This window comes from Schistocerca gregaria, chromosome 5 (genome assembly GCF_023897955.1).
Source record: "Schistocerca gregaria isolate iqSchGreg1 chromosome 5, iqSchGreg1.2, whole genome shotgun sequence".
Classification (NCBI taxonomy): domain Eukaryota; kingdom Metazoa; phylum Arthropoda; class Insecta; order Orthoptera; family Acrididae; genus Schistocerca; species Schistocerca gregaria.
The window spans coordinates 52887005-53463720 of record NC_064924.1 but is presented as its reverse complement, the minus strand read 5'-3'; the positions used below and the strand labels follow the sequence as shown (position 1 = coordinate 53463720).

The 576716-nt window shown below is 41.7% G+C and overlaps 1 protein-coding gene across 1 annotated transcript; it reads left to right on the top strand.

Moving 5' to 3' along the window:
- Positions 1-274003: 274003 nt before the first annotated feature.
- Positions 274004-569048, top strand: LOC126273220 (sodium channel protein 60E-like). The gene is made up of 30 exons (XM_049976764.1): positions 274004-274085; positions 276702-276922; positions 293958-294141; positions 299882-299959; positions 312076-312217; positions 341566-341700; positions 345125-345300; positions 345442-345575; positions 376551-376711; positions 378964-379102; positions 387655-387869; positions 398086-398256; positions 404841-405034; positions 409359-409464; positions 414575-414700; positions 435491-436124; positions 454570-454846; positions 455130-455445; positions 455554-455670; positions 486030-486188; positions 486299-486403; positions 517167-517358; positions 526671-526825; positions 540192-540325; positions 540418-540611; positions 540701-540903; positions 541660-541932; positions 550502-550721; positions 551770-551909; positions 566927-569048. Exons 1-30 carry the CDS (start codon positions 274024-274026, stop codon positions 567894-567896), a joined length of 6333 nt encoding a protein of 2110 aa, XP_049832721.1. The 5' UTR covers positions 274004-274023; the 3' UTR covers positions 567897-569048.
- Positions 569049-576716: the final 7668 nt, after the last annotated feature.

The window sequence follows — 576716 nt, the reverse complement described above, 5'->3', positions numbered from 1 at the left end:
CGAGGCACACAGGGCCAACACCCGGCATCATGGTGTGGGGAGCGATCTCCTACACTGGCCGTACACCTCTGGTGATCGTCGAGGGGACACTGAAAAGTGCACGGTACATCCAAACCGTCATCGAACCCATCGTTCTACCATTCCTAGACCGGCAAGGGAACTTGCTGTTCCAACAGGACAATGCACGTCCGCATGTATCCCGTGCCACCCAACGTGCTCTAGAAGGTGTAAGTCCACTACCCTGGCCAGCAAGATCTCCGGATCTGTCCCCCATTGAGCACGTTTGGGATTGGATGAAGCGTCGTCTCACGCGGTCTGCACGTCCAGCAGGAACGCTGGTCCAACTGAGGCGCCAGGTGGAAATGGCATGGCAAGCCGTTCCATAGGACTACATCCAGCATCTCTACGATCGTCTCCATGGGAGAATAGCAGCCTGCATTGCTTTGAAAGGTGGATATACACTGTACTAGTGCCGACATTGTGCATGCTCTGTTGCCTGTGTCTGTGTGCCTGTGGTTCTGTCAGTGTGATCATGTGATGTATCTGACCCCAGGAATGTGTCAATAAAGTTTCCCCTTCCTGGGACAATGAATTCACGGTGTTCTTATTTCAATTGTCATTTGTCAAATAATGTAAAATATCTGGCCACTAGTAAACGAAGAGTTAAATCTAACCTAAAATTATTTCTTGTGTAGAAGCTTGTATTCCATAGACAAATTTTGTTTAAATACTGGAAGACTGTAAAAATATTGTCGTTTCTAATTGTTTTCAAGTGTAGTTGCACGAGCGCATCAGTAGGACTAGCATAACTATCAACTTACTTGAGGCGTACGAGGGTCAGTCAAAAAGTAATGCCTCCTATTTTTTTTCTACGTTTAATTGTCAGGAAATTTAAATGCAATTACATAGTTTGAAAACCACAACATTGAGGATCATTTTGTCATTTTTCAATGTAATCTCCGCCCATCTCTACAGTTTTGGTCCATCTTTGAACAAGGGCATGTATCCCAGCACGGTAAAAATCACAGCTCTGCTTCCTAAGCCATTGACGCACGGATGTTTTGACGGCCTCCTCATCTTCAAAATGAATCCCACGATGAGCTTCTTTTAGTGGCCCGAACAGATGGAAGTCTGATGGTGCCAGGTCAGGGCTGTATGGGGGATGAGGCAAAACTTCCCATCCAATTTTGACAATCTCGTCAGAGGTGTGACGACTGGTGTGTGGTCTTGCATTGTCATGCAAAAGAAGAACATCTGCCATTGATTTTGTTGGGCGAACTCGCTGAAGACGTGCTTTAAGTTTTTTGAGGGTTGTGACGTATTGAACAGAATTTATTGTGCATCCCTGCTCCACAAAATCAACCGGAATCACACCCTCTGTATCCCAGAAAACTGTTGCCATAACTTTCCCTGCCGATCGCACAGTTTTGAATTTTTTCTTCCTCGGCGAGCTTGTGTGACGCCACTCCATTGACTGCCTCTTTGATTCGGGTTCAGAAAAATGCACCCATGTTTCGTCCCCAGTCACAATTTTTTTCAGAAACTCATCTCCCTCCAAACGGAAGCGCTGCAAGTGTTGGGAGGCTATTGTTTTCCTTGCCTCTTTATTCTGATCGGTTAACATTCTTGGAACCCACCGTGCACAAACTTTTGAGTACCCCAATTGTTTAATAATCGTGATCACACTGCCTTTACTAAGAGAAATAATGCGACACACTTCATCTGCAGTCACCCGACGGTCACCACGAATGATGTCATCAACTTGCTGAATGTTGTGTGGAGTCACTGCACTCACCGGCCTGCCGCTCCGCTTTTCGTCAGTCAACGGTGTTTGCCCTTCAGCTTCCTTACAACGACGAACCCATCGTCTAACAGTGCTGACATCCACTGTCACAACACCACACACCTTCTTTAGTCTTTCATGAATGCGTATGGGCGTTTCACCTTCTGCATTCAAGAATTCAATCACACAACGCTGTCTCAAACGAACATCGATGTCGGCCATCTTACAAACTTCTGCTGTGCTGCCACCTGTTGACACAGAAAGTTACTACTGCAGTGGATTGCAGAAGGTGGTTTGAGGAATGGCGCCAAATTCAAATTTTTCACTTAACTTAATTTTTTTAAGTAGAAAAAAATGGGAGGCATTACTTTTTGACCGACCCTCGTACATAAGCATTTAATAAACATTTTCCACCAAGCCTTGCAGTGTGAATAATATTCTCCAGTAACTCTTTTTCCTTTTTCTTCCGGGGAGGGGGGGTGACTAATAGCTTCCAGACCTCCTGATGACACAATGTCAAAACCGAAATCGTGATACATGAACAATAAAGATTTTTGGTACAGTCTAAGCGGGATGACAACTTACAGATTCTCCATTGTGACGCGGCTAATTCTCGCATCTTCGTTCTCAAGCTTATGATCTTTCGTGGAATGGGGAGTGCTGCGAATCTTCACTGCTTGCTGGCTTAAAGCAGTTTGAGTCTTTCTATACTGTAAGCCTAACAACATGTGTCCTGACATGAGGCATAAATGCCTCAATAGTGCACGAAATATGATGAACATTCAGATGGCTTTTCTTGAAATCGAGCGCGAATTAACCAGACTGCACTCATCCAGTGTTTGATAATGAGAGCGCTTACCTACTTCCAACAACCTCTAAAAATAACTTGAACCCTTTTCTAAACTCTTTCTTGTTTACAGTCGCACAAAGTAATGTAAGTAAAACAGTTCATCCCTTATTCAAATAACTTACGGGAATGCAGCCGGTTGACGTCGACAATCGCCGATATGAGACCTGAGCTTCTCCTGGCGTAAACTATGTTCAAAGTACTTACAGGCATTCAGCCAGGTTGAATTTCCGACAACTGCCGATATTTCGGCGGATGCACCCTCCGCCATTTTCAAGGCTTAACTGCAACGACCAGACGAAGTGCAGAAAACACGAGAGCTCGGTTCTGCGAGTCTAACAGAAAAGATAACACACACCTAAACAAAAGCCACCAAAGATGTTGAAATTAAATTGGCTAGCAACCTTGTGAATAGGGATGGAGGCTTTTGTTTAAACTCGGCCTGGAATCCTGCTCTTTCACTTGTTAAAAAACATAGGGACAGAGTTAACGTTTCCTCAACTACCAGTCCATAGTTTCTTACTATCGATAGCTCTGACTTCGTTCATCTTTGGTGGCTTTTGTTTAGGTGTGTGTTATCTTTTCTGTTAGACTCGCAGAACCGATCTCTCGTGTTTTCTGCACTTCGTCTGGTCGTTGCAGTTAAGACTTGAAAATGGCGGATGGTGCATCCGCCGAAATATCGGCAGTTGTCGGAAATTCAACCTGGCTGAATGCCCGTAAGTACTTTGAACAATCGCCGATATTTCGACGGCGCACACCCTGTAACTTTCAAGGCAAAATTGCATTAAGCGACTTTAAAACGTCGGTTTGCAGAGCAATTCCTGAAAGATAATTACACACACTGTAAACACTAGTGCTATAGCGCAACCATAAATGACCGACGTCAGAAATTATCGACATTGAAAGTTAGTAACCAATGGGTGAGGTAGCATTATCCATGTTCCTCTGCTTTTTGACAACAGGATTCCACGCAGAATTTAAGCAAAAACCTCCATCCCCATTTAGAAGGTTACCTGCTAATTTAATTTCAACTGCTTCCTTAATAACATTATCCCTATAGCTGGACGTTCGTACCAGAATCTCCGTGTTGATATATATAATAGTATGACAATGTTCTGCAATAGCAGATTTACCCGTCTGGTCTAAGCGAGTATGACTGTCACGCTCAATAAACTTGACCGCCACAGTTCTCATACTCTGGTAAATATACGACATGCCACAAATGCAAGAAATACGATAAGTGCTACCTTACGCAAACGAAGATAACCCTTTACGGAACCGTTATCTTCGATGGTGGTCGAAAAATACATGTCACATCATACATCCGCAAAATACGACGAATCCTGTACAAAATGCTCCCAGCGTAGGGCAAAAAGGCCAAAGACTTTGGTGCCACTTCGATATTATGATGACTCACCTGGCGCACGGTTGGTCAATAGTGCAACGCACGTCTAAGCTGTTTTTCACTATAACCACTCTGACAAAAGGTGACCTCAGGATGGGTTAACTCAGGTCACAAAATCTCGGTGTCCGAGATGATGTGGGCCATGTGAACCGAGATACGAAGTACCACTTCACGCTAAGCCAGATGGTGACAACTATCAGTCTGCAGAATACAAGTCAGTGTGAGTAGGCTTCCTATAAACGGCATGTCCCAACGCACCATCATCCTTACTCCTGACCAACGCGTCGAGAAAGGGAAGACACCCATCCTCTCCACCTTCATCATGAAACAAATATTCAGGTGGATTGAATTCAAGCGTTCTAAAAAGTCGTTCAAATTCCCACTGACATGAGAACAGACAACAACAATATCTTCCACATATCTGAAAAAGAGCTCAAGTCTCAAAGCCGCAGACTACAAGACACGTTTCCTGAGCTCTTCCATAAACAAATTGCCGTTAATAGGTGACAACGAGGCTTCCCATCGCAACTCCATCTGTCTACTCGTAGTATTGGTCATTGAATAAAAAGTAAGTACAAGTCAACACATGTTGAAACAAACGAGCGAATCTGCTGCTGTATTGCTGTGGAATATTACAGCATGGAGATCCTGGCACGCACTTCCAGCTATTGGGATAGTTCTATTAAGGAAGCAGTTGGAATTAAATTAGCAAGTAACCTTATGACTAGAGATGGAAATTTTTGCTTAAATTCTACGTGGAATCCTGCTCTCTCCTTGTCAAACCACATAGGGACAGAGTTAATGCTACATCGCCCGTTGGTTATTTCTTTACGCTGTCGATAATTTCTGACGTCGCTCATCTTTGGTTGCGTGATGGCGCTAGTATATACAGTGCGATTCTGTGTGTGTGTGTGTGTGTGTGTGTGTGTGTGTGTGTGTGTGTGTGTTACATTTCCAGAATTGCTCTGCAAATTCTCCTGCACAGCGCTTAGTTGTTGCAGTTTTGCCTTGAAAATGGTTGGATGTGTACCTATCAATATATCGGCGTTTATCGACGACTTCACCCTACTGCTTTCCCGTCAGTTATTTGAGCATTGTGTACGCCGGGAGCAAGTCATGTCTCAAACATAGAACTTTGTAACGTGGGAAGCCACAGTCGTTAAAATTCATAATGAATGGAAGTACAGGAACCGCAAGACAGATGTAACTGGTTATTTACTTACTGTCACAACCGGCTTCGCTGTATTGAAACAGCGCCCGCAAGTAATTACTTTGTACGTGTGTAACTTTTTTTATCATAATAGTTACCTTTCCTTGCATGAGGAATTCATATGTCTTATAAAGTGGATTTTAATTTCACCTTTTTTGTCATTCTACTTATTTTTACATTTTTTTCTTCATTATATTGACCTTTCCTTGAATAAGCAAAACTTATCTTCAACTTTTCACTCTTCTATCTTTAAATACATTCTTTCCTGTTAGGGCGCTCCCATACCTTCCGTATTAAAAACTCCCGCCTCGCTTACCTTATGTCATCACGCGTCAACTTTCCATGTTAGTACACACCTCAGCGCCTACCGTACTGTAACCTTGCAACCACCACGGGTATGTGGTATAGCTTCTCGTTTTATGTTTCTTCAACTTATATTAATCCTTTGCTATCTTACTATCATAAATGTCTATCTTTGTTATGCCCTTTCACTTGATACAGTCTGACTGGTAGAAAATTTTTGACGTAGCATTAACTACGCCAGTAGGTTGCGGTTTTAATTTAGGGCCCTCCATTTCGTGGATTTCACATAGATACGCTCATCGGGTTGTTTCTCAATCAGCTTTGCTTTCTGTCATTTATTGGTGTGAGGGTAAGCGAAAGGTGGAGTGTGTGAGAAAACGACGTGGAGGGGGCATTGGTGGTTGTTTAGCTCACTGGAGGCCTCAGTTTTAATCGTTCCTAATTTATGTCTTTCGTTTTAACTCTTTGTACTTATACATGGCTTTTTCCTCGTAGTTCATCAACGCACTGTTCGCCCCAGTGTCCTGTTTCATTTATTTTGACGACTTTCCCGCTTCGGGGACTTGACTTCCGACTATGAACGTTCGGGCAGTATTGGTACGCTAATGTGATACTATTGTAAATACGTTTTAATCTTGATTTTTTCTGCTTCTTTAAAGAGTTTACGTAGGATCTACAAAAATATTTTTAAAAATGTGTTAAATTCTCGAAGAATTTTAAAGATAGTTTTAGCAGTTTGATGATATTTATTACTTGAAATATTTTCCTTATTGTGTAGCACACCTGGTGAAATGCAATCATGAAAGCTCTGATAGCCACGGAACGTAGACTGCCGCACAAGTCTAGCATTTGCAGCAGTGCACGGCGGGACCTGGGGGGCCGTGTGACGCAGGCAGCCGTGACGTCGTGGATGCAGCTAGTAGTAGGAAAGGGGGAGGGGGGGGAGGCGTCCCGCCGTGTAGTCGGTTAGGGCTAGCGCCGGAGCTTAGGGCTAGGGCCACAGATCGATGGACGAGGCAGCTGCTACGGTGATTACTCACCCCTCCCACGGCGCGAACGTCGGCGGGTGAACCAGGGCCCTGGGCCCTACCTAAACAAACACACACACACATACACACACACATACACGCACTCTCTCTCTCTCTCTCTCTCTCTAACTGCTACACCACTATTGCTGCAGAGGCAGTTTGTAACCGTCACGACCATATAAAAGAAAACCGAAGAGCCGATCGAGCAGTGATTTGTTCTTCTCTTATTCTTCTGTTTCTGCTTTCTCCTCTATACATCAAGCGCTAGGCATTTTCCTGTTGCGATATCCTTTTCTTTGTTGGTTTTTTCGAGCTTGGAGTTTGTATCAATAACTCCCTCATCGCCCACCGCGATTTTCTTAGCGATCGAATTGCCATGTGTAAAACAGGGGGAGGGGGGATGACGGTAGTTTCTCTCAATGTTCATGACGTGACGTCTACTGAATTATGTGTGGTACAAATAATTTAGCAGGTGGAAGGATACGTGGATACTGTCCACAAAATGTGTTGTAAATAGAGTTAGTGCTAAAGTAGTAGTGCATTAGAACGTCGCACGCATGTACTTCCAGCTATTGGGGTAGTTCTATTAGGGAAGCAGTTGGAATTAAATCAGCAAGTAACCTTATAAAGAGAGATGGAAATTTTTGCTTAAATTCTAGGTGGAATACTGCTCTCTCCTTGTCAAACCACAGATGGACAGAGTTAACGCTACATCGCCCGCTGGTTATTTCTATACACTGTCGATAATTTCTGACGTCGCTCACTTTTGGCTGCGTGATGGCGCTAGTGCTTAACAGTGAGTCTCTCTCTCTCTCTCTCTGCCTTCACCCTGCTGCATTCCTGTCAGTTATTTGAGCATTGTGTACGCCGGGAGCAACTCATGTCTCCCAGGAGGAAAGTATGTTGGATGTAGCTAACTGCACTCAAATACTGGATGAGTATATGCTGACAGGAAAAAATTGCAAATCCAAACAATAATTAATGCAGAGTAAGCAAATTTCGGGAATACATTGGTCTAGGTAACATATTTAAGTGATTAACAGCGGAAAATCGCAGGTTAATGTAAGTGCGAGAGAAGCCATTGCAGATGTGAAATACTGATACATTAATAACAGGTGTAACCGCCACAATGTCAAATGCAATCATGCAAACGTACCTGTACGATAATGCTCGTTGTGAATGACGCTGGGGTTGTCGTCCAATGATGTCCCGCATGTTTACGATTGGAAAAACATCTGGGGTTTCTGGAGGCCAGGGCAACATCTCAACTCTCTGTAGTTGCTATAGCAGTGTGTGGGCGAGCGTTATCCTGTGGAATGTCGTTCATGAACGGCAGCACAACAGATCGAATTACTACAATGGCGCACAAAATTTGCAGTGGGGGTGCTTATCATAACCGCAAGGTTGCTCGTGCTGTCATATGAATTAACACTCCAGACCATAACTCCCGGTTTAGATTAAGTGTGTCTAGCGCGCAGACAAGTTGGCTGCAGACCCTCAGACGGCCTCCTCCTAGCCAACAGACGGTCGTCACTTACACAGAGGCAGAACCTTCTTTCATCACAAAACACAACAGACCTCCACTTTGCCCTCCAATGAGCTCTCGCTTTACATCACGGAAGTCTGAGACACACATCATCTTTCAGATGCAGGGACCTACCTATGAACTTTCGTTAATGTCTCACAACTCCACCTTTGTGTTGCGTTGTTTTTTTTTTTTTTTTTTTTCGTCTGTGCACATTAGAACGCGCTGCCTGATGCGGCAGTCCTATTGCACGAACAGCGAAAATGTAGCAGGCGATCAACTGAAAGGGCTACTCAGAAAGTAATGCACCGCAATTTTTTCTTCAATAATTCTTTATTGAACATAATGAGAATTACAAACACGAACGAGTGGTGTTTTATCTACACACCCTATTTTCCTCCCCCTGCGGGTTCGGGGGTACGAATAGGCCCGCGGTATTCCTGCCTGTCGTAAGAGGCGACTAAAAGGAGTCTTCAAAGTTTCGGCCTTATGTGATGGTCCCCACTTGGGTTTGACCTGCCATTTTCAAAATTTCCGTTGTTAGTGCGTGCCCCCTGACCACGCAGGGATCGCACTACAGATGCCAGAGCTGTTTCCTCCCCATGCATGCCAAGGAGTATGTGCCCATCTTGTCTGGGGCACGGGGACTCCGGGCAATGGGATATCGGCCAGGTACCCGTTGCTTTGGCTGGGTGGCGCCCTTGGGGAGAGCCCTCGTTCGGAGTAGGTGGCATCTGGGCGGATGTGGCGCAATGAAGCGCAATAAATCTCAGCAAGCTGGTGGTCGCACTGCCACCAGCGTCTCTAAGCGAGGCAAAATTGAATTCGATGCTGCACAATATGATCCTCAGTCGTTCCCCTCGTTGGCTGCGCCATGGGAGGGACGCAGATCTAGTGCCAAGCAGGAGCCTTATGTACCACAATACCTTGTCTGCAGCAGAAGTGATGGTGACTCCTTTCTTTCGACAAAGCCTATGTTTTTTGTGGAACACCTGGAGGATAAGTTTGGGGAAGTGGCGGGTTTGTCTAAAATGAGGAATGGGTCCATCCTCCTCAAGACGGCCTCCCCAGCCCAGTCACGGGCGTTGCTCTTGTGTGATAAGCTGGGAGACGTCCCTGTTACCGTCACTCCCCACAGTAGCTTAAATATGGTCCAGGGGATTATTTACCATCGCGACCTCTTGTTACAGTCCGATGACGAGCTGAGAGCTGACTTGGAACGACGTGGTGTGCATTTTGTCCGTCGTGTGCACAGAGGACCCAAGACCAACAGGGTGGCCACCGGTGCCTTTATCTTGGCCTTCGAGGGTGCTGTATTGCCTGAGAAGGTCAAGGTAATGGTTTACCGTTGTGACGTCAAGCCATACGTCCCTCCCCCGATGCGGTGCTTCCAGTGCTGGAAGTTTGGGCATATGTCCTCCCGTTGCCCATCCAGTGCCACATGTCGAGATTGCGGACGCCCCTCCCATCCCGATTCTCCATGTGCGCCTCCGCCTGTCTGTGTCAACTGTGGGGAACACCACTCTCCATGCTCGCTGGACTGCCCCGTTCTTCATAAGGAGCGGAAGATTATGGAATTTAAGACCCTGGACCGGCTTACTTATCGCGAGGCAAAACTGAAATTTGAAAGGTTGCATCCTGTCCCTCTTCAAACTTCTTATGCTGCAGCTACGTTATCGTCGCCCTCGCGGGCGGCAGTTGTCGCCTCCTCTGTGCCGCCTTCAGTTGGCCCTCGGGGCCCTCCATCTCTGTCTGCCCCCCTTGTGTCTGGGGGCAAGCCTTCCTCTGTTGCCCCCTTAGCAGTTGGGGGCAAACCCCCTTCTGTCACTCCCCCCGCACATGCTTCAGGAGTGACATCTGCTCCAAAACCAGGGGGCTCGATACCTCCCCCTCCCCCTCCCCCTTCTCTGCCGGCGTCGTCTCTGCCGGCTCCTCTCTCGCGGAAGGGGTCCCTCGGGGCCCTCCCTTCTTCCGGTTCTTCTGCTACCCCGCCGGATGTCAGCCAGTGGCTGAAGGTTCATCCACCTGCTGGTCGTAGGGCTTCTGCGTCGTCGTCAGCCTCCGACGCTCCTTTAGAGAAACTCTCCCAGCCCTCTAAGCCAAAGGACAGACGCGAGAAGAAGGACCGGAACGTGTCCAAGAAGAAGGACGCTCCGGCAGTTTCAGTACCGCCTGCTGTCAATAGCTCTGGCTCTGGGGATGCGGTGGAGATCCTCGCCTCTGCCGCGGATCTCGCCCTCACGGAACCCTCGGGGACCTCTCCTATGGACACAGCTGACTCTCGCTCGGTGGCGGCCGTTGACTCTGCGGCGCCGTCTGTCTCTTAGTGGACTTAACGCCCTCCCAGTCCCTTCCTGCTTCCATTCTCCAGTGGAATTGCGGCGGTTATTTCCGCCACCTGCCTGAGCTCCGGATGCTTTTGAGTGTTTCCCCTGTTCTGTGCATTGCTCTTCAGGAAACTTGGTTTCCAGCAATGCGGACCCCTGCCCTTCGCGGTTATCGGGGATACTATAAGAACCGCGCTGACTGTCAACGAGCTTCAGGTGGAGTTTGCCTCTTTGTTCACCACTCTGTCTGTAGCTCACCAGTACCCCTTCTGACGCCTTTAGAGGCAGTCGCTGTCAGGATTGAGCTCTCGCCGGCTATTACTGTTTGCTCTGTTTACATTCCTCCGTATGGGCAACTCCCCCGACATGTCTTGGCTGCGCTGCTGGCTCAACTCCCGCCGCCATTGCTGCTTCTGGGCGATTTCAATGCCCACAACCCTCTATGGGGTGGGACTGTCTCCGATGACCGTGGTCGCGCTGTGGAGCATGTGTTGGCTCAGCTCGACCTTAGCCTCTTGAACACCGGTGCTCCCACGCATTTCAGTGTGGCCCATGGCTCGTTCTCGGCCATCGATCTCTCTCTTTGCAGCCCCGGACTTCTCCCATCCCTTCACTGGAGAGTGCATCCTGACCTGTGTGGTAGTGACCATTTTCCCATCTATTTGTCACTGCCCCAGTGTCATTCTTCTGGGCGCCTGCCCCGCTGGGCTCTCAACAGGGCTGACTGGCCGGCTTTTACTTCCGCTGCCACCATTACTTCTCTCCCACAGGGTGACATTGACGAGGTGGTCCGTGTCTTGACCTCGTCAATTATTTCTGCAGCCGAGATTGCCATCCCTCGCTCTTCTGGACTCCCTCGGAGGAAGTCTGTCCCCTGGTGGTCGCCGAAGATTGCTGAGGCTATTCGCGACCGTAGGCGGGCTCTCCAGCGTCATAAGCGGCACCCGTCTCTGGAGACCCTCATCGCCTTTAAGAAGCTCCGTGCCTTGGCCCGTCGTCTTATTGCACGGCGTAAGCAGGAATGCTGGGAGAGGTACATTTCATCCTTGGGCTCCCGTGTCTCCCCGTCGCTCGTGTGGTCCCGCATCCGGCGGATTTATGGATACCAGACCCCTATGGGTGTCCCTGGAATCTCCCTGGACGGCGCTGTCTGCACGGACGGCGCCACCATTGCTGACCACCTTGCCACGCACTTTGCTACGAGCTCTGCGACTGCAACTTACCCTCCTGCCTTTCGCTCTCTAAAGGAGCGCGCCGAGCGGACGCCGTTATCGTTCCACACACGTCGTTCTGAAAAATACAATGCTCCTTTCAGCGAGAGGGAATTCCTCGCTGCCCTCGCCAATTGCCCTGATACAGCGCCAGGACCGGACTGCATCCACGCGCAGATGCTGAAGCATCTCTCCAGGGACTGCCAGAGACACATCCTCACCATCTTTAACCGCATTTGGAGCGAGGGCGTGTTCCCGTCGCAATGGCGAGAGGGTGTTATCGTTCCCATCTTGAAGCCCGGTGCGGACCCTCTGGCGGTGGACGGCTATCGCCCCATTACACTAACCAACGTTTTGTGCAAATTGCTCGAACGTATGGTGGGGCGGCGTTTGTGTTGGGTCCTTGAGTCGCGCGGTCTCCTCGCTCCATCCCAGGGTGGCTTCCGTCAGGGCCGGTCTGCTGCGGACAATTTGGTGCGGCTGGAATCTGCTATCCGTACGGCCTTTTCCCGCCGTCAGCATCTCGTTGCTGTATTTTTTGATCTGCGGAAGGCATATGACACAACATGGAGGCATCACATCCTTGCTACGTTGCGCGAGTGGGGTCTTCGTGGTCAGCTTCCAGCTTTTCTTCAAAACTTTTTATTGCGCCGCTCTTTCCGGGTGCAAGTCGGTGCCGCCTCTAGTTCATCTTATATACAGGAAAATGGGGTCCCGCAGGGCTCGGTATTGAGCGTTTCCTTATTTCTAGTGGCCATTAATGGTCTGGCTGCAGCTGTGGGGTCGTCGGTGTCTCCTTCTTTGTATGCCGACGACTTCTGCATCTCATTTAGCTCAACGACTACGGGAGTCGCCGAACGCAGGCTGCAAGCAGCCGTTCGCAAGGCGGCATCATGGGCTCTGACTCATGGATTTCAGTTCTCTGCGGCCAAGACTCGAGTTATGCACTTCTGCAGGCGTCGGACGGTCCACCCTCATCCGGAACTTTACCTCGACGGTCACCTACTTGAAGTGGTGGACACTAGCCGCTTCTTAGGACTCGTCTTTGATGCCCGGCTCACATGGGTTCCTCATATTACTCAGCTGAAGCAAAAGTGCTGGCAGCACCTCAACGCCCTCCGCTGCCTGAGCCATGCGTCTTGGGGTGCAGATCGTAGCACGCTGTTGCGATTATACAGAGCCCTTGTGCAGTCCAGGCTTGATTATGGGAGCCTGGCCTATGGGTCTGCATCGCCCTCAGTGTTGACGTTGTTGGACCCCATACACCACTGTGGGGTTCGGCTTGCAACTGGTGCTTTCCGTACGAGCCCCGTGGATAGTCTGCTGGTGGAGGCCGGGGTTCCCCCGCTGCGGATTCGCCGCCACCGACTGCTCGCCGACTATGCTGTCCATGTGCATTGCTCACCGGGCCATCCCAATCATCGCCTGCTTTTCCCTGCCAGGGTCCTCCCTCTGCCCGACCGGCGACCTAGGTCTGGGCTTTCCATTGCTGTCCGTGTCCAGTCCCTGCTGTCGGAACTGCGGTCGTTCCCTCTTCTGCCGCCCTTCCGGGCCTGTGCACCCACGCCTCCCTGGTGTATGACCCGTCCGTCCGTCCGCCTGGACTTGGCACGGGAACCCAAGGACTCGGTTCCGCATGTGGCCCTCCGTCACCGTTTTCTTGCGCTCGTCGCCTCGTTTTCAGGCTGTGAGCCTGTCTACACTGATGGTTCCCTGGTGGATGGTCGTCCTGCCTACGCTTTTGCCCACGCTGCCCATGTTGAACAGCGCTCCTTGCCGGCTGGCTGCAGTATTTTTACTGCAGAGCTGGTGGCCATATTGCGCGCTCTTGAGCATATGCGTTCCTGCTCAGGTACGTCCATCGTCATCTGCAGTGACTCCCTGAGCAGCCTCCAGGCTATCGACCGCTGCTATACCTCTTGTCCTCTGGTATCCTTTATTCAGGAGTCTGTTTTTGCCATTACCCGCTCTGGTCGTTCGGTGGTCTTTGTTTGGACGCCAGGTCACGTTGGCATCCCGGGGAATGAACGTGTCGACAGGCTGGCCAAAGGGGCGGTCGACGCCCCCACTTTGGCGATCGGCCTCCCGGCTCGTGATTTGCAGCTGGCGTTGCGCCGTAAGGTGCTTCAGATGTGGCGTGACGAGTGGCGTAGCCTGACTTCTCCGAATAAACTGCGGGCTGTCAAGGAGACGACCGATGTGTGGCAGTCCTCCCTGCGGGCTTCTCGCAGGGACTCTGTCATCCTGTGTCGGCTCCGCATCTGCCATACCTACCTGACGCACGGACATCTTTTGCGTCAGGAGGATCCCCCCCTGTGTCAGTGTGGGTCCCGGTTGACGGTCGCCCACATTTTGTTGGAGTGTCCCCGCCTGCGCATCCTCCGGCAGACTTTTAATCTCCCGGGCACGTTGCCTTTGGTTTTATGCGACGATGCCTCCATGGCTGACGACGTTTTAAATTTTATCCGTGGTAGTCCTTTTTATGGTTCCATTTAGGGGGGACCTGTCCCTTTCCCTTTCTGTGTATCTTGTCCTCGAGTGTCTCATTGGTTCCAGATTTTAATGTGTGTATTCGGATGGTTGACTCTTTCCCAATTTTTGTACCCATGGTCAGTCAACCAGTCTCCGACCCTCTTATTTTCTTCCGTTTCTTTCTGTCCAGTGTTCGTCTGTACTCTTCTTGTCTCTAGTGTTCGCTGACACATTGGTGTTCTTTCAGTGACTGGGGGGAGGGGCGTCTCCTCCCCCCTTGGGGTTTTACCTGTTCCGTAAATTTTGTTTCGCTGGTTTTTTTGGAATGGGGGACTGATGACCTTAGCTGTTTAGTCCCCCTTAAACATCCCAACAACAACAACAACAACAACCCTATTTTCCAAGTAATCTCCATCCCGTCCAATGGTCTTCCTCCAGCGGGAAACAGGGGCGTGTGTGCTCTGTCGATACCAATCCTTGTCCTGGTGGAGGAGCCAGTGTTTCACTGTGTGAATCAGCTCCTTATCGTCCTCAAAATGTCTTCCACGAGTATCATCCTCTAAAGGTCCAAACAATTGGAAATCCGAGGGGGCTAGGTCAGAGCAGTAGGGTGTATGAGGTAACACTATCCAAACCTGTTTTTCGATGTGTTCAGAAGTCCTCAGACTTGAGTGGGGTCGAGCGTTATCATGTTGCAGCAAAACATCTCCTGGTTTGCTCTGGCGCCGAAGTCACCGGAAGCGCGTCTTAAGTTGTGTTAATGTGTTGACATATGCCGGCCGTTGGGGCCGAGCGGTTCTAACCACATCAGTCTGGGACCGCGCGACCGCTGCGATCGCAGGTTCGAATCCTGCCTCGGGCATCGATGTATGTGACGGCCTTAGGTTACTTAGGTTTAAGTAATTCTAAGCTCTAGGGGACTGATGACCTCGGATGTTGAGTCCCGTAGTCCTCAGAGCCATTTGAACCATTTTTGCAACATGTCAGGTGTGACAGCCGTGGATGGTCTCCCCGACCGCTGCAAATCGTGGAGCTCCACCGAACCGCCTTCTGATGACCTCACCTTCCGTTCCCAGCGACTAATTGTATTTCTGTCGACAGCAGATGCTCCATAGACTTTGCACAAGCGTTTGTGAATGTTCCCCATAGTTTCTGTCTGTGCAGGGAGGAGTTCAATGACGGCACGTTGCTTGTAACGTACATGATCTACAGACACCATTTTGAAAATATCCTGAAGTTACGCTATCTGTCGGAAGTGACGGAAAGTTGGTGCTCCAACTCAGGAGACTTCGAATAACGTTTTCGTACGTTTCGCACTCGTAGCGTTATTTTCGGATGAGAAAAAAATGCAGCAACCCTCGAATTTTCCTTTTATGGTTTTGTGGGGGTGCCAGCTAGAAAAATTTGGAAAAGGTTTGAAATTATGTGGAAAGTTCGCTGGAAGTAGCCAAGTGCACTCATTCTCAAATACTGGATGAATTTAGGCTGTGTAAATTAAACACCGTGAGTTACATTGCTGCAAAACAGAAACGCCATTACTACCTTCACCACTGACTTTACTGTTTAAACATATTGTATAAAAATTGCTGCAGCTGATGTAAGTCCTTTATTAAAGATACGACTGGTTTCGTAATTTTGAATTACGTCATCAGGTAAAAATATGAATAAAAAGAAGAAAAACTGTAAACAATTTACGCAAAGACTATATGTCAGTGACAAAAGAATCTGGAAGACAGAATACTTACATTAAATGCTCAGGCCACTATTACAGTCTGTTCCCAACCCTTTCTTTGAAATTTTGGGAATTTTTGCAAAAACCGATAGCCATGGATTAAAAAACGCGGCATGAAACTGGATCGCATTGAAACTAAGTCTTTAATTATTTTTCTCATTTAAACACTGATTTACATAATTTTCCCTGACAAAGATAACCCAAACATTACCTATTAATTTGTTACCCACAATACAAGCCCAACTCAATCTCACTCCTATACAGTGACAACATGACTTCCAATAATCAACACAAAAGAATGGCCCTGAATTGCAAGAAAACCTAACAATAATAAAAATCCAGAAATATGAAATTAAAGAAATATGAAACTATCTGCAACTCTTTTAATTGCTTAAACTCGTCTCAGTCACAAATACTGATAGAGGAAACCCCATTTTCTATTTTAAAACTCACTTACTTTACGGAAAAATCTTCGTAACACGAACTACAGCAATTACAGCAAGCAGCAACTACAGGCCGCTAAATAAATAGATTCTAAGCACTACAGACTCTAACTACTAGGAGGCATATGCTTAGCAAAAGAAAGATTTTGTTGAAGAGTAAACAATGTATTTAGAAAATTTTACCTTATTCATGTGACATCCAGTTCTAAAAATTATATAGTTGTCAATAATGCCACAGCCCAGACATTACCATCAAACGCACGTCATCATACATTTCCTTGCGTCTCACTTTACAATGTACGTCCTACCAACACAGAGGCTCCACATGTCCATACATTTCTCTATCCACTCGCTAACTGCTAGTCCGTCCAACCACAGAATCTCTTGGTGAGTGCGCAGAGAGCTGTCAGCTAAGCTATATTAACACAGTCTATAGCGCTGCCAGCATACAAATAGGCTACTTACACCATGAACAAATGGGACGAGAGAAAAGATCACAAAAAGCATCGGAAAGAGAGAGAGAGAGACGTCGACTGGGGGAACAAGAAGTATAGAATAAACAGTACCTTAGCTGAATCCCCACCGGGACCCGAAGCTGCGACTGGACTAGACTGGCTATCAGAACATATGCCCTGAGAGAAACGGCGCATGCGGAAACTTTCAGGAAATGGCTGAGTAAAACGTGTGCCTCTGTAGCTGAATGAGCAGCACAGCTGATCGCGATGTGGAGGACCTGACTTCGATTCACGGTACTGCAAGGGATATTTCCTATGCATGGAGGACCGGAATAAGGTACGCGGAGCCTCGTGAGGCTAACTGGAGAGCTACACCATTTTGAAGTAGTGACTCGATGTCAGGAAAACTAACAGCTGCCGGGAGAGCGGCGTGCTGACCCCAGAGCCCTCCAGTCCGCACCCACGGACACCAGTGGCAGAGGACGACATGGCGGTCGGTCGATACCGATTGGCTCGCCAGGGCCTGTGGATGGAGTACACGTATTGCGTGCCATGTTTGAAATTAATATGATAGCTCTTAATGAATAGGTTGGTTCCATTTTACATTTTTCAATCTGGTTCATAATTACATGAAATACTGACAGTCAAACTTTTGATGTCTCTGGAAACAGTTAGACAGTCACCCTGTAACTGGAATCAGGTGACCCGTTGAGTATTTTAGCCGTTTAAAAATATGCATGTCATTATGACCTTGAAATGTAATCTTTGCCTACTTATCCTGTTAATGTGTTGATTTCATTTCGTTCCGTTAAGGGATTTACTTCTTCATTTATTTATTTTTTGTAGTTGGTCTGGATATACGTCTGCAGTGAAGTGACAAATTTCATGGAATACTTTCCAATACCGGTCGGGCGTACTTTTGTCCGGTGTAGTGCAGCAACTCGACATGACATGGACTCAACAAGCCGTCGGAAGTCCCTTGCAGAAATACTGAGGCATGCTGCCTCTACAGCAGTCCATAACTGCGAATGTGTTAACGCTGGGCGATTTTGTGAACGAGCTGACCTCTCAGTTATGTACCACAAATGTTCGATGGAATTAATGTCAGGTGACCTGTGTGGCCCATTCGTTCGCTCAAGTTGTAACTGAACATAATTTCCAGTCAATGAAGGATTCAGCTGGGCCAGGAGACACAGTCCATTCCATGTAAACACAGCTTAAACCACTATGGACCCACCACAGGCTTGCACAGTGCCTTTTCGACAACTTGCGTCCCTGGCTTCATGGGGTATGCGTCACAGTCGAACCCACCATCACCTTTTCTGCTGAATTAGTATTTAATTTAGGGCGACTAGACACTTCAACAAGAACAACAAACAACAGGTTTAGCGTTGCCACAACTTAACAAATAGCCTCTAGTCCTGTAATGTTACATCGATGCCCGTTCCCAACTGGCCATGGTTGATTGGCTAATGGAGATGGGTGCCTTCATAACTGCTTACATAACATTACTGATTTACGTAATTTATTAACAATAGTTCACTGAAAAACAAGTCTTGAAACACTTCATGGAAAGGCTGGTTAAATAACTGTTAAATTTGGTGAATCCGGTAATAAATTCTCAAACAATAACAGTAGCAAACAACATCACTTCCAAATAAAAATTTACAGAATCGTAATGGTAGAAAGGTACCTTACAAACTTACATCTAACACGCAGATATAAAAACAAATCCAAAACTCACAGTTAGCACATTTGTCAAATTCCAGTATTTATAATCCACTGAACTACAGCGCAGTACTGACAATTTCACATCTGTCCAATGAGTAATTCTGATAACAGAAAATTATGTTCACAAATAAGAAATATAATAACATTATGACAACGCCCATCCGGCATTCCCCACATTCTTACACAATCGCAAATTCCGTTGAAAAGTGACAGTTACTGCTCAATCTCCAAACAGTTAAGTAAACTAACACCGCAGAAGTCACTGAAGGTTAATACAGGTACCTATTCCACTGCTTGCTTCTCCAATATCATGACATTCTTTTTGTGGGCGAACATACTACAGCACAGCGTGTTCTGGCTGGGCCCACGGTGTCTTGTTTATCTGCCGTGAAAAAACACCCACAAACGACAAAAGCCACAGCTCACAGTAGCTTGCATCCATACAATTGCAGAGCCCACAGCTTACGGTTCCACAGCACCGTTGAATTACCAAGCGTCTCGGTGTCATCATCAGTTCATTACCACAGAGTGGCAAAATAATTAATGCACAATTTGGACCATCCGGACACAACACTCTGCCGTTCTGTCCTTCTCGCTGGGTACTCTCTAACCCCAATTCTTCGTCGCCAGAGGGCCACACGCTACCTACTCGGCGCCCCAGTATCTCTGGCGAGGCCAATATTGATCTTAACGTTCGAGGCCGGAACACGATCGTCCCGAAAATCGGAACACTTTTGCCGACTGAAATCGGGACTTACCTGACAACGCCTCAGTTCCCAGTAACATAGGGTCCAACCAATACGGTCACGAGCCCACGAGATGCGCTGCAGACGGTGCCGAACTGTTAGCAAAGATACTGGCGAAGGTCCTCTGGTACCATAGCCCATTAACGCCAGATTTCGTCGCATGGTACCAATGGATACGTTCGTCATATATCCTGCTTTGACTTCTGCAGTTATTTCACGTAGGGTTGCTTGTCTGTTAGCACTCAGAACCCTACGCAAACGCCGCTGCTCTCGGTCGTTAAGTGAAGTCCGTCGCTCACTGCGTTGTCTGTGGTCTGTGCTGATGCCTGAAATGTGTTGTTCTCCACACACTGTAGATCTCGGAATACTGAGTTCACTAACGATTGCCGAAATGGAATGTCACATGCCTCTAGCTTCAACTACCACCCCGCATTAAAAATCTGTTAATTCCCCTTGTCTGGCCATAATCATGACGGAAACCTTTCCATATGACCACATTCCCACTTCAGAGTAAGTGTGTATTCCGTATGCATCTCATAGTTTGTGACTGTCATTTTCCCCCATCTCTGTTCCTACCACGAAAGATGCGCGGGAAGATATACTATCAATAAACTTCCGTATGAGCTTTCACATCTCTGGTTTTTTTTTCGTCGTAGTCGTTTCGTAAGACGCATGACGGAAGAAGTAATGTGTTGCCCAACTCTTCTTCAGCCGGCCGCTGTGGCAGAGCGGTTCTAGGCGCTTCAGTCCGGAACCGCGCTGCTGCTACGGTCGCAAGTTCGAATCCTGCCTCGGGCATGGATGTGTGTGGTTTCCTTAGGTTAGTTAGATTTAAGTAGATCTAAGTCTAGGGGACTGACGACCTCAGATGCTAAGTCCCATAGTGCTTAGAACCATTTGAATCAAAATGAAGAAAGAATTGTAAACATTTGTATCTGTACATATTTCAACATTCGAATCTACTGTTACCAACTGACGCAGTGACTACGGAAAACAGAGTTGTGTATCAGTTTTACTCTTTCATAGTAGATATAGAATAAATTAATATCTGAATTCTTTGTCCACGAACAGCACCTGTTCTCGCTCCTGTATCCACTAAGAACCGCAAATCTTGCAAGGGAAGTTAGAGCATTCTTCTGGAGTGCTGCTGCGCATTATGGGAGCAATAGCAGATAGGGTGTACCCGTGGTCTAGGGCGCCCTCTGTAACAAAAAAAAAAAAAAAAAAACTGAGTTAATCGATCAACAACGAACTTAAACGTCCGCCCCGAGCAGATGCAACGAACAAAAGCGAACAAAATGAGAGAAAAAAAAATGGAGTAGCGTCTTTGATTCATAATCAAAACGTCTTCGGTCCGAGGTTCGATCCCCGCCACTGCCTAAATTTTGATAAATAATCAAAGGGGAGAATACCATGAGAGAAAGATTGAATAATCAACGAAAGGATAATGTTCTACGAGTCGGGGCGTGGAATGTCAGAAGCTTGAACGTGGTAGGGAAACTAGAAAAGGGAAATGCAAAGGCTTAATCTAGATATAGTAGGGGTCAGTGAAGTGAAATGGAAGGACGACAAGGATTTCTGGTCAGATGAGTATCGGGTAATATCAACAGCAGCAGAAAATGGTACAACAGGTGTAGGATTCGTTATGAATAGGAAGGTAGGGCAGAGGGTCTGTTACTGTGAACAGTACAGTGACCGGGTTGTTCTAATCAGAATCGACAGCAGACCCAACACCGACAACGATAGTTCAGGTATACATGCAGACGTCGCAAGCTGAAGATGAACACATAGAGGAAGTGTATGAGGATATTGAAAGGGTAATGCCGTATGTAAAGGGGGACGAAAATCTAATAGTCATGGGCGACTGGAATGCAGTTGTAGGAGAAGGAGTAGAAGAAAAGTTTACAGGAGAATATTGGCTTGGTACAAGGAATGAAAGAGGAGAAAGACTGAGTTCTGTAACAAGTTTCAGCTAGTAATAGCGAATACCCTGTTCAAGAACCACAAGAGGAGGAGGTATACTTGGAAAAGGCCTGGAGATACGGGAAGATTTCAGTTAGATTACATCATCGTCAGACAGAGATTCCGAAATCAGATGGTGGATTGTAAGGCGTACCCAGGAGCAGATATAGACTCAGATCACAATATAGTAGTGATGAAGAGTAGGCTGAAGTTCAAGACATTAGTCAGGAAGAATCAATACGCAAAGAAGTGGGATACGGAAGTTCGAAGGAATGACGAGATACGTTTGAAGTTCTCTAACGCTATAGATACAGCAATAAGGAATAGCGCAGTAGGCAGCACAGTTGAAAAGGAATGGACATCTCTAAAAAGGGCCATCACAGAAGTTGGGAAGGAAAACATAGGTACAAAGAAGGTAGCTGCGAAGAAACCATGGGTAACAGAAGAAATACTTCAGTTGATTGATGAAAGGGGGAAGTACAAACATGTTCCGGGAAAATCAGGAATACAGAAATACAAGTCGCTGAGGAATGAAATAAATAGGAAGTGCAGGGAAGCTAAAACGAAATGGCTGCAGGAAAAATGTGAAGACATCAAAAAAGATATGATTGTCGGAAGGACAGACTCAGCATACAGGAAAGTCGAAACAACCTTTGGTGACATTAAAAGCAACGGTGGTAACATTAAGAGTGCAACGGGAATTCCACTGTTAAATGCAGTGGAGAGAGCAGATAGGTGGAAAGAATACATTGAAAGCCTCTATGAGGGTGAAGATTTGTCTGATGTGGTAGAAGAAGAAACAGGTTCGATTTAGAAGAGATAGGGGATCCAGTATTAGAATCGGAATTTAAAAGAGCTCCGAGGACTTACGGTCAAGTAAAGCATAAGGGATAGATAACATTCCATTAGAATTTCTAAAATCATTGGGGGAAGTGGCAACAAAACGTCTATTCAAGTTGGTGTGTAGAATATATGAGTCTGGCGACATACCATCTGACTTTCGGAAAAGCATCATCCACACAATTTCGAAGACGGCAAGAGGTGACAAGTGCGAGATTTATCACACAATCAGCTTAACAGCTCATGCATCGAAGCTGCTTACAAGAATAATATACAGAAGAATGGAAAAGAAAATTGAGAATGCGCTAGGTGACGATCAGTTTGGCTTTAGGAAAAGTGAAGGGATGAGAGAGGCAATTCTGACGTTACGGCTAATAATGGAAGCAAGGCTAAAGAAAAATCAAGACACGTTCATAGGATTTGTCGACCTGGAAAAAGCGTATGACAATATAAAATGGTGCAAGCTGTTCGAGATTCTGAAAAAAGTAGTGGTAAGCTATAGGGAGAGACGGGTCATATACAATATGTCCAACAACCAAGAGGGAATATGAAGAGTGGACGATCAAGAACGAAGTGCTCGTATTAAGAAGGGTGTAAGACAAGGCTGTAGCCTTTCGCCCCTACTCTTCAATCTGTACATCGAGAAAGCAATGATGGAAATAAAAGAAAGGTTCCGGAGTGGAATTAAAATACACGGTGAAAGGATATCAATGATACGATTCGCTGATGACATTGCTATCCTGAGTGAAAGTGAAGAAGAGTTAAATGATCTGCTGAACCGAATGAACAGTCTAATGAGTACACAGTATGGTTTGAGAGTAAATTGGAGAAAGACGAAGGTAATGAGAAATAGTAGAAATGAGAACAGCGAGAAACTTAACATCAGGATTGATGGTCACGAAGTCAATGAAGTTAAGGAATTCTGCTACCTAGGCAGTAAAAATAACCAATGACGGACGGAGCAAGGAGGACATCAATAGCAGACTCGCTATGGCAAAAAAGGCATTTCTGGCCAAAATAAGTCTACTAATATCAAATACCAGCCTTATTTTGAGGAAGAAATTTCTGAGGATGTACGTCTGGAGTACAGCATTGTATGGTAGTGAAACATGGGCTGTGGGAAAGCCGGAACAGAAGAGAATCGAAGCATCTGAGATGTGGTGCATTAGACGAATGTTGAAAATTAGGTGGACTGATAAGGTAAGGAATGAGGAGGTTCTACGCAGAATCGGAGAGGAAAGGAATATGTGGAAAACAGTGATAAGGAGAAGGGACAGGATGATAGGACATCTGCTAAGACATGAGGGAATGACTTCCATGGTACTAAAGGGAGCTGTAGAGGGCAAAAGCTGTAGAGGAAGACAGAGATTAAATGCGGCATGCAAATAATTGAGGACGTAGGTTGCAAGTGCTTCTCTGAGATGAAGAGGCTAGTACAGGAAAGGAATTCGTGACGGGCTGCATCAAACCAGTCAGTAGACTTACGACAAAAAAAAAAAAAAAGCAGATAGCAATAACGGAGGGCATCGAAAAAGTAGAAAGGCAGCTCGGTCTGTAATACCGCGAGATAGTGGAGAGAGTGTCACCGATATGACACGCGAGCAGCAGTGGAAGTCATTCAAATGAAGGCGTTTTTCATTGCGGCGAGAACTTTTCACGAATTTACAATCACCAACTTTCTCCTCCGAATGCAAAAATATTTTGTTGATGCCAATCTGCATAGCGAGAAATGATCATAAGAGAAAAAGATAAATAAGAGAAATCAGAGCTAGCACGGAGAGATTTAAGTTTTCACTTTTTCCCTCACGCTTTTCTAAAGTGGAACAGCAGAAGAATCGTCAGGAGATGGTTCGACGAAACCTCTGCCAAGTACTTAAGTATGAATTGCAGAATAGTAATAGTCATGTAAATGTTACTCGTACATGTAGGTAATTTGCGTGGTCAGTATTGCCTGGCACACTCCTCCATTCCTGCTTAACACTAACGGATCATGCCTGGGGTTGGCTCCTACTTATTTTCCATACTTCTGTCAATAATACGTGTCAGTATTTTGGGACAGTGGCGTATTAAACTGATAATTAGTTAATATTCAAACCTGACAACTACTAATATTCTAGTTATTACATTTTTACATAACAAAAGGAATATACACAGACAGAAGAATATCGCAACAACAAAAAGTAATTAATGTAAAGTAATGAAATTTCTAGAATACATTTGTCTAGGTAACATTGCAAAATCTCAGGTTAAAAATACGAGATAAGCCATTGTAATGTGAAATACAGGTACGTTAATAACTGGTGTAACCGTCAGAATGCTGAACGCAAGCATGCAAACATGCACGCATTATGTTGCACAGGTACCAGATGTCAGTTTGTGGGATGGAGTTACTGTTAACGCTGTGGATGAAGCTGGAGTAGTCGTCCAATGACTTCTCATATGTGCTCAGTTGGAGACAGGTCCGGTGATCGAGCTGGCCGCAACAACATGTCGACACTCTGTACAGCATACTGGATTAAAACAGCGGTATATGGGCGAGCGATATCGTGTTGGAAAAGACACCCTAGAATGCTATTCATGAACGCCAGCACAACAAGTCGAATCACCAGATTGAAGTGCAGGTTTGCAGTCAGGGTGCGTGGGATAACCACGAGAGTGCTTCTGCTGTCTAACGAAATCGCACTCTAGACCATGACTCCAAATGTAGGTCCAGCGTTTCTAGCACGCAGAAAGGTTGGTTGCGGGCCCTCAATGGGCCTCCTCCTAACCAACACCTGGCCTTCACAGGCACTGTGGCAAAACCATATCCACCCCGCCCTCCAAAGTGATGTGTGCCGGTCCTCTGGATAGAACGGCTTGCTCAGCAGACAAATTATTGACAGACAAGTCAAGTGGGGGCTGCTGCCCCAGGGATCACTGTTGGGGCCACTCCTCTTCCTTATTTATAGAAATGCTATTCCCTCTAGTATTACAGGCAACTCTAAAATATTTCTGTTTGCTGATGACACTAGCTTGGTAGTAAAGGATGTTGTGTGCAACATTGGCTCGGTTTCAAATAGGCAGTACATGACCTAAGTTCATGGATTGTAGAAAATTAACTAACGCTAAATCACAGTACGACTCAGTTTTTACAGTTTCTAACACACAATACTGCTAAACCTGACGTTTATGATTAGTAAAACTGAACAGTTCAAATTTTTAGGTGTTCAGATAGATAGTAAGCTTTCGTGGAAAGCCCACGTTCAGGATATTGTTCAAAGACTTAATACTGCCATTTTTACTGTTCGAACGGTATCAGATGTGAGTGATCGTTAGACACAAAAATTAGTCTATTTCGGTTATTTTCATTCGCTTATGTCGTAGGGTGTTATATTTTGGGGTCCCTCTTCTCATTCTAAAAGGATATTTTTGGCTGAGAGACGGGTCGACCCCTTTTCATGAGTCTGGGTATTTTGACATTGGTATCTCAATATATACAAATTCCTCACTGTCATTTGTCTTTAACTATATTAGCTTATTCCCAAGAAAAAGCAGTTTCCACTCGGTTAATACTCGGCAGAAATCAAACGTGCATTTGGATCGGACTTCGTTAACTCTCATGCAGAAAGGTGTGCAGTATGCTGCTGCATCCATTTCCAATAAGCTACCACTCGAATTCAGAAGTCTTAGCAGTAATCAACGTGCTTTCAAATCGAAACTGAAAAGTTTCCTCATGGGTAACGCCTATTCTGTCGAGGAGTTCCTTAAAAAATAAAGCTGATTCTTATTGTATTGTTGATTGCGTTTACTTAAACTTACGAACTAACTTTTATTGGGTTCATAAACATTTATTTTTATCCTTTATTACTTTTATGTTGTAATTTCGTGTACTGACACGTTCCATGACCTTGGAGATTTGGTACTGCATTTGGTCCGACGGAACTTGACGTGTAAATAAATAAATAAATAACAAATACAGACCTAACTGCGCTGCCATACTTAAATGAAGTTGAACAGCAGCTAGCTGGATGTGCTTGCGGACAGATACAACTAAGCTGCGGCATTTTACTGTGTGCGTTACCGAATGCAATGTCAAAAAGGCTACGTCCGTCTTGGGCACCACATTGTCATTCACTGTAGTAAACACTTGTCCCTATGCGAAGGCTATAGGTGACTCCACTTGTAGTCTCGCGACGGCCGGTATGACCGAGCGGTTCTAGGCGCTTCAATCTGGAACCGCGATGCCACTACTGTCGTAGGTTCGAATCCTGCCTCGGGCATGGATGTGTGTGATGTCCTTAGGTTAGTAAGGTTTAAGTAGTTCTAAGTTCTAGGGGACTGATAACCTCAGATGTTAAGTCCCATAGTAATCAGAGCCATTTGAACCATTTTGTAGTCTCGCAGGCTGATCTCTACTATGAACTGTAGCTACTTGCAGCAACCCTGGAACTACGTACTAAAACGTCAAACATGAGCCATCCGTTGCTGACTGTGCCCGCTGCTTATCACAATATGGAAGTCCATTTCATTGGCGGCGGCGTGGAGATCCCTGACTGTGCCGCGCTTTTGGTTGGTGGCTAACTTCAAAGGGTCACCCGTGGCGCTAGTCGGAAAGTGTCTAAGGGGGCCATGGGCGAGGGGACACAACGCAATGAGCTCTCGCTTGTCACCACTGAACTCGCAAATGGCGCTGGTTTGGGGTCAGTGGAATGCACGCTACGGATCGTTTGGCTCCGAGATGTCATTCAAGTAACCAATGTGTAACAGCTCGTTGACTCACTGTCATGCGAACTGCTGCTCAAATTGCTGTTCCAAATGCAGTACGATGCGCCAGAGCTATACACAGAACGCAATGGTTTTTCCTCTCGGGAGCGTCACGTGGCCATCTGGAGCCCGGTCCTCCTGCCAAGTCTTTCTGCAATATCGCAGAAGGAATATCCCGCTTCTCGTAGCCCTGTTACACGACCTCATTCAAACTCCGTGAGGTGTTGACAATGGAGTCTTCGTCGCCTTAAAGGCATTCTTGACTAACATCAATTCACCAAGCCGAATCTCAAAGTTAACTCTCGTTCACGAACGTTACAGCGTGTATTTGAAGCAAATCTGATTTTCATCATCATGAGCTGTTCTTGTGGTCTTCAGTCCAGAGACTGGTTTGATGCAGCTCTCCATGCTACGCTATCCTGTGCAAGCTTCTCCATCTCCCAGTACCTACTGCAACCCACATCCTTCTGAATCTGTTTAGTGTATTTATCTCTTGGTCTCCCTCTACGATTTTTACTTTCAATGCTGCCCTCCAATACTAAATTGGTGATCCCTTGATGCCTCAGAACATGTCCTACCAACCGATCCCTTCTTCTAGTCAAGTTGTGCCACAAATTTCTCTTCTCCGCAATTCTAGTCAATACCTCCTCATTAGTTATGTGATCTACCCATCTAACCTTCAATATTTTCCTGTAACACCACATTTCGTATGCTTCTATTCTCTTATTGTCTAAACTACTTCTCGTCCACGTTTCACTTCCATACATGGCTACACTCCATACAAATACTTTCAGAAACGACTTCCTGACATTTAAATCTATACTCGATGTTAACAAATTTCTCTTCTTCAGAAAAGCTTTCCTTGCCATTGCCATCCCCAAGTAACAAAACTCTTTTACTACTTTACTACTTTCATTTCCTAATCTAATACCCTCAGCATCACCTGGTTTAATTAGACTACACTTCATTATCCTCGTTTTGCTTTTGTTCATGTTCATCTTATATCCCCCTTGCAAGACACTTTCCATTGCGTTCAGCTGCTCTTCCAGGTCCTTTGCTGCCTCTGACATAACTACAATGTCACTGGCGAACCTCAAAGTTTCTATGCATTTTAATTTCTACACCGAATTTTTCTTTTGTGTCCTTTACTGTTTGCTCAATATACAGATTGAATTACATCAGGGATTGGCCACAACTCTTATCTCACCCCCTTCTCAACCACTGGTACCCCTTTCATGCCCCATCAGTCTTATAACTGCCATCTGGTTTCTGTACAAATTGTAAATAGCCTCTCGCTCCTTGTATTTAACCCTTGCCACCTTCAGAATTTGAAAGAGAGTATTCCAGTCAACATTGTCAAAAGCTTTCTCTAAGTCTACAAAAGCTAGAAACGTGGGTTTGCCTTTCCTTAATCTATTTTTTAAGATAAGTCGTAGGGTCTGTATTGCCTCACGTTCTAACATTTCTACGGAATACAAACTTACCTTCCCCGAGATCGGCTTCTACCAGTCTTTCCATTCGTTTGTAAAGAACTCGTGTTAGTATTTTGCAGCAGTGGTTTATTAAACTGATAGTTCGATAATTTTCACATCTGTCAACACCTGCTTTCTTTGGGATTGGTATTATTATATTCTTCTGGATGTCTGTGGGTATTTCGCCTGTTTCATACATCTTGCTCACTAGATGGTAGAGCTTTGTCAGGGCTGGCTCTCCCAAGGTTATCAGTAGTTCTAATGGATGTTGTCTACTCCCGGGGCCTTGTTTCTACTTAGGTCTTTCAGTGCTCTGTCAAACTCTTCGCGCAGTATTATCATATATCCCATTTCATCTTCATCTACATTCTCTTCCATTTCCATAATACTGTCCTCCAGAACATCGTCCTTGTATACACCCTCTATATACTCTTTCCACCTTTCTGCCTTCCCTTCTTTGCTTCGAACTGGGTTTCCATCCGAGTTCTTAATATTCGTGCAAGTGGTTCTCTTTTTTCCAAAGGTCTCTTTAATTTTCCTGTAGGCAGTATCTATCTTACCCCTAGTGATATACGCCTCTACATCTTCACATTTGTCCTCTAGCCATCCCTGCTTAGGCATTTTGCACTTCTTGTCGATTTCATTTTTGAGACGTTTGTATTCCTTTTGCTTGCTTCATGTACTGCATATTTGTATTTCCGCGTTTCATCCATTAAATTCAGTATCTCTTCTGTTACCCAAAGATTTCTATAAGACCTCATCTTTATGCCTACTTGATCCTCTGCTGCCTTCACTACTTCATCCCTCAGAGCTACCCATCCTTCTTCTACTGTATTTCTTTCCCCCATTCTTGTCAATCGTTCCCTAATGCTCTCCCTGAAACTCTGTACAACTTCTGGTTCTTTCAGTTTATCCAGGTCCCATGTCATAAAATTCCCACCTTTTTGCAGTTTCTTCAGTTTTAATCTACAGTTTATAACCAATAGATTGTGGTCTGAGTCCACATCTGGCCCTGGAAATGTCTTACAATTTAAAACGTGGCTCCTAAATCTCTATCTTACCATCATGTAATCTATCTTAAGCCTTTCAGTATCTACAGGCTTCTTCCATGTATACAACCTTCTTTTATGATTCTTGAATTCTTCCTGATTAAGTTACGTTCTGTGCAAAATTCTACCAGGCGGCTTCCTCTTTCATTCCTTACCCCCATTCCATATTCACCTACTACGTTTCCTTCTCTTCGTTTTCCTACTACAGAATTCCAGTCACCCATAACTATTAAATTTTCGTGTCCATTCACAATCTGAATAATTTTTTTTATCTAAACGTACATTTCACCAATCTCTTCGTCATCTGCGAAGCTAGTCGGCATATAAACTTGTACTACTGTGGTAGGTGTGGGCTTCGTATCTATCTTGGCCACGATAATGCGTTCACTATGCTGTTTGTAGTAGCTTACACGCACTCCTATTTTTTATTCGTTATTAAAACTACTCCTGCATAACCCCTATTTGATTTTATATTTATAACCCTGTATTGACCTGACAAGAAGTCTTGTTCCTCCTGCCACCGAACTTCATTAATTCCCACTATATCTAAATTTAACCTATCCATTTCCCTTTTTAAATTTTCTAACTACCTGCCCGATTAAGGGATCTGCCATTCCACGCTCCGACATGTAGAACGTCAGTTTTCTTTCCCCTGATAACGACGTCCTCTTGAGTAGTCCCCACCCGGAGATACAAATGGGGGACTATTTTACCTCTAGAATATTTTACCCAAGAGGACGCCATCATCATTTAACCATACAGTGAATCTGCAAGCCCATGGGAAAAATTACGGCTGTAGTTTCCCCTTGCTCTCAGCCGTTCGCAGTACCAGCACAGCAAGGCCGTTTTGGTTAGTTCTGCAAGGCCAGGTCAGTCAATCATCCAGACTGTTGCCCCTGCAAATACTGAAAAGAAGCCAGCCGGTGTGGCCGAGCGTTCTAGGCGCTTCAGTCTGGATCCGCACGACCGCTACGGTCGCAAGTTCGAATCCTGCCTCTGGCATATATGTGTGTGACTTTCTTAGGATAGTGAAGTTTAAGTAGTTGTAAGTTCTAGGGGACTGATGACCTCCGATGTTAAGTCCCATAGTGCTCAGAGCCATTTGAACCTTTTGTACTGAAATGGCTGCTGCCTCTCTTCAGGAACCACACGTTTGTCTGGCCTCTCAACAGATACCCCTCCATTGTGGTTGCGCCTACGGTACGGGCATCTGTATCGCTGAGGCACGCAAGCCTCCCCACCAATGGCAGGGTCCATGGTTATTGGGGGACGGTGGGTTTATTCTCATAGTGGTTTTATTAACGCCACTCTTATGTGACTTGCACGAAATTTGAATAGACACCTCTTTCAGATATAGAAATGTACTTACCAACTTTCGTTTATGTCGCACAACTCCTTCCTGGCGTACTGATTTTTTTCCGTCAGTGTATTTCGTTGGTGGCAATTTTTTTCGCGTGTTGGACAGCTTCTCACAGTGTCGTACTCCGGCGGTTCACAGCTAAGCACCATCCGCAATACATTGTCCGAAGTAATTTGAGTGCCCTCTAGCGGCCATCATGCCGGCAGCGGTGTCGGCGCCTAGAGCTAGTGGTAGCTAGATAAGGCCGGCGCGCCGCACCTGTTGCGTGCTTTGTGAGCCAGCCTGCCGCCGCCGTGTCTGCACTCGACACTGGACAAAGCCGGCCTGCATGCCGGCCACGTCCAGGGAGGGCGCACCACTCCAAGATCACGTTCACGCCCCAGCGCCACGCCGCCTGTAGAACACGATCCGGACAGCCGCTATTTCACCCTCCCTCACTCCACACTCGGGCGCCCAGCTCGTTCACAGCAGACCACACCTGCCGCCGACAGCGTATCCTGAGTGGCAGCTGCCGTCGACCCCACGCGTAATTCTAACATCATTGTGCGTTACTGTGCGTGGACCTAATAGAGACGATACATAATACACAATAAAGGACTCCTTGATTTTAAAATTACGATTGCGTACCTAGAAAAAAGTTGGAATTATTTTTAAAAATTGTATACTTTCAAATTATTTACAGGACAACTTTATCTCCTCCGCATCCGTGAGGACGACGGTTCACTCCCGCGTCCGGCCATCCTGATTTTGGTTTTCCGTGATTTCCCTAAATCACTCCAGCAAATGTCGGGATGGTTCCTTTGAAAAGGGCACGGCCGACTTCCTTTCCCTTCTTTGCCTATTCCAATCAGACCGATGCCCCGCTGTCTGGTCTCCTTCCCCAAACAACCCAACCCCAACTTTATCCCCTCCAAAATACTCTCTATTATAACTAATACATTTGTCCCACCGGAGCTTTCACAGTTCGAAACATTTTTGTAATCATCTTTATAAATTGCTGACAGCTCCTCCCTTTTCATCTTGACCTGTTCAGTGTTGTCAAATTGGTGGCCTTTCATGACCCTTTTCATTCGTGGAAATAAGAAAAAGTTGCACGGAGCCAGGTCAGGAGAGGAAGGTGCATGGGGCAGCGAAACCATCCCATTTTTAACCAAAAACTCTCTAACAGCGATGGCTGTGTGTGCTCGTGCGTTGTCGTAGTGGAACAGTCAGTCTCATATCTGACACGAATCTGGTCTCTTTTGGCGAACACTCTTGTGCAGTCTTCTTAAAAGTTTCAAACAAAAGGCTTGATTGACGGCCTGACCTGGCGGAACAAACTTTGAATGAACTACGCTCTTGGCATCAAAAAAGCAAATCAGCATTGTTTCGAAGTTTGATTTGACTTGACGACATTCTTTTGCAGGGAGTCATGGTTAAAAAAATGGCTCTGAGCACAATGGGACTTAACATCTCAGGGCGCGCCAGGTTGGCCGTGCGGTCTAACGCACGGCATTCCGGGCGGGAAGGAGCACCGGGCGGATTCGTGCCGAGATCCGGTGCGCTGGGCATTCTGTGGATGGTTTTTAGGCGGTTTTCCATCTGCCTCGGCAAATGCGGACTGGTTCCCCTTATTCTACCTTAGCTACACTATGTCGGCGATTACTGCGCTAACAAGTTCTCCACGTACGCGTACACCACCATTACTCTACCACGCAAATATAGGGGTTACACTCGTCTGGTGTGAGACGTCCCCTGGGGGGTCCACCGGGGGCCGAACCGCACAATAACCGTGGGTTCGGTGTGGGGCGGCGGAGGGATGAAGTGCACTGCGGTAGTCCGCGTGGGGTTGCGGATCACTGCGGCTGCGGTGGGGACGGAGCCTCTCCGTCATTTCTAGGTCCCCGGGTAACATAACGTAACATCTGAGGTCATCAGTCCCCTAGAACTTAGAACTACTTAAACCTAACTAACCTAAGGACATCACACACATCCATGCCCGAGGCAGGATTCGAACCTGCGACCGTAGCGGCCATGCGGTTCCAGGCTGCAGCGCCTAGAACCGCTCGGCCACACCGGCCGGACCGACGGGGTCATTACGATATCTTCCATTGGCTTGACGTTTGCTTTGTTCCTGGATCGTAACCACAGCACCGTGTCTCATCACCAGTAACGACCTTCGACAGAGAATCTGGATCAGTTTCAAGCTGTTGTGACCGAGCGAGGTGGCGCAGTGGTTAGCACACTGGACTCGCATTCGGGAGGACGACGGTTCAATCCCGTCTCCGGCCATCCTGATTTAGGTTTTCCGTGATTTCCCCAAATCGTTTCAGGCAAATGCCGGGATGGTTCCTTTGAAAGGGCACGGCCGATTTCCTTTCCAATCCTCCCTACACCGAGCTTGCGCTCCGTCTCTAACTACCTCGTTGTCGACGAGACGTTAAACACTAACCACCACCCTCACCACCACCACCAAGCTGTTGTGTCAAACCACGACGTGTTTCTACTAGACGTTCGTTTTGTCGGTCAGAACCCGAGGAACAAACCTAGCTGCGATCCTTTTCAATCCCAAATCTTCCCTTAAAATTCGCTGAACCGAGCTCCAAATAACCCACTAATCTCTGACAAGTGGTCAATTGCCTGTCGACGATCTGTGAGCACAACCTCTGGAATTTTATCAATATTCTCGTGGATTCGGGTAATTGATGGACGTCCAGAACGATGTTTGTCATCAATCGACATGTTGCTTAAATCGGGCAAATCACTCGTACACTTTGCGTTTTTCCCACGACATCACCTTGGTAAGCTGTTTTCAACATTAAAACAGTTTCAGCAGCATTTTTACCGAGTAGAAAACAAAATTTCACAGCTTCACGTTCTTCACTTAAACGTGCCATCATAATAAACGAAACAAGAACAAAACAGCTGGTCCCGGCGGAAGTTTGAGTCCTCCCTCGGGCTTGGGTGTGTGTGTGTTTGTCCTTAGGATAATTTATGTTAGGTAGTGTTTAAGCTTAGGGACTGATGACCCTCAGCAGTTAAGTCCCATAATATTTCACACACATTTTAACATTTTGAACAAAACAGCGCTAGCAAAAACAATCACCGCAGGTGAACACTACATGCCACGTCGACAACACATGTGGCACTGGACTGGCAATGAGTTGCTCTATACACGCCATGCGGCATGCGGCAGAAATGAATACTACACAAGCTCCGTCCAAGGGAATGTTATTTTGGTTTTCTTGGGTACCCCCTCGTAAATAATATCAAACATCGATAAAACAATGCAAGAAACTGTCTTTTCTCTGAAAGCTGTAAGAATGTTATACAGACGTTTCGAAGCAGTAATTATAAACGCTGCCAACAGGTGACGCTGTACAACTGGCATCAGCATGCATGAATAAACCAATCCTCCTCAAGCGGTCTATATATAGTATAACTGAATTTGATCTGATCGCAATTCTGCCTCAAATTTGTCTTCCTCTGCCTTCATTTCAGCTTCTAGTTTACTCTGCTCTGCCAGCATTTCACTTTTCAACTCAGCAAGGGGAAACAGCGCTCGTATATTTCTTGAGAACTTGAAACTGTGTTGTACGGTTTTATGAAGGTAGCTAAGACAATCTGGACACAAAATTGTCCCCCATTCGAATCTCGGATGGGACTACTCAGAAGTATGATATAACCAGGGATAAAAATCTGGCGTTGTAAGGATCGGACTGTGGGGTGTTACATCCTTTACTCTGCTTCGTTTGTTAAATGACTGAAAAAGAGAAACTGATATGTTCAAGTTACATATAGTGGCAATTTGTGAAGAAAGAACTCTGTTTCTGGTCAGGTCGGTACCGGGTTATCAACACAGAATCAAGTACAAGTACGGACAACGCAGAAGTAGTTCTGATAATGAACAAGGATACAGAAACGCGTATGAACTGTTATTAACAGCACAGTGAACGGATTGTCGTAGCCGAGAGAGATACAAAGCAAGTACACAGGGCGTTTCCGTAAGAGCGTCCAGAAATGTCACAGGACATAGAGAATGCTCCACTGAACAATTTGAGGTAGGGAACCTGGGGTTATAGAAGCCAGCTTAAGGAGATATGGGAGAAAACTTGTCTACCGCTTTGTCTAGCATTATTCTTTTCCAGCTTATTTACACCCACATTCGTACAAGTTTACACGCGTAGTGCTGTTTACTTACATGTTCATTTTTTTTATTTCTTGCAAGGAAATGAGGAGGACGAACCTGATTACTGGGAAGTATTTCCTGGTCTCTCGATTGAAAGGGGGAGTCCTATTCCGTGGCCTGTGAGGTTACCTGACCTGAACCCCCTTGATTATTTCCTATGGGGATATCTAAAGTCACTTGTGTATGAGACTGCAGTACATACGGAGATGGAATTAGCTGCCAGAGCAGTAGCTGCCTATGATGTGATTCGAAACACGCCAGGGATATTTGTCAGGTTCCGTCAGAACCTTGCTCGTCGATGTCATGCTTGCAGTGAGGTTAACGGCCGTCAGTTTCAGCACATTTTGTAAGGTACAGTACAAAGGGTACGTTGCTTGTGTCAATGTTGGTATCTGCAGTTAACTGTAACTAATGTAAATAAAAAAGTACATAGTGCTGCTATTTTACTACTGTTATCTCCTTAAGCTGGCTTCTCCGACACCAGGTTCCCTACCTGAAATTGTTCAGTGGAGCATCCTCTATGTCCTATTAAACTTTTGCACGGTCTTACGGAAACACCCTGCATATGCCTAGTAGCCCTGCAGATGGTAAAAAGTCTGAAACAATGTTCTATGACATAAAAAAATTATTCAGAACGTTATGGAAGATGAAAATTTGACTGTGGCGTGGATCTGGAATTCGACAGTAAGAAAAAAAGAAGGGAAGGAAAATTAGTAATAGAACATGAACTAGAGGAAAGAATTGAAAGTGGAAGATGCCTTGTAGACTTTGAAACAGAGCACAATTTTACAATACCAAACACGGTTCAAAAATTAAAAAAAAGGACTTATACGTGCAAGAGGCCTGAAAACATTGTAATTTTTCAGATACATTATGTAATAGTAAGACAGAGGTTTTTAAACAAGATTACAAATTGCGAAACTTTTTCAGTTGCAGATATAGACAGTGAGCTTAATTTAATTGGGTATGAAATGCCACCTGAAGCTGAAGATTCAAACTAAAGAGGTAGGACCTAGATACACTGGTAGTGACAGAAGGTATTTGAAGGTTTGGAAGGTATCGTTAGGCAACGGCCAACCGAAACGGGGGAAATAATAAGGTCGAGTACGAATGGCTATGAGAGATGAAATACTGAGGGCCTCTAAGGGACAACTAGACAAAAAGACAAGGTCCAATAGATATCCTTGAATAATACTAGACATACCCAATTTAACCGACAAAGGAAGCACGCAAAAGTAAATTTAGTCGCAAAAAAAATCGATCTAAAAGATGAAAAAGCGATAAGCAGGAATTACTGAAGGACAGATGCAAACACGTCCAAGCACACGGAACTATGGGAAAGATAGACGTCGCATACAGTAAATCAAAGAAACCTTTGGAGAGAAGATAAGCAGGTGTATGAACATCAAGAGCCGTGATGATGACAAGCCAGTGTTTCCCCTCGTTCTCGTCTGGTGATGGCTATCCAGGAGTCCCTGCATACTCTCGCCCGTAGCGGCAGGTCTGTGGTCTTTGTTTGGACCCCAGGCCATGTTGGTATACCCGGCAATGAAACTGTTGACCGCCTGGCGAAAGAGGCCACCAGTGCACCATCTCTAGAGATTGGCCTCCCGGCGACTGATTTGCGGGCACTATTACGCCGCAAAGTCTTCGGTTTATGGGACACTGATTGGCGCAACCTGCCCGTGCCAAACAAACTCCGCCGTATCAAGACGACTACTGTGTGGCGGTCATCCATGCGAGCCAACCGCAGGGACTCAGTCGTCCTTTGTCGGCTCCGCATTGGCCACACCCGACTCACGCACAGTTATTTACTGTGTCGTGAGGATCCCCCTCTTTGTCGTTGTGGGGCGTCCTTGACTGTGGTCCATATTCTGTCGGAGTGCGCCCTTTTAACCGTGCTCAGGCAGACTTTTGCAATGCGTGACACGCTCTCTGCTCTTTCATCAGATGACTCTGCCATGGTGAACTTGGTTTTGTGTTTTATTCGGGCAGGGGGTTTTTATTCTTTAATCTGAGTGTTTGTTTTTTAGTGTTGATTCTGGCTTTTAGCCACTGATTTTAAACTGAGTTTTTAAAGTGTTCTTGGTGGTTGGCTTTTCCTCTTTTTTTCTCTATGGTCGGCCAACCACCGTCACATTGTGTGTTTTAATTGGTTTTGTCTGGTCTCTGTCAGAGTATTTCTTGTTCTGTTTTGTCTGCTGTCTTTCCTGTTGTTCGTTTTTGATTCTCTTCTGGTGGTTTTAGTTTTTTATGGAAAAAGGGACCGATGGCCATAGTAGTCTGGTCCCTTTAATCCCACAAACCAACCAACCAACCACTGTAGAAATAACATCACTGGTCAGAATGACGTCAAATTGCAATAGAATATTGCTGATCTTTATTTTTCAGAATACGTAAATGAAAATACCTCTCGTGCACACGACCAGTTGAAGTTGCCGGGTACACGGCTTTTTCTCCTTTCGAATTTGTGACTTTGACCATATCTGTCTCAATGCAGGATCGCGCTCTGCTTGTAAAGCTGTGTTACAGGAATGAGGACTGTGCACACGTCGTTCTGCAGAGGTTCCGTACATTGAAAGGTTTCAAAACAGGCGTAGGTCCGATGACTGCTGTGGGCCTGGAGAAAATGATTTGGGTATTCGAAGAGACGGATTCTTTTGGTGTGTAACCTGGTAGATGGAGGAAACGAAGTTATTCGACGTCAGTGGAAGCAGTGGATACAGCAGCGCAGGTGGTGCGTAAACGTGTAGTGCACAAAGAATTGCCCGAACATTGAACATACCCGAGAGCACGGTGCGTAAAATCCTACGAAACATCAATCCTTCTTTGCTATCCATTCAAAATTACCCACGTGCACGATTTGGTCCAGTTGACCTGCCAGCAAGAGAGACCATTGCTTTAGAATTTCTTGCTCGCATGGAATTGAACAATGATTGGCCACATAGGACTTTGAGGGCAGACGAAGCCCACTTCCATTTGACAGGATATGTCAATACACAGAATTGTCGAATATGGGCAACAAAAATCCGCACGCAAATTAATCAGTACCACTTCATCCTGAAAACGCCACTCTTTGGTGCGGATTTATGGCATCATTCATCATAGAGCCATATTTTTTCTAAGAGACAGGTGCTTTCGGTCCTGTTTGCGCAGCCAGTTCTCCAACAGCGTGGATGTGTGGATGGGATCATTTTTAGGCAAGATGGCGCACCTCCGCACATTTCAAATCCAGTTAATCAGCTGTTGAATCGCCGTTTCGTAAATACTAGAATTATCAGCCACCATTTCCCTACAGCCTGGCCGTCCTGATCACCTGATCTTAATCCATGTGACGTTTGGCTGTGGGTCTATCTGAAAGATTTTGTGTTCAGTGTTCCGACTGCAAACTTAGCTGCATTGATGGCACGTATTGCGCAACACATTCGGAACGTGACCCCGGAAACTTAGATCAGTTGTGGAACATGCTGTTTCTCGATTCCAGCTTGTTGCAGAAAACGGTGGACAGCATGTTGAACATGATTTGCGCCAGACAAACGGAAATTAATAATCTGATTTAATTTATGCTGTTTTTGGGCTCAGTAAACATAAAAACCTTTGTGATTGATGCTTTTTGTGCGGTTTTCGGACTCGGGATAATTAAAAACCGATTCTTCCCATTCGATTGATATGCCCTGCCATGATGGATGAGCTTATGTAACTAACAGTATCACACCTGTACATCCATGCAGACTGAGTAGTACAGTTTGTTTTACGTCAGACGTACACCTTAAGCATTGCTGTATGATTCATTTGTCATTTGTAGTCGACCACTAATAAATTACGATGTTTACAGCGCCATCTATTGCTACATTTGGACTATTTATTTTTGTTCTACCACACGTTTTGCCCCTTCTCCGATAATATTCCGTTGCAATTTGACGCCATTCTTACTAGTGGTGTTATCTCTACAGCGATTCGAAAGTTTCACTGTAATTATAATCACTCTGTGTTTATCGGTGCAACATATTTATAAGCCTATCTCTCTTCAGTATAATGTCTATTCGGATAATGTCGAGCCCTGGCCACTATGAAAGTCTGTGAATGTTATTCAACAGGCAAACACACAAAATGGGGTCAGTCCATGAATGTTCGAACTTCAGTATACCCGCGGTTGAAGGCACGGAGAGGGGATGCTTGCATCTCATAGGCAGTGACGTAATCGTTCGTTGCAGCACTCTCGTGCCGCAGTGGCGGTCGTAGGAGACGCGGTGACGTAACTGGTGGCGCGCATATTTGGAAGTGCGGCCGACCGGTTTAGCGCCCAGTCCTGCATAACGATAACGTATCTCAGTATAAAATTTAAGTACATTAAATTTTCTGCATAAAGGTCCTGTTCATTTTTTCTGTGTGATTAACAGTTTGCGCGTAACGAGAGAGAGTGTGTTAAAGTCTTGCACATCGTATTTGAAGGCATTGCGGGTCGCATAAGACCCAGGGGTTGGGGCAGTTCAATCACCCTGCACATAGGCGTGCATAGTGTTTTAAGTGACCACTGCACCGAAAATGTTCAATGCAACAAATCAGTAGCGAAAGACTTCGTCGATTAAAATTACGCTTTTCCTATAGCCGATGCGAATCCAATAGTAGCAAATTTACGGAGTTTTAGTCTGTGACGTCACGCAACGGATGTTTCCATCCATATTCTAGTTTGACGCCACCAGACTTTCGTTACCTGTTAGTGTAGCGATCGACCAACATAAAAGGACACGGTTTCACGGAGCCGCAGAAAGACGAGGAACAGGCGTGCGGGTGTGACTGGATGGGGACGCGGTCAAACCGTTGGCCGATTCCTTTGAAGCGAGCTCTTTGTGAACTTCGCAGAAGGCAAGGTGCTCGGTCGCAGCGTCGCAGCCGCCGCACGTGTCGTGTGTTAGCCTTTAGCCGGCGCCAGCGGACCCTGGGGTTGCTGAAAGGCCAGCAAATATTCACGAGCCGGCCAGAAAAGGCTCCGGGGAAGAGCTGTGCTTCCCGAAGCCTCGCAGCAAGCGTGTTGGCTGACGTGAAGCGGTGGCCATTCATAACTCACTTCACGGTGGTACACACCTTCCACCGCCGACCTCACTGCGGGAGGTAGGCAGAGAGCTGTACATTGCAAGTACAAGTATTACTTTGCAGTCCAACCTCCGATTCCGGGTGTAAATTAAAGTAAGTGCATATATCAGAGCGTTTTTATGTTTGGATAAAACATTTACGTAATGTGAACTTTACATCGCAGTCAGTGAGGCGATTGCGACGTTTGTCGAAACCGTGCAACAACTTACGTTCCTTATTTTTCACAACAAAATCACATGAGTACGATGGCGCCTCGTGAGCATACATTCTGGGTGTTCACAAATTTTTAGACCGAGATAAATACGAGAGTGTGAAATTAATAGCATCTCCCGTATAACTGTTATGTTTATCAACACATTTACATAACTACAGCCACTACCAAGGATAATAATAATAACAATGAGCATGACTGTCTGAAAAGGTAAAGAACTGTTTTTGCGTAATTTTCTTATTTTCTACATAATTAAGTACAGCTGAGGACAAAAACGAAATGGCGTGTAACGTTTCGTTACCCTCCGTTTCGCATTTTTGCGTACCCGGGAGTTTTGGTGCTTTTCTTATTTCTTCAGACAAATGTACAAGATCCGCAGCACATTAACGAATTAACCTGCGGGCGGAAACTCAGATATTCTTACGTTACCTCCACAACAACTTACGCTTCTTATACACTACTTTGTTCACTTGTAGCCACTCTTATTTGATTTCGTCACTTTCTCAGTCAATGTAATCGATCTGGGAGTTCGAATGCTTTTGTAGCTAATATATATATATTTTTCCTTTATTGTATTTCAAATCCCCATCGGGGTGGGATGGCAGCAGCATATGGGCTCCTCTTCAGCCGAAAGACATAGAACAAACAATAGAAGACATTCAAAAATATACAAAGGAAAAACATGGTGAACATAGGTATAAAAAAGGGGAACATCATGGCAAGCAATAGACAAAAAAAGGGGTGACTGTAAAATGGAGATAAAAACTGTAAAAAAACCACGCACTGGGACAATTAAAAGAACACAAGGCACAGTATGACCAGAGCATGAAAGTATTGACGGATGGCGTAGCATATAACAAAAACTGACAGTGACACTAAGTACAAGGCCAGCACACAATTAAAATCACACCTCTTGACGCACAGGAGAAACAGCACTAAACACGATACTGACACAGCACACTGACAATGAGCAATACGGAGGATCTGCCAGGTGCAAGGAGATGAGGGAGACTTGAAGAAGGGAGGGAGGGAAGGGAAGAGAGGGGGAGATGCACGGGGGGTGCGCTGAAGAGGGCCAGGTAGGGAGAGATGTGGGAAGGAAAGAGGCATGGATTGGGTGCAGGGTCTCAGGGGGGAAGGTGGAAAATCCAGTCTGGGAGAAGGATTGGAGAGGAAAAGGGGGGGAGGTGCCCAAAATTGCCCTGATGAAGGAGATGGAGGTTGTGGAGGTGGAGATAGGGAGGGTTATAGTGATAAGGGTGCAGCAACTGGTGGGGGGTGGAGAGGAAGGAGGAAACCAGAGGGTGGGGGGGATCAAGCCTGCGGACAAGGTAAAGGATGCGGAGATGTTGGAGGAACAGGAGGAGGCGGGGGAAGGGGATCAGTTCATACAGGAGCCGTGTGGGGGAAGGAAGGTGGAGTGCATGACATTTGAGGATTTGGAGGGCCATGTAAAAGCGGGTGGGTGCGGAGATCCAGGCAACGCTGGCATAACAAAGGATAGGATGGATGAGGGATTTGTAGGTGGGGAGGATGGTAGAAGGATGCAATCCCCATGTCCGGCCAGACATGAGTGTCAGAAGTCAGAGGTGGGAATAGGCTTTCTGCTGGATGGTCTGGAGGTGAGGAGTCCAGCTGAGAGTGAGGCCAAGGAATCTCAGGGTGGGACGACCATAAAAGGTGACGTAGAAATCATGGAGACAAAAGGAGCAGGTGGTGCAGCCTATGATGATTGCTTGGGTTTTGGAGGCGTTGAGACGTAGGAACCACTGGTTACACCAAGTGGTGAACTCATTAAGGTGGGTTTGGAGGGTATGTTGGGACTGTTGAAGGGTAGGATATACAGCGGGGAAGGCAGTGTCATCAGCATAATGGAGAAGGTGGACAGGTGGGGGTGGCTTGGGCATATCAGCCGTATACATGAGATAAAGGAGAGGGGAGAGGACAGAGCCCTGGGGGACGCCAGCAGTGGGATAAAAGATACGGGAGTTGGTGTTGTGGAGGGTAACATAGGAAGGACGGTGCGAGAGGAAGGAAGCAACCAGACGGACAAAATTGGTAGGCAGGGCGTAGGTTTCGAGTTTGAAGAGGAGACCTGGATGCCATACACGGTCATTGGCATTTTGGAGGTCAAGAGAAACAAAAATGGAGGAGCGATGTGAGTTGAGCTGGAGGGACAAAAGGTGAACGAGGTTAAGGACACTTCAGTGGACAAGGAGGGTTGGAAGCCACACTGGGTAAGTGGGAGGAGGTGGTGTTGAGTAAGGTGCTGATAGATATGATGGGAGATGATGGATTTGAAGACGTTAATGAAGACAGTGGTGAGGCAGATGGGACGATAGGAAGAGACGATAGAAAGGGGTTTGTTGGGTTTGAGGAATAAGAAGATGTGGGAGGTCATCCACAAGTCAGGGTAGAAGCCAGTAGAGAGGATGACATTATAGAAATGGGTGAGATTAGTCAGGAAGGAGTAGGGGCTTTCTCGATGCTGGCGGTAGGTGACACAGTCGTGACCAGGGGCGGTGCTGTTTTGGACCGGAGGATAAGTTTAATTTCTTGTGCTGTGATGGGAGTGTTTATGCTGGAGGGGGGCAACTGTCCCAAATACTGGAGACTAGGAGCAAGTGAAGCAACAGAGGTATCGGCACGTTCCATGACAGTGGGAAAAGAGAATAATCAAAGTGGGGATCATCTGAGATGAAGAAAAACTGAGAAAGGTGGGAAGCGAAGTGGTTGGCCTTACTGAGGTTGTCAGGAAGGGGGCGATCGTTATGGAGAAGGGAGTAGTGGGGAGTGGAAAGGGAACCAGTAAGGTGATGGAAGGCAGACCAGTACTTGAAGTAGTTGATAGGGAGGGTGGCGTTGAGTCGTGTGCAGGTCTGGCGCCAGTCTCGGCGTTTCGTTGTTGTAATAAGGTTCAGTACAAGTCGCTGTATTTGCCGGTGGCGTTGGAGTGTATTCCTGTCATGAGGGCGCAGGAAGGAGTGATAGAGGCGGCGGGATTCACGGAGGAGGAGGACAGCCCACAGAGGGAGAGTGGGATGGTGGGGGTGGATGGTTTTAGTGGGAACATGGGCCTCCATGGCGTCAGTAATTACCTTCGGAAGGACGGATGAGGGGGTGGATGATGTCGTTACGATGGCAGCAGGTAAGAGGGTAGGCATCCCAGATGGCACAGTGGTAGTGGACGAAATTGGGAGGCGCTGCAGGGTGGGGAGCTGGAGGGGGCGGTGTGCAGACATTATGGTGAGAAGGACGGGGAGGTGATCGCTACCTGTGGGGTCAAGGATGGCGACGGCGAGATCCCCAAGGAGGTTGGCGGAGGCAATGACAACATCTGGGGTGGTGACACTTTCGGGTCAAGTGTGCTGGGGAAGGGGAACAAGGTCATCTTGGATCGTGGAGGGGAATTGATGCCATTGGCGAAGGGCGGCAGGAGTGCAGCTATGGATGTTAAAGTCGGCGGCAATCACATAGGTGGAGAAGGTGCGGTGAATGTGCGAGATGAAGTCATAAGGAAGAGGAGCAGTGGAGCGGACATAGATGGTGGCACAAGTAATGGTGAGGGAGGGGAAGAAGACGCTGAGGATAAGGTGTTCACTAACTTTTACTGATAATTTTCTTTTCTGTTAGCACTTAAAAGAGGTACAACAGAGTTCATGTACACGTGGAAGCCAATTCCAGCATCGTAGGCAACCAAATCCAAACATAAACTGCCGCTTGTGGAAATGATTAAATTCGGAAATGATTAAATTCATGTAGTACTGTCTACCAACCTGATCATTTGCCTAGAATCGAAATGGGACGCTGAGGTACTATAGGACCAAAAATACATCGTTGCCAATAAACCTAACCTACGATATGATCAACAGATGTCAGAAGCATGAATAAATGCTACAGTCTCACGATCGGTGATGTACTTTATGGTTCTCAGCGCCTCAAATGGATTACTGTACAATAATCTCCTAAAGTTGACATATAATATCTCATTCATAATCCCACAAAAAAGGTTTTTGTATCAGTATAACTATAACATGTATTGATGTCCGATCTAATTTTACTATGTACTGAGTTAATTGGCAAGCTGACAAGTGTGCTGCCGTCTAGCAGGATTTATGCGAAGCAAACGGGGATAAAAGACCGCTGCAGTGTGCTACCACCTGGTGGCACTGGCGTGAACGTATAGTTGAGTGGTAAGGGCTAGCAGCGCCCGCCGTGAACCGTGCATTTATTTTTTAATCAAATCCGTACTTATTTGGCCCATTAGGCAACTACGTTACACCAATTGCGCGAGAGGAAAAGCTCTTTAAAACGTGCATGACGAAAGTATGCTCGCGACCCTGATAACAAGTTTCACAGGGTCTAGAGGAATAGCAATGACGTATAGTGCCATGTATTTCAGATTACCGCATCTACATTAGGGCAACGTCCTTGCCGCAATGGATACAGCGGTTCCCGTGAGATCACCGACGTTAAGCGCTGTCGGGCGTGGTCGGCACTTGCTGTAGCCATTTTTCGAGGTGCACTCAGCCTCGTGATGGCAATTGAGGAGCTACTCGACCGAATAGTAACGGCGTCGGTCAAGAATACCATCATAACGACCGGGACAGCGGTGTGCTGACCAAACGCCCATCCTATCCGCATCCTCACCTGAGGATGACACGGCGGTCGGATGGTCCCGATGGACCACTTGTGGCCTGAAGACGGAGTGAGTGGATCTACATTACGTTTAACAGCATTCGAAGAAACGTAACCAGTAACTCCAAAAAGCGTCAAAAGTTAGGGTGTTCACGTGTTCTTAAGCTCTTCCACAACAGCCGCCAATGCCTGAGTATTTCCCAATGTCGTTACCGGTTTCGTCCAGGGAAACGTCATCTCCAGACTGTCAGTAGATAAAAGAAGAGACATGGAATCATTACAGACTCTATAAGATCTTCCAGATAACTATACTACCTGACGATAGAAGTGAAGCTCAGTGAAGACATACGAATTTAAAATAAGAGCCGATCATATGTACAGACCATTGCTGGGTATATAAATGATTAGAATCAGGATTCTCTTTGGCAGGTAGAATGGCTACCAGAGCGTATTAGTGTTGTTACCACGTTTGGTAGGATAATAGATGTTTTCAGTGGTTCTAGATATTGTGTGATCACTAGCAAGGACACCGAGACGCCATGTACACGTGTGAGGCAGCATTATCAACACCTGATGGAGTTTGAAAGGGGCCTCATTGTGTGTTTCCATTTCGCTGGTTGATCAAATCGTGTAATATCCAGCTTTCTGGAGCATTCAGATATGACTGTGGATCGATGGTGGATTGCTTTCGAAGTTGATCCGAAGTTGAGACCAGCTATAATCGTCGTCAAAGTTTCGGCCACCACGTTTGACCACCACGAAAGAGGATCGCCGTATTGCGCAACTAGCAAGTAGTAACCTCTTCATATCTGCGTCTGCCATCCAAGAACAGCTAATAGATACCCTACAACATCCCGTCCCAGTAGTAGGAGACAAGCAGGAGCCAAACTAGGAAATTACTGTTCCATGCTCAGGCTGTCGTTCACACAAACGGCTGCGTTATGAGTTGGAACCGGGAAGCATGGACTGCTGGTGAATGGCATCGAATTGTATTTATCAAAGCATTGTGGTTCTGCACTATCCTGGATGACCAACATAACCGAGCATGGCGACGACCTAAGGAAAGATATCATTCTTCCAAAGTCTTGGAGAGGCACAGTGGTTTCATTCCTGAAGTCATGGTGTGATAAGCCATGCATATAACTTCAGATCACATCTGGTAGTGATGGAGGAAACTCTGACAGCACAATAGATATCCTGTGTACTCAAGTGTTACTCTCATATGAGAGGACCGTGGTGCCATTTTTCAACAGGATAATGCTTGTAGCTTGTGTCTCTATGAACTTGCTGCGTGACGCTGAGGTACTCCCACAGGCAGCGAGATTCCCAAATCTGTCTCCAATAGAGTATGTGTAGAACCAGGTCAGATGTCAACACAGTCTCAGCGTCAGTAATCAGGATATCAAGGACCAGTTACAACAGGAGTGGGACAGCTTACTTCAGGAGGCGATACAACGGCTTTGTGACACATTTCCGAACCATATCAGTGCAAGCCTCCAGAGCAGAGAGGATGCAACGTTATACGGATAAAACGACTCCTTCTGCAAATTTCTTTGTAAATTTAACTCAATGTTTTAAACATTAAAGTAACACCACCTTGACAACAAATAATTATACCTTCAGTGCGGATGCACTCTTCGTTGAATTTCTTGTGACCATAAGGTGTGGCTGCGAGCAGTGAAGATAATCGACAGGGGACACTATAAATGCAGTGTGCGGCATATGAGAATTACAGCTGGATGGTATGTGTGCTGGGATAGCGGAAGTGTTTAAACTCAGAAGGGTGTTCCTTTAGGCACCCCGCAGCAATTGTGGATGTGTGGGGTGTCTCATTGTCCTGCTGAAATTGGCCAAGTCCGTGGGAATGCACAATGGACATGAATGGATGCAAGTGATCAGACAGGATGCTTACGTCCGTGTAGGCCGGTAACGGGGGCCGAGCGGTTCTAGGCGCTTTAGTCCGGAACTGTACGACTGTTAGGCCGCAGGTTGGAATCCTGCCTCAGGCATGGATGTGTGTGATGTCCTTAGGTTAGTTAGGTTTAAGTAGTTCTAAGTTCTAGGGGACTGATGACCTCAGATGTTAAGTCCCATAGTGCTCAGAGTCATTCGAACCACTTTTTACGTCCGTGTCACCCGTCAGAGTGGTATCTAAACGTATCAAGTGTCTCACATCACTCCAACTGCACACGCTCCACACCGTTACAGAGACTTCACCAATTTTAACAGTTCCCTGCTAATATGCAGGGTTCATGGATTCGTGAGGTCGTTTCCATACCCGTACACGTCCCTCACCCGGGCCGGAAACATGTTTGCAGTCATCAACAGTCAAACGTTGTGTTGACGGGCCTAGACGAGGCGTAAAGCTTTGTGTCGTGCAGGTATGAAGCTACACGAGTGGACCTTCGGATCCGAAAGCTCATATCGATTATGTTTCGTTGACTGGTTCGCACGCTGACATTCGTTGATAGCCCATCACTGAAATGTGTAGCAATTTGCAACAGGGTTACGCTTCTATCACGTGAACGATTTTCTTCAGTCGTTATTGATCACGTTCTTGCGGGATCTCTTACCGGCCGCGTCGATGTCGGAGATTTGATGTTTTTTCGGATTCCTGGTATTCACGGCACACTCGTGAAATGGTCGTACGGTAAAATCCTCTCTTCATGGCTACCTCGGAGATACTGTGACCCATCTCTCGTGCGCCGACTGTAATATCGCATTCAAACTCACTTAAATGTTGACAGCCTGCTATTGTAGCAGCAGTAACCCATCTAACTACCTGTTGTCTTATATAGGCGTTGCCGACCGCAGTGCTGTATTCTGCCTGTTTACATATCTCTGTATTTGAATATGCACGCCTACACCAGTTTCTTTGCCACTTCAGTGTATATGTCATGAGTTATGGTTCTGCAAGACACATACACAGTTTCTAACTTTTACTTGACTTACTGTGTTAAAGCGGCAACAGCCTTGCTGCAGTGGATTTACCGGTTCCCGTTACATCTCCGAAGTTAAGCGATGTCGGGCGTGGCCGGCATTTGGATGGGTGACCATCCGGGCCGCCATGAACTGTTGCCATTTTTCGAGGTGCACTCAGCCTCATGATGCCGATTGAGGAGCTACTCGACCGAATAGTAGCGGCTCCGGTCAAAGAAAATCACCATAACGACCGGAAGGGCGGTGTGCTGACCACACGCCCCTCGTATCCGAACTCTCAACTGAGGATGTCACGGCGGTCGGATGGTCCCGATGGGCCACTTGTGGCCTGAAGACGAGTGCTCATACTGTGTTAAAGCGTTAGCGTAGCCCACAGATTATACCTCTTTATAACTAGACTGAGCCAGCATTTTAAAATTTTAAATTTGGTCAGTAAGTATGTGAAACACAGATAGGCAACCTGTAACAGTCTGGATGACTGTAGTTGCTGTTCAACCATACATATGACAGCCGCCTTTTTGCCCTGTGTCACGTGACATGAGTTCGTTTCAAACCTTAAAACGACATACATGTGGTCTACGTGCATCTGTGGTCTTAGATATAAAATAAACGACCGCGACATCGGCAGATCTGGGCAGAGGGCTGACACGGCAGCTGCAGCGCCGCATCGCGGAGCAGGTGGCGTCTACGGCTGTGTCTGCGGAGTATGGCGCAGTGCCAGACCACCACCGCCGCGCCAGCCCAGACCGGTCGGTGCCATATTTATTAGGCTGGGATTGGGGGTGGTGGCGGGGGAGGAGCAGGGGCGGCGACCGCTACACGGCAGATGTCAGCGTGCGGTCGACAGGCACACGCAGCGGCTGTGGGGGCGGTGGCGCGGCTCCCTGCGCTCAAAGGCCGGCCGGCGGCAGCGATGACCGTCTCCACACGACAGCCACACGCGCTTCACTGTGCAGTTCATGTTCACAGTGGTGCAACTTACGGCGAACGGAGAACGAAGTTTCCAAATCGTATTTCGCTGTTGTGTTTACGTAATGGCACGAAATACACTCCTGGAAATTGAAATAAGAACACCGTGAATTCATGGTCCCAGGAAGGGGAAACTTTATTAACACATTCCTGGGGTCAGATACATCACATGATCACACTGACAGAACCACAGGCTCGTAGACACAGGCAACAGAGCATGCACAATGTCGGCACTAGTACAGTGTATATCCACCTTTCGCAGCAATGCAGGCTGCTATTCTCCCATGGAGACGATCGTAGACTTGCTGGATGTAGTCCTGTGGAACGGTTTGCCATGTCATTTCCACGTGGCGCCTCAGTTGGACCAGCGTTCGTGCTGGACGTGCAGACCGCGTGAGACGACGCTTCATCCAGTCCCAAACATGCTCAATGGGGGACAGATCCGGAGATCTTGCTGGCCAGGGTAGTTCACTTACACCTTCTAGAGCACGTTGGGTGGCACGGGATACACGCGGACGTGCATTGTCCTGTTGGAACATCAAGTTCCCTTGCCGGTCTAGGAATGGTAGAAAGATGGGTTCGATGACGGTTTGGATGTACCGTGCACTATTCAGTGTCCCTCGACGATCACCAGAGGTGTACAGCCAGTGTAGGAGATCGCTCCCCACACCATGATGCCGGGTGTTGGCCCTGTGTGCCTCGGTCGTATGCAGTCCTGATTGTGGCGCTCACCTGCACGGCGCCAAACACCCATACGACCATCATTGGCACCAAGGCAGAAGCGACTCTCATCGCTGAAGACGACACGTCTCCATTCGTCCCTCCATTCACGCCTGTCGCGACACCACTGGAGGCGGGCTGCACGATGTTGGGGCGTGAGCGGAAGACGGCCTAACGATGTGCGGGACCGTAGCCCAGCTTCATGGAGACGGTTGCGAATGGTCCTCGCCGATACCCCAGGAGCAACAGTGTCCCTAATTTTCTGGGAAGTGGCGGTGCGGTCCCCTACGGCACTGCGTAGGATCCTACGGTCTTGGCGTGCATCCGTGCGTCGCTGCGGTCCGGTCCCAGGTCGACGGGCACGTGCACCTTCCGCCGACCACTGGCGACAACATCGATGTACTGTGGAGACCTCACGCCCCACGTGTTGAGCAATTCGGCGGTACGTCCACCCGGCCTCCCGCATGCCCACTATACGCCCTCGCTCAAAGTCCGTCAACTGCACATACGGTTCACGTCCACGCTGTCGCGGCATGCTACCAGTGTTAAAGACTGCGATGGAGCTCCGTATGCCACGGCAAACTGGCTGACACTGACGGCGGCGGTGCACAAATGCTGCGCAGCTAGCGCCATTCGACGGCCAACACCGCGGTTCCTGGTGTGTCCGCTGTGTCGTGCGTGTGTTCATTTCTTGTACAGCCCTCTCGCAGTGTCCGGAGCAAGTATGGTGGGTCTGACACACCGGTGTCAATGTGTTCTTTTTTCCATTTCCAGGAGTGTAGATATTGTTAGCCCGGCAGATACTGGTTTTCCGATAGTAAGTTGTTTTACACGAACGTTAGTAAATCAACTTTTCTCATGTCTTCCGTCTAATATGCCCGCCAGTGAGAAAAGTCTTGGGATGGCGGTATGCACTTATACAGATGGCAGCAGTGTCACACAGGATATATAAGGGCAGTGCCCTGGTGGAGCTGTCACTTACACCCAGGTCATACACGTAATAATGGCGGCACAACGGGAATGAACAGACTTTAAACGTGGAATGGTCGTTGGCGCATGGGCCATTCCAGTTCAGAAATTGTTAGGGAATTCAACATCCACAGCGTCAAGGGGCGCCGAGAACGACAAATATTAGGCGTTACCTCTCAGCACGGACAACGCAGTGGCCGACGGCTTTCACTTAAGAGGCGAGGGCACTGGCGATTTCGTAGAGTTATCAGTGTTAACTGACAAGTTGTTACATCCCCTTACAAAAAATTATAAATGACAGTGCTGGAAAACCTCTTTCGTTATTATATGTTCAAACAGTTGATTGAGGAGCTACTCTCTTTACTTTGTAAGTTGGCTGTTTAGGTTTTTATGTTGGTAACGTCACGTAGCGCTCTGTATGAAAATCACTGGCTGTGCTGTTTGCAGTCTGTGGTTCGTTGGAATTGTTGGAATATTCGCTATTGTAGTGTTGCGCAGTTGGATGTCAACAGCGCGTAGGGTTGTGCAGTTGGAGGTGAGCCGCCAGCAGTGTTTGATGTGGGGGGAGAGATGGCAGAATTTTAGGAGCGTACGATCTGGACGTAAGGAGAGAAATGTCTGAGTACGTTCAGTTTTGCTCAGCTGTTTGAAAATCAAATAACGTAAGGGGTTTATCAGCACAGTAATTCACTAATTTTTCTAAGGGGACGTTTCAACTTATTCTGATCATCACTAAACTGACAACAATATTTTTAGCGCAACACAATCTCACTTTCAATAATCCCCACAAAAGAATGGCCCTGACTAACAATAACCTACACCTTTCATGAATCACTTAGCTCACAAAAATTTTCGTCAATTGAACTACTGCAATACAGCGAGCGCAAATACTGCCAGCTAAGTAAAAGACTCTAACTACTGAAGGCACTAACTACTGATAGACATAGTTAGCAAATGAAAGATTTTGATAGAGAACAAACAATGTATTTATCTTAATAGTGTTCAAAAGTCATAATATACGTATCAGTCCATGACATCCATCTTTACAAATTTCCTTTTTCTGACGGACACACGTCCAGGTCGTTCGCTCATAATAATCTCTCAAAACTCTGGCATCTTCTCTCTCTCTCTCTCTCTCTCTCTCTCTCTCTCTCTCTCTCTCTCTCTCTCTCTCCACATCCACCACTGCTGGCGGCTCACCTCCAACTCTGCAACGCTACGCTCTGTTCACATCCAACTGCCAACACTACAATAACGAACATCCCAACAACTCCAGCCAGCCACAGACTGCACACAGCACAGCTAGTGATTTTCATACAGAGCGTTACGTGGCGTTACCAACAGAAAAACCTAACCAGCCCACTTAAAAAGTAACGCTGCGTGAATTAACCACAGAAATAAATGTGGGACATCCGACTAACATACCTATTGGGCAGTTCCGCAAAATTTGGCGTAAATAAGCTATGGCAGCAGATGACCTGAGTGAGTGCCTTCGCTGGCAGCAGGAAATCACCTGTACCTCCTCTCCTTGGCTCGTGACTATATCGGTTCGGCCATAGACGTCCGGAAAACCGTGGCCTGGTCGGAAAAGTCCCGATTTCGGTTGGTAAGAGCTAATGTTAGGGTTCAAGCGTGTGCAGACCCCTCGAAGCGTGGACCCATGTTGTGATAATGCTCTGTGCAAGATGGTGCTGGCTCCATAATGGTGTGGGCTGTGTTCACATGGAATGTACTGAGTCCTTTACTTCAACTAAACTGATAATTTACGGGGAATGATTACGTGCGGCTACTTGGAGACCATTTGCAGCCATTCATGGACTTCATGTTCCAAAAAAATGGTGGAATTTTTTGTGGATGACAATGGCCATGTCACCAGGCTACGATGATTCGCAACAGGTGTGAACAACATTATGGACAGCTTGAGAGTGTAATTGGCTCACCCAGATCGCCCGAGTTGACTCCCATCGATCATTTATGGGACGCTGTCGAGAGGTCAGTTCGTGCACAAAATCCTACACCTGTGACACTTTCAGATGGTTCAAATGGCTCTGAGCACTATGGGACTCAACTGCTGTGGTCATCAGTCCCCTAGAACTTAGAACTACTTAAACCTAACCAACCTAAGGACGTCACACACATCCATACCTGAGGCAGGATTCGAACCTGCGACCGTAGCAGTCGCACGGTTCCGGACTGCGCGCCTAGAACCGCGAGACCACCGCGGCCGGCTGCGACACTTTCACAATTATGGATGGCTATATAACAGCATGGCTGCAGGGGATTTCCAACATCTTGTTGACTTCATCCCATGTCGAGTTCCTGCGCTACGCCGGGAAAAAGGAAGTCCGACAAGATATTAGCAGGTATTCCAAGACTTTTGTCGCCTCAGTGTACAACAAGCAGAATTAGTCCGTTCGCCAGATGACTATAGTCTGATTAACATTACTTGATACTTAACATGTCAGGCGTTGGATTACTTCCTAACTAATAGAACCCAGTACGTTGTCCTCGATGGTGAGTGTTCATCGGAGGTGAGGGTACCATCTGGAATGCCCCATGGAAGAGTGGTAGGTCCGCTGTTGTTTTCTATCTACATAAATTATCTTTTGGATAGGGTGGATAGCAATGTGCGGCTGTTTGCTGATGATGCTGTGGTGTACGGGAAGGTGTCGTCGTTGAGTGACTGTAGGAGGATACAAGATGACTTGGACAGGATTTGTGATTGTTATAAAGAATGGCAGCTAACTTTTAATATAGATAAATGTAAATTAATGCACATGAATAGGAAAAAGAATCCTGTAATGTTTGAATACTCCATTAGTAGTGTAGCGCTTGACACAGTCACGTCGATTAAATATTTGAGCGTAACATTGCAGAGTGATATGAAGTGGGACAAGTATGTAATGGCAGTTGTGGGGAAGGCGGATAGTCGTCTTCGGTTCATTGGTAAAATTTTGGGAAGATGTGGTTCATCTGTAAAGGTGACCGCTTATAAAACACTAATACGACCTATTCTTGACTACTGCTCCAGCGTTTGGGATCCCTATCAGGTCGGATTGAGGGAGGACATCGAAGCAATTCAGAGGCGGGCTGCTAGATTTGTTACTGGTAGGTTTGATCATCACGCGAGTGTTACGGAAATGCTTCAGGTACTCGTGTGGGAGTCTCTAGAGGTAAGAAGGCGTTCTTTTCGTGAATCACTACTGAGTAAATTTAGAGGCTGACTGCAGTACAATTTTACTGCCGTCAACTTACATTTCGCGGAAAGACCATAACGATAAGATAAGAGAGATTAGTGCTCGTACAGAGGCGTATAGGCAGTCATTTTTCCCTCGTTCTGTTTGGGAGTGGAACAGGGAGGGAATATGCTAGTTGTGGTACGAGGTACCCTTCGCCACGCACCGTATGGTGGATTGCGGAGTATGTATGTAGATGTGGATGTAGGTACTTCCACTCAGAGCTCTAGATGTCACGCCCGGAAAGTTCGCCGTTGCCAAACTGCCACAACAATTGGCCAAGTTCACTTCCCATTCCTTGTCTGACTTCATTTCTAGATGTGTTTAGGTTTAGAAATCTAGGTCTAGCCATTTTATATATGATAACCACACCTAAATTTGTGTATCGCATGGCAATATAGATACAAACTACATGTCAACACTTAAACACAGCTCTCCAGCACAAAATAATCCAAATGACAACAGCTACACACCGATTCCAAGGTGTTTTATGTATTTTATCACATTATTCGTCACCGTAGTAAATCTTTGAAAGGGCCCTTGTAGGCACATGTGGGACATGTTGATACAATATGGGCCGGCCATTGTGGCCGAGCGGTTCCAGTTGCTTCAGTCCGGAACCGCGCTGCTACTACGGTCGCAGGTTCGAATCCTGCCTAGGGCATGAATGTGTGTGATGTCCTTAGGTTGGTTAGGTTTATGTAGTTCTAAGTAGTTCTAAGTTCTAGGGGACAGATGACCTCAGATGTCAAGTCCCATAGTGCTCAGAACCATTTGAACAGATACTTATGTCGTCCCGCACCACAGTCACACGTGGTGATGAAGATTACTCTACTTGTAGAGAGCGTCTGCGCATCTTTCATCGCCCGTTCGGATGTGATTCAGTGTAGTCCAAATTACCCCAGTCTAATCGAATCCAGTGATTTTCTTTTGGGTTCAAGGCAGTTCCAGGCACTGTGGAGCATACTTCTTTTGCCAACAGCGTTTCCATTCATGGATGGTACTGAGTTGAGTTTCCGAGGAAATCCTGACTGTGATGTGAGTGGGATGTCCTGATCTTGGTCTTAGGAGGTGTAATGTGGCTCGAGATAGGTAACAATTCTGTAGGAGTAGATCGCATTGACCCATTAACAGCGCGCATAGTCTCGTTAAGTTGTACGTCTATCTTTCTTAGGTGTGGACTCTTAAGCCAAACAGACGCGCAGTACTCTGCTGCTGGGTATACCAATTCGAGTGCTAATACTTCAATCGCTTCTAGTGGCGATCCCCTACGAGTGCCACAGAGCTTATGGAAAATGTTGTTTCAGCTGATGTTTTTGCTTTTGAGTTTAGCAGATGTTCGTGTCAAGTGCTCCTTAAAAGAAAATGTCCTGCATAATGTGATCCCAAGTTATTATGGATGCATATTGCGAAGAAGTTTGTCTGCCTCAAAACAGACATCGAGGACTCTGTGTACCATTCTAGTGGACAGATTAAAACATGAAACTTCTTTTTTATTGAGTATTTGAGTTTAGTTCAGCCTCAATTTATGGAAATATTGGCTTAAGAGGGCTAGATCAGAAGTCAGGATTTTTTCAGGTACCACACAAAAAACAGCGCGCTCACACACACACACACACACACACACACACACACACACACACACAATGGTGGGAAATACGAATACTCAACATTTAATACATGGCACTAACAAAACACTACTGAATGCTTCCGCACTACATGCGATTCAGAATCACATACACAGTTCTTATAATCAGAGAGATCGGCTTACATCAGATGATCTTCGCATGATATTGTATTAAGCCGAATTTTTGAAGGTTGCAGTTAATCGTTGCGACTGTGGCACCAGGTATAACAACCTAGCACAGTGAAGTTGCATAGCGTACTAGTTAATGTATATATCTGATGTGCAGTAGGTCGTAGATTCGAGACTCGCCCAATGCAGCGAATTGTTTTTTTATTTCTAAATCGAATCGAAAGAATCTGACTATCACTTTTATTCGATTAATTGGTTTAAACGTATTTTTTTTATTTCAAATACTTTTCCACGTCATTTTGATCATTGTATTGCCCTATTTATTTTTATCGTTCCTTTCTTCGTTTGTAATCTGCCTGAATCGCCTATAATCTGCAACCAAGTACCAACCAGGACTGCTCACCTGTTTTCAACGTGGCAACTCGCGCATCCTACGTGAGGATACTTTCAGGTAACCAATGATAACTAGAGATTATAGCTTGCTTTTGGAGCGGCAACTGAGATTTTTATGCCTTGAGTTTGCTCGTATAGGTTAGCTTTAATAGCCACGAACAAAGCGATCGGTCTTTTATTTCTGCCGCAGGCTTGTCGACTGCCGTTCTCTCAGCTACATTGCGCGTCACGAGATTGTGACTGAGTTACGTCACGAGTTAAATTCAGGGCTACAAAATGCGTCGTCTGCTGCCGTTCAGTCATTGGTCGCTTAAAATCAGCTATCGACAGAGCTGCGGGTTATTTCAACATTGTTTCGTGTTAGAAATAACAGCGTTTCGGAAGTGACCGGTCGTGTTTGGGTGTCACATGTAACTGAGCGGTAGCCAGTAGCAGATGGGACAACACAGTAGGGACAGGTGATAGACGTCAATTGTAAAGTAATTTTAATCAGACTATAGTATCTATATTAATCGGTACACATACGACCGCATGCGCTACCAATATGTTCCAAAACGCCACGCGTAAAACGGGGATTTTTCCAGGGCTCATAACAGGTGTGCTATTGATGATAGAGAGACAGGGTAAAGTATTTTGGGTAGCCCGTGGATTAGGGACGATTTGTCTACCCAACAGTATTCTACAGTACGCGGTCAATTTTTGAATATTACACATTTCCTATAACTGGCGCAATAAGTAAATTCAGTTACATATTTGTTAATAACAGGCACTCACACAGCGGCAGATGACATGCTGTATGTCGAAGAAACGACACCAAAACACAGAAAATGTGCCGAAAACAATGGTAAAAAAAGTAGAACTATACATCACACAGTACAGTATCCCGAACCAAACAGAACACACTTTCTAACGTTCAGTGATTTTATAACAATGCTAATTTTGCTGTTTTAGAATAAAGAAAAACTCGCTGATGATGGCGATATTGTCACTGAAACTAATTCGGGAAAGAGAAAAAAAAGAGAAACTGTTTTACATCAAGGCAGATTTGCAATGCCACATTGTTGTTAATTAATATTTCATTTTTATAAATCTTACGAAATAGCTGGCTTTATTTTCTATGTTGCACGTAGTAATAATGTCCAACCCAAGTAATAATAGTGACAATGTTAAACTACTACAGCAGTACGTTCGGGTTTTAGAGAAAAAAACTGTTTCGAGTTGTACTTGAAAAACAGATAACATAAAAATTGAAATTGTGCTGCTTTTTTCTTTAACAGACAAAGATGAAAAAGTCAGCACGCAAATGGGACTAAACAACATCAAGGAAGCCGTAGAGAGAGTCAGATTTTTTGAACTGACATTCAGGAAACCGAGTGAGAAATAGTCAATTCGAAGAAGTACATTAGATAACAGACAAAGGAGGACCGATGAGACCTGTTCTAGGAAATAATAAATTTTTTCCTAGAACATTCAGTGATAAACAGATGGTTCAAATGGTTCTGAGCACTATGGGACTCAAATGCTGTGGTCATTAGTCCCCTAGAACTTAGAACTACTTAAACCTAACTAACCTAAGGACATCACACACATTCATTCCCGAGGCAGGATTCGAACCTGCGACCGTAGCAGTCGCACGGTTCCGGACTGCGCGCCTAGAACCGCGAGACCACCGCGGCCGGCAGTGATAAACAGAAAACAGTATTGCACAGTCATGTTAAAAATTGAGATAGGCAGCTTATGTCTCTGAATAATGATTAGTTCTTACGTCTGGTCCACAAAAGTGCAAAGCTATAAAAAAGAAGGTATTGGTTCAATGAGATAAAAATGAAAAGGGGAAATGACATGTAGCATCATTTTATGAAAAGACATGAAGACTTAAAGCTGAGGACATCTGAACCCATGAGTTTTTAGCGAACACCAGTTTTCCACAAGGAACCAGTTGCTAGATTTTTTAACAAACTATGTTGTCTGATATACAAATTCATGTTGATACCCATTTAAGATCAAACTTAAACTTTTTTGCTAGAAAAGTGTCTTATGTACACACTACAGTTTAAAGTCCAATACAACCATCCAAAAGTTTAAACGATTCAAATGGAATTGGTGCGATAAGTAGTAAAAACCGAACGTATGTTTTTGAAACATACATCGAATTTTTATAACTCTATTTAAAAAATATAATAGCATCGTATTGTTCAGTGTGACGAATGTTCAGAAACGTTTATAATTTCGAAAAGTCTTATGTATATGGCACTGCCTATCCATCCCCTTCCCAACGTTGGTGCTAAGCGATGTACAGAAGGAATTTTTAACCCTTTTAGTCCCAAGAATATAAAAGAAATTATTTAAAAAATAATTTATCGTCGTAGTAAGCAACGAATAAATTGCCAAAAGTAAACAATCAGTTATTTTATGGATGTCGTTTCGCTTTGGAATCTAATGTTACAATTTTTACCAGAATTAACTTTGATCATCGTAGTAAACAACGAACACAAGAAGAAATTGGCAAAAAGTTTAAAAGTTGTTGTTTCACTTTGGAGCAACTGGAACATAATTTCTTTCGTAAACTGCTCCAGTGGTTCGTATCGGAAACATTCATAACATCAGTCGTGAACCCGCCGGGAATCTAACCCGGGACCCAATGCGCTGGAAGCGAGAACGCTACCGCAAGACCACGAGCTGCGAACACAGCAGTAGTACAAACTCAAAACTACATTATAGTAGCGTTAGATATACTTACTTTCACTCTCAGTGATCTTCTTAATATGATCACTATAAAAAATAACACATGTCACAATCACCTAGAATCACATAGCACACAATCTTTTCCTCGACTGTTGTTACGGACTGTTGATATTTTATTGATGTTTCAAAGGTATCATTACACTACATCGATACATCGAAAATTCGTATCTATTTATCGACGGAAAACGTATCGACTACAGGCCTGTAAAAATATCGGCGCCACATTGCAAATACACTCCTGGAAATTGAAATAAGAACACCGTGAATTCATTGTCCCAGGAAGGGGAAACTTTATTGACACATTCCTGGGGTCAGATACATCACATGATCACACTGACAGAACCACAGGCACATAGACACAGGCAACAGAACATGCACAATGTCGGCACTAGTACAGTGTATATCCACCTTTCGCAGCAATGCAGGCTGCTATTCTCCCATGGAGACGATCGTAGAGATGCTGGATGTAGTCCTGTGGAACGGCTTGCCATGCCATGCCATGAGACGACGCTTCATCCAGTCCCAAACATGCTCAATGGGGGACAGATCCAGAGATCTTGCTGGCCAGGGTAGTTGACTTACACCTTCTACAGCACGTTGGGTGGCACGGGATACATGCGGACGTGCATTGTCTTGTTGGAACAGCAAGTTCCCTTGCCGGTCTAGGAATGGTAGAACGATGGGTTCGATGACGGTTTGGATGTACCGTGCACTATTCAGTGTCCCCTCGACGATCACCAGAGGTGTACGACCAGTGTAGGAGATCGCTCCCCACACCATGATGCCGTGTGTTGGCCCTGTGTGCCTCGGTCGTATGCAGTCCTGACTGTGGCGCTCACCTGCACGGCGCCAAACACCCATACGACCATCATTGGCACCAAGGCAGAAGCGACTCTCATCGCTGAAGACTACACGTCTCCATTCGTCCCTCCATTCACGCTTGTCGCGACACCACTGGAGGCGGGCTGCACGATGTTGGGGCGTGAGCGGAAGACGGCCTAACGGTGTGCGGGACCGTAGCCCAGCTTCATGGAGACGGTTGCGAATGGTCCTCGCCGATACCCCAGGAGCAACAGTGTCCCTAATTTTCTGGGAAGTGGCGGTGCGGTCCCCTACGGCACTGCGTAGGATCCTACGGTCTTGGCATGCATCCGTGCGTCGCTGCGGTCCGGTCCCAGGTCGATGGGCAGGTGCATCTTCCGCCGACCACTGGCGACAACATCGATATACTGTGGAGACCTCACGCCCCACGTGTTGAGCAATTCGGCGGTACGTCCACCCGGCCTCCCGCATGCCCACTATACGCCCTCGCTCAAAGTCCGTCAACTGCACATACGGTTCACGTCCACGCTGTCGCGGCATGCTACCAGTGTTAAAGACTGCGATGGAGCTCCGTATGCCACGGCAAACTGGCTGACACTGACGGCGGCGGTGCACAAATGCTGCGCAGCTAGCACCATTCGACGGCCAACACCGCGGTTCCTGGTGTGTCCGCTGTACCGTGCGTATGATCATTGCTTGAACAGCCCTCTCGCAGTGCCTGGAGCAAGTATGGTGGGTCTGACACACCGGTGTCAATGTGTTCTTTTTTCCATTTCCAGGAGTGTATACTGAGAGGTTTAGAGCTGTATATTTAAGTACTGACATTCCGTACGTCTACAAGCTAGCAGCCTGCCTAACAATCTTAGACCAAGAATTGAAAGAAAAACGTTGCACGTTAACGCTTGGAAATAACCACTTTGTTAATAATGGTAACTGCATGTAAGTGGCGCGATAATAAGTGCCCGATGGATCCGTCGTTCGCTTTCGTTACATAGGGAATTTGTCCGGAACACTTCATATCGACTACCCGTTTTTTTTTGTTTTTTTTCTGCCAATGACATCGACCTGAAGCTGTAGCGTGAAAATTGCGTGGTGAAGGTGACGCAGTTTTTGCTGGTAGCGCAAAGCGCCGATTACGTCAGCACTTCTAGTCAGACACGTCTCCGACAGCCGCAAAGTCCAATTTTGTCATTTAGATTTTTGTTATCACTTCCCGCAACTGTTTTTTATGAACGCCGATGTGAAGAAATAGCACACTAGTTGCGTTAAAATCTGTTTTTTAACACATTTGAGGTGTTATTTCTTCACATCAGAAATCTTGTTATTCCATTCACACCTCCATCCTTTAGTGCAATCGGACTTCTTCTTTGTGCCACCTATACTTGCTTCACACAGTCAAAGAGAAGGACTTGGCGTGACGAAAGCACAAAAAGTAGTGAGACTCCTTCATACAGTGAAAGTAAAATTACGTTCTACTATAATTTTAAAACAACAGTTTAAATATTTGCCGAAAATTGAGAAAAAAATATAAGATTAAAATATCGCCATCCGGTACTGCCATTTCCATATCGATATATCGGCGGAAAATATATCGACGATACATACTGATATTTTCGGAAAAAATATCCATATTTTATCAACAGCTCTACTTTGAAAGCTGTAAGTGATTGCTAAAAGGAAATACCTCAGTTTACCACTATATGTGTCTGTCTTACAATAACATCAGTTGTTCGTTGAAAGGCGCCGGTACTTGAAACAGGAATTAATAAATGTTGTCAAGTCAGGATGTGAAGAGATAAATAAAAATGAAAATTTGTAGTACAGACCTGTGTCACTGATTTAGATCTTCAGTAAGATAATCGAATCTGTTATACTGCCTCAGCTCTGTGTAGTCATTATCAGACAACAGAATCGTATTTTTAGAAAAATCTAAGCACCACCACATCACATACATAGTACATTGTCTACCAGACCATAGACTAGATTCATTAGGCACTTTTTCAGATATAGGAAAAGCAGTTGTACAGTGTCGTGGCGAGCAAAAGAATGTAGGGTCTGAATATTGGATCTATTCGTTGAGTCGCCTCTGTCATATTTTGGTTCGTACTGAAAGCACATTATCCAGGAATGTCAAAGACTGCTTATTAAGGGATTCAACAGTATGGGAATACGTTAGCTTCCCTGCCAGTCAACATCCCGAGCAAATGGGGAGAAAATATCTTACCGCTAATCAGAGCCGATCATCTAAGCCTTCAGACTCACTCGCAACGGTGCACACACAAAGAAAGCACGTTACCCGCGAAAGAAAGTACCTGTGTCCAGTCCTCATGTTGTGAATTTCAAAGATTTGTTAAAAACTGTTTATTTCCAATCAATCGAATTTATACAGACAAAAAAGAGGTCCAGGTTAGCCCTGGTCAGTTGTATAAACCTCCCAGGACGTCACCAGACGCTAGGAAAGTTAAGAAATCTGGGAAAACCTGGATCTGTAGCGGACCTAGTTGGAATGAACGAAAGTGTGGAACACACAAAAAAACTGGTAATATTCCTGATGACTCGTCACACTGTCGAGCACAGTTAAAGGGTGCTGTGGGTATACTCAGAAAAAGCGCAGGTTAGCCTGCTAGTCAAAGTGCTGCAGTGCCATTATGAATAGAAAGTCCTACGTGCTCCAGCTGCTCTCCAATGTATCTCATACTATTTTACAGGAACTATTCGGTAAAAAAAATTATTTCTCATCTTATGGTGCTGTTGATTAGCTTCAATGAACTGCTTATCATTTCGTTTCTTGTCGTAGTTATTGCACTATTTCACAATTAAGTAACACACTGCATGAAACAGGAATCGATTGCAATGAAAGACAGGAGACGCTATGAGTTTACGTTTGTACATGTTAGGACATAAACTGCTGGGTATTAAATGTAGCCAACAGAATTGATTTTACGTAGCAGATTCACGTGTTCTCAAGCATACTAATTGTATTGGGAATGAATCATTCAAAACATGAGTTTTATTTCCTAAATGGTTCGAGATATCGGAACATGTTTTTGGAAAATGACAGCCTGCAAAGAGGAGAGTACTTTGCCGCTTCATTAACATGCAGATCTTTCTTATCTACCCTGTTGTACAAGTAACTGCACACTTGTTCAATGAAATAATGCGATTTTTAAGAGTGACTGATAACCGGTGAAATGAGAATTAGAATGGCCCCATAACAACATAAGGAAAATATTACACGTTTATTTTTGTACTGACAATGTACTTTTTCATAAGCTGTTGTCCTGACTTGTCCTCAGATCCCCGTTGAGTAAACCACTGTTTCAGGTTTCTGTCGCAGTTGCAGCTGCATTAGCAAACTGTGTTAGCTCTGCTGTGATTTAGCAAATCGAAGAAATTTTAACATGGCAACAAGATGAATACAGATGTTTTTCAAGATTCGCTACTGATGATACTTTACTGAAAGTAAAAGAAAAGTTTAACAACTCAGGCGAAAATAAATTTACCTTTCTGTTACAATTCCAACTGAATCCTGTACATTTGTCTGTTCTTAATAATGAAAAGCAGTTAATGAAAGTGGCAAAAGGATTTCATTTCCGTAACTAATAAATAGTTGCTAGATTCTACGAAAAGTAAAGAATGCAAAGATATGATGCCGGACTTTTAAGAGTATCTTCTGTTTCTACTACATAGTCGTCTTGAATCGAGCAGTAAACCTTTGGTCTGTTGCGACTTCATTTCTGCGTTTATTGTATGTGTCTTCTGTTGGTTCCTCTTCCATTTCTTTTTCCTCCTGGCTGGTAATGGAACATACTGCAACTGCATCTGAATATCTGAAGCATTTTAAAAAATAAACGTATTGTGTAATCACGTACATTTTAGCACGATGATATCAAAAATGTTTATTTTAATAACTAGTAGAACGTAAATAGATTACATATGTAGAAACGTTTTATAATGCGTTGTTAACTGTTGATGATACATGAGCTATGGGATTCACTGATTACCCTTGCCGTCTGCGTGTCGAACAGCAATTAGCGTGGACGCATGAGCTGTCATTTGTTAAATCACGCTGACACGACGCGAAAGCAGGCATCTGTGTACGCCCCGTTAATATTATTGAAGCCTTAATGAAGCCATGACGGCTCCCTCGACAATGTTGCTAAACGTACCTTGTACGCGGTCACAGCGCGCTCGATCATACGTGGTTAGCAGACAGCAGCCGAAAACGGAACTGCGTCAACTACGTGCAAACTCTCCTGCGTCTTGAGCAACGTCACTCCTTCTGCAGCCCTCAAAACGAAGACGCGCACACACATTCAACTTTCGTATCTGGCCAAATTAATTATAACATTGACTGTAGACTTCATCATTAGAGTGATAAGTCAACATACTCTTTATACCTGGGATTCACAGTCATGTAGAACTTTATAAAAGTCATTATATTTACGCCAGTGACTGTAATACTTTGTTTATTTCACGAGTGCTATTTCGGCCCTAGGCCATTATCAAGTGCAGCTGAAAAATTCAGAATGTTTATAAATTATTTAACAAAATCGTTGTGTACCTTGACACACGGCCGATTACACAGAGTGAAAAATGCAATTGCGCAAGCATGTTACTTACGTTTTTGTGGCTTTAAGCCATGTCAACTTAAAATGAACTGACACATTTATATGTCGTTGCCATTACTATTAAATACACTACTTGCCATTAAAATTGCTACACCACGAAGATGAGCAACAGACGCGAAATTTAAGCGACAGGTAGAAGATGCTTTTATATGCAAATGATTAGCTTTTCAGAACATTCACAAGGTTGACGCCGGTGGTGACACCTACAACGTGCTGACATGAGGAAAGTTTCCAACCGATTTCTCATACACTAACAGCAGTTGACCGGCGTTTCCTAGTGAAACGTTGTTGTGATGCCTCGTGTAAGGACGAGAATTGCGTACCATCACGTTTCCGACTTAGATAAAGGTCGGATTGTGGCCTATCGCGATTGCGGTTTATCGTATCGCGACATTGCTGCTCGCGTTGGTCGAGATCCAATGACTGTTAGCAGAATATGGAATCGGTGGGTTCAGGAGGGTAATAAGGAACGCCGTGCTGGATCCCAACAGCCTTGTATCATTAGCAGTCGAGATGACAGGCGTCTTATCCGCATGGTTGTAACGGATCGTGCAGCCACGTCTCGATCCCTGAGTCAACAGATAACAGATGGGGACGTTTGCAAGACACCAACCATCTGCAAGAAGAGTTCGACGCCGTTTGCAGCAGCATGGACTATCAGCTCGGAGACCGTGGCTGTGGTTATCCTTGACGCTGCATCACAGACAGGAGCGCCAGCTACTCAACGACGAATCTCGGTGCACGAATGGCAAAACGTAATTTTTCGGATGAATCCAGTTTTCTGTTTACAGCATCATGATGGTCGCATCCATGTTTGGCGACATCGCGGTGAATGCACATTGGAAGCGTGTATTCGTCACCGCCATACTGGCGTATCACCCGGAGTGATGGTATGGGGTGCCATTGGTTACACATCTCGGTCACCTCTTGTTCGCATTGACGGCACTTTGAACTGTGGTCGTTACATTTCAGATGTGTTACGACTCGTGGCTCTACCCTTCATTCAATCCATGCGAAACCCTACATTTCAGCAGGATAATACACGACCGCACGTTGCAGATCCTGGACGGGCCTTTCTGGATACAGAAAATGTTCGGCTGCTGCCCTGGCCAGCACATTTTCCAGACCTCTCACTAATTGAAAACGTCTGGTCAATGGTGGCCAAGCAACTGGCTCGTCACAATACGACAGTCACTATTCTTGATGAACTGTGGTATCGTGTTGAAGCTGCATGGGCAGCTGTACCTGTAGACGCCATCCAAGCTCTGTTTGACTCAATGTCCAGGCGTATCAAGGCCGTTATTACGGACAGAGGTGATTGTTCTCGGTACTGATTTCTCAGGATCTATGCACCCAAGTTGCGTGAAAATGTAATCACATGTCAGTTCTAATATAACATATTTGTCCAATGAATACCCGTTTATAATCTGTATTTCTTCTTGGTGTAGCAATTTCAATGGCCAGTTGTGTATATACCATGGATTACTGTATTATCTCTTTATCGGAGGAATCGTGATTATCGTCTGCTGCCACGCTGACTCTCACAGTGTGACGCGTGAACCGAAGCTCTCTCAAGCAGAACGCTGTCTGACGGCTTTCCGATATGCAGCAGTTCGCCACCCGGCGCACTCACGCACACGCACCCGCACGCCTACGCAGCTGGTGTAATGGGCTAATGCTCCGGCCTGTGCCACCATTACGAAGCATGCACGCAGAATTAAAGAGCAAAGGGCCCAGATTTTTTTTTCTTTTTTTCCGCGCACGCTAACTCGGGAACGACTGCGTCCCAGCGCTGGTAAATGCCGTTACGCAGTCCTGTGGCTAACCGTAATAAGCCGTTCATCACAAGCATTCCACGGCGCTTCAGTGAGCCAACTCTGTAGGGAGCGCGCGCCCGCGAATGTCGACAGAACAACTGACACCTGACTAAACAGGGAAGTGTAAATAATGTGTGCTGGAGGGTTATTGACGGGTTTGCTAAAACTGGTGCCTCTCTTAGTTTGTAAAAAAGGCAGCATGTTCAGTCCGCACACAAAACGGTACACCATCAATGGAAAAAATAAAATACGAGCAGGATTTAATAAGGAAGATAGAGTATTCATTTTGGGAATACGTATTAAAGAGAATTTAAATTGCTTTTTCATCAGCCTTCTGAGAGATTTTATCTGGCCAGCCACTAATTTCTTTCGCATGCCAGCCTCTTCATCTGACAAAACACTTGCACTCAACATGCTCAACTACGTAAGTCATTCCGAAAGTAATGCCTGCTATTTTTAATCATGGTAACTACAGCAGATACGTAGATCACAACAGAACAGCTAAATAGAGAAATATTTCATCTACTGACTTTCATTTTTCCACATAGTCACCACCATTGGTTATGCATTTTTGCCAACGATGAACCATAGTCTGGATTGTTGTTCTTATCTGGCCTTACGCTGTAAATTCGGACTATCAGCCAAGCCAACGTTGTCTTGTAGCGTGCTGATCTGACAGTTTCTCCAGGCTCCAGGACATCCAAAATAACCGCACCCAGGCTATCCCAGAAGACTGTGCACATCACATTGCCTGCAGATGAATGTGTCTTGAATTTCTTCTTTGACGTCTCCGTCATCTCGCCATTCCATGGACTATTCATGGATATCCTTTCGATTCCGGCTCCACGTCTCATCTCCGGTGTCGATGCTGTTTATAAAATTGTTACCTTCGGCTTCATATTGGTCCAGCACGTTCCGATAAGTTTTCAAGCCATGAGTTTTTTGTTCTTCTGTAAGTAACTGCGGGACCCATCTCGCACAGACTTTGCGATAACCAAGGTGTTCCAACATTGTTTCCAAGGCATTACAGTCAGCTTTGCACAGAATCCTCTGGTCGTTATCGGCGCATGGATGAGTTGATAAAGACGCTCTTCATTGCGAGGGATGACGACTGTGAAGGATCGTCCGGACCGTAGTATGTCATGCACACCCTTTCACGACTTTGAAAAATGTCGTACGCCTCACATTTCTCACGTCTATTATATCGTCTCCATACAGTTTTACATAGCGTCGATGGATTTCAGTCGGCGCAATTTCTTCAGAAGTAAGGAATTCCATCACGTATCGCTGTTTTGTACGCGCGTCCATATCATACTCCATTTTGGTATACACTTGTAAATGAAAGATGGAGATTTAAGCATTAGCACTACACCAACTACATCTGACGCGGATGTGCAAAGTCACCACAAAAAAAAATAGCACGCGTTATCTTTGGAACGACCTTCCTATGTGGTGTATATATTACAATCTCTCTCTTCCCCCTACACTTTTATCCTCTACAGCTCCTCTAGTTGGCATGATAATTATTCCCTGATGACGTAACACATTTTCTGCCACCGCGTCCCTTCTTCTTGTCAGTTCTCTCCGTATGAAGAGCGGAAATCTCAGAATTTCGAAATACTACTATTCCACAAAACGCGTTTTAAGAGCTATTGTCTTCTCCATAGTCTGTTGCATGTGGCGAGACTCGTAGAAAATGGAGAAATCACGGAGAAAATGCTTCATTACTAGATCTGTCGTCATAAAATTAGACGCAACAAGGTGACACCAGCTCCATACAGCCTGCCGCCGCTACGCTCAGTGACACGTCCGTCCCACAGTTTTGCTGCCGCATGTACACGGTTAGTAGTAGTGCAGAGGAATTTTCTGTGTTTTCATGAGATATCGGGTGTTCACGTGTGGTTTCAGTCTTCCGTGGAACGCTCCCTGACGTGTGTTTGGTAGTTGAAAGTAATGCACTAGCAATGGCCCACGTGTAGTGCTACCCCAGAAGGTTTGCGTAAGGACGAAGAGACATTCGAAAACAATCTAAAATTGTCGTATGGAACGTACTGAAGATTTTTTATTGATCAGGCTGACAGTAAAGAAGCCAGGAATAATATAAATTTTGCGCAAGTACATGAAATGACGATGAAACCTTGTTGCATATCCGAAGCTACTGTGACTGTGTAGTAACATTGGCAGTATCTCTACATGTGAGCCCATTTTTCGATTCTTCAAACTGGAATATACACTGAAGAGCCAAAGAAAGTTGTATAGCTGCCTAATATCGTGTACGGCCCCCGCGAGGACGCAGAAGCGCCGCAACCAGACGCGTGGCATGGACTCGACTAATGTCTGAAGCAGTGCTGGAGGGAACTGACACTGTGAATCCTGCAGGGCTGCCAATAAATCCGTAAGAGTACGAGGGGGTGAAGACCTCTTCTGAACAGCACGTTGCAACGCATCCCAGGTATGCTCAATAATTTTCACATATGGGGAGTTTCGTGGCCAGAAGAGGTTCCTGGAGCCACTCTGTAGCAATTCTGGACGTGGGAGGTGTCGCATTATACTGCTGGAATCGCACAAGTCCGTCGGAATGCACAGTGGACTTGAATGGATGAGGTGATCAGAAGGATGCATACGTACGTGTTACCTGTCAGAGTCGTATATAGATATACAGGGGTCCGATATCACTTCATCTGCACACGCCCCACACCATTGCAGAGCGCCCACCAGCTTGAACAGTCCCCTGCTGCCACGCAGGGTCCATGGATTCGTGAGGTTTTTCTCCATAGCCGTACATGTCCATCCGCTCGATAGATAGGTTTGTCCGACTATGTGACATGTTTCCAGTCATCAACCGCCCAAAGTCGGTGTTGACTGTCCCAGCGAGGCTTAAAGTTTTGTGTTGTGCAGTCGTCAAGGGTATGAAGCTACACGAGTAGGCCTTCGGCTCCGAAATCCCATATCGATGATGTTTTGTTGAATGGCTCGCACGCTGATACTTGTTGATGGCCCAGCACCGAAATCTGCAGCAATTTGTGGAAGGGTTGCACTTCTGTCACGTCGAACGATTCTCTTCAGTCGTAGTTGGTCCCGTTCTTGCAGGATCTTTTTCCGGCCTCAGCGATGCTGGAGGTTTCATGTTTTATCGTATTCCTGATATTCACGGTACACTCGTGAAATGGTCATACGGGAAAATCCCCACTTCACCGCTACTTCAGAGATGCTGTGTCCCATCGCTCGTGCGCCGACTATAACACCACGTTCAAACTCGCTTAAATCTTGGTAACCTGCCATTGTAGCAGTAGTAACCGATCTAACAACTACGCCAGACACTTGTTGTCTTATATAGGCGTTGCCGACCGCAGTGCCGTATTCTGCCTGTTTACATATCTCTGTATTTGAACACGCAGGTGTTTACCAGTTTCTTTGGAGCTTCAGTGTAAATGAAAACGGAAGTTGTCATTTTTGACAAAATGTTAGTGCTCAGAACGGTACTTCGACACGGCGGCAGAAGAGGGTTCCCGACGGCTGTAAATATGCTGAGTGATCTTTGTGCAAAAAAAATTAATTATTCTGGCTCTGGGTTCTTTGCGCTCTCCGATCATTTGGTTTTTGATTTAGAACGTATAAGGATGGACAAAATATTTTTATTGGAATCCAGAGACATTGCAGTAGCGAGAATTAAGATTTATGTAAAATGCACTCAATGCATGCCGAGGGCAATAGTCTTGTAGTTTACTAGATAAAATTTTGGTTTCACAAAATCATGCTCAAAAAAGTATTTTGCTCGACATCAACGGAAATATTGGCCTGAAAGTACCTACACTTACTTTTTATAGCGTATATCAGTGATTTGGGTGAGTGGAATGACAAAGGGTAGTGAAAGCTGCAAATAATTTTTCGTGAAGTTCCGAATATTCTGGAGTCTATCAAGGCGGCGCACAAGTACTCGCGTGCAGTCGCCCACAAAGGCTCTCCTTAATAAAATACGTTCTTACGGGACATGTCTCTGTAATTCCTGCTCGTCTAACAAGACGCGACTGAAGTTATTGTTGAAGGCCAAGGTGGTAGCTATCGCAAAGCCAGCTAAGTCAAGAGATGATGGCAAGAACTAGCTTCCAGTATTGCATCTGTGCAACCCTTTCGAACTATATGCACGTCTTATCTTGAATAAAATAGCACCGCAACTGGAGGGCCATATCATTCCACAATAAGCAGGATTCAGAGCCGGTAAGTCTTGCACTGGCCAGGTCCTCTGCCTAACACAATATACAGAGATTGGTTTTGAGCAAGGAAAAAACTGGTGTGGTGTTTGTCGACTTATCAGCAGCATAGGACACGATGAACCACAAAATCCTCCTGGGAAAAATGACGGGAAACTACCATCTTACTAACGTTGTGAGATCACTTATCTCCAACAGAAGATACTAAGTGGAATTTCAAGAGCAAAGAAGTCGCTGGAGGAACCAGAAGAATAGGGCCCCACAAGCTAGTGTTTTGTCCTCTCTACATTTCAATCTGTATACAAATGACGAACCAGTTGGACCAACGACAAGACGTTTTATCTGTGCTGAGGATGTAGCCATTGCCTGCCAATCCAGATCATTCAAACAGATTGAGAGAAGCCTAACAGGTGCCTTAGAAGTACTAACTGAATATTACAATGGGAACCAGCTTCGACCGAATCCAGCAAAGACCCAGACTTGTTTATTTCGTCTGAACAATAAGGAATCGAACAGGGAATTACCATTGGAATGGAACTCAGTTAAACTTAAACACTGCCCAAACCCAGTTTATCTTGGAGTCACGTTAGATCTAACATTGTCTTACAAGAAGCATGTAGAAAAAACTACGGCGAAAGTCAACACACGGAACGGTATAATACGCAAACTTACCAAATCGCGCTGGGGAGTAACCCTGAAATTCTACGTGCATCATCCCTGGAATTGTGCTTTGCTCCAGCCGAATATGGATGCCCCGTATGGAGATGATCGACACATGCCCAGAAGCTAGATGTAGCACTGAATGACTCATGTCGATTAATTACGGGATGTCTGAAGTCTATAAACTATGATGTCCTTTATATATGTTCTGGAAAAGCCATCCCCCCCCTCCGCCTCCCCCCCCCAGTCCCCTCCTACCCCCTCCCACCACCGCCCACACAACACATCCCCTGTTCGCACATCAGCCAGCGGTGGCAAGACTTAATCTTGGAAAGATTTTATGAAAGTTGAACGTCTACTAAACGAGAGTCAATCTACAACCAGAGAATCAGTGTGGAAACAGAAATTGGATAAAGGCAGCCTGCAAAGTTGGAACATTAAAGAAAAACTTCCTGCTCGATCACAATTGGATTGGAGTGCCTGGAAGAGCCTAAATAGACTTAGTTGTAAAAAGGGAAGGTCAAAGGATAACCTGTTCATGTGAGGATACGCCGAAGAAGAGCCATGCCAATGTGGAGGAAAACAAACGATGACACACCTGTTGACCTGTCCATTCTTGCTGGCCCCATGCACTTTTCAAGACCTGTCGTTGGCCATCGACGCTGCAGTTACGTGTGCCGAACACTGGAGATACATATCAGACAATACGATATGTGGTCATGAATTTATAGACACCTATGAATGTATAACTATTGATTAAATGTATTTGTAACATAGTATATATATCCTATTAATTAATTACAGATGTAGCTCAGACACGATTAAATAAATAAACGGGACACGATACCATATTGATATGTCACATGTTACCAAAATTAATTTCATACTTTTCTTCACAACTTTCTCGCTGTAAGTTTCCACCATGCCCAACAGAACGCAGATTTATCAGCGACGACATTTTTCGTTACACAGGCGGAACGCTTTCACACCTCTTACGGTATTTTATTTTTTATCTCGAAATACTTTTATGTTTTCACGGTAAAATAAGGAACACATGCATCTACAAACGTGGAGGATGTTCATATATTATTTTCAGTTCAAATATATCAGTGGCTCTGGGTTTTTTTTTTTTCAACGTGTTGAAGAAAAAAATTTTCAGAACTTCTTGTAATCTTCGTTTTTATTTTTATGAGAATTTTCTTTTGAAACGTAGTACACCTGATTCTAGACTAAAAATAGAGATGTCAAATGCTTTTGTCGTAATTTTTACTAAAATTTGAAATTATCACTAACTGGCAATGCTATAGAACTGTGAGATGACATTGAGGTTCTTATTTTCATGACAGTGGATGCTCATTGTTCCAAGCATGCTTCCCAGTTGAGTTTCAAGCGCCGTGCGTCAACGTCTCGTCCATTTAGCCCGGGATAGTTTCAAGGGATAACACTCAAACTTTTGGCGTGTTGGCAGAGCTGCAGCAGAGATTTAGTAATCATAGAGAAACCAAGAGAACTAACCAAGGTCTTTGTCCCGCAAGATTTACACAAGATTGCTCAATCATCTAAAGCTATGAACTCACTCCATGGGATTCCAGTACATACAACTGATCTCTTTCATTTTAAAGACGCTATTGAAACAATGCAGTCAATGCAGATGTGTAAGGTCTCCAAATGCAGTACGATCAAAGAGTCTCATATTTATCCATCTCAAATAGCTATCAAAAATTCTTACTGTGAAACAGAAGAACGGAAAAATGTCAGTGTTTTCAAAAGAGTAAATCTTACGGAAGATGTATGCCATGCCGTACTTTATCTGAAAAATCAGCCATGTTTATCAGTTGCAAAACGGAAAGACCTGTTGACCACGTGGCCACTTCCTCATCATGTGTGCAGCTAACTCTGCAGCAAAACTTTGCAACATTGGATCCCAAGAACTGAGTTGTGTAAGAAACAGAAATCAGTAGCGAGAATTTTTTCCTTGAAGTTAATTTAATTGTTGTTTGGTAAAAAATTTAAAAGATATTAGAAGTGATTTTTGTTGTCAACATTTCACTTAGTTAAAAATTACTATTTATTTTTGTACTTTGTATTGTTGCAAATAACACTTAGTGTCACAGTACTAATGACACTTGAAAAAGAAGCTTCCTTATTGGCACTTAGAATCAGTCAGGTCCCTGGTATGACACTTAGATCGTTATTAATAAATTATTTATCTTCTAATTTCTGTAATAATTTTTTGCAGTCACGAGTAACACGAGTCTATGGTAACATGGAGTACAAACATGTTATGTACAAAAAAAGAGACATAATTTTTTAATTCTCGTGACAAATGTGCGATCTGGTGCTTATAACGTTGGGCATTTTCAGTCTTCATATGTTCCTCTCCTTGCCGTGTCTGTGGAGAACCTCTTCATTCCTTATCGTATCTGCCCCGTAATTCTCCACATTCTCCTATAGCACCAAATTTCAAACGCTTCGTTTCTCTTCTTTTCTGATTTTCATTCAGAACGTAATTCACTACCATCCGACCTGTGTTCCAAACATGCATTGTCAGAAATTTGTTCTCACGTTAAGGCTCAAGTTTAATACCAGCAGACTTGTTTTGACCAGGACTCCACAGCTCGGCTGTGTTAGTGCCCTTATTATATACTCCTTGCTTCTTTTGTCATGTTTCATTTTGCTCCAAAGCAGCAGAACTTATTCTTTTTATCCACTTCGCTTCCACAAATTTTGACGTTCCATTTATTGTTAATCTCATTTCTGTTACTCCTCATTACATTCGTGTCTCTTTGGTTTGCTTTCAGCGCATATTCTGTACTCATTACACTGTTCATTCAATTCAACAGGTCCTGTAATTCTTCTTCGCTTTCAGCGAGGACAGCCGTATCATCAGCGAATCTTACTATTAATATCTTTTTACCCACAGTTTTAACCCTTACTCCTGACCCTACTTCGTCATTGCTTCATCGACGAAGAGATTGAACAGTAGGGGCGAAAGACAGCTTCCGTGTCCGACACCCTTTTTAAACAGAGCATTTCATTCGTGATCTGTCATTCGTATTGCTCCCTCTTGGTTTTTGTACACATTGTATATTACCTGTCTTCCTACAGTTTCTTAAACAAATCAGTTTAGCCACTTTTGCACTTAGTCTTGTTGCAAGCGTTAGAGAGAAACAAATCGGTAAGTTTACATAGAGTTTACTCCATTTCATTAAATACTGTCATATGAAATTGTATTCCGTTCTATTTCACTTTTATGAAAGAAAGCTTTCTTTGCACAAAAGCTTGCCGTAAGAATAGTGTATGGCGTTCATCCTCGACATTCTTTCAGACAATCGTCTGTGGAGCGAAGTACTTTACCTAGAACGTCGTAGTATGTATTTTCTGTCAGGAAATTCATAATAAATAATCGATTAGTGTTCAGGAGAAATAACTACATCCAGAATTACAAGACTAGAGCAAAAAAGTGCCTCCGTTATTTTTACTTAAAAAAGATTTTCAGTTAGAAATATGTGAATAACGCTGTACTTGTCCAAGTGCATCAGACACCTACCACATAGCAAAGCTAAATTTAAAAGTAATCTGAAAAATTTCCTTCTGGCCAATTCCACCTATTCCATAGACAAATTGTTATTCGTAACCTTGTAGTGCAAATCGTTACACATGCTTGTCTAATTGAACTAAATGTTGTTTTTGTTATGTAAACTCATACGTAAATTGCCAGCATGTAGCCATATTTAAACACCATACAAGCTTACAGTCTCCAGTGTATCATGCAAAGTGACTCATGGAGCGAGTAGCTACGCATTCGGGAAGACGACTGTTCAATCTCGCGTACGACCATCCTGATGTAGGGTTTCCGTGATTTCCCTAACTCGCTTCAGGCAAATGCCGGGATGGCTCCTTTGTCAGGTCACGGCCGACTTTCTTCCCCATCCTTCCCTAATCAGATGAAACCGATGACGTCGCTGCTTGGTCTCTTCCCCCAAATCAACCCAACGATTAGGTAATTGAGTAACTCTGCCGTTGCTTGTTCTCCTAATTTTATGAACTTTTGAGGCACTTAATACCCTCGCACAACTGTAAAGTTTTTAAAGAGAAATTACTTCTGCTGGCTCTAGTTCTTGCAACTCACCCGTAGCAGTATGAGGAATAGTCTGTTCCTGACGCTTTCAAAACAAGTGCTTGAAACTTCCCCCTCCTCCTTCTCCTGCCCCCCTGTAATCGGCAATGCCAGAATCTCAGTGAAATAAAGTTAAGGTAATTGTTTCAGAAATGGTAACTAATTATCGAGGAAAAAGAATTCAAGAAGTTCCCAGAATGAGATTTTCACTCTGCAGCCGAGTGTGCGCTTTTATGAAACTTCCTGGCAGATTAAAACTTTGTGCCGGGCCGAGACTCGAACTCGAGACCTTTGCCTTTCGCGGGCAAGTGCTCTACCAACTTAGCTACCGAAGCACGACTCACGACCCGTCCTCACAGCTTTACCTCTGCCAGTATCTCGTTTCCTACCTTCCAAACTTCACAGAAGCTCTCCTACGAACCTTGCAGAACTAGCACACCCGAAAGAAAGGATATTGCGGAGACATGGCTTAGCAAAGGTCCCGAGTTCGAGTCTCGGCCCGGCACACAGTTTTAATCTGCCAGGAAGTTTCATTCAAGAAGTTATTTTTACAAATAACTTGACCCACTTTCTTCTAATGTAAATTATGAATAAATGTTGTGAAGTAGTGCAAAGACACAACAAAGACAATGAAAACGTACTACGAAGTTTTTGGTAACTCTCAGAAAAACAATAAAGTTGTTTCTAATTAAGATCGCCAGACCAGCTGGGCAAACTGTGTTATTTAACGAATTGGTTATCAGAAGAAGATTTAGTGTAATACAAAGGTACACCTAAGATGCTGAACGTATCCAGTCTTGTATTGTGGTTATGATGTGGTGATATGACAAATGTAAATATCAAACCCAAATCTTACATCTGTCAGGAGAATCAAAAAACAAAATAACACTTTTTGAAGATAACTTATTTGTATATAAAAAACAGAAGTTTTTCTTGTCGAATCTTGCACACTGGTCACTTATAGGATGCCTAAAGGAATGTTTTATTCTCGGAATACCATACAACTATTCAGACAAATAATATTAGTAGTTTTATTTCTATAAAACAGATTTGACAATACATAACTTTGGAGTTACATTGGTGTCGCAAGTGATATGAAAACAATAATAGTCTTCGTTATACACAAAGTCCAGACAAGTAACTGATAAGGATCCCACCTAGTTGTTCTTGTAGCATGCTCTGCAAATATGTTCCATTAATGTGAGTACACTGAGCCGATCTGAACGGTCGAGCCTGCAGTAGAGGCGCTTATATTCACTTCTTGCAGGGGGCGCTCCTGGAGCAGCTTGCTCCTTGTCAGCGGACTAATGGGAGACGTTCCCTCATCACCTCTGGTTTTCCGTTCTTCGTCTTTGTTCTGGCTCTTGTGGTTAGGCCAGAACATTCCTACCCCCAAAGCGACGGACCGTCGTCGTGTATGGAGTGCGACCACGGCGAGGAATGCAGGAGTGTGGGCGCAACGTCGGGCGGGAAGCTGTGGCTGCAGGGGACGTCAAGCTTCCGGCCGCACCCCGCCATCCGGCCGGCGCTCTGGCGGAAACGTCCCCCGGGTACGCGTCCACCTCCTGCTGTCATGAAACAGATGAAGAAAGCGGCGAGTGCTGCTGTGTGGACGGGTCCGGCTCCATCGGTAGGACGAGAGGAGGCGGAGCAGGCGAAGGCTCCATCTTCATGGCGTCGTCCTGCAGTGGCATGATGGCACCCTCTGGCGGCTGCTGTGGCCGCGCTGTCTCCGGACCCGTGAATCTGGGGGAAGAGAGACTGAAAGATCATCGTGTACATGGCAGAGGCGAAGCTGGTTGTGACGGCGGCGCTGCAAGGCATTTGGACCTGAAATTAAATACATGCAAGTGCTAAGTCGACGGACGAACTTGCCTCGCGCCCACCGTCTGCTGCCGCTAAAAACCCTGTAAAAAACAATATCATGCGGGGCGAAACGGTACTTGTGGCCTTCGTTCGACTCCGGAAGCCGAGGGGGGTGGGGCAGGTGAAGCAGTGTGCGATGGCGGCGGCCGTGAAGCAATTCCACCGGCGGTGGACAACTCTTGGGTGTGAACGATATGAGGCGAGAAACAGTTGCAATTCTTAATCCCTGGTGTGTGCGGAGCAACGTTTGGCCATCTGCTGCTTGAAGGTTCTGACAAAACGTTCCGCTTCGCCGTTTGACCGAGGATGGAACGGTATACTAGTTAGGTGCTGTATGCCATTGCGTTCACAGGATGTTTTAAACTCATTTGAAGTGAACTGAGATCCGCTGTCTGATACTATTACTTCAAGTAAATCTTCTAGGCAAAACATCGAGCCTGCCGCTGTGGCTGAGAGGCTCTAGGCGCTTCAGTCCGGAACCGCGCTGCTGCTACGGTCGCAGGTTCGAATCCTGCCTCAGGCATGGATGTTTCGGAAGACCTTAGGTTAGCTAGGTTAAAGTGGCTCTAAGTCTAGGGTACTGATGACCTCCCATAGTGCTCAGAGACATTTGAACCATTTTGACAACACATGAATTGTCCTCAATGATGTCGAGTTCATTGGCGCAGCAAGAGGAAACTTGCTGTACGAGTCAACCACTATCAACCAGCGAATGTTTCGAACAGATTCCGCAAAGTCTATGTGCATACGTCGCCATGGTGATTGCGACGTAGGCCAAGCAGAGAATTTTTGTGTCGTAGCGGACTGATTTTCCGCACATGCGTGGCACTGCGACGTCATCTGGTCTAGTTGTGCATCCATACCCGGCCAAGTACAGTGTCGACGCGCCGACTTTTTCATACGAGCAATCGCCCTGCGTCCTTGGTGAAGTAACCGCAACACTCCTTTTTGCAAAGCTTTAGGGATCAACACACCTGACTGTCCAATCTCATTTTGAACAAGAATCACACCTTCCTTTACATCGAGGCTAGGCAGACGTGCAAAGTATCGCTGCAATACAAAATTCTTTATGCTATTCAATGAGTGAGGCCAAGATACGCGAATATAATTGAGCAAAATGTTTAAAATCTGAATCAGCTTCTATGGCCTGTGCAATTTTAGTATATTTCAGCGGAAAAGACTGAAGCAATTCAGAATCCTAAGCATCGATATGACAACAAGATGCAGTAGAAACGTCAAAGCCAGTATCAAGGCTAATCGGAAGGTGTGAAAGTGCGTCTTCATTACCATATTGAGCTGTACGAGGATACATAATCTCATACTGGTATTAAGACGACAACAAAGCCCATGGTTGCAATTTTTGAACAACTCGTACAGTAACCGATTTCGTCAGATGAAACGAGGACTGCAAAGGCTTGTGATCCGTTACTAAGTAGAATTTTCTGCCATACAAGTAGTGGTGAAATTTGGTGGCACCATACACAATAGCCAAAGCCTCTTTCTCAATGTGTGAATAGTTACGCAGAGCTTTGGACAACACTTTAGTTACGAAAGTGATAGGTCTGTGATTGGTGACAAAAATTCTGTGCGAAAGATGAAGCGTCAACTTGCAATACAATTGGTTTTTCAGGATGAAAGTGAACTAAGCATCTTTAAGTTTTTGAAAAGCAACTTGCCACTCCTCTGTACAAACAAAGGTGCATTCTTGCAATGTAAGTGATACAATGGAGCTGCGATTTGTGCAGCATTTGGTATGAACGGAATATAATAGTTCATTTTCTCCAAAACTGACTGCAATTCTGTGATATTGTGAGGAACTTGCAAGTCTCGTATGGCTAACAAATGTGACTAAAGATGTACACCTTGACTTTTTATGACATGACCAAGATATTACCACTCAGGTTGAAAAAAATTCACATTGTCCAGTCTACACTTTAGTCCTGCTTCATATAACACACGAAACAAAGCAAGTAAATTTGCAATATTTTCTTCAGGAGTACGACCTGTTATGACAATATCGTCCAAATAGTTTGAACAGTTTGGCACCTGTGCAGTTAGTAGTTCCAAATACCGTTGAAAAATGGCAGGTGAGGAAACACCGCCAAAATGCAAACGCAAATATTTAAACAACCCCAAATCAGTATTTACTACACACACCTTTTGAGAGTCTTCAACCCACCAGGCTAGCCTAGAGCACCAATGCGCTGCTTCCTGGTCTGAGGTAGGCCCGCGGCCCCCGTATCGAATCCGACCGGTGGATTACCGACGAAGGCCGGTATGCTGGCCAGTATGGATGTGGTTTTTAAGCGGTTTTCCACATCCCACTAAGTGATTACCGGTCTGGTCCCCATGTCCCGCCTCCTTTACACTACTCACAGGCATCTGAACACGTTTGCACTGTTCCATGAATTACACTAGATGCAAACAGCATGGGTACACTAATTCCGTCCTGTTGGGTACGGTGTGGCGACAAGAGGGGCATCGGGCCACCCCTTAAATTAACCTTGCCAAATCCGAATCTAACAATTCCGACCCTGAGTAACCGCGTGACAAAGGAGAAGAAGAAGAAGAAGAAGAAGAAGAAGAAGAAGATTTTTTGAGAGTCTTCATCGAACGATATTTGAAGATACACGTCGCACAAATCAATCATAGAAAAGTGGCGTCCAGTGCCTAATGTGTACGTAAGATCCTCAGGTCATGGCAATGGACAAGTATCAATGACAGTTTGTGGGTTGACTGTAGGCTTAAAGTCAACACTGAGGCAAATTCGACCTGAAGGTTTGGGGAGGAAAACCAGTGGACCCGCCCACTGACTAGCTGATATGGGTGCAATAATTCCATTATCTTGCAATTCTTTAAGTTCAGCAGCGACCTTGTCCCATAACTCAATGGGAACATTTCTGGTCCGACAAAATTTCGGCTGAGCATTGTCTTTCAGCGTAATATGTGCAACAAAATTGTTCGCTTTGCCTGAACCTTCAGAAAAAGAGTTATTTTACACTGTCTTTTTCATTGAATGTAGACACTGGAAACACATTGTCCTGAACGTTAAAGCCAAATGAATCAAGACCGAATATGTTCTCCCACTCGCGTGATTGTAGCACTGTAAAAGTCACTGTTCGCATACGCGAGCAATACATGGGAGGCAAAGCACGTGTTCCGAGGACGAGAATGTCGTATCCATTACAGGCCGTCAGTTGCGTGCCAGGTTTAGACAGCCATGGAGTCTAACAGTTCATATGTGTGACGATTTAGCAGTGTGACAGAGGCACCTGCGTCCAACTGAAATTTCACACATTTCCCACAAATAAATAAATGAACAAAAAGTTCGTATGGCTGACATATCACTGATGAAACAGCACGCTTTCTGGTTGTAGACTTGGAATATACTACCTTAATGGTTCAAATGGTACAAATGGCTCTGAGCACTATGGGACTTAACTTCTGAGGTCATCAGTCCCGTAGAACTTAGAACTACTTAAACCTAACTAACCTAAGGACATCGCACACATCCGTGCCCGAGGCAGGATTCGAACCTGCGACCGTAGCGGTCGTGCGGTTCCAGACTGTAGCGCCTAGAACCGCTCAGCCACACCGGCCGGCCTACCTTAATGGCATGTGCCTTATGACTAGAGTTTTGTGAGTGGGCCAAATTCTTAGGATTGTTCCATTGCAAACATACAGATCGGACATGTTCTTTCCTATCACAAGCATAACACTGGGCTTGTCGGGAAGGGCAGACTTGGCGTTTGTGCCGTGAATAACACCTACGGCAAGACTTAATTCTGTTCACCTGTGTAGCCGCCTGTTTAGCAAACTGCTTACGTGGCATGAAAGGTTGTTTACTCGGCGTGGCTAGCGCATGCCTCTGGTGCGGAATGGAGCGAGCACAAAGAAGGGACTCTACCCAGAAAACAGCTGGCTGCTCAAACGTATGAGCCGACAAGGCACCGGAATCGTACTGACCTAGTATGTGCTCTACTTGCTGAAATCATGGATCGGACTGTTTTAAAATTTGTTCACTGAGTTTGACATCAGGTACATTGTACACGATCGCATCAAGCAACATAACATCAGAATATAAAGCAGCGGAAGCACATTTGAATTTCAATTTCCTTGCCATACCCTGCGATTCTGTTACCCATTCGCGATAAGTTTGTTCTGATCGTTTTTTGCAATTGAAGAATTGGTACCTAGCTGCTACCACAGTCACTTGTTGGTCATAATAGTGTTTTAGGGCTCGTACCACCTGTTAATAACGAAGTTCACTCGGAGTGGCGTTAATAAAGGGTTTTGAATTAATCTGAACACTGCACTTCCTATCGTTGATAATAGATGGGGAAGTTGCACAGTACCAGGCACATTGTGGGCGATGACGTGGGCATCAAACTGGGATAACCACTCGTCTTGTCCACTAAATTGTCGAAGAGGTGGTATAACAGCTGCAGAGGCGGTGCTTGCTCTTGCGTTGGCCAGTAGCTGTTGCATCGTGTTGAGTAACGTGGAGATTTGTTGAGTCTGGAACTGAAACATCTGCTTTACCTGTGTGGCATCTAACGCTCGCGGCTGTGGCGCGGGAACAGGGGGAGGGACAAGATTGGTAGGTATGTCGAAAGACACAAATGCTAAAAGTATACAAGGCAAACGACAAATTCAAAGAAATTTTTGGCAACGCCCACCTGAAAACACTTATTAGCAAAAACGACAAGAAACTGGTAAGCAATATCGGCTTCTGCAAAGTCACGACAAGGGAGAATTAAGGCACCTGCAAAAATAAGTCCGTGGCCATCGGCACAGTGGTCGTTTGCTTATAGGGTGCCTAAAGGAATGCTGCGTTCTCGAAATGCTGCACAAAAAATCAAACAAATAACATTAGTAGTTTTATTTCTATAAAACAGATTTGACAATACTTAACTTTGGTGTTACATCGGTGTGCAACTGACATGCAAACAGTAATAGCCTTCCCTATATACAAAGTCGAGACAAGTAACTGATAAGGATCACAACTAGTTGTTCTTGTAGCATGCTCCACAAATACATTCCACTAATATCAGTACACTGAGCCGACTGAGCGGCTGATGCTGGCAGGAGTGGCGCTTATATTCACTTCTCGAGAGGGGGGGGGGGGGGGGGGGGAGAGGGAGTCCCTCCTGGCGCGGCTTCGTCCATGTTGTCAGCGGGCTCTTGGCTAATATTTCCTCACCGCCTTCTCTGGTTTTCCGTTCTTCGTCTTTGTTCCGGCTCTTGCGGTTACAGCAGAACACTTCTGATACCGTTAAATCATACTGCTTATCTCATCAGTGCAAAATAATAATGAGGTGAATTAGAAAATAATTTATTAAGCACTTTCTAGCTACCATCAAGAGAACTGACTGATTATGAGTGTCAATAAGGCAGTTTTACGCTGGCCATTCAATAAATAATGCACACTCTTTTTCCGGGAAATTTCAGTTGAAAAATGCGGAATTTTTTGTGGTACATCGTAGAATAGGCCTATTCCTGCTTGAGACCCTATTGTTCCATGAAGTTCCGATAGATGGCGGCTCCATACATTGGCTCCAAACAGACGTTTGTAAGAGAGGTGCATTCCTAGAAGAACGCTGACATTGATGTTCTTTTCGCAGAAAACGAGAGTTTACAGAGTAGCTACGTAGAACTGGTTGTGAATAAAGAGCCCCGTGAGTCGTTGAACGAGGAGTCTGTCACCATCTCAACAAGGTAGCGCGAACCAGTCCGATCTCCTGTGTACGGCTGGTCGCACACAGCTGCGACTCTTGCGTTATTGGAACGTGCAAACACTGTCTTTAGGGGTGATCGATGGATCATAATCAAATACGTCGCTCCACAACTGGAGTTCCCTGTTGATAAACTCGACCACCAGTTGGGATACTCAAAGGCGTACAGCCCCGATCTCGCACCTTACAAGATTCAGTTCTTTCGACAAATGAAGGATACACTCCACGGTAACCAGTGCATCGGTGATGATGAGGTTATTGATGCAGCAAGATTTTGACTCTGACATCGGCCACTAGAGTGGTACCATGTGCTCGCACAGGTCCTTCCAGTAAGGCAGGATAAGACTGTCGCATTATGCAGAGATTATGTTGATAAATATATTATTGTTGCAAAAACGATGGGGGAATAATATGGTGTACTGGAATTCTGAATAAAACCAACCTGCTATCAGGGAAACAAGTATGCTGCATTACTTATTGAACATTCCTCATATTTCACTTGCCATCAATACAGAGGCATTACGTTTTATCTGTGATAATAGAAGTACAGAAATACAGTAGTAATGTTTAACCTGCAGAACCATAGTGACCAAAAATAATTCCTCACATCTTTTAAATTTTTAAGAGAATAAAGGAATTAAGTTCAAGAAAAAATCGTCAGTATTGTATTTTGCTTTTTTAAGTGACTCGATTGTTGGGATCTGGACAGAAGTCGGTTGTATGCCCCGGAATTCCATGAAATGGGATCGTAGCTTTAGCTGACTGAAGAATCTCGTGTAAATCTTGCAGAATAAAGACTTTAAGGGGCATGGCACTTGAGAGTTCAGAGGGAAGCACTGCTTAGTACACAGGCTGTGCACCATCTAGTAATGAAAGTTTGAAAAATCTTCCACATGATTTGACACTTGGAACAAGCCAAGAAACACGTGACAGAGTACCACCAATACAATAGCACTGGAAACACGTTTTGTGAAAAAATTGCACTTACACAGACGAGACAAAACTTTCCATACATCCAAATAGCGTGTCGGACCTTCTTTGGCCCGAAATAGTGCAAGCAACTAAACGTGGCATGGACTCAACTTGTCATTGGAAGTCCCCTGCAGAAATATTGAGCCATGCTGCCTCTGTAGCCATCCGTAACAGTGGAAGTGTTGCCAGTGGGGGATGTAGTACACGGACTGTATTCTCCATTATGTCCCATAAATGTTGGATGGGATTCATGTCAGACGATCGTGACAGATAAATCACTCTCTCCAATTGTCCAGAATGTTCTTTGAAGCAATTGCTAATATGTGTAGCCCAGTACATGACATTGTTGTTTGGGAAAATGAAGTCCATGAATGGCTGCAAATGCCAATCATAGCCATTTCCAGTCAATGATCGGTTAAGTTGAGTGTAAACATAGCCCACACCATTATGGAGTCACCACCAGCTTGCACATTGCCATGTTGAGAACTTAGGTCCATGGCTTCATGTGATCTGTACCACATGCGAACACTACCATCAGCTCTTACCAACTGAAATCAGGACTCTTCTGACAAGACCACGGTTTTCCAATTGTGTAGGGTCCAAAAAATATGGTCACTACCCCAGGAGAAGCACTGCAGGGCTGTTAGCAGAGGGACTCGGGTCTGTTGTCTGCTACCATAGACCATAACGCCAAATTTTGGCACACTATCCTAACTGAGTGTTCGTCGTACGATTTATATTGATTTCTGCAGTCTTGCTTGTCTGCCAGTACTGACAACTCTACGCAAACACAACTGCTCTCGGTTGTTATGTGAAGGTCTTGCCCACTGCGTTGACTGTTTTGGGAGGCAATTCCCGAAATATGGTATTCTTGACACTATCTTAACGCTGTAGATCTCAGCATATCTAATTCGCTAACGATTTCCGAAATGGAATGTCCCATGGGCCTAGCCCCAACTACTATTCAGCATTAAGAGTCTGTTAATTCCCGTCGTGCAGCCGTAACAATGTCGGAAACCTTTTAATGTGAACCACGTAAGTACAAATAAAAATTCCGCCAAATGCACTGATAGTTTGTGTACGCGATACTAGTGCTGCCTGTATATATCGCTATCCCATGACTTTTGTCACATGAGTACAGAACGTTGACATTTACACTCTTCATAAGTTTTTAATAAGAGGGTCACTCCAAAATAAATGGACATGGGGTCACTCCAAAAGATATGCACACAATTTTTTTTAATCCATCTTTTAATTTATATGTTTGGAAGTTTTACATTGTGTAGATACATACCTTAGGAATAATATTTTCATTTCTCCACATATTTTTTATGCCTCTCAACTGCCTTACGCCATCTTGGAACCAGCGCCTGTACACCCGCACGGTAAAATTCTGGACCAACCTGTTGGAGCCGCTGTTTGGCAGCGTGCACAAGGGAGTCATCATCTTCAAACCTTGTTCCATGAAGAGTGTCTTTCAGTTTCCCAAAGAGATGATAGTTCTTACAGGACTGTAAGGCGGGTGTTTCAGTATTGTCCATCCGAGTTTTGTGATCGCTTCCACGGTTTTTGACTGACATGTGGCCATGCATTGTCGTGCGACAGCAAAACATCCTGCTTTTGCCGATGTGCTCGAACACGACTCGGTCGAGCTTTCTTCAGTGTCGACGCATATTCATCAGAATTTATGGTTGTTCCACTTGGCATGATGTCCACAAGCAAGAGTCCTTTGGAATCGAAAAACACTGTAACCACAACTTTTCCAGCAGAAGGTGTGGTTTTGAATTTTTTCCCTTGGGTGAATTTGCGTGATGACGCTCCATTGATTGCCTCTTCGTCTCTGGTGAAAAATGATGGAGCCATGTCTCATCACCTGTCATAATTCTTCCAAGAAATTCATCCCCACCATTCTTGTACTCTTCCAAAAGTTAGCTGCATGCCGTTTTTCTTGTTTCTTTGTGAGCCACTGTCAACATCCTGGGGACCCACCTGGCACAAACCTTTTTTAACGCCAACACTTTCAGCATTATGCAAACACTTCCTACCCCTATCCCAACGTAGCGCGACAATTCGTTCACTCTGATGCGTCTGTCAGCAGTCACCACTTCGTTAACTCTCTGCACATTGTCTGGAGTGTGTGCAGTACGAGACCTGCCGCTGCGAGGACAATCCTCAAATTGCCGTGCCCGCTTTCATCAAGTAATCTGCTTGCCCACCGACTAACTGTACTGTCATCGACAGCATCATCTCTGTACACCTTTTTCAACCTCTTGTGGATGTCTCTCACAGTCTCGTTTTCACAGCACAAGAATTCTATGACTGCACTTTGCTTCTGACGAACGTCAAGTGTAGCAGCCATCTTGAAGACATGCTGTGACGGCGCCACTCACGGGAACAGGTTGAACTAAGTTTGAAAACAAGCGGGAAGGATGTATCTACACACTGTAAAACTTTCACACATGTAGAATTAATAGTGTGCACTTCTTTTGGAGTAACCCTCGTGTGTTAGATAATATGGGTTGCGCATAGGACGTACGTAAACGAGTAACTGTGGTTGACAATGAAAGTCCCGTTTCCCTGCGATGAGGCGGGATCCAGGTGACTGCAGCTGTTTACGGCGCAGTGGCCCATTAATCACACAGGACGTGGGACGCGTGCACTTGTGCCGGCACAACGCTGTCTGCGTAGCCTCAAGTGTGGGGTTTTCACGCCCCGTCAAGTACGCAGAAGGGCTTTGTGTCGCCGTCAGATCGATAGCCAATCAGCGGCGGCCGTTGTCGCGAGCACGCCTTACCGCATTGTGCCAACCAACGCTTAATTAACGAGCTGTTTCACTCCCTTTGTTCTTCAAAATTACCGGCTGCACTAGTTGATTTCCACGCAGTCTACATTAAAATCTATCTGAATCGCTTATTACTCGCCAGAGGCATTGTTACTATTGATGTATCGTACAAAATGTGAACCAGTCGTGTCTGAGCTACAAAACACTTGTGTTGCTTTTTTTTGTATGAGTCTGAGGAACGCAAATATATATAAACATCCCGTCATCAAATATTTCCTATTTACTCCTTAGTTTCCTCTAACAAAAACATCTATTCTAGTTGATCCTATTCAGAGTAAAGAGTCGTCTTTAGTTCTCCAAAACTTATCTATTGGAAGTCTCATTATTACAATTTGCAGAAGTACTTCAACCATTTACACACAAAATAAAATGGTCTGCACTAATATTTCGGTATCTGCAAGTGAAAAACGTGATTGTTTACTTCTGGTTGGTAAGACCTTCCTTTTCCTTAAAGTAGACAATCAATAATGGGACTGACAGTTTAACTGACCAACATGTGAACGTATTCAAAAAATATTTTTCCTTCTTCTTCTTCTTCTTCTTCTTCTTCTTCTTCTTTTCTTCCTAGCCTAAAGCTTGTTCCCTTCAGTACTCCTCTGCCTTTCCCGAGATTGTCGCTCCATCTTTTCCTTGGATGGCCAATATTTCTTGGTTGTCATATTTGTGGTCCGCCCATTCTGAGAAATGGTACTCTGAGCAGTGAAATTACACTACCAGTTGATCGCAGGCCTAGCTCTCAGTGGTTTTGTTTTCAAGATTTTTCTCTCCTCAGAATGGCTGCTTTCACCACATCTTAGGAGCTCAACGTGCCCCACCAGCTTTTGTGTGGGAGTTCTGGCATCTCCTAGTCTTCGCTTCTCCAGCACCAGTAATCCTGCAAGGCAGCAGGATGTGCAAATTTTTTATTTAGGATTTTCTACCCTTGGCCTTTGATGATCCAACATCCTATTCTGCAAGGCAGCAGCTTTGAAGTTTTAAGCTGATGACAGAAAACAAAAGACTCCCCCACCTCAGACTTCGGAAACTAAAACCGTCTGGGCCGACAAAGAAACAAGAGTTGGCCAAAAGGGTCCCACAGGAAAGGAAGTAGAAGGAATTTGACACCAGTTAGTGGAAGTAACGTTATACGGATCTCAGGGCCTCACAGTCGCTAACGTGTTTACTCCTAAGATGGGAGTCCCCTGAGGGAATATTTTTCCTCCAAAAATGAAATCCATATATCTGTTATGTAAGCCCAGCAAAATACACACGGCCTGGAAAATATTTCATGCCCTTTACGGCAGGTAGCCCTACTTATTTCATTCACACTTGAGAGGGGGAGGGGAGGGGTAATAGATGACGTAAATTCGGCTACGTGTCACAAGGTGTATGTAATATTTTCTTGGACAGTGTTATTTCGCTTTGCCCTGTATTTAGAAAACAGGTCTGTGCAATCAACTGTGCCGGCCGCAGTGAACGAGCGGTTCTAGGCGCTTCAGTCTGGAACCGGGCGACCTCTACCGAAGCAGGTTCGAATCCTGCCTCGGGCATGGATGTGTATGATGTCTTTAGGTTAGTTAGGTTTAAGTTGTTCTAAGTCCTAGGGGACTGATGCCCTCAGAAATTAAGTCCCATAGTGCTCAGAGCGATTTGATCCATCGTCCGATTGCCAAGAGGAATGGTCAAGGTCAGTTCTCTAACTGCAACTTCTAAATGGTTTTCCAACAGGCCCAGAGAGAGCAACACATGTACTGTCGAAACGATTATTATTTATCTTATATGTTTAATATTTTTACATAATTTATCTGAGAATAGCTGTTGAACCAGCTAAGTTCCGTGTATTTTTATTTTTCATTCTTATCATTGTCATTGTTCTTTTAATTGCGAAATTTTACTTTGTTAATTGACTTTTAACCCATTGGTTAGCGATGACATCATTTTGTCAAAAGTGGGTAGAGCCTCAGTGTATAAGTAAGACGTGCACTGCTCTGTCTGGCAGTGATTTGCCACCAGAAGCCGGCTCCTGCTCGTACAGTATTTTGATAATTCATCGGTTTATAACTTCGTAATTTTATAAAATTTTCTTTCGTGTATGTAGCCGTCTGATCGGACTTTGTATTTGACTTGTAGGTCTGAAGATGAGCACAGACGTGGTCGAAACCGGTTACCAGAATAAATAAATTTGTGATCAAGACTGATTTTAATAGTAACTATAGAGGTTCTGGACGTCCACGCTGCACAGAGTCCCCCGGGGATAGTCGTAAGGGCAGTAGTGGAAGATAGTACAGTTATCACAGCACAGATGAGAAGACTTGCGTCCCAGACGTTTAATCGCGAACCGTTGCGAACTGGTTATTATGAATGGGACTGTGGGCACGCACACCTCTGGCCCTTCCACTCACGCCACACCATCGACCTGCATGGCTCGACTGTTGCCGTCAGAGGATCATTTGCAAGCTGGAATGGCGCGCCGTGGTGTTCAGCGACGACCTGGTGAACACCGTCTCAAGAGTGCATTCGTCACAGACTCACTGCTCCCACCTTAGGCCTTATGGTCTGGAGTGCTACAAGCAGCAACACTAGTTCACATTTGATATTCCTGGAGAGGGCGCTAACCAGCGCTCCGTGCGTGCAGAATGTTGTTAGGGCCGTTCTTTTGCCGTTCCTGCAACAAGAAGGCAATGTGTTGGTCTAACAGGATAATGCTCGCCCACACACTGCCCACGGAACTCAACGTTTGGTCCGCAAGATGTGCAGCAACTTCCCTGGCCAGCCGTCTCCAACTGAGCACGTGAGGAATATGATGGGACCAGATGTGCCTTTTGCGACTCGTCAACCAACGACTCGTACAGAACTACGTGAACAGGACTAGTAGGGATGGAATTACGTATCCCAGAACAGTTTTCGCCATCTGTACGATCGACTGGATGCCAAAGACAGCACCTGAATTGCCGCCCGTGGAGGCTACACCACGTACTAATTGTAAATGTCGTGTGGCTAGGGCCTCCCGTCGGGTAGACCGTTCGCCTGGTGCAAGTCTTTCGATTTGACGCCACTTCGGCGACTTGCGCGTCCATGGGGTTTAGAATGATGATGATTGGGATAACACAACACCCAGTCCCTGAGCGGAGAAAATCTCCGACCCAGCCAGGGATCGAACCCGGGCCCTTAGGATTGACATTCCGCCTCGCTGACCACGCAGCTACCGGGGGCGGACACACGCACTAATATGGGTGTTTCAACATGAATCTATGCCTGATACTTGACTACCGTTTGTGATATTGATCTGTAGATGTAATCATTTCATGTAGCGTACTCCATAAGCACTGTTGTAGCAGTAAATCTTCAGTGAACTGGAAACCTCTGAAAGTGAGAACTAGTTTATTTCCGGCAGTGTATAATCATTTAAGCAATAGTTATCTCCTCCTCTGTAAAAACACATGGCTGAGGTTTTTCTATGAACCCCACACACTAGCGACGGATCGCAACAATATGTCGTATGTCCTCCCGGATATGTCGGTAAATAGCGTGTGTGTGTGTGTGTGTGTGTGTGTGTGTGTGTGTGTGTGTGTGTGTGTGTTTGTGTGTGTGTGTGTGTGTGTGTGCGGGCGGCCGTGCGTACGAATCGCAATTTGCAGCAATGGCTCGCAGATCGTTCGTAACTCTCAAGCAGTCCAATGAATCGCAAGTCGTAGTGGTGATGGTGGTGCTGGTGGTGGTGGTGGTGGTGGTGGTTGTTGTGATGATGTTGGTTTGTGGGGCGCTCAACATCGTCGTCATCAGCCTCGTACAAGTTCCAGGCTTTCCATTTCTGGTGTCCCTACTGCCCAAATGACGATGAGACGATGAGGACAACACAAACACCCAGTCCCAGCGCGGAGAAAATCCCCGACCCTGCCGGGAATCGAACCTGGGAGCCCGTGATCCAGAGGCAGCAACGCTTGGAATCGCAACTGAGTGGAATGCCCGCCTGTGGCCTTATGCCAGCTGACTCTGATTTTTTCGTTAGATACTAAATGGGTTTTCTAGTTTTGTTTCGTTTCGGTATACTCCTGTGGAATAATTACTTTGAATTAGAATTTATCGTTACTCGGAGAGCACTAACCACACGCAAAAGTGAAATCGAAGTAGGAGTTGGCGCTTTTATTTTAAGAAAAAACAGAAATAAAAATACGTTGATACTGTTGGATTTTGAAATGATCTGCATTTTGAATCTCGTGCTGCACAAAGTAGAAATTCATGAAAATTTCGTAGTAACAGACACAAAATACTGGGATTCAGCAAGTGATTCTGATTTGTTCGTGAAACAACTCGAATCATAGGTAAAAATTTTAATTTCGAAAAGAATGAGGTAACTAAGTCGTATGCAGAGTTATATCGATTCCAGTGCATGCGAAACTGCCAGGTGTTGCTTAGCTGCGGTTAGCTCTACATCTCTACGTGATCTGTTGGGCTTTGTCTGCTTTCATGAAGCCCTGGTATGGTTCAAATGGCTCTGAGCACTACGGGATTTAACATCTGAGGTCATTAGTACGCTACAACGTAGAACTACTTAAAGCTAACCAACCTAAGGACATCACACACATCCATGCCCGAGGCACGATTCGAACCTGCGGCCGTAGCGGTCGCGCGGTTCCGGACTGAAGCGCCTAGAACCGCTCGGCCACTGCGGCCGGCTGGCCCTGGTATGGTATGGCAGCTTCTGTTGTGGTTGGCAGGAGAGCCAACCCCGTATTTCTAATGGATGCCAAAATGCACGCGTCTCATCTCACGCAGGCTGGCGTGAGGTCTGGAACTTGACAAGGGAATTAGAATTGAGAAAAACGGACATAGCTGGTGGAATACTTAACTTTAATCCATTAATGACGAAAGTCGCTCTTGACGATACATGGGGTAGTTGACTTACACCTTCTACAGCACGTTGGGTGGCACGGGATACATGCGGACGTGCATTGTCCTGTTGGAACAGCAAGTTCCCTTACAATATCAATAGTACTGATATTGGCGCCTTGCTAGGTCATAGCAAATAACGTAGCTGAAGGGTATGCTAACTATCGTCTCGGCAAATAAGAGCGTAATTTGTCAGTGAACCATCGCTAGCAAAGTCGGCTGTACAACTGGGGCGAGTGCTAGGAAGTCTCTCTAGACCTGCCGTGTGGCGGCGCACGGTCTGCAATCACTGATAGTGGCGACACGCGGGTTCGACGTATACTACCGGACCGCGGCCGATTTAAAGGCTACCACCTAGCAAGTGTGGTGTCTGGGGGTGACACCACAGCTTCTACATGAGAGCTGTGGTGGTGGCTTACCGTATCTGTGCGGTAGATGTTTATATCGCAGGCCGAACTTTCACCTACTTGGAGCTGCAGTTGCCTGGGAGGTTACGGGCATCGGTCTGGAGTTGGACTTCGGGAGTATTCCTGTTTCCTTGGCTCGCGAACGTGGCTGATTACGCTGTCCGCCTTTCCTTTTACTGTGATAAAGGAAAGGCGGTGAGCCCCAGTTTTGTGGGCGTTAGGTGTTTGTCATGGTTTGCAAGACAATATCCCCCTTGTGCTTTCATTTCTGATTGTTGTTTGTTATTTTGTCAATCAATTGATTCATAACGATTGACTGAGTGCGTTTGGCCGACGGCATTATGTAGTTCAACATCCTGGCGACACTTGAAAGACCAGGTGTACCGCCAGAATCCAGAAACAATTGAACAGCTGAAGCAGTACTTTTTGAGGATGCAGGGACGATGGGACAGCAACATGGGGCTTTTCGGTTCCCCATATGCGCCAGTTCTGTTTATTGACGAAGCCGTCCAGGTAAAAATAAGCTTCGTCAGTAAACCAAATGCTGTCCACATGCATATCGCCGTCATGAATCCTGTGCACTATATCGTTAGTGAATGTCTCTCGTGCAGCAATGGTAGCGGCGCTGAGGGGTTGCCGCGTTTGAATTTTGTATGGATAGAGGTGTAAACTCTGGCGCATGAGACGATACGTGGACATTGGCGTCATTTGGACCGCAGCTGCAACACGGCGAACGAAAACCCGAGGCCGCTGTTGGATCACCTGCTGCCAAGCACTTAAATGTGAATTGCAGAGTAGTCATGTAGATGAATGTCACATAAAGAAACCCTCAGGGAACATGGTTGGTGACTGAGTTAAATCGCATACGAATTGTCTTCTAAATTTCTAATCGAATCCATCAGAGCATCGAACTGCATGTATTTTCAAGAAAAGAAAATTGATTCCTCCAACTGTAAGAGAAGAAGTATATGAATCACAGTAAAAGTGAATAGGGAAAAGGAATCAGGGAAAAAAAGGAAAATTTCTATAAAGGTAAATTAACACATGATCAGAAATAGCACCAAAACTGCAGACACTTTCAACAAATTTCTTTACGAATGTAGCGGAACGTTGAATGGGTAGTACGGCACTACACCCCTTTTTAAATAGATTACAGCACCAGTATGTGCTATAGTAATGAACACTTTTGATCATATGTTGAAAGTACTAAATACTGACCTTAACAGACTTCTTTTCCAGAGGGACACCACAATGAACATTGAATTAACTCAAAGGAGTGTTTTGATTAAGTCTCGGTAAGTTCGGTAGTTGAGAAAGACGATGATTCAGTTTTGTGCCTATCACACAATCGTAAAACTCCTTGGCTTCTCTAAAATTGCACCAGTTGTCCTCTAACTCTCCCGGAAACTCTCAATATATCGATCGGTACCTCATTTTAATATTCAAATAACCTTCCAAAAGTTCATTAGTGACAATTGATCCTGAAATCATTCATCACATGACGACGACAGACTAAAAGAAATTCATACATATCTTCATCATATTCCAATATATCAGCATTCTTGATAGGGAAACACGTCAACTTTCACAGTTACCTATGTATGTCTTCACATCAGAAGTCGTACACAAACACAGATGTCCTTAGCGTCAATTGTTAAGCAAGATCTGATCTTAAAAATGGCATTTTTCCATATTCAACATAGCTCTCCATTATCACAAAAATCTCAACATTTATCTTCATTGATTAATTTGAGTTAAGTCAAAGGCAATAACATCCGCCAACAAGAGCTCCTCTCGGCTTGAAGGTCTTCGCGTGGAGGGCAACAGCAACCAGCTCACTATCACTGGCGGCGGCATCGGAATTGCTGTCGAGTGCAAGTTATGGAGTCTTTCCTCGATGTGAAACAGAATACGAACAGAATATTGGGACGAGACCTTCTTTTCGCACCACAGTGGCCTACGGAAGAAAATTTCCATATTTTCCTGTATTTTTCAGATATTACTCTATATACGAAAATCATCTTCCATGGCTGCTAAAAGTACACTACTGGCCAATAAAATTGCTACACCACGAAGATGACGTGCTACAGACGCGATATTTAACCGACAGGAAGAAGATGCTGTGATATGCAAATGATTAGCTTTTCAGAGCATTCACACAAGGTTGGCGCCGGTGGTCACACCTACAACGTGCTGACATGAGGAAAGTTTCCAACCGATTTCTTATACACAAACAGCAGTTCACCAGCGTTGCCTGATGAAACGTTGTTGCGATGCCTCGTGTAAGGAGGAGAAATGCGTACCATCACGTTCCGACTTTGATAAAGCTCGGATTGTAGCCTATCACGATTGCTGTTTATGGTATCGCGACATTGCTGCTCGCGTTGGTCGAGATCGAATGACTGTTAGCAGAATAAGGAATCGGTGGGTTCAGGAGGGTAATACGGAACGCCGTGCTGGATCCAAATGGTCTCGTATCACAAGCAGTCGAGATGACAGGCATCTTATCCGTATGGCTGTATTGGATCGTGCAGCCACGTCTCGATCCCTGAGTCAACAGATTGGGACGTTTGCAAGACAACAACCATCTGCACGAACAGCTCGACGACGTTTGCAGCAGCATGGACTATCAGCTTGGAGACCGTGGCTGTGGTTATTCTTGACGCTGCATCACATACAGGAGTGCCTGCCGATGGTGTACTCAACAACAAACCTGGGTGCACGATTGGTAAAACGTCCGTTTTTCTGATGAATCCAGGTTCTCTTTACAGCATCACGACAGTCGCATCCATGTTTGGCGACATCGCGGTGAACGGACATTGGAAGAGTGTATTAGTCATCGCCATACTGGCGTATCACCCGGCGTGATGGTATGGGGTGCCATCGGTTACACGTCTCGGTCACCTCTTGTTCGCACTGAAGGCACTTTGAACAGTGGACGTTACATTTCAGATGTGTTACGAACCGTGGCTCCACCCTTCATTCGATCCCTGCGAAACCCTACATTTCAGCAGGATAATGCACGACCGCAATTTGCAGGTCCTGTATGGGTTTTTGCGGACACAGAAAATGCTCGACTGCTGACTTGGCCAGCACATTCTACAGATCTCTCACCAATTGAAAACGTCTGGTGAATGGTGACCGAGCAACTGGCTCGTCACCATACCCCAGTGATTACTCTTGATGAACTGTGGTATCGTGTTGAAGCTACATGGGCAGCTGTACCTGTCACCCCATCCAAGCTATGCTTGACTCAATGTCCAGGCGTATCAAGGCCGTTATTACGGCCAGAGGTGGTTGTTCTCGGTACTGATTTTTCAAGATCTATGCACCCAAATTGCGTGAAAATGTAATCACATGTCAGTTCTAGTATAGTATAGTTGTCCAATGAATACCCGTTTATCATCTGCATTTCTTCTTGGTGTCCGCCCCCGGTAGCTGAGTGATTTCGCCGGCACGGTAGCTCAGCGTGTTCGGTCAGAGAGCTGGTTGGCTTCTCTATTAAAAAACTGAGTGGCAGAATGAACAAACGACCTTTAACGGTTGACATGTGGCGTCCGCAACGACCAAACCCAACGATTAAAAAAAAGGAAAAAAAAAGAAAAGAAAGTGGTCAGCGTGACAGACTGTCAATCCAATTCTAAGGGCCCGGGTTCGGTTCCCGGCTGGATTGGAGATTTTCTCCCCTCAGGGACTGGGTGTTGTGTTGTCCTAGTCACCGTCATTTCATCCCCTATCGACGCGCAACTCGCCGACGTGGCGTTAAATCGATAGACTTGCACCAGGCGAGCTGTCTACCCGATGGGAGGCCCTAGTCACACGACATGTATTTATTTATTTTCTTCTTGATGTAGCTATTTAATGGCCATTAGTGTATGCCTTTTAATTTTCCATAGTGAAACTTATTACCAGTTAGTTAGTTTTATGATTCATGGATTACATAAATAGTAATTCCTCTACAGAGCAGAATTAATTTTCAAGTAGAAACTTTTTCGGTTTGTTTCCGAATTTAGATTTTTGTCCGTCAGAGATTTGTGCCTTTTGGTAGGTGATAAGAAATTTTGGCGGTAGCCTCGTGCTTCCAGTTTTGTAGTAAAGACAGCCTTAATATGGAGTAATGAATGTCATTTTTCCTTCTGGCATTGTAATTCTGTACATCATTGGTCCTTCTGAATTGTAGTGGGTTATTTACAAAAATTTTCATGAGGAAGTGAATAGACTGTGAAACAGCAGTCAATACGCCTAAATTCTTACGTACATGTCTAAGGATGATCGTCGATAAGTTGAAAATGGTTCATTGGCTCTGAGCACTATCGGACTCAACTGCTGTGGTCATTAGTCCCCTAGAACTTAGAACTACTTAAACCTAACTAACCTAAGGACATCACACACATCCATGTCCGAGGCAGGATTCCAACCTGCGACCGTAGCAGTCGCGCGGTTCCGGACTGTGCGCCTAGAACCGCGAGACCACCGTGGCCAGCGATCGTCGATAAGTACCACACATTATTCTTACAATACTTTTCTCAGAAATGAAAACTTTCTTTCTTAAAAATGACTAACCCCACACGTAATAACTGAATGAAAATCGGTAAAATGTGTTGTGAATTATTATAACCCTAAGTCCAGATGTGGGATGTGGGTGGACTGAGTTCTTAGGAATTTTTTTGTTTTTCAATTTAAATTGTCATCGGTGTGGCTACACGTATATCCACGCTCTGCAAATCACTCTGAGATGCATGGCAGAGGACATCCCCTTGTACAAGCTGTAATGGAGCGGGGGAAGACTGACTGTTTAAAATACCACAGTACGCGCTATAATTAATTTGAGTCTGTGATCACGGTCCCTACGGGAGCGATACTTATGAGGTTATAGTGTGTTGGTAGAGTTGTTATTTAAAGCTGGTTCTTCAACTTTTGTAAATAGGTCTCGCCGGTGTAGTTTGCATCCTTAGGTGTGTGCCCCTTCAGTTCCTTAGCATCCCTGTGACACTCTCCAATGAATCAAACACACCTGTGATCATTCGTGCTACCTTTCTCTGCAAACTTTCAATATACCCTGTTAATCCAATTTTTCACAGGTCCCTCACACGTGAGTAATATTCTAGGCGGGCCGCACGAGTTATTTGTAAGCAATCTCCTTTGTAGACTGATTTGCATATTCCTAGTGATACTCGGGTATTTGCACACGGTGACCGATTCCAACAGTGACTCATTATGATTATAGTCATATGTCCCTCCTTTTTTTCCTAATGTAAGGCATACAGTTTTAAATTTTTAAACATTTAAGGCAGGTTTCTAATCTTTGCTTCACTTTGAAATCTTATCAAGAACAGATATATTATTTGTGCAGTTTTATTCAGACAGTTCTTCAATATAGATAGCTGGCACCATCAGCGAAAAGTCTGGGGTTACTATTGTCTGCAAGATCATTAATGTACAACATGAACAGCAAGGACCTCACCACACGTCCCATCTTCCATGGATACGGTTGCAAATAGGAATGCAAGAAAGGCAGAAAGATATTTCCGGTTAGCAAGAACGACAAGAAACAGTTTTCAGATTTCCTGAGCCGTCAGTACGAAAATTTCATCTTCAGTACCAACAATGTTGTGTATCAATGGCCAAAGCTCAAGAACATAGGTGTGCACAAGAATGTGCAAAGCAAAGTTGTGAGAGATGGAAAAGACCGCCGTGGCTCTATAAAAATGTCAGAAAATTGCTAAAAAAGTAAAGATAACTTCACTACAACTTTACACGCATCCAACGCCCAACTGATAAATAAAAATTAAATGAAGCCATAGCTAGCGTAAGGAGAGACACATGTGAAACGTTCAGCGAATTCGAAAGCAAATTTCTGTCTGGCGACGTGACAGAATATAGTAGGAAGTTCTGGTCGTATGTTAAATCAGTAAACGGATCCACGCCATCTGTCCAGACAGCCTGTGACTATAATGGCACTGAAACGGAGGAAAGGCCGAAACATTAAACTTTTGTCCAAAACTGTTTCACAGGGAGCTCTGTAGTACCTCTTTTAAATCGTCGCACGAACGACAAACTGGCTGATGCCAAAATAAGTGACAATAAGACAGAAAAGTGACTGAAATCCTTCAGCATAAGGAAGGCCACTACAGAAGTAAAAGTAACATCGGGTGTGCCCCTGGGTATGTTATAGGACAGTGGAACATACAGCACCCTATGCCACCCACCGCAAAGCGGCTTACGGAGTATAGTAGCAGATTTAGATATAGACCGGTTGATGGTTCTCCATACAGGATAACATGCTACGTCCTCCTTACTAAGAGACCCTCAGTACAGTCATACAATTACGCTTGGTCCTCCATGAGATAATAAGCGTTGGTTTGGTACTGAGTCAAATGCTTTACGCCAATCGAGAAATACAGTATCTATCTGACCACCTTTATCCCTAAGCTTCAAGGTGTCATACGAGAAAAGTCACATGATCGATGTGTTCGGAATGTATGCTGATTGGCATGGAAGCCATTCTGGCTGAGATACTTCATTACATTTGAACACAGAAAATGTTCCAAGGTTCTGCAGAAAACAGATGTCAAAGATATTGGACGACTGTGGTAGATTATAGTTTTCAAATAGAGGCTAACTCAGCCACAAGTTCGGTGTAAGGTCTAATAGTAACTGCATGAGGCTCTGGAACCTCGTGAAGTTCTAGTGATTTCAAGAGTTTCTCAACTCCACTCACAGTATTATCAGTTCCATTCATCTATTCAGTGGCGTGAGAGTAAAATTGGGGCAATACGCCTGGATTTTCATTTGTAGAGAAACAATTGAAAACAGAGTTCAAAGTTTCTGCTTTTGTTTTGGCACCCTCAGTTCCAGTCTTTGTCTCGAGCATGAGTGTGTTGACACTAACTTTGGTACCAATAACAGCCTTGTCATATGACCAGAATATGTTTGGGTTTTGTGAGAGGTCCGTCGACAGAATTCCGCTACGGTAGTCGTTGAAGACTTCACGCTTTAGCCTCTTGACAATCAAACGCGTTTCGTTTAGCATTTATATCTCTGGCCCTATGCTTTGTTCTGACCGATTATGCAGTATTCTCTGTTTTCTTAGCATTTTATGTACAATGATTGTGCACCATGGAGGGTTCCTCCCATCATTAACTGTTGCGTCAGGTAGATATCTGCGAGGGGCTTTCAATAAATAAGGCAACTAGTCTTGTTCTGAAAGTGGGTTCTCATACTATTCACCACTCTCTTGGCTACAAAATCCTATTTTCCAACATAATTTCCGTTCAGGGCCTATATTGCAATATGGTACAACTCTAATGGTTGACATCGGACGCAACATATTACTGCATTAATAATCTGCACATCATCCACGTACTGCTTTCCGCGGAGTGCGCCCTTCATTGGGTCAAACATACGGATTTCGGAAGGTGCGAAGTCCCGGCTATGGGGTGGATGAAGAAGAACAGTGCATTGAAATTGTGTGAGCTCCTCTTGGGTACGCAGACTTCTGCGAAGCCTTGCGTTGTCATGGATAACGAGAAGTTCATTTTCGTTTCAGTGACAACGAACAAGCTGAAGTCGTTTCTTCCATGTGATCTGTCGATCGCTTTGAATAAGAGTGTTCGCACGTTCCAACACTGAAGGCGTCACAGTTGCGTGTGGACGTCCGGCACGCGAGAGATCGGACATATTTGCGCCACCTAGCTGCGATAATGACAGTTCCCTCTCCCAACGACTCAACGCGCTTTTGTTAACGACCAAGTATCCGTAGACATTCTGCAAGAGCCTATGAATATTTGCGACGCTCTGTTTTTCCACCAGAAGAAACTCAATGACAACTCTATGTTTGGAACTCTCCTTCGTTATGAATGACATTTTGAAGGCTCCGTATAGGGCCGCCACCTACCAGAATTTCATGAAACTATTGGAGTTTATCCGAGAATATTCCACGATGTCCCACAACAAATTCGGCATTTTTTCAGCCAAAATTGGCCGAGATGAAGATGTAATGCATTACTTAGGGAACGCCCCTCGTATCAAGTGCATGGTCAACCATTCTTCCAAACGTGAGCCACAGTTCTTGTAAATGCTCCTCTCCATAGATAGACGTTCTGAGTTCCATACTGAGATGGAACACTACCACCTCTTTATCTAGTTTGTTCAAAGTAAGAATCCTATTTGTTTTAGTTGTCCTCTATACTTTGGTAATCATTGTTGCTACAGCTGCCTGATGGACATTGACACCATTTCCTATGTAGACATTCTCTATAAGATCATATGTATTTTTTGCCTAACAATTTTGAAGTTTCCGCTTTAGTTCTTATTTACACAGTATCTGTAGTTCGGTTCACAGGTCGAAATTGCTCGGTAAATCGCGGGTCGACATGAGCGGCTGAGTACGTGACGACACAAGAGCCGGAAATGTACGTGATGTACCGCTCAGCACTCTGTATATTTTGCTTGCCCTGCGGGACGAATACATGAGAGACTTCGATCGCCTACATCCGCACACAGCAACCCCCACACGCAGTGCCAAGTTAATATGGAGTGTACTGTTTGGCGGACGCTGGTGCGAATTCTGAAACTGTCTCTGATGGTGATCTCAGAGGAAGCGCGGACATCAAAGAAGACAATATTAACAGTGGAGCTCATCCACAAAGATTTCTGTAAGCCGAACGTCCGTTCGCCGTTTATCCCCCACACACGTGGTCCGTCTTGGATATGCACCTCCATCACACAGAATGATAGTCTAGTTCTACTTCTTGTAATCTTACATCGCAGTCACTGTGCAACAAAGCTGAGCATCAAAGTAAGAGCATTTTACGTACAAATCAATAAACCACCGATACTCTAAGCAGTCGAACTCCCGTGTACAGAACAGCTTCAAACTTCTGATTATTTTACAAGTGAGTTAATGCGTTAAACATCTGGCGTTATTCTCAAATAGTGGATGAATATAGTGCGATTAATTTTTGCGCCGTCAGTTATCCTGTCTGAAGACGTGAAGTTTTGCAGTGAAATACTTGTCTTAGTGTGTTAAACCTTTAATGTAAGATTATACTTCTTATTGAACAGATTATGACAGCATTTGAAATTTTTAAATTTGGTTGATAATTATATGAAATATTTAAAATCAAAATTTTGTGGCTCTTAAAAGTCGTTAGATAGGCAACCTGAAACTGGAATTGTTCATCATGAACCACGGAACCATGCACCGTGTTATACGTTTAATAATATATTCACCACTCTCGTATTATGTAATTATCATTGAAAAGAAATAATTACGATAAAAATGCTTTACTTACCTTTCTCTCTTGCTTCATACAAGCTATCTAACATCGAATTTGTTACATAATTTATTAATCACATGTCTTCGCCCTTTTGGTCATTTATTAACATCATATCAGCTCTTCACAACACACATTTTACAGACAAGTGAGACAAATGACAAACATCTCCAGACGAGTAACATAGTGTCTTTCAGACTGACTCTTCAACGCTCTAGGGGGTTACTACAGTCGCAGTTTCACCCGAAGTGCTATCCCTTTGACAGCATTTAAATTTGACAGTAATCGTGTATGCCAATGGAAAATAATTGGACGGTAATTAATCAGCTGAAGAGCAAGGTATTGAATGGATGTGCCATTCATTATAGCGGGAAACGAACCAACGCCACTACAGTGAAAAGACATAAGTAGCGGGATAATGCTACGCACATACACACATGACGGTAATACCACGTACACAAGGTACAAAAGGACAGTATATTCGCGGAGCTGTCATTTGTACTCAGGTGATACATGTCAAAAGGTATCAGACCTGACTGTGGCCGCATGACGGGAATGAACAGAATTTGAACGCGGAATGGTAATTGGAGGTAGACCCATGCGACATTCCATTTCGGAAATCGGTAACCACTTCAGTATTCCGAGAGCCACACTGTTAAGAGTGTGCCAAGAATATCAAACTTCAGTCCTTACCACGGATAACGCAGTGCTCGACGGCCTACACTTAACGTTCGAGAGCAGCGACGTTTGCGTAGGGTTGTCAGTGCTAGCAGACAAGCAACACTAAGTGAAATAACAGCTGAAATCAATGTCGGACGTATTATCGACGCATTCGTTAGGACAGTGCAACGAAATTTGGCGTTAATGGGCTATAGCAGCAGACGATCTATGGGAGAGCCTTTTGCTAACAGCAGGACATGGCCTGCAGCGCCCCTCCTGGGCTCGTGACCATATGGGTTGGACCCTGAAGCACTGGAAAACCATGGAACGAATGGCTCTGAGCAACATGGGACTTAACATCTGTGGTCATCAATCCCCTAGAACCCAGAACTACTTAAACCTAACTAAACTAAGGACATCACACACATCCATGCCCGAGGCAGGATTCGAACCTGCGACCATAGCGGTCGCGCGGTGCCAGACTGAAGCTGAAATACTAAGCACCATTTTCCAAAGCTGTTTCACAGAGGAAGACCGCACTGCAGGTTCCTTCTCTAGATCCTCGCATAAACGAACAAATGGCTGACATCGAAATAAGTGTCCAAGGAATAGAAAAGCAACTGAAATCACTTAACAGAGGAAAGTCCACTGGACCTGACGGCATACCAATTCGATTCTACACAGAGTACGTGAAAGAACTTGCCGCCCTTCTAACAGCTGTGTACCGCAAGTCTCTAGAGGAACGGAAGGTTCCAAATGATTGGAAAAGAGCACAGGCAGTCCCAGTCTTCAAGAAGGGTCGTCGAGCAGATGCGGAAAATTATAGACCTATAACTCTGACGTCGATCTGTTGTAGAATTTTAGAACATGTTTTTTGCTCGAGTATCATGTCGTTTTTGGAAACCCAGAATCTACTCTGTAGGAATCAACATGGATTCCGGAAACAGCCGTCGTGTGAGACCCAACTCGCTTTATTTGTTCATGAGACCCAAAAAATATTAGATACAGGCTACCAGGTAGATGCTATTTTCCTTGGTTTCCGGAAAGCGTTCGATGCAGTTCTGCATGGTCGCCTGATAACGAGGTAAGAGCCTACGGTATATCAGACCAGCTGTGTGGCTGGATTCAAGAGTTTTTAGAAAACAGAACACAGCATGTTGTTATCAATGGAGAGACGACTACAGACGTTAAAGTAACATCTGGCGCGCCACAGGGGAGTGTTATGGGACCATTGATTTTCACAATATATATATATATATATATATATATATATATATATATATATATATATATATATGTATAGTGACCAAGTAGACAGTGTCGGAAGTTCCATGCGGCTTTTCGCAGATGATGCTGTAGTATACAGCGAAATGCAGGAAGATCTGCAGCGGATAGGCACTTGGTGCAGGGAGTGGCAATTGACCCTTAACATATACAAATGTAACGTATTTCGAATACATAGAAAGAAGGACCCTTTATTGTATTATTATATGATAGCGGAACCAACACTGGTAGCAGTTACTTCTGTAAAATATCTGGGGGTATGCGTGCGGAACGATTTGAAGTGGAATGATCACATAAAATTAATTGTTGGTACCAGTTTGAGATTCATTGGGAGAGTCCTTAGAAAATGTAGTCCATCAACAAAGGAGGTGGCTTACAAAACATTCGTTCGACCTATACTTGAGTATTGCTCATCAGTGTGGGATCTGTACCAGGTCATCTTGACAGAGGAGATAGAGAAGATCCAAAGAAGAGCGGCGCGTTTCGTCACAGGGTTATTTGGTAAGCGTTATAGCGTTAGGGAGATGTTTAGCAAACTCAAGTCGCAGACTCTACAAGGGAGGCGCCCTGCGTCGCGGTGTAGCTTGCTTGCCAGGTTTCGAGAGGGTGTGTTTCTGGATGAGGTATCGAATATTTTGCTTCCCCCTACTTATACATCCCGAGGAGATCACGAATGTAAAATTAGAAATTCGAGCGCGCACGGAGGCTTTCTGGCAGTCGTTCTTCCCGCAAACCATACGTGACTGGAACGGGAAAGGGAGGTAATGACAGTGGCACGTAAAGCGCCCTCCGCCACACACCGTTGTGTGGCTTGCGGAGTATAAATGTAGATGTAGATGTAGAAGCGCCTAGAACCGCTCGGCACCATGGAACTGTCAGATGAGTTCCGGTTTGAGTTGGTAAGAGCTGATGGTAGGGTTCGCGTATGGCTCCGATTCCTCGAAGCCAAGGACGCAGGTAGTCAATAACCAAGTTTGTGGTGGCTCTCTAATGGTGTGGACTGCGTTTATATGGAATGGACTGAGTCCTCTGGTCCGACTGAGCCGATCATTGACTGGAAATGGTTATTTTAGGCAACTTGGATATCATTTTCAGCCGTTCATGGACTTCATATTGCCATGGATGAAAATGAACCATATCGCTGGGCCACTGTTGTTCGCGACTGGTTTGAAGAACCTGTAACATCATGCTCTAATACTCTACTGATTTATTTTGCCTTTTGTTTTATTTAATGTTACATCGTTGAGCTTCTGTAAATGTGTTTGACTGGATAGATAACACAAAATTGTATACTCGTTTCTTTGTAAAAACTTTAATGTCTTGATTTGATTCTAAGCAGTCTGATATATCTGTCATTTAAATTATTTGTCTCAATTGGAGGGAGACAAATCTTACTGTATACATTTGGAATTTTTTGTAGAAATACTAATAAGTGCAAATGTTCTGTTTTATTTAAAATGTTTGTTTGCTGTTATGTAAACTACTGACCTTCACTTAGGCTTCTTAGTTAATTAATATGCAAAAGGTGTTGTAGTTCCCCTCGGGAACGGAACTGTGTAGCGCGCACAAATTGTGGTTGGTCTACGTAGAAAAAGTGGAACAAGAGTCAGTCGGAGACGAGCTACCAAACTGTGGACTGCCATGTAAAAAAATTGTACATTGTGCTGGTCCCGAGATGGGCTTTTTCTGCCAATTTACAATGCCTCGGATGGATGGATGGATGGATGGATAAATAGCTGGAATGATTCTGGAATTAGTATCCATCATCGCCACCAAGAAGGTACAGAGTCCAGCAATTCTGCCTTCAAATTCACATGCAGTTGCCACCACATTGCGCAATTACTGTAACGGAATACTACAATAATGTACAGTGAAGGATCAGCTTAACTTATAACTGGATTTATGTACCTACATTGATTTTTTTCCCCATCACAATACATCTCAGGCTCCTCTCCATTTAAACTATGATTACCGAGTGTCCTAGTTTGTGGAAAAAATGAATACCTCAGAACATCAAATAAAGTTGTTTGATCTTTGGTAAGAAGGGAGTATTCAGATTTACTGTGGATTTAGTGAAGTCGTGGGAGGTAGTAAATGTAGTTTTGTGAAGTTTCAAAGTCACGCATTTAATCATTTACTTGAAAGTAGAAGACTGTGGTAATACAGACAATTTGCAGTTTCTTTTAAAGATTAAAAGCTCTTAAAACTCAAGCTTATAAAGTGTTACTTAGTTAATGAACATAGTGCTGCCTGTAGTAAATTTTAAAAGGTGAGTCTGGTTCTTACAAATATGATAATTTTGTGCCTCACTGTAGTAAAAGTGGACAACTGCATTTATGGAAAGTTATATACTCATGCTTGCTAAGCACTTGTTTCTTTTGGGTATTGAAAGTGCATATTAATAGTGTAATAAAATCCACAGGTTCTCCTTTACCACTGTTTATGAAAACAATAATTTCTTTATTCAAAAGACAGTGAGAAGTAACCTGTTAGTGAATTCTATTTAACTTTCATTCTAAACAGAACGGTATTTAGTTGAGAGATACTTAACCTGTGACCAGTTCATAATTTTGCAGTGAACTACATCTATAATTTCATCCGAGCTAGGAAAATGTTTGAACAATAATACTGAACCTATGTCCAATTAATGATTCTGTAGTGAATGTTAATAGTAGTGTTATAAAGACCATTCAGTTTGAACAAGCCCTGAAGTAATAGTGTGTTTCGTTATTTGTTATATTTATGCAAATAGTTTGTGCTGCTCTAGCTGTTAGTTTCAACCTTAACGTTAACATATGCAGGTGTCAGAGTTCATTGTACTCGCGTGTGATAAAATATAGGTTGTGTTATCCGTTAAAGTTACTCATACCTACTTTCTTTAACAAGAACGTTAATCTCTCTCTTGCCTAATTAGGCTGGCGACCGTTTTCCTTATTCTTTAAACAGTGGAGCTCGGTGAAATATTATTTGTTACTGTTTGAATATTTACGCAATTCCGACTTTGACTTCCGATAAGCCACCTCCGTTAGGTATAACACGGTCAACATAACAAAATTCCTCTCAGAGGGTGAGACTGCTCTGTTGCTTTATACCATAACTGCTTTAACAGAATAGTTCCATTTTTACAAACTGCCTCCGGCTTTGAGGTTATGGTATTGCAGTGGTGTTAAAAACCTTATGGACATTTTGGGCGAATTATTTGGCTGCCCAGATATCCCGGCGTGACTCCCATCAAACACTTATGGGACATAATCGAGAAGTCAGTTCGTGCATAAAATGCTGCACCGGCAACACATTAACAATTATAGACGGCTATAGATGCAGCATTTCTCCATTTCTGCAGGGGACTTCCAAAGACTAGTTGAGTCCATGCCACGTCGAGTTGCTACAATACGCCTTGCAAAAGGAGGTCCGACACTATACGAACATGACGTTTCCCATAACAGAGTGTAGCTGCAAAGTAAGTCTGTGGTCTTGCAAATTAATATGGTCGTCAGCGTAATTCGGCAAGTGTAAGTTACTGTAAATGTAGGTTGATAAGCCAAAACATTACGACCACTGCCCACAACGATTTTGGATGCCACCTGGTGGCGTTGAGGGCCGTGACGCGGAGCACACACGGACGGGGAATCGTGCTGGTGAAGGTATGCGCTGCAAATAGGGAAATTCATTAAGATAAGTGACTTTGATAAAGGGCAGATTAATATTACGCAGAGCCTTTGAACGACTATTTCGAAAATGGCGAATCTGGTCGAAAGTTGTGGGCATCTACGGAAAGAGGAAGGAGGACAGTGAAACAATCACTAGACGCTAAATGGTTGGACGTCCACGACTCTTCACACGACGTGGGGTTGGAGGCTTGTCTGTCCTGTTATCCTGATACACGCACAAGTGTTTGGAGCACACCGCTCATCGTACATTGTTGAACGTGGAGCTCCACGGCCGACCACTGCTACATGTTTACATGTTGATCCAACGACATCGTCAGTTACGACTGCAGTGGGCATGACATTATCGGGATTCGACCGTCGATCTATGGAAACGGGTCGGAATCACGTTTTTGCTACTCTGTGTGGCTGGTTGTGGCAACGGCCTTGCCGCAGTGGTTACACCGGTTCCCGTGAGATCATCGAAGTTCAGCGCTGTCGGGCGTGGTCGGCACTTGGATGGGTGACCATCCAGGCCACTATGCGCTGTTGCCATTTTTCGAGGTCCACTCAGCCTCGTAATGCCAGTTGAGGAGCTGCTCGGCCGGATAGTAGCGGCTTCGGTCAAGAATACCATCTTATGATCGGGAGAGCGGTGTTATGACCCCACGCCCCTCCTACCTGTATCCTCCACCGAGGATAACACGGCGGTCGGATGGTTCCGGTAGGCCACTTGTGGCCTGAAGATGGAGTGACTGTCGCTGGTTGTCTCCACACACGCTACCATCAAAGTCAACGACGGCCCGAATCGTGCAGCACGACTCGGACAGTATTATGCCATGGGAGACATTCTCCTGCGCTCGTATGGGACCTGCGGTAGTAATTGAAGAGACGCTGACAGCTGCGAACTACGTGCGTTCCTTCAAGCTTGGTGCCTTCACCGACGGCGATGTCATATTTCAGCAGCATAATTGTCCGTGTTTCGGAGCCATAACCGTGCTACAATGGTTTGAAAAGCACTGCAGTGAATTCGAGTTGATGTCTCGGCGACCAAATTCGCTTGACATACTCCCTGTGGAACCCATCTGGGTCGCTATTACCGCGTATGCCATTCAGCGGCAAATCATTTATTCGAATTACATGACCCGAACGTAGACATCTAGTGCCACATACCTCCACAAACCTACCAAGAAGTTATCGGATCCCTGATACGCAGAATCAGTCATGTATATCGTTTCAAAAATGGACAAACCAGGTATTAAGCAGGTGGTCATAACTTTCTGGCTTATCAGTGTTCATCAAACAAAGTAAACTAACTGAGGTACTAAACTTCAATTAGAAATTTGTTTAGTAAAAGTTGTTATCTGTTTTAGTTTACTGACAACAAACTACTTCACACAAACGTACACTATCTGCTTTACAGTATAAAGTATAATATTGAACACAGTGTAGTATTCAGCAGAGGAAAAGTGCTAATAGTTTGGACATGAGATGACTCTGAAACTTTACTGCTGAAGAACAATAATTTTGAAACAGTTACTAAGCTGTTATTTAACTAACATGAACATTAAAAACTTCAAAGAACGTACGTAAACTCTTTCATAGCACAAAATATTAATTATACATGAGTATCGTGGATGTGGTCGTTTTTTCAAGTGCACAAATGTTTCAAAATTAATTACTGAATTTTACACAAAGTGTCTTTAATTATTATCACACTGGCTAAAAAAGAAGGGAGATCCCGAAAAAGAATTTACATTGAGTGGTGCAAGTAAGACTGTTGTAAACATTTGGAGTGTTATAGGTTAGTATTGATTTCATATCCACTATTTTACTATGGAATTTTATGTATTCTGCAGTCGTTTTAATAATAATTGGAAACTGTCACTTCAAACAAAAACTTTAAACACGTATTTTTAAAATATGTATAGGGTTATGAACTTCGACGATCACGTTTAGCACTTCACACAAAAGACTACTCCAAAACAAAAAAACTACTGCTCCACGTAATTTCGCAATACTTTTAATACACTCCTGGAAATGAAAAAAGGACACATTGACACCGGTGTGTCAGACCCACCATACTTGCTCCGGACACTGCGAGAGGGCTGTACAAGCAATGATCACACGCACGGCACAGCGGATACACCAGGAACCGCGGTGTTGGCCGTCGAATGGCGCTAGCTGCGCAGCATTTGTGCACCGCCGCCGTCAGTGTCAGCCAGTTTGCCGTGGCATACGGAGCTCCATCGCAGTCTTTAACACTGGTAGCATGCTGCGACAGCGTGGACGTGAACCGTATGTGCAGTTGACGGACTTTGAGCGAGGGCGTATAGTGGCCATGCGGGAGGCCGGGTGGACGTACCGCCGAATTGCTCAACACGTGGGGCGTGAGGTCTCCACAGTACAGCGATGTTGTCGCCAGTGGTCGGCGGAAGGTGCAAGTGCCCGTCGACCTGGGACCGGACCGCAGCGACGCACGGATGCTCGCTAAGACCGTAGGATCCCACGCAGTGCTGTAGGGGACCGCACCGCCACTTCCCAGCAAATTAGGGACACTGTTGCTCCTGGGGTATCGGCGAGGACCATTCGCAACCGTCTCCATGAAGCTGGGCTACGGTCCCGCACACCGTTAGGCCGTCTTCCGCTCACGCCCCAACATCGTGCAGACCGCCTCCAGTGGTGTCGCGACAGGCGTGAATGAGGGACGAATGGAGACGTGTCGTCTTCAGCGATGAGAGTCGCTTCTGCCTTGGTGCCAATGATGGTCGTATGCGTGTTTGGCGCAGTGTAGGTGAGCGCCACAATCAGGACTGCATACGACCGAGGCACGCAGGGCCAACACCAGGCATCAAGGTGTGGGGAGCGATCTCCTACACTGGCCGTACACCTCTGGTGATCGTCGAGGGGACACTGAATAGTGCACGGTACATCCAAACCGTCATCGAACCCATCGTTCTACCATTCCTAGACCGGCAAGGGAACTTGCTGTTCCAACAGGACAATGCACGTCCGCATGTATCCCGTGCCACCCAACGTGCTCTAGAAGGTGTAAGTCAACTACCCTGGCCAGCAAGATCTCCGGATCTGTCCCCCATTGAGCATGTTTGGGACTGGATGAAGCGTCGTCTCACGCGGTCTGCACGTCCAGCACGAACGCTGGTCCAACTGAGGCGCCAGGTGGAAATTGCATGGCAAGCCGTTCCACAGGACTACATTCAGCATCTCTACGATCGTCTCCATGGGAGAATAGCAGCCTGCATTGCTGCGAAAGGTGGATATACACTGTACTAGTGCCGACATTGTGCATGCTCTGTTGCCTGTGTCTATGTGCCTGTGGTTCTGTCAGTGTGATCATGTGATGTATCTGACCCCAGGAATGTGTCAATAAAGTTTCCCCTTCCTGGGACAATGAATTCACGGTGTTCTTATTTCAATTTCCAGGAGTGTAATTGTGATGATTCAGTTAGACACTTTTACATTGCTTCACGATAAAAAAATAAGGAGTAAGATTCTATCACGGCAAATGACTAGAGATAAACCAGGTTCATTACACAAAGTCACCGTTAAGTTATTGTTATTTAAAAGTTTAGCACAGTCTGATATATGTACATAAACACAAATCTGGAAACGAAAATTTCAGAGCGCTCTAATGATGCCATGATATAACAGCAAATAGTAATCAACACCCGAGGCATATTTATTCACTTTTTCTACAGCCCTCACCTCACTGAATCCCTTGATGCTGGCCACAAACTGTATCTGCCACAAACACTTCTCGTGCGCTTCCACCTTTTACATTCCCGCCTAAGCCGTTTCATTGCAGAGGGATTTCCTTCCAGATTTTCTATCGCATACATTCCCCGAGCATGAGACAGTTATGTATCACAATTCAGGACATAAAATGACACTTTTACAGAAAAGACAAATACAATATATTTACAGATTACATCCAATGACGGACTGAGAAGAAATATCTACATGCATTGCAAGTCAAAGAAGTTACATAATAGAGATGCTGAAGTATCGATAATTAACGTAAGCGTCATGAGAATAATATTTATCTTTACAGTTTGAAAGGCAACCGAATTGGCACGGCAACGTTCATATTTATAATATCGCATTTCCTGCGAGAATGTTCGAGAAACAGATTCTTTTTCATTACAATAATTTTAAATTAGTGAACTAATTTTGACAATTAGCGTTACGAATGTAGTAATTGATGTTCAAGTCTTATTCAGGTTTTGTAAAAGGACGTTCTAGAATGCTAAAGATTTTATCATCACTAACTTCACAAAAAAATCATTTTCATAAAAATACAGTTTCTCTTCAAAAAGTGTAGAAAAGAAGATTTCAATAGAGGTCCGTCAAGGCTAATACAAATAATTTTCATCTGTGGAATTTTACGCAATATGTAACTTGTAGGTACTGTAATTTTATATTTCTGTAAACGAATTTAAAGAAACGTACTACAGTACTACAAATAGGAGACTGATAACACTGAATTTTATGTATATACATAAACGAAATTTCTACCTCCAAATTTCTACTCCAAATGCGAAAATATTTTGTTGAAATAGGGAGAAACGATCATCACAATAAAATAAGGGAAATAGATGTTCGTTTTTGCCTTGCAGTTTGCAGAATATCCACGTAGATGTAATAGACAGCGCTACAGAAATATGCAGTGCAGCTTTCATGATGGGGTCTCCCTTTTGTTTCTAATTACTTCTATTATTTTAAAATAAATGACATTGTGGTAAACCTTTATTACTACATTTTCGAGATAAGTGCTGTACTTGACCGTAGTTCGAAGAAATGCGGCTTTTATTAGTTACAACACTTGCTGAATATGTGATCATGTGTGTTGAACAGTTTAGTTACAGGTTGGTATCGAGTGCTTTTAAAAGTATTGGATTCGAGTACTGCAGCAGTCACAATTTACTTAACCTTGAGTTACATTTCACGCTACGGTGCAGAGTAGACTAGCTAGCCATCACTGCCGCAATACTCAGTTGTCGGCTTCAAATTTCAAAGAACATTCAGGGAATGTAGCGACATCGCTTCAATCTAAGAACCTTCGGTGACAGATTTTTTCAGCTTTATAAACACTGACAAAAGTTTATTGTGGCTAATGGACATGAGTTGGAAAGCGAGTAAAGGTATTTTATTAGTATCTGTGGTTTCCTTTGTTTTATGACACTACTATCAGACTTTTTGATGCATCGTATGGTGATACAGAATATTAATATAAATTTCACCAGTAAAAGAGATTACAGCTCAGACGTATAGTAATCATGCTTAAACATCCAACAAAAAATGTTTTCGTCAGCACTGCCAGCAAATACTTTTAGCGGTAAAGAGACTTTGGACGAGTTCGTAGTTTCCGCTGTATACAGCAATCTACGCTGCGACACCTTTCACCAGTTTATTAATGTATTCCATCTTTTTAAACGACAGTCTTCTACGTGTTCCCCTCCTTTCACAGTCTCGTAACCGTAGGAATTTGTGTCAAAGCTTGCGTGTCTAGTGCAGAGTACGAATGGAAAAGAATGGTTACATTGTGTGTGTCGTATGAGGGAAAGGGCTCTGTCTAAAGTCAGCTCTCGTGTAACTGTCATAGCTTTTAAGCGACTGTGAAAATGGCTTCTCAGTGGAATTAAAACGTCCGAGGGCAGACACCCAGCTTCACTCCGGGTTTTTCAGCGGGACAGGCAGCTAAGTAAAAGTATGTGTCACGCAGAAGAGCCCACGGTATCTATTTCATTCTGTGTACTTTATACTGAAAATGTTGGTTGCATGTTGAAATTCGAAGGAAATGATCAACCGAGAGATTTTAGAAACGAAGTACATAATTCCTGTTTCTTGGAAATTGTTTGTAATTCCGTGAACGACCTTAGGCAGACAAGCTGCGTCTTCTGTAGACAGAGTGTAACAATATTGTAGCAAGAGTGTAACAAAACTGTTTCATCCGTCCCCACCTAGACGAAGGCATATTGGGTCAAATTTCCTGGATGGATAGAACACACTAACAAGTTTGGAATTGCCAGTGATTGTTAAATGATGAGCGAGGTGCAAGGAAATGCGCGTTTGTAGTAAAATAGTTCCGTACTGAACTTAGAACAGTACGTTAGTTTCTATAATTAACATCAGTTATCTGATCATACTACGCCTCTTCTACTTGCAGTATATTAGTAATAATTATTTATTCCTGTCCAGTTGGTTGGATTCCTCCCCACTAAAATAAATAAACACTTCCAAGTTCACCCTTTAGGGTATAAACGATAACTGTTTACAACTTACCACAGTGGTGTAGAGGAAGTCGAGATAAACAGTTTGATATGGATCAGTTATGGTGCATTAACTCAGTAATGCACATCAAAGTGGCCTACCAAAACCACTTAAGCTATAGCACATGCGCGTAGCGCGAGAGTTTAAATATTCTCTCCCTCTCTTCGAGCAAACTATTAGTCCTAGAGCAAAAACAAATGGGAGATTTTCATGGGAAATACGTTGTAGTTTACTTTGGTACTGGAGTTATTCTTCAACCACATCACTATCCCAACAATCACCCCTCACCGGTCAGGATTTTTTATGTTGTTCATGCCACTCGCTCCTAACACTGTACAAAAATTTTCGACTGTACGAATTATTTCCCATATTTGCCATGCTCTCGTTTTCATTTGACGGGCCTGTTACGCCACCGGCTTTGTCGGCTGTTTCGTTAACATTATTAATTTACATTTTCCCCTGTGCACAATGAAAGAAAAAAGTTTTTAGTAAACACTATCCAAAAACTAATTACGTTTACAATTTGATCTAACCGAAACCATTATAAGCCCAGTAGTTTCAAAATAAGAAGACCAGAAAACAATATACTTTACTATCAATTTTATGTTATTTAAATTGTGTCTGGCGCATTTGTTACATCGGTTACTGCTGCTACAATGGCAGTTTACCAAGATTTAAGTGCGTTTCAAAATGGCTCTGAGCACTATGGGACTTCTTTGGTCATCAGCCCCCTAGAACTTAGAACTACTTAAACCTAACTAACCTAAGGACATCACACAAATCCATGCCCGAGGCAGTATTCGAACCTGCGACCGTAGCAGTCCCGCGGTTCCGGACTGAGCGCCTAAACCGCTAGGCCACCGCGGCCGGCTAAGTGCGTTTGTGCGTGGTTTTATAGTCGTCTTACGAGCGATGGGACACAGCATCTCCGAGGTAGCGAAGAAGTAGGGATTTTCCCGTACTACAATTTCACGAGTATACCTTGAATATCAGAAATCCGGTAAAATATCAAATCAGCGACATCACTGCGGCCGGAAAAAGATTCTGCAAGGACGGGACCAAAGACGACTGAAGAGAATCGTTCAACGTGACAGAAGTGCAACCCTTCCGCAAACTGCTGCTGATTTCAGTGCCCGGGCCATCAGCAAGTGGCAGCGTGCGAACCACTCAACCAAACATCGTCGATACGGGCTTTCTGAGCCGAAGATGCACCCGTGTACCTTTGATGACTGCACGACACAAAACATTACCCCTGATCACCTGCATCCATTCATGTCCACTGGATTCCGAGGGACGCGAAGCCCCTCACACCCAGCATTGCTACAGAATGGCTCCAGGAACACTCTTCCGAGTTTAAATACTTCCACTGGCCATCAAACTCCCCCATACATGAACAATACTGAGCATATCTGAGATGCCTTGCAACGTACTGTTCAGAAGAGATCTCCACCCCCATGGTGCTCTAACGGATTTATGGACAGTCCTGCAGCATTCTGGTGTCAGTTCCCTCCAGCACTACTTCAGACATTAGTCGAGTCCATGCCACGTCGTGTTGCGGCACTTCTTCGTGCTCGCGGGGGCCCTACACGATTTTAGGCAGGTGCACCAGTTCCTTTGGCTCTTCAGTGTATATCATGAATATGATTGATGACGAAACTATCAACTAGCTAACTCACTAAGGACGTAAGAACTATACATACCCCGCGCGACCGCTACGGTCGCACGTTCGAAACCTGCCTCGGGCATGTATGTGTGTGATGTCCTTAGGTTAGCTAGGTTTAATTATTTCTAAGTTCTTAGGGGGCCCATAGTGCTCAGAGACATTTGAACCATACATACTACACAAGCAATTGATCACTGATGTAGACGACCTAGTCACCTTCTCATTGGCGTTTAATTTATACTCTAGCATGTGGTATACATCCACCACCAGGAATCGATATTCACAAGCCAGTCTCTCGTCTAAGAAAGGATTCGGAAATGTGAATGTTCTCTGCTAGAGTCGCAATTGTAACTTCACACATCTGAATGATGTAAATCACGGTCACGTTCAAAAAATGCACTTGGCGCCGAAGATATAAGTGGGGTAGGATGAGAAACCCACACCATAGAAGCAGTCTCTGTTATGAGGTGCCTTGTTTGTATCCAAAACTACACAGATTCAGACGAAAGGGCCAAATAGAGATCTGCCACAGCTCTGGCACAAATAGATGGCAACAAAGTGCAGAAACAATTTACAATGATTTATTGAGAGAAGCTTGTCAATTATAAACTGGGGTATGAAGATTGTGTGGCAATACAGATCAATGTTCACTTGCGCTGCTCTGTTCTTAGGCACTGATATAGTCCTAAACGCCTTACTTCACTTGTATATTGTCTAGTTTGACTCATACTGATCACGACTGTGTATGAGTCCTGAGTCCATCGTTGAGACGATTGTCCAAAAAATGGTTCAAATGGCTCTGAGCACAATGGGACTTAACATCTGAGGTCATCAGTCCCCTAGAACTTAGAACTACTTAAACCTAACTAACCTAAGGGCATCACACACATCCATGCCCGAGGCAGGATTCTAACCTGCGACTGTAGCGATCGCGCGGTTCCAGACTGAAGCGCCTAGAACCGCTCGGCCACATCGGCCGGCCTGATGATTGTCCGACAATTGACTTGATAAAGTGCCAGTCATTGTGGATGGGTGTTTGCTTATATTCGTTTGGCAGAAGGGTATACACTTTCGAATGGTTTGTGTTGCGGAACTTAGATGCATAAAATAGTCCTTATCGTGTGTGCCCTCTCTGGACGCTAAAAAACTCAACACTAAAAAAATAATTAATGTAGGGTAATGAAACGTCAGGAACACATTTGTCTACGTAACATATTTAAGTGGTCAACATTGCAAGATCACAGGTTATATAAACGCGAGACAAGTCGTTGCAAGTGTGAAATGCTGGTACATTAATAACCGATGTAACCGCCAGATTGTTGAATGCAAGCATGCAAACATCCATGCATTGTGTTCTACAGGTGCTCAATGTCGGTTTGTGAGATGGAGTGCTTGTTGCACTTCCTCGGTTAATACAGCGACGGTTAATGTTGTCTGTGGATGACGTCTGAGTTGTCGTACGATGATGTCCCACATGTGCTCAACTGGAGACAGATATGGTGGTCTAGAATGCTGAGGCACATGTCCACACTCTGTAGAGCATGCTGGGTCACAACTGCGGTATGCGGGTGATCGTTATTCTTTTGGAGAACACATCCTTGAATGCTGTTCATGAATGGAAGAATAATAGGTCGAACAAGATGACTCATGTACAGATTAGAAGTCAGGGAGCTTGGGGTAATCACTAGAGTACTCCTGATGTCATACGAAATCGCACCCCATACCATAGCACCATGTGCAAGTGCATTGTGTCTAGCAGGCCCTCAACTGGCCTTCTTCTAGTCAACAAACAGCCACCATTGGCACCGAGTCAGAACTCGCTTTCATCACGAAACACAACAGAACTCCGCGCTGCCATCCAATGAGCTCTTTCTTGGACCATTGAAGTCGCAAGCGGTGGTGGTTTGGGATCAGTGGGATGCACGCCTCAGAGCGTTTGTCTCGGAGCACCCTCGAAGTAACCGATTTCTAACAGTTCACTGTGGTACTGTGGTGCCACCTGGCAAGTGTTTCTGGAGTATCGCAGAAGGAACAGCCAGCTTCTCACAGCCCTATTACAGTGAGGCGTTGATAATGCCTTAAAGGCATTCTTAACTATTATCAACTCACCGCGTTCAATCTCAAAGAGAGTTAACACCCACGACTGTTTCATCCTGTATTTAAAGCAAACCTGTTTTGCATCCTCATGGTGACGCTGCTGGCGCCACTATTATGCGACTGGCGAGAAATTGGAATAGGCATCATCTTTTAGATGTAGAAACACGACTACCAACTTTCGTTTACGACAAATTTTTTCTGTCAATGTAGATTAATGTTTAGTTTGCACTTGTCTGTCCTTAACCACTGCTACAGCTCCTAAACGACTTACATACGAGGGTTGGAATTGGCAACTATTTATTTACAGCTCGTACGAAGTAGATACGTGTTTCAAAGTTTTACTGACCTTCAACGTAGTCACCAGAATTGTGTATAACCCGTTGCCACCAATGCGGAATTCGTAGGATACTCTTAGCAGTGCCAGTTGTGTTGACAGTTCGAACCGCGCGGTCTATTGTCGGACGAATTTGTAGCAGTTCTGAAGCGAATGCAGTGAACTGTTACCTTAAGTTTAGAAATCAAGTTGAACTCACGACGGCTTAAGTTAGGGGAGTGCAGCAGGTGCTACAGCACTTAGCAGTCTCTTCAGTCAAACAAATCAGCAACAGCTTGCACTGTACGTGCTTGAGCATTGTCCTGCAAATGATGGTTAGTTCCTGCAGAAAGTGTCATCACTTCTGTCTCTATGCTGTTCATTTTTGGAGCACGACCTACGACCTGCTTAGAGACAGATGTGACGACACATTCTGCAGGACCTGACCATCATTTTGCAGTACAATGCTCAAGCACTTACAGTGCAAGCTGTTACTGATTTGTTTGACTGATGGGGCCTGCTAACTGCTATACCACCTACTGCACTCCCCTGACTTAAGCCCTCGTGAGTTCAACTCGATTTCTAGGTTGAAAGATACACTTGACGGCACTCGTTCCAGAACTGCTACAAATTCGTCGTGCAATAGACCGCGCCGCTGGAACTGCAACACAACTTGCACTGCTAAGAGTATCCTACGACTTCCACATCTCTGGCAAAGGGTTACACATAATGCTGGTGACTACTTTGAAGGCCAGTAAAACTTTGAAACACGTATCTATTTTGTACGGGCTGTAAATAAATAATTGCCATTATTAAAATTCCAACCCTCGTGTTTGTATAATATCCAGTTTGACTGTTGTTAGTGGTGACTCTAAATGAGTCCTGAGACACTGGCCTGATATCAGGTAACGATTGTCCGCCAGTTGCCTTGAGGTAGTGTCTGCTTAGTGGAGCCCTGTGTGTGCTTACATGCGTTCGACGGATGGTTATTCACTTACTAATTGTTTGTGTTACGGAACTTAGATGTGTAACATAGTCTTTATCGTGTATGCTCTCTCCGGACTCTACCGTTAACTATGTTGCCGTGCACTGTGGCAGTTATGCGCCCTGCTGTGTAGGCTCGCCCCGCGTCTTCTGGAAGGCATGCAGTGACTGTTGAGGAAACCACAGCAAGTGCCGTTACCCAATATTCCACAAACTTCGCTGAGTAAAAGAGGAGTCAAAATAAGCTTGTACTTAGATATTTGATGATTTCTGAGAAATCAGCGATCAAAGTTTTTGATGTAATTTAAATATCTTTTAGGGTGCGTCAATCTCTGCCGAAATGGTGACACAGTGGCTAGCGTTCTGGCCTTTCACATTTACGCCCCGTGTTCGAAACTCAATGTTGTTTTTATTTGTTTGTTTCATTTACCTACACACGTCCGCAGAAGGTTACTGTATGAATGTTTTTGATCATATTAAGGGTACAAGGGCATTCATTAATTGTAAAATTGCAACTGTATTTGACACTAAGTGTCATACATTTACTCTATAATGTACAATGGTCAGCCAGAACATTATGGCAACCTGCCTATTAGCCGGTATGCCGACTTTTGGCATGGATAAAGGCGGCGACGCGTCGTGGCACGAAAGCAATGAGGCCTTGGTAGGTCGCTGGAGGGAGTTGACAGCACATCTACACACACACACACACACACACACACACACACACACACACACACACACACACACACAGACAGACACACGTCACCTAATTACCGTAAATTTCGGGGGGGGGATTAGCTCTTAAATCACGTCATAAATGTGTTCGACCAGTTGGCGAGTTGGGGGGCCAGAACATCAACTGGATCTCGCGACTGTGTTCCTCGAACCACTTCATCACACTCCTTGTGACATGGTGCATTATGTTGTTGAAAAATGCCACTGCCGTCGGGAAACATGGTCCTCATGAAGCAGTGTGCATGGTCTGCAGCCAGCGTACGATACCCCTTGGCTGTCATTGCGCCTTGCACGAGCTCCACTGGACCAGGAGCTGATCCCCTGGAAGACGAAGGATTGGCGCCGTCCCATCGACATGATGAAGAAGGTGTCGGGAGTCGTGAGATCATGTAACACTTTTGTCTCTGAGCCAACGTCCAGTGCCGATGGCCACATGTCCATTTCAGTCCCAAAAGCTGCGATTAGTTGCAGACCGCCGTCTTTATTTAGAATGTTTACAGAAATTTATTTTGTGATACTATCGTAGAAAACATTTGTTTGTTTAAGAACACGTTTTCCAGATCATATTCTGATCCCACTGACTTTTTTTTTTTAATACCGCAGGTGGAAACACCTCTAATGTTCTACGCGGCACTGTTCAATAATTCCCTCAGTGTGTCCGACAAAACTCTCCACACCCACACGGTAATCTGCATGTTCCTCGCGTTTTGGGGCCTATAACATTTTTCACAGGCCTCGTGAATTACCGATTTTTTTCTGGAGACCTAAGGACGAATCGATTTCATGCCTCTCTAGGATCTGGATGATTTTTTCGTGTTACTAAGCCACAGAAGGGGAAAAACGCAAGCTGCTGCTTGTCCTCATCGGTGGCCTTGTGCATAAAGGTGTTCGGTGAAGTATCTTGCGTAATCTGCCGGTTGTTGTGACCGTTTTGTTTGAAAACTTCCCATAAGCAACTCAGCCTACATACTTCGCGCGTTGGTCACTGTGTGCTCGATATAAACATCAATATGGACATACGTCTGCCGTGCAATGCGTCAACCATACATTCATTACATCTATTATACATCGGCAGTGGAAAAATACCAGTTGATGCAGATACAAAATATATTTCATTTCCACTGAACTTTAGTATCACTGTTCCATTCACCGAATAATTATATCATAAAGTTTTCCCATAAATTGCCGCCAATTAAAAAGATCAGCAACGGCTTTGCTGTTTTGTTAGCAAGTAACACCAATGTCACTGCAATGAACTACGCAATCCACGAATAAATTGTGGATAAATCTGTCACCTACAAATTAATTAACAAAGTTATGAATGCGGATATGATTTTAAGTTATTCAACTGAATTTTTAAACTTGTTGGACTCTTCTAGTGTGCAACTGCACAGATTGTCGCTCTCAATCGGATCATCAATAATTCTTTCGCGCACCGTTAATTCATCACGACCATGCAATGGAATCAGGCTCGGTGTCAAAAAATTGACGCCAGACACCATCGAAGCGACAGTTACGAGTGGCAAGTCAAAATGAGAAAACGTGTTGATTCCTTGTGTTCCCATAATTCACACAGACATAGTATTTGATTTCAAACGACTGCAGTTCTCCGTTTGACTTGCATTCTCAATTACCTTCAATTAGGCACAAGGTCAATCGCTTTAAGTGTGTGGGCTAAATTTGGAAAATTTACCTATTCCACGTGAGCAGCTACATAGGTTGCCCAGAAATTAAGTATCTGTTTTGTAGAAGTAGTGATCGTGCTTGCAATGTTTGCTATGATATCAGTTTATTAGTGATTACTTTCAGCATGCTCACCATTAATATCACGATACACTTCCCATTTTTGAACAGTGGCGACAGACACACTTTGAAGCATTAATGGTGCTACGGCGGCAGCAGCAGCAGCAGCAGCAGTAGCAGCTTGTATAATGCTGTTTCTGAGCTCCTGCAATATGGTAATGCGTCGGATGAACAAACATCCTTTGATAAATCCCCACACAAAAAAGTCTGTCGGCCTGATCTCATGGGAACGTGCTGCCCACGGCAAGGGTCATAATGACATGGTGCCCATCTTGCTGAAAGTAAACAGTGCACCGACGCCCATTCTGGATTAGCTGTGTTGTGGCAACAGGGAATTTAGGATCATCTGTGGGTACACTACTGCATTTATGGTTGATTTGGCAAATAAAAATGATCCGTGGTAACCATCCAAACATTAACCTTGGGAGAGTCTCGATTGACTTCAACACGTTCCACTGGTGTGTTAGCTCAGATAACGCACTTCAGCCTGTTAACCTCCCCACAAATTTGGAAGGTCACTTCATCGCTGAATAAGAAGTTGCGCTCTTCATGTGCAACTAGCAGATGGATGCACATGGTGGCTACACGCCCGGCAAAATCTTCTCGATGCATGCGGTGGACAACCTACACGTGTTACAGCTTCTGCTTTAGGGTACGCCGCAACAGCATGTGTACCGTCATACGCGAAATGTACAATTCCACTGACAGACGCCGCACCGATTTTGGACTGCTTTCAGTGGATGTCCTGATGCATTCAATCTTCCATTGGAGGTTGACGGATGTCCTTGTTCAGGCTCCCTTGCCAGCGATCCAGTGCGCCTGAACTTGTTTTCTAATATGGCGATTGTTTGTGTCAGGAGCACAATGGTGATGAAATTTTCGGTGAAATCTCATCCGAATGTTATCGTATAACGACCTCATTAGCCTCCACTTCATAACAACCACCTTCAAACATATGTTTAATTGTTAGCATGAGATTAATGAATGATACCAGGCAACAAAATACACACAAAATATGTTAAATATACCAGCAATGATCTAGCATATATAATCTGTCCATAAAATACGTATTTCAACAAAACAGGTACTTGATTTGTGGACCCCGTGTATGTACGTTGCATGCTTCCTAATGGGAAAGTCGAGAAATGGTTTTTATGGAAGACGAAAACACCAAGTATATTGTATATGCCAAAGCACTCGAATTTACTTTTTCAAATTCAGGTTAATGCACAAATACTCAATATCTTTCATTTATTCTCTACATGTGAATGTAAGATGGCGCCAGTTTGTAGTTTGTCTATCTAAGGCTTCCAGAGGCAACCAAAATTTTATTTCCGATATTTCACGTAATTACTGAGCGAATTTAAAAATTCAAAAATTTAAAATGTTGTCCTAATATAGTCTTTAAGTCGTATAATCTAAAAGTTCATCACAATGAGACCAATATTACATTTAGAAACTGAGTGTGTGCTTCTCGAGATGGAATAACTAACAGCTCGCAAATACCCGGACTGTACTGGTTGGTTGGTTTGTAGATGAAAGGAACAGCAAGGTTATCAGTCCCTTCAGGGCGGTATAAATTCAGTACTTGAGGATGAGTGCACTTCGTGACTTCCGGAAAACTTTGCACATAATTTCAAGCCTTTACGAAACTTTTTCTGGCTGACGTCCCCTACAAACTGATTAAGAGTTTGTCCGATACTACATTTTCGCTTTTCATTCACTTAAAGTCCAGCATCAGACATGACGTTTTAATTTATTACTTCTTTACTGTCCGCTCCGATAGTTGAGTGGTTAGCGTGACGGATTGCCATACTACGGGGCCGGGTTCGGTTCCCGGCTCGGTCGCGGATTTTCTGCAGTCATGGGCTGAGTGTTGTTCTGTCTTCATCATCATTTCATCTCCATGTGGCGCGCAGGCCTCCCAATGTGGCGTCAAATGTAGTAAGACCTGCACCAAGTCGGTCGGACTTACCCTGCAAGGGGCCTCCCGGCCAATGACGGCAAACGCTCATTTCATTTCTTTTTTTTTTCTTTACTTGCAACTGTATTCGCAACTTGGTGACAGCATCCACATTACTACTGAATGTACCTACAAAATTATAGCATTTTGCGATTCACAGTTCAGGATACATGAGGTATTAAACATTGACTTGCTTGAAAAACTAGCTTTTGCTTAAGATGGAGAGCAAATTAACAAGACTCTGTTTACCTAGTGTTTTTCAAGGAGAGCACTACGCAACTTCTAATAGACTTTAAGCATAATTTCACACCTATCCTAAACATTTTCCCTTAATTGTTTGAAGTCGAGTATTTGTCACCTTAACTAATTTGTAAGGTAATCAGATATTTCAAGCTGTTTTATACACAGCAGTTCATTCTTCAAAAAGTTGGACGATTGCTAGTGAGTACCTACTTAGAAGGAAAACCAAGTTGTGCAGTCGATACCGGGCACAGCTAGCGCCACTAAGAACAATAATGCGAGCTGTCTTGTATGTTGTCTTGTGTCATGGTTGTCGAACTGCTGTGTATTAGGGGGAAAAAGCGACTAGTTTAACTTCAAAATGGAAACACCTCAGTTGGTGAAAGAAACTGGAAGCATTTGAAGTTTGAAACAATCAACGTTAACAACTGGTAGACAGAGGAAGTACAGAATGAATAAGGCAACGAATGTGCGTGGAACTCTTACTGGAAGAAGGGTCAGGCTAACAGCAGACCTGCTACAGCATCCAAGGATTGTTGGCTGGACAGTGCAAGGACTAGTGGCGGGGAAAAAAACGAAGAGGCAGATAAAGTACCAGAATGCGCGAAACACGTGATAGATTATTTTCGTGTTGTAGTTTCGTAGAGGTGAAAAGATCAAGATGAGCGAAGAGAAGATGAAAAACAACATCAAGCCAGACGAAAGACTAATGGCTTGAAAAAAATGGTTGAGTTTAACATAACATCGTATGCATCGATCTGACGGTGCATACACTATTGTTTTAAAATCTGTTACCTGCTACAAAACGACATAAAATTATGATATTTTTTCCTCAATTCAAACAATAAAAATATGTATCGTTACTTTTATTTCTCACAAACCCGCATCAAGTCTGACATGTAATTAAATGAACATAATTTTTTTTTTAGTTCGCGCAAAATTAAATCGAAAAACTGAAAAGTGAGGTAAATGGTACCGTCCTGCGTGTTTTCGACAGCTCCGTGCTGTACTAGCAGTAGCTTTGTGCAACTCTGTAAAAGTCACTCAGCCAAAAAGAGGGCTTTCCGCGCTGCTGTAATTATGATTGATCATAATTATATATCTAACTGTCTAAAGCATCCCCATAAGCGTCTACGATGTCACTCAATCATCGGAAAGATACTGAGACGACGAATAGCAGCAGTAGCAGTAGCTGTCGTTGTTGTGCTCTTGAGTCCAAAGTCTTGTTTGACTGACCTCTGCGCTGTAGTCTTCTATGTGAAAGTACCTTCATTTTTACATAGTTACTGCAATCTAATTCAATTTTAGCCTGATTTATATACTCAAGCGTTGGTCTCCATCAACATTTCACACCCTCACACTTTCCACTAGCACTAAATTTCCCTTGATGTCTCAGGATGTGTCCTGTCAATCGATCCCTTCGTTTGCGAAATTTTGCCGTAAAATTCATTTCTTCTGCAGCTCATTCAGTACCCTCTCATTAATTATCCATGTAGTTAGTTAAGTGTTGCACTGATCATTTAAACGATTTTTACTGAAATGATGTGGACCGAATCGGTCTACAGGATATATATATATATATATATATATATATATATATATATATATATATATATATATATATATATATATATATATATATATAATCATTAGCTTTCAACATGTACTGTATCTAGACGAGAGAAGAAAGATTTTTTTCCTTTTTTGGCGATTAATTTAATTTTTTGATATCCACTTACGGTAGCCCACATCTCGTGGTCGTGCGTTAGCGTTCTCGCTTCCCACGCCCCGGTTCCCGGATTCGATTCCCGCCGGGGTCAGGGATTTTCTCTGCCTCGTGATGGCTAGTTGTTGTGTGCTGTCCTTAGGTTAGTTAGGTTTAAGTAGTTCTAAGTTCTAGGGGACTGTTGACCATAGATGTTAAGTCCGATAGTGCTCAGAACCATTTGAACCATTCCACTTACGGTACATTGTACGTACCAATAGAAAGTAAGAAAACATGTGTTTGAAGTCATAAACGAAAGTTGACTATTGGGCTACATACAATTTTATAAAAATTGTTTTTCTTTGGATTGGATTGCATTGGATTGGATTGGATTGTTTGGGGGAAGAGACCAAACAGCGTGGTCATCGGTCTCATCGGATTAGGGAAGAACGGGGAAGGAAGTCGGCCGTGCCCTTTCAAAGGGCATTTGCCTGGTCCGATTTAGGGAAATTACGGAAAACCTGAATCAGGAAGGCCGGACGCGGGATTGAACCGTCATCCTCCCGAATGCAAGTCCAGTGTCCTAACCACTGCGCCACCTCGCTCGGTAATTGTTTTTCTGTCTGTACGAGTCGTTGCTAAAACATGGTGAACGAATCAGCCATACTAACACTCTGTAAGAGAAACTCCACTTTTAAAGGAAAATAAACGAGTATTTATTAACACAAAGGCTGTTGAACTAATATTTTTATCAACCCAGTGCGAGAAAAGAATTGCTAGTGTACAGAAGTCGCAGCACGACGAGGCAAAAAAGTGCTCCGATCGCCAAGTCCAGGTTACACGGGAACGCCCTAAGTGTAGGAAAATGTAAGTAATGCCGATGAGCAGGAAAAACAATCCTGCAGTATTCGGATACAGCATTAGTAGTGTACTCCTCGAGGCACTCACGTCGTTTAAATATCCGGACGTAATGTTGCAAAGCGGTGTCAAATGGAACCAGCATCTGAAGACTGTGGTAGAGAAGGTGAATGGCCGACTTCGGTTTGTTGGGAGAATTTTAGGAAAGAGTGGTTCTTCTGTAAAGGAGTCCACATACAGGATGCTGGTGCGACCTGTTCATGAATACTGTACAAACGTTTGGGATCCGTTGCAGGTGGGAATGAAGGAGGACATCGAAGCAATTCAGAGGCAGGTTGCTACATTTGTTACTGATAGGTTCGAAAAACACGCAAGTGTTGCAGAGATGCTTCTGGAACTCAGATGGGAATTCCTGGAGGAAAGGTGACGTTCTTTACGAGGAACACTATTGAGAAACTTTATAGAGGACCGGAATTTGAAACTGACTGTTGAATTATTCTACTGCCGCTAAAATGAAGAAGATAAGATACGAGAAATTAGGGCTCATACGGAGGCATATAGACAGTCGTTTTTCCCTCGTTCTAGAGTAACAGCAAAGCAAATATCTAGTAGTGGTACAGGGTACCTTCCGCCACACACCGTACTGTGGCTTGCGGAGTATCTACGTAGATGTAGATGTAGTCACAAGATTTTTTCCTTGCTGACCACGATTAAGTTAGAGAGAATGGAAGACTGCACAATTACGGGGTAAACTATTGATCTTAACTGTTTCCACACTAATCAGCACCTGCAATTACATAGGAAAGACAATACATACTAATTTTAACATTATATAAAAATCTTTGTAAAACTGATTTCCATTATTCTTTCAGTTTCTGTAAGGGACGCCTAAAACCCTTAATTGATTGGTAAACATTGAAACTTTGACACTATAAACGTTAAAGAACATTATATTTTTCAGACCTACCCACGCAGCTACATTTAGAAACTACTGTTCTTTTTACAGGCTACCAATGGTTAAATAAAAATTCGTTCATGGAATAGAAGGAATTGTCCAGAAGAGATGATTTTAGGTTACGTTTACAATTTACTTTACTGTCTATCACATATTTTATATTACTCACAAAATGATCAAATAATTATGACCCTGCATATTTTTCTCCTTTCTCTACCACTGGCAGCTTTCGAAATGGGTAATAAAGATAATTTTTTTCTCTAGTGTTGCAGGTATTCTTTTGTAGCATCACCATTTCAAAAACTTCAGTTTTGTTTGTCACAGAGAGGAGACTTGCACTTGGCAGTCACCGGGCATTGATTACTGAAACCAAATTGATCTGATACTGGTGGTCGAAAGGCAGACAAATGTAACCAAGAACTTGGACACATCATCAGGTGTAGTTTTTAATACAGGCAACAGTTTGCTTTTGTGGGAAACACAAATAATGAAAACAACTGGAGACGCTCGCAGTGGGACTTGAGAAGATCAGAACAAGGAAAAAAAACTGCATTACAAATGATATCACTTGAAATTATTAACACATAGCAAAATAAAAAAACATCTAATAAGACGAATGAGTATCAAAATATGATGCAGGAAAGAATTATAAACCCAGGGTAAAAAAAATGTGGGATATTGGGTAACGAGATTAGCAAAAACGCCATGGGTTACACAGGAAATGATTTCCGTGATGGAGAAAAACATAAAATTCAAGCACAAGAACAACTAAGGTCCAATAAAGACGTACAAAGGCTGAATAACGAACTTTGTAGGTGGATAGAGCAAGGTAGGAAAAAATAGCTACTGTGTGATGAAACCGAAAATCTGGATAGGAACGAAAGATATTATTTGCTTGATAAGAGAGTAAAGGGGAAACCATGGGATTACAGCCTTTCAGGTATTGCTACTATGGAAATTCTCAATGTACAAAGATTGCGAGTAAGTGCCCCAGGGATGGGAAGACTGCTTAAAAGAGCTATGTGACTCAGATCACGAGCACTCTGGTACTAGAATCTTTAAACGATGTCGCCGATATTGAAAAAGGACCACGTATCGTCATAGCGGAAGAAGTAAAGAACGCAGTAGCAGCACTGAAAAAATGGAAAGCAAGGGGTACAGATGCGATACATATACACGTTCAGAAGAAACTTGAAGTGTCTGAAACAAAATTAAATAAGAGAAACATATAGATTATGTAACGAAGGATATAACAATGACTAATGGCCAGAGGACTGTTTGACAATGCCAAATATTCCAATACTCAAGAGACTAGGAACCAAGAAATGCACTCAGCACAGAACAATCAGCTTCATTTTCCATGCAGCCAATTTTGGCTCATGGGAATCATGAGTGAAAGTTGTAGAAGGTAATAGAGGAGAACTTGCCCGAGGAGGCGTCTGGTATTAGAAGGAATACAGGCACAAGAGATGCAATATGGTTCTTGCGAATAAGGGGAGAGAGGTTTGTTAAAATGGGACGATTCGTATACATTGGTTTCATAGTTTTGGAAAATTTTTAGTAATGAGTCTTGGGGTAAGTTTACAATCTTAACGAGAGAAAAAACGGATTGGAAAAGCATTAAACTTAAAACATGGTTATATTTAAATAAAAAAAGTGGCTGTAAAATTGAGATGAGGGAGCGTCAACTGGATTAGATTAGGAAAAGAAATAAGACAACACTGTTGACTGTCTCTTACTATGAATTGCCCTCGTATTGAAGAGTAGCACGTCTCTAAATCTGTACTTAGAGAACGTAATTCAGTGATGTCCAATATATGACAAGGAGTGTGGGATAAAATGATGCTCGAGATTTGTAGATGATTTACTCCTTCAATGCACGAAAGAGAGTTGCAGGAAATAATGGAGGTCATTAAGCTAGACGAAAGAGCTACAGAATAAAAATTTATACAAAGTAAACAAAAGTAATATGACTACGAGGAGTTAAGCGCATAGATAATACTAAGTGGTGAAACATTAGAATATATATAAAGCTTTAAATATCAATGAAACACAATAAAGAGTGATAGGAAGTGCAATACAGAAATTGAACCAAAAACAGGCATTTTGTAAAAAAACAGTTAAGTTGTAAAATGTTGTGTATGAAGCGTCCACTTCTATAGTAGACAGTCAAAATGAAAGTAAGGTGTTAATTAATTCGAAAGCGAACGCCGTAACTGTTAATAAATTTATCTCACTGTGAGAAAAGACGGTCGATGCCTTACCGAAAAAATGTTTGTAGCTGCCTACGAAACCATTATCGAATCAAGGTGTGACATCTTCCTCCGAAGTAAATTGGCGCCATTAATGTATTTCTTGAAGCCCCAGAAATATGGGAATCGCATGGGGAGGGATCGGAACTGTGTGGAGGATGTGAGTGGGTCTACATATTGCCAAGGTTGTTTCGACTACGCCACAGACGTTTTGCTGGGAAGCTCTATCACATCCTCTACACCAAGTTGAATCTGACTTATGTCTTGATAACCTGCTATTGTAGCAGCAGTAACCGATCTAACAATTGCGCCAGACACTTGTCTTATATAGGCGTTGCCGACCGCAGCGCCGTATTCTGCCTGTTTACAGATATCTGTATTTGAGCACACATCCCTATACCACTTTATTTGACGCTGGCTGGAGGTCGTCCGTGGTGTCCAGGAGTTTAAATGTTGTCTTTCTCGCCAATATCTAGGAATGAATGTGACTCCATTAAACTGCTCACCTAGTGTGGTTGAGCGTGACGGGAAATGTTTAACCTTAGCAATTATTGTAAAACGTGGGTTTCTTTTTTGTCCCGCTATTTACGAAAAATTATTTCGTTTCCTTGCTCCGAACTTGATTTCGATACTGTCCTGCGGTCAAGGTCGCTGCAATCATTAGTAGAACGTTGCCCCGAACTTGAGCACACAATCTTTCCTCTATCGTTTCTTGTACAGAGCTTAATGAGCCGTAGTAATATGCCGTTCCAGAAAAACTGGAGCATCAATTCTGGTTCCCATTTCGCAGTATAAAATAAACTTGGCTACAGTATGCTGCCCGAATTCTATACCTAATTTGCATAAGGACACTGTGACGGACCGTCAATACCAGCCGCCTTAAATTACCTTACCCAAAGTTGTAGACAAGAAATGATGTGGGGTTACCTAGACAGCTGACACAGTAACCACTCCCCGGACAAGGGGGATTTTCCATTCGTGCTCTCCTGCTGCGAGATGAATCCAATGTTGCCAGGTAGAGATAGATTTCCTGCGGCGTCGAATATATAGCCATTTTTACGTCTGGCTGGAATTTTAAATCAAACATTGGGAATATGTGTATTAATTTCGAATATAACCCGTACATGAATTTTGGAGGCCATTTTTCGAAGAAAATTGTGCGTCTTTATAGACCTCAAAATTCGGTAAGTATGTATAAATGTTCCACATATCCCCCTAAACCACCGAGCCGACTTTAACTGAACTTTTTATACACACTGAAAGATGTATGTTGTTTTTGTGCCTCTTTCATTGATTTTAGAACTCATTAACTTAGCTAGGAATCATATTTATTTTTGCCTATTAAATCTATGGGACCATATCGACGCCCAGAAGAAATGTTTTCATAACCTGAAGTTTATTTTATTTTTAAGTGTCCTTTCTCATAAGCAGTTTCTTCTCTATGCAAGTTCACTGCATTGAATGAGAATGTAAATTTAGCTTGGTGCTGGGACGTATTTCTACTCTGGCTTCGTGGGGAGGGACAGGGAGCGTTCGTTAGCTTTCGTGGCACAATGGCAGGATGAGCGCGTTAAAAAAAGTGGAGGAGCCAACAATAGCACATTCCTTTGTGGAGTACGTGACTCATAGTGCGTGTACCGATGGAGAAACGGTCCTTCCCGCCAAATTTGTAGCTGATGCGTTTCATTGCCTCTTGAGATGTCGCGGGAGAAGCTTGTCGAAGGATCTGATAGCTCTTTCTCCGAGCAACAGCGAAAAAAAGGATATGTTGCTGCGCGCTCTACTTGAGATCTCATTGGACTAGAACATGTCAGGGTATTCGACAGTTAGCACTGCGAAAAACGCGGACATGGAGCCATTTGTTTCGCTGGCGAGAAGGCAGGATATGAATTCGTGTGGGACAGTAATTTGTAGTAATTTTCCATAATTCTGAAGTCCAGACGAATGTCAATCGTTCTAGACAATATTAATAAATACCACATTAGTCCATGCCTCTTTTTAAATTCCCAGTTTCCTTGTTCCAAGAATATCATAGTATTGTAAACTACAAATGTATAAATTACATTCAGTGACCAAGAGGTTGTCTCCATTAGGCTGTACCTAGTTGGCAGTAGTGTATGCAGGGTTCCATTGAGAATACTCTTCCTTAAAATCAGGCATTAGATGATTCATTTTTGGTAAAACCTGGTAGGGTCACTGCACTTATGGTTGGTGACCAATGAAAATAACAGCAGGTTATCAAGATTTAAGTGAGTTTGAACGTGATGTTATAGTCGACGCACGAGTGATAGGACACAGCATCTCCGAGCTAGCGATGTAGTGGGGATTTTCCCGTACGACCGTTTCACAACTGTACCGTAAATGTCAGGAATCTGGTAAAAAATCAGATCTCTGACGTCGCTGCGCTCGGAAAAATATACTGCAAGAACGGGACCAACGACGACTGAAGAAAATCTTTCAACGTGACAGAAGTGCAACCCTTCAGCAAATTGCTCCAGATTTAAATGCTGGGTCATCACCAAGTGTCAGCGTGCGAACCATCCACCGAAATATCGATATGGGCTTTCGAAGCCGACGGCCCACCCTTGTGCCATTGACGACTGCACGAGACAGAGCTTTACGCCTCGCCTGGCCCGTCAAAACCGACATTGGAGCCAGCCGCTAAGGCCGAGCGGTTCTACGCGCTTCAGTCTGGAACCAAGAGACCACTACGGTACGCAGGTTCGAATCCTGCCTCGAGCATGGACGTGTGTGATGTCCTTAGGTTGGTTAGTTAAGTAGTTCTAAGTTCTAGGGGAGTGATGATCTCAGACGTTAAGACTTATAGTGTTCGGAGCCATTTGAACCATTTTCTTAACCGACATTGGACTGTTGATGACTGGAAAAATGTTCCTGGTCGGACGAGTCTCGTTTCAAATCGTATCGAACGAATGCACATGTACGGGTATAGAGACAACCTCATGAATCCATGGACCCTGCATGTCGCCAGGGGACTGTTCAAGCTGGTGGAGGCTCTGTAATGGTGTAGTATGTGTGCAGTTAGAGTGATGTGGGGCCCCTGATACGTCTAGATACGACTCTGATAGATGACACGTAAGTACACATCCTATCTGATCACCTGCATCCATTCATGTCCATTGTGCATTCTGGCGGGCTGGGAAATTCCAGCAGGACAATGGGACGCCCCACACGACCAGAATTGCTATAGTGTAGCTATAGGATCACTCTTCTGAGTTTAAACACTTCTGCTGGCCACCAAACTTTCCAGACCTGAACATTAATGAGCATGTCTGGGATGCGTTGCAACATGCTGTTCAGAAGAGATCTCCACCCCGTCGTACTCTTACGGATTTATGGACAGCCCTGCAGGATTCGTGGTGTCAGTTGCCTCCAGCACTACTTCATACATAAGTCAAGTGCATGCCACGTCGTTCTACGGCACTTCTGCGTGATCATGATAGCGAGTGGCGGGTGGACAGGGGACGGGGGGGGGGGGGGGAGGGAGAAATGGAGAGCTGCACGGTATTAGGCAGGTGTACCAGTTTCTTTGGCTCATCAGCGTAAAACAGTGTTACAAGAAGCTACACGGCAATCGATTTTTGTACTTTTTTATATTTATGGAGCATGAAGTGTAGAACTCAAATATCAATCGTCCAAAGCATACCGACGCAACTCTCAAAAACGCTCGAGAAAACAGAAGTTTCCCGAGTGTCTTTAATGCCCTACAGCAAGGTCGTCTTTTGGATGGGCTGCGTGGCTCTGTCCTAGAACTATCTCTTACCATGTTGTTGGCCTGGGTTCGACTCCCTGCCATCGTGAAATTCAAACAGAGGTGTATATTCCACGAATACGGATGAAAAAAATTCTAATCTTACTCCAAATTTAAACATTCTTTTATAGAAGACCAGTAATTAGTAGTTTATATTTGCAATGAAAACAGGATTTTTGTGTGCGATATGTAATTAGAAATAAGAAAACGTGCATTTTTCATAAAAATAACAATTAGATAGCTGATAATTAGGATATATATGATGAATTTTATATTTAAATGACGTAAATATTCGAAGTGAACAGAAATAGAAACAAAAAAAATTATGACCAAAACGAGACTTGAACCAGGAATTATCAGTCTCTAGCACAACAGATTTCTTTCAATCTTTATGTATTTTACACTGCACAGATACGCTAGTAGAACATACAGTTATGATTAAATATTTGCCCTGGACGTGAGTCGATGATAAGACCCCTATCACGTCCTATACTCTGTACGTTCTATGTCAGTGCTGTCTCATCAGTTTTGTCCTGCTGCAAAATCCACACGGACGCTCATGATCTCCAGTTGAAGCTTAATTTAAAGCAAATAGTCTTGATGACAACAATCGAGAAGCTCAATACCTACTTGTGTGAGCTATCAAAATGAGAACAGAATATAGTGTTAAAGCTCATCCATCCAAAACGCAAGTGGTATTGGTTGGTCATTCTAGTCTCGTTGACCCCGAAATATCGGGAATCTTTACAATCTTTAATCCTAAATGGGACAAATATCAAGTTCTCTCTCTCTCAGCATCTAGGAGTAACAATACTGAGCATGTAATTGCAGTGTGCAAGAATGCATCAGCATTTGGCCATGCCCTACAAAAGTATAGAAAGTTCCTTTCTCTTCACCTAAAAAATAAACCTCTCAAACACTTACATTTCCAATTACTGATTACGGCGATGTTATGCTGCCAAGTCTTTCTTAATTAAACTCATGGCGCCTGGAACTGGATGTGAATGCCTGTGTTCGTTTTATCTGTGCTCTTCTACTCTCTTATCATGTTTCTCCAGCATATGCATAGCAATCCTGGCTGTGTTCAGACAAGCGCAGGGATAACCATACCCTCTATCTTGTCTACCGTTTTATCAACGTGCACTGTCCCTCGTATCTACCATCGACATTAACGTTCTTATTCGAACAACATGGCAGAAACACCCCTTCCCATTAGAGCAAAATCCACTCTATCCCACTCCGTTGTTCAGCCACTTTGTGGAAGTCCTTCTCAGCATCAGGAATCCTCCCACATTATGTTAGAGACTGAATAACATCTCCAGCTTCAGAAAACAGTTAGTGACATATCTACTAAAGCGACAGTAAGGATTACCTTTGTTCCTGTAGGCATCCTTCTTTCCAGTCATATCTCCTTCATTTCCCAGTACTCCTAGATGGCCCTTAAATTCCCTTTCCCAAGAACTCACTGTATCAGGAAATATCTACATTGTACATTTATAAATTCTTTTTATACCTGCCACTATTATTACTATTACTATTGTTATTACTATTATTATTTATATTATTATTATTATAAACAGGTAGTGGACGTGTGACACACTGGTCCGATGTAAGAAAGGACCTGATGACCCTAACCAGATCAGGTAAAATAAACAGATAAATAAATAAATGATACGTTAAAGCGAGCATTGCATCTCCGGGTCATGCAGTCTATCAAGGAAATTCGACTTTGTATTAGTTTATTAAAGGTGGTCGGAAACCGTCAAAGTCGTTTTTCTTGAGGAAGTTTGAGAGTTACATCGAACTGCTTTGTTGCATTTGAGTTCTGAACTTCTCAAACCATAAATATATAAAAAATTGAATAAAATCAGACTGTAGTGTGGTCTCTTTGTTAGTACGTGGAAGGGAAGAGGAAGTGATGGCGGTAGAGGTTTCAGATCCTGGACGATGATTCAGATATTTGAGAAAAGTTATTTGTTCTTTATCGAGAGCTACTGGCGCGACGGAATGTGCTTTGAGGTTCGCCGCCAGCCACAAGCGTTGCCCAATCAGCAACATCCGCACCGCTGCCAATGGCGGGCTTCCGCGTTGCGGTACGCGGCGGCCACAGACACCTGCCGTCTATATTCGGCATTGGGGTACAACAGTTCTCGTACGGAATCCTGGGTTGCAGTTTGTAGCTACAGTTCTTAGTGGAAATCAGACTGCGAGACTTAGTCTACAAATGGAGTCGCCGATAGCCTTCTCATAGGGCAAGTGTTTGCAACAGTGACAGAGTGGTGCCCAGGGTGGACACAGTCTTGAAATTGTATTCAGTAACGCAAGTCTCGATAAGCCACTGCTTAGTTGTATCTGTCCACAAGCACATCCAGCGAGGTGCTGTACAACTTTAGTTAAGTATCGCACCCCAATGTAGTATATACTCGTATTTGTGTGTCGCGAGTTTGTTTGCGCTATCGCAGTTCCCCTGTCCACCCCTGAGTACCTAAGCCTAGACAACCCGTAGACATCACTGATGATCAGATTACCTTATTGTAGCCCACCCACGTATATCTTTATAATCATTTTGCGTTATACGAGGCCAATGAGTGGTACGGAAACAGCAACCGATCAGATGCATGAATTTTTCGCTGTAAAATACAGCGTAATGCAGAAAAATGATCAGATTAAATATCTCAGGGGGTTCTGGCTCTTAGCAGAAAAGCAATTAAGCAGAGGACACCAATAGTATCCGATCAGGCGTGTCCGAAATATCTGTCGGCAAGCTCGACAGTTTCTTCCCTGAAACATATATAAATCACAACGTAAATGGAATAAATGAAAAAGGAACAAGATAATGGCTTCAATCAATGATGAAATCGAAACAATATACAGATATGCCTACCCCCATGAACCATGGACCTTGCCGAAGGTGGGGAGACTTGCGTGCCTCAGCGATATAGATAGCCGTACCGTAGGTGCAACCACAACGGAGGGGTATCTGCTGAGAGGCCAGACAAACGTGTGGTTCCTGAAGAGGGGAAGCAGCCTTTTCAGTAGCTGCAGAGGCAACAGTCTGGATGATTGACTGATCTGGCCTTGTAACACTAACCAAAACGGCCTTGCTGTGCTGGTACTGGGAACGGCTGAAAGCAAGGGGAAAATACAGCTGTAATTTCTACCGAGGGCATGCAGCTCTACTGTATGGCTAAATGATTATGGCGTCCTCTTGGGTAAAACATTCCGGAGGTAAAATAGTCCCCCAATCGGATCTCCGGGCGGGGACTACTCGAGAAGATGTCGTTATCAGGAGAAAGAAATCTGGCGTTCTACGGATCGGAGCGTGGAATGTCAGATCCCTTAATCGGGCAGGAAGGTAAGAAAACTTAAAAAGGGAAATGGATAGGTTAAAGCTAGATACAGTGGGAATTAGTGACGTTCGGTGGCAGGAGGAACAAGACTTCTGGTCAGGTGACTACAGGGTTATAAACTCAAAATAAAATAGGGGTAATGCAGGAGTAGATTTAATAATGAATAGGAAAATAGGAATGCGGGTAAGCTACTACGAACAGCATAGTGAACGCATTATTGTGGCCAAAATAGATACGAAGCCCACGCCTACCACAGTAGTACAAGTCTATATGCCAACTAGCTCTGCAGATGACGAACAAATTGAAGAATGTATGATGAAATAAAAGAAATTATACAGATAGTGAAGGGAGAAAAAATATTAAATTTTCGTTATTAAAGTCATGGGTGACTGGAATTCATCAGTAGGAAAAGGAAGAGAAGGAAACGTAGTAGGTGAATATGGGTTGGGTGTAATAAATGAAAGAAGAGCCGCCTGGTAGAATTTTGCACAGAGCACAACTTAATCATAGCTAACACTTGGTTCAAGAATCATAAAAGAAGATTGTATACATGGAAGAAGCCTGGAGGTCTCAGATAGATTATATAATGGTAAGACAGAGATTCAGGAAACAGTTTTTAAATTGTAAGACATTTCCATGGGCAGATGTGGACTCTGACCACAATCTATTGGTTATGACCTTTAGATTAAAACTGAAGAAACTGCAAAAAGGTGGGAATTTTACAACATGGGACCTGGATAAACTGAAAGAACCAGATGTTGTACAGAGTTTCAGGGAGAGCATTAGGGTACGATTGAAAAGAATGGGGGAAAGAAATACAGTAGAAGAAGAATGGGAAGCTGTGAGGGATGAAGTAGTGAAGGCAGCAGAGGATCAAGTAGGCATAAAGGTGAGATCTGATAGAAATCCTTGGGTAACAGAAGAGATACTGAATTTAATGGATGAAACGCGGAAATACCAAAATGCAGTAAATGAAGCAGGCAAAAAGAAATACAAACGTCTCAAAAATGAGATCGACACGAAGTGCAAAATGGCTAAGCAGGGATGGCTAGAGGACAAATGTAAGGATGTAGAGGCTTATCTCACTAGAGGTAAGATAGATACTGCCTACAGGAAAATTAAAGAGACCTTTGGAGAAAAGAGAGCCACTTGTATGAATATCAAGAGCTCAGATGGAAACCCAGTTCTAAGCAAAGAAGGGAAAGCAGAAAGGTGGAAGGAGTATATATAGGGTCTATACAAGTGCGATGTTCTTGAGGACAATATTATGGAAATGGAAGAGGATGTATTTGAAGATGAAATGGGAGAGACGATACTACGTGAAGAGTTTGACAAAGCACTGAAAGACCTGAGTCGCAACAAAGCTCCGGGAGTAGACAACATTCAATTAGAACTACTGACAGCCTTGGGAGAGCCAGTCCTGACAAAACTCTACCATCTGGTGTTCAAGATGTATGAGACAGCCGAAATACCCTCAGACTTCAAGAAGACTATAATAATTCCAGTCCCAAAGAAAGCAGGTGTTGACAGATGTGAAAATTACCGTACTATCAGTTTAATAAGTCATGGCTGCGAAATACTAACACGAATTCCTTACAGACGAATGGAAAAACTAGTAGAAGCCGACCTCGTAGACGATCAGTTTGGATTCCGTAGAAATATTGGAACACGTGAGACAATAGTGACCCTACGACTTATCTTGGAAGCTAGATTAAGGAAAGGCAAACCTACGTTTCTAGCATTTGTAGACTTAGAGAAAGCTTTTGACAATATTGACTGGAATACTCTCTTTCAAATTCTAAAGGTGGCAGGGGTAAAATACAGGGAGCGAAAAGCTATTTACAATTTGTAATTTGTACAGAAACCAGATGGCAGTTATAAGAGTCGAGGGACATGATAGGGAGGCAGTGGTTCAGAAGGGAGTGAGGTATGGTTGTAGCCTTTCCCCGATGTTATTCAATCTGTACATTGAGCAAGTAGGTATTAAAATCTATGGAGAAGAAATAAAAACTTTAAGTTCGCCGATGACATTGTAATTCTGTCAGAGACAGCAAAGGACTTGGAAGAGCAGTTGAACGAAATGAATAATGTCTTCAAAGGAGGATATAAGATGGACATCAACAAAAGCAAAACAAGGATAATGGGATGTAGTCGAATTAAGTCGGGTGATGCAGAGGGAATTAGATTACGAAATGAGACACTTAAAGTAGTGAAGAAGTTTTGCTATTTGGGGAGCAAAATAACTGATGATGGTCGACGTAGAGAGGATATAAAATGTAGACTGGCAATGGCAAGGAAAGCGTTTCTGAAGAAGAGAAATTTGTTAATAACGAGTATAGGTTTAAGTGTCAGGAAGTCGTTTCTGAAAGTATTTGTATGGAGTGTAGCTATGTATGGAAGTGAAACATGGACGATAAGTAGTTTGGACAAGAAGAGAACAGAAGCTTTCGAAATGTGGTGCTACAGAAGAATTCGGAAGATTAACTAATGAGGAAGTATTGGATAGGATTGGGGAGAAGAGATGTTTGTGGCACAACTTGACTAGAAGAAGGGATCGGTTGGTAGGACATGTTCTGAGGCATCAAGGGAGGGCGCCGTGGAGGATAAAAATCGTAGAGGGAGACCAAGGGGTGAATACACTAAGCAGATTCAGAAGGATGTAGGTTGCAGTAAGTACAAGGAGATGAAGAAGCTTGCACAGGATAGAGTAGCATGGAGAGCTGCTTCAAACCAGTCTCAGGAATGAAGACCACAACAACAACAACAACAACAGTACAGATATGAAAGCATTTATCCACAAAACGTTTAAGAACTACACAACCTACATGTGCTCGGTTTGAGATCCCAAGAACAAGAGACAAGGAGAAGATGAAAAAAGGCAACTGCTCTTACGCATTTCTCTCAGTGGCCTTACATGTTTTACCCATACAGTTCTTGGAAATATCGACGTCTCAGATAGAGTGGCTGAATGTTTAGCATTTATTGTCTTTCACTAGTTACACTACAGGCCATTAAAATCGCTACACCAAGAAGAAATACAGATGAAAAACGGGTATTCATTGGATAAATATACTAGGACTGACATGTGATTACATTATCACGCACTTTGAGTGCATAGATCCTGAGAAATCAGTACCCAGAACAATCACCTTGGCCTTGATACGCCTGGGCATTGTATCAAACAGAGCTTGGATGGTACGTACAGGTACAGCTGCCCATGCAGCTTCAACACGATACCACAGTTCATCAAGAGAAGTGACTGGCCTATTGTGACGAGCCAGTTGCTCGGCCACCATTGACCAGACGTTTTCGATTGGTGAGAGATCTGGAGAATGTACTGGCCAGGGCAGCAGTCGAACATTTTCTGTATCCAGAAAGGCCCGTACAGGTCCTGCAACATACGGTCGTGCATTATCCCGCTGAAATTTAGGGTTTCGCAGGGATCGAATGAAGGGTAGACTCACGGGTCGTAACACATCTGAAATGTAACGTCCACTGTTCAGAGTGCCGTCAGTGCGAACAAGAGGTGATCGAGACGTGTAACCAATGGCACCCCATACCATCACGCCGGGTGATACGCCAATATGGCGATGACGAATACACGGTTCCAGTGTGCGTGCACAGGGATGTCGCCAAACACGGATGCGACCATCATGATACTGTAATCAGAACTTGGATTTGTCCGAAAAAATGATGTTTTGCCATTCGTGCACCCAGGTTCGCCGTTGAGTACACCATCGCAGGCGCTCCTGTCTGTGATGCAGCGTCGAGGGTAACCGCAGCCATGGTCTCCGAGCTGATAGTCCATGCTGCTGCAAACGTCGTCGAACTGTTCATGCAGATGGTTGCTGTCTTACAAACGTCCCCATCTGTTGACTCAGGGATTGAGACGTGGCTGCACGGTCCGTTACAGCCATGCGGATAAGATGCCTGTCATCTCGACTGCTAGTGATACGAAGCCTTTGGGATCCATCTTCCTGAACCCACTGATTCCATATTCTGCTAACAGTCATTGGATCTCGACTAACGCGAGCAGCAATGTCTCGATACGATAAACCGTAATCGCCATAGGCTACAATCCGACCTTTATGAAAGTCGGAAACGTGATGGTACGCATTTATCCTCCTTCCTTAAGACGTCACAACAACGTTCCACCAGGCAACGCCGGTCAACTGCTGTGTGTGTATGAAATCGGTTGGAAACTTTCCTCATGTCAGCACGTTATAGGTGTTGCCATCGGCGCCAACCTTGTGTGAATGCTCTTAAAAGGTAATTATTTGCATATCACAGCATATTCTACCTGTCGGTCAAATTTCGCGTCTGTAGCATGACATCTCCGTGGTGTAGCAATTATAATGGCCGGTACTGTAGATTCATTTTCTTGTAAAAGAAGTTATTTTCTTTTACTACATATTATTAACTAATCAAGGAGAAACTAAATAGAAAAGAAGAAATAATAAATAATTCTCCGAACAGATCTGGGATAGTGTCAAGGTCACTTTCGTGGAAATTGTGTAAGTAATATTTCCTCGTCTGCATTTTCGCAAGATAAATAGAAAAACATGGAATGTTGCATTTCATTCGCGGTCAGTGCTGTACCGGGCTTCAACTTCGGTTGCGATTCTCGCCGACCAATTTTTGTGCTGTAAAGTGTACTTGTGTAGTCAAATATTCGTGGGTTGTCGTTTTCGTTGTGCTTCGCTATAAAACATATTTACAGAATTATAAAATTTCATAAATCTACGTAGAAAGATTATTGCAGAATGTTAGTTTTACGTTGGTGCGATCGCGGAAGGAGATTGGTAGGGTGAGGGTGAGGGGGAGCGAGCAGCGTATCCTTGGCAGTTGTCCCAGCGGCGCAGGGTCTCAGTACGATTCCGTGCGTAGCCAGCCTGCACCAAGGCCCGTGAGAGTGTTTACAAGATTCTAGCATCTCCTCCCGGTACTTTGCGACAGCTCGGTAGAAGAACTGAAGCAGCCTCTTTGCCAGCTCCTGGACGAATAGGCAGTAAAACCGGCGGCGTTGGCGCCTAGAAGTCGCTCTGAGTGTAGTAAACCGAGAGTACAGATGCGGATGCGGCCCTGCAGTACGGAGAGGAGACACGCAGCGCAACCTAGCAGGGGCGAGTGGGTGCTGTCAGTCTGTGTGTGTGTGTGTGTGTGTGTGTGTGTGTGTGTGTGTGTGTGTGTGCAGGCCGCGGCGCGGCTTCCGGGGCTTTCTGCCGGCCGGATCCCGGGCTTAGGGTTGCCGCGGTGGCTCGGTGGCTTCCTCGCCCTCCACACTATGCCTGACGTCTGCCCCCCTGCCCCCCCCCCCCCTTCCGCACCCTGGAGGACCCGTCCCCCCGTGCCCGCTGCTTCGTAATAAATTCCCCTAACACCTTCCCAGCCACTCCCCGACTCTGCAGCGGCATGCACTGAATACTCACCTGCCGAGGGCGGCGCTCTGCCTTGCGACGAGAATACGTCGAGTGCCACAACCCTATTTCCCAGAAACTTTGCTCAGTGAAAGAGAAGCGAAAACTTGTCTCGGCTTACCCGTAGATACTCGACCGTTTCTGAAAAATCGGCTGTCGAAGTTTTCGAGGTATTTTACGTGCCTTTTAGAAGGTAAATCTTACACGCGAAGTGGTGGCGCAGTGGCCGACATGGCGCCTTCACACCTGTGAACCGTGATGATTACTTTTATACAGAGGGGTCCAAAAAATTGAATCCACAGTTTCAAAGTCCATAACTGGCAAACTAATTGACGGAGTTCTCTTATCTTTGGTAGTGTACTAGTTTGTAGTTCCGGCAATCGCCACACAAGCGTTGTATTGCTTTGTTTTGTTTTGTCAGATGACAGTCGCCAGACAGTCAGTGTTTTGTTCTTAGTTGCACGTAGTTACTCGAGTAAACATGGCTGGCGCAAGGCTTACATTCGATGAAACGAAGTCAGTTTTGAAGTGGTATTTTAAGTACGAAAACATTAATGAGGTTCAGTGGCGAAATGAGTATCAAACAGAGCCACCGACACGTTTAATGATTCGTCGCGTTCGAGACAAATTTGAAGCCGAAGGCTGTGTTAAAGATGTACACAAACAACGATCTGGACGACCTGTAACAGTAACAAGCCCAGATAACCCCCGTCGTGTGTTTCAACAATTCACTCGCTAATCACAGAAGTCTGTGAAACAGTGTGCCCGTGAAAATGGAGTGAGTCGCCCAAGTGTTAGGCGAATTTCGAAGACAGCAAAGTGAAAGTGCTACATCCCACGATTGCTACACGGAATGAACGAGGACGACACAGATCGTAGAATGATTCATTGCGAGTGGTTTACTAAGATGGTGCGCAACGATGAAGAGTTTGCAAAAATGACTGTGTGGTCTGATGAGGCACAGTTCTAACTCAATGGTACAGTATACCGCCACAATTGCATCTACTGGGCCACCGAAAATCCGAACGTCCATGTAAACAAAGCCGTGAATTTGCCAGGGGTAAATGTGTGGTGTGGGTTGTCTTGCCGGGGCTTCATTGGGTAATTCTTCTTTGACGACTCAGTTCCCGGTGAGGTGTATCTTCATAAGCTTCAGGCCGGCCGCGGTGGTCTAGCGGTTCTAGGCGTTCAGTCCGGAACCGCGCGACTGCTATGGTCGCAGGTTCGAATCCTGCCTCGGTCATGGATGTGTGTGGTGTCCTTAGGTTAGTTAGGTTTAAGTAGTTCTAAGTTCTAGGGGACTGATAACCACAGATGTTAAGTCCCATAGTGCTCAGAGCCATTTGAACCATTTTGAACCATAAGCTTCAGACATCCATTTTACCTGCCATCCGAGACATGTATGGAGACGGAAGAGTTTACTTTCAATAAGATGGTGCCCCAGTCCACTACCAAAATCGTGTTATGGCGTATCTCGACGAAAATCTACCAGCAAGATGAAGAGGACGTAGAGGTGCTGTGGAGTATCCACCACGTTCCCCAGACCTAACTCCTCTGGACTTTTACCTGCAGGGAACACGTCGTTTACCGACAAAAGCCACGCACACTGGATGAACTTTGAGAATCCATCGTACATTCATGTGCAAATATGTAACTGAACACGTTGCAGCCAGTAGTTCCTGCTGCAGTTCGGCGGCATCGTTTGTGTGTGGATGTTAATGGTGCCCATTTCGAATACCTACAGTGATATCGTCAAGTTGGCCTTAAGGCTATACTTTCACCAAAAATGAGACAACTCCGTCTATTAATTCGCAAGTTGTGGACTTTTAAACAGTGGATACATTTTTTTGGACCCCTCTGTATATAAAATGAAGGTTTAGAGAGGAAGAAAGAAAAAGAAAGGGAGGGGATTCACTTTTGCTAGCTGTATCGAGACATCACACGGAATCAGCGGTGACGAGTGAAAAGGTGTACCGGACCGGGACTTGAACCAGGGACCTCTTGCTTACTAGCAAGTGCGCTAACCGCTGAGCCATCTGGTACACAGCGTTATCGCAACTTCGTGGACCATCTGGGCTCGCCTCACGACCCATTCACGTTCCCATCGAGGGCCATCTACCCGCAGTCACCGTCCATTTCCTCCATATTCGCTCTGTGAGATTCCCATAGGAGGCCGCACGTATTTGTGCATCCGCACTGGAGAATGTGGATCCATTGCCCAACTAGGCCAATCAAATTATATGAATGTCCGAAAGAACAGACACCACACATTCATATCATATGATTAGTTTTTCCTGTATCTACCTATGTCCGTAGAAGATTACGGCATGAATGGCTAAAATGGTTCATATGGCTCTGAGCACAATGGGACTTAGCTTCTGAGGTCATCAGTCCTCTAGAACTTAGAACTACTTAAACCTAACTAACCTAAGGTCATCACACACATCCATGGCCGAGGCAGGATTCGAACCTGCGACTGTAGCGGTCGCGCGGTTCGAGACTGTAGCGCCCAGAGCCGCTCGACCGCATCGGCCGTCTTACATGAACGTTTTCTATTTAATATGAAAGTAACTTTATCTTTATCCATCTACTAACTGTATGTGTAGTGAATGAATAAAAATAAACACATGAAAAAAAACCTATTTGAAACTATTTTGCGTGAAATTCCTGCAGTGTATCTTGATTCATAATCAACTGCAAGCGCCACTTTTCGGTAATCAGTGAGGAGTGGTTTTTCGCTAATTTATTACCAATTCGTGAAATCGTCAGGAGTACTGACGGCGTTTCTTTCTCGAGTGAGATTCATCCGAAGAAATATCGCTGTGGCAAACCTGCCTTTGACCGATGCTCGTTCTTGTCGTTGTGGTCTTTAGTCCAGAGACTGGTTTGATGCAGCTCTCCACGCTACTCTATCCTGTGCAGGCTTCTTCATCTCCCAGTACGTACTACAACCTACATCTTTCTGAGTCTGCTTAGTGTATTCATCTCTTGGCCTCCCTCTACGATTTTTATCCTACACGCTGCCCTCCAATACTAAATTAGTGATCCCTGGATGCCTAACGTGTCCTACCAACCGATCCCTTCTTCTAGTCAAGTTGTGCCCCAAATTTCTCTTCTCCCCTATTCAATACCTCCTCATTAGTTATGTGATCTACCCATCTATTCTTCGGCATTCTGCTGTAGCTTCTATTCTCTTCTTGTCTAAACTATTTATTGTCCACATTCATTACTATACATGGCTACACTCCACACAAATACTTTCAGAAACGACTTCCTGACACTTAAACCTATACTCGATGTCAACAAATTTCTCTTCTTAAGAAACGCTTTCCTTGCCATTGCCAGTCTACATTTTATATCCTCTCTACTTCGACCATCATAAGTTATTTTGGTCCCCAAATGGCAAAACTCATTTACTACTTTAAGCGTCTCATTTCCTAATCTAATACCCTCAGCATCACCCGATTTAATTCTAATACATTCCATTATCCTCGTTTTGCTTTTGTTGATGTTCATCTTATATCCTCGTTTCAAGACACTGTCCATTCCGTTCTACTGTTCTTCCAAGTCCTTTGCTGTCTCTGAGAGAACTACAATGTCATCGGTGGAGCTCAAAGTTTTTATTTCTTCCCCATGGATTTTAATTCCTACTCCGAATTTCTCTTTTGTTTCCTTTACTCCTTGCTCAATACACAGATTGAATAACATCGGGTATAGGCTACAACCCTGCCTCGCTCCCTTCCGAACCACTGTTTCACTTTCATGTTTTATAACTGCCATGTGGTTTCTGTTCCAATTGTAAATAGCCTTTCGCTCACTGTATTTTATCCCTGCCACCTCCAGAATTTGAAAGAGAGTATTCCAGTCAGCATTGTGAAGAGCTTTCTCTAAGTCAACAAATGCTACAAACGTAGGTTTGCCTTTCCTTAATATATTTTCTAAGATAAGTCGTTGGGTCAGTATTGCCTCACGTTTTCATCCATTTCTGCGGAATCTAAACTGATCTTCCCGGAGGTCAGCGTCTACCAGTTTTTCCATTCGTCTGTAAAGAATTCGTGTTAGTATTTTGCAGCCGCCGGCCAGAGTGGCCGTGCGGTTATAGGCGCTGCAATCTGGAGTCGCGTGACCGCTACGGTCGCAGGTTCGAATCCTGCCTCGGGTGTGTGTGATGTTCTTAGGTTAGTTATGTTTAAGTAGTTATAAGTTCTAGGGTCCGTATGACCTAAGATGTTGAATCCCATAGTGCTCAGAGCCATTTGAACCATTTTTAGTAAAATTTGTATGTGAATGAAACATAAGAACATGACAATTTAAAAAGATTGTAATCCCTGAAAACGTCATGACAGATACACTGATCAGCCAGAAAATTGTGAACACCGATCTACTGTCGATAGAAACACGTCCAAGCGATAGCAGCGTCAGATGGAGGGCAATGACTGCTAGTCATTCACACGCACGGTGCATGTAGTGTCAATGTCCTTGTGCAGAATGGAGGAGGTGCGCGATCTATCAAGAGTTTGACCGAAGCCCGACTGTGGTGGCCCGGAGGCCCGGCAAGAGCATTTCGTAAAGTGCACGACTTGTCGGGAGTTCGAGAAGTGCTGTGGTGAGTATCTTCAAAACCTGATGGAACCGTTAAACCACCTCTACACGTGGTGAGATTCGGCGGTCAACCCCTCTTCACGGATGTCGGAGACCGTATATTGGGCAGATTGGAAAAACAGGACAGGCGGCAAACTGTGGTAGACCTAACACCAGACTTTAATTACAGGCAGAGTAAAAATGTATCTGAATACACAATGCACCAAACATTTCTGACCATCAGCCTCCGCAGTCGACGACTCATGCATGTACTACTGTTAACTCCACGACATCGACATCGGTATGTTGAAACGGGCGCGTCGGTCTTCCAACCAAAACATTACCTTACATCGCTCTCAATTGGGCGTCAGTGACGTCACAGTCGGTAAAGCCGCTATATAAAGACGGCGGCAGCATCTACACTACAGTCACCACTCGACAATGGCCGACGAATACTAAGTCGAAAGCTCGTGTACCTTAAACCACCTGATGCGGCTGGAGGCCCGAGAGACTTTAATCAGAAGAGAGCATAGTTCTTTATTTCGTCCTGACATTCCCAACTGCCTAGATACACTTCCCCATATTTTCAAGATCTGTTTCACACAAATTTTAAACAACAGAGGAAACAGTGGACACCCCTGTCCAAGCTCACTGCTAATTTCGAGTCCCTCTCATAACACATTAGTCGGTTTCATGAAGATAGTGTTTAATAAAGGAAGCAGAAAGGATTGTGAAAATTATAGTGTTGCAAGTGTAACTTATTCGGTTCCTTAGTTCTATGGACGTGATTTAAAAAATACAATTTAAGATAGATTTTAAAGAAACAGAAGGCCAAGATGGACAGGCCGGTCTGTCATGTGGAGATTGTATTTGCGTACTTAAACAATTAACAGAAAAATGCGCTCAAAGGTTAAGATGGTAACCACCGGCCTATGACAAAGTAGGGGATAGTGCTGTGCGTAGACTATAGTGTGTGATGTTTTTTGGTTGGAACTTAAGTACACTTACCGATTGCAGAATCACATGAAGGAATACACACAAGAGACTACTGCGGTAAAGCCTTTGGCGTTCGTGACTACAGTTACTGATCAGCAGTTTTCGAGATTTTCTACTGTTTTTGCATTTTGTGCAACAGTTGGAACTCTCTCTAGTCCTAATCATTTAAGTACTCTACAATATATTAGAACTATTTGAAATATATTGTTCATTCTTCAGCTACAATTAATTATGCCAAATAAAATTCTCTGTATTTTTAGAACTGGTTTTCTAGTTTACCAATCTGTGCACCATCATGTAGCTTGAAACAGGAGGAGGTCTTTCACCATGGAACATGTGATATCTGCAAATTAATTGAGCTAAGTTAATATCTGAACAATTTTAGCTGTCTTGAAAATTGAAATTTCTGTTCGTTTTCAATAGCTTCAGTTCTAAAATTAATTTAGCTTGTATCTGTTTTTTTTATAAAATTTATGTTTTGTTTAAATTCAATTTCATAACTCAAAACTCCGTGCGAACATGCGTTGGAAGGCCCAACCGTACCTACCGATCATCGTGTCATCCTCAAATGTGTGTGGATTCCTAAGGGACCAAACTGCTGGAGTCATCGGATCCTAGACTTACGCACTACTTAAACTACCTTATGCTAAAAACAGCACACACCCATGCCTGAGGGAAGACTCAAACCTCCGGCGGGAGGGACCGCGCAGTCCCTGACATAGCGCCTCAAACCGCGCGGCCACTCTGGTGTCATCCTCAGCCGATGGACATCACTGGATGAGGATATGGAGGGGCATGTGGTAAGCACACTGCTCTCTGTGTTTGTCAGTTTTCGTGACCGGAGCCGCTACCTCTCAACCAGGAAGGTCCTCATTTGGCCACACAAGAGTTGAGTGTACCCCACATGTGACATCGCTCGTCACACTCGGACGGTCACCCGTCCAAGTGCTAGCCAAGTCCGATAGTGACTTCAGTTACTGATTATTGCTATGTAGCAGATTAATAATGTTACAAATACACTACTAAATACAGTATTGACAAGATTTTCTCGATTGCAACCCTTTTAAATTTCAATCGAATGTTTGTTCCTAGGCGCCTGGCTGTGTTGTACCTTGGAACATGTCTTCACATTTGGAAAAACTTTAATTTTCCGGAGTAAGTTTTGTAATACGGAAAAAATACTGCAGCGCATAAAAAGTGAAAGCCGTAATTTACAAGTGGAATAAGAAAATATATTAATCGTCTGTTACAAGGCTGGCTAGAGGCGAAAGTGTTCCAAGGTTCAACACTCTCCCTTACATACAAGTGTGATGTCTCTGAACGTAAGAAATAACTGTGTCACAGTGCACTGTTTTAATACGCCACACATTCGGGAGGACGACGGTTCAATCCTGCGTCCGGCCATCCAGATTTAGGTTTTCCGTGATTTCCCTAAATCGCTCCAGGCAAATGCCGGCATGGTTCCTTTGAAAGGGGACGGCCGACTTCCTTCCCTAATCCGATGAGACTGATGACCTCACTGTTTGGTCTCTTTCCCCAAACAATCCAACCCCCCAATACACCACGCACTGACCATGAACTGTTTTACGGTGATACGTAAAATCTACCTGCAAGTAATTGCTGTTGCAGATACCAGTGGTGCTACGGCAGGAGTTTCCTCTGACGCAGCATCTGTAATGCACTAGTTTTATTTATTCTGACGGTCCTACAAAGTTCTACATACCAAAAAATAATTTTCAGATGTCTCACCCCAAGGTGTCCTTATCGAGCTCTGTCTGTGGAATTCCTATCATCGCGTGACTGGACACGTTTTCAGTCAGTCTGTCGTAGGAAGCCTAAATAGGATACATTTCACACAATCCTTTTTGATGTCTTTCTGGGGATTTGCACCAGACTAATTGTCTATAGAGCCTCCAGACTTTCCTGATCTATGTATTTCATTGCATACGTAAAAGCGAGCACATGTTACGCGCACTGCCGGTCTGGAACCGAGCGACCGCTATGGTCGCAGGTTTGAATCCTGCCTCGGACATGGATGTGTGTGATGTCCTTAGGTTAGTTAGGTTTAATTAGTTCTAAGTTCTAGGCGGCTGATGACCTCAGAAGTTAAGTCGCATAGTACTCAGAGCCATTTGTTTCGCGCACTGGTGCAGCACTGCAACGAAGTGGTAACATCAGGAAAAAACGTGGTACTTACACTGATGAGCTAAACATTATGACCGTGAGAGGGTACGAGGTTTTCCGCTATTTTATTGGCAAGAATTTCAAAAAAGGATATCATTTGATTAATAGGAAAATCCCGTACTAGCTTGATATGCAGGGCGGTCAGAAACAGTCTGGTAAGTATGTAAGGATGTAGCAGGGTACGTTGTGTTGAGAAATAATTTTAAGCCAAAAATTCGAAACGTTTTGCTGTTTCCGAGTTAATTAGCATTTAAGTTAGCCGATCAGGCCATTGCGCAGGCAAATTCAAGCTGCCCGCCAGATACAGTTAGTGTCAATTTTTTATAAAGCGTAGATGTTAGCGCACACGTCTGTTAAGTCTTTGGCTCGGGTTCGATACTTACTACCGTCTACTTTTTATTCGGTTGTAGAAAAGCAAAGGGACAACACGTTTTGTGACATTGTCTCTTTCGGGCTGCTTGAATTTGCTCGTGCAGCGGCCAGATTGGCTAACTCCAATGCTAATTAAGTCGGAAACGCATAAAGTATCAAAGTATTTTTTAAATAATTCCTCAGCACAGCCTACCTTGCAAAACCCTTACAAGTTTTTCAAGCTGTTTCTAACCAGCCCGTATAAATACTTATTCAGTTTTCACATAATTTTCGAATCTTAAGAAAGTCCTTTACCACTCTGTGGATTCTTGTTTAAAACCTGGAATGTCTCCCGTAATCTTCCATTAATGTATTGTATAGTAACCGGGGGCCTAGAAGCGACGGAGAGGCTCCGTCCCCGCCGCAGCCGCAGTGGTCCACAACTCCACGACGACTACCGCAGTTTACTTCACCCCTCCGCCGCCCACACCGAACCACTCTTTCATGGTTATCGCGCGGTTCGGCCCCCGGCGGACCCCTCCAGGGAACGTCTCACACCAGACGAGTGTAACCCCAATGTTTGCGTGGTAGAATAATAGTGGTGCAGGCATACCTGGAGAACTTGTTTGCGCAACAATCGCCGACATAGTGTAGCTGATGTGGAATAAGGGGAACCAGCCCCCATTTGCCGAGGCAGATGGAAAACCGGCTAAAAACCATCCCCAGACTGGTCGGCTCACCGGACCTCGATACAAGTCCGCCGGGCGGATTCGTGCCGCGGACCAGGCGCTCTTTCCCACTCCGGAATGTCGTGCGTTAGATCGCACGGCTAGCCTGGCGGGCAATCTGCCATTAACCAGGATGATTATTTGAACACTATCGGTTACCATGCACGGCCCCTTCTTCTGTACATTGATAATGAGTGCGCTGTCGACACTCCTGTCTTCGAAGATGGCATCCGCCGGGTTCAGAGGGCTCCAAGTACACCAGATGGAGAAAAATATGGAAACATCAAAAACACTACCATTATCATGCGTAATACGATGTGAAAAAACCGTTGGTACCCAAAAAAGGTTTAAACCGTCCCAGAATGGATAAATACAGATCCTGTATGGTTTCCAAAAGGAATTTTATACCATACTTCCTGGAAAATAGTGGCAAGTCGAGGTACACGATCATGGAGGCGGATAGCGATCACGTACTCTTCTCTCCAAAACAGACGCCGAAGTCTCAGTAATGTTGACACCTGGTGACTGTGGTGGACAGGGCAGATACGACAATTCATCCTCGTGCTCATAAATCCAGTCCAAAACAACGGGCCCCTATCGTCTTGGAATACAGCATCGCCATCGGGCAACGAATATTGTACCATGGGTTGGACCTGATCAGCCAAAATGGTCGTATAATCCTTAGCAGGAATACGACTTTGCACGGTTAACTGGGAGCCCGTAACATGGCTGCTCAATTCATCAGGGAACTCCGGTCATATTTCACTCTTGGTACATAAACTCGGTCAGAAGTTGGAAACGATGTGAAGCAAGACACCTCATAAAACGACTTTCTCCCTTCGCTCCACACACCACATGTTATGGCTTCGGCACCACGTTTTCCTGCAACGAGAATTTGTATCACTGATTACTAGTTTTGGAATTGCAGCTCGCCTTGCAATCTCAGTTTACACAGAGCTCCCTTGTCGTTGTCTTGGTACTGACAGGGATCGCGACTACGATATTCGGTTGTGCAGTGCCTTTTGCAGCTTTCCGTCACATCCCTCTTCAGTGATCGTCGGTCACGATCACTCAACACATACTGTCGGCGGCGCTGGGACTTAGCAGCCGATGTTTTTCCACTTTCACTGTATGCCGTGTAAATCTTCGGAACGGTGCCTCTTGAAACACCAAACACTTCGACTACCTTGGCTACGGATGCACGCACCATATGAGCACCAACAATTTTTCCACTTTACAATTCACTTAGCTCTGACATAATGTACTTACAACTTCAGAGAACATTGTCCTGACCACGACTGGCACTTGAAAGGCATTCAGGACACTGCACGTGTCACGTTTGTGGTCGAAAACAACAGGGCATCCTGCAGGCTTGACTAGCATCTGCGTTTATGTTCAAGCATGCATTTCTCGCGGTGCTTATAACTTTTTCCACCCCTGTACATACGCAAAGGATAATAGACAAGAGATTTCTTATACAGTTAATAAAGGTCTTGACGTAAATTTCATGCGGCACGTGTGTTTCATTGTACTGTTTACGCAGTACAGAATCATGTAAACTCGAACCACTCGTTTTGTGAGCCTATCTGAAATCACTAACTTTTCATGTGTTTGTTAGAAAGCCTAATCCTTTGTAAAGTGACTCTGACTCCATCTTCATCTTCCTCTTCTTCTTTTTATCTCCCTAACGTTTATCCTGTCTGCCACGAGACCCGCTTTTTCATAATTTGCCAAATTTAATTTTACTGTGTAACTTTGTGGCGAACAGGTCACTGACCGTGACTCCATCTCTAAAATAATGACTTTCTCGAGGAACCGAATTTGCTACTTGTTACGGGACATTCTTCTCTAGATTACTTATCGTCAACTGTAGTAGTCGATACAATTACTCTTTTTTGTCGAATTTTTGACAGGTCAGTATTATCTCAGTTGCTTTTCTGAAAACATTCATGTAATTTTATACACAGTATATGATATTTCAAGCTAAAATTTATGAAAAGGAATTACTTTATAGAATATTTTGCTTTCGATATTATAATCGATAAGTACTTGTTCTGAATGTACAGTTAATTTTTTTAGAAACATTTGAAATTACGATTATTTGCACACTTCAAAGTTCCATTACTAATTACGCAATCCTGTACTATTTACTATGTTTATTTCTGGATTTATGTATGAAATAATAATCGAAATTAATAATGTAACAAAAGCTAGTAGAAATTCATTTCTTAACGAAAACTGTAAACGCTTTGAAATATTGTTCTTTCTGCAGACTGAGAGATTCGAAGCTAACAGTGTAATTTCGGCGTTGTTAATTAAAAATCAAAATACTGTATAAAATACTAAAATGCGAGGAAATCTGTGGAAAATATATTTACGTAAAAAAATTTTGCAACGACACTCCTTCCAATTTATTTAGTTCAAACCAGCCTGATGTTAGATTTTCAGCTTCAAGAATCAGTCCCCTAGAGAAGAAGAACATCGCAACATGACAAGCTACGTAAACTTGAAAGTTTATTGTAATCTTCGCTCCCTCAAATCTTCACAAAAGACTGCCGGCCGCGGTGGTCTCGCGGTTCTAGGCGCGCAGTCCGGAACCGTGCGACTGCTACGGTCGCAGGTTCGAATCCTGCCTCGGGCATGGATGTGTGTGATGTCCTTAGGTTAGTTAGGTTTAAGTAGTTCTAAGTTCTAGGGGACTGATGACGACAGCAGTTGAGTCCCATAGTGCTCAGAGCCATTTATTTTTATTACGTCATTAATACTTGATTTTGAATTCGTTTAACTTACGCACAGCTGAATGCTCTACCTACATCTATGGTAGTCAGTATTTGTTTAATATTATTGCAGTAAGTTCTTGAAATGTGATATTTTCTCTATACAGCGCGCATTTCATATAGTCTTTACCTACTGTATTTGTCTTTAGCGAATACTCCAAACACAGTGTGCAAGTTTTCATTCTCATAAACTTATACCTAAATATTTATGCAAGAGTATAGACTTTTCTAATTTATTCGATGTAAATATTAATTTTCATTTTACCAATAATCACTTTTCTCCTCGCCAATCTATACTTCTAATATCGATTCCGCTGCTACAAAATTATCTAAAACTCGGTATTGGTAACGATGCTATAACTTTCGAAACAAAGTATTGATTCTGACTAATACCAGGAATACTGGAACTCATAAAATTCAGTCAGGTTATCACCTCGAAGCAATGGAAACAGCAGTAATGGACCAAGAAATCCTACATCTTAGACCGAGAGAGGTGGCGCGGTGGTTAGTACACTGGACTCGCATTCGGGAGGACGACGGTTCAATACCGCTTCCAGCCATTCTGTTTTAGGTGTTCCGTGATTTCCCTAAATCGCTATCGCTCCAAACAAATGCCTAGATGGTTCCTCTGAAAGGGCATGGCCAACTTCCTTGCCCATACTTCCCTAATCCGATGAGACCGATGACCTCGCAGTTTGGTTTCTTCCCCCAAGCATCCCAACCGTACATATTTTAGTATTCATTTTATGCGACGTACATTCAGAGAATTAAAGTTTTATCATAGACGTCAGTATAGGTAAATAACCTCCAGGAGTGTTACTTCATGAACAAGTTAATATCAGAACATTAATATGTATAAAAGAACCGGGAAGAATTCTGTAGGTTCTCTTAAAACAAGTTGTTACTGCAGCTAGCGACACGTGAATTTTTGTTCTGTAATCGAGAAAATGACAGGGCTGTGCACAGTGACCATCTTATTATTCGGTCATTACTGTTCATTTCTAACCATAAATCGCTCTGACATGAAATCGAAAAGACTGGAAGCGGCAGTGCTTGAGCAGCAAGACTCGACCTAAGTTTGGAAAATATGCCCGACCCGTTCTTCAGTCGTTGGGCGGTAAACAAGCTCTACGACGGTAATCAATAGAGGCGACCGGTCAATCTCAAACGCTGCAGTAGGCGTTTTCTTTCATCGTATTTAAAGTGAAATCGACAGCTGACACAGTTGTTTAAAGTATTTCAAATCTATATCTGTAACTGTTGAAAATGATTATTTGTTTTGCCTTTCGCGCATTGTTTTATGAATTGGGAACATCAAACATACTTTCAGTTTTGGTTTGCATCTAGATCCAAAAAGAGTTCGTTGCAGTTACGAACTGCATTTTCATCGAATATCTGCTTGTATCAGTAAGCTTCATCTGCTATCAGATTTTCCAGGTACTTGTGCGTCTAGCACTTGCTGTTTTAACCTAGTTTCACGTTGTTTGTTGAACATTAAATTTGTTGATGTAAAATACGACAAAACATTGGACCACCTCTTGCCTAGACATCTCTCTCTGCCCTTTGTTTTCGCAATGTTGCCAACATATCAGCTGGTACCAATTTTCACTTTATCTACAAAAAAGAAAGTTATTTTGATCTACATCTACACCGATACTCTGCAATCCTACTTAAGCCACGTGGAGGAGGGTACACTGCCTCCGTATGAGCCCTAATTTCTCGTTTTTATCTTCGTGGTCCTTACACGCAATGTTATGCTGGAGTCACCAGAATCGTTCTGAGTCAGCTTCAGCTGTCGGTTTTCTAAATTTTCTCAAAAGTGTAGCTCGGAAAGGTAGAAGGTAGTCAGGGATTCCCAAAGCATCCCTGTAACATTTGCGTGTTGTTCGAACCTACCGGTAACAAATCTACCAGCTCGTCTCTGAATCGCTTCGATGTCTTCCTTTAGTCCGACCTGGTACGTATCCCAAACACTCGAACAGTGCTCAAGATTAGGTCGCACTATCGTTCTATATGCGGTCTTCTTTGGATGGACCAAACTTTCCTAGAATTCTCCCAATAAACCAAAGTCGACCATATGACTTTCCTATCACAATCATGACATCCTAGTCCCATTTCGCATCGCTTTGCAACGTTACGCCTAGATATTTAAACGGCTTGACTGTGTCAAGCAGGACACTACTAATACTGTATCCGGGCTTGATTTTCCTACTCATCTGCATTAACTTACATTTTTATACATTTAGAGCTAGGTACAATTCATTACACTGACTAGAAATATTGCCTAAGTCATTTTGTATCTTCCTACGTCACTCAGTCCGCCCCGATAGCTGAATGGTCAGCGTGACGGACTGCCGTCCTAAGCGGCCCGGGTTCGATTCCCTGCTGGGTCGGGGATTTTCTCCGCTCAGGGACTGGGTGCTGTGTTTTCATCATCGTCACTCCCTCCCCATCCGGCGCGCAGGTCGCCCGATGTGGCGTCGAATGTAATAAGACCTGCACCAATGCGGCCGGACCTGCCCCGTAAAGGGGTTCCCGGTCAACGACGCCAAACGCTCATTCCTTTTCCACAGTGACTCAAATTCGACACCTTCCCGTACACCACAACATCATCAGTAAACAACAACAGGCTGCTGTCCGCCAGATTATTTACGTACACTAAGTGATCAAAAGTATCCAGACACCCCGAAAAACGTACGTTTATCATGTTAGGTGCATTGTGTTGCCACCTGCTGCCAGGTACTCCATGTCAGTGACCTCAGTAGTAATTAGACATCGTGACAGAGTAGAATGGGGCGCTTCGCGGAACTCACGGACTTCGAACGTGGTCAGGAGATTGGGTGCACTTGTGTCATGCGTCTGTACACTAGATTTCCACACTCCTAAACATACCTAGGTTCACTTTTTCGAATGTGATAGTGAAGTGGAAATGTGAAGGGACACGTACAGCACAAAAGCGTACAGGCCGACTTCGTCTGTTGACTGACAGAGACAGCCGACAGTTGAAGAGGGTCGTAAAGGGTAATAATCAGACATCTATCCAGACCTTCCCACAGGAATTCCAAACTGCATCAGGATCTACTGCAAGTACTATGAACGTTAGGCAGGAGATGAAAAACTTGGCTTTCATGGTCGAGCGGCTGCTTATAAGCCACACATCACGCCGGTTAATGCCAAACGACGCCTCGCTTGGTGTAAGGAGTGTAACCATTGAACGACTGAGCAGTAGTAAAACGTTGTGTGGAGTGACGAATCACGGTACACGATGTGGCGATCCGAGGGCAGGGTGTGGGTATGGCGAAAGCCCGGTGAATGGACATGTAACAGCAACTGACTAGTCCATGGAAATCACGTATTCCAGCATTTTTTCTCGTGGGCAGTTCTTTCGTTAACAAGGGGCAGATCCGCGTCAGACTCATAAATGTCGGTCCAGCTTCATTTTTCACACTCTCCAGATCTTATTCAGAGCAATCAACCGTCTGAGAACAATATTTTGTGACCTTTTTCTTTTCTTTTGTTTCTTTTTGAGCCACCAGGCTGCCTGCTTCGAATTATTCTTCTGGTCAATCTCATCATCTCATAGCAATAATAGGAACCTACTTCCACAATTATTCGCTTCGCGTATTCCAATCTCCGTTTTCCTGTACAATTTTTTACCCTCTACAGCTCCTTGTTGTACTATGGAAGCCATTCCCTGATGTCTTAACACATTTCCTATCATCCTATCCCTTCCATTTGTCAGTGTTTTCCATACATTCCTTTCCTTGCCAATTCTACGGAAAACCCCTTCATTGCTTACCTTATCGCTCCACCTAACTTTCATCATGCTTCTGTGGCACCACTACTCAAATGCTTCGATTCCTTTCTGCTCCCACTTTCCCACAGTTGTTTCAGTATCATACAAGCTGTGCTCCAAACATACATTCTCAGAAACGATTTCCTCAAATTAAGGCCTATGTTTGTTAATAGCAGATTTCTCCTGGCTAGGAATGCCTTTTTGCCAGTGCTGGCCTACTTTTTATGTCCGAAAGAACAGACACTGCACATTCTCATAGTTGAGCCACCGCGATGGGCGCTGAATCCACTGCCTTTACTGTGGATGCTCTGATACGTTGGACCTCCAGTGGGAATCTAAAAATTAACGAGCATGGACTACATGGACGGGACTGCGGATAGGTAGCGCTGTGCGGGGACTTGAGTCGGCAGGGGAGCGTGCCGAGTTAATCCGCGCATTTGCGCTAAACACTGTGTCCAGATGGTGCAGTGGTTTACGTTGCTGCGTAGGAAGCAGGCGGCCCCCAGTTCAAGTCCCAATCCACCACACATTTCCACTCGACGCCGCGACTGCGCATAAAGTTCCGATGAAGCTGATATCGTCGGTTCCTTACCTTTCCTTTCTCACCTCTCCATCTCCAATTCTCATAATATGACTTACTGTATCTTGCTGCCTAGGTAGCAGAATTTCTTAACTTCTCTTACTTCGTGATCCCCAATTCTGATAAGTTTCTCGTTGTTGTCATTCCTGCTGCTTCTCATTACTTTCGTCGTTCTTCGATTTATTTCTATCCACATTCTGTATTCATCACACTGTTCATTTCATTCAACAGATCCTGTAAATCTTCACTTTCACTCAGGGTAGCAACATCATCAGCGCATGTTACCAATGATATTGTTTCACCCTGAATCTTAATCTCACTCTTGAACTCTTCTTTTATTTCTGTCATTGCTTCTTCGGTGTATAGGTTGGACAGTAGGGTGACAGACTACCTCTCTGTGTTACACTCTTTTTGATCCGAGCACTTCGTTCTTGGTCTTGCGCTCTTATTATTTCCTCTTGGCTCTAAATATAGTTTATTCCTGTTTTCCTCAGAATTTCGAACTTCTTGCACCGTTAGACACAGTCGAAACCTTTTGCCAGGTTGACAGATTCTTTGAACGCTTCTTGATTTTTCTTCAGTCTTGCTTCTGTTATCACAACTGCCTCTAAGGTTCCTTCATCTTTCCTAAAGCCGAACTGATCACCATCTAATACATCCTCAATTTCCTTTTCCATTCTTCTGTATATTATTCTTGTCAGCAACTTGGATGCATGGGCTGTTAAGCTGATTCTGCACTTGTCGGCTCTTGCAATCTTGAGAATTGTGTGGATAACGTTCTTCCGAAAATTTTATGATGCATTACCAGTGTCACACATTCTGCACACCAACTTGATTAGTCGTTTTGTTGCCATTTCCCCCCAATGATCTCAGAAATTCCGATGGGATGTTATCGCTCGCTTGTGTCTTAATTGATCTTAAGTCGTCCAAATCTCTTTTAAATTACGATTCTAGGACTGAGGACGCTGTTCTTCCCTGTCGACTCCTATTTCTTCTTCTGTCACATCATCAAGTAAGTCCTCCCTCCATACAGGTCTTAAGTGTATTATTTCCACCTGTCTACCGTCTCCTCTGCATTAAACAGTGAAATTCCATGCACTCTTAATGTTAAACCTCTTGCTTATAATTTCACCGAAGGTTGTTTTCGCTTTTCTGTATAATGAGTCAGTCTTCCGGACAATCATATCTTTTCCGATTTCTTCACGTTTCTCATGCAGCCTTTGGCGTTAGATTAACTGTGCTTCCTATTTATTTCGTTCCTAAGTGACTTCTATTTCTGTGTTGCTGAATTTCCCTGGACGCTTTTGTACTTCCTTCTTTCGTCAATCAGCTGAAGAGTTTCTTCTACTGCCCGTCGTTTCTTCACAGTCACCTTCCTTGTACCTATGTTTTCCTTTCCAACTTCTGTGACTGTCCTTCTTAGAAATGTCCTTTCCTCTTCAACTGAACTGCCTACTGAGCTATTCATTATCGCAGTATGTGTAGCCTCAAAGAACTTCAAGTGTATCTCTTCTTTGCTTAGTACCTCCGTATCCCACTTCTTTGCACATTGATTCTTCCTGAACATTCTCTTAAACTTCAGCCTACTGAACTGTAATCTGAGTCTGTATCTGCTGCTGGGTACGACTTACAATCCAATATCTGATTTCAGAATTTCTGTCTGACTGTGATGTAATATAACTGGAATCTTCCTGTATCTTCCGACCTTTTCCAAGTATATCTCCACCTCTTGTGATTCTTCAACAGAGTATTCGCTATCACTAGTTGAAATTTATTGCAGAACTCAATTAGTCTTTGTCCACTCTCGTTGCCACTACAAATCCCATATTCTCCCGTGATCCTTTCGTTTACACTCTTCCCTACAAGAGAATTCGAATCGACCATGACTGTTAGTTTCTCATCTACCTTTACGTACTGAATTACACGTTCAACATCCTCGTATATCGAATGCCAGAAACGTTTCTATGAAAGTATACGGACAGTTTCATTCCTCATCGTCCCCCAGTCACGGCTTGTGTACCGTCTCTACTTACCTCGTTACCAACGATAACCTTCCTTCCAAACGGAAATTTATGCACGCGTGAAAAGATGCACACAGTGAACTAATACAGTGTCACAGTGACGTTGAATCCACCACAAGAATTACTTCCCTAGGCGCTCATGCGGTGGACCCCTCCGACGAGGCTTCCCCCATGACAAGACCTGCGGTGAGCACTCAAAAGCTACTTCAGGCCACGAGTGGCCTACCGGGACCATCCGACCGCCGTGTCATCCTCCGTGGAGGATGCGGATAGGAGGGGCGTGGGGTCAGCACACTGCTCTCCCGGTCGTTATGATGGTATTCTTGGCCGGAGCCGCTACTATTCAGTCGAGTAGCTCCTCAATTGGCATCACGAGGTTGAGTGCACCCCGAAAGACCTGCTATGAGATAGAACAGAAAGTTTTTCTTTACCTAAACCGATGGGACCGATGACCTCGCTGTTTGGTTCTCTCCCCCAGCCCAACCAACCAACCAACTGTCTAATTTTCATAGTTACTACCTGCACTATACTGTAGCAATTCTTTCTGTGTGTCTTCCAAGTTTCATCGAGATATTGTATTTGATAGTGACACATCATGCGAAAGTTAGTTTCGTCCGTAAGTTTTGCACGCCAATGTTGTTAACGTTGGAGATGTATTTGGAAAAATACAGTAGTCTCAGTTACGCGGAGGAATTTTCTTTTCTTCATGTCAGCAACATCATAATCACTATTAAAACAAGGTAATTCCTTGCACTAAGAGATAGAGAAACCCTCAATGAAGTTTATAAATCTTCAGAGTGCAACGAAGTTACACTGAACATAAAAGAAACAAAAACCACAAATTTCAGTTTGAAGAGGATAAAAAGAAACTGTTAAATTAAATGTAGATAGTGCGAAACAAAAAAAGATTTTTAGGTATGAATATTGACTGTCCGTTTAAGCTACCAGAACGAGCACACACGCGCACACACGCGCAAACACACACACACACACACACACACACACACACACACACACACATACACACACACACACAAAGAAGACACTTCAAAGTAAGATGCCTTCTCCATGTTTCGGTCTCAGAGTCCTGTTGTGAATGGCTGACAACCAGTGCCTGATGTTACACATTGAAGATGTGCCCCTGTTTCATAACAGGATCTGCGGCCGGTCGAGTTGTCTGGCTTGACGATTGTAAATTGTATACACTCCGCAAACCTTTCTTACGAATCAGTCTTGCTATTAGTAAAAACCGGATCATAATCCCTACAGCATTTCCTGAAATTAGCCCAAACACACAGACAGAAAAACGCGGCAGGGCACATTAACATAGTAATATTTTTAAGCTACCGAGACGTACCCTCGATTTCTAGCTACGGAATTAGTTCTGTGGAACAAATGCACGAAATAACAACACAGTTTTCAAACTATAGGACCACAACACTAATAACCAATAATAATGATCGATCACATTGTAAAGATCTGTTCAAATCACTGGATATTTTAACTGCACATAGCCACTACATATACAAGTCAGTATCGCACATAAAAAACGTTACATTTACTACACAAGTAGCTCTGTTTATGATCATGAAACATTATCTAGACTCAGCCTACTTTTACCAAGAAAGAATAAACATAAATCTCGAAACAGCATGTAATACCAAGGAAAAATATTGTACAACAAATTATCTAAGCAAATTAAAGGAACACCTAAAACAAAAAAGACTGTTAGAAAGTATATGTTAAGCTATTCATTCCGTATAGTTAAAAGTATCTGTTAAGCTATTCATTCCGTAGAGTGAACGACTACATAGTTAACACAGATTAAGGGTGTGGTAAAAATGCAACAGATCTAATTAATAATAAAACACTTTATCACTTTACAACATACTTTACAATTACAAACTTTTTGTAGGAAACTGTAGACAAGCCCTGCACTGTATTCATTGCATCTTATCCTCGTTATCCTCTTTCTTATCTCAGTTTCTCACCCGTTACGGACGGAGGCTCACTCACTTTCTCAGGAAAGCTTTGGGAAGTGTCGGACTACAAAATGTAAACCAAACATCATAGTCCTGATCCTGATGTTAGCTGCAAGTGTGTGCAGTGTTCCGTGTTGAAGAACAGATGAACAGTTTAGCACTAGCTTCTCTACACTGAAGAGCCAAAGAAATTGGTACACCTGCCTAATATCGTGTAGGTCCCCCGCGATTACGCAGATGTGCCCCAACACGATGTGGCATGCACTCGACTAATGTCTGAAGTAGTGCTGAAGGGAACTGACATCGTGAATCCTGCAGGGCTGACCGTAAATCCGTAAGACTACGAGAGGGTGGAGATATGTTCTGAACAGCAAGTTGCAAGGCATCCCAGATAAGCTCAATCATGCTCATGCTCATGTGGCCGGTGGAGGTGTTTGAACTCAGAAGACTGTTTCCGGAGCGAGTCTGTACCAATTCTGGACGTGTGGGGTGTCGCATTGTCCTGCTGGAATTGCCGAAGTCCATCGGAATGCACAATGGACATGAATGCATTCTGGTGATGAGACAGACTGCTTACGTACGTGTCACCTTTCACAATCGTATCTAAACGTATCAGGGATCCAATATCACTCCAGCTGCACTGGCCCAACACCATTACAGAGCCCCCACCAGCTTGATCAGCCCCTGCTGGCCGTGGATTCATGAGGTTTTCTCCATAACCGCACACGTCCAACCACTGGATACAATTCGAAACGAGGCTCGTCCAACCAGGCAAGATGTTTCGTCACCAACAGTCCAATGTTGGTGTGACGAGCCCAGGCGCGGCGTAAAGCTTTGTGTCGTGCAGTCATGAAGGGTACACGAGTGGGCCTTCGGGTCCGAAAGCCCATATCGATTATGTTTCGTTGAATGGTTCGCACGCTGACACTTGTTTATGGCCCAGCGTTGAAATCTGCAGCAATTTTCGGAACTTGTGTCACGCTGAACAATTTTTGCCAATCGTGCATGGTTCCGATCTTGCACGATCACTTTCCAGCTGCAGCGATGTCGGAGATTTGAAGCGGATTCCTGATATTCACGGTACGCTCGTGAAATGGTCGCATGGGGAAATCCTCACTTCATCGCTACCTCAGAGATACTATGTACCATTGATCGTGCGCCGACTACAACACATCGTACAAACTCACTTAAATCTTGATAACCTGCCATTGTGGCAGCAGTAACTGTTCTAACAACTGCGCCAGACAACCGCAGCGCCGTATTTTGCTAGTCTACATATCTCTAAAATACAGGGTAAAATACAGGGAGCGAAAGGCTATTTACAATTTGTACAGAAATCAGATGGCAGTTGTAAGAGTCGAGGGGTATGAGAGGGAAGCAATGGTTGGGAATGGAGTGAGACAGTGTTGTAGCCTATCCCCGATGTTATTCAATCTGTGTATTGAGCAAGCAGTAAGGGAAACAAAAGAAAAGTTTGGAGTAGGTATTAAAATCCATGGAGAAGAAATAAAAACTTTGAGGTTCACTGATGACATTGTAATTCTGTCAGAGACAGCAAAGGACTTGGAAGAGCAGTTGAACGGAATGGACAGTGTCGTGAAAGGAGGGTATAAGATGAGCATCAACAAAAGGCAAAACGAGGATAATGGAATGTAGTCGAATTAAGTCGGGTGATGCTGAGGGAATTAGATTAGGAAATGAGACACTTAAAGTAGTAAAGGAGTTTTGCTATTTGGGAGCAAAATTACTGATGATGGTCGAAGTAGAGAGGATATAAAATGTAGACTGGCAATGGCAAGGAAAGCGTTTCTGAAGAAGAAAAATTTGTTAACATCAAGCATATATTTAAATTTCAGGGAGTCATTTCTGAAAGTATTTGTATGCAGTGTAGCCATGTATGGAAGTGAAACATGGACGATAAATAGTTTGGACAAGAAGAGAATAGAAGCTTTCGAAATGTGGTGCTACCGAAGAATGCTGAAGATTAGATGGGTAGATCGCATGAGTAATGAGGAGGTATTGAACAGAATTGGGGAGAAGAGGAGCTTGTGGTACAATTTGACTAGAAGAAGGTATCGGGTGGTAGGACATGTTCTGAGTCATCGAGGGATCACCAATTTAGTATTGGAGGGTAAAAATCGTAGAGGTAGACCAAGAGATGAATACACTAAACAGATTCAGAAGGATGTAGGTTGCAGTAGTTACTGGGAGATGAAGAAGCTTGCACAGGATAGAGTAGCATGGAGAGCTGCATCAAACCAGTCTTAGGACTGAAGATCGCCGGCCGCGGTGGTCTAGCGGTTCTAGGCGCTGAGTCAGGAACCGCGCGACTGCTGCGGCCGCAGGTTCGAAGTCTGCCTCGGCCATGGATGTGTGTGATGTCCTTACGTTAGTTAGGTTTAAGTAGTTCTAAGTTCTAGGGGACTTATAACCACAGATGTTGAGTCCCATAGTGCTCAGAGCCATTTGAACCTTTTTTTTTTTTTTTTTTTGACTGAAGATCACAACAACAACAACAACAACATATCTCTGTATTTGAATACGCACGCCTATACCAATTTCTTTGGCGCTTCAGTGTATTATTACAAAATCTCTCAACAAGACTGTATAAGCAAAGCATTATTGTACGCTAGGGCTAGCCACTTCTTTACCACAACTAGTTAGTTGAAGCACGTTGGTTTAGACGAGCACACAATGAGGCGCTCATCGTTGATAGGCTTCCGTCTTATGTCTCTAGTTCCCCAACTGTGCGCTGATCACCTACGATTAGTAGCAAATTTTGCTTGATTCCTTGCTCTTCTGACTTTGATATCAGCTTTTTTACGGGACCAGGAATGTGAGGTGCAGCCCCATGGACTGGTGTGTTGTTACCTTTGTAACAGTGCCTTAAACTTCGTTCTGCCCACACTCCAATCGTTCACACACCTTCCCTAGAAAACTGTACCATGGCTCTTCGCCTGTTACTTTTCGGAGCACATTTCGACATCAAGAGTCGGAAAAATACGAAATAGTTACTTAGTGACACAAACGTGGCTGAAATGCCGGAATGAGTGGCCGAGCGGTTCTAGGCGCTTCAGTCTGGAACCGCGCGACCATTACGGTCGCAGGTTCGAATCCTGCCTCGGGTATGGATGTGTGTGATGTCCTTAGGTTAGTTAGGTTCAACTAGTTCTAAGTTCTTGGGGACTGATGCCCTCAGATGTTAAGTCCCATAGTGCTCAGAACCATTTGAAACACTTATTTTGTGGCTGAAATTTAGAATAATTGTCGTATTGTGTATTCACTCACAACAGTTCGAATACTGTGGCGAATGTATAACGCGGCAGGTTAAATGCCCCCTATGTGTGTGCGTGTTGATCTGTTTTAATGAGCAAATGACGTTCACTTGACAGGTCGATGTATGTATTACTTTGTCGCCGTGTTCGTTACGCTAACTAGGTGAGATTATCCAGTTAACTGTAGATTGCTCATTACGCTATGTTTCCGAACAGCCAATATTAAACAAGCCTTAAATTTTTAAACACAAAATTAATATTTTAATAGAGGCAGAACTGTGTGTATACAGTTATACGTAAACGTATTATAAGAGACTGATAAATTTTTGTCAACACGGAATAGTTTGAAATATGATTTTATAGTAGTCATATGCGATAAACGCTGGATTTTATTCGCGTGGATCTGGCGACACTTGTGAGCTCCGATAATTTGAAGTTTGCTCTGTTTGGTGAAATGAGGTGACTGCTTCGAAAACGGAGAAAAATACTGCGGCATTAAATTTCAAGTTGCTCTGAGAAAAAGTTCCGCTTCTTTAAAATCTAACAGCTCATTTTTATATGAAGGAAAATCATAATAAAATGTGTCGACATGAAACCTGATCAATTGTTGTTCAAGATAATGAAAAGGTTCCGCTTTAGCAGGCTGTTCCCACAGTGCAACTCTGTCAATTTGTGTGTTGCAGTAGATGAATACCGCATGATATTCAGCGACTTGATTGCTCAACGAGAACAAGCAGTTCCCATGTGCTCTTGTTTGTGGTATGCAAACGAATCCTGTCGCTGTAGGGTTGCCTTGGAAAAGGTTCTGTTCAAGATGGAATTCTTGCAGTAGACTTGCCGTACTGATCCATATACTCATTCTCAAAAATAATAATAGTCAGTTACGAAAAACAGATTGATGAATGAATTTAATAAATATGACCACCTAAGTGAACCATAGTTCGGGTCCCAAAGTAGTAGAAGTAGAGAAACACCCATAGCAGAATTCACAAATGTGGTTCAAATGGCACTGAACACTATGGGACTTAAGATCTGAGGTCATCAATCCCCTATAACGCATAACTACTTAAAACTGACCAACCTAAGACATCACACACATGCATGCCCGAGGCAGGATTCGAACCTGTGACCGAAGAGGTCCTGCGGTTCCAGACTGAAACGCCTAGAACCGCTCAGACACTCCGACCGGCTCACAAATGTGGTACTTGATGGTATAGACATGGATGAGTGTGTTACAGGCATATTCTTAAATCTTTCTAAATCTTTTGATACTGTTGAGCCCAACACTTTACTGAACAAGCTAGAATCGTTAGGAATAAGATGTGCAGGCAATAACTAGTTTGAATTATACTAGCTGATAGGGTACAAGGAGCAGAGTTAACACAAATTTTAAATAAGGCTTAAACTCTCATCAGAACCAAAATACATCAATACAGGAGTTCCTCAGGTAGCGTTCCTGATATATATCAATAACACTCGCAACAGCTTATGCTGTTCTGATGACAGAAATATTACAGTCACTGAGAAAACCAGTGAGCTCCACGGTGAGAAAACAAATGAAATCCTCAAGGAAGTTTACCAGCAGTCAATATAGAATTAAAATACAGTAAACATAGGGGAAACAAATTCCATGAATTGTAATCCGGAGAGGGAAAATGACATTATTAAATTAAATGTAGATGGTACCACTACATACAGCGTAACAGACACAAAATTTCTAGGGAAGAATATTAACTTTCAGTTGAAGCTGTGCGAACATACAAAAAATCTGGCAAACAGAATGCCATCGATATGTTATGTCACTAAAGAACTGATGTTAGTGTATAACAAAAATGTTCAAATGGCTCTGAGCACTATGGGACTTAGCTTCTGAGGTAACCAGTCACCTAGAACTTAGAACTACTTAAACCTAACTAACCTAAAGACATCACACTCATCCATGCCCGAGGCGGGATTCGAACCTGCGACCGTAGAGGCAGCGCTGTTCTGGACTAAAGCGCTTGAATCGATCAGTCACAGTGGCAGGCCACGTTGACAACAACTCAGTGTGTACGCTGGTGGTGGCTCAAAAACGGTGTCGGCTGTGTTTACGTGGAATGGACTGGGTCTTCTGTATGTTTGACTGCTTGCACATCCTTTGCAGCCATTCGAGGAAGTCATGTAACCCAACAACAATTGAATTCTTATGGATGAAAATGTGCCATGTTACTGAGCCACAATTGTTAATGAATGGTTTGAAAAGCATTCTGAACGTTTCAAGTGAATGATTAGGCCACGCAAATCACCCGATATGAATCCCATCGAACATCAGTAGGACATGATCGAGAGGTCTGTTAGCGCACAAAATCCTGTACTGACAACACATTCGCAGTTAGGACGGCAATAGAGGCAGTGTGGCTCAATATTTCTGCAGCAGACTTTCAACGATTTAGTGCGTCCCTGTCACGTCGAGTTACTGCACTACGCCGGGCAAAAGGAGGTCTGAAACGATATTGGTAGTTGTCCCATGACTTTTGTTACCTCATTGTAGTTAGAACACACGAAACAGGAGTTTGTTAAAACGCTATAACAAAATTGAATTGTTGTAATAAAACCCATCTGTGATTTACGACCAGACTTTCGTATTATTATAATTCTTGTATGGAAATTGACACTCTGTGTATTTTCTTTTACGTCTCCAACCTTTATCACTTAAGGGAATTCTCTAATAAACTTGGTTGGAAAGACTTATCATCCTTCTAAAAACATATTTACACGAGAGAGAGGTGATCAGTAAAGATCCAGAATCAAACATTTATGCCTCACCTGGGGTACATCTGTACTGCTGCTACCTCCAAAAGCAATTCTGTGCCATTGATCACTGACCATGGAGTACACTCTTTCATCGTGTTGTTTGCATATCTTGTCATCCCCCACCCTTAGATATGCAGAAAATGTGAGAGTTCTGTTCAAACTTCTAAGTTGAAAATATTTACTAAATTTTCTTTTAGCTCGTGTTCTGTTGTAATAAAAAATTTGTGATATTTCTTAAGCATATTTGACATTTTGGTGGAAAATAATGATACGAGAATAAATTACAATAGTATACACTTTTGTATCTTATTGCAATAAAGATGTAAATTTTGCTAAAAAATGCGATGACGAACCTACGTAGAAAGTGATCATGAAATAACATTCAAGCCATAAATGCCCAGTCAGGCTATGTTAACTGATGTTACCTGCTGGAGTCCAGAAAGCGACATGTTTCAGTGCCTCTTTCCGAATTTTTGTTGGGCAACGATATCTAGGATTAATAGGCATCTGTATTCAAGGTTTTCACCCAAGAACTTGTAATCCATGATCGGAGTTACTGATGTGATCGCTTATGGTGTCGCAGACATTACACTCTAGTGGCTAGAATGTGTCACTTCTTGAAATAGGCACACGATAAAATCTACCAAATTCCTTTACAAAAAGACGAAGGATCAAACTTACAAAACAGAAGAAAAGTTTTCAAAATGTAAATAAATCATACTATTCGCAGGCTTAACTAAATTTTATTTCATTTGCATTTGGCTTTAAAGCTAACATCATATGTGTAAGAGGAAAATAAGAATAAAGGCGTTCTAAAATAACTCTTTTTAAAATTTCTCTTCTAGAACCATAGGTTAATCTGGTCTTTTCACTGATATCCTTCTACCGTGGTAGTGTGACAATCTGTTTCGTTAAGTTATTCAACCCCCTGCACCTCGATCCGCTAACGTTCATATTAACTGCAAAACGAAGGACGCATGTCGCTGAAACGGACTTGCCTATACAACTGATTACGTATAATGACAATATCAAAATGATTAGAATCAGACAACGATGCACAAATCTGAGTTTGAAAACTGAACAGATTGAGGCCGAGATGTACTTGCAGATAAGCCCATTACGTCCATTGAGGATCTCCCTCCCATTGTTAGTATGCGTGTAAACAAGCATCGACTTCGGTTGCTGGAGGATTGTATCAAATAACCTATCGACTAATCACAGGTACAAGGTGCAGTCAAATGAAAATGAGACATGAAAAAAAGTTATTCACATGTTTATTGTTTCGAAAGAAATCACCATAAGTATTAAGACACTCATCCCGCTGTGAGACAAGGTGGTCAATGCCTTAATGGAAAAATGTTTCCGGTTGTCTATGGAGGCATGAGCGCACCTATTCGTCCGAAGCAAATCAAATCAAATCAAAGGCCACAAACGTCTTCCTTCTGAACACCGAAAATTTGGAAGTCGCATGGGGAAAGTTCGGGACTGTATGGGGGATGTGCAAGGGAATCCCAGCGAAACTTCTGCAGCGTAGGGGGTCCACTGACATGATGCACATCATGAGCTACGCTTACCTGAAGAGACATCAATTTTGTAATGGATGATAGGTTCATTATTTTCAGCTTTGTACTTAATTTAGCTTTCTTAATACAGGGTAAGGTATAGTACAATTTTAATGTGTTATAGTATTGCAGCTAATTAAAGATTCACATGATGTTGGGATTATGCGATACATTATCTCAAGAAGTTTTTATTCCATTCAGTTAATCTAAACGTGTTCACTTTTGGTGACACACACCGTACCCAGTCTGTATGAAAGCTCTATCCGCACTAGGCACAATATATCCACGTCATCTGTGGCAATGGCAGCAACGACCCGCTACTTTAAATCATTGAGACGTGCTTGACAGGCGTTTGGTAGACAGTGTCCTTGACTAATCCCCGTAGGAAGAAGTCAGTCAAAGTAGCGTCAGCCGACCTAGGAGTTTAAATAACTGAACCACCCCTGCCAATTCAGTGATCTGGAAACACCTGGTCTAGAACATCTCATACAGTCTGAGCCCGATGTGGTGGTGTACAACTTGTTTGAAAACGACAGTGTATCGGCGGTCAGCCAGTTGTGGTGACGCAAACTGCTCCAGCATATCAAGTTAACTGTAAGAATTTACCGTTTTTTCTGAGAGAAAATGGTCCCACAATGCGATCAACCACTAAACAACACCATACATTAATTTCCAGGCAGCCACAAAGCTCTTTCGTCACAGTATGCGGACTGATTGTTCCCCTGATGCGAACATTGTGTTTGATGGAATGTTGCTTTGTGAGAAAATCGTAGGTTGTTTAGAAAATTTCCATCCTCCTCTAAACAGTGAAGAAATTCTACAGCGAACTGCATACGTTGTGGCTTGTCGTCTGGTTTCAGTGTGGGCAACAGTTGTATTCGGTATTTATGCATATATAAACATTTCCGGGGGACCTGCTGCATAGTCACCCTTGGGATTTGCAGCCCGTGCGACGACTTCACAACGACATCTGCGGTGAACGTTGAAAAGCCAACCGTATAAGTTCTGTGTCAGCTCCGCTTGTTCCAGGTCGTCCAGTATGATGCTTCACATTAACGCTTTTTGTCCGCCGAAAATTCCTGTACCACCGGCATATCGACGACCTCGAGGATAGATGCTTCATACATCGTGTTAAGAAGTTCCTTTGAACCTGTATGTCCGATTTGGGATGAGTAAAGCGTTCCACACACCGAGCCTTTTCATGAACCGTTGTCATTATGCTTCACTCATGACAATCAGGGAACACAGACAAACGAATCTTTGTCAGTTTGTCTGTCACATAGTCCAAACATGGTGTGAATATCTTAATTATGTTGAAGTTGTAACGTATCTGTCGTAACACCCTGTATAGTAATAAATTAAACAAGTATTTGGCAGTTAATTGTGACTATCACAAGTAGAAGGATATATTATAGAATAGCTGTCAGTAATATTATGGACACTCAACAAGTCACCTCACATGCTATACAGTTTCGTAATTCTTCTTGAGATTAAAGGTCGGTATTTTATCCTGTTAACCCACAATCTTGATGGCACCAGGGTGTGTAAAGGTATACGCTTGCAAATTACACATCATGGCCGAAATATTGTTAGGACTTCTATATTTTGTGACATAGCTGAAGGAGAAAGTGTGTTAATTCCACGAATCCCATTTATACCAATAGATTTTCCTTTTCAATTTAAAATATAACAATTCCCTCTAAAATATGCTTTTGGAATGAGTGTAAATAAATTCCATGGGCAAACACTCAACGCTGCTGTTATTCATTTAGAAACACTGAGTTTTTCTAGTGGACAACTCCACGTGGCGTCTACAAAGATATCCAATACATGAAATATCTGCGTCCTTGCAGAAAAAGTAAAACCTAAAATGTTGTTTATAGATTTTTTTTAATATCATGCAATAAATAACTGTTAGAAAAGAATGTTTTTTTAGTTTTTAATATTTTTAACTAAGATTCTAAATACGACAAAATAATAGAAACTCATTCATTGTTGTTGTTGTTGTCTTCAGTCCTGAGACTGGTTTAATGCAGCTCTCCATGCTACTCTATCCTGTGCAAGCTGCTTCATCTCCCAGTACCTACTGCAACCTACATCCTTCTGAATCTGCTTAGTGTACTTATCTCTCGGTCTCCCTCTACGATTTTTACCCTCCACGCTGCCCTCCAACGCTAAATTTGTGATCCCTTGATGCCTCAAAATATGTCCTACCAACCGATCCCTTCTTCTAGTCAAGTTGTGCCACAAACTTCTGTTCTCCCCAATCCTATTCAATACCTCCTCGTTAGTTACGTGATCTATCCACCTTATCTTCAGTATTCTTCTGTAGCGCCACATTTCGAAAGCTTCTATTCTCTTCTTGTCCAAACTAGTTATTGTCCATGTTTCACTTCCATACATGGCTACACTCCAAACAAATACTTTCAGAAACGACTTCCTGATACATAAATCTATATTCGATGTTAACAAATTTCTCTTCTTCAGAAACGTTTTCCTTGCCATTGCCAGTCTACATTTTATATCCTCTCTACTTCGACCTTCATCAGTTATTTTACTTCCTAAATAGCAAAACTCCTTTACTACTTGAAGTGTCTCATTTCCTAATCTAATTCCCTCAGCATCACCCGATTTAATTTGACTACATTCCATTATCCTCGTTTTGCTTTTGTTGATGTTCATCTTATATCCTCCTTTCGAGACACTGTCCATTCCGTTCAACTGCTCTTCCAAGTCCTTTGCCGTCTCTGACAGAATTACAATGTCATCGGCGAACCTCAAAGTTTTTACTTCGTCTCCATGAATTTTAATACCTACTCCAAATTTTTCTTTTGTTTCCTTTACTGCTTGCTCAATATACAGATTGAATAACATTGGGGAGAGGCTACAACCCTGTCTCACTCCTTTCCCAACCACTGCTTCCCTTTCATGCCCCTCGACTCTTATGACTGCCATCTGGTTTCTGTACAAATTGTAAATAGCCTTTCGCTCCCTGTATTTTACCCCTGCCACCTTTAGAATTTGAAAAAGAGTATTCCAGTCAACATTGTCAAAAGCTTTCTCTAAGTCTACAAATGCTAGAAACGTACGTTTGCCTTTTCTTAATCTTTCTTCTAAGATAAGTCGTAAGGTCAGTATTGCCTCATGTGTTCCAACATTTCGACGGAATCCAAACTGATCCTCCCCGAGGTCCGCATCTACCAGTTTTTCCATTCGTCTGTAAAGAATTCGCGTTAGTATTTTGCAGCTGTGACTTATTAAACTGATAGTTTGGTAATTTTCACATCTGTCAGCACCTGCTTTCTTTGGGATTGGAATTATTATATTCTTCTTGAAGTCTGAGGGTATTTCGCCTGTCTCGTACATCTTGCTCACCAGCTGGTAGAGTTTTGTCATGACTGGCTCTCCCAAGGCCGTCAGTAGTTCTAATGGAATGTTGTCTACTCCGGGGGCCTTGTTTTGACTCAGGTCTTTCAGTGCTCTGTCAAACTCTTCACGCAGTATCGTATCTCCCATTTCGTCTTCATCTACATACTCTTCCATTTCCATAATATTGTCCTCAAGTACATCACCCTTGTATAAACCTTCTATATACTCCTTCCACCTTTCTGCCTTCCCTTCTTTGCTTAGAACTGGGTTGCCATCTGAGCTCTTGATATTCATACACGTGGTTCTCTTCTCTCCAAAGGTCTCTTTAATTTTCCTGTAGGCAGTATCTATCTTACCCCTAGTGAGATAAGCTTCTACATCCTTACATTTGTCCTCTAGCCATCCCTGTTTAGCCATTTTGCACTTCCTGTCGATCTCATTTTTGAGACGTTTGTATTCCTTTTTGCCTGCTTCATTTACTGCATTTTTATATTTTCTCCTTTCATCAATTAAATTCAATATTTCTTCTGTTACCCAAGGATTTCTAGCAGCCCTCGTCTTTTTACCTACTTTATCCTCTGCTGCCTTCACTACTTCATCCCTCAGAGCTACCCATTCCTCTTCTACGGTATTTCTTTCCCCTATTCCTGTCAATTGTCCCCTTATGCTCTCCCTGAAACTCTGTACAACCTCTGGTTCTTTCAGTTTATCCAGGTCCCATCTCCTTAATTTCCCACATTTTTGCAGTTTCTTCAGTTTTAATCTACAGGTCATAACCAATAGACTGTGGTCAGAGTCCACACCTGCCCCTGGAAATGTCTTACAACTTAAAACCTGGTTCCTAAATCTCTGTCTTACCATTATATAATGTATTTGATACCTTTTAATATCTCCAGGGTTCTTCCACGTAGACAACCTTCTTTCATGATTCTTAAACCAAGTGTTAGCTATGATTAAGTTGTGCTCTGTGCAAAATTCTACTAGGCGGCTTCCTCTTTCATTTCTTAGCCCCAATCCATATTCACCTACTATGTTTCCTTCTCTCCCTTTTCCTACTGCCGAATTCCAGTCACCCATTACTATTAAATTTTCGTCTCCCTTCACTATCTGAACAATTTCTTTTATTTCATCGTATATTTCTTCAATTTCTTCATCATCTGCAGAGCTAGTTGGCATATAAACTTGTACTACTGTAGTAGGTGTGGGCTTCGTATCTATCTTGGCCACAATAGTGCGTTCACTATGCTGTTTGTAGTAGCTTACCCGCATTCCTATTTTCCTATTCATTATTAAACCTACTCCTGCATTACCCCTATTTGATTTTGTGTTTATAACCCTGTAGTCACCTGACCAGAAGTCTTGTTCCTCCTGCCACCGAACTTCTCTAATTCCCACTATATCTTACTTTAACCTATCCATTTCCCTTTTTAAATTTTCTAACCTACTTGCCCGATTAAGGGATCTGACATTCCACGCTCCGATCCGTGGAACGCCAGTTTTCTTTCTCCTGATAACGACATCCTCCTGAGTAGTTCCCGCCCGGAGATGCACTTATATATCGGTACTTACTATATATATCACTATACAAATAACTACTTACTCACTCATTACAACAACCTACTGGTATGCGAGTGTAGCCACGGGTAACAACTAGTATTCTGTATAAAGTTTCCCAGCACATTGTGTGGATTATGTGGCGTTCTTCCACAGTTTGTCATCTGTAACAATAGATAACTTAATGTAGAAAAGTTGTTTACTTCGAAAATTTACCTCTGGAAATGTTAGACTGTTGTGATTATGTGATTATGTTCAGAGTACGTAACTGGAACTGTTACATATCATGATGAAGCTGTTAGTCGAGTAATAACATCAGGAGAGAACAATAAATTTTCGAATGAATGTGAATGTTCACACACCACTGGCAGATATATAAATGATAGATTTATAATTCTCTGTGACCAATGGAAGGCTACTAGAATGTATTAGTGGTGTACATTTTTAGCGTTGTTACCAGACCTGGTAGGGTATATAAGGGGCTTGAACAGCAACAGACATTGCGTGATCATTGTGAGGGATGCAGAGATGTCGGGTACTCCTGTGACACACTGTTACTAGCATCACACAGAGTTTCAAATGGGCGTTATCACTGGTCACCATTTGGCTGGCTGGACGAATCGTGCAGTATGAACATTTGTGGCGTATTCGCATGTGACAGTGTCACGGTCTTGGACAGCATGAGGACAGGAGGGCAACCCCCTCGCCATCGTGCTTCCGGTCGACGGCGCCTGTCACCACTAGGGAGGGTTGCCATATTGTGCACGAAGCACGTTGTAATGCCTTCAGGTCTGCGCCTATTGTCTGAGAATACCGAGCAGAGAATTCCCGTCCCATACATAGGCTGTGGTAAAATAGCAACACACATGGCTGCGTTTGCAGTGGTACTGTAACCTGGAAACGTGGACTGCTGAATGTCAGTGGCGTAGGGAGAGGGGAGACTTTGAGACTTCGTCTCCCCTGTATTCGTGCTTAAAAAAAGATGCAATAGTAATTCATAACAAAAATATAAACAACTTTCTACTAAGAGCTCTAAATGTGCGAAGACGTCAGTTTTGTAGCCCGCGCCACAGCCTGAGTATTCGTGTATTTGCCTGCTTGAGACTCAACCGCTCTCAGTCTCTGCCTCCTTCCCTTACCTGGCTGTGTTAGTGGCATTCGCGGCTACCCTCCACTTCCGCTCTTCCACGAAGGCCAGTGCGCTGCACTTCTTAGCAGGTATCGAGACCAGCCTCGGCCGCTTCTCTGCTGGCTTTTAACACGGAAGTGAGCAGTCGCGCGGTTTGTGTTCATTGTCATTCTTGCGTGATTTTAGTGCGCATTTTCGTTGTGTCGCCAACATGAGTGAGCCACTGTATAGAATTTTTGTTAAAGACGCCTTTTTCTACATTAACGTACGAAAAAAAGTGCGAATTGAAAGACAAAAGACCTACTCCTATACTCAGCGTAGTTTTAAGTGAAGCCAAACAAAAACGCACTTATTTGACAGCCTGGTACGAAAAATATACTTGGTCGACTGCGAATGCAGTTGATAACAGATTATATTGTTATATGTGTCTTGTGTTTGGTAGTGAAAAGGAATGGTGCAATGAAGGCATTTGTACAATAAAGAACTTTGACAGGAAAACACAAAAGCATCAGATATCAAAACGTCACCTGCAGAACAAAGAATCTTTTCAGTTATGGGGCAAAAGTAGAATTGAGCACACCCTTTCTGAAGCCGCACGTCTGACAGCAATAAAATACAACGAACAAGTTGCATTCAACAGGAGAGTATTGGCTCGTCTTATTCAGGCAATTTTATTTCTTTGTAAACAAGAACTATCCTTTCGCGGCCATCGAGAAGACGAATCCTCCAGCAACAAAAGCAACTATGGGGAATTGTTGGATTTCCTAGCTCAAGGAGAGCAGTTAATCCGAGACAATCTATCATTATCTTCAATCTTTAAAGGAACTTCTCCAGATATACAGAATGATGTAATAGAAATGATAACTCTGGCTATTAATGAGAAAACAAAATCTGAAATTCAGAAATGCAATTTCATTTAGATTCAGGCTGATGAAACATTAGACGTGTCATGCAAGAGTCAAATGAGTATCGCAGACAAAATTGAGGAAAGATTCGTTGGATTTTACGATGTTTCTGGAGATAAAACTGATCAAGTTTTGTCAAACATTATTCATGCAGTATTGAAAGAATGGAATGTGGAAGGAAAAGTGGTTAGTCAAACATATGATGGTGCTTCAGTTATGGCGGGCAGAGAAAGAGATTACAACAATTGGTGAAGCAGTTCTGTCCCTATGCGCTGTTTATTCATTGTTACGCACACCAGCTGAATTTGGTAGTGTTACATGTGTTCAAAAACATATGACAAGTACGCATGTTTGTAAGTGGTCTTACTGCATTCCATTCGTTTTTCAGCAAATCATCAGAACGAACTGTATTGCTAACTGAGAAAGGATTTAAACTGCCACACGCAAGCGACATTCGCTGGAATCTTCGTTCCAGGGCAGTTTCAACAATATCAAGTCATTTCTCAGAGCTATACAGTGCTTTTAATTACATACTGATGATACAGACTCTCAGTGGGACCCAGAATCTTTGAGCTGTGCTGTGGGAATGAAACAATGGATGGATGATCCTACGTTTGTCTATTTGCTTTGCTTCTACCGAGGGTGCTTTGTTTATGTTAATCATCTCTTTAATGTTCTTCAGTCAAAATCTGTCAGTATAACTGCTTGCCACGTTGAAATAAGAACTGTTTTGAGAAAGTTACGACAATTAAGAACGGAAACATTCGTTGATGAACGCATTAAATGTAGCTTGTGTTTGAATGGCAACTTATCATTCTGTGACAGTCAAAAGACATCTCTCAGGGCACTAACTTACGAGATACTGGATTTGCAAATCGTTCAGATGGAAAGAAGATTTCAAGACTTTCCCCAAATTCAATTTGTTAAACTTTTGAACGAAAAGTGTTTCCCGAACTATCAAAAAGAATTCCCAAAATTGAACCTTCTTCAATTATTACAACAGTACCCTTTTTTCAAACAAGAACAACTCGAAAACGAACTGTGTAACATATACGCTGATGAGAAAAAACCGTTATCTCCAAGAATCCTCTTAAATTACATTGTCAACAATGATTTAGACTCTGTTTATGAAGAAACGACGAAGTTACTGCGCTTGGTTTTGACCCTACCCGCAACGACAGCAAGCAGTGAACGAAGCATGAGTACTCTTAAACGAGTGAAGAATTATTTAAGGAATTCAATGTCCTACACCCGACTGTCGTGTTTGAGCACGTTAGCAATAGAAAAGACACTACTTGGAGAGCTATCCAGTGATCAGATCTTTGTAGACCGAGTTACAGACTTATTCATGGAAAGAAAAGACAGGCGCATTGCACTTGTGTACGAGAAAATATAAGTGCTTCTTCTCTTGCTGCTGGAGTTCCACAAATTTGTCATCGTTTCTTCAACAAGTTAGTTATTATTATTATTGTTATTATTATTATTATTTTCGATTATTCCCATTTAAAGAGAGCGTTTGAACTTGAATTCCTTTATGATGTTTGTTTATGTTTTTCTGAGCCCAAATTTTCTTCATGTGTTCACTGTGTTGTTTCTTTAGCTTCGCTGTCAATTTGCGTCCTCGTCTCTTCTGTGTTGTGGTGTCAAATTTATGTTTTTTGATGATCTTCCTGAATTCAGTTCTATTTTCTGCATCGTTTGCTGTTGTGTGTGTTTGTCTGAGGTCCTCTTCAACTTCTTTCATCCTTTTTGTTTTTCCCCTGCCTGAGTTGATGACTTCAAGAATTCGCTTTGAAATTCTGTTTCCATTCATCCTGTGGATATGCCCATAGAACTGCATTCTTATTTTCCTTATTGCATCTATAATCTTGCGTGTGTATTTATATAATTCTGATGTTGGTCTCTTCTTCCAGATTCCTTGCTCTTGTATCGGGCCAACAATTTTCCTGACAATTTTCCTTTCTTGTTTCTCTGTTTCTTTGATTTTAGTTTGCCCACTTATTTGTATTGTTTCAAATGCATACAGTGCCTCCGGAAGTACGACAGTGTTGTAGTGCCTCAATTTTGCGTTAATGGATATGGACTTTTTGTTATAATAGTTCCACGTGAGTTTATATGATTTCTGTAGTTTTCTTATTCTTTCCTCATTGGCCTTTAGGTTGATCCCTGATGGCTGGATGATTTCTCCCAGGTACTTAAAATGTGGTACTTGTACGATTTTATCATGGGTTGTCACAATAGGCAATTTGTCTTGTGGCACTCTTTCTATGTACTGGGTTTTCTCATACGAAATTTGCAGTCCAGTTCTTTGTGCGATTTCGTGTAACTTCTCCATGGCGTTAGTGGCTTCTTTTCTATTATTTGTGAGGCTTGCAAGGTCATCTACAAAAGCTAAGCACTTCACATTAATTTGGATTTCTCTGACTTCTTTTTCCCATGTCCTGATATTTTTTTCAAGAATGATATTAAAGAGTAATGGTGAAAGTCGGTGACCGTGTCGCACTCCAGCATGGATTTCAAATGGTTCAGAGATATCCCCCATAATACTGAATTCATTCAGCTTGTTGCTGAGCACTACTCTGTCTATTGAGTCACAGGCCTTATTAAAATCTTTTATTATTATTATTATTACTGGTGGTGGTAGTGGTAGTAAGAGGTGCATTCAATTTCTAAGGCCTCCGATTTTTTTTCTCCGGACTGGAAAGAGATAGAAACATGCGCATTGTTTTAAAATGACTCCGCGTTCATTGTCAATACGTGCCAGAAATGGCAGCACCATACGGCAGATGGAATTTTACCGCCATCGGCGAGAATGAGAACTGTTTTAAATACTTAAAATGGCGACGTTTTCCTTACTTGAACAGCGTGCAATCATTCGTTTTCTGAATTTGCGTGGTGTGAAACCAATTGAAGTTCATCGACAGTTATGGGTGTGTCGAAAGTGCGTTCGTGGGTGCGACAGTTTAATGAAGGCAGAACATCGTGTGACAACAAACCGAAACAACCTCGGGCTCGCACAAGCCGGTCTGACGACAGGATCGAGAAAGTGGAGAGAATTGTTGTGGGGGATCGCCGAATGACTGTCGAACAGATCGCCTCCAGAGTTGTCATTTCAGTGGGTTCTGTACACACAATCCTGCATGACGACCTGAAAATTCGAAAAGTGTCATCCAGGTGGGTCCCACGAATGCTGACGGACGACCACACGGCTGCCCGTGTGGCATGTTGCCAAGCAATGTTGACGCGCAACGACAGCATGAATGGGACTTTCTTTTCGTCGGTTGTGACAATGGATGAGACGTGGATGCCATTTTTCAATCCAGAAACAAAGCGCCAGTCAGCTCAATGGAAGCACACAGATTCGCCGCCACCAAAAAAATTTCGGGTAACCGCCAGTGCTGAATGAAATGATGGTGTCCACGTTCTGGGACAGCGAGGGTGTAATCCTTATCCATTGCGTTCCAAAGGGCACTACGGTAACAGGTGCATTCTACTAAAATGTTTGAAGAACAAATTCCTTCCTGCACTGCAACAAAAATGTCCGGGAAGGGCTGAGCATCTGCTGTTTCACCAAGACAACGCACACGCACATCGAGCTAACGTTACGCAACAGTTTCTTCGTGATAACAACTTTGAAGTTATTCCTCATGCTCCCTACTCACCTGACCTGGCTCCTAGTGACTTTTGGCTTTTTCCAACAATGAAAGACACTCTCCGTGGCCGCACATTCACCAGCCGTGCTGCTATTGCCTCAGCGATTTTCCAGTGGTCAAAACAGACTCCTAAAGAAGCCTTCGCCGGTGCCATGGAATCAGGACGTCAGCGTTGTAAAAAATGTGTACGTCTGCAAGGCGCTTACGTCGAGAAGTAACGCCAGTTTCATCGATTTTGGGTGAGTAGTTAATTAGAAAAAAAATCGGAGGCCTTAGAACTTGAATGCACCTCGTAGTAGTAGTTGTTGTTGTTCCTTTATTTGTTGCATTTGTTGCATTTGTTTCATTTGTTTAAATTATTGTTTATTGTACTATTTTGTATCCCTATAACTGTAGAGTCTCCCCGACCTTAATATCCACGCTATATCCACTGCTGAATGTTGTGTTCAGCAATGAATTGTGGTTCTGCTCTACCCAGAGGACCGTCGTAGGAGAGCATGGCAGTGACCTGGGAAGAGGTCCTACTCTCCCAATGTTTTGGAGAAGCTCGGCGATGGTGTTATTAGTGTCATGGTGTGAGGAGCCATCGGGAACGACTTCAGATCACGGCCAGTAGAGATTGAGGGAATACAGATGTTGTGCATCCTCATGTGTTACCTCTCGTCCTTCAGTGCGCCATTTTCCAACAGGATAATGGTCGTCCAAACATAGGAAATTGTCTGGGTTATACTGAGATACTCTCATGGCGTTCAAGATACCAGGTCTTTCACAGTACATGTTGTTCGTTGGTTGATTCGGGGAAGGGGACCAAACAGCGAGGTCATCGTTCGCAGAAGTTAGAGACGGATAGGGAAGGAAGTCGGCCATACCCTTTCACAGTAACCATCCCGGCATTTACCTGAAGCTATTTAGGAAAATCACGGAAAACCTAAATCATGATGGCTGGACGCAGGTTTGAACCATCGTCCTCCCAAGATAGGACATGTGCAGTACCAGCTTGGGCGTTTACTTCATCCAAGTGCTATTATGCAAGATATAAAGGACTGACAATACCTATGAACCAGCTTGTCTCAGTAGAGGATACAGTGGCTTTAGGACCCCTTCACAACCTAATCAGCACATGTATACAGGTCAGAGGGGATTGAAAGCTACGTGGGTCCATACTGCCAAGTTGTCCGTAAACTTTACTAGATTTTGTAATCACTGAAACAACATCATATGCCATCTCAGCTCGTGAGTTTCATTTCATTTCCGCCTCCCCTTCCAGGTAGTTCATTTTTCGGTCCAACATCGTTTAGTTTTGTCTTGAAGGCAATGCACGCAGATGAGGGTGGAATGCACGCCGGTTAATGTGGCCACTAGATGGCCAGTTGACTGTCCAAGTGTGTGAGTCCAGCACTGGTGACGATTGTGCACGGGCTGTCACTGCATTGGAAGGGCAATAGCGAGTGCTGAAGGAGAAGTTCCGGTCCAAACTGAAGCCTATGCACATATTTCTAGTAAATATTAAGCGGAGACCCTCCACACGTGTACTTGCATGGTGACCATCCAAAAACATCTACTGACACCTCTGCTTTGTTTGGTATCTAACAAGAATTCAACAAAAGCAGCGATTTATTTTTGCCTGACATGTTAACCATTTGTAACTTTCAGCCAATCATCATGAATGCCAATTTCTCATGTTGCCACATTACATTGGGCAGACACAGTTGCAACAGAATCATGAAACAGTGGTTTAATTAAGTTTATTAAGTGAGGAACTGAGGACAAGTAAGATGAAAAAGCACATCCTCAATTGAAATATAAACATGTCATGTCTTCTTCTACGCTGTTTCAAAACCCACAGCAATTCTCGTTTCGACAGTTACTGGGTTTGTAAGATATGAGGAATGTTGTGGATATTTCTGCAGTTATTGCTGGCGTATTCGATCACAAATTATTTAACGATACAAAACCAATTCCCTCGAGGCTGGTGAATGACCTAAGTGTAAAGAAAAACTGAGTATGTTAGCTAATTTTCATATACAGCAATATACGATGTATTATGCACCAAACGCAAAATCATGTTGTTGTTGTTGTTGTTGTTGTTGTGGTCTTCAGTCCTGACACTGGTTTGATGCTGCTCTCCATGCTACTCTATCCTGTGTAAGCTTCTTCATCTCTCAGTACCTACTGCAACCTACGTCCTTCTGAATCTGCTTGGTGTATTCATCTCTTGGTCTCCCTCTACGATTTTTAACCCTCTACGCTGCCCTCCAATACTAAATTGGTGATCCCTTGATGCCTCAGAACATGTCCTACCAACCGATCTCTTCTTCTAGGGACCCCTATTTTTCATTGCAATTTTTTTTGAATTTCTCGCAGTTTCTCCTTAAGCGGGGTAGGACGTCAAGCGGGCCGACTTGGAGCAGTAGAGTCACCACAGGACATTTTAATTTCCACTGTCTATACTTTTACAAATAAATTCATAAAACTTTGTCACCATGACCAGAAATGATAGAGGACTCACACGAGTCGCAGTGGAAGTTCAGAAACGTAGCAAAATACCTTTTTCTTCACATGTGAAATTTCATCATTTTTTCACTTATTACTGGCTACATTTGTTGCTATAGGTACACTTTTCCTCCTAAGTAAGAGAGATCATTCGATGAATTTTTCATAGCATACAAACAATAGTTACAGGCGCATGAAACTGTAGAATTTTCAAAATCTATTAAAAAACTGTGGAAAAAATTGAGATAATTAACTACAAAACTTGAATTTTTTCTAAACATGAAGATTAAAATGTAACAGTTCATTCATTTTTTCATAAATTAAGAAAACTTGTAGAGTTTCATACACCTTTAACTATGGTTTGTATGCTGTGCAAAAGTCATCGAAAAATCTCTCTTACGTAGGAGGAAAACTGTACCTATAGCAACAAATCCAGCCAGTAGTAAGTGAAAAAAATGATGAAATTTCACTTGTAAAAAAATGTGTTTTGTTACGTTTTTGAGCTTCCTCTGCTATGAGTATGAATCCTGAATCCTTCCTGGTCATGCTGTTAGAGTTTTATGAATTTATTTGTAAAAGTAAAGACAGTGGAAATTAAAATGCCCTGTGGTGCCTTTCCTGCTCCAAGTCGGCCCGTTTGACGTCCTACCCCCACTTAAATGACAAAATTGCAGTAACTATTACCATTAATGAAGTGATGGACACGTCATCATGAAGCTGGCGTATTAAGCTACAAGTAACGCAAAAATTATTTTTTTTTTTACCGAATAGTTTCTGAAAAGTTGTTTGAGAAAGACTGTAGGGCGTGCGCTTCGACTATGTCAGCGCAGCGCGTCGCCAATCGGCCGAAAGCGGGCAGTGTCGGCCTCCCCTTCCGAGCAAACGAATGGCACCGGCCACCGTTCCCTGCGCGGTCTCTGACGGCTCGGCACCTGCGCAGTGCGTCAACGCAACCCGCAGAACGAGTCCCAAAGCGGCGGGCCACGGCTGCCTGGACGGTGGCAGAGACGGCGCATTACCGCCGCTACGTATTCCCGCGCGCCTGCCGCGTGATGCTGCAACCCGCAACGCGCTTACCGCAGCGGCGGCAGGCGGGGCTGCCTAACGCGCGCGCCACCTAATGACCTGCATTTTACGGCCGCGCGCCGTAGTTTAAACCCCAGTCCCATTTTCGCTGATGCTCGTGCTGCAACTGCGGGCCCGCGTCTTTCTGTTTTCTCAGCAATGTTCCGTTATATACGCGGTAAATCTAGCACACTAACAAGAACGCAGCTCACAATGAAGCAGCGAACGATTTACTTGACTCGCTTTTGTTTCTAAAATTACGGTACTTTTTATGGTTCCGTGCTTCAGTCGACAAAAATGCTGCTCTTATAGGTTTCGCTTTGTTCTCCGTTTGACTGTCCGATTGTTAAAAACCCCTATCCTCATGAACGGATCGACGTATCAAGATGAAATTTATGTCATTTACTGGGGGCTACAGTCTCTCAGCGATGTAAAAAATGCGCTGCTTCTCTAAGTCAATGCAGTCAAAAGCTACCGCCTTTTCTGTCACATACTTTAATACAAGCAAACTCACTCATCAAAATCTATACGATACTTCCCATTAGCCTACAGTCACGAAATTTGGCAAGAAACAAGGTTTCGCGGCACAAGCAAAGGAAAAAATTCGAAAACTTAATTTGCAATTATATCGCACGAAAAATGTATTTCTTTTGTCATTTGTCATCCGACGTCAAACTTGAAATTAAAACAAGCTGTAGTTCTGCTTTCAGGTTGACTGGTTCGCAATGGCAAAAGTCAAACATCAGGTAAGGAATGACTTTATTGCTCATATGATGCATTTCGGAATTTATCCCTCATCAGATGTCCAGAGAGACTAGTCTGCGAATATTTGTTTCACGTACAACTTCAAACTCCATATCTAAAGTGAGTGTTGGTGGAAAAATTCTGACATATGAGTAATAAAATCATTCCTTGTCTGATGTGCGACTTTCACCACTGCGACGCAGTTAGCCTGATCTGAGAACTACTGAGCCTTATAATGACGATTGCCTACCTGCAGCACGATTTTATGTCACATTTATGATACCGAAATTAAAGCATTCTTGAAAATCTTGACATCTCTACGATTGATATCTTGGTAGTATCAATGTCAATAACAGGCAAATGTGGTGTAGATTTTCGATTCCCAGTATGGATGAACCACTGTATCTACATAGACTGGTGTCCAAAATTAAAGCAACTAACGGAAATTTTGCAACGTTGCGTTTATTTTTCCACAAAACAGTATAAAAATGTGATAGTAAAGTAGAAAAAATGTAAAGAATACAGAACGAAATCAACTGCAACATGCGTAAAGGTAGACAAAAAGTTCTTCGTTTTCTTCAACTTAACGAATTTGCACATCAAATACATTCTGACAACTGTTTAATGTGCTTAGTCTGGGGTGTGAACACCTCTGACACCAATACCGGCTTGAACTCGACGGGACATGCTGTGAATGATTTCCGTCTCATGTTGAGGCAGTGACGCCCATTCTTCCTGCAGAGCAGCTCACAAGTTTTGGACAGTTGTTGAGTGGGTGCTGACGTGATGCGACCGGTCTCCCTAGTGCATCCCACACGTGCTCTACGGGATTCAAATCGGGAGAGCAAGCAGGCCACGCCATGAGTGCAACATCTTTCGTTTCCAGAAACCATCAACCACCAGTCTTCTATAAGGTCGAGCATTATCGTCCGTCAGTATTAACTCTTGGCCCACAGAATATCACAACTATTTCGCATGAGATTCCAAGATCTTTCCTCGGTGTGTGACAGCAGTTAAATCTTGCTGATTTACCTGTACAATTTCACAAAGAGGTGTTTGAGTGATCAACACAATCTCTGCCCACACCATTCTAGTTCCTCGTCGATAGCGGTCCCTCTCCACAATGTTTGGATCCCGAAATCGTGTTCCACGTGCCCTCCAACCGTCGAGAATAACACTCCAGACCAATTCGGAACTCATCTGTGTAAAGCACATTGGCCCACCGTTCGACCGTCCAGGTGGTATGTTGACGGCTCCACTCTAGACGCTCCCGTCTGTGAAGACAGCAGCTCTCCAAAAATAAAGGCCACTCTCCTGAATTCTTCTGTACACCGTTTGCCTCGATACAACACGTCCAGAGGATGCTGCGAGGTCAGATGCCAGTTGTACTGCAGTACTAAGGCGGTATCTTCACGCCCTTACAGCCAAATAACGGTCCACTGTTTCTGACGTCATACATAAGCTGCCCTGTCCTAATCCCTGGTATACAGTTTCTGTCTCTCTAAACTATCACCGCATCCGAGAAACAAGAGAATGGTTCACATTAAGCAATCGGGCCACGTCAGTTTGCGGCTCTCCTGCTTCCATTCTTCCAATGGCCCTCCACACCATAGTGTCTCTGTGCCACACTGCACCGTCTGTAACCGTGTACACAGTGATTGTAGGTGTGCGGCTAGCCTGCAAACTCTAGCCCGCTTGATAGGTGCCCTGACGTCATTGCTGTCTTGGTTGTCCGTTGATCGGAATGCTATTTTCTGTCGTAACATCTGTTGACTTTTGTATGTTATATCGTGAATTAAACACAGGACGGGGAAATAGCAGTTTGTTGGTTTAATGTTGGCCACCATTGTACTTAATTAAGTCTGTGCGGAACCCTAAGTCCTACTCACACCTGGCCATTTTTTTCATATCCTATCCAACTGTCAGGTGGCAACTGACTGTCGTAACGGCAGATGAAATAACAGAGAGAGAGAAATGCATACATATTATAAAAATGCATGTGTGTGTATTTGTGTGTGTGTGTCTGTGTTCCACATCTCCCAAACACTAGACCGATTTCAATCAAACTTGTTACACATATCTCTTACTGTCAGGCAACAATCGCTGAAGGGCTAAGAATCACGTACCTATTATAGATGAGGAGATATGTCACGGTATGTGAAAAATACTGCATCATTCATGATTTTTAAATTTATTACTTCTCTGCTCCTAGCTGTATTCGTAACACGTCTTGCAGACAGTATCCACATATGCCACTGAATGTACTTACACAAATATATAATTGTACGACACATACTTCAAGAGATATGACGTCATAAAAAGTGAGATGCTTGGACAAAAGTCTTATCACGCATGAAGTTGAAACACACTTATTCTTTACTTCTAATACACTCCTACAGTAGAGTCAACTTAAGGGAGCCGGCTGGTTTGGCCGAGCGGTTCTAGCCGCTTCAGTCAGCAACCGCGCGACCGCTACGGTCGCAGATTCGAATCATGCCTCGGGCATGGATGTGTGTGATGTCCTTAGGTTAGAAAGGTTTAAGTATTTCTAAGTTCTAGGGGACTGATGACCTCAGATGTTAAGTCCCATAGCGCTCAGAGCTATTTGAAGTCAACTTAAGGGAAATCCCTGACAGTGGCAGCGTTTTCGGCAGCTCTCAGCTGCGAAGTGCAAACGGCTTCAGGAGAAAACAGTAGCTGTCTATAGAGCTCTGAAGAGGCGTTGCCATAGAGATATTTAGAAAATCGCACCATAGACACGCGAAGCAGTTGCGTCTAGCACATAAGGACAGTCCAGTGTCACGTTTATTAATTTGGATACTGTATTTATACCTTTTTACAATATGTGTACTTCTTTGTACGACTGTTTCACAATTTCAAAGGTGTTTTCACAAATACATGAAAATACTTTTCCCACGCTTTACAACAAACACAGTTCTTTCTTTTTTGTTTCCGTTCCTGCTAGAAAACTGGCGAAAAAAAACACCTGGGCAACGTTGAGTTTGTCAGCTACACACTGAAGAGCCAAAGAAGCTGGTGCACCTGCCTGATGTCATGTAGGGCGCCATCGTGTTCGTAGAAGTGCGCAACACGACGTGGCATGGATCGACTAATGTCTGAAGTACTGCTGGAGGGAACTGACACCATGAATCCTGCAGGACTGTCCGTAAATCCGTTACAGTACAAGGGGGTGGAGATCTGTTCTGAACATAACGTTGCAAGGCATCCCAGATGCGCCAATAATGTTAAGATCTGGCGCGTTTGTTGGCCATCGGAAGTGTTTAAACACAGAACAGCGTTCTTGGATCAGCAGATTCGTCAGAATGCACAATGTACGAGAATGGATGCAGGTGATCAGACAGGATGCTTACGTACGTATCACCTGTAAGAGTCGTATCTATATATATATCAGAGGTCCCATATCACTCCAAGTGCACGCACCCCACACCATTACAGAGCTTCTACCAACTTGAACAGTCTCCTGCTGACACGCAGGGTCCATGAATTCATGAGGTTGTCTCAATACCCGCATACGTCCATCCCCTCGATACAATTTGAAACAAGACTCGTCCCACCAGGCAACATGTTTCCAGTCGTCAACAGTCCCATGTCGGTGTTGACGGCCCCAGGAGAGGCGTAAAGCTTTGTGTTGTGAGGTCATCAAGGGTGCACGAGTGGGCCTGCGACTCCGAAAGCCCACATCGATGATGTTCCGTTGAATGATGCTCACGCTGACACTTCTTGAAGGCCCAGCACTGAAATCTGCAGCAACTTGCGGAAGGGTTGCACTTCCGTCACGTTGAACGAGGTCCTTCACTCGTTGTTGGTCCCGTTCTTGCAGGATATTTTCCAGCTGCACTGATGTCGGAGACTTGATGTTTCACCGGATATTAACGGTACACTCGTCAAATGGTACTACGGCAAAGTCCCCGCTTCATCGCTACTTAGGAGATTCTGTGTGCCATCGCTCGTACGCAGACTATAACACCATATTCAAACTCACTTAAATCTATATAACCTGCCATTGTAGCAGTAGTAACCGACCTAACAACTGCGATAGACACTTGTCTGATATAGGCGTTGACGACCGCAGCGCCGTCTTCTGCCTGTTTACATGTCCCCGTATTTTAATACTTATACCTATACCAGTTTCTTTGGCGCTTCAATGTATAACAACATTGTTTATTAGGGAATGTCTGGTATTACTTTTTTAATGTATTGAATTTAGAGATGTGCGCATGGAGCCATGTCAACAGTGGAATGTCAGTTACGATAATACGAACGCAATGACACACAAGACCTAGTCCCCGAGCCGAGGGAAGCTCCGACCCGGCCTAGAATTGAACCTGGCCCCTTCAGTTAGCAGTCTACCGAGACGGGCGACGTAGGGTTATATATCGCAGTAGATTATACCGGACAAGAGCTGTTTCTAAACTCTACCGCTAGTGACAACACCTGTCGCTGCACTGCAGTGTAAACTACGAAGCAGTAATACCACTCACGCTATTTTTAATCAAAAGTATTACTTTTTTCTGAGTGGCAACAAGTTATCTGTTCATTGTGATTTTCATTAGACGAACTTAGGTTCGGAGTGTATTTTGTTTGCAAGTCAATAATATTACATTTTTATTGTATCTTTAGATACAATTGGATTTATTCTCTATAGAATATGACCATGTACAGGACTAGTTGTAATACTGGCAGTGTTAAACTGACACATTGGTACGTTCCAGGTGTACCCAACAAAATGGCTAGCATAAAAATTTAATTTTTTTCGATCTTTTTCTTTAACAGTCAAACATGGAGACACCGGGACATAAATGGAATGAAAATAATATGAAGGAAGACGTCTTGAAATAATAACAATGAATGCGTGCGGCTTGATGACGGAGTGCAAGTCCTTTTACTCAGTGGTTCTCAACCTTTCCGTGATTATTACCATTCAGTCCAGTGTGATATAAACAAGTGTCAACCGCGCGGAGTAGGCGCGCGGTTTGAGGGGCTGTGTCACAGACTGCGTGGCCCCTCCCGTCGGAGGTTCGAGTCCTTACTCTGGCATATGTGTGGTGTGTGTGTGTGTGTGTGTGTGTGTGTGTGTGTGTGTGTGTGTGTGTGTGAGTTGTTCTTGTTAACATAAGGTAGTTTAAGTAGTGTGTAAGTCTAGGTTTGGTCCCTTAGGATTTAACACACATTTGAACATTTGAAACAAGTATCCCCGCCCCACAGCTCCCTCCCCCCACCTCCACGCCCCGCCCACAACTAAGCTACACCCACACTTTGCATCTCTATTTAAAATAAACCAAGTTAAAATGTGCAGACTGTATTGGTTGTTTGTAATCACTTGCTTGCTCGACTCCTTACTTCTGAACTATCAGAAATTGGAATACTTCATGCTGCTAATGCTTGATGAATGACCATGCCAGTAATACGACTGATAATGACAACAGTACTGTGTAGGCCCTAACCGATATAATAGTCATTACATAATTACTGTTCTCTTGTACTGGCAATTAGTTTGTTTATGTGTTGCGAAGTCAATAACAAGTAATCCCTGATCCGTTGCGGGAACTTCCTACAACTCGGAGAAGGCAATTTCGTTGGATATGACGTAAATGATTCAGATGAACTATATAGTTCTAGAAACCTTTCCAGTCTCAAACATCTGTGATGTACATACGCAGACTGAAGCGACGAATGAAAATTTGTACCAAGGCTGGGATTCACGGAGCGAGGTGGCGCAGTGGTTAGCACACTGGACCCGCATTCGGGAGGACGACGGTTCAATCCCGCCTCCGGCCATCCTGATTTAGGTTTTCCGTGATTTCCCTAAATCGTTTCAGACAAATGCCGGGATGGCTCCTTTGGAAGGGCACGGCCGATTTCCTTCCCAATCCTTCCCTGACCCGAGTTTCCGCTCCGTCTCTAATGACCCCGTTGTCGACGCGACGTTAAACACTAACCACTACCGCTGGGATTCAAACTCGGGTTTCCGCTCACTCGGCACGTGCGCTAACCACTACACCGCCCTGGCACGCTGGCTTTGCACAAGTGCTGTTGCAGTTTGGAGAGAATGCCAAAAGGGCTGAGGCATGAATGGGAATTTAGATTGAAGAGGGATGTGTGCTAGGGTAGTCCATGCAGTTGTACAAAGCCACTGCGCCAGGGTGGCGTAGTGGTTGTCGCATCTGCCTAGCGAGCAGGAGCCTCGAGTTCGAATCCTGGCCTTGGTACAAAATTTCATTCGTCACTTCAGTCTGCATATACACAGTATATGTTTCAGTTTTTCTGTCACAGATGCATGGCACAAACCATATGTGTAGTGGGTAGACTATGTGAGGAAGATGTTCTCAGATTCGTTTCGCAAGCTGTAACCTCAACCATACTGTGTCACCCGGCATGTTTGTATTTGTAAAATGAAATGTTATTATTCATCACTTATGTAATCAATTGTACAGTGTTATGAAATGTTAGTAACAGAAAAAAAATTTATCAATTTCATTTCGTGACCAAAACAGCCAAACCCTTTTGTTTTTATCATTCAGAAAAATTTGTTTTACCTCTCAGGGGGTAATAACCCCAGATTTGGAACCACACTTCTATTGGAAGCCACTTCGGCAATTTGTGTGTTCCCAATCTATCGCGTGTATACTATTGAGGAAATGGGAGGTACAGTTTAAGTTGAAATCCATGCCATGTGAAGTTTCCGGCGACTCCTCACGTCGTTGAAAGGAGAAGGCTAGATCAAAGGTAGACTAAAAATTGGTGTGATCTAACTGGGATTCAATCTCATGATCAATCAGCTTTCAGGAACTCGCTTTACCGCTACACCACCACGACCGACAACTCTTGAAATGAAATGACAGTCATGGGAGCGAGTCAAAAATATTCAGTTGCAAGAAGTGCATTAGGCGGCAGATCCACAGCTTTAGGGGGAACAAAGAAATGGCGATGAAATTTTTTTCGGAAATGTTAAATGTTTCCGACAACTTTTAGTGATTAACCGGAACCAGCATTCTACTATAATATTAAAAATTTTGGTGGCTAGCTTGAATGAATAAGAGTTCTTGCGTCTAGTTTACAAATATTCAGAGCGAATCGGAATAAAGTATCGGTTCAAAAAGCCGTTCATAGCTCCCTCACTATCTCCAAATGACAATATGTTAGCTCAAATAGCAACAGTGAACTACAAATAAAAAATGACTGTTGATAAACAAAACCCATAGCAACGGGAACACGAAAACGCAAGACAAAAACGATACCAACTTGTACACCAACGTAATATTTATCAGATATGAATGAAAAGAGACGAGCTTGTCACTTTTCACAGTGTGAGTACATCCTGTACATGACAACCATGGACTGCTGCGAATTGTTTGCCTTTATGCTTTCTCACTCTTTCCACTTGTCCGAAATTAATCCACAACATTGTTGCCGGAATTATTGTGAGTCATTGTAAACAGTTCGACACCATGTTGGACGTTCGGAGGTAGAAGTTCCCCAATCGCTAATGTCGATTTGTCATTTTTTAAAGTTTTAAGTCAGGATGTCTTTGTTCTGTTTCAGCTGCCGTTCCTGTTTGTCTTGTATGTGTTTGAGCAGGTAATAAATGATTTGTTTAGTGGACGACTGTCGAGCATGTGGGTAATATGACAAGCCCATCACAGTTAGTGTTAGATGATGTATTCTATGCTGGTAGTGTTTGTTTCCTCCGGAGAATGCCGGTCTTGCGATTTCAGTTCCAAACCTTTCCTGAGATAAGGTTGATGATATTTCTCGAGGAACTTCAGATATCTCCTGCATGTGATCCAGGCCTCACACCCACCAGTGTGAGCTGGTGTAAAGAAGGTCTGATAGACAAAAAGCTTGGTCAGTTTGCAGAGGTCATGCTTGTGGAAGACCCTATCCCGCAGACAGCCATAAGCTGCACTAGCACATCTTATGCGATACTGGGCTTCAGCGTGAATATTTGCATTAGTCGACGTATGACAAAGGAAAGTGCTCAACATTCTGCAGGACTTCACCATTGAGTTTTATGGCGAGATGTGTACAATTGGTACTTGGTTGATGAAAAACTTATTCAAAAAATGGTTCAAATGGCTCTGAGCACTATGGGATTCAACTGCTGTGGTCATTAGTCCCCTAGAACTTAGAACTACTTAAACCTAACTAACCTAAGGACTTCACACACATCCATGCACCAGGCAGGATTCGAACCTGCGACCGTAGCAGTCGCACGGTTCCGGACTGCGCGCCTAGAACCGCGAGACCACCGCGGCCGGCAGAAAACTTATTATCCTTATGTTAACATCAAGGCGGATGTTCATTTATGACTCTAAAAATGCAAGAACCGGGTGATGGTAATTAAAGTGCAGCTGCTCACAGAGGTCAAGTGTGAGCTGTAATTATTGTATGGCAGCGAAACTACATGTTCTAATGCGTCAGTGCAGAGTCGATTTACTTTGTAAAAAAAGAAAAGTTAGTTCCAATTTCACCCAACAAGTTCGCCAGAGACTTCTAAGAGATGCTGCATCCATAAAACGACGTGATCAGCATTTGCTCTCAGCAGTTCCGGTGTAATGTGAGCACACTGGCCCTCAGATAAGGTAGAGACACAAACGTGCGTTCTTTCAGATATCCGCAGAGTGAAAAGTCACATGGAAACAGATCAGGTGATCTTGCAGGCCATGAATGTGGAAAATGTATGGAGATAGCACGTACATGGAAGGTTGCACTAAGCAGATCTTCCACCAGGTGAGTGACGTGAATCCACATCACACAGTCACATGCAGCTAATGCAACGGCTCTTCGTTCACAATACCCGGTTTAACAGTCCCCCAAACTCAGCAGTTTTGTGTATTCACTGCACCCTGCAGTGTAAAATGTGCCTCGTCACTCCCTAAAATATTGCTCGACCACAAGTCATCAATTTCGATCCGTGCCATAAACCTAAGAGCAAATTCAGAACGTTGCTGCGGGTCATGAGGTTCCAGCTACTGCACCGTCTGGATCCTGTAGGGGTGCCAACGTAAAATATTAAAATAAACATTATGCCATTCTCAATTATTTCACCTTTTCTGATCACCTTCCGTTCCTAATATGGAAATATTTCTATGTACCTCCTCGCCAAACAAGAACTAACTTTTTCAGCGTAAATCGGTCCCACTATAACGCATTAGAATGTTTGGCACGTTTCGCTTTCATTGTATAATTACAGCCCACACCGGAACACTTTAATTATGACCACCATATACGTTCTGCATCGCTTGAAGGGCTTCCTCTCATTTATTCTTGACAACATTGACACACGCAAAGCGCGCAGGCGCGCGCGTGTGAATGTGCGGCACCCCGCAAATACAAACAAAAGAACAACATCTGTGTTCACGTAAAGTTTCCGTCTTGAGAACCTTAGAATCCTACAAACCAAATACATTATCAAACACAAATATGAACACCCTAGTTTAACTTAAAATTTCAATTGTGTTTTCACGCAGCTGCCATGTGCTAGCCCATTATCTAGAAAAATCAGTAAACACTGACTGAAGGGTCACATTTTACACTTATCGAAAACGAAAATAGTAATGGATTACACACTAAAGCGCCAAAGGAACTGGTACCGGCATGCGTATTCAAGTACAGAAATATGTAAACAGACATAATACGGCGCTGCGGTCGCCAACGCATATATCAGACAAGTGTCTGGCGCAGTTGTCAGATCGGTTACTGGTGCTACAATGGCAGGTTATCTAGATTTAAGTGGGTTTGAACATGGTGTTACAGTCGGCGCACGAGCGATGACACACAGCACCTCCGAAGTAGCGAGGATCGGGGACATTCCCGTACGACCATTTCACGACTGTACCGTAAATATCAGGAATCCGATAAAATATCATGTCTCCGACATCGCTGCGGCTGGAAAAGATCCTGCAAGAACGGGACAAACGAGAATCGTGCAGCGCGACAGAAGTGTAACCCCTCCGCAAATTGCTGCAGAATTTAGTGCTGGGCCATCAACAAGTGTCAGCGTGCGAACCATTCAACGAACATCCATATGGGATTTCGGAGCCGAAGGTCCACTCGTGTACCCTTGATGACTGCACGACACAAGGCTTTACGCCTCGCCTAGGCCCGTCAAGATTGACATTTGTCTGTTGATGACTGGAAAAATGTTGCCTTGTCGGACGAGTCTCGTATCAAATTGTAAAGTGCGGACGGACGCGTACGGGTATGGAGACAACCTCATGAATCCATAGACCCTGCATGTCAGCAGGCTACTGTTCAAGATGGTGGAGGCTGTGCAATGGTGTGAGGCGTATGCAGTTCTACATCTACATTTACATGGATACTCTGCGCAATCACATGTAAGTGCCTGGCAGAGGGTTTACCGAACCACCTTCACAATTCTCTATTATTCCAATCTCGCATAGCGCGCGGAAGGAATGAACACCTATATCTTTCCGTACGAGCTCTGATTTCCCTTATTTTTCGTGGTGATCGTTCCTCCCTATGTATTTCGGTGTCAATAAACTATTTTCACATTCGGAGGAGAAAGTTGGTGATTGGAATTTCGTGAGAAGATTCCGTCGCAACAAAAAATGCCTTTCTTTTAACGATTTCCAGCCCAATCCCTGTATCATTTCTGTGACACTCTCTCCCATATTCCGTGATCATACAAAATATGCTGCCTTTCTTTGAACATTTTCGATGTAGTCCGTCAGTCCTATCTGGTAAGGATCGCACACCACGCAGCAGTATTCTAAAAGAGGACGGACAAGCGTAGTGTAGGCAGTCTCCTTAGTAGGTCTGTTAAATTTTCTAAGTGTCCTGCCAATAAAACGCAGTCTTTAGTTAGCCTTCCCCACAACATTTTCTATGTGTTCTTTCCAATTTAAGTTGTTCGTAATTTTAATACCTATGTACTTAGTTGAATATACGGCTTTTAGATTACACTGATTTATCGTATAACCGAAGTTTAACGAGTTCCTTTTAGCACTCATGTGGATGACCTTACACTTTTCGTTATCTAGGATCAACTGCCACTTTTCGCACCATTCAGATATTTTTTCTAAATCGTTTTGCAGTTTGTTTTGCTCTTCTGATGACTTTATTAGTCGATAAACGACAGCGTCATCTGCAAACAACCGAAGACGGCTGCTCAGATTGTCTCCCAAATCGTTTATATAGATAAGGAACAGCAAGGGGCCTATAACACTACCTTGGGGAACGTCAGAAATCACTTCTGTTTTACTCCATGACTTTTCGTCAATTAGTACGAACTGTGACCTCTCTGACAGGAAATCACAAATCCAGTCACATAACTGAGACGATATTCCGTAAGCTCGCAATTTCACTACGAGCCGCTTGTATGGTGCAGTGTCAAAAGCCTTCCGGAAATCCAGAAATACGGAATCGATGTGAAATCTCTTGCCAATAGCACTCAATACTTCATTTCAATAAAGAGCTAGTTGTGTTTCACAGGAACGATGTTTTCTAAACCCATGTTGACTGTGTGTCAACAGACTGTTTTCTTCGAGGTAATTCATAATGTTCGAACACAATATATGTTCCAAAATCCTGCTGCATATTGACGTTAACGATATTGGCCTGTAATTTAGTGCATTACTCATACTACCTTTCTCCGGCCGAAGTGGCCGAGCGGCTCTAGGCGCTTCAGTCTGGAACCGCGCGACCGCTACGGTCTCAGGTACGAATCCTGCCTAGGGCATGGATGTGTGTGATGTCCTTAGGTTAGTTAGGTTTAAGTAGTTCTAAGTTCTAGGGGACTTATGACAGCTGTTAAGTCCCATAGTGCTCAGAGCCATTTGAACCGTACTACCTTTCTTGAATATTGTTGTGACCTGTGTAAAAAATGGCTCTGAGCACTAGAACTTAGAACTACTTAAACGTAACTAACCTAAGGACATCACACACATCCATGTTCGAGGCAGGATTCGAACCTGAGGCCGTAGCAGTCGCACGGTTCCGGACTGCGCGCCTATAACCGTGAGACCACCGCGGCCGGCTGACCTGTGTAACTTTCTAGTCTTTGGGTACGGATCTTCCGTCGAGCGAACGGTGTATATGATTGTTAAGTATGGAACTTATGCATCAGCATACTCCGAAAGGAACCTAATTGGTATATAGTCTGGACCAGAAGACTTGCTTTTGTTAAATGATTTAAGTTGCTTCACTACTCCGAGGATATTTACTTCTACGTTACTCATGTTGGCAGCTATTCTCGTTCGATTTCTGGAATATTTACTTCGTCTTCTTTTGTGAACGCATTTCGGAAGGCTGTGTTTAGTAACTCCGCTTTGGCAGCACTGTCTTCGATAGTATCTCCATTGCTATCGCGCAGAGAATTTCTTGCCGCTAACATACCTCACATACGAGCAGAATATCTTTAGATTTTCTGCCAGGTTTAGAGACAAATTTTCGTTGTGGAAACTGTTATAAGCATCTCGCATTGAAGTCCGCGCTAAATTTCGAGCTTCTGTAAAAGGTCACCATTTTTGGGGATTTTGCGTCTGTTTAAATTTGGCATGTTTGTTTCGTTCATTCTGCAACAGTGTTCTATGCCGTTTTGTGTGCCAAGGAGGATCAGCTCCAACGTTTGTTAATTTATTTGGTATTAATCTCTCAATTGCTGCCGATACTATTTCTTTGATTCTAAGCCACATCTGTTCTACACTTATATTATTAATTTGGAATGAGTGGAGATTATCTCTCAAGAAGGCGTCAAGTGAATTTTTATCTGCTTTTTTGGACAGATATATTTTTCTCTTATTTTTCGAGGATTTGGGGACTACATTATTCAATCTCACTACGACAACCCTGTGTTCAATAATACCTGAATCGGTTTTGATGCTCGTTATTAACTCAGGATTGTTTGTTGCTAAGAGGTCAAGTGTGTTTTCACAACCGTTTACTATTCGCACGGGCTCATGAACTACCTGCTCGAAATAATTTTCAAAGAATGCGTTCAGCACAGTTTCGGATGTTATTTTATGCATATCTCCGGGATAAAACATGTATTATCTCAAACATATCGAGGATAAATTGAAGTCACCACCAACTATTATCCTAGGGGTCGGATACTTGTTTGAAATCAAACTCAAGTTTTCTTTGAACATTTCAGTAACTGTGTCATCTGAATTGGGAGTTCGGTAAAAGGATCCAATTATTATTTTATTCAGGTTGCCAACAATGGCCTCTGTCCACATTAACTCACATTAAGTATCCTCTTTAATTTCACGACAAGTTAAACTACTTCTGACAGCAACAAACAAGCCGCCGCAAACCGTATTTAGCCTATCCTTTCCTAACACCGTTAGGTTGCTCGCAAAAATTTCGGCTGAGCTTATATCCTGCTTTAGCCAGCTTTCAGTGCCTATAACGATTTGATCATCAGTGCTTTCTATTAGCGCTTGCAGCTCTGGTACTTTCCCAACACAGCTATGACTATTTACAACTTTTATACCCATGGTTCCTGTATCTACATTCTTCCTGTGTTCAGCCTGCAACCTTTGTGACTGAAATCCTTCTTGCGTTTTCCCAAGACCATCTAACTTAAAAAACCGCCCAGTCCACGCCACACAGCCCCTGCTGCCTGTGTAGCCACCTCCTGCGTACAGTGGCCACCTGACCTATTCAGCGGAACCCGAAACCCAACCACCATTTGGCGCAAGTCGAGGAATCTGCGGGCTACACGGTCGCAGAACCGGCTGAGCCTCTGATTCAGACCCTCCACTCGGCTCTGTACCAGAGGTCCGCAATCAGTCCTGTCGACTATGCTGCAAATGGTCAGCTCTGCTTTCATCTTTCAAGCAAGACTGGCAGCCTTTACCACTTCTGTTAGCCTCTCGAAACCAGAGAGAATCTCTTCTGATCCAAAGTGACGCACATCATTGGTACCTAAGTGAGCAACCTGCAGTTGGCTGCATCCTCTGCTCTTCATGGCATCCGGGAGGACCATTTCCATATCTGGAATGACTCCACCCGGTATGTACACGGAGTGCACATTGGTTTTCTTACCCTTCTTCGCAGCCAAGTACCTAAGGAGTCCCATAACGCGCCTAACGTTCGAGCTCCCAACTACCAATAATCCCACCCTCTGTGATTGCCCGGATCTTGTAAGCTGAGTGGTTTCCTCTGAAACAGGACAGGCGACAGCATCTGGCTCAGCGGCTGTGTCATCCACAGACAGCACGCGGAACCTTTTTGTCAGACAAACCGGGTAGGCCTTACGTGTGGCCGCCTGGGAAGTCTTTCGCCGCCAGCTTCGCCCCGGAGCGACCACCCACTCGACCACAGGTGAGGTGTCAGCCTCAGTGCGAGCAGTAACTGGGTTGGCCACAAGTGAGGACCGATCGGAGGACTCGGACGCGCTGGACGTCCGTTGGATCCCCACGGCCGGCGCACAACAGTGGTGCCAATCCACTGCAGCCTCAATCTGTGTAACCGAAGCCATCACAGCCTGGAGCCGAGAGCGAAGTGTCACCAACTCGGCTCACATTAGCACACAATCTCAGTCCCTGTCCAATACTAAAGAGCGTGGCAACTAAACTATGCAGATAAATGGACCATAGGCACGTGCTGCACAACTCTACTGCAGACCCTGACTAAAACGCAGGAACTGTGTCTAATAATAGGCAGATATTCATAAACCTAACTACCGAAGCAATAAGATGAAATTAAACAATTCGACCCTGATTAGGAACTTGTGATAGGTCACAAAATCGGTTTACTTTCCGACGCAGACGAAAACACGAGAACTGTGGCTATTAGATATTAAATTTACACGCAGAAACTCAAGCAACTAAACTATTACAGCACACACATGATATTATAAAATTCGCTCCTGGTTAGGGACCCCGATACGTCTAGATACGACTCTGACAGGTGACACGTACGTAAGCATCCTGTCTCATGACCTGCATCCATTCATCTCCATTGTACATTCCGACGGACGTGGACAATTCCAGCAGGGCATTGTGACAACCCACACGTCCAGAGTTGCTACAGGGTGGCTCCAAGAACGCCCTTCTGTGTATAAATATTTCCGCTGGCCACGAAAAACCCCAGAGGTGAACACTATTCAGCATATCTGGGATGCCTTGCAACGTGCTGTTCAGAAGAGATCTCCAGCACCTCGTACTCTTACGGATTTATGGACAGCCGTGCAGTATTCATGGCGTCAGTTCCCTCCAGCAGTACTTCAGACATAGTCGAGTCCATGCCACCTCGTCCACCGAAACTTGTGCGTGCTCTCGGAAGCCTTACACTATATTACGCAGGTGTAATAGTTTCTTTGGCTCTTGAAAGAAGAGTTAGGCTCACGTAAAGCTGATTATACATACACTCCTGGAAACTGGAATAAGAACACCGTAAATTCATTGTCCCAGGAAGGGGAAACTTTATTGACATATTCCTGGGGTCAGATACATCACATGATCACACTGACAGAACCACATGCACATAGACACAGGCAACAGAGCATGCACAATGTCGGCACTAGTACAGTGTATATCCACCTTTCGCAATAAAGGCTGATCACATGATCACACTGACAGAACCACATGCACATAGACACAGGCAACAGAGCATGCACAATGTCGGCACTAGTACAGTGTATATCCACCTTTCGCAATAAAGGCTGCTATTCTCCCATGGAGACGATCGTAGAGATGCTGGATGTAGTCTTGTGGAACGGCTTGCCATGCCATTTCCACCTGGCGCCTCAGTTGGACCAGCGTTCTTGCTGGACGTGCAGACCGCGTGAGACGACGCTTCATCCAGTCCCAAACATGCTCAATGGGGGACAGATCCGGAAATCTTGCTGGCCAGGGTAGTTGACTTACACCTTCTAGAGCACGTTGGGTGCCACGGGATACATGCGGACGTGCATTGTTCTGTTGGAACAGCAAGTTCCCTTGCCGGTCTAGGAATGGTAGAACGATGGGTTCGATGACGGTTTGGATGTACCGTGCACTATTCAGTGTCCCCTCGACGATCACCAGAGGTGTACGGCCAGTGTAGGAGATCGCTCCCCACACCATGATGCCGGGTGTTGGCCCTGTGTGCCTCGGTCGTATGCAGTCCTGATTGTGGCGCTCACCTGCACGGCGCCAAACACGCATACGACCATCATTGCCACCAAGGCAGAAGCGACTCTCATCGCTGAAGACGACACGTCTCCATTCGGCCCTCCATTCACGCCTGTCGCGACACCACTGGAGGCGGGCTGCACGATGTTGGGGCGTGAGCGGAAGACGGTCTAACGGTGTGCGGGACCGTAGCCCAGCTTCATGGAGACGGTTGCGAATGGTCCTCGCCGATACCCCAGGAGCAACAGTGTCCCTAATTTGCTGGGAAGTGGCGGTGCGGTCCCCTACAGCACTGCGTAGGATCCTACGGTCTTGGCGTGCATCCAAGCGTCGCTGCGGTCCGGTCCCAGGTTGACGGACACGTGCACCTTCCACCGACCACTGACGACAACATCGATGTACTGTGGAGACCTCACGCCCCACGTGTTGAGCAATTCGGCGGTACGTCCATCCGGCCTCCCGCATGCCCACTATACGCCCTCGCTCAAAGTCCGTCAACTGCACATACGGTTCACGTCCACGCTGTCGCGGCACGCTACCAGTGTTAAAGACTGCGATGGAGCTCCGTATGCCACGGCAGACTGGCTGACACTGACGGCGGCGGTGCACAAATGCTGCGCAGCTAGCGCCATTCGACGGCCAACACTGCGGTTCCTGGTGTGTCCGCTGTGCCGTGCGTGTGATCATTGCTTGTACAGCCCTCTCGCAGTGTCCGGAGCAAGTATGGTGGGTCTGACACACCGGTGTCAATGTGTTCTTTTTTCCATTTCCAGGAGTGTATATATACGTAGAATTCGATACGTATGTTCCATAGGAATACAGGTTCGACTAAATGAAGGAAGATTGGCATTTAACGTCCCGTCAACGAGGAAAACCTTCGGGTTGGTGAAGAATGAAGCAGAAATTGTCCCCGTTATTTGCAAACGATCAGCCGCGGCATATCCACTAAAATTTCTACCTCTCATAAGATGTGCATAGTACCTGTAACTGTGGATTGGATATATTTAAAATAACTATTACAGTAACACCGTTACCGAGTTGTGCTCATTACGCAAATAATACGTTCCGCAGAGAAATTTGTAAAACATTTAATAGGGAAGATTTCTCTAATAAGAAAACGAGTTTTTTACCACCCATCTTGTTCATCTACATCTGCACCTACATCTCCATGAGTAGTCTGGAATTCACACTTAGGTATTTAGCAGAGGCCTTAAGGAACAGCTTTTACGTTAATTCTCGACCGTCCCACTCCAAAATAGCTAGTGCGAAAACTAAATGAACACTTAGTCTTTCGTGCGTACTGTCATTTCTCTTATTTTATCACGATGGTTTTTCTCTTTCTTTGTAGTTGAGAGTAAACGAAATATTTTGTAATTCAGTGGAGGAAGATGGTTATTTTAGTTTCGTTTAGAGCTTCCGCTGCGACGAAGCCTGCCTTTGCTTTAACGATTGCCACCACAACTCGTTGCTCCTTCCCGTGACACTCTCTCCGATGTTTCTCGATAACACAAAAAGGAGCTGCCTTCTGTGAATATTTTTCTATGTCTTCCGTCAGTCCCACCTGGTTTGGATCGCATACCGTGCAGAAATACCCGAGCAGAGAATGGACATGCGTAGTGTAGGCAGTCTCATTAGCAGATTTGTTGTGCTTTCCAAGCGTTCTGCCATAACACGCAGTCTTTTGTTCGTCTTCCTCAAAACATTTTCTATTTAAAGTTTAATCCCTGGGTGTACAATCTTTATCGCATAACCGAAATTTAACGGACTTTTTTTTATTACTCTTGTGGAGTATCTCACACTTCTTATTATTTATGGCCAACTTCAATTTTTCGCATCATACATGTACCTATACATGAAATATCTTCATAGCTGACAGTATGGACAACCGTCAGCTGTATAACGGAATGAGAACAATGAAAATATGTGCTGGGCTGGCGCTCAACCCCGGATTTCCTGCTTATGGCGAGCTATCGCGTTACCATTAGGCTCTCCGAGCACGAGTCTCGGCGAGATCTAAACTTCCATACGTCATCAGCATCGTGTCTACAACCTGTACTCGCACATCCATTATGTACATTCCCGTATAGGGGAGAGGCTAATTGAAATTCGCGTTGACAGTGTCGGCGGGTAAAAAGGGTATTGCGGTGCCTGTGTTGTTCGGAAGTACGATGCAAATATGTCAGAAGGAGTAGGTACTTAAACAACTAGAGTCGTTACATGTAATGTATTCGCAGTTGTGAATATGGACAACCATCGCATTTATCCGCCAACACCGGGTACGCGACTGTGAGTTAACAAGTCTCCAGGTACTGGAATATACACTACTGGCCATTAAAATTTCTACATCACGACGATGACGTGCTACAGACGCGAAATTTAACCGACAGGAAGAAGATTCTGTGATATGCAAATGATTAGCTTTTCAGAGCATTCACACAAGGTTGGCGCCGGTGGCGACACCTACAACGTGCTGACATGAGGAAAGTTTCCAACCGATTTCTCATACACAAACAGCAGTTGACCGGCGTTGCCTGGTGAAACGTTGTTGTGATGCCTCTTGTAAGGAGGAGAAATGCGTACCACCACGTTTCCGACTACGATAATGGTTGGATTGTAGCCTATCGCGATTGCGGTTTATCGTATCGCGACATTGCTGCACTCGTTGGTCGAGATCCAATGACTGTTAGCAGAATATGGAAGCGGTGGGTTCAGGAGGATAATACGGAACGCCGTGCTGGATCCTAACGGCCTCGTATCACTAGCAGTCGAGGCATCTTATCCCTAAGTCAACAGATGGGGACGTTTGCATGACAACAACCATCTGCACGAACAGTTCGACGACGTTTGCAGCAGCATGGACTACCAGCTCTGAGACCACGGCTGCGGTTACCCTTGACGCTGCATCACAGACAGGAGCGCCTGCAATGGTGTACTCAACAACGAACCTGGGTGCACGAAAGGCTAAACGTCGTTTTTTCGGATGAATCCAGGTTCTGTTTACAGCATCATAATGGTCGGATCCGTGTTTGGTGACATCGCGGTGAAAGCACATTGGAAGCATGTATTCGTCATCGCGATACTGTCGTATCACCCGGTGTGATGGTATGGGTTGCCATTGGTTACACGTCTCGGTCACCTCTTGTTCGCATTGACGGCACTTTGAACAGTGGACGTTACATTTTAGATGTGTTACGACCGTGGCTCTCCCCCTCCATTCGATCCCTGCAAAACCCTACCTTTCAGCAGGATAATGCACGACCACATGTTGCAGGTCCTGTTGGGGCCTTTGTAGATGCATAAAATGTTCGACTGCTGGCCTGGCCAGCACATTCTCGAGATCTTTCACCAACTGAAAACGTCTGGTCAATGGTGGCCGAGGAACTGGCTTGTCACAATACAGCAGTCACTACTCTTGATGAACTGTGGTATCGTGTTGAAGCTGCATTTGCAGCTGTGCCTGTATACGCCATCCAGGCTCTATTTCACTCAATTCCCAGGCGTATCAAGGCCGTTATTACGGCCAGAGGTGGTTGTTCTGGGTACTGATTTCTCAGGATCTACGCATCCAAACTGCATGAAAATGTAATCACATGTCAGTTGTAGTATAATATATTTGTGTAATGAATACCCGTTTATCATCTGCATTTCTTCTTGGTGTAGCAATTTTAATGACCAGTAGTGTACATAATAACTGTAACACATGTATGCTGCTGCGAGATGAGGCGGTCAATGTGTTCATAGAAAATGGTTCGTCCGAAGCAAATCTAAGGCTACGGATGTGTTTCTTCAGGACAAGGATGTGTAAGGGCTTCCCAGAGAAACCTCTGCAACATAGCTGAAAGAACCTTTGCTACATGTGGGCGGACATTATTCCCAGATGTAAGAGTGCAGATTGTAGGCACGTGTTTGACGACATATGGAAGTTTGGCACTGGCCGTGAAAAGTGCTTGAATAGCCACACGATAAGGCGACCGCTCTATGTCATAAAAAAACGGAAACTTTTTCATGAAATGTACTCGCAGTGGCGAATATTGACAACCATCAGCTGTGTTATGGAGTGATGACACTGAAAATTTCTGCCGTACCGGGACTCGAACCCGAATCTCCGCTTGTCACGGAGAGGCGCTGCAGATGATGTCGTGGTGTTAACAAAGGCTCTCGCGTCAGCAGTGTGCTGCCATAGCCCATTAACTCCACATTCCGCCGCATTGTAGGAACAGATACGTTGAGCTTCACATTGAATTACGTGGTTATTTCACTTAGTACGGCATGTCTGTTAGTACAAACAACTGTACTCAAAGGTCGCTGCTGTCGGCCGTTAAGTGAAGGTCGTCATCCACTCTGTTGTTCCTGGTGAGAGATACAGCCCAAAATTTAGTATTCTCGGCACACTCTTGACACAGTGGATCTCGGAAAACTGAATTCCCTAACGATTTCCAAAAGGGACTGTCCCATGCGTCTAGCTCCAGCTACCAGTGTGCGTTCAAAGTCTGTTATTTCCCGTCGTGCGGCCATAATCACGTCGGATACCGTTTCACGTGAATCACCTGAGTGTAATTGACAGCTTCGCCAATGCACTGCCCTTTTATATCCTGTGCATGCGATACTACCGCCATCTGTATGTGTGCATATTGGTACCCATGACATTTGCCGCCTCATGTGTCTTCTACTATGTTTTAATGGAAAAAGATATTTTTATGTGATACAATCACAGTATAGTAAATTTCAGATTTTTTACTTCACTTAGACTGTAAAACCTTGCTTCTTGCGAAAGGTTTTGATGAGTGAGTTTGCGAGTATGAAAATATATGACAGTAATGTCCGAATCTTAAAGATTGGTTTCACTTAGAAGCTTAAAATTTTTTACACCGCCAAAGGACAGTGACATTAGTAAGAGCTTAGTAAGTAATGTCCATTTGATACAAAAACCTTTTGCAAAGAGGGGTCTTAATAAACGGACAGACAGACTGACGGATGAAAATTGATAAAAAATGTTCTTTTCGTGTGATATAATTACATATCAACAGTTTACGGAATTTTTTCCTTTGGTTGTAACGTGAAACCTTGCTTCTTGCCAAATTCCATTATTCTAGAACAACGAAAAATTAAGTGATATAATAATAATATAATATTATATTATATTATAATAATATAAATGGCCGTATCTTTTGACTGCAGTGACTTAAAAGGTACCTGTTTTTTCACCGACAAGAGACCCTACGCCTTAAATGGCACATAAATTTCAACTTGGTTCGTCTTCATGTTTCTGACGAAAAGGGATTTTAATCATAAATGGGTTCCGTTTTTACCAACTGAGGCACTCAGCCCTAAAAAGTAAGTTAATTATTCGTTATTTCAAAAATAATCGTCATAACTGTTACTAAATTTATCCCACTGTAAGGCAAGACTGTCAGTGCCTTCATGGAAAAATGTTTTGGGGTTGCCTGCGGGACGATGTTGGTACCCAGGTGTTCTTCATCCGAAGCAAACTGATGGCCACGAACACCTTTCTTCAGAGTCCATAAACATGGAAATCTTACGGGGGGGGGGGGAGTCTGGAAATGTATGGAGAATGTACAAGGGCCTCCCAGCGAAACACCTCCAGCGTAGTGGAAACAACTGACACGCCAGCTCCAGGAAAGTCATCATGACCTTTTTATTTGACTACAAGAACCCGCTGCTCATTGAATTTCTGGAACTCAGCTCCACAGTGATGCGTGGACACCCTGCTAAAACCGGTTTGCGTCAAAACGCCCAGGAATAATACCCTCCGACATGTAGCACAGGTTCTTTCAACTGTGTTGCAGAGGTTTCGCTGGGAAGCCCTTACACATAGTTGTCCTGAAGAAAGACATTCGTGGCCCTAGATTTGCTTCAGACGAAGAGGTGTACGCCTGAGTACAATCATGGTTCTCTTGGCAACCGCAACCATTTTTCCATGAAGACATTTACCGCCTTGTCTCGCAGGAGCATACTTGAATTACAGTTATTATTACATTTATGGCGATTATTTTTGAAATAATAAATAGTTTACTCACTTTCTTCTGTCAGTCTTGTTTCCAGTTGACAGTTTTTATTCAACATCAGTTCCAATAATCAGTTCATGCGACCAGTTTGGAAAGGGACACGTTACAAAGTAAGTTCCGGAAAGTCAGCCGCAAGAGGTTAGCATCATTTACAGAACTCACCTCTTTATTAGAGATCTCAACGCTCTGAACAGACGTTCTGTTCCAAAGTTGCCCTCCCGCGAGGAGTGATTTGTGGACAGAGTTCAAAGGATTGCCGCTTGTAAAGCCCGGGCGCTTTGTTCGTCCTGTTTGCACACTTTCGCCCTCTCCCCTTCCGACAACACGCAACAGGTTACCAATGAAGCTTTACGTTCTGAAGCATTCCTGACATAACAATAGCCGCGCCTAAGTGCTTACGACGCGTTTAAGAGGTCTCACAAGCTCCGGCATCGATAGCGGTAACCGTTCCCCACACCGACTCAAATGTGCTGGGTGCGCACCAGAGAAACTGCTGAGGCCGATATCAGCTCTACTCTTACTTTCTTGGCAGCCCCTACTGCCGCCATAAGAAAAAGTAAGAGTGCGAATAGGTCTCGCGCTTTGAGAGTGCCGTACAGATATAATTATGTTCATACACTGACGAAAAAAGGAGTTGTGAGACGTAAACGTGAAACACCCCCTTAGAAAAATTTTTGAATGATTGTGCTGAAACAGACACACAATATTTTCAGCGCAACGCAATCTGACGTTCAAAAATCCCTACAAAAGAATGGCCCTGACTGACAATAACCTATACCTTTCACGAATCACTTACCTCACAAAAATCTTCGTTACTCGAACTACTGCAACACAGCGTGCACCAATGTTGTTGTTGTTGTTGTCATGGTCTTCAGTCCAGAGACTGGTTTGATGCAGCTTTCCATGCTACTCTATCCTGTGCAAGCTTCTTCACCTCCCAGTACCTAGTGCAACCTACATCCTTCTGAATCTGCTTAGTGTATTCATCTCTTGGTCTCCCTCTACGATTTTTACCCTCCACACTGCCCTCCAATGCTAAATTTGTGATCCCTTGATGCCTCAGAGTATATCCTACCAACCGGTCCCTTCTTCTTGTCAAGTTGTGGCACAAACTCCTCTACTCCACAATTCTATTCAATACCTTCTCATTATTTATGTGATCTACCCATCTAATCTTCAGCATTTTTCTGTAGCACCACATTTCGAAAGCTTCTATTCTCTTCTTGTCCAAACTAGTTATCGTCCATGTTTCACTTCCATACATGGCTACACTCCATAAAAATACTTTCAGAAACGACTTCCTGACACTTAAATCTATACTCGATATCAAAAAATTTCTCTTCTTCAGAAACGTTTTCCTTGCCATTGTCAGCCTACATTTTATATCCTCTCTACTTCGGCCATCATCAGTTATTTTTCTCCCCTAATAGCAAAACTCCTTTACTACTTTAAGCGTCTCATTTCCTAGTCTACAGTCTTACAAATTTACTCTCTCTGATGGACACACGTCCATATCATCCGGTCTCAAAACTCCGCCATCTCACTCCCCACGTCCACCCCTGCTGGCGGCTCACCTCCAACTGCGCAACGCTACGCGCTGTTAACAGCCAACTGCCCAACACTACAATAGCAAATTCCAACAATGCAAACCAGCCACAGACTGCACACAGCACAGTCAGTGATTTTCATATAGAGCGCTACATGGATTTACCAATATAAAAACCTAAACAGTCTACTTACAAACGAAAGTTGGTAGGCGTGAAAGAAGATGTATATTCAAATTTTCCGAGAGTCGCATAAGAGGGGCGCTACTCATAGTAGCGCGACTATGAAGATTCAAATCAGGTTTACTTTAAATACACGGTGTAACGGTCATGAGCTTTCCTTACCGTTGAGACTGGACGTGCAGAGTTGATGTAGTCATGAATGCCTTCAAGACGGCAAAGACGCCATTATTAACACCTCACTGAGTTAAAATGAGGTCGGGTAATAGGGCTACGAGAAGCTGGATGTTCCTTCTGTGCGATATTTCAGAAAGACCTGGCAGGAATATAGCTATTGTTCATGATTGCTGGCAGCAGTGGTCACGAAAACGTACTGTCGCAAAAAGACCTAGCACCGGACACTTCCAAAAGGGAAGATTTTGGATTGGTTGGGGGAAGAGACCAAACAGTGAGGTCATCGGTCTCATCGGATTAGGGAAGGAAGTCGGTCGTGCCCTTTCAAAGGAACCATCCCGGCATTTGCCTGAAGCGATTTAGGGAAATCACGGAAAACCTAAATCAGGATGGCCGGACGCGGGATTGAACCGTCGTCCTCCCGAATGCGAGAAAAGGGAAGAACATCGTGTTCGGGTTACGGCTCTGTCGCGTCGTACTGCATCTGCAGCAGCAGTTTGAGTAACAGCTGGTACCACGGTGACACAACGAACTGTTACAGATCGGTTACTTCAAAGGACAGCCCCGAGCCAGACCCCATGTAGCGTGCATTCAACTAACCGAAAACCACCGCCAGTGATGTCAAGTTAAAGCTCAGGGTATATGTCTGTTAGGTTTCCCGATGAAAGCTGGATCTGCCTCGGTTTCAGTGATAGCCGAGCGTTGATTTTAAGGCCAGCTTAGGTCCTGGAACCAATCTGTCTGCGAGCTACACACACTGGACCTATACCTGGAGCTGTGGAATGGGGTGCGATTTCGTATACCATCAGAGGCACTCTCGTCGTTGTCATACGCTCTCTGACTGCAAATCTGTACGTCAGTCAGGTGATTCGACCTGTTGTGCTGCCATTCATGAAGAACATTCCAGAGGGTGTTTTCCAACAGGATAACGCTTTCGATAGTTCCGATGCCACAACATAGATGCACGCTCGTAAGTTGGCACTACGAGAGCGGACGAACTGCGCCGACCACAGCGCACTCTAGCCGACGCTGTGGAGTTCAATGAGAGCCACTCTGCTTTCGCACAGTTGATTAAGAGCAGACGACCAAGCAACTTAGCTTCTGCTTGTACGGGGGCTAGCCGTTAGACTTTGCCTTTGTAACTTCTAGTAACTGTTGGCTTTGATACATGAACGCTTTGCACCTACGTACTCCTCTGTACCAAAAGTTAAGTAATGTGTTTGTGTATCTTTATACACCAGTAAAGGTACTTTAACTTTACTTGCAGTACCAAAGTGCTTTACCTCACCTGCTCCTACTCGCTTCCTTCATTCGGTCATTTTACAGATCTCAGGAGAAGACCCACGCGCCGCCTTCCAGGCGGGAAACATAAGCCCACATACCGCTGATGTAATCCAACACGCTCTACAGGCCAAGGCGTTGGCCTGATAGACCATCAGATCTGTCTCCAATCGAGCACATGCGGGACATCATCGGACGACAACTCCAGTAACATCTGCAAACAACATTAACCGTCCCTATATTGACCGACCAAGTGCAACAGGCATGGACTTTCATCCCACGAACTACCATCCGCCACCTGTATAACGCAACACATTCACGTTTACGTGCTTGCATTCCACAGTCTGACGGTTACACCTGTTACTAATGTATCAGCACTTCACATTTTCAATGGCTTAACTTGCTCTTAAATCAACCTCCGATCTTTCAGTTCTAATCGCTTATATAGGGTACCTAAACAAATGTATTCCCAATTTATGTATTTATTTATTTGTATGGCTCACATGCAGTTGAAAATTACAGGCACAAACTATTAGTAATATTATATATAATAGGAATACGAAAATACAAAATTACATATAAAACTTACTAAATGTCAATATCTAGGTTCCTAGTCCATATAAGAGCCGTATCATCAGCTTTCATGAGTTCGTTCCAACTCCCCTGGTAAGAACGCGAGGGGCATTTATCTCTAATGTTCTTCAATGTCTGTTTCGGAGCCCCACAGTCAGAGACCGGAGACCCTGTAGCTCCCCATTTGCAAAGAGTCTGCGCAACGTCCATGTTCATTGCAAGCGCTGTTCCATTTGACCCGCAGTTTCTTGTCGAGTTCTGTGCAGTGGTGGGATGGCGAGGCGCGGCGACTCTAGTTCTCAAGCAGTTCTCGAGAAGCTCACGAGAAATGGCGCGGCGGCGTGTGCCGCTATGAGCCAGTTGGCTGCGACAACATACGCCGCGCCGCTGTTGTTTTATGAACTGAATGCCGCGGCTAGACAAACACGCTGGCTGTGCTCGTAACTAGTACGTCTCAAGTTTCATTCGAGTAAAGTTGTTGTTCAAATCAATATGGACACTCGAAAACGAACGTCATGGTGCTGGCAACACTTTATGGTGGATGGAGATAACGTTACTTGCAACATTTGTTGTAAAAATCTCCGTAATGTATCAAAAAACACAACGGGCATGATTAGACATCTTAAACTGCACAATTTATTGAGCAATAAAACAGCGTCGTCCGTGGATACAGACGCTCATTCTTCCAATAGTGCGAGGCAGACGAAATATTCAGGTATGTGTGGTACAAAACGTGAATTCCGTGCAAAAGTATGGATAGTGTCCGAAGCGGTCATCCAGCCAAAAAAAAAAAAAAAAGAAAAGAAATTTGATATTTTAATCGTACTCCGAAAACATACAACATACCCCAAAATCAAACCTACACTATCCTAGCTTTTGCACGATACGATATGTAATTTTATTGGACTAATTTCGCAGGAGCACTGATCTAAATCTTACGTTTCTCTTCACAGAGGGAAGTAAACGGCAACAACAGCTAGATGAAGCACTAGTGGCCATGATAACAGACGATTTTCAACCGCTTTCAATTGCCGAGGACACTGATTTTCGACGTTTTGTTTAACTGTTGGACCCACAATACTCGATACCAAACCGAAAAAAGTTGCGTCTCATGATGGAGGACGATTACCATGAACAGAAAGAGGCTGTAAACTTGACCGTGGAAGATTCTACTTGTGTTTCTTTAACGAACGATATTTGGACCTCACTCAATAGTGAGCATATATTGCTGTAACTGGTCATTTCATTAACACTAATTGGTGCCTGAAAGCTTTAGCTCTCGAGACATTCCGTTTCCCGGAAAAGCATACAGCGCTAAATAATAGTGAGGCGTTAGATAACGTGATTTCAAAATGGAACATTGAAAACAAAGTTGTAAGCATCACAACTGACAACGCCAGTAACATGACGGCAGCCGTACAACTTATTCACAGTGGCAACATAAATATGCAACATGTGCCTTGTTTAGCACACACCATCAATTTAGTTGTGAAACGTTCTTTGAACAGCGACAGTGAGCTCTGCATAGTGCGGGAAAAGGCCAGAAAAAATGTTAGCTATTGACGCGTGGCAAATTTTGAGCGAATGTTTACGTATACTAGAGCCATTTAAAGTGGTAACAAGTGAAATCTCAACTGAAAACTATACCTCTCTTTCGCAATCTATTCCAATAATCTGACAGCTAATCATAACCGTATGCAATGGGAAGTGGGCGACCATGACAGCGCAAGAGCTGCAGCAACATCTACACAACTCACTAATAGCCAGGCTAGGATTAATAGAAACAAACAAAGTACGTGCCGTTGCCACAGTTCTCGACCCAAGATTCAAAACGTTACCGTTTACGAATCCCATTCATTCAAAACATGCCGTTGCAAGCATAATTACAGAGTGCACAAACGTGGTAGAGACCGTACGATCTACACATTCGGCTGCTAACGACACTAGCCACGAGTACCAGGTCGTACAAAACGCCAGTAGTTCCTTATGGGCTTCTTTCGATGAAGAGGTTTCCCATAAAAATCTAATGAAAAGCGGTTGCGATAGCATAGTTCTGGAGGTACACCGATATTTGGAAGAATCGTATCTACAACGCACGGATAATCCTTTACACTACGGGGAAAAAATGAAAACAATTACCCAGGTCTAGCTGTCGTGGCAAAAAAATATCTTGCAATACCTGCAACTTCTGTTCCCAAGGAAAGAATATTTTCGGAAACAGGACTAGTAATAAACAAACAAAGAAGCAGACTAAAAGGTCAATTGGTCAATAAAACATATTGCAAAAACAAAAATCGATGGCAGTTTAGCAATGGGATGTAAAAATGCCTTCTGCTGAAAACCTTTTGTTTCCTTTCCTTCTTCAGTAAGTAAACGCGTGCACGAAGTTTCTGTATATAAAAGGCTATAGCACTTCCCTTTTACGCCTAAGCATGCATGCATTCATGCAGTATGTACAAGGTAATTTATTTTGTAAGAATAAAGCCTCAGTTATATGCGAATTCTGTGCTTTGTTTTAAACAACAATTCTATGATTTTTGTCTTGTGAGACATATACTAATACTTCAGTAAACATTAATAACGGTGGTACAGTTGATATCAATCATAGAATTTCAAAGTTTTCCGAGCACGTACATACGAGTACGACCGCTGCGGCTCAGTGCTTCGTGTACTGAAGGTTTGCGCAATTTCTCAGAGAGCGCAGCACTGTCAATTTCTCGAGCGCACCCGAGAAATTCTCGAGAAATTGCCTTCGCGTCGCGCGTTCCTCGAGCGCGATCATAGCCCATCCCTAGTTCTGTGCCAACAGTATCACAGTAACTTTCGGAATCACTCATGCTCTTCAGGATTTTCAGTAAGTTGACAGCTTTGGTTCCACAGGTTCAAAAATGGTTCAAATGGCTCTGTGCACTATGGGACTTAACATCTGAGGTCATGAGTCCCCTACAACTTAGAACTACTTAAACCTAACTAACTGAAGGACATCACACACACCCATGCCCGAGGCAGGATTCGAACCTGCGAGCGGTTCCGGGGTGAAGCGCCTAGAAACGCTCGGCCACCGCGGCCGGCTGTTCCACAGGTCTCTCACCCTAATATTACTCGCATCTAGTTCTCCTGCTTGCCGTAATGGCGGGTTTCTTGAACGCAGTCTATTTCGTCGCAAACTTGGTATGTCTTCTCGTGTGGATAATTCCAGGTTCTTGCGGTATTCCCTTAGCAAGGCCTCGCTTCTGCGGATTGTGGATGGATGGATGGATGTTGCTCAGCCTACGAAGCCAATAAGTCGGTGTTGGTCGGATAGGGCCAGTTATCAACCGCATAGTTTGGCTCAACTGGACGTCGTTCAAGTTGGTGTGGCAGCTGTTTAGCTACAATTTCCCAAAATTTCATTAGTCCACCTTAATTATTTTTTGGTGACGTAATGTTTCCAGTCGGTGTAGATAATTCATCTATGTGTGCCGGACTGAGACTCGAACTCGGGACCTTTGCCTTTCACGGGCAAGTGCTCTACCATCTGAGCTACCCAAGCACGACTCACGCCCCGTCCTCACAGCTTCCCTTCTGCCAGTACCTCGTCTCCTACTTTCCAAATTTTACGGAAGCTCTCCTGCGGAGCTTGCAGAACAAGCACTCCTAAAAGAAAGGATATTGCGGAGACATGGCTTAGCCACAGCCTAAGGGGGGGGGGGGGGGGGTAGGGTATGTTTCCAGAATGAAATTTTCACTCTGCAGCGGAATGTGCGCTGATATGAACTTCCTGGCCGATTAAAATTTTGTGCCGGACCGAGACTCGAACTCGCGACCTTTGCCTTTCGCGGGCAGGTATAACCTTGGAAGGTAGGTGACGAGGTACTGGCAGAATTGAAGCTGTGAGGACGTGACATGAGTAGTGCTTGCGTAGCTAAGATGACAGAGCACGTGCCCGCGAAAGACAAAGTTCGCGAGTTCGAGTCTCGGTCCAGCACGCGGTTTGAATCTGCCAGGTAGTTTCACTTCATCTACGGTTTTAACGAGTGACTTTCCAATTATGAGAATATGTGACATCAATGGACGCATCTTTTTATTGCATACACTTAGAAGATTAAACTTTTTGTCCCTACAAGGGACCAAAGACCTTATTCTTTAACATAAACTTCAGCTTTGTGCCTCTACTAGTTCCTAAAAGAAAGGTGTCTTAACGGACGGATAACAAATGGCAGAAAAGTTTTTTTACGTTATATAATTACAAATCAACAATTTTCTGATTTTTTTTCTTTCCTTGTGCTATGAAACCTTGCTTTGCGCCAAATTTCATGATTGTACGTCAAAGGGAAGTATCGTATAGGTTTTAGGTAAGTGAGTTACCGAGTATCAAAATATCTCACATAAATGTACGTATCTCTTGATTGTTTTGACTTAGAAGCTTGAATCTTTTACGCCAGCAAGACACCACAGTCTTTAGTACTTTCACATAATTTTTAAGTTGATACTTCTAGCCATTCCAGCGAAAAATGGTCTTAACACAAGGACAGACAGACGGACTATAAACTGATCCTACTAGGGTTCCGTTTTTACCAACTGAGGTACGGAACCATAAAAGTACATACAGCTGACAGCTATGCACAGATGCAAACGTTTTCACTGCCTCTGATGGTAACAAGCGTTGAATGGATAATAAAGTAAAATTTGGCAACCGATCTGTATAAAAATCCTAATACGTTTTGGCCTTACATCAAGTCAGGAAGCAGATCATCATCATATGTCCAGTCACTTAGTGACCATGTTGTCACCGAAACGGAAAATAACAGAGAGAAGCCGAAAAACTGAATACAATATTCCGAAATTATTTCACTGAGGAAAGTCATGATAGTGTCCCTCTTTTCAACCATCGCAAAAAATGTTTCAAATGGCTCTGAGCACTATGGGACTTCACATCTGAGGTCATCTGTTCTCTAGAACTTAGAACTACTTAAACCTAACTAACCTAAGGACATCACAAAACATCCATGTCCGAGGCAGGATTCGAACCAGCGACCGTAATGTTCGCGCGGTTCCAGACTGAAGCGCCTAGAACCGATGGCCACTGCGGCCGGTTCAACCATTGCACGGACGTTCAAATGGCACATATCGAGATAAGTGATCGCGGAATAAAAAGTCAACCAGAACATCTCAGTAGTGGAAATGCAAGCATCCAGACTGGATGAGATATGTGTGGAATTCTTCGAACGTCCATTTCTAGCAGTAGTACAGGGAGTGACAGAAACAATGGCCTGTTTTAAACATATTATACTGAAGCGCCAAAGGAACTGAAATAGCCATGTATATTCAAGACCAGAGATACGTAAAGAGAAAAAATACGGGGCTGCGATCGGCTGCACCTATATAAGAAAACAAGTGTCTGCCGCAGGTGTTAGATCGGATACTACAGTAACAGGTTACCAAACTTTAAGTCAGTTTGAACGTGGTGTTGTAGTCGACGCACGAATTATGGGTCACACCCTCTTCGAGGTAGCGATGAAGTGACCATTTTCCCGTATGACCATTTCACGAATGTGCCGTGAACGTCAGGAATTCGGTAAAACATCAAATATCGGACATCGCTGCGTCCGGCAAAATATCCTTCAAGAATAGGACCAACGACGTCTGAACATAGTTCAACGTGAAGAAGCTCAACCCTTCCGCAAATTGCTGCAGATTACAATTCTGGACCTCAACAAGTGTCAGCGAGCGAACCACTCAACGAAACATCATCGATATGGGCTTTGGGAGCCGAAGGCCGACTCCCGTACCCATGATGACTGCACGACACAATGCTTTACGCCTCGCCTGGGCCCGTCAAGACCGACATTGCTCTGTTGATGACTGGAAGCATGTTGCCTGGTCGGATGAGTTTCGTTTTAAATAGTATCGAGCGGGTGGACGTCTACGGAAATGGAGACAACTTCATGGATCCACGAACCCTGCATATCAGCGGGGGACTGTTTAAGCTGGTGGAGGCTCTGTAATGGTGTGGGGCATGTGCAGCTGGAGTGATATGGAACCCCTGATACTTCTAGATACGACTCCTGCAGGTGATAGGTACATAAGCATCCTATCTGATCACCTGCATGGATTCACGTCCATTGTGCATCCCGAAGAACTTGGGCAGTTCCAGCAGGACAATGCGACACCCCACACTCCCGGAATTGCTGCAGAGTGGCTCCAGGAACACTCTTCCGAATTTAAACACTTCCACTGGCCATCAAACTGCCCAGACATGAACATTATTGAGCATATCTGGGATGCCCTGCAAGGTGCTGTTCGGAAGAGATCTCTTACGGATTTATGGGCGGCCCTGGAGGATTCATGGTGCCAGTTCCGTCAAGCACTACTTTATTCTGCGTGCTCGCGGGGGCCCTACACGATATTAGACAGGTGTAACAGATTCTTTGGGTCTTCAGTGTATTTGACCATAAAAACATACAGCTACACATTATTAGTGTGCATTGTTCGAAACCATTTCATACAATTTTATTAGATATGTCGCTTTATACGTGTTTACCATTCTTGGCGATATCATTTTCGATATGAACACGTACTTTCGCCATGACCTTGCGAAAAGTGTCGCTTGTTATGGCATCGATTTCGAAGTGATTGTTATTTTTTCAAGTCCTCTTCAGTACCCTTGAATTTCGCAAAACCCCGCAGAAAAAAAGTCGCAAGCCAATAAATCATTCGAAAGAGATGGACAGTTGGCATCAGCAAAGGGGGAACATTCTGCGTAAGTCAGTATGGACGTTCTGGCTGTGTGAGTGGTTGGTTGCACCGCAGTGATGGAGCCACAACGAATGCAAATAGTTTTTATTACAATGCACTTACTGCATTACGAACTGCTACAACATATCGATCGGATCTTACGATAGCAGTGCCCTCTGCATTATTCTGAAAAAAAAGTACGGATCAATAACACCCTGCGCAGACATGCCACATGACACAGCAACTTCTGCGCTAGGAAGCGGTCTTTCGTGCGTTTCATGCGGGCTGACAGGCACCCTGTGTTTACAGTTACGTTTGTTCACGTGGTCCGACAGATGAAAATGGCCCTCGTCAGACACCAGGAAATTGCCAAGAAAACGGGTTGAGGGTTTATCATCTCCAGAAATTTGTACAGAACTTGAGACGTGCTTGCTGATCTATGGGCAATAACCATTGAGTCGTTACGTAAGAGCTTGTAGGGATGGAAATGAATGTCCAGATGCAACAACCGTCGCAGAGTTCTGTCCGAAATGGTAAAGACTTACGAATACTGACGAACTGATCGCGCAGGACTCAGCTGAAAAGCAGCTGTTACTGTAGCAGTGTTGTCAGGGCTGCGAATCGTTATCAGGTGGCGTCTTGTTCGTTGCAGTTTCTGTTTCTGCGAGCTCCTGAAGCCATTTCGCAATGGACTTACGGTACGGGAACTGACCATCACGACAAATGTCCAAATGTTGCCGAAAGAGATGCTGCATTCACGGGATATTATTTACATTTGGAACACTATGTTCGTTTAACCCAACTACTAATACTGATTGGTAATGCTTCGAACAGCACTACTCACTGGTACCATAGGCGTACTCAGGGGGGATTGGGAGGAGGGGGGGGGGCGGCGGCAATACAGGGCACCGGCCATGTGTCCGATGGCGCATAAAACGTAATTCATTTGAAAAGACAACATGTCGGCGCTCTGTGGACGTCCAGTTATGGTACGGGCGTGGAAATTCCAGCCTTCGTCGCCGATGAACAAGAGTCAGCATGGATATGCATGGGCGAGGCGCTTGCTGCAGGGAGTCGTACACAGCAACGTTCGCTGAATAGTCGTTGAGGAGACGGTGTTGGTAGCTCCTTGGTTCATCTGGGTTGTCAGTTGCTCAATGGCGTCCACTCGCCCGTACACATCTCTGCAGCCGTCGCTCACACCTGTCATCCAAGACCAGTGATGAACAACAGTTGCCTCGGCACCGATTTTGGGTAGTGCCATTTTGCCAGACACGGTATACTTTAACCATGGTGGTACACGAATAGTTTACAAATTTAGCCGTTTCGAAAATGCTTCCACACTTTGCACTGACGTTAATGCCCGTGTCGTTTTGGACGTCAGGTAAATCGATCCGTTGCCGCATTACGGCAACGACGGCACTATTTCCCGCGTCTCCCCAGCATGCTTTATATACCGTCCGCCGCTAGTGCTGTTGCCTGCCGTCTGTGAGTGGTTACTGCAGGTTGACATCGAACATAGGCCGTGCTCACATTAATGTGGTTGGAACAAGTAGATGTAACATTTTGCCGTGAATAGGTGAACAGATCCGCAACTGTCCGTTTACACTGTTGAAAAATCATTGGAAACAGCAAAAACCGGAAATGGTCCGGAGTGACCTAAAGTGAAACCACCACACAAAACAAATTGTAGGAAAAGCAGAGGTCAGATTTGTTGGAAGACTGTCAAGGAAATGTAATTTATCCGTGAAAGAAGTTTCTTTCAAGACACATGTTCTACCGAGTCTTGAGTATAAGGGCCTAACAAGGACGAAGAGGATACAGTACGCTGCAAGGAAATCACTGAGGAGACGGGCTCACCTTGTATAGGAAAACGGTTCAAATGTTGTGTTGATGACGTCGTCCGACACGGAGAGCGACTGTACAGCTGGTCTTCCATCGAGACGCAAACGGCTTAATAGCTTCGCCGATCGACTTTTTCCATTGAGCGATTTCACAACATTTGCCAAAGGATACCAACTCAAGCGGGATTGACCTGATGCAACGACGCACAACTGTTTCCATGCACAAGTCAAAGATGAGCGGCTCCCATATTTGGCGAGACGTGAGGTGACAAAAGTCATGGGATACCTCTTAATATTGTGTCGGACCTCCTTTTCCCGGGGCACTGCAGCACCTTGACGTGCTATGGACTCAACAAGTCGTTTGAAGTCCCCTGCAGAAATATAGTGCCATGTTGGCTCTTAGCCGTCCATAACTGCGAAAGTGTAGAAGATGCAGGATTTTGTGCAAGAAATGACATCTCGATTAGTCCCACGAATTTTGATGAGATTCCTGTGGAACGACCTGGGTGGCCAAATCATTCGCTCGAATTTTCCACAGCGTTCTTCAAACCTCAGTTGTGACCCAGTGCAATGGCGAATTGTCTTCCATAAAAATTCCATCGTTTTTTGGGAACATGAAGTCTATGAATGCCGGAATGGTTTCCAAGTAACCCAAAATAACTATTTCCAGTCAATGGCCCTTTCTGTTGGACCTGAGGACCCAGGTCATCCCATGTAAACTCAGCGCACACTGTTATGGAGGCACCAGCGGCTTGCCCCGTTGACAACTATCCTACCTTCAGCTCCTACCAACTGAAATCAGAACTTATCTGGCCAAGCCACAGTTTTCGTCTAGAGTCAAATCGATATGGTGATGAGCCCAGGAGAGGCGCTGCAGGCGATGTCGTGCTGTTAGCAAAGGCACTAACGTTGGTCGTCTGCTGCCATAGCCGATTCAAATTTCACCGCACTGTCTTAACGGATACGTTCGTCATACGTCCCACATTTATTTCGGAGGTTATTTCACTCAATGTTGCCTTTCTGTTGGCACTGACAACTCTACGCAAACTCCGCTGCTCTCCGTCGTTAAGTAAAGGAAGTCGACGACTGCCGCGTCCGTAAAGAGAGATCATGGCTGAAATTTTGCGTTCTCGGCACACTCTTCACGCTATGGGTCTCGGAATACTGAATTCCCTAACGGTTTTCCGAAATGGATGTGTCCCATTCGTCTAGTACCGATTACTATTCCTCTTTCAAAGTCTGTTACTTCCCGTCGGGCGGCGTATTCACGTCGGAGACCTTTATACATGAATCACGTGAGTACAAATAGCAGCTTCGCCGATGCACTGCTCTTTTGTACCATGTATACACCATGCTACGGCCATCTGTAAACGTGCAAATTGCTATCCCACGACTTTTCTCAGCTCCGTGTGGTGCCGAGAGCAGTGAATGCACAGTAGGTGCTGCATCCTCTGCGCCGGTCTCAGGGGTGGCTCTCCACCCTGCACTGCACGGCCTTCGCCAATGACTGGAAGGTAGCAGCATTCGAGACGTGACCTTCCGGTGTGCTGCCTTCGCAGACGACGTGGTTCTCTTGGTGCGGTCGAGCGACGAAATCCAAGCGACGCTTCAGTGGCTGTGCCGCTACGGCGCGGTATCGGGCAGCGTCGTCAACATGCGCAAGACGACATACATGGATGTCGGCAGAGGCCTCTACTCGCGACAGCTATCCCCTTCCAAAAAGGTTCCCTCACTGAAAGCAGTATGGATATGATTCTCCGAACGCGTTACGTCAACTCTTACCTAGAGTCCAATTATTCTGCGCACATTTTGTCGCTAACAGCCGCCATGGCCCGCACTTCCCAGGCGGCGCTCGGACCATTTGTGAGTGCAGGTCATATATTTAAAGTTCGCTACACTACTTTAACGAGACCTCCACTGGCAGGGGTCTTGGGGTTGACTCACGTCCACAACCGAGCGCCGGCGTTGTACCTACGGACGATACGGCTCGCATGAACCGCGACCAACAACAGTTTGACGGGGACGCTGCTACAGATCGTCGCGCCGCGAGATCTTAGTCCACCGGTCGCCATGGACCACATACCTCCGTCACTTGCCCACATCCGCGATTTTCTGGTCGAACTGAGCTACATGACCGAGGATCTACCAGCAACGAGGACGCCGAGCACGAGAGATTACTACCGCATCTATCAGGCGCGACAACCCCGTAACAACGTCGAACAACAACACCCAACCATCCGCTGGACCAAGGTGTGGCGAGCCGTCCACACCCCATACTGCCCACGTACGCTCATTCCCTGTGGCACGTGGTGGTGAACGGCAAATTAGCTACATGTAGCGCCTCCATTCCATCCATCTCACTGACTACCGTTTGTGTCTGCAATGTGCCGTTGTCGATTCGGACGAACACCACCTGACATTTGCTGTGACAGTCAGATGATGGGATCTTGTGCAACGTATGTTGGCGCCCCTGTTGCGACGACTGCCAGAGTCTATCACGCCGGACGAACTCCTACAGTCCGCAGCTCGTGGTCGTGCGGTAGCGTTCTTGCTTCCCGGGTTCGATTCCTGGCGGGGTCAGGGATTTTCTCTGCCTCGTGATGACTGGGTGTTGTGTGATGTCCTTAGGTTAGTTAGGTTTAAGTAGTTCTAAGTTCTAGGGGACTGATGACCATAGATGTTAAGTCCCATAGTGCTCAGAGCCATTTGAACAGTTTTTGAACTCCTACATCGAGATACCACTCGCTTTCCCACTACAAGAACGAACCCGTTAACTGGCTGAAGGGCATGGCGCTGTATTACATTTTGCAAGCCGCCCCCGAAAACGCTCTGGACTTGTGGGTCCGCCTGAAAACGACTCATGAGGCGTTCCGCCACCATGCACTGTACCGCACACGAGTATCGATCTATTTAGAAGCATTATTCGAGGATCCTCCGCTCCACTGGTGGGTACCGAGTACTAGAAGGCACACTTAGAAATGGTTCACGGCACACGATTCATCCTCAAACCAAACAATTTAGAGGGAGTCCCCCTTACATTCATTACACGAAGACGGAAGCTTCTGGTGGCGGTAGTATAGTAGGATCCCGTTTTATATAAAGTTCTGTAGATCCTATAAAACGCCTTTCCTTTCCTTGGCGCTGGGAGGGTGGGAACGGGACATCGAGGTCTGACCCAGAGACGACCCATGCCCTCTTTTCCCACGGCCCTTCTCTCAGGCCCTGATAAAAAAAAAGGAGGGGAAACCAGGTACCTCTACGCCTAACGGCCAAAACTGTGCCCTTCCAATACGACTATTAAATTAAGTGAGCATCGGTTTCGCACTTACACAACAGAATTGCGCCTCTTCGTAATAACCGATTTCGTCCAAATTGATGGTATACGCCGGACTTGGCTAAAAATGAAATTGTCAGAAGTGGGAGATCCAGATGGACGAGCGTTTTGAAGAAATAGCAGTTTTGGCCGAGGCCGGGCGGCGCATGGTCGATTTATGTTAGCGTAGCGAATAGGCAGAGGGTTGCTCAGCGGAAAGAGTGGAGAACTGTAATACGTGCGTCGTTGGGTCGAGCCTTTATGCCGAAATTTCTTTACTTCCAATGTTTACGTTACTTAGACAGCAAATAAACTGAAATAATGCTCAATGTATTGTACTTATTAATTTTTTCATAAAAGGCATAAAAAGCAAGGGAAACAAAAATTTGGGATTTCAAACAAATTTCCGGAAAGTGATTGAAAGACTGCACGAGGATTTCGTATAGAAAACTAAGTACTCGTAGTGTTCTACAGTTCGTGGTTTACACATGCTGGGGTCATGTTCATCGTAAAAACGAGGTAGCAGTAATTTTCTCCGCATCTTGCACATGTTATCCACGGTGTTCAAACTTTTTTTAGCAAAACGTAAGTGGTTCACATTGGCAAAAGGTTCTCTGTCACGAGACAGTTTGGCAGCAAAACCTCGCGTAACGAAGTCTTGCACGTTTGAATTAGAATCCCTCCCTGAAAATTTATTTTCAATCCCAAATTGCCTTTCGTCGTTCGTTTTCATTTCTTTTATGAAAATATAAATAAATACAACATACTGAGAATTATTTCAGTTGTAGTGGCAATGTGAGTAACGTAAAAACCGAAAATAAAAATATATTTTCGTATGGGGGACATCGACCCACGACTCTCGGTTTACCACTCTGCACTCTTCCCTCTACACCAATCACTGCCTGCAATTCAGGCTCTTGCTTCGCCCGACCCGCTCCAAAAGTTCTATTTTTTATGGTTCAGTATCTTAGTCGGTGAAAACGGAACGCTTATAGGATCACTTCTTTGTCTGTTTGTCTGTCTACCTGTCTACCTGTCTGCCCGACGGTGAAAACCACTTTTTCTTTGGCACGGCTCGACTTAAATTGGAATTTATGTGCACACCCTAAGGTGTTTCGGACCTTGGCGTTGTAAAAAATGTTAAGTTCCTACGTCAATACACTCTAAAGGAACTCCCTTTTATGTAATACACATTGATACTCGCAAACTCACTCATCAAAACTTACAGGGTACATCCCGTTGAGTTAGAATCATGAAATTGAGCTAGAATCATGAAACTGAGCTAGAATCATGAAATTTGGCAAGAAGGTAGGTTGCATGATACAACCAAAGAATGACGTCCGAAAAGTGTTAATATGTATTGATATCACACAAGAAACTTATTTGGTTTATCATGAGATCCGATTGTCTGCCTCTCCGTCTCTTAGGACCCATTATTCTCAGGAACGGGTAGACGTACGAAGTTGAGTCGCATAGAAAGGTCTGCAGTCCCTCCGCAGTGTCAAATAATTAAGATTCAAAGTCAATACAGTGAAAAGATACGGGCATTCATGTCACAAATTTTGATATCTTGCCAGTACCAATATCGATAACAGTCAAAAATCTTTGGATTTTACGATTACAGGGATGAATGAAGCATATGTGTTGATAACTATTTTTCTACGGAACGTGCGGTGCGTGAGTCCTACTCGCACTCACCTGGACTCTTTTTCCTTATGCCACGCACGTCTCGCAACATCCGCATTGCTCTTAAAGATTTTTCCAAAGACTTGATCATCTGGCGCTCCCACTTTCCGGACTTTATTTTTTGGTTGTTCCACGCAACCTATCTTCTTGCCAAATTTCATGGTTCTAGTTCAGTTTCATGATTCTAACTCAACGGGATGCACCCTGTAAGTTTTGATAAGTGAGTTTGCGAGTATCAGTATTTGTCACATAAAAGGGAGTTCCTTTTGAGTGTATTTACGTAGAAGCTGACATTCTTTACACCGCCAAGGTACGATACAGCTTAGCGTGCAACATAAATTCCAACTTAAGTCGACCCTTGCCAAAGAAAAAGGGGCTTTAACCGTCAGGCAAACATGCAGACAGACAGACAAACAAACGGACAAAGAAGTGATTCTATAAGCGTTCCGTTTTCACCGACTGAGGTAATGAACCATAAAAAATAGAACATTTGGCGCAGGTCGGTGAAGCGAGAGCCAGTGATGTTGGCCTCTACTGCAGGCAGCGATTGGTGTAGAGGGAAGAGTACATAGTGGTAATCCGAGGGTCGTGTTTCGAAGTCCCCCATGCGAAAATATATTTTTATTTTCGGTTTTTACGTTACTCACAGCGCAAGTACAACTGAAATAATTCTCTGTATATTGTTTTTTTATATTTTCATAAAAGGAATGGAAACGAATAGCGAAAGACAAATTGGGTTTGATAATAAATTTCCAGGGAGGGATTCTAATTCAAGCGTACAAGACTTCGTTACGCGAGGTTTGCTGCCAAACTGTCTCGTGACAGAGAACCATTTACGAATGTAAACCACGTGCGTTTTTCTATAAAAAAATTAAACACCGTGCATAACATGTACAAGATGAGGGGAAAATTACTGTTACCTTGTTTTCCTACCTCCTGGAACCATGGACCTTGTCGTTGGTGGGGAGGCTTGCGTGCCTCAGCGACACAGATAGCCGTACCGTAGGTGCAACCACAACGGAGGGGTATCTGTTGAGAGGCCAGACAAACGTGTGGTTCCTGAAGAGGGGCAGCAGCCTTTTCAGTAGTTGCAGGGGCAACAGTCTGGATAATTGACTGATCTGGCTTGTAACAATAACCAAAACGGCCTTGCTGTGCTGGTACTGCGAACGGCTGAAAGCAAGGGGAAACTACGGCCGTAATTTTTCCCGAGGGCATGCAGCTCTACTGTATGATTAAATGATGATGGCGTCCTCTTGGGTAAAATATTCCGGAGGTAAAATAGTCCCCCATTCGGATTTCCGGGCGGGGACTACTCGAGAGGATGCCGTTATCAGGAGAAAGAATACTGACGGTCTACGGATCGGAGCGTGGAATATCAGATCCCTTAATAGGGCACCTAGGGTAGAAAATTTAAAAAGGGAAATGGATAGGTTAAAGTAAGATATAGTGGGAATTACTGAAGTTCGGTGGCAGGGGGAACAAGACTTCTGGTCAGGTGCATGCAGGGTTATAAACACAAAATTAAATAGGGGTAATGCAGGAGTAGGTTTAATAATCAATAAGAAAATAGGAATGCGGGTAAGCTACTACAAACAGCATAGTGAACGCATTATTGTGGCCAAGATAGATACGAAGCCCACGCCTACTACAGTAGTACACGTTTATATGCCATCTAGCTCTGCAGATGACGAAGAAATTGAAGAAATGCATGATGAAATAAAAGAAACTATTCAGATAGTGAAGGGGGATGAAAATTTAATAGTCATGGGTGACTGGAATTCGTCAGTAGGAAAAGGGAGAGAAAGAAACGTAGTAGGTGAATATGGATTGGGGGTAAGAAACGAAAGAGAAAGCCGCCTGGTAGAATTCTGGACAGAGCACAACCTAATCATAGCTAACACTTGGTTCAAGAATCATAAAAGAAGGTTCTACACATGGAAGAATCCTGGAGATACTAGAAGGTATCAGATAGATTATATAATGGTAAGACAAAGATTCAAGAAAGAGGTTTTAAATTGTAAGACATTACTAGGGGCAGATGTGGACTCTGACTACAATCTATTGGTTATGAACTGCAGATTAAAACTGAAGAAACTGCAAAAAGGTGGGAATTTAAGGAGATGGGACCTGGATAAACTGAAAGAACCAGAGGTTGTACAGAGTTTCAGGGAGAGCATAAGGGAACAATTGACAGGAATGGGGGAAAGAAATACAGTTGAAGAAGAATGGGTAGCTCTGAGGGATGAAGTAGTGAAGGCAGCAGAGAATCAAGTAGGTAAAAAGACGAGGGCTAGTAGAAATCCTTTGGTAAAAGAAAAAATATTGAATTTAATTGCTGAAAGGAGAAAATATAAAAATACAATAAATGAAGCAGGGAAAAAGGAATACAAACGTCTCAATAATTAGATCGACAGGAAGTGCAAAATGGCTAAGCAGGGATTGCTAGAGAACAAATGTAAGGATGTAGAGGATTGTCTCACTCGGGGTAGGATAGATACTGCCTACAGGAAAATTAAAGAGACCTTTGGAGAAAAGAGAGCCACTTGTATGAATATCTATAGCCCCGATGGAAACCCAGTTCTAAGCAAAGAAGGGAAAGTAGATAGGTGGAAGGAGTTTATAGAGGGTCTATACAAGGGTGATGTACTTGAGGGCAGTATTATGGAAATCGAAGAGGATTTAGATGAAGATGAAATGGGAGATACGATACTGCGTGAAGAGTTTGACAGAGCACTGAAAGACCTGAGTCATAACAAGGCCCAGGGAGTTCACAACATTCCTTTAGAACTACTGACAGCCTTGGGAGAGCCAGTCCTGACAAAACTCTACCATCTGGTGAGCAAGATATATGAGACAGGCGAAATACCCTCACACTTCAAGAAGAATATAATAATTCCAATCCCAAAGAGAGCAGCTGTTGACAGATGTGAAAATTACCGAACTACCAGTTAATAAGTTACGGCTGCAAAATACTAACACGAATTATTTACAGACGAATGGAAAAACTAGTAGAAACCGACCTTGGGGAAGATCAGTTTGGATTCCGTTGAAATATTGGAACACGTGAGGCAATACTGACCCTACGACTTATCTCAGAAGCTAGATTAAGGAAAGGCAAACCTACATTTCTAGCATTTGTAGACTTAGAGAAAGCTTTTGACAATGTTGACTGGAATACTCTCTTTCAAATTTTGAAGGTGGCGGGGGTGAAATATAGGGAGCGAAAAGCTGTTTACAATTTGTACAGAAACCAGATGGCAGCTATAAGAGTTGAGGGGCATAAAAGGGGGTTGGGAAGGGAGTGAGACAGGGTTGTAACCTCTCCCCGATGTTGTTCAATCTGTATATTGAGCAAGCAGTAATGGAAAAAAAAGAAAATTCGGAGTAGGTATTAAAATCCATGGAGAAGAAATAAAAACTTTGAGGTCCGCCGATGACATTGTAGTTCTCTCAGAGACAGCAAAGGACTTGGAAGAGCAGTTGAACGGAATGGACAGTGTCTTGAAAGGAGGATGTAAGATGAGCATCAACAAAAGCAAAACGAGGATAATTGAATCTAGTCTAGTTAACTCGGGTGATGCTGAGGGAATTAGATTAGTAAATGAGCCACTTAAAGTAGTAAAGGAGTTCTGCTATTTGGGGAGCAAAATAACTGATGATGGTCGAAGTAGGGCGAATGTAAAATGTAGACTGGCAATGGCAAGGAAAGCATTTCTGAAGAAGAGAAATTTGTTAACGTCGAGTATAGGTTTAACTGTCAGGAAGTCGTTTCTGAAAGTATTTGTATGAAGTGTAGTCTTTTATGGAAGTGAAACATCGATGATAAATAGTTTGGACAAGAAGAGAATAGAAGCTTTCGAAATGTGGTGCTACAGAAGAATGCTGAAGATTAGATCCGTAGATCGCATAACTAATGAGGAAGTATTGAATAGGATTGGGGAGAAGAGAAGTTTGTGGCACAACTTGACTAGGAGAAGGGACCGTTTGGTAGGACATGTTCTGAGGCATCAAGAGATCACCAGTTTAGTACTGGAGAGCAGAGTGGAGGGTAAAAATCGTAGAAGGAGACCAAGAGATGAATACACTAAGCAGATTCAGAAGTATGTAGGTTGCAGTAGGTACTGGGAGATGAAGAAGCTTGCACAGGATAGAGTAGTATGGAGAGTTGCATCTAACCAGTCTCAGGACTGAAGACTACAACAACAACAACAACAACCTTGTTTTTGTGATTTGTAAATCACGAACTGTAGATTACTACGAGTATCTAGTTTTCTATACGGAACCCTCATGTACTCTTTCAGTCACTTTCCGGAAATTTGTTTGAAATCCCAAATTGAGGTTTCCTTTGCATTTTCTGCCTTTTGTGAGAATGTTAATCAATACAATTCAGTGTGCATTATTTCAGTTTATTTGTTGTGTAAGTAGCGTAAACATTAAAAGTAAAGGAGTTTCGGCATAAATGCTCGACCAACGACCCTCGTATTGCAGTTCTCTACTCTTTCCGCTTAGCATCCCTCTGCCTATACGCTAAGCTAACAAAATCGATCATGCGTCGTACGACCTGCGCCAAAAATGCTATTTTTTCTAAACGCTCGGCCATCTGGTTCTCCCACTTCTGACAATTTCATTTCTACACAAGTCCGGCGTATACCATCAATTTGGACGAAATTTATGACGATGAGTTGGCACGGGACCTTGTTATCAAGCAAAAGTAAAAACTGGGAACAGTTTGGTGAGGTGACTGGCTGTTCTAGCAGTTTGTGACTATTACTTTTAACTGGCCGATTAAAGTTTGATAAGCGTGGATAAACCATTGTAATTAATTATTTCACTTGAACGGATTTGTTATGCGCCGTTCGTTCAGTCCTTCAGTTTCCCAATTCCCTGTTAATTTCTGTACCTTTTTTTACGTCTTTTTCAAGACAGTACGGCACCTCCAGTCTTCTGCATCCGTTCTGGAAACGAAGCTCTACGTTCTGGAGAAAACACTTCTAGCTGATCACCTTGATAGCCGAACTGTGCCGGCGCAGTAGCTCGCAGTAATCGATCAGAGGACGGGCCGCTTCCTGTAATAAAAAACTGAGAAAAGTTCTGGTCGACAGGAAGTGAACGATGTCGTTCCTCATCCACATAAAATCCATGGACGATATAACGATAAAGAAACAGAGCGAAAAAGGAAAAAAATAGAGTCGCTAACTGCGGTACGGTACGACTCAGGTTCGTTTCCTGGTACTTCCTTAGAGTTTTTCTAAGGTAGGGAGGTCTGCTAAGGAGCCTTCGTGAGACCATATGAGGAGCTGCTTGCCTAAATAACTAGCGGTGTTATACAGTTATGTATCGGCGATTTCACGGATGGGCCTTTTAGCCGGCCAGTGTGAACGACCGCTTTTAGGCGCTTCAGTCTGGAACCGCGCGACCGCTACGGTCGCAGGTTCGAATCCTGCCTCGGGCATGTACGTGTGTGATGTCCTTAGGTTAGTTAGGTTTAAGTAGTTCTAAGTTCTAGGGGACTGATGACCTCAGATGTTATGTCCCATAGTGCTCAGAGCCATTTGAACCATTTTTGAGCCATTTGATTTTGTAATTCTGATGAGCACCTATTAATGAGTAGCAGTTATACGGCTCGTGCGAGCTTTTGTCTTGAAGCCACATTTACTCCTATTGCTAAAAGGATTAGACGTTTGTCAAATAGTAATTGCATGTTGCCTGTGTAACGGCATCCATGGGAACAAAAATTTGGTCTTCAGTATTTCATATTGTTAATGACCAAATTTAAAAATTTAAAAAGCTGTCATAAACTACTCATTAAGATGTACGTTCTTACATTAAAGATTTAATCACTGAGTAAAGTACACTACTGGCCATTTAAATTGCTACACCAAGAAGAAATGCAGATGATAAACGGGTATTCATTGGACAAATATATTATTCTAGAACTGACATGTGATACATTATCACGCAATTTGGGTGCATAGATCCTGAGAAATCAGCACTCACAACAACCACCTCTGGCCGTAATAACGGCCTTGCTACGCATAGGCATTGAGCCAAACAGAGCTTGGATGGCGTGTACAGGTACAGCTGTCCATGCTGCTTCAACACGATACCACAGTTCATCCCGAGTAGTGACTGCCGTATTGTGACGAGTCAGTTGCTCGGCCACCATTGATCAGACGTTTCCAGTTGGTGAGAGATCTGGAGAATGTGCTGGCCAGGGCAGCAGTCGAACATTTTCCGTTTCCAGAAACGCCCGTACAGGACCTGCAACATGCGGTCGTGCATTATCCTGCTGAAAGGTAGGGTTTTGCAGGGATCGAATGATGGGTAATGCCACGGGTCATATCACATCTGAAACGTAACGACCACAGTTCAAAGTGCCGTCAATGCGAACAAGAGGTGACCGAGACGTGTAACCAATGGCACCCCATACCATCACGCTGGGTGATACGCCAGTATGGCGATGACGAAGACACGCTTCCAATGTGCGTTAACCGCGATGTCGCCAAACACGGATGCGACCATCAGATGGTGTAAACAGAACCTGGATTCATCTGAAAAAATGACGTTTTGCCATTCGTGCACCCAGGTTCGTCGTTGAGTATACCATCGCAGGCGCTCCTGTCTGTAATGCAGCGTCAAGGGTAACCGCAGGCATGGTGTCCCAGCTGATAGTCCATGCTGCTGCAAACGTCGTCGAACTGTTCATGCAGATGGTTGTTGTCTTGCAAACGTCCCCATCTGTTGACTCAGGGATGGAGACATGGCCACACGATCCGTTACAGCTATGCGGATAAGATGCCTGCTATCTCGACTGCTGGTGATACGAGGCTGTTGGGATCCAGCACGGCGTTCCGTATTACGCTCCTGAACCCACCGATTCCATATTCTCCTAACAGTCATTGGATCTTGACCAACGCGAGCAGCAATGTCGCGATACGATAAACCGTAATCGCGATAGGCTAAAATCCGACCTTTATCTAAATCGGAAACGTGATGGTACGCATTCCTCCTCCTTACACGAGGCATCACAACAATTTTCACAAGGAAACGCCGGTCATCTGCTGTTTGTGTATGAAAAATACGTTGGAAACTTTCCTCATGTCAGCACATTGTAGGTGTCGCCACCGGTGCCAATTTTGTGTGAATGCTCTGAAAAGCTAATCATTTGCATATCACAGCATATTCTTCCCCTAGGTTACATTTCGTGTCTGTAGCACGTCATCTTCGTGGTGTAGAAATTTTAATGGGCAGTAGTGTATATAAATTCTGAAGAGTGAGTGATGTGATACCAACTGTCTACATATGTAATCATTCTGTCTGATCAGCTGCATCGATTCATGTCGAGTGTGCATTCCGACGACGCTGTAAGAGACATTAACAAAGCCGCCCATATTGTCGCAAACCAGCGCCCAGCACTCTAACAACAATGGCAGCCACGTCACCTAGGTCGGTACTTCCCCGAGGTCAGGCTTCCACCTTCGCAGCAGGCTGCGTCACCGAGTCCGTGCAAGCGTAGCGCTGAGCGTGGCTCGAAAGGTTAAACGTCACACGGTTTGTCGCACTGAGGGTGGCTGGCGCGGGCGCGCCTCAAATATTCATGGCGGGTGATGAGGCTCGCGGCGAGCTTCCGCCGCCGCCACCGCGCGGCGCCACCGTAGCGGCCTTGACTCTGGGTCCTCCTTGACCCATTTCCCCGTCCCCTCGCTCTGTAAACACAAGTGACCCTACCCCACATCCAGCAATCTATAGTAACTGTCACTTCTAACAGAATTACAAATTGTTCCAACTAGGAATTAAGTAGATTCACTGATACACATTATAGTATAGTTTGTGCACAACATTCTGAATGGATTCTTGCAGGATTTGGGGAGCAGAGGAGGCAAACTTCAGCCTACAGACTCCCAGCACATTTTCAGCCGACTGGAGAAGAGGTGGTGCGGGGGAAACAAGCTGTGCTTTCGTCGCGCAGTGCTGACACTATGCATGTGCTTACTGGTTTGGTACGGTACAACACGACTATCACTTCGTATCAGCTACAGTACACACAGTACCACTGCCGCCCACAGTGACGGGGTGGGAGGGGTAGCTAGGGCGATGACTCAAATTCCTGGAAAATTGTCACTAAAATGACATGAAAATATCGATAAAATCACGTACTAATCGTATAAAACATATCTACAATGAGTTATAAAATTAACTATAGTAACAAATAAATTTATGGGACGACGGAACTGAAATCATAGAGAACATGATTAATTTAAAATCGTTTAGTTTCTTTTTAAGAAATTTAGTTTTTTGTAGATTTTCGATTATTATTATAAGTATAACACTTACAGCTGGTGCAAGGTATCACAGCTGTAACGTAATCAAGCCAATTGCACATTAGGAATGCTGCGATACTAAAGGAAAATACATGAAGAAAAATTCACATTAAAAACTGTGTCCATACAAATCAGTTATTTCACGCCTAAGAATTAAAATTTAAATATATTTAAAATATTGTTGAAGTCTTAGCATAACATGTTGTAAATTCAGTTTTATTTATTTTGCTAATGGGGGTGCCAGCGATATACTCTGACAAAGATGTAACCTGTCTATTTTGTATAGTATCTCTGTTCTTCTCCATTGTTTAGAGATTTGGCGGGAAGCGGGTGTAAATGAAAGCCGACAGCGGTGGGTTATTTAATTCGCTTCCAGTAAATTAATTCTGATTAACGCCAGGTAATCCACTGGAATTACCTAATTAGTATTCTGTCTCACACTTCGGACTTATCAGTGCTAATATAAGATAAGAAAGTGGCTATGATTATGTCCTGTTTCTAATGGGTCATTAAAAGCATAAATGTAAATTTTTCGCATTACTACTATAATTTTTCACCCAGCAATAACTCGAGTGCATTACAGTGTGTCTGGTTTTGCCGGATCAGAACTATCTTACCATTTCGATTAGGAAAGGCAGAAGTCTGTCCACAGAGGAGTACTCCCTCGTACAAAGCCAACGCTCAATTTTTTTGCTCTTCGATCACGTCATACATCCTAATGTGGCTTATTAGCACAACGAAGAAAAACAGCTGGAGGGTGGTTTTTATGTCTGGCTATAAATGAACATTTACAACCCCAGACTGCGGCTGCAACACATTCGTTGTGTGTTCAACAATATTATATAGAACAGAATCTTTAGAATGTCGATATATATGCTGTGTGGCCAAGGCCTCTCATTGGTTAGACCGTTCGCCGGGTGTAAGTCTTTCCAGTTGACGCCACTTCGGCGACTTGCGTGTCGATGGGGATGAAATGATGATGATAAGAACAACACAACACCCAGTCCCTGAGCGGAGAAAATCTCCGACCCAGGCGGGAATCAAATCCGAGAATGTCGATTGAAAGTATATAAACACCAAAAAGTTTTACGATCAAAACAACGAATTTTTCGTTTCTTCACATCAGTCTGCAATAATATATGCACGTTGTATACAGGTTTGTTATTTAGAAGGAAGAGTGTATTTAAGTTGCTTATTATAAACGTTGAAGAGCACTGTATCTCTCACCACTAAAGTAACAAACAGGAAGAAATTTCTTTATGAGATGGGTTATAAGATATTTAAATCATAATTGAATCATATTCTTCAGGAAATAAATAATGACGAAAAATGTTATAAAGTATACTGCAGGTCGTCACATAGAATTGAATATTATGGTATCTGTATGTTTCGAGTCAAATTCTTCTACTTCGAGATTGAATGAGGATGTAAAATGAATACATATTGACTACTCACAATATTCCCTCGCTCTCATCCTCAGTGTATGTGTATGTGTGTGTGTGTGTGTGTGTGTGTGTGTGTGTGTGTGTGTGTGTGTGTGTGTGTGTGTGTGTGTGTAAAACTGTAGACTGGAGACTCTGTGATAAAATAAGTAAGCTTCTTTTTACTAATACAAGGAGCAAATTGTCTGGTGTTTAGATAATGGTAGTATGAATTTAGTATCAATTCTGTTGTATCTGTACTGTTGTTTTAAAATGTAATGCTATAAAGAATTGTTTATCTTTTAGGACACCAACAAAAGCAAAACGAGGATAATGTAATGTAGTCGGGTTAACTCGGGTGATGATGAGGGAATTAGATTAGGAAATGAAACACTTAAAGTAGTAAAGGAGTTTTGCTATTTGGGGAGCAAAATAACTGATGATTGTCGAAGTAGAGAGGAGATAAATGTAGACTGGCAATGGCAACGAAAGCGTTTCTGAAGAAGAGAAATTTGTTAATATCGAGTATAGATTTAAGTGTCAGGAAGTCGTTTATGAAAGCATTTGTATGGAGTGTATCCATGTATGGAAGTGAAACATGAACTATAAGTAGTTTGGACAAGAAGAGAATAGAAGCTTTCGAAATGTGGTGCTACAGAAAAATGCTGAAGATTAAATGGGTAGATCACATAACTAATGAGGAGGATTGGGGAGAAGAGGATTTTGTGGCCCAACTTGAATAGAAGAAGGGATTGGTGGGTAGGACATGTTCTGAGGCATCAAGGGATCACCAATTTAGTATTGGAGCGCAGTGTGGAGGGTAAAAATCGTAGAGGGAGACCAAGAGATGAATACACTATGCAGATTCAGAGGGATGTAAGCTGCAGCACGTAATGGGAGATAAAGCAGTTTGCACAGGATAGAGTAGCATGGAGAGCTGCATCAAACTAGTCTCAGGACTGAAGACCACCACAACAACAACAACAACAACAACAACAACAACAACATCTTCTATGACTGAAATCTAGGACAAATATTTTCAATCCTTTGTGAGTAATTAAAATCTTTTCCGTGTTCAGTGATAGTGACAAATTAAAACTGTATATAAGATCAAAGTTGTATTAATTGAGAAGTATTTAAGTTAAATACTGTAAACTAGAAATTCCACCATACAGATAAGTGAATGAAGTTGCTTACAAGATACTGATTGTTCACTCTTAGGAGAATCTCTGTCTGGTTCACGACTGGAGTTCCTGTAATTATAGCAGTCAACTAGTCTCTGTCGGTACTTCAAATAGTTCAAATGGCTCAGAGCACTATGGGACTTAACATCTGAGGTCATCAGTCCCCTAGAACTAAGAACTACTAAATCCTAACTAAGAACATCACACACATCCATTCCCGAGGCAGGATTCGAACCTGCGACCGTAGACTGAAACGCCTGGAACCGCTCGGCCACTTCGGCATGCTCTGATGGCACTGACAGATTTCTCGACACAGCCAACGTAATAAACATTAGCTAACATCTTTAGCGCCATCTATCACAAAGCGAAAAAAGTGGTCCAACTAAAACATTCATATTTCTTTACTTACTACATGAATATGTAATAAAAATGGTGGTTCCTATTTTAAAAAACGCATTTGATATCCGTTTGACCCTTGGCAGCGCTATCTAGCGGGCCAACCATAGTGCCATCTGGTTTCCCCCTTCATGCTAGACGAGTTTCGTTCTTTGTAGTTTTTTTCTTTTGGTGCTTATTTCGTGAGATATTTGGCCCGGTCGCTACCAATGGACCACCCTGTATGTACTATGTTTTTTTCATCAGTCTTCTGACTGGTCTGAAGCGGCCCTCGCCACGAATTCCTCTCCTTTGCCAATTGCTTCATCACAGTCTGGCACTTGCAACTTACGTTCTCAGATATTTCTTACATGTATTCCAATCTCTGTCTTGCTGTACAGTTTCTACCGTCTACGGCTTTCTATAGTACCATGGAAGTTATTCTCTGATGTCTTAACGGATATCCTACCATTCTGTGTCTTCTTCTTGTTAGTGTTTCCAATGCAATTGCTTTTCTCTCCGATTCTGCGCCGACTCTCCCCATTACTTACGTTATCAGTCTACCTAATTTTCAACATTCGTCTTTAGAACCAAACCTCAGAATTTATTTAAGTAATTTTCAAATTCATTAATTTATTACAAGGCTATTAATGCCCGAATATTCTTGTAACAGAGCTCACAGTATTTACTTAACTGTGTAAGTGTTTGGTGTTTTCGGCAACGTCATTCTTTAATTAAGTGGAACAGTGCTATAGAGTAGGATTATGTATGGAGTGGAGCATCAAATGCGCGTAACGGAATTTTTGTCGTCAGCATGCATTAGATAATCAGTAGTATCAAGTCACATCTAAGTAACGCGGAATTGACGACTAGATGTCACGAGAGGCGAACTCACCGTTATAAAAGGAGGTAGGGAGTAGTGTGTTGTCGTTAGAGGAACAGTAACAGCAGAACCGGTCCGTCATGAGAGCTCAGTGATGTCGAACATGGGCTAGTCACTAAATGTCACCTGAGTAATAGATCCATGCCGAGCATTTCAACTCTCTTATAGCTGCCCAGGTTCACTGTTGGTGATGTGATTGTGAACGTCAAGGAACCGAACACAGGCAGACCTCATGTGCTGACAGATAGGGACCGTCGATGACTGCAGAGGGTGGCTGCAAAAACTCGCACGGCATCGGCAGAAGGAATCATTCGTGAGTTCTAAACTGCCACCACCAGTCCAGATAGCACAGTAACTGTGCTTAGAGACTTAAAAGGAATCGGTTACAACGGCCGACCAGCTCGTCATAAGCGGCACATATCTGTAGTCACTGTTGAGCGACGTTTGAGGTGGTGTAAAGACCGACACCACGAGACAGTGGATGAATGAAACGAGTGAATTGGAGTGATGAATCACGCTATATCGTATGACAATCCGAATGAACGGTTTGGTTTTGGCGAATGTCTGGAAAACACTGCCTGCTATGATGTGTAGTGCCAACAGTGAAGTTCAGAAGAGGTGGTGTTACGGTGTGAGGTGCTTTTCATGGCTGGAGTTTAGTCTTCATTTTGAGCTTAAGAAAACGGCACATGCGGAAGGATATGAGCACATTTTTTCAGCATTCGGTGCTGTCTACAGCAGAGGAACAGAAGGAGATTTTCACTCTGCACCGGAGTGTGCGCTGATATCAAACTTCCTGGCAGATTATAACTGTGTGCCGTACCGAGGCTCGAACTCGGAACCTTTGCCTTTCGCGGGCAAGTGCTCTACCATCTCAGCTACCCAAGCACGACTCACTCCCCGTCCTCACAGCTTTATATCTGCCAGTACCTCGTCTCCTACCCTCCAAACTTTATAGAAGCTCTGCCAGGAAGTTTGAGGAGAGGAACAGTTCCACGAGGATGATTGTATCAGCATGACAATCTAACCTGACATAAACTAGTATTTGTGAGGCAATGGTTTGTGAATAATAAGATTCCTAAAATCTACTGGCCTGCTGAGTGTCCCGAACTGAACCTAATGGAGCATCTTTGGGAGGAGTTCGAACGTCGACCTCACTCCAAACTTTTGTGTCCAACCAAAAAAAAAAAAGGTTCAAATGGCTCTGAGCGCGATGGGACTTAACTTCCCAGGTCATCAGTCCCCTAGAACTTAGAACTACTTAAATCTAAGTAACCTAAGGGCATCACACACATCCATGCCCGAGGCAGAATTCGAACTTGCTACCGTAGCGGTCGCGCGGTTCCAGACTGGCCACATCGGCCGGCTTACATTGAATAGACATACGGCCAAACTTGAAACAATGCTGACAATTTCGCTTCGGCTGGATGTTATTTTTGGAGCGTATCTCCATATGGGACTTCTGAAACTTCCTTTCACATTTTGAGTAAAACAGGCCAAACAGCGCTCCAGCAAATCAGATTTAAAATCTGTATAAAGAGGACCGTGAGAGCGAAACTGGTTCTCTGAAGTCGAGGCGTGCCGTCCACGGTAGACTTCAAACTCTCTCAGAATCGTTAGTTTGTGGAGTTCGCGCATAATATTTTGGAGAATAATTATTCAATGTATATACATTCGGATATCGTAATAAAAAAGTTTCGAGTTTTTCCAACCGTCAGTCTGTCGTTCCCCCTTAATAAGTTCCCCTGGGCTATTAATTCTTGTATTGTTGCAACGGTTTTTTTTATTTATTGCTTTTTTCATCTCTGTCAGCTGTTCGTTAACGTTAAAACGCCACGCAACGCCATACAGAGTCGACGTTAAACTTGGTAAGCCAGTTCCAAGGATAGCTTTTTATCTGCAGTTAATTGTATTTGATATGGGACCTAAATGGATGAGAAATATCGGAAGATGGAAAAGCACAAGTGTTTTTTAAGCAGTCTCCTTTGTCGAGGCCCCCTTTAATATTTCTTGTAGCATGCCGCTTTAAAAGCCTGAAATTATGTTCCCTTTCGATTTGGATCTTCCGCTTTTTTTCGAAGGGTACACTGCCTAATCTCGTGACAATATTATGGAGTGTTTTTCTTATACTATTTACATCTTCAAACTGGGCCCAATTGAATTCTTTCGCAGGCTTAGACTTTCTCACGCCCCGAAAAAACATGACTCTTCAAATAGAATGCATCACGAAAACGTTTACGACAAACGATGTTCTGGAAACAACGAGAAGTTTCGTGGCTCCATTTAATATATGATGCACTTGTTGGAAACTTACGAAACTCCTTCAGCATTTCGCTACGGGATACATTTTCTATATTACTTCTACTAAGGACCACAGTACCGTTAGCAGACTCAAGGTTCTATATAGAGTCCATTCGACACTAATGTTCCTTATGTAGTCGCCATATTGGGGCTAAGGCAGACAACACAGTGCAACGCTGTTAACGGAGAATGTACTTACTTTCGCCCAGCATTTTGTGGGTACTTCTGAATCGGAAATTCCATTGTTATGTTTACAAATAAAATAACAGACATCTTACGAAGCCGATATTGTAATTTAGGTAAAGAAAAGTCGCAAACCTCCAAGTTTCACGTAAATATTCGTCAAGCATATCAACATCATCGAGGTACGGTGATCAAGCTTGCTACTATAGGAGCGGGATAAACCGTTACAAATATGGTACGCAGTGCTATTGCAGCTTTTATGTCGAGAAATCTGGGTTCATCTTGATGAAAGGGGAACACTTTCAGGCGCTTAGTTTCTGGGACATTCGTAAAACGTAAATATCAAGTGCAAATTAAGAATTTTATGACCTTTGCTATCTTTACAATCGGCAGAGTGTACAGTGTACATTTCATAATCGTATGGGATCGGTGTCTTCTAAAAATTTAGAAAATTAGTACTTGCACAAGACTTCTGTACTAATTCCTCTCTATACACATGAGTGTACACAGCACATTTAATGCAAAACAGAGGAAATCTATTTGGCAAAACAGGTCCACATACAACGCATTTTCTAACTTTTATTAATGTGGCTGTATGACTAAAGGGCAAGGGAGGATAACCTACAACATTAAAGATCAACACACAGACTTTAAGGGAAACAGGAAGAGAAAGTATTGACAATGCAGTAACCAAAGGATTTCGCTTTGTGTGAATTGTACAATTCACTGGTTATACTTTGAACCAGAAACAGGCGACAACTAGCTGTTTCCACAAATTTATGCACTCTGTTAAGTCCAAATTTTGCTATAAACCAACTTATTCAAGTTTCAACCTGTGTTTCAAATTTTTGTGTGATAAGAAAAGCTTCATAATGAAATTTCCAAACACCGGTACAATTTGTATTTCACTGCATTCCATTTTAACAGCTTCCCTGGATTAGCTCTATTCATCTCAAATTTTGGATTTTGGATCTTAGAAGTGAAGGTCGTACAGACCATATGCACCTTTACCCAACAGAAAAAATATGTCACAGCTGTAATTATAAAATCAATATGGCGTTGATTTTCATTTCTCTCTTCTGGAATTTTGAAATCGTTTCTATCTCCGAGTCTGTCGGAAATCTGACTAGCCTTATCCCTTTTACAGGGTTGTAGCTACATTTCATTACAGCGCATAGTCCCGTTTCTAAGTTTTCGGCACCAGGAAATTTGCTCTCTTGACGATAACTATAAATAAACATTGTAAGCTGCAGTCGTGTAAAGAACCAAAGTGGCTACCATCGCTTGGGGGGAATGGTAGCGTGATCAGACTACATCTATACAGGGTGGAGAAAAATTGTGTCATGAAATTTTAATCCTGGATAGCTCATGCCAGTTCGAACAAAAATAACTAATGTTGTGTAGGTCGACAATGGTCCATTTTAAACTACGGAAACTTGGCGCCACGCGCTCCGATTGGCCGTGGGATTGCTCCGTTGCCGTTCGACGGTTGACGGGCAGCGCTATGGTTGTCGGTTGTCGGTACGTCTTATCATAAAACTACAATGGGTGCGTCAGGACCCCGGCAGATTCGCCCCCAGGCCATCATAGTGGAAGGCTGGCGCGCTACCACTGTATGTGCTGGCTGCTTTGGATACACTGCGATCTCCGGCAGGCAAAGCATTCACAGTCATTCGTTGTCCAGAGCATCCGGCAATAGGGCAATCCCGCGGCCAATAGGGTGTGTGACGCCAGTAGTTTAAAATTGTGCGTTGTTGACCTGCGCAACATTAGTAATTTTGGTTCCTGCTGGCGTCAGCTATCCAGTGTCAAAATTTCGTGGCACAATTTTTCTCCGCCATGTATAGACGGTGAGCAGACTGCAGAGACATCTATGGTCCGTTGTTAACTACCAAGTTACCTTTCTTATGATAATAACTTAAACTAATCAGCACCCTATATACTAGTCACCCTGCCTCTTTCAAGGGTGAGGTCAATGTCACCTTCGCAACAGGCATGGCATCAGTAACCGTGATGTCATCGCGTTTAGTCCATTCGCTTCAGAACTAGTGCTACACGTACAATGACAAACGGTGAAGCTTCGGCAGTATTAAATTATGGAAATGAGAAAAGTAATATAAATGTTTCTCGTAATGGTATCAACATGCGAAATCTAATATAAACTGGACGATTGGAGATCACTAATAAATGCGCATCATCCTATAATGTTTCTTTTCAAAAATTAATTGTACCTCTTTGTTTTACAAGGAATGAATTCAATAAACAAATAAATGTCACTATATAATGTCAGAAAAACAATTTATCGCTTTTTTCTTTACAAAATATATAGCTAAAAGATAGACACAAAAATGTCTTGGACTAGGTATTCTTTAAGAAATGTTTAGGCTATTATGCAACATTTTTTACACAAAGGAAGGTCTGTTTTCGACGCTTTTTCTTCAATAAATATTGCATATGTGAAATTTGAACTTTATTTCACCTCTTCCTTAACATTTGATTATCTCGCTGTTTCAGCTCCAGGCATGGTTTTTGATCTTACTTGATCAGTGTGGCTTTTAACGAAATTGTTTAGTACAGTGTTACGCTCAATGTGCATAATTCGTTCCTGAATGAGCAGAGCAAGAATGTTCAAACAAAATATTTGTTACCCCTATAGAAACAGTATCTTCTACGTAATAAATGAGACTGCATTTCGTCACAGATTTCATTCACATCATTTCCATCTACTACACATGAATTAAATGCTGACGCATCTTTCACTGCATAATCTTCACAGGTAGAAAGAATTGTAGTCACTTATATCATAAAGCTACTAACTCTTATTTTCCTTTCTACCTCAAAAATCTGGCGAACAGAAACGTTATTATTTGCACCAGACATCTGTCGTTACTTCACAAACTGAGACTGCAAACTGTGTGTCTGGAGTGGTGGGAAGAAACTGTGTCCACAGTCAATAAGACAATGGTGTGATTCCCTCTGCTGAACGGCAAAAGCAAAGTGTGTCTCTTTCGTTAGTTTGTTGCCAGCATTTAGTTCCATCCACCTCTTCAGCCACTCGACAAACTCTTAAAGAATTACTAAGTGAGAAGAGTTTCTTACGATCGGCTCATGTAATGGGTCTCTTACCTTTTTCCTTTCCATGTTGTTTTAACATTTATGTCATCCCACGACACAGACACTACCACAGTGAATGAAGCAGTGCTGTAGCGGTGATTGAGGCTGTGATACTAGAATGCATTAATGAAGTACTTTTAACGCAACAAAAATTCTGTCTTTATAAGAGTAATGGCTACAGTGTTTGCAGAAAAAGAGAAATCCTAATTTACTACTTGGTTTTTCTCCATTGAAAGCATACCTTTTATGCACCAAAGGAAATTACTGCTGCAATAGTCCCTTTAAATTCTACGAACGGTAGATCCTGATACTAAGGTATGAATTTCTCACACATTTTAAAAGAGGGATTGGGTCAATTACGAAAAATAATTTCCCGCTATGGTCTTTTGTGCGTACAATCAGGGTCTTTACTTCTGGTGGGTCACATATATGAGAAATGCCCTTTCTGTTTACAGCACTGTTAGCCACAATAACAAGGACAGTGAATCCTAAATCTTCCACTCCAGTAACAATGTGCTTTAACATAGAGTACAATTGAATACAATCCGCATTTACGAATGGCAATAAATAGACAACATCTTTTAAAGAAGACAGCAAGCTTGAAATCATAAGCACATAGGTTTTTTTTGCGAGTTCACTTTTGTCTGCAGCAGAACCCACTATAGTGCTCTGCTTCTAATCCATCTGTGGCTTTACAGAATCTTCATCCACAAGGCCAGTTTTTCTTTCTAAGCCAGAAATGCAAATTTTTTTCTTTACATAATGTACGAAATTTTCATTCTGCTCTCTCTGAGGATCTAGGCATAATTTAGAGCGCACTAACCTCAGGGTTAATGGCTAGGAAAGAATGAGATTACCAGAGTTCCTGATGAATTTTGTATACAGATGGTGAAATAGAATATACCAGGGAGTGGAAAACGATAGTTTTCCAGGAATAGTATGTTACACTCACCTGAACTTGCTAAAACCATTTGTCTTTGAGAAAAGCCAAGGCATTATGTTTTTCAGAAAATCTTTCTCCAAAATAATTAATTACTTTTTCCACTGCAGCTACGCAATGATCAGTTGACTGCTTGGCTGATAAGTGCTCCACAAATGCACAATGCATATTCCGGATTATTTTTTGCACCTCGTTAGTACACGACACAATCACTAAAACTATAGTATCTAACGCACATTTTATTTAGACATTTTAAAGATGTGATAAATTTAAATCCTCATTAATTTCGACACAATACCTCATTCTTGGCTGAGGTTTCTCAGTTATAATTACAAACAAAACCACTTTTTCTTTCTACACAATAAACCAATCAGGTACAATGTTTTGGAGTTTAGTTTTTTTTTCTGTTCATTAGTACCTCACCTGAGAGCTTCAGACAGTGTTTCCTCACTTGCTTCAACTACATGTTCTGTTCCTTCCTTTGTTCTTCTGTTTCCTGGGTCGTGCATCCTTGCTGTAGTTTTTGGCATGTGTGGTGGGCATTTTGTAAACGTTGATAGTACAACTCCTGCAACAACAAAAATTCATGACCGTTTCTTTCGGACTGTTTATAAATCATAGGCTCAGACAAAACAGACCTAACGCAAGAACCTCACTACATTCTATAGATTATTCAATTATTTTCTATTCGAGTGCTTACGAAATATGAAATTGATTTACCTTTCACCAGTCTAGGCTTCGATAATGATTCTGTTAACAGCTTTCCCGTTATACTATCACACATACTGAATACTGGTTTCTCGTCCCACATCCTGCTGCTGAAAATGCATGTAGAAGGTAAAAATGGCATAACATAATTGCTCAATCTCTTTTACAAGTACAGATTATTAAAATCCTATTAACAAACCATGGATCTTGTAGCGTGTTTAAAGATAATCATATTTCCACTGGAATTAAATTGTTGGCTGAAAATCATCTCTACACATAGCTCAAATCACTGCTGCTTTTCTATTTGGGGTTCTGCTAAGGAAAGCACACTGTCCTTTGGGCCACCTGTATAATCCTCTCTGCAGGTAAGCAAACAGACAACTCAACAGTAGCAACTCGCAAACGTATGGACCTAACGTGATGACGTCACTACTTCTTGGATCCAGAGTTGACAGGCTTGACATCTATGTGGTGCTGGGCAGGTCTAACTGGCGTTGGTAGGAAACTTACTGTTATACCATAGATACAGCCCTATCCCTACCGTGTTAAGGCTTGCAAACATCATCTAAGTCACATGACGGAGGTCAAAAAGCAAGGTTTTTGTCATTACGTGTTATGCGAAATGGACGCAACAGTTACAGTTTATCTCACTGATAGTAAAAATAAAGCATTGATTTTAACTATTGTACAACTTCTCGTAACTGTATTACGTATGTAGCAGCTTATTTAACCTAATTTCTGTAATATCAGTGCGATGGCTATCGTTTTTACATAGGCCAGGTGAAAGGTAGCAAGCAGTTTGAAACATCGATCGGCAGTTCTTTCTTTTTTTCCGAACAACAAAATCACAGTTCCTCGCTGAGTTCCTTTTTTTTCCACTTTGAGTCATTTAGTTCACTACATCCACACGAGTAGAAGGCGAAATATCCGGCTGGCAAGAAAGTTATTTTTCTACCTATTTCTAGATGGTATGTGTGAAATAGTTTGATTTTTTTATAAGAAAAGACATTTTTATCTATAATAAGCTGTTTTTATAGAGAATAAGCGTCCACGTTTTTTGACTTTTGCTTCATCCAGTACAGGTACCGAACAATCTTATACATTGGAAAGCGTTAACTAAACAAGAAACTGTTCTACTGAATTATATATCAACATTTTGTCACCTCAAAGTCTTCGTTATTCATCGAATTTTAGGATCATCATACTTTCAGTTCGTGTAAATACCTCTGCAAGTATTTTAAATGTTTGTGGCATTACCTTATGTAGTCGTCTGGTTTAAAAGTTCTCCTTTTGAACGTAAAGGGTCCAAAGATTCTTGCGTACTTCATCGGCAGGAATCAGTAGTATTGTGCTGACGTAAAATCGAGCCATGAAGCTGAACAAAAGACAGAAAAAAAGACCTTCCAATTAATATCTAATAATTTTCCACGTGTATTTTTACAAGTTAGATATGTCATTATCTTTATCATTCAATTCGTAGTTTTTAGACACAAATAAATACTCTCAATGATAAAGCCCGTCACATCTGCTTAGTGTCGAAATCACTAAGTTTCGGCCTGTAAATTCACTGACTTAATCTCGAAAAATGTGTTTTCAATATTTTTGTATTTCTAAAACCACTTTATCTGTGGAATAAAATACTATTTCTTGCATGTATCTTTCGGTGCAGCCAAACGCTGCTCAAGATTTCACCGTTGTAATAAACAATCATTTACTGAAAATACTACAACTGACTTAAAGATAAACTGTACAACATTCCATAAGGCACCTGCAATTTGATGCCGCCATTAGTCATTTCATGGAGATATTGGTTTCATCTTAACGTCAACATGCACGATCTATACCAGGGTTAGTCAACCTTTTTTGTGTACCGTATACTTTTGTATCTCTGTTACTAGCAATAATTTCTAAGTGGCCATCAGTTCCACAGCAATGGTGATTTAGAAAGTAGGGAAGTTAGAACATGTAATAATAAATACTTACCAAATACTTTGTCGAAACATTATGAAAATTTGATGAAAATATCTTTAATATCCATACCGCCTGGTGCCCTACTGGGCCATATGAACCATGTTGACTACATCTGGTCGATATCATCTATTATGTAAGGCGTGTTATCATGACGTCTTGAGTGTCATCCAGTCAGCAACATCAATATGAGGGACAAACTGGTGCTTCTGGTGGACAGGTCTAGCTAATGTTGGAGGAGAATCACTTCAAATTTACACCACGTTTTTAACCTCCTGTCCCCTATGGGCATACTCTTCCCCTACACCACCTCAGGAATCACAAGTGTGGATTATAATGTTTTTGTACAGCATGTAGTCGTCAGACATTGACTATTAATCCTGGAGGAAGGTATGATGCACGTACATTAGATGTATCTCCGTACGGAATAACAAAAGGTATTTTGATTGTCAACGGTAAGGTTGGAAGTAAGTGTAGTCGATAGGTGCCGGGCAGTGTTGCCAAGATCAGCCGGGCTGGGCTGGCCTGGCCTGGCTCTCTCCCTCGTATCTTGGCGTGGCGTGTCGTAGCTTAACTTGGCGTGGCGCCTCGCCTCGAGCACAGACATTCGTTACGCGGCCATTGTTAGGCGGCTCTCGAGCCTCCGCTGGAGGGGGGGGGAGGGGGAGGGGGGAGGGAGCTCTCCAGGCCGAGGCGGCCTCTGTTGTTGGCGCAACAAAACACGCACACGCCGCGCGCCGAATAAAGGGCGCGCAAATCCCCCCAGTGACAGTTCCGCTATGGCGCCCAGATTCTCAGCGCGCCTCTCCCTTCCCTAACAGCCATTAGCACCCGAGCCTGCAACAATTCCTGTCGATCGCACTACCCCAGATTACTTATTGTTGTGTCGGACAAGCATCCAAGCAACATGCGTTAATACGTTGGCTCCCATTTAATAGTTTCACGCTTGACGAAGTTTTACGGATATACTCTTTTTCTGTCACAGGACTGCGTCAATTTACATAATGCCAAGTAATGCAAGTAATGTATCGCCTTACTCGCTCGTTCTCAACTGTAGGTTTGACTAACGACTTATTTATTTAATTTAATCTAATTTATTTATTTAACCTGATCAGATTAGGGCCTCTAGGTCCTCTCTCACATCGGACGAGGGTTTCACACATGCACTATTTTTTACCTCACAGTTACCTAAAAAAATAACAACAATTTTAAACGGCAGTAAAATAAAGTAGTATTATTATAATTAAAAATGATTTGACTGTATCTAGAGACGTTATGAATACATAGTGCTAAGAACTAGCAATGTTAATAATGGCTGTACTATTGTGTTACAACTAATAATGATAATAATAATAAAAGGAATAATATTAATAATAGTAATAATAATAATAATAATAATAATAATAATCAAAAATAACAGGATACCCCAGTCAGAATTAGAAAACATCAAACAACAAGTACAACAAATACTGGAACAAAATAATGTGCAACCAGAAGAAGAAGAAAATACAGTAATGGACTCAAACATCCCAGAGCAAACAAACAAAGAACAACACACATCAATTAAACAATCAGAGGAAAACTAAATCTTAAGACTGCCACCAGAACAAGTACAAATAGAACACAAAGTGACACACATGTTAGATATAGAAGAAAAATTTCAGCTGACATACATAGAATACAAAGACACAAATACAGACATTAGACCATTCTTGCATAGACCGCCAAATAACCCACAAGTCGAAACAACAATAAAAACTATCAACACAGCCATACACAACAAAATAAATGAAAACACAACTATGGAAGAGTTACAACTACTGGTTTATATAGGAGCACTCACTACACCAAATATACACACTAGACAGACATCAGAACCAACCAACACACAGAAGAAACCCACAAAACGAGCATGGCAACACAGGTTACAGTTCAGAATAGAAAAACTGAGAAAAGACATTGGACAGCTTACACAATTTATAAGACATCAAATGTCAGAAAAAAACGAAAAAGGTTAGGTAAAATCTCACAACAAAAAGCGATAGAGCAATTAGATGAAAAGAAGCAGAAATTACAAGCATTGGCCAAACGACTTAGAAGAGACAAAAAAAGTGAAAATAGAAGGAAACAAAACCAAACATTCAACACAAACCAAAAGAAATTTTACCAGACAATAGATAACACACACATTAAAATAGACAGTCCACCAAACATAACAGACATGGAACACTTCTGGAGCAACATATGGTCAAATGCGGTACAACGTAACAGGCATGCACGGTGGATAGAAGCAGAAACAGACACATACAAGATGATACCACAAATGCCTGAAATGATAATTTTGCAACATGAAGTCCCCCAAGCAATTAATTCTACTCACAATTGGAAAGCCCCTGGAAAAGATAAAATAGCAAATTTCCGGCTAAAGAAGTTCACCTCAACATATTCACATCTAACTAAATTATTTAACAGTTACATTGCAGACCCATACACATTCCCTAATACACTTACACATGGAATAACTTATATGAAACCTAAAGATCAAGCAGACACAGCAAACCCAGCTAAATACCGCCCCATAACATGCCTACCAACAATATACAAAATATTAACTTCAGTCATTACACAGAAATTAATGACACATACAACACAGAACAAAATTATAAATGAAGAACAAAAAGGTTGTTTGCAAAGGAGCACGAGGATGTAAAGGGCAACTGATAATAGATGCAGAGGTGACATATCAAGCTAAAACTAAACAAAGGTCGTTACACTATGCATACATTGATTACCGAAAAGCTTTTGATAGTGTACTCCACTCATGGTTACTACAAATACTGGAAATATGCAAAGTAGATACTAAATTGATACAGTTCGTAAACATAGTAATGAAAAATTGGAAAACCACACTTAATATCCAAATAAATTCAAATATTATCACATCACAGCCAATACAGATTAAGCGTGGAATATACCAAGGAGACTCATTAAGTCCTTTCTGGTTCTGCCTTGCTCTAAACCCACTATCCAACATGGTAAATAATACAAATTATGGATACAATATTACTGGAACATACCCACACAAAATCACACATTTGCTATACATGGATGATCTAAAACTACTGGCAGCAACAAATCAACAACTCAACCAATTACCAAAGATAACAGAAGTATTCAGCAATGATATAAATATGGCTTTTGGAACAGACAAATGTAAGAAAAATAGCATAGTCAAGGGAAGGCACACTAAACAAGAAGGTTACATATTGGATAACCACAGCGACTGCATATAAGCGATGGAAAAAACAGATGCCTATAAATATCTAGGATGCAGACAAAAAATACAAATAGATAATACAAATATTAAAGAAGAACTAAAAGAAAAATATAAACAAAGACTAACAAAAATACTGAAAACAGAATTGACAGCAAGAAACAAAACAAAAGCTATAAATACTTACGCTATACCATTATTGACGTACTCATTTGGAGTAGTGTAATGGAGTAACACAGACCTAGAAGCACTCAATACACTTACACGATCACAATGCCACAAATATAGAATACATCACATACATTCAGCAACAGCAAGATTCACATTAAGCAGAAAGGAAGGAGGAAGGGGATTTATCGACATAAAAAGCCTACATTATGGACAGGTAGACAATTTAAGAAAATTCTTTCTAGAACGACCTAAAGCCAGCAAAATACATAAAGCAATCACTCATATAAATACATCAGCTACACCACTGCAATTTCATAACCACTTCTACAACCCTTTAGATAACATAACATCAACAGATACGAAGAAAGTAAATTGGAAAAAGAAAACACTACATGCCAAGCACCCGTATCATCTAACACAGCCACACATCAATCAAGACACATCCAACACATGGCGAAGAAAAGGCAATATATACAGTGAGACGGAAGGATTCATGATTCCAATACAGGATCAAACAATAAACACCATATATTACAGCAAGCATATTATTAAAGATCCCAATACCACAACATATAAATGCAGACTTTGCAAACAACAAATAGAAACAGTAGATCACATCACAAGTTGATGTACAATACTAGCAAATACAGAATACCCCAGAAGACATGACAATGTAACAAAAATAATACATCAACAGCTTGACTTACAACATAAACTTATAAAACAACACGTTCCCACATACAAGTATGCACCACAAAATGTACTGCAGAATGATGAATACAAATTATACTGGAACAGAACCATTATAACAGATAAAACAACACCAGATAACAAACCTGACATCATACTCACCAATAAAAAGAAGAAATTAACACAACTGATCGAAATATCCATACCCAATACAACAAATATACAAAAGGAAACAGGAGAAAAAATTGAAAAACACATCAAACTGGCTGAGGAAGTCAAGGATATATGGCATCAGGATAAAGTTGACATTATACCAATTATACTATCAACTACAGGAGTCATACCACACAATATCCAGCAGTACATCAATGCAATACAGCTACATCCAAACTTATACATACAACTACAGAAGTCCGTAATTATTGATACATGTTCAATTACCCAAAAGTTCCTAAATGCAATATAACATATACCGTTCAGTTAAGGTCCGTGTCACTTTCTACTTCTGACCAGACATAATGTCTGAGATAAGAAAGAAATAATAATGATAATGGCAGATGAAACGTATTTACATGTGTGCAGAAAACATATTTTCTGACATAATGAGTCTGAGGGAGAAAAATTTAGGTATACTACACCATCTGAGAGCACTGCAAAATGGGGAAGTTCAGGTAGGAAAGAAGAATGTAATTGTCTAACGAGTGCGTGTGAAGATAATGGTAGACATTATTGTTACTTCAGTAGCTACTGTCCACTGTATGATACAGTAGACGATTTAAGTCAAGCATGCAAGCTATAAAATGTTAAACATAAATGTGTAACAGCTTTTTGTTGACTGCATATTTGACAAACATCTCTAGTGTATTTGTAATGTTTCGCAAGGTACAGCTGAGGAAAGTCGGAAAGTGTAAAGTTGGTTTAAATTTTCTGAAGCCTGGAAAGCAAAAGTAACCAAGTCTATTACAAAAGCAGCTGACTGCAACACGATTCTACTGCCGCCATCGTACACTGCAAGTAAGGACTACGAACACAAGATAAGACAGATAGGGCTGTTACAGATTTTCCCCTGGCTCCATTCGAACAGGAAAGGAAATTACTACTAGTAATGAACCATGGACCTTGCCGTTGGTGGGGAGGCTTGCGTGCCTCAGCGATACAGATGGCCGTACCGTAGGTGCAACCACAACGGAGGGGTATCTGTTGAGAGGCCAGACAAACATGTGGTTCCTGAAGAGGGGCAGCAGCCTTTTTAGTAGTTGCAGGGGCAACAGTCTGGATGATTGACTGATCTCGCCTTGCAACATTAACCAAAACGGCTTTGCTGTGCTGGTACTGCGAACGGCTGAAAGCAAGGGGAAACTACAGCCATAATTTTTCCCGAGGACATGCAGCTTTACTGTATGATTAAATGATGATGGCGTCCTCTTATGTAAAATATGCCGGAGGTAAAATAGTCCCCCATTCGGATCTCCAGGCGGGGACTACTCAGGAGCAAGTCGTTATCAGGCGAAAGAAAACTGGCGTTCTACGGATCGGAGCGTGGAATATCAGATCCTTAATCGGGCAGGTAGGTTAGAAAATTGAAAAAGGGAAATGGATAGATTAAAGTTAGATATAGTGGGAATTAGTGAAGTTCGGTGGAGGAAGGAACAAGACTTTTGGTCAGGTGAATACAGGGTTATAAATACAAAATCATATGGGGATAATGCAAGAGTAGGTTTAATAATGAATAAAAAAGTAGGAGTGTGGTAAGCTGCTACAAACAGCATAGTGAACGCATTATTGGAGCCAAGATAGACACAAAGCCCATGCCTACTACAGTAGTACAAGTTTATATGCCAACTAGCTCTGCAGATGACGAAAAAATTGAAGAAATTGAAGAAATGTATGATGAGATAAGAGAAATTATTCATGTAGTGAAGGGAGACGAAAATTAAATAGTCATGGGTGACTGGAATTCGTCAGTAGGAAAAGGGAGAGAAGGAAACATAGTAGGTGATTATGGATTGGGGCTAAGAAATGAAAGAAGAAGCTGTCTGGTAGAATTTTTCACAGAGCATAACTTAATCATAGCTAACACTTGGTTCAAGAATCATAAAAGAAGGTTGTATACATGGAATAATCCTGGAGATACTAAAAGGTATCAGATAGATTATATAATGGTAAGACAGAGATTTAGGAATCAGGTTTTAAACTGTAGGACATTTCCAGGGACAGATGTGGACTTTGACAACAATCTACTCGTTATGACCTGTAGGTTAAAACTGAAGAAACTGCAAAAAGGTGGGAATTTAAGGACATGGGATCTGGATAAGCTGAAAGAACCACAGGTTGTACAGAGTTTCAAGGAGAGAATAAGGGAACAATTGACAGGAATAGGGGAAAGAAACACAGTTGAAGAAGAATGGGTAGCTCTGAGGGATGAAGTAGTGAAGGCAGCAGAGGATAAAGTAGGTAAAAAAACGAGGGCTGCTAGAAATTCTTGGGTAACAGAAGAAATAATGAATTTAATTGATGAAAGGAGAAAATATAAAAATGCAGTAAATGAAGCAGGCAAAAAGGAATACAAACGTCTCAAAAATGAGATCGACAGGAAGTGCAAAATGGCTAAGCAGGGATGGCTAGAGGACTAATGTAAGGATGTAGAAGCTTATCTCACTAGGGGTAAGATAGTTACTGCCTACAGGAAAATTAAAGAGACCTTTGGAGAGAAGAGAACCACGTTTGTGAATATCAAGAGCTCAGATGGCAACCCAGTTCTAAGCAAAGAAGGGAAGGAAGAAAGGTGGAAGGAGTATATAGGAGGTTCATACAAGGGCGATGTACTTGAGGACTACATTATGGAATTGGAAGAGGATGTAGATGAGGACGAAATGGGAGATAAGATACTGCGTGAAGAGTTTGACAGAGCACTGAAAGACCTGAGTCGAAACAAGGCGCCCGGAGTAGACAACATTCCATTAGAACTACTGACGGCCTTGGGAGAGTCAGTCATGACTTCAAGAAGAATATAATAATTCCAATCCCAAAGAAAGCAGGTGCTGACAGATGTGAAAATTACCGAACTATCAGTTTAATAAGCCACGGCTGCAAAATACTAACGCGAATTCTTTACAGACGAATGGATAAACTGGTAGATGCGGACCTCGGGGAGGATCAGTTCGGATTCCGTAGAAATGTTGGAACACGTGAGGCAATACTGACCTTACGACATATCTTAGAAGAAAGATTAAGAAAAGGCAAACCTACGTTTCTAGCATTTGTAGACTTAGAGAAAGCTTTTGATAATGTTGACTGGAATACTCTCTTTCAAATTCTGAAAGTGGCAGGGGTAAAATACAGGTAGCGAAAGGCTATTTACAATGTGTACAGAAACCAGATGGCCCTCGGTCGAGGGGCATGAAAGGGAAGCAGTGGTTGGGAAAGGAGTGAGACAGGGTTGTAGCCTCTCCCCGATGTTATTCAATCTGTATATTGAGTAAGCAGTAAAGGAAACAAAAGAAAAATATGGAGTAGGTATTAAAATTCACGGAGAAGAAGTAAAAACTTCGAGGTTCGCCGATGACATTGTAATTCTGTCAGAGACGGCAAAGGACTTGGAAGAGCAGTTGAACGGAACGGACAGTGTCTTGAAAGGAGGATATAAGCTGAACATCAACAAAAGCAAAACGAGGATAATGGAATGTAGTCAAATTAAATCGGGTGGTGCTGAGAGAATTAGATTAGGAAATGAGACACTTAAAGTAGTAAAGGAGTTTTGCTATTTAGGAAGTAAAATAACTGATGATGGTCGAAGTAGAGAAGATATAAAATGTAGACTGGCAATGGCAAGGAAAGCATTCCTGAAGAAGAGAAATTTGGTAACATCGAATATAGATTTATGTATCAGGAAGTCGTTTCTGAAAGTATTTGTTTGGAGTGTAGCCATGTATGGAAGTGAAACATGGACGATAACTAGTTTGGACAAGAAGAGAATAGAAGCTTTCGAAATGTGGTGCTACAGAAGAATACTGAAGATATGGTGGATAGATCACCTAACTAATGAGGAGGTATTGAATAGTATTGGGGAGAAGAGAAGTTTGTGCCACAACTTGACAAGAAGAAGCAATGAGAGGACATCAGGGCTAGGGCTATAGTCGGTAGGATGGGTCAAGAAGATGGAGGCTGTTAAAGTTTACTTGGGTTGTAATGCGCAATGTGTGGAAGTGTAGGGAGAGGGTGGGAATGTGAGATACGTTGGTAATATTTCAGCATCTGACTACAGTTGGAAAGGGTTGAGGAGACAATGGAATTTTGGCCTCCAAGAGTATGAGATATGTAATATTTACTGATATGGTATTCTAATTTGAGGGGAGAAGTTATTTGATGATGTGGATGGTAGAAGGAATGCAATTATGGAACGCAAGATGGAGTGCATAGCATTCATGTACTTGTAAGAAATAGTGAAATCTTGGTTGTACAAAAACCGATCCCATGTTGCTGAAGGTAATAATGGATCAAATAAGGCTTTTGTGGGTATGAAGGACGGGCTAGGCATATAACACCCTTGTGCTGCATGTTGGAGATAGAAGATTGGAAACATAACCAATCCTTGGGATTCACCGTGGGTCTACAATTGAATTTGTCAACAAGTACCGAGGAGTTGGAATACGAGCTCTAAATACGATGTTTTTCGTACCTATGTGTTCATGTCATTTTTTCCAACCTCTATAGTTTACATTTTAACCTATAGCATACCTTTTATGGCATGTACAACTTTTCGTTTATCCTTTATTACCTCCGTTACAGCTTTTTCATACCTTCACGGAGTGCCTGAAAATCCAATAAATACAAACAGCATAACAATGTGAGAAATAAATCATTATTCAGAAACGTCCTGGAATTACTTTTTTCTCGCTCCCAGCCGCTGTGCTTAACTCCAGGCGACCTGCGGCCACTGGACTGCATCCTCCCGGATTATTGGAAAGCTGTCTGCGCGGGCGTTGAGTTATTAGTAAAATTAAAATTTCAGATCGCATATTTCAGACTGCTCAATATGTGGATGTCGGGCACTTTAATTTTGCAAGTCAGCCGTTCTGTCGCCCGAGACCTGGCAAAGGCGACCCTACACCGTTGAAAAGTGCAGTTGCCGGAAAACATACCAGTCGAATACGACTGGCTCATTTTTTTTTTCATTTCGGATGAAAATGACGAGAAATCAGCGTTTTTATTTTACACCTACATCTACATGAAAATTTGCAGTACACGCTTAAGTGCCTGGCAGAGAGTTCTTCGAACCACCTATAGACTTTTCTGAACCTTACCGCTCTCTAACAATGCATGGGAAAAACGAATACTTAAATCTTTCAGTACGAACTCTGATTTCTCATTTTTATGACGATGATCATATCTCGCTATGTAGGATGGTGACAGTAAAATATTTCGCATTCAGAGGCGTACGTTGGTGATTAAAATTTCGTGAAAATATTTCTCCGCAACGAAAAAGCCTTTGTTTCAAGATTTCCATCCCAACTCGTTTATCGTGTCCGTGACACCCTCCCTCCTATTTCACGACAGTACAAAACAAACTGCGCTTATTTGGAGTCTTCCGATGTCCTGCGTCAGTCCTATCTGGTAAGGGTTTTGTACCGCACTGTCATATTCTAGAAGACGCCTCTTTAGCAAACCTGTTGCCTCTTCTGAGTGTTATGCCAATAAATTGCACACTTTAATTTACCTTCCCCGTAACATTACCTATGTGATCGTTCCAATTTAAGTTATTCATAATTGTAGCTCCTAAGTTTTTGACTGAGCTGGCAACCTTTAGATTTGTGTGGTTTATTGTGTAACAGAAGTTTAACGGATTTCTTTACGTACTGATGTGGATGACCGCAGTCGTTTCCATATTCCGAATAAATTGCCACTTTCCGCACCCTACACATGCCACGTGTAAGTCATTTTGGAATTGGTCTTGATCTTCTGTTGACTTTACTAGACGGTAAATGACAGCATCATCTGCAAACAATTTAAGGCGGCTACTCAGATTCTCTCCTAAATCGTTTAAATAGATTAAAGGAAGGAAGGAAGGAAGTTTGGTTTAAAGTCCGGTCGACATCGAGGTCATTAGAGGGCACAAGCTCGGATTGTGTCTAGAATGGGAAAGGAAATCGGATGTGCCCTTTCAAAGGAACCAGCTATTTAGGGAAATCACGGAAAATCTAAAACTAGATGGCCGGACGCGGGTTTGAACCGTCGTCATCTCGAATGCGTGTCCAGTGTGCTAACCACTGCGCCACCTCGCTCGGTCTTTATATAGTGCGGTAGAAGGCCTATAACACTTCCTTGGGCTACGCCAGACATTTCTGTTTTACTCGAAGACTTTTCGTGGATTACTACGTACTGTGACCTTTCTGACAGGAAAATCACGAATTCACTCGCACAATTGAAACGATACTCCATAGGCATGGAATTTGATTAGAAATATATTGTGAGGAACGGTGTCAAAAGCTTTCTAGAAATCTAGAAATATCGAATCAGTTCGAGTTAGCCGGCCGCGGTGGTCTCGCGGTTCTAGGCGTGCAGTCCGGAACCGTGCGACTGCTACGGTAGCAGGTTCGAATCCTGCCTCGGGCATGGTTGTGTGTGATGTCCTTATGTTAGTTAGGTTTAAGTAGTTCTAAGTTCTAGGGGACTGATGACCACAGCAGTTGAGTCCCATAGTGCTCAGAACCATTTGAACCAATTCGAGTTACCCTGCCGAGAGCACTCTTTACTTCTTGCGAATAAAAAACTACTTATTTCACGAAAACTATATTTTCTGCACCCGTGTTGATCATGTTTCAATAGACAGTTACCGTCGAGGTAAATCATAATATTCGAAGAAGTATATATTACAGAACCGTGCTGCAAAGCGACGTCTGGGATATGTGTCTGTAATTCATCATATTGCTCCTATTTCCTTTCTTGAGTACTGGTGGCACCTGTGCAACTTTCGAGTCTTAAGGTGCTGATCTTTCGTTGAGCGAGCGGTTGTATATGATCGGTAAGTATGGGGTTATTGTATAGCATACTCTGAAAGGAACCTAATTAGTATACCGTCTAGAGCGGAAGACTTGCCTTTATTAAGTGATTAAAGCTGCTTCGCTACACCGAGGCTACCTACTTTTAAGTTACTCATTTTCCTCAACCCGAAGTTAGGTTTGAACACCTTAGAGTTTTACTAGGGATGGCGCAATTACAAATGTACTCTTTATTGGAAGTAACTCTTATACGAGCATGTCCAGTGTAGTGTGTAGTTTGTATAGCTGGCAGAGTTGCGCTCTACCAAAACTACGTACGGTAGTCTTGATGCACTAAATAACTGAAGTAGTAAATGGTACGATTACCAGTAGTATTGGTACCATTGGTAGGGAAAGAAACATAAAGGAATTTGCAAGAGAAATTAGTTGATCACGTAACTTCTGCGCTTTCGTGTAACCAAAGCAATTGCTTTTAATGCAAGTACAGTTTATATACACTAACATGAGGAAATCTACATAATTGTCATTTTGGACTGCATTGAAAGTCCTTTATCATGATCAAAGTCAAGAGTTTCCTGTTATTATTGATAAATGCGAAAGTTGTTTACGAATAACAGAAAAATGTTTTGTATAAATTCGATGATATACCGGAAAGATGTTTGATATATTTTTGTTTCAGTGTCTTTTTTTTTGACCTTATCTTTTTTCAAGAAATTGCGTTTTCTAATGCCGTGTGATAAATCTACTGTTTTCTTTATCCGTCTGTTTCAAGTTACAAATCAACTATTTCCGAATAAAATCTGAATTAAAAATTGAATATTTCTGTTTTGCTAAATATGGAGCCTATTTTTAAGTTAAAAACAGCAGGATACACTGTACAACAAAAATGTTCCGTAGGCTACATGGCCCTTTATATATTCTCACTCAGTTTATACATGGGTACTCGCTCCCAGTTTCTAGGGGAATCTAGTAAGACATTGATCGTCTACGTAAATCATTGTGAGGTAACGCGCGTTATGTACACAACACACTTAACGTACGGGAAACGTAGGAACAACCTTCACAGACGAAAAGTACTAGGAAGATACCGTAGTCTACGCTTCCTTATGATAGTCTATGGCAGCCTACGGTAGTTTCACAACTCTAATAGCTGGTGACGCCGACCTCGGGGAAGATCAGTTTGGATTCCGTAGAAATGTTGGAACACGTGAGGCAATACTGACCCTACGGTTTATCTTAGAGGCTAGATTAAGGAAGGGCAAACCTACGTTTCTAGCATTTGTAGACTTACAGAAAGCTTTTGACAATGTTGACTGGAATACTCTCTTTCAAATTCTGAAGATGGCAGGGGTAAAATACAGGGAGCGAAAGGCTATTTACTATTTGTACAGAAACCAGATGGCAGTTATAAGAGTTGATGGACATGAAAGGGAAGCAGTGGTTGGGAAGGGAGTGAGACAGCGTTGTAGCCTCTCCCCGATGTTATTCAATCTGTATATTGAGCAAGCAGTAATGGAAAAAAAAGAAAATTCGGAGTAGGTATTAAAATCCATGGAGAAGAAATAAAAACTTGACATTGTAATTCTGTCAGAGACAGCAAAGGACTTGGAAGAGCAGTTGAACGGAATGGACAGTGTCTTGAAAGGAGGGTATAAGATGAACATCAACAAAAGCAAAACGAGGATAATGGAATGTAGTCGAATTAAGTCGGGTGATGCTGAGGGAATTAGATTAGGAAATGAGACACTTAAAGTAGTAAATCAGTTTTGCTATTCGGGGAGCAAAGTAACTGATGATGATCGAAGTAGAGAGGATATAAAGTGTAGACTGGCAATGACAAGGAAAGCATTTCCGAAGAAGAGAAATTTGTTAATATCAAGTATAGATCTAAGTGTCAGGAAGTCATTTCTGAAGGTATTTGTATGAAGTGTGCCATGTATGGAAGTGAAACATGGACGATAAATAGTCTGGACAAGAAGAGAATAGAAGCTTTTGAAATGTGGTGCTACAGAAGAATGCTGAAGATTATATGGGTAGATCACATAACTAATAAGGAAGTATTGAATAGGATTAGGGAGAAGAGAAATTTGTGGCACAACTTGACCAGAAGAAGGGATTGGTTGGTAGGACATGTTTTGAGGCATCAAGGGATCACTAATTTAGTATTGGAGGGCAGCGTGAAGGGTAAAAATCGTAGAGGGAGACCAAGAGATGACTGCACTAACCAGATTCAGAAGGATGTAGGTTGCAGTAGGTACTGGGAGATGAAGAAGCTTGCACAGGATGGAGTAGCATGGAGAGCTGCATCAAACCAGTCTCAGGACTGAAGACACAACAACAACAACAACAACAACATCAATAGCTGGTGAAGACAGGGAGAAAAGAAAGCGCTCCGCCCTAATAGTAATGCAGAAGTTAACGTCCCTATCAGATGGATGGGCCAGCATCAGCAGTGTCACGTGCCTCACTTCGCGAAAGAGATATGGGTAGAGATCAAACCGATCTCGTTCCTTTGGGTTGAAGCTGATGAGCCGTCACTTGCTAACCGGTGACGGTTCCTACTGGTGGGACGTTCGTACAGTCTACAGCCAACCCCAAAGCCACAGGCATCCCTTACTGTTGATCACGGAGCGGATATTTAGTGAACAGGGCGTAAGTGAAGGGTCTATTGTGCCGTTGACGAATGTGTCATCATAGTCGGAGTCCAAGTTCGGTTCTAGAAGGAAATCGGCTGTGTCCTTGCAAAAGGCATTATCCCGGTATTTGCCTTAAGCAATTTAGGGAAACCAAGGAAAACCTAAATCTTGCCGACTGGGAAGGGAATTAACTACCGCGCTCCCGAAAGCGCGTTTCTGTGTGTTACCTCTGTGCCATCTCTAACGATATCACCCAAGAATCGATCGATGGTATTGAGTCCATTTGGAACTAACACTAAGCTGGACTTAGGGCACTTGATGCGAAAATGTTAACCGAGATGGAATCTTTCACCACGCTGACTGATAAGGCGCCCAGAATTTCAGTCTAAGACTAAAAGCACTTATCCGAATGGGGCGAAATTCGATAGATGTGACATACGTGCACAGCCAAAACAATGACTACAACTGCAGAAAAAATTGATGAATCATCAAAAGAAAGTGCGTCACAAACTGAGATTGTCAATAACGCGTTGGTCCACCTCTATGCTTGGCATTGACTTACAGAGTTGATGGATGTCCTCCTGAGTGATATCGTGCCAAATTCTGTCCAACTGGTGCGTTAGATCGTCAGAATCCAGAGATGGTACGAAGAATCGGCCTGTAAGGCTCCAAATGTACTCGGCTCGAAAGAGATCCGACGACCTCCTTAGCCAAGGTAGTGCTTGGCAAGCATGAAGACAAGCATAAGAAGACAAGCAATAGAAACTCTTACCGTGTGCGAGCGCTGTCGAGGATCTCTCCAGGTGCGTCTGCGACCTCGAATCTCATTGACTGAATTAGAATTGCCTTCCGTGAGTCCCGCTTAGCCCCGGAAAGCTATGGGATACTAACCTGACTATCCCCCGCCATACAGTCCGACAACTGGGACTGTTGGTCTGGGGTCAATTTCATTTCACAGCAGGACCCCTTCGGTTGTCTTCCGCGGCAACTTTACAGGACAGCGGAACGTCGACGACATTCAATTCCCCGTTTTGTTGCTCTTCATGGCAAGCCATCCTGGGCTTAAATCGCAGGAAGATGACGACCACCCGCACACGATGAGTGTTTCTACTGCTTGTTTTACTGCGTGTCAAACCCCACCTCGGCAAGCGAGGGTCCGCACCTCTCCTCAGTGAAGAACGTTTGGAGCGTTACGGGCAAGTTCCTACACCCAACTCGGGATTTTTACGATCTCATGGGCCATTTGGACAGCAATTGGCACAGTATCCCTCAGGAGGACATCCAACAAATCTGTCAATCAATGCCAAGTCGAATAATTGCTAGCATAAGGGCCACAAGGGAACCAACGCGTTATTTACTCGCTCAATATGTGGAGGTCTTTCTCTTGAATAAATCATCCAGCTTTTCTAAAACTGTAATAATTTCTTTGTCTGTACATGTTCTTTACTGGTCATTAAAATTGCTACACCAAGAATAAATGCAGACAATAAACGGGTATTCATTGGACAAATATATTATACTAGAACTGACATGTGATTAAATTTTCACGAAATTTGGGTGCATAGATCCTGAGAAATCAATACCCACAACAACTACCTCTGGCCGTAATAACGGCCTTGATACGCCTCGTCATTGACTCAAACAGAGCTTGGATGGCGTCTACAGGTACAGCTGCCCATGCACTTCAACCACAGTTCATCGAGAGTAGTGAGAGGCGTATTGTGATGAGCCAGTTGCTCGGCCACCATTGACCAGACGTTTTCAATTGGTGAGAGATCTGGAGAATGTACTGGCCAGGGCAGCAGTCGAACATTTTCTGTATCCAGAAAGGCCCGTACAGGACCTGCAACATGCGGTCGTGCATTATCCCGCTGAAATTTACGGTTTTGCAGGGATCGAATGAACGGTAGAGCCACGGGTCATAACACATCTGAAATGTAACGTCCACTGTTCAGAGTGCCGTCAGTGCGAACAAGAGGTGGCCGAGACGTATAACCAATGGCACCCCATACCATCACGCCGGGTGATACGCCAGTATGGCGATGACGAATACATGCTTCCAATGTGCGTACACCGCGATGTCGCCAAACACGGATGCGACCATCCTGACGCTGTAAACAGGACCTGTATTCATCCTAAAAAATGACGTTTTGCCATTCGTGCACCCAGTTTCGTCGTTGAGTACACCATCGCAGGCGCTCCTGTCTGTGATGCAGCGTCAAGGGTAACCGCAGCCACGGTCTCCGAGCTGATAGTCCATGCTGCTGCAAACGTCGTCGAACTGTTCGTGCAAATGGTTGTTGTCTTGCAAACGTCCGCACCTGTTGACTCAGGGATCGAATCGTGGCTACACGATCCGTTACAGCCATGCGGATAAGATGCCTGTCATCTCGACTGCTAGTGATACGAGGCCGTTGGGATCCAGCACGGCGTTCCGTATTACCCTCCTGAACCCACCGATTTCATATTCTGCTAACAGTCTTTGGATCTCGACCAACGCGAGCAGCAATGTTGCGATACGATAAACCGCAGTCGCGATAGGCTACAATCCGACCTTTATTAAAGTCGGAAACGTGAGGGTACACATTTCTCCTCCTTACACGAGGCAACACAACAACGTTTCACCAGGCAACGCCGGTCAACTGCTGTTTGTGTATGAGAAATCGGTTGGAAGCTTTCCTCATGTCAGCACGTTGTAGGTGTCGCTACCGGCGCCGACCTTGTGTGAATGCTCTGAAAAGCTAATCATTTGCATATAAAGCATCTTCTTCCTGATTGTTAAATATTGCGTCTGTAGCACGTCATCTCCGTGGTGTAGCAATTTTAATTGCAAGTAGTGTATATCACATCTACCTATTTCCGTAGCATTCAGATACTTCCCTCGAGGTGCGTCGTTTTACCATTTTTTACAAGGCACTTTCGGTTTCATTGGGTACGGATAGAATATACCTCGAAACAGATTTGTAACTCCATATTTCGGTTGATCACTATAGCTACGTCATAGCTTACAATGATGACTTTAAGCAGATCGACATCATCGGCTACTCTGTGGTGTATTCCCTGCAGGTAGTTTCTGGATGCGCTTAACTAACTAATTCATTGTATTCGATCCCGAACTGCATAGTATCTTGAGTGCGTTGGAGCAGATGAGATGTGGTCCTGGCATCACATTAGACAAACTTGAAAACTGCCTTTAGTGTTTTCGATCGCATGCTCTACTGATGAAGAAATGTACAGTAAAAATAATTTTGTTGCAACAGGGTACAGCCGTGATGAACTGCTTTTAAGAAATAAGTTTCTTGCACTGGCTGTTATTCATTTCCATTTTAACACTAGTAAACGGCTTGACTGTGTGCTACTGTTCGTACTGTACCGAGTTTCATGGCTACATCTCTGAAGCCAACCCTACCACGGACTGTCTATGAAATTATATGTGTTGCAGTTGGCAGGAGAGCCAACCCGTATAACTAAAGGAGGCCGAAATGCACGCGTTTCAGCTCACGCAGGCTGGCGTGAGGTCTGGAACATGACAAGGGAATTTGAATTTAGAAAAACGGACGTAGCTGGTGTAATACTTAACTTTAATCCATTAATGGTGAACGTCGCTCTTGACATTACGTCATTCACAATTTCAATAATAACTGGTAATGGCGCCTTGCTAGGTCGTAGCAAATAACGTAGCTGAAGGCTATACTAACTACCGTCTCGGCAAATGAGAGCGTAGAAGTCAGTGAACCATCGCTGGCAAAGTCGGCTGTACAACTGGGGCGAGAGCTAGGAAGTCTCTCTAGACCTGCCGTGTAGCGGCGCTCGGTCTGCAATCACTGATAGTGGCGACACGCGGGTCCGACGTATACTACCGGACCGCGGCCGATTTAAAGGCTCCACCTAGCAAGTGTGGTGTCTGGCGGTGACACCATAGTGTAACTTACGGGAATACAGTCAGGTAACGTCATCGACAATCCACATTGTATCGACCGGTGACAGCATCAGTTTCAAGGCACAGATGAAAGGAGAGATCACTTTGCGTGAGAAACCTTCGCTAGGAGGGGCAACATCAACCGAGACACGTATAAGGCGACCTAAGTCGAAACAAGGCCCCGAGAGTAGACAACATTCCATTATAACTACTGACAGTCTTGGGAGAGCCAGCTATGACAAAAATCTACCATATAGTGAGCAAGGTGTATCAGACAGGCGAAATATCCTCAGACTTCAAGAAGAATATAATAACTCCCATCCCAAAGAAAGCAGGTGTTGACAGGTGTGAAAATTACGGAACTATCGATTTAATAAGTCATGACTGCAAAATACTTACACGAATTCTTTACAGACGAATGGAAAAACTGGTAGAGGCCGACCTCGAGGAATATCAGTTCGGATTCCGTAGAAATGTTGGAACCCGTGAGGTAATACTCACCCTACGACTTACCTTAGAAGATAGGTGAAGGAAAGTTAAACCTACGTTTCTATCATTTGTAGGCTTAGAGAAAGGTTTTTACAATGTTGACTGGAATACTCTCCTTCAAATTCTGAAGGTGGCAGGGGTCAAATACAGGGAGTGAAAGGCTATTTACAATTTGAACAAGAATCACATTGCAGTTGTAAGAATCGAGGGGCATGAAAGGGAAGCAGCGGTTGGGAAGGGGGATTAGACAGGGTTGTGCCCTATCCGCGATGTTATTTAGTATGTATATTGACCAAGCAGTGAAGGACACAAAAGAAAAATTTGGAGCAGGAATTAAAATCCATGGAGAAGAAATAAAAACTTTGAGGTTTGCCGATGGCATTGTAGTTCTGTCAGACACAGCAAAGGACCTGGAAGAGCAGTTGAACGGAATGGACAGTGTCTTCTAAGGAGGATTAAAATAAATATCAACAAAAGCAAAACGAGGATAATGGAATGTAGTCGAGTTAACTCGGTTGATGCTAAGGGAATTAGATTAGGAAATGAGACACTTAAAGTAGTAGATGAGTTCTGCTATTTTGGGAGCAAAATAACTGATGATTGTTGAAGTAGAAAAGATATGAAACGTAGACTAGCAATGGCAAGGAAAGCGTTTCTGTAGAAGAGAAATTTGTTAACATCGAGTTTAGATTTAAGTGTCAGGAAGTCGTTTCTGAAAGTATTTGTATGGAGTGTAGCCATGAAACATGGACGATAAACAGTTTAGGCAAGAGGAGAATAGAAGCTTTCGAAATGTGGTGTAACAGAAGAATGCTGAAGTTTGGATGTGGAGATCAGGTAACTAATGAAGAGGTACTGAACAGAATCGGAGAGAAGATAAATTTGTAGTACAACTTGAGTAAAAGAAGGAATTGTTTGGTAAGACATGTTCTGAAGCATCACGGGATCACAAATTTAGCATTGGAGGGCAGCGTGGAGGGTAAAAATCGTAGAGGGAGACCAAGAGATGAATACAGCAAGCCGATTCAGAGGGATGTGGGTTGCAGTAGTCACCAGGAGATGAAGAACCTTGCACATGATAGAGTAGCATGGAGAGCTGCATCAAACCAGTCTTTGGACTGAAGACTACAACAAATCATACACCTCTGTATGAGCCTTGATTTCTCGTACCTTCGTGGTCCTTGCGCGTAATGTATGTTGCTGGCAGCAGAATCGTTCTACAGTCAGCTTCGAATGCCAGTTCTTCAAATTTTCTCAACAGTGTTCCTCTAAAAAAAAGGCACCTTCTTTGCAGGGATTCCCATTTAGTTCCCGAAGCATCTCCATAACAATTACGTGTTGATCTAACCTGCCCGTAACAAATCTAGCAGTCCATCTCTGAATTGCTGCGATGTCTTACTTTATTCCAATTTGGTAAGGATTCCAAACGCCCGAGCAGTGCTCAGAACAGGTCGCACTAGCGTCACACATTTAGTCTTCTTTACAGATGAACAACACTTTCCTAGAATTCTCCGAATAAACCGTGGTTGACCATTCGCCTTCCCTACCACAATCCTCACTTGTCATTCCATTTCATATCGCCCTGCAGCGTTACTCACAGATATTTAAACTACGCGACTGTATCAAGAAGTACACTACCAATGCTGCATCCGAATATTACTTCTTTGTTTTTCCTACTCATCTGCAATAACTTACATTTTTCTACACTTAGAGCTAGCTGCCATTCATCACACCAACTAAAATTCTGCCCAAGTTATTTTGTATCCTATTATAGTTACTGAACTTCGATACTTTATCCTACACCTCAGCATAATTAGCAAACAAACGCATACTGGTGCCCACGCTCTCTGCCAAATCATTTTGTATGTAGATAATAGCTGCGGTCCTTTCACACTTCGCTGGGCCACTCCTGACCGTACCCTTGTCTCTGATGAACACTGGCCGTCGAGGACAACATATTGGGATCTATAGTTTAAGAAATCTTCGAGCCACTCACATATCTGTGAATCTATTCCATATGCTCATACCTTGTTTAACAGTCTGTAGTAGGGTATCTTTTCAAACGCTTTCCAGAAGTACGGAATCGGTCTGTTACCCTCCATCCATAGTTTGCTGTATATCAGGTGCGAAAAGGGCAAACCAAATTTAGCACGAGTGATGCTTTCCAAAACCATGCTTATTCGTAGACATTCTCGGTCTCAAGAAAATTTGTGGTATTCGAACTCAATGTTCAAGGATTCTGCAGCAAACTGATGTCTGTAATTTTGCGGTTCTGTTCTTTTGCCCTTCTTATACACAGGAATCACCTTCGATTTTTCCCACCCGCTGGGGTTTGGCGCTGGGCGAGAGATTCGCAATAAATGTAAGCTAAATAAGGGGCAATTGCCGTAAACTACTCCATGAAAAACCGAACTGGGATCCCATCCGGACCTGGTGACTTATTTGTTTTCAACTCCTTCAGCTGTTTCTCTAAAAACAAAAAAAAGTGGTTCAAATGGCGCTGAGCACTATGGGACTTAACATCTGAGGTCATGAGTCCCCTATAACTTAGAACTACCCAATCCCAACTAACATAAGGACATCACATACATCCATGCCCGGGGCAGGATTCGAACCTGAAAACCGTAGTAGTCGCGCGGTTCCAGACTGAAGCGCCTAGAACCTCTCGGACACACCAACCGGCTAGTTGTTTCTCTACGCCAGGGATGCTAATTACTATGTCGTCCATACGGAACTCTCTTCGATGGTCAAACTAAGTACGATTCTCCTACGTGGACGATTTCTTGAACTTGAAATTCAAAACTTCGGCTTTCGTTTTGCTATCTTCAACTGCCGCGACAGATCTATAACAAGCTACTGGATGGATGCGTTAGACCCAATTAGCGATTTTGTATAGGACCAGAAACTTGTCAGGTTCTCTGGCGGACCCTTTGCTAAGGTATGACAGCGGTAGCAGTTGCATGCTTCGCGCATAGACCTTTCCACAAACACACGAATCTGTAATAACCTTAGCGTGTCGTCATTTGCGCGTTCTTTTTTGAACCGAGAGCGCAACAGCTTCAGCTTCCTCAGCAGTTACCGAATCTTCTTATTAAACTATGATGGGTCCTTAATCGACTTACTAGCCACTAAATTCTGTAGATCACGATTTGCCATCATGTTTTCTGTAAAAACCAACTACAAGGAAGAAAACAAAACAGCACATTGTTGTGTATATAATTTTTGTTTCAAGAGAAAGGAGAAACAACTTGGCTAATGTTTTGAATGCACTGCTATCGTAGTTAAAACTTATATTTCTCTTGATAGTAAAACAGCACGCTTTTACAGAAGAGCAAAGGACAGCATTTACTTTCACGCAGTCGGTTTTAACAGAAAACCTACTCAACGGTATCTTATGACATATTGTGTAAGTGTTTGTATAGCTCATGTCCTTTCGAATGTTCAACAGCTCGTGTTAAAATTTGTGTAGCCCATGTCCGTTCGAAAGTGCGATAGTCTCGTGGAAAAATTTGAAGTAAATCGATGAAGAACTTTTCGAGATTTTTGTTACAATTTATACACCGGGTGATCAAAAAGTCAGTATAAATTTGAAAACGTAATTAACCACGGAATAATATAGATAGAGAGGTAAAAATTGACACACATGCTTGGAATGACATGGAATTTTATTAGAACAACAAAAAAAGTTCACAAAATGTCCGGCAGATGGCGCTGGACAGCAAAACGTCGGTGACTGCTACCGTGACGGGTGAGAGGTACGCAGATATGTTACAGAATCGCATCATCCCCAGCCTGGCTGATAAACACCTGCTGGAATTTACGATGTTTATGCAGGATGGCGCTCCACTCCATATTGTTAGACGTGTGAAAGATCTCTTGCGCGTCGTTTGGTGATGATCGTGTGCTCAGTCGCCACTTTCGTCATGCGTGGCCTCCCAGGTCCCCAGACCTCAGTCCGTGCGATTATTGGCTTTGGGGTTACTTGACGTCGCAAGTGCATCGTGACCGACCGACATCTCTAGGGATGCTGAAAGACAACATCCGACGCCAATGCCTCACCATAAACTCCGGACATGCTTTACAGTGCTGTTCACAACATTATATCTCGACTACAGCTATTGTTGAGGAATGATGGGGGACATATTGAGAATTTCCTGTAAAGAACATCATCTTTGCTTTGTCTTACTTTGTTATGCTAATTATCGCTATTCTGATCAGTGAAGCGCCATCTGTCGGACGTTTTTTGAACTTTTGATTTTTTTCGCTTCTAATAAAATCCCATGCCATTCCAAGCATGTGTGTCAATTTGTACCTCTCTATCTACATTATTCTGTGATTTATTCAGTTTTCAAATTTATACTGGCTTTTTGATCACCCGGTACACCTAGGTGAGAAAAGTGATGGGATAGAGATATGCTGATGTGGCCACATTTTCTGAAGCGGAAAACGGGATACTTCTCAACGTCGTCTTTTTTAATTAGTGTTAACCTTCCGTCTTTAAGTTAGTACAATTAGAAAATCTACAACCTTACTTATTATTAATAAACAAAATATAATTATCAGAACACTCAACTTATTCTTTATAGACAAACCGAATTTTGTGACTGTAGGCTTTCCCGGCGTAAACTGTTGATGAAGGTTTCTCGAGTCTCCAGCCGGGTGGTAGCGTTGATATCTCGCGACGTTTCGGGAAGTGTTGTACTACCCATCTTCTGGCGAAGTGACAACATCCGACGCCAGTGCCTCACCGTAAGATGGATAGTATGACACTTCCCGAAACGCCGCGAGATATCAACGCTAGCACCCCGGTGGACACCCGAGAAACCTCCATCATAGCCAATTTTATTACAATATAAACAGAACTCCGTCCGAAGACGCCTCGGAAGGTCCAACTGCAGCGACCGACCGTCGTGTCATCCTCAGCCTATAGGCGTCACTGTATGCGGATATGGAGGGGCATGTGGTCAGCACACCGCTCTCCCTGCCGTTGTCACTGTTCTTGATTGGCGCCGCTACTTGTCAGTCAAGTACCTCCTCAATCGGTCTCACAAGGGCTGAGGGCACCCCGCTTGCCAACAGCGCTTGGCAGCCCCCGACCGCCACCCATCCAAGTGCTGTCCAAGCCCGACAGTGCTTGACTTCGGTGAGCTAGCAGGAATCGGTATTACCACTGAGACAAGGCAATTGACGTTACTACAATGTGCAAAAAAAATTACAACTTTATTGTTACTATAAATGTAAACATCAAAACAATTATCATGTTACATAACTCATAAAACTCTTTGTTACTGGACATATTTTTTCTAAAGAAGAAATTTTCTTGAGTTGTTTCTCATTCTGCTTCAAGTAATTAAAAAAGTCAAGGCACCTGTATTTGAAATTTATTTTGCTAAGCAGCAATGCTTTCTGCTCTTAAACTTTCATTTAAAATTTTTCTGATGTTAATATTTTGTTCATGCTTGCAAAACTTCTCTCTACAGGTTTGTTAGTGCGTGGCAGTGATAATCCAAGTTCTACTACCTTAGAAAAGTTGCTGAACGATAACTTTTGAGAAGAGAAGTACTGAAACATTTCTGCCCATCTCAAATGAACTACTTTTCCCTCATTATTCCTCTTAGCAATTTTGTCTGCAATAGCAAATTGCTTGACATAAATAAACTCGCTGAAAAGGGCATTATCGTCGAGATTTGTTGATTCACCATATGCATTTCTAGTAACTGGCATTCATCTTTCAATATCACACCATTTTAGGACATTTTTAAGGAAAATCCATACAAACTTCATTTCAAATCTGTCAGTGCAGACTATTAGACGTTCAGTAGAAACCATATGCTACTGTTTGGAAACCCTTTACTTTCACCTCACTTTCATCTTCTAATTTATGCGTAGCATACTTTACACTATGTTGGATAAAATTATTGTCCTTTTTCACAGTCATAGTTTCTTTCAACTTGAAAAGAGTCATAGCTAGTTCAACATCTGTTGTATTCTCATCTCCTATCTGGAGAACTCCATGGTGGAAATCTGTGGCTTGGTATTGGAGAAAAACAACAACTTCTGCCAACGCGTTTTTTTAAAAAAAAGACATTTGATTATCACTGTATATATTTCTTCTGAATAAGAAAATAAAGACTTCAGGCCTTCAAAAGTACAAGAACTCTCCCAAGTGGTGGCATTAACGTTAACCATGTAGTGTTACTATAACCTAACAATTTCTTGTAGCCAATTCAGCAAAGCTGCAGAAATCGTTCATTAATAGTACTCGCACGGTGAATGTTTGAAATGATAGCAAATTTTGTGAACAACCATTGCTACAACAGTAGGTAAACAGTCTTGTGTTCTGCATTATATGTGCTCACATCCAAACCCAACGATTTCATGATTCAATACCAATTTTTAGTTTTCGTAAAACCTTCTTGCTCCTTTACGTGCTGCCTCGCCAAAGGTGCTATTGGAATTATCACCTTAGAACGCGATTATTTTACTATGTAAGTTGTTTACTGCACGCACACCAGTCAGATAATTGGAAGCAATATCTGCTGTTTCGCTGCGACATTCGTCTAGTTCCCCCTATAGGGGTAAAAAGATTCGAAGCATCTGTAAATTCTTTAACATAACTGACTTCCAGCGACTATTTATGTAACATTTCACCAGAATGAGGGGAAATTACGTTCGTAACAATAGCTTCAGTCAAGGGAATTTCTGTTCAAACCAATTTCTTACTAGTTTCCAAGCACAGTCATTTGAGCGAAAACTTTGATTTTCTTCAACCACATGGTAAGCAAGTGCAGTTCACAGTCTTTTGCTGTATTTGGCCGGTGAAATGAAATAACATTTCTGGATGAGGCAGCAGAAATTTCTGGCTATTAATGTTTATTTATATTTACATGTTGCTCACTGACACCCATCCCTCCATAACACACGCGAAACTCTCTACAAATGGTGCAATGAACATCAGAATCGAACTGCGTTTTCTATGTGAATGTGTATCTACTATAGAAAAGGAAGTAGAACTAACAAAGACTTTAGCATTTCTTGACTTATCCATAATTATACAGTATTTTAAATTAACTTGCGATACATTGCAAGTGCTATGGCATAGCCTAAGATATTTACTTTTCTTGCAACACTGTGAGCACACACCTTCATTTTAGTATCTTTGTTCTCTCTCGGAACTGCCGAAACAATGCACATCACATTCCGGCTGTCACTGAAGAATGGAATCAAATTGTCGAAATGATGCGCGGGAAACAAAACAATGTTGGCATTGTGCTCATTTAGAGGATTCGTTTTTCGTAACGAATTTTGTCCATCGACAACATAACTTTCGTTCTTAACAATTAAGGACATAAAAATTTAATATTAAACACAAAGACTAATAAATAAATGGTAGTTTCTAAAAACACGGGACGAAGACTAGTTCCGACAAAATCTATCGGGACACTGGGACCACAGGTTAAAACATTGTTGTCCGATTGAAAACGGGACGTCGGCTCACTTACATTTATGGGACATAATCGAGAAGTCAGTTCGTGCATAAAATCCTGCAATGGCAACACTTTCGCAATGGCCCGTTATTTCTGAAGGAGACTTCCAATGAGTTGTTGAGTCCACGCCACGTCGAGTTGCTGTCCTGAGGCGGGCAAAAGGTGGTACGACACGAAATTAGGAGGTAGCCCACGACTGTTGTCACTTCATTTATGTATTTTGTGTATCAAAAATATATACCCTATGTTCGTCAGAGTGTTGATTAAATTATCGTGTAAAAATCTGAAGTAAATCTTTTCGAGATTTTTGGTAACAGCGTTAAACGACTAGATTTAACTCTTACTTGGAATGGATCTCACCTCAGATACCAGATTTGAGAAGTATCACTCTAAATCAAAGTTGTTATCCGGTTGGTAGATACTTGCAAGATATTCTCCTACGTGCAGTACCGAAGCGCTGAAGTGGTGGACAAGCGGTGGCCGTCGAAGACCTGTTGTCCGCTGGCGCTCGTCATAATTAGAAAGCTGGGCGTCGACTCCGGAAGTAGAGCCGCTGATTGTCTCTCCGGTCGACTCCGTTTCTCGGGACGTGCAGCCCACGTAAGTACACGGTGCGCGGGATAATACCTAGCAACGCTCTAATTCCGTTTACGTGACAGGCGGTGCAAAGCAGGGCGGCAAAGTTGTCTCTGTCCGTAGACCAGACCGGAACTACGGCATTAGCAGTACGTCATCTCACCGCTCAACGCCTGATGAGTATGTAACCCTAATGACACTGCTGTATCGCGTGGAGTCTGTGTGCCTCATTGGATGCAGAAGTTTCACTTCACAATGATGTAAATGTAGCACTGGTTTAAACATTTAGTACTGTGTCTCACCTACTACACAAGTTGTACAGTAGAAGACTGTAATGCCTATGAAGTATGTATAAAATTCATATTTGAACAGTCAACTGTTTTTATTTTAAACCCAAGTTCTACCGGTTTCGGTCTTGGACCATCTTCAAGGATGAAGGGTTAAAATTGTTTAAGCCACCATATTGCATTAGTCATTACTTGAAATGTGTAGTGCATGCCATGAATGCAGATTCATGACACAGGACTTCTAAAGCAGCAGTACTGTTCTGTATACATTTAGTATTCGGATGTTTGTCTTTAAAGTCCTGTGTCATATATTAGCATTCATGGCATGCACCACACATATCACGTAATGACTAATGCAACATCGTGGCTTAAATCATTTAAACCCTTCATCCGTGAAGATGGTCCAAGGTCGAACCCAGTAGAACAGCTGACGTTTCAAATACACACGTTATACATTACTTAACGGCTGTTGGCAGTCACCTTCCAAAAATGTTCTATGAAGGATGACTGGCTCGTTCTTTTTTTCCCCCCTCTCTCCTCCGTGATGAGCTAGGCACAGACGAAGTTAGAGAAGTTTAGGCGCTTACAAAGTTACTTCAGGCTGTGTTGTTTGTATTGTGTACTTCTATGTGATTATATGTAACGATGCGAATGGAAATGGCACCTTGTGGTATATATTTCATTAAGGGTTTCTAATAACATTTGTCTCAAAATGATTTCATTAAAGCTGCAAAAGCTGCTATGTTGATCGCCCTAACGGATAGCCGTATCTTGTTATCGTTTGATGGCCGCACCGCAGAGACTTGGAATTGAGTCCAGCACATAAATACAGTGTGTGCTGATCATGAACTAAACGTCACTATCTCACCTCCCCTGCTCGATCTTACGAGAATTTCTTATTCCACCAGGATTCGAAATTATTACAGCCGAAGTGAACGTCGTGGTATAAATATGAATTTATTACCTATGCTACGGTTTTATATTTTTTCCATATTTTCTGAAACGTCTTCCAGACTGTTTGACTAACTCTTCTTAATACTGAAATCTCGTCCTGGTAGAAGATAGGCTTCTTGATTAAAAACAAACAAAAAAATGGCTCTGAGCACTATGGGACTTAACACCTGAGGTCATCAGTCCCCTAGAACTTAGAGCTACTTAAACCTAACTAACCTAAGGACATCACACACATCCATGCCCGAGGCAGGATTCGAACCTGCGACCGTAGCAGACGCGCGGTTCTGGGCAGAAGCGCCTAGAACCGCTCGGCCACCAAGGCCGGCCTTAAAAACAAATAAATAACTTCTTCGTGTGAAAGGGTAATATAAAATCTTTGTTGAAACAATAATAAATCTATCTCGTCTTGATAAGCAAATAAACGTTATTAGGTGGTGAAAAGGTGTTACTGCAGGTTACTCTGTAAAACAACAAGAAAAACAACCAATAGCAGCTCTTCTTGAAAATCAAGTTCAAACATTTTGGGAAAAACCACAAAGTGAAAGGATTCATCAAGACAGTTACTAAATCTTTTTTGTTTAAAAAAAAGAAAGAAAAAGACAATGCTACTCTTCTCGAAGAGTAAAAAATTACATGTACTGGAATCTGTCTACTCTAGTGGGAAAGGATTCTAGAAAATGGCAGAAGTAGTCCGTATATTTTTGTTGCAAATTGTTTTTAACGACGAATGTTGCTGAATGTAATAGTCTCTAATGACCATTGCGTCAGGTGTTGAAATCTTAAGCACGTAAGAGACGAAATGAGCCACGAACCACAGACAGCTGTCCCGCATTGCAGTCGGATAGAATTCCCAGATTGGTCGTAATCTGTTTTCTTGTCATATTGCTGCAGTTGACACACGGGTAGCCAGTCTTGTACGGAACGACGAGCTCATTTTCATCGACTAACGCGAAACAGTGTTCTAGGGTCTCTTGTTGTGCACGCTTAATGCAATATGGGTCGGCTATTACTACGGTTCGAAACAATTTCTCTCGCGTTCCCACTGTGCCATCGGCTCCTACCACCGCGGCCTGACATTGGTGGGAAGAAAAGTTTAACGTTTATCAAGCCACACACGTACCCAGCTCTTTCTGGGCTCAACTACTTGTCTTGAATGTGTCTGAGGTAATTCGGAGAATCGCCTGTATATTGTAGCCAAGGGAAGATGTGTGTCTGAGGTGAACTGTACGCAACGCGGAAAATCTAAATCTGGAAACCTCGTCAATGCGATGTCACTGCTTTAAGAAAAATCATAAAATTTACTGGAATGGTGCATAATGAACGATAGAAGTGTTGTTGGTGGGCATACTACGATGGCTATTCGGGAAGTAAGGTCCAATCGGCCGCAAAGGAAACCGCTGTAAAAATCAAAAATGTTTTATTTGGAACAGTTAGCTACACCTTCAAGGTTCTTCTCCGCACATTCGCAGCTCCGACTTAGACATCTGTCGTAGCGTTGTGTCGACTTTCCAATACCCTCGTCACAGAGGGTAGCCACCTGCGCTTTCCGCCAATTCTCTAAGCTAGTCTACAACTCATTGTTTGTGCCAAAATGTTTCTTCATAGCCACCGGTTCAGGTAAGCAAAGATCAAACTCAGAGGGAGCCAATTACTGGCTGTGTTGATGATCAAACACTTCCCGTCGAAAACGCTGCGGGAGCATCTTCATTGCCTCTGCAGAGTGCGGCTGAGAATTGGAAGAAGGAAACGCATGACAGATATGTTATGTGGGCTTTCTTTACAGGCGAAATCGTTCACTAGCCCCTCATACTTGGTGGGAGACCCTATTTTCTAGGTGTCTTTACGTTCTCACTGTGCGCTCGGAACTGAAAAGAGCGATGTGACGCAATCGCTAAGAGACGTTGTCCATTACATTTGCGCAAAGCTTGATCGGTTTCCATTTCGCGCCCGATCGTACCTTACTTTCTGAAAAGCTCTCGTAGTAACTTTTCCAACGAAATAGGACGGCTTTTGTTCACGGCTGCACTTACATTGGGCCTACAGAAATGCATCACGATTTCGTACAAGTTCCCGACAGACAATACGAGTCACCTTGTATGTTACTTCTTTTTTTGCGAGTGTCTCGTTGCTGTTAGTGGTGGGGTTGGCCTTAAATATCGCAACAAACAAGTTGATTTCAATCTCGCTCCGAGATGAGCACCTGAAACTAATGGTTCATATTTATTTCTAACAATTACGGAGGTAGCAACTTCGGTATGAGCTTCGAATGTACTTGCAGACGTACTGATCAGCTTTGTCTTTTTCTTTCAGACGTTTTGCGTGGTCTCCAAGAGGTTCCGCAAGAACTACATCCACCGCTTCACGGCGACGAACTCGTTCTTCATCTTCTCGCCGTGGAACTCGTTCCGGCGCACGTGTATATTCCTCTCCACGAACCAGTACTTCGACTACGTGGTGATGGCCACCATCTTGCTCAACTGTGTCTTCCTTGCCATGACCGAGACCGTGGAGGAGGCCGAGTAAGTGAACGCCCTTGCACTACTTCTCTTGCATGAAAAAACAGTTTTCGTGTCAATTATGATATTTTACTGTCATACAAAAGCCGGGTTTCTTTTGTAGTGCCCACAAATACGTGAAAAGCAACTGGACAGTCACAATTTATCTTTGTCACATACATTTGCAAACAGTAGTTACATGAGGTCAACATGAGCAATATTATATACTTCCAATGAATTAGTAACGGAATGACTGACACAGAGGAATGTTTAATGAAACGCCAGTAGCATGTGAAGTACCGTGGAAAAATGTGTTCACTTTGTTGTTATATCTGTTTTTAAATTTTAACATGAGTAGTGACCACCACTAAAACGTTCATTTTATTAAATTAAAACAACTGTACTATACTGTAATTTGTAAATAGTCAGCTTATAGACATACTCACAAAACAAATCAAGTATGCCTTGCCTGCGAAGTGAACATGTACATGTCATTTCTACAGAAATCGTGCTAATGACCTATGAAACACTTAACTGACGAAGAAACCCCATGTCATAGGGAATATTGACGAAAGTAGGACTGACAGCAACTGCTGTTATTAATGGTAGATGCTTATTTTACTTAACTCAGAGTGTAGTGAATCCTAAGTTACTTCTTTTACTATTATACGACTCAAGAGAGAGATAGTTCAGAAGTTTTATTATAGGTCAAGAACGTGGGATGAAACGCAGGAAATCCGGAAAAATTTGAATGTGAATTAGTACTTAATAAAATTCCAGTACATTAAGGATATCAAAAACTTTGTGAGCAGCGGCATAATGAACAAAATGAGCACTGGTCGTAAATTTTCGATGCAATAGTGTGGTTTTTCTTTCCAGTTGGACTTAAATTAGTCTTCAAAAAGACCCTAAAAAGGGCATTGCTATTTCGAACACACCCGTTTCAGGTTGTTTCCGGCGAACGACATGTGACACCATGCTAACTCATCTTTTCTGTGCATAATCTGTGGTTGTCTCGATGCTACTAGCAGTTCAGCACAGTTTTGAAAATCGCTGCACAGGAATTTTAGATAAATTACGCTCAGAGTTGATCGCATGAAACTAATCGTCCATACTTGCTTCTAATTGTCAATGAGCTAGGGACCTCGACATGATTTTCGAATTTACGTCCAAACAAAGTAATCATCCTGGAATGTTTGCTGCCTGTAAAAACTTCAAAACCCTTAACCTGAATCGTTAAGAATTTTTATCAACGTAGAAAAAGCAGTGAATTACAATTCGCTCGCCATTGACTTGAGTGCAAGAACCATATATGGTTATCACAAATTATCAAACATCACCGATATCTCGCCACGACAACAGGAATGTACCTGGATATGTTACAATACTTTTTGATACCACAGATCGATGAGGATGACAAAGAACCAAATGTTTACTTCATGCATGATGGTGCACAACCCCCCCCCCCCCCCTCCCCCTTTACCCGGCTGACATACGGGATTTCCTCAGATTTCCTCAGGTCAATGGAATGGCCGTGATGCGCCTGTCGCATGGTCCCCACGTTCCCCAGACTTGAAACCATTCGATTTTTTTATGGGGATTTATCAAACATACTATGTTTGTTGCTCATGTGCTGGCTGCTCTACCTGAACTTACAGCAAGAATTTACGCCGCCACTCAGCAGGTTACACTTGGAATGCTACAGTTAGTTTGGGAAGAAATTAATTTCCGATGCGGCGTGTGCAGGATAACCAACGGAAGCAACATACAACATCTTTAGTTTAAGGTAAACAAACTTGATGTGCTTCCCTACAACATAACACTAAACTCCGTTCTATATTTTCTTTCAATAAATTTATACGAATTTTTAAAGTTGTAAAATCATTTTTGAAACACCCTGTACAACAGAGCCACCTGCAAAATTAAGGTAGCATCTGCGCTTATGTTCAAGCATGTTTCCGTGTTTTTGTCCAACACCTGTAACAATCCGTCTGCCTTCTTGAAAGCGCGATGTCGCAAAAGTACGTTCCTGGTGCATTCCGTGTGCTTCAGGTCCATATAAACCACGTAATCTCGCTAGGAAACAAAAGTGGACCATTTTCGGTGAAGAATCTTCAAATCGGCAGACACGAGTCATTTCTTTGCACGAAGATATTATTACTAAAATTCGTCAACCTCACTTTCCCTCGCGCTACAGTTTTAAACACTCGTAACTCTGACACATCTTACAACTGACCTGCACCAATCCCAAGCTCTTACGTAAATTCTAGAAGTACAGGGTTGACTGGAACGTTAAATATCTCAATTTAATCTCCAAGTGGCTCTTTGCAACGTTCTCTACAATTTTGATAATGACAAAAAAGGAACTTGGAATTATAATAGGTACTGGAACACTCTAGTTTCCACAGAAATAATAGGTTTAATCCCCCTTTAATAGAAACTCTTTAAGTTGCCTCTTCGACCAGCACGTCATCTAGCTGTTAACAACTTCCGAATATTGTAATAAGACGAGCTTGGACTACAGCCCGCACGGCAAGACCTCTGACTGTTGAAGTTGACTCGCGACGCTGGCCCCAGCTAGTTGCAGCCACGCCTCGCCAATGATTTTCTAATGGTGCTCTGCCCGTCTTCTGCCGACAGATACATATTCCTCGCGATCTACACGGCGGAGATGATCATCAAGTCGATAGCGAAGGGCTTCATCCTGAACAAGTACACGTACCTGAGGAACCCCTGGAACTGGCTCGACTTCGTCGTCATCACGTCGGGCTACGCCACCATCGGCATGGAGGTGGGCAACCTGGCCGGCCTGCGCACCTTCCGCGTGCTGCGGGCGCTCAAGACCGTCTCCATCATGCCAGGTAACTCTGCAACTGCGGGCGAGCGCCTCAACCTCTCGGGAAACGGTGGGGCTCCTGGTGCCAACTTAGCCAGGCAGCTGAGGTAAACAAGAGGTAGCTGTACGAGGGTGCACAGCTATCGATCATGCCACTTAACTATGGCACGTTAGGAAGCTTGACTGGGACGCGTAAATACTTATACGACGCGAGTTGTTCAGGATATTCACCAGTAATTTTGTAATCAGTAACTTTCGCGTTCTTTCTCATTGTTCTTGAATTAATCCAAATTTGAAAAGAACTGCTCTTCATTAAACTGACTGCAAATTTTGTCCAAGTTTTTTTTCTTTACTATCGTTCGACGACCATATTTTTCCGAAGACAACAACGCCGTCAGGGAACAGTCGTATTCGTGAACCAATCTGACAAGTCGTTTATGTACACTGCCGGGAAAAAACGAAACACCCTCAAGGACTATGTTCAATAACACTTACGTATAATACGCACGTGCTGAGGGGTTGTAATATTAGTTAGGTTGTAAACTCCGAACAAAAAAAAAATTATAATATTCACATTTATTGTAACCTCCCGACAGAAAAAATCTCGTTAAAGTTCCCAATAGAAAAGTTTATTTCCAATAATAAAATTTCAAGTTTTAATATGACCTTCCGTTAAAGACCGACTGCATATCGAGATTAATAAGTTCTGACGTCAGCAGCGCTGCGTCATTGACCTGTGAAGTCGTCCTAAATAACTGAAAAATTCTTACCTCACAATGATAACGCTATCTATATATCTGCTCCTATAAGAAATTTTTAGCACAGCCTAGTGCCATGCTGGCCACTATATTTTCATCTGTAGGAAAACAACTGATTTTCGTTTGCTTAATCAACATGACTATGCACAGGAAAAATTCGTAAGATCTCTAAACTCGGGTAAATGACTGGCAAAAGTTTTCTTCAGAACAAAAGTTATTATTGAAACATTTCTGATTACATGGAACTTTAACATTACAATTGTGGTTAAATCAGTACTTGTGGCAATTAATATATGCGCGCGGCAACAAAGAACAACTTTTTTTACCTTATACTACATCGGTCAGCACTGCCATCGTTCTGCACTACCGGTCCAACACAAGTCAACCGCTGGACAGCCCTGTCCGAAATCAAGAACTCAAGTACTCTGTGCGAACTACAAAACACGATTGCCGTCTTCAAGCTCCTAAACTCTACATACTGCCAACACTGCTCTGACCTGCGATTCTATTGTAGCACAGATATTTCATATCGCAGGCAGCGAGTGACCAATTCATCGAAATTACATCTCCTCAAGTAATGAACCCCTAATGAACCCCTTACAAGGTGCTCAGTTGGAGGCGAACAGTGTTTGCAACATTTATTCTTGGGTACAACCATGCTCCACAGAGTAGTGCGTACTCTTATTGGATAGCTTCAACAATCTGAACGGGGTCAAATTGTGGGCGTGCAAGAAACTACATGGAGGTATCGGCGGATTGCTGCACATGTTGGGCACAATGTATCGGTGGTGTGTCATTGCTTGCAGCAGTGGTCTGTAGAATATTTCCACATCTGTATAGCAGCTTCTGGCCGTCCAGTACAGGCGCACGTCAAGATCGACACATTGTGCGAGCAGTGGTGGCAGACCGATCACCATCCAGAGACTAAATCTGAGCACACGTAGCTCCTGCTGTGTCACGAGGCACCATTGGGAACCGCCTTCTTGCAGCAGGATTTAGATCACATGTTCCTGTAGCCAGACTACAACATACATCAAGATTCCACCAAGAATGGCTGCTCTGCTGTCTTGAAGGAGAGACTCGAGAGTGGAATGCCGCTTATTTTCTTCAGCGATGTGCGTAGGTTAAGTCTGTACGCGAGCTATGGATGTACGCGTGTTTTGCGTAGACCTGTCACCCGCCTATTCCACAGTACATTCGCCCACCACACACAGGCCCCGTCCTAGGCTTCCTGGTGTAGAAGGCCGTCAGTTACAACTCGCTGTCACATTTGGTATTTCTACAGGGTAAAGTACATCTACATCTACATGATTACTCTGCTATTCACAATACAGTGCCTGGCAGAGGGTTCAATGAACCACCTTCATCCTGTTGTCTCACTACCGTTCCACTCTCGAACGGCACGCAGGAAAAACGAGCACTTAAATTTTTCCGTGCGAGCCCCGATTTCTCCTATTTTATCGTGATGATCATTTCTCCCTATGAAGGTGGGTGCCAACAGAATGTTTTCGCAATCGGAGGAGAAAACTGGTGCCGCTACATTGCATAGACTGTTATCCCCGTGTTACTGCCACTTCTTCGACCGCTTGTCCGCATACGAGCTGCGTAAGTTCTAAGGCCTCAGATTTTTTTTTTCTCCGGACAGGAAAGAGATAGAAACATGCTCATTGTTTTAAAATGAGGCCGCTTCCATTGTCAATACGTCCCAGAGATGGCAGGACCGTACGGCAGATGGAATTTTACCGCCAGCGGCGAGAATGAGAACTGTTTTAAACACTTAAAATGGCGACGTTTTCCTTACTTGAACAGCGTGAAATCATTCGTTTTCTGAATTTGCGTGGTGTGAAACCAATTGAAATTCATCGACAGTTGAAGGAGACATGTGGTGATAAAGTTATGGATATGTCCAAAGTGCATTCGTGGGTTCGACAGTTTAATGAAGGCAGAACATCGTGTTACAACAAACCGAAACAACCTCGGGCTCGCACAAGCCGGTCTGACGACATGATCGAGAAAGTGGAGAGAATTGTTTTGGGGGATCACCGAATGACTGTCGAACAGATCGCCTCCAGAGTTGGCATTTCTGTGGGGTCTGTGCACACAATCCTGCATGACGACCTGAAAATGCGAAAAGTGTCATCCAGGTGGGTGCCACGAATGCTGACGGACGACCACATGGCTGACCGCGTGGCATGTTGCCAAGCAATGTTGACGCGCAACGACAGCATGAATGGGACTTTCTTTTCGTCGGTTGTGACAATGGATGAGACGTGGATGCCATTTTTCAATCCAGAAACAAAGCGCCAGTCAGCTCAATGGAAGCACACAGATTCACCGCCACCAAAAAAATTTCAGGTAACCGCCAGTGCTGAATGAAATGATGGTGTCCACGTTCTGGGACAGCAAGGGTGTAATCCTTAATCATTGCGTTCCAAAGGGCACTACGGTAACAGGTGCATTCTACGAAAATATTTGAAGAACAAATTCCTTCCTGCACTGAAACAAAAACGTCCGGGAAGGGCTGCGCGTGTGCTGTTTCACCAATACAACGCACCCGCACATCGAGCTAGCGTTACGCAACAATTCCTTCGTGATAACAACTTTGAAGTGATTCCCCATGCTCGTTACCCACCTGACCGGGCTCCTAGTGACTTTTGGCTTTTTCCAACAATGAAAGACACTCTCCGTAGCCGCACATTCGCCAGCCGTGCTGCTATTGCCTCGGCGATTTTCCAGTGGTCAAAACAGACTCCTAAAGAAGCCTTCGCCGCTGCCATGGAATCATGGCGTCAGCGTTGTGAAAAATGTGTAGGCCTGCAGGGCGATTACGTCGAGAAGTAACGCCAGTTTCATCGATTTCGGGTGAGTAGTTAATTAGAAAAAAATAGGAGGCCTTGGAATTTGAGTGCACCTCGTACCCTTCTGAGACGCGATGTGCGCTTCTTGGTGTTCTGTCTTGGCCAAAGGGATCACCACGTCTCTTGCAACTGAACACACGTATGGCACTTGATGAATCAGGGCGCAGACTCTAACAATACCACCACTTGCAAAGTAAGTTAGAAATAAAAAAACTGGCTCTGAGCACTATCGGACTCAACTGCTGTGGTCATCAGTCCCCTAGAACTTAGAACTACTTAAACCTAACTAACCTAAGGTCATCACACATATCCATGCCCGAGGCAGGATGCGAATCTGCGACCGTAGCAGTCCCACAGTTAGAAATCAGATTAATAATGTTGCTCACGCAGCATATGTTCGCTTTATCGAGCAACAACAAAGTTATTGGCTGTGGATAGTATCGTCAGAATTGAAATAATGAAGTAACTGTAAAAAAGTCATTAATTTCGGCACTTATCTTGAATGGATTCCCACGTAGATTTCGTCGAAGTTGTTATGGCTCATCTTGTTGATTCTAGGGTGAAAAAATGTTCAAATGTGTGTGAAATCTTATGGGACTTAACTGCTAATGTCATCAGTCACTAAGCTTACACACTACTTAACCTAAATTGTCCTAAGGAGAAACACACACACACCCATGCCCGAGGGAAAACTCGAACCTCCGCCGGGACCAGCCGCACAGTCCATTACTGCAGCTCCTTAGACCTCTCGACTAATCACGATCGGCTTCTAGGGTGATTCCACTTTGACTGCTAGAAGGTCAAGATCTGTATTTTAGCAATATTTGAAGACCTAACAAATTAGTTTTTCAGGAAATTCTTAATGATCAAACAACCCCAGATCAGAACAATGGTATGGTAGAAATAATTTTTCACTTCGTGTTCACGACCACATTTCTATTAACCTTTTTGTAAATTCACATATACTTCTTCTTAATTGTCACATCATCAAGAAAACAGTTTTGTATCAATCTTCATATATTTAATTTCCACATTAACCAAACACAAAACTTGACTGTTCTTTTACAAAGCAAAATAACAACTTAATTTCTGCAAAGTGAAACAAAGACTGCTGTGTGCTCATTCGCACCAAAACGGTTACAAGTAAGTCAAAATTATGACAGTCTCACAGAAATGAATACACACAAGAACCATGTTGTTGTTGTTGTGGTTTTCAGTCCTGAGACTGGTTTGATGCAGCTCTCCATGCTACTCTATCCTGTGCAAGCTTCTTCATCTCCCAGTACCTACTGCAACCTACGTCCTTTTGAATCTGCTTACTGTATTCATCTCTTGGTCTCCCTCTACGATTTTTACCCTCCACGGTACCCTCCAATACTAAATTGGTGATCCATTGATGCCTCAGAACATGTCCTACCAACCGATCCCTTCTTCTGGTCAAGTTGTGCCACAAACTTCTCTTCTCCCCAATCCTATTCAATACTTCCTCATTAGTTATGTGATCTACCCATTTAATCTTCAGCATTCTCCTGTAGCACCACATTTCGAAAGCTTCTATTCTCTTCTTGTCCAAACTATTTATCGTCCATGTTTCTCTTCCATACATGGCTACACTCCATACAAATACTTTCAGAAATGACTTCCTGACATTTAAATCTATACTCGATGTTAACAAATTTCTCTTCTTCAGAAACGCTTTCCTTTCCATTGCCAGTCTACATTTTATATCCTCTCTACTTCGACAATCATCTGTTATTTTGCTCTCCAAATAGCAAAACTACTTTACTACTTTAAGTGTCTCATTTCCTAATTTAATACCCTCAACATCACCCGACTTAATTCGACTACATTCCATTATCCTCGTTTTGCTTTTGTTGATGTTCATTTTATATCCTCCTTTCAACACACTATCCATTTCGTTCAACTGCTGTTCCAAGTCCTTTGCTGTCTCTGACAGAATTACGATGTCATCGGCGAACCTCAAAGTTTTTATTTCTTCTCCATGGATTTTAATACCTACTCCAAATTTTTCTTTTGTTTCCTTTACTGCCTGCTCAATATACAGATTGAATAACATCGGGGAGAGACTACAACCCTGTCTCACTCCCTTCCCAACCACTGCTTCCCTTTCAAGCCCCTCGACTCTTATAACTGCCATCTGGTTTCTGTACAAATTGTAAATAGCCTTTCGCTCCCTGTATTTTACCCCTGCCACCTTCAGAATTTGAAGGAGAGTATTCCAGTCAACATTGTCAAAAGCTTTCTCTAAGTGTACAAATGCTAGAAACGTAGGTTTGCCTTTCCTTAATCTTTCTTCTAAGATAAGTCGTAGGGTCAGTATTGCCTCACGTGTTCCAACATTTCTACGGAAGCCAAACTGATCTTCCCCGAGGTCGGCTTCTACTAGTTTTTCCATTCGTCTGTAAACAATTCGTGTTAGTATTATGCAGCTGTGACTTATTAAACTGATAGTTCATTAATTTTCACGTCTGTCAACACCTGCTTTCTTTGGGATTGGAATTATTATATTCTTCTTGAAGTCTGAGGGTATTTCGCCTGTCTCATACATCTTGCTCGCCAGATGGTAGAGTTTTGTAAGGACTGGCTCTCCCGAGGCCTTCAGTAGTTCCAATGGAATGTTGTCTACTCCGGGGGCCTTGTTTCGGCTCAGGTCTTTCAGTGCTCTGTCAAACTCTACACGCAGTATCGTATCTCCCATTTCATCTTCATCTACATCCTCTTCCAATTCCATAATACTGTCCTCAAGTATATCGCCCTTGTATAGACCCTCTATATACTCCTTCCACCTTTCTGCTTTATCTTCTTTGCTTAGAACTGGGTTTCCATCCGAGCTCTTGATGTTCATACATGTGGTTCTCCTATCTCCAAAGGTCTCTTTAATTTTCCTTTAGGCAGTATCTATCTTACCCCTAGTGAGATAAGCTTCTACATCCTTACATTTGTCCTCTAGCCATCCCTGCTTAGCCATTTTGCACTTCCTGTCAATCTCATTTTTGAGACGTCTGTATTCCTTTTTGCCTGCTTCATTTACTGCATTTTCATATTTTTTCCTTTCATCAATTAAATTCAGTATTTCTTCTGTCACCCAAGGATTTCTACTAGCCCTCGTCTTTTTACCTACTTGATCCTCTGTTGCCTTCACTACTTCATCCCTCAAAGCTGCCCATTCTTCTTCTACTGAATTTCTTTCCCCCATTCCTGTCAATTGCTCCCTTATGCTCTCCCTGAAACTCTGTACAACCTCTGGTTCTTTCAGTTTATCCAGGTCCCATCTCGTTAAATTCCCACATTTTTGCAAGAACCATATCACTATAATATATCGATACATTGGAGTACCTGTATATTAATAAACCCAAATGTGAATATTGTCACAAAAATATGTCTGTTTCTTCGCAGAAAAGTAGTACGATATTACTGGTATCGAGAACTAGGGTTGGAGTGCCGTAATGGTCACGTAAATAAAGAACCATTACAAGACCCAGCAAGAACCATTGCCGAATTGCAATAAAAGGCATGAGATGCTTGGGATAATCTATCGCAGGATGCCATTCAGCACCTTTACGACCATTTGCATATGAGAATACATGCCTGAGTTGCTACGGGAGAGGGGATGGGGGCTACACTGTTTGGACATCCTTTTGCTTTGGCACATGTGTTTCCTTTCGTATGGATTTCTCATCGTGAAACTCCTAAAATGATAGCTGTCTCATCATTTGCAAGTTAAATAACCGAGACCTTGAGGGTGCTGCGTTTGCTTTATCGGCAGTGTATACTGAAAAACATAAAGATTCCATTATACATCCTTGTTGGGGAACACCTCATGCTACTTTCATTTCTGAAGAATATTCTTCGTCCATTATAAAGAATCTGGTGTGTGATGAATCATCTCTGCTGAATGCATAACCTATGCAAGCAGGTTTTTGTCGAGTGAACAGAGGTTACGTAAACGACACTCCTCTTGTTACCTTACGAGAAGAGAGTAAAGCACAATTTATGGTGAAGCATCGTCAGTGGTGTTTCGGTCGGGTCATATACCACCACATACTGCCCTCCAGGTCAGAGATCATGACCCATGTGGGTCATACGTAATTTTTCAGAACTTACTTAAAATTACATGCAACGAACTTGGTGGTCGAAGTATCGCACTCCTTTTCAGCTAAACTATGTAAGAAACCTCAATATCAGCACAAGAGTTAACACAGTAAGTCGAATTTACTTCCGTTGTAAGAGTGGAACGGAGCGTTTCCGATGTGACACTTTGCCTACAAACTACTTCCTATAACCTCCAAAAGTTTATAGTAGAGATTATTAACTCGTGTCTTCTTTGTGGCACTATCTTCTGAAATACAAAATTATTTACATATCACTCTAATTAAAAGAGTGATGGAAACCTTGAGACAGCAGGTTCAAGAAGAAACATAACAATAATTTTCTTAAGATGATCAATTTTATGCACATATGTTCTCAGAAATTTGAGAGGAGTGGCTCTGAACAAACTCAAATATCTAAGTTGAGTAAAATCGGAAGGAAATACTAGAGTTCGTCCGCTGTTTGGAATCTTCGTCTTAAGTTTATTTGCTCTGTCAGAAATTTGACTCTGCGGACGACAAAGAAGTTATTGGAGAGTATACATACACTGGCTGAGAAATTAATCTGAGACACCTAGAATACATGGTCGAATGTTAATGTAACATCGTGCACGAACATACTATCGGCGGGTACATAAAGGATTAGAGTCGCAATTCTGTGCGTCAGGTAGAACGGTCACCAGAACACATTAACGTTTGAAACTTGAAACTTTCTGGCAGATTAAAACTGTGTGCCGGACCGAGAATCGAATTCGGGACCTTTGCCTTTCACGGGCAAGTGCTCTACCAACTGAGCTACCCAAGCACGACTCACGCCCCGTCCTCACAGCTTCACTTCTGCCATTACCTCGTCTCCTACCTTCCAAACTTTACAGAAGCTCTTCTGCGAAACTTGCAGAACTAGCACTCCCGAAAGAAAGTTTTGCAGAAGAGCTTTTGTAAAGTTTGGAAGGTAGGAGACGAGGTACTGGCAGAAGTGAAGCTGTGAGGACGGGGCGTGAGTCGTACTTGGGTCGCTCAGTTGGTAGAGCACTTAACCGCGAAAGGCAAAGGTCCCGAGTTCGAGTCTCGGTCCGGCATACAGTTTTAATCTGCCAGGAAGTTTCATATTAGCGCACACTCCGCTGCAGAGTGAAAATCACATTCTGGAAACATTAATGTTTGTTTTCGTGTTCAGTGTTGTTAGCAGATATGGTCAAGTATGTAATGGCGTGAACAGCGTCAGATGTTGGGTGATAACTGTGAAGAACACGGAGATGCCACGTACTCGTGTGAGACAGCGTTATCGGCACCTCACAGTATCTGAAAGCGGCCTCATTGTGCGTCTCCATTTGGACGGCAGGTCGAATCATGCAATATCCAAGTACGTGGGGCATTCGGATATGGTAGTGATCCGATGTTGCACTGCATGGGAACGCGAGCGCAGGCATACTCGTCAAGGTTCTGGTCGACCACATGTTGTCACTACAGAGGAGGTTCGCCGCATTTCCCACCAAGTACATTCTAACCCATTCACATTTGCGCCTGTCCCCTGTAACTAGTAATGGTCTCCCTTGAACATTTTGTGTCACCTCGCAAAATTGATCACAGAGTAGCAGTAATCAGACGAGGATATTACCTTCCCAAGCGTAGGCTACCGTTAACAATACAACGTAAACGCCTGAGTCTGGAGTGATGCCGTGTGCAGGAAGAATGGACTGCTGGCGAACGGGGCCGCATTGTGTTCTATGATAAACAGCTGTTCTGCACTACAGCGGACGACCATCGTCTACGAATATGGCTGCGACCAGCGGAAAGGTTAAATGCTTCCAATGTTTTGAAGAGGAACAGAGGAATCACGGTGTGGGGAGCCATCGGATATGACATCAGGTCGCAGGTGACAGTGACTAAGTGACCGCAAAACGGAATGTCAGGCATCCTGCGCCCACATGTATTATCCCTCATGCAACAGTGTCGTGGTGCCGATGCTCGTCCACTCATGGGACGTAAGTCTATGCAGTGGCTGCGTGATGTTGAGGTATTCTAGGAGTCAGCAAGATCCCCAAATATGTTCTCGATGGAACATGTGTGGGACCAGTTCGGTCGTCAAATCTGCCCCTTACCCAACCAAATTAGTGCATACATCGAGGCTACACGAAGTGCAACATAAATGCGCCCTTACTGCCTAGTTCTTTGTAAATTTGATAGGATTTTGTAATCACCGAAATGATATGATATACACTCTCAACCCGAGAAGTTTCATTTTCTTGTCTCTTCCCCTTCTGGCTGCTTTACTTTTTTGTCAGGCCGTGTGCCCCAGAAATGTTGCTACAAATTTCGAGGGGTTTTCTTGAGGAACAAATCTGAGATAGGAACCCGTGTCACGAAACGTCTTTTAACGATGCTGCTGGACGTCGAAGCTGTAGGTGGCGGCGCCTATCACTAGGGCAACCCTTCTGCAGCCCTCGTTACTTTGTACACTGACGGATCGTAGGCGAAGGTCTCGAGCGTTGCTTGTTATTCATCGATAGGGACTGATTGCCACCATCGCCAGAGGAGGGGATGAAGCGAGTTGCTGCATAGGAAGGCCTTTTTACTGTGAATATGTTGCTCTTTTGCCTTGGCGAATGACGGCTTCTGACTGGGTCTCCATCTGCAGATTTCTGTTTTATACCGAAAAACAGTGCAGATTTTAGAGGGTTCCAGGACGAAAATAAACTGCGGATGGAAACACATGTCTGAAACCGTCATCCACCGAACTCAGAGAGCATCGCATTTATAAGAGACAAGGCCTGCCTACGTAGCGGCCAGCTCCGTCTTCTGCAATGGCGATCGTAGCAATCTCTCACGATCACTGAATAACAAACAACATTGTGAGCCATTCTGGCTACGGTCCGACAGCGTACGAAGTCACGTTTGCTGCTGAAGGGGTTGCCTAGTGGTAGGCGCCGACGCCTGTAACTTCAACGTTCTGTAGCGTCGTTGGATGGCGTTTCCGGTCACGGGTTCCTGTTCTCGATTTGTTCCTGAAGGCACCCTCTACAACCCCTCGAAGTTTGTCGCAACATTTCTGGGATACTGCGAGTAATGGTCACCTATTTTGATAGCCATCTTCCTTTCTCTTTTTCTGTGTCTAGCTGCCACTAACCGACGCAAACTTCAGAGCACATTCATAACAAGCAAACTGGTTGTGTAGGCGACAAGCAATAGAACAGTATGGAAACTAAAAGCTGTCGCCATACATCGTGTGCAGTTACAGCCTCAGTGGAACAGAAAACAAAATAATGTTAGTGAAAACACGTCCAGTTTATCGTTGGATGAACATATTATTTAAGTGGCTCCTAATCCCGTTAACATTTCTGACCAGTTCTAGGTTATGAACATCATTTTGCTGTTAATGTCAGGCCAGCCGCTCCTATTTGAAATCCTCCTCAACACAACACCTGCAGTCACGTTTGTATCCGTGCATATTACTGGCCAGCAACACGAAAAAGTTCTTTTTCTGCTCGTGAGTTAAAGTTAAATATATTAACCCAGAAAAATCGTATCTAGTTAACTGAGAAGTGCCACGATGTCAACTATATTTCCTAGAATGTATTTAGTTTATTGATCTGTACCAAACAGATAATACTGACAAATTTCGATATTATCATTTAAACGCGTTAAATTCAAGTAACAATGTATGTTTGAAAATTTGAAAAAATTATTAGGGTCAGGTTTCTTACTTTCGTCACAGATTTCTTCACTGCATATGATTTTTAAAAAAATAAGATATAAATTATGAAAATAGCGGCTTCAAGACTTTTTCTACGAGCGATAATTGTCAGCAACTTAAAAAATACTTTCCAGTATACTTCTTTTTTATCTTTTCTAAACAGAGAGATATATACCACCTATACCTGTGCCATTGTAGCTGAAAACTTCTAGTTGGACACTTCTGGTCCAGATTTAACATAAAATATGAGCAACCTGCAACATTTACATTCCTAACTCACTATCTTGTAAAGCAGTGTGAATTACAGTCTTTTAGAGTACTAGCGGAATGAAATATTACTTCTCACATATCTTTTTCTTCGACGTACCAAGCGGAACAACCACGATAGAGTGAGTATTTTACATTATTAAATTTCCATTTTACAATGAGAGTAGATAGCTGTTGTTTTATCACTCACAATTCTGGACTTCGCCGATACGTGTTCAATACATAATAATTCATTACAGTATTCTTGAAACATGCACGCGATAATTTCTATTTTTTCGGTGCTGTATATTGCGCAAACAGTCTGCCTTTTGCTAGTTGACAATGACATTCGTCCCCACAGGACAGTGAACTCCATTTGTTGTCACTGTTAGCGCCACAATAGTCCCTTACTTCATAATTCCCTCCACCGGATGCAGCTTATGTAGCGTTCGTGGTAATAAATTGTGCAATTATTCGATTCAAGTCTCCACAGTGATTACAAATGAATAAAGTCAGTAAAAATTTATATATAACACACCGCTTGTTTCATTTAAAACTTTTCGTGCGACCATCGCCAGTTAGCATAGGCGTATCGGCTGCAACGTCCGTGAAACTACAGAAACGAAGAAATGTAAGAGAAAAATTGTGTTTCTCAGAGCGTTTGCAAGGGTTTCTTGAATATAATTTTAAATGAGTGAATGACAATGTACGTTGCGTACTATTTTAAAGGTTTTGAGTAAATTTTGAAAATCTTCTCGTAACCTTGTGCTTCATGCAGAGCTTTGAGAGTAATACCAGATTGACTTCATATTTGTCTAAAACTTTGAATAATTTAACCTTTGGTCCATTGCCTTAGGTAACTTCCAGGTCCACAAAAGCTAGATGTTCTGTTTCAATCCGACCGGACGAGGACAGAATGCCGAATTCATTCTACTGAACAAGCAAGTGATGTCCGAGCTGGTAATTCATACCTCGATAATAATAGTAAATCTTATGGGAAGAATGAGTAGCATTGTACACATATCGTAAGTTCAAAGAAGGGCAGCTTGTTTTGTATTATCGCGAAATAGGAGAGATAGTGCCACAGTCATTATACGTGAATTGTAATGGCTTTCATTAACACAAAGGCGTTTTTCATTGCGATGGGATCTTCTTATGAAATTTCAATCACCATCTCTCTTCTGATCGCGAAAACATTCTGTTGGCATCCCCCTACATAGGGAGAAATGATCATCACGATAAAATAAGACAAATCAGGGCTCGCACATAAAAATTTAGGCGCTCGTTTTTCCCGCGAGCCGTTGGAGAGTGGAACGGTGAAGAGACAGCTTGAAAGTAGTTCATTGAACTTCTGCCAGGCACATTATTGTGAATCGCAAAGTAATAACGTAAATGTAGATAAGCTTTTTCTAAACCGTAATTTTTCCTGAAGGTTGTATTGGAACGTTCTTCACACTAAACAGTTCTGTGATGTTACTTAATAGCCACGCGGAGTGGCCGCGCGGTTTAAGGCACCATGTCACGGACTGCGCGGCCCCTCCCGTCGGAGGCTCGAGTCCTCCCTCGGGCATGGGTGTGTGTGTTATTCTTAGCATAAGTTAGTTTAAGTAGTGTGTAAGTCTAGGGACCGATGACCTCAGCAGTTTGGTCCCTAAGGAATTCACACATATTTGTACATTTTGTTACTTAATACAACAATATCATAAGAACAGACTTTCTTTCATTTTTTTAAAGTTTTATCCATCCTCTGCAGTTGGTCGTTTAAATTCTTGGAAGGTTGTATCGGAGCTGCAGCGTATATAAATTTCCATTTTGCTACAAAAAGTTTTAAATGGATCATAAAACAAATAATTTAAGTACGTGCAAGTTTCCATGTCGGGAAAAACTTGACTCAAATTAACAAAAATTCATAATAAAATTATTAAATTATGAACAGAATAAACTCAAACCAGAATATCAGTTGTTCTTTAATGAAACATATAGTAAAGACTGTTCATCTCTTTACGTGCACAATTCCCGTGCGTCGAACCTTCACTAGTCTAACTGCTGTCTTCTTCGAAGATTTCATTCGTCGTACAATACTGTATCCTGTTCATCAGGATTTCATTTTATTATGTCCTAAAACGGGTTTCGTGGCCACCTCTTTGTTATCCGATAAAGCTTTAAATCTGTCATCTAATGCATTTTTTGGAAGTAATATTTCTCATTCGTTTCACTGATTATCATTTTAAAAAGTTTAAATTTTCTATTGTTTCCTTTATGTTGTTTTTTCTTTTTCTTTGCAACTTCTCCATTTTTCCCTATTAAATAAAGAACATAAACATTTAAATTTTTATTCTATGTACTTTTTCCGCTACAACCTGTACATATCGCTGCGGCAGAGGAACATCCTCATTGTTATTAAGAGGATATACACTGTCACGGACTAGAATATAGAGAATAATATCCGTTGTAGCCAAAGATACAATAAAAAGTAAAATTAGATACTTATAATCAAACCGCAGTACACCACAGTTAAGTTCACCCACAGAAAAACTCACCAGGAGCAGATTAACCTGTTGTCAGTCTAAAATGCACTCTAGTTTCGATTCAAAATCGCGTGAGTGGTCTCGTTCTTCCACAGTTCACACTACAGTGGTGCGATAGGTGTTGCCACCAGCGGTGGAGTATAGCAACAGATCTTGTCTGACACAATCCACTGTCAGCTATTATCCGAGATTCCCCATCTGGGAAGTTGAGTAATTATTGATTGAAATATTTTAATCACATAGACTTACCTCTGACGTTGGTAACATTATGTAAAATAATTATTTAAATAAATAACTTATTACTGTAACACACTTTTAAAATGGACTAAAAAGTATAAAATAGTTTCTCCTAGCACCATAACGATTCCTAACCCCATACAGATAGTCCAAAAAATTGTATGGAGCTTGGCCGACAACCTCCTGTTTGAATTTATGCTGGAGCGCCCCGACTGTGTTCGCCGTATGAGGCTTTGCAGTGTCGTGGAGCAGAATGTCCCCATGTGTGAGATTGCCAGCTCGTTTTTATTTGATCGCTTGGCGAAGGGTGGTCAAGGTTTACGAGTAACGCCGGCATTCATTGTTCTCCCGTGCTTCAGGAATGGAATCAGAAGGGGGCCATCTTGATCAAAGAATAACCTTTCCTGCACTCATGTGGATGGCCTTTTCATTCTTTGGTGGTGGTGACCCTGGATGCTTTCACTGGAGACTTTGTCGTTTTGACTCTGGTTCGAAGTGATGACTCCATGACTCATCTCCAGCCACCACTCGTGCCAGGAACGCATTCCCTTCCCGGGCATAACGCTGCAGACGAGCAAGACAGTGGGCCATTCGACATGCTTCCAGGTGTGGTTGAAGACTGTGGGGGACCCATTGGGCAAACACTTTGCGCATGTGCTGTCGTTCCTTCATGATTGTGTGAACACTTCCGCCGCCCAATCCGACCACGGTAGCTGTGGCTTTCACTGTCACTGGGTAATGAGTGCATCCACCAGCACGACGAAGTCATCGGTAATGCAGTGTGGTGCTCGAGACCGTGCATCATCGGCTAACGACAACCGTCCTTTTCCTGAAGCGCTTGTGCCACGCCTTGACCCTTGCAAGGGACATGCAGTGTTCGCCGTACACTTGTGACATTCGTCGATGAATGTCCATTCCTCCGACTCCTTCTGCTATCAGAATACGAACACCTCTTTGCTCTTCTATTGACGCCTCCATGTCACTGTTTGCAATGCGACTGACACCATTGGACGATTGATGCATGCTGCTGCTAGCTCTGTATAGTCACGTGATGTGCACGCGTGCCCTCTAGCGACGGGCTGTGAACTTCCACGCTCTGGTCGGAACCACACCTCGTTACACACTCCACGATATTACCCTCCTGTCACCGGTTTGTGCATTCCAGACGCCGTTTCGTTTCTTTTTGAACGCCCCTTGTACGACTGATGCATGAATAGTTCACGTCAGTCAGTAACAGTTTTACTGTATTGCAAATATTGTGAACTGTTGTGTGATCACTTTCATAAAAACTACTCTCTACACTCCTTACTATCCTCTACTGGATGTGGCCCACGTTTCCCATGTTAAATTATACAATTTTACACTCGGTAGACCTGGACAGTGACCCATCCAAGTGCTAGCGCTTCTCGTCGGTGATGTGACAGGAACAAGTGTTACCACAGCGACAAGGCCGTTGGCACAACTATTCTCATAGCTATCAAAAATTCGCAAGCACAAATTTTCTGGATTATCTGTATGGCTTGAGGAGTCTGTAAAGTTCTAGGAGTTGTTTTATACTTTTTATTGCATTTTATAGTGTTATAATGAAAAGTTTTTTATTTGTATATTTATTTCTGCTTTTCAGTCTCGTGTTTGTGAAGTATTTAGCCGGCTGGAGTGTCCTAGCGGTTCTAGGCGCTACAGTCTGGAACCATGCGACCGCTACGGTCGCAGGTTCGAATCCTGCCTCGGTCATGGATGTGTGTGATGTCGTTAGTTAGGCTTAAGTAGTCCTACGTTCTATGGGACTGATGACCTCAGAAGTTAAGTCCCACATTGCTCAGAGCCATTTTAAGCGTTTTTGAAGTATTTAATTCGATTCCAAACATCTTGATGAGGTTACAGTAAAGACGTGGTGATGGTTCAAATGGCTCAGAGCACTATGGGACTTAACATCTGAGGTCATAAGTCCCCTAGAACTTAGAACTACTTAAACCTAACTAAGCTAAGGACATCACACACACCCATGCCCGAGGCAGGATTCGAACCTGCGACCGTAGCGGTCGCGCAGTTCCACACTGAAGCCCCTAAGAACCAAAGACGTGTTGAATTTCAGGTTTATTTCAGGTTCTTTTCATTTAAGTTAAGGAATATATTGTTTCTGCCTAGCTATATCTCTCGGAAAGACAGTGCACAAAAAGAATTAGAGACAACTAAGCTCACATAGAGGCTAACCAGCAACTGTCCTTGCCGCGAATCATTCGTGACTGGAACAGCGAAAGAGAGAAATAGCAGTGGAACAGGAAACACCCACCGCAATTCAAGAAAGCGAGTCAATATTGCAGTGTCATCCAGCTCTGAGCTGTGTTGAAAGTTTCAAGCCTCTAGCTCGTAGGCGAAGTTAGTTTAAATTCAATTGCAAATTACGTACGCAACAGAGAGAGAGACAAGAAAGCGGCCTAAAAAAAACGTCTTAAAAAAGGGTGACGATGTGACTTCCCGCAAGTCAGATGGTGGAGGGAGCCAAGCCCAGGGCCAAACAGTTTGAGAACCTCTGCAGCACGCAATGTGCTACTTTAAAATTTGTGTTCCTGTACAATTATTCTGTTGCGTTGCTTAACTCTTAGTGACGGTGGGAATCGTGTTTTCAGGCCTGAAGACTATCATCAACGCCCTGCTCCACTCATTCAGGCAACTGGCGGAAGTCATGACGCTCACGATCTTCTGCCTGATGGTGTTCGCCCTGTTCGCGCTGCAGGTGTACATGGGAGAGCTGAGGAACAAGTGCGTCAGCCGAATGAACACCACCAACGTCACGCACGCCGAGTTCACCGAGTAAGTCGCAGGCATGCCTTTGCCAGTCTCACTTACTTGTCCTCCCCAGTCCTGGGCTTAGATTTTATGAGTGACAAGTTTATATCGTTGTTGAATGCATTGTTATTGCTCAATATAATGTTCTTGGACAAAACAAGACTGAAATACTGAAATTAAAAAACTGGTGCGAGTCATAAAAATTTTAGAATATGGTGACGTGATTACTATTTATGTTGGAAAATAATTAAAATACGTCCAATATTAAACACCTAACAGTTATGAAAAGAACGTCGTCTCACTTGAATGTGAAAGTATGCTACCAAATGTAGTTCCATTACTGTTGTGATGAAATAAAAAATCAGTTATTCGATAATATAGGGTCTATTAGCACATCACAGCACTGTGTAAACGCATTCCTGTCCAAAATTACCTTTAACTTTCGAAGACGAGCTAACATTGCGATCAATACCCTTTTTGAACATATGGTGCGACCGAATGGGAACATGCAAAGACAGAAAACAGGTGATGCAGTGAATGCATATGGTGTACACAGCACGTTTGGTTTATTCCCTGAGCTAGGAAAAAAATTTCGATGTAGTGTATATGCTACACAGGGATTGAAGAGGATTCGTAATGTGTCACATTATAGTGTTGACTGCCTCATCCATCTATGTTCTGTGTGACACTCTCAGCTGAGCAAGACGATGTCATCCTAATCAGGGTTTTTCTTGAAAAATTTATAGTTAATATTCCTTGTTGCAGTTCCTCTCAAGGAAACATTTATTGAGAACGAACTGTGACTGCATGTAGCTCCATGCTGTAGTTCTTACAGTTTTTTGACTAGGACACTGATTACTGTCATTCACTGGAATAATTATCTGCCTTATTTTATTCTAAATACTGAATTAACATACGGATTTAGAAAGTGTTTGAGGAGGAAAGTTGAATCTAATCTCACTTTCACAGACAGCTGTATACTCCACATGATTAGAGTGCACGGCTATTAGATCTATAATTAAGGCAGTCGATTATCAAATTATGATAATGCAAACGATGGACAAAGATATGTTGTGCTAACTAACGTATCATACTGTTCTACGTCACAATTTAAAAGCTATATTTCTCTAAATAGTCTCCTTACCGGTACCTAACGGATGGTACTGACGAAACTCGATATCATAATTTGAAAATGTAAAATTAAAGAAACGCTGTCTACTTTGAAAAGTTTAAAAAAAATGTCTTCCTCGAATGTCATCTTTTAGGGGCCCATACTAGTGCTCGCTGCGACATGTAAGGTGTGACAGCCCTGGATGGTCTCCCTTACCGTTGAAATCCTGGAGCACCGCCGAACCGCCTCCTGGAAGACCCCTCGATCCGTTCGCAACGGCTAATTGTACTTCTGTCGACAGCAGATGCTCCACAGACTTTGCACAAGCGTTTGTGAATATTCTTCACAGTTTCTTTCAGTGTAGTGCGAAATTCGACAGGAGCACGTTGCTTGTAACGTACATCATCTACAGACGCCGTTTTAAAAACTGTCATGCAGCTATGCTATCTGTCTGAAGTGACGGAAACTTGGCGCGCTCACTTAGGAAACTTCAAATAATACATACGTATCGTTTCGCATTCGTAGCATTGTTTTCGGCCGAGAAAAAAAATGCTGTGCATTACTTTCTGGGCAACTCTCGTAATCATTAACAACTTAAGAAATTTCACCCATTAACGTACGACGTGGCTTTTTTGTAACGTATATTGCGACGTTCACTCTCTGTAACCCGGTGTTCAAACGGAGATTTGAGGCGAAAATCATTGGAAAATTTTAAGTTATGTAACGTTAACTTTTATAAATATTTTAGTGTTATTTAAATACTCCTTCCCGATTTTATCGCACTAAATAAAGCCTGCAGGGGTTTACTTTTTATCAAACAAAATCAAATACTTCTAAGCGTTATTTTTTAAATACAGCACACAAACGATCTGTTAAAGAACTGAATTTTATACTTGATTTATTTTTTGAATTAAACTACCTCTGTAGCACGTACACAATATAGTAAAGTTAATGTGACCACCTATCAGAAGCCTTTGGCAGTGCCCACGTGCAGGGAAAGTGTCACTGAAGTTTTCAAAGGTACCGATAGGGTTGTGGAGACAGGCCAACTCCTCAGCCGTGGCCAGCTGCGCCAGATTTCTCAGTTGCAGATCAATGGCGCGAACAGCCTGATCAAGGTGGACCCACAGATTCTCGATTGGTTTTAAATCCAGAGAGGTTTGTGGCCGCTGGAGTACGGTACAGTCACCATGGTGGTGCCATTCGAACCAAGCACGCACACTGCGAGCTGTGTCACACGCTGCATTGTCCTGCTGGCAGATGTCATCGTGCCGAGGAAAAACAAAATACATGTAGGAGTGGACATGGTCTCCAAGGAGAGATATATGCTTGACTTGATCCATTGTGTCTTCCAGAGTGAAGATATCACCCAGAGAATGCCTCTGAGACGGACAGTTCCGACGACGGTTGTAGGGCATGTTTCATACTTTACACACCAATGGCCATCCGTCCAATGGTGCATCAAACATGACTCATCTGAAAAGGACACCTGTCGCCACTCAGTGGACCTGCAGTTATGGTACTGCCGTGCAGATTCCAGCCTTCGTCGTCGATAAACAGCAGTTGGCATGGTGCATGAACCACGAGCCTGACACTGAGACCCATATTTAGCGAATTTCGCCGGACGGTCGTTGAAGAGATACAGTTGTTAGCCCCTTGAATCATCTGGGCGGTCAGTTTCGGAACAGTTGTACTTCTATTCTCCCATACACATCCCTGTAGCCGTCGTTCACCCCTGTCATCTAAGGTCCATGGTGCACCACGGTTCCTTGGGCGTCGGTTTTAGGTGGCGCCATTTTTCTGTGGGCGCTGTACTTCAACGTCAATGACTCATGAATGAGATTTTCACTCTGCAGCGGAGTGTGCGCTGATATGAAACTTCCTGGCAGATTGAAACTAGTGGCGGACCGAGACTCGAAATCGGGACCTTAGCCTTTTTCGAGCAAGTGCTCTATCAACTGAAGTACAGTACAAAAAGGAAGTTCTGGAAATATCCCCTAGGCTGTGAGTAAACCATGGCTCTACATTACCCTTTCTTCCAGGAGTGCTAGTTGTGCAAGGTTCGCAGAAGAGCTTCTGTGAAGTTTGGAAGGTAGGAGACGAGGTACTAGCAGGATTGAAGTTGTGAGGAGTCACGTCACTCGTGCTTGGGTAGCTCAGTCGGTAGAGCACTTTCCTGTGAAAGGCAAAGGTCCCAAGTTCGAGTCTCGGTCCATCACACAGTTTTAATCTGCCAGGAAGTTTCATCAATGACTCTTTTTCCTGCAAGTGCACACTGACATTGATGGTTATTCAAGCTTCTGACAGGTGGTAACATTAACGTTACTTTGATCATGTAAGTGCTACAGAGATACTGCAGTTCTTCATACGTACAATTCAGTTCTCTAACATTTCGTTTGTGCGTCCTATTAAAAAAACGGATGCGAACAAACTTAGTAGTTTCGGAAATGTTTCCGCCCCTGGCCCAAGAATCAATGATCGTGCCCTTCTGGATGTAAGATAAAGCGCTTTGTTTCCGCCTTACGACAATTTCACTGTTTTCCGCGTCCCTGGCACGCTTTATGTACCCTCCACTGTTAGTGCTGCCATCTACCATTTGTGAGTAGTTACAGAATAATGATGTTGAACGCAGGCCTTGGTCACATTAATGTTACCGGACAGTGTAAATTTTCACATAAAAATTCAAATTTCAGGGTTTAAACCACGCACATAAAAATTTAAGTAAAATTTTAAGTAACACAAAGTATTTTGTTGGAGGAATAGAGATCTCCACCTCGCCTTCCGTGTACGCCTCCCATCCCCCACATGGATCCTCTCTGATCTCTTTTCTTTCCCCCATCTGCTCCTATTCCTCGAATATATCCGCATCCTCTACACCCCCGCCACCTTGATCCCCCTCACCCCCTGGTTGCTCCTATCCTCTCCTATCCCTGCCCCCTGCCACGCCTTCACTGTTGTGTCCCCCCTACCCTCCATCTCTACACCCTTCATCGCCTTCCCCAAGGTGGCTTCCATCAACTCCCCCTCCCAGATGATGCCCTCTCTCCCTCCATTTATCCCTCCTATCAACTCTGGTCCTCACTCCCCCTCCTTTCCTCTGTTCTTTTCCCGAGCTCCCTCTCCCCCCCACCTTTCATCCTCTTTCTTCCCCACCTCCCCTCTCTTTGCCCCCTTCTCTCCCCCAAGTCCTTTTGCATTTCCCTCCTCTGCCTCCTCTCATTCCCTCTCACGTCTGCCATTCTCCCCCTTTATTAGGCCTCTCCCTCCTTGGTCCCCCCCCCCTTTTTCGTTTTTTTCCTTCCTCCCTCCTTGTTCTTCCCCCTCCCTCCCCCCCCTCCCCCCCGCCATCAGCCTCTGGCTCGGGAGTGTCATCTTCGTGCTGCAGCTTCTGTGCAGTGTTCTACAGTAAGTGTTTCGTTGTTGTTTTTTTTGAAGTGTTGCGAAAGGCCAAGACTGTCGCCGTGTTTTTTAATTGTGTGTGTACTATGTTACTTGTCTGATTCCTGTGTCCTTTATTAACGTTGCCAACCCCTTTTGCTCTCTGTTTTAACTTTCCGCATTTTTCCGCCATTTTACACTTGACGTCACCGTTTTACCGCCTGTTTTCTTGTTTCTTTTCTTCTTCCGTTTTTTAAAATAAAAATCTGTAGTCTGTAGAGCAGCGTACTAAGCTGCTGCCAGCCCGCCCCTTCGGGGGGAATTGAAAATCAATAAGAATTAAAAAAAAAGAACAGAGAGCACCTTGTTACCATTGTCCTTAAGTTCTTCCTGTGAATGATTCTCTTGTTCGCTAACAGAATTGTGATCTCTGGCTGTTGCAAAATCGTCTTCTTTTTCGCCTGTTTCTCGATCTATATCACTGACTTCTTCCTCCAGCCACTGACATTTTGTGCTGCTCTGAAGAAAACAAGTTCGTAATTCACGAGGCGCGTTCTAGGAAACCGAAGACGTATCAACAGCAAACAAGGCTATAACGCAGCCGACAATAAAACATTGTAGGGTTGGCGATTTGAGGAGGATTGGGTGGGAGGGGGGGAGGGGAATATTTACAGAAGCATTTCGCCAGTATTTACCTGGGAGAGGAGCTCTAAAATTCTCGCGCAGTCTGAGAGACCACACTTCGTGAGTTACGGGGTTCTTTATTTCTTCTAAGGAAAGCGGTAACTTATCTCTGACTTTATAATTCTAGCGAGGACACTTCTGCACCACATTTAACTTTAAATATTGACGACAGATACTATTTATGTCCGCTACTTATTCTCCGTTACGAACAGTATAACTAACAATCTCTCAAACAATTGGTACACCGAATTACAATCCCTTACTTCTTACTTAGACATCCTGTAGAAAACAACTTGAAAGATTGAATATTTTACGTTATTATATTTACATTTTGCAATAGAAAATGACACATTTTTTTTATTATTCACAAATCTGGCCTTCGCATATTCGTGTCTAATGTAAAATGTGTATCATCTTATCTCACTGCCCTTTCAAATGTTTAATTGAGCCAGCATAGACGTAAGATATAATTAGAGCTAATGCTTAATTATAATATTACTCTGAGTATAGAAGAAATCAGTGTTACTACTACTAATATCGTAAGTGACTTACTTCTCCATTTGTGTGTAACATAATACATGTGTGTTGTAGGTGGATAAGAAACGAGGACAACTGGTTGTACAACGAAGAGGACGATCCTGTCATATGTGGCAACACGACTGGTGCGAGGTACGTGGTCAGAGTTTCTCGCCAGTTTTAAGTCTGCCATGAAATTTAGTGCGTGACGTAAGGAAAGTTTACCGAGCGAGGTGGCGCAGTGGTTAGCACACTGGACTCGCATTCGGGAGGACGACGGTTCAACCCCGTCTCCAGCCATCCTGATTTAGGTTTTCCGTGATTTCCCTTCGTTTGAAAAGGGCACGGCTTATTTCCTTCCCAATCCTTCCCTAACCCGAGCTTGCACTCCGTCTCTAATGACCTCGTTGTCGACGGGACGTTAAACACTAACCACCAACCACCATAAGGAAAGTTTCGTTATGCGCTAAAAAAAAAAAAGAAAAAAAACACTTCTGGATGATTTAATTCCTGATACTGCACGGATGACGGAAGGAGGACATAAAAAGCAACTAGCGTAGGCAAACGGGCTGTTCCTGGCCAGGAGAAGTCTGCTGGTATCACAGGTCTTAACTTGAGGAAGAAATTTCTGAGAATGTGCGTTTGTAAGAAAGCACTGTGTGGTTGTGAATCATCAACAGTGGGGAAACAAGTACAGAAGGGAATCGAAACGTTTGAGATGTGGTGTTACACATAAATGCTGAAAATTAGGTGGGCTGATAAGATCTGGAATCAGGAAGTTCTTTGCAGAATCTGCGAAGAAGGGAACATGACGGAAACGCGGACGGGAAGAAGGAACAGGATGACAGGACAAGTGTTAAAGACATCTTGAGATTACCACCATGGTACTAGGGGGAGCTGCAGAACACATAAACTGGAATACACCCAGCAAATAACTGAGGACGTAGGTTGCATGTGCTACTCTGAGGTGAAGAGGTTGGCACAGGATAGGAATTAATAGCGGGCACCATCAAACGAGTCAGAAGACTGATTACTCATAAAAAAATGAAACATACTGCACAAAGAAACGCCTAACTGTCTCCCGCTGTTTTTTTTGGGGGGGGGGGGGGAGGCAGATGGGGCGGGAGTTTGTCATACTCCAATGCTCATTTCGTGCATGATATTTCATCTCCGGCTGTTAGGGTCATATAAATATACGATAACTGGTTCACATTTTCAGGTGACAACATCCTGCTGAGAAAGCTGCACCTTTCTTCCGAAAGCATATGTTGTCTGGCAACTCCAAATATATAGAAACTTGTATGCTTCCAAATTTTCGTGCATACGTGGTTGAAACTGTGATTTAAGTTTCTGGACCAATTACAAATCTGAACCTGTCTACAATATCTCGCATTTAAATCCCATTCAGAATATGTGGAACAACGCGTCAAACGTCATGACTGGTACCCATGGATTTAGCCGACATTCATGACATGTAGTGGCAAGACTGCTTGCAAATAATCTTTGCCAGTCCGTGCTAAAGTGAACGGCAGAATGATCAAAGCTGGTGGTGTCACTCAACGCCATTAGGACGGAAGTGTTTTAAAGCTTCAACATACACTACTGGGCATTAAAATTGCTACACCAAGAGGAAATGCAGATGATAAACGGGTATTCATTGGACAAATATATTATACTAGAACTACATGTGATTACATTTTCAAGCAATTTAGGTGCATAGATCCTGAGAAATCAGTACCCAGAACAACGACCTCTGGCCGTAATAACGGTCTTGATACGCCTGGGCATTGAGTCAAATAGAGCTAGGATGGCGTATACAGGTACAACTGTCCATGCAGCTTCAACACGATACCACAGTTCATCAAGAGTAGTGACTGGTGTATTGTGATGAGCCAGTTGCTCGGCCACCATTGACCAGGCGTTTTCAGTTGGTGAGAGATCTGGAGAATGTGCTGGCCAGGGCAGCAGTCGAACATTTTTTGTATTCAGAAAGGCCCGTACAAGACCTGCAACATGCGGTCGTGCATTATCCATCTGAAATGTAGGGTTTCGCAGGGATCGAATGAAAGGTAGAGCCACGAGAACTTGGCTTCTACTTCCAATATCGTTGTAAAGGATGGAGTCTACGGGTGAATAAAACTAGGCCTACTATTAATACTACTACTGCTTATGGTTCTCCCAAAGGCTATGTTCGTTCAGTCTAAGGGTGTCTTACCAATCTCCATGTTTTGCACGTTCCACTGCTTACAACGAAAAGCAATTAACAAAGCGGCTGATCTCCAGTCTATGAATTCCTCTTACACTTCGATGCGTATTTAATCGACTTTCAATATTAATATTTTTGCAGTGTTTCTGACATTAGCTAACATATTTTCTGTTGGAAGCGCATGTTTAGTTTATAAATGACTCACTAGACTGCGTTAGAATACGGTAACATAAGCGGCACTACAAATGATAAGAAGAAATATTTTTAAAAAAAGCTCGCAAAACGTGTGCCGTTATTTCCTTGCATGTTTATAGTGCTTATGTAAGAAGGTGTGTTTTTAGCACGTTTATGTTTCTGAGTGTATTGTGACTGAGTTCTTGCGGGTTTTATTTTCTTATGAATAGCAACACTTTGCGATGAAAAGTATCCGGACAAGTGGCTGAAAATGACTAAACAAGTTCGTGGCGCCCTCCATCGGTAATGTTGGTATTCAATATGGTGTTGGCCCACCCTTAGCCTTGATGACACCTTCCACTCTCACAGGCATACGTTCAATCAGGTGCTGGAACGTGTCCTGGGGAATGGCAGCCCATTCTTCTCGGAGTGCTGCACTAAGGAGAGGTATCGATGTTGTTCGGTGAGTCCTGGCACGAAGTCGGCTTTCCAAAACATCTCAAAGGCGTTCTATAGGATTCAAGTCAGGACTCTGTGCAGGCCAGTCCGTCACGGGGATGTTATTGTCGTGTAACCACTACACCACAGGCCGTGCATTATGAACAGGTGCTCGATCGTGTTGACAGATGCGGTCGCCATCCCCGAACTGCTTTTCAACAGTGGGAAGCAAGAAAGTGCTTAAAACGTCAATGTAGGCTTGTGCTGTGATAGTGCCACGCAAGACAACAAGGGGTGCAAGCCCCCTCCATCAAAAACACGAGTACACCATAACACCATCGCCTCCGAATTTTACTGTTGGCACTACACACGCTGGCATATGACTTTCACCAGGCATTCACCCTACCATCTAATCGCCACATTGTGTACGGTTATTCGTCACTGCACACAACGTTTTTCCACTGTTCAACCGACAAGTGTTTACGCTCCTTACACCAAGCGAGGCCTCGTTTGGCATATACAGGCATGATGTGTGGCGTATAAGCAGACGCTCGACCATGAAATCCACGTTTTCTGACCTCCCGTCTAACTGTCATAGTACTTGCAGTGGATCCTCATGCAGTTTGGAATTCATGGTCTGAATAGATGTCTGCCTATTACACATTACGACCCGCTTCAGCTGTCGGCGGTCTCTGTCAGTCAACAGACGAGGTCGGCCTGTACGCTTTTGTGCAGTACGTGTCCCTTCACGTTTCCACTTCACTATCACATCGGAAACAGTGGACCTGTTGAAGTTCGGAACTGAAAACACAAAAAAAAAAACATTAAGCGTACAGCGAAGCAAAGATCTCTCTACAAACAAGTACGGTATGTTGTGATAAAGCGTAAGGAAATTTAACGTTAGCGGCTAAATATTCTACCTACAGATCTTGTTTTGAAATTGGCTTTTGGTGTTATTTAGTAGCTGTTGTGAAAACTAAAAGAGATACAATCTGTAAACGTTTTAGAGATCCTTACCACCATAGCCATGTCTGCAACGTGTTCCGATTTAAGTGGATTGTCCCGAATTTTTAGTTGAAAACCAGACTTCCGGTTAAACCTAGTCTGGATAAGTAAGAGTCCTCATCACACAAAAACTGATAATGTTTCGTATCATTTAATGGTCTCCATTTTAAACAGTTCATTATGAGTTGGAAACTGAGAGGCAACCTTCAAAAATTTACTGCAATTTAAAATCCCGCTATTAGTTTTATTCAGAATTTCGTTGGCAAACTTGACTCACCAGCCGTTATTTTCGAGTAGCGAGCGAATCAGAAGTCGATCATAACAGCGCTTAGTCATTCTCTACAAGAACAACTAAGTCGTGCTGTGCGGTTTCCTTCATGAAAACTTTTTACAAATATGGATTCGTCATCAGACAGCGAAATTAAAGAAGTGTCGGTGCAGGAAAAGAAACAAAAATTGAAAACTAAGTTGCAAGTTAATGGGGTACCATTTACTCGTGATTTCGAAAACGTGATCATGACACTCACTGTAGTGCGTGCCCCTCACATTCAGTGTTTCTTGTGGAGACGAAACTGACGTGAAAAAAATCGCAAATGAAATTAATTTCTTTTTTTAAGCCATGTCTACTTTTATAGGTTGCGTAAAAATCCTGATTTTCTTCGGAAAAGCCCGGTAACCCTTAGGTGCAGTGTCGTGGTTCACCAGTTTGTTGGAAAACGAACGTTAGTTGGCAGCCAGCAGGTTGTGGTGAAGCATTCAGTTCCACTTGTCAATGTAACTAATAATATTGACACTTTCTTCCTCTTCTTCGCGAAAAAAAAATACAATAATGTGATCAGTCATTATCACCAACACATTTTCACTTTAGGACAATGACGTCCTACTTCCCTAGAAGAACACAAGTTGGTTGTGTCCAAACTGCGACCAAACCGTTACCGAGAAAAAATACTACGTTGTTTATGACGTCACCATTCTCATTTAAACGGTCAATAATAATTGCATATAGACGAGACGAACTTTCAGACGATGTGGGTGGTGACCTAAATTTCACAAAGATTTCTGCATGATCACAAATATATCGTAGAAGTCGGACGATATATGGCTCTTCACTGGTCGGTTAACTTTGCTAAACCATGTGAATGAAACGATAGTAAGTTTAGAGCAGGACCGGTGCGAGTGAGTGATAAGATAGGCTTCGCCAAGGGCGCAGGCACAGATGGGTTGTAAAAATGTACAGAAGGTCGAAACGTGTTTCTAAGATTTAACCAGGAGGGGTACTTGAGTTCTCCTATCCCTGATATTCATGTTTTCTGCTCTGAGAAGCCTTTCTCGCGGCTCGCGACTGAACGCATGCTGTTGTCACAGTGTCATGTCACAAAAAAAACTGCTAGGACAAAAAAGTACGCGCAGAGTACCGTAGCCCGTAGATGCACAGTCGGCTGGGCAAGCGTGGGAAGAGCGGAGTGGTGGGGGTTACAGGCGGGAAAATGCCGAGCCGCTGCGAGACGCTGTTTGCTCGCTTTCAGCGCTGACAGGAGCACACACTGCAAACCTCCTCAAACGATTTTACGGAAACTCTTCGGTGGAAAGAATTCATTTTTGCCTTAACTTACAGCTTTATATGTCAGCATCACGATGAAGTGTCCATCATATCGTTAATGCTCGTAGTTACTGTGATGCTTTGCATTTATGTAACAAACTACACCAAATACGAAAAGATTGCGATGAAAAATAGGGGTCGTATGATTTTGCGTTAGATGCATATTGCATCATTTGCTGTTGCATATGAAATTTAGCTAACATATCGCACTTGGGAGAAGGTCTCTACCTGTCAACAATTTCAAGAACGTTGATTCTGCGTAGCGTACCCACTTCCGAACTGGAATGTAATGACACGTTGTCTGCTTGAAATTGGCGCCTTTACTCCCTTTATCCGTCTGTCCACTCAACTGCGAGTAATATGTGAACTGTGAATGCATGTTTCGCCGATATATATGAAGCGAATACCATCTTCACGGTACTTTTTTTTTTAGTTAAACATTCAGTACGTTTACTGCGTATTTCTAAACGTTCCACGGTCATCCTCCTGTTATCTGCTGTTTTGCGCCACATGGTAATTATTACACATGTTAATTACACTGATACACTGAAGAGTCAAAGAAACTGGTAAAACTGCTTAATATAGAGTAAGACCACCGCGAGCATACAGAAGTGCCATAACACGACGTGCCTTGGTTTCGACTAATGTTTGAAGTCGTACCGGAGAGAACTGATACCATGAATCCTGCAAGGCTGTCCATAAACCCGTAAGAGTACGAGGTGGTGTCTAAATAGCACATTGCAAGGTATCCCAAATATGCTCAATAATGTTCATTTCACGACTGTACCGTGAATATCAGGAATCCGACAAAACATCAAATCTCCGACATCGCTGTGGCCGGATTATCCTGCTAGAACAGGACCAGCGACTACTGAAGAGAATCGTTCAAAGTGATACAAGTGCAACCCTTTCGCAAATTGCTGCAGACTTCAATGGTGGGCCACAACAAGTATCAACGTGTGAACCATTCAACGAAACATCATCGACCTGGCCTTGCGAAATTGAAGGACCATTCGAGTACCCTTTATGACTGCACGACATACGGCTTTACCCCTCGCTTGGGCCCGTCAGCATCGACACTGGACTATTGATGGCTGGAAACATGTTGCCTGGTCAGACGAGTGTCGTTTCAAATTGCATTTCACGGTCGTGTACGGGTATGGAGACAACCTCATCAACCTCATGAATCCATGGACACTGCATGTCAGCAAGGGACTGTTCAAGCTGTTCGAGTCTGTAATGGCTTGGGGCATGTGTAGTTGGAGTGATGTTTGACCCCTGATACGTCTAGATATGACTCTGACACGTGACACATACGTAAGCATCCTGTCTGATCACCTGCGCCCATTCGTCTCTATTGTGCATTCTGACAGGCTAAGGCAATACCAGCAGGACAATGCGACACCCCACACTTCCAGAATTGCTAGAGAGTGGCTCGTGGAACACTCTTCTGAGTTTAAACACTTCCACTGGACCGAGCGAGGTGGCGCAGTGGTTAGCACACTGGACTCGCATTCGCTAGGACAACGGTTCAATCCCGTCTCCGGCCATCCTGATTTAGGTTTTCCGTGATTTCCCTCAATCGTTTCAGGCAAATACCGGGATGGTTCCTTTGAAAGGGCACGGTCGCTTTCCTTCCCAATCCTTCCCTAACCCGAGCTTGCGCTCCGTCTCTACTGACCTCGTTGTCGACGGGACGTTAAACACTAACAACCACCACCACCCCCACCACCACCACCACCACTTCCACTGGCCACCAAACTCCCTATATACGAACACTATTGAGCATATCTGGGATACCTTCTGTTCAGAAGAGATCCCAGCAGGACAGCCCTGTAGGATTCATGGTGTCAGTTCCCTCCAGCACAACTTCAGATATTAGTCGAGTCCATGCCACGTCGTGTTGCGGCACTTCTACTTGCTCGCGGGTGCTCTACGTGATATTAGGCAGGTGTACCAGTTTCTTTGTCTCTTCAGTGCATAAGATACGCATTTCAGGATACTTTCTTCGTATAGTCCTTATCTTTTACGTGGTGGAACACAGAAACGATCTACTCAGTCCATGTAAAACATCTGTAAACTCTTTCTTCGTATTGGCTGATGGAACACGCCACATACCACACACGCTATTAAGAGGAACATATTCTTCACTGTGACCCAAAGCACTATGATCGGCCAACAACACACAGATATTGTAATATTACTGTCTTAATGTGTACCCACTTCAGAGTGTTATTTGAGCCAAACAGGCTTCCGACAAACACTTCACTCATTTTACTAGGAGGCCGGTGGGGCCGAACGGTTCTAGACGCTTCAGTCTGGAACCGCGTGACCGCTACGGTCGCAGGTTCGAATCCTGCCACGGGCATGGATGTGTGTGATTTGTTTATGTTAGTTAGGTTTAAGTAGTTCTAAGTTCTAGGGGACTGATGACCACAGATGTCAAGTTCCATAGTGCTCAGAGCCATTTCATTTTACTAATTCATGAGAGTCGTAACTAACCATTTTGCGTCCGTGCGTCCACACTTCAATACCAGACCTCCCACCCAGGGTAAAATAAACGTTAATGGCTTGCTTACCCACACGTACTTATTATTATTATTATTATTATTATTATTATTATTATTATTATTAATTCCTTGTTTAATATAAATAATTTGAAGGGTATAATAATAACCGTTAAACTATGCATTAACAACTTTAAAACCCAATTATTCATTGAACCTGAATTCAATAAAAGATTTACCAAAAAATAGTCGGTAGCCAAGACAGTAAAGTAAACAATTTTTTAATCATAAGGCCTCTAGTTCTAATTTTGCATACATAAAATTTTTCTTCTTTTATTCAAATAATATATTTATTATCAAATGGAAATGTTATTAAAGAAATATTGAATCATAAATATTATTAAAAATAACGTTTCAGCTTTTAATTACTAATTGCATGAAAATAGGTTATAGTTTAATGCAATCTTGCGAAAAGCCTTAATTTTAAAAGAATATGTATATACATCAATAATACTGTTCTGTCTCCATAAATAAAAAAGATATTTTATTTTCTGTTTGATGTTTCGCGTTTTTTGCTAATTTTGTTTTAGCTCTCGTATTTTCATGCGATCACTAATAAAAAATTTAAGAAAGTGTTTTTTCCAAAAATTATATTTCTTAACCAACATATCAAAATGATAATAGAAATATAATTTGAATAAAAGAGAAAATTTTAACCGCTTCACAAGAATTTTACACTATGCACTCAGTTTCAGACAATAATGATAACACGAGTGAAATGCTTTATACTCAACAGCGCTTGAAAATCTAATCTCCAAAGACGATTTTTCAAGTTTCGTTTTATCCTGTTCCAGCCTTCGCACCGAAAAAAGTCCTTGATAGTATCTGCAACTCAAGCCATGGCTTCCACACGATAGCCAGAGACACTGCTAACTCAGCTATGGAGTCGGACCTTTTATATGCTTTAACACATTAAAAGTGTAATATTTTTCTTTCTTTTTTTTCTTTTTTCTAGAACCTGTATTTCACGTTCATTAAACAGCGAGAAATGAAACGTTTTCTTTGTGCAAGGATGAAGATGTATCATCCAGAGGTTTGTAAGGAAATAATTAAGGAAAGAAATAGAACAACATCTGAAGCTGATGCTGAAATGAAGGCTCCCATGTTTACTGTTGAGCCAACGTCTTTCACCTCTTGCTTTTGGTCATTGCATACATCACTGACTCTAAAGTCTCCAACAACTATTTCAAACGGAGTCGCAAAATTTCTGAAGATTCTCCAATTCACAACGATGAATGCAGAAGTTATGCAAGAATTTGTAATCAAGCTGTAGCGCACTTTTTGGCAGGTTTTGCAAACTGGATGGTTATTATATGCATTTATTTCCTGAATGGCGAAATTTCATCGCTGAACATGCATTGTAACACCGCACTGGGGCCAGAAAACAAAATCCAAATGAATGCAAGGAGAGATCGCCCCGGGGCGTGTTCCACACTATATGTCGAGGAGGCCTTTCTTTGAAATCACCACAGCCTTGTGCGATAAGCGCTTCACTTCTTCTGCAGGTGGGCGCTCACTGCGTTCTGAAGGAAATGAAAAAGATTAAAAAAAGAGTCAAAGTAGAGCTGTGCTTGGAATTAATGGGGTAATCACTTTGTCATACAGCTATTAAGGACCTTAAATACCTAAAGCCGTGTCGTACGTGAGCGACGGAAGCGACCGACAGCGAGTGACTTCTGTATACGCGATACTCCAGCGACAGGCAGCAGCACCGAGCGAAAAGTTCTGGTGTCCTGAACACGAGCGAACATACCCGCTACAAAATGGCTGCTTAGAGCCAACCACCTGTTTCTATAAAAGGGCGCCCCTAAACTGTAGAATACTTTAGCTGGAGAGTAAGACTAGAAAATTATGTTTACTTAAGAAAATAAAGCGAAAAGGAACACTGTGCATGAAATTTACAAAGGGAGGAACCTCCATGGAGAGTTTCATAAATATCATCAACTACGAAGATCACCAGACAAATTCTTCGAGTACACGTGAATGAGCAGAGGGGCATTTGACTATCTCATCAATAAATTAAATGCGAATGTATTTTACATGATCAAGAACTTTTAACAGCCAATAAATGCAAAAGAATGACTGACTACATGACTGACTACCCTAATTACATACGCAAACATACAGTTTGACGACCAAACTTCGGTGCCAGTTGTTGTGCAGTGGTAACGTTACAGAGCGTGAATACCCGTCATGTAATATACATGTATTTGATACCAAGTACAACTTAAGTTTTAACCAACTCAGTTACAATTCTCTATACTAGGTTTTATGTATACTGTTTACACTCCATCGCTAAGTATGTTTTTTAAGGACTTGTCAAAGAACTTTATCTTTAAGTGTATACACACGTATCCGAGTATACCACACACATTAAATTCCTAATAAATTACAATGAACCATGAAATTTTACAGATGTTTGATGTTACGAACGTAATTCATCAGCAGTCAGTGTTAAGGCTAAGCGTCTCAGTTAATCTAAATAGTCAGTAAAAGTAAAACATGAAAACATTTTTGAAAAGAAAGTCAAACGTTTTGTGTAATGATTTGTCCAAAAGTATGAAATAAAAAATATTAGGGAAACGTTTGGTGCACCTCATGTTCTTTATGATTTCAAACATCATTCAAAGGCATGTAGAACGTTTCTCTGATCTACTTACTTCTTCTACACAAATCATTTCATAAAATATTTGACCGATTTCTTTCATTTTTTATTTCAAGTTTTATTCAGAAAGCATGATCTTACTGACTTCTCGTTCCCTTTCCTAGCGTACTTGATTCGTAGGAAATCTTTCTGAAATTTAAATACCGCACCAATGTATCTTTTTATGTGCAAAATAGCTAGGCCTTGAACAGATCAGATTTTTGACACTTCATTTACATAGCTTGGCTGCAGCTTTTCGTGAAATATTTTAATTTTTCCTCAGCTTATTAATTAAGTTCTAGTTAATTACCTTGATTACTTTCAATCAGTTAAATATTTTCATTCATAACTAGACCTCACGCTGATCACTTTGATACCCCGTTCACCTGTTGTTCTCCCTTTCTTTGGCTATGAAAATCCGGGAAAAACCTCCTGGTCTAATTTATAGGGAATCTTGTTTTCCCTCTGCTCACGCGTTTACAAAACGTATCGAGTGTTAATCACACGATAAAATAGTCCTTTCTGCGTGCTGTCATTTCCAAAAATCCTCGGTCCCATATCTTGATACGACGATTTTTATGACCACTTGATTCCCGAAGCGCAGGAAAGGTTCGGCCGCGCTGCGAGCGACCAGTTTGCGGATATAACAACCAATATCTCAGGAATGAAGAGAGATATCATTCCGGTCTCAACTTTAAATACAATTTAGATATATTGGTTACATTTCATACGCAATAATTTATGGCCTTAAATGAATTAAACGGAAAGTCTACGCAATGTGAATTTACCTGTGCAAGTTGTTAAACATTTCGTGTAGCCATGTACTCGATTTCGTGCAGCACAGTAACTATGACGAATAACGAAAATAAATTCAGACCTTTATCGTTTAAAGATATCAAGCTATAAGATGCCGAATAATCAAGGTTTTTCACCAAATAGTTTTCTTAAAATCGGATGATAAGTATTTCATGGCTGCCGTCGCGTCCACTCCACTGCTTTGCCGAGAACGTAGCTGTCGCTCACTGTTGCGCGTGCTGCAGCGACAAGATTCAAACATATTTGAAATCAAACGTCGCCAGTTGCAGCGGAAGACAGGCAGTGACACAGATGTCGCCACGTAGGACTCTCTTCCATAACTATACCTGCGGTTGTGTTTTATCACCTGAAACTGTCGGGTGCTGTCGGTCGCTTCTGTCGCTTACGTAGGATGCGGCCTAAGTGTTCCACAGTAAGGTTTGTGCTTATCAAGGAAGATAGTCTACTTTGCTTCAGTGAAACAGTTCGGATGCTTTTCCACGTTTTTAACAGGAACACTAAGCCCCTTTGAAATAATTTTCCCCCTTCTCGCTAGAGATTCGAGTCCTCTATTGGGCATTGGTGTGTGTGTGTGTTGTTCTTAGCATAAGTCAGTTTAAGTAGTGTGTAAGTCTAAGTACAGATGACCTCAGCAGAAATTCACACACATTTGAACATTTTTTACAATAATTTTTTAATCGAAACTCAGGGAAAAAATAAGCAAAAAGGAACGAGAAAGTTTAATTTCCTAGTACTCGCTTACACAAAATGACATTTTTAACAATATTCAATGATATATGTTATGTGACGCCTGAATCCGTTTGTATTCTGCTTTTTCAGGCACTGTCCGGCAGGATACTTCTGTGTTCAAGTCGGCGAAAACCCTAACCATGGTTACACGAGTTTCGACAACTTCCTCTGGTCCATGCTCACAACATTTCAGCTCATTACACTGGACTACTGGGAGAATGTATATAATATGGTAAGGTAGACCAATATCATGTAAGACAGACATTCTAAAGAGTTAAGAAAGATGTTATTTAGTTAAGGCTTACTAAAGATTTTTGCTTACTACGGTGAATTATTATATTAATATCGATATAGCTGCAGTAGCAATAACGTTTTCATTACTATTTTACTTGAGAGTTAATGTTCTATTGATATTATAATTAGGTATTGACTAATTTAGGCCTATTTAGCATTGTTCTTTGTCGTATATCTTCGTGATGCAGCAGTTTGCAAAAATTGGTAATAAAAGGAAGAGAAGCTTATGGTTAACGTCCCCCGTCTGTTGCTTTACTAACCTGGTACTAAGCCTCGGCCACTATGGTCTCTCGTTGTTGATTGTCCTGATGTTAATTGGGTTCGACGCCTTCCGCAAAGTTGGGAGTCATCTTCCAGCGTCGCTCTTGAAAGTGTCACACTCGGTGCTCGGGTTGATCTGGAGTAGTGGCATGAATGTAGCTAGTTTTAATCCTTGAGTCCCAACGCTGTGGAAAAATATAAATTTAATTTTTTTGCATAATTAACCTTTATTGTCATAGTAAGTTCTTAATACTAGACGAAACTGGCAAAAAGTAAACAGACAATTGGTTTTAAGAATGCTGCAGCATTTTGGAATATAAATGGAAAATTCTTCACGAAATTAATCTTTATTATCGTACTAAGCAACGAACATAACATGAAAAATTGGCAAACGGAAACAATAGGTTGTGCTTCGGAGGTGGTTTCACTATCGGACAACTCAGGCATACAGAGTTAAACCACCTATACTTGAAGGCAAATTCGCATTTTTCGTAGACAAAATTCCACATCTCGAAACGTCCATAAACTCATCAAGTCAAAAACGAATTATAGACCAAAATAAGAAGCAAAAATGGATTTAAAATTTAATAAATTTTGTATCAGAACTAGGTTCTGCCCTAGTGGTTTCATTTCCATTATACTTATAAAAGCAATAGTACGAACTCAAATTTACGTTATATTAACTTAGATATATTTACTTTCACTACCAATAACCTCCTCAAATTAGACACTGTTAAAAGAACTGCATGTCAGACTCTCATACAATTACAGAGTATAATTTCCGCGTCGACTGTTGCTTCGAACGCTGTGACCGACTGCTATGATGCACTACGTGCAGTCTGCCGCTACAGGTCTCTGTCTTTCAAAAGCACCAATGGTTTCATGCGAAAGGCATTGATGCTTCCAAAAAAAATTACTGAAGTGGTTGTTTCAGGCAAAAATCATTGGGGCTAAGGAGGCACAGCCAAACGTGAGAAGTTGGTGAAAGTTGCACCGCAACCTGTTGCCAAGTTGAGTGAGAGTTTTTGTACGAGCGTTTACGACTTGTGCGTAACGGAACCAGGAAAGTGCCTGCTGCCTACTCACACTACGGGCCATTAAAATTGCTACACCAAGAATATGGCGTGCTACAGACGCGAAATTTAACCGACAGGAAGAAGATGCTGTGAAATGCAAATGATTAGCTTTTCAGAGCATTCACACAAGGTTGGCGCCGGTGGCGACACCTACAACGTACTGACGTGAACGTTTCCAACCGATATCTCATGCACAAACAGCAGTTGACCGGCGTTGCCTGGTGAAACGTTGTTGCGATGCCTCGTGTAAGGAGGAGAAATGTGAACTATCACGTTTCCAACTTTGATAAAGGTCAGATTGTAGCCTATCGCGATTGCGGTTTATCGTATCGAGATATTGCTGCTCGCGTTGGTCGAGATCCAATAACTGTTAGCAGAATATGGAATCGCTGGGTTCAGGAGGGTAATACGGAACGCCGTGCTGGATCCCAACGACCTCGTATCACTAGCAGTCGAGGTGACAGGCATCTTATCCGCATGGCTGTAACGGATCGTGCAGCTACGTCTCAATCCCTGAGTCAACAGATGGCGTCGTTTGCAAGACGACAACCACCTGCACGAACAGTTCGACGACGTTTGCAGCAGCATGAACTATCAGCTCGGAGACCATGGCTGCGGTTACCCTTGACGCTGCATCACAGACAGGAGCGCCTGCGATGGTGTACTCAACGACGAAACTGGGTGCACGAATGGCAGAACGTCATTTTTTTGAATGAATCTAGATTCTTTTTACAACATCATGATGGTCGCATCCGTGTTTGGCGACATCCCTGTGTACGCACATTTTAAGCGTGTATTCGTCGTCGCCAAACTGGCGTATCACCCGGCGTGATGGTATGGGGTGCCATTGGCTACACGTCACTGTCACCTCTTGTTCGCAATGACGGCACTCTGAACAGTGGACGTCACATTTCAGATGTGTTACGACCCGTGACTCTACCCTTAATTCGATCCCTGCGAAACCCTACATTTCAGCAGGATAATGCACGACCGCATATTGAAGTTCCTGTACTGGCCTTTCTGGGTACAGAAAATATTCGACTGTTTCCCTGGCCAGCACATTCTCCAGATCTCTCACCAACTGAAAACGTCTGGTCAATGGTGGCCGAGCAACTGACTTGTCACTACTCTTGATGAACTGTGGTATCGTGTTGAAGCTGCATGGGCAGTTCTGCCTGTACACGACATCCAAACTCTGTTTGACTCAATGCCCAGGAGTATCAAGGCCGCTATTACGGCCAGAGCTGGTTGTTGTGGGTACTGATCTCTCACGATCTATGCACCCAAATTGCGTGAAAATGTAATTACATGTCAGTTCTAGTATAATATATCTGTCCAATGAATACCCGTGTATTATCTGCATTTCTTCTTGGTGTAGCAATTTTAATGGCCAGTAGTGTAGAATACCCACATCTGTCATCAGTTACATTTGACCGCCCAGATGTTATGTTATTGAATCTGGCCCTATATAAAGTCGATCGCCGATTTATTATCGTGATCATTAAGAGAAGTCTGTTCTAGTTTATCGCTCGGTAGGTCAGAAAATTCGCAATAGGACTAGGTGAGTCGGGCCATCATGTTCCACAGCGTTAAGGGATAAACGGAATCTAGCTAAAGTGTTACATGGTGAAGCAGTCACATCAGCATGTTGTGAATATCTTCTTCACTGTCAGTCCCTGGTGAAATTCCACTACGTAGTTTGATTTTCATTGCAAATATATCGCTATAGCAAACTGATGCAGACGAACGTTGTCATATGGGTTTTTAAATCTCAAAGAGAGCGAGAATCTTCGAGTGAAACCTGTAAACACTGATCATGGACCTTTCGCTCCGTAATACGCGTAGATAATATAAACCGAAGTACATATGACTGCTGACTTCTATTCATAAAATACGAATCTTCGTTGTGCCACGTAAAATAATTATGAATTCGTTAAAAAGTTATTTACTGTTTTCTTTACCTATCTCAGCATTCCACGGCGTTCTGTACCATAATATTCGCGCGATGGCTGACGGGGGGCGACTGTAAATGAAAAATGCCTTTACGGTCGCCCCCATCAGTCACTCAGCCGAGTGTTGACTTAGTAGGTGTGTATAATACTAGGTGCGCTCATAAAGGTATCAATCTGTACCACATCATTCAAAAATACAGGGTGTTGCAACCTCCTGAGTTCGACATTTTACTAACCTTCGCCCACGATCATCGGTCGACGTCTGAGCTACTAGAACTGTCAATATGAAGAAGCTGTGCTTCACATATTAATGTTCCAATCTTCCATGCATTAAAACATAACTATCAGAATACGTATAGGAAGAGCGGTGGTTCATATCCCCATCTAACCATACAGATTTAGATTTTTCCAGTTTCTTTAAACTGAATAAGGTAAATGAAGTTACGCATTCAAACGGTTCACCACGGATTTCTTTCCCTATCCGAGATTGTCCTCCGTCTCTAATGACCTCGACATCGACATGTAACTGAGCACCGTGGGACTACACTGCTTATCATTATATCACTCCTGACGTCAAAATTATTTTTATTTCTAATATATTTTCATTGCTAGCTGCACGAAATAGCTAATTTCTTATTAATTCTGTATTTCAGTAAAACTTATTATTCTCAGGATAACTTTCAGTCTATTGGCAGTAAACAATAGTAAGTTTGCTTCTTACTCAAGAATTTGAAGGAATACTCATGATGTAAAACACATGAGAACCAGAAGAGGAAACTTTAAGTAAGCAAATTATTGTTTGTTTCAATGTCGATATAGCTATTTTTGAAAGCACTTGCCCCCCTTCTTTGTAAGAACCGTTTTACTTATTCCGAAAACTTTCTACTTTAAAAGCATTCGTACTCAAACTTCTCGTGTTCCAAAAAGTTACAATCTTAGATTCTGATTATTTTCTAAATTCGTTACTACAGATTTTCAGTTCTGGTTTATTTGATTACAAGAATTCCTACTTTTGTTAAAATAAAGAGTTAGTTTCTTAATTATTCGAATTACAAAATTTCTTTTCCTCTGAATTTTTAGCAGACTTTGGGAATCCCTTTGTAGCTTCAAATCAATGAACTAGAACCTATCATTTATGCTATATTTTAGTTACACGGATATTAGTTAAACAGTCTTACGTCACTGCGTTCTGTGTCCGTTCTTTTTAATTTTCATTATTTTTGTATTACTATCTAAAATATAATAAACCTATAGTTCACCAAAATGTAATTTATGATATTACTCACGTCAATAAATAGGCGTGGCGTGCGAGTACTCGGCGAGTCTCTGTATAGCTACCATAACATAAACATGTTATAAGTCAATCGGAGACTATCATTCATTTCATGAACATCATGTAATTTGCGTTTTGTGTTCTGCAGTCATTAGGTTAATATCATGGAGGCATTCCGCGTTTAGCTATCAAAATTTACAGTCTGTACCGTAAGCGTGTAAATTATAGTGTTAGTCTACCACCAGAGGGTGCTGGGATATCGTGCTTGTTAGTGTAATTTCCTAACTTGGTTCGAATATTTAGACTCCTGCTTGTTACAAAATTGATTCCAATCAGTAGCTACACATTAGTTTTGGATCTGTTCATCAAATTTCAACATTCTTTTCTAGTCCCACATTTCAAAAGTTTCTATTCTCTTCTTGTGTGAACTGCTTATTTTCCATGCTATACATCCACACAAAGCTACACTCCATACAAACATCTTCAGAAAAGACTTCCTAACACTTTAAACTGTATATTGGAAGTTATCAATTTACTGGGTTTTTTTCAGAAACGTGTTCCTTGCTATTTTAAACTGTGCACTCTATATCCTTTTTGCTTGTACCATCATAAGTTACTTTTCTGCCCAATTGGCAAAAAAAAAGTACACTACTGGGAAAAATTAGTACTCCCTTTTAGAGGTTTCCGATTCACTCAAGCTTTAATGTAGGAACGGTGCATATGGAGTATATGAAATGATTACATTTACAGATCAATAGCACAAGCGTTTCTGGGGTACCGCATGTTGATCAACCCATGGTGAAACACCCATATTAGTACACGGTGTAGTCTCCACGGGCGGCAATGCTGGCATCCAGTCGATAATGTACATGGCACATGGCAAATACTATCCTGAGATACGTTATTTCATCCCATCATATCCCACTCATCCTAGGCTGATGACAAATCCGGAGATTGTGTTGTCTGGGGAAGGGGCTGCACGTCTTGCAGAGTACGTTGAGATACGATCAGTGTTTGTAGGAACAACACATCATCTTCCTGTTGCAAGAACTCAAAAGAACGGATCTAATGACATTCTGCACGTACCGAGAGCTGGTTAGCGTTCCCTCCAAAAATACCACACGTGAACGAAGGTTGTAGCTTATCGCGTCGTAGGGCTTAAGATCTGGGGAAGAGGGGAGGACAATGTGCATCCGACGAACGCGCTCTACGAGACACCGCTCACCAGGTCTACGTCGTTCGTGCAAACGACCATCACTTGCGTGCAGTCAGAATGTAGTTTCATCGCTGACGATCACGGCGCGCCATTCCATCTTCCAAGCGATCCTCTGACGGCACCAATCGAGCCGTGCAAGTCGATGCTGTGGCCTGTGTGGAAGTGCGTGTCTCCGTAGTCCCACTGCTAGTAACCAGTTGGCAACAATGCGAACCTGTTTTTTGTGCTGTGATAGCTGTACGATCTGCCGTTGCTGCCTTTTCAGTATGACAATCCTGGAGGGTGTCTTAGTTGCGTGGACGTCCAGAACCTCGTCTACGGTTGTGGGAATGCTCTTGTGACCATGATACCAGCATTGTTGGAGAACGCAGCACGTCGTTTGTGTAACAATCTTCCGAAAGAACCATTCTGCCACTCGGATGGCCACAATATCACCCCTTTCAAACTCGCTCACTTGGCTGCAGGAAGCGGAAGTGCGTCTCCGTGGCATGCGGGATGGTTTCGCGCTTGCTTCACACATCTGCACCACACTGAACCTTCTGGCTGCGAGCATTCCGTTTTAAAGGGTAGACACAGTTGGGTAACTATGACACTAAGGTCTTTGTTGACGGAGGACGTTGAAACCGTTTCAGTATATCTACTATCCCTCAGGTGGCATCGGATCAAAATCGGCGTCGTCTTTCCAGGTGCGCTAACTTTTTTCCAGCAGTATATTATTTTTAGTGACTAATTTCCTAATCTCATTCCTCCATCATCGAATTGTTTAATGCAAATATATTGTATTACCGTTCTTTTACTTTTGTTGAACTTCTTCTCATAACCTCTCTTCAAAGACACTATCCAGTCCGGTCAACTGCTCTTCCAAGTCCTTTCTCGCCTATGACAGAGTTATAATGCCATTGACAAACCATGAACTTTTTATTTCTTCTCCCACAACTTCAGTTCTGTCTCCGAATTTCTCCTTGCTTTCCTTCACTGCTTTCCCAACTGAATAACATAGGGGAGTGTCTACAACGCTGTCTCAGTCCATTCTCAGCCCATTCTCATGCCTTCGTGTCCTTCGATTCTTGTAACTGCAGACTCGTTTCTGTACGAGTTTCAGATAATTTTTCACTTGCTGTGTTTTTCCTCCGCTACCTTGAGATTTAAAAAAAGCGTATTCCAGTCAACATTATTGAAAACTTTCTCTGAATTTACAAATGCTATGAATGTAGCCTTGCGTTTCTTCAGTCCATCTTCTGAGACAAACCTTAGGATCAGTACGGCGCCGCATGTTCCTGCATTTCTCCGGAAACCAAACTAATCTTCACCGAGGTCCGCTTCTACCAGTTTTTCTGTTCTTCTGTGTATTAGCCTGGCGCATAAGTTCGTAGCGTTTTTGTTTTGTATATTGGTACGCGGTTGGTATGGGTTTATTTATTTATTATCATTTTTATTCGGGGTTCACTGTTGCTATTCGAATTTACATACTGCCATTCGTAGATACTGAGTGGAGCTGTGGACGCTAGAATGCGGAATGCCAAGTGGAGAAATCGCAACACTGCCGACCTATTCTCTTGTTTGAGTTCAATAGAGGGGTGACAGCAGCGAAGGCAGGCAGAAACATTTTCGCTGTGTGTGAGGATATTTCCGGTAGACAGAGCATGGCAAGAAAAGGACTTTATCGTTTTAAGGAGGGTCATTTTGACAATAGTGACTCTTCACTTTCAGGAAGACTTCCGGGGTTTGATAAAGACCTTTTAAACGCATTAATACACAATGATCCACGTCAGTGTACCAGGGAACTGGCAAATGTGAAGAAAAGTGATCATTCTAACATCGTGTGACATTTGCATGCAATGGGGAATGTTCAAAAATTGGATGTATGGGTACGGCATGCTCTAAGCAAATATCATAGAAATCAGCTGGTCGCTATATGTCCATCTCTGCTTGCTCGTCATCAATTGGCTCGTGAACAACACCGACCATTACTGTCCCGCATCATTACTGGTGATGAGATATGGTGTCTTTATGCTAATGTATGGAAATGAAAGGAATGGTTGAGCCCAAAGAAAGCAGCAACTCCCCGTACGAAGAGACGCGCGCATCCACAAAAGAGAATGTTATGTATCGCAGAGAGAGTGTGGTGTGATACGAATTGCTTCTCCGAGGTCTGACCATCACTGCAGACATTAATTCTGAACAACTGAGTTGTCTTGCAGACGCTGTGCAAAAACAATGACCAGGGAGGCTACTCCAAGCTAACGCCAGCCCGCATCCTACTAGACTGACAAAAAACCGTATACAGGAGGTGAGTTGGGAAGTCATTCCGCACCCATCTTACTCACCTGATCTCAAATTTTCACCTTCTCCGCTCTGTCGAACAACCGTGAAGAAACTTCCTTCTCGGTGAAAATACTCTCGGAAGCTCGAGTTCTTCGCCTCAAAATCACATTTGTTTCCTGCAGTCGCGGAATAGAAAAGTTACCTGAGCGTTGACAGACTCTTGTAAATGGTTAAGGAGAATATATTCTTGATGACTACAGTTTCTGTTATGCTCATCTGCTGTGTTCATTGAACTTATGGAAAACGCTCCAAACTTATGCACCAACCTAATATAATTTGCGTCAGTATTTTGCAGCTAAGAAAAATGGCTTTGCCAATGCGTATCAGTATTTGATTCAGTAAACGTGAACGCCTATCTGTCTGCGACGACCTCGTGCGTGCAAAAACTAACTGCTCAAAGAAGTTAAGCTGCATTCGCGTGTATTTTCTTCCCGGGAGGCTCTTTCTATCTTATCCTTGGCTCCGTGCTATTATGTCTTCGTAAGACACAAGCCTACACACAGAAGTTTTTCCTTGTTTTCGCTGCTGGAATTGTAACATATAGTCCAAGAATGGGCGTCTGCACTGAGGTAGAGAGAGAGTATAAGGCACAACTCCTAATCGTGTTTCAGCGTAGACGGCCGGACGCGTAATACCCGGAAAGTCCCAGCACAGCGAATCACATCTCGCGTTATTGCGCTGTTCATAGCGGTAGCTAGGTCTACAAGAAACATAAAGCTTTCCGGCTTCTCTTTATTGCCTTCTCAGAGCCTACAGGCTATTACGCATCTAAATAAGGTGCGGTCCAAGATACACAGGTAGCGTTCGTCATGTGATTCGAGAAAATAAAAAAAAAAGCAGTGCTGAATAGTTTCTTCTCATAACGCTTTCAATGCTGGAATTTCCTGTGCGTACAGGAATCGAGGTGCGCTAGATGTCTGAGAATTATAACACCATGTCAGTGGGAAGTTACTAACCATTCCACGAACTATCACGGGAGGTTTGCGCCTTCTTTAGCTTAGCATCGTGTGCGTGATACGTCCTGGATTAATGTTGTCGCCGGTGTAATGTCGGGCCGTAGGGGGGAGGATTTAATGAGAAGACCCTACGTCGAATTTAGCCCTCGTACAGTTTCCCGCTGATGCACTAACGTGAATGAAACACTGTAGTTCAACTCTACGTGATATTTAAGGTCCTCGGTGACAAGCCCTGTTTGACAAAAATCACCAAAAAGGATAATTTTTTATTTGTTAAGAGACGTACCTTTCTTAAAAAATTACTAACTGATTACATGACGTTCCCTGTCACTAATTCATCCCTTCCATATTGTGGAGACAGAAAAGGATTTTAAAAGTCTGCAATGTGAAAATAAAAGTCGTTTATCCACGCGTTTTAAAAGTTCACTGAAGTGACAAAAGTCATGGCATACCTCCTCATATCGTGTCGGACCTTATTTTGCCCGGCGTAGTGCAGCAACTCTGCGTCGTATGGAATCAACACGTCTTTATAAGTCCCCTGCCGAAACATTGAGCCATGCTGCCGTTATAGCCGTCCATAATTGCGCAGGTGCCGCCTGTGCACGATTTTATGTACGAACTGACCTCTCCATTTTGTCCCATAAATGGTCGATGGGGGGTCATGTCGGGCGATCTGGGTGACCAGTTCATTCACCCGAACTTTCAAGAATGTTCTTCAGTCTAATTTCGAACAGTTGTGGCCCAGTGATAGGGCACATTTTCATCCATAAAAATTCCGTCGTTGTTTGGGAACAGTGGTCTCCAAGTGGCCGAACTTCACCATTTACAGTCAATGATCGGTTCAATTGGACCAGAGGACCAAATCCATCCCATGTAAGAACAGCCCACACCGTTGTGTAACCAATACCAGCTTTCACAGTGCCTGTTGACAGCTTGGGCCCATGGCTTCGTGGTGTCTGTGCTACACTTGAACCCTACCATGAGGTCTTACCAACTGAAATCGGGACTAACCAGGCCACTGTTCTCCAATTGTCTAGAGTTCAACCGACATGGTCACGAGCTCAGAAGAGGTGCTGCAAGCGATGTCGTGCCGTTAGCAAAGGCTCTTACGTCGGTTGTCTGCTACATTAGCCCATTAATGCCAAATTTCGATGCACTATCCTAACGAATACGTTCGTCTTACGTGCTACGGTGACTTCTATGGTTATTTCACGTATTGTTGCTTGTCCATTAGCACTGACAACTCTACGCAAGCGCCGCTGCTGTCGGTCGTTAAGTGAATGTTGTCGGTCAGTGCGTTGTCCGTGGTGAGAAGTAATGCCTGAAATTTGTGGCCTCGGCACGCTCTTGAAAGTCAGATTTACGTAAATATTTAAACGGTAATAAACAATATTTTACCTATCTACACAGTTCAAAGAATAAAGAAAACGGCCGCCAGCCTAATTAGGCGTGAGAATGACTGACATTCTTGTTCAAGAATATAGGTATGAGTAACTTTAACGGACAATCACAACCTATACTTTGCCACACGCGAGTGCAATGAACTGTTGAACCTGCATATGTTCTTGTTAAGGTTGGAGCTGACAGAGCAAAGCAAACTATTGGCATAAATATAACAGGTAACGAAACACACTATTACCTTGAGGACTCAGTCAAACTGAGTGGTCTCAGTAATGTTACTATTAATATTCACTGCAGAATCGTAAATTGGACATAGGTTCAATATTACTTTACAGACATATTCCTATCTGACATGAAATATTGACATCGTTCACAGCAAAATTAATTATTGTGCATAGATTAAGTCTCTCAATACTAAACACCTTTCTACTTAGGATGAAAATTAAATGTAATTCACTAACAGATTACTTCTCACTGTCTTTTGAATAAAGAAATTATTGTTTTCATAGATAGTGGTCTTTCTATTAATCGTTATCTAGCATGAGCACAATAGACAAACTGTTTATCCTGTTACATCTTTAATACGCACTTTTAATACAGAAGAGGAACCCAATATTATACAGAATTTCACTTGAATAGCAAGAGTAATTGAAACATTCTATAATTAAGTAACTTTGTGTATTTGAACTACTTTCAATGGAGGGGGTCCCTTAATCTTGACCATTGTAGAAGAGCTAATTAAACACACTTTCTATACACTAGAGAAACAAGCCCTTATCAAGCATGAACATGTAACTTTCAACAGTAAGTTCTCAACTTTTACTGCAGTAGAACACAACTTGATGTGGTTATAAGACAATAGCTCACCTTTTGGTGATTTTCAACAAGCTTCACTGTGATCATTTAATTTGCAAAACTCTATAAACCACAGTTTTGAGTACATTCAATTTAGAAGTTGGCAACAAAATATTAATAAACAGTTTTAATAGAAAGATTATTTTCAACAAGCATCATTTACTATATTACTCAGTTCCGCTACATAAACTTTAACTTTCTTTTTACTATGTTCAAGTGGCATTAATTAGTAAAACACTGGGCTTGCCTATTTTCACAATATGGACACTCGGTAAGCATTTTCGTCATGGGAAGGACCCTAAGTGGTTGTGTGCTATGGATAAAAAATCAAGGTAGGTATTAGAGTTCGAGTATAAGTTACCTTATATTTGCGCACACTAAAACATACAATGAGCTGATCCTTCACATTGCATATTTACAATTCCTTGGTTCCTTTTTCAGTGATTGCGCAACGTGGTGGCGAGTGAATGTCGGTGGGTGGATTATAACTGGCGGAAATGCTGGACCCTGTCGTTTCTTGATGGCGATAATACGTAGATACCAATTTCAGAATAGTTCCAGCTCTTAATCCGTCCATCCGAGACATTGGAAAATGGCACGAAAACCCTCTCTCGGCGCCAGCACAATACAAAATTTTTACATGAGCAGTTGACAGTTTGGTAGCTCGTCCCCGACTGACTCTCAATCCACCTCTTCTACCTATGCCAACCACAATTTGCAGCGCTACTCAGTTCCGTTCCCGAGGGGAACCACACCACCTTTTACATACAAAATAACTCAGAACCCAAAGTGAAGGTCAGCAGTTTACACAACAGCAACCAAAAATATTAAATAAAACAGAACATTTACATATAATGACAAATCTACAAAAAATTATTCACACAGAAATTACAATTATATACATTAAGTTTTGTTCCTTCCAAATGAGACAAAGAATTTAAATGATAGATACACTACATTGCATAGAATCAAACCGTAACGTCAAAGTTTTTTACACAGGAAAGGATAACCACTCTGATGGTATTGATTCAATCCAACAACATTTATAGAAACTCAACGATGCAACATTAAATAAAAGAAAAAGGCAAAATAAATCAGTAGAGCATTAGAGCTATGGTCTTACAAAATTCAGGTCGGTGCTGGAGGCGTGATCGGATGACCGAGGCGGTTAAAGCGACCATTAACGTAAAGTGGGAAATCCGATTCGAGTCGCGGTCCGGCACAAATTTTCACTCTCACCATAGATTAACAGCTGAAATGCCATCATAATCGTAATTGCGAATATATTTCTTGTAATCGCAAGTGGTTTTATTCCAAAGAGCACAATGGCACCTTTCCTAGCGGCATGTGACAGTTCTGTCTTTAAGTGAATCTGTTAAGTGTAGCTGATTGTAATGGGTGTGCGTATACTGTGGTGTCGTGTTTGTGTTGTATTATGATGAGAAAAGGGAGAGAGCGAAATATGGGTTCTGGCACATAGATTGCTCCTCTCGAATAAGAGCAAAAGAAACGCAGGGCTTAATGTCCTCATCCGACAGACAGACCATTAGTGTCACATGTGCTCACTCCAAGAGACATTGCGGAGAAGTCTGGAATTAAATCCAGAACATTGTCTCTGATGCTCAGGAACTTTACGCCACCATCTCCTCCTGCCCGCCAAACCAGGACTCGCTCCAAATACCTGCAAATCCACTACTATCGCGGAGGTGTGAGTTAGCGAATTCTCCTACGGAAGTAGAAGCATCACCATAGGAAAAGTAGTTAGGTAAAGGATCTTGCATCAGCAGTGCGATTAATCAGAGGTGGAACATCCTCCCATATTAGACGGAAGTACACCTGCTCAAAAGTATCCCCGCACCTGTTAGTGGGCATTAATGCGGAGAGTGCCCACCCTTCGCCTATACGACGGCTTAAAACTGTGCTGCGGTCACTTTCAATAAGGTATCTGAATGTCTATGAAACGAACGGCAGCCCATTCTTGCTCAATGATGATGGTGATGATGATGATGATAATGATGATGATGATATTTGGTTTGTGGGGCGCTCAACTCCGCAGTTATCAGCAACCGTACAAATTCCCAACCTCTGCTCAGTCCAATCTCGCCACTTCCATGAATGATGATGAAATACTGAGGACAACACAAACTCCCATTCATCTTGAGGCAGGTGAAAATCCGTGACCCCGCCGATTCTGCCTCAAGGGCCGAAACCTCACAAGTTAGTGATGTTGGACGCTGGGGTCTGGAACGAACTCTACATTCTAATTCATCTCAAAGATGTTCGGGTCGGAACTGTGTGCCGCCAATTTTATATCAGGAATATTACTGTCCACTGGTTGGTTGGTTGATTTGTGGGAGGGGACCAAACAGTGAGGTTATCGCTCCCAACGCATTAGGGAAGGAAGTCGGCCTTGCCCTTTCAAAGGAACTATCCAAGTATTTGCCTGCAGCGATTCAGGGAAATGACGGTAAACCTAAATCAGGATGGCCGACATCCGGTTTTGAACTGTCGTCCTCCCGAATGTGAGGCCAGTGTACTAACCACTGCACCACGTCGCTCGGTATTGTCCACAGACCATTGCCTCACAGGTGCTCCTTGATGAGAGGGTGCACTGTCCAGGTGATACAAATAATCATCGTCTCCGAAATGTTCCTCTATTGCACGCTGTACACGATGCTGTAAAACCTGTTGATATCCTTTCACATTTAGAGTTTTCTCAAGCGCATTAGGGAGACCACGTCCTAAATACGAGGAACGGCCCGATACCGTAACAACACCGCCTCCTCCGTACTTCAATATTGCCATTACCCACAATGGCAGGAACATTCTCCAGCCATCCACCAAACCCTAACCCTTCCATCGGACTGCCACAGGGTACAGAGTGATTTCTCACTCCAAATCACTCGTTTCCAGTCAGCCACTGTTCAGTGGCGTCCCTCAAATGGTTCAAATGGCTCTGAGCACTATGGGACTTAACTTCTTTGGTCATCAGTCCCCTAGAACTTAGAACTACTTAAACGTAACTGACCTAAGGACATCACACACATCCATGCCCGAGGCAGGATTCGAACCTGCGACCGTAGCGGTCGCGCGGTTCCTGAATCTAGCGTCTAGAACCGCTCGGTCATTCCGGCCAGCGGCGTCCCTCATTACACAACCTCAAGTGTCCCTTACCACTGTGTACACACACGTTTGGCTTATGATCCAGTTCTATTGAACACCTTAGGCAGAGTCATTGTGCTAGCTGGACAGCTGGTAGCACTTTGAAACTCACAAATGATTCATATGCTCCCTCTGCACTGCTCGACGACTCTTGTCCGTCAGTACACGATGGCTGCTTCATCTTTGTTCGGCTGTGGCTGTTACAGCGCTTTGCCACTTCACAGTCACTCCAACGACGTGCTCGATTCCCGACTGGGTTGGGGATTTTCTCCCCTCTTGGACTGGGTGTTGTGTTGTCCTCATCATCATTTCATCCTCATCACCGGCATAGAAGTCACACAATGTGGGGTCGACTGGAATAAGACTTGCACTCGCCGGCCGAACTTCCCCGCTTGGGGCCTCACGGCCAACAATGTCATACGCTCATGTCAGTTTTCCAACTACGTGGGCAGCTAAAAAGGGTTGAAATGTCCCTGATGAATTTGCTACATGATGATGATGATGATTATGATGATGATGATGATGATGATGATGATGATGAGGTCCCATACTCCGAGGAGCGTAGGGGGCGATGTGGGACACCCGCACCACTCTCCTAGGCAAGGTCCTAGTGGAGGTGGTTTGCCATTGCCTTCCTCCACGGTAATGGGGATGAATAATGATGATGGAGACGATACAACAACACCCAGTCATCATGAAGCATGAAAAATCCCTGACCCCGCCGGGAATCGAACCCGAGACCCGTGCGCGGGTTTGTTATATAAGTGACATCGAACGACTAGTCCACGTTACTGCGTCTCTACTGACAACACAATACTTCCAGCATTTTTTATACCGGCGAGTCCATCTCCAGTGACATTTAGTGGGCGGCCGCGGTGGTCTAGCGGTTCTAGGCTCTCAGTCCGGAGCCGCGTGACCGCTACGGTCGCAGGTTCGAATCCTGTCTTGGGCATGGATGTGTGTGATGTCCTTAGGTTAGTTCGGTTTCAGTAGTTCTAAGTTCTAGGGGACTGATGACCATAGATGTTAAGTCCCATAGTGCTCTGAGCCATTTTAACCAATTGACATTTAGTGGTCAGTTTCGCATTACAAACAGGCGTCCGTATACTTTTGGTCAGATAGTGCACGTAGAGAACTTTTTGTATGAGCAGCTACGCAGGATTACTTTTAATAATAAGGTTCGTGTTGAAGGCCCGTCACAAGGCTACTCTCTGCAGGGAGAGAGTAGCCTTTCTTCGCCGCGACAGTAGGAGGGGGAGGTTGGCTAGCGCATCTTCTCGTTCGCCTTTTATGACCGGTTTGTTAACAGTGTGAGTGGACCAGGAGCCTTCCTGGAGGGACTGCAACGAGGAAAAGCTCCGCTCCTACGCGGTATGGAACCCAAGACCGCCAGAGTCCTATTCAAGCGATCTACGCGCTAGATCACCACATCCACCTGTCTTTAATAACACTCACAGTAAAAAGAATAATGTTGTCAAAATGACCGAACTAAAATACGAACGAGAGGGTTCTTGGAAGACTTTGAAATGAACCGCCCATGATGACGCTCTGACACACCGGTAATCCTTTTAATTACTTTCTTTGCTTCAGAAACTGCTGTAAAGTAGTAGTTGTGAACATAAATTGAAAAGAGAAGAATGTTTTCTCCTTATCTTAATTCGCGTCACAGAATTCTTGCTATCAGACTGGAAGGAGGCTGCTTCTTTCCACTAAGCTAATGCCCTAACAGGTCTATGCAGAGTTCCGGTGAAGTGTGGAGCTTCCAATCGTTCCTTTATGACAGAAGGATTTGATATCAGAGGCATTAGAAGGACGACCTGCGATCGCGAACGCCAGACTTCTTTATTGCTTCCCCAGACAGACAGAGAGAGAGAGAGAGAGAGAGAGAGAGAGAGAGAGAGGGAGGGAGAGGGGAGGGGGGGGGGGGTATTGTCTCGCTGCACTCAGAAGAAGACAATGCGCCATGTATAAGGTCGAAGTTCAATTCCTGAAAGAGAACTTGATCGGACGATCTCAGATATCCTATCAGTCGAGAACGAGGGCAAAGAAACTCAGCGTCAGACCGAAACAATGTTTGTTTTCCATAGCAATCTGAAACAAATGCTCGATCTCTTTCTCTCTCTCTCTCTCTCTCTCTCTCTCTCTCTCTCTCTCTCTGTCTGTCACACACACACACACACACACACACACACACACACACACACACACACACACTCACACACACACACAAATACAAATACAAATATGCACAACATGAAATTACACACTAATTGAATTAAGATAACAGGGATTATCATTTAAGCACATCTTTTACTTTCGCAATGATCAGCAAAATTTTCATGAAACTGCTCATCTATCTCTGACTCATTTGAAGTTATATTTTATAATTTTTCATCGATTTATAGACGTTGCTCTTTCATAATTACTTTGTGTTCTTTTAGTTTTGGGAATGACAATTTCCTTCCCATTCTGGGTTTTAAGCATCTATTGCTAGCGTTTATTTCTCGCTATAATCGTATGCGCTGCAGAGCAGACATGGTTTTATTGTGGCACTCTATTCGGAAGAAGACGTTTCTAGCTCAGGATGCGAAACAACATTTTACCACAAGTACACTATGTCTACAAAAGTATCCGGAAACCTGGATTACATGTCCGTGGCGCCCTCCATTGGTAATGCTGGAATTGAATATAGTGACAGCTTCCACTCTCGCAGGCATACGTTCAATCAGGTGATCGAAGGTTTCTTGGGGAATAGCAGACCATTCTTCACGGAGTGCGGCACTGAGGAGAGGTGTCGATGTCGGTCGGTGAGACTTGGTACGAAGTCGGAGTTTCAAAACATCCCAAAGGTGTTCTATAGGAATCAGGTCAGGACTATGATCACGTACACAGTCGTGTTGAAAGATGCAATCGCCATCCCCGAAGGTGCTTAAAACATAAATGTATGCCTGTACTGTGATAGTGCCTCGCAAAACAACAAGCGGTGTAAGCCTCCTCCATGAAAAATACAACCACGCCAACACCACCGTCTCCGAATTTTATTGTTGGCATTACACACGCTGGCAGATGACGTTCCCAGGGCATTCGCCATACCCACACCCTGCCATCGGATAGTCACATCGTGTACCGTCATTCGTCACTTCACACAACGTTTTTACACTGTTCAATCGTCGCCGGCACGGTAGCTCAGCGTGTTCGGTCAGGGGGTTTAGCTACCCTCTGTAATAAAAAAACTGAGTAAACGGATCAGCATACAACCTGAACAAGTGTCATCGTACGTCCGCCACGAACAAACTAAACGAACAATATGGAACAAAATGAGACCAAAAAAAAAAAAGACGGATGTTTTGTGACGGCCGCAACGACCAAACACAACGATCAACAACGAACAAAATGAAAAAAAGAAAGAATCGTCCAATTTTTATGCTCCTTACACCAAGAGAGGCGTCGTTTGGCATTTATCCGCGTGATGAGTGGCTTATGAGCAATCGCTTGACCATGAAATCCAAGTTTTCTCACCTCCCCCCTAACTGTCATAGTACTTGCGGTGTATTCTGATGCAGACGGGAATTCTAGTGTGATGGTCTGGATAGATGTCTGCCTATTACACATTACTTCAACTGTCGGCGGTCTCTCTCAGTCAACAGACTTGGTCCGCCTGTACGCTTTTGCGCTGTACGTTTCCCTTCAACTTTCGACTTCACTATCACATCGGAAACAGTGGACCTAGGTATATTTAGGAGTGTGGAAATCTCGCGTACAGACGTACGACGCAAGTGACGCCCAATCACGTGACCACGTCCGAAGTCCGCGAGTTCCGCGGAACGCCCCATTCTGCTCTCTCACGATGTCTAATGTGTACTGAGGTTGCTGATTTGGAGTACATGGCAGTAGGTGGCAGCACAATGCACCAAATATGAAAAACGTATGTTTTTGGGGGTATCTGGATACTTTTGGTCACATAGTGTATTTAGTCAACTGCGGAAGGAGAGGTGATGATGTAAAATTCCTAATTCCGATTTTGCGTTAGTGTCATCGATTAATTTCCCAATCTCTCTACAATGTCCCATATGGCGACGATGTATAAAATTATTGATGGTGATCCTGGTGGATATGGACATTAAAGTACGTTTATTAAAGACTTATTTAACGGAAATGTCTGACCGAAATAGTGTGCCCTCAACATTGCTCTAATGTGGCTGCAATACATGACAATATTGCGCTATGTCTGGGCAATATTGGTGATGCAGCATTCTGTTGCAGGTAGCTGCTGAGGTGTGGATGACATTGTCCACCAAAGGTGCAGAATATTTAGTATGGTCGGATCATATCTGCCTCTATTCATGTCTGTAACTACTTCCCTTTCACTATAAGCCTTGATTCCTTTTTTTTTTCACGTTTACCGCGCTTCATTGCCATATCAGATAATCTAAGTGGTGGAACAGTGTTATTTCGCTTCACTTCGAATGTTCTACTGCCAATCCTATCAGGTAAGGATTCTATACTGTGCAGGAGTACTTCAGGAAACGTCGCACAGTCGTAGTGTAAGCAGCCCTTTTAGTAGATCGGTCGCGTCTGCTAAGTATTTTACAAATAAAACGAACTCTATGATTCCCCTTCCCCACATTTTCTGTATGATGGCCCAGTTGCAGTCATTCCTAATTGTAACCCCTAGGTATTTAGTTGAATTGACAGCTTTTCAATTTGTGTGATTTTTAATGCAACCGAAACTTAATGGATTCCTTTTCTTACTCATGAGGATGACCTCACACCTTTCGTTATTCACAGTTAATTGCTATTTTTTCCACAATGCAGATATCTCATCTATGATTATCTAAACCATTTTTCAGTTCGTTTCGATATTCTGATAACACTTTTGTGAGGTTAAATCGCCGAGCGTAAATCTTTCGACTGGACGCCTCTCGGCGACTTTCGTGACCTTAATCTACCCGTTACTCAACTGGGGAAAGAGGATCTACAGTTTTAAATACGAATCCAAGTGTCGTTCTTGACGACTGTCCACATCGTTGTAGGTAGCGTGCAGATGCAGCACTGTTTAGTAGACCCTGCTAGTTTGGTGAAATATCGTCCCATCGATGACTTCAGAATTCAGTGGCACAATCAGGAGGATATTCCATTGGCGCGCAATCTGATTAGAAGCCGCTTATGAATAACTAAGTCCAAAACTTTCTGGAAATCTAGTAATATGGAAACTCCTTGAGGTCCCTTGTCGATAGTACTCATTACTTAGTGCGAAAAAAAAGCCAGTAGATTCCCAAGAATAATATTTCCTTAATCCGCTCTGGTTATGTATCAAAATATCGTTCTCTACTTTATTTAAGGGCAAGTTGACTTTACGTTTTTCGCATATCGCATACGTAAATACACTCCTGGAAATTGAAATAGGAACACCGTGAATTCATTGTCTCAGGAAGGGGAAACTTTATTGACACATTCCTGGGGTCAGATACATCACATGATCACACTGACAGAACCACAGGCACATAGACACAGGCAACAGAGCATGCACAATGTCGGCACTAGTACAGTGTATATCCACCTTTCGCAGCAATGCAGGCTGCTATTCTCCCATGGAGACGATCGTAGAGATGCTGAATGTAGTCCTGTGGAACGGCTTGCCATACCATTTCCACCTGGCGTCTCAGTTGGACCAGCGTTCGTGCTGGACGTGCAGACCGCGTGAGACGACACTTCATCCAGTCCCAAACATTCTCAATGGGGGACAGATCCGGAGATTGTGCTGGCCAGGGTAGTTGACTTACACCTTCTAGAGCACGTTGGGTGGCACGGGATACATGCGGACGTGCATTGTCCTGTTGGAACAGCAAGTTCCCTTGCCGGTCTAGGAATGGTAGAACGATGGGTTCGATGACGGTTTGGATGTACCGTGCACTATTCAGTGTCCCCTCGACGATCACCAGAGGTGTACGGCCAGTGTAGGAGATCGCTCCCCACACCATGATGCCGGGTGTTGGCCCTGTGTGCCTCGGTCGTATGCAGTCCTGATTGTGGCGCTCACCTGCACGGCGCCAAACACGCATACGACCATCATTGCCACCAAGGCAGAAGCGACTCTCATCGCTGAAGACGACACGTCTCCATTCGGCCCTCCATTCACGCCTGTCGCGACACCACTGGAGGCGGGCTGCACGATGTTGGGGCGTGAGCGGAAGACGGTCTAACGGTGTGCGGGACCGTAGCCCAGCTTCATGGAGACGGTTGCGAATGGTCCTCGCCGATACCCCAGGAGCAACAGTGTCCCTAATTTGCTGGGAAGTGGCGGTGCGGTCCCCTACGGCACTGCGTAGGATCCTATGGTCTTGGCGTGCATCCGTGCGTCGCTGCGGTCCGGTCCCAGGTCGACGGGCACGTGCACCTTCCGCCAACCACTGGCGACAACATCGATGTACTGTGGAGACCTCACGCCCCACGTGTTGAGCAATTCGGCGGTACGTCCACCCGGCCTCCCGCATGCCCACTATACGCCCTCGCTCAAAGTCCGTCAACTGCACATACGGTTCACGTCCACGCTGTCTCGGCATGCTACCAGTGTTAAAGACTGCGATGGAGCTCCGTATGCCACGGCAAACTGGCTGACACTGACGGCGGCGGTGCACAAATGCTGCGCAGCTAGCGCCATTAGACGGCCAACACCGCGGTTCCTGGTGTGTCCGCTGTGCCGTGCGTGTGATCATTGCTTGTACAGCCCTCTCGCAGTGTCCGGAGCAAGTATGGTGGGTCTGACACACCGGTGTCAATGTGTTCTTTTTTTCCATTTCCAGGAGTGTACTTTGCAACTGGAAAGTTTACATCTTGTTCTCTTTTTGTTCCAAACTGGCCAATACTTGCTTACTTCTTAGCAGGATTACATGCTAAGTACGAAGTTACAAGCATCTAAGATACAAGAGCACGAAAGAAACTATTAACTTTCCGTATTCTAATTCAGAACATCAAATAATCTCCGTACATTGAGCCGTTGAGGACATATGGCTAGAATATCGAAGAGACGCGAAAGGACACGTGATGTCACGTGACTCGAAACTAGCACAGAGTGGTAGTAAACTTTTTAGCCCGATTTAGAAGCACATAAGTTCACATAAAGAAAATGTTGAACTCTCGCTGACTGGAGAGAAAATCCTCTTCAAACTCAGCTTTGCATATGTGCAAAGCAGTACAATGAAGGGTTTAGAGAAGCAGCTCTGACTCAAAGAAAGACAACATAAAATCGAAGGAAGGAGTGTGTTCCCTGCCCCGTTGGATCAACAGCTGCCAGCAGCAAGTCGTATAATCCTAGCTCACTTATTTGTTACAAAGTTTAATTCTTAATTTTTTGCATGTTTTTGGGTACTTGCATTGTTTACTTCATAAATTTCGGTCGTATTATAGTATTTTAGAATTGTAGCATCGCGTTTTAGCACCTGAATAGTATAATTCGCGTAGTCGTTTGTCTTCTGTTTTTGTATTGAACGGCCAGTGTCGGTTGGTCACAGCCAGTGTGCTCCCTGCCGCCGTTCGATAAACAGCTGCCAGCAGCAAGTCGTATACTTCTAGCTCACTTATTTGTTACATAGTTTCGTATAGGAGGTGTAATTACAAGTTTTCGTTACTGTAATCGTAAATTCAGGCAGATTGTAGCGCAGTCGTTAGGCATTTGTACAGGTTAGTTCATACATCCTTTGTGTGTTTCCCTTGCGTTATCTACGCACGGACTCGTGTTTCAGTAACTGTTGTTCAACATCGATTAGAATGGACAGGGAATGTGATTGCTGTGTTCAGATGAGGGCTGAGTTGGCATCCCTTCGCTCACAGCTGCAGGCGGCGCTGACTCCGGTCGTGCAGCTTGAGACTGTTGCCAATGGGCACCACTGTGAGGAATGGGTATCACGGGGATGTCAACCATCTGTCCCCAGACCGGTCTGCCGCTGTGGTTGCCCCAGTTGCTACCCGCAGGGGGCTGAGCCCTCGCCTGTGGTTGATTGGGAGGCCGTTCCAAGGCATGGCAGGCAGCAAAAGACATCCCCGGAAGCTGATCAGAAAGTCTCCCCGGTGCGTCTGACAAACAGGTTTCAGGCACTTTCTCTGGCTGTGCCAGATGCAGCTGCCTGCCCTGTTTCAGAGGATGATTCTCAGCTTTCAAGGTCCGGGCAATCGCAGAGGGTGGGCTTATTGGTAGTTGAGAGCTCCAATGTTAGGCGCGTACTGGGGCCCCTTAGGGATACGGCGGCTAAGGAGGGGAAGAAATCCAGTGTGCACTCCGTGTGCATTCCGGGAGGAGTCATTCCTGATGTGGAAAGGGTCCTTCCGGATGCCATGAAGAGCACAGGGTGCAGCCAGCTGCAGGTGGTGGCACATGTCTGCACTAATGACGTGTGTCGCTTTGGATCTGAGGAAATTCTCTCTGGATTCCAGCTGCTATCTGATTTGGTGAAAGCTGCCAGTCTTGCTTACGAGATGAAGGCATAGCTCACCACGTGCAGCATCGTTGACAAAACCGACTGCGGACCTTTGGTGCAGAGCCGGGTGGAGGGTCTGAATCAGAGGCTCAGACGGTTTTGCGACCGTGTTGGCTGCAGATTCCTTGGCTTGCGCCATAGGGTGGTGGGGTTTCGGGTTCCGCTGAATAGGTCAGGTGTTCACTACACTCAGCTGGCGGCTACACGGTTAGCGGAGGCTGTGTGGCGTGGACTGGGCGGTTTTTTAGGTTAGAAGGCCTCGGGAAAGTACGGGATGGGCTGAAATCTCAGAGGGTGCATGGCAAATACAGAACGTGCTTGGATCAAGGAACAGTCGGAATTGTAGTTGCAAATTGTTGTAGTTGTGCTGGGAAAGTCCCTGAGCTTCAAGCGCTAATAGAAAGCACAGGAGCTGAAATCGTTATAGGCACGGAACGCTGGCTAAAGCCTGAAATAAGTTCTGCAGAAATTTTTACGAAGTCTCAGACGGTGTTCAGGAAAGATAGATTAGGCAGAATTGGTGGTGGAGTGTTTGTGTCTGTCAGTAGTGGTTTATCTTGTAGTGAAGTAGAAGTAGATACTCCGTGCGAATTGGTATGGGTGGAGGCTATACTTAACAGCCGAACTAAGTTAATAATTGGCTCCTTCTACCGACCCCCAGACTCCGATGATATAGTTTCTGAACAGTTCAGAGAAAATTTGAGTCTCCTAACAAATAAATACCCCACTCATACGGCTATAGTTGGTGGGGACTTCAACCTTCCTTCGATATGTTGGCAAAAATACTTGTTCAAAACCGATGGTAGGCAGAAAACATCTTCCGAGATTGTCCTAAATGCTTTCTCCGAAAATTATATCGAACAGTTAGTCCACGAACCCACGCGAATTGTAAATGGTTGCGAAAACACACTTGACCTCTAAGCCACAAACAATCCAGAGCTAATAGAGAGTATCATGACTGATACAGGGATTAGTGATCACAAGGTCGTTGTAGCTAGGCTCAATACCGTTTCTTCCAAATCCACCAGAAACAAACGCAAAATAATTTTATTTAAAAAAGCGGATAAAGTGTCACTAGAAGCTTTCCTAAGAGAGAATCTCCATTCCTTCCGAACTGACTATGCAAATGTAGACGAGATGTGGCTCAAATTCAAAGATATAGTAGCAACAGCAATTGAGAGATTCATACCTCATAAATTGGTAAGAGATGGAACTGATCCCCCGTGGTACACAAAACAGGTCCGAACGCTGTTGCAGAGGCAACGGAAAAAGCATGCGAAGTTCAGAAGAACGCGAAATCCCGAAGACTGGCTAAAATCTACAGACGCGCGAAATTTGGCACGGACTTCAATGCGAGATGCCTTTAATAGGTTCCACAACGAAACATTGTCTCGAAATTTGGTAGAAAATCCAAAGAAATTCTGGTCGTATGTAAAGTACACAAGCGGCAAGACGCAGTATACCTTCGCTGCGCAGTGCCGATGGTACTGTTACCGACGACTGTGCCGCTAAAGTGGAGTTATTGAACGCAGTTTTCCAAAATTCCTTCACCATGGAAGACGAATGGAATATTCCAGAATTTGAAACACGAACAGCTGCTAGCATGAGTTTCTTAGAAGTAGATACCTTAGGGGTTGCGAAGCAAGTAAAATCGCTTGATACGAGCAAGTCTTCAGGTCTAGATTGTATAGCGATTAGGTTCCTTTCAGATTACGCTGATACAATAGCTCCCTACTTAGCAATCATATACAACCGCTCGCTCACCGATAGATCTGTACCTATAGGTTGGAAAATTGCGCAGGTTGCACCAGTGTTTAAGAAGGGTAGTAGGAGTAATCCATCGAACTACAGACCTATATCATTGACGTCGGTTTGCAGTAGGGTTTTGGAGCATATACTGTATTCAAACATTATGAATCACCTCGAAGGGAACGATCTATTGACACGTAATCAGCATGGTTTCAGAAAACATCGTTCTTGTTCAACGCAGCTAGCTCTTCATTCGCACGAAGTAATGGCCGCTATCGACAGGGGCTCTCAAGTTGATTCCGTATTTCTAGATTTCCGGAAAGCTTTTGACGCCGTTTCTCACAAGCGACTTCTAATCAAGCTGCGCGCCTATGGGGTATCGTCTCAGTTGTGCGACTGGATTCGTGATTTCCTGTCAGGAAGGTCGCAGTTCGTAGTAATAGACGGCAAATCATCAAGTAAAACGGAAGTGATATCAGGTGTTCCCCAGGGAAGCGTCTTGGGACCTCTGCTGTTCCTGATCTACATAAATGACCTGGGTGACAATCTGAGCAGTTCTCTTAGGTTGTTCGCAGATTATTGTGTAATTTACCGTCTAGTAAGGTCATCCGAAGACCAGTATCAGTTGCAAAGCAATTTAGAAAAGATTGCTGTATGGTGTGGCAGGTGGCAGTTGACGCTAAATAACGATAAGTGTCAGGTGATCCACATGAGTTCCAAAAGAAATCCGTTGGAATTCGATTACTCGATAAATAGTACAATTCTCAAGGCTGCCAATTCAACTAAGTACCTGGGTGTAAAAATTACGAACAACTTCAGTTGGAAAGACCACATAGATAATATTGTGGGGAAGGCGAGCCAAAGGTTGCGTTTCATTGGCAGGACACTTACAAGATGCAACAAATCCACTAAAGAGACAGCTTACACTACACTCGTTCGTCCTCTGTTAGAATATTGCTGCGCGGTGTGGGATCCTTACCAGGTGGGACTGACAGAGGACATCGAAAGGGTGCAAAAAAGGGCAGCTCGTTTTGTATTATCGCCTAATAGGGGAGAGAGTGTATCAGATATGATACGCGAGTTGGGATGGAAGTCATTAAAGCAAAGACGTTTTTCGTCGCGGCGAGATCTATTACGAAATTTCAGTCACCTACTTTCTCTTCCGAATGCGAAAATATTTTGTTGAGCCCAACCCACATAGGTAGGAATGCTCATCAAAATAAAATAAGATTGTGGTTCAATGAACCCTCTGCCAAGCACTTAAATGTGAATTGCAGAGCAATCATGTAGATGTAGATGTAGAAGACTCGGCTGTAGCACTGAAGGCTGCGAATATTCTAATTTCAAAGCTGTCGCCCATGTTAGTTTGTGAATCGATTAATTCCTTTTGGAAAAGATTTTAATTGAGCTGAAATTACTATTCAGCCAATGGAACCATTTGTATGTGCACCGTTCGGATTTACGTGCAAAAAGATGCAAAAAACACGTTTTTCTCGGAGTTCTTTGGAGCTCACGACTTCTACACCTCAAACTTGTACGAATCGGCTCAAACTTTGCACGAAGGTAGATAAATGGATGAGGTCAAAACGATTTTTTTTTATCCAGTAAACTTTATTCGTTGTCGAGATGCAATGATTTAAAGGCGAGCTAAATGTGGTACGTAAATTTCGATCTTACATTAATTGAATGCATGGAAACGGTCTAAAGTGAATTTAATATATAAAAAATGCCTACTTATGATAAAATTGAAAATTCACTTTCAAAAATTTAGCTCCATTCGGATTTTACGGGCAACAAAGACGTTTCTTAATTTTTTAGCGGGTGGCACTTCTGTGTTTCAGACTTGTGCGATTGGTCCAAAATTTTTAAGAAGGTAGACAGGTAGATATAATTAACGGACATCCTGTTTTTTTTTTCGTGAAAGCTTTATCCGTTACCACGATGTAAGTAACATGATTCGAAATAGAATAAAAACCTGTGCCGCATCATTCGTCGCCCGAGTCAACAAAAATCTACGTCGGTTACCGAGATATGACGATCTAATGTCAAGCTTATGGAAGAGTAGAACTTCTAATCTAGCACAAAAAAGGCGAATATTTCCTTGGCGAGTTAGGGACGTACAAGAAGGAAAGCAGCTTTTCAACTTATCTGGCAGCTTCAGACACATTTAAATCGAAACATCTTGACATATTCCCAATTTCTTACTAGTTAACCCTAACACAATGAGCTCTCTTAGATGCAAGGTGTTGGCACACCTGCATCTCGCAATTTATAGCCTTAGGTCCCTGATGCTGTGCGCAAAATCCAAAAGATTCGCCACCACCGTAAACACTGTAAAATATCATACATGTAATATGTAAGCAAGTTTTTCTGGGTGGTTAGAATTTCTAGGGATGTATTTGTTCCTGAGGGGACGGTAAAACAATTTTTTTAATTTGACTGGGGTTAGAGTTGATTTTTTTTCCCCCTAAGTAGACCATTTCCCGCCAAAACTCACCCCCCTGTCACATATATGTTGAGGGGTGTGAGGACAAATGGTCAGAAATTTATATGCTTCTGGAGAGTGGAAAGCGTCTACAATGGGGAGAATCCGAGAGTGGGGTGCATTTATAATAGGAAGTATCCCAGAGCGGGAATGCATGCATTCTAAACATTAATGACACGTTGTGCCATATTGGACGACGTGACAAATGCCATGTTGGATTACATAGTGGCACGTGTCGTGTTATACGAGATGGTATGATGCGTCGTGTTACTTTATTTGATGATGATGATGATGATGATGATGATAATATATGGCTGAGGACGCTAAACGTGATATACCAATGAGATAGCGAAAATCTATTAAAAACAATAATAAAACGGGAAACCAAGTTTCATTCCCCCACAAGAATTGCAAGGCAACTCACATAGGGTGAGCTTCAGAAAAGCCCGGAGTAAAATCCGACGAAACACAGAATAATACTTATACAAAAATCTTGGATAAAAAGGGGACAGATGACTGTGGCTAGATGAGTAATTATAAATAATGACACATTGAAATCTCACACCAAGTATTTCGGGAAGCATTCCAGACTCCACATAAAATCATAAAACACGAACGGTACTCGGATCATTACCAGCTAAAATAGACGGCGGGTCCTGTAGGGGACTCAGATAAACCCTCAGGTCGTCATATAAATCACACTCAGTTGAAATATGTGGTATTGATAGCTGTGTCCCGCATCTGTGACATACTGGGGGCTCCTCGCGACGTAAGAGGAAGGCACGTGTCAGTGGGTAGTGTCCCATTCTAAGCCGTATAAGGACTACCTCTTCAGACCGTAGCGGCCGCACTGAAGGTTTCGCGGAACGTAGTTTATTGTTCCTCACTTTTAGCCACTGAGCCTTCCACAAACACATGACCTTCCTAGTCACAAATGAGGCGACAGCCTGCAAGGGAACTGAATAGTGGGCAGGAGGAAGAAGGGAACGAGACTCCTTGGCAGCTGTATCAAAGAGTTCGTTTCCCCGAATGCCTGTGTGCCCTGGATCCCAGCAGAAAATTATTTCCTTGTTTTGCCTTAGCATCTGATCTGGGAGCCCTGTCCAGAGGGCACTGTGGGGGATCACGACAGAACAACCGAGAAAACCTCGCTGCTTAGACCCATCCACGCAAACAGTTATAAAATCTAGGTGGTGATGCAAAATCTCGTTAAATTTAGATATAAAAATATAGACTTTACTTCACACGATGCATTATACAATATGACATGGGTACTAATGCTGCAAGTAAAAGAGCACGAGTGTGTCAAGATGTTTTTAATTAAATGTCTTTGAAGCTGCCAGATAAGCCGAAAAGACAGTTCGCTTCCTTTGGATCCCTAACTCTGCCCAGGACATATTCGCCTTTTTTGCTGTATGATGGGAGCATTTTTCACTCAGGTAAGTGTGTAAATAAATAAACACAGCAGTCGCAAGCGCTACGACGACAGCTGCGCAGCGACATGTACGACAGATTGTCATAGTATTTTAATTATCACATCAAGGAAATAATTTTTTTGTTTATTTGCTGGTAATTTTACCCAGATTTTTGTTTATTTGTTGGTACTTTCCCGGTACACTTTAAAACAGCTGCGCTACAATCGTGTAACATGTCGCTAGACGAGTCAAAGAAAAATCGTCCAATCCCATCACAAAGCTGAGTATCGTGCGGTACCTTGTTTTCGGCAGCAGTCGATCTGTCGTCACTGTATCAAGGAAATCTAGACAGCTAAAGCAATCACCTAGAGCATCCTCACACAGGTCCAACATTTCCGATTTTACCAAAAACAAATTACCGCACGATCTTTCACGTATTTGTCCGTGTGATGCGCCATTTCCATTTTGGCTGCTCCAGGACCGTGCTATGGTGTTTCGGCTTAGGAATTTCAGCATGCACCAGGATGGTAGACATGTACCACAAAAAAAAAGAAAAAACTACTTAATTTTATTTTTTCGAGGAGATAATTAATACAATTAAACCTTTTTGACTAACCCCTCACTTATTTACAATACTCACTTTCATTTTTTGGCTGTAAGATTAACAAAATCGTTTTCTTTTTCAGGTACTCGCGTCCAGTGGGCCAATCAGCGTTGTGTTTTTTACGGTAGTTGTATTTTTCGGTTCTTTTTACTTGATCAACCTAATGTTGGCTGTGGTAGCGTTAAGTTACGAAGAGGAAGCGGAAATCACTCAGGAGGTAAGAAATCGTCTACCACATCACCACTAGAGCTTATTTTATTCTCATGACATTAATTTTGTAGGTTTGGCTTTGCACTTATTATTGTTACTAATGTATACTACTTTACGTATACTTTACTAATGAGATTGTTGGGACTGTTGTTGTAGCATTAAAATGAGTAAATATTCTGGATACTCATTAGCATGTACTTAATTTATCTTACAGTAAAATGGTATCAGAAGTAGAAAAAATATGTTAATAACTGGTCTACTATATCTGGTACGAAAACTACATGCTACTTTCGAGACTAAACTCCGGTTATAGGGTTCCATTCGTTCCAAAACTGACCTTCTTCACTATCAGTGATTTCCACACCACATTATTAATCTACACGTCCTTTTGTTCAATAACCATCCGAAGGAATAAGAGGCTGTTCTGGATTTGTCTCTGTAACAATGTCAGAAGTATATAGACAAAAAAAGAGAAAAAACTTCAAAAGATATACATTGAAGTTGCTAAGTCTGTTTAGTAAACAATTATGTATCTATCATTCTAAGCAATGTAAAATTAAGAGTATAGTGAAGACCACATCATTCTGATGGTTTGCGTTCAAGGCAGCTGGAACTACATCGCACATGTGTGAAAGTTATTTTGGGGACTTTTGATCACATTTTATCCCCTGCAACATACTATATAGCATGTTATATCATTTAGCTTGTGTGACAGGATATACCTATATTTTACATTACATTAATCATACCCTGTAGACGTTATATTCCTTAACATAGACTGATAAAATATTTGAGTTCTTTGTACATGCCACTGCATGCGTCGGAACTATCTGAGATATAGCAGGTATTCACATTCAAAACATTTACTAACGTTACTTCCTCCACTTGTCAACAAAAATAATGGTAATGGAAGCCTTTCTTCACGTTGCATTGCTCGTCGGTTATTACTGCCCTGCTTTTAAATTTCCCCTATACTGCTAAAGCCAGTGAAAAGCGTGGGCAGGCATACTTCGATGGTTTTATAAAATGCCAAGGAAGTCTGGACAATAAATTCAGTGGTTTTGCACCACTTCCACGAGTCAGTTAAACATACAACATGTATTCACAGTAATGTTAACAGGCATTCTGAATCACGTTCATCAGTAACGTAGGCGAGAAATTGTTTTGATAACTGCATCTTGGAAATCGCAGGAATAGAGCGTATGTTGTGTGGTGTTTGTTCTACCAAATAGTCCATACTGTCATTATTCTGTGCGAGACGAGATGACCTTTGATCCGTCACACCGAAACACTCAGAAAATATCCCTGAACTGCCACTGCAGTTTTCTCCACGCAGTTCGGACACAGTTTGTATAAAGGTTTTTGTTTCAGTTAGCCTCCTGAGATTCAAATAACTTCCCCAATATGAAAATTTCCTCCTGGTATAGCCTGTTCGTGCAGGGTTTGCGTAAATTCCTGAGCTGCAGGTGGAGGGACGTTGGTGACTGGTTATCATAGTAGGTGCCTCTATCCTCTATTTCACAGTTTTCCCTCATCTGGCCCATTGTCAAGTGTTTCAGAGTGCTTGTTTCTGTGAAACGCGTGTAATATATTCATCGATTACTGTTTGACCTCTGTTACGTGCTGAAAATGATTCTCTTTTAGGTCGTTTAGCATCCTTTGGAACAGGAAAAAGAGACATAATAAGTAGGCTGTGATCAAAACCGTTGTCACTTTCATTCTGGCCAAACACGCATGTCACTCAACAATGTTTGAAGGGGAGATATGTGGCGACGCACCAATCTTTGACCCGCGCGGGATTAGCCGAGCGGTCTGAGCGCTGCAGTAATGGACTGTGCGGAAGGTCCCGGCGGAGGTTCGAGTCCTCCCTCGAGCATGTGTGTGTGTGTGTGTGTGTGTGTGTGTGTGTGTGTGTGTGTGTGTATGTGTGTGTTTGTCCTTACGATAATTTAGGTTAAGTGGTGTGTAACTTAGTAGTTAAGTCCCATAAGATTTCACACACACACACACACACACACACACACACACACACACACACACACACATTATGTTAGCCCGTCCAGAACAGCAACATTGCCTGATACGTCGATAGGGTCCACGGAAACAAGCACTCCAAACCAGTTAACACTTCCATATGGAAGATGATAGGTCAACTAATTCAAATCCATATAAATGGTGCTTCACAATCCCTACTACAGGCTTCTAAGGGTTGTAGAGGGAACTTAGTTGAAAACACATGTCCTAACAACCGATCCCTTCTTCTAGTCAAGTTGTGCCACAAGCTTCTCTTCTCCCCAGTCCTATTCAATTCCTCCTCATTAGTTACGTGATCTATCAACCTTATCTTCCGCATTCTTCTGTAGCACCACATTTCAAAAACTTCTATTCTCTTCTTGCCTAAACTATTTATCGTCCATGTTTCACTTCCATACATGGCTACACTCCATACAAATACTTTCAGATATGACTTCCTGACACTTAAATCTATACTCGATGTTAACAAATTTCTCTTCCTCAGAAACGCTTTCCTTGCCATTGCCAGTCTACATTTTATATCCTCTCTACTTCGACCATCATCAGTTATTTTGCTCCCCGAATAGCAAAACTGATTAATTACTTTAAGTGTCTCATTTCCTTATCTAATTCCCTGAGCATCACCCGTCTTAATTCGACTACATTCCATTATCCTCGTTTTGCTTTTGTTGATGTTCATCTTATATCTTCCTTTCAAGACACTCTCCATTCCGTTCAACTGCTCTTCCAAGTCCTTTGCTGTCTCTGACAGAATTATAATGTCATTGGTGAACCTCAAAGTTTTTACTTCTTCTCCATGAATTTTAATACCTACTCCAAATTTTTCTTTTGTTTCCTTTACTGCCTGCTCAATATACAGATTGAATAACATCGGGGAGAGGCTACAACCCTGTATCACTCCCTTCCCAACCACTGCTACCCTTTCATGCCCCTCAACTCTTATAACTGCCATTTGGTTACTATACAAATTGTAAATAGCCTTTCGCTCCCTGTATTTTACCCCTGCCACTTTCAGAATTTGAAAGAGAGTATTCCAGTCAACATTGTCAAAAGCTTTCTCTAAGTCTACAAATGCTATAAATGTAGGTTTGCCCTTCCTTAATCTAGCTTCTAAGATATGTCGTGGGGCAGTATTGCCTCACGTGTTCCAACATTTATACTGAATCCAAACTGATCTTCCCCGAGGTCGGCTTCTACTACTTTTTCCATTCGTCTGTAAAGAACTCGCGTTAGTATTTTGCAGCTGTGACTTATTAAACTGATAGTTCGGTAATTTTCACATCTGTCAATACCTGCTTACTTTGGGATTGTAATTATTATATTCTTCTTGAAGTCTGAGGGTATTTTGCCTGTATCGTACATCTTGCTCACTCTACCGAATTTTCGTGCTTCTCTAGGAGAGGCGAAAAGACTTGACGGATCACAGGGACGACTCGACGTTCAGCTTCGACCCAACCAAAATCAACGTGAAGCAGCTGGAGAAGCACAAGACGAAGCGCATCGACTCCCGCAAGGGCGTGCTGCTGGCGTCGTACGGCCGCAAGAAGACGCGCCGGAGGAAACGGGGCACGAGGTCCGGGGGCGGCGGCGGTGGCGGCGACAGCAGCACGGACGGGGGCGGCGGCGACGGCAACGGCGGGGGCGCGTCCAACGGTGGGGGCGGCGGGGGCAACGGGGGGCAGGCGCGCGGCCGCAGCAGGTCGGCCACCCCCAGCCCGCGCCGCGACCAGCGCCCGCCGCCCCCCGCCGCCCCCCACAAGGAGGCGGCCGCCCCACACCTCAGCCCGCCCGTCACCAGCCCGGAGCCCGTCCGTCCCGCCGACACCCCGCGCTCCGGAAACACGCTCGGTACGTACTTCCTCTCATATACTGCTGACACTCTAGCTACTCTGTTCATCGTTAAATGTAAAACGGTATGTCTCTTGTTATCTCATTGGATTCTCCTTCACACGGATCGTACACTACTGACCATTAAAATTGCTACACCACGAAGCTGGCGTGCTACAGACGCGAAAATTAACCGACAGGAAGAAGATGCTGTGAAATGCAAATGATTAGCTTTTCAGAGCATTCACGCAAGGTTGGCGCCGGTGGCGACACCTACAACGTACTGACGTGAACGTTTCCAACCGATATCTCATGCACAAACAGCAGTTGACCGGCGTTGCCTGGTGAAACGTTGTTGCGATGCCTCGTGTAAGGAGGAGAAATGTGAACTATCACGTTTCCAACTTTGATAAAGGTCAGATTGTAGCCTATCGCGATTGCGGTTTATCGTATCGAGATATTGCTGCTCGCGTTGGTCGAGATCCAATAACTGTTAGCAGAATATGGAATCGCTGGGTTCAGGAGGGTAATACGGAACGCCGTGCTGGATCCCAACGACCTCGTATCACTAGCAGTCGAGGTGACAGGCATCTTATCCGCATGGCTGTAACGGATCGTGCAGCTACGTCTCAATCCCTGAGTCAACAGGTGCGGACGTTTGCAAGACAACAACCATATGTACGAACAGTTCGACGACGTTTGCAGCGGCATGGACTATCAGCTCGGAGACCGTGGCTGCGGTTACCCTTGACACTGCATCACAGACAGGTACGCCTACGATGGTGTACTCGACGACGAACCTGGGTGCACGAATGGCAAAACGTCATTTTTTCGGATGAATCCAGGTTCTGTTTACATCATGATGGTCGCATCCGTGTTTGGTGACATTGCAGTCAGCACACATTGGAAGCGTGTATTCGGCATCGCCAAACTGGCGTATCACCTCGGGTGCTGGTATGGGGTGCCATTGGTTACACGTCTCGGTCACATCTTGTTCGCATTGACAGCACTTTGAACACTGGACGTTACATTTCAGATGTGTTACGAACCGTGGCTCTACCCTTCATTCGATCCCTGCGAAACCCTACATTTCAGCACGATAATGCACGACCGCATATTGCAGGTCCTGAACGGGCCTTTCTGGATACAGAAAATGTTCGACTGCTGCCCTGGCCAGCACATTTTCCAGATCTCTCACCAACTGAAAACGTCTGGTCAATGGTGGCCGAGCATCTGGCTCGTCACAATATGCCTGTCACTAGTCTTGATGAACTGTGGTATCCTGTTGAAGCTGCATGGGCAGCTGTACCTGTACACGCCATCCAAGCTCTGTTTGACTCAATGCCCAGGCGTATCAAGGCCGTTATTACGGCCAGAGGTGGTTGTTATGGGAACTGATTTCTCAGGATCTATGCAACCAAATTGCGTGAAAATGTAATTACATGTCAGTTCTAGTATAATATATTTGTCCAATGAATACCCGTTCATCATCTGCATTTCTTCTTGGTGTAGCAATTTTAATGGCCAGTAGTGTAAGTACGCCCTGTCAAGTAAAGTCGCATTCGATTATTTTGACGAGTTTATGCTGCAGCCTCGCAGCTTGCACATTTACATCTGCATACGAGGCTTGTTACAGAACTAGGGTCGGTGGCCAATGTTAAACTGACGATAGGCCTGAATGAAGTTTCACGCATACAGCACCGTTTACCAACTCTAGGAAACTACTGCAGTGCTGGTTTCATTCAGTAGCTGTTTGGCAGTTGGTGAGAGCGGGTCGCAATGGCCGAGACAGTTGTAGATCCCGCCAGCTGTGAAGTGCGCAGTATGACTAGATCTTTGCAGAGAAATGGATCTGCAGCTGCTGAAACCCATCGTGAGTTATTCCTAGTGCTGGAACCTGAAACAATGAGTGGCAAACATGTTCGAAAATGGAGTCAAGAATTTCAAAATAGCCGCACGAATGTTCACGACGAACAGCGTAATATCGGGCTCAGTATTCGGACCGACGACTTCGTTGATAAAGTGAACCAAAAACTTCGAAATGATGAGCAATTGACGATTAGTGGTCTGGCTAATGAATTCCAAAATGTTGCTCGAACCTCAATTTGCCAGACTGTCACTGAATAGCAGGTGGTTTCCAAAATTCCTCACTGATCAGCACAAAGAGCAAAGAATGGGTAATGCACTGAAGTACTTGAAGCGCTGTACAAGATGGAGATGATTTGTGCTCCCACATTGTTACAGGCGACAAGACGTGGATATCGCACACCAATGCTGATTCGAGACAACAGCCAATGCAGTGGCGCCATTCAAGTTCATTCAAACCAAAAACTTTTAAGCAATCTCCGATCCCGAATCGAGAAATGATGGCTACCGATTTTTTAGACAAAAAGGACGTCCTTTTCATTGATTTCATGGACCGCGCGTCAACAATTAGAGCTGACTTGTGCTAACCAAAATGAGACGTGCGATCCAAAATCGATGCCGTATGGGAACTATCGTTTGGCATAATCCTCCTTCACGACAACGCACACCCTCATATCGCTGCCAAAATCAAGGAAAAGATTCAAGATTTTCGTCGGGAGCTTTCTGATCACCCTCTGTACAGTCCCGACCTTGCACCAGGCGACTATTTCCTCTCCTTGCGTTTGAATAGGTGACTGAACGGACGACGATTTCAAAACGACGAAGAACTCAATACTGGCATTACCAACTGGCTCAGTTCCCAGGCGACAGACAGGAGGGGTTAAAGAAGCTGGTGCAGCGTTACAGAAAGTGTATAGACGTGAACGGCGATTATGTGGACAAGTGAAGAAGATATGTAGTGAAGTAAAACTGTCAGTAAAAACCTTTTCTCGTGAGGTTATTTTTTTATAACCAAACGGACCTTAGTTTTGGAATAAGCCTCGTACATACTCCCCCAGTCACCATACGATGCCCGATGGAGAGTACTCTGTACCACTACTCATCATCCCTTTTCCTGTTCCCTCGCCGGCCGGTGTGGCCGAGCGGTTCTAGGCGCTACAGTCTGGAACCGCGCAACCGCTACGGTTGCAGGTTCGAATCCTGCCTCGGGCATTGATGTGTGTGATGTCCTTAGGTTAGTTAGGCTTAAGTAGTTCTAGTTCTAGGGGACTGATGACCTCAGAAGTTAAGTCCCATAGTGCTCAGAGCCATTTTAACCATTTTAACCTGTTCCGTTGTAAACAGACGGAGGGAAAAATGAATGTCCATATGCCTTCGTATGAGCCCTAATCTATCTTTATCTTCGTGGTCCTGCAGTTTATAATGGCAGCAGTAGAATTGCTCTGCAGCCAGCTTCAGATACCAGTTCTCAAAATTTACTCAATAGACTTCCTCAATTCCCGGAGCATCTCCGTAATACCAGCGTGTTGTTCGAATCTACCGATGACAAATCTATCTTCCTGCCTCTAAGTTGCTCCGATGTCCTACTTTAATCAAACCTGATGCAGACCCCAAACATTCGAGCAAAACTCAAGAACAGGTCACACTTAACTCAAGAATAGGTCACACTTGCGATCTATATGCGGTCTCCTTTGCAGATGAACCACAGTTTCCCAAAATTCTCCCGATAAAGCCTACCACAATCCTCACAGGCTTGATCCATTTCACATCGTTTTGCAACGTTACGCCAGGATATTTAAACGACGTGACAGTCTCAAGCAGAACACTACAAATTATGTACGCGAACCTTAAGGATTTGTGTTTCCTATTCATCCGCATCGCCGGCATGACCCGGTGATGATGAAAGTAGTCCAATTAGTCCTTTTTTTATCGACTAATTCTTCTTTTGTGCCAACCTCTTCACCTCAGAGACACACTTGAGTTCTACATATTCAATTATTTATTGGGTGTATTCCAGTCACTGTTGGACGTTATTCTTTGGTATCTTTAGACATGTCTCGTCGTCTTTCCCTTTTTCTTGTCAGTGTTTTCCATATGTTTCTTCCTTCGCCGATTCTGCGGGTTCATTATCCTATCTGTCTACCTAATTTTTAACATGCTCCCATAGTAAAACAGAGCTTTCCAAGAGTCCGGGATTCACTGCCATTCAATGCTGTGCTCCAAACGTACATTCTCAGAAATCTCGTCCCCAGAGTAAAGTCGATTTTTGATACCAGCAGTCCTGTCTTGGACAATATTATCCACTTTGCCTGTACCTGTGACGATTTTTATATCCTCCTTCCTCCGTCCGCCGTGTGCTATTTTGGTTCCAAGGCGACAGAATCCTTAACTTCAACTACGTCGTGGTTCCCAATTTTTATATTAAGTTTCTTGCTATTCTCATTTCAATTACTGCTCATTACTTTCGTCTTTCTTCTGTTTTTCTCAGACCATATTCTGTAATCCTTAGACGTTTCATTCCACACAGCACGTCCTGTAACTCTTCTTCACTTTCATTCAGAAAAGAAAAGCCATCAGAGAATCTTGTCATTGATATCGTTTCACCCGGAATTTTAATTCCACTCTTGAGCCTATCTTTTATTTCGCGATTACTTCTGCGATGTTTAGATTGAACAGTACACCAATTTTAACCCGAGCACTTCCTTCCCTCTTAATTCTTGAATATATGTCTTTCCCTATAGCTTACTCCTATTTTCCTCAGAATTTCGACATCTAGCACCATTTTAGATCGTCGATTGTTTTTCCATCTTCTGCATTGCGAGGATAACAGTTTTTCCGAAAATCTGATGATTTTTCTCCAGTATCATAAATTTTTACACACCAACCTGATCGGTTTTGTTGCCACTTCCCCCCCAGTGATTTCAAAAATTCCAAACTAATGTTATGTGTTTAATCGCAAACCTTCCAAAGTTCTTTAAACTCTGACTGTAATAGGCTACCAGATCCCCTGTGTCTCCCAGATCTCGAACCACGTCATCAAACAAGTCTTACCTCTCGTAAAACCCTTGAACAGACTCTTTCCATCTATCTGTCTTTCCTCTGCGCTTAACAATAGAAATCCCATTGCACTCTTAATGTTGAATCTTTTTTTTCAGCAATCTTTGTTTTGACTTTTCTATATGATGAATCAGTACTCCCGGCATATATTTGTTTTTCGATTTTTCAAAATTTTTCCTGCTGGAATTTCGCCTTAGGTTCCTTGCACTTCCTATTTATTTCTTTTCTAATTGACGTATTTCTGTATTCCTCAACTTCCCTGAACATTTTTGTACTTCCTTCTTTCATCGACCAACTGAAGTATTTCTTCTGTTATTCTAAGTTCCATCACAGTTACATTCCTGGTCCCTATGTTTTTATGTCAAATTTCTGTGATAGACTTTTTTAGAATGTCCATTTCTTCAACGGAACTGCCTACTGTGCTACTTATTATCGCAATGTCTATTGCCTCAGAGAACTTCAAACGCGCCTCATCATTTCCCACTACGTCAGCGTCACACTTCTTTTCACACTGATCCTTCCGAATGAGTCTCTTAAACTTCAGACTCCTCTTCGTCATTACCTAACCTACGATCCGAGTCTGTATCTGCTTCTTGCTACGCCTTACAATTCAATATCTAATTCCGGAATCTCTGTCTCAACATGATGTAATCCAGCTGGAATCATCTCCTGTCTCCAAGCATTTTCCAAATGTATCTCCTCCTCTTGTAATTTTCCAACAGTCTATTTGCTATTACTAGCTAAAACGAACAGCAAATGAGATCACAAAAAGTAATGAAGTTTTGTTGAGGGAACTTAAAATTGAGCCCTGACAGTTATAGACAAAACTATCAAAGTAACTAGTGGAAACATCTACAATGAATGAGCTCAAACAGGATCGCAAAATCCATGCCACAATGCCACTCCGACGATATAAGAACGCTAGCTCGACCAGTGACCAGATGACATCAACACTTCTCGACGAGATCATAACAGGGCAAGAAGCTCAACACTTGGAATAATGAAGAAGACTAGCTGAAATTTATTGCAAGATTCAGTCTGTTTCTTCCCCTACTTTTTTGTGAGTCATCAGTCATCTGACTGGTTTGATGCGGTCCGCCACGAATTCCGCTCCTGTATCAACCTCTTCATCTCAGAATAGCAGACGGCCGGAGTGGCCAAGAGGTTGTAGGCGCTACAGTCTGGAACCGCGCGACCGCTACGGTCGCACGTTCGAATCCTGCCTTGAGCATGGATGTGTGTGATGTCCTTAGGTTAGTTATGTTTAAGTAGTTCTGAGTTCTAGGCGATTGAGGACCTCAGAAGTTAAGTCCCATAGTGCTCAGAGCCATTTGAATCAGAATAGCACTTGCAAGCGACGTCCTCAGTTACTTGCTGGAGGTATTCCAACCTCTGTCTTCCTCTTCAGTTTTTGCCCTCTACAGCCCCTCTAGTTATTCCCTGATGTCTTTATTGACGTCCTATGATCTTTCCCTTCTTGTTGTCTTGTTGTCAGTCCACCTCATTTTCAGCATTCGTCTGTAACACCACATCTCGAATGCTTCGATTCTCTTCTCTTCCGGTTTTCCAACAGTCCATGTTTCACTACCACACAATGCTGTGCACAAACGTACATTCTCAGAAGTTTCTTCATTAAATTCAGACCTATATTTGGTACTAGTAGATTTGTCTTGGCAAGGAGAGTCCTTTTTGCCACTGTTAGTCTGCTTTTGATGTCCTCCTTGCTCCGTCCGTCACGGGTTATGAATATTTTATTTTATTGCCTAGGTGGCAAAATTCCTTAAATTCATCTACTTCGTATCGCCAGTTATGATGATAAATTTCTCGCTGTTCTCATTTCTGCTACTTCTCAGTACTTCCGTCTTTCTTCGATTTACTCTCATTCCATGTTCTTTACTCATTAGACAGTTCACTCCATTCAACTGGTCCTGTAATTCTTCTTCTCTTTCAGTGACAATAGCAATTTCATAAGCGAATATTATCATTGACATCCTTTCGCATTGAATTTTAATTCCATTCTTTTATTTCCGTCATTGCTTCTTCAGTGTACAGATTGAATAGTAATTGCGAAAGACTACATCCTCAACTTGCACGCTTTTTAATCAGAGCACTTCGTTTTTGGTTTTCTACTCGTATTATTCCCTCTCCGCTCTTGTACGTGTTGTATATGAACCGTCTCTACCTACTTTTCTCAAAATTTCGAATATCTTGCACCATTTTACATTGTTGAACACTTTCCCAGGTCAAAAAATCCTGTGAAAGTGTCTTCAGTTCTCCTTACTCTTGCTTCCATTATCAATCGCAACGTCAGAACTGTCTCTCTGATGCCTTTACCTTTCCTAAAGCCAAACGCATCGTCATATAACAGCTTCTCCGTTGTCTTTTCCATTCTTCTGTATATTATTCTGGTCTGCACCTTGGACACATTAGCTGTTAAGCTGATTGTGCGATAATTCTCGCACTTAGCAGCTCTTGCAGTCTTCGGAAATGTGTGGATGATATTTTTCCGAAAGTCTGATGATATATTGCGAGTATCATATATTCTACACACCTAAGTTAATAGTCATTCTGTTGCAATTTGTCCCAATGATTTGAGAAATTCAGACGGAATGCCTTATTTGATCTTAAGTCTTCCAGAGCTCTTTAAATTCTAATTCTAATATTGGACCTCCTATCTCTTCCCTATCGACTCCTGTTTCTTCCTCAGTCACATCGGACAAGTCTTCCACCATGACTGTTAAATTATCGCCTCCTTTTACATACAGAATAATCTGATCCATATTACATATACTTTATCTTCTCGTACTCTGCTTGTGACAACGGAATATCTTCCTAAGCTATTGTTACTGCCGTAGGTTTGCCGTCGATTCTGAGCAGAATGTTACCGGCGCCTTTACCCTTCAGCTTCACTGCTTGCTCCAAATCAAGAGAAGCGAATATATCAAGCTGGTTTGTGTTCCGAGCAGTGATCATCGCCGGTCGTCCTGGAATTTGATGTGTGAATGGCTTCAGAGTCACTAGCCTTGCTGTTGCATAGAGTACTTCTCGTTTACGATGTTTCTTTTGGAACATACGCCTACATCTACGTTCATACCTTGCAAAACCAGTATTAAGTAAACGGCAAAGGATGCTTTCCATCGGACGACATACTATTGTTTCCCATTCAGTTTGCGTATGAAGCGCGAAAATAATGACCGCTCAAATGCCGTTATATTCAATCTAATTTTTTTCTCGCCGATCCCTACAGGAACTATGCGTAGGAGGCTCTGTACAGGACTGCTACAAATGATTCTTTCGTTTTCAAAGGTATGTTTTCCAAAGTATTACATGTATTAACTGACTGGTGCATGAATAGACCATAAACCCACTCCACAGATGTTCTGAGTCCCCCTCTGGTCACCACGACACACGTCCAAGCGGTAGTCCGTTCCATACTGTATGTCAATGGTCACGGCAGCAGCACTGACGGGTTTCTGTTAGCTGCTCCAGTGTTCTTGGCACTGGGAGTAAGTCAACATGGCCGTTAATGTAACCCCAAATAAAAAAGTCATAAGGCGTTAGGTCAGGCGACCTGTGAGAGGGGCTGGGGGGATGGGGCTGGGGGTATGAGGTTGGCGGGGAGGGGGGGGGGCAGGAAACAGAGTCACACCACCTGAACAAATGCACCCAGTCCAGCGACGCGGTAGTTCGTCGTTTAGATAGTGAAGATCATCTGTGCTCCAATGAGAGGGTGCCCCATCCTGTTGCAAGGTGAAATTCTCGGAATCGGCAATCACCTGTGGAAATAATCACAACTGCAACACAGCAAGGTAAGAGGTGCCTGTCACAGTCTTCTCACAGCAGAAAAACAGCCCATACAGGTTCGGCTGTGACATTACACAGAAAACTTCAAGCTTCGGCGAACCTCGTTGGCGCGCCATTACATCAGGAGAATGTTTTTCTGAATTCACGCTGCACTGTTGTAAAGGATAAACATGTCGCTTATTCCAACACACAAAAACTCTTTTCTTGCTGTGGTGCCATTTCGTCAAGGCACTACATTCAACACCAACTGGTGGACATACGGACATACTGCAAATCAGTGAATTTACGCTTCTGTTCATGCATCCATCATATTAATACATATTATACTCAGGAAAATATAAAGCTCCTAGCTCCCACAATATTTGTGTTGGACCTGGTAATAAGGATTTCGCGGGATAGACTTTCTGGCAGTTCAGTTTCTGAGCACGTCCGTGGATCAGATAAATCTGTGATCATTCATGATTTGCATTTTTGTATACGTCAAGATCCGCTGATAGTCTTGTCGAGCATTATTCCAGAATACTCGTGCCTGTGTTCAGTAAGCAGCCTCCTTGACAGACGGAGTGCACTTTCGTCGTATCCTACAAATTAAACCACCAGTGTTTGTTGTGAGCATAGGAGATAATTTTAAAAATGAGAACTACAAATAACGTTTCTAAACAGGCCTTCATTTCACCTGTTTTCGAACGAATAACTGTCTGGCACTGGAGGCACAGCGATCACCACAGCCCTTGTTATTGTATAACTTTACGAGCAAAAATTTTCTCATATTAGTTCCTCCGTGTCATTAAATTTATAGTTTTTTTTTGTATAGATCGTCATATGGCGGATGCCGTAAATGAAGTAAACATCGACAAAAACTGACGGAGTATTATTAAATCTCCTCCCAAACCACTGGACCAATTTCAACGAAACTAGGTACACATATACCTTATTGTCAGGCGACAATTGCTGTATGGGTAAGAACGATCTGCCTATTAAAGTGGTGGAAAAGATGCGTAGCCAGAGACGCGTGAATTCCCAGACTTTACTTTTCCGACATTTAAGAGTAGGAGCACTGAAACAAACGTAACATATAATTTGAAACTTTTGCGAATTTTTTTCTCGTTGATAACCCCTAAAAAACGATAAAAAGAAAAAGTTTATCGCTTACTATTTTTTCACTGTTTATGCAGTAAAAGTACTGCATGATGCATGACGTTATGCTTTATTACTTCCTTACTACTACCTGTATTCGCGACAATTTTACAGACGGTATGCGCACATACCGCTGAATGTAAATACAGAATTATATCACTCTATGACACATAGTTCAGGATATATGACGTCATGAACAATGCGTGAAAATCTGTAGCGTAACGCAAGACGTTTAAATTTATTCCTTCTTTACTACTAACTCTGTTCGCAATAAATTTCGCAGACAGACTCCATGTATGCCTCTGAATGTACCTAAAATATTATATCGTTGTGCGACACACAGTTCAGGACGTGGCCAACAATAAATACAGGACTAAGCGCACGTCTGTGTGACGTCAGTAATGTAATGTAAGCCACAGTGTGACACACAAACGCATGCTTTGCCAAAGATTTCGTCGAATTTCTTTGACCAAATTACTTCATTGGCGCTATTACACGGTCGTAAAATTTTTCGTCATAGTTGTTTGGGAATGGATGCCGGACAGTTTACAACAGCATATGTTGCACTGCTTGAGAAGAAAGAGAAATGGAAACAATAGTGGATGAAAGCGTGGATAGCAAGAAGAGAAGGTCAAAGTGTTAACGAGCTTCGTGGGCTACAGTGCGAAACATGAACAACAACGAAAATTATTTGCGAATGGGGGAACAAACGTTTCAGTTTGCCATCTTGAAAGTGGCCCCTCATATTTGCATATATGATATTCATTTAAGAATTGTCATTTCTTAATTTCATTCATCATCATCACTGTTTCTGAGAAGCCTGAAACTGTGTTATTCATGATTTGAATAGTGAAACACTGCACTAGTTACGTACTTTTTCATGCTTAATATGACGCTTTTCGAGAATTTATTCTCACTGTCAAAAGAAAATATTCACATAGATATTTTGTGCGGTGTTTGTATACGTGTTCTTCTGTTTCTCTTTCCCTGCGATTGTGATTTATAGTTTACTGAAATCGGACAGATTTCTGCTGTCCGATTTTCCGAAACATCGCATAAAATACGTATGTAAATATTTGTACTGGATCTGAGAATAAATTCTGGCAAAGCATTATGCAAAAAATACGTAATTGGTACAATGTTTGAGTGTTTGAATCATGAACACTATTTCTGCTATGATTGTCTCATAGATAGGTCAAGTTTTTTAGCAACGGGCGAAAGCTATTCCAGCTTACAATACAATACTCGAATCCCACAGTGTACGATTACTCCAGAAACATGTGAACCAATATATAAATCACCTATTGAGGCATTTATGAAGGTTAAGTTAGGTCATTTAGAATACATATAAATACATTTTTTCAGTTACATAAACTTTGAACATACCTGGCTTTTCATATCTCCTCCCACACCCTTTCTTTCTGTATGTAAGTTTTACATCATCCATAATGCAACAACTTCTTTATAAGATTCCAACCGCTTTTTAAAGTTTTTGTAGTCAGCATGCTTTATGTTTTGTAGAATTTCGTATGATTGGCACTTTGCAATATCACTGACGTAGTAGAAACGCACCAAATATAATTCGTCGTTTTATGGCTTAAATGCACTAAAGGAAGAGAATCGACATATAAACAACGGCCCTCGCTCTAGCTTTAATCAGAGATCAGTTCTATAAGCTTTCCTACCACGCACGCAAAGATACGACCAGAGGGCTTTAATAAGTATTCATCGCTGGCCCAGCACTGTATTCATCGTTGGCCATGGTTCAGGAGATATGACGTCATAGGCAGTGAGATGCATGGAAAACTGCTGCATCATGAATGACGTTTGAATTTATTACTTCGTTGCTACCAACTCTATTCGCAAAACAATTTGCAGACTGTTTCCACATATGCCGCTGAAAGTGCTTTCAAAATTATATTATTGTACGAAACACAATTCAGGAGATATGACATCATAAACGATAGCATAAGGCCAGACGCTGCGTGGTATGAGCGTGGCGCCCAGCTATAGATAAACGCCTGGGTTTCGCCCTGTTTCTCCGCTAGTATTTAGTATAAACTGGACAATTTTTGCGATGTTCGTAAATGTCTGAAAAGTGCACTAGAAAATTTTTGTTAGAACAGGTGCATTGAGGGCGGACATTCTGTATTGAAAGGGTGACCCGTGCCTCCTCTTCTTTCTTTTTGGCAATAACCACATTTTTGGCGCGAAAGACCTACTATTACTGTAGCCGGACTGTGCAGAGAATACCGTTTTCGCTTGGCACCACAGTAAGTAATGCGTTCAGCTGGCGGTGTGAACAGCTGCAGGGTCAGTGATCTCGGCGAGCAGCGATGTGCCGGCACCGATGCTGCAGCATACACCCACCCTGCTGGTGTGTTTGTTTGTGCGTTTTAGCTTCGCACTTCGCACATCGCTTTACCGGCGCATTTAACCTGCAGGCGCGCTACCTCTCTGTCGCTGAGATTAGCATCGATAGGGAACTAGGCTGCACTTGCTTCATTAACTTATTGTCTGGCGACATACTATCTGACTTTCGGAAAAATATCATCCACACAATTCCGAAGACTGCAAGAGGTGACAAGTGCGAGAATTATCGCACAATCAGTTTAACAGCAAATGGATCCAAGTTGCTGATAAGAATAATAAACAGAATAATGGAAAAGAAAATTGAGGATCTGTTAGATGTCGGTCGGTTTGGCTTTAGGAAAGGTAAAGACACCAGAGAGGCCATTCTGAAGTTGCGGTTGACAATGGAAGCAAGACAAAATAAAAATCAGACACGTTCATACGATTTGTCTACCTGGAAAAAGAGCTCGACAGTATAAAATGGTCCAAGATGTTCGACATTCTGAGAAATATAGGCGTACGCTTTTGGGAGAGACGGGTAATGTACAATATGTACAAGACCCAAAAGGGAATAATAAGAGTGGACGACCAAGAATCAAGTTTCAAGATTAGAAAGGGTGTAAGACAGGGATGTAGTGTTTCGCCCCTATTGTTCAATCTCTACATCGAAGAAGCAATGATGGAAATAAAAGAATGTGTCAGTAGTGGGATTAAAATTCAAGGTGAAAATTCAAGTACATCAATAATAAGATTCGTTGATAACATTGGAATCCTAAGTGAACAGACTGATGAGTATAGAATATTGACTGAAAGTAAACCGAGGAAAGACGAAAGTAATAAGAAATAGCAGAAGTGAGAACAGCGAGTAACGTAAGATCAGGGTTGATCGTCATGAACTAGATAAAGTTAAGGCAGCTACCTAGGCAGCAAAATAACCCATGAAGGAACCGAGCAAAGAGGACATCAAAAGCAGACTAGCACTGGCAAAAAGGGCATTCCTCGCCAAGGAAAGTCTACTAGTATCAAACATAAGCCTTAATTTGACGAAGAAGTTTCTGAGAATGTACGTTTGGAGCACAGCATTGTATGGTAGTGAAACAATGACTGTTGAAAAACCGGACGAGAAGAGAATCGAAGCATTCGAGATGTGACGCTACAGACGAATGCTGAAAATGAGGTGGATTGAAAACGAATGGAATGAGGAGGCTCTGCGCAGAATCGGAGAGGAAAGGGATATATGGAAAACACTGGCAACAAGAATGAAAGTTCATAGGACGTCTATTAAGACATCAAGGAATAACTAGAGGGAGCTGTAGAGGGTAAAAATTGTGGAGGAAGAAAGAGGTTGGAATACACCCAGCAAGTAATTGAGGACGTCGAAGGCAAGTGCTATTCCGAGATAAAGAGGTTGGCACAGGAGAAGAACACGTGAGGGCCGCACCAAACCAATCACAAGACTGATCACCCAAAAATGCAACAAAACAACAACAACAAATCAGCCGAACAACAAATCGCCAGATACTTTGTGTAAGCGGTTTGTAAAAGTGAAGAAAGTAGTCAAACAGTACAACTTCTAAATTTGCAGGAAGATATATTCACTGCAGGCACTTCATTTCCGGAGGGAAAACGCATGCACCTTCGACCAGAAAACACCTTTTCTAAAGTCGTGAACATTCTCCAATACGTATGTTTGTCTTTTTCTTATCTTGTAATAGACAGTTAAACTGCGTTGTTTCTCTTTCCGCGCACATAATACACTCGACGCAGAGCAGCGACGAACGTATTTTCTAAAAAAAAAAATTCAAATTTACCAAGTACGTAGTGGCTCACTAAAAATTAGCCCGCCTCCCCTCTGAATTCAAATGCAATGCTTCGAATTCTGAAATAAACAGCTACAAAGATGGACAGTTTTATGCACTAATCGATTGTTAGTATTCTTCCGTCAGCATTTCAGTCATACGTCCTATTTGCTATTTGGAAAATGACTTTCTCGATAGAAGAAAGTATTGAAATTGTGTAAGCATGTGTGAAAAAAGGTTGATTATGTAAACTCGCGAAATTTTCGGGATCAAGTATCTAAATACAGGCCTACCAGCAAAGAGAGCAATACAGAATCTGTATAAAAAATTGCGCACCTTCAAATCGGTGCAAAATGTAAAACGACAAATAATTCCTTCAGTTCGCACACCAGAGGTTATTGCACACATTCGCCGAAGGATTATTCAGAGTCCAAAGAAGTCTACATGTAAATTAGCCCCACAGGCGCAAGTAAGCAGGAGCAGTTGCCAGCACACATTGAAAAGTCTGAATTTGGAGCCCTATCCTGTGACGGCTGTGCAGCAACTACGGAAAAATAAAGAAACGTGGCTTTTGAATACCATCAACAATGGTTTGTTAGGCTCTTTCCATTACATCACGAGTGATGAAGCATCGTTTCATCTTTCCGGCCATGTGACTTGACAGAACACGAGGTATTGGGCAACCGAGAACCCTAACATTGTGTGTCAACAACCACTCCATGATGAAAAAATCGGCGTTTTGTGCCATGTAACAGGAACGCGCATTATTAGACTGATATTTTTTGACACTACCCTCAACACGGTTGCATATATGGTAATTTTTGGTACATTTTGTACTCTGCTCACTGAATGTGAAAGACAATAATGCTTCTTCGGACAAGATGGGGCAGCATACCAGACATCTAACGTATCCCTGTAACGAGTCCATGATGACTTCACTGAGGAACGAACTGTCAACAGACATTTATGGGCACAACATTCGCCAGATCTAACAACACGTGACTTTTTTCTGTGGGGATACTTGAAGGGCAAGATCTATAAAACAAATCCACACATAATATAGCAACTGAAAGACATCATCAGCCGTGAAGTTGCTGCCATCGATATCTGACCTTTACTACGGGTGTATCTGTATATGCTTAGACGTCCACAGCTATGTATTGATGTTGCATGGGGTCACTTTCAAAATCTTCTATACATGTATTTCTCATTTTAAATAAATGTTATGTCCATTTCACCTCTTCGTTTCTTCAATTTCATCGCGTTTCCTTTATACTTACACTGGCTGCTTTTATCTGCGCGACCCTGTACAATCTGTTTCTCGCTATTTGTTAATGCTTTTTCGCGCCTATGTTTTTCTGCAGAACGCGGAGCAAATTCAGAAATTTTCACTTTGCATACGAACAAGACCAATGCAACTCGACTGATGGGGCAGAGAGGGCGACCATCCAGTGAGACTTGAAACAAGAATCACGCGGTTTAAACGTTTAACACAACGATTAGCAATAACAGTTCAGACCTTCATTGCTTTTGTCTGCCTGACTCTGTCATTCAAACCACAAGAACAACGAATGTGTCGGCCTAAGATTAAAAGAAATGCCACCTACAGGCGAGAGTGGTGGACATGGACAGGCAGAGGGAGGGGTGAAGGTGGTGGACTTGGACGGAGAGAGGGAGGAGCGAAGGTGGTGGACAGCGACAGGGGAATGGATAGAGGGAGGAGATGTGGATGAAGCGAGAGGGGATCGGTAGAGAGATGAGAGAGGAGGATGTGGATAGAGAGAGGCGGAAGCAGATGGTGGATGGACAGACAGGAGGCAAGAGGAGATGGGAAGAGGGAGGAGGGGGGAGCCATTGGACTTAAATAGAAGATCGCAGGTAATAAATACCCTGGCATTGCTAAATCAATTTTGGCTAAGGGGGCGGGGGGAGGGGGGGAGGAGGGATATTGATAGGCTCTTTGACGATCCACGTGACAGTTGGCGTTATTTTGATGACATAGGATGCGACATTTTCGTTTGTCTCTCCCGATTTCATCGATGAATTGTGGCACACAAATAGTTGTCTATAACCGAGGATTAACTGCACTTCGAAACTTCCTGGCAGATTAAAACTGTGCGCCGGACCGAGACTCGAATTCGAGACCTTTGCCTTTTTCGGATAAGTGCTCTATCATCTGAGCTACCCAAGCGTGACTTACGCCCCGTCCTCACAGCTTTACTTCTGCCAGCATCTCGTCTCCTATCTTCCAAACTTTACAGAAGCTCTCCTGCGAAACATGCACAGCTAGCACTCCTGCAAGAAAGGATATTGCCTTGGGGATGTTTCCAGAACGAGATTTTCACTCTGCAGCGGAGTGTGCGCTGATGTAAACCTTCCTGGCAGATTAAAACTGTGTGCCTGACCGAGTTCGAGTCTCTGTCCGGCACACAGTTTTAATCTGCCAGGAGGTTTCATATCAGCGCACACTTCAGCTGCAGAGTGAAAATCTCATTCTGAAAACTGTACTTCGATTTCCAAAATTAGCAATGGTCGCGATGTGTCCAGTGTAAGTAAAGAAACAAGCGATAAAGTGCATCGCTAAGGAATCAGTTTTCTTTGTCTCGATTTATCTTGAAACAACTAAACAGCCAATCGCCCCTTAGTTACCGGCTCGTAAGAACACATCCAAATTCAGTCTCCTGTTACGACGTTGTTACACGAATTTTGCATTACCTCGGTCGAATTTTTGATTATTTCCTTACGCCAGTTTGGAGCCTGTTTATGAGTTTCTGCCGAACTGTGCGGAATTCTTCGGCTACAGATCATTTCCGCTGCTATATTATTCATGGAGAATCGAAGATAGTGCAGTTTGCGATACGTCTAAGTATGCCTCTACTTTCTCTTCAATTATGCTGGAAGCAGCAATGATGTTTTTGTTTTCCTTTTTTTCTTTTCGGCAGCCTTCGCGAAGATTATCGCTGACGAAAGCACGACTACAACGAAATTCTGCAATCTAGCTGTAAACAGACATTTCAGTAGGTGACTAACGAAGTTCAACGAAGCCATTTGAGGTGTTGCTGAGTTAAGTTGTTACCAAAGTAGTAAAAAGAAATTCAGCGGAAACCATCAAGAGTAGCCTCTATTTTTTCACATCAATGTTTCTTTCCGCGTTCTTTATAAATAACTTGGCAAACTTCAAAGCTGCCATTAATAAATGACAAATTTTGACAACATATTAATTGTACATACCAATAGTGCCATCTAGTAGACGTTTGTGAAAACTTGAAAGGCGATATCAACAAGATACATGTATAGAGACTGATCTGGGAATTTACACAGTCTGACCAAAAGTATTCAGACATCTATTTGTGGGTATTAATATAGGGTGTGTCCATCCTTCTCCTTCATGATACTGTGAACTTTGCTGGGGACCCTTTTAATGAGGTGTATGAATGCCTTTGGAGGAATGGCAGCCCACTCTTCCTCAAGAACCTTAACCGGAGAGGGTATTGACGTTGGAGGCCGACGTCTGGAGCGAAATCAACGTTCTGACTTATCCTTCAAGTGTTCTCTGCCCCTAGGCAGGCCAGTCCAATTCAGAAATTTTGCTACCCACAAACCATTGCCTCACAAACGTTGCTTTATCGCAGGATGTATTGTCATACTGGTGCAAAGAATCGTCTCCGAACTGTTCTCCTACTGTACGCAATGCCATAAAATTGTAGATATCCATCCCCATTGTTTACAGAAATGTGTGGCTTATGAGAAGTGCTCGACCACTGTACCCCACACTCTTCAGCAGTTATTCAGCTAGTCGGGCTGCTGGTAGCAGTTTGTAAGTCATGAGTAACTCCTTCACCTGGTTTCATGCGATTTTCTCCAGCCACCCTCTGCAATGCTTTACCTGTTCATCAGTGCATGAGGTCTGCGGTCTTGGTTGAACTGTGGTTGTTTCTTCACGTCGCCGCTTCATACTCAAATCACGAACAGTCGACCTGCACAGATTTAAAATGGTTGTAACGTCCCAGATGGATCTGTTTAGCACGTGACATCCAATAGTCCACGACCGAAATCACTGATATATCCCGAGCGACTCATTTTGCTGCTACTGCTTTTCAGCTGACAACACACTTACTCACTCACTAACTTGACTTTTGAAGCTCTCTTGATCTCGTTTCTTTCGTAGTTCTGGCACAGTAGTGCCTTGCCTATTTATCGACTCTGTTTGTTTGGCTTTTTACACTTCTCTTTCCGGTGTGTCTGTACTCGGTTTCATTCTTTTTTTCTATTAACATGTTACTCTTACTGCGCGCTCTATACACGCAATAGTTCCGACAACCGTGTAGTCGGGCGCCAATGTTGCCCAGATTGGCGATTAATGGGTTTTCAGACCGCTGCTCCTCTTCATAGAATTGGCGGTCCTCTAACATTGGAACGCCAGCCTGCTTGTGGAGCTCCGTAATGGTGAAGCGCCTGGGTAGGTGCAGGGTAAGGCGAAAAGCTTTGTTCTGCACTTTCTGTAGTTTTTTCAATGTGGTTGTTAGCAGCATTGCCGCACACCTCAGAAGCATACTCTCTAACGGGCCTAATAAGTGTAGATATAGTGTTAATCCACACTTAGTGGATAGTGTCGTAGTAGAATTTAAGATTGGATAAAGCGTGTGTAGGCGATCCAACGCTTTTCCTCTTACTTCGCGGACATCAAGTCCCCAGGTCATGTGTCGATTAGGGTCACGCCGAGGTATTTCCCATGATACGAATCGGAGAGGAAAGGAACATGTGGAAAACACTGATAAGGAGAAGGGACAGGATGATAGGACATCTGCTAAGACATGAGGGAATGACTTCCATGGTACTAGAGGGAGCTGTAGAGGGCAAAAACTGTAGAGGAAGACAGAGATTGGAATACGTCAAGCAAATAATTGAGGACGTAGGTTGCAAGTGCTACTCTGAGATGAAGAGGTTAGCACAGGAAAGGAATTCGTGGCGGGCCGCATCAAACCAGTCAGTAGACAGACGACACAAAAAAAAAAAAAAAAAAAAAAAAAACCGAAGCGGTACTAAATCCTCAGGAAGCTGTTTCCTGGTGATGACCAGGACTTGTCTTTTAGCCGCATTCATTTTGAGTCGTCATTTGGTCACCCAGAATCCAAGGTTGTCGCGGGCTTCTTGCAGGCGACGCCTCACTATGTGGGCGCTGAGACTGCGCGCAAAGAGCGCAATGTCGTCCGCGTTAAGCGCAAGCTCGACTCTGTGAGTTTTCGGCGTGTCAGAGGTATACAGTGTGAACAGCAAGGGGCCGAGAACGGACTCCTGCGCCACTCGCGCCCGGGTTCGGTTTGCTGTGGGTTTGAAACAGTCCGCTCGGACGTGGAAGGCGCGATCTCTTAGGTAGGAATTGAGTAGGCGGACGTGTGACACAGGTATCCCCAGTACAAGAAGCTCGTACGGGAGACTGTTAAGCCACACACTGTCGAATGCCTTGGACACGTCGAGGAGTACCGCCTCAACGTACTCCCTACGTTCCAGCGCTTCCTTTGTCTGTACAACCAACCTTCGGAGCTGTTGTTGGGTTGAGTGTCCCCTCCGGAAACCGAACTGCTCATCCGGAAGCAGGCGCCCATCCTTCACGTGTCTGCTCAGTACGCTCTGCCCTCTTTTATAAAGGCAAGTCCGCTCTCGTGACATCTGTTGGTCAGTTCTGCATTAAGTATGGCAGTCCGAATACTTTTGACCAGATAGCGTACTTGCTACTAGATACGCCTGTGTGTGTAAAACTGCAGGATGCGAATTCAGTTTGAGAACATAATTTTATTATTTTTGTTTATTTATTACGGGACTGAAGGAAGGGTGTGGAATATGTTCTCCCATACCCCTCGCTGAATAAACCGATCGGGATGTAATTTATTCCTAAATTCTATACCTAAAACTGTTTCTTGAAACTTTGTAAGTAGGTTTTCGCGAGATATTTGATGTCTACCTTTAAGTTCAGGTTTTTCAGCATTTCGGTCAAACGAACCCTGGCCATTCATACTGCCTTCTTTGAGTAAGTCAGTACCCACATTTAGCAATATTCTAGGATGTCTCACAAGAGTTTTCTGAGAAATTTCCTTTTTTAGACCGAGCGCGTTACTCAGATATCGGAACAATGAAACCACTTATGTAAACACTAATGTTTGTTGTTGTGGTCTTCAGTCCTGAGACTGGTTTGATGCAGCTCTCCATGCTACTCTATCCTGTGCGAGCTTCCTCATCTCCCAGTACCTACTGCAACCTACATCATTCTGAATCTGCTTAGTGTATTCATCTCTTGGTCTCCCTCTACCATTTTTACCCTCCACGCTGCCCTCCGATGCTAAATTTGTGATCCCTTGATGCCTCAAAACATGTCCTACCAACCGATCCCTTCTTCTAGTCAAGTTGTGCCACAAACTTCTCTTCTCCCAAATCATATTCAATACCTCCTCATTAGTTACGTGACCTATCCACCTTATCTTCAGTATTCTTCTGTAGCACCACATTTCGAAAGCTTCTATTCTCTTCTTGTCCAAACTAGTTATCGTCCATGTTTCACTTCCATACATGGCTACACTCCAAACAAATATTTTCAGAAATGACTTCCTGACACTTAAATCTATATTCGATGTTAACAAATTTCTCTTCTTCAGAAACGCTTTCCTTGCCATTGCCAGTCTACATTTTATATCCTCTCTGCTTCGGTCATCATCAGAGATTTGGCTTCCCAAATAGCAACATTCCTTTACTACTTTAAGTGTCTCATTTCCTACTACAATTCCCTCAGCATCACCCGACTTTATTCGACTACATTCCATTATCCTCGTTTTGCTTTCGTTGATGTTCATCTCATACCCTCCTTTCATGACACTATCCATTCCGTTCAACTGCTCTTCCAAGTCCTTTGCTGTCTCTGACAGAATTGCAATGTCATCAACGAACCTCAAAGTTTTTATTTCTTCTCCATGGATTTTAATACCTACTCCGAATTTTCCTTTTGTTTCCTTCACTGCTTGCTCAATATACAGATTGAATAACATCGGGAAGAGACTATAACCCTGTCCCACTCCCTTCCCAACCACTGCTTCCCTTTCATGTCCCTCGACTCTTATGACTGCCATCTGGTTTCTGTACAAATTGTAAATAGCCTTTCGCTCCCAGTATTTTACCCCTGCCACATTTAGAATTTGACAGAGAGTATTCCAGTCAACATTGTCAAAAGCTTTCTCTAAGTCTACAAATACTAGGAACGTAGGTTTGCCTTTCCTTAATCTTTCTTCTAAGATAAGTCGTAGGGTCAGTATTGCCTCACGTGTTCCAACATTTCTACAGAATGCAAACTGATCTTCCCCGAGGTCGGCTTCTACCAGTTTTTCCATTCGTCTGTAAAGAATCCTCGTTAATTTTTTCGGCCGTGAATTATTAAACTGATAGTTCGGTAATTTTCACATTTGTCAACACCTGCTTTCTTTCGAATTGTAATTATTATATTTTTATTGAAGTCTGAGGGTATTTCGCCTGTTTCATACATCTTACTCACCAGATGGTAGAGTTTCGTCAGGACTGGTTCTCCCAAGGCTGTCAGTAGTTCTAATAGAATATTGTCTACTCCTCGGCCCTTGTTTCGACATTGGTCTTTCATTGCTCTGTCAAACTCTTCACGCAATATTGTATCTCCCATTTCATCTTCATCAACATCCTCTTCCATTTCCATAATATTGTCCTCAAGTACATCGCCCTTGTATAGTCCCTCTATATACTCCTTCCACCTTTCTGCTTTCCCTTCTTTGCTTAGAACTGGGTTTCCGTCTGAGCTTTCGACATTCATTCAAGTGGTTCTCTTTTCTCTGAAGGTCTCTTTAATTTTCCTGTAGGCTGTATCTATCTTACCCCTAGTGAGATAAGCCTCTACATCGTTACATTTGTTTTCTAACCATGCCTGCTTAGCCATTTTGCGCTTCCCGTCGATCTAATTTTTGCCTGCTTCATTTACTTCAGTTTTATATTTTCTCCTTTCATCAATTAAATTCAGTATTTCTTCTGTCACCCAAGGATTTCTACTAGCCCTCGTCTTTTTACCTACTTGATCCCTTGCTGCCTTCACTACTTCATCCCTCAAAGCTACCCATTCTTCTTCTACTGTATTTTCCCCCCATTCTTGTCAATTGTCCCCTTATGCTCTCCCTGAAACTCTGTACAACTCTGGTTTAGTCAGTTTCTCCAGGTCCCATCTCCTTAAATTCCCACCTTTTTGCAGTTTCTTCAGTTTTAATCTACAGGTCATATCCAATAGATTGTGGTCAGAGTCCACATCTGCCCCTGGAAATGTCTTACAATTTAAAACCTGGTTCCTAAATCTCTGTCTTACCATTATATAATATGTTCAATACCTTTTCGTATCTCTTCCATGTATACAATCTTCTTTCATGAGTCTTGAACCAAGTGTTAGCTATGATTAAGTTATGCTCTGTGAAAAATTCTACCAGACGGCTTTTCTTTCATTTCTTAGCCCCAATCCATATTCACCTACTACGTTCCCTTCTCTGCCTTTTCCTACTGCCGAATTCCAGTCTCCCATGACTATTAAATTTTCGTCTCCCTTCACAAACTGAATAATTTCTTTTATTTCATCATACATTTCTTCAATTTTTTCGTCATCTGCAGAGCTAGTTGGCATATAAACTTGTACTAGTGTAGTAGGCATAGGCTTCGTATCTATCTTGGCCACAACAATGTGTTCACTATGCTGTTTGTAGTGGCTTACCCACATTCCTATTTTCCTATTCGTTATTAAACCTACTCCTGCATTACCCCTATTTGATTTTGTGTTTATAACCCTGTAGTCATCTGACCAGAAGTCTTGTTCCTCCTGCCACCGAACTTCACTAATTCCCAATATATCTAACTTTAACCTATCCATTTCCCTTTTTAAATTTTCTAACCCACCTGCCTGATTAAGGGATCTGACATTCCACGCTCCGATCCAGTTTTCTTTCTCCTGATAACGGCATCCTCTTGAGTAGTCCCCGCCCGTAGATCCGAATGAGGGACTATTTTACCTCCGGAATATTTTACCCAAGAGGACGCCATCATCATACAACCATGCAGTAAAGCTGCATGCCCTCGGGAAAAATTATGGCCGTTGTTTCCCCTTGCTTTCAGCCGTTCGCAGTAGCAGCACAGCAAGGCCGTTTTGGTTATTGTTCAAGGCCAGATCAGTCAATCATCCAGACTGTTGCCCTTGCAACCACTGAAAAGGCTGCTGCCCCTCTTCAGGAACCACACGTTTGTCTGGCCTCTCAACAGATACCCCTCCGTTGTGGTTGAACCTACGGTACGGCTATCTGTATCGCTGAGGCACGCAAGCCTCCCCATCAACGGCTAGGTCCATGGTTCATGTTTGTTGTGAGAGATAATTTCGAAATCAAGTGCTGCAGTTTTACATTTCTGAAGATTTAAAGCATCTTGCGAAACTATGTATCACTTTGAAGTCTTATCACGTGGTAACTGCGCAGTTTTGCCCATTCCTAGTTCATTTCAAATAACTGTACCATCTGTGAAAAGTCTGAGGCTACTACTGGCATTGCCTGCCAGACCATTCGCATACACCATGAACACTTCCTTCGAGCATGACTGGAGTTCCTTCCACATACTTCGATGGCTCTCTCTCCAAGATTACCGGTACAAGCTGCGTCCTCCCTACCGATAAATCCTCAGCCCAATCACAAATACCTTTTGATACGACATCCCTATGATCGTATCTTCCATTAATAAACGTTGGTGTGGTGGTGGGTCAAATATTTTTCGGGAGTCAAGAAATACTGTATGCACTTGATCGCCTTGAGCCATAACTTTCAGGATCTCACGTGAGGAAAGTGCGAACTTGGTTTAGTACGACCGATGTTTTCCGAATTCATTAAGCAGCGGTTCTTATAAATTCTGAACTGTCAGTGGGATTTCGTACTTTTTCCTAATACAAACGACATTGGCCTATAATACTCAAATCTGACAGTTGTGGAGGCCAGGGAAAGTGTTATTTCATAGAGATGCTCTCCAAACCCGCAATGGAGATTTACGAGCATGTCAGTGGGGGCATTATTATTCTGAAAGAGACAATGATTGTCTGGGAGCAGTTCTGGCGCCGTTGAATGCGCGCAGGCAGCTAAAATCGTTTCGTACTATTCTCTCTTTCTTCGAGTGAGACGTAGGACACATTTGAGAACACGTTACACACAACAGTCCAAATTCCAACGTGAACGTCTTGCTTTTGCTGTACCTGTCTCACCTTTTTCATTGAGCCTCATTTCTACATGGCTGTCAGCAGTCATTTTCTTTGCAGGTGCTTTTTCATCGGTGATAACAATTCTCTTAAATGTATTCGTCACCTCATCACTAATAATTTCATCTCCTGTTGTGAGATTGGGCGGAGTTTTGTTGGATTTTCAGTCGCTGTTACGAGTTAGAAGTTTGCAAGATAACAAAAAATGGTGGAAAGTGAATGGTAAAACTGTTGCAAACGCACTGGTGACTGATACTAGGCCTACATATTTCGAAGGAATTTACTGGGGCGAGTAATGAACTGCAGTCACACTTTCGTTAGATCTATTACCGTAACTTAGTGCATTCCTGCCTGGGTGTGGCATCTTTATGGCGTCTTTCTTCAAACTGATTTTGAATTGATGGGTCTGTCTGTTAAACGGAACAGGATGCTATTTCAGTTGGCGAATGTTTTTCCTCAACATAGTTATCTAATGTAATATCGAGCTCATGAAGTCTACGTTCAATCCATAAAGAACTCTCATGGTACAATATTTGGCTGGCGGGGGAGCGAAAGGAGGCAACGTCAGTGGCTTACAAGTTAAATGTGCGATAACTGAAAAATATATCTCTGGGTTTGAGGTACTTAGATGAGGATATGCCTAAATAACTACTGAGCTAGATAACCGAATTTCTGAATCAGTAGACGTTGTTGCTCGTTCGACGCTCAGACATTACACGTTTCCTGTCTGACCATTACCAACATTGGAGCTAAAACTGTGATGCTCTGTGTTGTGTGCAATGACATGTAGTGGCTATTGTTGGGTATTGGATGTCACATTTTATTTTAGTGTGCTGTGTTCAGTATGTTCACAAGTAACAGATTGTTTATGTCAGAGTATTAGCTCTGGTGAATGTAACTTCGCCTTCTTGTACTCTGTTAGAGTGATAAATAGGAAGCGAAGGGACGTTTGTAAAGGTTCAGATAATTTATTTTAGGAATCTTGTACCTAAAAGTATGTATTCACGAGAAATTGGAGGTTTTACTTGAGTGTCTGTCTGTCTGAGAAATTTCAATCTTGAAATGTTTATCGTGGTATTCCGAGTTTGCAAAATAGTAACTCTTCTAACCTTTTCCGGGGTAAGATTTTTTTGTAGCTGACAGTAAAGACACTACGGTATCTTCACTTAAAATTCGTAAGTTCTACAGTGAGAGTTCAGGATGAAATTGTGAATATTTGTCAATCACCTGAACATAGCTCCATAAAGAGCTACTGTACATGCATTCCTTCATCATTTAATTTTGTTGTGGCCTTTAGCCTAAAGACTGTTCTTATAGGCTACAGCGCCCCACATAGTCTCTTATTTGCAAGCCTCTTAAACTATGTAAAACTATTACAACCTACATCCATTAGTATTCGCTTATTGTATTTAAGCCTCGGTTTTCCTCTAAAATTTTAATCCTTCCACACTGTTGTGGTTGGCAGGAGAGCCAACCGTGTAGTAAAAGGAGGCCGAAATGCACACGTTCTAGCTCACGCAGGCTGGCGTGACGTCTGGAACATGACAAGGGAATTAGAATTGAGAAAAACGGACGTAGCTGGTGGAATACTTGACTTTAATCCATTCATGGAGAACGTCGCTCTTTATGGTACATGATTCACAATATCAATAGTACGGATACTGGCGCCTTGCTAGGTCGTAGCAAATAACGTAGCTGAAGGCTATGCTAACTATCGTCTCGGCAAATGAGAGCGTAGAAGTCAGTGAACCATCGCTAGCAAAGTCGGCTGTACAACTGGGACGAGTGCTAGGAAGTCTCTAGACCGGCCGTGTGGCGGCGCTCGGTCTGCAATCACTGATAGTGGCGACACGCGGGTCCGACGTATACTACCGGACCGCGGCCGATTTAAAGGCTACCACCTAGCAAGTGTGGTGTCTGTCGGTGACACCACACACACTATCCTCCATTATCAAATTGCCAATTCGTTGGTGCCTCAGGATGCACCCTATCAACTCAACCCTTCTTATTCCAATTGTGCCAAAGTTACAAATTGGACCCTCTCCCCCCCCCCCCCCTCCCGAACCTGCCCCCCCCCCCCCCCCCCCCCGCCGTCCCACTGAAACCTTGCTTGTATTCACAAACTGATCTGTAGTGCAGCCTGAGGGCTAGGTTAGGTTTGAAGGTGACAAATTGGTTATGAGTTCATGCAGGCAATGTATGTGAAGGGAGAAAATCTGGTAGTGGTACAGATTGACTGGTAAAGAAGTCTAATGTTTATGCCCATCCCATATTTAAAAAAGCAAGGGGCGCCGAATGCATAACTTTTGTCTCGAGTTGTGCAGAAAGTTTCTTTTTCCCACAAATTTACTCAGTATGGTACTTCATTAGTTATGTGATCAATGTACAGATTGAATGAAACTGGGTATAGACTACAAAACTGTCACACTCCCTCTGTAACGACTGCCTTTCTTTTGCTTACTTTGACTGTTATAACTCCAATCTGGTTTTGTGCCCAAGTTGTAGATAAACTTTCGTTCCCAGTATTTTATTTCTGACACCTTCAGAATCACAAAGTGTGTGTGTGTGTTCATTGCCAAAAGCTTTTCATGCTACTACAGATACTGTAAACATAGGTTACCTGTCTTCAACCAATCTTCTTAGATTAGTCAGTGGGACAGTATTGCCTTGTGTTCCTACATTTCTCAAGAATCCAAACGATCTTTCACGAGATCAGTTATTACCAGAATTATCTCATTCTTTTGTAAAAATCTGTGTCAGTATTTTGCAACCATTACCTATTAAATTGATTAAACAATAATATTCACACCCTTCAGAACCTGCCTTCTTTGGAATTGGAATCACTACATAATCCATGAAGTCAGAGAGTATTTTGGTTATCCCACATATCTTGCATGATAAAATAGTTTTCTCATAGCTGCCTGTCCCAAGAATCTCAGTAATTCTGACTGAATGTCGTCCACTCCAGGGACCTTGTTTTGACTTGGGTCTTTCAGTGGACTATCAATTTTCTCACAATAACTTACATCTTGCATGTTGTCTTCATCTACTTCATCCTCACTTTCTATAACATTGTATTCAGTTTCATCTCCCTTGTATAGTCCTTCTAAATATGTATTCCAGCTTTCAGTTTCTCGTTCCTTGCTTTGTACATCTGCCATTTGAGCTCTTGACAATCATGTGCCCATTTCTGTTTTCTCCAAAGGCAACCTTAATTTGCAGGTGGTGTTCTATCTTTTCTCTAATTGTGTGTGCTTTTGCAGCCTTGCATTTGTCCTTGAACTGTTCCTTTATAGCCATTTTGCATTTTCAGTCAGCCTCAATTTTTAAGTGTTTGCATTCTATTTCACATATTTCATTTTCTGCATTTTTATATTTTTTCCTATCGTCAATTAAATTCAGTATCTCCCATTTTATCTAAGGATTTCTAATAGCCGTTGTCTTTTTTGTTATTTAATCGTCTGCTGCCTTCACTATTTTGTCTCTCAAAGCAAACCATTTGCTTCTTTTCTATTCCTTTCCCTTTTTCAGCCAGTCATTGCTTAATGCTCCCTTTCAAATCCTCATCAGTTTAGTTCTTTCCTATTTATCTAGGTCCCATCTCATTAATTACCCATCTTTCACCAATTTCTTCAGTTTTAATGTGCAATTAATAACCAATAATCTATAGTCAGAGTCCTTGTCTGCCTCTGGAAATGTTTTGCAGTTTAAAATCTATCCAAAACATTCCACTGTCTCCAGGTCTCTTTCATTTACCCACATTCCTATTTTCTTACCCATTATCTATGTTTGAGTTTGTATTTAAAGCTGTGCACTCACCTGACCAGAATCACTGTGCTTCCTGCTGCCCAACTTTGCTAATTCCCACTTTAACTTGAACCAATCACTCTAGCTAACTGGTTAAGGGATCTAACACTCTCCACTCCAACCCTTAGAGTGCTATCCAGTCAAGGATCTAACATTCCACATCCCAACCCTTGGGATGCCAAGGTGGTTGTTTATTTTATTTCGTTTATTTATTAATTTTTTTCCTGGTGACAACATCCTCCTGAGTAGTCCTCACCCGGAGATCTGATTGGAAGACTATTTTGCCTCTGGAAACTTTTACCTAAGTGGCTGTCATTATCATTAAGACTTACAATAGAGCTGCATGGTTTCAGGAAAAGTAAAGGTTTTGATTACACTTGATTTCAACCATTTGCAGTACGAAAATAACGAGGCATGTTGGGTAATGATACGAGGCCAGATCAGTCAGTCATCCAGATTGTTGCCGCTGCAACTACTGAAAAAACCTGCTGCTCCTTTCAGGAACCACGGAGTTGTCTGGCCTCTCCAACGATACTCCTCTGTTGTGGTGTATCATTGAAACAAACAAGCCATACCACCTTGGGAAGGTAATAGTTCATAGTGGGGTTGGGAGAGGAGGAGGAGGAGGGGAACAAACTGTCATTCCACAAGTGAATGAAATAAGAAGAAATGTAAGTATATGACCATTTGCGACTATTAAAACACCAAGATGCAAATACAAATGATTATTCAACAGTAAATTACCTTTGATGTTGAGAATACAGTTTGGTGTTAAGCCGCCAGTTGCTGTGAGCTAAACTTCTAAATATCATCGCACAGAATCAAAGAGAATCTGGATATTGGCTTTTGGAACATACTCCAAAAAAGTTTTCATGGAGCCTACAAAGCACAATTAATGGACTCTAGAGTCACCTCAGTTTGCGAAAGGAACTGGAACTACTTTTTTTAAAGTGACTTAAGCAGTGGCTTATCCATAAATGCCTGTATAACTTGGAGCTAACGTGAATTACAATGTAAGCAACACTCCTCTCCTAGCAATAAGGTGTTGTACTAAGCTGTATGTAAGAGTAATTTTCCACATTTGAGTCAATTATTACATCATACTGTGTGAGTATAATGATTGTAGTGAAAATTGTGTCTGATGTGTCTCAGATCTGGCTCAAGGAGCATAAGTGCAGTGCTTGTTATAACACAAATCTTTGATCATACAAGATGAGTGAATGTCATGCTTGTTCTTGTCTCTAAATTCTTAACATAACTGATCATTGAGCTCCACAACTGTAGACAGTGGAAACACTGCCACAGTGAGACCTACAAATCAGGTGTACAAAAGGTTTTATTCATCATTAGTAGACCATTGAAAAGATGTAGGACAGTAAGTGCACTTAAAATCTACGTGAAGACTGAGGTTAAAAAGTTATTTATTTGTGCTAGTGATTGACATAAATCACAGTAAAATTAACAGAGGGTGAAGTTCCTTAAAACACAAATCAAATTTCAAAATGATTGGCGCTGTGGGGAGGTATCAAGAAATATGGAAGACTGTATGAAAAAAGTGTATGGGCAGCTTGCAAAATGAAAGTTAATGATAGAACAAGATGCCACAAATTATAGCCAAATCAAGCAATACAAGTTGCATTCCAAAGTAAGCCAGTAACAGGTGTTTAAAATACAGATCATACTACCACAATCGGTGACACTTGTATTTCTCCAAATCGACTAGCATGCACCAATCAGCAGCAGATGGTGGCCACAAATGATTCCCTGTCAGTGACAGCCCTGAGACCAATGTCTCTCTGTTCCAAGCTGTTGCCACTATGGTAGACAATAATATTGCTTATTTCAGGGGAAGGGGGAGGGAGGGTGGGCCACGGAAATACCACTCTTGGCGTGCAAAATTCGTTAATAAAGGTGAGGATGGTGTCAGCATGGAGCAGTGTTTCTTCAATTGGTCAGGCCCCTCACACCAAGTGCAGTGGTGGGGTGGCTTAATTTGATTGGAAAACAAAAATTTTGGAGTGAAAGCAACCATTATTCTCATGCTAGCCACACACAGTGCTGTGACTTCTCAGCTCTTGAGGTTCGTGCAGAATGGCAAAAATGTCAAATTAAGCTGCTCTCAAGGGACTGGTGTAGAGGCATGTCACCCCCTGCCCACAGCTAGGCCAAGGCATCAGCTCTGTCTACAATAGCATGAAGCAGGCAGGAGCATTACTTTCATGAAAACTGCTTGTCTCCTTGAGGAGGCACACCTCTTCTAATGAGATTCACTAACTGTTTTTCTGCTGAGAACAGGGCCCTGAGACCACTCCATCGGTTCACTGTCCCATCGTGAGAAACACAAAGCTTTTCTCCCAAGCACATGGGTGTAGTATTCATAATGAATTAAACAGTACCACACAGCAACATGTGACGGTAATGTCATAGTAGAATAGTGTAAAAAAGTTTGCACAAATAGTGCTGTAACTTTACTACGGGATAATACAGATCTAGATGTACATGTGATGTGTATTCCCATAGTATGCTCAGTTTTTCCATGGTGACCTTAAATCATACCCCATCAATTTTGCAATCCATTAAATTTATCCTTGGTCAGTAGTTCAGTTCATGTTTCTTCTTAAGCAAATAATTTTACACTTCTTCGTACTATCTTCTCAACTAATTTCGTGTGTGTGTGTGTGTGTGTGTGTGTGTGTGTGTGTGTGTGTGTGTGTATTTTAGTGCCTTTATCATCTTGTAATGCTACAATAGGAGTGCAATTATATAAAGTCAGAGTAATGTCAGGAACAAACACAATTTTTTTTTTTTATGTTAAGCTTTCTGAAATGCTAATCTTCCAAATGGATCTCTACACTTGACCCCTATTCTTTTCTTTTATGAGACTTTGTTTTTGTTCAGGTCCTCCTCTCAGAGCTCAACTGCATGCAAGTAGACATCCTAGCAGTAACAACAGTGATAGTAACAATCGAGAATCATCATTAGATGATTCAGGGGTAGTTGATGACCATGAAGAGGATGTTACATCTGAAGATGTTGCTCAGATGCCAAATGTTACACAAGTGAGTATTTCATTAAACATTTTTCTAGCACATAACAATTAGTATTAATTTTTTTAAGTTTAAGATGTGGTTTGAAGTGCAATATATTTCCATAAATGCTGAACTAGTTATCATATCTGAAATTAATAATTATTTGATCAACTGGAAGATCCTGGCATTAGACTCATATTCGTTACCATTTATGGGCACTACATTGGATTTCTTGTAGGGAGATTCTCACATTTATGCAGAATAACACACCGTGAAAGTCACATACTGGATTAAATTTAGAGGGACACACATACAGGGAAACTGAACTTCAAGAAACTGTACATAGAGTCATAAGTTTACTTAACCTAAATATAATTCCAAAATCTCAGTATTTTGTGTATATTTTATATGTTCAAAAATATGCACTATTGCTATTGACACAGCTGTGATGATTGATAAATAAGCATCATTTTGTCTCTCATCAAAGAGTGAAATTTCTTTATACAGTGACTATGCTAACTGGCAGTGAAAATCGTAACAGTCAACAATTTTTTTTTTTTTAATGTATAAAATAGTGGCTGTTTTACTTTGTCAAAAAAATTAGGAAAGTAACACAGGAAATGTTTTCACTAAAACATACTACCAAGAGAGGGATAATATGCTATGGAAGTACAGTAGAACCTCTGTTATCTACCTTTGATTAACCTACTCCTCGGATTATCTGACTGTCCATCTGCACTTCACACTGAACAGTGTGCCAGCATTACCAATCGATTTTACTCCTGTAACAACATGTCCAACACTTTGAGTCAAGCTCCTTCAGAAACATAAACATGTCAGGACTTCCTGATTATTACAAAGCTAAAAATAGTGCTTGGGTAAATGATACAGTAATTTGTTTAAAGAACAGTTTATTGATGCATTTGTTCTGACTGTTAAAAAATACTTGAAATCAAAAAATCTACCACTATATGCAATTGTACTGCTAGAAAACACCACAAGCCACCCCTCTGGGTGTTAACTTCAAAAAGGTGACATAAAAGCTATGTTTTTGCCCCCTCCACCGTGTGACTTCAATAATGCAACCAGTGGACAAGGGTGTATTGAGTCTTTAAAACAACATTACAGGAGGAAATATGCCAGCGTTTTGTTAAAGAAAACAGCAGAGAGTTGTGATCCTTTTGAGGCAATGAAAAGTGTCAACATAAAAGATACAATTTACACAGTTGCTAAAGCTTGGGGAGTACTTAAGAAAATCACTCTATAAAAATCATGGAAGGATTGTCCTAGCCTAAACCAAGAGCATGAACTTCCAGCAACAAATGAGTCATCCACTGCAGATTTAGTCACAAATTTTCAAGCTCCCCAGAATGATATCAAGCCTGCTGATGGAGAAGAATGGCTTGCAGAAGATGACATTTCTGCTGTCACCAATGAAGAACTTGTAGATGATCAGATCATTGATCTGGTTTTGCAACAGTACAGGTATAGTGTTGAGCAAGAAGAGTCAGATGATGAAGAATAGGAAGAAGACCAAAGATCAGCCACTTTGCACCAAAGAATGCATTCAAGATTGTCCTCAGATCCTTGGAACAATAGCCAACCACTACTTCTATGGGCATATTGTGGGGAATGAAGCGGTGTCAAGGAGTGTGGCAAAGTCAAGATTGGAGAAATAGGAAAAAAAATACACTTTTAAATAGATTTTCAGTGCAAAAAGTTTTCTGTTTTTCTTTCTCTTTATTAGAAACATATGTTTTTTTACTTAATACTATCCCACCTTTTTAGCTTTCTGACCACCATTTGGTCTTGAAACTGACAGTTAATTGAGGTTCTACTGCACAGGCCAAAGAGAATAGTGGAAAGTAGAAAGTGTGTATTTGGTATGAATATATTCAGTTAACAAGAAATATATTGCCATTGATGCACAGCTTTAGCCAAGTAGCTCTTCCTTTTGTGTCTTGTGCCAATCACATTATTTCTTCCTCTTTCTTCCAGTTCCTGAAGAAGAAAACTTTTAAAGAAATGTCTAGTTTCACTGTTTCATCTTGCTTTAATTTCAACCATTGACATGAATTACTGTTCAGTCTCATGTGGCTTGCACATACTTTACTTCACTAAAGTATTTTGTTGATTCCTAAGAAGACAAGAAACAATTCATTATTTTTTTTCTACCAAGCACAGTGTGTACACTACACTTTTCAGCTTTTGTAAAATTGCATTACAATTTTTATGTAGTTTCATATTAGTCACTATCCTACATTAATATGAATAATTTTCAGAGAGCTGAACCTGTGACAATTTCTTTGAGTCCAAAAGAAGTTAGAGTGATAAAATGTAATGGTGTCAGCCCAGGCCATGGCCCAAGGAATCACTTGTATACACTTCCGCCAGATTACCTCTCACACATTGTGGTTCTTGGTAAGTGAAATGAAAACAAACTAAAAACTGGAATTTGTTATACTGTAATGCATATTTTCTGTAAAAAAATGTTTTCAGCATAGTAGAATGAATTAAAAGTTTGTGACTAACGTATATTAACCAGCTTTTTTTTTTTTTTTTTTTTTTACAGTTTCGCTAATTAAATGTAATCATGAAAGTTATTTTATGATAAATTTAAGGATAATAAAATAAGAATATTATTCTTTTTGTTTTTGTTATTTACATTATACTTTCTCATTCACTCAGGCCATTTTTAATTATGTAATAACTATCGATAAGGTACAGTGTAAAACACTAGAAGTGGACTTCAAACCTTGTCTTTGAATTTCAAAAGGTTTCCATGAAGTCTGAAGGAAAGAAAGCTCAGGTATTGATGTAATTTCAATGGAACCCTAACAAACATCAAACCTAAGGCCAGAATTAAAATGTATGTTACTCAGTAAATTTAGTTGCAATCAGGAATGAATGTAATGATGCATATAAAGAATGCAAGGCAGGGAGATGTGAAAATTATTGCACAGTCAGTCTAGTACCACATGTATCAGAAATAGTGACAAGTTCATTACTGAAGAATGGAAGGAGAGACTGAAATAAATTGAGAGGGCTAGTTTAAGTTTGGGAGAAATACACATTTGAGAAACAGTTTTGGTACTGCTATTATGAGGGCTATTTGGAAAATAAGGGACAATCTGTCATGAAACAGAAACTACAGTGAAAATCAAAACTGTTTTATTTTTGACAGTTAGCTACAACTTCCAGCTAATTCTCTACTTAGACATCACTCCAACTAAGACATCTGTTGTACGGACATTCCAATACCCTCATCATAGAAGATAGCCTCCTGTTGCTTCCTACAATTTTCTACACTGGACTGCAGCTAGCTGCCTTTGCCCAAATGTTGTCTTCATTTGAAAAGAGATGAAAATCAGAGGGAACCAAGTCTGGACTACGTGGTGGGTGATCAAACGCTTCCATTCAAAGTGCTGAAGGACCATCCTCATTGCTCTGTTGTTTAGACGTATTTACATGCTGGCTGTGCACTCACAATTGAGAAGAATGACGTGATGCTATCTACAGACATACTAGAGACACTGCCCAACACATCCGTCCGAAGTTTCATTGAACTTTTGTTGTGATTTCCATTTCATGACTGGTCAATCCTTACTTCCTGAATATCTCTCATAATAACAGAGTCTTTACAAAAAACAAATATACAGACAATGCTTTTATAGCTTTGGAGAGAACATTCAATGGAATGGAATATGATGTTTTTCATTTTAGGCAGTGTGATATCAACTACAGTGACAGCAGGGTAACCCATTCTCTTTATGTGAAGCCGACTGGTAAAGGCCGAATTGGCAATATGGTACAAGAGTCAGCAATTAGTATAGATGTAAGGCAGGTTTGGTCATTGTCACCACTGATATTCAATTTCTATACTGAAGAGGTAATAAGGGATCTAAAAGATTATTTCAATCTGGGCACTGTTGTTCACATATAGAATTGTGCTAAATGCTTAGCAAAACAGAAAATATACTGTTTGATGGCTTTAATGTACACATAAACAAAAAGAATACTAAGGAAATGGTGTACATGGCAGGTGGATTTGCTGGATGGCTGATCATTAAACTCTGACAATAATATATTGAAGAGTGGAATGGACTTTACTATCTTGGAATTAGAATAGAAAAATAAAGGTTTAAGAATAACATAGCAGCATGGATTGCACCAGTGAAAGGGCTTTCTATTAATACAAACACCTACTAACATTCAAAAATATAAACCATGAGACTTGTTAACACATTCCAATTTAAGTTGTGCTTCAAGTTCTATGGTACAAATGATATGAGAAAATGCCTTACTCTTGCCCAACTACATTTTCTTTGCAAGCAAAACAGGCTAGCACAGGATAAAGAACTGGTTTACAGAAATTGCAGAGTATTTGGACATAGGTTTTAGTGCAATTAGTTTGGCAAATGTACTATTTGTGTTAACTATGTAATTCTGCAGAAGTATTTGATGCTGAAATTGACCAACACATTGATTTATTTGGCACAGTCATATACAATAAGTGAAATAGTTCACAATCTGTCCATGCTGAGTCAGAAGTTCACTAGAGCCCAAAACAGAACAAAATAGTTAACCATTTATCCAAAGCCAAGTCATTATACACAATAGAAATGTCCTCCAGTGTAGTGTTCTGGTACATATCTTTAGGGGTGCAACAGGCAACAATTGAAATGCATAAGTAGCAATAGTAACTATTTGTTTATTAACTAGGAAACAGAGCTGAATAACCATTTCTCAGGACCAGCATCCATAACTGCAAACTGAAAAGTCAATTGCTCACAGTGGCAAGGTCCATGAAGAGCTGTAGTCAGTGCTGAGCCATAGGGTACTAACGATGATTAGTGAAGGAATCCAGAGAGGCATAGGCTCATCAATGGTTGAGACAAAAGTCCCATGAAGGGCTGAGCTTGAGCGCGTGTAAGGTGCAGATCCAGTGTGGCAATGCACTCAAAGGCAGCTGACAAATGTCCAGTGAAATATTGCTCTGGAGAGTAGCTGTTGGAAGTCCAGCAAGTATCAAACAGCAAGTGCTCATGATGAGGGTGTAGACAATTCCATTTGATGGGCTGCAGGTGTGACCGGGGTTGAGCCCGGAGTGTGCACTGGCTACAGAGTAGTCAAATGTTGATCTGAATACCCTTCTGCAGCATTTCATGGCACACGTGATTTTGCAGAAGCAAACTGGTGCTCTTGGTTGCAGCAGTCTGTATTGCAATATTTTTTGAGTATCACATCAGCAATGCTGGTGCCACCCAGTGCAAGGAAAGTTGTGTGAGGCTTGATTGAAAACAGCCTGGTGAGTTGTGTTGATATCTGCAATCTCCCAGATTAGAGTTACTAGAAGTAGTGCTTGTGGTGTACCTGTGTCACACAACTGTAAGAGTGGTAACCATGCCACAAGGTAGCAACCCAGTGTATACAATAATATCTAAGTCCATAGGCAAGACAGGTTTCCTCAGTTCATTCAAGCAAAGTCACTAGCTCCTTGATGATGTGAAGTTTCATAGCTGGCACTTGTCCCTATATACTGCCCACACACCATAGTTGATGGCTCCTCTTAACATGTTGCGAGAGTGCTTCCTAGGGTAGACTGTATCTTGCGAGCACCTCCTAGCTCAGTGTGTCAGTGATGGTGATGTGTTCAAGTCGATGTCTGCATCAGAGCCTGAGTTATTGTTAGGTTTGCGTACAAGATCTACCATTACTGAAACCAAAATGTGTGCCAGCAAATAAATGTATTAAATAGTAGAACTCTATATTTCTTTAGTGTTTGCATTTTTCAGTGGCATTAGTATGGACAACATTTCCCATATCATCTGACACCATGAGTTCAAAAGAATTTTTCCAGTCTTTTTCACCAAAAATCTTAAGAAGTTTTGGTCATATGTAAAACAAGTAAGTGAACTGAAATCATCATGTATTCAGGCTCTCAGTCACCATACCAGAATCGAAACAGAAGATTACAGAGAGAAGGGTGAAATACCAAGTCAGTCTTCTGTTATTGTTTCACTGCAGGAGAATGTAATGCAGTCCCTCCTTTCAAATGTCATATGAAAGCTGACATTGTACATATTAAATTAGGAAATAAACTAAAATGACCAAACAGTGGAATGACATAAGTATCTCATGAGAATACTTGTGATAATCTACAGAGATTGAGTGAAAGAACTTGCTCCCCTTTTAGCAAATGTTTACTGTATGTTGCTGGAACAATTACGCATACCAAGCGATTGAGAAGAAGTTCACCTCATTCTTGCTTTAAACAAGGCTCATAAAACAGGCGAACCTAATTATAGGTATATTATTGACATCAATCTGTTGTAGAATTATATAACTTTTTTGTGATTATGCACTATGACCTTTCTTGAGACTAAAACCTCCTCTTTGAAAATCAACATGTTGTTGTTGTTGTTGTTGTTGTTGTTGTTGTTGTTGTTGTCTTGTCTTCAGTCCTGAGACTGGTTTGATGCAGCTCTCCATGCTACTCTATCCTGTGCAAGCTTCTTCATCTCCCAGTACCTACTGCAACCTACATCCTTCTGAATCTGCTTAGTGTATTCATCTCTTGGTCTCCCTCTACGATTTTTACCCTCCACGCTGCCCTCCAATGCTAAATTTGTGATCCCTTGATGCCTCAAAACATGTCCTACCAACTGATCCCTTCTTCTAGACTTCTCCCCAATCCTATTCAATACCTCCTCATTAGTTACATGATCTATCCATCTTATCTTCAGCATTCTTCTGTAGCACCACGTTTTGAAAGCTTCTATTCTCTTCTTGTCCAAACTATTTATCGTCCATGTTTCACTTCCATACGTGGCTACACTCCAAACAAATACTTTCAGAAACGACTTCCTGATACATAAATCTATATTTGATGTTAACAAATTTCTCTTCTTCAGAAACGCTTTCCTTGCCATTGCCAGTCTACATTTTATATCCTCTCTACTTCGACCATCATCAGTTACTTTACTTCCTAAATAGCAAAACACCTTTACCACTTTGAGTGTCTCATTTCCTAATCTAATTCCCTCAGCATCACCCGATTTAATTTGACTACATTCCATTATCCTCATTTTGCCTTTGTTGATGTTCATCTTATATCCTCCTTTCAAGACACTGTCCATTCCGTTCAACTGTTCTTCCAAGTCCTTTGCTGTCTCTGACAGAATTACAATGTCACTGGTGCACCTCAAAGTTTTTACTTCTTCTCCATGAATTTTAATACCTACTCCAAGTTTTTCTTTTGTTTCCTTTACTGCCTGCTCAATATAAAGATTGAATAACATCGGGGAGAGGCTGCAACCCTGTCTCACTCCTTTCCCAACCACTTCTTCCCTTTCATGCCCCTCAACTCTTATGACTGCCATCTGGTTTCTGTACATATTGTAAATAGTCTTTCGCTCCCAGTATTTTACCCCTGCCACCTTCAGAATTTGAAAGAGAGTATTCCAGTCAACACTGTCAAAGGCTTTCTCTAAGTCTAGAAATGCTAGAAACGTACGTTTTCCTTTTCTTAATCTTTCTTCTAAGGTAAGTCGTAAGGTCAGTATTGCCTCACATGTTCCAACATTTCCACGAAATCCAAACTGATCCTCCCCAAGGTCCACATCTACCAGTTTTTCCATTCGTCTGTAAAGAATTCGCGTTAGTATTTTGCAGCTGTGACCTATTAAACTGATGGTTCGGTAATTTTCACAACTGTCAGCACCTGCTTTCTTTGGGATTGGAATTATTATATTCTTCTTGAAGTCTGAGGGTATTTCGCCTGTCTCATACATCTTGCTCACCGGCTGGTAGAGTTTTGTCATGACTGGCTCTCCCAAGGCCGTCAGTAGTTCTAATGGAATGTTGTCTACTCCGGGGGCCTTGTTTCCACTCAGGTCTTTCAGTGCTCTGTCAAACTCTTCACACAGTATCTTATCTCCCATTTCGCCTTCATCTACATCCTCTTACATTTCCATAATATTGTCCTCAAGTACATCGTCCTTGTATAAGCCTTCTATATACTCCTTCCACCTTTCTGCCTTCCCTTCTTTGCTTAGAACGGGGTTGCCATCTGAGCTCTTGATATTCTTACACGTGGTTTTCTTCTCTCCAAAGGTCTCTTTAATTTTCCTGTAGGCTGTATCTATCTTACCCCTAGTGAGATAAGCTTCTACATCCTTACATTTGTCCTCTAGCCATCCCTGCTTAGCCATTTTGCACTTCCTGTCGATCTCATTTTTGAGACGTTTGTATTCCTTTTTGCCTGCTTCATTTACTGCATTTTTATATTTTCTCCTTTCATCAATTAAATTCAATATTTCTTCTGTTACCCAAGGATTTCTAGCAGCCCTCGTCTTTTTACCTACTTTATCCTCTGCTGCCTTCACTATTTCATCCCTCAGAGCTACCCATTCTTCTTCTACTGTGTTTCTTTCCCCATTCCTGTCACTTGTTCCCTTATGCTCTCCTTGAAACTCTGTACAACCTCTGGTTCTTTCAGCTTATCCAGATCCCATGTCCTTAAATTCCCACCTTTTTGCAGTTTCTTCAGTTTTAACCTACAGATCATAACCAATAGATTGTGGTCAGTCCACATCTGCCCCTGGAAATGTCCTACAATTTAAAACCTGATTCCTAAATCTCTGCCTTACCATTATATAATCTATCTGATACCTTTTAGTATCTCCAGGATTCTTCCATGTATACAACCTTCTTTTATGATCTTGAACCAAGTGTTAGCTATGATTAAGTTATACTCTGTGCAAAATTCTACCAGACGGCTTCCTCTTTCATTTCTTAGCCCCAATCCATAATCACCTGCTATGTTTCCTTCTCTCCCTTTTCCTACTGACGAATTCCAGTCACCCATGACTATTAAATTTTCATCTCCCTTCACTACTTGAATAATTTCTTTTATCTCATCATACATTTCATCAATTTCTTCATCATCTCCAGAGCTAGTTGGCATATAAACTTGTCCTACTGTAGTAGGCAAGGGCTTTGTGCCTGTCTTGGCCACAATAATGCGTTCACTATGCTGTTTGTAGTAGCTTACCCACACTCCTATTTTTTTATTCATTATGAAACCTACTCCTGCATTACCCCTATTTGATTTTGTATTTATAACCCTGTATTCACCTGACCAAAAGTCTTGTTCCTCCTGCCACCAAACTTCACTAATTCCCAATATATCTAACTTTAACCTATCCTTTTCCCTTTTTAAATTTTGTAACCTACCTGCCCGATTAAGGGATCTGACATTCCACGGTCCGATCCGTAGAACGCCAGTTTTCTTTCTCCTGATAACGACGTCCTCCTGAGTAGTCCCCGCCTGGAGATCCGAATGCGGGACTATTTTACCTCCGGAATATTTTACCCAAGAAGATGCCATCATCATTTAATCATACAGTAAAGCTGCATGTCCTCGGGAAAAATTACGGCTGTACTTTCCCCTTGCTTTCAGCCATTCACAGTACCAGCACAGCAAGGCCGTTTTGGTTAATGTTGCAAGGCCAGATCAGTCAATCATCCAGACTGTTGCCCCTGCAACTACTGAAAAGGCTGCTGCCCCTCTTCAGGAACCACATGTTTGTCTGGCCTCTCAACAGATACCCCTCCGTTGTGGTTGCACCTACACTACAGCCATCTGTATCGCTGAGGCACGCAAGCCTCCCCACCAATGGCAAGGTCCATGGTTCATGGGTGGGAAAATCAACATGGATTCTGAAAAACAGAGCTCTTCTGAAACTAAGCTCTCCCTGATTCTCTATGAGAGTGCCATAGCTAATGGTGTCAAGGTCAATGGCATGTTTCTTTACTTATAGAAGGCACTGTCGTTTAACAAATAAAATATGAGCTTGCCAAGGACTGGACCATTTGTATGATTAGATTCATAACTTTCTAGCAGATAGAACTCATCATGTCATACTCAATGGGACAAAATCAGCAGATGTAAAAGTAACTGTGGGAGTACCCCAGTTGCATGTTATAGGATTGTTAGTGTTTACAATATATGTAAATAATGCGGTGGATAACATAGGAAGTTCAGTGTGGCTGTTCCTAAACAATGCTGATTTCTATAGAAAAAATTGTGACCCCAGAAGACAAGCAAAATGGAGGGAGAGCTGCAGTTGATTAACTGTTGTTGGAAGGATTGGCCATTGGCCCTGAATGGAATAAATGCAACATATTGCAGATAAGTAAGCAGAGTTCCATCACTGTCCTTTTATGTGATTTGTGTTGAATCACTGGAAACAGTAACAACTTTCAAATACCTGAGAGTAACTGCCTTGAGTTGCCTAAAGTGGAATGACAATATAAAAACTAACTGTAGGAAAATCAGGCAGAAATTTACTGTAAGAGTGTCTCTTCTAGCCTACCCAGTAACTTGTCCAAAGTACTACGGACTATCTGTGTTGTATTTTAGAACAGAGAACCTAAAACACACTTATTCTCTCAACATTCTTGATGAATGGTGTGAGGAATAGTATAAAATTCTTGTGATAACTATTCATTAGTTCTTTGTATTTGTTTTTAATATAACTTAGTTGATAAAAGACTAATGTTGGTACAACACTCTTTTAATTGTGTCTGCTCAGTTATACCACCAGTTTTTGTAGCCCTGATGAAATATTTCATTAGAGATATCTCTCAACTTTATTTTCTGACTGAAGGTCTTGGTGCTTTGAGAACTTGTCAAAATTTGTACTCCTCTTAATAACATTTTATCTCTAGCAAATAGAAGTAAAAAAAGTTTTTCTTTCCTTATATTATTGAGATATTCACAGCATAAACTTCCTATGATAAACATGTTGTATATTGAGCTAAACCCAAAATATTTTGTTATTTAAAGTATACATGAGCATAAATTAGTTTTAATTCTTTAAAATGCAAATAACATAAACAGATCTGGAAAAACAGGTCATTCTCACTGGCAAATCTTGCTTTAATAATTTATTCTGTGTGGTTTTCAGATGACCTGCCTGACAGAAACTGTGATAAGTGCACTCAGTGTTGTATAGACTATGATGGGTGGCTGCGCTTCCAGAGTGGACTGTACAAAGTAGTACGGGATCCACTGTTTGAGCTTCTCATTACTCTGTGCATCGTTCTGAACACCATGTTCCTCGCTATGGAACATCATGGTATGAGTGAGTCTGTTCGACAGGCCCTGGACATAGGCAATAAAGTAAGAGACATTAAAAAAAGCATCCATTTAAAGGTCCTGAATGTACCAACAAAGTTGCTAATTAACTTATAATTCATCAGCCTGTCAGCCTGCCTTAGCAATATGGCTATTAATAAAACAATTAAAAACAATTCTAAAGACGACTTCTCAGTCAAATGGATATGAAAACTAAGAAATTTGTCTAACCCAACAGTTTTAAAATTTCTATATTCCATCATTTTTTTATTTTTAAATGAGTAAAATGTGTGTACAAATAATAACAGGTTTTGTAACTAAATTATACATCTTACACAATTTACAGAATTTGGAAAAATCATGCAAACAAGGCACAAGAAATAAAATTTCATTGATATTCTGCATTTTGTGATGCAGAAATTGAAACCCTAACATTTTCTTTAATTTGTGTTGTTTTTTTTGGCTCTTGTTCTTTTCTTGCTCTGCTTGTGACTGCCAGTCTCTCTCTCTCTGTATGTCTCTTTCTCTGTTTCTTTTTATTCTTCATTTCAGATTGTATCTAATAATCCTGACTTATGGGCAGAAACACGTTTGATATCTGACTCCAACCATTAGACTTTTTTTTATGTTTGTCCTATACTGTTCAAACAGAGCGTTGGAATTGTATATGGGAGAGAGATCATATTTAATTATTTTTGTAAAGTCAACCAGATTGGAGACACTTTGCCTCTAATGTCACCATTGATGATAGGAACACAAATTTTGAAAAACTCAGAAACAGATAATTTATGCTGTACCAAAAGCAAATTCACTTGAGGAGTCTATAAAAGAATGAGACAGAATTGCAGACTAGTTCTTATCTTCAGGATGCAAAATTTTTAGTACTGGTAATAAATTATCCTAGTTTTTGAAACTATTACTTCCTTCCTCCCTCCCTCCCTCCCCAAGAAAGGATTAATAATTCCAAAAGCGAGGATAATTTCATGTATTTTTGTGTGCACCAACTATAGTAATAAAAGTATTGCCTCCTGAAATTTAGCTCATATGTTACATATTTTATGGGGGTACAATATAGCTTCATACAGTAGGTTCAAAGAAATAGCAATATAGGTAAGTCTTATTTCAGATTTTGACTTTCCATGTTGGCCAAACTATAAGTTGCACCTTTAATTTTGAGAGAATAAAATGGAAAAACTCAGAGGAGAAAAATTTGTTACATTATCAATTTACAAAAACTTTTCAGAATATATTCACTCTTAATCTCTTTTTGTCGTGTTGTAATGTAGATACATTAGACAAAAATGCCAGCCTTTTAATAGCAGTTTTCACTGATGTCACTGTTATCTCCACTACCTGTATTTGTTTCATCACAGTGATTATTCTCACCACTCTGCTGACAAAGCATCTTGTTCTCACTACTGTCCAGGGCAGTGGATACACAGCACTTCTTCGAATCCCTTGGCAGCAGAATGTAGTGATACTGTGTGCCCCATAGAGAGAATATACTCACTTGTAAGACTGACTGAGAGATGTTTAATCATGCCAGATGAAACAATTGCATTTTCCCCTTCTAAAAGCCAATCAAAAATGTATTTTTGGAGACATACCTTAAATGGCTTGTTACAGTGTCATCACACACCTACAGCTATGAAGACTAGATCTTTGTTAAATCCAGCAACTTTAAAGACATTCCACCCTACTTCTCATCCAGCCTTTTTCTTGGCAATGAATTGTTAAACCTGTAGGGAAATTTTCCTTGGCCAGAGTTTTCTGTTTCAGTGTAACAAGAAGGGTGGGGGAGGGGGGCAGAGGTTGCATATTTCTTCTCTCTGCAGTAACTGTTTACATCATGGTAATTTTTTGTTTTTCATTGACAGTTGGTCCAAGTGGGGAATTTTTTGCCCCTCTATAGTCCACTGTTGTATAGCTCAGCAAGTCCCAAAAGACGGGCATCTGTTTGGTGTTAACAGTAGCAATACTGGTGCTCTATTTCAAACTAAGGAATGAGTTCTAACATTGAAGTTTCCTTATACAGGTATTTTTAGGGTTGCAAAAATAAGCCAAACCCTAATTTTTCAACACACTGCTCTCTCACATTCATAAATACACCTTATTTGTGTGTGAGTACTTGCATGTAGAAGTTAAGAGGGTCATTTCTGCATTTGGATAATGTGCATCTGGAGATTGTCAAGTTTCTTGGGAAAAATCTTATGGCAGTCTGTGCTAATGAAGTACTTCGTCAGATAGAGAGACCGTTCCTACATGTAAACCTGCAGCACCAACCCATACTCTCACACATTTCTGTGTGTGCTATGTTTAAGGTCTTCACAGTTTCTAGTCCATTAATTGTTATTTATCTAAAACAACAGCTGATTCCTCAAACTGGGGTGCTATCAAGCACGGGGTCCCACAGGGTTCGGTCTTAGGTCCTTTACTGTTCTTGATATACATTAATGACTTACCATTCCACATTGATGAAGATGCAAAGTTAGTTCTTTTTGCTGATGATACAAGTATAGTAATAACATCCAAAAACCAAGAACTAAGTGATGTAATTGTAAATGATGTTTTTCACAAAATTATTAAGTGGTTCTCAGCAAACAGACTCTCTTTAAATTTTGATAAAACACAGTATATACAGTTCCGTACAGTAAATGGCACAACTCCAGTAATAAATATAGAATTTGAACAGAAGTCTGTAGCTAAGGTAGAATTTTCAAAATTTTTAGGTGTGTCCATTGATGAGAGGTTAAACTGGAAGCAACACATTGATGGTCTGCTGAAACGTCTGAGTTCAGCTACGTACGCTATTAGGGTCATTGCAAATTTTGGTGATAAGAATCTCAGTAAATTAGCTTACTATGCCTACTTTCATTCACTGCTTTCGTATGGCATCATATTCTGGGGTAATTTATCGTTGAGTAGAAAAGTGTTCATTGCACAAAAACGTGTAATCAGAATAATTTCTGGAGCCCACCCACGATCATCCTGCAGACATCTATTTAAGGATCTAGGGATCCTCACAGTAACCTCACAGTATATATATTCCCTTATGAAATTTGTTGATAATAATCCAACCCAATTCAAAAGTAATAGCAGTGTGCATACCTATAACACCAGGAGAAAGTATGATCTTCACTATGCAGGGTTAAATCTGACTTTGGCACAGAAAGGGGTAAATTATGCTGCCACAAAAGTCTTTGGGCACCTACCAAACAGCATCAAAAGCCTGACAGATAGCCAACTAACATTTAAAAATAAATTAAAAGAATTTCTAGATGACAACTCCTTCTACTCATTGGCTGAATTTTTAGATATAAACTAAGTACAAAAAAAAAAAAAAACAAAACAAAAAAAAAACACCTTAATCATTAGTGTCATGCAATATTTTGTGTAATGTAATTTCTTGTACAGACATCTTTTATTAACCTGACACGTTCCACATCATTATTAAGTGTCGTATTCATGATCTATGGAACAAGTATTAATCTAATCTAATCTAATCTGTCAAGAGTTAGGTATGCCGTCTTTCTCTTTGTATTGTGCAAAGTTTGGAGATAGGTCTCCAATGTGATCCAAGGCCACAAATTAAAGTTGTCCAAACCATACTTTAACCCTGTTTTATTATTAATGCTTTCTTCGCATAATGCAGCAAGATTGAAATTTTCATCATGATTTGATGATTTCCTTTCAACAAAAAAGATATCAACAATCAAATATAATTACCCTGTTACTTCATAAACAATGATTAATTTCCAAACAGTAGCAATATTGTTGCTCTATCTCAAACTATGAGAAATGGGTTCTAACATTGCAATTTCTATAATACAAAAATATAAAGGTATTTTTAGGGCTGCAAAAATAATACGCACCCTAATTTTTCAGCACACCAATCTCCTGGCTGCATAAATACACCTTATTTTTATGTGTGTACGTGGTTCATTGTGTGGGTTCCTGTGGTCATGTCCTAGTTCATAAACCATGGGCAACGTATGAATGGCCAAGTGAGTGGTCCCGACAGTCGGGATACCAGTTACTTTGGAATATGGCTGGGCATCTCGGACATACTCTGAGTCATGGTCATCTTTGTGCTCATACGGCAAAGACTACCAAACCCACCGGTTAGTTCCTCAGCTGTTAGGGGTAAAACCCAATGGGACTTGGGGCAAATAAGGCTAGCAACCTGCTTCCCTGGTACTTTAAATATGATGCTGGCAACAATCAGTGCAAAATGCCTCGGACCTTTGGAGGTGACGAAATCCCACGTCTAACTGACAAACCAGGGACTCCTAAGATACGACTTAGCAAACAAATGGTAATGAAATGGGGAGCTATTAATATCAATGGGAGCTACTCTGGGAAGAAGGTAGAGCTGGCAGAGCCTGCAAGTATGACGGGGCTGGACGTTTTAGCTGTTAGTGACATTCGGGTAAGGGGTGAGAAAGAAGAGGAAGTGGGAGAATACAAGGTCTACCTGTCAGGAGTCAAAGCAGGAATACCACAATGGGGTGTAGGGCTTTACATCAAGAAAGAAATGGAACACAGCGTAGTTGCAATAAGGTATGTAAACGAACGACTGATGTGGATAGATTTGACAGTGGTTAGCAAGAAAATTAGGATTGTGTCAGTATATTCGCATTGTGAAGGGACAGATCAAGATAAGATGGATAGTTTTTATGAGGCACTCAGTGATGTAGTTGTTAGAGTAAAGGACAAGGACAGTGTTCTGCTCATGGGTGATTTTAATGCCAGGATTGGAAATCGAACAGAAGGGTATGAAAAGGTTATGGGTAAATTTGGAGAGGATATGGAGGCCAACAGGAACAGAAAACAACTCATGGATTTCTGTGCCAGTATGGGCTTAGTAATCACAAACTCCTTTTTTAAACATAAGAATATTCACCGGTATACTTGGGAAGGCAGGGGAACCAGATCTGTCATTGACAATATAATAACAGATTAGGAATTCAGGAAGGCTGTGAGGGACACACGTGTTTTCAGGGGATTCTTTGATGACACTGATCATTATTTAATCTGCAGTGAAATTGGGATTGTGAGGCCGAAAGTGTAGGAGGTCAGGTCCATATGTAGGAGGATATGAGTGGAGAAACTTCAGGATAAGGAAATCAGGCACAAGTACATAACAGCGATCTCAGAAAGGTACCAGTTAGGTGAATGTAGTCAATTACAGTCATTGGAAAAGGAATGGACAAGGTACAGGGACACAGTACTAGAAGTGGCTAAAGAATGTTTCAGAACAGTAGTGTGTAAAAGTAGGATGAAGCAAACAGCTTGGTGGAATGACACAGTCAAGGCAGCCTGTAAAAGGAAAAAGAAGGCCTATCAAAAATGGCTACATACTAGAACTCAGGTAGACAGAGAAAGTTATGTTGAAGAAAGAAACAAAGCCAAACAGATAATTGCAGCATCCAAGAAGAAATCTTGGGAAGACTCTGGAAACAGGTTGGAGACTATGGGTCAAGCTGCTGGAAAACCATTCTGGAGTGTAATTAGTAGTCTTCGAAAGGGAGGTAAGAAGGAAATGACAAGTATTTTGGACAGGTCAGGAAAACTGCTGCTGAATCCTGTGGATGCCTTGGGCAGATGGAGGGAATATTTTGAAGAGTTGCTCAACATAGGTGAAAATGCGATCGGTAATGTATCAGATTTCGAGGTAGAATGGGATAGGAATGATGATGGAAATAGGATCACATTTGAGGAAGTGGAGAAAATGGTCAGTAGATTGCAGTGCAAGAAAGCAGCTGGGGTGGATGAAATTAAGTCAGAACTCATCAAATACAGTGGAATGTCAGGTCTTAAATGGCTACACAGGATAATTGAAATGGCCTGGAAGTCAGGACAGGTTCCATCAGACTGGACAAAAGCAGTAATCACACCAATCTTTAAACATGGAAACAGAAAAGATTGTAGCAACTACAGAGGTATCTCTTAATCAGCGTTGTGGGTAAAATCTTCTCAGGTATTATTGAAAGGAAAGTGCGAGTATTAGTTGAGGACCAATGGGATGAAAATCACTGTGGGTTTAGGCCTCTTAGAGGTTGTCAGGACCAGATCTTTAGCTTATAGCAAATAATTGAGAAGTGTTATGAGTGGAACAGGGAATTGTATCTATGCTTTATAGATCTAGAAAAGGCATATGACCAGGTTCCTAGGAGGAAGTTATTGTCTGTTCTACAAGATTATGGAATAGGAGGCAAACTTTTGCAAGCAATTAAAGGTCTTTACATGGATAGTCAGGCAGCAGTTAGAGTTGACGGTAAATTGAGTTCATGGTTCAGAGTAGTTTCAGGAGTAAGACAAGGCTGCAACCTGTCTCCACTGTTGTTCATATTATTTATGGATCATATGTTGAAAACAATAGCCTGGTTGGGTGACATTAAGATATGTGAACACAAAATAAGCAGTCTTGCATATGCGGATGACTTAGTTGTGATGGCAAATTCGATTGAAACTTTGCAAAGTAATATTTCAGAGCTAGATCAGAAATCTAAAGACTATGGTATGAAGATTGGCATCTCCAAAACGAAAGTAATGTCAGTGGGAAAGAAATATAAACGGATTGAGTGCCAAATAGGAGGAACAAAGTTAGAACAGGTGGATGGTTTCAAGTACTTAGGATGCATATTCTCACAGGATGGCAACATAGTGAAGGAACTGGAAGCGAGGTGTAGCTAAGCTAATGCAGTGAGCGTTCAGCTACGATCTACTCTCTTCTGCAAGAAGGAAGTCAGTGCCAAGACTAAGTTATCTGTGCACCGTTCAATCTTTCGACCAACTTTGTTGTATGGGAGCGAAAGCTGGGTGGATTCAGGTTACCTTATCAACAAGGTTGAGGTTATGGATATGAAAGTAGCTAGGATGATTGCAGGTACTAGTAGATGGGAACAATGGCAGGAGGGTGTCCACAATGAGGAAATCAAATAAAAACTGGGAATGAACTCTATAGATGTAGCAGTCAGGGTGAACAGGCTTAGATGGTGGGGTCATGTTACACGCATGGGAGAAGCAAGGTTACCCGAGAGTCTCATGGGTTCAGCAGTAGAGGGTAGGAGGAGTCGGGGCAGATCAAGGAGAAGGTACCTGGATTCAATTAAGAATGATTTTGAAGTAATAGGTTTAATGTCAGAAGAGGCACCAATGTTAGCACTGAATAGGGTATCATGGAGGACTTTTGTAAGGGGGGCTATGCTCCAGACTGAACGCTGAAAGGCATAATCAGTCTTAAATGATGATGATGATGATGATGATACTTGCCATGTACGTATAATGTAGGACTGAAAACTGGATTTTCTGCTTTAGTCATCACTTTAGTATTAGGCTTTGCAAGCACACCTTTTGGCTCAATTCTAATTCTCAGTTGTTCTGTGTACCCTGCCACACCCTAAACTTGTATGCGCAGAGGTTTTCTTTCCATGGGAATAGCACCATGGCAAAAGAACAGAGGCAGAGGTCTTTTTATTATGTAGTGTTGCTGTTATTATGGGAGAATTTCTGTGTGTAAATACTATGCATATAGGAGAGAATATTAGATTACACTGAGAACTGCATTGGACCAGGAGGCTTGTTTAATTAGTCTAATGGTAAAGTGATGACTGCTGGTGAAAAGCAAGAAATCCAAGTTTGGGTTCTGCTCCTGGCACTGTTTTTGAAGTATTGCATCAGATACATTACTAACAGTATCTGTGCTGTTGCACATTGCAGTTCCATGATTGTGTGACCAATTAAACAAGGATAAGAGAACAAATATAATGTACAAAAAGATGCTAATAGAATATACTTTCTTCTATGGACTGTAGGGCTGCTTCTACTTATAAAGCTTGTGTGGTAAATAATTACATTTGGGCTTGTTTTTGTTCTTACACCATTAGATACACGAGTTGAATTTGGCCACATGATAAGATATTGTAGTGCCTTCTCATTTACCAAAGTATTACTATTCACTTGTGGTATTTTGTTTCAGGGTATAATACAGATTATTTTGACTTAGTATAGATTTAGAAAATAAGTCACACTTGATTTCATCTTCCCAGCTGTTTATTGTGAGTTAGATGTATTGTAGTTACATATATTTCTATCATTTGTTTGTTAATACTGCAGAGACCCAAAATTTTGCTACTAAATTTTGATGAACTCTGGAATCAGTCCTTCATTCTATAGGACATACTTTGTAATGAACCTGAGAGAATACAGTTTGCTGCTGGAATAGTCTTTGGCTCAGACTCCTGGCTTTTGTGACAATACTCTTAACAACTGAATCATGCTCATATAGCTCAGAACATAATGCCACTGTGCACAAAAGACAAGATACTTAAGAAAAAGCTACTGCCATTGTGGTGTGTCCATTCTATAGCAGAAACATTGTGGTCTTTTTAGAAGGGAATCTGAGGCATATGGTACCAGAGTCTTTTCTTATACAAAACATGCAGATGTTACATTTACTGAAGTTATCTCAGTGCAAATATTTGCTATGTGCATTGGCTGTGTATTTACCTGCGATGATTTATATGTTGTGACATTGTAAACATATTAAAAAATCTACTCACCAAGCAGTGGCGGAACACACACATAAAAGATTGTCATAATTGGCAAGCTTTCAGAGCCAGGAGCTCTTTCTTCAGGCAAAAGGGTTTAAGGGGAAGGAAGTAGTAACTACTTGCTTCTCTCCATTTTAGTTTTCTACATCTTTCATTGTCTTTCCCATCTATTCTTCACCGCCCCACTCTCACCTCTGTTACGTAGAATGCACTTAGCTTTTCACTCCTATTAACTCATGCATGATGTTTAAGCAGTAATCTCTGTCCGCATATTACCATTTCTTCCACCTTTAAGATCAAAGGTTTTCAAATCTTGCCCGATGCAGTCCCCAACAATCAGTCTTTCCTTCTCATCCCATACGGCAAGTCTCCCCTGACCTGCAGTTCTTTCCTGAAATCTTCCCCTTTTCCGAGCCCTCTCCAGTCCTTTTCCTTCACCCTTCTTCCTTCCCCTTCAACCCTTTTGCCTGAAGAAGGAGCCACTGGCTCTGAAAGCTTGCCAATTACAATACTCTTTTATGTGTGTGTTCTGCTGCTGATTAGTGAGTAGATTTTTTTTCTAGACAATTAAATAATGTTGTCAATAATTGATTGTTTTTGTTATGTAAACATATTAAGATACACAAATTTCTGATGCTGTTGTGTTCTTTCCAAGAAATAAGCATTTACCTCAATGGTATAACAGGATCAGGACAAATGTAATAAAGTTATTATGTCTCCATGGCCTGTATAACTGGTAGTAATATGCTTCAGAGTTATCCAGAATTGTGAATTGCCAAGAATGGCAACTCAGAACAGCCAGGAAAGATACTTGATAGGAAAGTAAGGAAGGGTATAATAAACTTACAAAATCCAACCAGTGATTAACAGTCCACTGAAGTAACTCAGTTGTCCAGAAATTAGCAAGTAATAGATGCATGTGGTGACATACGAGATTTAAGAGGTGATAAAAGTTAAAGAAAAAAGCATGTAAATATCTGTGAAATAATAAGACAGATATTTAATAACTAAGATAAATGTGTCACACTTTGTTTAAATGTCATCTGACTAATTTTTTATGTATGACAAGACATTTAAAGGCATCGTATTAGCAAACTTTACAATGAGAGATAAATATATCTATAAAATCATAAAATTAATACCATACTTTAAAACAGCATATATTACATAAAGATCTGATTTTTTATTGTAAAAATAACTTCCAATATTTCCTTCATAACTGCTTCAGTGGTCTCATTTATTTTCAGTAGCAAAAAGCACAATTTTTAGTGTGCAAGATGAAGGGAGGAGGAATGTTACTTTTGTTTTTTGTAGCTCTACTAACTTTCTGTTTAAAGAACCAGTTTGAATTTCTGAAAAGAATTACTGTATCACAATAGTGTGTCCACATCTTATGTGCATGTGATTAGCAACAAATGGGCTTTTATTTAATGAGCCTGCTGACAGAATCTAATGAAAACATATAATACTTGAGACAGAGTTCTTTATGAAAATGCTGCCTACATATACTATCTAAACTTCAGCAAAGATAAATAATACAAGTCAATTTGGAAAGTTGAATAACAGTCAGCCAGCAGGGTAACTGGCCATTTGATGTTTATAAAAGTCTGAATTATTTGTTAATTTAGGGCATTGTTTGAATTTAATATGCCTGGTGTGTTTGGTAATAATCTGTGTCTGAAATTACATTTGTATGATTTTTTCAGGTCTTCACTTCAATTTTTACGTTGGAATGCTTCCTTAAACTGCTAGCACTTAGCAAAGAATTTTTTGCTTGTGGATGGAATATTTTTGATCTTATCATCGTCACAGCAAGTTTACTGGATCTTGCTTTTGAGCTGGTAGATGGACTGTCAGTCTTGAGAGGTCTGAGGCTGGTATGGATTTCTTGAAACTTTAATGAACCTTTGTACAATTCAATAGGAGGTCTCTGCCATTAGCAACAGCATATATTACATAAAGATCTGATTTTTTATTGTAAAAATAGATTCCAATATTTCCTTCATAACTGCTTCAGTGGTCTCATTTCTTCCTACTCATTTCTTTCTATTCCCAATTGAAAGAATGCTAAGTTTAAAAAAAGGCTGAGGGGTATAGCTTTTTTTTTTTTTTTACCGTCTTGCCATTTATCAGGTAGGCATTTTTCCATAATTAGTTTTTCTAATCACTGTTTTATTTGCCTTACCATATTTAATGGCCACATTGAAATATTTGGGAAAGTAACCCAAATCCCAGCTGCTTCAAAAGCATATTGATACAGTTTCACAAAGTATTCCCAGCGAAGTTGAACAGTAGAAAAGCTAGGCTCAAATAATGACAGTATTATCAACAGGAAGATTGCTTCTTGCCATACAGTAGAAATGTTTAGTCACACACAGGCAAATTCAGAAGAGCTTACTTGTTTAGCAGACTTTTTGTGGTGCCTGTCGGCAACTCAACATTTCCACTATATGGTGAGTACCAATCTATCTTTTTCATAATATTGTCATTATCCCAGTCAAGTTTGGTGCACTAGCACTTGCACTCAAGTATGTACTCAAATAATTGAGTGAAAGTTCCAAATATCTCGCTCTGAGAGGTTTCTTGTGAATGCTTTGTAGAAAAATACATATTGCTGATAAAGAATCCAAGGAAATTCCCATTCTAATTGTTTATTCTAAAGATCTTTCTGAATTGGAGAATTAGTCCCTGTATAGATTATGGTATTCTAATCATCCAATAACATCTCATAAGTGTTGTTTCACGAAACAAACAAACAAAAGACAAAAAACATTAAACACAAATTTACATTTATGAAGCAAAATGTAGAAATAAATATCCCACCAAGAAAGCTATCATCATATATTGTTTTATCCATGTTGGATCTTGTGAACTCTGTGGTGAATGACACAACCAGCCACAAATACTTTTTAAATGTTTTACTTTACTGCTATAATTGGTTTCAGGCTAGTGTGTCCCTCTTCATATGACTAATATTTTTCATTACACAGATGTTTTAATTAACACATGTCATCTGCACCCCACCCCTCCCCACTAAATACTCAAATATTCTTGTGCAGTGTGGAGCAGATGATGTAGTGTTGATCAAAACATCTATGTAATGAAAAATATTAGCCATCTGAAGATTGGAAAGGTTGTGGCACTAAAATAAAACATTTAAAAAGTATTTGTGCCTGGTTCTGTCATTCACCACCTCCCTCATATAGCCATCCCTCAAATAAAAATGTCAGGATGTTACATCCTCATTTTTGCAGCTTCCTTCCTTCCTTTTCGGTGCCCCTTACCCAGCCAGTGCAGGACTTAGGACTAATGTTGGGCTTCTCTAGTTTTGTGGAGAACCAACCATACCCTTATATAGGCTAGTGTTATTGTGGGGTTGCCACTCCCAAAGACATTTTAAAGCTACTGCCATCCCCCCACCCCCAACCTCACCCCCCCACCCCCCATCTGGGAAGAAATCAGTGTACTGCAACTGTTTGCCTTTAGTGTATCCTCTTGGGTAAATGTGACATCATTTTTCAAAGTGTTAGACATCGTGTAACTGAGCAGTATGTGGGAACCAGCCTGGTATTTATGTATGTGGATGTGAAAAAACCTAAAAACCACATCCAGGCTGGCAGGTAGGTGCTTTAACACGCTCGGCTATCATGGCGAGTTCTTTTTCTTTGTGCGAATTAAACCACCCAAATTTTGCCCAAAAAAATCATTATTGTGATGTCAATTTGGTTCACATTGTACTTTCACACCATAATTGATTTCTTTCACTTTTGTGGAAAAAAACTATCTGGGTCGCAAACTCCTCCACAAATGCTTTTTAGTTTACTGCCTTGTCACCTCCCTGCCCACTTCCCCACTTCCTTATGAACTGGTGCATTATGTCAGAAAAACAGGCTTTCACAAAGTCCTACATTTCGCTGCTTCTACTGGATTCTTTTAAAAACCTTAAGAATATGTACTCCTTAATACTAATCTGATCGTTAATGTCATACCTTCTTCAAGGGCAACTGTGTCAATGTACCCAGCAGAGAAAGAGCATGCTTTCACTTTTGCTTGTGTTCCTTTCTCTATTCTCTTTGCTGAATAGGTATCACTGGGGAAGATTCATACACATGGCTTTATCTGGATACATAACAAGTAAAGGAACTAGCTTGAAATCCATGTTACAGGAGGACTCAGTAATTGTTTAAATAAATACTGCTTCTCTGAAATCATTGATTAGTCATATCACAGCAAATGGCATTATTATTTTCATTACCATTTAGTTTGAGTACATGAGAACTTTCGATTGAATTGTATTTTAATTGTACCAGGGGCGCAGTTCGTCAGCCTAAAACACTTGTGCTATTCTGCAGAGTGGTACTGTTGTAGCTACGTACGTTGTTCTTTTCCCATATCTATAATTTGTTTCTCTACTAGTAAGTTATCAGTTTCAAGTGTTTATAATATAATTTTAACATAAAGGTTATGTCTGACTATATTGAATCATAATCACAGTTCATCGTCCATTTCCAACATGCATCTTACATTTACAACACTCAATTTTGCACCAGAAAATGTTCAGATAACATTCTCACCCTACCACTTATGAGGTGAAAGTCTTTAAATAACACACTGTGTATTTGCACTTATATTTCACTGTGGCAGACAGGAAATATTACAATACCATTTATCAAATCACAGGTGTAAGAACTAGAACTAACTATGTGTTAGACTGTGACATGTGGCATGACAGTATCCCAACAAGCCACCTTCCTCAATTTTGACCTCCACCTCAAAGATGACTGTGTCAGTACTTATGTTCACATCAAACCTACCAACCAGCAGCAGTACCTGCACTTGGACAGCAGCTACCCATTCCATACCAAGAAGCCCCTTCCATTCATCCTAGCCACCTATGCTCATTGCATCTGTAGTGACAAGTGATCCTCTCAAAATATACTGAGGGTCTCACTGAGGCCTTCACAGGTTGTATCCCATGTCTTGTCTTTCCGTTCACCCACCATCACCAAAATCTCACCATCTGACCATCTGGCCGCAGAGGAGCATTCCCCTCATGACTTAGTACCTCCCAAGACTGGAGCAGCTGAATCTCTTTCCCCACCAGGCTTTCAACTACCTCTTGTTGTGCCCTGAAATGAGGAATGTCCTACCAACTATTCTTTCCACCTCCCCAACATAGTATTTCACCAGCTACCGAACGTACACAATATCCTGATCCATCCCTACACAACCCCTACTCCCAACCCCTTGCTTCATGGTTCGTATCCCTGTAACAGATCTAGATGCAAGACCCATCTGATATATCCTCCCACCACCACCACCACCACCACCACCACTGCCACCGCCACCTACTCCAGTCTGCTCACAAGCATCAAAGGCAGGGCTGTCTGTGAAACCAGTCATGTGATCTACAAGCTAAGCTGCAACCACTGTGTTGCATTTTATGTGACATGACAGCCAACAGCCTATCTGTCCGCATGAATGGCCGTCAACAAACTGTGGCCAAGAAACAGCTGGATCACCCCGTTGCTTAGCATTCCACCCAAAACAAAGTTATTCATTTCAATGAGTGCTTGACAGCCTGGGCCACCTGGATCCTTCCCACCAAAGCAGCTTTTTTGAGCTGCACAGGTGGTAACTCTCTCTCTCTCTGCAGTATATCCTATGTTCCTGTAAACATCCTGGACTCAGCGGTTGTTAGTTATTGTCCTTACCCTTTCACCCATATAGCCCATTCCCCATTCCTATTCTACACTACACAACCCTCAATTCCACGAGTACACTCAGTCTCTTTACATCTCTCATTTTCCACTACCACCCACAACCCCATGCCCCCCTCCCCCTCCCGGCCTCTACCTAACCTCCTAACTGCCCCACCCTGCCCCACCCTGCCCACATTGTCCATCTACGCTCTCACAAGCAGCATTTTCTCATCCACCACACCTACTCTGCTATCCCTCCCCCTCCCCGCTCCAGCCTCCTCCTTACCCCCGCCACCCAATTGCTTCTCCCATCACGTGCTACTACTTGCAGTCTGTCCTCAGCAGCCAGAGACTGTGATTATTTGTGTGTGAGTTGTGTTTGCATGAGTGTCTTGTCTATTTCTGATGCATGCCTTGTTTGCTGAAAGCTCACTTTCTGACACTCTTTTTGTTGTGCCTATCTGCGACTCATCATCTCCGCTATACAGGATTGTTGCTATTAGCAGCTATCCTGTTCGTAATATTGTTACATTCCATCCTAGATTTTCCATTGTTTAACATACAACATACTGCACACAAACAACAATACTGCTGCCACAACAGAATTACAGAATCAAATATGTGACACTGGTAATGGTACATCAAAATTTTGTGTTATTGAGGAAATTAGTATTAGTTATTGAACTAGAGGCTTGACAAAGCTTGAAAGTTTTCTTTTAGTTCGTGCAGTAACTGAAGTACTCAACAGAAATCTGTCCAGCATTCTGAAAGAAAGCATTCCAGAAGGTCAGATGATTTCAATAACATTATTTAAAAAATGAAATTTATGTTACAAATGGTAGACATTTGGGACATTTCACTGCCCCCCATACAGTCTTTGAGGACTCCAGGAAAATTTGTTAAACATAGAGACTGTGTTGGAAAAATGGGGTTGGTTGGGTACAATGCCAATGCTGAACTGTCTTTTCTTGAGTTAAATGGTACATTTCTCACCCATTACAAATCTTGTCAATATGAATCATATAGATATCTGCTAAAATACCAAAATCAATGAACTGAACAGTGTATTAGTTCACATTCAAACACATTTTGTAAAAAGTGATCCTGTAATCCTCTTTTTTGGTTATTCTTATCGTTGATAATAGAATATCACGTAGGGCACAAATGTACAGACCTATCCTCATTTATAATGTATGTACATTTTTGTAACTTACATTAAATTAGACTGGATTATGCTGTTTTGTGTCTTTCTTTAAAATATAATTAGGAACCAGGAACTGGCAGTGGATCCACTATACGAGGGGTGTTTGAAAAGTCCATGCAAAAATAAAAACTACTTACGTGTTTGGGGCAAACCTTTGTTATTTTTCAACATAGTCTCCTTTTAGACTTATATACTTCATCCAACACCGATATAATTTGTTGATCCTTGCTTCATCCAACACCGATATAATTTGTTGATCCCTTCTGGATAATAGGAATTGTCCAAGCCTGCAAAATAGCTATTAGTTGCTGTAATCACCTCCTCGTTTGAATAAAATCTTTGTCCCACCAGCCATATCTTCAAATTGGGGAAGAAATAGTAGTCTGAGGGAGCCAAGTATGGAGAACAGGGGGGATGTGAAATGAGTTGGAATCATATTTCTAATCATTTTGTGATCACACCTGCTGAGGTGTGTTCTGGTGCATTGTTGTGATGGAAAAGGACTTTTTTGCTATCCAATTACCGGTGTTTTTCTTGCAACTTGGTTTCCAAAAAGTCCAATAATGATGAATAATATGCACCTGTAATAGTTTTACCCTTTTCCAGATAGTCAATGACGATTATCCCTTGCGAACCCCAAAAGACAATTGTGATAACCTTTCGGCCAAAGGAATGGTCTTCGCCTTTGTTGGTGCAGATTCTGCCTTGGTAAGCCATTGTTCAGATTGTTCTTTGGTCTCAGGAGTATAGTAATGTATCCACAGTGATGAAACGACACTTAAAGTCCTGCGGATTCTTCCTGAACAGCTGCAAACCATCCTTGCAACACTTCACATGATTCCGTTTTTGGTCAAGCGTGAGAAATTGTGGAGCCCATAATCTGGATAGCTTTCTCATATCCAAATGTTTATGCAAAATATTATGTACCCATTCATTTGAGATGCCCACAGTACTAGCAATCTCACGCACCTTAACTCTTCTGTCACAATATCATTGATTTTATCAATGATTTCTTGAGTTGTAACCTCCACAGGGCATCCAGAATGTTCAGCTTCACTTGTGCACATATGGCCACTCCGAAAATTTTGAAACCACTTCTAAACCATTGTAGTTGAAGGGACAGTGTCACTGTAATGTTTATCAAGCTTCTCTTTAGTCTCCTGAGGCGTTTTGCTTTTCATAAAGTAATGTTTAATCACCACACAAAATTCTTTTTCGTTCATTTTTTGACAATCACTCGTCTTCGTTGATTCACACAAATGCCAAACACAAAGAAATACACCAATATAGCTGAAACTTGGTGTGCGTTCTTTCCAAAGATGCTACTAACTAAACATGACCTCGATACGTGCCGGTGGTTCCATGCCTAGGACTTTGCATGGACTTTTCAAATGCCCCTTGTATGTAGTGTCACCTGAGACATCATCCTCCACTTTCAGTGACTGCCCAGTGTAAATAATATTATACAGCTGTAAGATATCATGCATTAAAATCAGATATTGTTTTCTGCCAAAAGTATACACATTTCTCATAGGTTTTTTTACGCTTGTTTCAGTTACGGGTACTAAAACTTGCACAGTCATGGACAACTATGAAGGTGCTACTGAGCATTATTATATCAACCATTGGTGCTCTAGGAAACTTAACATTTGTGTTAGTGATTGTAATATACATTTTTGCTGTTATTGGTATGCAACTTTTTGCCAAAGACTATACAAAGGAGAGATTTCATCCAGATCCTGTGCCAAGGTGAGCTACATGCATTAAATTACTAATGAAGTATATTTAATATTCCATATTGTTGTACTACACAAAACATTTAATTTAAGGATGCTGTAGATTTTAGTTGAAATGTAATGAATTATTATGATTATTTAACATTCTGAAATTAAATGAAATAATCACTCACACACACACACAGATATATATATATATTAAAAACAAAGATTCCAAGACTTACCAAGCGGGAAAGCGCCGGTAGATAGGCACAATAAATAAAACACACACACAGAATTTCATTCATTATGCCTATCTACCGCCCGCTTGGTAAGTCTTGGAATCTTTGTTTTTAATATATTTTTCCCATGTGAAATTTTTGGGAAACATTCCACGTGGGAAAAATACATCTAAAAACAAAGATGATGTGACTTACCAAACAGAAGCGCTGGCAGGTCGATAGATTGATAGATACAAAAACAAACACAAACATACACACAAAATTCAAGCTTTCGCAACCAACAGTTGCTTCATCAGGAAAGAGGGAAGGAGAGAGAAAGATGAAAGAATGTGGGTTTTTAGGGAGAGGGTAAGGAGTCATTCCAATCCTGGGAGCAGAAAGACTTACCTTAGGGGGAAAAAAAGACAGGTATACACTCACGCACACACACACATATCCATCCGCACGTACACTTGGTGTGTGTGTGTGTGTGTGTGTGTGTGTGTGTGTGTGTGTGTGTGTGTGTGTGTGTGTGTGTGTGTGTGTGTGTGTAATGCTTTGAAATATGGTTTGTGGAAACAGCAGCAGTTGAAAGCACTATAACAAAATTTTAATTACAAACAGTCATGAATGCATGCAATAATTTAGTAATTTTTGTAAAAATAAATTATCAAATGTGGTTAAGACTGTTTTCTTATTAAAATCTTTTACATTTGGTTTTGTTCACAATGAACTAGATGGTTTTTTCTATTTTTATTCCCTCTTTCGTCTCTTCACCTCCCTCCTCTCTTTCTCTCCGTTTTCTTCACTCCTCTTCTTCTCTCTCCTACTATCTTGTAGTGCCTCTTTGTAGAAATTATTGAGCTTTCTTTTATTGTCTCATGCTTACTAAACATTCATGTCCACACAACAGCCCTGTAAATAGATGTCTAATTCAACTTTAAATCATGTGCCTCTTCTGTCAAAACTTACTGATACTGATTAGTATTATTGAGATTGTACCAGTTGGGATTATCTTAAGTGTTTATCTCCAAAGATCAGCTGAACACTCTCATAATTCTTAAACTGAACTGCATCTGACATTGTCTCTCCCATTGTTACTTCAGAGAGACACTCCTATAGTCCTGTTAAAATTACTTTACCATTGACATTTGTCAACATTGTTGTCATATCATCTGTCACTTGGTTAAAGGCAACATGAAAGCATGGTGAGTCACTTCACAAGTGTTGAAGTGTCATTCTTGTAACACAGAGCAGTGTTGGTAGTGGGTGCTGTTAGATATAGTCAGAATGCAAGACACTCTGTTCGCAGCTGATTCTCAGTGACCAGGGACTGAACAGTGGCAGACAACACATTTTGTAGTCCTGAATTTAGACTCTGGTCATAACCTAAGCACAACATTGTGATGTGCAATGTATCTGAGAAAACATCAGTTAAAAACTTGCAGCAGAACTATTAATTCCACTCGTTTCATTCACGGTGATAAAAGCTGACCTCTACCAGCAAACTAAAGACAGAAAAATTTCATTTTCAGCATTAAAAGTGAACTGTAACATCCACTTTTGTCATTTACCTCTGACTGGCTACACAAGCTGACACAATCTCAATCGATGAGCAGTCCTGGTTGCAACTCAAGGCAATGCAGGCTGATTCCAAACAGAAAAAGAATTATAGGAAGAAAACACAAGAGCAAATAAAAAAGTCATTATGATGATAAAAATGATGGAGCAAAAGATTAAAAATATAAAAAACCCATTTAAACCAGGTAATTGATAATAGTGCTGATGACGACGACGACGACGATGATGATGATGATGATGAGGGTGGTGATGATGATAATAAGTCATTTTGATAAACATTTACAAATAAAAAATTATTTCACATTAAAAAAAATCGAATCCACAACCTTCTGCACATCAGGACCATAACTTAACCACTGCACTACAGCAGCACTTCTTGTTATGATATTATAGTTATTCTTCTGTAGGACCAGTGGCAATGCTGAATTGGTTCTTCAAATAGTTTGACCTCATTCAATGTAGTTTGAAGCTTATTGACTGTAGGCCAATCTCTGTGATGATAATAATTGAATATATGAAACTGAATTATGTCCTCTGTGAAAGGAATCTGTAAAGTTTGGATAGTGCTGTGTGTGAAATGTGCATATGTCATTGTCATCATTTGTGTGTGTGTGTGTGTGTGTGTGTGTGTGTGTGTGTTTGTGTGTTTTTGAGATGTCTGATCAAATGTGAAACAAAAGTATCAGACATATGACTCACAATCCAACAAGGGATCCAACATATCAAGAAAAGATGCCAGACAAGGAACTGGAAGTGAATAGACTGTTTGCCTTGACTGTTTGGTAGTGGCGAACAGTTTGGGCATGACGCTGATTGCTCTGATTGGAGGGAGACAGCTCTGACATGCCAAGTGTCAAGTCATTATAATCAAACTATAGTCACCTATGATTCATAACGAAATTTAGTGTGCTTCTTTTTTCTAATGCAGTATGAGCAATACTGCTGTTAAAAACTAGAGAGCAATTGTGTGGCCTTTTCCAAATATTGAATTAGTTATACAATATTAAATTAACTGTACATATATAGTGTGTAATAAGATGTAGTTTTTTTCTGTGTTTTTAATATGGGAACTTTAGATCAAATTTTACTTTATAAAAGCTGTAGATCCTCCTGGTTACCCATAATTGGGCTTTCAAGCATTCTAAAGTGCGCCTATTTGGTCTAGTATGGTATATACCATCTACAAATATTTCTAATACCAGTTTTCTTGTACAGAACTTTGACTAATCCCATTTAAAAACTGGTGTGCATTTTCTTTCAATCAATTTCATCAAGAATCCTTTCGAATAACTGCCTAGGTTTGAAGCATATTGTTTCTAGTATCAACTGCCATTGGATGAAATGACCATCCCTAGAAGTGAATTTTTCTCACCTAAAATCTATTCAAGAGTAAAAATTGTGATGTGCCTGTTCCAAAGCTGAAAACATCCACTTAAACTTAACTATTGATCTTACGTGGCTGGCACATGCAGTGAAACAAAGGAAGTTCATGAAGTCTACTTAATAACTCTAACCAACCTCTCCCGATGTTTCATTACATTATGGTTGCTTATTACAATTACCATTCACAAAAAACAGTGACAAAACACTTAATAAAACTGATACCTTTAAGCATGAACAGTGTTTTTTACAGAAATTATTCAAAACTATTTTTTATTAACCATTTTCAACATGTAACACTGTCATCTTCAGATATTCAAAACAATTTTTGGCTGTACATCATTTTCCATTGTGCATTCATTACTCATTCCATGTTAACATCTTAATGGAATACATATTGCACATTTCACAGAGGTTTATCAAAAATAAATTTACAAACATGTTTGTCACAAGTAAAAATATACACAACTATAATTCATCTTGTGGAACTTGGCATGCCTGCATATGTAGCACTCCTTTGATGTTTATCAGTTGTTAAAATCAACAATATATAGTAAAAGGGCAGATTTATGCCAATGTTTTCATATACATGACGAGTAAAGCATATCTTGAAACCTTGTTACTCGAAATACATAGTGCAACAGGATCAGTCAGTTGCAGCATTTACTTCAGGTAACACACTTGCTTTGGCTCATGTCCAGTTTCTTGGATAAAGAATAAATCTAACATTTGCATCTCACTGTATCTTCAAATCTTATTGCAATAAACTGCTGCAGTCATTTACTCTAAACAAGTGCCAAAATTTCATGACAGATTAAAGCTTGTGCCAGAATGAATGTTCTCACTGCCTGACTCATAGCTTTTATCTGCCAGTTTTTTCCTGTTAACTTTCCAAACCCACTCTCCTACTGCATAACAATGTGAAAGTATTTTTATTTTGTAATCAGAAATCCACTGCATATTTATCAGTTATTTTCTGTAATTATTTGCAATGTCTGTCCATTGACAAAATAAAATAATCATAACAATAAAAATATTAATAAGTATCCATAAGAATTTCCCATGTATAATTGATTGTTGTGTTAATCTTTCTGATTAATGTGGGGAAGTGTATTTTTGATAACTTTTCCAGTAAAAAATCATTGTGAAAATGTTTTTAATTTCTCTTAATTTCAGATGGAACTTCACAGATTTCTTCCATTCTTTTATGATGATATTTAGAATTTTATGTGGAGAATGGATTGAGCCACTGTGGGACTGCATGAGAGCAGAGAGTGAGGAGGTAATTTTGATATAGAATGAGTGAAAGTAGCTACATTTTAATTTATCATACATGTTTCACACTTTCATCAGTTTATTGTCCATCTCTGAGTGCTTTTTATGCTAGAAAGCATGTAAAATCTTTCATTCTATAGTTACTTCCATGCAAATCTCATTATAATTAAATGGAAGGTAGTTTTTCTGTTGTGAAATGTGATTTATTTACATACTATACATTTAATCTTACTTCAATTGTGGTTCAGAAAACATGTCAAAATGTGCAGTATAATTAATTTGTGTGCTATTACAGTTAATGAGATTGATATGTATTTTAAAATTGGTTAATTTATTTATTTAGTGAGAATGAGTACTTGGGTTTACAAATAAAATAAGACTTATGATAGAGGACATCCTTCTTAAATTGAGTAGTGGAATTGCTATAGTAGAGTATCATGCAGCCTTTCCTCTGAATTTTCTTGTCTTGTAGATTGTTGTAAATTTTCTTTCCCATATATTAGGGAGCCAGAGCATATAATTGTAACAGCTATAAGGAGGCATAAAAGTATCTTTACCTGAATGCTTTTCATTGAATGTAACACACATGAACCACAGAAGATTATCTCTCAATGAAAAAAATCAGTGTTTTAAAATATGACATAATTGGCTAGATAAAAATTTACTTGGCAAGCAGCAGCAGAAGAAAATTCATGTGAAAGATAGAGAAATGTGCAAGCTTTTGGAGCCAGTGGCTGTTTCTTCTGGCAGAAGAATTGAAGAGGAAGGAAGAGAGATGAGGGAGGACTGGTGAGGTTTAGGAAATGGCGAGAGTTGCAGAAAAGTCGCCCAGAACATGGGTGAGGGGAGTCTTACTGGACGAGATGAGAAGGAAAGACTGATTGTTGATAGCTGCACCAAATGAAATTTGGAAACATGAGAACTTAAAGGTGGAAGAGAGAGTGATAAGCAAGATAGAGATTACTGATAAAACATCATGCAATAGTTATAAGAGTGAAAGATGTTAGACAAATAGGAGTGGGTGGGGAAGGGAAGGTGTGGAGAATAGATAATTTGGAAAATAAAATATATAGAAAAACAAAAGGGAATGAAGAAAATGAATAGTTAGTGAATATAAATACTGAGGCTACAAAAATTAGCGTAGATTTGGGGCAAGCGGGCGGTGACAATGAACCACATGTTGTAACACCAGTACCCACGCGCAGAGTTCTGAGATACTGGTGTCAGGATGGAGAATCCAGATGGCACGTGTGGTGAAACAGGCACCAAAGTCATGACTGTCATGTTCTAGAACATACTGTGGAACAAGATATTGTGTGTTGCCACCATACACCCTCTGAATATGGCTATTCATCCAAACTGATAGACATACCAATACAGAAGGGGGAATAGTGTTTACGTAACACCCAGTACACGACAGGCGTTGTTTCACAGGTGGGTCTCCATTTGATAGTACATGTTTTGCTGGTTACAGATCTGGCACCTAGGTGGTAATAGGAGGGTGCATTAGGCAGTCACAGGGGAGGAACCATAGGGTTGGGAAATGGGTGCAGAAGGAGCATAGGGTCTGACCAGGATATTGCAGACATTGGGGGTGGAGGGCGGAGTGTAAGGTAGGGGGCCAGAAAGGATTGGAAAAGGGCACAGGTCATTGGTCATCCCCATTTTCAAGAAGGGACATCGAACATATGTGCAGAACTATAGACCTATATCTCTAATGTCGATCAGTTGTAGAATTTTGGAACACGTATTATGTTTGAGTATAATGTCTTTTCTGGAGACTAGAAATCTACTCTGTAGGAATCAGCATGGGTTTCGAAAAAGACGGTCGTGTGAAACCCAGCTCACACTATTCGTCCACGAGACTCAGAGGTCCTTAGACACGGGTTCACAGGTAGATGCCGTGTTTCTTGACTTCCGCAAGGCGTTTGACACAGTTCCCCACAGTCGTTTAATGAACAAAGTAAGAGCATACGGACTATCAGCTCAATTGTGTGATTGGATTGAGGAGTTCCTAGATAACAGAATGCAGCATGTCATTCTCATGGAGAGAAGTCTTCCGAAGTAAGAGGGATTTCAGGTGCGCCGCAGGGGAGTGTCATAGGACCGTTGCTATTCACAATATACATAAATGACCTGGTGTATGACATCGGAAGTTCACTGAGGCTTTTTGCAGATGACGCTGTGGTGTATCGAGAGGTTGCAACAATGGAAAATTGTACTGAAATGCAGGAGGATCTGCAGCGAATTGACGCATGGTGCATGGAATGGCAATTGAATCTCAATGTAGACAAGTGTAACGTGATGCGAATACATAGAAAGATAGGTCCCTTATTATTTAGCTACAAAATAGCAGGTCAGCAACTGGAAGCAGTTAATTCCATAAATTATCTGGAAGTACGCATTAGGAGTGATTTAAAATGGAATGATCACATAAAGTTGACCGTCGGTAAAGCAGATGCCAGACTGAGATTCATTGGAAGAATCCTAAGAAAATGCAATCTGACAACAAAGGAAGTAGGTTACAGTATACTTGTTTGCCCACTGCTTGAATACTGCTCAGCAGTGTGGGATCCGCACCAGATATGGTTAATAGAAGAGATAGAGAAGATCCAACAGAGAGCAGCGCGCTTTATTACAGGATCATTTAGTAATCGCGAAAGCGTTACGGAGATGATAGATAAACTCCAGTGGAAGACTCTGCAGGAGAGACGCTCAGTAGCTCAGTACGGGCTTTTGTTAAAGTTTTGAGAACATACCTTCACCGAAGAGTCAAGCAGTATATTGCTCCCTCCTACGTATATCTCGCGAAGAGACCATGAGGATAAAATCAGAGAGATTAGAGCCCACACAGAAGCATACCGACAATCCTTCTTTCTACGTACAATACGAGACTGGAATAGAAGGGAGAACCGATAGAGGTACTCAGGGTACTCTCCGCCACACACCGCCAGGTGGCTTGCGGAGTATGGATGTAGATGTAGATATGGTTAAGGCTGGGGTGAGAATAGTGGTGTATTGCAGTAAAAAAATCTGCTTGTGAACAGATATGTTTGTCTTGAATGTGAAACCTGCGTGGCAGGAATGAAAAGGATGACGCATGTCAAGATGTAAGTACTGTTGTTTATTCATAGGATTAATATTGTTAGAAGTGTGTTGCTGACCCTTGATGAGGAAAGGATAGATTGCTACTCACCACAAAGAGAAGGCATTGAGTTGCACACAGACACAATGAAAAAGACTGCTAAAATATTAAAGATTTTGGACAATGTGTTGCTCCTACAATAGAAAACACATTCACATTCACACAGCCACAACTCACACACATATGTGGCCATTGTCTCATGGTGTTGTAGCCTGACTGACTGAGATAATGTTTGTGTGTGTGTGTGTGTGTGTGTGTGTGTGTGTGTGTGTGTGTGTGTGTGTGAGAGAGAGAGAGAGAGAGAGAGAGAGAGAGAGAGAGAGAGAGAGAGAGAGAGAGAGACAGAGAGTTGTGCTTGTTGGAAAATGTATGGTATTCTTTTGCAGAAGAAAGACCTTGTCCATATGCTTTAATATTTTAGCAATCTTTCCGTTGTGCCTGTCTGTGAGTCAATAATATCTCCTCTGTGTGGTGAGTTGCAATATATCCTCTCATATTGTTGTTATTTCATTCTGTACTTTCCATTGTTTAATAGTTGACCAGTCTTAGAACGTTATGTAATGATACATATGTATGATTAGTTACATGTATATGATACATAAATATATAATAGACCCCTATCATTTTTAAGAGTAAAATAGTGTGTTTCATAGAAAGTGTTGATGTGTATACATTAGACAAAAAACTGAAATGTCATCTGTGATCCACACTGATTGAACATTGGCTGCTATTCAAAATATTAAGAATTTTTCTGTGACAAAATTAATAGCATTAAACAGATGCTTCAGATCTCAGAAGCATTTTGAAAAATGTATGCTTTAGTTAAGCACTAGTGTGCTATGGCAAAAACAAATAGCTTTTGTTCAAGTTGAATACTGAATGAAAAATTTGGAAATGGATGAACAGATTTAAGCTATAATTTGAAACAGATGAACTTTAGATTTTGTATAAAAAATGTTTGTGATTTGATGTCTTGTATTTTTGAACATACTTCTGCATTTATATTTGGACAGTTACCTTATTTATTAAAAAAAAATTGCAAAACTTTTTTTATGTTTTATATAATGCACAAGAGTACTGGAGATGAAGCTTTATATGCAGCAGTTAGTTTGGTTAATATCCATTGCAGTAAGTTTTCTTATATTAATTTTATATATGGAATTAAAACCTTCACACTCTGATTTATGAAGTTAATAATCAGTTAAAGAGAAGTAAATAAAATAATGCAGCTGAATAATTTATGGTATGGCAAACAGTGAAAAATTAGGGAGTACAATCAGGCAATGTAATCTTAAAGTCATACTGGAAGTTATCACACTCAGTGCATATGTATGCTATTATCTGGATCTGAAAAAATGAATGCATGGTAATGGTTCAGTGTACACTACCATAGATATAATCTATTTATTACAAGATTAAAATAGAAAGGTTGAAAATCTGTGATGGAATAACGACAACGTGAATTAGGATAGACCGCTACTCACCACATAGTGTGTGCTGCTCAACTTTTCCCTATGACCAGTAGCAGTCTATCCTAATTCATATTAATGTAATATGAAATACTGGTGATTTACACCAAGGATAAAGAAAGACAAAAACAAGGCGCTGAAGGGCAACTAGAATGTAGTCCTGAAAACCCAGAGGAAATAATATATCAAATGATATGACAACAATGGCATTAAAATAATGACCAAAGAATGGAGTTGCTGAAAATAATAGATGTCTGCAGTATGTTGATCTTAAATTGATATGCGTGCCAGATCTGTTAAAATAATTTTCTCAAATTTATTTTCTCTTTGATTCCAAATATGTGCTTTGTAGATTATTTTCTTTTTTCTGGCCACATAAACAATATTGAACTGATCCTGCAAATTATGTTACTTAGTAATAACAAGTAGCATTAATTTATGTTTTTGCTTTATAATGGTGTAGAGACAGCTTGCAGTCAATAATTATCTCTTTCTGTTTTCAGGGACCTGAAACTTGCTTTGCAATTTTTCTTCCAGCACTTGTTATGGGCAATTTCATGGTGCTGAACCTCTTCTTGGCTTTGTTGCTCAATAGTTTTAATTCAGAGGAGCTAAAATCAAAGAAAGAGGTAAAACATATTTTTAGTCCATAATGTCCCTTACTGCACAGTTATTGAATGTCAACTTTATTTTATTGCTCTCATTTTATAAGGCAGAAGATAAAGATAAATACTTGGCTACAGTAGAATATCCAGGATGGAATAACAATACAGGAAGAATGTATTGCTTCTCACCACGCAGAAGTAGTGCTGAGATGCAGACAGGCACAGTTGAAAACAATGTTAGAAGTATTCAGTGCTCAGATTAAAGCCTTTATCAGATGTAAATCACATACACATGTTTACACATAGACAATACTCTCTCTCTCTCTCTCTCTCTCTCTCTCTCTCTCTCTCTCTCTCTCTCTCTCTCTCTCACCCCCTCCCTCCACCCCCCCCCCCTTCTCTCTCTCTCTCTCTCTCTCTCTCTCTCTCTCTCTCTCTCTCTCTCTCTCTCTCTCTCTCTCTCTCTTCTCCCTCACTCTCTTTCACATTCGCACGCAATGAGTGAGTCAGTTGCACTTGTGCAAATATGTGTGTTTTTTTCCAAATCTGATAGGGTTTGCCCAACAGCTGAATACTTCTAGCATTTTTTTTCATCGTGACTGTTTGGTACTCAACACCTACTGTATCAGATAAGCAGTAGTCTATCCTTTCAATGTTGTTATTAAGCAGTCTATCCTTTCAATGTTGTTGTTAATGCTTGGGTACAGTTATCTACATTTATTGCTTTTGGGACATTCAATCATATCATATACCGAAACAACACTATTTTGTTCTACTGCTAAGTACTTCATTACTTAATTTTGTTGCTCTGATTTTATAGGCAAAAGGTAAAGATAAATTCTTGGTTACAGTTATTTACATTTACTCTTTCAGGACATTCAGTCACTTCTGTTGAACTACACAGTATTTTGTTTTGTTTATTCTGCCATAAATGTATCTTTTAATGTATTGATGCCATAAGACAATGTCCATGTCCATATCTGAGTGGCCATCATGTATGGAGGATCTGGATTTAACTGGGAGGTGCAGAACTCACCATACACCATATTTTAAGGTCATTTGAGTAGCTGGTTGAAATAGAATTAGTAGCTCTAATATCAGGAAAGCTGGCAATCACTAGGAAAGCCATGTGCTGACCCCATATCTCTGTGTACTGCATCCAAATGATGCAGTACAACAGACTGTGACAAGATAGTTCAAATTTACAAGAAAAATGTGACTAACATTTCTTGCAATAATAGTAGGTTGGAAGTGGAAAACATGAAGGCCTGTGTAACCAATTGAAATGTAGTGTATGATAACTGATTTAAAACATTTTCTAAAGTGGGCTGTGGATGTGAAATGAACTGTTTGGCACTACATATAAAGAGCAGAGACAGTATGAACAGAAACAACACAGATAAATATTTTGCAACAGGACAATTAAAAAATGGATGTGAATGTTAACAATATCAATTTACTGCACTTAAGCAATTTTCCTGAGCCATTGTAGATTGTATTTTAGTGGGTATGTTGTCTACAAAGCAACTAACGTGTAAAACAGTGGATAATCCAGTTTATAAATATACACGTGAAAGTTATTTCTAAGCACACTTTTCTAAGATTACAATAATCCACTTCATACATTAAACAATATTGCTCTCAGTCTGGTCTCAGCAGCCAGAGACCCGTCATATGTGTCTGAGAGTTGCTTTTGCACTTGTGTGTGTGTGTGTGTGTGTGTGTGTGTGTGTGTGTGTGTGTGTGTGTGTGTGTGTGTGTGTGTGTGTGTATGTGTATGTGTATATACGTGTATGTTGTCTCTTTTCATCAAAGGCCTTGTTGGCCGAAAGCTCACTTTCTGACAGTCTTTTTGTTGTGCCTATCTGCGACTCAGCATCTGCGATATATGATGAGCAGCAACCATCCTTTTTATAATATTATTGCTTCATACACTAAGTATTTCATAAGTTTAAATATTCTTCAATTGAATAAAAGCAGCAATGCTGTAAATATGAATTCATAGCTTTTCCAAAGGTTTTACCTCAGTAATAGCTTTTTTTTATATTTTTGGGAAGTTTGTTATAAAGTTTAACTCCCATATGGAAAGCATCATTTTTGCACAGGGATGCATTCATTTGGGTCACGTGTAAGTTTTTGTTTTCTCTGGTAAAGTGATCGTGAATAGCATTGTTTCCTTTTGTTTTGCTATCTGTTGCATAAATTTCAAAGAATATAAGGGTTTTTGTAATGTAGATACATAAGAGGTTTACACAAATCTCTAGGTTTGAATCCAAACATGATTCCAATGGCCCTTTTTTGCTGTCTGTAAGTGCTGCCAGCTGCTGTAAAGTTTTGCAAGAAAGTAAACCCCTATTTAAAGGAAGAATAAAAGTAGGCATGATAAGTATTTATTATTGTTTTCTCACTGCAGCAGGATTTTAGTCAGCAAAGGAGGTAGCATATCTTGCTCAAATTTGGATTATGGTATTTGATATGTTTATTCCATTTCACATTGCTTTTTAGCCATAGTCATAAAAATTTGGTTTCTGTACATTTACTGACTGGTACATTGATGATAGAGACACTTGGGATAAACAAGTCCTTGCTTGGAGCATTGTGGAATTTTAATGTGACAGTCTTTTTACTATTTTTACTATTTATTACAAACTAATTATTCTATGCCCATTTGCTAAGTTGTTTTATGACGGTGTTTGCTGATTGCTGCAATTCTTCGTTACTTTCTCCTTTTAGTATAATTGTGATGTCATGTGCAAACATGATCATTTTATGGACATGCCCTTTTAAGCTTAGATCTTTTATGGTGCAGAAGGAGTCTCATTACTTATCCTTGGGGTACACAATATTTGATTGGTTTATAGTCTGACAAGTGTTCAGAAGTAGTTTTTTGGTTGACATTTGTGCTCAGAAAGAAACTGATCCAATTGCTGTACAGATCTTGAATACTATATTTTTCAAGTGATGACAGCAGAATCTGATGATCCACCATGTCAAATGGTTTTGATAGGTCAATAAATATTCCTGTTGATTCCTGTTTTTTGACAGTCATGCTTAGTATGCAATTGATGCACTCACAAATGGCATTTGTTGTTGACCTCTTATTTTTTCATCTGTTGTTCATTACATAAGTGTGTTTTTTTTTAATTCCGTAAGTTTGTCGTACATAACCTTCTCAAATATTTTTGAAATACAGGAGGAAATTGTGATGGATCTCTGGTTATTTACATTATCTCTCTCACTTTTTTAAAAAACTGAAGTAAGCTTTGATGTTTCCAATACATCAGGCAAAGTGTCTGCCTGAAGTGAGCATTCACATAAGTCTGTAAGTATTTCAGTTAAGTTTGGTACACTCATCTGTAAAATTGTTGCAGGGACACCATCAATGTTTACCAGAGTTGTAATTTTTTAGTCCCTTTATTGCTTTCGCAACTTCATCTTGTGAGATGAAACTGAAATATGTCGACCCTCTACATTCACTTATTTTATATTCATTAGCTTCTGTGTTATCATTTAAGTTTGATTTTATCACATTATCAGCAACAAACGTGTTGGCCACTTTTTGGGGGTTTGTTATGTGTTGGATACGTTTTTCAATTTTGTTATTTTTCTGTTTTCCTGTGATAAGGCATTATGCTCTGTTTTCACGAGATTTTTTTTTTATAACACTCCACATAGTCTTTGCTTAATTAGCCAAATTATAGAGGTGTTCATCATTATGCATTATTTTTGCTGCTCGTGTTACTGTCTTAGTATTTTGGAGTATTTTTATAGCATATGTGTAATTCAGCTATGGAATTTTTCATTTACATTCTTTATGAAGTAGTCTTTTCACCTGGCAAGAAACCCTCATTCCTCTTGTGGTCAAGTTGTTTGTTCAAGAATTCCTCCTTTTGGTTACAGTTTCCTGTGAAACTGCAATTTGAAAGAAATGGGTTAATGTGTCATTGAAAGTTGTATTTTCCATTTATGTCATTATTTTTGTAAACTTCTGACCATTTTTCTTTCTTCAGTAAGCTGTTGAAGTAGTTTATGTTACAGCTTCTATATGTGGTTCTCAAAGAGATATTGTTAACAATACTGTCTTTTATTTTCAGACATAGCATTTGAGCAATATAGTCAGTAATGCCTGCTATGAAAATTTTTTTGTGAGGAGCTGTATGAACTCTTCTTCACTAGAAACTGATATAGAGATGTTTTGCAAGTGTCTTTTACTTAGGTAACCACTTTTACTTCAACCCTTAGTTTGTGTGTTGTAGCAAGGTTCAAAAGGGTCTTACTGTTTCTACTTTTTTGAGAAAATCAATGTTGAAGTCACCACAGATTATCAAATTACAATCCATTTTATTTACTTTGTTTCACTATGTCTCCAATTAAAGAAAAAGTTCAAAATTTCCAGACGTTGATTGATAAACCATAGCAATACAGGGTGTTTGAAAATGAAAATACCGTTTTTAAGGCATTGTGGCATTTATTATGTTTAACTTACAATTGTAAATAATACACCAAATGAAAGAGCAACTCAAACAGTTTTATTTGTATCCCTGTGCACAATGGGAAAAGTATGGAATGACTGAAAAACACTGTGAATGAGTGCGAGTCTTTCATGCTTAGCCCCAAGAAATATCCCCACGAATAGTTCATGGCCTTTCTTTTTTGGTGAATCAACTGTAACTGATGTTTCTTATCATGATGTGCTACAGCGGTGGCCCATACCTCAATGGGAATAAACTGAACATCACATCTTTGTTTGGGAGGAAGATGTTGTGCCACCTCACTGGCATAACTCAGTACGCGACTGGTTAAAAGACGTTGTATCCAACCGGTGGATTGGGTGCAAGGGGCCGGTTGACACAGCATTTTATGCATGACCTCCATGTTCACACACGATCTGATGCGATCATGTGTATGTGCCTCCGATACCAGCTAATCTGTCTGACTTTATAAACAGTGTTATTGCAACAATTACTCTTAATACATTGATCAAGGTTTCTGAACAACTCACCTATTGTCATGATGTGTGATCGGTCTTCACACTGAGTAATTGTAAGAAAAACTGTTTGTATTTATCTTTCATTTGGTGTATTATTTATAGTTGTATGGTGCATGTAATATGTGCTACAAAGCCTTAAAATCTGTATATTCATTTTGAAACACTCTGTATAGTAACCAGGTTGAACTTATTAACTTTTGTAACTGCAGATTCATAGTTCTTTTTGACATTCATTCCAGTTAAATCAGGTAGAATGCTAAAATCTATATTTTCCTTTATGTAAATTGCTACATGCTTGCTGTCTTTATGCAATAGCTGGAAGATGAATGAATTTATTTATTTATTTTTGCTTATTTAATTATTTCCAGGGTAAAACAGTGCTCAGAAATGCATAATACTGAGATCTCTTCATTTTAATTGTATGTTAATTTAATCAATTTTAATAAAAAAGGTGTTTCTACAATCTCTGTTGACAGCCAGTATATACACAAAATTACATGAGCTGATAACTACACATTGAATAGTCACAAAGTCATAGAAACATACAGCGTCCTGTCATTGACAGCTGAATGTACACTGGCACAGAGCTGACGTCTGACTCAAGAACATTTGCATGTGGTGGAGAAGATACAAGTGGACAAGGCCCCACTGGCAACAGTCCAGTCATGTTTGTTGGCCGATTGTTGGCTGCGGGGTGGTGGTGCGCCTGCTTCACCCAGCCATGGCTGGTGCCAGATACAAGTGCTGCAGTGGTGAATAGCGTGGGCCTTCCTCCACACCCGTCCCCTCTTCCATCGAGCCAGTGCCACTAACGTCAGTGTGGACCATGCAGACTGGATCGCTGTTAGTGGAAGGTCAGCAATGGTGAGGAAGCCACAGATCCAACCAGGTGACCCAGTGACAATGACAGTGATGATGGCAGCGGCACAGCAGCAACTGCATGCTGATGGGATTGGCTTCTATCTGCTCATCAGCATCTGAAGAGGCATCACCATTTCAGGGATTGGCTGTTGGCTTTCTCTGCCCCAGCAGGCTGTACAAGTGGAAGTGGCACAGACAATGGAGTGCTGGCCGAGGTGATGACCTGTGCATGGGGAATCTGTGAACCAAGCAGCAACAAGAGATGGAGGCAACAATGGCAGTGGAACGTCTGCTCGGTGCTCTGATGAGCAGGCAGCATCCAGGCAGCCACATCATTTGAGGGTCTGGGATGGGCAGTGGCTCCATCTTAGCATCGTCGATGCCTATCAGCACCTCCAGGGAAGGAACCTACATGGTTCCCAGTCACAGCAGGAGAGCTGTCTGACAATGTCTGCTGTGGCTGTGGTGGGTCATTGCCCCACTGAGAGCACAATTGATTCTTGTGGCGGGAGCATCCATGGTGAACATTCGCCGACCATGCATCTCACAAACCATAGCTGGCACCCATCCCAGCTGCTGGCTGAAAGTGGCAGCGGTACTGGATCACCCACAGCATATTGTGAACGGTGCGGTTGCACCACCAGTCATGACGGAGCAGCGTCCCAGGTTGCCGGCCATGTAGAACCTTTCCTGTGCTGTGGCTGTTTAGTGTGGTTGTCCTGTAGGTGCTTAGGAAGAGATAACACAGTATCTGCAGGCGAGTTCACCAGGTGTTGGATAAGCCAATTGGCTGCCTGTTGAGGAATCAGGGCCACTCTACATGTTTTTCCTTCTTCATAGTCTGCTAGTTGTGATTAATGGAACACTCCTTCTTAATATGCATTGTCATCCCAACATCCATGTAGTCCTGAATTCTTGTGCTTCTTCACCATGACCACTGGTGTGCAACCCAAATGAAATTGCTAGCAAGATTTTTTGTCTACTTGCCCAGCGTTGATTCAGTGATAGAGAAACTTGACCATGGGTGCAAACAGTGTGCTGAGCAACAAACAACCCCCCCCCCCCCCTCCCCCCTCCCTTTCCTTGCCCATGAACTTTTGCTCTGTAGCCCACTCATGATCAGCCATGGGACCATGTGGACATTGATTTTGTGGGCCTTTTATATCATTCCATGTTATTAGTATTGATGGATTCAATGTCAAAATACTCAAATGTCATGTGCATGCACTCCACCTTGGCAGGCTACTGTGTAGGCTGTACTACTGATTTTTTTGACAAAAGGATTGCCACAAATGATCATCCTCAGTGTTGTTCCACAATTTCTACATCCATAACAGTGTTTCTCACCTCATGTCTGCACCATAAATCATATGGCAAGGCAGAACATTTGGTATGTAAATTTAAGAGACAATTGGCTTATTCAACACCTGCTGCATATGATCATTAATTTGGAAATACATAAGTACCGTTTTGTCAAAGTCTGGGTTAGGACCAATGGGAAAGCAGGTGCAACAGCACACCACATTGGGAAAACAAGCAGAGGGACAATAATGAATCTTGTACTGAAACCCTCTCAGAAATAAAGCCCTTGTGAAATCTTTGTGCGGTCCTGTCATGAAGTAGCGAACAGAGGCCAAAAAGTGCCACAAGCAGATTAGGGTCAGTGATGAGATGGAATTTGTTCCCATAAAGGAAAACATGAAACTTACTGACTGCATAGATGATCACCAACACTTCCTTTTCTATTTGTGAATAAATATGTTGAGCTACCATCACTGTCTTTGAGGCATATGCCAAAAGTTGTTCAGATCTGTCAGCTACCCTGTGAGACAGAATCGCATACTGGAACATTTCTGTGGCAAGAACCAGCTGTTTACCCAATGTAAAGGTACCAAGACATGGGGAAAGTATCAGTTACAATGTGGCACTGTGGCAACTACTGTGTTTCTATATTTATTCACTTCAGAAATTTCTGCCAAAGTTTTATGCAGACTTCTGCTTCATTTTTAGCTACATCAATTGAACACTTTATGCAAACAATAAAGTCATTACCATATGTTATTTTCTTTTAAAAATCAGAGTCTACAACATGTTTGGTTCCACTCCAGGCTTCACTACCTCAGTCAATGATATGGGTTGATTTTTCTCTTGGGACATACTAAATAGATTTCTCCCATGGCTGTCTGTTGGCAAAAGATCTTGATCTGTGTTTGTTGTTGACATTAAAAAAAATGCATATTCAAATCACTGATTTTTTTTCAAGCTCATGATCGTTTACATAGTCATTGTCACCACAGTCACTTGATTGAAAAACATCATATTTGTGTTTGTCAGGAAGTTTGTGTTTTTGCAGAAGTTATTGTTCTTTTTGTGGTTAAAGAACTACCACTGTTCTTGAGTGAATTGACATCTCTTCTTTAAAGAATTGATTATGAATTGTAAGCTTGAAATTCGTTCTTTATCATTGTATTTCAATCTTACGATTATCACAAACTCCCTTTTTAACCACATAACTATAACTTTTTCTCATGCTAGAATTACATACTTCTATACTCACAGCCATCTTGGCTATAATTTCCTTTGGGAACAATAAGGAAGAATTGGAAGAGATGGAACAAGGTATTGTGGACAGTGTTAATAGGCCTCAAAACTGCAAACATTCAACACCTAGCAACTGTGATATTGATATACACTAACGCTCAATAATTTCGGTATACCCTGGTATTTCAGATTTACAACACAAATCAAACCTTATTTCTCACAAAACATAATTGTATTAATGTCCACATATATAATACAATCACAGCCATTATATTTTACTATCATCAAAGAATCCTCCTTTGGTTGCAATGATTGCCTCACAAACTCGAGGAATGCTGTTAATCAGTTTTTGTAGGTGAATCTATATGATTCCACACATCCTTAACAATATTCCAGAGATGTTCCTTGCTGGATATATTAACTTTACTGATATGTCTGTTCACTTCATCTTAGACCATTTCAATGGGATTACAATTGGGGCTTTTGGGCGGCCATACCATATCATTCAGTACTTTCTGTTTTTCCTTTGATGCAATGTAGTTCATACTCTAGGCTGACCGATGTTTTGGGTCATTATCCTGTTGTAAGGTGAACCCTTTCCGTATTAAGTGCAATCCACTTTGTATTGCATGATACTGAAGTATACAGTGGTACTGCTTCTGATCCATACTTCCTCTCTTTTCACAATGTTGCCAACTCTATCTCCAGAAAAACATCCCAAACTGTAATAGAACTTCCAGCATGTTTAACTGTAGGTGAAACACACTACTGGGCTGCCCTTTCCCCTACAAACAGGGGAACAAATTTTCTCCTTCTGGTTCCAAAAATTTCAAACTTCAATTCATTGGTGAATAACACCTTCATCCACTCTTCCAATGTCCAATTACAATGTTTTCTAGGCCATTCAAGTCTCTTCTGTTTATTTATGGGCCTTTTCCTTTCTGTGACACATCCTTTCAAGCCAGTGTCAGCCAGTCTCCTTTTTACTGTTGCAACAGATATTGTTGTCGTGCTCATTTCTACCAATTCTATGCGAATTTTGGGTGGAGTTTTGAATCTATTTCTCTTACTGGTAATTCTGATATATTTGTCATCACTTTTATTGTTTTATGAGGTCGTCCTGGTCGTGGTATGTCCTTATTGCTACCTTTTGTCTCCTGGCAGTGAAGGATGTATTGCACTCACCCTATAGACACACTACACTGTTTCACAAATTGGCAAATAGATAAACCTGCATGGCTAAGTGAAACAAGGTATGAATAGGTAAACAAACATATTAGGTAGGTACATAATGTTTATGTACACAACATTGTTTGCTGGATACTATTGTATCTTGATGTCCACAAACAAAAATCATGACATGTGTACAATTGTTGTAGTCTTCCTTTGCTTCCTCAACTGTACCCACATTATTAGACCTTATCTACAGAGAACTAGATGTCATTTATTGGGTGTATTGAAATTAATAAGCGGTGGTGTATAAGCTGATAGCCAAAAGCTAGGTTTAAATGCTGACTTTAGAAGTAGATGTGTGGTATCGCATACCGATACCATCCTACTGGTGTCTTAAAATTGGCTACAGAATTTCAAGTTTCTGTCAGGCACTGATAGCAGTTGCATGGGGACAAGTTTCAATACCGCAACTGCAAGGAACGATGAAAAAATAGCAGGGTGAAGCAATGATAATTTCCTCCTCTTCTTGTCAGGGAGAAATGATGTAATCAAAAATAGTTAAAGAGTTTTGCATTTTCTCGTAAATCAGAAAAATAATGTGGCTATTTTTTCTGTTCTACATTGTCTCAGCCTACACAATTACCTGTAGTTCTATGTGAATAAAAAAAGTAGAAAAGGCTAATGAAGATGTCCAAAAAATTTAGACAGTTCAAAAATGCAACATTCATTGACATGAACAGATTAGGGAAAAGCAGTTCATTGCTTCCACCACAAGAGACTCTGAAAGAAATTATGTCAATTGTGCAATTTCAGAAACAGTAGGTGTAAAATTACATATGCAGTGTGTGAATACACAATTCATGCCTCTGAAAGACAGAAGTGACGTGTCTTCAAAATTAAGTGTGTGTTATAATCAAACAGTAATTATTTTTCTCAGAATCAAGAGGGATGCTGAGGATGATGATTTTTTGGAAGCAGTAAACATTTCAGCATTTCTGCTTTGAGAGCTACAGTGTGTGTGAATCATATGTGACAAATACAGACTTATTCTCAAATGTGAACAAAAATAGAGATATAATATTCACATTGCTAGAAGTGAATATCTGCTGTGTTTGAAATAAACTGTTAGAATTGGGTAATATTTGTAGAGTTAAGAAGGTGATGTGGTTCATGTATCAGATCAGTGGTTGTTGTTGTTGTTGTTGTTGTTGTTGTGGTCTTCACTCCAGAGACTGTTTGATGCAGCTCTCCATGCTACTCTACCCTGTGCAAGCTTCTTCATCTCTGAGTAACTACTGCAACCTACATTATTCTGAGTCTGCTTAGTGTATTCATCTCTTAGTCTCCCTCTACGATTTTTACCCTCCATGCTGCCTCCAATACTAAATTGGTGATCCCTTGATGCCTCAGAAGATGTCCTACCACCCAATCCCTTCTTCTTGTCAAGTTGTGCCACAAACTCCTCTTCTCCCCAATTCTATTCAGTACCATTTCATTAGTTATGTGATCTACCCATCTAATCCTCAGCATTCTTCTGTAACACCATATTTCGAAAGCTTCTATTCTCTTCTTATCCAAACTATTTATCGCCAATGTTTCACGTCCATACATGGCTACACTCCATACAAATACTTTCAGAAATGACTTGCTGACACTTAAATCTATACTCGATGTCAACAAATTTCTCTTCTTCAGAAATGCTTTCCTTGCCATTGCCAGTCTACATTTTATATCCTCTCTACTTCAACCATCATCAGTTATTTTGCTCCCCAAATACCAAAGCTCCTTTACTGCTTTACGTGTCTCATTTTCTAATCTAATTCCCTCAGCATCAACCGAGTTAACTCGACTACATTCCATTATCCTCGTTTTGGTTTTGTTGATGTTCATCTTATATCCTGCTTTAAAGACACTGCCCAATCCATTCAACTCCTCTTCCAAGTCCTTTGCTGTCTCTGACAGAATTACAATGTCATCGGCAAACCTCAAAGTTTTTATTTCTTCTCCATGGATTTTAATACCTAATCTGAATTTTTCTTTTGTTTCGCTTAGTGCTTGCTCAATATACAGATTGAATAACATTGGGGAGAGTCTACAACCCTGTCTCACTCCCTTCCCAACCACTGCTTCCCTTTCGTGCCCCTCGACTCTTATAACTGCCATCTGGTTTCTATACAAATTGTAAATCGCCTCACGCTCCCTATATTTTACTCCTGCCAACTTTAGAATTTGAAAGAGAGTATTCCAGCCAACTTTGTCAAAAGCTTTCTCTAAGTCTACAAATGCTAGGAATGTAGGTTTGTCTTTCCTTAATCTTTCTCCTAAGGTAAGTCGTAGGGTCAGTATTGCCTCATGTGTTCCAACATTTCCACGGAATACAAACTGATCATCGCCGAGGTCAGCTTCTACCAGTTTCTCCACTTGTGTGTAAAGAATTTGTATTAGTATTTTGCAGCTGTGACTTATTAAAATGATAGTTTGGTAATTTTCACATCTGTCAACACCTGCTTTCTTTGGGATTGGAATTATTATATTCTTCTTGAAGTGTGAGGGTATTTCATCTGTCTCATACATCTTGCTCACCAGGTGGTAACGTTTTGTCAGGACTGGCTCTCCCAAGGCTATCAGTAGATATAGTGGAATGTAGTCTACTCCTGGAGTCTTGTTGCAACTCAGATCTTTCAGTGCTCTGTCAACCTCTTCACGCAGAATCATATCTCCCATTTCATCATCATCTACATTCTCTTCCCTTTCCATTATACTGTCATCAAGTACATCGCTCTTATCTAGACCCTCTATATACTTCTTCCACCTTTCTGCTTTCCCTTCTTTGCTTAGAACTGGGTTTCCATCAGAGCTCTTGATATTCATACAAGTGGTTCTCTTTTCTCCAAAGGTCTTTTTAATTTTTCTGTAGGCACTATCTATCTTACTTCTAGTGATATATGCCTCTACAGTCTTACATTTGTCCTCTAGCCATTTTGCACTTCCTGTCGATCTCATTTTTGAGACGTTTGTATTCATTTTTTCCTGCTTCATTTACTGCATTTTAATATTTTCTCCTTTCATCAATTAAATTCAATATTTCTTCTGTTACCCAAGGGTTTCTACTAGCCCTCGTCTTTTTACCTACTTGATCATCTGCTGCCTTCACTATTTCATCCCTCAAAGCTACCCATTCTTCTTCTACTGTATTTCTTTCCCCCATTCCTGTCAATTGTTCCCTTATGCTCTCCCTGAAACTCTGTACAACCTCTGGTTCTTTCAGTTTTTCCAGGTCCCGACTCCTTAAATTCCCACCTTTTTTCAGTTTCTTCAGTTTTAATCTACAGTTCATAACCAATAGATTGTGGTCAGAGTCCACATCTGCCCCTGGAAATGTCTTACAATTTAAAACCTGGTTCCTAAATCTCTGTCTTACCCTTATATAATCTATCTGAAACCTGTCAGGCTTCTTCCAAGTATACAACCTTCTTTTATGATTCTTGAACCAAGTGTTAGCTATGATTAAGTTGTGCTCTGTGCAAAATTCTACCAGGCAGCTTCCTCTTTCATTTCTTAGCCCCAATCCATGTCTGTGTGTCTGTGTATGTGCAGATGGATATGTGTGTGTGTGTGCGAGTGTACACCTGTCCTTTTTTTCCCCTAAGGGAAGTCTTTCCGCTCCCGGGATTGGAATGACTCCTTACCCTCTCCCTAAAAACCCACATCCTTTCGTCTTTCCCTCTCCTTCCTGAAGAAGCAACCATCGGTTGCGAAATCTAGTAATTCTGTGTGTGTGTTTGTGTGTTTTGTTCATGTGCCTGTCTGCCGGCGCTTTCCCGCTTGGTAAGTATATATATATATATATATATATATATATATATATATATATATATATATATATACCAAGCGGGATAGCGCCGGTAGATAGGCACAATGAATAAACCACACAAACAAACACACACACAGAATTTCGAGCTTTTGCAACCAGCGGCTGCTTCGTCAGGAAAGAGGGAAGGAAAAGGAAAGATGAAAGGAATGTGGGTTTTAAGGGAGAGGGTAAGGAGTCATTCCAATCCCGGGAGCGGAAAGACTTACCTTAGGGGGAAAAAAGGATAGGTATATGCTCGCACACACACACACACACACACACACACACACATATCCATCCATACATACACAGACACAAGCAGACATATTTAAAGGCATGGCCTTCCAGGAATTTCTCACTTCTAGCTTTGCCTCTCAATCTTTCTTGAAAAACCTTAATCCTACTCCCAACATCACCACAGCCGAAGCCCAGGCTATCCGTGATCTGAAAGCTGATCGATCCATCATCATTCTTCCGGCTGACAAGGGTTCCAAGACCGTGGTACTTGATCGTCGGGAGTATGTGGCTGAGGGACTGCGTCAGCTTTCAGACAACTCTACATACAAAGTTTGCCAAGGTAATCCCATTCCTGATGTCCAGGCAGAGCTTCAAGGAATCCTCAGAACCTTATGCCCCATACAAAACCTTTCACCTGACTCCATCAAACTCCTGACCCCACCGACACCTCGCACTCCTACCTTCTACCTACTTCCTAAAATTCACAAATCCAAACATCCTGGCCGCCCCATTGTAACTGGTTACCAAGCCCCCACAGAACGTATCTCTGCCTACGTAGATCAACACCTTCAACCCATTACATGCAGTCTCCCATCCTTCATCAAAGACACCAACCACTTTCTCGAACGCCTGGAATCCTTACCCAGTCTGTTACTCCCGGAAACCATCCTTGTAACCATTGATGCCACTTCTCTCTACACAAGTATCCCGCACATCCAGGGCCTCGCTGCAATGGAGCACTTTCTTTCACACCGATCACCTGCCACCCTACCTAAAACGTCTTTCCTCATCACCTTAGCCAGCTTCATCCTGACCCACAACTTCTTCACTTTTGAAGGCCAGACATACCAACAATTAAAGGGAACAGCCATGGGTACCAGGATGGCCCCTCATAAGCCAACCTATTTATGGGTCGCTTAGAGGAAGCCTTCTTGGTTACCCAAGCCTGCCAACCCAAAGTTTGGTACAGATTTATTGATGACATCTTCATGATCTGGACTCACAGTGAAGAACAACTCCTGAATTTCCTCTCCAACCTCAACTTCTATGGTTCCATCAGATTCACCTGGTCCTACTCCAAATCCCATGCCACTTTCCTTGACGTTGACCTCCATATGTCCAATGGCCAGCTTCACACATCCGTCCACATCAAACCCACCAACAAGCAACAGTACCTCCATTATGACAGCTGCCACCCATTCCATAGCAAACGGTCCCTTCCCTACAGCTTAGGCCTTCATGGCAAACGAATCTGCTCCAGTCCTGAATCCCTGGACCATTACACCAACAACCTGAAAACAGCTTTCGCATCCCACAACTACCCTCCCGACCTGGTACAGAAGCAAATAACCAGAGCCACTTCCTCATCCCCTCAAACCCAGAACCTCTCACAGAAGAACCCCAAAAGTGCCCCACTTGTGACAGGATACTTCCCGGGACTGGATCACACTCTAAATTTGCTCCAGCAGGGATACGACTTCCTAAAATCCTGCCCCGAAATGAGATCCATCCTTCATGAAATCCTCCCCACACCACCAAGAGTGTCTTTCCGCCGTCCACCTAACCTTCTTACCTCTTGGTTCATCCCTATGAAATCCCCAAACCACCTTCCCTACCCTCTGGCTCCTAACCTTGTAGCTGCCCCTGGTGTAAAACCTGTCCTATGCACCCTCCCACCACCACCTACTCCAGTCCTGTAACCCAGAAGGTGTACACGATCAAAGGCAGAGCCACATGTGAAAGCACCCACGTGATTTACCAACTGACCTGACTACACTGTGATGCTTTCTATGTGGGAATGACCAGCAACAAACTGTCCATTCGCATGAATGGACACAGGCAGACAGTGTTTGTTGGTAATGAGGATCACCCTGTGGCTTAACATGCCTTGGTGCACGGCCAGCACATCTTGGCACAGTGTTACACCGTCCGTGTTATCTGGATACTTCCCACCAACACCAACCTATCCAAACTCCAGAGATCGGAACTTGCCCTTCAATATATCCTCTCTTCTCGTTATCCACCAGGCCTCAATCTTCGCTAATTTCAAGTTGCCGCCACTCATACCTCACCTGTCATTCAACATCATCCTTGCCTCCACACTTCCGCCTCGACTGACATCTCTGCCCAAACTCTTTGCCTTTAAATAAGTCTGCTTGTGTTTGTGTATGTGTGTGTGCGTGAGTATATACCTATCCTTTTTTCCCCCTAAGGTAAGTCTTTCCGCTCCCGGGATTGGAATGACTCCTTACCCTCTCCCTTAAAACCCACATCCTTTCATCTTTCCTTTTCCTTCCCTCTTTCCTGACGAAGCAGCTGCCGGTTGCGAAAGCTCGAAATTTTGTGTGAGTGTATTTGTGTGTTATTTTATTGTGCCTGTCTACCGGCGATTTCCCGCTTGGTAAGTCTTGGAATCTTTGGTTTTAATATATATATTCGAAGATTCTATGACTTACCAAGTGGGAGAGTGCCAGTAGATAGGCACAATAAAAAAACATGCAAACACACACACACACACACACACACACACAAAATTTTGGGCTTTCGCAACCGATGGTTGCTTCTTCAGGAAAGAGGGAAGGCGAGGGAAAGATGGAAGGATGTGGGTTTTAAGGGAGAGGGTAAGGAGTCATTCCAATCCCGGGAGCGGAAAGACTTACCTTAGGGGGAAAAAAGGATAGGTATACACTCGCACACACACACACACACACACACACACACACACACACACACACACACACACACACACACACACATATCCATCCACACATATACAGACATAAGCAGACATATTTAAAGGCCGCCAGTTGCGAAAGCTCGAAATTTTGTGGTGTTTTTTTTTTTTTTTTTTTTTTTTTTTTTTTTTTTTTTTTTTTTTTTTTTTTTAATTGTGCCTATCTACCGGCACTTTCCCACTTGGAGAGGGAGGGAAAGTAGGGTAGGGGTGACGGACAGAGAAATGCTGCTGGGGAGTGCACAGGAATGAGATGGAGAGAGGGTAGGGCAGCTGTGTGAAGTTGGGAGGTTAGATGGAGGGCAGGCTTGTTGGATTGAGTAGGAGCAGCTGAAGCAAATTGGGGAGAAGCTGTTGAGGTTCTGGAAGAATGTGGATATGGTGTTCTCACTCTTGATCCAGATCACAAAGATGTCGTCAGTGAATCTGAGTCAGGTGATGGGTTTAGGAAGCACAAGCCCCCTTCCTCAATGTTGCTCTCCACCTCAAAGATGGCTACATCAGTACCTCTGTCCATATAAAACCTACTAACCACCAGCAATATCACCACTTTGACAGCTGCCACCCATTCCACACCAAGAAGTCCCTTCCATGCAGCGTAGCTGCCCATGGTCATCACGTGTGCAGTGATCAGCGGTCCCTCTCAAAATATACCAAGGGTCTCACTGAAGCCTTCTCAGACCGTAATAACTTCCCAGACTTATACAAAAGCAAATCTCCCATGCCTTATCTTTCCAGTGTCTCACTGTCTATTCACAAGGGAGCACTCCCCTTGTAACTCAGTATCACCCAGGACTGAAGAAACTGAATTACATTCTCTGCCAGGTTTTTGATGACATATCATCATGCCCTGAAATGAGTAATGTCCTGCCCACTGTTCTTCCCAGTCCTCCCACAGTGGTACTCCACAATGCACTGACCCTACAAAATATACTCGTCCATCCCTACACAACCCCTGCTCCTCCCAACCCCTTACCTCATGGTTCATATCCCTGTAATAGACCTAGATGCAAGACCTGTCACATACGACCTCCCGCCACTGCCTATTCCAGTCGAGTCACAAACATTACCTATCCCATGAAAGGCAGGGCTACCTGTGAACCCAGCCACGTGATCTACAAGCTAAGCTGCAACCACTGTGCTGCATTCTATGTGAACATGACAACCAACAAGCTGTCTCTCCACATTGCCGAAAATGACATTCTTCATTTCAATGGCTGCTTCACAGCCTGTGCCATACAGATCCTTCCCACCAACACCAGCTTTCTGAATTGCACAGATGCGAACTTTCCCTGAAATATATCCTACATTCTCGTGACCCTCCTGGTCTCAACCTTCATTAGCCATTTTCCTCTCCCATCCAGCTCCTTCCCTGTTCACTTTCCAGCATTACACAGCCCTCATTCCACCATCTCTCCTTTTCTGCTAACCCCCCCCCCCTCCACCCCCACTTCTTCCTGCCAGCCAGTCCTCCATTTAACCTCCCAACTGTACATAGCTGGCCAATCCTCTCTCCACCTCGTCCCTGTGTGCTCCCCAGCAGCACTTCATGCCCTGTACCCCTACCCTACTATCCCTTCCCTTTACCCTTCGCACCCCAGCCTCCACCATACCTCCACCCAGTCGCCACTCCCATCATACGCTGGCGTTGTTGCTGACAGTGTGGCTTCATTTGCCAGAGAGTGCAGTCTCCAGTCATGTGTGTGTGCGTGTGTGTGTGTGTGTGTGTGTGTGTGTGTGTGTGTGTGTGTGTGTGTGTGTGTGTTTGCGGGGAGGGGGAGGGGGGAGAGGCCTCTCTGGCCAAAAGCCTATTTGTGACAGTCTTTTTGTAGTGCCTGTCTGTGGTTCAGCAGCTCCGCTATATGGTGAGTAGCAACTCTCCTTTTCATAATATTGTTACATTTTTTAGTATACTGTTTGTACACACAATATAAGACAAGTGTAAACATAATTAATTTACAATTACAGTAGTCATTGTGGCTACAATGCTAACACAATCAAAGTACATAACAACATAAATTGACATACTAGATTGTTTCTACATTTGATAGTTAGTAAGAAGAGTACATGATTAACATAAAGTAAACTATAGTTTGAAATGACATAATACATAATTAATGATATGAATATAATAGAGGGAAACATTCCACGTGGGAAAAATGTATCTAAAAACAAAGATGATGTGACTTACCAAACAAAAGTGCTGGCAGGTCGATAGACACACAAACAAAAACTAACATACACACAAAATTCAAGCTTTTGTAACGAACAGTTGCTTCTTCAGGAAAGAGGGAAGGAGAGGGAAAGACAAAAGGATGTGGGTTTTAAGGGAGAGGGTAAGGAGTCATTCCAATCCCGGGAGAGGAAAGACTTACCTTAGGGGGAAAAAGGACAGGTGTACACTCGCACACACACACATATCCATCTGCACATACACAGACACAATATTATTAACATTTGGTAAATGATATTTACTCATTATGATGTTCCAGAAACTCAGAGACAGAGTAGGAGCAGTGCTCAAGCAAGAACTCTTTCAACCTTACCTTAAACATATCTAATGTTAGGCATTTAAAGGAAGAAGGCATATAGTTATATAATATACCTCTAGTATGATATATTCCTCATTTGCATAAGTCTGTAATTATTCTTTCCAGTCAGACTCCTGAAATCATTCATTGTCTTTGAGAACTGAGTGATAGCTGTGCCACTTCACTCAGAGGACTTGAAAACAAACTGAACGCAACAGACACATCTGTGAAGGATCTGCTTGGTGCCAAGTTATGAGCATAGCATACATTTCTTTGGAATATTATCACACCTGTTAATGGTACATTTTGGAAGCATTTCGTCTTGCATCCTTTTGACAGGCCTTTGCTATTGTAGCTATGGAAGAATAGAGAAGGTTGGAGAAGAAGAATTAGAGACACACTGTTATTGTAGATGCCGATAAAAATTGTAAACACCAATGTCTACAAGGGGTTGTTAAAAAGTTTTAATCATCACTTTGAAAAATTCAAGCTACAATCATGAAACCTGATGAATATATCAGCCCTTCTGTTCATATTCACCATTCAATGCAACACATTTCTGTCATGAGGAATGATTTCATTGGGACATTTCTTGTAGTTGTCTGTACTTTGGATGTTCAGGAAAGGTTCCACCTTGAAAGTTACCTTGGTGTCATTCTGGAAAATGCCTGCCATGCAATGGTTTCTTCATCTGAGGAAAGAGGAAGAAGTCACTTTGTATCATCTCATTGGAATACAAGGATAGACAATGTTGATAGCCCAAAGAAGCTGTAAATGTGGCTGTTTCCTGTGCAGACACATTGCTGTGGAGCAGTGGTACTTTATCTTGACAGACTGCTATCAAGCAATGTGGTGCAGCAGTGGTCAGCACACTGGACTTGTTTTCAGGAAAATGACAGTTCAAATCCTTCTGCAACCTTGTGAGGAGATTGGTCTGCTGCTGTGTGGGCACTTGGGTGTCTGTATGGTTGTGTGTATCAATGTGTGTACTATTTCTACTAGAGACAGAAAAAGAGCTCAAAAGCTAGTGTAAATACTGTTTTCTGCTGTGTGTTTATATGCTCCACACACCAGGCAGCTACATTTGAGAATAGTTGCCTTTCCTTTATTTTACATATTATTCCATGCAGGGATTTCCCTTATTTTTTACATAAGCTACAGATGGAAGTAAAGCCACATGGGTGAGTCATGAGTCATGCTTTGATAGCAAAGTTGGTAGAGGTCTTGCCCGCGAAATGCAAAGATCCTAGGTTCAAGACCCAGTTTGGCACATAGATTTAATCTGTCATGAAATTTCAACTTCTTTAGATGTCTGACATGGAGTCTACCACATTCTTGTCACTGGACAACATGAGGAAGGAAGAGCTATCTCCTCCTGCCCCAGTGTGACAGAGTTTTGTTTTATGTGCTAACTGCAATTACAAAAATTATGTACATTTTAATTGTTATTACATCAATACTTTTAGTGATAGCTGTAACACATTTTTTACTGGTAATTGTATGCAGACAAAGATGTAATATTTCATAAATGACATATCTCAATAAGTGTTTCTTTTCTTAACTCTTTCCATATCCTTAAATGTTCTTTTTTCTGATCAGAATTATGAAAAACACTTTGTATACACGTCTTAACATTTTCATAACTTTTTATCTCTGAAGCTGTGAATGATACAGGTACTATCACTTACTTTTCAAGTTTCTGTGACAAGATCAAGCAAACCACATTTTTTATGATTTGAAGTTTTAATAACTGCTAGGAAACACTGTTTATATGCACTTAAAAAAAATTATGGACCTTGCTAAGGCTTCTTAAATAGCATTAATAGTGTCCAATAAATATAGCATTTCAATTTCTCTATTCCTGCTAAAGTTAAGGTTATTCTTAATTTTATAGGAAGTTGGAGAAGAGTCAAAACTGGTGAGAAGTTTTGAACGCATTAGATCTATTGTAAGGAAGAAAAGACAGGCACGAGAAAAGACTGACAATGAACAAAACATGCGACTGGAGCAAATGGTACGAGAAGTTATGACAAGGCATGCAGCTGAAAAAAGAAATCCATCCAGTGTTCGTGAAACGATTATAAGTATTCCAGAAAAGAAGCAACCTCTAACAACTGAATGTTCAGCAAGCCTGCCTTCAGATGTCAGTGATTCAAGAACGTTGAAAGATGCAGAAAATCAGGAGAAAAATGTCATCACTAAAGAAATTAAAAATTCTCCATGTATCACTAATAGACACTCTGTAAACATTCCTGCTATCTCTCCAAAGCCAACAACTGAGAAATATCATTCAATGAGCGTGCAAGATTCTTTAAACAAACATGCAGAAGAGAAGCGATATTCACTAGTACTTCAGAAAGCTGTTGACCTTGAAGACACAGAGATTGAGGACCTGATCAACAACTCTGAATCCAGACTGCAGCATCAAGAGACAGCAGTGTTGGAGACAGTCCAAGAGGCATCCGATACTCCAAAACACACTGTCCACAAACAGCTCTCTCTTGCAACTAACCAAACAAGTAGCAAAGGTAAGCAGTTGTCCAGAAAGATTTAGATGTGCTTTAACTTCACTTCTTTACAAGCTTTCATCTGCACAAACTGACTTCTATTACTATGTTTTGTTGGTGTGTTGATATCAGTGCTATTTCTGTGTATTCTGTGCACATACTATGGCAACAGCTTTATGTTTTTAATGACAGTATTGTGTGATATTAGAACGCTTCTATCTGTTTTGGACAGTCTCTTTCAGATGGGCAAAAGATGACTAACAGATTTCCTGTCTGCTAGAAAATGTGTGTTAGCAGAGAGATGTAGTCTTATCACTTCACAGATATGATGGATGTGACATTAAAAACTAGAACAGGAAATATAGTAAAACTATTTATGTGCTGCATAGAAAAACACACTCTGTCTCTGTTGTAGCTGGCGGCATTTACTGAGCAACACTATCCTCCTCACTGCTGATAGCATTAGAGTTGATGTACATGTCTGTTGTATCCCACTATCTGTTTCTTGTGGTGTAATATTTGATGTATCAATTTTGTTCTTCACTTCTTTGGCATGGATCAAACTGGTTCCAGTTTATGTCTATCTTTTAGTATATACATTTTTTTTTTTTAATTTATAAAACTCTCTTTCAATTTAAGTTCTATTTGATTATTGACTTTTATTTAAGTGGGTGTGTTTTACTGAAAAACTGAATGGATTTGTTTAATTACTCGCTGTAAGGATATTAATTTAGGGTTAATAATCCATTTAAGAAAGCACTACAGCATTCACTAATTTTAAAAGTTTTTATTTTTAAATGACACAGACTCAGTTGCCCAGCAGTAGTGTTTCCATGATCTGATAACTTTTCCGATCAAAGGACTCTGCGGGGGAGAAAAAAAGAAAAAAAAATGCTGCTTAGCAGGAGGTAATGAACATTGCTGAGAAATTTGAGTAATGGAAAAATATTCTGAATGAAAATAAGTAGTGGGCAAAATAAAACTGGCCTGGAAAATATTTATAACACTGATGTGGAACTCACACTTGTTAATGAAAAGGAGAATTGCCCATCACAGAAAATGCTGGAAAGTGTGATTTTGGTTCACCAGTCAGCTACTGTCACATGTTTGTGATGTGTATCACCTGCATTTTCTGTCTCAAGTATTTTGTTGTGTCATTACATTTGAGTGAGTGAGAGGGACCAGACGTGTTTAGTGACCAGTTTGAATAGAACGCAAGATGGTGCTCATGATGGAACAGCTTATATTCATTCTCAGGTATTGTGCAAATCACAATTAATGGAAAACGTGTGCAGAACTGTTTGCAAAACAGTTTAAGACTCAAAGTGTTTTGGTGAAACCTCCAGCAAAGTATACAATGTAAAAATGAGTACCAAACTGGTGTGAAACAGGTTCTAACTATCCAAAAAGTGTTTAAACACCATAAAATATTGCCCAACTGAAGTAAACACAGAAACAAAGCCTGATGACATTTCATTGCCATTTCAAGTGGGAATTAAGAGATTGTAGTGTCAAAAGATAATCATGGATCATATGCATGTGTACCTGTGGGGGCAGAATGAAGGGTCAGGTATAGTGCACTAATCCTTGCACAGTGAAAGAGCTACAGCAGAACACAGAAAATGCTATTGCTGCTGTCCTTTAGACAGAACTCCTAGGTGTGTCTAACAGTTCGATACATGGAGCACAGCACTGTGTGGGCATCAGTGGTAGCCATTTCCAGAATCTTCTTTGGTTTTCATTAACAAGGGTCAATCCCTCATCAGCATTATTGTGAATACTTTTCGGGCCAATTTTATTGTGCCCACATTATATGTAAAAACAAGAAATCTGACCATGACTACTTTACAGTTAACAGCTGTTCAGTAAAATATTTTCATTGAATACAAAAATGATAGATGCAAACACTTGGAGCCTAAAAATAATTTCTACAGGAAATAAGAAAATTAGAAGGAAGAAACAAAACATTTAATGGAAAGGATACATTGCTTCTCAGCAGATAGAAGAGGTGTTGAGTCGTGGACAGGCAAAGGAAAAGAAGTACTAGAAATATTTGAGCTTTCAGGTGAAGTCCTTCTTCAGAAGTAGAACTTCCACACAACAATATCTCACACACACCTGACCATTGTCTCAGGGCATTAAGGCCGGCTTATGTCAGACCTTAGTGCCTCAAGTTAGTGTCCATGTATGTTTGAGTGTTGTGTGAATGTGAAAAAGTTCTGTTTCTGAAGAAGGACTTTGCCCAGAAGCTCAACTATTTCTAGTATTCCTTTTCCTCATGCTTGTCTGTGACTCAATGCTTCCTTGATGTGGTGAGTAGCAATCTATCCTTTCCACAGTGCTGTTATTCCATTCTGGACATTCTACTGACTGAAATAGAACACTAAATTGATAATGATAGACTGTAAAAGTTCAAAATCAGGTAATTGGACTTTTTCCCCACTATTTTGTTTATATGGTCCACATAATTGCTGCTTATGTTATGCCATAGGCTTGCAGCAGCGATAAAGTAGGACATGTTGTCATCACTGCATACCATATCCTCTACTTTTGTGAGTTCAAGCTAAGGACTCAAACTTGCCATGCTCACCCTCTGAATACTGAGTATGTGCTGCCCAACTGATCTAAGAGAGGTTTGGCATTGAAGAGGATGTTTTCAATGTATATGTGACTTGTTCCTGCTCTCAGTGTGCACAAATTCTTGTAAGATACATCTATGGGCTCATACGAATATTCAGCATTGAATTAATTGGTATGCTAATACTGTAATATTTGCTTTCATATTTTCCAAGAGATCAACACATCTTTGTTATACATTAGTACCTCATGTTAGATGTAATTGTAATGAAATCAGAAGGTTGCATAAAACAAGAGTGATAAGGGAAGGTAAACTAAACTGCAATATGCTGTATTTAACAATCAATAGAAACTGCATAATAATAATAATAATTCTAGAACAACAGTCGACAACTGGCAGACCACGGTTCAGATCTGGACCGCAGAAGGTCAGAAAGGGAACTGCAAACAATATTTTGAAAGTGCAACGTGTATCAAAGAGAATCATTCAATTTGGCATGTCTATATTTTTTAAACTAATAAACATTTACAATGAATTTTGTTTTTCGATCAACAGGAAACTCAAAAAGTGCCCCCCCCCCCCCTGCCCACCACCACCAGGTGTTCAATGCGCCCCCAAGATGCACAGCATATGTCAATGTGGTATTCGAATTGTTCCCAAATTGCAGCAAGTATGTCTTGAGTGACAACTTCCACAGCTGCTGTTATGCGATGCCTCAGTTCATTCATTGTTGTAGGTAATAGAGACACATAAACGGAGTCTTTTGTAAACCCCAAGAAGAAATAACCACATACAGTAAGGTCCAGTGACGTTACAGGCCAGTAATGTATGACTGAATCCCGATCAATCATTCAGTAATCCTTTGATTAAAAAATTCCCACACTTCCAGATCCCAGTATGACAGTGTCCCATCCTGTTTGTAAATGAAGTACTTCAAATTAGTCTCCAACTGTGGAAAAAGAAAGTTCTCATGCATATCTGGACAATGTTCTCGGGGAAAAAAGTGGACCATACACCTTTTCCCATGAAACTGCACGAAACACATTACATTTTGTGAAGTCCCTCTCATGTTGTACAACTTCATGTGGTTGTTGCGTACCCCATATTCTCACATTATGACAGTCCACCTTTCTGTTTAAATGGAATGTTTCCTCATCATTAAACACTAAGTGTGGAAGAAAACAGTCATCTTCCATCTTGCCAAGAACGAAATTACAGAACTCCACACGTTGTTGTTTGCCACATTCACAGAGAGCTTGTAGTATCTGTATTTTGTATTCTTTCATGTGTAAATGTCGGCACAAAACATGCCAGATGGACATTGGGGGCATGTTGAGCTGTCGAGCGGCACAGTGAACAGATTGCTGTGGACTCCTTGTGAAACTATGGCGGATACATTCAACGTCTGTATCAGACACTCAGGAACGGCCCGGCAATTTGCCTTTACAAAAACAACCTGTTTCTTGAAATTGTTGATGCCATCATCTAAAGCTCTGTGCTGTGGGAGGATCCACACCATACCTAATACAAAAATCAAGCTGAACAGTTATTACTGACCCACACTGCACAAAATGTAGAACACAAAACTCTTTCTGTTGTCTTGATGCCAGTTTTACTAGAACTGAAGTGGGTGCACACTGTAGTAGCTACCTAACGGGAACCATGTAAAACTTGAGAGTTTGCTCTTTCCAACAGTACATTGTTCATGCACATATTTTAAATAACATAATATAGACTGGATTATTCTTTTTGATACAAGAAAATTATTTAAAAAATTATTTTTCTGTAGACAACAATATGTTTGGGTTGTTTGGTGCCACCTTTACTACTTTTAATAGTGTTTTACAAGTAATTGAGTGACTTAATTTAAGTTGTTGATGGTTAGATAGTAGATTAAATACAGAATCACTACACTGCATAATGAAGGAGGGCATGCTGGAGAGTGGAAGCAGAGGGGAGCAAGTTGGCTGGCCTGCACAGCATTTTGTGTTGATCCACACAAAAGTTCTGCACACCAGAAGGCAACATGAGCATTTTATTTAATGAAATAGGAGATTTTATAAGTTGATCTTTGATTCTGCAACCTACGAAGCCTCTTTCAATTGGAGCAAGTATATTCATTTTAACAAAATTTTTGTGTCTGTAATTCGAATCAAAGCTTAACACCACTTTATGAAATTTGGAAGTTTTCTTTTGGGCAGGTGTACATGGTGATGGTAACCTGTGACATGGAAGTGGCTCCTTTACAGTGTGTCAGTATGCGGTTTGTGCTGGCCAACAGTATTTTTTATAAAGAACAAATCTAAATAAAATAGACAAATTTTATCGTCACTTCGTGAAGAGTTGTTGCGACCTCTTACAGAGCTGTCATTAATTTGTCTTGTAATAACAAGAAGCTTATGATGTGTCCTTGTATTGATATGTATCCTAAAGTTTGTGGAATGAACATAATTTTTTTATGCCTGGAGCTGTTCGAGTTTACCTCATATGCAACAAAACGATCACTTGTGTTAAACATGCCAATTTAAAGCAACACTACCAAACATCTCATCAACAGTTCTATAAGGTTTTTCCTCTGGATGGAGAAGCTCATCAAAAAAGGCCTAGCATTACAAAATCATCCTATGAGTCGGCAAGCAAAATCTGCCAAAAAAGTGTTGCATGCGTGTTGGGTGCTTAATAAACAGCACAAGCCATTTCTTGACTCTGAAATAGAAAAAAAGATACATTGGAAGTGGCCGCATCACTTTTTGAAGAGAAAAAGGACATTGTTGCCACAATTCATGATATTCAATGTCAGCAACAAGCAACCAAAATTTTTACTGCTGACAGTAAAAGAAGTTTGCTTGAACTTCTACAGAAGATGCCCTGCAACACCACAGCTCTTGATGGATCATGTGACATTTGTAATGAAGAACAAATGTCCACTGTCATGTGATTTTTGGATACTGAAAGCAAATCATGTAGGAAATAATTGCTATCAATATTGCCATTTAAAAACAAGATTTGTGGAGAAGACTTATTCAAGACTTCTGATGATTGTATGAAAAGCATCAACCATTAGTTATGATAAAATGATGTCTGACAACCGAAGGGGACCCAGGGATGGCTGGCATAAAAAAGGCGCTAGTTAAGAGAATCAAGGATAAGAATGCAGGGCTACATCTTGTGTTGTTGTCATGGTCTTCAGTCCAAAGACTGGTTTGATGCAGCTCTCCATGCTACTCTATCCTGTGCAAGCTTCTTCACCTCCCAGTACCTACTGCAACCTACATCCTTCTGAATCTGCTTAGTGTATTCATCTCTTGGTCTCCTCCTACATTTTTACCCTCCACACTGCCCTCAAATATTAAATTGGTGATCCCTTGATGCCTCAGAAGATGTTCTACCAACCGATCCCTTCTTCTAGTCAAGTTGTGCCACAAATTTCTCTTCTCCCCAATTCTATTCAGTACCTCCTCATTAGTTGTGTGATCTACCCATCTAATCCTCAGCATTCTTCTGTAGCACCACATTTCGAAAGCTTCTATCCTCTTCTTGTCCAAGCTATTTGTTGTCCATGTTTCACTTCCATACATGGCTACACTCCACACAAATTCTTTCAAAAATGACTTCCTGAAACTTAAATCTATACTCGATGTTAACAAATTTCTCTTCTTAAGAAACGCTTTCCTTGCCATTGCCAGTCTACATTTTATATCCATACTACTTTGGACATCATCAGTTATTTTGCTCCCCAAATAGCAAAACTCCTTTACTTCTTTAAGTGTCTCATTCCCTAATCTAATTCCCTCAGCATCCCCAGAGTTAACTCGACTACATTTCATTATCCTCATTTTGCTTTTGTTGATGTTCATCTTATATCCTCCTTTTAAGGCACTGTCCATTCCATTCAACTGCTCTTCCTGGTTCTTTGCCGTCTCTTACAGAACTACAATGTCATCAACGAACCTCAAAGTTTTTATTTCTTCTCCATGGATTTTAATTCCTACTCCGAATTTTTCTTTTGTTCCCTTTACTGCTTGCTCAATATACAGATTGAGTAACGTCAGGGAGAGGCTACAACCCTTTCTCACTCCCTTCCCAACCATTGCTTCCCTTTCATGCTCCTCGACTCTTATAACTCCATCTGGTTTCTGTACAAATTGTAAATAGCCTTTTGCTCCCCATGTTTTATCCCTACTACCTTCAGAATTTGAAAGAGAGTATTGCAGTCAACATTGTCAAAAGCTTTCTCTAAATCTACAAATTCTGGAATCATAGACTTTCCTTTCCTTAATATATCTTCTAAGATAAATCATAGGGTCAGTATTGCCTCACGCATTCCAACATTTCTACAGAATCCAAACTGATCTTCCTTGAGGTCAGCTTCTACCAGTTTTTTTTTCATTTGGCTGTAAAGAATTCGTGTTAGTATATTGCAGCCGTGACTTATTAAACTGATAGTTCAGTAATTTTCACATCTGTCAACACCTGCTTTCTTTGGGATTGGAATTATTATATTGATCTTGAAGTGTGAGGGTATTTCACATGTCTCATACATCTTGCTCACCAGATGGTAGGTTTTGTCAGGGCTGGTTCTCCCAAGGCTATCAGTAGTTCTAATGGAATGTTGTCTACTCCCGGGGCCTTGTTTCGACTTAGGTCTCTCAGTGCTCTGTCAAACTCTTCACGCAGTATCATATCTTCCATTTCATCTTCATCTATATTCTCTTCCATTTCCATAGTATTGACTGTATAGACCCTCTATATACTTCTTCCACTTATCTGCTTTCCCTTCTTTGCTTAGAACTGGTTTTTTTATCTGAGCTCTTGATATTCATACAAGTGGTTCTCTTCTCGCCAAAGGTCTGTTTAATTTTCCTGTAGGCAGTATCTGTCTTACCCCTAGTGATATATGCCTCTACAGTCTTACATTTGCCCTCTAGCTATCTCTGCTTAGCCATTTTGCCCTTCCTATCGGTCTCATTTTTGAGATGTTTGTATTCCTTTTTGTGTGCTTCATTTACTGCATTTTTATATTTTCTCCTTTAATCAATTAATCTTATCTTATCAGCACATAATTCACCATGCAGCTCTTTGTGGAAAACTTGGTACCACTCTGATATAAGTAATGGATAGCTTGATTAAGCTGATTAATTTTATGAGAATTCATTCTGCTCTTTGGCACAGACAGAACAAATAGTTTCTATCTGAGTGTGATTCATCGCATTCTGACTCAGTGCAGCACAACAATGTTCACAGGCAAAGTAAACATCAAGTGACTGAACATTTTTGGCAAACAAAAGAAGAAGTAACTTCTTTTGTAGACAGGAATCTAGGATGTTTCTGGGGTTCTTAGCAGACTAATGTGATATTCTATCTATAGCTTTGCTGAAAGACATTCTCAAATGTTCAAAAGCACTCAGTATGGAGATACATGGAATTGGGAAATTAATATGTGGTCTGATACAAAGCATGTCCTCTTTCTGTCAGAACCTGGGAATCTTTGAAAAAGAAATGTAATTGCTGAATATGTTCGTGTTTCAACAATTCTTGAATATAAAAATAATTCTGAAACAGATATTACAGCATTTTCAAATTTGATGTCAGATGTTAAAAAGGAATTTGCAGTGAGACCCCAAGACCTCGCAGAGATAGAGAAGTTGTCATGATTCTTAAAATCACCTTTTGAAGTTTCTCTAGAAGCAAAATGGACCGATGTGGCTGCAAAGTTGTTGTGCTATTCAAAACATGTCCTCCAAAAGGAAATACTGGATTTGAAGGAATAGGTTATAGGTTTCCTTGCAGATGTATAAAACTGCATCCAGCAAAGAATTTTGGAGTAAACATTTCCCAGAAAAATAAGGGAATTGCAAAAAATTAACCATTTACCTGGCTGTTATGTTAGGTTCCACATACGTTTGTGGAACTTGTCTGTCGTATGTTGTCTATTTACTATTGAACCAGCCACAGTGCTGCTATGATCATAACTGCAGAGGCAGTTTATGTACAAAGGCTTTCCCTTGTATTGTCACACTTACAGTACAGATGGTTTGGAAATTGACATAGGAGTCTGAAACTAGTCACTGTCAAGAAATAAGAAAGATACTTTGTCCTGCAACTTATGATGGAGCCACAACCATTTATTTAGTTCATTTTTAAAAATGAATTTTTTTTTGAGAACCAGTGCCTCTCAAGATTAACATTCATCCACGTGAAAGATGCTGTTTGCATAATCTATTCTCCATGTGAACCTAACTTGAAGACCATAAATATAATTTCTCCCATTGATTTTTGGTACAGTTGTTCCTAACTGTTATTTTCATATTATTTTGTGAGTGATAAATAAAAAAATATTAGTACCAAAAATGAGTTGCTTATCTTTTGTGCCCTCGATACAAATTTTCAAAAGTATGTGGACCCTGGGGATATATCTGAACCCCACCTAAAATTAGTTACCAACACCTAATACATTGTATCAGTTGGAAAATTCAATTCAGGAAACTATTCTTAGCTTTCAGAACTATCAATTTATTTATCAGAAAGGAAAGAGAAATTGGTTAGGAGAGGCTATAAAGGAAGGGCGGGTCATACAATCCCCCAGATAACAGGGAAAACAAAGGATGACTGCCACCTTTCCTTTCTTACCCAACCTACCTCTTTTTTCCTACTGGGGAATGAATAAAGTCTGAAAGCTAGGAATATTTTTTTACTTTTCAATACGTCTGACATGAGGAGGTTCTATGCAGAATCGGAGAGGAAAGGAATATGTGGAAAACACTGATAAGGAGAAGGGACAGGATAATAGGACATCTGCTAAGACATGAGGGAATGACTTCCATGGTACTAGAGAGAGCTGTAGAGGGCAAAAACTGTAGAGGAAGACAGAGATTGGAATACGTCAAACAAATAATTGAGGACGTAGGTTGCAAGTGCTACTCCGAGATGAAGAGGTTAGCACAGGGGAGGAATTCGTGGCGGACCCCATCAAATTAGTCAGTAGACTGGTGACCAAAAAAAAGTCTGACATTGGTACCAAAATTTTGCCTCTCTCTTGAAGGTAAGTGCTAACATCCTTTCTGTATCTTGGACAGGGCTTAAGTGGGATCCACTAGTCCTTGGATTTTGATACATTGATGATATCTTTGCTGTATGGATTCATGGTGAGACTGACCTGTTAAAATTTTTGGAATCTCTAAATACAGTTTTCCAATTAAGTTTCACATAGTCCTATTCTGAAACTTGTGCCACGTTCCTTTATGTTGACATCATCCTCACTGAAGGTGTGCTTCGCATTTCAACAGTACTTACATTTTAACACTTGCTTTTTTCAGTCTTAGCATTTTTTGTTTTTCAGCCACTAATCCCCTCTCTCCTCCTCCTCTCCCACCTCATATGGCTTCCATGCACTGTGCAGTTAGCATTCCAATGTTACTAATTCTTTGTTTTGTCAGTACTCTCTAGCTTACTTATCAGCCTTTCTTCCACCTTTAAGCTCCCAGGTTTTCAAACCTTGGCCAGTGCAGTTCCCAACTGTCAGCCATTCCTTCTAATCCCATCTGCTAAGTCTCCTCTGACCATTTCTTAAACCTTGCCAGTCCTTTTCCTTCAGTGCTCTTCCTTCTTCTTCTACCAGGAGAAGAGGCTACTGGCTCCAAAAGCTTGTACATTTCCTTAACTTCTAACTTCTGTATATTTCTTTCACCGCCAGTTGGAGGTTAGACTTTTATCCATCCAGTTACATCACATTCTGTATCTTTGTGATTTTAAAGCCAACATATTACACTGAAGAGATAAAGAAACTGGTACCTGGTACACCTGCCTAACATTGTGTAAGGCCCCTGTGAGCATGTAGAAGTGCCGCAACACAATGTGGCATGGACTCAACTAACGTCTGAAATAGAGCTGCAGGGTATTGACACCATGAATTCGGCAGGGCTATCCATAAATCTTTAAGAGTACGCCGGGGGGGGGGGGGGGGGGGGGGGGTGAAATCTCTTCTGATCAGCATGTTGCAAGGCATCCCGAATATGATAATAATGTTCATGTCTGGAGAGTTTGGTGGACAGTGGGGGTGTTTAAACTCTGAAGAGTGTTCCTGGAGTCACTCTGTAGCAATTCAGGACATGTGGGCTGTCACATCGTCCCATGTCTGTTGTGATTCACAATGGAGGTGAATGAATGCAGGTGATCAGACAGGATGCTTACATACGTGTCACCTGTCAGAGTCATATCTAGACGTATCAGGGTCCCATATCTCTCCAACTGCACATGCAACACATCATTGCAGAGCTTCCATCAGCTTGAATAGTCACCTGCTGACATGCAGGGTCCATGGATTCATGAGGTTTGTTTTCATCAGTTCGATACAATTTGAAATGAGACTTGTTCGACCAGGCAACATGTTTTGAGTCATCAACAGTCCAGTGTCAGTCTTGACAGGCCCAGGCGGAGAATAAAGCTTTGTGTCGTGCACCCATCAAGGGTACACGAGTGGACCTCCAGCTCCAAAAACCCATATTGATGATGTTTTGTTGAATGATTCACATGCTGACACTTGTTAATGATCCAGCATTGAAATCTGCAGCAGTTTGCAGAAGAGTTGCACTTGTGTCATGTTGAACGAATCTCTTCAGTCATTGCAGGTCCCATTCTTGCATGATCTTTTTCTAGCCACAGCAGTTTTCGAGATTTGATGTTTTAGAGGATTCCTGTTATCCACGGTACTCTCATGACGTGATCGAAGGGGAAAATCCCCACTTCATCACTACATCAGAGGTTCTGTGTCACATTGCTTATGTGCCGACTATAACACCACATTCAAATTCACTTAAATCTTGATAACCTGACGTTGTAGCAACAGTAACCAATCTAACAACTGTGCCAGACATTTGTTGTCTTATACAGGTGTTGCCAACTGCAGCGTCTTATTCTGCCTGCTTACATATTTCTGTATTTGAATACACATTCCTATACCAGATTCTTTGGTGCTTTTGCATATATTTCCCAGTATAAAATATGCATATCTTCAAAACAAGTCTGGAAAGCAGGGTATCCAACACTGATGTTAAGGTCAATTTTCCAGTGCATCCATTCCTTAGAACTTCTAGTCTGAATCCATGCTGATCAAAGACTGTTTCCTTCTGTTTTATTAATTGAATATTTCATCTTTTTTGTGCCACTGTTGTGGAGAAATGAATTCTGTTTTAAAAACTGTGAATTCATCGTTAGTATTCATAAATTGTGTGTTCATGTAGAATTTTCAAGTGCTGCATATAATTGTCAATATATTTTACATTTCTGATCTCGAATTTTACTGAAAATATTGACAAGTTATGGATGAAATACAATACTGGCAAATCTTAGCAAGAACCTAAAGCCTATAGATAAACAAAATTATACGGTTTATGCTTTCTCCTGGAGAAATTAGTCTCACATCATCATAGATGGGCTTATGCGAAGCTGTGAATTTACAGGAATAAGCTGGTCGCAAATTGGTGGTTTGAGAAATAGAGACAATCTAAATATATAATGTTAACTACAGTCAGTAAAAATGAAACAAACATACAGTTCCATTCATTGACAGGAAAGTGAGAGAATGAGGAACAGAGTATGTCCACATTTAAAGCAACAGAAGTTATGACAAGTAAATGTCAAAGAAACAAAATTGTTTCTTATTGTCTGTTTCCGAATGGGACTCTTCACTTGTTTGAATAATAAAACATACACCGTAAATGATCATTTTACTTATCACAGTTCACTGTTTTTACTGTAAGTGGTATGAAAGGGACCAATATTAGGTAATTGTGTCATACTGTTGTAGTCATCAAACCAACTGTCTCTCACTAATTTCAACATAAAATTTATTGCTAGATCCAAAATAAACTTTTTGTTTGCGTGTCTTGTGTATGTTTTATGCCATCCAAATTTTCCATCTGTAGGCATGCATCACAGTTTAAATGATTAATACAAGGTATAGTAAGGAGAAACAATAGTGTAGGCAGAAATAGCATCCAATACATCAGAGGAGTGTCTCTCTCCCAATGGAATATGGGCTGAACAAACTTTAGTAACATGCTAAAACTGCACACCAATCTTCTGGAAATGAGGTCTCCAGCTTTCAAGATCAGTCCTTTGCACTCTGTGATATTTGAACGTTCAGCAGCTATCTCTTTAGTATTCTCCCAGTGTCCACTGAGGCTGAGTTAACATTTTCTTGAAAGAATGTGAAGGAACAAAACTGTGTTAAGATTAAAGTCACTTATCTTTTAGTTAATAGAGGGAATTTGTACCTTTAATACAATGTATGTGAATTAATGTGGATGTTGTTAGATTTAAATGCAGCAAAGCAATATCTGTGTGACTTGCAGCTTTCAGTAAAACATATAGTTGCTTTACTAATTGCTAGTTTTATTCTAAATAGGCAAACAATAAGACATTACAACATTTTACTGTCAATAAACTATTATAGAGAAACGAGAAAGAAAGAAAAAATGAGAAATAAAAGTAAGAGTTATATAAATATTCTGATTCATAAGATGTTTGTGATGGTTTGAACCACAGTTACTTCTCAATGATATGAATGTCATAAGGAATACATGTCGGATGTTGATAGATAAATGTCCAGTGGCAAAGTGACAGACAATTGTTAGCTGTTGGAGGACCAAATGGACTGAAATACTAGTACGTAGTCTGCTGAGATATAAAGTAATTATTTTGCTAATGCATTCACTGCTGCCGGATGGAATAAATGAAGCTTTTCATCATAATAAAGCTAGGATAATGAGAAACAGATCTCCAGCTATAGAAAGTTATGTCCGCAGCTTGTGGTCTTGCAGTATCATTCTCGATTCCCGTGCATGGGGTCCCGGGTTCGATTCCTGGTAGGGTCAGGGATTTTTCCTGCCTCGAGATGACTGGGTGTTGTTGTGTCATCATAATCATAATCATTCATCCCCGTTATGGTCAGAGGAAGACAATGGCAAATCACCCCTGCTAGGACCTTGGCTAGTATGGCGGTGCGGATCTCTCTCATCGTCCCCTACGCTCCTCAGAGTATGGGACCTCATCATCATCATCATCATCATAAGTAAACAACATGTCCACCTGCTTAACTGGGTGGTAACATGCTTGCTTCCCGTGCCAGTGGGCCTGGGTTCGATTCCTGGCCGGGTTGGAGATTTTCTCTGCTCGTGGACTGGGTGTTGTGTTGTCCTCATCATCATTTCATCGTTATCACCGATATGCAAGTTGCCCAATGTGGCATCGACTGCACTTGGTGGCTGAACTCCCCTGGATGGGGCCTCCCAGCCATAAATACCATACGCTCATTTCATTTCATTTCTATTTCAGCACCATAAAGAAAAAAATGTGTTGTAAGTGTACGGAGAGTAATTACTGAGTCAGGATGTAATACTAGTTCCACAAGTAATCATTTGAAATGGAGTTAAGTGTGTTCTTAAATTCAGCTTGGTGAGAGGTTAAAGTGATTCTCTGGATTTCGTAGTCAAAAATTAGTAACAACTCGTGTATAGAATATGGCAATGTAGAAAAAAGGAATTGAAGCCAGGAGTTCCAAACTGATTCAGAAAAATGTATTCAGAAGCTAGATACAGAACCATGATAACTAATTCCAGAGGTCCTAGGTCAAGGTATAGTCCAGCATACCCTTTAAATTGGTTATATCAGTGTAAATGCAACTGTAGAATGAGAGGCCGGATGACAGTATGATGTAGCCAAGCCAAGCAAACGTCCTGTCTTATCTTCTACAGTTGATAGGCCTGACGGAATAGAGGAAACACCTTTAATATTATCTTTGAAGTTATACATCACTCTTTGAGATTTTGTCTCACTTACTCAGCTGGTGTTAGAACACATAACTGATAACCCAAACTTCTGAGTTTGAGCCTTGACATTATGTACAGTTTTAATCTCTCAAGAAAATTTCTTTTGCTGTGTATATTGCTACAGAAAGAAAAATTTCATCTTGTAACCAACTGTAGTATAGTTATCTTTTTTCCTCAGTGGTGCTATCATACATATATTGGTAGAGAATAGCTGTGAAATTTAGGACACTAGTTGACACACAGTTTAAGATTGTAGTTATTTTGTCAATCAGTGAGAAATTATTGTATACATTAACAAGTAGAGCAATGACAGAAAAGAAAAAAAAGAAAAAAATCCAGATTTCTGCCTCAACACAGGTTCTTCTTCTACAGAGAAACATATCAGGAAATTTCCTTAACAAGTAAATATAATTTTGAATGTATCTGATGATGTTTATACTGTTTTACTTCTCCATTTATTTTGTTTGACTCTTAAGCTATTTTATCATTCATGTATGTAAAACAGTTTTATATTCACACAAAGAGTAAAACAGCTCAAACTGTATAACAACTATTTCCAAGTTACACTAACATATTGCTGTTTCACAATACCTAAAAAAAAAAAAAAAAATCTGTAGTTTTCTGATGTTTTTACTGAATAGCAAAAGTGTTCATTTATCAACAGGGATACACAAAAGGGAATGAAAGCCTTACACACACACACACACACACACACACACACACACACACACACACACACACACATATATTCTACTAGAATTTTCCTTACCATATGTGTACCTTTTGCTGTTCAATAATTTTGTAGTTCTTTTTATTCATCTGAGATTTATCTTATAAAATGATGTTACCTACAGTTTTTCTGATGATTTCAGTTTCATTCGCAAATTTATACTACATTTTGCTGCCTTTACAGTTTCTTAATTCATATGTCTGCTGTTTATGTTGTAAATCCCCTTTGTTACAAATCATTCTTCTAGGCTATCGTGCTGAGACTCTAATGTTGCATTAGCATAGTTTTTTATGTGTGCTGTATTATCCATAATGTTCTGTGTGAATTTTTAAATAAATACCCTGAATCATTATACACTTTCTTTGTGCGCTTGAAGCAACAGTGACTTATAATTACCAAAACATTCATTTAGAATGAAAATCTGTCAAATAAATTTGACTTGAAAAGTTCTTCAAAAATACTTCTGATGCAGCATAACAAAATGAGTTTATTTATAAAAAGTGTGTACTTTCTCCAATATTATTATATTTTTACATAAGTAAATGTGCAAAAATCATTTCCCTCATGCTTAAACCTCTTTTACATACAATTATTGTGGTGTTTAAGTCAAAAGGTCTACACTATGTTGAGTAACACTGCCCTTTGTCAGTAACAGAGGGGAAGAGAAGCTAAGCTATCCACAGAATGAGCAAACAACATTTCTAGATCGTCTATAATATTGCATTGTACTTTTATGCTTTCCCATGCCTCTTTCCCTTTCTGACGTATGGAAAAGTCATATCTGTTGTTTTTTCTGCATTTTATTCATTTCACAATTATCAGTATTTCTTTATTTATTTTTCTCCATGAGCCCAATCCCCTCTCATCTTTGTTTTTTTAAAGGGAAGAAGATAACTGGGAGTAACTGAAAAATGTTGAAGCATTCCATCCATATAAATGTTCCAGATGTTTCTCAAAGCCTGCTACATATTTTATATTAGGAGAAGCAAACAGAAATAAATGCCCATTGACAATCTATTGAATAATTGTTTTTAATAAAATCAAAACACATTACACACTGTAACCAGATTTATAAACATAAAGTAAACTTGATTTTCCCAGGAAGCCTTAATAATGGAGTTCAACTGAAACTGATGTTTAAAGACAAATACTTTTATAAAATGTAATTTAAGTATTTTTGTAATTATCACCTCTGTTCTTTAAAAAATCATTGTACTTAATATTATTAATCTACAGTTTCCAACTTTCAAGTAGCATACAGGTCCTTTGCTTTTCTCTTCTTCTCTCAGGTATGACAAACAAAACTTGTAGTTGCTTCATAATAAGTACAAAAATTGCAAATCTCCTGTGAAGATCTCTCTGGAGTATAGTCCTTTTAGGCATCTGGATATATGGCTCCAGATAGTTGTATAGCAATTGCCAGCTTTTTTGTAGCACATACAGCATGGTATTCATGCTTCTTGACACTAAACAAAATTTCAGGTCAGTGTTTCCCAATGTGCATGTTGTAAATGCACAGTAAGAAGTGCACTTCACAGACTTATTTGATGATTAATTTTGTTTTTGCTGCAACACCTTTAAGTATTTAAGATGACTATATTCAAAACTCTTTGATCAATACCCTCAGTACCTGAATACTGGAATGTAAGGCAAGCTTTATGTGTCAAATGCACTGAGGTACTGATTACTGTTGAGTCTTAGACATGTCACATAAATAAAATGTACGATATTTCACTCCACTAGATTTCACATTTAAATTGCAGTGGCTTCAGTAATGGGAAACACTTGCCAAAAATAAAATTATTCTCTCATACAGTAGTGCATATTTCAGTGACCTCAGATCCATTTGTAAGTCAGCAAATAGCACATTATGTAAAGTTTTTTTATGATGTTTACATTAAATAACTGATTAAAGAATTTGAACTAAAGTATTTATCATAGGTGATGTAAATTCTCCACTTAAACCACAAAATTACATAAAGAATTCCCTTGTAAATACAGCCATAGATACATGATTTTGGTAGTTGTTTCTCAAGGAAAAGGTAGTCTACATACACTTCAGAGCGTATTGGCGTATTTGAAAACATGGAAGCAGTCAGTCATTTGTTTAAGCACTTCATTAAAACCATGTGAAATCCTTGTGGTTATATGAAATAAAATCATATGGATGATACTGTCAACTGAGTTGTGTGTGAGCTACATTACGCATGAGTTTCTTTACACAGTAGCCTAGTAGTCGTTCTGTTTTGTGGTTTATTCACACTCAGAGAAATTTAACCCCTTATTTATTTCCTTTAATTCTTCATAGGAAGCATTTTGCACATCTTGGCATATTGTATTAGAACATTCTCAGTAACCCCACACATTTTTTAAACATCATGTGAATCCAGCCAAAAATCTTGTTACTAAAATATATTATCATCAGCGATTGATAAAGACTTTGTTTACTGCGCTCTTAAAAAAATGTATGCAGTTTGTAGCATAATTTTACAGTTACTACACTGCTGTAACAATTCAGTTAATTTCTAAGCAGTCATAATACGCCACATAAAAGAAAGAGAGATAGTCACCATTGTATGAATATTTCAACACTAGTACACGTGGCTTAGAAGCACATTTTAATATTATTTTCCATTATCTTTTTGTGTCAACTGCATGTTCAAAAAATGTGTGGTTACTGTCTGTTGTACAGATAATCATAGTCATGTTGCAAAAGGGTACAGAGAAAATCCTTTTCATTAACAGTGTGCATTTTAGCATCATTAGATTGCATTGCCTAGACAATAGTTCACTTGAAATAGTTAAAAGTTTAGATATTTTAGGAAGTTATTGTACACTTCTTGTTGATTAATTTTGGTTACTTTTTCTATTTTGTCACAGCTTTAAAAAGTAGTTTCAATAAAAAGAAATTGAATAGTGGTTTGGTCATGAACGAGTTACTTTCAGTCAGTATGTAAAATTATTGTTCTTGCAGAGTATTTAGGGACAGAAATTTAAAAGATTATTTATTCATTGAAGCATATGCATGCATTATCTTTCCATTTTTTTATATTATTCATAATCAAAAACATATGCATAACAATTTGGTATTACTTTATTACTGACTTTTATTGTTACTTTTGTTATCAAGATAAATAAGACATCAGTGTTTCACTCACAATGACAGTTGTTTATGTGCATATGTTTTCGTGTATCTTTTAAAAATAAAAAAGAATTATAGACCACTAAATATTGCAGGTTCCAGGGAAGACATAAAGAAAATTTAGTTGTCTTGTTTCTGTTGCAGCATTCTTCTAACCCTGTATCTAATTAACGTGCATCTTATTACAGATGAGTCAAATGCGGAGGAGAGCATAGAGCTAGAAGTTCTTAATAAAGGTCCAGGAGAATTAGAGACAATGTTGCCAACAGCTGGAGAGAAAGGTGATGATAAAACTGCCTCACACCCTTGGCATGCTCTAGTTTCTTATGTAGATGAACTTACAGTTGGTGGGAGGCGAGATTCTCAGGGGCGCTACATTGATGGCATGGGCAGCTTTCCGGGGTTCGGCCGAAACAAGATCATGAAGGTTCCACAAGAATGCTTCCCTCAACATTGCTATCAACGGTACTAAAATTTTATATACCTTTTGTCGCTTTTATGGCTATTGTACATATATAAGTCTTATTCCCAGATGCTGTTGCCAATGTAGTTTTGAATAAATTGACATTTTTTGTAAGTCTTTAATAAGTAACTATTGTAACCATTAAAAGAAAATCAATAGCAGTTTTGGATGTAAAACCGTGAGAAGCAAATAACAACTTTTGAAAGTAAGTTAGTATTGCTCATATAGTTAATATATCCATATGCTAGAAGTGCATTGTGCAATTAATTCATATCTCATTTTCAGGTGTGCATGCTGTGATCAGTGTCTTGAAACAAAAATTGGCAAGAAGTGGATGGAAATTCGTACACAGGTTCTTTCAGTTGTGGATACACCAATGTTTGAGTGGTTTATTTTAGTGCTTATTTTTGCATCGAGTATAACATTGTGCTTTGAAGACATTTACCTTGATGAAAATGTAATGCTGCAAAAAATTCTTTATTGGACAAATTTAGGATTTTGTGCTTTGTTTAGTGTAGAAATGATGCTCAAATGGATTGCACTTGGATTCTGGAAATACTTCACAAGTTTCTGGACAATTCTTGATTTTATTATTGTTTTTGTAAGTAACTTGAATTTTCAGCTTTTGATCAACATAAAAAAATCATGATGAATTGTGTCTAACTTATGATTATTGTGCTTTAATTACAACGGCTGCTTCTTTTATCAGGTATCAATATTTAGTTTACTAATAGAGGAAAATGAAAATCTGAAAGTTCTGCGGTCTTTGAGAACTCTTCGTGCCTTGAGACCACTGAGGGCAATTTCGAGATGGCAGGGAATGAGGGTGAGTACAGATCAGATTGATAAATATGCACATGGAGTCATTTTCTCTGTAATTGTAGTATTAAATTAGATAATGGACATGTTCATAACATTCATGTACTTGTTGTCAGTTACTAACTGTAAAATACGATCTCAACAGCTTTATGCAAGTTGTAACTACAAAGAGTAAACATTTCACTTTCCAGTGTATATCAAATCAAAGTAGATCACCATTTGCTCTTCTCTCTTCTCTCTTCTCTCTTCTCTCTCTCTCTCTCTCTCTCTCTCTCTCTCTTTTATTTTTTGTATTCTCATAATTATTTCAGTACAAGATGAAGCATTTTTGCAGGTTATTTTCAGCCAAAGCTTTGCTCATGAAATTTTCGTAGTATTGTATAAAATTTTTTTTGTTTCCTTCTTCAGGAATATTAATACTTCAAACATGCATATTGACTTGGTAACAAAAAATTTAAGATGTTAGCAACACAGTTCCAAAATCAATATTTCGTCAGAGCTACATCCTCAATCACATGTAACTGGCTTGTAATACTGCTTGCTGCAGAGCCTGTATAAATCAGCAGGTTCCACATTTTGTTGGCAGGTCTTAATTACTTGGAAGTATATGTGAGTCCCGGAAGGGATGAGGTGATGATAATGCTCACCATTTTGGTAGTGGCTTATACCTAGATGTCCTCCCAAGGTTGTGCTAAATGGAAAGTCAGTCTACTATAGTTGACTTAAAGTTTAGATTGGTCAACATTGCCATTCCTGTATTATTGTAAACTTAGATTCCTTTGACCCTCTAAACACACCAGTACACAGAGGTCAGCATTCTGAATTGACACAGTGCTTCATTTTTTGAGTTAAGGCAGAAGATTATGAATGTTTTATCAAGTTAATATGCTACCAATGATGAAATACATTTGCCAATCCACAAACTATAGCAACTTGTCTGCAAGGGTAAGGGCACACTTCATCAGGCACCGCAGGTTAATAATTCAGTAATGCAGAACTTTTTTATGTTACAGTGAGTGTCCATAATAGTGTAACTCTCCTTTGTATAATATGGCTCCAAGGAAAGTTCTGACAGAAATGATAACTTAGGAATAAAGGAGACCACTCACTCAATAGTAAAAGCATTGAGTAAGTCAACAGGCACACAAAAAAGAATTAAACTTTTTCTGTCTTTCAGATGAATCATTTAATGGACTACACACGCATGTGGGCATCCTTTGTCACAAAGTAGCTGTACAGGTGTGGTGGTGACGGCGGGAGGGGGGGCGGAGGGGGGGGGGGGGGGGGTCACACAGGCACCCACATCTTTGTGCGCATACTCTGGCTCTTTCAAGGATTTGTCCAGAAGCTCACAAAGTTTTCATTTCTTTTTGTGGCATTTCTGCTCTTCTTCTTCTGAAGCTCAGGGTGAACTGCTTGACAATGAAGTGAGTTGAAGCAATCTCTGAGGTAGCTGTGTTTCAACTGTATTAAACTTGCTCAGATATAGATAATCCTTTAAGTAAACTTTTGTTTCCTCAGATTCTGTGGAACCTTAAAGGAACCAGATAACACTAGTCAGCAACGTTTCTGCTACAAAAAATATGGTTAGTGTTCTTTTCTAAGTCATTGTTTTGAATTTGAAAATGAAATCAGTATGTGGCTGTTGGGACCAATCTTCTTGTGACATGCTACTATCTTCATGTTTGAACATGTAGAATCACATTATGTTTCTTGCTACTTGCACCTCAGCACTGAGAGTTCTGACAGTTGTTGAAAGGGATTGCTTTTTGTTCATGAAGGTTTGTGTTTTGTGTTAATTCAAAAGAAGAAATTCTTCAAACTTGTGTAAAAAGTGCTAATTATTTTTGTTACTCAGAAATTGCAGAAACAAAAACTTAATTCTGCTGTAATAAAGGGCTATGAACTTTATTTTGGGTTCCCCAGCACACGCTGTCCTCATGTACTATTTTGCTAGTGGTCTGTTTAGAAGGATCATCTCATATGTCCATGGTGTTCCCATGATTTGGAGAGAACCAATGGACTACACTGAACTGCTATTTTTTGTCTGACAAAAATAGATGCCATCACCTTGACAGGGAGAACTGTACTGTATTGTAATTCATGATCTGCTATAGGGTCTGGATAATTATACAGTCCATGAACCACATCTAAAAATTATTGCAGAAAAGTGACCAAGAACGACACAACCAATGATACAGTATGCAAAAGACAAACTCTGTGTTCTCTGTGTCCACCTTTTGTCACTTAGCACACACCTAATCAGCAATCCAGTTCTGCAACGAGCGAGGTGGTGCAGTGGACTTGCATTCAAGAGGATATTGGTTCAAACTCGTGTCGAGCCATCCTGATTTAGGTATTCCACTATTTTCTGAAATGGTAAATAAAAAGCACCAGTTTGCTTTTGTTCTACAAAAGCTCTGAAATAGCTTCAGGTGAATGCTGGGATGGTTTCTTTGAAAGGGCACAGCCAATTTCCTTCCCCACCCTTCCCTAATCTGAGCTTGTGCTCCATCTCTAATGACCTCATTGTCAACAGGATGCTAAACACTAATCACCTCCTCCCTCCCCCTCCAATTCCACCCATACCCAGTCCAACATACCAGGAGTGACACTAAGAACAGCTACTGTGATGTGGTGTCACAAGTCCTTAAGGTTCTGTGGTAGAGGTGGAACATAAATGCTGTTGTTAATGTAACCACACAATAAAAGATTGTGAGGTGTTAAGCCAATCATAGTGCCAGGTCAGAAGATGAATTATGGTGTATCCAGTGATGTAGCAACATCTCATCCAGGTAATTTTGTCCATAGTTGTGGAAATGTAGATGGGTGCTGTTTTGTTGAAAGATGAAATGCCTGCTATTAGTTTCAACAGTTTCAAGTTGTGGCGTGAGCCACAGTTACAACATGTCGAGATAGGTGATACAATTGTTTCAGGGAAGAAGAAGACTCTATAGTCCAATCATACTGGACACTGCACAGAATGTGTGAACTTCTCAGAATCCAAAATATGTTTGACAATTGCATTTGGACTCTGTGTTTCCCAAATGCATGTGTTGTGTCAATTGACCATTCCCAAAAGATTAAAAGTAGCTTTGTCACTGAAGATTAATTTGCTTAAGTCTTCATTTTAAAGATGGTCCTGCATATTGGTGCAAAACTGCCGATTTGCAGATTTTGTCATTTTGGCTTACAGTTAGCAGGGCAGTTTGTAATGCTTCACTCTTAATCACTTAGAAAGGATTTTCTTTGCTATTGGCTGATTCATGTTCAGTTCTGCATTAGATTGATAGGTACACTTTGTGAGACTTCGAACTGTCTTATCCCTTACTGTGAAATAAATCATCAGCTGATTAGTAACTAATTAACCTTTGCAAATTGATGGAAATGAGAGCCAATGTTCACCACATCAAGCACCTAGAGTCCCTCATATTCCTACCTCTCTATTACTACAGATTACACTTGCCTGTCCCAATTTGTATTTTAAATACAGAGCATGAGAAGGTCCAAACTGTGTTTTGCCACATCAAAGCAAAATGTGAAAGTTCTAATTTCACCAATCTTCTATCTTCTACAGATGTTCCTACACCATAGCTGCTCCTAGGTTGTGGAGTTCGGTTCTCTTAATGTGAGGCTGAAAGAAAGTTAATAGTGAATGGTATAAGGCTCTCGACACTACTAATTAGAGAGGCAGGTTTTGTTCAGTGATGAGTCAGGTTTGGTTCAGGGATATCAGTGGCTTAAAATTTAAAAGAACCAAGTAGTGGACAAAGTTGTAAATTGCAGACATTTGTCTGTCTGCTTGTGTCTGTGTATGTGCAGATGGATATGTGTGTGTGTGTGTGCAAGTGTATACCTGTCCTTTTTTCCCCCTAAAGTACATTGTTCCACTCTCGGGATTGGGATGACTCCTTACCCTCTCCCTTAAAACCCACATCCTTTCGTCTTTCCCTCTCCTTCCCTCTTTCCTGATGAAGTAACCATTGGTTTTGAAAGCTTGAATTTTGTGTGTTTGTTTGTGTGTCTATCTACCTGCCAGCACTTTCGTTTGGTAAGTCACATCATGTTTGTTTTTTAAATATATTTTTCCCACGTGGAATGTTTCCCTCTATTATATTCAAACCATGTAAAAATACAGACAAATATGTTGTTTGTCTCTGTGTGTGTGCGGGGGGGGGGGGGGGGGGGGGGGGGGTTGCAATAAGGGAAGAGCGGGGAATAGGTTAGGCTGAAGCTCAAAACTTTTTATGCCATAGGCAGGTGTGGAAAATAAAATAATAAAATGTTAAAGTACATTACAATGAGAGATGAAGTGGGACCAATATGGATAAATACAATTATGGTTATCTGGGGCATCAGGTGGTGCATCAATGATCCATGTGGTTACGAAGTTTGTGTTGTGTGCAGATGATAGTTGATACAGTGTGGTTTGGAAGTAGATGTTGTTTAGAGGGCAGTGAATAAACACAGGAAAGAAAAGAAAGAATGGTCACTGAGAAGAGTAATGCTAAAAGAAGAGTAACAAAGGAAAACATCACAGGGTTGTAGGATGGAAGAAAATCCGTTTGGAAAAATCAGACAATGAAAACTACAGGTAGGAATATCAACAATGTAGGAAAAGATAGATTGCTACTTACTGTAAAGAAGACATCATAAGTTGTAGAATAAAAAGACACTTACCTTCATCATCAAAAGAGATACACGCACAGTTCATACACACAAGCAAGCACACTTCATGCACACGTAACCACCAGATCCAGAGTCTTGGATCAGAATGCAACTGTCACATGCTTAGCAACTTAATGTGTCATCTTTACAGTAAGCAGCAATCCATCTTTTCCTGTATTGTTGAAATTCCTACCTGGAGTTTCCATTGTTTTATTTTTTTCATTTTTTTTATTAGTCTTCCTATTCCATTCTGCTTTAATCATTTTTGTTCTGTCATCTCTCTTCTGATGCTTTCTCATGTTCGATTGCCCTTTCTTTGTAATTTACTTTCGTTAAATATACTCTTAGTATGGGTTCTTTATCCATCTTTTGTAATTTACATTCCTGGCAACCTCTTTCTCTCTTGGGTCATTGAATTCCACACTGTCCATAGCCACTGGCAGTCTGAATAGTGAGTCTGCTACGAAATTACTTCTTCCTGGCAGATATTCAATCATACAGTCATATTCCTGAAGAGTTAACACTCATTGCAATCTTAACAAGATAAAAATCCAAGATAGCAATAAAATAATTTTAAAAAATCATCACAGCAAAATAGATAGAACAAACATATGCAAGGTGCAATACCAAAGGTTGAAGGCCACAATTAAGTTTCAAAATTTTAAAATATGTTACCAAAATCTTTTAAATACAGAAGGCTGCAATGTTTAAGCTTGAAAGATAAATTTAAGAATTAAGTTTGCAAAATTATTAAGAAAAAAGAAAAATAACCATAAGCCTTAAATTTTAAGTAGCTGGAAACAGATAATTAAACACTGGTGGTGCTCAGAAGCGTCCAGGGAGGTCAGTCTGCCCTCATTCACTTAGGCGAGATAGGTGGTGAGCCCAACTACACTTGATCCATCAGAACCCAACCAGGGGACAGCCATGGACCAACCAACAAACAACTTCCTTGCCACCAATCAGTACATGAGAATTCAAACACAAAATGGTTACAAACATGATAATCCACAATCAAGTATGTATTAGCTGTCAAAATTACACACCATGTTGGAAAGCAACAACAGGTGAGAAAAGGATGCTGTCTGGAATTATGTTAGTGGTCAGGCCAGGTAACAGGAACATTAATGGCCAGTTGGCAGAAAATTCCATTGGTGCATTCGAATTGAAGTCAACCAAAATAGTTGCACTGCATGGCGGCTAAATTACAACTGTAGAAACACTCAGTATTGCTCACAGGAAAATCTCCCCAACAGCAAACCACCTCAACATGAACAGACGTGGCTTGGGTAGTTGAAACGGCTACTCAACTTTGACGTCCTGGATCGGTGAACCACGAAGCTCGTAGCAATCGGACAGCTCCATCTATGCTCTGACACTGGGCAGGGGCTGCCAGTGGACCCAGCTGACTGCATGGTATGGAGATAACTTCCCTCATCCGCAACAACCAACCAACTGCTTGCTGGTCTGTTGCAACTGCTGCTCCATTGCGACTGCACTGCTGGTGCATCTCCCACTCACTTCCAGACACACAATGGCGGAAATATGGGCTTGGACCCAGAGGAAACATGCCCACTGGCTAAACGACATCCCTGCACCAGGAAAGGGGCAATCCAAGTTTTACAAAATGGTAATTGAAGGGGTCCAGAAGCGCTCTGAGAACCAGTTACACGTCACCCGATGAGACGACTGACCTATCAGAGGCAGTATGCTGACAACTTTTAAGATAATTTGTCAAGGAAATAACAGCAACTCCACACACAACCTGACAAACACTTACACGAAGTCTTGAATGATACCCAACAGTAACTAAGCATGCATGAAGACAAATCGGCAAGCCAAAACACATCGTCCGGTTGGACAACCAACTGACGATCCACCAAGACCATGGCCTGGCTCAAGTGATGCTGGCAGCAATGGCCAGGCAAGCCATGCCAATGCAGAGTTCACTGCTGCTCCAACCCGACTACACTAGTACCACATTGCAACTCCCCATCTGGCAGGTCTGGACTGCACTCCAGATGCATTCCCACTGACTGGCAGATCACTCGCAACCCGAACTGCAACCAACTCACTTCCAACAGACAATGAGTGGGAGCGAGAAGTAATAGCAGTCAAGCAAAGATACTCATAGAGGAGGTATATCAATATACGCTGCTAACACCACTCATGGTCAGGCAAAGCAGCAACTCAGTGACAGTAGTAAATTAAATTAACTTAGTGAGATCGAAGTTCATTAAAAACAGGGTGTAAAATACATGACGGCAGGAACATGGCTCACTCCGTCCTGCATATATCTTGTGAAGAGACCATGAGGATAAAATCAGAGATTAGAGCCCACATAGAGGCATACCAACAATCTTTCTTTCCACAAACAATACAAAACTGGAATAGAAGGGAGAACCGATAGAGGTACTCAAGGTACCCTCCGCCACAAACCGTAATGTGGTTTGCGGAGTATGGATGTAGATGTAGATGTAGAATCAGCTGCACACTAATCTGCAGTCCATTATGAATGAAAATGTCTTGTGGTCAGTAAACAAATGTATCTTTCTTCCCATAGCATAGTATCTGTAGTTTCTAAACACTCATTCTATCACCAGCGTTATCTTTTCTATTACTGTGTATCTGCTTTCCCACTTATTAAATATATTGCTGGCAAAACTGATGGTCTTTCTTTCCACTATACCCCCATTTGCAATGAACTGCCACAGATGTACACGAAGGCCATATTCTGAACTGCCAGAAAAAGATACAAAAAGGTAAATTTAGATCAGGATATGCCAAAATGACGCTGTTACAAAATTCTTATATGATTTTCTGAAATTTCTGCACTCATTCATCGATCCATATCCAGGTGGCGTTTTTCTTCATTAATTAAAATAAGTCCTTCACAGTAAATACTTCATTATCCACAAAGTTGCTATTGAAATTGGTTAAACTGAAACAGGCTTTAATTTGATTCTTGTTCTAAGACCACAGAATAATCCTGATTGCTTCTTACTTATCTGGGTTTGACCTGAAATCGTCATGTGAGGTGATGTACCCTCAAAATTTAATTTCTCTTGCTAAATTCCAATTTGTTTTGGTTTACACTAATGTTGTTCTCCTCAGATACTGACAGTATGCATTCCAATATTATGTTATATTCTTTCCATCTCTTTGTAGCAAGTAATATGCCATTTATGTACATTGTAATTCTGTTCAAAATTTCTGCTCCAAATACCTGAGAAAACATACAAGTGAAATTTTTAGGCCAAATGGCAGTACTCTAAAATGATAACTTCTTCTTCTGTAAACAAATGCAGTTATCTTTCTGCAACTTTTAGTGAGTGACACATGCCAAAAGCTGATCGTTAAACCAATACTAGTTAAAATTTTAGCACGATTAAATTTCTGCACAAGCTCTTCTAACACTTCTGGCCTGTCCATATGCAGGATTATTATTTAGTTAATTGCTCATGCATTTAATGTAACATGCACTGAACTATCTTTCTTTGGCAGTATGATGAGGGGACTACAGTAATTACTTTGCAAATGCTCAATAATTGTCCATTGTATCATTCTTTTTATTTCTTTGAGCACTGCTTCCCTCTTAGACAGTGGTATTACGTACAGTTTAAGTTTGAATGTGTCATGTGGCGTAATTTGAAAACAATATTCATAGTTCTTCATACACTCTAGTCTCATGGAAAAATGCATATTGATGTTTAAACAGTATTTCTTCCAACTAATTGGCTTCATCTCCACCCAATTTATCTCCACCTTTTCTCTTATATTTATTTTCATTCTGACCTTTTCAGTTGTGCTGCCCCTTCATACACATTCATATTTTCTTCTGAACTGAGATTCTGGTACATTTGTTCACTCATTATCCATATACTAACAATATCATTACTACCTTGCATGCTCCTGTGTCCATATTTGAATGCCACTTCATCATCACCTTCTTTTATTCTCATTACACCCTAAGGAAAATCTAACATTGCCATGTTTGCTATTAGCCAGTCCATTCCTAGAATTAAACTGATGTGTAGAGCCGGTGCTATCATACCAGTTATGGAAGACATCCTATCTTGCACTTTAAACTCCAAGAGAATTTCCTTACCATAAGTATACTTTTGATTTTACATGCTGTAACCACTTTACCCCTGTGTATAGATGCTAACCTCCGTCATTTGTTAATACACTTCCTTAACAACTGTTGTGTTCTCCTCCTTGAGTGCTTCCTTAATTCCATCCCTTTCATCATAATCCAGAAATTTCATAAGTGGTCCATTACATTTGTCCATTTGCAACTGAATAATGTCTGAACAGACCACTAATTTCCAGTCACCTCACAAATTCCAGCTCTTTTGGGTGTTTTTTCCCCATTTTGACTATTCTGGTACTCTCTGTTGCCCATGTATTCTGGTACTCTCTGCTGCCTCCATGACAAACCTCTCTATTCATACTCCGCTGAGATGCATCTTTCCCTCTTCTAGGTGGGCTACAACTATGTCACAGTGGTTTCTTTTCTTCCCAGTTATGATGTGGGTCATTCCTGTCCACACTGCTTTCTCTTCTGATGTCATATTCATTTTCTTGTGTATTTTCCTTATGAAGTTATCAGTTTTAGCCTCAAATGCCATTCAGACTTTTTTTAAATTTTATCTTTAGTTTTCTTTAGCCATATTTTTAGCTTTTGATTAGTTTCTTTTAGCCCTTCGTTAGTTCTTTTGCTTCCTGCATAAAAAATTTTAGCATACCCATTATTGCTCGATCCTGACTTTGTTCAGCATTCTTCCCCTGACTATGATTCTCATTTGGCAAAGTGTCAGCTCATGCAGTGCCATGGCTTAACTTATTTTAATCCTCTGTTAACTCATTAAAAATATTGATGTCACATTCAATATCTTTGATGTCATATTCAGTATCTCTGACATCCCCATTCAGATTGACCTTGTCATTGAGGTCAAGCACAACAGTGTACTCATTCTCTGTGCAATCATTAACAGCAAAGGTCTACATTTTTATTCTCATTATCTATGACTTCATTATTTGCAACTTGCAGCTGATCTGAAGGATCGTTGCTACCACAGTTGGACTGCAATTCTTCCCTACTTGCAAGAAGATACATTCGTTTGCCTTGACCAGTCATTTTTAACAGTTTACAAAATTTATAAAAAGCGTCCTACACATGGTTACTATTGTGAAATACACTATTATAACTCTCCGTTCATCTAGTTCCTTTTTGGCAGCTGTTGCATGCATTAAACTGTCATGCAAAGCATAACATTCACATTAAGTATGCAGTGACCTATATGCTGCATTCTGAAGATATCATTCCAGTTAGATGCACAATGCTGATGTGACATCAAGTACTGCTGCTGTGACTGCCTGCACACCCTGTAGGCCCAACAGTACCTCTCATTCACTGTAACCTGCTCTCTACCTCTCATTCTCTGTAGCCTGCTCTCCCTTGTTGCCTTTTGTGATGTGTGGATCCATTGTGTGATTAAATCTTTGTAATTTTACCACTCACATAATCCAGCAACCACACACTCAAATGTGATTTTAATCTCGCTCTACAGTATATGATTTAAACTGAACCTTTAGCCTCACACACTAGCAATTTTGCAACAATCCATCATTTGTTTCACAGTCCAAATACTGTTCAACTCATCCTACATAGTTCAGAGTTCAAACATTCACTGCGCTCACTACTGATTTGGAGACTCCCAATACAGAGAACTGTTAATTATTTTCCTTCCCAGCAATGCCATGTACAGCAGAAAAATAAGACAGTTGTTACCTTAGTGTGGGCACTAATTCTTTGGTAACTAATTAATCTTTGCAACTGGATCAAAACAAGAGTCAATATTCATCACAATAAGCAACCTTGCACCCCGTATATTCCCTCCTCTGTATCACTGTCGGTTGGTCACAGCCAGTGCGTTCCCTGCCGCCGTTAGATAAGCAGTTGCAGCAGCAAGTCGTGTACTCTTAGCTCACTTATTTGTTACATAGTTTAATTCTTAATTTCTTTGTGTGTTTTTGGTACTTGCATTGTTTAATTCATAAATTTTGGGCGTATTATAGTATTTGAGAGTGTAGCATCACATTTTAGTACCTGAATAGTACAAAATCGCATAGTCTCCTTCCCCCGCCAAGCAGTGTGTCATCAGTGTGCAAGTAGCAGCATTACTGCATCTATTAGGCAATCTTCTATTTTAATAACCATTTGAATTTTGTGTCGAATTGTTTGTGCTCTCTGTAGATTAGTTCAGACGTTCTTTACACAACAGTTTTTAGCATGAATAGGGACTGCAACTGCTGTGCTCAGATGCAGGCTGAGTTGGCATCCCTTTGTTCCCAGCTTCAGGCAGTGTTGGCTTTGGTCACACAGCTTGAGGGTGTTGCCAATGGGCATCACTGTGGGGGTCCGGATGGGGGTTTGTCGGGGATGGCCAGCTCGTCCCACGCATCCCTTGATTGCACTACGACTGTGGCTGCCCAGGATACTGCCCACATTGAGGCTGATCCCTCACCTGTCGTAGAGTGGGAGGTTGTCTCAAGGTGTGGCAGGGAGCGAAAGACATTCTGGAGGGCTGAACGGAAGGCCTTTCCAGTTTGTCTGACGAACCGGTTTCAGGCTCTGTCTCAGGCTGATACTGACCTTCCGCTGAACATGGCTGCTTGTCCTTTTCCAGAGGTTGCCCCTCAGTCTGCAAGATCTGGGCGGTCATATAGGGTGGGTTTACTGGTAGTTAGGAGCTCAAACGTCAGGTGCATAATGGGGCCCCTAAGGAATGTGACAGCAAGAGAGGGGAAGAAAACCAATGTGCACTCCGTGTGCATACCGGGGGGAGTCATTCCAGATGTGGAAAGGGTCCTTCTGGATGCCATGAAGGTTACAGGGTGCACCCATCTGCTGGTGATCGCTCATGTCAGCACCAATGATATGTGTTGCTATGGATCGAAGGAAATCCTCTCTGGCTTCCGGCGGCTATCTGATTTGGTGAAGACTGCCAGTGTCGCTAGCGGGATGAAAGCAGAGCTCACCATCTGCAGCATCGTCGACAGGACTGACTGCGGACCTTTGGTACAGAGCCGAGTGGAGGGTCTGAATCAGAGGCTGAGACAGTTCTGCGACCGTGTGGGCTGCAGATTTCTCGACTTGCACCATAGGGTGGTGGGATTTCAGGTTCTGCTGGATAGGTCAGGAGTCCACTACACGCAACAAGTGGCTACACGGGTAGCAGGGGTTGTGTGGCGTGGACTGGGCAGTTTTTTAGGTTAGATGGCCTCGGGCAAGTACAGAAAGGGCAACAGCCTCAAAGGGTGAGGGGCAAAGTCAGGACATGCGGGGACCAAGCAGCAATTGGTATTGTAATTGCAAACTGTCAAAGCTGCATTGGTAAAGTACTGGAACTTCAAGCGCTGATAGAAAGCACCGAAGCTGAAATCGTTATAGGTACAGAAAGCTGGCTGAAGCCAGAGATAAGTTCTGCCGAAATTTGTACAAAGATACAGACGGTGTTAAGAAAGGATAGATTGCATGCAACCGGTGATGGCGTGTTTGTCGCTGTTGGTAGTAGCTTATCCTGTAGTGAAGTAGAAGTGGATAGTTCCTGTGAATTATTGTGGGTGGAGGTTACACTCAACAACCAAGCTAGATTAATAGTTGGCTCCTTTTACCAGCCTCCCAACTCAGCAGGTGGCAGAACAACTGATAGAAAATGTGGAATACATTTCACACAAATTTTCTCAGCATGTTATAGTCTTAGGTGGAGATTTCAATTTACCAGATATAGACTGGGACACTCAGATGTTTAGGATGGGTGGTAGGGACAGAGCATCGAGTGACATTATACTGAGTCCACTATCCGAAAATTACCTCGAGCAATTAAACAGAGAACCGACTAGTGGAGATAACATCTTGGACCTACTGATAACAAACAGACCCAAACGTTTCAACTCTGTAAGTGTAGAACAGGAAATCAGTGATCATAAGGCCTTTGCAGCATCCCTGAATATGGAAGTTAATAGGAATATAAAAAAAGGGAGGAAGGTTTATCTGTTTAGCAAGAGTAATAGAAGGCAGATTTCAGACTACCTAACAGATCAATACAAAAATTTCTGTTCCGACACTGACAATGTTGAGTGTTTATGGAAAAAGTTCAAGGCAAACGTAAAATGCATTTTAGACAGGTACGTGCCGAGTAAAACTGTGAGGGATCGGAAAAACCCACCGTGGTTCAACAACGAAGTTAGGAAACTACTGCGAAAGCAAGAGAGCTTCACTCTAAGTATAAATGCAGCCAAAACCTCTCAGACAAACAGAAGCTAAACGATGTCAAAGTTAGCATAAGGAGGACTATGTGTGAAGCGTTCGGTGAATTCGAAAGTAAAATTCTATGTACCGACTTGACAGAAAACCGTAGGAAGTTCTGGTCTTACGTTAAATCAGCAAGTGGCCCGAAACAGCATATCCAGACACTCCGGGATGATTATGGCATTGAAACAGAGGATGACACACGTAAAGCTGAAATACTAAACCCCTTTTTCCAAAGCTGTTTCACAGAGGAAGACCACACTGCAGTTCCTTCTCTAAATCCTCACACAAACGAAAAAATGGCTGACATCGAAATAAGTGTCCAAGGAATAGAAAAGCAACTGAAATTACTGAACAGAGGAAAGTCCACTGGACCTGATGGAATTCCAATTTGATTCTACACAGAGTACGCGAAAGAACTTCCCCCCTTCTAACAGCCGTGTTCCACAAGTCTCTAGAGGAACGGAAGGTTCCAAATGATTGGAAAAGAGCACAGGTAGACCCAGTCTTCAAGAAGGATCATCAAGTAGATGCGCAAAACTATAGACCTATATCTCTGATGTCAATCTGTTGTAGAATATTAGAACATGTTTTTTCCTCGCGTATCATGTTGTTTTTGGAAACCCAGAATCTACTCTGTAGGAATCAACATGGATTCCAGAAACAGTGATTGTGTGAGACCCAACTCGCTTTATTCGTTCATGAGACCCAGAAAATATTAGATACTGGCTCCCAGGTAGATGCTATTTTCCTTGACTTCCGGAAGGCATTCGGTACAGTTCCACACTGTCGCATGGTATACAAAGTAAGAGCCTACAGAATATCAGACCAGCTGTGTGGCTGGATTGAAGAGTTTTTAGCAAACAGAACACAGAATGTTGTTATCAATGGAGAGACATCTACAGACGTTAAGGTAACCTCTGGCGTGCCACAGGGGAGTGTTATGGGATCATTGCTTTTTCACAATATATATAAATGACCTAGTAGATAGTGTCGCAATTTCCATGCAGCTTTTCGCAGATGATGCTGTAGTATACAGAGAAGTTGCAGCATTAGAAAATTGTAGCGAAATGCAGGAAGATCTGCAGCGGATAGGCACTCGGTGCAGGGAGTGGCAACTGACCCTTAACATAGACAAATGTAACATATTGCGAATACATAGAAAGAAGGATCCTTTATTGTATGATTATATGATAGCGGAACAAATGCTGGCAGCAGTTACGTCTGTAAAATATCTGGGAGTATGCGTGCGGAACGATTTGAAGTGGAATGATCATATAAAATTAATTGTTGGTAAGGTGGGTACCAGGTTGAGATTCGTTGGGAGAGTCCTTAGAAAATGTAGTCCATCAACAAAGTAGGTGGCTTACAAAATACTCGTTCGTATTGCTCATCAGTGTGGGATCCGTACCAGATTGGGTTGGCGGAGGAGATGGAGAAGATCCAAAGAACAGCGGCGCGTTTTGTCACCGGGGTATGTGGTAACCGTGATAGCATTACGGAGATGTTTAGTAAACTCAAGTGGCAGACTCTGCAAGAGAGGCGCTCTGCATCGTGGTGTAGCTTGCTCACCCGGTTTCGAGAGGGTGCGTTTCTGGATGAGGTATCGAATATATTGCTTCCCTCTACTTATACCTCCCGAGGAGATCACGAATGTAAAATTAGAGAGATTCGAGTGCGCACAGAGGCTTTCAGACAGTCATTCTTCCCGCGAACCATAAGCGACTGGAACAGAAAAGGGAGGTAATGACAGTGGCACGTAAAGTGCCCTCCGCCACACACTGTTGGGTGGCTTGCGGAGTATAAATGTAGATGTAGATGTAGATTACATGCGCCTGCCAAAATTTGTACTTTGAATAAAGAGTTTGCAAGGGGCCATAATTGTACTCTGCCACATCAAAAGTTCTAATTTCACCAAACTGCTGCCTTCTACAGATTTTCCCTGTACAGAAGCAGCTCATAGGTTGTGGAGTTCAGCTCTTTGATGTGCGGCTGTAGGGACATAACTAGTGAGTGGTATAAGACTCTCAACACTACTAATTGAAGAGTTAGATTTAGATCAGGGATGCCAATGACTTTAATTTAATGGAACCAAGTGGTAGACAAAGCCATAAACAGCTTACAATTGAAATAATTAAAGTTTTAATACAGTGTCATATGTAATACTGTTCACGCACTTAATAATGTTAATACTTGTTCCTGAAATCTTACATAAATCACTTGGCAAAAATTACTATTCACACATCTTGCTCTGAATTAGAAGCAGAGTCGCAATGCATTAATATTTACAGACTCAATGTGTAAATAAGTTGCTATGTGTTCAGCCTTGCCTACAGAGAGCTGTGGAGCTGCTGCTAATCAAATGCTCAGTCGACTCCCTCCAGGGCTCAATTCCAACTGAGATCAGCCTGCAACATTTTGCACAGCTCTAATTGGTGGTGCACCGAAGAAGCACAAAGTGCTTCATCTGAATTAAATTACACTAGGTTATCAAAAAATGATGATAATGAAAAGAATGTAAGTTTTTTGTATCGCAGCTTACTAGTGGGGGCAGATGCAGTTGCCAGCAATCAAATCTGAATATATATTAAAAAGATATTAATCAATCAAAAAAACATCTACACTTCACTCCAGATGAATGCAGTGAATACTTCTCTCGGTAAGCCCAAAATACATGTACCTACCATTGCTTCATATAAAATTGGGTAACATCAAAAACATCTGAAAAGTATGGACAAAACTTCACATGGGTTCCTGTACCTGTGAAGGAAGTTTCCAATGATCAGTGAAGCAAAACTCAAGAAGAGGATATTTGTAGGACCACATGTTTGGGCATAAATACATGATGAACATTTCCTTAATTGATTCAGTGATGTTGAAAGTGCCTGTAATATCTTTTTGGTCAACAACAGACATAAAACTGTCATGATATTGTACAACTATTATGACCATACCACCTTATGGGATGGATGTTGTCACTTAAATTACATTGGAATGAGCAGATGGACTTTTCTCCCCAAAAATGTTGGTGCCAATAGTCACAAAACTGCCAAATGGATCCTCCATGGCATTTCTCAAATTTAAAAGCATTATCCAGCCAAATGGAGTGACCAGTTGTTGTCTGACTGCTTCTAGGTCTTATGAAGCAACATTCTTGAGGCAAAGGTTCACAGGAAATTAGAAAGGTAATATTCTTGGGTATGATTTTTTACTCTTATGTTCTCATTTATGTGAATCATTTATGTACTGAGATTTTTTTAAAACTCTGGTTGTTTTCCAGATACATATTATACATAGACTGCCACAAGCATTTACAAAAACCAATATTACATGGAAACTGAGTCTGGTACAGAAATTTGGTAACTCAATCTGCATTCAGGTGTGAAATATCTTCCATAAACACTCTGTATTGTTCTTGTAACAAAAAAAAAATTGTTGACCAGTGAAACTTAAAATCAATAAATCACCCAAGGATACTTACTTCTTTTTTTGTTGGGAGGAGGGGTGAGGGGGGAGGGGGGGCTGCCATAGATCTCTTAATACCTAGCCTACCTACACACATCAAAAGAAAGTTTTGTATCACCCTGGTTCCCAGAACTCGTGAATATAGATGTTGACTGTGAGTACTATATCAGAGACACAGACCCTTTGACTGTTCAGAGATGTCACTAAATCTGTCCAAAGATGTAAACAAGCGTGCATGACCAATGCCTATTAGATGGAGGGGGTCCAACAGCCAGTCAGTTCCAGTCATTCCACCAGTGAGGAGGTACATGGCTCATGTTGTCCGTAGTTCAATCATGCCTAGAGGGTCAATACCGTGGTTCGATCGTGTCCGCATTGTTACTTTGTGCCAGGAAGGGCTCTCAGCAAGGGAAGTGTCCAGGCATCTCTGAGTGAACCAAAGCAATGTTGTTCAGACATGGAGGAGATCCAGAGAGACAGGTACTGTCAATGACATGCCTCACTCAGGCTACCCAAGGGCTACTACTGCAGTGAATGACCGCTACCTATGGATTATGGTTCGGAGGAACCCTGACAGCAACACCACCATGATGAATAATGCTTTTTGTGCAGCCACAGGACGTCATGTTATGACTCAAACTGTGTGCAATAGGCTGCATGATGTGCAACTTCACTCCATTGTCCATGGCGAGGTCCATCTTTGCAACCACAACACCATGCAGCGTGTTACAGATGGGCCTAACAACATTCTGAATGGACTTCTCAGTATTGGCATCATGTTCTCTTCACCGATGAGTGTCGCATATGTCTTCAATCATGCAATTGTCGGAGACGTGTTTGAAGGCAAACCAGTCAGGCTGAACGCCTTAGACACACTGTCCAGTAAGTGCAGCAAGGTGGAGGTTCCCTGCTGTTTTGGAGTGGCATTATGTGGGGCCAACGTATGCTGGTGGTGGTTATGCAATGACTGTACGGTACGTGACTGTCATCCTGCAACCTATAGTGCAACATATCAGCAGCATAGCGGCAAGGCATTCGTCTTCATGGACAACAATTCGTGCCCACATCATGCACATCTTGTGAATGACTTCCTTCAGGATAACGACATTGCTCAACCAGTGTGCCCAGCATGCTCTCCAGGCATGAACCCTATTCAACATGCCTGGCACATATTGAAAAGGGCTGTTTATGGATGATGTGACCCACCAACCACTCTGAGGGATCTATGCCAGATCACTGATGAGGAGTGGGATGATCTGGACCAACAGGGCCCTGATGAACTTGTGGATAGTATTTCATGTCAAATACAGGCATGCATCAATGCAAGAGGACGTGCTACTGGCTATTAGAGGTAACAGTGTACACAGCAGTTTGGACCACCAACTCTGAAGGTCTCACTTTATGGTAGTACAACATGTAATGTGTGGTTTTCATGTTTAATAAAAAGGGCAGAAATGATGTTTATGTTGATCTCTATTCCAATTTTCTGTACAGGTTCCAGAACTCTCGGAACCAAGGTGACACAAAATTTTTTTTGAAGTGTGTAGAAAGTTAGTCAGGTTAATCCACCCAAAGCATGGTGACAACAAGACGTTATCAACAGAGATCACTAATTTTCCAAAATTTATTTATAGTTATGAAGTAGAAAAAAGTTAGATTTGAGAAAGTATGTGCATTTTACATTTATTTGTGAGTTCAGGGACAATGAAGCCATGTTGGTGTGCTTTTAATAAAAGAGGTGGCTGTAGTACATAAAGTATCTATGAACCTTATCAAAGCTCTCTGTGACTAGTCGGTATAACTGAAAGATTCAATCCTGTTGTTTTAGGAAGTCTTAAGTCTTATGTGGGAAAGTAGTGGTTACAAATGTTCAAAACAACTGAGTGAATGAGATGTGAAAAAAACAAGTAAGGTGAAGAATGTTACCAGCAGGAGCTACAGTGGGCTGAAGACTGAAGGAAATGACTGGCAGGTTTCAACAATCAATATTTAATGGCAATTTAGCCATCTCAAAACATACAAATATTAATCATCTAATTAGGGCAACAGAGACATGTCAGAAATGAGTCACATAACTCAGAGATGGAGCAGTATTCTAAAATTAAAATTTTGTTACATGAGATTGAACAATCATATTTACATAACCAGCTAAGTATCCAGTATTGACCATGTATGTATTACTTCCAAACTTTCTGAAGTCCATCTCCTCCTCCCCCTTTTTGTGTCCATCTCCCACTCCCCCTCTTCTGTACTTCTTTCTCTCCTCCCTCTCTCTGTCATCTGCTCTTTACCCTACTGTCAATTGCTCCTTTCCCTTCTGTCCCTCTTCTCCTCCCCCTTTCTTTGTCCATCTCCTGCTCTCCTCTCTTTGTCCATTTCCACCCCTCTCTCTCTGACCATCTCCCCCTCCTCCTCCTCCTCCTCTCTCTGTCCATTTCCACCTCCTCCTCTCTGTTCACCTCCTCCTCTCTCTGTCCTCCTCTTCCTGCTCCTCTGTGTTCACCTCCTCCTCTCTCTGTCCAGCTCCTCCTCCCCTTCTCTCTGCCCAACCTGCTCATTCCTCCTCTTCTCTTTCCCTGTCCATTTCCTGCTCCCCTCTTTCTATTCATCTCCTCCTTTCTGTCCACATCCTCCTTCCCCTGTTTCTGTCCCTCTCCTCCTCTTTTCTTCCTTTGTCCCTCTCATCGTACCCTTTCCTCTGTTGATCTCCTCCTCTCCCGCCTCTTTGACCAGTTCCTCCACTTCCCTCTTTCTGTCAAGCCCTCTCTCTGTTTCCTTCGCCCTCCCTCTCTGTCGTCTCTTCCTCCTCCTGCTCTCTGACCAACTCCTCATCTTTCCTTTCTGTCCATTTCCCATTCCCCTCTATCTGTACATTTCCTCCTTCGCTCTATCTGTGTCCATCTCCTCCTTGCCTCCCCCCCCCCCCCCCCCCTCTGTCTGTCCATCTCCTCTTACCCTCTTGGCTCTCCACATCATCACCCGTACCTCAATAGGAGGTTGTTGGTTTTTACCCCTTCAGTTCTTCTTTCCAGATAGTAAGTAGTATGTGTACCAAGTTTGGTTGAAATTAATCCAAGGTTTTGAGAGGAGCTTATTACATGTAGCTTTACAAGCTTGTCAGCGTGTATCTCTTAACAAGGTCTGGCATGTGATTGGTTTTACTAATGTGACAAGCCCTTGATTTTAGGGGCTTAACTTTTAAAAATGGATATACAGACTGTTCCCAACACATTTCATGTGGAGATGTTAGATCACTTTACTGACTGCTTGCTAAAGTGAAGTTTGTTTCTCGTCCTTCTGAAGAAGATGAGTTTAAATCTACCGAAACCATATGTAAGGTTAACTGAAAACCACCATTTATTGCAAGTGGTGGACTGTCTTATCCATCTGCTATTCTGTAACCATTGCTGAAGTGTAGCCATGTTCAAAATATTGAATGTTGTAAGCAATATACTTTTTTCCTTCCACCATTTTGTGTGGGTTGTCAGCAAAAAAAAGTTTCGTGGAGATCTGAAATTATGTTTAAAGTTTCCAAGTCACTAAGTGCTCTGATTCTCAAACACTGGATGAATAAAGTCAGGGCATTCACATATTGTGTCATATACTCCTTTTTTGGTAGGTGGGTGATTCTTACCCCCACAGCAGCTCTTTACAGACGGTAAGTGATGTCTACTAAGTTCACTTGGAATCGGCCCAGTGGTTTAGTAGGAGATGTGGAACATACATAAATACATATATTTTTATGATATGAATGGATAATGCTAATGATCAGTGACATACTACTGAGTAATACCAATAGTATATCAAAATATCATGCTGCACTCCTTGAGTATATTACACTGGTTTTTATCTGTTTGAAGATGAGGGTTTATGTCTGAGATTCTGTATGCTGCATCAGGTACCAACCATATTGTCACCACTGAGCCATGCAGGTGCAACGCACTGCGTGAATGATGTGGTAAACATGTTTGTGAACTGCAAACAGACCACTCCTCTGCACACACCTATGTAATCTTGTTGGGCAATCTTCCAATGAGGAGTAAATATTTCCACAATGGAGCAAAGACTGTAGTAATTCAGATAAAAAATAAATTTCACATGAGGAAGGCCTTCCAGTCCCTACAGTTAGAAAATGCTTTAGAAGAACTGTAGTGTGAATCAGCGACTTCAGCAGTAACACATCTACATGCAAGCGTAACTAAAAAATGACCTTGTGATGGAACATATTTTTTCCTCAGAACAGCAACTAAGCCAAAGCCAGACAAATTATGAGGGGCGTTCAATAAGTAATGCAACTTTTTTTTTTCCTTGACCAGTTTCAGTTGGAGAAAATGCGTGATTTGTTATGGGACATTGTGCAATATTTCTGCTTCAGCCCCTATAGTTTCATGAAGTTTCAGTAGGTGACAGCACTATGTGCAGCCTTCAAAATAGCATCAGTAATGGAGGTGCAATCCAGCAGAGAGCTGTCATCAAGTTTCTTTTTGCAGAAAACCAGAGCATCACAATATATGTAGGTGATTGCAGAATATCTATGGAGACCCAGCATTGAACAAAAGCATGGCAAGTCATTGGGAAAGGCATCTATCATCATTGCAACAAGCTTGTACAAGCCTTCCAATATTCTGCATGCAGCCAATCATCCACACTCATGACTCCTACAATGCTGGGAAGCCATGTGGGTGCTCTCATTTAAGATTATTGATGGATCACAGCCAAACACCTCTGTGCACAGTGGAGCCTATCTGCTGGCTATGCTGACATACTTGTGCACCAGCTGGGGTAGTCAAAGTATTTGCCCACTTGGTTCCTTGCATCATAACAGAATACCATCAAGAGCTACCTCAGTTTGGCTCTAGGAAGCGTGCACTCCCCTGGAAGCAGTACATGGATGAGAGTACGTTATTGATGCAACAAGACGTTGGCTCCAACATCGACTAGCAGAGTGCTATCGTGTGGACATATGGGCCCTCCCAGTAAGGTGACATAAGGCCTCTGCATGAAATGGAAATTATGTTGAAATTAGGGTTTTGTGGTGAAAAGAGTGGGGAATAATATTGCGTGGTGCAGTTCTGGATAAAACCAACTTGCTTTCAGAAAAACAATGTGTTGCATTACTTACACAATGCCCTTCATATGTCAACATACCAAAAGAGCAAATAATACATCCTCTCAAAAACAATCACCACATCAAGGAAAATGGAAGGAAATATGGATTCAGGATCAACATGGAGAAATTACAGATCATGGTACAGCTAAGGCAGTTATTCATTGGTTGCAAAAATCTACTTTTAGGTGGATGCCACTTCAATACTAAAGAACTAGAACTTCAGCAACAAAGACAATTTTAATGGAGACAATGCTAAATGCATCACTGCCATTTTTGTTGATATCTGCCACTTCCACCCTGTGTGAGGTTCACACACCTGCATCTTGTAGACAACCATACAGTTGAAAATATTAAATATAGCTTTGCAGTACATGATTTTGGTTCTCACATTTCATATGAGTTTGAAAAAATGAAAATATTCACAATACTGTAAGCAAAGTTATCTCGACAGTTCTCTAGCAAATATTGTTGACACAGGATAATGTTGATCTGCAGTGAATAAATTTTTCTTGACTTAGAGTTTTCTTGTGTGTAACCTTGACTTAAGAGTTTTATTGTGTGTAAAAGTCAGTGCTCTGTTATCATTCCAGGTTTCTCAGGAACTAGTCAAAAAAGAAGTTATCTCATTTCTTTAGTATGAAAATTTGTTTCATTTTAAGATTATGTAGCTGCAGTTGTTACATAATCACATACAAAACAGTAAAGAATTTTTCAATGCAAAGAATTAACCCTACACTCTATGAATAAATGTCCTTAAATTTAAACAGAAATATGCATGTAATTTATATAAAAATTCTCATTCATTTTTCAGTTACCCATACCAACACGTTAGTTAGTATTTCTGTGAAAGTCCACATTATTTAAACATTACTTATTCCTCATACTGTTGTCATGTGAACCCAGATTGGTTTTCATTGCAATAGAGTTAGTGACAGTTTTCCCTCAAAAACAAATGTGTTGATTCTTATCAGAACAGTATATGTATATATGTTATGCGCAAGTCTTTCCATAACTCATGTGTGATCATAGCCAAAATAATGATCTCTTTCAGTACCTATTCTAATATTTGAGAAAATGTAACATTCAGAAGAATGGCCTGAATGACTCCCATACTGAGAAGATTTACTGGACAGTGTATCAGTAATCAGTGATTAAGATAGCAGAAATATGACATAAATGTTGGCCAAACAGAACTATTCCTCTTCTGAACAGAGATGTTAATGTTACACATCAAGCTTCATTAGTGAAAAGCTACAAAATTTTACATCAAGGTTTTTGTATGACTGACTGATTCCATTTCTGACTCATTGATATCATAATCAGAGGACTCTACTGTTTTTCATTTTGTGAACTGCAGAATTTTACATTTGAAGCAAATTGGTAATTGTTGCTCCACTTGAATTGCTATTCAGGTTCTATTTGTTCCCCTCACCCCTTTCCCCCAAGGTACTGGTTTATCTGGTTTATTATAGATAGCTGCTATTAGTTATCTATTATAGGTAACTCCTATTAGAATTACTTCTGCATCCTTCAATGAGTCTCCATCCAAGATTACATGCTGCATCCTCCCTATTAGAATATATTCAAAAAAGTCACAAATTTCTATCAATACCCCAAATGATTGTACTTTCAATAATATGTGTAAACATATGTGGGAGGAAGTAATATATTGTCTGCCTCTTCTTGGAATGTACTCCCTCAGAATTTCAACAGTAAACCTCTTATTGCTAAACAATGATTGCTGGTTGAACCTATCACTGGAGTTTTTTAATATTTTCATAGTGTTCTTGCACTTGCTAAACAATCCAGTGATGATACATGCCATTCTACACAAAATCTTCTCAGTCTCCTCTTTTAATACTACTTGGTAAGGATTCTGCACTGATGAGCAATTCTCAAGAATGGATCAAACAGGAGTGGTACATAAAAAAGTACTTCTTTTGTGGCTAAATTACATTTCCTCAGGATTCTTCCAATGTCTCTCAGCCTGGCATCTGCTATTCCTACAGTTAGTTTTATGTGGTCATTCTATTTTAGGTTGGTCTGGACAGTTATGCCTAGGTAATTTACAACTGTTACCATTGGCAGTAATTTTTTCACCAGCAGCATAATCAAACAATAATGGATCTCTTTCACCTATTTATGCAAAATATGTTACATTTATTGCAACCTTCAGAAATATTGAATCCTGTCACAAATTTGATCTGATACTATGTGAAATCATATTTTGTTCACTGAAAAACAGTTCAGGATTGTACCAAATGACTTCCAGATCATATTTTGTTCACTGAAAAACAGTTCAGGATTGTACCAAATGCCTTCCAGATGTCAAGGGACACAATACCTCCCATTAAATACCTTAGGAGTGAAGAAGACCACTCATGGAAAAGCAGAAGGGTTGAGACATCAACAGGTGCTCTCAAAACAGAAAGAAAAAAATTTCCAGGTTTAGAATAATGCTTTTTCGAGCTAAAGTGTAAAGACACACAGAAAACAAAAACACACTCACACACATGATTACACACATCTATGCCCCTGTGTTGTGATTCTGGCTGGACACACAGTGCCAATGTTGCATTTCAGTAGATGCTCTAGGTAGGGGTGGGAGATGTGTCGGGTAGGGTGGGCAGAGAGAGGGGGGGAGAGGAGGGGCCAGAGGCGGGGAGAGGGATAGAGGGATTTGGAGTGGGTTGCTGGCAGCTCCGAGGTAGGTAGCTGGTTTGCCGACTAAGAATATGGGAGGGAGGGGTGGCAGGTGCACAGGCTAGGCATATGATGCACTGTTGTCAGAGCCAGTGGGCATAGGCACTCATTGAAGGTGATGTCGGAATATGAATTGAGAGGGTGTGATAGGATGGAGGAAGGGAAAACTGTTGGGTGGTTAAGCAGAGATTGATTCTAGGATGATATGGGAGTGAAGGATGTTTTGCAAGGATAACCCCATCTTCGAAGTTCAGAAAAGCTGGTGGTTGGAGGGAAGGATCCCGATGATCCAGGTTGTGAAGCAGCCATTGAAATTGAGCATGTTATGTTCATCTGCATATTGTGCCATCGGGTGGTCAACTTTGTTCTTGGCAACAATTTGCAGTGGGCTTTCATCATGGTGGACTCCTGGTTGGTAGTCATTTGAACATAAAACACTGTTCATTGTTTGCAGCAGAGTTGGTATATGAAGGGCCTGCTTTAGCAGATGGCCCAGCCTCTGATGGTGGTAGGGTAAGCATCTGAAAGGACTGGATTTGGAAGTGCTGGGTGAGTGTATTGGACAGGCCTGCATCTTGGTCTTCCATGGGTATATGATCCATGTTGCAAAGTAATGGGAATTGGAGTGACATAGGGATGGTATAGGATGTTGTGTAGAGTGGGTGGGCAATGGAGCACCACTTTAGGAGAGCTTGGAAGGATCTTGGATAGGATAGCCCTCATGTTCAGAGCACGACCAGAGATAATCCAAGCTCCAAAGAAGGATATGGTTCAGTGGATCCAGTGCAAGATAATACAGAGTGGCGAAAGAGTGCTCTTATGTAGCTGGTTCTTAGGGGTGGTTGGAGGATTGGGTGTGTGTGAGGATGTGGACAGAAGAGAAAGTGTTGAGAGATCCTTCCCACCCCTCCTAAAGTAGTGTTCCATTGCCCACCCAATCTACAAAATATTCTAGTCAATCCCTATGCCACTACAACTCCCCACCACTTGTTACAGAGATCATATCCCTGTATAAGACAAAGGTGCAAGATCTGTCCTACGCACCCACCCAACACTTCTTACTCCAGTTCTGTCACGGACTTATCCTATCCCACCAGAAACAGAATCACATGTGAAAGCAACCATGTCATATACCAACCCTCCTGTAAATACTGGAGAGCTTTTTATGCCTGTATGACTACCAACCAGCTGTCCACCAGGTGAGTGACCGCTGACACCCTGTTGCCAAGAACAAAGTTGACCACCCAGTGGCACAACATGCAGCACTCTGTTTACAGAATCTATTGATTTTTATAGAGGAGATTTTTCGGTCTCCAGAAACTTCATAGAGCATTATCATAGGACATCTTATATAACTGCATAGTAGATTAACATTGGCAATATAGGACCCTAAGCCTGTGGTTATGGGCATTAGTTTTGAAATACTACTTGAAAATAGGAATAACCCGTGCTTTTTTTCAATCACATGGTATCCATCAATTGTCCTAGTGACATGATAAACTACTGCTAGAAGGGTAAGATACTTACTCAATTGTAACTTCTTTCCATTTCTTCCATTGAAGTGACAAAAGTCATGGGACGGTAATATGCACATACACAGTTGGTGGAAGTATTGTGTACACGTACACAAAGTATAAAAGGCCAGTGCATTTGTGGAACATTTGTACTCTGGTGATTCATGTGAAAAGGTGTTCGATGAGTTTATGGCCACAAAATTTGAATTAACAGATTTTGAACATGGAATGGTCTTTGAAGCTAAACATGTGGAACATTCATTTTCATAAATCATTAGAGAGTTCAATATTCTCATATCCACAGTGTCAAGAGTGTCCTTAGAATACCAAGTTTCAGACATTACCTCTCGCCAGGACAGTTCACTGCCTGATGTACTTCACTTAACAACCAAGAGCAGCAGCATTTGCATATAGTTGTCATTGCTAACAGACAACCAATTCTGCATGACTTAACCACAGAAATCAATGTGTGATGAACAATAAATGTAAACATTATCACAGTACAGTAAAATGCGTTGTTAATGGCCTATGGCAGCAGATGAGTGACACAAATGCTTTTGCTAACAATACGACATTTCTTGCAGTGCTTCTCCTGGGCTGATAACCCTATCTGTTGGACCTTAGACAATTGGTGAACTGTGGCCAGGTCAGATGAGTGCCAATTTCAGTTTTTAAGAGTCTATGATAGAATCTGTGTGTGGTGCAGACCCCACGAAGTCATGGACACCAATTGCCAACAAAGCATTGTGTAAGCTCGTGTCGGCTGAGGTCCTCTGATCTAACTGAACCAATAACTGCCTGTAAATGGTTATGTTCCACTACTTGGAGATCATTTACAGCCATTCAGGGACTTCATGTGCCCAGAAAAGGATGTCATTTCACCAGGATACAATTGTTCACAATCGGTTTGGAGAACATTTTGGTTTCAATCAAATGATTTGGCCCCCCAGATCACCCAACATGAAACCCATCTAATGTGTATGGGACACAATCTAGAGGTCAGTTTGTGCACAATATCCTGCACCAACATCAATTTCACAATTACGGATGGCTAGTGAGGCAGCATTGTTCAGTATGTCTGCAGGGGACTTCCAGAGATTTGTTGAGTCCATGCCACATCAAGTTGCTGCACTATTGCTGGGCAAAAGAGGGGTCCAACACAATATTAGGAGATATCCTGTGGTTTTTGTCACCTCAGTGTAATTACAAATACATGTTCACACATTAGTGGCCACCATTGATAACAATCAAATTTTTCTTGTTGCCGTGGTTTGAGTGTACTAAGCCTGGTTGACACTTTAGGGGGGCTGGGTGTTACACATCCATGATAGCTCACCTGTATCACTGGTGGTTTATTTTTGTAAATTGCACTGGTCAACAGAAGATCTTTTCTTCATTTACAAGAACAATATTCACTGTTTCTCGAAGGTATATCATCCCTGAATCGAGATCTATCTACAGAATCTCTGTACCAGACCCATTTTTGTGTAATAATTGTTTTTGGAAATGCTTACAGCAGACTATGTATTATATGAATCTGGCAAACAACAACAAGACTTCCAAATGCAAACTGCAATGAGATATCTGTTTTTGCACAAAGAAATCCAAGAAATGAGTAGCATAAGAGCAAAGAAACGTAAAGAATCAGGAATCCCAGTTTCCTCAGGAATTCACTTCATAAGGACCGGAAGTAGTCAGACAACATTCTGGCACACCAATTTGCATTGATAACACTTTTCCATTTGAGAAACGTTGTGGAGGAACAAGTTCTTTTGCGTAATCTCTGTAGAATCTCACAGATATCTCACCTGATTCAGGTACATGTCATACTACCTCAACAGTTCTTAAAGTTAATCTGCTGCATTGTATGGCAGTACCAGTCATCAAGAACTGGATATAGCCATAAATACCCTTTGGTGACTATGTCTTGCTATAAATTGTGTACACAGTCATTAGTGTGATGCTGTTGGTCTTGATACACATAAACACTGTAGCGTTTGACATACATGCCAAAATGTTTGTACCATATCTACTAACACACAGAATTAAATAAGTTTGCAGCTCCTCTTACTTTTTTGCCTCATTTTTTCATGACCTGTTAAACAAAAACTGCATAATGTTTCAGTTAGTATGTGTGCTTCTTCCTTGTCCTGCAGTAACAGTTGACTGACTTCAAATCAGTGCTGATAATTCACAAAGGTGCTTAGTTTGATAACTTCTGTATTTTTATAATGCAACTTTGTACAAAAGTGTAATATGAAAATTCAAAACCACCCAGTGCCTAACCGCCTGGTTTCTAAGATATACTTTCATTGACTGGTAACTTAATTTCTACTTTTGTCTCCTACACTCCACACACAGGTCTGTGAAATGCTACTACAGTTAAGAATATATATATATATATATATATATATATATATATATATATATATATATATATATATATATATATATGATGTAAATAAAATAGAAAGAAACTTCCACATGGGAAAAATATATTAAAAACAAAGATTCCAAGACTTACCAAGCAGGAAAGCGCCGGCAGACAGGCACAATGAACAAAACACACACACAGAACTACTAGCTTTCGCAACCGATGGTTGCTTCTTCAGGAAGGAGAGGGAAAGACGAAAGGAAGTGGGTTTTAAGGGAGAGGGTAAGGAGTCAAGGAGTCATTCCAATCCCGGGAGCGGAAAGACTTCCCTTGGGGGGAAAAAAAGGACAGGTGTACACTCGTACACACACACACACATATCCATCTGCACATACACAGACACAAGCAGACATATTTAAAGGCAAAGAGTAAGGGCAGAGATGTCAGTCGAGGCGGAAGTACAGAGGCAAAGAGGTTGTTGAAAGACAGGTGAGGTATGAGCGGCGGCAACTTGAAATTAGCGGAGGTTGAGGCCTGGCGGATATCGAGAAGAGAGGATATACTGAAGAGCGAGTTCCCATCTCCGGAGTTAGGATAGGTTGGTGTTGGTGGGAAGTATCCAGATAACTCGGACGGTGTAACACTGTGCCAAGATGTGCTGGCCGTGCACCAAGGCATGTTTAGCTACAGGCTGATCCTCATTACCAACAAACACTGTCTGCCTGTGTCCATTCATACGAATGGACAGTTTGTTGCTGGTCATTCCCACATAGAAAGCGACACAGTGCAGGCAGGTCAGTTGGTAAATCACGTGGGTGCTTTCACACGTGGCTCCCCTTTGATCGTGTACACCTTCCAGGTTACAGGACTGGAGTAGGTGGTGGTGGGAGGGTGCATAGGACAGGTTTTACACCAGGGGCGGTTGCAAGGGTAGGAACCAGAGGGTAGGAAGGTGGTTTGGGGATTTCATAGGGATGAACCAAGAGGTTACAAAGGTTAGGTGGATGGCGGAAAGACACTCTTAGTGGAGTGGGGAGGATTTCATGAAGGATGGATCTCATTTCGGGGCAGGATTTTAGGAAGTCGTATCCCTGCTGGAGAGCCACATTCAAGGTCTGATCCAGTCCCGGGAAGTATTCTCTCACAAGTGGGGCACTTTTGGGGTTCTTCTGTGAGAGGTTCTGGGTTTGAGGGGATGAGGAAGTGGCTCTGGTTATCTGCTTCTGTACCAGGTCGGGAGGGTAATTGCGGGATGCGAAAGCTGTCTTCAGGTTGTTGGTGTAATGGTCGAGGGATTCAGGACTGGAACAGATTCGTTTGCCACGAAGGCCTAGGCTGTAGGGAATGGACCGTTTGATATGAAATGGGTGGCAGCTGTCATAATGGAGGTACTGTTGCTTGTTGGTGGGTTTGATGTGGACGGATGTGTGAAGCTGGCCATTGGACATATGGAGGTCAACGTCTAGGAAAGTGGCATGGGTTTTGGAGTAGGACCAGGTGAATCAGATGGAACCAAGGGAGTACATAGGTATATACTCGCACACACACACACACACACACACACACACACACACACACACACACACACACACACACACACACACACACACACACACATATCGATCCATACATATAGAGACACAAGCAGACATATTTCAAATATGTCTGCTTGTGTCTGTATATGTATGGATGGATATGTGTGTGTGTGTGTGTGTGTGTGTGTGCGTGTGTGTGTGTGTGTGTGTGTGTGTGTGTGTGTGTGTGTGTGTGTGTGTGCGGGCGAGTATGTACCTATCCTTTTTTTTCCCCTAAGGTAAGTCTTTCCACTCCCGGGGGATTGGAATGACTCCTTACCCTCTCCCTTAAAACCCACATCCTTTCGTCTTTCCCTCTCCTTCCCTCTTTCCTGAAGAAGTAACCATTGGTTGCGAAAGCTAGAAATTTTGTGTGTGCGTTTGTGTGTTATTTTATTGTGCCTGTCTACCGGCGCTTTCCTGCTTGGTAAGTCTTGGAATCTGTGTTTTTAATATATATAAGTTTTAGTAAGAACAGTAACAGATTATTGCACCCATAAAATAGATATAAAATGTGGTCAGATTAATTAAAACAAAAAATAAATATATATATTTTTAGTAAAGGAGCTGGTATGTCCTATTCTACATGTGACTGTTTATTCTATTCCACAGTTATACTTCTTGTGATCTATATTTTTCAGATTGTCGTGAATGCACTCATGTATGCCATTCCTTCCATTTTCAATGTACTTCTTGTGTGTCTTGTCTTCTGGCTTATATTTTCAATCATGGGTGTGCAGTTTTTTGGGGGCAAATTCTTCAAATGCCTTGATGAGAAAGGAGAACTACTTCCTGTGGAGGTAAGTTAAATTTTTTTAAAGCTATAAGCAGACATGTCGTTTGTGTAGATTTTTCTTAATTAGTGACCTCTGTTTAGAACATGCAATTTAACAAAAATTCTTCATTGCAGGAGGTGAATGATATGCAGACTTGTTTATATAAGAACTACACATGGGTTAATTCTAAAATTACTTTTGATAATGTTGGGAATGCCTATCTTGCACTATTTCAAGTGGTAAGCCAACTTAATCTTTTCATACTTCTTATCATTATTGAATTTTTAAATTTAAACAGGGTACTGTTAAATATGGTAGGACATGTGCATAATCCACACATAGTAATTTTTTTTTTTTGTGAAGTGAACTGAAGGTGTTGGTCATAAGCAATACTGTGGTAAAAAGACAACTGTTCATTATGCAGTAGCAGTATTGACAGACAGATAGGTAGATATGCAAGGTAGTGAAGTATCTCCAACTCCCTCTCCCCCTCCTCCTCTCTCTATTGACATTGTGGTCTGAACAGTGTTAAAATTTTTGAAAATTACTCTATCCATATTTTATTATTTACAGTGCAAGTCATTTTTTTATTGCTCCTATCTCAGCTAACGATCATGTCTTCTAACACACTACCCCAGTGGGTGAGTTGCAGTATGCAGTTTCTCTGGAAACAGTAAGTGGCCAAAAAAGACTGAGTGAACAACAGCTAGCCACACATAAATCTGACAGGACAAACTGTGCAAGAGGCATCTGTGAAGCAAAATTAATTGACAGCATAATACGAACAAAACCATAATAGCAAATCAAGAAAGTCATATAGAACAAGTGTTTCACTGGATCTCAATAGTAATTTCAGCACCTAGAATGTATTAGATACAAAAACTCAACTCAATGAGGAATGTGCACTCTTTTTCCTCATTGCCTATGCCACCGGAGGATCTTGCCAACATCTCATATGGTGTCCAAGATGCGCAAGGTGCAACTGTGAAACTGTACAATTCTGAATGGCCAAAAGTGGTACATTCATCTTGATATTGTTGTGCAAATCTAGTGACAGTACTAAATCCTTCCCCCTTTTAATAGGTGCATTACTTTTGAAATAACCAAACCTATGCTTCATCGACCAGGCCAAGGGGGAGTATTGTGTAAGTAGCTCTGCCAGTGGCTCCAAATTCATCTCAGTTTCCTGTGTTCCCATCCGCATGGCATCTCATTCATTTGCTGCCTGGTGCACTGGAGACAGCAGTTGCTGCTGAGGCATTGGGACTATTGGTAAGGCCAGTGTTGCAGGAAGTGTCACAAACTTCATGGATTCCTAGTCCTGTGCCTGTTCGATCCTCGGCTGCTGCCATTGCTCGTGGTGATGACGCGAGTGCAGTTTGTAATGGCACTGTGGGCATGTCTATTATGCAAACCTAGGAGCACTGGCTGTCTGGGGGGATTGCCTGAAAGTGCAGTTGCCAAGAGTGCAAACCCCGGGGTGCTGGCTCAGAGGCTGGCAATGTCTTCTGCATAAGTCCCAACCACAACTGACTTCAGTGACTGATCAAGTGTTCCTGCCCAGCTGCAATGAGAAAAATTTGGTGTCCCTTGTGGCTGAGAATGATGCCCAGTGCTCAGTCTGACTTCCAGCCAATTGTTGAAGCCCACATGATAGCACCTTGCAGGTAGTGGGGTGTGTAACTGAGACTCGGGGTCCACGGGGCAGGACACAGTGGATCCAGGAGCATGTGCGACCTGCCTCCATGTAGTACTTCAGTGAGGCATTGCTCATTGACTGGGAAGGAGCAGTAGGTAGATGACAAGAAAGGCTGTTAAGGTCCCCTTAATGGGCATTGATGTCATTGTCTTCCTCATCTGTACTTTGAAGGTTCTGACCATCTGCTCCACTTCCAAGTTCTATATTGGATGGAAAGAGACAGTGGTCAGGTACTGTATTCTATTGTGTGAGAAGGATGCCTTGAGTTCTGCTGAAGTGTTTTATCATATACTACTGTGTGGAGAACCCCCTCTGTGGCAAAAATGGTAGCGAGTGGTATGCTGCATGCTGTTACAGAAGATACTGATGCTATATATAGAAACTGGAGATCACATCCACCACTAGCAACTGCATTGCACCCTGAAAAGTGCTGGTAAAGTCAATGTGTATCCTCTCCCATGGGTGCTCAAGTCAAGGCCAAGAGGAAAACATTTTGCTCAGGGGTGTTGGTTGTGAGTGCAAGCTTGACATGTACACTCCGGATTCTCTATTTTCTTGGCTGCCCTGGGTCAGTAAACATGGAAGAGAGCCAAATTGTTCATTCTCAACATCCTCCAGGGGTATGTATGTAGTAGCTGAAGGATGTGGCCAATTAGCAGAGGCGGAACAACAGTGTGACTTTCAGCATCCTCTGTCCACAATAATACTACTTGACTCTGCACCACTGCCAAGACTCTCTGTAGGAGGAAGTCTTGGGTAGTAACCACAGCTGTTTCGTGAACAATGATCAGGAAATATTGGAAGGTATACTGCTTCCAGATGCTCAAACTCAGTGTCAGGGCCAATGGGAAGGCATGATAATGCATCAGCATATGCATACAGTATGCAGTGGGCTTAAAACGAATGCTATAATGGTAATTTCTGAAGAAAGGAGTCTAGCATTGCAAATGCTGTCCCATTTTGTCTGGAAGGTGACAACATGTACCAAAAAGAGAGACAAGGGGTTTGTGGTCTGTAAGTAACTGAACTTATTCCCATGTAGAAAAAAGGGGATTTTTTTTTAATGCAACTAACAATGGCCAACACCTCCTTCTCAATTAGTAAATAGTTTTTCTGTGACTGAGAGAGCATCTTAGACAAAAAGCATTTGGTTTCTTTGTACCATCGGCATTCTTATGCGAGAGAAAGGCTCCAAACCTGTATTGTGACACGGGAGTTGCAAGGGGCAGGAGCTTGCCCAGTGTTTACATTACTAAGCATAGGGCTGACCTCAGGTCTGTTTTCAACTGCAAGAATGCTTTGTGACACTCAGGAGACCAAATGAATTGAATGCCTTTCTTCCCCAAATGGTTTGATGGATGTGTGGGGTAAGCTGCCTGGAGAAACAGCCTTGAGTTGTAGTTAAATTTCCCCAGAAAACTCTGCAATTCAACATGCTCTGTTGTTGGTGTAATCCCTTTGCTGCTTAACATATAACACAAATACTGCTGGGATGGTGCAAAAAACTTGCCTTTGTCTAGGTTACAATGTCATTTGTTCTCCAGCATCCAATGAAATAGTGTTTATAAGTTTCATTTGTGTTCTCCCCTTGTGTCAGTCATCACCCAAATGTTACCCCAGTAGTTTATGCACTTCAGAATACCTTGACTTAACTGCTCTGTGTATGTTTGGAAAATTCGTGGAGCTGAGGTGACCCCAGAACATAACTTATTGCATTGATACATTTCTACATCTACATCTACATCCATACTCCGCAATCCACCTGACAGTGTGTGGCGGAGGCTACCCTGAGTACCTCTATTGGTTCTCCCTACTATTCTAATCTCCTATTGTTCATGGAAAGAAGGATTGTCGGTATGCTTCTGTGTGGGATCTAATCTCTCTGATTTTATCCTTATGGTCTCTTCGCAAGATATATGTAGGAGGGAGCAATATACCGCTTGACTCCTCAGTGAAGGTATGTTCTCGAAACTTTAACAAAAGCCTGTATTGAGTTAGTGAGCATCTCTCCTGCTGAGTCTTCCACTGGAGTTTATCTATCATCTCCGTAACACTTTTGTGATTACTAAATGACAATGTAACGAAGCCCACTGCTCTCCTTTGGATCTTCTCTATCTCTTCTATCAACCCTATCTGGTACACTGCTGAGCAGTATTCAAGCAGTGGGCGAACAAGTGTACTGTAACCCATCTCCTTTGTTTTCGGATTGCATTTCCTTAGGATTCTTCCAATGAATCTCAGTCTGGCATCTGCTTTACCGACGATCAACTTTATATGATCATTCCATTTTAAATCAGTCCTGATGCGTACTCCCAGATAATTTATGGAGTTAACTGCTTCCAGTTGATGACCTATTTTGTAGATAAATGATAAGGGGTCTATCTTTCTATGTATTCAGAGCACATTACACTTGTCTACACTGAGATTCAATTGCCATTCCCTGCACCATGCGTCAATTTGCTGCAGATCCTCCTGCATTTCAGTACAATTTTCCATTGTTACAACCTCTCGATACACCACAGCATCATCTACAAAAAGCCTCAGTGAACTTCCAATGTCATCCACAAGGTCATTTATGTATATTGTGAATAGTAATGGTCCTATTACACATTTCAAGTGGCAGTCATATGATACATTTCAAGTGGCATATTTGGTATCAGGATTTTATGTGTATCTAAATCTAGAGGTAACTGCTTCAAATAAATCTTTGAAAAACTCTGTTCCTGAATAAGTTTGCTTTATGTTCCTCAGGCCAAGAGATTGGGTAAGTGTTTCATTTGCTTGTTAATCATGGCCTTATACTCACCTCAAATTCTGGTGGATCCATTTGCTTTCTTCACTAAGACCATGGCAGTTGCCCCCTGACTAACTGATCCCCCAAGTCCAACCTGTCTAAACTCAGTCTTTACTGCATGATACATTGCGCAAAAATGAAACTGGCCACGCCCAACAAAATTTAGGCACAGTGGACTGCTTAAGTGATACATGTGCTTCAAACTACTTTGCCCAGCCCAGCATTGATTGAAATAACTGCTTATTATTCTCTAATAATAGTTTTAAATCCAAGAATGGTACTGAGCTGGACACCAAGCTCACCCCATCCAGTACTTGGAAACCAAATGTGGTGAATGCATCTAAAAAAATATATACGCAGCTGACAGAGAACTTACAACCACCAAAATGATTTGCCATTCCATGTTCTCATTATTTGCGGGTACAGCAATTTGTCCTCACATTACTGTTTACCTACCCTTTTCCCCCACATTGCTGTTTTTCTGTGCAGGCACACTGCTGATTAGTGCCCTCACTTGTAGCAGACTAAAATGTGTTGAAAAAAATTAGGGCCCTCATGACACTCATGATGTGTCCAACAGCTTGCACATGACTTTATCATCGATTGTGACAAATCTGATAATGAGAGGAAACTTTTCTTATGGTATGAAGAATGTAATCTGCATAGAGATGCCTGGCTATGTTGTGCCTGCTTACTAAGTCCTTTTACATGTACTTGAGAGCAAGCAGCATTTCCTTGTGCAGTACTGGTCCTGGGTATCATGTGGGGGACTAACTTGCTAGCATGTGTAGGTGAGCTGAGCTGTTTGCCAACTATCTGAAAACACATTTTGAGTTGCTGCAGACACATCAGACTTTTGCCTAGTTTGGGGTCTGACAAATCCAAAGCTATATTTTGAAACTCATTTCACAGTGCTAATCTGATAACTACATCTCTGATTAAACAGTCAGCATACAAAACCCCACAATTCATACATAAAAACATGCATTTACAGGCATGGCCTTGTAAATCTGCTATCCAGGATGTGTAAGTCCGATCACTACACTTTTCATGTTGGTTAAACTGCAATTGCACTGCCACAGTATAAGTTTGATGGCAGAAATGTCCACTCAGCAAACACCATCATTCAGTAATTTCCAATGCTTTGTGTGCAGACACAGCTTTTGAGCGGTTTTGTAAAGGCTACTACTACTGATAAGTAAAATAGCACTGTAGATGACTTGATCTGGTAAGTTTCTTACCTTTCAATATACTGAAATCAATTGGTGTGGGTAGTTTTCTGACCTCCATACTGTCACTGAACACATAAAATGGCAGGGATTAAGTTTTCCCAACAGGTGCTTACCCACTGGTTGCATGCCCATACTTTTGATCAGCTCCACATTCTGCTTGATCAGTTCCTGCATCTGCTTGTGCTGTAGTTGTTGTAGCTATATCTGTTCGCGCTGTTATTCCTGCAGTGTTATTTGATGCTGTCAAATCTCCAGAATCTGTTAATTTATCATTATGAGCTACTTCACATGAAAGAGTCAACCTCACCATCAATTTGTTACTCCAGTGGGTAAATGCTACTACACTGTTTCTCTGGTAACAATAAGTGGCTGAAAAATGCCGAATGGATGACATTGTTAACTGTACACAAATACATACAAAAGGACATTCTGTGAGAAGTTGGACATGAAGCCAAAAAGATCAGCAACAGTGTACAAACAAAACATGAATTGCATACTAAGACAATAACTTAGAATAAGGGTGTCACTGGGTGCAAACAGTAATGTCGGCAATTGGAAAGCTTCAGATACATTAACACAACTCGACATGAAATGCACACTCACTTCCCCCATTGCCTATGCTACCAGAGGATCTTATTGGCTCACCTGGTCTTCATGTTGTCAGGTGTTGGCTGTGAAATCACACAGCTTAGAATGTGCATCCATCTCAGTGCCGAAGTCTGAACACGGTGATGGTTCTAAATTATAATTTATCTAATTTAAGTAATAAAACTTTAGGGAATAGCTACAAATGTGCCAGTATTAATGTACACTGTGCACGTAAGGACAGCTGTTATGCAATCAATGTTTAGAGTATGCCATACTGCCAGAATTGGTTTGCTTCCTTCATCAAAAGTTTCCAGACATATTTCCAAGCTAAATTTGTTATTTCATTTATGGCTGGTATACAGACTTATCTGTAAATTTCTTCATTATGAAAGGAACTGATGATAAAATAAATATATGCACTTTAAAAAAAATTAATGATGCAAAGATTGTGCAACACTTGCACATCTGTCTCTTAACCCTCTGAATGCTGTGGATGCATTAGCAAGCAATGCTGCACCTTTCTTCAGGTGCTGTGTATCTGTTTACACAAGACATCCTATCTATCCCACAAGGCTGTAAGTTTTGTTTATTTGTGCCGCATTGTTGGTTCTTCATGCCATGCACATGTTAAGATGTGCTGATAGCCAGTTACCCACTTGCAATGATTGTGTTAACATGCATAGCTGTATTTCTATCTAGGTCTCCCAATAACTGCTCAGAGTTGGTGTTTCTTGGTTGCGTATGTTTGCTGCTGTGGCCGCATGTTGATGTTTTCAACTAAGCTTTATGCTTTTGACTATTCCACAATACTGACATAGCGCGATTATTCTTATCATTGTCCTGTTGTACATAAGTGAAATACATTTCAGTGCTGTTAATAAAATGACACAATTTCGTGATTACATATGTGAAGTAATCGTAGGGACATTAAGAGTAACAGATCGAACTTTTAATACAGGTAACTATTATGATTCTACAGAATCTCAAAGTAACAATTCTGAGCATTGTACATCAACAAGTGTATCACACCAGTGTGTTCAACCTTCAAGGGATTTCATTAACAGATTGTCAAAACTTGTATCATCAGCAAAAAGAACTAACTTTGCATCCTCATCAGTATGGAATGGTAAGTCATTAATGTACACTCCTTGTAAATTGAAATAAGAACATCGTGAATTCATTGTCCCAGGAAGGGGAAACTTTATTAACACATTCCTGGGGTCAGATACATCACATGATCACACTGACAGAACCACAGTCACATAGACACAGGCAACAGAGCATGCACAATGTCGGCACTAGTACAGTGTATATCCACCTTTCGCAGCAATGCAGGCTGCTATTCTCCCATGGAGACGATCGTAGAGATGCTGGATGTAGTCCTGTGGAACGGCTTGCCATGCCATTTCCACCTGGTGCCTCAGTTGGACCAGCGTTCGTGCTGGACGTGCAGACCACGTGAGACGACGCTTCATCCAGTCCCAAACATGCTCAATGGGGGACAGATCTGGAGATCTTGCTGGCCAGGGTAGTTGACTTACACCTTCTAGAGCACGTTGGGTGGCACGGGATACATGCGGACGTGCATTGTCCTGTTGGAACAGCAAGTTCCCTTGCCGGTCTAGGAATGGTAGAACGATGGGTTCGATGACGGTTTGGATGTACCGTGCACTATTCAGTGTCCCCTCGACGATCACCAGAGGTGTATGGCCAGTGTAGGAGATCGCTCCCCACACCATGATGCCGGATGTTGGCCCTGTGTGCCTCGGTCGTATGCAGTCCTGATTGTGGCGCTCACCTGCACGGCGCCAAACACGCATACGACCATCATTGGCACCAAGGCAGAAGCGACTCTCATCGCTGAAGACGACACGTCTCCATTCGTCCCTCCATTCACGCCTGTCACGACACCACTGGAGGCGGGCTGCAGGATGTTGGGGCGTGAGTGGAAGACGGCCTAACGGTGTGCAGGACTGTAGCCCAGCTTCATGGAGATGGTTGCAAATGATCCTCGCCGATACCCCAGGAGCAACAGTGTCCCTAATTTGCTGGGAAGTGGCGGTGGGGTCCCCTATGGCACTGTGTAGGATCCTACGGTCTTGGCGTGCATCCTTGCGTCGCTGCGGTCCGGTCCCAGGTTGACGGGCACGTGCACCTTCCGCCGACCACTGGCGACAACATCGATGTACTGTGGAGACCTCACACCCCACGTGTTGAGCAATTCGGCGGTACGTCCACCCGGCCTCCCGCATGCCCACTATACGCCCTCGCTCAAAGTCCGTCAACTGCACATACGGTTCACGTCCACGCTGTCTCGGCATGCTACCAGTGTTCAAGACTGCGATGGAGCTCCGTATGCCACGGCAAACTGGCTGACACTGACGGCGGCAGTGCACAAATGCTGCGCAGCTAGCGCCATTCGACGGCCAACACCGCGGTTCCTGGTGTGTCCGCTGTGCTGTGCGTGTGATCATTGCTTGTACAGCCCTCTCGCAGTGTCCGGAGCAAGTATGGTGGGTCTGACACACCGGTGTCAATGTGTTCTTTTTTCCATTTCCAGGAGTGTATATCAAGAACTGTAAAGGACCTAAGACCGAACCCTGTGGGACCCCGTGCTTGATAGCCCCCCAGTTTGAGGAATCAGCTGTTGTATTAACATTACATGAACCACTTATTTCAACTTTCTGCATTCTTCCAGTTAAGTATGAATTAAACCATTTGTGCACTGCACCCCTCAAACCATAATGATTTAGTTTATCTAAAAGAATTCCATGATTTACACAGTCAAAGGCCTTTGAGAGATCACAAAAAATACCAGTGGGTGATGTCCGGTTATTCAGAGCATTTAATATTTGATCAGTGAAAGTGTATATAGCATTTTCTGTTGAAAAGCCTTTCTGAAAACCAAACTGACATTTTGTTAGTACTTTATTTTTACATATATGGGAGGCTACTCTTGAATACATTACTTTCTCAAAAATTTTTGATAGAGATGTCAGAAGAGAGATTGGGCAATAGTTGTTGACATCCGACGTATCCCCCTTTTTATGCAATGGTTTGACAATGGCATATTTCAGTCTATCGCGGAAAACACCCTGCTCCAAAGAGGTATTACATACGTGGCTGAGAATCCTACTTATCTGTGGGGAACAAGCTTTAAGTATATTGCTGGAAATGCCATCAATTCCGTAAGAGCTTTTACTTTTCAGTGAGTTTATTATTTTACTGATTTCAGAGGAAGAGGTTTGTGGAAATACAGTTGTTTCAAACTGCACAGGTATGGCCTCTTCTATTAGAAGCCTTGCCTCTTCTAGTGAAGATCTAGATCCTAATTTCTCCACAACATTTAAAAAATGATTATTGAAAATATTTCCAATTTCAGATTGTTTGTTAGTACACTTGTCATTCAGTTTTATGGCACTAAAGTCTTCCTGTGCTCTTGGTTGCCCTGTTTCCCTTTCAATAATATTCCAAATTGCTTTAATTTTATTATCATAGTTACTGATCTCAGACATGATACTCATGCTTCTGGACTTTTTAATAACTTTTCTTAGTACCGCACAATAGTTTTTATAATATTGAACAATTTCGGGGTCAGTACTCCCTCTTGCTGTTAGATACAGTTCTCTTTTAAGGTTGCAAGATATTCTTATTCCTTTAGTTAGCCAAGGTTTTTTTATATGTTTTCTTGGAATTATGTTGCACTGTTTTCTTGGGAAAACAATTTTCAAATACCCTTAAAAATGTATCGTGAAATAAGTTATATTTCAAGTTTGCATCGGGTTCCATATACACTTCATCCCAGTCTATCTGCTTTAGTCTTTCCCTAAAGTTTGCAGTATTTATATTGTTAATTGAACGCACTGCTTTGAAATTCTGATTTGATATACTCCAGGGAGCTATGCCATGTACTGTAACTAGCTGTACACCATGATCTGAAAGGCCGTTCTCAACAGGATAAGCATTTATGTCCTTAAACTTATCTTGGTCTATAAAAAAGTTATCTATCAATGTCATGCTGTTCTTTGTTATCCGAGTAGGAAAATCAATGACGGAGCTCAAATTGAAAGAACTGAGTAATACTACAAGGTCATTCTTCCTATCACACTCTTTCAGAGAATCAACATTGAAATCCCCACAAATGATAATTTGCTTCCCCCTGTCTGACAGATAGCACAACAAAGCATCCAAGTTTTCTAGAAATAGCTGGAAATTCCCTGAGGTGGACCTATACACTGTTACAATTATGAAAGTGCCATGTTTTAGTTTTAGTTCAGTGGCACATGCTTCCATATGTTGCTCTACACAAATTTTTTTAGTTTCTAAATGTTTTGCGCTGTGGAAGCTTTTGACATATATGACAACTCCTCCTCTCATCATATTATGTGCAGCTAATTTGTACCCATTGATGCTAACCTTTTGCATATCAGTGACAATGTGATGCTCAGATAGGCATAGTACATCTATTACATTCTCAGTTTCTATATCTTCTAAACAAAGCAGAAGCTCATCAATTTCATTCTTCAATCCCCCAATATTTTGATGAAATATACTAACATTTTTCATTTTATTTTTGTGAGTATCTTGAACTTTTTTAACATCTTTAGTACTTGCCTGGCTGAGTTTCCCACTGGACACTGATCTTACACTAAAAAACAGTTACCACCATGAGATGTAGTTCCTCCCCTCTTTAAATTTCCTGCTATCAGCCCAGCCAGTTTACCCTTCCCCTTCTTGTTAAGGTGTAGGCCATGTCTATTATAGTCCCACCTACAGAGTGAATCAGCAGGAACCACACCAATATGTGACCCCACATCAGATCCAAGTAGCCGTTCCAACTCCAAATTAACTCTCCTGACAGAAGAGCTCAAATGAGGCCAGTCGTGGCGCTCCAGAACTGACACAAACCCAACACTGGTATGACTCGATACCGATGCAATATTTGCCAGGTCACACTCTATGCTGTACCCCGGATCTCTGTCAATACTGTTGCCCGGCCCACCCACAATAACCATGGTATCTTCCTTAGTAAAGCCTCTACATAGTGCACCTAAATCCTCTGTAACCTGCCCCAGTCCAGCACTAGGTTTGAAAAAACTTGTGACCTGGTATTCTGACCCTAATTCATCCTGCAGAAGTTATAAGGATAGGACAGGTGATTGCCCTTGGCCTTGATCATGGAAGCATCCCAGGATTTGCCTGAAGTGATCTAGGATAGTCACAGAGAACCCAAATCAGAATTGCTGGACAAAGCAAACACTATCCTCCCAAATATGAGATCAGGGCCTTAACAGCTGCATCACCTCATTTGGTTGGTCACTGTTATACAATGTTCTTTGATTTACACACAAATTTCTTCTGGTAACTATTAATATAAAACATAATTTTGCTCTTCATCACCACACACAATAAGAACACCTGCTGATGACTTCTTGGCCATGAAGCTGTTCCTATGCTCCTTGTGAAAACTCCAACCTGTTCGGACAACAAATTCCTGGGTCACCAATATTCTAATATGCTCCATGTTTTTTTCCTGTCCTCCTCTCAGTCCACCTGGGGGAGGGGGGGGGGGGGGGGGACTGTATGAGCAAGATATCAAGATATTACCATCAAGCACTATAGATCCTGACACATGACTTGCTTGCAAAAGCAGTAAACCATCATCATCTAATGAACTGCAACAGGGTGTTGTACCCTCTATTCAGGGTCCTCCAAATGATCTTTTGTTGCATAGTATACACTAGTTAAGAGTGTCTCCACTGCCTTTTTGTACTAATGTATTTCAGCAATATCTGTCATTTCCTTGAAAAGTCTATCATACAGTTTTATTCACTGATAGAAACACTGTTTTGAACTTTTTATTTGGTTTTCCTTGTTAGATATAAGTCTATATGACTCTTGTCCCATGATCATATATAGGACTATTAGTGGACTAATTGCTTCCAATATGAAATTATCCTTAACTGATATGATTTTGGCATGCTGTGTGCATTGCGTAGTCAAGATTCAATAATATTATTTATTAGAGCAAAAAATCACAAACAAACCAACACAATGTGCTATACCAGAGAACAAGTCAAGGTCATGGCAGTATCTGTCAACCGTCACCAACACTGCACAGATAGATAACAGAGTCGAAGAAGTCCATGTCCATTAGAACTTATCTGCACCCACCTGGAAAGTTTATATCTATACCGACATCAGTGCATGACTAAATTACAACAACATGCCTCAGGAGAACTGTTACCCTACAGAATCCTCATACATAATGCTAATGAAAATTCCTGGATGCAACAATATGTAAAATAAGGGAAAGGCAACTACTCATCTATTGCAGACTGATGTGTAGCGTATGGATACACATAACAGAAAATGGTATTCACATCAGCTTTCGAGCCCCTGCTCTTTCTCTAGCAAAAGTAGATACTGTTGTGAATGTGTGTAATTATGTTAGAAAAAGAGAAAGAGCTCAGAGGTTAGTGTCAGTGTTGTTCTCTATTAGTGTGTCTACATGCCACATGTCCGTCTGTTATAGATGAGTGGTTGCCTTTCCCTTATTTTATGTAAAATCCCCATACAGGTAGTTTGAGTTTACCAGAGAGGTTAGAGTGTCATTAGTTGTAACTTAACTGACTTCTCATCTGATCACATAAAATGGAGCAATCATTATTCACTTAACAGAGGAAGCTGTTACCAACAGACCTTTCATATAAAGTCCATCTTCAGAGACGTAAGAAGCACACACACACATACAAAATGTCTCTCTCTCTCTTATTATTATTATTTTTTATTTGACTATCTGCTTCTCAGTCTCCTCTTATTTGCTGAGTGGTGATCTAATCTCAGTCAGGGGTTTGCAATCAACCTAGGATTTTTCATTGCCATCTTTATTTATTTCTGTGCTTACAATACGTCTTGGAAAATACAGCTGCATATTTGTCACTGAATTATCTTACCTAGGAACATAAGACCTGGTTTTTCATTTTATTTTTTACATATTGTCAAAAATTATGCCTAAAAATTGTTATTTCATTCAGATGCTTGTCAATTTAGTTGACTAGGAAATTATTTTATGAATTCTTTTGTATCAAATGGTTCACACTAAAATTAGATTAATTGAATGAGTTGGCGTTATGGTTAAAGTAATGGACTCTTAATCAGGAGGAATTGGGTGAAAATACTATCTTTGTTTAGATTTGCTGTTGAGTCCTTAAATCGTCTCAGGTGTGAGTTAGGATAGTTCCTTAAACGGGCCACAGGCATTTCTTTACCAAATTCAGGTCTAAATCAGCTCAGCCTCTGCCTACAATGACTTGCTTTTATAAGCATAGTTACTTGAATAGCCTCCATGATGTAGTTGAGATGTAATTTGAATAACAATTTTTTTTATGGACAGCAACACTTTTGAGTTCAAAACACAGGGACAACTCATCTGTTAGAGAGTTCACAAAAATCTTTAGCTCACTAAAAAGTGGTTTCCCAGCTAAAGTTCCAAAATCTTGTGCTCACTTGGTAGCTCTTCCCTTGATTGATTTACCTTTGTAACCAACTGATGATCAAGGTGTATTTCCTGAAAGCCTGAATATTCAGTAGTAACACCAATGCACTAGAATGAAGGTTAGCAACTGATCTCTGATTACAGATCATCTCGCCTCTTTGTGGTGTTTCCTAAAATTTTTGAGAAGATTACTCACAACAGAACATTGAACCATGTTTCTGAGAATTATCTTTTAAGAATATTGCTTCTCTACTGGAAATGCAATATATGATCTCATAAACTCAGTTCTATAAAACAGAACAACAAAAATTAACCCTGCTGATATTGTCTGTGATCTTGCCAAGGCCTTGAGTTGTGGAAATAATCATATTCTGCTAAGGATACTAAAATTGTATGGCATTAATCCATTCCATGGAGTAAATCATTTTTTAACAATAAAAAAAAACGATAGTCACATTAGATGTACTTTTATATACAGCGTGGTCAGAAACAGTCTGGAAAGCTTGTAAGGGTGTTGCCGGGTAAGTTATGCTGAGGAATAACTGTGAAGAGAAAAAAGTTTGATACGTTGCACCATTTACAATTTAATTAGCATCGAAGTTAGCCAGTCAGATTGCTGCAGTGCAAATTCAAGCAAATGTATTCTTCATTTGGTTTCCTCAAACTGAACAAACATTGCTTTTACTCACCTATGTTAAATATATCACTGCCAGAATAAGCACATCTTAACTGTTAATCAGCATTTGAAGAGGTGGAAATTCACACATCCACAGATTTCTGTGAATTACCACATGTTATCATGTGCAAGTGCTTGCATTTGCATCCACAAGGACCTGACCGGCTGATGTCCATACTAATGAAATCAGAAACAGCACAACATATCAATTTTTTTTCTTAACAAATATTTCTCGGCATAACCTTATGACATCCTTACTAGCTTTTCAGACTGCTTCTGATCATCCTGTTGATTGCCTTTTACTTGACAAACAACTTAAAAAAAATTACCATTTACTACAGAGACATAATGATCAGTGTCTTTGGGCCAGGTCAGCATGCAGATGTCTATCACAGACTGATGTTGCTCTTGTTGTTGTCATTCTTGGATTGAGAATCAGATTTCTAAAACAAGCAAACTCAAATGCTGAATAAAATGTTCTCGGGGTTCCAACCGCGTCAATTGCTTAAAACTACACGAGCTTTTGGCCAAGCACTCCTTGGCCATTGTCAAGTGGTATGACTGCCAGTGGGTTATTGGTGCATTACTGAATGAAGATACTTATTGGAAGCTCCCATGTGACCTGACATCAAGAATAGTAAGAAAAACATCAGAACTTCTCAAGCGATCTTCAGTGGAAGACAGTGTGGTTAAGAATCTTTTCCTACAGGCGCCTAGACCACCTACTGCTTATGGTTTACCAAAGATACACAAGGATGGGATGCCATTTCACCTTAATGTGTCCACAATACGTTCTCCAACATACAAACTGGCTAAGTACTTGGTAAAGCTCCTCGCTCCACATGTGGGACACTGCGAACATCTTATAAAAAAACTCAGCAGAATTTATCAGCAGAATGAACCGTCTGTGCCTTAGTGAGGATGATATTATGGTTAGTTTTGATGCAGTGGTGCTGTTTATGAATGTGCCTATCAAAGACGCTTTGGATCTTATTTCCCAGTACTTTGTAGGTGATGTGGTCGAGCTATTTAGGCACACTCTTACATCCTCCTATTTCGTGTACAACAGCCAGTATTACGATCAGACAGATGGCGTAGCAATGGGTAGCTAGTTGGCTCCAGCTATTGCAAACCTCTTCATGTAGAATTTTTAGGATATTTCCATAGATACTGCACCATTGAAGCCAAAGTGTTTCTTTCGATATGTTGATGACATGTTCATCATTTGACCACATGGACAGGAGAAACTAGACAAGTTTTTGAACACCTCAATGGCATCAACAGTTATATCCAGTTCACCTTCGAGGTGGGGAAAGATAATGCATTGCACTTGCTCTAGGTACTTGTCCATCGTAAACGAAATGGGTGCCTTGGCCACAGCGTCTACAGAAAACCCACTCACACAGACCTGTACCTACACGCCACCAGCCATCATCATCCAGCACAGAAGCACACAGTATTACAAACATTGGTGCATCAGACGTCAATAACCTGCCCCATGAACCGAGCCACCTATGCAAGGTTTTCAGGAATAACGGCTACAGTGCCCATCAAGTGAAAGAAGTGATTTCTGGGAAATATCAAAATAAGATCACCGATGAAGAGCAGGAAAAGAAACTTGCTTTGCTGCCATTCTGTGGCTCTGTGTTGGGCAAGATAAGCCACCTGTTGAAAAAACAAAAGATCAAATCAATCTTCATGTCTCCAATGAAAATCCGTCAATTACTGAGACCATTTAAAGATGCAGTAGGTCTCAGAACACCTGGAGTCTACAAAACACCTTGTGAGTTTGGCCAGAAGTACATCGGACAAACAGCGCACACTGCGGAACAACACAGGAAAGAACATGAGAGGTATTATTGCCTATGCTATCCAGAGAAATCTGTGTTAGCCGAGCATGCATTAGAAAATGGTCACCACATAAAATTTGATGATATCTCTGTCGTGGCTCACGCTAACAGCTTCTGGGAAGTTTAATAAAGCAAGCTATTGAAATAAAAATTACCGCAGACACCCTGAATAGAGATGGTGGCTTGCAGGTCAGCACTGCATGGGATCCAGTGATCGCATGGTTGAAGAGGGCACATTGAATGCCGACTCAAGACATGCCCATATATAGCAAGGTCACGGGCACCAGTGACATCACAGCCAGCAGCTAGCATATATAAGGGCACACCAACAGCCCACTGGCAGTCATACCTCTTGACAATGGCCAAGGAGTGCTTGGCCAAAAGCTCGTGTTGTTTTAAGCAATTGACGCGGTTGGAAACCTGGGAACATTTTATTCAATGCTATTGCCGCGAGACTCTGCATTCATACAAACTCAAATGCTGTCTTTGAGTTGCTACCATTACAGAACCCAGTCATAGCATCCTCCACTGTTAATTCTTAAGCCTTATACTTACAGTAATAAATAATAAATTAATATTATACAACTACTCCACTGAGAATGTGTTGTTGTTATACACACGTATACATGCAGTTTGCTTTCATTATAAGAGTAAACATGTGAGAGATGGTGATAAAAGCACATAGTATTACTTTCAAGGGAGACACTTGTGGTTAAAAGTTTCATTTATGAAATTAGATTTTTGTCCACATATTTGCCACACAAAGGAAATATTTCCCTCGCCAGTAGATGAGAAGGCAGGTATCATGATTGAATAAGTCATCAAGATCCAAGGACCAAAAACTGATTTGAGCAGCATTAGTCATAGCATCACAGTGAAGTATACCTTAACTGCTTCAGGAAAGATATTCTATTATGTTTTCTTATACATACAGGAATGGTCCAGGAACGTTGGTCGGACTGTCCAGAAAAGAGGCAACAAGTTGATTCATAATTAAAAACTGAGTCATCATTTTGATTACTGAACTACTGCTGCATCACTCCTATTGTCTCACTATTATCCTGGAAATTCCTGATACACTGTGTTTTTTTTTATGTGAGAAAAGAGCAAGAAGTTATTGGATGTATTTACCTGAAACTGTCAGTGTAGAGACGCAATCTGTTATTTCAATGTGGATTTTTTTGTAAAAATTTTTACTAGTCAAGGTTGCATATAGGAAATTTGATGACTAGTTTGACCATTACCAGTCATCTTCAGATCTGGAAGATATTGAAACAAAAGATTTCAAGACAGGAATTACATTCAATATTTTAACAAAGTTAGTGAACAGTACGTACCAAAGTATACAAAGCAGTGTCTAAGATAATAGGACATTTTGTCAGTTAGCTGTTATCAATGCAAAGGAATGTCAGCTGTAAAATATATACATTATCTGTCAAACAAATAATGCAAAACTGACATAGAAGCAGGTCTACGTATGCTATCAATGATGGGAGATAGCATAAACGTTACACGTGAAACATTACATTAAAAGCATATCTTCGAACTCATATTTGTAACATGTGTACATGGTAAGTACAACCAAGCATTGCTGTCATGCATACAAAGTGACGTTTACAATAGCCATGTTGTCTGATGACAGTGACAAAGGTACCATGAGGTGGCCGTACAGAAACTGACCAATGCTAAGAGTTCAGGCTTCTTGCAGACAGTGTAGTGTTACAAGAGTTTTTACTAAAATAGTGAAATAAATGGTATACTTATGCTGTCAATAAAATAAGTGTTTACCTGTTGTGTGTTGTCTCACTGTGTAGCAGTCGCTACAGTCATCAGTTGAAAACAACTGCTCATGGGTTGCAGGAAGATGTGTGATGAAGGCTGCCATAAAGATGAAATCAAACAGTTCTAACCATTGTTACTGCCCTATGTGGCAGCCCTGTGTGCTAAATTTCTTGCCCCAAATCTTAAATCAGCTACACATTTAATCATACATTCTTCTTATAACATTGTGTACACACAATAGGTAACATTTTGTCATTTGCTCTCCATCCTGATGTTCCAACGGTCGGCAGTCTAAATTTTAGTTACAACAAATAAGAAAAGTAATGCAAAAAATGCTTACATAGAATGATATAACACTTGAAATATATTTTTTCAAGTCAGTATGACCTGCATTATGAGTTTTTATTAATAACCTAGCTGAATACCCAGTGTTGCTTGGTTACTTACATATCCCAGTGGTAAAGTAAAATATTTTATAAATTCATTGTAATATTAATTTAACATGAAGCTTTATGATCAGTATCTTAGTTTTCCCTCCAGGTGCAAGAATATATAAACTTACGGGTGAACCCACTCTTGAATAAGCAGCACAAAATTGCCCGTGAGAAAAACATAGTGATCTCAGTTGTACGCCTCAGTACCAAGTCTGATTGAAATTTTGCCATATGTTATGTGTTCCAGAGTTATACTCAGATGTGACGTTCTCCATCTCGTAATCCCACTGCCTGTCCATAGGAGTACTGGGTGTGTTCTAGTTGTCAGTACTTTTTTCCAGATGTAAATTATAAGTGTAACAAGTTTGATTGAAACAGCTCAAAGGCATTCAGACCCAATTGTATGTGCAGGGTATAACAAAAAGATACGGACAAACTTCAGAGACCTGTAGAGGGTGTCTTGAGGAATAAATTAAGGTAGAAACCCATATCTGGAAGTAATTATCATGTGGTGCTGCAACATATCGGAGCTGTGGGGTCCAACACCTGCTGCTAGGCAACATCTTTGGCAGCAAACTAACAGACCATATGCAGAACGTTTGGGACAATAGATGGTGTCGAATGTGTCCACACCTGCCATGATGACACAGTAGAAACCCCTAAGCACAATGGCATCACTGTATAAATGAACGTTTGGTGTCAGAAGGGTGGCCTACAGTGTGTATACAGCCTGGGACAACAGGGAAATCCATGAAAAAGCCAGGACATTTTTCATCTGGGAGAAAACAGGGGAAAACCCAAGAATTTAATGGAATACTGGGAATTTTGTATTGTTTTAATTTGCAGTTAATTTTTTAAAATTTTGACTAATGAGAAATGATATTCTAATAAAGAATTTTTTAGCCTGCTGCTGCAGCAATAAAACGTAAATGAGAGAAAAACACCAAAATGAAACTTAAATTGCAAAGGCAGTTCACCATTCACTATAAAAAGCAGTGCATCTGCAGACAGCAAGTGTCTCAAAGGCCTTGCACAGAAACTATGCGATACTTTGCAACAACAAGATGCTTTGTATCAGCATTATGTCCCACTGTTTACATTTTATAACAGGTCTCAAGACAATATTGTGAATGGTAGTTTCAGAGGTGTTACTTTCAAAGTAAATTTCTTCTTACACAAAATTAATTATGTAATGTCTGAGAATGTGGGATGAATTTATTAAATCACAGAGTGGTTGACTCTCACTCAATACTTAAGACTTTGAGGACCAGCTAGTTAGAAAAATTTTGTGTCCAAAAGTCCAGCCATTTTTGTCATTATTTAAAATTTTACTGCCACATTTGTGTTTGTTATGTCTTAAAGGGTAACACATGCAAAAAAGGATCAGTGTACATGGAAAAGGTTAACTTTGCTTATGGCTGTACTTTAATTTAACTGTTAACTTTTCCTATCTGCGTGTTCTTGCTACTTAACAGTGATGTTGTTATTATATCATGTGACCTATGCTCTAAATATCTGCTGTATTGGCTGGTGAGATCACATGACATGAGCCTTGATTGGCTGACAAAGCACATTGGGGTGTAGTTTTTCCTCTTCTCCTGCTGGTGTATATTTTGTAGAGTTTGCGGTGGGTCTTATACCAGCACTTGGAGGAAGTTACATCGCTGGCCGATATAACTGGGCAATATTTTGCCGACTCTAATACACAGCCACATGAAAGTAGTATTACCTTTATCCTCTCTTCTCAGAGTAGTTGTTTGTTGGTCTGGATCTTTCAGTACCACCTCCCTGTTGACCCAACTGTGGTGAAGATTCCTGGAAAACTTCCGCAAGTTCTCTTTACTGCGCTACTAAATATGTAGCCACACATCTCAGAAACAGGGGTATGTTTTGCCCAACATTTTCACTATTTCTTTTAACCACAACAAACAATTGCTACGGTCATACCACCCTCTTGAGTACATTCAAAAACATCTGTACATCCATACTTTAGGACCTGAGAGAGCAAACCAGATAAACAACTACTGCTGTTCAAGTGTTCATTACACCCTTGTTGGTGTGTCGTTTACTATATGGCTCTCAAATTCAGGCACTTGTTGCACCATGGCACAAATGACTCCCAGATGACCAGTGGTTTTTACTGGTCTCCTTCTTGCCAGCTTCACCACTGCTCCAGATTTCACTGCATACAAGCAGTTTCCCTTTCCCACTACATTTATCCATTTTCGACTTAGTCATGAGCATCTCTTGTCGATGGCTTTCCAATGGTGTGTTGAGATGTTCACAAATATCCTGAAACACTACAACATCACAATGTCGATTTCTTTGCTTCAGAAACTGATGTGCTGTATTAGATGAAATTCATATTGACACTTTGGTGATAAGAAAATATGCAGTGTACATGTTGCTGTGCATCAAAGATCTTTCTAAAAGATGTTGTTTTTTCGCTGTGTGTCATTTCCTAAAGTGCTACGAAGATCTACGCCAGTGTATAAAACCTTGCTCATTCAAATGATTGATAAGTTTTACAGCTCTGAGTGAAAGTATACTGTCATTTAACATGGAAAAGTGTATTTTCCCCCTTGAAAAAGTGTATTTTCATCCTTGAAACAAGGTGCTTTTTAACTCATAAATCTGAGAAAACTCATGGAGACAACCTCATGAATCCATGGAACGTGCACGTCAGTAGGGGACTGTTCAAGCTGTTGGAGGCTCTGTAATGGTGTGGGGCATGTGCAGTTGTAGTGCCATGGGACCTCTGATACGTCTTGATACAAGTCTGACAGGTGATACATACGTAAGCATCCTGTCTGATCACCAGCATCCATTTATGTCCGTTATACATTCCGACAGACTTGGGCAATTCCAGCAGGACAATGAGACACCCCACATGTCCAGGATTGCTTGAAAGTGGCTCCAGAAAGACTCTTCTGAGTTTAAACACTTTCACTGCCCACCAATTTCACCAGACATGAAGGTTATTGAGCATATCTGGGATGCGTTGCCAGCCAGGATGGCCAAGCGGTTCTAGGCACTACAGTCTGGAACCGCGCAACCACTAGGTTCGAATCCTGCCTCAGACATAGACATGTGTGATGTCCTTAGGTTAGTTAGGTTTAAGTAGTTCTAAGTTCTGATGACCTCAGAAGTTAAGTCCCGTAGCGCTCAGAGCCATTTGAACCATTTTTGGGAACGTGCTATCCAGAAGAGATCTCCACTTCCTCGTACTCTTACAGATTTATGAACAGCCCTGCAGGATTCATGCTGTGAGTTTACTCCACCACTATTCCCTCCAGCACTACTTCAGACATTAGTCGAGTCCATGCCATGCCATGTTGCGGCTCTTCTGTGTGCTCGCGGGGGCCCTACATGATATTGGGCACGTGTACCAGTTTCTTTGGCCCTTCAGTGTAATTTCGCAGGTACATTCAGTGGTACATATGAATACTGTTTACAGAATGTGTCATTAATACAATTAGTAATAAAGAAGTAATAAATTAAAACTTCATGCCTAGTGCGGCAGTTTCATTGCATGAACACCGAAAATGTAGTAGGCGACAATATTTTTCCTGCTATGTTGTTTCTGTTGTCATTAAAGAAATAGTTTCGTTAAGGCTTAAAATTATATGTAAGGTTTGTTTCATGTCACTAAGCGTTCTCATTCTGAAATACTGCGTGAATAAAGGCTGAAGATTTGTACTTGGTGAGCTATACTAAATTTTTTACACCCATTCCTGCCCCTTTGATAGCTCTGTGGTTTATACCCCAACAGTGATTTTCTCCGGGCAGTAAGTGATACGTGTGTCAAGTTTGGATGAAATCGATCCAGTGGTTTAGGAGAAGATGTGGAACATACATTACATACATATAAAAGAACTTTTTTTTATATGTGTGGATTAGGAGAGTACCAGTTTGAATTCACGAGCATCACGAGCACTCGAGATATAATTTTAACATCATGGCTAATAATAGCAGATTCCGGAAAATCAAGGAATCATACTCGTACTTTGCTTTCGTAAATTTGGAGAAAGCTTTATATAGAGAGTAGTGGAATAAAATGTTTCCCGTTCTTAGACAGCATTGTACATATAAGTTACTGGAACAGAAGAGAATATGTTCTATAAGATGTGACATGGCCAAGTTTTCAAGTATGCGACCTTCATTTTCAATTATAAAATTAATTATTCTTGATTGGAAATTTATACAATCATCTTAAGGCAATTATATTCAGGTCATTAAAAGTTCGTTATAGCAACCAACTCGTTGCAAGTAATTTACCCATATACTTTTTTATTAATTAATCGGCACTGGCGGATAACTCTCCGAGTAATAGGAAGTAGGACAGTGCTAATTTGATGCTGTATTTTTGAAAGTATGGCTCAGACTTCACCATGTTATCAAAAGGGATAAATGTTGCTTATATGGATTCTTTATGATTCACAATTGCCTCTCGCTTCAGCGTCAGTATATTTCGCTTCTTAGTTTTATATCTAATGTAGCGATGTTAATAAACTAACACAAAATTATGTCTCTACTGCAGAACATTTATCTCTTGTCCAAGCGCCTGTGATTCCGACTGCATAATGATTTTTTTTCTCTGAGTCGACCACCACATGCAGAAGTTATGCGTTTGCATAAACTAATGTCTAATGGGTGGAAGCATGTGACCGTCACTTTTCCACGCAAGCCTCTAGCCAACTGATTACGTCATCGTCCTTGACACACAGTGTACTGATGTATCATTTATTACTCACCTACGCATTGCTACGTTTAACATGAATCCACATGCACCTTCGCCGAGTTACTTGACTACACACTGAGATAAAACAAGAATGACGCACCTTGAAGAAAGTATCAGAATGCGACGAAAATCAGTGGATGTGATGTACACGTACAGACAATCAAATGACTGCAATTTCAGAAAAATTGGATGATTTATTCAAGAGAAAGAGCTTCACGGATTGAGTAAGTCAGTAACGCATTGGTCCCTCTCTGGTCTTTATGTGAACCATGAGTCAGCTTTGCATTGAGTGTTAGAGACGTTGTATGTACTCCTAATGGATGCAATGTCAAATTCTGTCCAATTGACACGTTAAATAAAATGTCGTGTTGGGTCGGGTCGTGTCGGGTAGACCGTTCTCCGGGTGCAAGTCTTTCAATCTGACGCCACTTCGGCGGCTTGTGCATCGATGGACATGAAATGATGATGATTAGAACAATACAACACCCAGTTCCTTATTGGAGAAAATCTCCAACCCAGCCGGGAATCAAACCCGGGAGTGGCACGTTAGATTGTCATAATCCCGAGCATGTTTTAGGGCCCTGCGAACTATGCTCCAATTGGGGAGAGACCTGGCGACCTTGCTAACCATGGTACAGTTTGGCAAGCATGAAGACAAGCAGGAGAAACCCTTGCCATGTGCGAGCGGGCATTATCTCACTGAAATGTGAGCCAAGGATGGCTTAATGTGAATGACAACGAAGCGGAGCATGAGAATATCGTCGACCTCCCCCCGCCCCCATCTTGTCTGCATATGTACCCTGGCCTAGCAACTGATGTGGATCCCTGTAACTTCATTGTGGATGGTGTTCCTGGATTTTGATCTTTATCTTCAATTTGTTTCTTTAGATTTCCTCCACAACCCCTTGAAGTTTGTCAATATAATTTTATTTTTCTCTGTATATTATAGAAATTCAACCTTCCAGTATTTGCTTCATCCATGTCTACAGGTCATCAGTACAAACTATTAGAGACACTGATGAATTAGCTGCAAACTGAACTTTCCATGAGCATAATCTTGCAGATGTGTTGTTTAGGGAAGAAAAATATCTGGTGTGCTCAAAAAGATTTTTACATCCAGTAGAAAGTGATATAATGGCATGAATTTGGTAAGTGAAAAACAGGACTTGAATGTCTGCAACTGCTATAGGTACTGGTTGCTGTTGAGAGTATCTTCAGTGATGATTTTTTATGGCACCCAAAGAGACCAAGCTGCCTGTTCATACTGATCAATGGTTTGAAGCATATGCTGGAATGTGGCACTGAACAAACAGTGCTTCATACTACAGTGGGTGTATTAAGGATGTATTAACACTGACAATGAATTTTAAAGTATCATGAGGTGTTGGTTTGGATAAGTTGCAGTTAACTGAATACAGTTTTCTGTGGCCACAGAACCTAACATTTTGGAGCACCATACACACTGCTCAAGGGAAAAATAGGTTTGATGAGCCGTTTGATGTTATTAATGATATCTGTTGCAGTAAATTGAGAATCTTAACAAATAACAATGACTATATGAAAGAAACTGAGGAGAATGGGAACCAAATTTCTTCTTTAACTCAGTCCTAGTGCAAGGTTACTGTTAGATAATGCCTGGCTGTAGTATGGCCAGAATTTCCAAGTCTTCTCTAAGCTATTGTTGATAGCCTTGCTCTTTACTGGATATATTCCTTACCGATATGTATCAGGTATAATTATTCAGTATCTGGCCCTCTAGTGCCAAGCAGCATTCAGTGCTGTAAATTTGCATTAAAACTGACAGAAAATAGATCAAGACCACAGTGAACTGCTCTTCTTCAGTATTCCGATTTATAGAAACTTTTACTTTGTGATGTACATTGAGTAAGATAAGGTAAGAATGGGAACTTAACAGCCCAAAATACCAGTAATCTGATAACCTATAGAGTGTGTAGTTAATGACACACATAGTTTGCTGAGAAATTGTGTGCTACCAGCTACATCGTAATAACAAATTGCTCACTACCTATGGCTAATTGCAAATCTACAGACTGCGAGGTAATAATGGGTAGAAGTGTTGCAGTATGAATGTTAATAATCTAATGATAAAAATTTACAGTTTTTGTTACTTTTAATAACTAATTTAATAACCCATATATGATGGTAACTGCGTAAGAAGTCTTATATAACGGTACAGGACTCTTAACTATCAGCAAGGGTTACTTGTCTGTGTGAAAGTTATTCTTATAACTTTTAAAACTGATTAAAAAAGTCCATGTTACAATAATTTATCATTTTATAACTGATTTTGTCTATATAACCATCTTCAGACCAGTCTTGTTATTGGCTTTCCACAATTGACGGAAGCCTAATAGAAGGCCATACTTCATCGATGGTGTCAACATTGACCCTCTCATCATGGTTATTAAACTGCCTTAAAATGATTATATAACCAAAACAGGTTACCAAATATAAAATATATTGTGGTTTGTACTATTCTAATCAATTTTAACAACCAGTGGCTTTGTTCCCAGACATTATGTTTAACATTATTGATTTATACTTTTTGGTACAGTAAACACTTCTGTAACAACTGCAAATACTGGATATTGTATGACAAAAGATGACCATGTTATGTGTAAGGTGTTGCACAACAAGAGCCACAGTCTGGCTGCAGCACCTGTTGAGAGCAGATCTGCATATGCTGCAAATGTGTTCTAATACAAAAAATTACTTTAATATCTGAGCTGCAGTAATCATTGCCTAAATTGAGTGCCTATCTGATGCCCTGTGTTTCTTTCTTGTGTTTCTCTTTTGCACACCATTGTTTTCTTTTGTGTAAATTTCATGAAAAATGTCTTCACTGTAAACAGCATTAAATAAATGCAGTGAAATATTTTTCAACTTTGTGATTGATTTTTGCCATTAAACAGGATTTTACTCACTTTTACAAATTAAATACTTTTATTAATGTTATAACAATTTTATCAAAGATACACACTTGTGATCAGCAAACTTTGCTAGATCAAACAAAATTTAATGCAGTTTCTTTGATCCATCTTTTTCAAAAGTAAAATTATGCCGAGCAGTCTAAAACATGTATAAGCTTTTCCATTGTCAACAATAAAACTAAATATTCAAAGCAACTGAAAGAGCAAATATGTATCAGGAACAGTGTATCAACAAGATAGAAAACAAAATGAAGAATGGATGTATAATGTCCACGAAATTAAGAAATTTACATTACTTTTTGATCACATCTTGTAAAATGTCTGATATTTTTGAAGCAAAGTATATTTTTTTCCAAACAGAACAGATAGAATCAACCATGCTAGAGAAGGGTGTCTGAGGCTATGATGAAATTATATTAGTACAGGATAGATTTTCTGTTTTTTGTATACAGTTTGTCGATTATGCATGTGACAATATCTTTTCAATAATATTGACCAACTAATAACATTATCTTTATTTGTTTGCCAAGTTTCCTATTTTTAATTCATCAAATATCTAAGCCTAACACAAACAGGACTCCTCATAAATTACAAAGGTCTTTTGTCCAAATTTTAATAACTAAATGAAGAATGAGAAATGGGCTAATGGTTTACCAAATTGACTAGTGTGATGTCTAGTTTTGTAAAATAGGATTTATTTGCTGTAATGAGTAATTAAGAAAAATTTAATTAGTGATTTGAGGGAAAAATTTTACTGCCTACCAAATAATGAGAAATAGGATATCAGATTGACTGGTTTCAGGTCCAGTTTCTTAGAAACAATTTTTAAGTGCTTGAAAGTAAGCTTTATAACTAGTAAAAACTTAATAAGTGATTTTCAGGAAAATTACGCAATAGATTCTTGTCTGAATTATTATAGGCAAACAAAGTGGACTTCCCAAAGTGGACAAATGGAGTATGAAATTGAGAGTTTAGTTGTAAAAAAAAAAAAAAAAAAAAAAAAAAAGGAGTTTAAGAGCTTGGAACTAATTAGATAATTACTGAAAAATTAAATAGTGATTTGAAGCCAAACATATAGTGGGAAATGGACAAAGAAGGTGTCAACAACACCAGTGTGGGTGCAATTTTGAAAAAAAAGTTCAATTGTTTGAAAGAAATCAGGATAATTAAGAAAAACGTAATATGATATTTGAGAGAAAATCGAAATATTTCATGAATAGCTACTGCTACCAACATAAATGAGTTGTCAAAAAGTTCATCTCTTCAAAATCTAGCTGTTTCTTGAATAAAAATTTGCATTGGTGTGATACTTTACTGTCAAAATGGCCTCCTTCAAACCAAGTACTAAATTCACTGCATTTAAAGAACATGAGGTGCTGAGGTGATTTTTTGTATCTATGGTAAGGTCTCAGTGTTGTTTCTGCTCTGTAGATGAAGCTTGTTTCTCCTACAGCTCCTAGTGTTTCATTGTTGAAAGCTGGCAGCAGAACTGCTAACTGTCAAGGATCTGCTTATGCTGACTCTACTATAGAATGTCTCAAGCGTCACATGAGGTGTGTAAACATGGTTGACCGCCAAAGGGCATGGTAAATATGGAAAGTCTCCCAACAACAGTGAAGGCAGAAAAGTGTATGAGAAGGACTAAAAACAGAAAATATCGCCGAGGAGAGTGGAATTACCTGAAAGAGTAGTGAGAAAATTTGTGACTGATATCAACACTTTCCCAGCCCAGTCTTGCTATGTTTGCAATCATCAAATGTTTCACATTTTTTGGAATGGTGTGCCACTGACAGTATGCACAAGATGCTATCAGTCACTGATTGGTCATCTCATTCCTTTGCAAGCAAAGTGCAACAAAATGAAATTGGAAGAAGTGCCATATGTCTTCACTGACTTGTTATTCACAGAAAACTGTCTTGTGTTTTTCCATGCATTTATCAACATCCAGAAGAATCATGAAGTAATTCAAACAAACAAAGGAAAAAGGGATCATGTATCACTTCCCACAAATTGTGGAGGAAGTATACTAGCAGCTGCCAAACAGCCTTATCAATGGTAGCATTATCACGGTCACACAAGATTTGTCGTCAATTAATGAGCGGAAGTTTGACATTTGTCCCCAAATCATGCAAGTTGCTTTTAATTACCTTAAGAAGTACACAATCTGTATGCCAATGACAGTCCTGTCAGTATCAAACAACTGACTAGTTCTGCATATGATTTGCATGTTCAAAAAATTTTGCCTTCAAAGCTGTTGTCAAAGGCAATGAAAAATGCATTAGGGACTGTATTTTGAGAGAGTAGGAGTAAAAGAGACAGCTAAACCTTTTGTCCAAGCTTCCACCCATGTGGCAAAACTTAAGGCATTAGTGCACAGAGGCTGTAGCTGTTGCTCTTTGTGCAGCAGGCTTGCAGCCAATCATGACATGACAAAAGTGTGATTTTGATGCTATTTTGTTCAACGTACGTGCCATTTACAGAAATAAGTGGAACCAGTTAGGTCACAATATAGCAAATGAGATGATTAGTGAAATCAGAATCGCAATAATTGTATGGGCTGTTCTGTTCTTTTCGCAGTGGAGAAGAAATGTCAACCAATAATCACTGGTCAATTGGTTTTGCATCGCAGTCACAACATGCATCACTACATTGACTCACATTGTTGAACATGTGCTGGTTATCACTCAATATCTCCTTGAGCAACTACAATTGTCTTTCATGACACAATGGAAATTGTACTCGGGCGTGTTGAGTAGAACTTCCCAAAGTCCAAAGATTAAAATCAAATAATTTTTCTCACCTATCTACAGGTCTTTACTGTTGAAGTTTAAGGAGATGTTGCTCCAGACTCTGCTGGAAAGAATTCCAGCCACCAGTCATTGGAGAAGTGTTCAAAGAAAAAGAAAACACAGACAGTTAATCATATGATGTAAAATGGAACAACTTGTGATCAATTATGTCAAAATTATTTGGAAGACTGTGCACTCTGGCATTTTTATCCAAGTGTTAGAAATGGGTTAACAGAAGAACTCAGAATAGGGATAAAGCAGTATTTCCAGTAGCATGTTGTGGGCAGATGTTAAAGGTTCTGGTTCAGCGAATGTTTTTTTAAACTCACGGAAGTGTTGAGGAGGAACACATTAATATAAATATCAGAGTGTTGAGGATAATCAACATTCCAGGATATGGACCATCAAATGTGATTAAGCTAACAGCCTGTATTACAAGAGTATGCAGTTGATTGCAAGTTACTCGAGAAGTGTGTGTAAAGTGAACTGATTGAAATGGTCAACCAGTGAGGACCTCCTTCCTGGTTCCTCATTCTCAGCTCTAATAACCTTTTATGGCCTGAAATGAGGAGCTGGAACTGTAAAACGCTTTGTGCTCAGACATTGTTCAAATTGAAACAAATGTCATAAAGTTAGGCTGATGCTGTACTTGTCTTTTGTGATCAGCACGTGACTCAGAGAAACCAAAGGATGGTCAAATGGTGAATTCAGTAATTTAAACTTTGTATTGAATGCAGTCTATTCTCATTTAATAGATTTTCAAGCAGCCAACACTTTATGAGGATATTTTTAATCTGTGGCACCCCTTCAGTATGATAGAGCTCCATAAGAGTATCTGACAGCAACATAATGTTACTTCACTTCGCCAGAAGTTATCAAGGTTTACATGCATTTGAAAGGCATCCGCCTTTGACACAGAGCAGCACTTTACAATTGAAGGATTTCCTGCAACTATAATCAAACTGCTCTTTGACATAACAATACTCAACATTAAAGTCAGTCAACTCAAGAGCTAAAGAAGTTATCAGAATTACAATTTCATCACATTAGAAGTTGTGGATTTTTTTCTTTCATGTTAAAAAAATAAAATAAAAATAAAACCACAGAATGAAATGAAACTTCTCTGCTTTCTCTTGCTCTAAATACTCTTAATAAAAATAGAATACCAATTGATACTTAAATATATTGTATTTCATGCTTTCTGAACAAAATGTGAAAATAAAAATAGAGTTGACAAAAAAACTCAAATGTTTTGTGAACCCTTTGTCTAAAAGTAAGAAATAATATAGACTAGCAAAAGATTTGACACACCTTTGAATGATGCTTGAAATCATGTGCATCAAATAAGGTGCCAATTTAAAGTTAAATTTTTGACTTATAAACTTTGAATTTTAAAGAGTACTAAAGAATATTTGTCTGGTGTATTATGAAGACCATGCAGTCCATTATTGTGTGGCCTTGACATATATCTATCATTTGTGCCTAAAGGTGTAATAAATTCCAGTAATTTTTCAGTCTCAAAAGCGCTTCAATACAGAATCCTTCAAATATCAGGAAAGATAAGGCGGGTGGCAGAGGACATAATGTCTCCCTTAGAAGTGCTTTCATTGTCATTGTTCTTACTCACTTACTTTTCTGGATAATTACATGATTTTGAGCATCTATCACAAACACATCAAATGTTTCTCTAATCTGTTTTATTTCTTACCTCCAGACAAAAGATTTCACAAAATATTTGATCTTTATTTTTTCATTGTCAGTATTTGTAGGAAACATTTCATCAGATTATAGGTTTTTAATCCATGTATGTGTATTAAATTATTATAGAGTATAAGTTGTTTACTTAAAATTTCCACTGTGTAATGTATTGGACATCTGCATTTTTTTAAAAAGATAAATTTGAAATTTAATCACGAGTGAGTTGTGACCCGTTTGTCTTATTTCTTTCTTTATGTGTGTTTCTTGCAGGCAACTTTTGAAGGATGGATGGAAGTAATGGCTGATGCTGTTGATGCAAGAGGTGTTGATCTTCAGCCACAGAGAGAAGCTAACTTATATGCATATCTTTATTTTGTAATTTTCATAGTCTGTGGATCATTCTTCACACTTAATCTCTTCATTGGAGTCATAATAGACAATTTCAACATGCTCAAGAAAAAGGTTAGTGTATGTAGCTGTACAAATCACTGTAGAACTGTTTGCATGTTTTCAGTATAGAATGTAAAATTCTGACTGAAATACTGAGTCAAAGCCCAGTTGTAAATCCTGCAGAAAATCAGAGATAAATACGAACTTTTGCTGTGATAATTAGTATGTTATCCCCTCATTAACATATCTGTATGGTATCACAATTAAGGGCTGTTATTTGTGAAAAAATAGAAAGACTTCATTGTACCTTAAGAATATATTCACACTTTAAAAAATACAGCACATGCAGGCATATATATATTATGACTTTTAATGTTGTAAAATATATCTGATGCAATTATAGGAAAATTGTAACGAATCACATGACAGGTCATTACACTAATGTTAGTACCCAAAGCTACATAGGTGAGGTGCTGCAATCATATGAACCTCTTTCCAGAGGTACACTTTGTCCAGACTATCACATGTACAATAATGCTCATCTCCATTGAACTCCTCTGTTAGATGATTTTCTTACACTTGAAGATATCCACTTCACAGGTTAAGTACTGGCGTATCCATTCTGTGAATCCTGTTTGGGGTGCACTGGAGGGACAAACTGCAGGCACTCAGAAATCACTAAGGAGGATCCAGACCCCTGCAGTACTCATTATCAGGGATAAGATTGACTACTAATGTAACTTTTGAACTGCCTCACAAGAAGCACACTATGTTGCTGTCAAACATCTGCACATCTGATCACATAACTTTTCTAATTACATGGTTTAGACAGTATTGTATTCTATAAACTGTGTGATCAAATTTTATATCATTCTGTAATTCTTCTGATATCCTGTGCAAGAAGTATGCTCTCATTTGTGTATAATAACTGTTATGTATTTCTGTCATACTGGCACTTGAACCAGAATTTCCTGCTTTTTGTGAGTAGATGGCTTAACCATTGTTTTCACATTCTGCCCATGTCTTCTAGAGAGCCTCTCAACATTTTGTTTCTTACTGATGTGCAATGTTGAATTTCCAAACTCCTTTTGTATGTTGTGTCTTCTGCTGTTCTGTGTTTGTTGTGACTATATATCAGGCTTTATAAGAAAAGATTATGAACCATATTCCAGCTAGTAGCACCCTCGAAGTGGATTTCTCTACTCTGCTAGCTGAGTAGTTCATTATATGGGTAAATTCAAGTAACTTACTATGTTCCAGTTCTCACATATCCTCATTGATTTGGTATCATTGTGTGTTTTGTCCTTTATTTTAGGAGACAGTTGATGTTTCCTGTAAGGATTATATGCTGCTAATCTTTTACAAATTTATGTGTCAAAGAATTCCAGTCTCTTACATTTGTTATTTCCAGAGAGAGAATAAATATTAATAATCCTCATGTTGTTGACAGTGACAGTGATGCTGTTTGGAAATGTTTCTATATAACAGTATCCTTTCTTTGGTATTGATTGCAGTTATTACACATGCTGAAGTGCAACAAACACTTTTTATTACATATTAAGGATGGGTACTTGATTATCACTTGACATTTGACAAAACCAGGTTGTCATAAAGTTGTAGACACACACCAAGGAAACAATCTAGATTGTTGGTCTTGCATGTCCTTCAGCATCCATGTACAGGCAATCCAGAGATTGTCCAAATGAGATCCAATAAGCACCCTGGTCACATATGTACAACATCAGCAAGGTACATACTAGGGCACAGCATGGTATGAAGTGAGTTTATATGGAAATGTTTTATTTCTTCCATGATGCCAGAGGCTAGGCCCAAGTGACTGCTCATGGGGCAAAATTCAGGTGAAGTTTTTGGTAGTGTGTATTGCAGACAATCAACCTCATTGTCTCCTCCCCATATACCTGACCTATAAGGGTGAAATGTCTGTCCATTGGTAGTAGGACTGCCATACTATTAGGGGAGGTGTGGGTTGGGTTTAATTTGCATCTTGAGGTCAGCTGATATCTGTGATTGCACTGTATCCTCTGCTTGCACTGGGGACACTGGCATGATACTGGAGCTAGATATTCTGGTCTCATGGTACTTACTAGGAGTCATTGGTCCTGGAGGTGGGAAGGATTCTGACTCCATGGGGGTTGGAGAGGGGGGGGGGGCCTTCATACAGTGCAATTGGTCCTGTTGTTGGCTTGTCTCTATGTGGCATCTAAAATTGTAATACACTGACTCTGAGGCCATTGGTGGTTGGCTTGAGAGATGGAAGCTACAAGGCATGGATGCAGCTGGTTTGCTTGCGGAACCAGCATGGTATGATTAGCTTTCACTGGAACATCTGTTGTCTCCATACGGATCTGATGATACCTGATACTCATCCTGGAACTCTCCCAAAGATGTGATGCCATAGCTCTGTGCCCAGAGAATTTGGAGAGGGGGCGGTGTTGAAATCCTGAGTCCGATGATGAAAATGATCTTGATGAGTTCCAGTTGGGCTTAATGTGGTTGAATGGGAGCACCATGTTATGAAGATACGTCAGTTTCATCAACTTTTTTTTTCTATGCTGCATTTGATATTTTAATCAGTTTTACGGAAGATACAGTACCTTAATCAAAATATTGTTGTGGCGCATCTGCCATTTCAAAGGTATTTGCTACTGCTAACACTTCCCCAGTAGAATTGTTAATTTCAATACTTCTGCAGAACATTCTTTATCAAGTGCATAAGTAATTATTGCAGTTAGATGACACTCTAATGATTTGGCGTAGGATTGTTTACAACTTTTATTTGCACACAAAAATCGACACTTTTAGATCAGCATTTTAAGGTCATCTACCCGTGTAGCATATGACTGATATGCCTTCTTCCAACAGTGGAAAAATGAGGGCTAATCTGCTGTAACATGTGTTTGCTGCTCATAATTCTTACACAGCAAACTGTGAATTTCTGGCAATTCAAATTTAGAGAGAGGACCTAATATTATAAAAGACACATTACTTGGTTGCTGGTAGATAGCAGAAAAGCATGCTGTTCAAAAGTGTTAGTTGTGCTACTCACCCAGAAATAGAGCTGTAGACATGTGTAATATACGTCCCACTCTTAATCTTGTGGATGAAGTGGTAGTGATGGATGCTGTTCTGACTCGGATGAGCTACTGTAGTATAAGCTGCTCCTGTTCCTTAATTTGCTCTTGCTGGCTTTGTTGATACTTGAGATTTGCTTTTGTAATTGCTCTTGTGCATCTGTGTCCTATGAAGATGCAGCTGTAGCTGCCACAGTTTCATGGGTTCTGGAACGATAACAAATTAACTTAATTTGTTGTTAAAACCCACACACTAAGTTCAAATCCTTATTGCTGATATTACATCTGATAAAGTGCAACAAAAACTCTTTATTATGCAGTAAGGATCGATGCACAAATATCACTTGACAGTTCATAAAACCTGTCTACACTGGGCCATCATAATGTCATAGACATACACCAAGAGTGTTGAGATAGTTTGTGGTCGCACAAGTACGTCAGCTTCTGTGTCTTTGCAATACAAAGAGTCATCCAGTTGAGATCCCATAAGCAATCCGATCACATATGCACAGCATCAGCAAGGTAGATACCAGAGTACAGGAGGATATGAAGTGAGCTCATGGTAGCAAGAAGAACACTTCTATTTGCGGCACGACATCAGAGACCAAGCCCATGTGATGGCTTGCAGATATCCCTTATCGGCCGCAGCTGAAATTATTGGGAGTGTATGTCACGGGACTGTTGACCTTGCTGCATGAGGGCACAAATACAGCAACACTTCCCATTTATACCCCACTTCCTGGATTTGTTGTGGCATTGCATCCTTTTTTGCTCTACTTTGAATGACTGTCACTATTTATAGTAAGGCAAAATCTGTCAGCATCATCAGCATCATATGAAAAATCTTTCAGGCTCTTTAGTTAAAGTGATTCTCATATTTTGTTAATGTTGAGTGTTACTATTTCATAGGCTAGAAGTGTTATCATATCTGAATATTCAGAGTGATTTAATGTTTGTCATGGCAGAAACTGCCCAAAGTTTAGTATCTTCTTAACATCCATTTCTGGGCTCCAATATCTGCTCTGCTCCTCTCATCTTGTTGTGAAGTCTTTGTTAGTAATACTTTTATTTCAGCGATTTCAGTCATTCCTGCATCTTTGTCAATCCCTCCAATTTTACGTGCCCAGTGTCATGGCAGATTTTGATTATATCATTATTCTTACTAATTTCTTATTTTATTTTGTGAAGTTGTGCTTCATTATGCTAGAAGAATCTCTGTTTGTTGTTCTTGGACTGAGCACAGTTTCCACAGCCTTGCTTAATACTAGGTGCATTTTTCTGTTTCAGAATTTACTGGTGTTTTTGCACTTTGTTTGCCTATCTTTAGCTTTTTCTTGATCCTCTGTTACATTTTTGGGCTTTTTGTTGTGGTGTCGAGCTCTTGTATTTGATTGTTTTTGTTGTTTGATATGACTTCATGTATCTTTTTCTTTTCTACATCTAGTGGCTTCTAAGATATTTGTTTTTTTTCTTCTGGTGCAACATTTCCCCTGTTAGTTCACTGATTTCCCCACATTCATAACATTATTTTAAGTATGGTCATTGTTTACCTTTTAGGTGATTTTTTTGCATTGTTATGTTTGTTGGCTTTTGCCTCATAGGTTAATGATAATATTGATCTTGGAATTTGACTCAGATACCTTTGTATACATTGTGCTTGTATGGGGCCAGTTGGGTCGTGTGCTGCACGAGTTTGCATCTAAGGATTGTATCTAATGGTAATCCTGTGTGTACATACAATTATTAAGAGGGTATCTGTTTTTGTTGTCCTGTTTTCAATTGTCACACACCATTTAATACATTTAACTGCTGAGTGTTAGAGATCATTTTCAATTAGCAATTCAGTTCTTACAAGGGGATGTAACTGTGTTGATCCGTTTCATTGCTGTTTCGAACTGTAGTTCGACTGTTCAGACTGTTCAAAGGCTGCAACCAGCTTATGCAACAGTGTGTTTGAATGTCATTGTTCTGCCACTGGATTCCACAATTCTGTTGCAGAGATCTGTGTTCTTTAGCATAAAATAGACAATATCATACATTATAGAAACAAAAATTCCTACTATATCTTCAAAAGTTATCTTAACAGATTCTTCTAGCCATCTTTCGGTATCATGTTATTTTGATTGTAAGGAGTTCTGTTCAAAGGCAAATTTCAGTGTATCATTCCTATTTGGTTGAGCCATTATTGTGTTGTAAATCAGTAGGTGTGAAGCTCAGTTCTTCTAACTATCTAATGCAGTTGCGTTGACATGTTTTACTGATGACATTGACTGTGGTACACAGTGTAGCCTTATGCGTCCTTGTGCCACAGCTGCCACAAGCAGACTGAACCAGTTGGCTATCTGAGCATAACTCCAGGCCTGATTCACACTGTTGTTGTCACTGATGTCTCCACCTATGATTTCTGAATACTACTATTGGAGCTTTTCCTATGTGCTGTGTGAGAATAGCACCACTGGGGTAATGGAGGTTTGTGGTTAGCGAGTTATCAACTTGGAGGTACCTGTTTGAATCCTGGAGGATGAAGAAATTTTACTGCCAGTATTTGGCCAGCAAGGGGAGGAGAGATGGACACATAGTGTTCACTATCACAAGTCACTGCCAATGTGCTAGATTAAATTTCTAACTCTCCACAGTATGTCATCGAGTATGGGTGTGTGACACTGTTGATAGTTGTGGACATTAAGTGAGTAGTCCCCTTGGTTGTATCGAAGAGGTGTAGATTATGTGATGGCACCAGATTTGACTCTCTCTCTTCTGTGATTATCATGCAGCACACACAAGACACAGACTGAACACACATTCATTAGAGTTATCTACAGTGTACAGATACACTTAAGACACAACTCTCACACACATTGAGGAAAGGGGATATTGTGTGTGATGGAAGAGTGCACTTTCAAGTATCCAACTGACTACCCTTTGCAGGTCTCTCAGTAAACATTGACAGACCACAATGTCCTTTATCATTTTCTCCCTGTCGAGACAAACAGAGTCCCTCTGAATTGAGCAACAGGCCTCCCAAGAGACAGTTAGAATCAATTTTTTCCGACATAGTATTTTTCTTGAAGGTTCAGGATAATGACTATATATTCTGTAATTCACAACAAGAGATACTTTCTTTTGCTCTCACATGAGATCTCAGTCACTTTTTTTTTTGGAAATTAGAACACATAATTTGACACTCCTCTGTCTTCTGTTGGTATTCTGTTGCCTCATTTCAGTAGTACAACTACCCCTTGTATTTATCTGAGAAAATAATCTTCTATATTCATAATACTTTTCAGGTAATAGCTGGGAAATTAAAATTTGTTTCAAAGAAAATTTGCATGAGATTCTTTAATGGGGTGTTATTCTTTTTGCAATTTTTTTCCTTTTCCCTGCACCTGTTACATGTAGATCTTCATGATGTTTTAACAATAGAGCTTAAATCGCATAGCATATATGTTTTAAGCCTTACATGAGTCTTTAAGGAAACATGTTCATTCTCTCTCTTTTCTGAATTTTTGAGTCTTCCTTTTTTTTTTTTTTGTGATGATTAAGTATCTACGTTTATGATACTGCTACAACTCTGTAATACAGTTCTGTATTCTCTCTTTCTCTCTCTCTCTCTCTCTCTCTCTCTTTCTCTCTTTCTCTCTCTCTCTCTCTCTCTCTCTCTCTCTCTCTCCCCCTCTCCCCCTCCCTCTCCCCCTCTCCCTCTCCCCCTTCCCTTCCTCTTCCTCCTCCTCTCCCTCCCACCCTCTCTCTTTTGTGTAAAGCACAGAATGTCATATCATCATTTGGGATCATATCAAGAAATAAGTGAATTTCTTTCATGCCTTCTCTCAATTTTTAGAAAAAACTCCTCTGTTTACTTTGTCTCTAAAATGATTTGACATGAGGTAAACAGGCATGCATAATTGAAGCTGTTACTGAGAAAAGTAACAACTGTATATCAAGATTTCTTATTCTACTCACTATAAATTAATGAAGAATAATAGAAGTAAGAGAAAACAATAAAATACTTCCAAATTTGATATGAATGGCTCCTAATAAAAAATGGATATTTTGCATATACAACATACTGGTGGAAACATAAAATTCAATCAGATTTATTAGGAAAAGAATGATTTACACATTGTACCTTCAGTCATATCAGTATGAAAGTTTGCATCAAGCTCTAGATGACAACTACATCTACATCTACAGGGCTACTCTGCAAATCACACTTAAGTGCCTTGCAGAGAGTTCATCAAACCACCTTCACAGTAATTCTCTTTTATTCTGCTCTTGAACAGTGCACACAAAAAATGAACACCTATATCTGTCCGTCAGAGCCCTGAGTTCCCTTATTTTATTATGATTATCATTTCTCCATATGCAGGTCAGCATAAACAAAATATTTTCAATACAGAGGAGAAAGTTGATGACAGAAATTTTTTGAGAAGATTGCACCGCAGAGAAAAATTCCTTTGTTTTGATAATCCCCACCCCAAATCATATGTCATGTCTGTGACACTCTCTCCCTAATTTCCTGATAGTACGAGACTTTCTCAATGTACTCCGTTATCCTATATGGTAAGGATTCCACACCATGCAGAAGTACTCCAAAAGGCAATGGACAAGTGTAGTGTAGTAGAATCTTTGTGATGATACTATTTCATTTCATTCTTGTAAGCATATACCAGTTTAAGGTTTTTGCAAGCACTGTAAGAACCCGCCACAAGACTGCTTGCATTGTAAGTAAACACACACATTTTTACAGTGGGACAGAGATATCATCACATAGCTGACCACTTACTTTTACCCAGGGCATTTCCGAATGACATTTTAAAAATTTTGAGACAGTTTCCTTGCACCAAACTATGAAAAAAATATCCAGTGAACTTAAGTTCTAAAATTCATGTCTTAAGAACCATGAGCACTTGTTCATCCTTGATATTGTGAAACAATCTATTCTGCTGCAGGCTCTTTGCTTCCCATATTTTGGGAGGAGGTAGTATGGACAAAAACAAGAAAAAAAGGTCCAGTAAACATGGTCTCCTAAAGTAGCTAAGTTATTTTCTCATTAGAAAAACTAGCTAAGTTATTTTCTCATATTATCCATTATAAATGGAACAATAATACAAATAGTAAATTTTTGTTTTGTACCTCTTGTTTCCATGTAACAAGACTTGCAGTCAGAAAATGTTTATACATGACACAAAGCCTGTTTGTTGTACCCAATTACAGCAATACAGGAGCAGCTGATTTTCTGCCATCATCAAACTACTTGTCCAGCTATAAAGATCTCAGTACAACATTTTACTCCAACTCTACCTAATAAGTTCTAAAATTTTTCAGTTTTTTAATGAGCTGTCTGATTATATACTATGAATGCATAAGATGAGATTTCAATATTTTGAAATGTAAATTGATTGATATAGCATATCATTACTGTAAAGATGATTAACAAATCTTGTGCATTTTCTTCTGAGAAATTGCAGAAAATCAATTTCTGCATAGAATTTTTCTTTCATTTACATTTTATCATAATTTGCTGTGTGTACAAGTAGAACCTAGCTTGGACCAGGAATAATTGTACAAAGGACATGGCACACAAACTTTATGGGTAGAAATGTATCAATTGTTTCCTCACAGCCATAGTACACTCTACACCAGGATAGTGCCCCTGTTGTTATTTGTATGATAATTAAAAGTTATTAATGGTGTTTTTGTGCTCTGATTTGTAGATGTATACTTTTTAGGCATCTAGCCACATTGATATTTACATTTTTATGCACAGTATTTTGACAATGAACCTATTTGTAAGTAATGTTGTCACTGTCTGGACCCCAACCAGAAGAGAAATTGTTGGTGGTATGCTATTATTTGTATCTAATAAAGGGGGGTAGAGGTTTTAATTTCAGATTCAACATTTAGCTTTTTAATATCTCACCAGCCACCAGGTTTATCAGGGCCAAAAGCATAAAGAAAAATTATGTTTCACAGAATTTTAGTCCAGATGAATCAAAACAATGGAGCACACAATGAGCATAGGGAGTTGAACTCAAGCACAAATAGTGAACAAGCACCAGGCACACCTAAGTCAATACTGATACCATCAGATGATGACAAGTAGTTCAGTCATGGAAATGTTGTGTGTAGAAATGGAACTATCAGTCCAGCTGGACATTCAAAAAATGTACTATTTAAGAAAACTAATATTTTAACAGCATTGATTCCATGCACTATGTAATGGTTGTTGTATCTGATAGCAAAAGAAATAAAATTCACAACTAAATTTTTGTGATAAATGGTTTTTTTACAGTATGAAGGTGGTGTTCTTGAAATGTTTCTCACTGAAAGTCAGAAGCACTACTATACAGCCATGAAAAAATTAGGCAGGAAGAAACCACAGAAGGTGATTAAGCGACCAATGAATCAGTTCCTAGCGATGTTCTATGACCTGTCAAATTCTAGAAGGTAAGCAATACTCTTGTGCTGGCAAAAGGAAAATTAATTTTACTTTTATTTTATTAAATAGTGAACAGTTTCATAAGCCAATAGTTATAATGCAGTAATCCCCTATGAAGAAATAGAATAATTATGTAATATCAGTAGAGTATTTAAAAGTGTGTGTAAGATTATGAATTATCATCTGGTGACATGCAAATGTCAGAAGACAATGACTTCAGAAGTATATCACAAAATCTGGGAGGCAACACTTCATAGTCAACCTTTATAATTCGACGGTGGTCTGTGGCCATTCAGTTTTATAACAAAAGCAGCTGCTTGCAAAAGTCTGAAGATCAGTGTTATTTGTAAGCAGTGAAAATATATTAGTGCTAGCAACATTAATTCTGAAAATGTAATTTCATTTTAGAAGAGCTGCTGAAATTAACTAAGGTAATCACCTAGAGAGTAATTTTTAATAGGTCATTACTGTAGAACCTTATTTCATTGGATATGCAGCTCCAGAAGCATTACATATCTGTACTTTGAGCGATAAACATTAACTCATGATATATCAACAGTACACTGCTATTAAAACAGTAATGTAAATAGTGACGTATAGGAAAGCTGAATGATGGCTACTGTTGTTGAGTGTTGTTATTATTTGTGACTAATGGTCTGCTTCCGTAAGGAAATAAAATCTGTTTATATTATATTCATGGAAAAATTTAATATCAACTCTTTAACATGCAAGAGAAATAATTAATTTTTTTTAACAGTATGCTTCTATGTGTTCTGCCAAGTTGTTTTCGCTTTATGCAAAATATTTCAATGATCCACCCAGCTGTATTTTTCAGGTCCTGTAAGTTTTGCTGTGATGTGTACTCGCTGCCTGGACTCCAACCATACTGTGAACTGGTGTTGGTCTCACGCTGTTATTTATACCATCTTGGGTCCCTGATGCCCACTTTTCCCTCTGATGCTCTTTTGGTTTTTAGAGCTCACACTCATGTTCCTGTGAAATGCAAATTTTCACAGTGTTTTCCAACTCTGGTGGATGTGATGGCTAGGAAGATTTTAATAAATTGGGTGTCAGATGCCAAGTGTTATTTAAATTGGATACACTTCCTTCTGTATTAGGTTTTCTGATATCATATTTTTGATAGACTCCTTAAGTCTTTTGTCCTTAAAGCTTGGCATTTTCTCCACAATACAGGTCTCACTGTGTTTTATTTTGTGACTATATTTGCAGCAGTGCTCAGTGGCAGGCAGTTTGCTTGGTTGGTTTTGTCAGATATGTCATTAATGTTTCTTGCACCTCTCCTTGTCTGTTCTGATAGTAAACCCCATGCAAGACATGACACATTCATGTGGAATGCAATTTTTAATGTATTACAGAATACTTTTTATCATTGTTGAAGTTAGTAAAATATAGTGGATGCCATGTTTGAATAAAAGTCTACCGATCTTTCTGCATTTTGGGCCAGTATAAGGTAGATAAATGACTATTAGCTTCACTTCTTCAGTTTCTGTCACAACCTCTTTCTCGGGCATTCCTGATTTTGTCTGTATCACCCGTTCAATTTCATTTTCTGATTACCCATCCTTTGGAACATTATTCATAAGTTTTGTAATTTTTTGGCAAGTTCTCCTTGCCTGAAAGTGCTAGATCTTTATAGACCAGAGTCTTTAGCACCATCTTTCTTTGTGATGGATGGTGATAGCTCAAGGCTTGGAGACAGAGGCCAGTGTGTGTAGGTTTTCTATATATACTCTGTGACCCATTGATTTATCCATTCTTCTCTTAATTAACATGTAAAGGAGAGGTAGTTGCCCCTCTTTATTAAATTACATTGTGATTTTTATATTACAGTTGATGGAGTTTAATGATATTTCCTGTGATTTGTGCAGTGAGAAAAGAGCCCAGGCAAACAATGCAGAGCAGGTTTATTAGATAATACATAAACAAGAATGCTCCTTGTGGGAATGAGTTTTTACAAGAACCAACCATGGAAAGGTTTTCATTATCACTTGATCAACACAACTCTGTGATTGTGCAGATGGTCCCAATAAATGACAAAGTTGAAGTTGAAAAGTTATAACACAGAGTAATGGTGACAGGCAATACCAAAGTCCACATCAGTCCTCTGTATAGAGGCAACTTTCTGTTGATGTCTAAGGTAGTTGGTGATGGCTCCACATTGTGGTGGTAGCTGGCAACAGCATGGCATGGGAGATTCTGATGATTTTGTTAGTGAGAGCTCTGATTGATTGATCACTACTGTGGTTGCCCAGAGTCCACCACAGTTTCCTGTGTAGAGGCCACTTCACCTTGATGCCTGAGGTAGTCACTGGTGGCTCCATGTTGCAACAGTGACTGCAGGTAGCACAGTGTGAGAGATTCTGATGATTTTCTTAGAGAGAGCTCTGACATGGACCACTATTGTGCTCAGTGGCTGGCCCATAGGACTCAAAGGAATGGAACAGCTCAGTACAACTCAGTGCTGGCCTGTCTAGTAGACATGTGAGGTTGTATGGCTTTCATCTGCAGGTGTGGCCCCTGTGGGTTTGCTATGTAAGCCATTCACATGATGCTGGTGTGAGAGAGGCTGTTGGTAGAGAGGGTAAATGGCCCATACACAGTAACCCTCCCATCCCTGATAGACAAGTAGGAGTGGCACACCTCGAAGTCTCAGGTGGCGCTTGCCTCCTTGTGAGCAGCTCATGGAACAGGCTACCCTGGAGGGCTGTTATTGATCTCCATAGGTATAGGTATCTGGGTCAGAAGAGGGCTGACCTCACTGGAATCTGGAGGCTGCACGACCTGTTGAGGCAGTAGCTGGATAGTGTTGTCAATAGTCTCAGGGTGAGGGCTAATATTGCCAAGCTGCTGCTGCCTGTTTAGTCTGACAGGTGTTTCATGCCACAACTATGTTGGCAGTATCAGTGCCAATCCCATGCCAATATACATGTTGCCTAGCCAGCTGCTTGGTTGGAACCATTCTCCTTGTCCCTCGCGTATATGTATCACCTAAGGGTGTGTGGACTGCTATGCTAGTTTGACCAGTTTCCCCCTGTAGTAATAGGATGCCCTCAAGAGTGGATAATTCATTGTGATGATACCAAAAGGTTTGTATTTCCAGGTGGTCCATTTGTTTGCAATCTACCAGCTAACCATAGTTCACTAGACAGAGTGCTTCTCAGATAGCTGGGTTCTCAGAGGATTCACAGGTGCTAACTGCTGCATCTAAGGGGAAGATAGTCACTGCTTCTTCTCCTTCGATATCTGTGTGGAAACAGACCTATAGTGCCAAATTGAATTATGGGTCTTGTTTCAGTGATAGGGAAGGATACTATTGTCTGCATGTTGAGCCGTGGAACAATGCTTGTTGTTGTACAAGTATCTGGACACAAACAACGCCAACCAGTGGAAACAATATGATAATAATAATAATGAGCATATAGCATTGGTGGCTAGGAGATCCCTCGTGGGGCAGTTCGGCCGCCACTCCAGAAGTTCTTTAACACCACTACAGCGACTTGCAAGTGAGGATGAAATGATGATGAAACACACACAAAACCCACTCTTCTCGAGGCCGAGAAAATCCCGGGACCCTGTGCGCGGGAAGCAAGAACGCTACCGCAAGACCACAAGCCGCGGACAACAACATGATGTGTTGGCTGGAATATTTGAGTCAGCCTTGCATGATGGCAGTAGAGGTTTATGGTCGGTTAGGAGTGCAAACTGCCTGCCATGCATATGAGCATGGAGATTTTCTGAGGCAAAAACAACAGCCAGGGCTTCCTTCTTGACCTGTCTGTAGTTGCATTGCACCTGCACTAATGTTTTGGAGATGAATGCAATAGTGCATTCCATTCCACCCAGTTGACTTTGAGGCAGGACCCTGTCCAAGCCATAGTCTTATGTGTCAGCTGCCAAAATCAATTACTTGGATGGTTCTTAGGCCATAAAGCATGTTGGATGGAGCAAAACTCATTTTATATCACAGGAGGCTTTGTCACTCATGGAACCCCAACTCCATTTGACATTTTTTGCACAACTGATGGAGGGGTTCCTCTATGGTTGCTGCATGGGGGATGAATTTCATATATACATTGAGATGTCCCAACATGGATTGGGTTTGTTCATTGGTCTTAGGAATTTTCTGGACAGCTCGAGTGTAATGTGACATGTACCTTATTTTTCAGATACGTAAGATATATCCTGAACAATCAACATGTGATAGAAAAAGCATTTTTCCTTGTTGCACTTGAGATTGTCCTCCTGGAGAGCAGCAAATAAGGCATCTAGGTTGCTCACTAAGTCCTTAGCATTTTTATCTGTGACAATAATATGTCAGGACAGTTAGCCATTCTGGACACATTCTTTGTCAGATGTTGCAAGTTCAGTTGAAAAATAGCTAGGCTGCTCACAGTACCAAAAGGTATCATATTAGACTAGAAAAGGCACCTTGTCTAAGGGGAGTTGAAGGTATGCATACCATATGTCAGTCTTTACAAAGATCTTGTCCCCTGCCAAGATGTGCCATCATGTCTTCAAGTTTGGGAAAGGATAGGTGCCAATGACATACTGGATTTTCATCATGGCATTGAAGACTCTGCAAATACTAAGTAACCCATTTGGTTTTTCCACAATGATGAACTGGGTGTCCCACTAACTGTTAGGGATTACAGTCAGGATGTCCTCATCTTCCAGGACCTGGAACTCTTTCTGAAGTTCACCCTTGACTACAAAAATATTATCATGCACATTAAAGAAACAGGGTTTAGCCAACAGAAGTGGGGCAACATGAGCATCAATCCCTGTGATGCTGGTAGACAGATAGGTGAAAATAGATTTGTATTTGTTGCACAAATCCCATATATATGAGCTGGCCATAGATAACTGAATACTATTGGCAGAATCATGAACTTCCAAACCCAAGGCATTGAAAAGATGTAAACTGAGAATGTTCATGGCCCCTGTTGTAGTAATAACAAGAATGAATGTCATGAAGGCAGCTGCCTGTTACTGTCCCAAGCATTGTACTGGCCTTTGACTTCAGTGGTGCCACTGGTGTAGCTTTGGAGTCATTTGAGAAATGCCTGAAGCAGAGAGAAGCCTAGGTATGATAAGTCTCACAGTTAACAGTAGTCATTGAAAAACCACAGGAATGGCTTTGATGTCCACTGTAAGAGTTAAGAGTCTATTGGAAAAGGGGAGTATGGCCTGGACATGTAGGACATCCAGAGAATAGTCATCTGGCACCTCATCTAACTTTGAATCTCGGGGGTGAGACCAGGATTTCCCAGTCAAAAATACACTTTTTCCTGGGTGAAAATACACTTTCCCCATATTAAGTGACTATACTTTCCCTCGGAATTGTAAAATAGAGAGGGAGAGGGAGAAAGAGAAAGAGAGAGAGAGAGAGAGAGAGAGAGAGAGAGAGAGAGAGAGAGAGGGGGGGGGGGGAGGGGGGGGAATACTGCTTGTAAAGATCTTTTATGTGCAGCAACACATATGATGCATATTTTTATATTACAAAGGTATACATTCAGATTCCACCAAACACAAAGCATTAGATTCCAAAGCATTGAAATCAAAATTGCGATTCACTTTGGTAACCCAATCATAGCTCATGTCACATGATCTCAGCAGCCAATGATAGCAGGTACTCAGAGAGCATAGGACACATGATGTAGCGTGAGCACACGAATAGGAAAAGTTAATGGTTTAAACTAATATGCATAGTGTAGCTACAAGAAAAGCTAAGCTATCACATATTATATTGGTCTTTTTTGTGTGTGTGTGTGTGTTGCACATTAAGTTACATCACATAAATGTGCCAGTAAAATTTTAATTAATGCCATAAATGTCTGGTCTCCTGGGCTTAAAATTCTTCTAAGTGGCTGGCCCTCAAAGTGTTAATCCTTAAATGAAAATTAAACACTCTTTGACTCCAGAAATTCTAGGCACATGAGCATGTTCGCACACTTAAGATAATTCATCTTGTGTAAAATTAAATTTACCTTGAAAGTAATGCTCTTCAAACCACTATCTGCAGTATTTGTCCACAACTTGTTAGAATTCGTTTCAGCAGTTGTCAGAGAGCAATAGAGAATGCCGTTCACTAAGAGATTGCACATTATGTTATAAACAAAGCAGGATGTCAGAGGATACACCAAGAGCATCAGAATTTCATAAATCACACTAAAATGCATAATTCGACTTAAAGTACACACTTGTATGTCCAGATTCACAAAGAAGTAGGCTGCAACCTGATATTAAACTTTTCGGTGTGGTTTTTGAGATGCAAATTCTCTTAGAGTACCAGTACTATATTATCTCATATTTGGTTCTTTATTATGGCATAAGGTCATATGTGGCACAAGATAAAAACTTGCACTTGAAATTCAGCAAACAGCTGGCACCAGCCAATAGTGTTTCAAATGAATATACTGCCTCTGCAGAAAAGATTAATAAAAGCCAAATTTCTTTAGCTAATCGACAAAAATAACTTCATTGTTCTACAACTCAGACTGCCCTGCGAATGTGCAAATTTGGTAGCTTGGGCATACCATAAAAAATTTTCTGGTTAGCATCTGGCTGCTTGTTGCTGCTGCTGATACAGCTAACAGACATGCTTCAAGTAGCCAGAAGTGGGAGAAGGTACTGCTCAAATGTGAGTCAAATGCACAAGCACATGAGCCCACCAGCAATTGCTCAAACAACTGTTGCGGCCATCCGCTGTGGCCGAGAAGTTCTAAGCGCTTCAGTCCGGAACCGTGCGACTGCTACAGTCACAGGTTGGAATCCTGCCTCGGGCATGGATGTGTGTGATGTCCTTAGGTTAATTAGGTTTAAGTACTTCTAAGATCTAGGGGACTGATGACCTCAGATGTTAAGTCCCATAGTGATCAGAGCTATTTGAACCAACTGCTGTAATGTCATGCTCATATGAAGCAGTTTGTTGTTATGTAGTATTGCGTAGTCTTTGACCTAAAGCCTTCGACACATTGTGCTGTCGGCTGACACTTGTGCATACACTGTGTTTTGTTGTTGTAAGTGGTGCGTATCATTTGGAATTTAGCTTTTATTTTGTTGTTTTTTTCCCCATCGTTTATGTTTTATTGTTGCATTACTATTTTCCAGTATTGGGTTAAAGTAAAATTCTTTTTTAAACTATCAGTTCTAACCAGTCAAAACTACAAAAATTTAACTGAAAATTAAAACAATTCAAAATTCCAAGAATTCTAAAAAAATTCCCAGGTTTTTCCTGGTTTTCTCCCAGATGAAAAAATTCCCAGATGTCCTGGTTGTCCCGTGATGTATACATCATGTAAGATGGATGCAGTCTATTTTTATCCTGAGGGATGACTGACAGACCTCTGCTTTATGTTCCGTTCTGCCACAGGTTGAACAATAGGCTCAGCAGTAATAGCACTGTTGGTGTTCATGCATTGTGAAACAAGTGGTGCAAGTGGGCAGCTGCTATGGGCTTCACAGACCCGCAGGAGCCTTGTCCATTCCATAGTAATTGATTCAGGTGGGTGAGAGAACCAAGACTGGGACTGGAATTGGTGAGTGAGATGGGCAACAAACACCTGGGAGGGGTCCTTCAATGCTGATGAAAATCTAAGAGATGGTTCGAAGGCCCTAATGATGGGGAGGTATGTATCCAGTTTTCCTTGAGCTGGAGGCAGTCATTGGAAAGACTGTCATCTAGCAAGCAGATGAGGACCATGTCACAGACTAGGGATTCTGTGTATGATTGTTTATATTGAGGTTTGCACACTGGAACCTGCAGTCTCTGGACAGACCCTGCAACTTGGCTACTCCCTGAGTGTATTGCACCTGGAAAATTTATGACAGGCAGATGCAACATGCACTTGGGAATCAAAATATTCAAGGAGGCATGACTTCAAACGTTCATTTAGGACATCATGGGGCTCAAGCTCTGGGTTGATCTGCTGCAGGAAGTGTTATATTTCAGAGCCTTCAAATGTCGGAAAGAATGGGTGTGCTGAGCATCATCTGTGATACCGTGGACCAGAAAATATTGCTCCAGTGTGGCTGCATAGTTTTCCCATGGCTCAATCTTTTTGTTGAACAGCTGGAATGATGGAGACACTGTTCAGAATCCTTTCATTAGGGGACTGATGCATGACAGGCAATTGGAGAGTTCAGGAGATGTTGTGCCAATGGCAGCCATCTTCTTGACCATCACTTGCATGGCTTGCTGCATATTCTGGAGCAGCAGCAGTACATGGCAATAAAGTCTGATTGGTTAGATACACTGGAATGTGAAGTCAGAATCAGCACATTCGCTGCTTGGAAATCACACGAAAGAAAATATTGTCTACTTGTGTAAAAACCTGCAGTTACAACTACCCCATTGGCAACTGATACGTTCCACGCCAGTGGAGACACAATGAGATCAAAGCCCAGGTAAACAATGCAAAAAAAAAATTTGTTAAAGAACATGTAAATGAGAATCTCATTTTTGGAGTGAGTTGTTACGAGAACTGTTCATAGTGAAGTATGGTTATCACTTGATGACACAATTCTGTTATTCGGCAGGCGGCCCCAATAAATGACAAATTTAATGTCTGAGTTCCCTTTGGTGTTGAAAAGTTACAACACAGTAACAGTGATTGCCAATACCAAAGTCCCCTGCAGTCTCCTTTTGCAAGGTCACATCCTCACAATGCCTGAGATAGTCACTGGCAGCTCCATGTTGTGGCAGTGCCTGGTGGTAGTATGGCGAGATTCTGATGATGGACTACTGCTGTGATTGGTGGCTAGTCCAGATGACTCAGAGCCTGGCACACTTGTGACCGGTCTAAATACCATGGTGTCACCAGGATACATCTGGATCTATTTGCGGCCCACAGAAGAAAGCAAGTCTGTGGGCCCAGCGACCTCTGGTGGTGCTCAAATTGCTGCCTGTCAGCCCGATGGGTGAGTGAGGTCTTCTGGTTGTTGTGAGCACATTTGGCCCCTGTGTCTTCACTGTGTAATCCAATTGCAAGATGGTGGTGTGAGAGAGGTAGAAAGGGTGAATGGCCCATACACAGCATTTAAATGTTCCAGGAACTCTTGAAGCTTTTCAGCTCCCTGTTGCCATACTATAAATGTGTTATCCATCTACTGATAGAATAATATTGATTTAACTTGGTGGGTGCTAGTGCTTCAAAGTGTTCCATGAATAAGTTTGTAATAACAAGTGATAAACGGCTCTCCACCACCTCATTATCAGTTTGTTTACAGTGAGGCCAGTGTCATGGTGCAAATGTTAAGGGATAGCATAATTAAGGAGTCTACTGAAATTAAGATGTCAAAAACCTAATTTACAGGGATGGCAGTTAGAATTTAAATAACATTTGGGGTCCAGCACTTGGTATATTAAAATCTCCGTAGCCATCACATCCACCAGAATTTTAAAGTGCTGAGAGAATCTGTGTTTCACAGAATATTAGCATGAGCTCTGAAAAACAAAATAGCATAAAATGACATTGGTAATTGAACTCAGCCATATACAGCAATGTGAGACTAACAATAGTTCACAGTCTGGTTGGAGTTCAGACAGCATGTCATGTAACAGTGAAACTCAAAGAACCTGAAGAAAATTTCTGGATTGGTCATCTAAATATTGCCCATAAAATGGAAACAACAACTCAGCAGAATGCCCATATGCACACTATTAATCATTTTTGCTGAGAAAACCTTAGAGATCACATTAAATGTTTTGTCTTCGTTGATCCATCGAAGTTAAATGTTTTGGTTTCATATCCTTCTGTTCTTGTAATGGCTAGGTATCCCAACACTTGCCTTAAACGTTTGTGAACGTCTGCTGTAGAGGCAGATGTGCTCACTTCATTCAGTTGTGCATCTGCTGGTTCTGGACACCAGTGTCAGCAGTTGTAGGATTGAAAGGAGTAAGCTACATGAATATTGTGGTCAAGTGAAGAAGAAATCAATTTACAGCTGTGATCATATACCATTGTCAACAAAACCAATACATGTGACTTTTACTCTGTGTCTGCTCAAAGCTGCATACATACAGTTTGTATGTGGAGTCTTAGGGTTGGGCTATTATTTCTTGTGCAATATTAATTTGAAAAGTTCTATTTACCTACCTTTTGGTTCTTTTGTTGCTCTTGACTCAGTCATTCATGATTCACTTATTGTGTTCTGTAGCGTAAGAACCTTCAGGGATATTGAATAAGTCATTACACTAATGCAAAGTAAGTACCTGTTAAGAACTAAATCAGTATCTGAGAGGTATAGGGACGTAAGTCCAACATCTGTAGTTTCAGCTTAAGACCATATCAGTCACACTCGCACATTACTTCATTTTTGGAAGATATATGACAGTCCTGCTCTAGCCCATGGCTGATTTAGCATTGTTAAATGGACATCCACACTTTTAACTTTGCCTAAATCAACCATGAGCTGGAAGAGAATTGCAGTTTTTCTTCTATAAATGAATCATTGTGTAAAAATGACCAATGTGGTCTTAAGTCAAAACTGCAGGAATTGGGACATATGCCCTTTACCTCTCAGGTACAGAAATAAGCTCTTGTATTCCATATGTGCTTACAGTGGCAAGATGTAACATAATAAAGGAACAGCATCCGAAGACAGAGCTGTTGGTGTTGTGATGTGCAGTAATTTTAGTAGCTGTATGGTTGAGTTTGCAGTTGGCCTTAGATTGTAGGTGGCCATTCATGTGCGGTGGATGCCTGATTAGTTGTCATTCCTGCATAAAATACTTAGCAATAAGTACAGTACATCTGGCATGTAATATGGCTGCTTCCAGATGTTGCCCTATTTTTTTTATAAAATAAGAAATTCACTTCAATGGACTTGGTGGGAGGTAGTGGGTGCGGGTATAGGACAGGTCTTGCAAATGGGTCATCCAGAGGGGAATGATCTGTGTGGTACAAGGTTGGGAGGGCTGTGGAGGGACAAGAACATTGTGTAGGTTGAGAAGGTGATGAAATGTTGGTCAGTAGTGGTTTTTAAGAAGAAGACTTGTCACTGACTTGTTCACAGTGGCATCAGGTTTGAGAGGTGGCACAAAAGGACTAGCAGAGTAGAATACTTTATGCAAATACTTTGGCAAGGGTATCTGTATATTGGGTTTCTCCTGTTTCCCACTGTAGTTTTGGCACCCATGGCTGCCTAGGCTATAACAAATGCACTTTTTAATGGAAATGGATTTTTGAGAAAATTTTGGAAGCACGAATTCGGGCAACATTAGAAGGAAGAATGAGAGAAGAGCAACATGGTTTCAGAACAGGGAGGTCCATGGTGGATGTAATTTTTCCTGTAAGACAACTGCAGGAACAGCACTATGAATATGGAATAGATCTATTCATGATCATCCTGGACATTGAAAAAAAGTATGGTAGTGTATGTAGAAGCAAAGTGTGGAAAGCCTTCTGGAGAACAGAGGAGTAGCAAAACAGATTTTTTGGAGGATAAGGGAAATGTACCATGGAAATGTGAGCTGCGTGAAAGTGGAAGGAGAGAGATAAGCTTGGATTGAACAGAGGAATCGCTTGAGGCAGGGAAGTGCACTTTCACGATTACTCTTCATTGTAGTGATGGATGATATAATGAGTACAGTAGCACAAGTAATTGGTGAAAGGAAGATGAAAGCTGTGGTGTTTGCAGATGATCTGATGATTTGTGGGAGTAAGAACGAGGAAGTACAAGAGCAATTGGACGTATGGGAACAAACAGCACAAGAATACGGTATGAAATTTAGTATAAGGAAGAGATGATTATCACAACAAGAAAGAAGGAGAGGGGAACAATGGGAATAACAATTGGTGGGGAACAATTGAGGAGAGTGGGAGAGTTTCAAGTACCTAGGAAGCCTGATAAAGGAAGATGGAACAAACGACAGAGAAATAAACGAGCAGGGGAGAAAAGCAGAAGCATTTTGGAAGAGTGTCAAAAGACTGATATGGAGCAAGGATGTACCCCAAATCAGTAAAAAAATTATATACCAGTCATACTATCTCCATGAGAGATAGTATGAGAAACCTGGGTTATGAAAGGAAGTGAAAAAAGCAAAGTACAAGTTAGTGAGATGAAATTGTTGAGAAACAGTATTTGAGTGACAAAGACAGACAGGTTAAGAAATGAGAGGATCATAGAGTTAATGAAGGTGAAACCATTACAGGAGGAGACAGAGAAATCAAGACCGAGATGTTATGGACACGTTAAGAGAATGGAGGTTACCCAGGAGGATACACGAGATGAAACTGGAAGGAAAGAAACCAAGAGGAAGACCAAGAAACAGATGGCTGAAAGGAGTAGAGGAATGTGTCCAGAAGAAAGGAAAAGACTGGACCAAGGTGAAGACAGAGAGATGGTGACAAGACAGAAGAGGATGGAGAGGACTATGCTCCATACAGACCCAACCAGAGGCTGGAAACTGTCCAAGATAATGATGATGGATGTGGTATTGGTGACCAGTGGATTTGATGTAAATAAAAGTATTTATTGAGTCATCTGAGAGGCAGAGATCAATATCTTGGAAAGTATCTTGTTGAGTTGAGAAGGAAGTTGTGAATCAAATTTGTTAGCAGTTATTGAGGTTCTGAAGGAAAGAGAACAGACTGTCCTAGTCATGTATCCATATTGTGAAGATACCATCACTAAGTCTAAACCGAGTAAGAGGTGTTATGTGGTGAGCGGAGTAGGAGGTATGGTTCCTCTAGGCAGTTTCTTGATTTGTTTGTAAAATCATGTTCAAAGGAGAAATGAGCATGGGTTAAAACATCGTTGACTGAAAGAATTGGGAAGCATGTCATATATTTTGTATCAGGACACTGGAGAGGTCATGGCAGCAGTGTCACTGGCATGAGGGATATTGGTGTAGACATTCATATAATTAACAGCAACAAGAAGTCTGTTAGTAATGGGTCAGGAACTGTGGAGAAACATTGGACCGTGGGATTAATGTCTTTGATGTAGGAAGGGAGACTGGAAAATTGATTGGAGGTGTTTATTAATGAAATCAGAGAACTTTGTGTGGGAGTGTGCCCCTTAGTTGTCACACACCGTTTTTGTCCACTGGTTCTGTCAGCCTGAGCTACCTCTCATAAACAATCAGTGACAATGCAAACATGGGTGGGCATTTGGATGTCTGTGTGATTATGTGTATGAAAAGGTGTGCTTATGCTAAAAAAAGAATGGTAGATAAAACTATTACTTTCACTGTGCTGTTACAAGTTTGTATGCAGCATACATATATGAGCTACAAATGAATGTTTTGTTGTTCTTATTTTTGTTTATTGTTCTCACCTTGGAGTTTCTGTTATTGTAAGCACACATGCCAATAATTCAGTCAGTTGACATTTGTTTACTCTTTTCCAGGTTTGAAATAGCGATATTTGTTCTAATTTTTTTGAACATGCTAACAATGGGTATTGAGCATTACAATCAGCCACATGCTATATTTTTTGTACTAGAAGTTAGTAACGCGTTTTTCACTACTGTTTTTGGACTTGGTAAGTTTATGCCATACTTTTGTAATGTGCAGCATGATTTTACAGTGAAATATTTAGTTTTTCTAAAGTGGATAACTGCATTTGTTTTACAGAAGCAATTGTGAAAATAATAGGTCTGCGCTACCATTACTTCACCGTTCCATGGAATCTGTTTGATTTTTTACTTGTAGTAGCATCAATTCTTGGCATTCTCATGGAGGATATCATGATTGATTTTCCTGTTTCACCAACACTATTAAGAGTTGTAAGGGTTTTTCGTATTGGCAGGATACTTAGGCTCATCAAGGTATGTATATAAGTACAGCTCCTCAATGAGATTTCTGTGAAAATAATGTCAGTGGCTCACATTCCTTTTTTTTCTCAACACACTTATAGGCAGCTAAAGGAATAAGGAAACTGCTGTTTGCATTAGTGGTTTCACTGCCAGCTCTCTTCAACATAGGAGCTCTCCTGGCATTGATTACATTTATTTATGCTATTATTGGTATGTCTGTGTTTGGACATGTTAAACAGACTGGTGCCTTAGATGATATGGTTAATTTTGAAACTTTTGGGAGAAGCATGCAGCTCCTTTTCAGGTAATAATTTTTGCTTATAGTATACAACAAATCTCAAAAATGTATCCTCATTTCATATTAAAGGTAGTTGTAACATTTTGTACTGTCAGTGTAACTTTTAGCTCAATTTTTTGTATATTTCTCTTCTATAAGGATCATGTAAATACACAAGAGCTGGAGTTGTTATCATGTATTGACTGTGCACCACTACAATAGCTTGCACACTATTTTTTGGTACTTTATGTTCAGTCTTCAAGTAACAACACTTTTTTAATGGGATCATTACTTCTGAAAGGGCAGTATATTTCCTATTCTTCATCATTATATCATATTGTAAGATGAACTGAAAATCAGTAAAACACACAGATCATACAGTGGGGGGCACACAGTGAGGAACATAGATGTCATTACATATTTAAAGAGCAATGCAATGCAAGGAGAAAAATAATTAACTCTTTCTATTGTTTACAAATTTCCTTTCCCAATTCCAGGTGACTTGCTTTTAGTCACATTATACCTTGACCTGGAAGTTTCATTCTCCTACCCATTTCTCCATCATACAATGTAGAAGAAATTTATTTCAGTGACTTTAATGCTGTGACCTGTATATTTACTTTCCTCATTAGATGAATGGTTATTTCTGCAGATGATGCCTTCTGATTTCCAAAAGTTATTTGTTGTATAAACTCATCACAAAAGTAAAAAATACATTGTGTGTGTATGTAGTTGTGGATAAATGTGACAATAGCTAAGTCATTACACTTATTATTTTTGCAGGTTAATGACTTCAGCTGGTTGGAACGATGTTCTTGAATCCTTGATGATTCAGCCACCAGATTGTGATATAAACTTTAACAATCAGCCAAATGGAAACTGTGGCTCTCCACTTCTTGCAATAACATACTTTACAAGCTTTATTATTATTAGTTATATGATTGTTATTAACATGTACATTGCTATTATTCTGGAAAACTTCAACCAAGCTCATCAAGAGGAGGAAATTGGAATTGTTGAAGATGACCTAGAGATGTTTTATATACGCTGGTCAAAGTAAGTATTTACTATATTAATTGGTTTCTATAATATAGAAAAATAAGTGTATTCTTGTATTTAGTATTTGCAGTGTCTTAAGTTCCGTAAAAGAAAAAAAAAGAAAGACTCCTCTGAAGCACCACATAAGGTGCAATCAGACCAGAAAAGAAAGCTACGTGGTTTAGAATTCTTGTAGTCCCCAGCAGTTTCTGTAGCTATACAAGGTATAATCAAAAAATACAGTGAGTTAATTTTTTTAGCAGCAACTGCTGATGCTACAACCATTTTATGTAATTCGTCAGATGGCCTGATTTGCTGAGACAGCAGAATCAAGTTGGCACATGTTTTGACTTGTCAGTGAGCATCCAGAGATGCTAGAATGATATTGTGTTTTCCATATCTGTCATGCGTCATGGATTTTGAACAACATATGAATATTAAATTCTGTTCCATGTTGCAAAAAAGTGACAAACAAACTCATGAATTGTTGAAAGTGGCATAAGGCATAATGCTTTAACTCTGAAGACTTTTTAAAAGTGTTATGAGCAACTTAAAAGAGGAAATGAGTTGGCAGAAGACTAGCAATGTTTGGGACACTTGTTAATCTTTATACCAGAGGAAAATAACCGAAAATTGATCATTCAAACAGGCAAATAACTAGTTGAGAGCTTACCAAAGCACTTAACATCACATACTGGTGTGGGCAAAGCATTTTATCGACTATTTGTAAATGTCATGAGTGAATGCAATTTTTTTTTAAACTTTTGAGTGATGAACAGAAGGAAAATCGTGTCACTTTGTCCGGAGTTGAAGGATTGTCTTCATTCAGATCTAGGCTTTGTGTCAAAAATTGTAACTTGAGATGAAACTTGGGTCTGTGGATATGACCCTGACATGAAAATTCTGAGATCCCTATGCAAAATCAGTGAATCTCCTCTCCCTAAAAAGGCATGTCAATCAAAATTGAATATCAAAGTCAGGCTAATTGTATTTTTCATTATCGAGGGCATAGTGCAATAAGGATTCATTCCAAGGGGAAAAACTGTAAATGCCAAATTTAATGAGGGTATATTGTAACATCTGCGAAATAATGCATGAAGCAAGAGACCAGAAAAATAGACCAATGACTTCCTTTTCCTTCAAGACAATGCACTGTGCCACACTTCAGTTCTGATTCCAAGTTTTTCACCAGAAAAAGTGTTCCTATCTGTCCACATCTGCCTTACTCACCAGATTTAGTACCATGCAACATCTGGTTCTTCCCAAAAATTAAAACTATTTTTAATGTCAACACCATTCCTGTCATTGAGGGAGCCCCACAACAAAGCCATTGAATGCCTTTCCAAAAGAAGCCTTTCATAAATGCTTCCAGGCACGTATTCAGTGGTGGAAGTAGGGCATTACCAGCCAAGGGTAGTGCTTTGAAGGAGATTAAGTTAAATTACTTGTAAACTTATAACTTTGTTTCTAATAAAATTATTCGCTGCATTTTTTATCACACTTTATGTGTGCTTTTGTTGACAAATGTGAATAGTCATAATCTGATAAAACAAAGTGTCATCTTGACCTAGCAGCACCAAAATGTCTTCTTACAAAAAAGAGTAGGTACTGTTCCCAGTGTGAGCATTACTACATATCAGACAAGTAAATATGCAGAAACTGACATGTTCTGGCAATGTCATGATCTTTGCCCGCTCTTCAATTTTCCAAGATAATGTGTGATATTTCATACTAAGTTACCAAGCACAATGTTAAAACGCTGTTTTTGAGCTTTTGTAGGGGAATATTAGCAGTGTTATTTCCAGTTCGTCAGGTAAGGTCTTCTGAATTTTACTTTAGATTATACAATAATTCTGTGAGAGAAGTAGAACAATTTCCTCACTGAATGTTGTCTATTGAATATGTAGGAGAAAGTACATCAATTACTTTGTTACATTAATGATGTATTAACTTATGATTGAAAAATTATGTTTCTTTGATTTCTGGTTCAAAGTGAATGTTTCTTTGTCTGACTTCTGATTCAAAATGAAAAAAAATATTTTGGGAGTATTCAACAGATGTATTATTCAGGCAATTTTCTTACAAACAAATGGCCTTATAATTGTGGGAGATGTTATTTTTATGTTTTGCAGCCATATGTTACATAGAAAAAAAATGCTATGTTTGTGTGGTGCTAGTCATGATGTGGCTGTCAAGAATAAACTCATGTTCTCATAAATCTGTTAAAACTTTGCTTTCACCTCTTTCTTGCCAAGTATGACAAGGTCAAATACAAGACAGTTGCATTGTACAAATTCTTTCCTTAATGTGTCAGCTCTATGGTTTCACAGCACCAGTGGTTGAATTTTAGTGTGTAGATTTTAATTCAGTGTTTTCTGTATTATTGTTTGCATCAGTGGCAGCTTTGTTCTTTAAGCATATGTTTGTTGCTGTGCTTGGTATTTTTTTCCTTTCCAGGAATGAAATTCAAAAACAGAAATCTTTAAGTGACAATAACTAAACAGAAATTAACTTCAGAACAAAATTGCAGAAAAATACAGTTTTCTTAAAACTGAACAAACATACACTTCCTGAGAAAATGTAAAATGAGTCTTTTTCATTTGCTGTCTGACATTAAAAATCCTACATTCAGTTTGCATTAGATAATGATTTTGATAATAATTAGTGAAACACTTACCAGTATGCAAAGGTACACTGTTCCAAAGAAATGGAACCACCGGGTTTGGGAGGAAAAGAGCTTATAAAATTAATATGTTGCATGTAACAAGATAACATGATCAGTCCATTGGGTTGCAAGAATACAAAAAGTCTAATTGAATGTATAAAACAAGTCAGTTAATTTATTCATTCATTATGTTTTGTAGATCCTTCTATGAAGAATGTGGAAGGTCAACATTAACCTATCAAGGTCCAGGAGGTCTGTTCACAAAATTCCAGAACTTTGTCCCAAAATTTTTCTGTGTTTACCTTTTACTTATTCTGCACAGTCTCCTTTGAACTCTCCTCCACCAAAAGCCATTTCCACTTCTGGCAGTAGCCTTCATATGCCTCTTGCTGGATCATGTGAAGTGCTGTCTGTAAATTTTCTTTTATCCCATCTGTCATTGCAAATCTTCATCCTTTCAACAGGGCTTTCAACTTTATAAATCAAGAGCACGGAGTATGAGGGAGCAAAGTGATTTCATTTTCCATGCATTATTCATGCACCGGCAGGGATGAATGTGCAGGGTGCAGGTGCATTATCATGATGCAAGAGCCATGAATTGTCTTGCCACATATCGGGTCATTTTTTCCCATGCATCACAACATGTCCCGATAGTACCATCGATTAATGGGTTGTCCCTGTGGTACAAATTCATGATGAACTAATCCTTCAAAGTCAAAGAAAACTATCAGCATGGCTGTGATATTTGACTTGTCCTGACAAGCTTTTTTTGGTCTTGGAGAACCTTTACCGACCCATTGCAAAGATCGAACTTTGGTCTCAACATCATTATTGTGGACCCACATCTCATGAACAGTTATGACTTTCTTAAGGAATATCTCATTCTCATTTGCACAGTCCTAAACCTCTACACAGATTGTGAAGCAAAGGTCTTTCTGGTCTTGACTCATGAGCCATGGGCGAACTTGGCAGCAACACGATGCATTCCAAGATGCTGTGTCAGGATTTCATATCAGGATCAGCTGAAATGTTACATCCTTCTGCAATCTCTAAGATGTTCAGTCTTCGATTGGCGTGCACAAGTTTGTTGACATTCCTGACATGAGTGTCATCGGTAGACGTTGAAGGGAATCCTGAAAGAGGGTCATCTTTAACTTCTGTCTGGACATTTTTAAACCATGTTAACCATTTGTAACACCAAATAAGGCTTAAGCACTCATCACCATAAGCTTCCTGAATCATTTGGTGTGTCTCTGTGAAGATTTTCTTGAGTTTCATAAAAATTTAATGCAGACATGTTGCTCCTCTAACTGTGCCATCTCGAAATTTGCAAACTGTGCAATGCAATGCTCTACTCAATACAAAATTCAACAATAACTAACAGACATACAACAGTGAAAGTTCTGGCAGTTACACATTAAACACAGGCATACACAGGGATGCAAACCTCATTTCAGTCCATCACACCATTGGCAAGAAATTACAAATGTTCCAAAATTTTTCAAACAGACATCCTACGTTAATAATATGCAGTATATTTTAAGAATTAATATTGTATTTTTCTTAATAATTAACACTCATCAATGTGTCAGGTAACAATGGCTAAAAATAATACAAGTAAAACCTGAAGAACGATAAAAAGCTCATTCCCTCATTTATCCTATAAAGCCAGTCTTTGTCTTCTACTACTTGCATAGTATTTAGTTGGCTGTACATCTACAGCTATACTCTGTGAAATCATGAGGTGCATAGCAGGAGTATGTGCCATTTTACCAGCTATTAGGGTTTCTTCCTGTTCCATTCACATATGATGTGTGGGAATAATGATTTTTTAAATGTCTCTGTGCATGCAGTAATTATTCTAATCTTATCCTTGTGATCCCTATGTGAGCAATATGTAGGGCTTTGTAGCATATTCCAAGAGTAATCCTTTAAAGCAAGAGTTGGAAACTGTGTTAATAGACTTTCTCAGGATAGTTTACATCTATCTACAAGAGTTTTCCAGTTCAGTTCCTTAAGTATCTCTGTGACACTCTCCCACAGATTAAACAAACCTGTGACCATTTTGCTGCTGTTCTCTGTATACATTCAATATCCCCTGTTAGCCCTGTCTGGTGTGGGTGTACAGATCCCACACGCTTGTGCAATATTCTAGAACCAATGGCACAAGTGATTTGTGAGTAATCTCCCTTGTAGACTTATTACAGTTCTCCAGTATTCTACCATTAAACCAAAGTCTTCCACCTGCTTTACCCATGATTTGAACCTATGTGATCATTCCATTTCATATCCCTAAAAATTGTTACACCCAGATATTTGTACGAGTTGTCCAATTCTAACAGAGACTCATTGATGTAGTCATAGTATACTATATTTTTTCATTTTGTGAAGTGCAAAATTTTAGATTTCTGAACATATGGAGCAAGTTGCTACTCTCTCCATCACATTGAAACCTTATCAAGAGCTGACTGAATATTTATGCAGCTTCTTTCAGATAGTATTTCATAATAGATAAGTGCATCATCTGCAAAAAAACTTGATTTTACTATTAATATTGTCTGCAAGGTCATTAATATACAACATGAACAGCAAGGGTCACAACACACTTTCGTGGGGCATACCTGAAGTTACTTCTACATCTGACAATGACTCTCCATCCAAGATAACATGCTGTGTTGTTCCTACCAAGAAGTCCTTAGTTCAGTCACAAATTTCACTTGATGATGTCCTCTATGGCTGTTCTTTTGACAATAAGTATAGGTGTGGTTCTCAGTCAAATGCTTTTTTGAAATCAAGAAATTCTCATCCTATTCAAGATATCTCATTACGTTTGAGCTCAGAATATGTCCTAAGATTTTACAACAAATTGGTGTCAATGATATTGGATGGTAGTTTTGTGAACCACTTACACTACCCTTCCTGTAGACAGGTGTGACCTGCACTTTTTTTCCAAAAGCTGGGCACAGTTTTCTGTTCAAGGAATTTATGATAGATTATAGCTGGAAGAGGGCCTAACTCAGCCAAAAATTCAGTATAGAATCTGACAGGGATTCCATCAGAGCCTGCAGCTTTGTTCAGTTTTAACTATTTCGGCTGTTTCTGAACACCACTGAGATTAATGATTATTTCATTCATCTTTTCAGTGGTATGAGGGTTAAACTGGGGCAGCTCTCTTGGAGCATTTGAAAACAGAGTTAAGCATTTCAGCTTTTGCTTTGCTCCTCTCAATTTTAGTTCCTGTCTCATTCACTAGGGACTGGACTCTTAACTTTGGTGCCACTAACAGTCTTTACATATGACAAGAGTTTCTTTGGGTTCTGTGAAAGATCACATGACAATACTCTGTTACAGTAGTCATTGAAGGCATCACTCTTGACAGCCAAATGTATTCCATTCAGAATTTCACTTTATATAGCCCTATGCTTCGTTTTACACCTGTTATGCAGTAATCTCTATTTCTTAATAAGTTTCTTTACAGTTACTGTATAGCATGGAGGCTCCTTCCCATTATGATCTGTTCCACTAGGTGCATATATATATATGCAGAGCACGGTCAACTCTTAAAACAACTTGAGCAAGACTTCCTCTATATGCAGCTGTCTTGTGCTGAAAGTTTCAAGTTCCTCATTGAGATATGACACTATTGATTTTTTTATCTAGTTTAGTGAACATATATATATATTTCTGTTACTGATAATTACCAAAACATAACACTTTACTACACACTGTAACAGCAGTGTCTGTTTACAATGAACATTTTGATATCTGATGCCAATGATAGGGGTTAAATAAAATAAATAATCATTTAGTTTACAGAAGAGAGGCATAATAAGATACGTACACTTCAGAATGAGATTTTCACTCTGCAGCGGAATGTGCGCTGATATGAAACTTCCTGGCAGATTAAAACTGTGTGCACTGACCGAGACTCGAGATCGGGACCTTTGTCTTTCGTGGGCTAGTGCTCTACCATATGAACTACCGAAGCATGACTCACGCCCGGTCCTCACAGCTTTACTTCTGCCAGTATCTCATCTCCTACCTTCCAAACTTTACAGAAGCTCTCCTGCGAACCTTGCAGAACTAGCACTCCTGAAAGAAAGGATACTGCGGAGACATGGCTTAGCCACAGCCTGGGGAATGTTTCCAGAAACAAGGTTACATTTCTGGAAACATCCCGCAGGCTTTCTTGTTGAATTATGCATTATGCATTAGCCATATTGTGGGTCATTCAGATGTGGCATAGCCCAGTATTGTCCTGTGTGGCAACATGAGGGCAGGCATACTCAGTGTCAAAGTTTCAGTGGGCCATACTGGACCACCACAAAGCTCAGCAAGCATCCCTTTACATCTGTTTCTCCCTTGTGAGAATATCGAATGGACTTCCTGTACTGTTCTGTGTCATCATGCACCATTGGTCACAGACTTGCAGCAACTAGAGTATAGACTTACTGTCCAATGTAAGGCTACTGTTAACACCAAAACACAAACAGCTGTGGAGAAGCAACATGCTCGTGAAGTGTGGACTGCTGATGAATGGCATCACATTGTGTTTAGTTAACAAATCATGGTTCTGCACTACTCCAGATGATCACTGTCACTGAGTATGATGGCAAACTGGGAGAAGTCCCATTTTTCCTATGTTTTGGAGAGGTCGTCATGGTGCGGGGAGCCATTGCATACGACTTCAGGTCATGGCTGGTAGTGATTGAGGGAACTCCAATGGCACAATCGTAAATCACAGACATCCTGCATCCTCAAGTGTTATATGTCATTGTAAAAGTAGAATGGTGTTATTTTTCAACAGTGTAACACTCTTCCACACCTGACGTGTGTCTCTATGAAATGTCTGCATGATGATCAGGTACTCTTGTGGCCATCAAGATGCCCAGATATGTCCCAAATAGAATGTGCGGTACCAGCTTGGAGATCAACTCCACCCCTGTGCCAATGTATCCATCATATCAAGGACCAGTTACTACAGTTGTGGGCCAGCAGTCACAACGCCATTGTGTTCTCTCCTAGAAGGAGAGAATACAATGGTGTTACGACACCTTTCTCAACCTATCAGTGTCAGAGTGGGTGCAGCATCATACTAATTCTGGCAGCGTATACTGCCACTGAATAAGCATATTAAAAAGTAATTGAACATAAAATAAGATTTTCAAGGAAAAATTAATTTATCATCCATGGACATATAGCTCCTATCAAATAAAATTCATCTAAATGTGTTAGATATACATCATAAATGTATTAAACTTCAGTGTTTGGGAAGACATTTCTCTATTTCACAAAATATAGGAACATAAAGAACCCATTCAGAATGTCAGATAGCAGACCTGAGAGCCATATATTGAACATACCTGCCAATAAAGTCTGAAGACTTGCTTCTTAATCTGAATTAATATTGTAGCTTCAAACTGTAATAATAAGTGTGCATAAATCATATGGATTCTCACAAAAGAGACATCTGATATTCACTCTTACCTACACATGGTTATTATTGGCACAGTCTTATGAGTGATTACATTATTTCTTTGTTGGTATGTCTTCCTTCTGACTTTACATGGCTTTCATCAGTAGGGTCTCTTGCACTCTAGCTCATGATGTTCGGAACACTTTCATGTTATTGTGCTTTTCCTTCGCTTTGTTTCAAAGTGCATATCTCTACATTTATAGAAAATGGACAACTCAGATAATTTTAATGAGCATTCTACATTTAGTTGATAAAGAGATTTCAGAAACCTATGTTGAGCTGTCTTTCTGTAAACAAGTCTCAGTCAGAGCAATGCAAACTTTCTCTAAAGTTTATCACGTATAATGCATTCCAATTATTACTGAAGGTCAACATAAGATTATTTGATAGAGATACAAAAGATAAATGGATTACAAAGTTGTATATATTGCATTCCTTTGTTTCAGGTATGATCCACATGCAACACAGTTCATTCGTTTTTCACAACTTTCAGACTTCATTGCAAGTCTTGATCCACCACTGGGTATTCCTAAACCAAATATTGTGGCACTTGTCAGCTTTAATCTTCCAATCGCTCGAGGCAACAAGATTCATTGTTTAGATATTTTGCATGCCTTAGTTAAATATGTTCTTGGACATGTAGAAGAAACTGAAGAGTTTAAAAAGGTGAGTTTATGCTTACTAGACCTTATATATTTCTTCCAACATAGATCTTCATTTTTAGAGGTATCTAATAAAATATTAGTACATTTGTGTGTGAGGTGCACTTAATAATCCAGTACTGTCAGAAAGTAAGAATGCCACAGTGAAAAGAATTTAAAGATAAAGGAAGGAGGAAAGAAGAAGCAGATGGAAGGAATAGGGAGAAATCAAGAAGAGGAAACAGTAGAGGAGATAAATTCTGTTGATCAGAACATGGAATGTTAGATACCTTCATCGTGTCGGTCTATTAGAGAACATAAAAAGAAAAATGGTTAACTTGAAATTACATGTGTGGGAAATTAGTAAAATTGAGTAGCAGGAAAAACAAGACTTCTAGTTAGGTGAGTAGATGGTTATCAACACAAAATGAAATAAGAGTTATGCAGTAGTAATTCAAACAACGAACAAGAAAACTGGAATGTGGGTGAACTGCTACAAACTGTGTAAGAAACAGATTATCATAGTTGAGATAGACACAGAGTCATTACCCACCATAGTAGTACAAATATATCTTCCTGGTGGTCCTGCAGAGGATGAAGAGCTTGTGAAAATATATTATTCTGCATATCACCATCTTACGTCACAAAATTTAGCCCCATATTGAAATGTATTAATACATACTTATCTTTTGCGCATATCCAATCTTGCACATGTTCCACTACTCATGCTGCTTATTTGTGGCTTTTGTACTACTTTTCCTCCCAACATCCCATCGTCATCATCAGCTGCTTGAAGGTTTGCATATGTGTGTGTGTGTGTGTGTGTGTGTGTGTGTGTGTGTGTGTGTGTGTGTGTGTGTGTGTGGTTCGTACAGCCACGTCATTTATATGGTACTATTCAAGTTCATTAAAATGATAGTGTCAGGGGGTGGCGGCATGAGAGGGTGGCAAAATAAAAATATATTTTGTAAATGTAACAAATTCCATATGTAAGATGACAGTTAATTACCTTAATATTGTTGTCAGTGTTACTGCTAAACACCTCCCTCTGCATTAATGTTTTAAAATTGCAGTTGCAAGATCAGATGGACATAAAATTCAAGAAACAGTTCCCCACAAGAAAGGAACTGGAGATTGTGTCTTCTACGAGGATATGGAAACGACAAGATAAAGCAGCCAGGACAATCCAGAGGGCCTTTAGGGAATATGTAAGGTGAGTTTAATGTCATAAGACAGGAAAGTCAGAACTTTCATATGGTTTATGCAAAGAGAAAACAATTCCAAAATTTGTTTTTAAAAGATGGAATAAAAAGAATGAAATGAAAAGATGACAAAGCAGTGTGAACACATGAATAAACAACTTCAAAGATGTTAAATAAAACACTTACACTTTGTGTAGTGAGTTTCTCCTGTACTTGCTCTCTGAATGATATGCTTTAGTCCTCAACAGTTCTGACTGCATATGTTTAACACAAGCTTTCAAGAAACACTGATGTGTTTCCAAAAGCTTAAGGTTAAGTGCATCCATTGAAAGGAACTGCTCATCATACCATCAGATTTTTTTAATGAAGTTTTGTTCATATTTAGGATATTCTTACACATAGTCTTATGGTGCATTATCTGTCACAATAGCTAACATAGAGTATAGTTGGCCACATGAGGTAAGAGAATAAAAGAGAGTGCTATTTTAAACTGCATTCAAATAGGTAAAAATGCGTGAAGTTTTGTAGATCTTGAAACTAAAGCAAACACATCAGGGTGAAGAGTGGTACAATTAAAACACAGTCTTCATTGACAGCTGTTTTCTGCCTTATTTTAATTCATGAAGAACACCTATAAGATTTCTGGCAAGTGAGAACCTTACAGCCCAAGATTATGTCAGATTACAATTTTGTTTGAAAAAGAACAAAATGTATGCATTTCAGCGATGAAAATACTACTTCCCCAACACCATTGCAATGCAGTTGTTTTACATACTACCAGTTCCACAAACGTAGAGCATCTATCAAAATCTATAGAGAAAAACATTATTAATTGCAAGAAGGCTGCATCTTACACTAAGTTAAATCTCTGTAAGGCCAACTTCTCTGAGTCAAGTATGGCACATAGATTCAGGTAAATATTCTCTTTGTTTAGTGAGCCTGAAATGACTGTTGTGTTTGATTTCAGTAACTTGTATATTACTCTTCAGGCTAAACAGGTCACTTCAGCTTATTTTTGGAAGTAACATACTGAAGTATTTGTTGTTGCTGTTGTTGTTGTCTTCAGTCCTGAGACTGGATTGATGCAGCTCTCCATGCTACTCTATCCTGTGCAAGCTTCATCATCTCCCAGTACTTACTGCAACCTGCATCCTTCTGAATCTGATTAGTGAATTCATCTCTTGGTCTCCCTCTACTGTTTTTACCCTCCATGCTGCCCTCCAATGCTAAATTTGTGATCCCTTGATGCATTAGAACATGTCCTACCAACTGGTCCCTTCTTCTTGTCAAGTTGTGCCACAAACTCCTCTTCTCCCCAATTCTACTCAATACCTCCTCATTAGTTATGTGATCTACCCATCTAACCTTCAGCATTCTTCTGTAGCACCACATTTCGAAAGCTTCTATTCTCTTCTTGTCCAAACTATTTATCGTCCATGTTTCACTTTCATACATGGCTACACTCCATACAAATACTTTCCGAAACGACTTGCTGACACTTACATCTATACTTGATGTTAACAAATTTCTCTTCTTCAGAAACGCTTTCCTTGCCATTGCCAGTCTACATTTTATATCTTCTCTACTTTGACCATCATCAGTTATTTTCCTCCTCAAATAGCAAAACTCCTTTACTACTTTAAGTGTCTCATTTCCTAATCTGATTCCCTCGGCATCACCTGACTTAGTTCGACTACATTCCATTATCCTCGTTTTGCTTTTGTTGATGTTCATCTTATACCCTCCTTTCAAGACACTGTCCATTCTGTTCAACTGCTCTTCCAAGTCCTTTGCTGTCTCTGACAGAATTACAATGTCATCGCAAACCTTAAAGTTTTTATTTCTTCCACATGGACTTAAATACCTACTCCAAATTTTTCTTTTGTTTCCTTTACTGCTTGCTCAATATACAGATTGAATAACATTTGGGACAGGCTACAACCCTGTCTCACTCCCTTCCCAACCACTGTTTCCCTTTCATGCCCCTCGACTCTTATAACTGCCATCTGGTTTCTGCACAAATTGTAAATAGCCTTTCACTCCCTGTATTTTACCCCTGCCACCTTTAGAATTTGAAAGAGAGTATTCCAGTCAACATTCTCAAAAGCTTTCTCTAAGTCTACAAATGTTAGAAATGTAGGTTTGCCTTTCCTTAATCTGTTTTCTAAGATAAGGCGTAGGGTCAGTATTGTCTCACGGGTTCCAACATTTCTGTGGAATCCAGACTGATCTTCGCCAAGGTTACTTGTGTCTAATAATACCATGCTGAAGAATCATGACATGGTCTAGATTGAATAAAATAATAGAAATTGATAAAGAACTATTTTGATGACATATTTGAACATACTAAGTTTCATTAATAGATCTGTTATTCCTACTACACACTGTTTGATTATTGGTATGTCACTACAACATAGCCACTGTCCTGGAAAAGACCACATTATTCACATTTTTGGTCACTTCCTTATGATAATCTTGGACTTCAGAAAAGCTTGAGAGTGAAACTTCAATTGGTGTAAAGTGTCTTCATCTGAAGGTTCTCTTGGAATTTCATTGTGGGAAGTAATGCATAACAAATACTAATGTGAAAATATATTATAAAAAGGAAAATTGCTATTTATCATATAGCAGAGATGCTGAGTCGCAAATAGGTGCAACAGAAAGATTGTCACAAATAGAGCTTTTGGCCATTAAGGCTTTTGGCAACAATAGATGTAGGCACATACGCACACACACACACACACACACACACACACACACACACACACACACACACACACACACACACACACATGCAAATGCAATTCAGACACACAGCTGCAGTCTCAGGCAACTGAAATCACACTGTGAGCAGCAGCACCAGTGCATGATGGGAGTGGCAACTAGGTGGTGGTAAGGAGGAGGTTGGGGTGGGGAGGGGAGGTATACTATGGGGGAGGGGGGGGACAGTGAAGTCCTGCAGGTTAGACGGTGGGCAGGGAAGAGGGAGGGAAGTAGCGGAAAAGGATTGAAGTCAAAAGACTTAGTGTGGTGGTGGAATGATGGCTGTGTAGTGCTGGAATCGGAACAGGGAAGGGGCTGAATGGATGAGGACAGTGACTAACAAAGGTTGAAGCCAGGAAAGTAACAGGAATATAGGATGTATTGAAGGGAGAGTTCCCAACTGTCCAATTCAGAAAAGCTTGTGTTGGTGGGAAGGATCCATATGGCACAGGCTGTGAAGCAGTCATTGAAATGAAGGACGTCATATTTGGCAGCATGTTCAGCAACAGAATGGTCCATTTGTTTCTTGGACACAATTTGTCGGTCGCCATTCATGCAGACAGTCAACTTGCTGGTTGTCATGCCCAAAGGGAATGCAGCACAGTGATTGCAGCTTAGCTTGTAGATCACATGACTGGTTTCACAGGTAGCCCTGCATTTGATGGGGTAGGTGATGCTAGTGACCGGACTGGAGGGTGTATGGTACAGGTCTTTCCTCTAGGTCTATTACAGAGGTATGAGCCATGAGGTAAGAGGTTGGGAGCAGGGGTTGTGTAAGGATGAATGAGTATATTGTGTAGGTTTGGTGGACAGCGGAATACCACTGTGGGAGGGGTGCGAAGGATAGTGGGCAGGACATTTCTCATTTCAGGGCATGATGAGAGCTACTCGAAAGGAGAATGTAATTCAGTCGCTCCATTCCTGGATGGTACTGAGTTAAATGCTTTTCTGTGGCTGGATGGTGGGAATTTGGGAAGCGGTGGGAAACTAGAAAGACAAGGCACAGGATATTTGTTTTAGTGCCAGGTTGAGAGGATAACTACGGTCTGTGAAGGGTTCAGTGAGACCTTTGGTACATTTCAAGAGAGATCATTCATGACTGCAGATGCAATGACCACGGGTGACTAGGCTGTATGGAATGGGTGGCCGCTGTCAAAGTGGAGGTATTGTTGGTGGTTAGTAGGTTTGATATGGACGGATGGAGCCATCTTAGAGGTCAACATTTAGGGTTGAGTAGGACAAGGTGAAGCAAATGGGGGAGAAGCTGTTTAGGTTCTGGAGGAATATGGATATGGTGTCCTCACCCTCAATCCAGATGAACCACGTGAGAAGTTTAGGATTCTGGGTTGTTAGGAAGAATTCCTGTAGATGACCCATGAATAGGTTGCCATAGGATGGTGGCGTGTGGGTGCCCATAGCCATACCCTGGATTTGTTTGTAGGTGATGCCTTCAGAGGAGAAGTAATTTATGTGAGGATAGTGTTGGTCATGGCGACTATGAAGGAGGTTATTGGTTTTGAATCCCTCAGGTGTCGGGGAAAGTAGTGTTCAATGGCAGTAAGGCTATAAATTTCACAAAAATACACACAAATACATGTGAAAATTCATGAAAAGGATGCAAAAGGGGGAAACAAGATGAAAATATGGGAGATTGATACAGGGAGAGTGATTAATTGGGAAGTATAGGATTAATTTTATCCATGGGAGTAATGTGGAACATAAGATGCTGCACCAACAATCAGTGTGGATTTGTAGCTATCTGTTGTGCGCGGCTGAGATGGATGATACAGTGTGTCTCATAAGTAGAGCATGCAGTGCGGTTTGTAGACGACAAGAGAAACACAGGAAAGAAGAGAAAGTATGGACATTGAGTATAGTTATGCAAAAGAAAATAGTAACAAAGGTAAACAGCACTGGGTTAGGATAGAAAAAAGCACGCATGCACAACCGCAACTCACACACATGACTGCAGTTTTATTCAACTGAAACCACACTGTGAGTAGCAGCACCAGTGCATGATGGGACTGGTGACTGGGGTTACTGGGGTAAGGAGGCTGGGGTGGGGAGGGGGAGGCATAGTATGATGGGGGTGGTGGACAGTGAAGAGCTAAAGGTTTGACAGAGGGCAGGGGAGAGGTGGGAAGGGGAAGTAGCAGAAAGGGAAGTCAAATGACTGAGTGTGATGGTGGAATGATGGCTGTGTAGTGCTGGAATGGAAACAGGGAAGGGGTTGGATGGGTGGGCACTGTGACTAAAAAAGGTTGAGGCCAGGAGCACTTCACTGTCCCCCACCCGGCCCCAGCCTCCTTCTTACCCCACCCAGTCACCACTCCCATCATGCACTGGTGCTGCTGCTCACAGTGTGGGGTGGTTGCCTGGGACTGCAGTCGTGCGTGTGAGATGCATTTGCATGTGTGTGTGATTGTGTGTCTACATCTATTACTGTCAAAAGCCTTAATGGCCAAAAGCTTTTTTGCGACTGTCTTTTTTTTGTGCTTATCTGTGACTCAGCGTCTCTGCTATATGGTGAGTAGCAACTTTCCTTGTCATAATATTGTTCAGTTCCATACTGATATGAAAAGTTGTATTTCATAGAGGACAGATACACCACAGTCCTGATACAACTTTGACTCAGTTTTCCTTACCTACTGTTTAACTAGATAATGATTAGGAATTAACATTTTATTGTGGTTTAGTGGTTTATTATGTTTCTCGCTTTGGTGGTCTATTATTTTTTTTCATTTTGGTGCTGTTTTTTGATAGAAGTGCAGTACCTGACTGCAGAACTGCAACAGTATGAACAGGATAGACTGCTACTCACCACATAGAGGGGCTGTTGAGTGGCAGACAGGTACAATGGAAAATATTTTAGATATTATTCAGCTATCAGACTAAGTTCATGATGAGACAACAAAACTCACACATAGTCACAGAAGCACACTCACATACATGTGGCCACTGTCGTTTCCACGTGCTAAGGCCTGGAGACAGTGGTGGCCTTGTGTGTGTGAGGTGTGCATGTGTGTGAGCTCTGTTGTCTACATCTGATGAAGGTCTTAGTCCAGAAGATGAATAATATCTAACAGTCATTTTGATTGTGCCTGCCTGTCACTAAGCACCCCTTGCATGTGATGAGTAGCAATCAATATGAACTGTTATTCCATCTCAGATTTTCTGTTGTGTTATTTTGATTACAGAACTGATCATACAAATAAATACTGATCACTAGAATAATTTTCTATTTGTGTTACTTTGTTTGCATTCTTCTCCTTACTAGTCACTGAAATACATGCCAATATAGATTTCATATTTTTAAATACTCCAATGGTATTATGAAAATGAAAAAATGCGGGATGGAAAAAATAAACAAAAATTAGAAAAGACGGCCACTCACTTGTAGCTGTACATCAGCTGCAGCTGAATCCTTGTGTAAACTCCCTTAAACTATTTGTAACTTGCAGCCAACATCCTGTATTATTTGCTGGTCTTTGCCCCTGTCACCTGCTGTAATGGAAAACTCATCAGGGGTGTGCTGCTGGTTTGTGTCCAAGGCAAAACACAGCATTTCATGACTTTCAGAATTGGCATCAGGGCCACACTGCAACAAGGCAGGGCAGTGGCTTCAGAGTGCAGTGTGGTTGTTCTGTAATGGATGTCATAATTGTAGTTACTAAGAAACAACATCCACCATTGCAGCCACTGCACCATTTTATCTCGAAGTTTTGCATAGGGGCCAAACAACGACAATAAGGGCTTGTAGTCCACAATCAAATGAAACTGGGTATCATAGAGATAGGCATGCAACTTCTGGGCACCACAAATGATGGCCAACACCTCTTTTTTAATCTGTGATTAATTTTTCGGTGCTGATTTCAGTGTCTTATGTGCAAACATGATAGGTTGTTCCATGCCATTGCAAATTTATGTAACAGGATGGCACCTACACCACAATCAAACACTTCTGTGGCCATTGTGAACTGTTTGCCCAGCTGGAATGTCGCCAAACAAGGGGCTGATCTAAGACACATTTTAAGCTTCACAAATGTCTGTTGACACACCTCTGACCACACAAACGGAGCATTCTTTTTACATAATTGGTTAAGCGGGTGGGAAATACAGGCAGCATTTGAAATGAATTTCGCATAATAATTGACTCTGGCCAGAGAACATTGCAATTCTTAATTAATTAATAATGGTTATCATATGATCTCATGTGGGTCTAATCCTGTCTTTATTTAATATGTGGCCCATACACTTCACCCCTGGCTGGAAGAAATTACACTTGGTAGATGACAACACAAGCCATTGGCTTCCAGCAGCTCACACAAAAGTCATAAACTATGCAATTGCTGCTATGATGTGGTCCGCATAACTAACAAATCATCCAAATAATTGACAATATTAGGGATGCCCTTGATGAGCTGTTCCAGATACCTCTGAAAACTTTTGGGAGCACTAGAGACCCCAAATGGCAATCTGTCATACATGTACATGCCAAATGGGATATTAAGCACTAGGACGTGTGTTGTAGGCTCATCAGCAATGCGTCAGTGAGATAAAATTTTGAAAATTACTTACCTCCAGCAAATTTAGATATCAGTTCCTCTTGCCTAGAGATTGGGTACAAAGCAACATTTGCCTGGGCATTAATGATCACCACAAATCTGAAGTGACCCATTATGCTCTTGTACAATAACATAGGCATCGCCTACTGATTAGACAAGACTGGGGAGATAACAGCCAGAGTCTGCAATCTTTCTAGTTCTGCCTTAACTTTTTCATACATGACAAACAGTTTCAGATGGGCTCTACAGAACTTAGGCACTGCCAAATGCTTCAAAGAGATGTGTGCCTAAAAATTTGTAGCACAACCTAAGGTAGGCTCAAATGCCTGTTTGAAATTTTTATTCAGTGTATTCAGTTCCGCAAATGGAAACACATTAGAAATTAGATTCACCTGATCCTGAATTTGGAACCTGAAAATTGCGTGCAACTCAAAACAAAAATGTTAGTTATCATTAAATATTTAACTACAAGGAAGGTTAGTTGCTGAGCTATGTTTCTTCACTTAGGTTGCACCATAATTTGACAGTGCAGCAGGATTGCTGGCAATTGTACATTAGCATTTTTGTGCAGTGGTGCACACAGCAGCAGGGGGCCATTGCGCAAGTAAGAATCCCCATTAATGAGGGACACGGCCACATCACTGTCTAACTGGAATTCCACTATCACACCATTGACGTCCAATTGCAACATGACATGCCTGGCTTGCGGCAAGCAAAGCAGATGTCACTGTGTAGGTGGTGATGCCAGTGATGATAAGGGCTGCACTATGGACGCAATTTTATGGCATGACTTGTTGTCATACAACTACTGGGAGGAAAATCCTTCAGGAGCCACTGCTCATATTAGGATATACTGACACCAAACCAAGCACTTTCATCTTTGTGCGTCTGCCAACATGGAGGGTGAGGAAGCACAAACTATTGAATTCCCTGGCACTAGACTACTGGATGCCTAAGAGCTTGGTGAACCAAATGATGACCTTGTCTGAGAGTAACAGTTGAACAATGAACACAATTCCTTGTCACCAGACTCAAGATCTTGATAAATGGGATAATGACTTTTGCTAGGAGCCATCAGTTGATTGAAGAGTATGGCAATGACTACCGCTACTAACAGTGGTAAAACCAGGAGAATCATTGAACAGAGCTTGTGCTGAGGCAGTCACTTCATATGCCTTAGCAATTTTTAACACATCATTCAAAGTATGATCCAAGGTTTATTAAGCCTTTGCACTTACCTCTCAATCCATAGCCAGGCAGATTATAACATCCTAAATTAAAGAAACTGCATAAGACATGCCAACTTTTAACAGGCAAAATCACACTTGTGATCTAAATCTTCTAAAGCAGCTACCCATGCTGCTTAGGATTGTTTTGCTTACTTTGTATAACACGCTGGATGAACTTGAGCCTAGCTGCAATGGCATGCATTTGGTGGCCTAGTATTCAGTCAGCAAACTGCAAACATAATGAAACTTCAAACTACTTGGGTCCAAGAGTGGATGTAATTTTTGCAGCACTTAATACTAGATGACAGGTGACAGTAACAGAGCACAATGGCATTCAGGATCATCAGTTTGACTTCTCTTACAGTGCAGTTCAAACTACCATAAACAGACCTCCCATATCTCGTTTGTGGTGTCGAAGGAAACAAATGGTTGAGGGGGAGATGTGAAAACAACAGCTGCCACCAGTCATTGATTTTGCAGAAACTGTAAAAGATATGTGTACTGTTCCTGCTGATGCTGTTGCTGCTGGATCTGCAACTGCTGCTGCCACAGCTTGACAAACTCAGAATCCATGGTTCACTAAATGAAACAGTACATTGAGAAAGTTCATTGTTGTCACTTTTCTATCTTGCACAGTGTGGGTAGTAACTGTCTACCATCACTTGCTCCAGTGGGTACACTGAGCCACTGGGAAATAAACATATGTTCCTATAAATCCATAACAGGCTGAGTTCATGAAGTGATTGAAGCACTAACAAGTCCAGTATGTAGTGAAGTTGGCATAACAATACAACAGTTCCAAATCAGTAAACGCTTGAGACCGGAAACAAATTAAATCTACGTGGCTTTGCAGTGGTGCACTACTAATGGCTGCAAAGTGCAGCAAGGAATGGGCCACGCCATGAGCCTGAGCCTCAGGCTCAGTGGCAAACAATTGCCACTAGGTGGTGCCAGAAGACGTGTACATCTCGCTGGTGGCTCCACAGCTACTGCTCATAGCCTTAGTACCTCTGACATGATGACGTCCATGCGAAGTACAGAATTAAGATCACTGTCAGATACAAAATAATCAGCATACGAGGCATCAGCATAAACTAGACCTTCATGTGTGTGTAATTCACACACAGGAAGTGAGATTAAAACAGATTCGTACAACACAGACAGCCAAAACTCTGTGTTCACTCAGACACAGTTTTTGTGAACCTATCATCCTTGGCCAATCCAAACAGGGACAAACCCAACTGAGTGACAGTGTCAACAGTGATAGAGCCAGTCTCAGTTATGACAATCACACTCACTTAGAGTTGCTTTGCATTCTACACAGTACAACAAGCAATATTGAGTAACTGTTTCCTCACAAATAATGTGCAATTTTCATTCCCCATCACAAAAACATATCACCACTACCACTGGAGGCTTATACCGCTAACAATCTTTGCTCCACTACATGTCACAAGAGGAAAGAACACCTCTGTGGCAACTGCAAGTCTCCTGTCATGAAACCAGCACTTAAAGGGGGAGTGCTGTGTGCCATATACAGCAGGCTTTTAAATTATTCAAAAGACAGGACCCCCTCACTCATTGTTAAGCTGATTAAACAATAGTTCCATTAATCTGGTTTCCCTGCCTTTGGAATTATGTAGATGATTTCTTCCAAATGTCCAAAATATATCTCCAGTCTCATAGATTCTGCACTCTATTTTGAACAATCATTTAGTAGCCACTTACCCCCCACCTCCACCTCATGATTTTACTAATTCTGAAAGATCTTTATCTTTCCTTTCTGCCTTATATCACCACAGTTCTTGTACAGACCTATTAAAACTCAAACTCTAATACTAGATCCCCTGTGTCTTTCAAATCAGACCCTATTTCTTCTTCATGCTCTGCCAAAAAAATTAGAAATGCAGTTAACTGCTTCAAAACTAAAGACTCCCATGGAATTGAAAATATCTCAACTAAATTACTAAAATCCTGTTCTTCACATGCATGGAATGTATTCAGTCATATATGCCATACATCACAGTCAGATGAGATATGAAATGTAATAGTGTCAGTGTGCTGTAAAATAAGGGCAATAACACAGATATTATTAATTATTGGTCAGCCTCAGAATTTACCTCCTTCTCAAAGGTACAGGAAAAGATGTTGTGTGCAAGAACTATAATTATCCTCTCTCAGAATAATATACTTAAATTGGTCTCAATTTCAGTTTCAAGAGTGTCTCTCCACAGAACATGCCATTTTACAGTTCATGAATTGGATTAATCAAAATGCTATTACAGGTGTTGTATTAACTGTGTCTCAAAGCATATTTCATGTATACTCGATAAAGGAAACTATACAACAGGTATATTTCTCTATCTAACCAAAGCTTTTGACACAGTGGATCACAAAACACTGTTGGTTAAGCTAGATGAACTGGGAATAAGGGGCATTGTAAAAAAATTGGTTCCAGTCATATCTAGAAAATAGAATACAGATGACTGAAATAACACATTTATCATGTAACTCCAACTGTATTGAAAAACATGTTTCTGACCCAAAACATATAAATATAGGTGTACCACAGGGTAGTGTCCAAGTCCAGTACTATTTCTAATTTATATTAATCATTTCCCACAAAGTATAAAGCATGGGTGTACAATATTGTGTGCAGATGACTCAAATGTGCTAATCAGTGACACATCACATATAGATCTAAGAGAGAAAGCTGAAGAAACACTAAAAAGTATATATGAGTGGGCAGCTAACAACAAAGTCATGCTTAATATTAAGAAAACAAGTGCTATGGACTTTTACATAAACAAAAAACCATATTATAATAACCTGAAGTTAGGTAATGAAACCGTACAATGGGTGGAAAGCACAAAATTTCTTGGCATACAAGTTGATAGTCAGTTGAAGTGGGAAGAACATGTAAAAATACTTCGTAACAGAATCTCTACAGCATGATATGCCCTCAGAGTTCTTACTTCAGCATGCAATATTTCATGTATTAGATCAATATACTTTGTGTATATCCATTCTGTTATTAGTTATGGGATAATATTCTGGGGAGTGAACAGGAAAAATATCGAAGCTATATTCAAATTGCAGAAAAGAGCAGTACGTATAATGACCAAGAGTGGCAGCATGGCTCACTCCCTTGAACTTTTTAAAATTCTGTAAATCTTAACTGTCCCATGTGAATATGTTTTTCAGAATGTTATGTACATTTTAAAAAAAATATGAGACACTGTGTTAACAATGGTTCTGTACATGGTTACGAAACTAGGAACTGCAATAATTTGCATCTGGATAGAAAAAAATAAGGCTAAAGCACAACAGAGTTTAGTGTACAGTGCCATCAAATTATATAATAAATTACCGCAAAACATAAAAGACATAGAAACACACTGGACTCGCATTCGAGAGGACGACGGTTGAATCCCGTCTCCAGCCATCCTGATTTAGGTTTTCCGTGATTTCCCTAAATCATTTCAGGCAAATGCCAGGATGGTTCCTTTGAAAGGGCACGGCCGATTTCCTTCCCAATCCTTCCCCAACCCGAGCTTACGCTCCGTCTCCAATGACCTCGTTGTCGACGGGACGTTAAACACTAACCACCACCACCACATAGAGACAATCTCCTCCTTCAAAGAAAAACTGAAAAAAAAATTACAAAATAAAAGTTACTATATGGTAATGGAGTACTTGAATTAAAAAAGGTTACTTAAAATCTGAAAGTTCCGTGTTAAACTATATGGAGAAATAATAATTATATAAGACTGAAAAATGTAAATTAGGTTCTAAGAAAATTTCACTGTCAACTATCGTGTAAGAAACAAATTTAAACTATTAAATTGTCTGTTATTCAATGGCAAAATCCATACAATGTAAATTGTTTCTGCAAAATCAAATCAAATCAAACCTCCCTTGTGATTCTTGAACAACGTATTTATTTTACTAGCTGAAATTTGTTACAGAACTCGAGGAATTTTCTCCTCTCTCACTCCTATAACTGAGTCCTTATCTGCTGAATCCGTTTTCTCTTCCTTCCCCTTCTATAGTGTTCCAATCCAAAATTGTTAGATTTTCAGCTCCCTTCACCCACTGAATTACCCTTGCAGTGCCATCATCTTTCTGTCTCTTCATCTTGTGCTTGTAATGGTGGCATATATGCTTGAATTATTGTTGTTGATTTTCATTTTCTCTCAGTTCTGACGAGAATAACAGTACCACTGAACCATTCACAATAACACCCTCTGCCCTACCTTTCTATGTGTATCACTCACACAATATTATTTTCTGCTACAGTTGATATTATTCTGACCATAAGTGCTTACCATCTTTCTATTTCACTTCATTGACCCACCACTGTAACTAGACCGAGCCTTTGTACTTCTATTTCCAGATTTTCTAGTTTCTTTACCACATCCTGACTTCTGGCATTCCATGCTCTAACTTGTAGAATGTTACTGTTTTGTTGGTTTTTCAATCTTTTTTCTATGGGCAACTCACCCTCGGCAGTCCCCTCCCAGAGATCTTAATGGGAGACTAATCCAGAAATGCTATTATGGTACTTTTCAGTTGCAGGCCATGTTTTCTGTCAATACACATTATTTATCTTTAATGCAGTGGTTTTTGTTATCATCTGTATCCTCATGCCATTGATCATAGCTGATTCTTCTGCCTTTAGGGGCAGCTTCCCTTCCAAAAATGGGAAGGTACCCTTAGGGGCAGTTTCCCACCCAAAGACTAGAAGGAGCCCTAAACCTCTGAATTCTCCTCCATCCTCTTTGCCAAGGCTGCTGGCACAATGACGGTGACTGATATCTGGGTTATGATCTGAGGCCAAGGTCATTTTGATTAGCACTAAAAGATGCAATTCATAGACCAAGGTGACCATTCATTTTGTTTAGTTAATGTAAGAATTTTAGTGTGATTTTATGTCAAAGGCACTTAACTGAATTTGGTGTAATTACCATAGTTCATGTGAATGCTAAACAACATCACTTGATTTGTCTTCGCTGCATCATCTCTATTATTGGTTAGCTTCAATATAACCATTAGGACTTAGCTGCTGAAATACAGGGTATGGGCAGAAATACGGAAACACTGAAAACACAACACATTAGTAAGCTGATTACAGCTTATGAACCCCGTTGACATTAAATAAAGCTTCCAGTCATCAGGGAATGGGCAAATATAGATCAGTATGGTTCTCAAAGGAATCTTATACCATTCTTCCTGAAAAATAATGGCAAGTCCAGGTAAAAATGATGGAGATAGATAACGATCATGCACACTTCACTCCAAAGTATACCACAAAGACTCATAATATTAGGATCTGGTAACTAGGGGTCCAAGAGGTATTCAACAGTTCCTGCTCGTGCTCACAAAATCAGCCCTGGATGATGCGAGCAATATGAACGGGAGCTTTGTAGTCTCAGAACACAGTGTCACCTTTGGAGAACAAACATTGTACCATATGATGGACCTGATCAGCCAAAATGATCACAAAATCCTTGGCAGTAATGCAACCTTGCAGAGTAACCATGGGGCTCATTGAATACCGTGATATGCTGCCCAAATCATCACCCAACCTCAACCATGTTTCACTCTTGTGACAAACTCGGCAAGAAGTTGAGAAGTGTGAAACAAGACTCATCAGACCAAATGACTTTTCTCCATTGAGCCATAGCCCAGGTTTTACAGCTTTGGCACTGTGATTTCCTGTTACAGGCTTTTGCATTACTGATGAATGGTTTTGAAATTCCAGCTCGCTCTGCAATTTCCTGCTTATGGAGCTCCCTTCGAGTCGTTTTGGTGCTGACAAGGTTCACTGGTGTAACATTCAGTTCAGAAGTGATTTTACAGCTGTCAAGTCCTTATTTTTTATCATAATCTTCCTCAATTACCATCTGTCATGATCACCTCCGCACACACTTTCATCCATGTAGTGACTTAATGGATGTTTTCCACTTTTACTGTCTGTGATATAAATCTTTGATTTGGTGGCCTCGAAACACCAAACATTTTGGATACTTGGTTACAGAAGGTATGAGAACCAACAATTTGGCATTGAAATTTGCTTAGTTCCAACATAATGCACTCACAACAACACATTACACTGGTCTGACCATGCCTGACACTTGCAATGGATTGAGGACATTCCAGAGGTGTCATTCATAGTCAAATACAACAGCACAACCTCCAGGCCTGGCTAGCATCTGCATTTAAGTTCAGGGATGCATTTCTCATGGTGTTTCCATATTTTTGTCCAACCTCTGTAAAACTGATAATTAAAAGTCACTTCAAATATTAATTTTTTGCAGAGAAAATATACTTAAAGACTGGGTATGAGACAGAATCATTGACTAGGAAATGTGATGAAACCTACTACCATTTGATTATATCATCGTGAAAGTCACTGTTATCGAATACTCGTGTCTGTGTAATTGATGTCTCAATTTTTGTTGCCTACAGGTTAAAACGTGAGAGGGAGAGAGAACCCCTTGATTTGGAGGACGAGATGACTCAGACATCAAGCCCCGGTGGCTGGCAGAGTCGCCTTTCAGCGTTCCTTCACGTACACCGTGGAAGTCGTGCATCATCCAGAAAGTCTTCTAGAGCTTCTGATGCCAGTGACTTATCAGAGCTTGGAGGAGCTTGGCTCAATCTCCCACTATTATTTTTATCAAGTGCACATCAAGTAGTGGCCGGTGGTGCTAGTGGAGTATCAGCTGATGAATTAGCAGAAGCTGCAAATGGAAATGGTAATGTATGTATAATGGTTAGTGAACCTTCGCCTGAGACAGGACCAGTTGGTATAGACACAACTACTGTCAGTGTGCCAGACACACAGTGTGCAAGTACTACAGTGGGCAAACAGCCAAGTTCACAGGAAGACAGTGATAGCACAATCGCAGTGACCAGTTCCTTACCAGAAAGTGTTGTGTCTCCAGTGGAAACAAGGTTCACTGAAATGAGGCCAAGTGACACCAATGGTTGTGTTACAACCTCCTTCCCTGTGACTGAAAAAACTAGTAACCAACGAGACATGGAGTGCCATAGAGACTCTGTCTTCTTTGAGAGAGGTTCTATGTCAGACATTGCAAACATTCCTAAAGACAGGCATCCACTAGGCCTTTTGCCAAGTGGTAATGTCCTATCTCTGTGTCCTTCAGAAGTGAATGGTACTAAAGACTGTAGCTCAACAGCAAGGCCACTATCTGACACTTCTGTAGATCCGTTAGAGAAACACCCAACGAAACTCACACCAGGAGGCTTGTCACTGCCACCATGCAAACCATCAATAGCTGTTGATGATCCTCTACCCATTCCTCCTCCAATAGAGAGGCGTCCTCTAAGAGGACGATATGTAGGTGATGCTACAGTTGTGCATGTTCTGGTTCACAGAGAATCAGAAGAAGCCTCCGAAGATAAGGGCAGCTGATGAATTCTTCATTAATGTGCTTCACTTTTGGTGTCCTTTCTGTGAAAAGAGGGATGAACAAAAGGTTGCTTTAAGAAGGTAAACCCCGGCAGATGTTATGGGTCATTCCAAATGGTGGTGTAGCCTATCTCCTATACTGGTAATTTCACACATATAATAATAATAGCCATAGGTCCATCAGAACATGTATTTGTTTTCTATATGTGTGGAAGGGGGATTGGTTATGAAGTTCCACTTGAAGGATATGAGGTTTTGTGTTACCAGCATGCTGGTATAAACAGAGCTAGTTGTTGCAATTAAAAATTATATCTAGAAAATCACATCTGTAAATGAGGACCAAGGTAGAAATAAAAGATAGAGATTCAGACAGGTTATTAAGTCTACCTGTTATGGTTAATTTCCACAAGAAGTGAGTTGCAAAAAGTTGTTATTTCTCTCTATGAGACTTATGATTCCATTATAATGGAAGAATAGGTTATATGCAACTGAGAAGTTCCAGTGTGGATAGGGGCCTTCAAATAAATACATTTTGTACGTGGTAGTTTAGCGGTTGTAGATAAAGTTTTGTATCATGAAAAACGAAGTTGGAAAGAGCTATAAGATGAATGAATGATAGTCAATTACTGTTAAATTATAACTGTAGTCAATTCATGTGTCATGTACTTCATTAGTAAATATGTGGTTTTCATCATCATGATCCCTCTTTTACTATGCTTTAATAATAATGTTACCACTAAAAATATGGGCTTCCTATGTAGGTAACAGACTGCCTGTAAATCTTGATAGTCAATCATTCTAATAATAATGAAATATACTACTTATACTAGAGTTCTATGACCCATATTGTTAGTGGTGAAAGTAGTTTTGATACTCAATTAAGGCTGTTGGGGAAATGGCACATATTTATGTGCTGCTAAAACATCTTTCTTTCTTTAAATCTAAATTCTCTTTATAGAAAATAATTAAATGATTCACTAAAAAGAACAGAAAAATACAAAATCATTGTTCAAAACAAATTTAGAAAACAGAGTAAAATATATTGTCTGGGGGCAATGAAGTTTTATTTGCATTTCAAATAATCTGCATTATTCTAATATATTTATCATGGCAGTTTCAGTTTAGATAAAGTTTAATAATTAGTTAGCATATGAATTTGCTTTTGTAAACTTGTAAGGGATATAGCTGTCATCAAATATGTGATGACATGTTGGGCTAAGTTGGTAAACTTTTATGTGAATTGTTTTGCCAAATTGCCCATGATCATTGACAATATTGTTATTGTATTACGTAATATATGTAAATATATAAAATTAATGAAATCAAAGGCCTATATAGTTAGTAAAATTTTTACCAGAGAGCTGTAGTTAAGTGCTTGAGATGTGCGTGGTTTCGGGTGAAAAATATTTATTTTTGTGCACAGAGATACAGAGTCTGTCAGCTGTCACTGATGATTTCAGGTACAACAGTTACTGTCATAGTGATGTAAATTCTATATTTTACATAGGGGAATGACAACCATTATTTGATTCTCACTAATCACATAAATATTTCATTTGGGACAGCAACATTTTATTCGAGAGGAAATGATTCATAAATATCAAGTAAATGTTGCATGTCTGATAGTCAGCTGAAATATTGCTGTTAGATATTTTCAGGAATTTTCAGATAACAAATTTCTTGAAATAAACTTTATTCTGAAATTTAAACAAATGGCATAAAATTTATATATGGTTAACTGTTATATATGAATTTAGAACAAGAGTTTGAAAACACTTTCCAAAAGATATCATAACAATCTTTATCAAAAAATGACACTCAATATTCAGTCTGTGTCACTGTTAGTGGCCTTTGTAAATTATTTTTGTATGACATAAATTGATTTTAATATTAATATTACTGTAGGCAAAATGTAGTAAATATATAAGTTAATTATACATAAAAGTTTAATAGAAATACTTGTTTTTATACTTCTGTGTTGAGATGGGTAGTTTTGAAAAATAGTGGTTCATGTTGTTATGTTCTTTCTATTTGTGCAGAATAGGATGGCCAACCTTCTGTACTAAAAATTGCCTAGCCTCAGAGTTCCTTGTAATAATTTGAGTGAAAGAAAAACTGTACAAGCTGTCTGAATATTAGCAATATTCATTTGATGACAGATTAAAACATGTATTATTAGTATTTTCTAATGGAGTTGCGACAGTGGTGTTGCAGTCTGGAAATGTGAAGTTTGTGTTATTTGTGGTAGTAACTGTGAAATTGAAGCATTTTTAAGCCCATTACACGCAGAATAACATTAATATGCCAGCATTATGCTGTGTATAATGACCTAATTCCACTCAATAGGACATCCATCCATTTGGTAATGTCATACCATTTTGTTGTTTTGTATTCTTATGGTTGTACTCAAATGCCAAACAGTAAATTTGCTGTCTCTCCATTTGAATTAGAATTGATATCTCACACAGTCCCATTCATGAACTGATTAAAAATGAATCTTACTGAAACTTCCTGACAGAGTAAAATGGTTTATGAGACTGGACCTTAAACCCATATTGTTGCTTTCCTCAGGCAGAGCTCTTACAGATCCTTACAAACATATTTACAACCAGGTATGATTCATGGAATTGGCAGAATTGATACTATGAAGGTAATTCGTGAGTTCAAAGCTCAGATGGTAAAAGTATTGCCCATGAAAGGCAAAGCTCCCAGTCTGGCACTTATTTCAATATGTCAGGAAGTTTTAAAAACTGGACACTGTTGCAGAGGGAGAATTCATTGATGAATCTTGTTCAATATGTATGTTATCCATAAAATTGTAATTAATTCATTATTAGTATGATATCAAATTTTTCTTATCAAAAATATGGCTATTGAAAGCTACATTCTGGAAGAAACAGTTAGATTAGCAACCAGAAAATACTTTTCATAATTAGAACTGCTATAAGTCCTCTAATTGAACTTCCACATGACTGCCATCAGATTCAACAATGCCTCATATTTTTTGAAGATTTATGCTTACATGAGCTTGTTAAATAAATATAAAATAGTGATGTTTAAATATCAGTAAACAGACACTTCTTTCTTGTTTTATTTATTTCATATATGTTATGAGGTTCTACAGCATTTTAATGGCAGATATCAGGGTGTATAATTCACCAATTTTTATGCTGATAGAGAGGATAAAATAATGTATAATTTTATTCATTAGTGTGAGTCTTGCTAAATTCAAGTTTTGTGCCAAAATAGACTTTTTGTGAGAATTTAGTTATGCTTCACCATAGTATATCCATGTGTTCTCTAGTTTTTTATCTTCAGGAACTGAATAAAGAAAAACATAAAAGCAAATTATTTATTAAAAAACTATTGAAAGTAGAATTTTATGTATATTATTTCATTATCAGAGCATACTCTTTTCTATTACTTATCTAAAAATCTTACAGGTTAACGCTTTGGGACAATGCCCCAGTCTCTTAATATATCTAAATCTATTGCACTTTTCATTCTTCCTCTCATGAAAGTAAGTACCTTTGCTCTGAAAGTTTAGCACCTAGAAACCCCAATTACAGTTCCTATCAGTCTAACCACAATACTAATACTTAATCAGTATGCTATTTTTGGATTTGTTTTCTTCAGTTCTTCCATTTTGTATTTGTATGAACTGTGCTGGTCTATATTTTAAATATATATTTTAACATCAAGAGTCATAGATTAAAAAATTGAGCTTGCAAAGGTGTGGATGAGGGCCCAGGTGATAAGAATACAAAAAAGGGAATAATGAATGCCTTTAGAACAGTTTCTCTCTCTTTGTTCAATGGAGGGTAATCAATATTTCACATATCGTTTTATGTCTCTAGCACACACTTGTCTTACCAATATTACCTATGCCATTCTTCGCTGTTAACAAAAAAGCATATGCTTCCAAACAATTAACTGTCAGGAACAGTCATTATTAATAAAATGTTGTCTAATATTCACAATTGTCATCTTCCACTTTGTTGTTTGAATCTGAATGCTCTGTACATAATAATTACAAGTATTTTGTAAATTCTCACACAAAACTCAAGGTATGATTTATGACAAATACCTCTATCATATACAAGCTTTTACTGGTATGACCAACAAACACTGTATCAACTAATATGAAATGAGAAAATATTTCATGTTGTTTTTACTGTATAATATTATTTGAGGTATCACACATTTTACCTGTTAGCTAGTATTAATAATATCCAGCTAGTTGGAAAAGTGACTGAAATAAATTACTTTTTCTTAAATGCCAGTCATTTTCCAACTGTATTAATATTTGGAGTAACACATTCCACAAAAGAGCATTAAAGAGATAACAGATGTTGAGCTCTCAACATTAGTTAGTTCTATTTTCACTCATTTTGAGGCAGCCATCATTGCATAACAGTAAATTTAAGCACATTAATTTGTGTACTTCCATTGCATATGGATTGACAGTGACACCTTTGATCTTACAAGACAATCATGAACACACGGTGTTGTATTACTGGTGCATTGTCTAACTCAATTCCATAGGTCTAGTACTGCCAACAGATCAGTGAAAGTAGAACATATTATATTACAGTCCTGCTTCTTAAATCCATGTATTTCACACACAGCTCAGACTCTTCTTTTTACACACTTAATTACAAATATAAAGAATCACATCACTCATTCATCATTATGAATTAATACCTACACTAAAAAATTCATAATCAATTCAGTTTCATTTTTTACAAAGACCATTTGTATTCTTACAATAGTCTGTTTCTGTTTACCATAATGTAGCTGCAACATCATTGGAGTGCTTGATCAAAACCTTCTTCTTTCACAAATAGTTCATAAATAGAACATTCATTCATACATATAAATGTGAACTGCACATTGATACATTATTATAAAAGATTGAACATATACAAGACACGTATTGCTTTCAAACTAAATGTATAGAGCACCTGAGACATAAACTGTTTATCTGTGCATCATATTGTTTTGCATTATATGCATTTGCATCCCAACACATGTATCGAATTATGTTTATATCTGTGTAAAGCTGTTTGCCTCATCTTCATGATATTTATTTTCTTAACATTAAATGCCAATCATTTTAAGAATTCGCAAGTGCTCTGTACCCATATTTTTGTTGAGGAAGGAAAGACAAGATGATCTCCTGTAGCTTTCAAAAATAAAATGGCCTAATAACAACTAACATATGAAAAGAGAAAGAAATAAAGAATTTTTAACAACCTTATTACACAATGTAAGGATTCATTGAACCTTACTGAAAAGTTGGAAAATGTAAACAAATAAGAATAAACTGGTTATTTTTAACATGAAGTATCGAACATTTCAGTAAATTGTCATCCTTGATTACAACCATAAGAATATTAAAATGTTTCAATCAGCAATTACCACAAGTAAACCATCAAACATCATTTTTTATCATTGTTCGTTGTTGAGTATGTATGTATGTATACTTGCTATAATGCAGGGTACTGTTAAATACTGTTGAAAATTTTTATGAACTGTTTAAAACATGCACAGTTAAATTTGTTGTGAACACATTTATTTTAATGTTAGTGTGTTATGTATTTACTTTGATTATATATTTTATGGGCTGTTTCTTGAAAGTATTGAATTATAGGAAGTCACTGTAATCATAGTACTTTTTGTAGAAATGATGTACATGTGCCTCTTAGTTTTCATTTTTTTAAAGTATGGCTGAAATTTGATCATGTATGTGACAGTGTTTGTGAGAGAGAATGCAAGCCATGTAAATAGTTACGAATTTTTGAAACTCTGTGCTGAAGACTGGAAAATGTAATTGTGCAAGGATTGCTCTTTGCTTTTATCTTTTGAATAGATAGTTGTCCTTGTTGAATATTCTCAGTGGAATTACGCTTCCACATACAGCTGTGATTATTGTTTTCAATTTTGAAACATGTCTATATATAAAAGTAAGTTCAAAGATGTAAAGAAGTTACCAGATTTTCTGTTAAACATTTATTAAATATAAAATTAATAAGAAAACTATACCTTTTTATTTTCCCACTATGCCACAAATGAGACTAGAAGAAGAAGAACGTTGTGTCATGGTAATAATCTGAAAAGACTTTAGATAACACTACAACAAGCTCCACTAAGGTTATGACTTTCACTGTATTTGGAGGAGCATCCACTGTTCTGAATAATAGAACATGGTGGAAATCTTAGCTCTGCTGTTTTAGGAAGGGTAGGGCGAGAACTGTTACCATTTATTAATTCGTCTATGATGAATCAGGGAAATACAATTGTATTATTACATCACAACATTTTACATTCTGTTCAAATATGAGGGGCAATTGAAAAGTTTCTATTCAATGGCCATAAAGTCCAGAACCAATATACCAATCAATAAAAATCACTGTGAGCAATGAGGCATCATCCCACCAACGCATCATATTGTGAAAATACCCATTTGGTAAAACACCATGTCCTACTGTATTAAGAAGTCCACAACTGCCTGCTACATTTCCTTGTCCAACAAAAATCAATGACCCTTCAAGGCCTCTTTTAAGGGATGAAAGGCATGGTAATCGCATAGGGAGAGATCAAACCATAGTTCTGATGCTCAAGTGTCTCTCATTTGAGTTGGTATAAGTTCTGCATTATGACATTTATGATATGGGTGTGTCTTGTGTCAAATTGCGACCAGGATGGAACTTGGTGCAACATTTCACAGTGGTGGTTTTCAACAGACATGCTGTTCCATACACATTCTTCATTCTCTGATGGATGTCTTACCAGTGTTTGTTTGTTAGCAGCCAAGAAAACAATAGCATGTTAATAATCAGGTTGCCATAGTTAACATTTCCACATTTATCGCACACACATCAGAAAGACACAAATGCCACACTGATCCCTTAATCCCTTGCCTCCATGTTGGTGCTTATTACCCACATCAGAGTAATGCTGTTTTTCATATATGCTACAGTAACATCATCAAATCGAAGCTTTTTGACGACCCTCATAAAAATAACAAAATGAGAGTTTTAGAGACTGGTTCAACATGTGGAACACTATCTCTTGCCTTTCTCTTCCATTCCTTTCTTTCTGTATGAGAAACACCCCATAGACCAGAAATCAGGAAGAATTTTAATAGGGTCCTTCCTCGTGAAGGTGTCATCCAGTAGCTACTTTGTTCAAGCACAAATGTTCTATGACAGAATAGTGGTGCATAATACACTGTGACATTAGAGCATCAAATAAAGCACTGCTTTCTCTTATTACGTAATTGCATTCTCCTTTGCCTGATTTATGTTACCACCCAACAGAGAGAATATTACAGCTTTACATGGAAACCAGGTTTAGTCTCTACTTCATTTCCTCTATTCTATCAATGAGTTTTTCTGAAGCTATACTTTTGTTTCCAAGAGTGAGGGGAACCTTGTGGTCATCATTTTTAAATAGGAGCACTGGAGTTTGTAACTGATAATGAGGAGCTATTGATAAGTCACCAGACTGTAACATTCTACTTAACAACTGATTTTTGATGAATGAATGGCCCAAGAGAGAGCTTTGAAAATTTTTATTTGCAATGTGTATGTAAATCTATCCATGTCTATGCAGTTACAGCTTTATGTTCGAAAATCAAATTTTCTTTTGGTAAAAATGTTGCAGGAAAGAGAGATTGAATTAATTAAACCAAGAAGAATAGGGGCTGTGGTATTATTTGATCAAGACATTAAATAATTTAACATATCTTTTTATGTTTATTTATCTTGTCAGAAACAAATAACATATAACACAAAAATATGCATCTTAAATAAGGAAAAATATAAATGTTACATATCTTACAGAACAGCAGATCAGAGCTCATGTACATCAAGTGAATATATAAAGCTTTTGATAAGTCATCTCTGCTGCATACAACTGGGTATAAGGGATGCTGTAAGAAGTTCGCAAATTCCACATTGAGATCCTCATCTCTGGAGATTGGTTTTGCTCTTTATGACACCATAATGGGTTTGGTTGACTAACCTCCAGGTAGTCTGTTCTTCTGTGTTGCCTTGAGAATGCTCTTCCTCCAGGTATAATTCCCAACTCAATATACTGGCATCTAACATCCCATACTTGCAGTTTTGTTTGCTGTGGAGACCTTGTCAGTGTCATAACAAAAATTTTCTGTGATTTAAATAATGAATGGGCTTGCTAGCAATTAAACAGAAGATGAACTTTATTATTGCTTTGGTCTTCTCTCTGAAAGCTAACTACCTCTCCTCGAATGTCAGGAGAAGCAGTTCCTATGAGATAACACAGTTTCTCAAGCAGGGAGGGCTGCAGATTGCCTGTAATGATGCAGAACATTCCAATGGTAGCTGGTAGTAGTAACAGTGGCAGTAGTTTTATTTATCCAAGGATCACTTTTGGACTTATTTTAAGAACAAAAACCGTAATTAATGCATACAGTCATTTGCATACTTACGAGCCTAGTTTGATAAAGATGAGACAAGTAATTAGCTGTGCTTCAGGAAAATCACAAAAAAGCTAAATTAGGATAGCTGGATGGGTATTAGAGCCCCCATACTACAAAATATAAAGCCAATCTATTTAAAATAGTGAAACCTCATTACGTTTACTCCTATTGGATAGTGTTTTGTTCATACATATTTGCAAAGAAGTTATTTCATAATGTAATAAACTAATGCTACATTCAATCATTTCTCAACACAAGTCATTGACAAACCATACACACTATCAACTGACTTCATGACCAGGAAAATGATGTTTGGTTTCTGTTTTGTGTTTCACAACTTCCACTGCTTTCGTTTGATG

Bases quoted from the DNA above. Each gene is read 5' to 3' on its own strand.
- LOC126273220 (XM_049976764.1), top strand. From the start codon at position 274,024: ATGGCCACCATCTTGCTCAACTGTGTCTTCCTTGCCATGACCGAGACC. The intron at 274,086-276,701 runs GTAAGTGAACGC...TTCTGCCGACAG, and splicing joins GAGACCGTGGAGGAGGCCGA to ATACATATTCCTCGCGATCT. The intron at 345,576-376,550 runs GTACGTACTTCC...GTTTTTGTTCAG, and splicing joins GCGCTCCGGAAACACGCTCG to GTCCTCCTCTCAGAGCTCAA.